This window comes from Symphalangus syndactylus, chromosome 23, assembly GCF_028878055.3.
Source record: "Symphalangus syndactylus isolate Jambi chromosome 23, NHGRI_mSymSyn1-v2.1_pri, whole genome shotgun sequence".
Taxonomy (NCBI): Eukaryota; Metazoa; Chordata; class Mammalia; order Primates; family Hylobatidae; genus Symphalangus; species Symphalangus syndactylus.
The window spans coordinates 15908646-16375204 of NC_072445.2; the positions used below are offsets into that span (position 1 = coordinate 15908646).

The following is a 466559-nucleotide window of genomic DNA, read 5'->3' on the forward strand; positions in this document are numbered from 1 at the left end:
AATAATATAATAAAATATTCTAAAAGTATGACGTCAAGATGGCCTTAAAAAAAAAAAAACTTTTATGGAAAACCGTGACAGGCCACATACAAATGTGAGGTAGTCATCACCCAAAGATGCCACTTGCTGAGCAACTACTAAGCGCTAGTCACATGCTGGATGCTTTGGCTAAATCAGTATGTCACCACCACAAGAGGCCTTCCCTGACCACCCTGTTAAAGTAAATCCACTCCTCTCCCCACCCGCTAGTTATTCTCTCACGTTCCCTGTTTTTTCCTTCTTACTACTTGTAATTTATGGTGTTTTTGTGTGCGTTTTCAATCCTCTCCTCCACTAGACAGACTATTAGCTTGCCATGAACAGGAGTCATGTGGGTGAGCTGATGGCAGTCTATCCACGCTAAGCATAGTGGCTTATATCCAGTAGTTACCCAAATCCTTGTTAGACAAACAGCCACGGAGCTGGAGGCCAGTCCAAACTGGCCTGTTTATTTTCCAAGTCAAGTGAGACTCAGCCTTCCCTGCCCACTCCAGAGCAATACACAGCTGAGAGTCTACGCCCCACCCCTCAAGCCTTAACATAGATAAATTAATGATCTCTTTTATAAAACATTGTACAGGGAAAATACATACATATATAGAGAGCTAGTGCTGGGGCTGGGGTGGGACTTGCTTCTTGAACACAGATAACAAGACCCTACCCCATCAGGGTGGCTGGCCTTGGTCATCTGGGTGTCCATCCACCCCTGCACTTTCTTCCCTAAAGTGGCTCACCTGCTGTCCTGACAACGCAGTGCCTCAGCTGGTTACCACAAATAATAAAGGTCCAACATCTTCCCCCAAAGGGAACTACTTTCTGGCTGGCCCCCACCAGCCTGCTCCTCTGAAATGGGCCACTCTCCAGTCCTTCCTTCTTACTGAGGCAGCCCACCTTGGCCTGGTCCCAGGAATTTGGCCAACCAGGACCTGAAGATAGGGAAGCAAGACCAAGGAATATTGTTTCTTGATATGTTTGGTGATTACAGCATCTAAACCAGGACTTTTTTGAAAAGTGGAAGGGGGTCTAATTCACTGGACAACAAGCATAAACCTGGACTGCCCAGGCAAAGAACACATGGTCACCCTACTGATAGGTCTCCCCTGCTCTTTTTTTTTTTTTTTTGAGACGAGTCCCGCTCTGTTGCCAGGCTGGAGTGCAGTGGTGCAATCTCAGCTCACTGCAACCTCCGCCTCCCGGGTTCGAGTGATTCTCCTGCCTCAGCCTCCCGAGTAGCTGGGACTACAGGCACCCACCACCATGCCCAGCTCAGTTTTGTATTTTTAGTAGAGACGGGGTTTCACCATGTAGGCCAGGATGGTCTCAATCTCTTGACCTCGTGATCCACCCACCTCAGCCTCCCAAAGTGCTGGGATTACAGGCGTGGGCCACCGTGCCTGCTCAGGTCTCCCCTGCTCTTAACTGGCCCAATCCTAGCACTCTTTTTTTTTTTTTTTTTTTTTCCGTATTTTTAGTAGAGATAGGGTTTCACCATTTGGGCAGGCTGGTCTCGAACTTCTGACCTCAAGTGATCCACCAGCCTTGGCCTTCCAAAGTGCTGGGATTACAGGTGTGAGCCACCGCACCTGGCCAACCAATCCTACCACTCTTGACTTTCCCAAACACATTCCCCATCAGCAGCAAGCTTCTTCAGGCCTCCATTCCCATCTCTGCTGCCTCCACTCTCCAAGGCTTTCTAGCATCTTAAGGCATCAATAGTATTGGTGACTTGTAGTATCAGTGTTAGGAAAAATGCCCTCTCCAAATCCCGTATGAGACCTGGCCATGTAAGGCCCCTAGTGTCAAGCCTAAGACTCATGGCTCCTTGGGCCCAGTCCCCAAAATTAGGGCTGCATGGGTCTGAATAGCAAAGCCAGGCTTAACTCTGTTTCCCATCCTAAACTTGCCAAGTGTCCTCTCTCTAGGCCTGCCTGTAGCTAAGGGCCAGGGCCAAGGAAAAATGAACCATCAATCTTCCACCTCTGCCCTTGGCCAATGCAAGGGGCTTCCATTCCGCATGTGGGAGCTTCACTCCCCACCCCACACATAGTCCTTCTCCACGTGTTATACATACATATTCCAAGATCTCCCTTCGGTGCCCTGCACACCCACCAGGACAGAGCTGGGCCTCAGCCCTTTGCAAGGGCCTGACAGGCAATCACAGCTATCTTGATGGGTTCCAGTTCAGTCGGTGCCCCACCCCTTGCTTTCAGAACCTGCTCAGTAGGCCGTGCTTGTAAAACTGTTTTAAATAACTCTTGCTAAAGCAGACAGTACCAGAGAGCGGAAACTCAGTGCCCAGGTCCTTAATGGTTCCTCCTCTCTACCCTCCTTCCCCTCCCACACCCCACGTGTAAACAGTCCACAGCCACACCAGCGCTCTGGGAAACAGAAGCCTACTCTTGGTCTTCCTGGGCCACTGCTTCTCATCGTTGGTCTTTGGGGATCAAAGACTCCTCTGTGCCTGAGTCAGGTCGCCTAACACCTGCTGTGTACCTCCCACCCCCGACAAGAAACAAATGCCCAGATCCTTAAAGACACAGTTTGTTGGAGTAGAGCTAAGAGAACCCCTGGTTCAGGAGGTGGCTTTCCGATGGGCCCCTGAGCAGGCATAGGAGATGGGATGGCGGGTCCCAGGCCTCACGGTGAACGTGTTGATGGGGCTTCCATAGCGGGTGGTGGTGTGGGGAGACCTGGGGGAGAGCAAGTGATGTGAGGTGAATATCTGCAGCTGGTTAGCCAACACGCCTCCCATCTCCCTCGGGGACCGAGAGGAAAAGATGCTGCTCATACTTCTGTATTTGCCCCCACAAGCCCTGGGCTTAGCGACCCCAGGGAGGGACCGCAGACCACCACAAACAGGGCTCCCATTCTGGTCTGGGCCCTGCTGGCCGGAGAACATGCCTAACATCCTTTCACTCAGAACTCTTTCACTCCCGGCCTGTGTCTGGATCCAACTCTGTGCTGGGAAATCCCTCCACCCAAGGACCACTCAGATCTCTCCCCGCCCCACACTTAGCCTGACCTCTGGGATCTAGCGGGTGGGAGAAAGACGAGAGGAGCTGGTGGGGAAAGAGAACTAGGGAGGTCAGGAAGCAGGTCAGGAAGGCGCCAACAGCGCCCTCTCCCGGTAAGTGGGCCTCCCTCCCCCGTTCTACCCGCAAGGCCGAAGGTTGAAAACAAAATGTTTTCTCTTGATGGACGGCCGGGCCTCCTTGGCCCTCGCCTGGCTTTCCACCCCTCCCGGCTTCCCGCACCAGCCGGGCCCGCAGCTCACCTGCCGGCAGCTGGGGCGAAGCCGTAGTCGGCGCTGCCGGGCGCTTTGTGCTTGGCCTCCGCAGCGCCCCGGGCGGCGCCCTCCAGGGACAGCCTCCGCGCGTGCAGGCCTCCGGGGGGCGCGCGACCCGCCGAGTTCACGCGCCGCATCTCGGGGCCTCTGGGCTGCGGCCCGAAGCAGTTGGGAGAGCTCAGGCTGCGGCCGGTGCCACCATGGGGCAGCCCTGGGCCTCGGTGCGGCTCCCCGACGTACAGGCGCTTCTTTATGAGCGAGCGGCCCCCTCCCGAGAAGCGCTCCAGGCCCCCAGCCCCGGCGTAGCGCGCGCCTGCGGGAAAGCGCGAGAAGCCGAGAGCCGGGGGTGCCCCGGAGCCAGAGTTCGGGGGCTGCCTCAAGTCTGAGTAGTTGTTCAGGGGAGGGGAGCTCTGGCGGCCCAGATACTGGAGGGCCGGAGCCGGGGGTTCAGGGTCATTGCTGAACTCTGGCGGCGGTGGGATGACCTCGAAGTTGAACTCCTCCTCCTCCTCCTCCTCCTCCTCCCTCTTGTTCGAAGGAGAAGGTGGGGAGGAGAAGGACTTGGGCAGCGGGTGGCCCTGGAGGAGTTTGGAGGGAGCTGCTCTTTCCCAGGCCACAGGGGCTCGGGGCTCTGGCTTTGTCCAGTTGTGCCTGCGGCTCGGCTCTGTGCCCTCTGCGTCTCTTCCCGGCCGCGGCCCCCACTTATTGGGTATTTCGGTCGTCAGCGGGGAGTCCTTCTCAGCCTCCTTGGGTAACTTGGGCACCACAGTGAAGGAGTTGGGCGTTCCCTGGCTGTGGAAGATGCTGTCAGAACTGGCCTCGGCTTGGTGGCTGTGGTCACGGAGACTTCCTGGCAGAGAGGACCGACCCAGGGCAGCCCCTCCAGGCCTCCCCTTCTGCGCCCTCTGCCTGGCCGCTAGGAGCAGGGCCATCGGCGAGCCCCGCTCCACCACCTCCCCAGTCACCGGGTGCCTGAGGAGTTCATCAGTGGGCTGGGCCGAGGCAGGGGGCTTGGCTGGCAGCCCTGGGGGCTCCTTTACCTCCACGGGCTCCCCTGGCCCTGCAGCCCCTCCTTTGGCCAGGGTGGGCATCACCACAGCAACCTCACGGCTGAGGCTGCTCTGGTGGCAGTGGGGCTTGTAGAGACATGGCACCTCTCCTCCACCAGGAGGTGTCTTTGGTGGGAGGGCTGGAGATGAGCGGGCTCCCTGTGTGGGCAGCCTAGTGGCCTCTGAGGGGGACCCCTCTCCCCTTGCCTGGGAGGGAGGGGAAACTTCTTGAGATGCTGGCTTCTCTGGCTGCCCAGCTGAGCCTGAGTCCTTCTCTGCCATCAGTTGGGATGTGGTGGTGGGCAAAGTTGTGGCTGTAGATGGTATGGCAGGGCCAGATGTGGCCTTGGGTGGTGTGGCTGGCCCAGATGTGGCCTTGAGTGGTGTGGCCGGCCCAAGTGTGGCCTTGGATGGTGTGGCTGGCCAAAGTGTAGCCTTGGGTGGTATGGCTGGTCCCAACATGGCCTTGGGCTGGAGTGATGTGGTTGGCAGCAGGGTGGTGGATTGAGGTGGCAGATTTTTGGCCACAGGCTTGGAGAGTTTGTCATTATCAGCCCTGTTTTCAAAAATTCTTCCCCCTTCTAGCCGAGGCTTAGGGGGCAGAGATCTTATGCTGGGCTTAGCCTCCTTCTCTGCTGATGAGGAGAGCCGGGCCTCCAGCTCATTCCGGATCTGCCGCACACTGGGAGTTGGAGAGTCTTGGGGAATGTAGTCCACAGGGGGCAGGGTCAGGCTGGGGGCTGCCTCTGTCTCTGTCAGGCTGCTGCCGCCAAGACTCTTTTCAGGAACACCTGGGGGAGTGTCCTTTGCTGGCAGGCTCAGAGGAGTCTCCTTCTCGGGCAGGTGGGGGCCCTTCTTGCCCTCCTTGCTCTGAGGGGCCAATGTTGGGCCTGGCCTGTGACTGAGGAATCGGTCCTCTCTCCTGGAGCCACAGAGATAGGCTGCCAGCTCGTTCCGCAGCTTTTCCATCTGGCTGGGGTCCCTCCAGTCCACAGGTGCTGAAGAGGCTCTGTCCTCTGGGCTGGGGGGGTTGGGTTTGGGTTCGAGAGCACGAGAGCTGGATTTAGGGGTTTTTGTAAACCCAGCAGGTGGATGGGCTGCCTTCTGAGCACAGGGCAAAGGAGGTGCAGCTGGGGGAAGTGGGGGTGCTGGGGGAGGGAGGGGGGGTGCAGGAGGGGGCAGGGGAGGGGCTGGAGGCGGAGTCCCAGCTCGTTCATCTGCTTGGGACTGGGACTGGCCAAGCCTTGAGCTGGCTGGTGCTGCGGCCTTGAGCTCCCCAGGGCAGTCTGGCTCGGGGGCCCTGTCTGGGTAGACCTGGGAGGCGGGGCGGATGTGGAAGCTGGGAGGCAGTGGGAGTCGGCTGGGAGCCTTCTTGGTGGACCCCTCTTCCTTTCGGGGAGCCTCTTGTGCTTCCTGAACTGGGATGGACGAAGTCCTGACTGGGGTTGGGGGCGGCACTTTGAAAGAACGGGGGAAGGTGAGATGGGGCTCTGGGTTAGGTCCCAGGGCACTCTCCTTTGGCTCAGCAGGGCTTCTCGGGGGGCTGGCTCTGGTGGCCTCTGCCTGCCTGCCATTCAGTGCTACATCTGATTTCCACTTGGTGACACCCCCAGGGGGAAAGAGACGAGTCCCCACTGTGTGAGGAGATGCTGGAGCTGGGGGTGCTGGGGCTGGCATAGGAGGCGGTGGGGGGGCTAGAAAGGCCAAGGGTGGGGCAGGGGGAATGAAGTCAGGAGGGGTGGGTATGGATGGGGAGGAAAGAGTGTGTGGTGGGGATAGGGCCTCCAATACTGGGGGTGGAGGTGGGGCCATGCTGGGTGGGGGTGGGGGTTCCAGCAGCAGGGGAGGCGGTGGGGGTGCTGTGGAAGGTGGAGATGGCAGTGGCGACCCCCCTGGAGGTTGCGAAATGTCCTGAGGGGGCCCTGGGGCTGGGCCTGGGGGAGGTGGGGGGATGAGTAGATCCTGGCCATATTGTCCAGGCCTCAGGTCACCCACAGAGCTGTATAGTCGGAGGTTGCCATTGACTAGTGAGCTGGTACCTGAAAGAAGGAGAGGCAAAGATGGGGGGCAGGAACGAGGCAGACCAGCCCTGCCAATTTCTGTTTATCCAGGGCAGGTGCAGGGGTGGGCACCCAAGAGAATGACTGGATCATTTTCTCCTGAACACCAAGAGAGGGAGCAGCCCCGTGTCCAGTCTCCTGAGCTGTCCTGCGGGTGTCCCCCTTCTTTCTAGGGAGGGTCGCCTGCCTGTCCCTGGCACAGCCTTTGAAGCCTGTATGGAATGACCTCCATTTGCCTCCCCAGAGTCACTCTCTAACCTGTGCCGGGACTCCCTTGCCCCCTGAGATGGGGGGTGGGGACAAGAGGGCCAGGGCACTGATTCCTCCGGCTGCCTCCTGGCTGCGTCACAGGTTGGCAGCAGCTGTCTTTCCTGCCCCGCAGACACAGGTCCTGTCACGGTGTCCCTCTCCCGCTATGTTCAGTCCCTGGGTGTCACTGTCCCCAGGAGACGAGTCGCCTAACCAAGCTCACGCTGTGGTATACCGTCCCTTTACTCAACTCTCTTCAGTTATCCCCTTTGAGTGCGCCATCTGTTTCTTGCAGGGACCTTGACCTTGGCCAAGCCAGAAAGTCCAGGGTTCAAATCCCAGCTCTACCACTTATTAGATGAGTGACCTTGAACACACTAATTAACCTTGCTCAGCCTCAGTTTCCTCATCTATCAAAGGGGCATGATGTCAGTGCTCACTTCTCACAGCCGTTGTGAGGATTAAATGAGAGAATCCATGCGAATACACAGAAAGGGCTTGTCATGGTGCCAGGCCTCTAGTAGGCAGTTAATAAAATGCAACCACTTTGATTCCTACCATCTGTGCTTAACTTTTCAGACTGTGTGAGACAGGGAAAGTGGGAAAGAGATAGGAAGTCATGGGGCAGGGGCGAGAGACCTCAGTGAGGAAGGCTGGGTGAGAGACCCGCAGGAGGGAGCAACTTGCACAAACTACTCCTGCTTTCTAAAGACGCTGAAACTATTAAGAACCCAGCTGTCCACTTCATAGAGAATGGAGGCAGATTCTGGACTGCAGAATAGAACAGGGGTGTGCAGAAGGAAGGTGGCCTGGACAATCTGGGTGCTAAAGAGATGCTGAGAGCCCCTGGCCCCAGCAGCGCACATCCCTCTGTTGTCCTTGGACCAGGTCCCCAGTCCCTCTCCCAGAGTCTACTTCCTTCTTAGGGGCACCCATCCTTTGCTCCCCTCCTCTCAGTCCCTAACAGTGTGGCGAACCTGGGGAGTGTGCAGCTCTGAAGGGCTCCTCCCAGCTGCCTGACTTCAAACTGAAGAAACCAAGAGTGGGGAAGGGGAAAACTAACATTCACTGAGCACCCAACTGTCAGGCAGGAGTTAGGAGCTGGGGTGCAGCAGCAAAAAAACCAACAAAACAAAAAACGGACAAACACTGGCACTCCTAGGGAGCTTACGCTTGAACGGGACAATGAACGTAATGTGTGAGTACATTATTATCACGTTAGAGGATGAGTGCGATGGGAAAAAACACCAGCAGGGGAGGGGTGCAGCAGGTGCAACTTAAATAGGGCAGTCTGGCCGGGTGCGATGGCTCACACCTGTAATCCCAGCACTTTAGGAGGCTGAGGCGGGTGGATCACGAGGTCAAGAGATAGAGACCATCCTGGCCAACATGGTGAAACCCTGTCTCTACTAAAACTACAAAAATTAGCTGGGCATGGTGGTGCGCGCCTATAATCCCAGCTACTCAGGAGGCCGAGGTGGGAGAATTGCTTGAACCCGGGAGGCAGAGGTTGTAGTGAGCTGAGATCACGCCACTGCCCTCCAGCCTGGCGACAGAACAAGACTCTATCTCAAATAAATAAATAAATAAATAAAGCAGTCTGAGAAGGCCAAGCAGAGAAGGTGACATTTGAGCAAAGAAGGGAGGAGTGAGGGAGACGGCCACACAGATGCCTTGCAGAAGAGCATTCTAACCTGAGAGGTCTGCAGTGCAAAGACCCCAAGGCGGAAATGTGCCTGGGGTATTTCAGGAGCAACAGGAGATGCTTTGGCTGGGGCAGTGTGGGAGGGGAAAGCAAGCAAGCAAAGTGGCCGGACTCCAGTCACACTCCAGCAGTCCTTGCGGGAACCTTTTCTCTGAGTGACACGAGAAGCCATTAGCGAGTTTGAAGCACCTCTGAGAGGTGTGACAGACGTGACTTACATCCCATGCACCGCTTCATTTACTCTCCAAACTGAACTGTTGTTCCCATTGTTCATTGGAAGATACAGAGGTAGGAGGGGTGAAGTGTCTTGCCCAAGGGAGCAAAGCGAATATGTGGGGAGCTGGGATTCAAAGCCAGGCCCTTCTCCCACTTTTGCTGCACTTGTTCCTGCTCTGGCCTTGTCCCCTTGCCATCCTTCCCCCGCCAGAAAGGGGCCTTCGCTGACCCTGGCTCTCCTTAACTCCCGGCCCCACTGCCCGGGCCCACTGCGGCCAGTAATCAAGAGGCCTGAGGATGGCGAGAGTGGCTGTGCCTGGGGACTCTGGCTTTGTCACCAGCTATGAAGATGAGCAGTTGCTTAGCTTTTGAACTCAGAGCCCTAGGAGGAAAGAAAGATGGACCAGCCCCAAGCCCAGGGTTCACTTACCTGTCACTTTGTCTGCAAAATCTTCTGGAACCGAGGGGGTGGGCACAGCCAGCCCATGGTTTTCCTGGGCATTCTGAAAGAGACCAGAAAGAAATCAGGGGACAGGGAAAGATGGACAGATAATTCTCAAACTGCTGCTCTTTGAGGCCATTTTACTGCTTGAAAATCTGCAGTGATGGTCATGGTTGCATAACCTTGTGCATATATCAAAATATAAAAGGCTGATTTTAAAAAGCGAATCTTGTGGTACAGTCAACCAATCCTCACTATCTGTCATAGTTATGTTCTATAAAGTTGCAGTGAACATAGTATTAGTAAATACTGACCCGTTGCTCCTAGGGGAAATACAAGGTTAGGTTCCTATGAGCCTCTGGTCACAAGATTTTTGTCAACTGATCAATACATAACCATAACCTTGTTTTAGCTGTGTTTCTGCTTAAAGACACTTTAATATATTTTGTTGGTTGGTTAACATTGAACTCATGGCCGATAGCACTACAACACGTGACACTAAACAGAAAAAGACACTTGTTTATGTATGACAGCTAAAACAAGAAGGCAAAGAATCCTCTTGTTCAGCTGGGAACAAGTGCAATGAGCAACTCAAAATTTTCACTGCTCTGTGCATGTCTGCAAATGACCACAGAAGCAACACAAGCATTGATTCTGGGGTTCCAAATACATTTCAGCCACTAAGCACATTTGCAGATACAGAATCCACAAATAGGGAGGATTGACTGTGCATGAATTCCATCTTGATGCCAAAGACAAAGCAAAACAAACAAATAGAAGCTGCATTGACTCTCCATGTAGGTCCACAGGTGAAAAGCCAAGCTCCTCAGCCTGGCCTCCTGTGTGTTCTTAGTTTTCATTAGGTGTTTACAGAAAAATAACAAGTGATGAACTTGAATTTTTTTTTTTTTTAATTGAGACGGTTTTATTCTGTCACCTAAGCTGGAGTGCAGTGGTGCAATCTTGGTTCACTGCAGCCTCGATCTTGCGGCTCAAGCAATCTTCCCATCTGTAGCTGGGACTACAGATGTGTACCACCATTCCTGGCTAATTTTTTTTTTTTTTTTTTTTTTGAGATGGAGTCTCGCTCTGTCACCCAGGCTGGAGGGCAATGGCATGATCTCTACTCACCACAACCTCTGCCTCCTGGGTTCAAGCGATTCTCCTGCCTCAGCCTCCCAAGTAGCTGGGATTACAGGGGCATGCACCACCATGCCCAGCTAATTTTTTGCATTTTTAGTAGAGACAGGGTTTCACCATGTTGGCCAGGCTGGTCTTGAACTCCTGACCTCGTGATCTGCCCACTTCTGCCTCCCAAAGTGCTGGGATTACAGGCGTGAGCCACCACGCCCAGCCCTGGCTAATTTTTTGTATATGTTTTAGAGAATGTGGTTTCGTCATGTCTCCCAGGCTGGTCTTGAACTGCTGGGCTCAAGTAATCCGCCCACCTTGGCCTCCCAAAGTGCGGGGATTACAGGTATGAGCCACTGTTCCCAGCCTGAACTTGAATATTTATAGCTCTGCAGATGCCCTTCTGATCGCTAAGCTTAAGAGGCTATAATATGTTTACACAGCTGTCAGTTTGTAATACTATTTTGCATTCTATTTTTTTTTTTCCAAACACACATTTCCATATGTCAACAAAGTCTGCACACCTGCTGTTTTGAAGAGCTGTAGAGCGTTTTAGGGTAGTTTTCAAAGTCCTCAATGACCTGGCCCCATGCTTCCCAGCCAACTGTTATTTCCTACTCACCTATTACACCCATCCCACATTGTAGCTTCACTGACTCCCTCCCTGCCACCTTTTCAACCACCCCATATAGTCCGTGTTCATCCATGATGCTGGGCATTGGTCAGCTGTACCTGTCATTCCCACTCTCCATTTATAACAATAATCATAATCATAATGCTCCTTGCACTGTGCTCTAACTAAACACGTTATCTCAGTCACACCACTCTGTATAGAAGAGGATGTCATCATTTACCAGGTGAAGAAACTGAGGCTCAAAGACCTTTGGGAAGTTGTGTAAAGTCGTTCAACCAGTACTACCAAACCCAGGTCTGTGGAGCTCCCACTCCTTAGTATTTTGCCTCCCTAAAATCCCTTATCCTTCAAGGATTAGCTGAGCCCCTCTAGGATGATGGAACAGGGGTAGGGGATAAGAGCATTGGCTCTGGCTTTCCAGCCTGTCTGGATTTGAATCTCAGCTCTGCCACCTATTAGATGTATGACTGTGCAAGTTACTTAATCTTCCTGTGTCTCAGTTTCCCCATCTGGGAAATGGTGATAACAATAGAATTACCCATTGTAGGGAAGCTGTGAGGACTAAATGATGCAATGCACAAAAAGCACTTGGGAGCCATCCCCTGTCCGCACCACACTGACCCACTGCTACCCAGAGCAACCCACAGCCAAGCTCCCAAAAGAGGGGAGACTCTTGTTTGCACTCCAGATTGTCCTCTAGTTCCTTCAGTGAGATGTGGGAGCTCCTTGGAGCCCAGGGACCATGTCTTATGGTATCCCCCAAAGCTGGATGCATAGTAAGCCCAGTTGTTACTCAGTGATGGGCTGATGGTACTAACCCTCTGGACTTAATATTCAAGAAGGGCACTCAAGGTTGATGTTACAGAAATATCTATGAGACCTTGGGTTACCAAGAGCCATCTCAGAATTACTCTGGTCACTTGGGATCAGCAAACCACTCATCTTGTTCTTGAAGAATTCTGAAGCTGGAATGGTCTTGAGCCGTCAACTTGTCTTTTTTTTTTTTCCTGCCTTTACTTGATTTGCATGGCCAACGACATACCTGATCTCAACTTTTCTCAAACCCAGTGATTGCGAACCAGGGCAGGTACAGGGACCCAGCCCATCAGCGGTGTGTCTCCCATGACATCCTGAGATGTGCCACACACACATGCAAATCACTGGCGGTCTAATAACCTCCATCAAGTACACACACTCTGAGTTTGATGAGACGGAGGCCGGGCCTTCAAAAGCCAGGGTTGAGATCTCTGATTAATTTCAACATAATTGAAAAGCGGAAAGGCTGGGGACTTAGCATCAAAAGTCTCGGGTTCCATTCATGCTCAGGCTTGCCAGCGGTGTGGCCTTGGATGAGCGGTGGAGATGCGGGATGGGGTCAGTGATGTTGAGCCATTGTCCAGGCTCTTCCTGTGCGATGGCCCTATACTAAAAGTGTGACCGGTGTCACCTCAAATCCCTTCATAGAGCCAGGGTGCAAGCCTAGGCTTTCCACCTTACCTTTTCTACAGATCACTGAGCCCCATTTTCTTTACTTAGAAAACTGAGGCAGCCGGGCATGGTGGCTCACGCCTATAATCCCAGCACTTTGGGAGGCCAAGGCAGGAGGATCACCTGAGGTCAGGAGTTCAACATCAGCCTGGCCAACATGGCGAAACCCCATCTCTATTAAAAATACAAAAATTAGCCAGGCATGGTGGCAGGTGCCTGTAATCCCAGCTATTCGGGAGGCTAAGGCAGGGAGAATTGCTTGAATTGGGGAGGCAGAGGTTGCAGTGAGCTGAGATCATGCCACTGCACTCCAGCCTGGGCGATAGAGCAAGACTGTCCCAAAAAAATAAAAGAAAAAAAAAGAAAGAAAAAAAAATAAGAAAATTGAGCCAATAGTTCCTACTTTGCAGGGCTATTATGAGGATCAAATAAGATAATATCCCTAACCCAGGAAACCAATGCTAGTTGAAGGATTATATCTTATAATCCTCTCTTCCAGAAAAGTGAAAAAATTGTGAACAATCAAAGCTAACCTCCCTGGAAGTCTAGTAACACCTTCTGGGTTATCCTGAATGCTTAATGGTGTGTGTGGGAGGAAGACAGATAGACTTTATAGGCCTAAGGTGATATTACTCACTATGCCCTTTGATCTTAAAGCACTTGGAAAACACATTAGACTCCCAAGACCACAGGGTGAAAATCCATCTCTAGAGCGGCTTGTAACAACAGCTCAGTCCAAGCCCTGGCTTCTTAGATCCCTCTGCCCACAGCACCCCCACCACCTCACCACCATGCTTGCAGTGCGGTGACACGCCATGGTCTGGCCCTTGGAGCAAGTCCCAAAGGCCAGCCTCATCCCTTCAGAAGCTTCCAGTATTGAACTGAACATAGTCTCTCTGGCTCTCCAAGCCTCTGTCTGGCCCTTTTCTTTCCCACTTGGGCCCACATGTGCCCCTGTGGCTTACTTAGCTGTCCCTTTCACTGATGCTTTTTCAGGGAAGGCAAATGCAAACTCATTTTAATCTTAGTCCCATAAAAACAGACTCAGAAGGTAAATTGCTTCCCGCCCAGGCAGCTGGCATCAAGTGCACTGGTGTGGTTGGTGACATATTTCAGTGTGCAAATGCACAGGTGTGGACAGCATCCATCTCCATGGGTGCTGAATTTCCTAACCTGCCTCTCTTCACCTCAGAGAACAAAGGAAAAGCCTCCTTAAGAAGAGGGCTTGAGGCAGGGCACAGTGGCTCACACTTGTAATCCCAGCACTTTGGGAGGCTGAGACAGGTGGATCACTTGAGGTCAGGAGTTTGAGACCAGCCTGCCCAATGTGTTGAAACGTTGTCTCTACTGAAAATACAAAAATGAGCCAGGCGTGGTGGCAGGCGACTGTAATCCCAGCTACTCGGGAGGCTAAGACAGGGAGAATTGCTTGAACCCAGGAGACAGAGGTTGCAGTGAGCCAAGATTGTGCCACTACGCTCCAGCCTGGGCGACAGAGAGAGACTCTGTCTCAAAAAAAAAAAAGCTGGGCATGGTGGCTCACACCTGTAATCCCAGAACTTTGGGAGGCTGAGGTGGGCAGATCACGAGATCAGGAGTTGGAGACCAGCCTGAGCAACATGGTGAAACCCCATCTCTACTAAAAATACAAAAATTAGCCGGGCATGGTGGCAGGTGCCTGTAATCCCAGCTACTCAGGAGGCTGAGGCAGGGGAATCACTTGAACCCGGGAGGCGGAGGTTGCAGTGAGTCAAGATCGCACCATTGCACTCCAGCCTGGGCGACTGAGTGAGACTCCATCTCAAAAAAACAAAAGAAAAGAAAAAGTTATGTACTTAATGCCATGGAATTGTACACTTTAAAATGGTTAAAAGGCCAGGCACAGTGGCTCATGCCTGTAATCCCAGCACTTTGGGAGGCTGAGGCAGGCGGATCATGAGGTCAGGGGATTGAGACCATCCTGGCTAACATGGCGAAACCCCGCCTCTACTAAAAATACAAAATATTAGCCAGGCGTGGTGGCGGGCACCTGTAGTCCCAGCTACTCGGGAGGCTGAGGCAGGAGAATGGCGTGAACCCAGGAGGTGGAGCTTGCAGTGAGCCGAGATGGAGGCACTGCACTCCAGCCTGGGCAACAGAGTGAGACTCCGTCTCAAAAAAATAAAAATAAATAAATAAATAAAATGGTTAAAATGGTAAATTTTATCTTATGTATATCTTATAATAAAAAAGTTAAACAAAACAGAAGACAAGAAATCAAAAGAAAAAGTGTTGGGGGCAACTTAGAATGTGTGTAACCTCTAGACATCACCTCTTTCTCCCATCCCCTAAACTCCCAATCTTAACAGTAGGAACAACAGCTGCTACTTGGCCAGCACTTATTCTGTACCAGGTACTCTTTCAGCACTTTCTTTTTTTTTTTCTTTTTTCTTTTTCTTTTTTTTTTTGAGACAGTCTCGCTGTGTCGCCCCGGCTGGAGTGCAGTGGCAAGATCTCGGCTCACTGCAACCTTTGACTCCCGGGTTCCAGCGATTCTCCTGACTCAGCCTCCCAAGTAGCTGGGAGTGCAGGGACCCGCCACCACACCGAGCTACTTTTTGTATTTTTGGTGGAGACGGGGTTTCGCTATGTTGGCCAGGCTGGTCTTGAACTCCTGACCTTGTGATTCGCCTGCCTTGGCCTCCCAAAGTGCTGGGATTACAGGCATGAGCCACTGTGCCCAGCCTCTTTCAGCACTTTCTATCACTTAACTCATTTGCTTTTCACAACAGCCCAATGAGACAGGTGCTGTCATTGCTACCGCCATTTTCCAGATGAGGCAACGGAGGCTCAGAGAGATTCAGTGACATGCCCTGGGTCCTACAGCGAGTTATGGATCACTGTCTTTTCGGGCACCTTGCAAACCCAGCTTGTCATCCAGTTCTGCCCATCACTTCCTGAATCCTTCCTTCCTGCTGCCCCTCCACCTCAGCCCTACCTCAGTCCTCACCATCCCTCACCCAGATGGACAGACTGCCTTTGATGCCAGACACTTTCCCAGTCTCCGCCTCACTCCATTGTCCAAAGCTGCCACAGGGATAGTCTTTCTCAAAAGTATCTCAGAGCAGGTTACTTCCCGGCTCAGAATCCTTCCACTGGTCCAGAGGAAGAAATTCAAACACCTTCACATGGCCTGTGAGAACTTTCATAAGTTGGACCCTCTGCAGCTCCTACCATCTTCTCCCCACCTACCCCACAAATCCTGGGCTCCCACTGGTGGTTCTTGTCTTTTTCCCACCCCACTGTAGCTGGGGGAACCTGACGAACTCATGAACAAGTGTGCTCCCTGCAGCAGGGGTCCTCAGTGGGGCACAGAAACCACCCCTTGGAGGAATTGTGCAGAGGTTTCAGAGGTCCCAGGGGCGGATGGGTAGCTTGAAAAGCCCTTTAGATGATCCAGCTACATCTGCCTCTCCCAACCCCCGAAAGTCACTGCCCCCACTTGTGATCCATTTCCACATCTCAAGCTTCCACAGCCTTGTTCTTGCTCTTACTCTGCCTAGGATTCTCTTCTTTTCCTGGCAAACTCCTAGGTATCCTTTAAGCCCCAGATTAAATGCCCTTCCTCTGTGAAGTCCTTCTTGGCAACCCCAGCCAGAGTTAATTCTCTTCCCTGTGTGATCCTCAGGCTCTATGTGCATTATTATTGCAGCTGACATTTATTAGGCATCTACTAGGTGCAAGGCACTGTTCTGAGTACTTCACATATAGCAACCCAGTCTTACTGTTAGTTTTCACAGTAACCCTAAGAGACAAGTTATTAATTTTTTTTTTTTTTTGAGACGGAGTCTCGCTCTGTCGCCCGGGCTGGAGTGCAGTGGCGCAATCTCGGCTCACTGCAAGCTCCGCCTCCCGGGTTCACGCCATTCTCCTGCCTCAGCCTCTCCGAGTAGCTGGGACTACAGGCGCCCGCCACCACGCCCGGCTAATTTTTTGTATTTTTTAGTAGAGACGGGGTTTCACCGTGGTCTCGATCTCCTGACCTCGTGATCCGCCCGCCTCGGCCTCCCAAAGTGCTGGGATTACAAGCATGAGCCACCGCGCCCGGCCGACAAGTTATTATTTTTATTTTATAGATGAGAAAACTGAAGCACAGAGAGGCTAAGTACATTGCCCAAGGTCACACAGCTAGTTAAGTGCCAGGGCCGATATCGGGACCTGACAGCCTGCTTCCTTTGCCAGTACAGTGTTTGCTCTCATACTTTCCCTCTAACAACTCTATAGACATAGAGTTGATGGTTGTAGTCCCAGCTGCCCAGCCTAGTCTACTTGAGGGCTCGGTGATGGCTGCTTCTTTGTATGTGCCTGACACAGACCGGGCAGTTAAACAAATGTTTATTGAATGAATACGTTCCTGGATGAGTGAATGAGTGGCAGAAAGAATATGGGACAAGTGCTGGGCATGGTGGCTCACGCCTGTAATCCCAGCACTTTGGGAGCCCAAGGCAGGTGGATCATCTGAGGTCAAGAGTTCAAGACCAGCCTGACCAACATGGTGAAACCCCATCTCTACTAACAATACAAAAAAATTAGCCGGGCGTGGTGGTGCGCACCTGTAATCCCAGCTACTCGGGAGGCTGAGGCAGGAGAATCACTTGAACCCAGGAGGTGGAGACTGCAGTGAGCCGAGATTGTGCCACCGCACTCCAGCCTGGGTGACAGAGCAAAACCCTGTCTCAAAAAAAAAAAAAAAAAAGAATATGGGACAAAGAGGCAGGAAACCTGTGTTATGGCTCCAGCTCTGCTACCAGTTAACTTGGGGCAAAGTAACTTCTCACTCTGGTCTCAGTTTTCTGCCCCTTCTGTAAATACTTTCCAAGGATCACTTTGACTACAGCGTTCTGTGAGTCCAGGCCCATAAAGTATCCCTTCTGTGAGTTAGCTCACCTGCGTTGTATGGGCAGTGACCTGGACACTAAGGGTCACCCCTCGATGACAGGGTGTTGGGACAGACAACTGTATTGCCTCCAGGTTGTCCTCTGACTCCAGAGATGCCAAAGGGGCAGCAGGATAGAGGCAGGGAGAGCTGGGAGGGAGAGTTCTCAAAGTTCTTTTCCAGGAGCCCCAGACCAGGCAGGCAGGGCTGGGCTTGAGGTCACTGCTGGCCTCAGACACGGGGCTCTGACTGCTGCAGTCAGCTGGGGAGCCTGCTGCGTCCCAACCTTACACTGCTCCACCCTTGGCACCAGGAAAATGACAGACTCAGGAGCCCAGGGTGCTGCCGGCAGGGGTTGCCATGTACCTCAAACATTCTCAGGGGAGTGGAGTGCATGGCCCTCTGAGTGTGGCAGCCCACATTGAAAGGGGCAGACCAATCTGTGTCCAGTGAAGCAAAGAACATGCAAGTGAGCATCTGAGCGTGCCCCTGGTGGGCTGGGCTGCAGCACCTCCCTCTTTGGGCCAGCCTGGGCAGCTGGCCACAGCCACTCCCTGCGCTGTGGCTGCCTGGGGGCAGAGTCCAGCCCTGGCTCTGCCAGCTTGGGAACTCCACGAAACTGGGCCTCAGCACTTCCTCGTCCTCACACCCAGACAACACCCAGAAGCTAAGACCATCGGCCACCTCACTCACTTCACAGAGGTGTACAAGCCAGCAACTCAGTTCAGTTGAAGCAGCCCTTTAATTTTTGTTTTTTTTTTTTTTTTTGGAGATAGGATCTCACTGTCACCCAAGCTGCAATGCAGTGGCAAGATCATAGCTCACGGCAGCCTCAAATTCCTGAGCTCCTGTAATCCCAGCACTTTGGGAGGCCAAGGCAGGTGGATCTTAGGTCATGAGTTTGAGACCAGCCTGGCCAACATGGTGAAACCCTGTCTCTACAAAAAAAAAAAAATAATAAAAAATAGGCAGGTGTGGGGCAGGCGCCTGTAATCCCAGCTACTCAGGAGGCTGAGGCAGGAGAATCGCTATCACTTGAACCCAGGGGGCAGAAGTTGCAGTGAGCTGAGATTGTGCCACGTCACTCCAGCCTGGGCACAAGAGTGAGACTCTGTCTCAAAAAAAAAAAAAAAAAAAGAATTCCCGGCCTCCCAAAGTGTGGGACTACAGGTGCAAGCCACCATGCCCAGCTTTCCAGCTTTTATTTATTTATTTTTTTGAGACACAGTCTCACTGTGTTGCACAGGCTGGAGTTCAGTGGTGCAATTTCGGCCCACTGCAAACTCTGCCTCCCGGGTTCAAGCAATTCTTCTGCCTCAGCCTCCCAAGTAGCTGGGACCACAGGCGCGCACCACCACATCTGGCTAATTTTTTTGTATTTTAAATACAGATGGGTTTTTGCTATGTTGGCTAGGCTGCTCTCGAACTCCCAGCCTCCAGTGATCCACCCACCTCGGCCTCCCAAAGTGCTGAGATTACAGGCGTGAGCCACTGCACCCAGCCTGTCCAGCTTGTTTTTATATTTTTTGTAGGGACAGGGTCTTGCTATGTTGGCCAGGCTGGTCTCGAACTCCAAGGCTCAAGTGATCCTCCTCAGCCTCCCAGAGTGCTGGGATTACAGATGTGAGCCACCTCACCCAGCCAAAGCAGCCCTTTAAAAACCATCACAGTGGCCAGGGGCGGTGGCTCACGCCTGTCATCCCAGCACTTTGGGAGGCCAAGGTAGGCAGATCACCTGAGGTTGGGAGTTCAAGACCAGCCTGACCAACATGGAGAAACTTGTCTCTACTAAAAATACAAAATTAGCCGGGCATGGTGGCACATGCCTGTAATCCCAGCTACTCAGGAGGCTGAGGCAGGAGAATCGCTTGAACCCGGGAGGCGGAGGTTGTAGTGAGCCAAGATCACGCCATTGCACCCCAGCCTGGGCAACAAGAGCAAAACTCCATCTCGAAAAGAAAAAAAAAAACCCATCATCACAGCCTAGTATATTGGAAAGTTCCCAGCAATGATTAGGGAGGAAGCATGGGTGGAGAGAACTACCATTCCAAGAATATTTATATGTATTTCCTTCCTTGTCTCTATTGCGAGGTTCTTAACAATGAACTTTTGTTTCCTTTATAATTTAAAAAAAAATACCCAATACAATAATAGTGTGTTTTTTTGGGTTTTTTATTTTTGTTTTTGTTTTTTGAGACGGAGTCTTGCACTGTCACCCAGGCTGGAGTGCACAATCTTGGCTCACTGCAACTTCCGCCTCCTGGGTTCAAGCGATTCTGCTGCCTCAGACACCTGAGTAGCTGGGACTACAGGTGCATGCCACCATGCCCGGCTACTTTTTTGTATTTTTAGTAGAGACGGGGTTTCGTCATATTGGCCAGGCTGATCTCAAACTCCTGACCTTGTGATCCTCCCGCCTCAGGCTCCCAAAGTGCTGGGATTACAAGCATAAGCCACCGTGCCTGGCCTAGTTTTCTTTTTAATTATTGTGATTGAGTGGAAAAAATGTCAGCTTAGGAGTCAGGCAGACCAGATTTGCAATCTTAACTGACTTATCCAAAAGGAGTCAGAGACAGTGTCTGACATATAGATGGTGCTCAAGAAGTATGTCCCTTTCTTGCCTTCTGAGGCTCAGCTTTCTCATCTGTAAAATGGGAATAATCTCACCTCCCTTAGGTTTGCTGTGATACCAGAGGCCACTGCACACTTTAAGAGGTCCTGCAGAGTAGTGCTCAAGAAAGTTTATTTCCCCTGGATTCTAATCAAGGACTTGGGCCACTGCTCCAGGCACAGCCTTCAGGGTGTGTCTCTCTGGTTGCATCTGAGGAAATGGGTGCTTCCCCATGGTCAGGGACAGGTCACCAGGAATACCCTATTGCCCTCTTGACTGCTAACATTTCAGAGTTGAGAAGGAGGAAGAAATGGAGGGAAGAAGGCAGGGAAGAAAACACTCGCTGTTCAAGGATGAGGCTAGTTTCCCTTTGAAGTTTTGTGGGGGCTGGGGCCCACTGCTCACCTGTTGCACCCCTGAGAGTTCAGAAGGGCAGGGCTCACCCACTGATGGCCCCAGTCCACCCCACTGGCCTCCCCATGCCTGGGACACACACATCCTCATGCCTGGGATTCCTCAGAGCTCAGCCAAGTCTCAAGGGTGGGTCACCAGGGGCTGGGCCAGTGGGCAATGCATGGTTGACCCTGGGTGGCGGCCAGCTCGGAGTCTTAGCTACGCACGATGCAAACTTCCTCACCAGACTCCTCCTGGAGCCTGGTCTGGGGCACTGGCCCTGTGGGGTGGGGTGTGGAGTTGCAGAGTGGGAGGGAGATGACCCTGAACCTGAGTTAGAGGCAGGCATGGTTGGGGGCACCACTGCAGGCTGGGAGAAAAGGAAGCTGGGAGCCCCCACCCCTGCCCTAGAGCAAGAGCTACACAGAAACCCCTCCAGGCACCCAACATACCCAACTAGATGAAGCCCAGCCAGTTGTTTTCCTGGCTTAGGGGTGCAGTATGGGGGTGCTGGCCTGGTGGAGGTGGTAGAGGATCAAGGATCGAGAAAGGCTGTGTGTATCCTGCAGAGCACCTGTGAAGTTGGGAGCCAGTGAGCAGTTTATAAAGGAGATGGATGGTTTCCCCAACACAGCCCCACACTGTGCCACAGCTCAGACCCCTCCTGGGGGCCAGAAAAGAGTGTCCACCCATGAACCATCTTCCTCTGGACCTATCTACCATCTGAGAACCACCCTTAGACCCAGGTTACCACAGCTTCTGCCCTCCACCGGGTATTATGGAGGGCCCAGGTCTGCCCTCTCTCTGGGGCAAGAAGTCAGTAGGATCAAGGGGACATGCCCTCAGAGGGCACATCATGTCCCTGGAGACCCTGCCTAAATGGCCTTGAGCCCACTTCAAGGGCTTCTTCTCTGGCCAGTCTTCCTGAGGGGGCACACATCTGTGATTCCATGGAGACAAAGGGGCGGCTGTTTATGGGCCAGGATGAAGGATGGAGGTTTATGGGCCTACATGGAGCTTTGGAGGTTCAGGCTGAGGTCCTTACTGAGAGGGAAGGAGCCAGGTGGGTAGAGAAGGGGGTGTGGAGCTCCATTTGCACTCTCGTGGCAGGCCTAACACCCCACACCCCACAACCCTTTGGCCTAACATCATCCACACAAACCAGCTAAAAGCCAGTCATGGCTGCTTTGCCTGGCTCACCCTACAGAGCTCAGATTCCAGCCCCAGAATGTGCCTGGGCCTTGAGTTTAGAGAAAAGCTCCTGCAGCGGCGGGGTGGGTGGAAAGGAGAGTGGGGCTGACTCCAGCTGCCTCTTCAGCAGCAAGGACTAAGGGAGGGGTGCAGGGCAGGCAAGGCCTCCTGCTTGAGCCTAGGGATGCCTCCTCTGGCAGAGCCAGGCCTGTCTGACTCACAGGGTGGGGTGACCCAGGCAGCTCTCACCGCCCAGGGCACCCCTGGGGACCTGTTGGGCCAGTTTTCCCATATTTGCCACACTGGCATTTAATTTTTAATTCCTCATATGCATCACCCTGGAGATGGCTTGATTCAGACTGGGGAGGGCGAGAGATAACCCCAGAAAATACAACCCTGCTGCCACCCACTGTTCTATGGACCCAGCTCTCAGAAGCAGAGGGACAGGCCGGGCACGGTGGCTCACACCTGTAATCCCAGCACTTTGGCAGGCCAAGGAGGGCAGATCATGAGGTGAGGAGATTGAGAGACCATCCTAGCTAACACGGCGAAACCCCGTCTCTACTAAAAATGCAAAAAATTAGCCGGGCGTGGTGGCAGACGCCTGTAGTCCCAGCTACTCGGGAGGCTGAGGCAGGAGAATGGCTTGAACCCAGGAGGCGGAGCTTGCAGTGAGCCGAGATCGCACCACTGCACTCCAGCCTGGGTGACAGAGACAGACTCCATCCCAGAAAAAAAAAAAAGAAGAAGGAGGAGAAGAAACAGGGGAACAGGCTCCGGCTTGCTCTCTGGGCCCAGTATTCCCTGAGAAGGAGGGAGAAAGGATCACCCCTCACTCAGCCAGGCCTCCAATGTTGTACACGGGGCCAGCCTGGGGAGAAGGCCTGGCTCCTGTCCCTGCTTCCATTGAGCCCAGTGGTCTGGACAGGGCCTTGCCCTCCCCAGGCCTCAGTATTCTCATCTTGACAACTGCCATAGATCTCCCCACTCTGAAGTTTGGTGGCTCAAATCCAGCTCCTCAGGGCTCCCCAAGCAGGAAGGTGGGGTTGCCCCGGTAGCTGGAAAACCTCCCTTTCTAGAGGCGGAAGCAGAGCTCAAGGAGGGGTCCATGTGTCATTAGGGCCTGGCTTCTCTGGTGGCCCTCCAGGGAGCTGACCACACCATCTACCCTTCCGTTAGGAAGTCATCTTAACACAGAAAGTCATGGCTGGGGAGACCCTTGAGGACCATGCAGTGTGACCCCCACTGTTGGGTAAGGAGCCAGAGGCCCAGGGAGAGGAAGGGACTGGCCTGCAGCCACCCCGCATCCCAGCGGCAGAGCTGGGACTGGTGTCAGCAGCTGGAGTATTAGCCCCTGGTCCCATCCCAGCCACTGAGGGATCCCAAGGTCCTTTTCCTAGCTGGCCTTTGGCTGCTGGATGCCTGATAAACACTTTGTAATCCCCAGCACCCTCAGCACACAGAGCGAGGGAGCTCTGGGGAAGGGGGCAGAAGCACCTGTCGCTGCCTTGTCTCCTTCTCTCTAGCTCTGTCCCCTGGCAGGCTCCTTTAGGGCACTGACAGGGAGGGTAGGCTCAGAAGATGGCCCAGGCCTGGAGAGAGCTCACAGGCCCTCGGGGGGCACCTGACTTCTTGGGCACTGCTACCTCGTACCTCCCCTACCCACTGGGCAGCCTGGCCTGGGAGGTGCCTCTGAATGTGGGAAGGGAGGACAGGGAGGGGTGGAGGCCTGGCCGGCTAGGACAGTATCAGGCAGGGCTAGGCACCGGCCCAGCTCCCCACCCACCCTGACTTGGCGGGGCTGGGGGACGGGGTGTGTGTGAGTGCATGTGTGCGTGAGCCCACACCCACACGGAGCTCGTCCTCCCTCTTCTCCCCATCTTCCCGGCCTTCTGTCCCTGCTGAAAGAAAGCAAAGGAACTGGCCAGGGCCTACAGGAGAGGAGTCAGAAGCTCAGACAGGAAAGAATCAAGCCGCCAGCCAGATTCCCCTCCACCCGGGAGCAGGCGACGAACAGCGTGGAAGATGCCCTATCTTGTGACCTGAGTGAGGAGCACAGAACAGTCCCTGTGATGTGGGCCACTGGGCCAAGGGTTCCTAATCTAAAGGCATATCAGGGTGGGCTTCAGTCCCCTGCTGAAATTGTAAGCAAAACTAGATGTATGTGGCTCCCAGCCTCATCATGGCATCAGAAGCATCTATGAGCCAAAAGTGGCAACAGGCCTGGTGCCCAGCAGGCCCAGGCTGCGGGACAGGGATTCAGAGAGGCAGGCAAGGGAGGTGGAAGTGGTTTTGCCGCCGGGTCCTGGAAGGAGAAGGAAAAAGCTTCTATGTAGCGGGTAGAGGGAGAGTAGAACCGCCTGAATAGAACTTGGACCCTGGAGCCTGGCCTCAGGGATTCCAGTCGCGGCTCTGCCACTTAGCCGCAATACCTTAAGCAAGTTACTCCACCCTGTGCCTCAGTTTCTCTGCCTGTAACATGGGGATTAATGACAGCACCTTGCTCGGAGGGTGGCTTTGTTAACACACATGGTCCACGTGGAATGGTGCCTGGCGCACAGTGAGTGCTCAGCACACAGTGGCCACGATCACAGGCCGCGCCACTGGATGGGGTTGCCAAGTCGCTCCATCTGCCTTTCCCTGGTTAGCCAGCACCGAGGGAACGAGTGAACTTCCCCTTCCTGGTTCAGTTCCTGCGTCTGTAAAATGAGGCCCCTTTCACCGGTCAGTTCACCATGTGTCCATTCTCTCACCCTCTCCAGTAAGGGGGCGTGAGTTTTTAGGGAGAAGCCCCCATTTCCTGGGACTGGTTCTGAGGCTTGCCCAAAAGAACTGCTCCCAGGAAGCATTTCCCCAGGACAGCCTGGAACTCAGGCCTGACCTGCCAGCCCAGACCACTCCAGGGGCCCCAGAGCCTTTGGCCAGGCCTGCCTGGGGTCTATGCAGCCCCTGAGTCATGTTCTGCCCAGACCAGAACCAAACCAGAGCCAGAGAGAGCTGGAAGGCGAGGATTTGCTCTGGTCTTTGAGGGGCCCACAGCAGATAGCTGGGGGGAGATAAGGATGCCCACCAATCAGAACGAACTCAGCTGGGCCCACATTAACTCTTTAGTTGCTGCTTTTGGGGGTGGTCCAGATCTAGGGGAGGGGCAGGACAGCAGGAGCCACTCCAGGGGCAATAGCCGTTTCTACTGTGTAGAGAGTATTTCCGTTTTGTTTTTTGTTTTTTGTTTTTTTTTTGAGATGGAGTCTCACTCTGTCGTCCAGGCTGGAGTGCAGTGGTGCGATCTTGGCTCACTGCAAACTCCGCCTCCAGGTTCAAGTGATTCTCCTGCCTCAGCCTCCTGAGTAGCTGGGATTACAGGTGTGTGCCACCACACTCGGCTAATTTTTGTATTTTTAGTAGAGACAGGGTTTCACCATGTTGGCCAGGCTGGTCTTGAACTCCTGACCTGGTGATCCACCCACCTTGGCCCCCAAAGTGCTGGGATTACAGGCATGAGCCACCACACCTGGCCGCATTTCAGTATTTTATTTGTTTTTTTTTTTTATTCCCATTTTACAGATGAATGTTTTAGTATTTTACTGACTGGTAGAGGTGTGTCAACTCTGGGCCCACACTGCTGTGAATCTGGGTATGTGTGTTGAGGGTAAGTGACAGGAGAGAATCTAATTAACCTCCCAATATAGAGTATTTCAGGCTGGGCGCGGTGGCTCACGCCTGTAATCCCAGCACTTTAGGAGGCTGAGGTGGCTGGATCACCTGGGGTCAGGAGTTCGAGACCAGCCTGGCCAACATGATGAAACCCTATCTCTACTAAAAATACAAAAAATTTGCCGGGTGTGGTGGTGGGCGCCTGTAATCCCAGCTACTTGGGAGGCTGAGGCAGGAGAATCGCTTGAACCCAGGAGGTGGAGGTTGCAGGGAGCCGAGATTACGCCATTGTACCACTCCAGCCTGGGCAACAAGAGCGAAACTCAGTCTGAAAAAAAAAAAAAAAAAGAATATTTCAAACTGATTTTATCTGCATTTATGGGTGCAATCACTTCTATCAGAGTTTTATGCATTCTCTGGAAACCAAGTTAGGGGCTGACTCATTTGTTTTTTTTCTTTAAGACAGGGTCTCACTCTGTCACCCAGGCTGAAGTGCAGTAGTGCAATCATAGCTAACTGCAGCCTCAACCTCCTGAGCTCAAGCAATCCTCCTGCCTCAGCCTCCCAAGTAGCTGGGACTATAGGCACACACCACCACACCTCACTAATTTTTAAATGTTTTGTAGAGATGGGGTTGGGCTATATTGCCCAGGCTAGTCTTGAACTCTTGGCCTCAAGTGATCCTCCCACCTCGGCCTCCCAAAGTGCTAGGATTCCAAGCTGACTTATTTGATTTCTACCTTGTTGTTGGTGGTGTTGCACTTTCTATATTTATCTATAATGTCCATGAATTGCCTTTATAAGCAGAAAATAAATTATTTAAAGTTGTATTCCCAGAGATCTGTGTGCTCAGCCCTCCACGGAGAGGCCTTAGAGATGCACCAAGGAGAATGTAAGACTGCCTCTGTCCCATCTAGAATCTTAGGTCTGATTGTTGAAGTTGGACATAGCAGAAAAAATCTGGTGATGGGGAGAGGAAGGTGGTTTTGCCAGGCAGGCAGTGCTACGGGTATGGGGACCCAGGACCAATGTGTGGGGTGCCATGAAGTCTAACAGGCCCCTGAGAGCTCAGACCAGGGCAAGGGGCCTTTCAGTCCAGGCAATACTAAACCCTCATGGAGGCAAGAGGATGCCGTGACCCCAGTGACAGCATTGTGCCACCCATGACCCAGGTCCGATAGACAGGAGTGAGCCTCAAATCTAGGAGCCTGGCTGTTTAGGCCTGGGCTGTCTAGTACAGCAGCCACTGGCCACAAGCAGCCACTGGCCACAAGCATCCACTGAGCCTTAAAATGTCTCAGTCTGTCAGAAGCGGGTTGTGCTACATAAGTAGTACACCAGATTTTTAAGACTTAGCATGAAAAAAAAGAATGTAAAATAGCCCATTAGTATTTTTTATATTGATTAAATGTTGCAATGACATTCTTTTTTTTTTTTTTTTTTTCTTTTGAAATAGAGTCTTGCTCTGTCACCCAGGCTGGAGTGCAGTGTCGCGATCTTGGCTCACTGCAAGCTCTGCCTCCCGGGTTCACGCCATTCTCCTGCCTCAGCCTCCCGAGTAGCTGGGACTACAGGTGCTTGCCACCGCACCGGCTATTTTTTTTTTTTTTTTTGTATATTTAGTAGAGACGGGGTTTCACCGTTGTTAGCCAGGATGGTCTTGATCTCCTGACCTCGTGATCTGCCCCCCTTGGCCTCCCAAAATGCTGGGATTATAGAGCCACTGCACCGGCCACAATGACACTCTTTTGAATATACTGGGTTAAGCAAAATATATTTGTCTCCTGCAGTGGGCAGGGAGCTCCTTGAGAACAGCAAGGCTGGCCCAGTCATCTCTGTATCCAGCACCTAATGCAGGGCCTGGCACAAAGTAGACAGTCATCAGTGACTGTGGAAAATGAACCCTGCTTGGCTGAGGGTACCCACTGCTGTGTCACTCCTGCACACAAGTTCTCCATAACTTCTCCTTGGGCTTGGCCCTGAACGAGCTGGCATCCCTAATCCTAGACTTCCTACTGTGAGCCTCGGCCATGCCTCCTTCCAGTAGCCCCCCTTCCCGCCGGGTCAGCATCAGGAAGGAAGGGGTGGACGCAGGGTGCAGCTGATGTCCACTCGGGCCAGGGCAGCCTTGGTGTCCCCACCCAGAGCAGACTCTCCAATCTCAGAGCAGAACCGTACTCACCAGCGGAAGGAAGGTCAGCAGGGGCCGGACTCTTGGCCGAGCTTTCAGTGTGGCTGTTCCTGACTCGCTCACTGTGTTAAACCGATTGTCTCCATAATAGATGCCATCTAGAGAACACAAGTGTGGGGACACCATAAGCTGGAGATCCAAGGCATCCGGCCACCCAAGTTTAATCTGCCCTTCAGCTCCCAGTGAAGAAAGCTAGGGCCTGCGTGTCTCCCAGTGTTGGACTCAGCTAAGCGCCTCTAACATAATCAGATCTTATGGATGAGATGTGCGCTAATGGGGCCAGCTGAGGTGCCGCTGGGTGAGGGACTCGGTGTTCCTGGGGCTTTCAGCCCCCTGCAGCCATCTCTCTCCCAATCCATAACCACCACCCTGTACCGTCCTGAGCCTTCTCTCCCACAGCAATCGTCCCTCGTTTTTGGAGCCCAGGAAGCCCGGCTAAGGGCCCAGCCGAAGCTTATCTCAGAGAGGGAGGAAAACAAGCTGGCTTTTCCCTCGAGTGTTTGAATTTCTAATCTGAAACATGCAGAGCAGATGAGGCCACCTGCTGTCCCCAGTGGCCAATATCCCATCATCTGGACTCCCTAACTCAAGATTTCCCTGACCACCAAACCACAGATGGTTGTGTACATGGCTCGCTTTCATGCCCCTTGAGGGCAGAGCAGAAAAAACGGGACAGTAGGGTCAATGTGACCTGGTTAAAAAATCCCAGCTCTGGCCAGGCGCGGTGGCTCACGCCTGTAATCCCAGCACTTTGGGAGGCCGAGGCGGGCGGATCACGAGGTCAGGAGATCGAGACCATCCTGGCTAACACGGTGAAACCCCGTCTCTACTAAAAATACAAAAAATTAGCCGGGCGAGGTGGCAGGCGCCTGTAGTCCCAGCTACGCGGGAGGCTGAGGCAGGAGAATGGTGTGAACCCCGGGCGGCGGAGCCTGCAGTGAGCCGAGATCGCGCCACTGCACTCCAGCCTGGGTGAAAGAGCGAGACTCCGTCTCAAAAAAAAAAAAAAAAAAAAAAATCCCAGCTCTGCCACTGACTGCCCATGTGGCTTAACCTCTCTGGGCCTCAGTTTTTCCCATCCGTACAGTGGGAGTGATGATAGTGCCGTATAGCACTGTTGTGAGGAGTGAGTGTGGCCAGGGCATAGTAAGTGCTCAGCAAACATGGTTGCTTCACCTGTAGGAAGATGATATGAAGGACCTTCCTCTTCCTCCAGTTACTGAGTCTGTGCTCCGTGCTGCTCTGTGGCAGTGGATGTGAGGGGCCACTCACATCACATCACATCCCTTTCTCAACTCCCTCATGACCCTTGATACACACTGACAAGAAATTCACACTCCCTTGGCAGGGATCGATGTGGCCCTCCTGCTATGTGGCTCATGAGCAAAGAGGGCTTTCTTCCATTTAACAAAGTGTGGAGGACTTTCCTCGATAGCCAAAGAGGAGAGAAGAAAGGTTAGAATCCCAGTTAGCCAGAAGCCTACTAACTGGGAAACTGAGCTAATCATGATTACTTTTCTCCTTGTACATGACTTTAGGAGAAAATTGCAAGAAAGCCAAATGATTTATTCAAGAGACTGGGCTCGTCAGGAAGATCCTGGGATCAGACTACACCCATCCCAAATCCCTACACTGATAGCCGCAGCACCCCATGTGAGCATCTGGGCTTTGGATGTGACAGGGAGGCTCCTGGAAGTGCTCCAGCAGCTGGAGGTGGTGTCCTCCGTGTGCTGCCCTCCCAAGGCAGGAAGCTGGCTGGGACACTCAAGCTTCTCCATGTCTCAACAGGGGCCCGAACGTCGGGTTCTCCGTGTGCTCCGCACGTCCCTGGAAACTCCAGTTCCCAGCACTGCCCTGCCCCATGCACTCTGGGCAAATATGATTTTCCAGTCCCAGTTGCCAGGCTCCATGCCCGAGGCTGCAGACCAAGATCGGACAGGGCATGGGGGAGGGGAGCTGTAAGATCTGACCCAATGGGAAACAACAAAAGTAGCTCACACCCAACAGCCACTGCGAAAGCCCCCGATTCCCTCACTTCCGAGAGTCTGCGTGTTGACACCATAATCTCCTGGGGCATTCTCTAGAGAGTGCTGTGTGGATGCCAAGGCCCTAGACCTGATGTGATGTGGCTACCTGGACCCTTAACAGGACTGGGGTGGGGCGGGGATTGCCACAGGGACTGCATGAGAGCCACGCTCCTAGGCAAGGCCCTAATCATTTCATTTCATCTCTGCACCGATGTTGGGATCTAGGGAGCCTCCTTCCTATAGCTGAGTTATTGTCATATTAATGGCTACTCTTATTGGGTGCCTAGAAGCTTTAGAAGTGTTATATCTGAGCAACTTGGCAAGGGTGATAACTGTAATAGTAATAATAATAAAAGGTAAAAACTTACTGAGCATTTTTTTATCTTTTTTTTTTTGAGATGGAGTCTTTTCTTTGGTTATATAGATGAGAGGTTTCTGTGTTGCCCAGGCTGGCCTCGAAAGCTCGTCTCGCCTCCTTATGTGCCAGGACAACAGGCCTGAGCCATTGTGGATCCCCTTGCTGTGTCGCTCAGGCTGGAGTACAGTGGCATGATCTCGGCTCAGTGCAACCTGCGCTTCCCAGGTTCAAGCAATTCTCCTGCCTCAGCCTCCGAAGTAGTTAGGATTACAGGTGTGCACCACCACGCCCAGCTAATTTTTGTATTTTTAGTAGAGAGGGGGTTTCACCATGTTGGCCAGGCTGGTCTCAAACTGCTGCACTCAGGTGATCTACCCGCCTTGGCCTCCCAAAGTGCTGGGATTACAGGTGTGCACCACCATACCCAGCTAATTTTTGTATTTTTAGTAGAGACGAGGTTTCACCATGTTGGCCAGGCTGGTCTCAAAATGCTGCACTCAGGTGATCCACCCGCCTCGGCATCCCAAAGTGCTGGGATTACAGGTGTGCACCACGTGCCCAGCCTACTGAGCACCTTTAATGGTCTGGGCACTGTTCCGAGCATCTTACACATTATTAATTCATTTAATTCTCAAAACAGCCCCATGCAAATTGGTACAGTCATTATCCCTGTTTTACAGATGAGGAAACTGAGAAGCAAGGAGGTCAAATAACTTGCCCAAAGCCTCACAGTAAGTGTTGAAGCCAGGGTCTCCCTAAAGGGCCTGACTTCTAAACCACCATACACACACCCCTAAAGGGAAGAGTCATAATCCCACCATGTACGGGGGTGAGGAAGGCCCAGCTCGGCTCTGGCCAAAGAGCAGCTCTGGGAAGCAACAGGAGGTGAGGCAGTTTGTTCGAAGCCTGCTGGTCAGGATGGAGTCGGATCTGAACTGTGGCCGTCTGACCCCCAAGCAGGCGCTCTAACTGCCTCACAGGTCCCATGACTCAGCCCTGCCTCTGAGCCATTGTTGTTTTGCTTGCTTTGTGGTTGTTTTAAGCAGTGAAATCCTTTCTAAGAATATAGTTGTTTTCTGTAAAACATATAGAAGGGTAGTGGCTGTAGTCGAGGCCGGGTTGGAAGGCCCAGGTGGCTCCTCTCCCCACCAGGCACCTCTGGAAAATCGGATTTGATTTTCCAGGCTGAAGAGGAGTGGGTAGGGGTCAGAGAGGGAAACGTGATACGGAAGCAGAGGTGGGGTGATGCGCTGTGAGAGGGGCTCGGCTGCCACGGCTGGCTTTGAAGATGGAAGGAGGCTACTGGCCGAGGACTGTGGGCTGCCTCTAGCAGCCAGAACAGGCAAGGAAACAGACTCTCCCGGCGCCTCCAGAGGAACAAAGTCTTGCCAACACCTTAATTGAGCCCACAGAGACCTGTGTCAGAGTTCTGACATGCAGAATTGTAAGACAGTAAATTTGTTATCAAATAAGAAAAGGGGCCGGGCACGGGGGCTCACACCTGTAATCCCAGCACTTTGGGAGGCCGAGGCAGGCGGATCACAAGGTCAGGAGATCGAGACCATCCTGGCTAACACAGTGAAACCCCGTCTCTACTAAAAATACAAAAAATTTGCCGGGTGTGGTGGCACGCACCTGTAGTCCCAGCTACTCGGGAGGCTGAGGCAGGAGAATCACTTGAACCAGGGAGGTGGAGGTTGCAGTGAGCCGAGATTGTGCCACTGCACTTCAGCCTGGGCGACAGAGTAAGACTGTGTCTCAAAAATAATAATAATAATAAAATAAAATAAGAAAAGGAGGTGTGGGGCTGGGCGTGGCGGCTCATGCCTATAATCCCAGCACTTTGGGAGGCCGAGGTGGGCGGATCACGAGGTCAGGAGTTCAAGACCAGCCTGGCCAATATGGTGAAACCCTGCCTCTACTAAAAATACAAAAATTAGCCGGATGTGGTGGTGGGCACCTGTAATCCCAGCTACTCAGGACACTCAGGAGGCTGAGGCAGGAGAACCGCTTAAACCCGGGAAGCAGAGGTTGTAGTAAGCCAAGATTGTGCCAGTACACTCCAGCCTGGGTGACAGAGTGAGACTCTGTCTCAAAAAAAAAAAAAAAAAAAAAAAAAGAACCGGCTGGGTGTGGTGGCTCATGCTTGTAATCCCAGCACTTTGGGAGGCCAAGGCGGGCAGATCACCAGGTCAGGAGATCGAGACCATCCTGGCTAACACGGTGAAACCCCATCTCTACTAAAAACACAAAAAAATTAGCCGGACGTGGTGGCGAGCACCTGTAGTCCCAGCTACTCGGGAGGCTGAGGCAGGAGAATGGCATGAACCTAGGAGGTGGAGCTTGCAGTGAGCCGAGACCACACCACTGCACTTCAGCCTGGGTGACAGAGCGAGACTCTGTCTCAAAAGAAAAAAAAAAAAAAAAAGAAAAGGAGGTGTGGCTGGAATCAGGCCAACTCTCAGGGGCCCCTCAGACCTGGCCCAGCTCCTGCTGGGTGGAGGCACAGCATGAGGTGAGGCGCGTGTGTCCATCTCCATCAGCTAGATCCTCAAAGCATTCAAGGTCAGAACTGGGGTCTTCCCAGCCTCAAGGTCAAGCCCGAAAACTAAACAGAAAGACAACAGAGCTCAACCTTGGGGAATTTCCTATTGGAAGTGATGAACTTTGCTCAGATCACAGGTCAGGGATGCTGAGGCCTTCCTGAGAAGCAGCTCCCTCCTCAGTCGAGGAGCTAAAGGAGGGCTAGGAACATCCTGGTGTCCCTTGAGGAAGGAGGGGCGAGGAGGAGGTGAAGGGGGTGCCTGGAGAGGAGGCTGGATGATTTGCTCTCGGAACAAGACTGCAATGAGAAAGAGGGGCACAGCCCCGTGTCTCATCCACTCTGACACTTGCAAACTCCCTTGGTGTCTGGCTTTTTCTGGAAAGGTCCTTCGGGATCTCAGAGGTTTTATGCTTGCCACATGCACGGACCAGAGAGGCAGCATTGGAACATCCAGGTGGGATTCAGAAAGCTGGAAAAGGAAGGGAGATGCCCCTGGACCCAGGAGCTTCCAGAGAAAGAGAGTCCTGGGGCAATTCCAGCAGCCAGGAAGCCTTGTGAGACCCCAGCAGCAGGTTCTGAGCAAGGCCTGAGCCCCAGATGGACCACAGTCCTGTCAAGATACAAACTTCTGACAAACTCACATGCAAATAATGCAGTGATAAAATAGGAGCAAACCCAGGTCTGCCTCCATTGATCCAAACCTGATCTTTAAATGAACCCAACTTCCCCCCAAATGGAATCCTATTTATGACAAGATTATGCATAGGATTACTTTAGATTTTCTCCCTAACAATTTCTCCCTCATAGAAGGATGGGAAATAAAGGTAGGGCTTTGCTTTCATTTACACTCCCTCAAGGATTTGAGTTGACATAAATATTAATACCATCGAACATCCAAAAACCTGCTCCAAAAACAATTCCTGGTGCCAAGCAGGAGACTTCACCCCAGATTTCAACCTGGGTACAGGCAGCTCCCCTCCTGCCCCTTCTCCCTCAGGAGAATCTGGCTCTGCCATGGGCCGGAGGGCAGCAGAGTTGTGGCAGAGGCTGCCTGGGCTGTGAGGAGGCCATGGCTGAGATTCTGCCCTGTCTGCCCTGGCCGGAAACACCCAGCAGTCGGACAGCTCATGGCTGGGACGGGAGGCAGAACCTTACGGGGTCAAGGCTATGGGTTTAGAATCCAGCTGAACTTGGGTTCCAGTTCCGGCTCCATCACTTAACTGTGGGATCCTGGGAGTCTCACTGGTCTCTCTGAGGCTGTCTCTTTATCTTTGTACATGTGAACAGTGGTCCCTGCTCAGCAGGCTGATGTGAGGCTGAGTGACAGAAAGTGTGCAAAAGTCATCAGCACAGTGCCTAGCAGATATTTATGCTCAATAATTGGAGGGTTGGCTGTGAGTGGTGGCTCACGTCTGTAATCTCAGCACTTTGGGAGGCTGAGGCAGGCGGATTACTTGAGGTCAGGAGTTCAAGATCAGCCTGGTGGCCGGGCACAGTAGTTCACGCCTGTAATCCCAGCACTTTGGGAGGCCAAGGCGGGTGGATCACCTGAGGTCAAGAGTTCAAGACCAGCCTGGCCAACACGGTGAAACCCCATCTCCACTAAAAATACAAAAATTAGCTGGGCGTGGTGGTGGGTGCCTATAACCCCAGCTACTCGAGAGGCTGAGGCAGGAGAATTGCTTGAACCGGGGAGGCAGAGGTTGCAGTGAGCCAAGATTGAGCCATTGCACTCCAGCCTGGGTGACAAGAGCGAAATTCCATCTCAAAAAAAAAAAAAAAGACCAGCCTGGCCAACATGGTGAAACCCCATCTCTACTAAAAATACAAAAATTAGCCAGGTGTGGTAGTGGGCGCCTGTAATCCCAGCTACTCAGGATACTCGGGAGGCTGAGGCAGGAGAATCACTTGAACCTGGGAGGCAGAGGTCGTAGTGAGCTGAGATTGTGCCACTGCACTCCAGCCTGGGCAACAGAGTGAGACTCCATCTCAAAAAAATAATAATAATAATTGGGAGGGCTGGTTATTGTTGTCATCAACATCATTTTCTCTCTGCTCCACCTTACTTCCCTCCACCAAGAGTTTGGGCTGTGAGCTTGAGCTGGACTATGTCACTTGCAAATCATGGTGACACCTGTCCCCGTGGGGGAGAGCCACCGGGAGGCAGGCGGCCCTTTGGGCCCTTTGCTTTCTTGTTTGGGTTCACTCTGAGTCCTGATGCCTGGGGCTGAACAGCCCTCTTTGCAGCAACCCAGAGTGGGAGGGGCTGGATCAAGGTCACCAAGCAGGGGTCAAACATGGCCCCTGACTTGCACTGCCTTACGCATGACAGGGCACGTGGCTCCCTGCCTCTCCCCAACAGGCAGACCTGGCCCTCTCAGCCTGGGGTCGGGTACGTGTTAAATGTGGTGGGTGGGCCAGCTCCGGGCGAGCTGAGAGCTAGGTACACGCTGCTGCAGGACGCCCAGCCCTTCTTTTCTGCCTTGCTCCCCGAGGGGAGGAGCCTCACTGAGTCTTCGGCATTTCTTTGCTCACAGAGTTCAGGGTTGGAAGAAATGTTCTTCCTCCCCCAGCCCCAAAGCTGCTCATGGATCTCCATGGAGGCTGAGGTCAGAAAAATTCCGGGGCAGTTATTTAGTTCTTCCCCAAATTCTAGCTAGGTCCAAACTAGAGAGAAAATTAATTTGATTAATTAAATACTTAAATGTCTAACATCTATTAAGCCTGTGTTATGAGCAAGGCACTATTCTAAGACCTCACCACCCCATGGGGGAAGTACCCTTATTATTCCCAATTTGCAGGTGAGGAAACTGAGGCTCAGAGAGGTTAAGTCCCTTGCCCAAGGTCCCACAGCTGGTGAGTCAAAGGGGCTGGGATTCCAGCCCAGGCAACATGACTCTAGACTCTGATTCCCTCGTGTCATAGCCAGCAAGGCAGGGAAGGGATGTAGGGATTCAGTGTCTCTCCCCTCCATCTCTTGTTTTTCCTGAATGAGACTTAAAAGTTGGTGAGGCCTGGAGGGGAGGAAATGGGCCTAGGAATCATATCTAGATTCACATCATTGTAATACCTGAGGACACTGAGCACTTTGTCGGGCGGTTTCCCCACCTGTAAAATGAGGATGATACTTTTCTGGAAGCCTCCCAAAATCAGGAGAGGGAAGGAAGCTAGCCAGAGTGGGAGGAGGGCTTGGGCCCCAAATTGCCAGGAGCCCCTAAATGACCTCAGGAGCACTGGCTACAGGTCTAACTGGATTCCTGGGGCTTCGGAGGATTCCGGCCTTAGCTTGGGGAGTTTTTGCCTTGACTAAGAGGAACCCAGAATCCCAAAACAGACCTCTTTCTACTTCTACCTCATCGTAGATATAGAATGGGGGTGCTGGACAGTGAAGTATGAAGTGTGGCATCCAATCATCGGCCACTAGGGGAGCCCCTGCCTTTCAGGGAAGCAGCGGGGGCGGCCCCACGTGAATGTAACTCACAAATGGCGTTAATGAGGCCTTTCCTTGCTAATTAGCAAGTCCACATGACCGGAGCCTAAAAAGGCCAGTCTTTCCCAGCAAGTCCCAGCAGTCCTGACCTGAGGACCAGAGAGAGGCCTTTGTCCAAGGGCGGAGGGGACGCTGAAGATTCGGCTGGGGTGGAGGGGAGGAGGGGCAGGGAGCCACAAAGTAGAGGAGGAGGGAACAGAAATGGAGGAGTCTTGGGCACCGCCCCCCCAACCCTGCAGCGGGAAGAGCAAAGTGAACAGGGCCCTCTGCTTCCAAGCTAGGACTCGCCACTCAGTGTGCAGACCCCAGAACTTGTGAGAGATGCTGACTCTCCCTTCATCCCGAAACTACCGAAACAAATCTAATCTTAACAAGATTCCAGATGACTGGGTGCACTTTCATGTTTGAGCTACCCCGGACGGGAATGACTGAGTCATTTCACCTTTCTGAGTCTGTTTCCTCAATTGAGAAGACATACAAAGCTTTTAGTCCACAGACTGGTGATATAATAATTACATTACTGTCATTACTTATTGGCTAGGAGAGAAGGGGCACCTTGTAGCTGGCCTGCAGGGGTCAAGGGCAGGCCTGGCTTTCTGGAGTTGAACTAGAGTGACAAGAGAAGCTTATATAATGGGGCAGCAGAGGGTGTATATGTGTGCACTGGACTGCCGGCAAACCACAGCACACCTCCAGGGAACAGGAGTAAACAAAAGTTGGTAGGCTGGTGCCAGTCTGGCCCTGGGTGGAAATATATGCTCAGCTCCTGGCTCCCGGGGTAGGAGGTGGGAGTTTCCCACTCTTTAGCCGGGCCTGAAACACAGGGTCAGGAGACCCAGGGAACAGGAACACCAGAACCTGCAGCCACACCAGAGGGCACTAGGGTCCTCCAGATAAGGAGCTGGTCACATTCTTTCCATATTTATGTAGAACCTACCATGTGCCCTGCAGGGAGTCCTAAAGGGAAAGAGAATAGCCTTGCTTCATGTGGGGAAGGAAATACCAGGATTCTCACATCTTCCTGCACAAAACAGTTCCCCTGGAGCTGGTTAAAAACCCAGAGCCCAAAGGCTGGGCGCGGTGGCTCACGCCTGTAAATTCCAGCACTTTGGGAGGCCGAGGCAGGGGCAGGGATGGGGCGGGGCGGGGTGGGGGCATGGATCACGAGGTCATGAAATCGAGACCATCCTGGCCAACATGGTGAAACCCCGTCTCTACTAAAAATACAAAAATAGCCATGTGTGGTGGCGCAGCCCGGGGAGGCTGAGGCAGCAGAATCGCTTGAACCCGGGAGGTAGAAGGTTTCAGTGAGCCGAGATTGTGCCACTGCACTCCTTCTCAAAAAACCCCCAGAACCCAGACCCTAGCCCAGAGATTCTGACTTCCTGTGCCTGAGGTGGGACCCTAGGAATCTGAAATTAATTAAATTTTTTTTTTGGGTGGGGGAGAACAGGATCTCGCTCTGTCACCCAGGCTGGAATGCAGTGGCGCCATAATAGCTGACTGCAGCCTCTATCTCCCAGGCTCAAGCAATCCTCCTGCCTTGGCCTCCCAAAGTGCTGGGTTGTTTTTGTTTTTGTTTTTTTTGGTTTTGAAACAGGGTCTCGCTCTGCCACCAAGGCTGGAGTGCAGTGGCGCAATCTTGGCTTTCTGCAACCTCTGCCTCCTGAACTCGAGCAGTCCTCCCACCTCAGCCTCCTGAGTAGCTGCAGCTAGAGGTGCATGCCACCAAGCCTGGCTAATTTTTTTGTTTTTAGTAGAGACAACAGGATCTTGCCATGTTGCCCAGGCTGGTCTCAAACTCCTGAGCTCACATGATCCACCTGCCTCAGCCTCCCAAAGCGCTAGGATTACAGACGTGAGCCACCGCCCAGCCCAGAATCTGCATTTCAAATAAATGACTGAGGTAGCTGTGAGCTGTCCCATTTAGAGGAACGGGGTAGGAAAGAGAGTCCTCTAGCAAACAAGGGTGTCCCATTGCTGGTGGCAGGTGCAGCGTTGGTAGATAAAGAATCTTGGCTCAGTTAATCCAAGATGCCAGGGAGGAGTCCTGAGTGACTGGCAGCTTTGTCTCCAGTAACAGCCCAGTCCTTTATCTTGGGATTTGCAGAGATCCACATCTCTGCTTTCTCATACATTTAAAACACACACACACACACACACACACACACACACACACACACACACACAATCGTGTGGCCTTGCTTGGGCTGGGAGAGGGCAGAAGACTTCGTTAGGATTGCAAATGTATTCAGTGAAGCCCTCCTAATTGCTGGAATACATATTAGAGAAATTCTATAAAGAAAAATTTTTTGCTTGTCACCACTCTCACATGACTGTTTGCATTTACCCACTGTACCCAGCCTACCCTTGTCCAAACAGATTTTTACATGGCTGCAACCACAGAGCAAACAGTTGATTACTCCCTAATTCCCTTACACATCCCTACATTGATTTTCCTCCCTTCCATTCCACCCCCTGTTCTCTAAGGGCTGGATATCGCCAGCATCTCACCCCAGGCTCGAGGGGAATGTCACAGACTCAGGGGCCCTATGGAACCCTAATCCCACTCTCTCTGAGACTTTGAAATAGTCTTTTCATGGCTCAGTTTCCTCTATTCTACAGCAGTGTTAGGAAGAGGAGCGGAAGCAGGCAGGGGCAGGAAGTGCTCCATGCTGGGAATGATCCAACAATAATAAATCATGCCTTAGAGGAGGGGCCAGTAAACTTTTTCTGTACAGGGCCAGATAGTAAATATGTTAGCCGGCCGGGCGCGGTGGCTCACGCTTGTAATCCCAGCACTTTGGGAGGCCGAGGCGGGCGGATCACGAGGTCAGGAGATCGAGACCACGGTGAAACCCCGTCTCTACTAAAAATACAAAAAAATTAGCCGGGCGCGGTGGCGGGCGCCTGTAGTCCCAGCTACTCAGAGAGGCTGAGGCAGGAGAATGGTGTGAACCCGGGAGGCGGAGCTTGCAGTGAGCCGAGATCACGCCACTGCACTCCAGCCTGGGCGACACAGCGAGACTCCGTCTCAAAAAAAAAAAAAAATATGTTAGCCTTTGCAGGCCATAAGGTCTCTTTTGTAGCTACTCAACTCTAGCCATAGACCATATGTAAATGAGGGGCATAGTAGGCTATGTTCTAATAAAACTTTATTCCTCAAAGCAGGCCATGGGCAAGAATGGAGCCAGGACTGTAGTTTGCCAATCCTTGCTTTAGAGCAAGCTTGTCCAACCCATGGCCCAACACAAATTAGTGAACTTTCTTAAAATATTATGAGGGTTTTTTTTTTTTTGCATTTTTTTGTTTTGTTTTTTTAGCTCATCAGCTATCGTTAGTGTCAGTGTATTTTATGTGTGGCCCAAGACAATTCTTCTTCCAATGTGACCCAGGGAAGCCAAAAGATTGGACACCCTGCCTTAGAGCTTTTCGTTTTAATGCTGTTCAAAGCACTACCATAAATACCACTTCAGGCAGTTACCCTGAAGGCAGCCTGGACACTATTCCCTTTAACAGAAGAAAAAATTGAGGCCCAGAGAGTGCTTAGCCCCACGTATTGACAGAGACAGGATGCCAAGGCAGGGCTGCACTTGCATCCCATCATAGAATCCCCAACACTGGTCCCTCCTCTCCCTAACTCCAAGCAGAGCAGGGAGGAGGACTTCTGCCACGCCCAGTGGCACCCCAGGGAACACCCCGGAAACACTGAGGCGCTGTTCTGCTGGGCGCATGATGTTTTCCACCGCTCCTTGTGCAGGCAAGACCAAGCTGAGTCAGCTGGAGGCCCAGCCCTGCCTTGAGGAATGGGAGGAGCTGTCCTTTGGGCTCCAGCTCTGCCCAGGCTGATGAGGGCAGCAGCTGGCTGGAGGTGACAGAGCACCAGGCCCTCTTCCCTCACCAGAGGTGCTGATGCCCACTAGCAGCCTGCACAGGCTAGGCAAAATGTAGAAGTGGCTGAGAGGCATGGCTGAGGTCTCCCCTTGAGGGAGGAAGGGTGTGTTGAGAGGCATGGCTGAGGTCTCCCCCTGAGGGAGGAAGGGTGTGTGTGTGGGGGGGGTGGGTATTTTCCAGGCAGATGCCCCTCAAGTAAAATTCACCATTGGATCGCCTTCCTCTGCAGAGTTAATTCAGCAAACCCACTAAGAGTGTGATCTCTGGATCCTGACGGCCTGGGTTCAAATATTGGTTCTGCCTCACAAGGGAGATTTTGGAGGTCATCGAAATGTTCTAAAACCAGATGGTGGTGATAGTTGCACAACTCTGTGTAAACGGTCTACTAAAAATCATTGAATTGTGGACTTAGAAAAATGCTGCCTCCAGCATTGAAAGCTGTGTGATCTTGGGCATATTACTTAACCTCCCTGTGCCTCAGTCTCCTCATCTGTCAAACAGGAATGATAATAATAGTGCCTGACTCTAGATGATATTTCAATGAATCAGTAACACAAAGATTTTAGAATGGCATCTTGCACCTAAGAAGGGATTAATAGCCAGGCGCGGTGGCTCACGCCTGTAATCCCAGCACTTTGGGAGGCCGAGACGTGCAGATCACAAGGTGAGGAGATCAAGACCATCCTGGCTAAACAGGGTGAAACCCCGTCTCTATTAAAAATACAAAAAAATTAGCCGGGCGTGGTGGCTGGCTCCAGTAATCCCAGCTACTTGGGAGGCTGAGGCAGGAGAATGGTGGGAACCCGGGAGGCGGAGCTTGCAGCGAGCGGAGATCGCGCCACTGCACACCAGCCTGGACAACAGAGCGAGACTCTGTCTCAAAAAAAAAAAAAAAAAAAAAAGAAAGGATTAATAAATGGTCATTCCATGGTGCCTCCGTTGAGAGGGAAAGAAGTGTCCTGGCTCACAGGCACTTACCCGCACACCTGTGTCTGGAAGTGCCTACACCATGCCTCCACTTGCCCTGCTCCTCCTGGTCTTTGCTTCTACTGTTTGTTTTGCCAGGAGTGCCCTCTCCTCTCAACTCGAATGCTAGTTCCACTCAGAGGTCATCTCTCTTCTCTGCTTTTATGCTTAATAATCTTTTATAGCAAAAGCTCAGAAAGGGTTAAATGGCATATGGTTAGTTCTGTTCACCCCCTGATCTGAGATCCTTGTGCCAGGAAGAGGCAACACTTTGTCTGCCCCGCTCCTATCCATGGTGCCTTGTGTCCTGGTGTGGCAACCTGGGTGCTGAACTGAGTCCAACAGCAGGCACCAAGGCTGTGACATCCACTGTCAGTCCCAGCACAGTGGCTATAAAGATCAGTGAAGATAATATGGTGAGAGTGAAGGCAGGCAAGCTAAAGCAGTGACGGGTGACCTTCCTTGGGCCCAGAAGCCCCCTGCCCCCACAACCTGGGCGTTCCAGAGCCACATGTCATACACAGGAAATGGATTTCTGTCTCCAGCCGCTGGCTTCCCCTAGTTACAGAGAATACAAATTGCAAGACGATGCAATGATAAGATGACCCACAGCCAGAGCCTGCGGATGAGCCAGGGCGGTGCTTTTAGAGGCCTGCAGAGACACACCAGACTGACTCCAGGGTCAGCAGCAGCTGGCAGTCAGGGAGAGGGTTCCTTGGCCTCCACTGTCCCATTTCTGGCTCTTTGGTCTTAGCCCAGAGACAGCCCAGGTCCCAGGTTGACCTGGCAGGAGCCTGTGGCCCCAATAAGTGACTTGGTGTCACAAACAGGCTGGTAACCTGGTAGCAGCTGCGCCTGTTGTTTTTTCCTGGGCCTCACCTAGCCAGAGCCAAGTTTGTGAGCACCCAGATAGCAGCCCCCTCTCTGCCACGTGGGCTAGGGAAACAGGGAGTGCAAAGGGTGAGGGAGGAGTTCTTAGCCCCTTAGCCCCCAGTTCTCCAGGAACACTTTTGCTTCAGCCAGAAAGGGGGTGTAGCGGTGGGGGTCGGGGGAGATACCGCAAACCTCCGGAAGCCTTTCCCCTAACAGTAACACAAGCAAAGGATTCGCCAGGAGGGGGAATTAAACACCTCCGAAGAAGGCCTCGGGTCAGAGGTGGGGGCGGCAAAGTTCTCCCACCTCCCCGTGGTGGGGGGGGTCCCTTCTTTCCCCACACCTCTCTCACCGCACAGCCCTTCCCAGACACCCCGGTGCGGTGCCTCCTCCCCTGCCCGGCTGCTGCTCTCGGCCAGTCCGCAGGTTCCAACGTGTCCCTCCCATCCGCGCCTCCAGGAGACAGCGCCGCCGGCCCTGCCCCAGCGCCCTCCGTCCCCAGAGCACTCACCGAAGTCCCTGGTCCCCTCCTCCGGGGCCTCCTGGGTGAAGATCCAGGGCGGGTTGGTGGCGTAGAGGGAGGTGCTGGGGGTCGTGGTGTGCTTCTTCCCGAAGAGTTTGCTGAAGGTGCCCTGCACCGTCTGGTTCTTTTTCATGCTGCCGCAGCCCGCGCGGGCGCCGGGGAAGGACCTTCCCTCCCTCGCCCTGCCCTGCCCCGGACTGAACTCAGCACGGTCTCCCCAGGGGACTCTACCAGGCCATGTCCCCCGCCGTCCTCCCCGCCCGAGCACCGGGCAACAGGTGCTGCGGGCGCCGCCGCTTGCCGGGAAATGCGAGCTACCTGGCCAGGTAAGAGACAGCCGCTCGGCCGGGCCCCGCCCCGCCGCCGCCCAACTCCCCAGGCCGCATTCCTTCCCGCCTCCTTCTACAACAGGCCATTGTTGGCACGGCCCGGTGGGCTGGGGACCTCGCCCGGCCCACGCCCAGCCTGGGAGACGGGCCACCCCCTCCCCCAGGTTCCCTCCCTGCACGCCTCCTTCACCCCACTTCCCCCTAGTCCGGGGAAGGAGGGGGGTGAGTTCCCAGCCTCTCAAGGCCATTCGTGACCAGGTCAGTATGGGTACATCGGGGACAGCTCTAGTGTCCAACACGAGGGACATGGATGGCCAAAGCGAGCACGCCACGGCATCCTATAGCCCCTCAAATATGTGGGGCGTGAGGCTTCGGGGAACATCAGAAAGTGCCTGTAAGAGAAAAGTAAGCTGGGAAAAGCAAGAAAATGACAAACTAGTGTACCAATCTGATGATGACGGTGGAAAAACATCCTCTCTGACAGGGCTCCGAAGAGAATGTGGGATGACGAAATCTTGGCATTCTGTGTCTGTACGTCACATTCTTTTTCTTTTTCTTTTCCTTTTCTTTTTTTTTTTTCCTTTGGACGGAGTCTTGCTCTGTTGCCCAGGCTGGAGTGCAGTGGCGCCATCTCGGCTCACCGAAACCTCCCCGTCCCGGATTCAAGCGATTCTCCTGCCTCAGCCTCCCGAGTAGCTGGACTACAGGTACCCACAACAATGCCCAGCTAATTTTCATATTTTTAGTAAAGATGGGGTTTCACCATGTTGGCCAGGCTGGTCTCAAACTCCTGACCTCAAGTGATCCACCCACCTCGGCCTCCCAAAATGCTGGAATTATAGGCGTGAGCCACCTTGCCAGCCAAGTGGCTCCATTTGTTTGCAACTTCTACTATATAACTGTTATTATTATTATATATATATATATATACATTTAGATGGAGTCTTTCTCTGTCACCCAGGCTGGAGTGCAGTGGCACAATCTCGGCTCATTGCAACCTCCACTTCCCAGATTCAAGTGATTCTTCTGTCTCAGCCTCCCGAGTAGCTGGGATTACAGGTGCCCACCACCATGCCCGGCTAATTTTTGTATTTTTAGTAGAGACGGGGTTTCACCATGTTAGTCAGGCTGGTCTTGAACTCCTGACCTCAGGTGATTCACTGGCCTTGGCATCCCAAAGTGCTGGGATTACAGGCGTGAGCCACCATGCCCGGCCTATAACTGATATTCGTGAGAGCCACTGTGTGCCGCACGCTGGGCTGTGAAAGAGCCGGAAAAATTAAAGACATGGTTCTTGAGTGCAGGTTGCTATATAGTCTGTGGAGACAGGCAGCGACCTGTGGAGAGCTGGGCAGTGGGGAGGTAACTGAAAGGAAGGAAATGAAGGGGGGAAGGTGCAGTGCAATTTGGGGGCTGCAGGATCTGGGGAGGGTAGGCAGGAGGCCTCTTCAGGGGCTGAGGATGGGGGAGCTGGGAATTACCCGGTGGGCAGGAGGTCATGGCAAGGTTGGCCAAGGTGTGGAAGGCTTAAAAAGGCCACCTGGGTGGCCAGGTGCGGTGGCTCACGCCTGTAATCCCAGCACTTTGGGAGGCCGAGGCGGGCAGATCACCAGGTCAGGAGTTCGAGACCAGCCTGGCCAACATAGTGAAACCCTGTCTCTACTAAAAATACAAAAAAATTAGCCATGCGTGGTCGCGGGCGCCTATAATCCCAAGTAGCTGGGAGGCTGAGGCAGGAGAATTGCTTGATCCTGGGAGGTGGAGGTTGCAGCGAGCCGAGATCGCGCCACTGCACTCCAGCCTGGACGACAGTGCGAGATTTTGTCTCAAAAAAAAAAAAAAAAAAAGGGCCAGGTGCAGTGGCTCACGCCTGTAATACCAGCACTTTGAGAGTCCAAGGCGGGCAGATCACCTAAGGTCATGAGTTCGAGACCAGCCTGGCCAACATGGTGAAACCCTGTCTCTACTAAAAATAAAAAAATTAGCAGGGTGTGGTGGCAGGCACCTGTAATCCCAGCTACTCGGGATGCTGAGGCAGGAGAATCGCTTGAACCTGGGAGGTAGAGGTTGCAGTGAGCCGAGATTGCGCCATTGCACTCCAGCCTGGAGGACAAGAGTGAGACTTTGTCTCAAAAAAAAAAAGAAAGAAAGAAAAAGCCAGCTGGGGCTGGGTGCGGTGGTTCACACCTGTAATCCCAGCACTTTGGGAGGTTGAGGTGGGTGGATCACGAGGCCAAGAGATCAAGACCATCCTGACCATCCTGGCCAACATGGTGAAACCCTGCCTCTACTAAAATTACAAAAAGCTGGGCATGGTGGCGTGTGCCTGTAGTCCCAGCTACTCGGGAGGCTGAGACAGGAGGATTGCTTGAACCTGGGAAGTGGAGGTTGCAGTGAGCCGAGATCACACCACTGCACTCCAGCCCGGTGACAGAGCGAGACTCCGTCCAAAAATAAAGAAAGAAAAAAAAAAGGCCAGCTGGAAAAATGGGAATCAACCAAATGTTCACCAAAAGGTGAATGGTTAAATTTAAATAAACTATAGCCAGCTGGGTGCCATGGTGCATGCCTGCAATCCCAGAGCTTTAGGAGGTTGAGGTGGGCTAATCACTTTAGGCCAGGAGTTCGAGACCAGCCTGGCCAACGTGGCAAAATCCCATCTCTACCAAAAATAAAGAAAAATTAGTCGGGTGTGGTAGTGCATGCCTGTGGTCCCAGCTACTTGAGAGGTTAAGGTGGGAGAATCGCTTGAGCCCAGGAGGCAGAGGTTGCAGTGAGCCTAGATCATACCACTGCCCTCCAGCCTGGGTGAGAAAGAAACCCTGTCTCAAAAATAAATAAACAAACAAACTATGGTACATCCTATCCACACAATGGGATAAAAAGGCAACCCTGGCCAGGCGTGGTGGCTCACACCTATAATCCTAGCACTTTGAGAGGCCGAGGCAGGTCGATTGCCTGAGCTCAGCAGTTCAAGACCAGCCTGGGCAATACAGTGAAACCCCGTCTCTACTAAAATACAAAAAATTAGCCGGGCGTGGTGGCATGTGCCTGTAGTCCCAGCTACTCGGGAGGCTGAGGCAGAAGAATTACTTAAACCTGAGAGGCGGAGGTTGCACACTGAGCCGAGATCACACCACTTCATTCCAGCCTGGGCGACAGAGCGAGACTCCGTTTCCAAAAAAAAATTATCATAATGCAACCCTAAATACAAGTGAGTCAGCTAGCTGCTAGCTGTGTCCAGTTATCTCTAAGATAACCTGATAAACTTAGCCAAATGGTAAGTGATCTGCCCACCTCAACCTCCCAAAGTGATGAGATTACAGGTGTGAGCCACTGCGCCAAACGGTATAGTGTGCTACCATTTGTCAAGGGCAGGAGGTAGGGCAGAGTAAACATGATCTTATTTGTTTCTTTTGGCACAGAGAAACCTCAGAAAGTTACATAAAAAAATCTAATAAAAGTAGTGGCTGGGCGTGGTGGGTCATGCCTGTAATCCCAGCACTTTGGGATGCTGAGGAGGGTGGATCGCCTGCGATTAGGACCAGCCTGGCCAACATAGTGAAACCCCATCTCTACCAAAAATACAAAAAATTAGCTGGGTGTGGTGACGGGCGCCTGTAATCCCAGCTACTAGGGAGGCTGAGGCAGGAGAATCGCTTGAACCCAGTGGTGGGATCACACCGCTGCACTCTAGCCTGGGTGACACAGTGAGACACCATCTCAAAAAAAAAAAAAAGAAAAAGAAAAAAAAAAAAGGCCAAGCACGGTGGCTCATGCCTGTAATCCCAGCACTTTGGAAGGCTGAGGCGGGCAGATCACTGGAGGTCAGGAGTTTGAGACCAGCCTGACCAACATGGAGAAACCCCGTCTCTACTAAAAATACAAAATTAGCTGGGCGTGATGGTGGGCGCCTGTAATCCCAGCTACTCGGGAGGCTGAGGTGGGAGACTAGCTTGAACCCAGGAGGCAAAGGTTGCAGTGAGCTGAGATCGCACCATTGCACTCCAGCCTGGGCAACAAGAGGAAACTCTGTCTCAAAAAAAAAGAAAAAAGAAAAAAGAAAAGAAAAGAAAAGACTTGGCATATAGGGGGAGAGCTTCTGAGTCAGCTTCTTTATCTGCAGCATGAGAGCAGTAACACTGTCCCCTCTTGGGCTTGTCCATAGGGGTGGGAGGAGGAGTCTCTAGAAGGTCTAGGTTCAGCAGTGAGCAGTCCCACCAAACCTGCCAGTTTCATTTCATCAGCCTGGCAGCTTTTGACGCTGAACTCCCTGGGGCAGGGGCAGGGCCTCATCCTCTGTCCAGCTCAGCACTCTGTACTGTTGATACTCAGCCTCCACTCCGTCACCTAATAACCACACCTCACACATGTCCCCCAGGAACAGAAGCAGCCAAATAACAGGCTCCCCTCGAAACAGACAAAAGCCCAATCCTATCATTACATTTCTGCTCAGCGATTACTCAGTAACCTCCTGAGAGCCAACTTTACTGGGCAGCTCTGGAATGCAGGGTGGGATTGGGGGCCTGCAGTTGCAGTCTCCCCAGAGACCCAATCAGGTCTTTGTCAAGTCTGTTGTCTTTCTTTTTTTTTTTTTTTGAGACAGTTTCACTCTTGTTGCCCAGGCTGGAGTAAAATGGCAGGATCTAGGCTCACCGCAACTTCTGCCTCCTGGGTTCAAGTGATTCTCCTGCCTCAGCCTCCCGAGTAGCTGGGATTATAGGCATATGCCATCACGCCCAGCTAATTTTTTTTTTTTTTTTGAGACGAAGTCTGGTTCTGTCCCCCAGGCTAGAGTGCGGTGGCGCGATCTCGGCTCACTGCAAGCTCCGCCTCCCGGGTTCACGCCATTCTCCTGCCTCAGCCTCCCGAGTAGCTGGGACTATAGGCGCCCGCCAACACGCCCGGCTAATTTTTTTGTATTTTTAGTAGAGACGGGGTTTCACCGTGTTAGCCAGGATGGTCTCGATCTCCTGACCTTGTGATCCGCCCGCCTCGGCCTCCCAAAGTGCTGGGATTACAGGCTTGAGCCACCGCGCCCGGCTCGCCCAGCTAATTTTGTATTTTTAGTAGAGATGGGGTTTCTTCTCCATATTGGTAGGCTGGTCTCAAACTCCCAACCTCAGGTGATCTGCCCACCTCGGCCTCCCAAAGTGTTGGGATTACAGACATGAGCCACCGTGCCTGGCCAAGGCTGTGGTCGTTCCTCCCACAATGCCAAGGGGTCCAGGCTGGGAGAGTGTACTCTTAAGTAAGGGAAGGACAGGCCAAAACGTCCAGAGAGTCAACTTAGTCCCCACCCTGGGTCTCTACCGCTAGCTCTTCAGAAGCTCAATCAGAATCCTCAAATCCCAGATAACGAGGGGATGCAGATCATCCTGCGGGGCCTTTTGTTTCTGGGCAGGAGACACCTTATCGCAGATCAGCTCCTGAGGCTCTTTCTTTAGGCCTTCAGGGTAAGGTGGGCTTCAATCCCGGCTACTTCTGTTTTCCTCTGGGTTGGCTGCATTCAAGGAGAGGGGCTTAGGCTGAGGGGCTCTGGATGGCTGGACTCCTACACATCCCGAGATGGGGCTTGGAGATTCTCGGGTAACTGGCGCCTGAGGTGTAGAGATCTGAAGTCGGCCCTGTTTGTTCAGGGAGTGCTGGGAAGGGACTCATTTTCCTTTTCATCCATGGGCTGTTTGATGGGATTATGATACTGTGGGGAAGATCCTTGACTGCAGACTAGGTCTGAATCCTGGCTCTGCTACTTCTCAAGGGAGTGAACTTGCAGAGTTACCACCTCTCTGAGTCTCAGTTGGTTCATCTGTAAGAGACATGGTTGTTATGAGATTCAATGAAAGAGTGGGTTAAGGTGCTCAGCAGAGGGTCCAGCTCATAGTAGGTACTCAGTACCTGTGTGCTCCCTCCCCCTACCTTGTAAGTAGCCAAAGCTCCCTACCCTGCTTTGGGCATGGAGATGCTAAACAGAGAACAGCAAAAACATAACAGAGACCATGAGAAGCTGCAGAAGAGCAGTGTCAATTCAACAAAGAACCTCAAGAAGGAAAATTCCATTGAGACCCGGGAGACAGGGTGGGGCAGGTGTCTACAAGGTCACCTTGCAGGCCAGGTAAAAACATCCCGTGGTAAAACACATCCCACAATCTGAAACAATGTGTGTGTGCACAAGGGCATGTGTCTACATTTAAAAAAATGGATTGGCCGGGCGTAGCGGCTCATGCCTGTAATCCCAGCACTTTCAGAGGCTGAGGCAGGCAGATCATGAGGTCAGGAGATCGAGACCATCCTGGCTAACATGGTGAAACGCTGTCTCTACTGAAAATACAAAAAATTAGCCAGGCATGGTGGCGGGCACCTGTAGTCCCAGCTACTCGGGAGGCTGAGGCAGGAGAATGGCGTGAACCCAGGAGGCGGAGCTTGCAGTGAGCCAAGATTGGGCCACTGCACTCCAGCCTGGCGACACAGCAAGACTCTGTCTCAAAAAAAATAAAAAAATAATAAAAAAAAATGGATTAAGTACAAAAAGCAAAAATAAAATAAAATTAAAATTATTTGTAGATTATAACCATAAATATATATTTGTGAATGGCCAGGGATTGGAAGGGAACAGAACTATGAAGATGGTCCAGCTAGAATGTCAGGATTACCTATGGATTTTTGGGGTTTTTTGTTTGTTTGAGACAGAGTCTCGCTCTGTCGCCCGGGCTGGAGTGCAGTGGTGAGATCTCGGCTCACTGCAACCTCCGCCTCCTGCGTTCAAGCAATTCCCTTGCCTCAGTCTCCGGAGTAGCTGGGACTACAGGTGCGTGCCACCACACCTAGCTAATTTTTGTATTTTTTAGCAGAGATGAGGTTTCGTCATGTTACCCAGGCTGGTCTTGAACTCCTGGCCTCAAATGATCCTCCCACCTCAGCCTCCCAAAATGCTGGGATTACAGGCTTGAGCCACTGCGCCCGGCCACATATGAGTTTTTTAAAACTTTTTAGTGATGTGCCCTGTTGCTCTATCATTTGTTTTAAGTTAAAAACTCAACAAACAAAAATAACATAATTTAATATGGAATGGATTTTTGTTTGTTGGTTGGTTTGTCTGTTTGTTTGTTTTTGAGACAGAGTCTCACTCTGTCACCCAGGCTGGAGTGCAGTGGCGCAATCTCGGCTCACTGCAACCTCTGCCTCCTGGGTTCAAGCAATTCTTGTGCTTCAGCCTCCCGAGTAGATGGGATTACAGGCACCCACCATCATGCCTGGCTAATTTTTATGTTTTTAGTAGAGACGGGGTTTCACCATGTTGGCCAGGCTGGTCTCAAACTCCTGACCTCAGGTGATCCACCCAGCTTGGCCTCCCAAAGTGCTGGGATTACAGGCATGAGCCACCGTGCCTGGCCCACTTTATTTTTTTAAAAAGCCCTAGAGCAGGGGTCAGGGGGGCTTGGAGATGTGGATTCTAGTGCCACCTCTGCCACTAACCTCCTGTGAGACCATGAGTCTCCCTGTGCCTCAGTTTCTCCATCTGTAAAATGGGATGGTGGGATCTAATACTCAGGTGTGGTTTCACATCTGTTTAAAATGCTTGTTGGCTGACAGGGCAGAGGAAGAACAGCAAATGAGGCTGTCTTTTCCATCCTGTGTGAGAAGGCTCCTTCCAGGTCTGAGGAAAGAGAGGTCAGGAATGGGAGGAATCTTTCATGGGAGCGTGGCGAGCCTGTCTTGGGCACGGCATCTCCTCTGCGTCAGGCTCTGTGCTCAGGCTGTGGGAGGTCCTACCATTCAGCTATGTAGAGCCTCAGGGAATCACACAGCCCCACACCTGTCTCACATGTTCTGGAGACCAAATTTTGAACTGGGATTTGAGGCCTGGGTAATTCAGAGCTCAAAGTTCCAATTCAAGATGTGGGACATTGGCCGGGCACGGTGGCTCAGGCCAGATGCAGTGGCTCATGCTTGTAATCGCAGAACTTTGGGAGGCCGAGGCAGGTGGATCACAAGGTCAGGAGTTTGAGACCATCCTGGCCAAAACAGTGAAAACACGTCTCTACTGAAAATACAAAAATTAGCTGGGCGTGGTGGTGCGCGCCGGTAATCCCAGACACTCAGGATGTTGAGGCAGGAGAATCACTTGAATCTGGGAGATGGAGGTTGCGGTGAGCCGAGATCGTGCCACTGCACTTCAGCCTGGGCGACAGAGCAAGACTACATCTCAAAAAAAAAAAAAGATGTGGAGGTCGCCTTACCCGAGAAGCAGCTTGTCTCCCTCTCTCTCTGGTACCTGGAGGCACCAGCAGCTACACCTGTCATTGTGTCATTGGCTGGGCTTCTCCTCTGTGTCAGTCACAGAGCCCACTACGGCCATATCAGCCCTGTGAGGGAGAGGCCCATATGTTCATTTTATGGATGGAGAAAAGAAGACTTCAAACGATGCTTACTCAGACTCTATGACCAATCAATTCCGCTCTTAGGAATGTGCCCCAAAGAATCTTTCACCCAGGTCCGGAAGGGGACGTGCATATGATGTCACTGAAGTGTTGTTTGGGGGTGGGGAGCCGGAGGCAGCTGGGGGTCCACATCCAGGGGAGTAGAGAGGTAAAATGGGGTGGGTGCACTCCGTGGAGGACGACGCAGCAGCTGGAAGTGAGGAAGCAGGTGCTTATGTGGCAACACAGAGGGTCTCACCAACAGCAGGTAGTCCCACAAGTAAATAACAGAATGAGACCCAAACACGCAATACCACTTATGCAAACGAAAACCACCTGCATAAAAACAACAATACAGATTTTGCAAGAACACATATGAACAAGTAGATACTCATTAAGCAGATTCAGATGGTTGCCTTTGGCTGGGGTGGGTGGGAAGTGTGGCTGGAAAATGGAGATAAGGAGAAAAATTAACACAAGAAGAGAGGAGGACCAGTGATGATAATGCATCGCTAAGCAAGGAGTATGAATAACTCAGCCCTGTGTACTTGAGGTCCAACAAAGGAAAAACAAGTAAAGATCAGAGAGATTAAGTAATTTGTCCAAATTACACAGCAGGTAAGGAAGGGTGGAGAAAATGTCCAGATAACCAGGCCTACTTAGGGCAAGGCAATAGCAGGACACTTAAAAACCATTAACCTGCACCTTAAGAGCAGAGAAGGCAGGAGAGGAGGCTGTGTGTGTGTGGTGTGGGGGTGGTTAGAGGATCCTTCTGTGCTCCCAGTCAGCCCTGAGTCTCCGTGACTCTTTTTTTTGTTGTTGTTCTAATAAAACTTTATTTATTTTTATTTATTTATTTATTTATTTTTTATTATTGTACTTTAAGTTTTAGGGTACATGTGCACATTGTGCAGGTTTGTTACATATGTATCCATGTGCCATGTTGGTGTGCTGCACCCATTAACTCGTCATTTAGCATTAGGTGTATCTCCTAATGCTGTCCCTCCCCCCTCCGTGACTCTTCTCTTCTTCCCAAACACCCACTGAGCACTGTGGGTATTGGCCGCAGCCTTTACCTTCCAGGGACTTTGATGATGCATAAAATGAGATCATCCCTGGAGTTGGCAGGAAAGTCAGAGAAGGAGGTGCCCCAGGAGGCAGGATTAAATCAGGAGTTATCAGGGTTTAGAAATTATAACATAAATCACAGCACCTACCAGGTAGTAGGCACCGCTCTAAGCTCACAAAGTCCTCATGAGGCTTCCAGGTAAATTCTATTATCATCTCCATTTTGCAGATTAGGAATCGAGGCACAGAGAGGTTAGGTAATTTGTGCAAGTCACACAGCTGAGAAATAGCAGAACTGGGATTTGAAACCCAGGCAGAGTGGGTCTGGAGGTCATCATCTTAACCATTAAGCAATTTACCAATGAAATAAGGCAGACATGGCTCATCTGGCCAGGACTTCCTAAAGGCAATCTCCCCAGCCACTGCCTCCTTTTGAGCTCCCCACAGTGAGGCTGACATGGCCTGGGCTGGGTACACTGCTGGCAGGGGCCTCCCACCAAATTCAATGCCTCCTGCCCCACACAAGTTCTCCCCACCTTGGACATCAAGTATCTAAGGTGGAGGGACCTAATGTCCTCATGATACACATAAGACACTGAGCCTGGCGAGGGGACAGGACTTGTCTCAGGTCACCCAGTTCTCCTGGTTATCAGCCCAGCACCCCATCCCACTTTGGCTGAGACAAAGTACAATGTGTGCTAAGCTGTGGCTCCCCCAAACCCACACCCAGACCCCTGGGCTCCCTCCTAATAGCTCCTTCAGGCCATTTTCCGCCAGATGCAGAGATGCTGGCCTCTCTGCCCAGAATGCCATGTCCCCAGCCTCCCTTCCAAACAAGACTCCACCCCCTCCTCAGAGGGCTTGGAGATTGCCGGTCAGAGGCTCTGGCAGGGGAAGCCCGATTAATGCTCCGCTGCTCCTTCTCCTTCTCTCCTGGTCCCTCCCAGCCTCCTTAGAAATTAGGGGTCATTACCATCAGGGTGTGAGATCTAGGGACAGCACACAAGTCATCAACACCCCAATTTCCAGTCTGCCTTCGGCCCCAAAGTCCATCTTGTCAGCGTTGACTCAGGGACAGGAAGAAAACAAATAATTCCGGGCCCGGCCCAAGCTGGTGTGGCAGGAAGGCACCCAGTAGCTCTATCTGCCTCCCCCTGGAACTCTCTCCTTCCCCTCAACCCAGGGAGAAGCCCATGTCACTCCTACATGTGGGATTTCTGACATTACTCCTGGGAGCTGCCTGCCAAGTGTGGTATTGGAGAGACAGGACCCTAGGGAGGTAGGGGAGCTGATTTTTGAAGATGGGGACAGGACAGCCCATTCAGCCACCCACCCATCAATCCAATTACCCACCCACACATAATCATAGCTGATGTTTACTCAATGCTTGCTCTGTACCAGGCACTGTCCTAAGTGCTTTGCCCAACTCTATTAGGTAGGGACTTTACCCATTTTACAGATGAAAAAACAGAAGCATAGAAATGACAATTAATTTTCCCAAAGTTACACACTGGTAAAATAGTACAGCCAGGATTCAAGCTCAGGCATTCTTTTTTTTTTTTGAGACGGAGTCTTTCTCTGTCCCCCAGGCTGGAGTGCAGTGGCGCGATCTTGGCTCACTGCACGCTCCGCCTCCCGGGTTCACGCCATTCTCCTGTCTCAGCCTCCCGAGTAGCTGGGACTACAGGTGCCCGCCGACACACCCGGCTAATTTTTTGTATTTTTAGTAGAGACGGGGTTTCACCGTGTTAGCCAGGATGGTCTCGATCTCCTGACCTCGTGATCCGCCCGCCTCGGCCTCTCAAAGTGCTGGGATTACAGGTTTGAGCCACCACGCCCAGCCCAAGCTCAGGCATTCTAACTCCCAGACCTGCAATCCTCTATACCACAGCCATCACCATCTGTCCATTTACTGACCATCCATCCATCTACTCACACATGGTCACTCCTATTCAGCCATCTGTCTATCCACCTGTTCATCCATCCCTTTATCTCCCAACCTGGTTCAAAGCAGTCCATGAGAAGGAATGGCATATGCAGAGGCTCAGAGGGGAGAGAGTGGGGCATGTCTAAGAAACTAGCTACTGCATAAAGAGTGAGGGAAAGATAGCAAGAGATGAGGCTAAGGAGATGAGCAGGGCTCAAATCACAAGGGTTGGCCCAACTGCCATCTATCTGCCAACCCAGTCCATCCACCTGTCCATCCACCCTCCCACTCTGGTCCACCCATCCATTCATCCACTCATCTCTAATTTGGAAGGCAGACAGATGATAGATAGATGTTAAATAGATGATTGATAGATGGTAGATGATAGATAGATAGATGATAGATAGATGATAGATAGATAGATAGATAGATAGATAGATAGATAGATAGATGATAGATAGATAGAATGAAGAGTTGCCAGGGTACATTTCCTTCCTGACAGTGATATTGGGACATGGGGGGATATTAGGACTTCTGGAGGCACCTTGATAATTAGGATGATCTCTTTCCATACACCTCCTGCCCACAGCTTTAGAGTTCTGTGGGTTTGTGGGAAGAGGGAATAGCATAGTGGGCCAGTGTCAAGGTTAAAAGACCCTTCCAGGTCCTGAAATGTCAGTCCCCAGCCCTGGCCTCATGTCTCCTTGGGAAGACAGAAGGAATTGTGTTGTAAAGAGGTGTCACAATGCCCCCTGCCCCATACAAGTTCTCCCCACCTTGGCACTCTCAGTATCCTGCCAAGAGTCCTCCCTGACCACCAGAAGTTCCACCTCACCATCAAGAAAGGCCCTGGTCCAGGATGTGCAAGGTGTGATGAAATCACAGGGCTGGGGAAGGTCAGCTCGGGGTCACAAGAAGCCTGATGGGTAGGAAAGAGTATGAAAGCCCCAGCCAGCCTCACCTGTGTGGCTGGGAGGTGGGTCCTCTTACAAAAGGCTTAGTTGGGTGCTGGTGCCACTGCCTGCCTTGTACTCCCCAGCTGTCCTCTGCTATCTCCCTGGCGAGATGGAGAGAGGGAACAGGACACCCTCCATCTTGCTTCCTCTGCCCCTTCACTGCTGCAAAATGTGTCCTGGACTGTTTGGTTCGTGTTACCCCATCTCCAAGGCAAACTTGAGATAAGTAATAATTGTAGCTAAAGTTTGAACGATTAAGAGCTCTAGGCACATTACATGGCCTAGCTCATTAAGTCCTCACATTAACCCTATGAGGTAGAGCTCTTGTTATTCCCACATCATACCTGGGAAAATTGAGGTACAGAGATTATAATTTGCCTAAGGATGAGGCAGCTAGTGAGTGAGAGGTCTGGAATTTTTTTTTTTTTTTTTTTTTTTTTTTTTTTTTTTTTGAGACTCGCTTTGTTGCCCAGGCTGGAGTGCAGTGGTACAATCTCGGCTCAGTGCAACCTCTGCCTCCTATGTTCAAATGATTCCCCCACCTCAGCCTCCCAAGTAGCTGGGATTACAGGCGTGTGCCACCATGCCCAGCTAATTTTTTTGTATTTTTAGTAGAGACGGGGTTTCACCATGTTGACCAGGCTGGTCCCGAACTCCTGACCTCTGGTGATCCTCCTGTCTCTGCCTCCCAAAGTGCTGGGATTACAGGTGTGAGCCACTGTGCTCAGCCTTTTTTTTTTTTTTCAATTGAGGCGGAGTCTTGCTCTTTCTCTCAAGCTGGACTGCAGTAGCACTATCTCGGCTCACTGCAAGCCCCACCTCCCAGGTTCACACCATTCTCCTGCCTCAGCCTCCTGAGTAGCTGCGATTACAGGCGCCTGCCATGGAGCCCGGCTAATTTTTTTTTGTATTTTTAGTAGAGACGGGGTTTCACCATGTTAGCCAAGATAGTCTCGATCTCCTGACCTTGTGATCCGCCCACCTTGGCCTCCCAAAGTGCTAGGATTACAGGCGTGAGCCACCGCGCCCAGCCTTTACTTTTTTGTAAAATAGAGATGAGGTCTCTCCATGTTGCCCAGGCTGGTCTTGAACTTTTGAGCTCAAGCAATCCTCCCACCTTGACCTCCCACCGAGATTACAGGTGTGAGCCACTGGGCCCTGCAGGGAACTGGAATTTGAACTGGGGTAGCTGGCTCCAGGCTCCCATGCTACCCAGCCACATGAGGAAGCTGAGGCCTACCCCCAGCCTCCCTAACCACTCCCTTCAAAGCCTCTGTGCTCCCCCAAATGGAAATGTGCTCTCCTATAGGTTCAGACCGGTGTGTGTGTGAAACCACAGTGTAACTGCCCGAGGGGCTGATAGTAATGGCTATTTGCACTGTGCCTTTACTGTTCCCAGCACTCATGGCACCCCACCACAAGCTGGTGAATTAGATAGCCTTATTATCCCCATTTTGCAGATGAGGCCCCTGAAGCTCAAAGAGGCTCAGCAACTTGCGGAAGGTCGCCTGACCTGTAAGGGCAGGGTCAGGCCCAGAGCTCAGACCTTCAAACACCAAAGCCAAGGCACATTCCACAGCACCAGGTGCTCCTGGGGGCCCTCACCAGCCTTCACACCCAAGTGCTATTTGCATTTCAATAAGGCACAAGGCCTTCCCCCAGAGTGAGGAGACTACAGGTGGAGTTTCTCGCTGGGCAAGGCCATGGGCCTATGGCCCTGGAGGATTTGAGAGGACAGGGTGCCTTCCTAGAAAACCTGTAGTAATATCACAGATGAGATCTTCTTGCCCTACTCAGAAAGCCCCACTCTTGAGTCACGCACTTCCCCACTCTAAACCCCGGCACAAGGGACAAACACATATTAGTATATATGTACATATTAATACATGAGTACTGTGCATCTAAGAGGCCTTTGTGGGGTCTGCCTGTGGGGATGGGGGTTATGAAGGGATATTTCTTTTTTCTGAGACAAGGTCTCACTCTGTCACCCAGGCTGGAGTGCAGTGGCCTGATCTCAGCTCCCTGTAACCTCCTCCTCCCTGATTCAAGTGATTCTGCTGCCTCAGCCTCCCAAGTAGCTGGGATTACAGGTGTGCGCCACCACACCCAGATAATTTTTTTGTATTTTTAGTAGAGACAGGGTTTTGCCACATTGCCCAGGCTGGTCTCAAACTGCTGGGCTCAAGTGATCTGCTCACTCAGCCTCCCAATGTGCTGGGATTACAGGCATGAGCCACGGTGCCGGCTTTTTTTTCTTTTTTCTTTTTTTTTTTTTTTAATAGAGATGGGGTCTCACTATGTTGGCCAGGTTAGTCTTGAACTCTTGGCCTCAAGCAATCCTCCTGCCTTGGCCTCCCAAAGTGCTAGGATTATAGGCGTGAGCCACCACGCTGGCCCAGTGAGGGATAATTCTATCTAGATTCCTTCTTTTGGCTTTAGCTTAGAACCCAAATGAAAATAGGATCATGGGATTCCCAAGGGAGGGGAGGGGCTGGTGAGAATCTCTACTTGTCCTGTAAGTTCATCACTCCCTGTAGAATGGAAACAAGGGAAGCAGGTAGGGGAGATGGGGCTTCTTCCTCAACCCTCTAAACCAGGGTTTCTCAACCTTGGTGCTTTTGACATTGGACGCTGATGATTCTTTGTTGCGGGGGCTGTCCATTGTAGGATACGTAGCAGCATCCCTGGCTCCTACCCGCTGGAAGGCAGTAGCACCCACACCACATTGTGTGACAACCCAAAATGTCTCCAAACATGACAAATGTCCTCTGGAGGAAGAATCACCCCTGGCTGAGAACCAATGATCTAAAGTCACATACACAGTGTGTGCACACCCAGCACACTTGACAAGGAGCATGTGAGCAAAGAATAGCCAGTTAAAATAAACCAATGTTAACCTGGAAAGTATGCAGTCAGGCCCCACCCTCAGCCAAAGCTGGCTGTGCTAGGCCCTGGGGGAGGTAATGGGGTGTCCTCAGCCCTCTGAGGTTAGTCTCTTGGAGGCTGGCTTGGCCCCTAGAAAGGGCAGGGGAAGGCTAGTGCTGCCTGATTCCCTCTTCCTCCTCCTCCACCTCTTCCCCTGGACTGTCTCTGTCCCAGTTTTTGTGAGGGCTTCATCCCTGGATGTTCCAGGGACCCTGGCTGTCCCCTACCCCTGCTGCCCCCAGAGTCCTGTATATTGCAGCAGCAGCATCCTACACACAGCTGAGGTGTGGACCCAGGGCAGGTGGGCCCAAGCCAGGGCCTGGGCTAGGGCAGAAAGGGAGGAGAGAGTTTGAATCCTGGTTCCCACACTAACCAGATGTGGGACTTCTGCAAGTTACTTACATGCTATTCTACAAACTGTGAACTCAGACAAATGCTTCGATGCCTCTGAGCCTCAGTTTCCTTATCTGAAAAATGGAGGCAACGTCTGAAATGGCTCTTAGGAGCTTTTGCAGAGCTGAGTGGCTAATGCCTGACATTTGGCAGATCCTCAATCCTGTGAGTAAAGAGTGCCACCCTTCCATCTGTGGGCTGCTCTCTTCAGTTCCCCAGCCATTCTGAAAGCACCTGCCTCTGTCACCCCCGGCCCCAGCCCCATGAGCCCAAGATGGCCAAGAGGCTGATGCAGCCTTGGGGATGAAGGATTAGTGGGGAGCAGGGATGGGGGATGGGGTCTCTGCGGCTCCCTCATCTTCATGGCCCTTCTGTGGTGTCAGGAGGACAAAACCCACAAGCAAGGCCGGGCGCGGTGGCTCACGCCTGTAATCCCAGCACTTTGGGAGGCCGAGGCGGGTGGATCACGAGGTCAGGAGATCGAGACCATCCTGGCTAACATGGTGAAACCCCGTCTGTACTAAAAAAATACAAAAAATTAGCCGGGCGTGGTGGCGGGCGCCTGTAGTCCCAGCTACTCGGGAGGCTGAGGCAGGAGAATGGCATGAACCCAGGAAGCAGAGTTTGCAGTGAGCCAAGATCGTGCCACTGCACTCCAGCCTGGGTGACAGAGTGAGACTCCGTCTCAAAAAAAAAAAACCCGCAAGCTTAGTCTCATCCTTAACACGAAGAAACCTAAGCCACTTCTTGCAGCCCAGGAAAGGGAGCATTCTCTGGGCCAGGATGTCAGCCTCTACCAAGGATAAAGAGATTGCCATGGGTCCTATGGCACTGATTGTCACTGCCCTCAGGGGACATTGGGCAATGACTGGAGACATTTTTGTTGTCACGACTGGGAGAGGGTGCTACTGGCATCTGGTGGGTAGAAGCCACCACTGTAATCCTGCGAGACACAGGACAACCCCTCTAACAAAGATCGTCCAGCCCAAAGAGTCAGAGGTACCCAGGCTGAGCCACTGTACTCCACAGGGACCCTCTTGTGCTCAGGCGTGGTGTCTTTGTCACCTTCACACCAAGAGCCTGGCATCCAAGAGGTGCCCAGGAATGGTTGCGAATGAATGAATGAAGCAACTCATGTCCTATCCTCAGCTCTGCTAAGAGATGGTGATTCATGGCGTAGACCTCACACTTCCCAGTGTGTTGTTCTGTCCATGCAAGGCCCAAGAACCCAGAACCCAAATCCAGCAGTCAAAACCCCACAGTGTGCTTGCCAGACTGGGAAATCTGGCTGCCCCGCCCTCCAGTGAGCTGGAAGCTGTGCAGGGCAGCCTTGGCTAACACCTGCCACCCAGCACACCTGGCAGGAGCTCAGTGGGTTGACGGAATGAGGACAGAAAGAAATAGAAGATGCACAGGCCCCTGGCAGGCCCTGCTCACATAGAGCAGTGGGCACAAGACATGTCATGGAGCACAGGGTGTGGAAAGACCTGGGTTCAAATCCCAGCCTTGCTCCTTACCAGTCATGTGACCCTGGACATGGGACTGACCTCTTCAGTTTTTTTCAATTACAAGTGGGGCTAATAATAGTAACACCTTCCTCAAAGGGTTAATGTGAGGATTAGAAGAGGTAATCCACTGACAGGGTTTGGTGTGGTGCTACAAACTGAAGTGGAAAAGAATCTTTTGGTTTTTTTGAGATGGGGTCATGCTCTGTCACCCAGGCTGGAGTACAGTGGTGTGATCACAGCTCACTGCAGCCTCGACCTCCTGGGTTTAAACCATCCTCCTGCCTCAACCTCCCGAGTGGCTAGGACCATAGGTGCATGCCACCATGCCTGGCTACTTTTTAATTTTTTTTAATACAGACAAGGTCTCCCTATGTTGCCCAGGCTGGTCTTGAACTCTGGGCCTCAAGTGATCCTCCCACTTCAGCCTCTCAAAGTGTTGGGATTACAGGTGTGATCCACTGCACCTGGCTAGAAAACAATCTTTGATGGCCACTATCGCAGTTCATTTCCAGTGCTTGCCCCTCTGCCTGTAAGCCCCTGTGCCCTGGGGCTGAGCCTGGAAGAGTCTGGGAAGGCTGTAGAACACTTGCTCGTTTCTTGTGGCTGTGCACCAGCACTGGGGCAGGCTCTAGGGACAAAGAGATGCATAGGACGCAGTCCTGACTGCTGGAGTCATTTACAGCCTGTTGGGACTTTAGCAAAGGACTATGTTGGGACCAAGATGAGATAAGACTGCAGCAAGTGGTCCTAGTGCACTTGTAGGACTCTGAATGACGACTTCTTCAAAATGTGTGTGCCTGACTCATCTTAGTCCCTCCAGCAAAGGAGCACATCCTGAGAGGGGTCCAGAAGGCACAGAAGAGGACAAGTTGGGACAGGGGCTGCAGGAGGCTTCAGGGGTTCCTGGAGAAGGTTTCAAGTCTGCTGCTGAACTTGGAAGAATAGGAAGAATTTCGAAAACTGCAAATTTGCAAAAACATATATACCTGGCTAGGAACCAATAGGAACAAAGCCTGCTTTGGAGGGAAGCCCTGGACAAGTTTGGGCTGGACGGATAGTTTGTAAATTAAACCCAGAGGAGGCCGGATGAGGTGGCTCATGCCTGTAATCCCAGCACTTTGGGAGGCTGAGGCGGGCGGATCACCTGAGGTCGGGAGTTTGAAACCATCCTGACAAACGTGGAGAAAACCCATCTCTACTGAAAATACAAAATTAGCCGGGCGTGGTGGCGCATGCCTGTAATCCCACCTACTTGGGAGGGTAAGGCAGGAGAATTGCTTGAACCCAGGAGGTAGAGATTGCAGTGAGCTGAGATTGCACCCTTGCACTTCAGCCTGGGTAACAAGAGCGAAACTCCATCTCAAAAAACAACAAAACAAAACAAAACAAAACAAAACACAGAGGAAATACATCATGATTTGAGCAAAGGAGACTTCTTTTGTAAGAGGGAAGGAGCTCAACTTCCACTAACCCTGTACCTAGGGGTTCTCTCACAGTGCCTAGAGGCTGGAGGGCTGTGAGGCTGGGGGAGAAGAAATGGATTCCCCTGACCGCTGAAGCCTGGGGGAGCAGAACAGATCCAGCCTGACACACACACAGGTTGGATGGTTGCCTACAGATGCCTCATCCTTTGGTGGTGCTGTCACGGTGAGGACAGTCCCTAGTAAAATGTACAGCTGGTACCTGAAACATGGTGAGGGGATTCGAAGGTGAACAGGATAGCTTGGTTACAGGAAGGGTAGTGACAGAGGAATAAATAAATGTCAATGTGATGTGCTAAATGTGGCAATGGGCGCCTCCTAGAGATTGGGGAGACCCCAATAAGTAATCAACCAAGAGTGGTGGTTAGGACGAGGTAGGTATGGGTGAGTAGGAGACACATTTGGTAACAATGAGATATGTTCTAAAATAGAATGGGCTGGCTGGCTGGAAAGTGAGTGGGTACCCCTTACTAGAATTCAGTTCAATTGATCCAACATTTATCAAGCTTTCTCTAAATGCATTCGTCTGGAATAAAACAGTAAATAGGATTTTGGAGCCTGTTATATCAAGGGTAAGAGTATGAGATAGTTGCCCTTAAGGAACTGAAGCTCTAACGGGAAAGACAGAATTTCCCTAATGCACAGAAGGGAGGGCATGCAAGGCTGGGGAACACCTGAGCCAAGGTACAGGCTCTGGAAGTACTGGATGTGAGCAGGGAACAAGAGGTAGACTGTGTGGCTGAAATGCAGGGTGGGTGGAGGGATGGAGGGACTGGAGAGTGGAAGCCACATTCTTTTTTTTTGAGACAGAGTAGGCTGGACGCAGTGGCTCACGCCTGTTATCCCAGCACTTTGGGAGGCTGAGGCAGGTGGATCACCTGAGGTCAGGAGTTTGAGACCAGCCTGGCCAACATAGTGAAACTCCGTCTGTACTAAAAATACAAAAATTAGCCAGGCATGGTGGCGGGTGCCTGTAATCCCAGCTTACTCAGGAGCTGAGGCAGAAGAATCGCTCGAACCCAGGAGGCAGAGGTTGCAGTGAGCCGAGATCGTGCCATTGTACTCCAGCCTGGGCGACAAGAGCAAAACTCTCTCTGTCTTTTTTTTGGAGATAGAGTCTCACTCTGTGAGTGTGAAGCACAGCGTGACCAAGCAGGAGGGTGGGAGACAGGAAGCCCTGGTGGAGGGCAAGCTGGAGGGGCCGCACAGGATAGAGAGGTCAAAGGCCTGGCGGAGCAGTGGCAGAGAAGAGGGAGGAGAGGGCCACACAGGAGCCATACGAAGGACATGGACAGACGATTGGATGCGGGGAAAGGGGGTGGGGAGGGACTGAAGACGATCCCCAGGTTCCCAGCCTCTGGGAGCTGGCAGTTGCCTCTGGTAGGTAGACAGAGTTCTGCAGCAGCAGGGGGCCAGGTCAGGGGACCCTGATGGCGCTCCCGTGCTCTGGAGGTCCCTGGCTCCATGGTCAGCACAGCAGTCCTCCAGAGCGGCTCTGGGGGCTTCTGAGCAGTGGCTCCTTCTCCTCCCTTCTGCCCCTGGCATAGCAGTTGAAGTCCCAGTATCCAATGCCTCAGCTCTCCCCTTCTTTCCCCCCTCCCAGGACTCACAGAAACCCTCTGTACCCAGTCATGGGCCAAAGACACCGTCATGCAAGGGGGTGAAGGCTCCACACCTGTCCCTGTCCCGGGCGTGGAAGCAGGACCGTGAGCAGTCTCTGGCAGCAGCCTATGTGCCGGTCGTGGTGGACTCTAAGGGGCAGAATCCGGACAAGCTCAGGTTCAATTTCTACACCTCCCAGTACTCCAACTCCCTGAACCCCTTCTACACTTTGCAGAAGCCTACCTGTGGCTACCTGTACCGCCGGGACACTGACCACACCCGCAAGCGCTTTGATGTGCCTCCTGCCAACTCGGTCTTGTGGCGCTCCTAGGCCTGAGCCAAATAGAAGCCCCCCGACCCTTCACCCTCACCCCTGTGACCTCAGATCCCCAAGGGGAAAGGCTGCTCACTGCAGGAGGAGCGACCTGTATTCGGGATAAGACAGCTGTGCCATGCCCACCTATCGACAATGATAAAGGGAGGTCTCTCTTCCCAGCAGCAGTTAAAGTTTGTCCTTCCTTTCCCTGGCATCTGAATGGGTGGCTGTGGGTGGGTAAACAGGCCATGGGGATGTTATACAATAAGGTTATGTCCGGAGGTTCCTGAAGACTTGGAAGGACTTGATTTTCAGTTTCCTAACCCCAAAAGTAACCTCAACCCTTCTCCAGAGCCTGAGTCCCAAGCAAAGCCCATCCTAGCTCCAGCCTCCCGATGGTCCAGGCTTGGACCCCTCCAAAAATAAGGAAGAGAGGGTGGGTGTGGTGGCTCACACCTGTAATCCCAGCACTTCAGGAGGCCAAGGCGGGCAGATCACCTGAGGTCAGGAGTTCGAGACCAGCCTGGCCAACATGGTGAAACCCCGTCTCTACAAAAATTAGCCAGGCATGATGGCGGGTGCCTATAATCCCAGCTACTCGGGAGGCTGAGGAATGAGAATCGCTTGAAGCCGGGAGGCAGAGGTTATGGTGAACCGGAGTCACGCCATTGCACTATAGCCTGGAGACAGAGTGAGACTCCATCAAAAAAAAAAAAAAAATTAATTAAAAAAAAAGAAGAGATTCATCAACTGGCCATGACTCCTGCTGTCTTACAAGGTCATCTTACCCTGGTTGGAGCAGCTGCTGCAGGATGAAGAAGAATGCAGGGAATGAATACAGTCTCTAGGTCCCCGCCCAGACCCAGTTTTACATAAAGCTGCTGCTTCTGACTTGTAGTTTGTTGGTGGGGGAAGGATTTCCCATCCTTGCTGTCTCCTCTGGTCTAGAAGAGCTGGCTCTGAGGCTAGTTGAGCTCATGGGTCATTGGGCATGGAAGAGGGGGATGGAGGCAGAGGGCACTGGATTCACAGCAGGGGCCTGAGTGAGTTCCCAGTCACTGCCATTCAGAGGGTACCCCAGTGGTGTGCCGGAGCCAGCTCGTACTGGCTTGTAAGAGCTGGTTGTGCCCATGTCTTCCCTACTCCACAATCAGTGACTTCCTTTTTTTTTTTTTTTTTGAGACGGAGTCTCGCTCTGTTGCCCGGGCTGGAGTGCAGTGGTGTGATCTCAGCTCACTGCAAGCTCCGCCTCCCGGGTTCACACCATTCTCCTGCCTCAGCCTCCTGAGTAGCTGGGACTACAGGTGCCCGCCACCACAACCGGCTTTTTTTTTTTTTTTTTTGTATATTTAGTAGAGATGGGGTTTCACCGTGTTCGCCAGGATGGTCTCGATCTCCTGACCTCGTGATCCGCCCACCTCGGCCTCCCAAAGTGCTGGGATTACAGGCGTGAGCCACCGCGCCCGGCCCACAATCAGTGACTTCCTGTTGGCAGTTTGAAATCAGCTGTGGTGGGAGCATTTACACCACAGAAGTGAGCAAATGCCTACAGATTGGAGTTTCTTTTTTCCAGAGAGCTCATCATTAAACATTTACCAGCACACCACAGGGTGAATTCAGCTGGTTTCATTCCTAGGAGTCTCGTCCCTCTGTAGGTATGGTGGTGTATTCTGTGGGGCATAATTCCTGTGCAGGAGAGGTTGGGGTTGGTGTGGGATGGAGAGACAGGTGTCCGGAGACCCCGACGAGCAGCCCACAACACAGGCCAGGCTGTCATGTGGAGAAGATGGTAAGCAGTGTGGAGGGAAGTGGAGACCCCTTGAGGCGACCCTAACAGCATGGAATCCGCGTTTTCCTCTTGGCTTGCTGTAGGCGCTCTTTCGAGTTAGAGGTTTTCCTCAAATGCCTGATGAGCCTTGGCTGGCCTCAGACCATCTGGCATCTGTACCAGGTCTCTCCTTCTGCTTGGTCATCAGTGTTCAAGGAGCCAGCCAAGGGAAGGAGCTGGGGTGGGGGAAGGCACGTGGTGGTTTTCTCACTCTCCATATGTAGACTTTCTTTTAACGCTCCATTTACAGAATGGCAATGTCTCTTCCTGAGGCTGTGCCTAGAGACTAGGGCCTCTCTGGCCCAAATCTCCAGAAGAACCTTCAGTCAGGGTCCGGAGGGGACTGATGCCGGGAGATGCCTGCTCTGCTGCCTCGCGGAGGGCATCGGAGAAGCTAAGTGTTCCTTACATAAACTTGGGCCAGTCCTATTTTCTGCTCCACATGTGCTGCATCCCAGCCTTCAGGGGCACCTGGTACCTCTGCCTCCCTATTCCTGCGGCAGGAATAGGTTTGTCCCGAGCTCCGCAGCCTCCTCCTCTTTGAAAGCATTTAGGTTTCGACTTTCTTTACTCTCATAAGAAAGTTACCACTTGTCCATCTGTCTTGTTTTCCAAAATTTTATTAGAACCCCCGTATCTGCTGTCTTTTTTCCTCTTTTCTTTTCTTTCTTTCTTTCTTTTTCTTTTTTTTTTTTTTTTTGAGATAGAGTTTCACTCATTGCCCAGTCTGGAGTCAATGGCGCGATCTTGGCTCACCACAACCTCCGCCTCCCGGGTTCAAGCGATGCTCCTGCCTCAGCCTCCCGAGTAGCTGGGATTACAGGCATGTGCCACCATGCCCTGCTAATTTTGTATTTTTAGTAGAGACAGGGTTTCTCCATGTTGGTCAGGCTGGTCTTGAACTCCTGACCTCAGGTGATCCACCTGCCTCGGCCTCCCAAAGTGCTGGGATTACAGGCGTGAGCCACTGCGCCCAGCCCCTTTTACCTTTTTTGAGACGGAGTTTTGCTCTTGTTGCCCAGGCTGGAGTGCAATGGCGCGATCTTGGCTCACCATAACCTCCTCCTCCCAGGTTTAAGCGATTCTCCTGCCTCAGCCACCCGAGTAGCTGGGATTACAGGAATGCACCACCACGCCCGGCTAATTGTTGTATTTTTAGTAGAGATGGGCTTCCTCCATGTTGGACAGGCTGGTCTCGAACTCCCGACCTCAGATGATCCGCCCGCCTCGGCCTCCCAAAGTGCTGGGATTACAACAGGCGTGAGCCACTGCGCCTGGCCTCCTTTTGTCTTTAAAACATGCATTTATTCATATTTTAGTGGGATTTTGAAAAGAAGCAGAGATAAGCAGAAATTTTCAGTCTATGTATAACTAGAAGTCTTGCTCATTCAGTCAGTCACCCAACAGACCCTGTGGGCTGTGGGCTGGGTCCTTAAGATGCAAAGATATTAACAGGAACCGTCCCTTCCCTCCCAGATCCTACAGCCTGTGTAGGGTGAGGGGCAGGGTCCCCCATGAGGAGTCTTCACTCCCACAACAGACGCCTCTTCCCCTGCCCTGGAGAATGGGCTCCCTCTTGAGGTTCACCTTGGTAATGCAGCCTCCATGGACGCCCTTAGAAACCCTTTAGAGAAACTGGCCAAGGTACCACCTTGATTTGAGTGAGATAGGCCCAGGAGGCAACTGAACCTGTGCTCAGGGTCCGTGTTTCTGTGGAGTGGAGGGGCAAGCAGGTAGCCTTGTGGGGGGATTAGTCTGGCCTGGATCGCTGCCCCTCCTGTCTCTTCCTGACTTGTCTTCCTACCTCTCTGCAGCTGCCCCAACCACTCCCTCCCCTCGGCCCCATTCCGCCAGGTGGAGCCTCTTCCTGTGATCTGGCTTCTGTCCCAGGAGGGATTCCTGCAGACAGAGCAGCCGGGGAAGGCAGGAATCTTTCTCCCTGTGTATGCTGGGTGACCTGTACTCTGGCCCTCCGTGCCCTCACGCATACCTTGTGCATACTGCTTCCTTGGGGCCTTGGCGTTGATCTCAGTCCTCCTTGCCTTGGCATCCCTGTCTCAGGGGATTCCATTCCCACCCTGGGCTGGAGACAAGGGGTGGGGGCCCTCCTCCCTCAAAGGAGCAAGCTGTCTGTCAATGGAATTGTTGGGCAGAGGGCCACAAGGGGAGGGCTGAGGGAGGTGGTGCTGGAGCGAGGGGCTCATGGGGTCCCCCTGGCTCTATCCAGCCCTTCTGCAGGGTGTGAAGGCTTAGGAGAAAAGCATGATGATGAGGTAGGAAAACTTTGGTACCACCACTAAAAGGCTCGTTAACCTGAGCAGGTTATTTAAATTTTCTGCCCCAAGCCCCTTTTGTCTCACGTGGCAATAATAATACCCACCCCACAGGACTTGTATACCTATTCAACAAGCATAGTTTCATCCAATTTTAGCTTTTTAAGAATTCGTTCTTTTTTTTGAGACAGTCTCGCTCTGTCGCCCAGGCTGGAGTGCAGTGCTGTGATCTCGGCTCACTGCAAGTGCCGCCTCCTGGGTTCACACCATCCTCCTGCCTCAGCCTCCCGAGTAGCTGGGACTACGCTGCCACGCCTGGCTAATTTTTTTTTCTTTTTTTTGTATTTTTAGTAGAGACGGGGTTTCACCGTGTTAGCCAGGATGGTCTTGATCTCCTGACCTTGTGATCCACCCACCTCAGCCTCCCAAAGTGCTGGGATTACAGGCGTGAGCCACCGCGCCCGGCAAGAATTCTTTCCTTCTTTCTTTTTTTTTGATTCGGAGTTTCACTTTTGTCACCCAGGCTGGAATGCAATGGCACGATCTCATCTCACTGCAACCTCTGCCTCCCAGATTCAAGCGATTCTCCTGCCTCAGCCTCCAGAGTAGCTGGGACCACAGGCGTGCACCACTATGCCTGGCTTATTTTTGTATTTTTAGTAGAGACAGGGTTTCTCCATGTTGGCCAGGCTAGTCTCGAACTCCTGACCTCAGATGATCCACCCGCCTCCGCCTCGCAAAGTGCTGGGATTACAGGTGTGAGCCATCCTGCCCGGCCTAAGAATTCCTTTCTTTTCTCTTTTCTTTTCTTTTCCTTGACGAAGTTTCACTCTTGTTGCCCAGGCTGGAGCACAATGGCGCGATCTCGGCTCACTGCAGCCTCCGCCTCCTGGGTTCAAGCGGTTCTTCTGCCTCAGCCTCCAGAATAGCTGGGATTACAGGCACCCACCACCACACCCGGCTAATGTTTGTATATTTAGTAGAGATGGGGTTTCACCATGTAGACCAGGCTCGTCTTGAACTCCCGACCTCAGGTGATCCACCCTCCTTGGCCTCCCAAAGTGCTGAGATTACAGGTTTGAGCCACTGCGCCCGGCCCCAAGAATTCTTTTTTTTTTTTTTTTTTGAGACGGAGTCTTGCTCTGTCACCCAGGCTGGAGTGCAGTGGCGCAATCTCGGCTCACTGCAAGCTCCGCCTCCCAGGTTCACGCCATTCTCCTGCCTCAGCCTCTCCGAGTAGCTGGGACTACAGGCGCCCGCCACCACGCCCGGCTAATTTTTTTGTATTTTTTTTTTTTTTTTGAGACGGAGTCTTTCTCTGTCCCCTAGGCTGGAGTGCAGTGGCGCGATCTCGGCTCACTGCAAGCTCCGCCTCCCGGGTTCACGCCATTCTCCTGCCTCAGCCTCCCAAGTAGCTGGGACTACAGGCACCCGCCAACACGCCCGGCTAATTTTTTGTATTTTTAGTAGAGACGAGGTTTCACTGTGTTAGCCAGGATGGTCTCGATCTCCTGACCTCGTGATCCGCCCGCCTCGGCCTCCCAAAGTGCTGGGGATTACAGGCTTGAGCCACCGCGCCCGGCCTATTTTTTTTGTATTTTTTAGTAGAGACAGGGTTTCACCGTGGTCTCGATCTCCTGACCTCGTGATCCGACCGCCTCGGCCTCCCAAAGTGCTGGGATTACAAGCGTGAGCCACCGTGCCCGGCCAAGAATTCTTTCTTTAATCATATGTGCATGCATGCATGCACTCAATATTTTACTGGGCTCAAGCCTGTCAGTCTAATGTTACTCTCAAAAAGGTAATTTAGGAGAGTTGATATGAGGACTATTAACAGAGAGGTGGGCATAGTTAAGGGAATGGTGATGTACCCAGACAGTAGCGAGAGGGAAGCCCTTATCATGCCTGGCGGGGCAAAGGGAAAGAGCCGTGATTACAGGAGCCCAGAGAGCTATGGCAGGAGCGGTGGTTGAAGGTGGAAGGAAATAACCGCTGCCACAACCCTGAACTGGCAGGGAGGAGTGAGGACAACAAATGTCCCTGCCCTTCTCCCTCTCCACCCTCCAGTCTTCCTCCAGCTTCTCAGTGGATGAACCCAGCCTGAAACCAGAGGGCAGCAGAGTCTGGGTGATGCAGTCTGTGGGGTCAGTCTCTTGGGGCTCAGAGCTGGAGGAGAAAGGTGGAGAATGAGTGGGGGCGGGGCAAACAGAACAACTAGCGCACGACTGTGTGGAATGTGTGGTGCCAGGAGCTGGGGGCAGGCAGACACAAATAACACAATGGTCTCCACCCTCTGTGAGCTTGCTGGGTCCCTTAGAGCAGGCTGGCAAGGAAGAGTGGCCTATATAGTACTTCTGGAAAGAAATGAATGTTATGTCCGTGTTATTGTAGAAGAACGAATGTCATAATAGACCCTAAGGTGACCCCAGTGATTTCTACCTCCTGTTGTTCCTGCTCTCCCTTTGAGTGTGGGTGAGGCCCGTGACTTGATTCTAACCCACAGAATATGGCAAAGGTGATGGGACGTCACTCTGTGGATTATGTTAGGTTATATAGACTTCAGCAGATTACAGAGAGACTCTTCTCGCTGACTTGATGAAATAAGCAGCGTGGTGAGGAAGTTGGTGTAACAAGGAACAGAGGGCAGCCTCTACGACCTGAGTGTGGCCCCCAGGCAATGTCAAGTGAAAAGCCAGCTCCCTTGTCACATAGCCACAACAAAATGAGTTCTGCCAACAACTTGAATAAGTTGGAAGTGGATTCTTCCCCAGCTGAGCCTCCAGATGAAAATACAGCCCAGGTGACACCCTGAGAGCAGTCTTGTGAGACCCTAGGCAGAGGACCAGCTAAGCTGTGCCAGGACTCCTGGCCCATAGAAACTGTGAGATAATAAATGTGTAGGCCAGGCGCGGTGGCTCAAGCCTGTAATCCCAGCACTTTGGGAGGCCGAGGAGGGCGGATCACAAGGTCAGGAGATCGAGACCATCCTGGCTAACACGGTGAAACCCCGTCTCTACTAAAAATACAAAAAATTAGCCGGGCATGTTGGCGGGCGCCTGTAGTCCCAGCTACTGGGGAGGCTGAGGCAGGAGAATGGTGTGAACCCGGGAGGCGGAGCTTGCAGTGAGCCGAGATCGCGCCACTGCACTCCAGCCTGGGGGACAGAGAAAGACTCCGTCTCAAAAAAAAAAAAAATAAAAATAAATAAAAAAAAATAAATGTGTGGCCAGGCACGGTGGCTCGTGCCTGTAATCGCAGCACTTTGGGAGGCTGAGGCGAGTGGATCACCTGAGGTCGGGAGTTTGAGACCAGCCTGAACAACATGGAGAAACCCCGTCTCTACTAAAAATACAAAATTAGCCGGGCATGGTGGTGCGTGCCTGTAATCCCAGCTACTCGGGAGTGTGAGGCGGGAGAATCGCTTGAACCCGGGAGGCAGGAGGTTGTGCTGAGCCGAGATCGCATCATTGTGCTCTAGCCCGGGCAACAAGAGCGAAACTCCATCTCAAAAAATAAATAAATAAAATAATAATAAGAATAATAATAAATGTGTGTAGTTTTAAAACTGCTGACTTTGTGGTTGTTATGCAACATAGAAAACTAATATAACACACACATTAACCAGAGTTCTTCAGAGAGACAAGCCAATAGGATATATAGAGAGGCGTGAGAGAGGATTTATTAGGGGGATTGGCTCACATGTTTATGGAGGCTGAGAAGTCCCACAATATGCCATCTGTAAGATGGAGAACCAAGGAAGCCAGTAGCGTGACTCAGTCCAAGCCTAAAGGGTTCAGAGCCAAGGAAACTGATGGTGTAACTCTGGGTCTGAAGCTGAAGGACTGAGAACGTGAGAGGGGGGAGGGGTTGCTACTGGTGCAAGTCGTGGAGTCCAAGGGCAGGAGAAGAAGGGTGTCCCAGCTCCAGGAGAGAGAGAGAGAGAGAGAGAGAACTCACATTTCCCCTGCCTTTTTCTTCTATCCAAGCCTAAGCCAATTGGATGGTGCCCACCCACATAGGCTGAAGGCAGATTCTCCTTACTTAGTCTATGAATTCAAATGTCATTCTCTTCGGCAAGCACCCTCACAGAAACACCCAGAAATAAAGCTTTACCAGCTTGCTGGGTATCCCTTCATCCAGTCCTAAAATTAACTGTCACAACACATAAGCAAAATGTCAGTATGCTGCGGGAGGAAGATATTTGAGAGAGATTTGGGAAGGCTTCACAGAGGAGGTGGCATTTGTACTCATACATGAAGAGTGAGAGGGATTTAAATAGAAAGGGAAAGATGAGCTGCTGCCTTGTCCCCAGCCTCCTCATTTCCCGATCTTGAGCCTGAGAGGCCTCAGCAAGGACACATTTTCCAGCTGGGCCCCAAGCAATTTCACAGAAGGAGTCCTTATCTCCCCATCCCTTAACTTGTTGTGGAGAAGCTGACTGAAGCAGGGAGAACCCAGCTCCCCACCCCCGTGTACCCTCCGTCAATCAATTCATGTGGAGTAGAGGTACAACAGTCCCAGTTGGTCTCTTTTTCAAAAATAACTATCCTCTTTGATTTTGTGAGCAACATATGTTCATTATGAACAATTTTTTTTTTTTTGAGATGGAGTCTCTCTCTGTCGCCCAGGCTGGAGTGCAATGGCGTAGTCTCGGCTCACTGCAAACTCCGCCTCCCAGGTTCAAGTGATTCTCCTGCCTCAGCCTCCCAAGTAGCTGGAATTACAGGCATCCACCACCATGCCCGGCTAATTTTTATGTTTTTGGTAGAGACGGGGTTTCACCATGTTGGCCAGGCTGGTCTCGAACTCCTGACCTTGTGATCCACCCGCCTCAGCCTCCCAAAGTGCTGGGATTACAGGCGTGAGCCTGGATCTGATAAGGCTTTAACAAAGGCCTCCACCTTCCCTAGGGCCTGACTACAGCTGGTAGGTGGCCTGTGTGAGGCAGGTTGGATGTCTGTTCCTACACATAGCCCTCCTAGCCGTCCAGGGCCCAGAGTGAATGGGACTAAAGGGACAAGAGCACGATTGGCTCTAACCTAGGGATGCTGCTGTGTCCAAGATGCAGTATAAGTGCACCTAGATTGTAGTGAACAGCACATCTGACATGCTGCTGTAATAGATACAAAATCATAACATCATAGCCAAGATTTATGGAGCACTTACTCTGGGTCAGACCTTGTTCTAAATGCTTTTCTTATATTAACTCACATACTCTTTTTTTTTTTTTTTTGAGATAGGGGTCTCGCTTTGTCATCCAGGCTGGAGTGCAGTGGTGTGATCTTGGCTCACTGCAACCTCCACCTCCTCGGTTCAAGCGATTTTCCTGCCTCAGCCTCCCAAGTAGCTGGGATTACAGGAGTGTGCACCATCACGCTTGGCTAATTTATGTATTTTTAGTAGAGATGAGGTTTCACCATGTTGGCTAGGCTGGTCTCGAACTCCTGGCCTCAAGTGATCCACCTGCTTCGGCCTCCCAAAAATGTTGTGATTACAGGCGTGAGCCACCGTGCCCAGCCCCGCTTACTCCCCCTAGCCCTATCAGATGGGCACCATTAACTTAACAGCCCTATCAGATGGGCACCATTATTCCTATTTTAAGAATGAGGAAACTGAGGCCCAGAGAGGTTAAGTTACTTGCTCAAGGTCACCCAGCCAGTAATGTAAGCAAGAAACAAACTTGTGTTGTTTTCAGCCACTGAGATTTTAGAGTGGTTTGTTACTGTATCATAACCTAGCCCATTCTGAGATATGTATGCACATATATTTGATATATGTTATATATTGTATAAATTGTATATTTATATAAATCTATTTACATGTAATTATATATTATTTATATAAATCATATAAATTGTGTATCAGTGCACAACTTGACCAAGCGTCCAAAGCCCTGGTGGAGAAAGCAGAAATATGGGCAGTGGTTCCCTCTAGATGAGTTAGGAGACCTGGGTGTGCCGCATATGTAAAGGAGGAAGGCAAACAAGAGAAAAAGACAGGGCAGGGCAAGCGCTGGCTTTAAGCTTTCCTGGCAGCATCCAGGTTAAGTGCACCTGCACCCAAATGCTGGTTCCATAAATGAGCCAGCTTTTAATGGTGTGGCCAGGGAGTACGCATCCCAACAGGCAGCAGAGAAAGCTGTTGCTGCATAGACAGGCCCCCAGGCTTGGCCTGGGAGCTTTCCAGGACCAGCAGGTAGCAGCTCACCCATGCATCTGTGTGCCTGCACTCTCACACTCACACATACCCCAGGGCACCAGGTGCACACTCCATGTCCCCTGCCCTGTGCCCCTAGTAGGTGATGGTGATGATGTGAGGCTCAGAATCAGATGGAAGGATGAATTCAGGGCTCTCAAGATGGGAAAGATGCAACCTTCAGGAACATGAGAGTGTGGCCAGAACAGAATCAGTGTGTATGAGTGTGTGCATGTGTGTGCACGTCTCTGTGTACTGGTGCAGGCTAATGTAGGAGGGGGTTCTCTCTGGCTGTTCAAGGCTTATCTTGGAAGCCCACAGACTCTGCATCCACCCAGGTGCCCTCATATGTTAGCACATCCATGGTATTATTGGACCCCCTCAGTTGTGATGGCGAAGTGCAGTGCACAGCCTGGATAACTGTACACGGCAGCCCTGTCCAGAGCCCACAGTTGGCCATTTCTGGACAAGAAGCCAGCTCTATCTCATATATACCTCAATTCCATGATTGAGGGCAGAATCCAAAACCATTGTGAATCCACTCAAACCAGGAGAAGAAGGTCACAAAGGTCATAGGATCAGAGCGGCTTCTGGCTGACACCCACTCCGTGGTGGTAAGAAGGGATTAGAAGATTGCAAACTGGGTTAAAAAATCCTCTCACCTACAGTTCAAGGCTGTAATCCTAAGGACTCTGCTTCTCTAAGCCTTGTTCTATTTTCAACTCTCTTCTCCAGGGTACAGTCTCCACTGGGGCTGCAAGGATTTAGTGGAGACTCTTAACACCAGTTCTCTGGCATCTGTGAGTTTGAGTGTGGGTCATCATCTTCTTCCTTCTGCTCTCTTCCTCTCCACATTTCCCGGTACCATCTGATCCATCAGGCCCTTCTTTGCTCAGGCCTGAAGGACTCAGGCCTGTGAGAGAGGTCGGCCCTGTTGTCAGCCAAGACACCTTTGGGCGAGGAGCAGCGAACAGGACCTGTCCATCTCAGGCGTCAGCCCCCTGAAGGCCTGAGCAATGGGCAACGTGATGGAGGGAAAGTCAGTGGAGGAGCTGAGCAGCACCGAGTGCCACCAGTGGTACAAGAAGTTCATGACTGAGTGCCCCTCTGGCCAGCTCACCCTCTATGAGTTCCGCCAGTTCTTCGGCCTCAAGAACCTGAGCCCGTCGGCCAGCCAGTACGTGGAGCAGATGTTTGAGACTTTTGACTTCAACAAGGTGAGCAGGGGCCCAGTGGCAGGGAGGGGAAGTGCTGGAGGGACCCCTCTGGAAGCCTGACCAGCTGGGGGTGAGGAAGAGCAGAGAGGAGCATAGAAGTGTCCGCTGGGGAGCAGCTTCATTTATACAGTCATTTGTTTATTTGAGGGGTGGTTTTTTGACACTAGGGATTCAATGGATCTAATGTTTGTGCTTTAATGAGCACCAACTGTGAATCAGGCACTGGGGGGTTAGAAATGAATCAGACACTGTCCCTGCCCTCACTTTCTAGGGCAAGACAGAAAGGTCCATACATTAGTGTAATCCGAGGCTGAATCCAATGGCTTCCTCTGCCTCTGCCACAGGCATATCTTGGTTTACTCCAAAACGAGTGTAAACACTTCCAAGATGGTCATTGAACACCTGTGACGTGCTGGTCCTATATGTGGTGCTTTTGCAAACACCCTTTGAAGCTCCCAAGGATGTGGGTGGAGGGGCAGAGAGCAGGGAGCAAGATGATGATTCTCCATCCTCGCTGTCTGGCATGGGCAGGCCACTTATAATGTTCTGTGGACATGAGGATTGGAGACAGACAGGGTTGCCTGGTCCCTGGAGAATCCAGAATGCTCCCAACTTCAAAATACCCAGTGACCTCAGATCACCTTTTCTCAAGTGAGCCTGCAATTTGACAGTGGTCAAATTGTGTCTCCCCAGTAGCCACCTGGACACATTGGGTAAGGACTTCCTAATAGGTAAGCTAGAGGGGTCACTGAAAGGTGAGTTTGGGACCATGGGTTTGGGTCCCTAGCTTTCATCAGCTGGGTGACCTTGAGCCCATCATCTCCCCTCTCAGTCCCAGTGTATTCATGATGCCGTGGATGTCAGGAGCATTAGTTAAGGTGGTTGTTGGTTTTCATAGTAAATCTTCCATTCATTTGGAACTATTTGGTCAAGACATAGTTGTGGAAGAACCCAAATCTGCAAACGTGGCTCCCCGCCCTGTGGCCCCTCACTTGAAAAGTGAGGACGCAATGAGGCACTGCCGCATGTCCTCCGCAGACCCGGGAGAGGCTCCTTCCTTCGCTGCCCAGAAGGTCCAGGTGCCATCATGGGTGGGGCTTCTTGGGAAAGCTGGGGCTCAGTGGCTATTTAAAACTCACTAATATTTGAGGATGAGGGACCAAAGTAGATTACGGGCTTTGAGTCCCAACCCCAGGTGTGGTATGAGGGAGCCCAAGGGCTTTCCCGAAGTGGGAGCAGGTGAGCAGAGTCCAGAGCCTCTGTACAGAGACTGGGAGGGATGACGTCATCACGTTCAACACTCAAAATGCTCCCGAAGAAGGAATAACTCCTGAACAGGAGGGGAAGGACGAACGGATGGTTGAGCCTCACATCTTACCCCCAAACACCGACATATCTCATCTTCTCACCTGCTAAGAAAACCCTTTGGGTTAAGACATGTCTGCAGAAGCACCCTTAGAATCACACATATGACACCGGTGGGGGTGGAAGGGCAACCCTGGGGCACATCGACCCTGTATTTGCCTAACCATGTCTTTTTTTTTTTTTTTCTTTGAGATAGAGTCTTGCTCTGTTGCCCAGACTGGAGTGCAGTGGCGCGATCTCGGCTCACTGCAACCTCCGCCTCCTGGGCTCAAGTGATTCTTCTGTCTCACTCAGCCTCTCAAGTAGCTGGGATTACAGGCGCCCACAACCATGCCTGGCTAATTTTTGTATTTTTAGTAGAGATGGGGTTTCACTATGTTGGCCAGGCCAGTCTCAAACTCTTGACCTCAGGTGATCCACCCACCTCGGCCTCCCAGAGTGCTGGGATTACAGGCGTGAGCCACCACGCTGAGCCAACCACGTCTTAATGTGTGTCACATGCGAGCACCACCTGTACTGTCCCAAACCTGACCCTTGTCTTTCCACTGAAAGTAAATCAACCCCTTGTTTCTAGGCAGTCTGGCCTCCTCCCTTATGCCACACACACCCCTGCCTTAGGGCTTTTGTGCTGCCTGGGACCCTCTGCCCCCAGAACTCTGCTCGGCTTACACCTTCCTCTGCTGCAAGTCTCTGCTTAGAAGTCTCCTCACTAACCCCTGCCCTGATCTTCTGGTTTAAACTCTGTTTAAAACTGGCACTGGTCCCCACCTCTGCATTTCCTAGCCCCGCCTTTCCCCCCAAGCACCCGTCATCTTCCAATACCAGATTTAAATAACATTTCACCATTACATTTATCGCCTGTCTCCCCCTGCTGGAATGTGAGCTCCATGTGGGCAGGGATTTTTGTCTTGTTCACTGTTGAATCCCTGGTTCCTAGGACAGTTCCTGGATTGTGGCAGGTGCTTAATAATATTCATTGTATGAGTGAATGAATATATGAGAAATCAGGAGTTTAATGGCTAGTTATTTTATAATACATATTAATTTAACTCTGCAAATATTAAAATGAAGAGTGACTTTGTAACACCCAACCTGCCTCATCTACACCCATGGTACACAATCACACTTTGCATAATACTGTCTTGACCCATTGTCATCAGCATGGAGCAGTTTAGCAGATTGGTTAGGAGATGGAACACAGGACTGGGAAGGTTTTTTTTTTTTTTTTGAGATGGAGTTTCGCTCTTGTCACCCAGGCTAGAGTGTAATGGCATTAATTCGGCTCACTGCAACCTCCGCCTCCCGGGTTCAAGCGATTCTCCTGCCTCAGCCTCCTGAGTAGCTGGGATTACAGGCGCCCACCACCACGCCCAGCTAATTTTTGTATTTTTAGTAGAGACAGGTTTTCGCCACATTGGCCAGGCTGGTCTCGAACTCCTGACCTCAGGTGATCCACCTGCCTTGGCTTCCCAAAGTGCTGGGATTACAGGTGTGAGCCACTGCACCCGTCCAGAAGTTTTGATACAGAGAGGAGTTAAATAAAACAGGGATAGGCAAATGACAGCACACAGGCCTGTTTTTGTAAATGAAGTTTTACTAGCACTCAACACATCTATTTATTTACGTAGAGAATTGTCTATGGCTGCTTTCACATAAAATGACAGAGGGTGTTTGGCTGCAAAGCTGCATATTTACTCTTTGGGTCTTTACAGAAAAAGTTTGCCAGCCCTTGCACTAAAAAATGGTTGTATCTTTGGGTATTGCACCAGATGTGCAGGGCGGGGGAGTACAGAGTGTGAGTGGGGAGTGAAACCTGGGGGACAGGCATTTGCTTTGCTTACTTCAAATGTTTGCCTGGGCTTGGGTTTGTCTGACAATCACACAGGTGCACACAAATCAATGTAAATCTCCATCTGCATTTGAGTACTGGTATAGGATGATTTAGGAGACCCAGCTTTCTAAGTGAGGCTTTGTCATTCACTAGCTGTTTGGCCTAATCTCTCTCAACTTTGGCTTTCTCATTCAAACTAGAGACAAAAATATTCACCTCTTGGGGGTGGCTGTGAGATTAAATGAGTAAAGTGAATAAAGCACTCAGCCAAGGAAGTCCATGGAGAGCACTAAAAAAAGTTAGTATTGCTATATATTTTCATTGAATCTAATGCATACCACAATCTTGAAAAGTGCACACTGTCATTCCATTTTATAGCTGGGAAAACAGAGACTCAAGGTCATGTGACTTATCCAAGGTGATTTAGGTCTTTCTGGCACAAAAGTCCACACGTTTTCCATTGCCCCTTTTAAGACATAAAAAAAAACAACAACAAAAAAAAACCTGCAAAAGCAATCCAGCTCATTGTAGAAATTTCCAGCAATACAGAAAGATAAAAAATGAAGAGCAAAAGTATCCTCACCCGGTGTCCCCTCCCCCAGAGGAAACCTCTTTAGCAGTTTTCTTGCTTATTCAAGTAGTGCTGTCTAGGGGCCTCTCTGGGCTCTGTACTGATGACAGTCCTGGGAAGTGGGTTGGGACTGAATGAGCCCACTGTGGGGTTCAGAGTGGTTAAGGCCTTCCGGGGGCCTAAGCCCCTCAGGCAGCAGGGTGAGAAACTCCCAAAAGCTCACCCAAACCACGCTCCCATCCCTGGGGGTGCAGTTCTTCTTCCTCCCACCTACGCGCACGTCTCCCATTTCCCCTAACTGGAAAGGCTCATGCCTGACAATCACAGGGAAGCAGGCAGCGCTCGCTAAAACCCAGATGCCTGTGAACAGACAGCGCCAGCCATTCACACCCCAGTGGATGCTGGCTTATTAGATTTGATTGGCAGCCTCTGGGGTAGGAAGGGTGGGCTATACAGGGCGTCTAGGAAGACAGATAGGTCACGGCGGAGACAAGGCTGGCCTCCCTAGCCGCATCTCCGAGGGTCCGGGTCTCCCCTCAGCCTCTCTTGGGGCTTGCCGAGATGGGCAGAGCCTTGGGTTATGATGGGCGGGGCCTGAGGCTGGAGTGGGCGGGGCCCCGGTGGGCTCACGGCGGCCGTGCCCCTCGCCCAGGACGGCTACATTGATTTCATGGAGTACGTGGCGGCGCTCAGCCTGGTCCTCAAGGGGAAGGTGGAACAGAAGCTCCGCTGGTACTTCAAGCTCTACGATGTAGACGGCAACGGCTGCATTGACCGCGATGAGCTGCTCACCATCATCCAGGTGCAGAGGGCCCGGCCAGGGGTGGGACCCGGAGCTGAGAGCCCAGGGTTAGAACAGCAATCTCAAGATTGAGACAGGATGTGGGACTGAGGATCCTGGTGGCAGCTGTGGCCCTCACCAGCTGCGTGACCCAGGCCACGTTCCTTCCCTTCCTGGGCCTCAGTTTCCTCATCAGTACCAAAAGACGATAGAAGTTTGACTCTTGGCCGAGCGCGGTGGCTCAAGCCTGTAATCCCAGCACTTTGCGAGGCCGAGGAAGGTGGATCACGAGGTCAGGAGATCGACACCATCCTGGCTAACACGGTGAAACCCCGTCTGTACTAAAAGTACAAAAAAATTAGCCGGACGTCGTGGCGGGCGCCTGTAGTCCCAGCTACTCGGGAGGCTGAGGCAGGAGAATGGCGTGAACCCTGGAGGCGGAGCTTGCAGTGAGCCGAGATTGCGCCACTGCACTCCAGCCTGGGCGACAGAGCAAGACTCCGTCTCAAAAAAAAAAAAAAGTTTGACACTTGAGTTCCAGCTCTGCCTAGGCCCCCGGGTACCCTGCACTCTACTCCTCACTGCTCTTGGGAGCCAGACAAGCTCTGACCGTCCCCACTCCCACACCCGAGATAGGATAAAGATGGGCCCCTCTTACTTCTGACCCTTCTTCCCTCCTAGGCCATTCGCGCCATTAACCCCTGCAGCGATACCACCATGACTGCAGAGGAGTTCACCGATACAGTGTTCTCCAAGATTGACGTCAACGGGGATGGTGAGGGGGCCGAGAAGGGGCTCCCAGGGGAGGGGTCACCATGGATGTGGGGTCACCAGGGGTGGAAGGTCACTAGAGGAGAGGGGGAGGAGGGGAGGAGGGGAGGAGGAGGCCCAAAGGCCACTGTGCTGGTCACCTCCTCCACCTGCCTCTGTCCCAGCCACAAAGTTGGCTTTTAGGGCCCCTGGACAAGAATCTGGGCTCTGGGTTCCTCTGCCCGCTGCACCCGCGGGTCACTTCTCCTCACGTGGGCTCTGTCCCTGCCCCTGGCAAGAACCCTGTTCTGTGCTCTGGACTGCAAAAATGAACACCCTCCTCCCCCAATTCCCTTTCTCTCTACCCCAGGGGAACTCTCCCTGGAAGAGTTTATAGAGGGCGTCCAGAAGGACCAGATGCTCCTGGACACACTGACACGAAGCCTGGACCTTACCCGCATCGTGCGCAGGCTCCAGAATGGCGAGCAAGAGGAGGAGGGGGCTGACGAGGCCGCTGAGGCAGCCGGCTGAGCGCACCGCCCGGCTGTTTCTGCACTAGCGAGTGGGGTGGTATGGCGGTGCCTGTTGGTGGCGTTCTTGTCTTAACCCTAGATAGAATCTACTGAACTCAGAGGCTTAGCTCACCTCTTTGGGGTCCATGGTGGCAGCAGAAAGGCAGGAGTGGGAGTCCAGAGCCAGGAACAGTGAAGGATGGTTCCTGGCCCCTCTGAGTGACAGGTGGCTGCAGCACTCCTTGCTGGGGGGCACTGTTCAGCATCCCTCTGCTGTCGGGTGACCCCCTAGCCCTTCTGGCTCCTCTCCCAGCTTTTCCCAGCTTTCCCCAGAGCTTCTCCGGTCCATGCTCTTCTGGACGTGGACTCTCTGAGGCAGAGCTGAGCTTTCCCAGGCCTGTTATGGAATCCTGCAGATCCGGTGGCTGCAGCTTCAATCCCAGTGCTGCAATCACACATCTATTCTGCCCCGGGGGACCCTGGAGCCTACTTGTGTGCTTTGCATTTCATTGGTTGACACCTCCCTTCAACAAGCATTTACTGAGCGCCTACTATGTACTAATGCTATATGTTAGATGTACAAAGAAGCCAGTTTTCATCCTCAAGGAACTCATAGGCTAATGGTGAGACACACAGACAAACATCACTATAATAAAATATGCTAAGAGAAGTTATGAGCAGATTTCTGTAGAAGACACCTATAGGCATCTGACTCAGGCAGCATCACAGAGGTGACCTTTGACTTTGAACACGAAAGAGTGCTTTGGGGCCGAATGTAGAGAAGAAGGTGATGCATGTGGGGTGGTTGGAGGTGCATTCTCTGTGATGTATGTGTCACATGTTGGGGGGCTGTGTGATGTGGACAGGAGCATTCTTAGGTGCAAATTTGGGATATCCCTTGGGATTTAAATTTTACCAAATTTAAAACAGTAAGAATCACCATATCTGTTTTTAGGGAGTACCCCAGTAAGGGAAAACAAACAAACATAGCTCCTTCAAGAGATTTATAATCCTACTAGCAAGATAAGGATGGGATATTTTGCCAGGTGTGGTGGTAAATGCCTGTAATCACCAATACTCAGGAGACTGAGGTGGGAGGATCACTTGAGCCGAGGGGTTCAAGACAAACCCAGGCAACATAGTGAGACCCCTCTTCAAAAAGAAAAAAGGGGGCTGGGAGCAGTGGCTCATGCCTGTAATCCTAGTGCTTTGGGAGGCCGAGGTGGGCAGATCACCTGAGGTCAGGAGTTCGAGACCAGCCTGGCCAACATGGTGAAACCCCGTCTCTACTAAAAATACAAAAATTAGCTGGGTATGGTGGTGTGCTCCTGTAATCCCAGCTACCTGGGAGGCTGAGGCAGGAGAATTGCTTGAACCAGGGAGGCAGAGGTTTTGGTGAGCCGAGATCACACCACTGCACTCCAGCCTGGACAACAGAGTGAGACTCTCTCTCAAAAAAATAAACAAATAGATAAATAAAAAGAAAAAAAGGGTGGAATATTTAGATGACAATGTAGATCTGAATCTGAATGCATGTGCATGCATTCACTCTGGGAAGGTTTGGTGTTGGCCAAAAACTGAAAGAGGGTGGGTGGTTCTGCATAAAATCCTCATTTCTCGAGAAGAAATCCATACTTTTTCAGAAGAGCCTGCGCAAGTCCCTCATACTTCCCCTCCTTGGTGACATGTGGTGCTCCATGGCTCCCCACAGATCTGCGACTCATCGCTCATCGCAAATAATCTATCCCTGGTCTAACCTAAATCCCTCTTGCTGCAGTGACACCAGTTGGGAAGTGGGACAGTCTGTTACAGGTGGGCCCCATCCGCATCTTTGCACGTCTGAACTTTAAGAATACCCAACTCAGGCCAGGCACCGTGGCTCATGCCTGTAATCCCAACTCAGGCCGGGCGCGGTGGCTCACGCCACCTGTAATCCCAGCACTTTGGGAGGCCGAGGTGGGCAGATCACGAGGTCAGGAGTTTGAGACCATCCTGGCTAACACGGTGAAACTCCGTCTCTACTAAAAATATAAAAAATTAGCCAGGCGTGGTGGTGGGCACCTGTGGTCCCAGCTGCTCGGGAGGCTGAGGCAGGAGAATGGCGTGAACCCGGGAGGTGGAGCTTGCAGTGAGCTGAGATCGCGCCACTGAACCCCAGCCTGGGCGACAGAGCAAGACTCTGTCTCAAAAAAAAAGAATACCCAACTCAGAGATCTACCTGTCCAAGGCAGGTTTTCTTGGCTCTGTCCCTGGTTGCTACAGGAACCTGGGGAAACACACAGGCTGGAGAAGTTGTGACCATTTTTTCAAAGATGCTCTTTCTTCTGGGCTTTGAGTCTTCACTTCAGCTGGGTGTGGGGGAGGTGTGGGGAATAAACGAAAATTCAGGAATGGAAGCCAGGTGTAGTGGCTTATGCCTATAATCCCAGCACTTTGGGATGGGTGCTGAGGTAGGTGGATCACTTGAGCTCAGAAATTCGTGACCAGCCTGCCCAACACGGTGAAACCCTGTCTCTACAAAAAATAGAAAAAGTAGCAGGGCATGGTGGTGTGCACCTGTGGTCCCAGCTACTCAGGAGGCTGAGGTGGGAGGATCGCTTGAGCCTAGGAGGCAGAGGTTGCAGTGAGCCGAGATTGCACCACTGCACTCCAGCCTGGGTGACAGAGCCAGATCCTGTCTCCAATAAATAAATAAATAAATACATTCAGGAGTGGGAGGGAGAAAATGAGGGGAAAAATAAGTAAAATACCAAGTCAGAGAGTGCCCCACTAGGCGGATGAGGGGGTGCATTTTGCTCATGTCCTGTCCATCACTTGGACCTCCCCAGACAAGGAAGTCAGCCAGGGACTGAGCGACAGACATGGAGGGAAGGTAGAGGTTGGTGCTGTGCGCAGCCAGGAAGAAAAAAGGAGTTGACATTTCTGCTCCTTTGGCTGGCTGCCTGTCGGGAAACCCTGAAGGTCAGAGTTGGGAAGGTGTCTGCATGTAATTAGGACATCCCTCGATGTCATTCACATATCTTCTTCATGATTTGGGGCATATCTGTGTCCCACCTGGATGTATATATATACACGTATATATATACATGTATATATATACACGTATATATATACATGTATATATATATATAATATATATATATATATTTGAGATGGAGTTTCACTCTTGTTGCCCAAGCTGGAGTGCAATGGCACGATCTTGGCTCACTGCTACCTCTGCCTCCTGGGTTCAAGAGATTCTCCTGCCTCATCCTTCCCAGTAGCTGGGATTATAGGCACATGCCACCACACCCGGCTCATTTTGTAGCTTTAGTAGAGACGGGGTTTCACCAAGTTGGTCAGGCTGGTCTCAAACTCCCGACCGCAGGTGATCCGCCTGCCTCGTCCTCCCAAAGTGCTGGGATTATAGGCATGAGCCACCGCACCTAGCCTCCTGGCTTCCTTCCTTCCTTCCTTCCTCTCTCTTTCTCTTTCTTTCTTCTCTTTCTCTCTTTCTTTCTCTTTTTTTGACGGAATTTCATACTTGTTACCTAGGTTGGAGTGCAATGGCATGATTTTGGCTCACTGCAACCTCCAGCTCCCGGGTTCAAGTGATTTTCCTGCCTCTGCCTCCCAAGGAGCTAGGATTACAGGCGCCTGCCACCGTGCCCAGTTAATTTTTTTTTTTTTTTTTTTTTTTTTGTATTTTTAGTAGAGACGGGGTTTCACCATGTTGGTCAGGCTGCTCTTGAACTCCTAACCTCAGGTGAGCCACCCGCCTCGGCCTCCCAAAGTCCTGGGATTAGAGGTGTGAGTGGCTGTGCCTGGGCAATATTTTTCTCATCAATTATTTTTTACCTAAAATTGATGTCTAAAGGAAATTTTATATGAATATCATGTGAAATAACACATCTATAAAGTCGCAGGTTTAATAGGTTAGTTTTATTTCTTATACACCAACATAAAAACCTATCTATTCAAGGTAAAGCAAATGTTTTTCCAGGTCTCACTTTAAACTGTCTTATAGGAGTAACAGTGACCCAGGGCACTGGCTTTCAGTTTGCTTTTTTCAGAGGTGCCTCCAGTTCCAGAGGGTACTCAGCCCCCCTTTCAACCAGAGAGACTCCCTTTTAATGAAGTTTCTATATTGGGGTTACACATAAGAGTTTATATAACAAAAAATAATTCCACATCTAAAAACACAGTAATCCAAAACTGTTCGCCTAGTCTGACGTGCTCACTGTGCCGCCGAGACATAACCGAGGTTAGGGAGGAGAAGTGGCTGTCTTGGGTCACACAGCAGTTAGAAGCAAATCCCAGCCCAGAACCCCAGTCAACAGTCCCCCGATTCTTGCCAGAGACAGAGAGAAGTTTTCTCCATCCTTTAAAGAGAAACATTCAGATTATGGCTGGGAGTTGTGGAAGGTCCATTCTGGGGGATGTGGATGGAAAGGGAGGATTGTTGGGGGACTGGTGGGTTGGCGGCAGGGGGTCCCGGAGCAGCACCCAGGCAGAGCCGAAACAGCCCCTTTAAGCACAGCCGACCCTTCCAAAGGCAGAAAGACCACAGCCTGCAGTGTATTTGCTACCATTTTCCTGTTGACACCCCTGGTGAGGATGCCTTGGGGAGAAGGAGGCCAGGGTCCTCCCCATGAACGCCCCTCAGCATCCTGGAAGTTATAGAATTATTGTTGCCCCCTGCCCCCCAAAACTCCTGCCTTTTCTTCAGTCTCAACACCCTCCCACCCCTGCCTCCTACCAGTCTTTGTGTTCTCATTTCTGATTTGGTCTGTGGGACCCTCACCCCTCAGTTGGCTCTTGTTTCCAACTGAGAACACCTAGAAACCGTGGGAGCTCCACGACCACCCAGCCAAGGCATAGTCCTCCCAGGAGCGGCTGAATGGGAAAAGTAACTGAATTCCCTTCACCATCCCAAGGAATCCTCCAAAATGGACTACGCCCTGTTGGCCACTTCAAACCCAGCAGCCCTTCCCTATCCCCACTCAGTCCTGCACAGGGGGTGCCAGGAAGTCCACACCAGGGGAAGAGTGGGCACGAGCAGGCTAAGCCAGGGACGCTCCCACTATCCTGGAAACCTGGGTGAACCTGGAGTCGTGGAGCGGCCCCAGACCCCTCAGAACATGGCACTTTTCCGTCTCTGCTGAGCGAGCCAGCTGCTGGGATTCATGTCCATCTGCAGCATCTTCATCACCCACTTGTCCCGACGGGCACCTTCAACAAACTCGTTCAGAGACAGCTGGCCTGAGCAAGGGGGAGGAGAGGCAGTCATGCAGAAGAAGGGGAGACCTGGGTCTGGGGGCAGAAGGAGAGACCTCGCTCCCAGGATGCGCCTACACCTCTTATGCCAACTATCCTGCAGTCTCAGACCCCAAGCTTGCGGCTTGTCAGGTGTCTGAATCTCCAGGAGTCTCCTGCCACCTTTAAGGGGCTTTCTTTGCTGACAAACTGAAGTTTTACTTTTGCGCACGGTACCATGAAAATGCTGGGTGGAGCTGAGAGACCTGGAGGGCTCGTGTGTGTATTCCAAGCCAGCTCTCTCCCCACACAGCCCTGGGGCTGGGCACTGGGCTACAGGGAGGAGAGCCCAAGCAGCCTGAATGGAGGTCTACCCTATGCCTGCTCTTAAACACATTATCCTGTTCATTCCTCTCAACCACTATTATTATCCCCATTTTCCAGATGAGGAAATTGAGATCAGGATGAGAAGCTCAATATATCACTCCCTGCCTGACTCCAGAGTTCCTATTCTTTCTATTCTGCGTGCCTGGCCTCCATCAGCAACTCCTGTAGGACTTTTAGTCACTCCTACAAACACGTGCTCATGAGTCCCTTTGTTAGTTCATGTCATCTTCTCCACAGCCTTCTCACAGATGAGGACGCCAGGGTTGGAACATGGAGGGCCTTGCCCAAGGACGTGCAGCCAGAAAGTGGCGGTGATGCAGAGTGGACAGCACTCCCCCCATCTCTGCCCCTCTTACCATCTCCATTCTCATCCACCAGGAGGAAGATCCTGTCCACGACCTCCTCGGGTGTGAGCAGCTGGCCTTGCTCAGTTTGTAGCTCTCGCCGGCAGGCTTTCTTCAGCTGGTAAATTCCCTGCCAAAGAAAACTCAGCTGCATTGACGGGAGACCCTGCAAGCTCCGCCCTCACCCCAGTGACCCACATACCTCAGCACCACTTCCCCAGTGCTGGCTTCCCAGGCTGTGCGTCTTAGGACCACATAATCTGGATCCAGATCAAAACAGACCTGTCCTAAGGCGATGCTCTCAGAATCCCACTGGCCTAATTCCAGCTGAGTTTCTGGCCTCACACCCTACCTGACCCCAACACCATTTGCATTTCCACTGAGAGCTGCAAAGCCCAAATCCAAAACCTCTAATGAGAGAGGTTTAAGTCACCATGACAGTCTAAATCGCATTCTACACAGGAATTAATAGAGATGCAGAGAAGAAAATTCAGTGTATCTATATATGTGTGTCTGTATATGTGTAAAACAGAATGATGGGGATACACATGTTCCTTCCTCATGGACTGGAGGGAAAAACCCAGGTTTCTCCTTTGCCCTGTTTCCTCTCCCAGTGAGACTATGTTTGTGAAAGCACCATGTAGGCTGGGCACTGTGGCTCATGCCTGTAACCCCAGCACTTTGGGAGGCCGAGGCGGGTGGATCATTTGAGGTCAGGAGTTCAAGACCAGCCTGGCCAACATGGTGAAATCCTGTCTCTACTAAAAATACAAAAATTAGCCAGGTAAGGTGGCGGGCGCCTGTAATCCAAGCTACTCAGGAGGCTGAGGCAGGAGAATCGCTTGAACCTGGGAGGTAGAGGTTGCAGTGAGCTGAGATTGCACCGCTGAATTCCAGCCTGGACAACAGAGCAAGACTCTGTCTCAAAAAAAAAAAAAAAAAGAAAGAAAGCAAGCACCATGTAAATGCAGAAGAGATGGACACATATGACGGTTCTCCTTAGCTCCCAGGCTGGTGCTCCCTGAGGACAGAAGCTGTGTCTTATGCACCTCTATGGCCTCACTGCTCAGCCCAGTGCCCAGCACAAAATAGGCCTCATTGACGTGTCTTGGGAGACTGAGGGGTTAAATCCAGGCACTTCCAGGTGCCGATTACAGAATCTCTATGAAGCAGCTTCTTGTTCTGTGAAATAGGGCTAACGATGCCTGCCTCATAGCACAGGTCTGGCTAACGCAGGAAACACGCCAGAGTCTGGGATGTACTAAGCACTTCTTTTCTTCCTTAATCATTCTTGCTAATAGAGAGTGATTGTTAGTCTTTTAAAAGAAATAACTTCTGATCTTCTTGACTTTTCCTCATGCATTTGTGTTTTCTATTTTATTGATTTCTGCTATTTATTTTCTTTCTTCTACTATCTTCGGATTTATTTTATTTTTTTGAGACGGAGTCTTGCTCTGTCACCAGGCTGGAGTGCAGTGGTGCAATCTCGGCTCACTACAAGGTCCGCCTCCCGGGTTCAAGCGATTCTCCTGCCTTAGCCTCCTGAGTAGCTGGGACTACAGGCGCCCACCACGACGCCCAGCTAATTTTTTGTATTTTTAGTAGAGACGGGGTTTCACCATGTTAGCCAGAATGGTCTCGATCTCCTGACCTTGTGATCTTCCCGCCTCGGCCTCCCAAAGTGCTGAGATTACAGGCGTGAGCCACTACCGTGCCTGGCCAAGGGTTTATTTTACATTTTTTTTTTTTTTTTTAGAAAAGGTTTCACTCTGTTGCTCAGGGTGGAGTGCGGTGGCACAATCACAGCTCATTGCAGCCTCGACCTCCCAGGCGCAGGCAATCCTCCCCCTCAGCCTTTGGAGTAGCTGAGACCACAGGTGCATACCACCACGTCCAGCTAATTTTTTTGTATTTTTTGTAGAGATGGGGTCTTACTATGTTGCCCAGGCTGGTCTTGAACTCCTGGGCTCAAGTGATCCACTCACCTCAGCCTCCCAAAATGCTGGGATTACATGTGTCAGTCCCTGCGCCTGGTCTTAATTTACTCTTCCTTTTTTCTAATTTCCTGAGATGGCTTCTTAGATCATTGATTTTCTAATATATAAAGTCTTATTTTCTAATATAGTATGCATTTTCTAATTATTTCCTAAGATATATTTTCTTTTCTTTCTTTTTTTTTTTTTTTCTGAGACAGGGTCTTACTTTGTTGCTCCAGCTGGAATGCAGTGGCACGATCATAGCTTACTGCAGCCTCCAACTCCTGGCTCAAGCAATCCTCCCACCTTACCTTAGTCTCCCAAGTAGCTAGGACTACAGGCATGTACCTCTAAGCCTGGCTAATTTTTAATTTTTTTGTAGAGATGGGGTCTCGCTTTGTTTTCTAGGTGGTTCTTCAACACCTGGGCTCAAGCAATCCTCCCACCTCAGCCTCCCAAAGTGCTGGGATTACAGGAATGAGCCACTGCACCCAGCCTCTATTTCCTAATATATGCATTTTAAGTCTATTTTCTAATATGTACATTTTAAATCTATAAATTTTTCTGCAGGTTCAGCTTTAGCTGCATTCCACAAGTTGTAGTATGTCATGCTTGCATTATTTTTCAATTTAAGATACTTGTCGTGTGTGTGTGTGTGTGTGTGTGTGTGTGTGAGAGAGAGAGAGAGAGGGAGAGAGGGAGAGTATTTCTTTGATCAATGGAGTATGTGAAGTCTGCTGCCTAATTTCCAAACAGATGGGGATTTTCTAATAATCTCTTTGTGATTGATTTCTAGCTTAATTCCACTAGAAATTACACACTCAGAATGAGAGCACAGGAAACACACTCAGAATGATTTCAAGGTCTCTTCTTCAGTGCCCGCTGGCCACTTGTGGCCAACCCTCAGAGCTCCAGCAGTGCTCAAGTGCCAGGCTGCTGGCCAATGGGCAGAGACACTAACCTCCACAATGTTGAGTAGCTCCAGGCGGTCGATGCAGCCATTGCCGTCCTTATCATAGATCTTGAAGGTCCACTTCAGCTTGTGCTCCAGGGTGCCCCTCAGCACGAGATTCAGGGCCGCCACATACTCCAGGAAGTCGATGGTGTTGTCCTGCATTAGATGTGGATGCTGCTGAGGGCACAGCCCACCTCTCCAGAGCATAGGCCATTCATCCCTGCAAACACAGGGCTTCTCTTCCTCATTTTAATCCATGTGGCCTCTACATCTTTGCTCAAGCCTTTCTCCACCCTTGGGGTAGAGAACATTCTATTATCTATCTATCTATCATCTATCTATCTATCTATCATCTATCTATCATCTATCTATCTATCTATCTATCTATCTATCTATCTATCATCATCATCTATATCTATCATCTGTATCATCTATCATCTATCTATCTATCTATCTATCTATCATCATCATCATCTATATCTATCATCTGTATCATCTATTATCTATCTATCTATCTATCTATCTATCTATCTATCTATCTGTCATCTGTCTATTTATTTTTAGAAACAGGGTCTCACTATGTTACCCAGGCTGGTCTCAAACTCTTGGGCTCAAGTGATCCTCCCTTCTTGGCCTCCCAAAGTGTTTGGATTACAGGCATGAGCCACCACACCCAGCCTAGAGAACATTCTCTCTTCTCATTTTCTATGACCACCCAAGCCTACCCAACCTTCAAGGTTGAGCTCAAGGGTCCCCTCCTCCAGGAAGCCTTCATTCTCTGACCTCTTCAGCCATAGTGCTCTCTCCCTCCCCATTCTAACATCCACAGCATCTACTGTCTATTCTACACAGCTCAGGACTTTCTCTGGCATTGTCACTTAACTGTTTCCTAGATTTGTCTCGTTTTCTAACCACGTTATATGCTCCTGGGGAAAAGAGAGGGGTTGACATTGCTTGGGTTTCTCCTCCATGCCTAGCACAGTGCCACTTACGGCCAGAGTTGGAAGCCAATAGATATTCATGAATCAATGAGTCAATGATGGGCTTGATCTGAATTTGGGACTAAGACAGTTTTGAAGGAGTTAGAAAGCAGAGGCCATGTTGAAATTTTCCTCTGCATTCTCATTCACCCCAAGTCAGAGAGAGGCGGACAGGCAGTGGCTCCAGCCCTACCCACTTCTAGGTCCCAGTGGACATTACACCGAACAACAGGCCTGTGCCTCCAGCCCATCCAGGAAGGGTGGGGGAGCGCAGAGCTCAGGTGCTAATTGGGCAGAGGAAGGGGGAGAGGCACAGTCTACTTCTAAGGTGACTCTCACCAGGAAACAACAGAACCTTCTTGTAATAGAAATGCAGCAGCAATAATGATTTCTAAAGCAGTAAATAAAAGAGGATATATTCTTGCTTTCTTCTCCAAATGTGTTTGGGGTGACAGGCTGCTGCTGCCGCCGCTGTTGGTGGCTGCAGTGGGTTAGCTGTGCCAGTGTCTCACTTACAGGTGCTCACTTATTCCAGGGTTGGGACCTCCATTCTCCAAATAAAAAATCTGAGCCATCAGATCCTCCAGGAGTGCCTGTCATTCACATGACTTTGTTATCAGAAATGACACTGATGGCCCAGAGCAGAGCACTTCTGTCCCACTGGGTCAGGCCACTCAGGAGCCCCAGCCCCAGATCAAGGGGTGCCTGGGTGAACAAGTTTTGAGCAACAGAAGAAAATGGCAGAAAAAGAGGGAAACAGCAAGAAGCCTAAGGAAAAACTAAGAAGAAAACAAAACGAGCTTACCTTAGTACCCGAAGTGTTCTATTCATATCTTTTATATAATTCCTATAAATATATGGTCTCTGTACTCCCTGTCATATACTTACCTAATTGAGGTCAGATTATATTTAAAATTTTGTTTCCTTCATTTTCATGTAACATTTTCTCATGTCTTTAAAAATTATTTAAAATGTCAACTTCCATTTTTTTTTTTTGCTGGGGATGGGGTACTGAACATTCCCTTTGTTGAACATATTTCTAATATTTTCCATTACACAATGAACTTTTTTTTTGTATGTATACCTTTTCTTACATCTCTGATATTTTTTTTTTAGGGTAGACACTTAGCAGTGGTTGTCAGCTCTTTAATAGGCTATTTTCTCGAGTAGTTGTTATTTATTAAGCTTACCACAAATCAATCTTGTGTTTCTTATTTAATGAGAATGAGTTATTATCCCCATTTTATGGATGAGGAGCCTGAGACCCAGAGGTTCCCAGGCCACCCAGCCAGCAAGTGGCAGAGCTTTTCCAGGCATGCATCTCTTCCAGTTCATCAAGTCGGAAAAACTTGCAGTCTCCACTTTTTTTTTTTTTTTTTTGAGACAGAGTCTCGCTCTATCGCCCAGGCTGGAGTGCAGTGGCGTGATCTCGACTCACTGCAAGCTCCGCCTCCCGGGTTAACGCCATTCTCCTGCCTCAGCCTCCCAAGTAGCTGGGACTACAGGTGCCCGCCACTGCGCCCGGCTAATTTTTTGTATTTTTAGTAGAGACGGGGTTTCACGTGTTAGCCAGGATGGTCTCGATCTCCTGACCTTGTGATCCGCCTGTCTTGGCCTCCCAAAGTGCTGGGATTACAGGCGTAAGCCACCGCGCCCGGCCCCAGTCTCCACTTAAGATCTATTTCTGTCCAGCAAATGAGCCTAGTGCTTGGGGGTGCCAAGAGAAGAAAAACAAAAACAAAACCTGAAACCACTCACAAATCCCCACTAACTAGATCTCCAGAGTCTTCCTCATTCTTTGTCCAGAGCCTTCTGTTCCTACAACATCCTCTCTCAACATGATTCAGTTTCCATGACTCCTTGCCTTATATGAGACATATTCCAGGGTGATCTCTAGACAAGTGATCTCATCTGAGAGGTTACTGGAAACCCCAGGACCATTTCTGGGAAATGTCCAGCTGGGACTAATCTCATCTGCGATGCATGGGACCTTGTCAGCTCCAATTACCCACAGAGGCCTGAGAGTGATGGAAATGGCTCTGTCTACTCAGGAATAGGGTGGGCGTGTCACCGGCTCTGTGGGATTATCTGCCCTGTTTCTCCTTGAATTGGCCACATTTGTGCACCAGCCCTGACTTCAGTGCATGTTATATAAGAATCCTAAATGACATTTGATCTTCACCCTCCCCTTTCTTCCATTCCAGGCGGTCATAGGGCAACCACCAGAGTTGCAAGGGAGAGTGGCAGAGATGAGGTGTTCCTACCTCTTTGTCTCCACCAAACCAGTTTCCATCACCTCAGATTTTCACGTGTGAACCAGATCTATAAACTCTTTTGATTTGATTTGCTTTAGAAATCTCAGACCGATTGTTCCGAAATGACACTCATTGATATAAGGGGGAATGGAGTCACGTGTAGGTTTGGAGACAAAGACTAAGTGGGAAAGAAGGCTCAGTCCCTGAGAGAGGAACTTAAAAACACTCTCTAGGGAGGCTCTTCCTTACAGTGGAATGTCAACTAATAAATAGAGAAGGGGTGATGGGGTTAGAAAATTATCAACAGATGCCAAAGCCAGTAGAAAATTTGACTGAACAATAGGATATTTACTTAGTCTCAAGGTATAGCCCTACAAGACGCTTATTAATCACAAAGAAAAAAAATAGTAACTTTACAATGTTGAAACATGGCAGATACCACTTTAACCAAGTGATCAAAGTTAACTACGCCAGTGATAGGACAAACTGACATCTTATACCTGATGATATGATGCACCGAGGATACAACATCACATCAGTGGCAATTCTGCCAATTTAGACAAACACCAATTGTGGGGTGTCCTACAACATAACTCAGCTGCAGTCTTCAAAAATATCACAGTCAAATAGGAAAGCTGAGATTAAAGGTTCCAAGTTAAAGAAGACTAAGGAGATACAACAAGTAAATGCAATGTGTGATCATACAAAAAAAAAGAAAAAAAAAAAAGAAAAAGGAAGGCCGGGCACGGTGGCTCATGCCTGTAATCCCAACACTTTGGGTGACCGAGGCGGGCGGATCATGAAGTCAAGAGATGGAGACAATCATGGCCAACATGGTGAAACCCCGTCTCTACTAAAAATACAAAAATTAGCTGGGGGTGGTGGCGCTCGCCTGTAATCCCAGCTACCGGGGAGGCTGAGGCAGGAGAATCGCTTGAACCTGGGAGGTGGAGGTTGCAGTGAGCCAAGATCACACCACTGCACTACAGCCAGGGCGACAGAGCAAGACTCCATCTCAAAAAACGAAAAAGGAAAAAAGAAAGAAAGCTGACCGGGTGCAGTGGCTCATGCCTGTAATCCCAGCACTCTGGGAGGCCGAGGTGGGCGGATCACTTCAGGTCAGGAGTTTGACACCAGCCTGGTCAACATGGTGAAACCCCGTTTCCACTAAAAATACAAAAATTAGCCAGGCATGGGGGTGTGCACCTGTAATCCTAGCTACTCGGGAGGATGAGGCATGAGAATCACTTGAACTCAGGAGGCGGAGATTGCAGTGAGCTGAGATTGTGCCACTGCACTCCAGCCTGGGCAACATGGCGAGACTCTGTTTCTACTGAAATAAATAAATAAATAATACAAAAATTAGCAGGCATGGTGGTGCACACCTGTAATCCCAGCTACTTGAGAGGTTGAGGTGGGAGGATCCCTCGAGCCTGGGAAATCAGAGGCTGCAAAGAGCTGAGATCATGCCACTGGGTGACAGAGCGAGACCCTGTCTCAAAAACAAAAAAGAAAAGAAAATACACACTGAAATACTCAGGGATAAACGGGCATGATATCTATAGCTTTCTCTTAGAAAAAGTATATGTATATATTATGCATATGTATAAATTATGTATCATGTATATGTATCTATACTTATAGGATACATTATATATATGTACGTATACAGAGAGAGGCAGAATGATAAAGTAAATGATATAAAATGTAAATAACTAGGGAAAAATTTGGATAAATTGCACATGGGAGTTACTTGTATCATTCTTATAACTCTTCTGTAAATTTAGAATAGTAGCAAAATTAAAGTTATTCAAAAAGGAAAAACATTGATGAACATGGTATGCTGATTTATAAGGAGAGATGAGGTATAAGGAGTACAATCATATGCCTAAGGGCTTAATCAGCCCTTTTGGATCTTGAATCATGATTGTATTGATTTTTAGATGAATTTGGGGAAGATTGATGGACTTAAATGAGTCTTACTATTTATGACCTGATATATTTGTTTACTTTTCTTACGACATTTAAAAAAAATCATCAATTATTTTAAAAACTCATCTTCTCTCTTTAAAAAACCTGCCTACTAGGCAGGAGCACTTAAGACCTTGGGCAAATCGATTCATTCCCTTTTGCCCAGCTTTCTCATCATTTAATTTGGAATAACAAAAGTCTGCCCCTCCCACCCAGGGTTGCTGCTGACTCAGAGGAGACCTAAGAGAGGGGGAGTGCTGAGAACTCTGAAACTGGCTCTGTGCCCTGTGGGGTGGCCGATGGGGTTCATCTCTGAGGAGGTTCTGTTGAATTGAAGATGCTGACCTCACCCTCCTGTCCTGGGACAGGCACTGTAGGGACGTGCACTGACTGGTACCAGCGACAGGATGAGACCTGAAGTGGCATTCCCAGTGATTCAGCTTAGAAAGCTAAGTTCTCCACACACTGAGGAGTGGAGTACTGATGCTTTCTTCAGATTACATTGGTATTTGAGGCAAATCCAGCAGTTTGCAGGATTGCCAGGGCACTGAACTGGATAACCTTAAATAATCAAGGGGTTTTTAACTGAATTGAAATTTAAAATTCAATCCCCTGGTGCATTTACAAGATGTGTTATCTTCTTAGCTGCTAGTGACAATGGGGGCTTAGAGAAACTCTAGTCTGAATGATTTAATGAAACCTTCCAGGACCTGAAGAGCTGAAAGGGGCTTTTGCAGTCATTCGCCCAGTCTCCCAATACATGCAGGAGCCTCTTCCAGCATTCTTGACAGGGAGGATCTGAACAGTCTCAGTTTGAAGAACCCCAACAAGAGGGAGCTCATAGCCCATGCTAAGATACCTTCTCTCATTTGAAACATCTCTTTTGCTCCTAGTGTTTAGAGTGACAGGGGCTCTGGCAGATGCGAAAACCCAGTCACTGGGCTGCAGAGTCTTGGTCAAAAATACAAAAAGAGAGGATCTGGAGTGTCTGCCAGTCGCCCTTCAGCTCTCAAGAAGAGGACACAGGGAGCATCAGCCGACAGCTAAGAGATGGAGGGAGGGAAGGAGAGACAGAGAAGATGGAAAGGGACAAAACAAAGAGAAGAGACAGAAGGGTTTGGGGAGTGAGACAGAAAAGGTAAAGAGAGATGGAGGGGAAAGAAGAGCAAAGAGCCAAGGAGTGGGGAACTGGGAGCTCTCTCTGAGGACACTCGTGGAGGAAGGCGCCAGGTGGACTGGCCACCGGTCCTTCCCTTCAGGGTGCCTTACCCCATTCTTGTCGAAGGCTCGGAACATGCCCTCTACATACTGGGAGGCCTCCTCATCGTCTGTGACCTTGAAGAAGCGCTTAAACTCATGCATAAAGAGTGTGCCGCTGGGGCACTCCATCACGAACTTCTTGTACCACTCCTGGAGCTCCGCCACATCTATCTCGCCAGCTGCCTCTGCCTCCTCCCAGCTAAACTCCTGCCCCATGCTGGCCCTGAGGAATGTCAGGGAGCAAGGGTCTGTGTCTCTTCCCTGGCTTCTGCTGATGGATCTCTCCAACTAGGGCCCTCTTCCTCCCTTTCCAGGAGGCCTGATCAGTCTCTCCATCATCTCCTGGGTGACTGAACATGATCGGTCGGTGCAGGGGGCAGGTGGCAAGGGAGGTGGGTCCAGGCCAGCTAAGCTGCCCTAAGACTATTAGAAGATTCCCCAGGCACCCGGGTGTGGTGGCTCATGCCTGTAATCCCAGCACTTTGGGAGGCCGAGGTGCGTGGATCACAAGGTCAGGAGTTCGAGACCAGCCTGGCCAACATGGTGAAATCCTGTCTCTACTAAAAATATAAAAAATTAGCTGGGCATGGTGGTGGGCACCTGTAATCCCAGCTATTCAGGAGGCTGAGGCAGGAGAATCGCTTGAACCCGGGAGGCGGAGGTCGCAGTGAGCCGAGATCGCGCCACTGCACTCCAGCCTGGGGGACAGAGTGAGACTCTCCCTTGAAAAAAAAAAAAAAGGAGATTCCCCAGGAAGTTCTGACCTCCAGCCTAAACTCCTCCAGCCTCACCCCTTCCCTTAGCCTTGCCAACAAAGCAACCAAGCTGGCCCCGGTAGACTCTGAAGAGGTAGAAGGGGAAGAAACTGAGAGGTAAGCAGAGAGATGCAGAGTGAAGAAAGAGTCGGGGTGCCAGGCTGGGATCCTCCCATCTCACTCACTATCTCTTTAGCTGGGCCCCACATTGCTCCAGGGAGGCCCATCTTGGAGACAGGAGACTCAAGTCCAGAGAGGAAGTGAGATCAAGTCCTAGGCCATAAAACAGAATCCACTGGTGATCTGGGACTCGCCCCTCAGAGGGTCTAGTGAAAAGAGGCAGAATCTATGATGGGAAGGGCTCTAGGTGAGCAGTTCTCTTCCCAGGCTAACTCAGTCCCTGACGCAGGATCTGAGGCTGCTTTCCAGATTACACCTTTGATCTTGGGAGCTTTTCACTTTCTGATTTAAACTACAAATCCCTCCCTCCAACCCTTCACACAAGACCTAGGGGTAGTGCTTTTTTCACATTTCCTCCAAAATACTAACATGTGAGAAGGATCTGGGAGCATGGCCTAAAATATCTTTGAAGGCTCTTTCTTTTACATTATAGGTCACGTAAATTTGCTTTTGAACAATTACATACTCATGCTTATTTTAATGTAACATAAAAATGACACCTCCAAGAAATCAAAAGACCTGGGACACACATTTTTCTTTTTCTTTGCCTTTTTTTTTTTTTTAATTTTTATTTTTTGAGACAGGGTCTCGCTCTCTCGCCCAGGCTGGAGTGCAGTGGTGCGATCTTGGCTCACTGCAACTTCTGCCTCTGGGTTCAAGTGATTCTCATGCCTCAGCCTCCCGAGCAGCTGGGATTACAGGTGCACAGCACAACACCCAGCTATTTTTTCTTTTCTTTTTTTTTTAAATTATACTTTAAGTTCTAGGGTACATGTGCACAACATACAGGTTTGTTACATAGGTATACATGTGCCATGTTGGTTTGATGCACCCAACAGCCAGCTAATTTTTGTATTTTTAGTAGAGACGGGGTTTCATCATGTTGACCAGGCTGGTTTCAAACTCCTGACCCCAAGTGATCCACCCGCCTTAGTCTCCCAAAGTGCTAGGATTATAGGCATGAGCCACCACGCCCAGTGACACTCATTTTTCTAGAAGACTTCAGAGGCAGCAGTTCCAGTGAATCTGTCCTTAACCTACCCATCCCTCACTGGGTGTTCAGCCTGAATTGTTTTGCACATCTCCAGGGCTGACCTCCTTTCTCACTGTTTTCTGCCTCCAGACATCAATGAGCTCTGAAAGCTCTTTTAACTTTCTTGCTATTTCTGAAGGAGAAATGTGATTTCTTCTGTCATCCTTTCAAGTGGTGGTGGGTTTTTCTCCCCCACACACACCTCAAGGTCTAGATAACAGGGCTAGTGTCCTCCTCACTTCTCACTCTTGCCTCCAAATGGCCTTTTATTTTTTTCTCCCTAAAAAAGGCCAGTCCCTTTGAAGCCACATCTGACTCCTTGCCACTATTTACTTCTCCTCATTGCCATCATTCACTGGTGACTTCCCTGCTTGTCTCAAAGCATCATGTCAGTCATTTCAGTGACTTTGACCTCCAAGTGGATAAACAGCCCATCCCACACACTGGCCTCAAAGGTCCTTGATCTCTTTTTTTTTTTTGAGACGGAGTCTCGCTCTTTCACCCAGGCTGGAGTGCAGTGGCGCGATCTCGGCTCACTGCAGGCTCCGCCCCCTGGGGTTCACGCCATTCTCCTGCCTCAGCCTCCCTTTGTAGCTGGGACTACAGGCGCCTGCCACCTCGCCCGGCTAATTTTTTGTATTTTTAGTAGAGACGGGGTTTCACCGTGTTAGCCAGGATGGTCTCGATCTCCTGACCTTGTGATCCGCCCGCCTCGGCCTCCCAAAGTGCTGGGATTACAGGCGTGAGCCACCGCGCCCGGCCTCTTTTTTTTTTTTTTGAAACAGAGTTTTTGCTCTTTTCACCCTGGCTGGAGTGCAGTGGTGCGTTCTTGGCTCACTGTGAACTCCGCCTCCTGGGTTCAAGCGATTCTCCTGTCTCAGCCTCCCTAGTAACTGGGATTACAGGTGCCTGCCACCATGCCCGGCCAATTTTTGTATTTTTAGTAGAGATGGGGTTTCACCATGTTGACCAGGCTGGTTTTGAACTCCTGACCTCAGATGATCTGCTCGCCTTGGCCTCCCAAAGTGCTGGGATTACAGGCATGAGCCACTGTGCCTGGCCCCAATGAGATGTGTGGGGGGTCACACTGCCCCCTTAGTCTCTAATTGCTGGCAACCTGGCATGGTCCCACATGTGTGAGCCACCTCGCCTGGCCTGGTCCTTGATCTCTTTAGTTCCAAAGAGCTCTTCTTCCACCTTACCTAGTACTTCCATTCACTTGTGGTCCCTGAGCCACAAGTGCAGCATCTGGGAGCTTGTTAGAAATGCAAAGTCTCAGGCCCCACCTCAGACCTACTGAATCAGGAACTGCGAGCTGGGGCCAGGAGTCTGTGTTTTAACAAGCCCTCCAGGTGCTTCCAATGCGTACTGAAGTTTGAGGACCATCACCCTAGGACTTGCTGTCACCAATCTCTACTACCTCTGAAACATTCAAACGCTGCCTTCTCTTATCAGCACCCCACCCCTTCCATCTGTTACTCTAATACCTTCACTCCAATAAGTCACTAATCTCATTGCGACTTCCAACCTGCTGATCCGTTTTTAACATCTGTCATCTTGCTCATCTCCTCACTCTCCTTATCTTCATTCTATGGCCCAGCATACTCTTTATTTTGACTTTTGTGCCCCTCTCTCCTCCTAACGCCTCACTTGGCCTGGCCCTGGTTAAGGCTGTCCGCTAACTATGCAGTAACACGTTGCCTACAATGGGGAGCCTGGACATCGTTGGAGGACATCATAGATCATGCTGGCTGCACACACTTCAGATCATGCCAGACAATCGTACTACATACTCTTCCTGCCGAATTCCCTCTCCCTCTCTCTGAGATGACTATTCCACAGCGCTTCCTGCCCTCAAACCTTCCACTCACTCCCACACTGTCGCACACTTCACAGAGACAGATGAGGCAGTGACTCATCTTCCCACCAGTGTTTACTAACTTCTCTGTATCTGTGCCCATATCCTCTGACCCTTCCGGTCTCAGTGGAAGCAGCGTGCCCTTCCCCTTGTCCCCGTCAACATCGCCACTTGTTTCCTAGATCACATCTCCCTTTACCTACTCGAAAGCTTCATTCCCGCAGTTACTCCCTTTCTCTTCTGCAGCCTCCACTCATCCCTCTCTAATGGATCATTCCCGTCAGCATTCAGATGTGCTGTAATATTGCCTTTATTAAAACAAGACAAATAATCCTTCCTTGATCCCACATTCAGGGCTACATTATGACATTCACAGGCCCCACACGTTTTTGCCTTCATGGGTCATAATATAAATATTGAAAAAATATTAAGTAAATATTAATAATTATCACTGGTATAAAAAGGAACATAATCTAGACTGGGTGTTTCTTTTTATGATTTTATTTTATTATTCTTATTTTGAGACGAAGTCTCGCTTGTTGCCCAGGCTAGAGTGCAATGACATGATCTCGGCTCACTGCAACCTCTGCCCCCCCCCGGGTTCAAGTGATTCTCCTGCCTCAGCCTCCCGAGTAGCTGGGATTACAGGCGTACACCACCATGCCTGGCTAATTTTCTATTTGTAGTAGAGACAGGGTTTCACCATGTTGGTCAGGCTGGTCTTGAACTCCTGACCTCAAGTGATCCACCCACTTTGGCCTCCCAAAGTGCTGGGATTACAGGCGTGAGCCACCGCTCCCGGCTCTGATTTTATTTTATTTTATTTTATTTATTTATTTTTGAGACAGAGGCTTGCTGTCGCCCAGGCTGGAGTGCAATGGTGCAATCTTGGCTCACTGCAGGCTCCGCCCCCCGGGGTTCACGCCATTCTCCTGCCTCAGCCTCCCGAGTAGCTGGGACTACAGGCGCCCGCCACCTCGCCCAGCTAATTTTTTTGTATTTTTAGTAGAGATGGGGTTTCACCGTGTTCGCCAGGATGGTCTCGATCTCCTGACCTCGTGATCCGCCCACCTCGGCCTCCCAAAGTGCTGGGATTACAGGCGTGAGCCACCGCGCCCAGCCTGATTTTATTTTAATTAATTAATTTATTTATCCGGAGACAGGGTCTCTGTTGCCCAGGCTGGAGTGCACTGGTGCTATCAGGGCTCGCTATAGCCTCGACCTCCTGGGCTCAATCAATCCTCCCGCCTCAGCCTCCTGAGTATCTAGGACTACAGTTGTGCGCCACCATGCTTGGTTAATTTTTTGATATTTAGTAGAGACAAGGTCTCACTGTTTCCCAGTCTTGAACTCCTGGGTTCAAGTGATCCTGTTGCCTTGGCCTCCCAGCTGCTGGGATTATAGGCATGAGCCGTCATGCTTGGCCTTTATTTTGGTTTTAAAAGAGATTTACAGTATTGGGCCCTGGGCACTGTGCCTACTGGGTAAATATCCCTCGTTCAGCTATTGTCCTAAATTCTGCTCCCCTTACAACAAAGCCCCTTGTGGTAGAAAATGGCAGGACAATAGTTCTGGCTTCACGCATTCCTCCCATCAAAGGGAGGAGTCTATTATCTTTCTCTTCAACCCGGAGGAAACTTTCTGGCTGCCTTGTTGCAGATAACTGCAGAAATGACACAATGTGACTTCCAGGGCTAGGTCATCAAAAGTGATAGGTTTCTACCAGGCTCTCTTTCTCAGAACTTGCCCTTGGAACCCAGCCACCACGTTGTGAGGAAGCCCAGAGCACATGCAGGGGTTCTGGCTGAAAGCCAGTCTCAACCACTGGAAAGGGTGAATGAACCTTCAGATGACTCCAGCCCCAGTTTCTGAGCTACCCCAGCTAATACTACATGGAGCAGACACTATCCCTGCAGAGTCACTGTTTTAAGCTACTAAGTGTTAAGTGTTTTTTGAGGTAGCAATAGATAACTGGGACATTCTCATACCTATTTTGCATCCTCTTTTTAAATCTCTTATTCTCTCCTCAACTTACTCCAACTGGATGTTCATTCCCATCACTCCACAGAAATGGCTTTTATTGTGGTCACCAATGATCTACTTTTTTTTTTTTTTTTTTTTTTTTTTTTTACCTAACCTGCCACAGATTCATCACAGTTCACCAAACTGAATTCTTTCTCCAAACACTCTAGGTTTCAAGGACCCACATTCCTCTGATTTCACTCCAGCCTCACTCATTGCTCATTTTCTTTGCTAGCGCCTCGTGCTTTTAACCAAATCTCTAAAAGCTGGGAGCTTTCCAGGCTTGTCTTCAGTACTCTTCCCTTGTTTACCCACACTCGCTCCCTAGATGATCTCATTCATTCTCATGCCATCACACACCATTTACAGGCTGGCAGCTTCCAAATTTATATCTTCAGCCTGGACCTCTCCCAGGAACTCCAGATGCATGTATTCAACTGCCTACTGGACATCTATACTCAGATTGCAAACTTAGCAAGGCCAAAACCAAATTACTGATTTCCTTCCCGAGTCCCACCTTATCGCTTCTCCACCTCAGTAATGGCACTGCCATTTATGCTTAGGCGAAAACCCAGGAATTATCCTTGAATGCTCTTTCCTTTAGATTTCACTTCAGTCTACTAGTAGGTCATTTCATCAGCTTTTCCTGCAAACTATATTCTAAATCAAACCACTTCTCCTCACCTCCATTCCTGACATTCTCGCCCAGACCAGCATCATCTCACCTGGTCCACCGCAGCAGATCCCTAACTGGTCTCCCTGCCCTCTCGTCACTCCTCTTTTACCCAGCAGCCACAGTAGCATGCGGCAGATCCTGCCACTCGCCTGCTCAAACCCTCCTTTAGCTTTCCATTTGCTGAGAATGAATCCACACTCCTCCCCATGCCTATGATGCATTACGCGATCTAGCCCCTGCCTACTTCTGTCTTCATGGTCTTCTGCACGCAAACACACCAAACTCCTTCTAGAATCAGTGTGTCTTTGCATGTATTGTTCCTCCTACTTGGACTGCCTTTCCTCCAGATATTTTGTTTGTTTGTTTTAGATGGGAGTCTCGCTCTTGTTGCCCAGGCTGGAGTGCAATGGCACGACCTCAGCTCACTGCAACCTCCATCTCCCGGGTTCAAGCGATTCTCCTGCCTCAGCCTCCCGAGTAGCTGGGACTACAGGCACCCGCCACCACGCCCGGCTAAGTTTTGTGTTTTTAGTAAAGATGGGGTTTCACCATGTTGGCCAGGTTGGTCTCGAACTCCAGACATCAGATGATCCACCCATCTCAGCCTACCAAAGTGATGGGATTACAGGCATGAGCGACCACACCCGGCTTCTTCCTCCAGATGTTAACACCACTGCCTCCTCCTCAGAGAGAACTTTCCCAACTCCCCCTCAGGTAGCCACTCAAGTAATTCTGACATTATCCCATTTTATTTTCTTCACAGTACTTAATTGCATCTGAAACTATCTTATTTTTTTTCTCTACTTATCTGTCTCTCTCACTAGAGTCTATGATCTTTGAAGAGAGGGACTGCACCATATACATTCCAGAATTCCAGCATTTAGAACAGTGCTTGGCATGTACAGGAAACTCAAATACTTGAGTAACTGAGCAAGGTCCTTGGCACATGGTCAATGCTGAATTAATGTGAGCTATTACTCCTTCATTTTACAAGACAATTCCTCTTTGACTCTGTTTAGTGTCTAGATTAGCAGGTATTTGTTGAGATAAAAATGATAATGGGATTTTAGAACTGGAAGAAGCCTTGAAGATTATCTAGCCCATTAATTTCCAATTACCCATCTCAACACACTTTAAGATAACACACGCCCGTCAGCACCCGTGGCTCTGTAACAGCAGCATTTCAATTGGCTTGGTGTGAAGGTAGTATTATTCCCATCCTTCTCTTTTTCTTTTAGACAGGGAGACAGGGTCTTGCTCTATCACCTAGGCTGGAGTGCAGTGGCGCACTCTCGGCTCACTGCAACCTCCACCTTCCAGGTTCAAGCAATTCTTGTGTCTCAGCCTCCTGAGCACTTGGAACTACAAGCATGCACAACTATGCCCAGCTGATTTTTGTATTTTTAGTGGAGGTGGGGTTTTGCCATGTTGGCCAGGCTCCGTCCATCTCTTAACGCTTATTATTTAAGCAGCATTGAAGACTGATTAAAGGACAGTATCTCTGCCCAAGTTAAGAAACTTTATGAGTGAAGTATAACTTGATTTAGCCTCTGGCTGAGGAATTTAAAATTCAATTGGCTTTTCATATGGGTCAGTTGCCCATGACCTGCCCTATAAATAAATGTCGCTGAGCTACTGAGTTATAAATATATCATTTTAAAGAGGATTAGAAATCCAGCCGGGCACGGTGGCTCACCCCAGTAATCCCAGTGCTTTGGGAGGCCGAGGTAGGCGGATCACTTGAGGTCAGGAGTTTGAGACCAGCCTGGCCAACACGCCGAAACCCCATCTCTACTAAAAATACAAAAATTAGCTCGGCGTGGTGGTGGGTGCCTGTAATCCCAGCTACTCAGGAAGCTGAGGCACAAGAATCGCCTGAACCTGGGAGGCAGAGGTTGCAGTGAGCCGAGATTGTGCCACTGCACTCCAGCCTGGGTGACAGTGACACCCTGCCTCAAAATAAATAAATAAATAAATAAATAAATAAAATAAAAATAAATAAATAAAATAATGAGGATTAAGAATCCATAGAGAGAAATGAGAGCTTGAAGTGAGTAACAATAGAAAGGATTTAAGGAGGGCAGGGTTAGGAATTGAGCAGGGGATTTGGAAAGAGAGTCCTGGGGATTGCAGTCAGCCATAAGCCTGGCTCCAGGGGCAAAGATGCTTACAAGCGACAAACCCATGTCTTCTGAGCCCTAGTCAGGCTGGACCTGAAGCCCCACTGTGAATCATCTCCATCCGAGTGTTCTTGTGACCGAGTAGGACTCCCCTTGCTGACGCCTAAACTCGTGTTGCCCCCTCCCTCAGGACCAGTCTGAGCAGCGGGACCACCTAAATCGTGCTGTGTATCTTGCTTCTTGCCTTAATTCATTAATGTTTCCTCCCAGTCAGTCACTTTACTTCTACGCTTTAGAGCAAGCTTATCCAACTGGAGGCCCACGGGCTGCATGCGGCCCAGGACAGCTTTGAATGCAGACCAACATAAATTCGTAAACTTTCTTAAAACATTATGAGATTTTCTTTCATGATTTCTTTTTTTTTAATTAGCTATCGTTAGCGTTAGTGTATTTTATGTGTGGCCCAAGACTACTCTTTCAATGTGGCCCAGGGAAGCCAAAAGATTAGACACCCCTGCTTTAGAGGAAATGAGTACATTTTGGGAATGTGAGAGGTGAACGAACCTGGAATTTAGCTTTGAATATTCTGCATTTAGTATGTGGATATTTGAGTACCTCATAGCCTGCTTATAAATTAGCTTCTACGGCTGACCCTGTCGCTAACAGCTTCATCTGTAAGCTGAAAGGGTGACTGAGTGGGCAAATAACAACTCTCTAAGCCTTGGTTTTCTGTCCTGTAAAATGGGGACAATGGTAAGTACTTTAGTGTGTTAATAAAAATCAAAGGAATTTTGGTTTGTGGCTGGGCGCTGTGGCTCGTGCCTATAATCCCAGTACTTTGGGAGGCTGAGGCTGGCAGATTGCTTGAGCTTACGAGTTTAAGACCAGCCTGGGCAATATGGCAAAACCCTGTTTCTACAAAAAAAAGAAAAAAAAGAAAAACTAGCCGAGTGTGGTGGTGCGTGCCTGTAGTCCCAGCTACTCAGAGGGCTGAGGTAGGAGCATCACTTAAGCCCAGGAGGTGGAGGCTGCAGTGAGCCAAGACTGTCACTGCACTCCAGCCTGGGTGATAGAGCCAGAACTGTCTCAAAAACAACTCTAAAGGCCGGGCGCGGTGGCTTATGCCTGTAATCCCAGCACTTTTGGGAGGCTGAGGCGGGCGGATCACGAGGTCAGGAGATTGAGACCATCCTGGCTAACATGGTAAAACCCTGTCTCTACTAAAAAATACAAAAAATTAGCTGGGCGTGGTGGCGGGTGCCTGTAGTCCCAGCTACTCGGGAGGCTGAGGCAGGAGAATGGTGTGAACCCGGGAGGCGGAGCTTGCAGTGAGTTCGTGCCACTGCACTCCAGCATGGGCGACACAGCGAGACTCCGTCTCAAAAAAACAAAAGCAAAAACTGTAAGGTAAATGTTATCCCTTCCCTGGAGGTAACCTGAGGTCCTTTCCAGCTGGTTCTTGAACAGTATAGCACACAAGCACCTAAAGTATCATCGGATTGGTACTGCCATTTACTGAATGTCTGTTACCTACTCAATACTGTGCAAGGTGCTTTATCAGTTATTGAATACTCCAACCTTATTAAGCTGGAGTATTAAATATATGTCAAATGTAAGTATGTAGGTATTATTTCCTACAGACTTATTGTTTCTTTTACTAATGAGTAAACTGAGGCCCTGACAGGGTTAAATCTCTTGCCCAAGTTTACGGCAGTCAGTGGGTTTAAATTCTTATCTGACTCATGTCTGTCTGACTCCAAAGTCCATGTTTGCTCTATTCTGTTATTTATTAGTGTTGTAATAGAACTTAATAACGTAATGTAGGACAGGGATGGTTGCAGACAACTAGAAATGTTATGAAACTAGACTAATAATTTAAAATGATTGCTTTATGTATTCACTGTGGCATGTTTAAATGGTCATAGGGCCAGGAATATATGCCATTCTTTCAAAGCACTGAAACTTGGCACTGAACCAGTTTAGTCTGTCTTACTAGAGATCTGTAGATACTAAGACTCTTAGATCAGAACATGATTTTATTTAATATGAAGAAAATATAGGCTGGGCATGATGGCTGATGCCTGTAATCTCAGTATTTTGGGAGGCCAAGGCCGAAGAATCACTTGAGGTCAGGAATCTGAGACCGGCCTTGGCAACAAAGTGAGACCCTCATCTCTACAAAAAGATTAAAAAATTAGCCATGTATGGTGGTACATGCCTGTGGTTCCAACTACCTGGGAGGCTAAGGCAGGAGGATCATCTGAGCCCAGGAGGTCAAGGCTGCAGTGAGCCGTGTTCATGCCACTGCACTCCAGCCTGGGCGACAGAGCAGGACCCTGACTCCAAAAAATAAAAAAAAATAGCTGAGTGTGGTGGTGCACACATTTAGTCCCAGCTACTTGGTAGGCTGTGGTGGGAAGATCCCTTGAGCCCATAAATTCAAGGCTGTAGTGAGCTTTGATTTTACCACTGCACTCCAGCCTGGGCAACAGAACAAGACTCTGTCTCTACAAAAAAAAAAGAAAAAAGAAAAAAGATTATCTCACTTCCTACCTGCCTTCTGGTTCATTCTATTTTTTTTTTCTTTTTTTTGAGACGGAGTTTCACTCTTGTTGCCCATGGCGTGATTTTGACTCACCACCTCCTCTGCCCCTCCCGAGTTCAAGGGATTCTCCTGCCTCAGCCTCCCAAGTAGCTGGGATTACAGGCATGCGCCACCACACCCTGCTAATTTTGTATTTTTAGTAGAGACAGGGTTTCTAATGTTGGCCAGGCTGGTCTCCAACTCCCAACCTCAGGTGATCCACCAGCCTCGGCCTCCCAAAGTGCTGGGATTACAGGCGTGAGCCACCACTCCCGGACGGTTCATTCTATTTTTTTTTTGCCATTACTTTTAATGACAAAAACTGCAATTACTTTTGCACCAATATATATCATCAAATCCACTCTTCTCTCACCATCTCCCATACCCACCATGGGCAGAAAGTGTGACCCAGGCATTAATTCTAACTTTCAAGATATGCATTTTACTCAGAGGCCTAATTTAAAACCAACAAAAGAAAACCAAAAATCTTCTTAGCCTATCAGGATAGCTATATCCTGATAAGCTAAGAAATTATTTTGTTTATATCATTTTTACAGTACTGTACTTCATGCCAAACTTGTTTATATCAAGAAGCGGGCTTCAAATATGCCAAATACTTTTGTCAAAGAAATACTGCAAGTTTTGGGCCAGGCGTGGTGGCTCATGCCTGTAATCCCAGCACTTTGGGAGGCCGAGGCAGGCGGATCACGAGGTCAAGAGATCAAGACCATCCTGGCCAACATGGTGAAACCTCATCTCTACTAAAAATACAAAAATAAGTTGGGCGTGGTGGCACATGACTGTAGTTCCAGCTACTTGGGAGGCTGAGGCAGGATAATTGCTTGAACCTGGGAGGCAGAGGTTGCAATGAGCCGAGATCACACCACTGCACTCCAGCCCAGGCAACAGTGCAAGGCTCCATCTCAAAAAAAAAAAAAAAAAAAAAAAAAAAAGAAATACTGCTTGTTTTTCTCACGTGCATGTGTACACATGTAGTTCATTTGCTTATTTATCTTAAGCTGAGGTTTTAACATATAATTGGAAGTCCTAAACTAAGTACTTTGGTTTACAAGTTAATTTGGTTTGAAATAGCTGGAAGTGGATGCACACACCTTTGAAAGAGCTCATATAGAAGTCATTGGAGGTGAGCACATATACATCATCCTATAAATCACTACAAAAGTGATTTCGTGTCTGTAAAAAAGTCCCAAAAAGTTTAGGTGTGGATCTACATTTATTTTATTTGTTTTTTTTTGAGACAAAGTGTTGCTCTGTCACCCAGGCTGGAGTGCTGTGGTGCGATCTCGACTCACCGCAACATCCACCTCTTGGGTTCAAGCAATCCTCCTGCCTCAGCCTCCCAAGTAGCTGGGATTACAGGCGCCCACCACCATGCCCAGCTAATTTTTGTGTTTTTAATAGAGATGGGGTTTTACCATGTTGGCCAGGCTGCTCTCGAACTCCTGACCTCAGGTGATCCACCTGCCTCAGCCTCTCAAAGTGCTGGGATTACAGGCTTGAGCCTCCACGACCAGCCAGGTCTGTATTTATTTTTAAAGAATTATTTCAGATGAAAATGTGTCATAAATTGCTTCTTTGCTACACATAGTTACCATTATGTTGCTCATGTTTTATTGACTAGTTCTTGATCTTCAGGTACTTATACCTGGTGTAAGTATGCCTTAGGCATTCATGAATGACAGCCAACAACTGAGCTGAAGGTCATGGGGCACAAGGCTGTAATTCTTTTAATGGTAATGACAGTAACGTAAGTCTGATACACAAACAGTATGTATTCAACACACTGATACCTGATAGCATGTCAGGAAAAGAGAACAGGCAATGCAGTTTAAGGGCGGAAGAACTGAGAAGTCATAACTACTCCAAAGATGTGAAGGAAACCACAAAAGACATGGACCTGCTTCTACTATAAAAAGAAAATGAAGCACTTCTCTGGGGTTGCTATACTGTTTCAGCCCATTGTAGTCTTGCCTCTTTCAGGGCTTTAGCCACTATTTCATTTCATGGAAAAGCAGACATCTCCTAACAAACACAGTGACATTTACCAAAAGAAAGAGGGCTTATCAGTGAGAAGCTTAATAAAGAAAAATATTTACCTATGCTTTGCACAATTTTCTTTTTTTTCTTTTGAGACTCGCTCTGTTGCCAGGCTGGAGTGCAGTGGCGCGATCTTGTCTCACTGCAGCCTCCAGCTCCCGGGTTCAAGCGATTCTCCTGCCTCAGCCTCCTGAGTAGCTGGGATTACAGGTGCACGCCACCACGTCCAGCTAATTTTTGTATTTTTAGTAGAGACGGGGTTTCACCATGTTAGCCAGGATGGTCTCAATCTCCTGACCTCGTGATCTGCCTGCCTCGGCCTCCCAAAGTGCTGGGATTACAGGCATGAGCCACCATGCCCAGCCTGCTTTGCGCAATTTTCAAAAGCCATTATTTCTATTCAATTTTGGGTACTTACTATAGTGCTGGATGCAAAGTTTATGCAGTAAAAGCTTACTGAATGAATGAACCACAGGATAAATAATACAACTAGTAATTTCTTAAGATCATAAATTCCATTACAGTAACCCTGGTAGGCCACTCTATACAGTTCTGGGCTCCAAGAAGAGGTCAGTGCATGCCATAAATGTGTTTGATCTGCTGTGAAGTATATTCATAGTCTGCAAAATGTAATGCTTAAATGAGATAAAATTGGTTGGTTACCACCCCCAAATTAGCATATGCCAGCCTGCACAAAGGTAAATAGCAAAAACTTTAACTGCTCAATCTGAATTACCAAAGATTCCTTCTAGGAATCTTAAAAAAAAAAAAAAAAAAAAGGTGCGAACACTTTAAGCACTTATTTTCAGACGCATCAACTGACATAAATTAAAAATGGTACAAACTAATAATTGAACACCAGTAGCAAAACAAAATAGAATTTTCACTCTTTCCGCTTTGAGTCAAAGTGGTTTGCTCATGTTTGTTGAAATCAGAACTGAAACAATGACCTGTATAAAAAGAATAGGTAAAAGTGGTTCTTCCATTAAAGTTCCATTCCCTGCTCTCAGCTGATGAGGGCAGGAGAACTCAATGGAGCAGTTAGGGCGGACTCAAATCATCTCAGCTGGAAGCACTCTCCACTTAAACATACTCATCTGGCCCATCCTCATTTCAAATTCAGGCAAAAATGGCCTCCCTGAGGCTTTATGACTTGCTTTCTTCTTTTTCTTCTGATAGTGTTTCCCAGATTGGCTCTTTGATGTGTTCTGGTAACTGTTCTAATTGTGTCTAAAAAAAGAAAGAAATAGAACTATAATGTGGATTTAATAGAACTCTTTGACTACAAATCGGACTTATTAATTTGGTCAAATCCTCTTTATGTCTTTTTCTTTTATCCCCCTAGACTTTCTATAGGGTTTTGAAATGGAAAGAAGGAAACTTGATGGTCTATGAAACACTCTCACATATATAATCTATTTGATTCTCAATGATCTTCATGGATTGCCACTTAATGGGATCCCCAAGTCTGGACAACTAATATTGAGGAGGGAGAACTTCAGAGATGGTTCACGGGGGACTTGGGCTGAAATGGCAGGATTCTGTTGCAAGGGGTGGGTAGCCCCCAACCACTGTGGCAACTCTGTCTCTCAGTTTGCCACAGGTTAGGGCAAACTCTACTCAGTGGGCCAGGACCAGGCTGCAATGTATCAAAACAACAATACAGATACCACTCCCCACCACCCCCCCGGAAGAGGTAGAAATTAAAGCTATACCTTTGTTACTTCCATAGCAACCCCTTCAGGTAAGTTTCGCTGAATATATTCCAAGTAGACATCTGCTGTGCTTCCAGTTACATGTTCTAACTAAAACATCAAACATGAAAATGGTTCATGCATGCTGTTTGTTAAAGCACACATTTTTTTTTTTTTTTTTGAGGTAGAGTCTCACTCTGTCCCCTGGGCTGGAATGCACACGATCTCAGCTCACTGCAACCTCTGCCTCCTGGGTTCAAGCCATCTCCTGCTTCAGTCTCCCGAGTGGCTGAGACTACAGGTGTGTGCCATGTCCAGCTAATTTTTTTGTATTTTTAGTAGAGATGGGGTTTCACCATGTTGGCCAGGCTGGCCTTGAACTCCTGACCTAAAGTGATCCGCCTGCCTTGGCCTCCCAAAGTGCTAGGATTACAGGCATGAGCCACCGCGCCTGGCCTCCCCTAAAGAATCTTACATAAAATCCCAATTTAAAAAAAAAAAAAAGTATGAATCCTTTGGTTGACGGCATGGGGGCAACATGGCCCAGAAACCATCTTCCTCCAAAATGCAGCTGCCTTAAAATCAGGGCTCCATGGAACACAATTGGCAAGCATCGTATCAAAGCAGTATACTTACAAGAGGCTCACAAAACAACTGAAGACAAAAGGACTAGATTTTAAGATATAGTTAATATAAGATTTTCTGTGTGTACTATGAGAGATGTTTCCCTCAGACAGGTGGATAAAATTTAGGTTTTTCTTTTTAAGAGTAGGGACTGGGCAGGCACAATGGCTCACACCTGTAATCCCAGCACTTTGGGAGGCCAAGGTGGGTGGATCACCTGAGGTCAGGAGTTCAAGACCAGCCTGACCAATATGGTGAAACCCCATCTCTACCAAAAATACAAAAATTAGCCAGGCGTGGTGGCGTACACCTGTAGTCCCAGCTACTAGGGAGGCCAAGACAGGAGAATTGCTTGAACCTGGAAGGCAGAGGTTACAGTGAGCCTAGATTGTGCCACTGCACTCCAGCCTAGGTGACAGAGTGAGACTCTATCTCAAAAAGAAAAAAAAAAAAAGAAAAAAGAGTAGAGACCGTGACTTTATTATATTTGTGCCCTCAATGACTAGTACAGTACTTCCCATATAAAAGATGCATAAGTGCTTGTTTTAATATTTACCAATCACTTACTATGTGATCAAAGTATTCTGAGTGCTTACGTTTTCCATTCTAATCCTCACACTAACCTTATGAGATGGGTACCACTATTATTCCCATTTTATAGATGAAGGAATTGAGGTACATGTCACACAGCTGTTAAGTGCCAGGACTTGGATTCTGGCATTGGCAGTCTGACTCCAGAACCTATGCTCTCCTTAAGCACAAGACTGTGCTGGCACTGATGGAAGCACAAATGAGTAACAGATGAATGAAAAACCTAATGCTGTGCATCACTGACATGGAAAATCCAGCTAGTATGTGAAACAGTTATTAGAACTGTGTAAAAACTTCACTAGAATTTTTGAAATATGAGCAAAATTATTCCAATGCTTTCTTTGCATAATCTGCATTCCTGAGTTAAGGTATACACTACTCTAAAGGATGGCTTTATTTGAATTTACTTTTCCTACCATGACACTTCCATAAACACTAAAAGATAGTTACCTTCTGTACAACCAACAGACACGGGCTTGCTGAAAGAAGTCAATCTAGTCAATGTTAAAGTAAAGTTATATGCTAGTGTGAATTTCTGGTATTTCAAAAATGCCAGAATTTCTCAAATACACTCACCTCTAAACATCTGTAAAGTGTTCTCATTTCATACTGAACTCTGTGCTTCTTGTAAATATGCACTGATTTGAGAAGAGTAAATCGCTCTGTTTTCCTTGGAGGTTCGTGTCTGAAATTAATGGACAAAACAAAACCTGAGTCACTATGATAACAAAGCATAATTCCATAATTTTGTAGGTCAGACTCACACTCAATTATAGGCATTAGCTACCATTTGCAGACTTCCATTTTCCCAAACTGTCATCTGGAACAACAACTGCTATCATAAAACTCAGGCCAAAATAAACACTGCAGACAGCAATAGAAACTTTTTCCCACAGGCTCAAAAATAAGCCCTGGCATGTCAAGTGTGCATGCATACACACACACCTGCTGCTTTTACATCCTTCAGTCTTTTATTGACCAAATATATGAATTGTGAAGAGTAGCACCAGTGTGGTGGAGGACATAGTTGTAACACCTGCTATATGTCTGTTGTTTTAGGAAAATCTACGGATAAATCGAAATAACAAAACTATAGTCTGTTTTGGGAAACTGTGGCCTTCTGTTTTTGTCAGAAGGCCAGACTGCCAAAGCCCCAGATGGGGCCTCATTCAACAGCAGAAGGAGCAGATGACAAGACAAAGGAGACAGTTATGCTTGACCCTGCAATGACTCCAAGGCTATTTGAAGCTTACCTTGTTCAAGCAAGAAATTACTGGATAAGTGGTGTTTCTTAGGGAAGATTTGAAATGATGGATGTATTAGCCAAAAATCATCACATCCAAAGGGTCTAAAACGATTGTTCATTCACCTACTCTACCTCCCTGCTCCATGCAGACCCCAGAAACATGGCAGGAAGGCATGATCCTGATTAGGATAACATATGACAAGCTTAAACTCTACCCACCAAGAGTTTCTATCCCACTTTAAGAGCTCAGACAAGGCCAGGTGCGGTGGCTCACGCCTGTAATCCCGGCACTTTGGGAGGCCGAGGCGGGCAATTTGCCCGAGCTCAGGGGTTCGAGACCAGCCTGGGCAACACAGTGAAACCCTGTCTCTACTAAAATACAAAAAATTAGCCGGGCATGATGGCGTGTGCCTGTAGTCCCAGCTACTTGGGAGGCTGAGAACTGCTTGAACGCGAGAGGCAGAGGTTGCAGTGAGCTGAGGTTGTGCCACTGCACTCCAGCCTGGGCAACGAGCGAGACTCCGTCTCAAAAAAAAAAAAAAAAAAGAGTTCAGACCTTCCTGGGATGAGCACTATTTTCCTGGTTGATCATATTATAGCAGCGAACAGGCAGATCAGGAAAGGCCATACTCACACTTTAATAGAGATACCAAGTTCTTTAGCAGCAAGCACAGCAAAATATTCATAACTGTCCAATACAGCCTTATCGTGACTTTTCACTAAAACCGACAGGCGCTTATATAATGTGTCTGGTTCATCAGAGATTGTTATCTAAAATCCAAAAGAAAAGTTTCAGTTTTAGTTCCTCTTATATTTATAACTAGCAAATTTAAAACATTACCGTCAATTGAACAACTTCAGAGTTTACTAATAAATGAGGAGAAAAACACTGAGTGACAGCAGTGTTAGCTGAAGTGTCTAGATACTTTCATGTTCAGATCTGGACAACGAGCCTCAGAATCTGTTAAAATACAGTGTAAATCAAAAGAATTTTCAAGGCAACCCATAAAATTACTAAAGGAACTTTCCAACTTAAAATAATTATTCAGCTTCAAATTCACAACGAGAAAGGACTTCAGGTTCTGCTAATAAAAAGAGCCTGGTCAGAAGACCTGGACTGAGAATTAAACTCTGCTAATGGTAGCTGAATGACAATGGACAAATCATATCATCTCACTGCACATTAGTTTCCTCACATATGAAAAAGGGTAAACCTATGCTATCGCTCACAGTATTTCTCTAAGAAAAAAATAAGAAAACACAGATTAAAGTGCTTATTAATTATAAAACATTATTATACAAAGCCAAGCTAGTTCTATTCATATTTTTTATTAGGTTTTATTCACATATGTTTTGCCTGCCCTAATAAACAAATTACTCATTTCTAATTAAAATGATATGACACTGACTGTACCTATAACTTCAACCTCTTCTACCCTAATACCTAAAGACCTTAGAAATAATGGGTTTGACATTTCTGACTTTCTTCCAAGAGGTGAATTACCTTCATTTCATTCATCCATTAAACCAGTAAATTATACTACTAATCCAATGATTCAGAGTTAAATCACTTCACTCCTGAAAGATTTACTTACTAGCCAGAAAGCTAGATATCCACTCTTAATTACTCCAAAAAGGGTTGTTGGAAGAACAGAATACACTGATAGCCTGTGTCCTAAGTTGAGGGATAAGAAGGGGGAATATAGCCTCAAGATGTGTTCTGACTGATCCCTACAAGGTGTTAAAAGATACTTTGAATTTGTTAGGAATATTAAAAATCAGAAAATAGGCTGGGCGCGGTGGCTCACGCTTGTAATCCCAGCACTTTGGGAGGCCGAGGCGGGCGGATCACGAGGTCAGCAGATCGAGACCACGGTGAAACCCCGTCTCTACTAAAAATACAAACAAAAATTAGCCGGGTGTGGTGGCGGGCGCCTGTAGTCCCAGCTACTCGGAGAGGCTGAGGCAGGAGAATGGCGTGAACCCGGGAGGCGGAGCTTGCAGTGAGCCGAGATTGCGCCACTGCACTCCAGCCTGGGTGACAGAGCGAGACTCCGTCTCAAAAAAAAAAAAAAAAAAATCAGAAAATTTCACAAGAAAATTTGGATTTCAGTTTAGCTTGGAAGATTTAGACAGGCTGGCATCACCAGGTCTGATTTCCCACAGGGCAACAAGTGGCTAGAATAAGTAGCTGCTGTCTTGCTTATAAAGACAGTGGCACACCATGCCAATTCTGCCACCTCTTCTTATAGGCCTGGCTCCTGCAGGCATATGAGTTGCAGACTGGGACTTAAATGTACTATCATAGAAATACATCCAGTACTGGCCAGGTGTGGTGGCTCATGCCTGTAATCCCGGCACTTTGGGAGGCTGAGGCAGGCAGATCACTTGAGGCCAGGAATTTGAGACCAGCCTGGCCAACATGAGAAAACCCCATTTCTACTAAAAATACAAAAATTAGCCAGGCATGGTGGTGTGTGCCTGTAATCCCAGCTAGTCGGGAGGCTAAGGAATGAGAACTACTTGAACCCAGGAGGCTGAGGTGAGGTGAGCCGAGATCATGCCACTGCACTCCAGCCTAGGTGACAGAGCGAGACTCTGTCTCAAAATAAATAAATAAATAAATATCCAATATCTATTCAGAGAAAAGTTAGAAAAGAAAGAGTAGTAAACTAAACATGTGCACAAAGTGAGTACCTACAGACAAATGTCTAGAACTGTAATCCCAAACTGTTAAAGGGGGTTATTTTTGAGGGGTGAAAACGGAAGGATTTTTAAAAATTACAAGTAACACAAAAAACTGGATTGATGAAATCATAGCTTCTACAGGGTTACCAAGTTCCTTCTAGGTGTTTATTATTTGTGCTAATGCATTTTATCACTGTGAACAAAAAAGCACTGTCCAGGCCCAGGCTCAATACACAAAATGAAAACAAAGACTTGAAGGTTACAAGAAAATACTTTTCCATAACGTAACATCAAGTATTCTACATCACAAATTCTGACAAGTCTTCCATTATGCCGAGCTAAAAGCAAGAGACTACTAATTAACACAGTTATTTGGGGGTAAATAATTTATTCCTTTAGAACTTACTTTGATACCCTGAAGATAATACAATCCAGGGAGTTAAGAGAATATATGCATTGTGCATTTGCCAGTATTCTAGGACAAAATTTTTTTATTCATAGAGTGTTTGGGGAAAAAAACCCCAATGAAATAATAAGGAAAACGTATTGCTAATGTAGCTCCTTATACCAAGAAACAGGGAGTACGTACCACAGGTTTGGTCAAATCCTTTGGAACATCAACGTGTAGGTTTGAAAACTGTACCCACTTCATATTGGTACTGCTATGTGTGGGAAAAAAAGAGAAACCTAAGTAAAATAGCACAAGAACCTATTTTGTTCAATTTAGCATATCCAATTGTATACTTACAGAAGAAAGCCACCATTTTTGGCTGTATTGCCCTTAGAAGTGTTTACAGAAAAATTCCCCAATCCCTAAAGAAAAAAAAAAGTAGGACATGTGTTAGAATTAAAGTCAACTACCAGACCATTCATAATTTCCACTAAAAACTAAAAGGTTACCTCATTATTTCAGGTGAAGATACTGGGGTAATTAAAATGGCCAAATTAGATTAAAAAAAAAGAGGACGATGGTAGAGTTGATGATAAAAAAAAGCAGCCTCAAAATATCAGAGAATCTCTATTTTAAAGTGTAGGAATACAAACTTTTTCAAAGAAACAATTCTCATATTTAAAAAAAAGCTATGAATTATGTGGACATCTAGGAAAAAAACGTGACTTTATTTTCCCATTATTTTTTACAAATTAATTGTACTTCAGTATAATACTTATTTTGCCTGAATATTTTTAAGCAATAAAATATATTGTTTTTATAATTTGTTAAGAGTTGGAATAAAAATTCTAAAGTACTCCTCTTTTGGTGCTTTCATACATCTTTTAAAGCATCCATATTTCTTAGCTTGGCAGGGATAACTAGCTTATAAATGAACTGAAATATGTGCTGTGACTTCCACCCATCATTAACTACTGTGCCACATGCTACAACAAACCCGCATTTCCAAATCCTTTACTGTCAGCTCCCCCTGGTGGAACAAGACTTTCCAGTTTTAGGAAACAAATGATACTACTACATATAACAGCTGTTTTTTCCTTTGAACTTTTCTGAGATTTTAAACTGTAACCTGAGATAGTGGAAACACAATAGGATCCTTAAAGACACAATGAAGATGAAAATAAAGCCAGGTGCCGTGGCTCACACCTGTAATCCCAGCACTTTGGGAGGCCAAAGTGGGTGGATCACTTGCGGTCAGGAGTTCCAGAGCAGCCTGGCCAACATGGTGAAACCCTGTCTCTACTAAAAATACAAAAATTAGCCAGGCCCATTTGTCAATTTTGGTTTCTGTTGCCATTGCTTTTGGTGTTTTAGACACGAAGTCCTTGCCCACGCCTATGTCCTGAATGGTATTGCCTAGGTTTTCTTGTAGGATTTTAATGGTTTTAGGTCTAACATTTAAGTCTTTAATCCATCTTGAATTAATTTTTGTATAAGGTGTAAGGAAGGGATCCAGTTTCAGCTTTCTACATATGGCTAGCCAGTTTTCCCAGCACCATTTATTAAATAGGGATTCCACAAATGGGATCTAATTAAACTAAAGAGCTTCTGCACAGCAAAAGAAACTACCATCAGAGTGAACAGGCAACCTACAGAATGGGAGAAAATTTTTGCAACCTACTCATCTGACAAAGGGCTAATATTCAGAATCTACAATGAACTCAAACAAATTTACAAGAAAAAAACAAACAACCCCATCAAAAAGTGGGCAAAGGACATGAACAGACACTTCTCAAAAGAAGACATTTATGCAGCCAAAAAACACATGAAAAAATGCGCATCATCACTGGCCATCAGAGAAATGCAAATCAAAACCACAGTGAGATACCATCTCACACCAGTTAGAACGGCCATCATTAAAAAGTCAGGAAACAACAGGCGCTGGAGAGGATGTGGAGAAATGGAAACACTTTTACACTGTTGGTGGGACTGCAAACTAGTTCAACCATTGTGGAAGTCAGTGTGGTGATTCCTCAGGGATCTAGAACTAGAAATACCATTTGACCCAGCCATCCCATTACTGGGTGTATATCCAAAGGACTATAAATCATGCTGCTATAAAGACACATGCACACGTATGTTTATTGCGGCACTATTCACAATAGCAAAGACTTGGAACCAACCCAAATGTCCAACAACGATAGACTGGATTAAGAAAATGTGGCACATATACACCATGGAATACTATGCAGACATAAAAAATGATGAGTTCATGTCCTTTGTAGGGACATGGATGAAACTGGAAAACATCATTCTCAGTAAACTATCGCAAAGACAAAAAACCAAACACCGCATGTTCTCACTCATAGGTGGGAATTGAACTATGAGAACTCATGGACACAGGAAGGGGAACATCACACTCCGGGGACTGTTGTGGGGTGGGGGGAGGGGGGAGGGACAGCATTAGGAGATATACCTAATGCTAAATGACGAGTTAATGGGTGCAGCAAAACAACATGGCACATGGATACACATGTAACAAACCTGCACATTGTGCACATGTACCCTAAAACCTAAAGTATAATTAAAAAAAAAAAGAAAACTAAAAAAAAAAAAAAAAAAAATTAGCCAGGCATGGTGGCGGCACGGTTGTGATCCTAGTTACTTGGGAGGCTGAGGCAGGAGAATCGCTTTAACCCGGGAGGCGGAGGTTGCAGTGAGCTGAGATCGTGCCACTGCACTCCAGGGTGGGTGACAGAGCGAGACTTCCTCTCAAAAAAAAAAAAAAAAAAAAGAAAGTAAGTTTAGCATAAGTGAAGTTTCATTAATACAAATGATGGTCACTGAAGTATGTTTTTGTTTGTTTTTTAAGGGTTTTTTTGAGACAGGGTCTCACTCTGTTATCCAGGCTGGAGTGCAGCTGCATGATCATGGCCTGGACCTCCCAGGTTCAGGTGATCCTCCCACCTCAGTCTCCCAGATAGCTGGCACTACAGGCACGGGCCACCAGGCCCCGCTAATATTTTGTACTTTTGTAGAGATGGGGTTTTGCCATATTTCCCAGGCTGGTCTTGAACTCGTGGACTCAAGCGATCCTCCAGCTTCAGTGTCCCAAAGTGCTGGGATTTCAGGAGTGAACCACCACCTAGCCTCGTTTTAAAAGCCTATTCTTAGCTTATTGTCCTTCCTCTCCTTACCCAAGATAGAGACAAATCATAACTCTATAATCTTCTTTGCACCAAAGGGGAAAAGGAAAAAGGAAATCAGGTACAATACAAAGTGGTAAGAGGTATGTGCCATTCTTCAGACAAAATTGCATAGAAAATTCCCTCCCAACAATTACACCAGTGACCCCACAATCGAATTGTGCAAGAGGAACAAGAATATTACACTTCTCAGTCACGTTCTCCCACTATAAACCTCGGCTTTTTTTTTCTTTTTGAGACAGAGTCTTGCTCTGTCGCCCAGGCTGGAGTACAGTGGAGCATTCTCGGCTCCCTGAAACCTCCGCCTCCTGGGTTCAAGCGATTCTCCTGCCTTAGCCTCCTGCGTAGCTGGGATTACAGGGGCCCACCACCACACTCAGCTAATTTTTGTATTTTTAGTAGAGACGGGGTTTCGCCATGTTAGCCAGGATGGTCTCGATCTCCTGATCTCGTGATCCGCCCACCTCGGCCTCCCAAAGGGTTGGGATTACAGGTGTGAGCCACCGCACCCGGCCAAGAAGTTTTTAAATTGCATTTTTTCTTTGTATTTCTTGAGAGAGAGAGAGAGAGAGAGAGAGTGTGTGTGTGTGTGTGTGTGTGTGTGTGTGTGTGTGTGTGTTGGGGGAGTGGTGGTTTGGAAGGGAGGGCTGTCTGGGTAAATTTGTCTTAATAAAGCAGTTCAAAAATTTCAATCTCTAATACCATCTGGCTTTTCTTAAGAACAGTGGTTTTCAGGCCGGGTGCGGTGGCTCAAGCCTGTAATCTCAGCACTTTGGGAGGCCGAGGCGAGCGGATCACTTGAGGTCAGGAGTTCGAAACCAGCCTGACCGACATGGTGAAACCCCGTCTCTACTAAAAATACAAATATTAGCTGGGCATGGTGGCGCATGACTGTAATCCCAGCTGCTGGGGAGGCTGAGGTAGGAGAATCACTTGAACCCGGGAGGCGGATGTTGCAGTGAGCCGAGATAGTGCCATTGCGCTCCAACTTGGGCGACAAGAGCGAAACTCCGTCTCCAAAAAACAAAAAACAGTGGTTCTCAAAGTGTAGTCTGAGGCCGTCTGTGGGGTCTCTGAGACACTTTCAGGGAATCCGGGAAATCAAAACTATTTTCATAAAACCAAGACGTTATTTACAACTTTTCCACTCATTCTCTTACCAGTGTACAGTGAAGTTTTCCCGTGATAGCCTGAGGTGTGATATAGGAAAAGATTAAATACAGAAGCAGATTTGAATCTAGGTTTTATTAAGCCAGAAATTAAAGAGAGCTGCAAAAATGTGAAACATTGCTCTTCCTTACTCAGTTTGTTCGGAAAATATATTTTTCATAAAGTGTTAGTTGTAACATGTAATGAGTTAGTGTTACTTTTAAATCAATACATATTCTTAAGTTTTATTTTCCAAAAAGCTAAATATAGATAGCTAAAACCCACAAAAGCAAAAGCTCTCTGGAGTCCTCAACTCCGAAAGTGTAAAGTGGTCCCAAGGCCAAAAAGCATGAGAACTGCTGCTGAAAAGTTTTTGCTCCTCCTCCAAATAACTGCGCAGAGGATATCCAACCCACTCCTCTGGCTTGAGACCTTCATCTAAATCTGGATGCCAGGAAAGCATCTCAATTTAGTTCCATGGGAAGAGTTTGAGATCTTGCACCAACTCAAGCCTCTAATTTTCGCGAAGCAAATTTCCTGTCTTCTCTGAGCCTCAGTTTATTTTGCAAACGTGAAAGGAGGGGTTTTGGAACATAGGAAGTACAAAATCTTTTCCAGCTCTGACATTCTACTATTATTCTTGTTCCTATTTTTGCTTGGACTCATTAACTTATGTTTAATTCCATGAGAGAATTCTGATAAAACCAGACCCTTTCTCGTCACTTTCCTGTAAACGGCGCGAGGTAAGGGATAAATATCAGGAAAAATCCTGATGGGCAGAGCGGCTGGTGTCAGGACAACTTAAAAGCAACTATCCCGGTCAGCCCTCCTAGTCTTCCCTAGCCCATCCAGTACCTACCTGCCAGAGGCGCCAGCCGACGGCCCAGAATCCTATCCGCGCCGCCATCTTGCCGGTCCCGACCTCTCAGGATTGCTTCCGGGGTTACAGCGGCGTCCTCAGACCATAGAGTTCCGCAAAAGGAGAGAGTACATCCTTTTGTTCCGACGCCGGAACAACCATAGAGACGCGATCCTGTGCTTTTTCGGTGGGACAGTTGGCTGGCCGAGCTTGGTTTTGCTCTGGCCAGTGTCTGGATAGTTACCAAGCCCCATTAATGTTTTCACCTTTAAATTGTTGTGTGTGTATACACACACACATATTTATTTATTTACTTATTTTTCCCTTTTAGAGACTGGGTCTCACTCGGCTGCCCAGGCTAGAGTGCAGTGGCACAGTCATAGCTCACTGCAGCCTCAAACTCCTGGCTCAAGTGATACTCTTGCCTCAGCCTCCCAAGTAGCTGGACTATAAGTGCGTGCCACCACAGCCGACTAATTTTTTGTTTTTTAAATTTTCTTGTAGAGACAGGGTCTCGGTATATTGCCCTTGTGGCCTGGTCTTGAACTCGTGTCCTCAAGTGATCCTCTGGCCTTGGCCTCCCAAAGGACTGAGATTACAGGCATGAGCCACAAAGCCCAGACTGAAACTAATGTATTGACACCATTTACTTCAGTACTGGAATAATGGGTGATTTATTTTCCTATTTTTGCATTTTTCAATTTTTTTTGCATTTTTCAAAATTTTAACAAAATCTATATTTAATAAGAAAAAGAAAGGTTGGCCACTACCATTGGGTCCCGTTGCCACTCAGTTACCTTACTGCAACGGCTTTCTAATTATGGTTCTTAATCCTTTCTTCCTTCCCCGCGCCAATTGGAATTCTTGTGCTCCATCCATTTTGTATACCACTGTCTTACTGATCTTTCTAAATTATTCATTTCCTTATGTTACTCTGGTATTTAGGAATTTACAATGGCTAGCTTCACCTACAACAAGCCAAAGTGTTTTGTCTAGTTATTAATGTCCACCATAATTTTTTCCAAGTAAAAAGATGTATAACTGGGATTTGCTATAATAAAAACTTCTTCAGGCTGGGCAGGGTGGCTTACACCTGTAATCCCAGCACTTTGGGAGGTTGAGGTGGGCGGATCACCTGAGGTCAGGAGTTCGAGACCAGCCTGGCCAACATGGTGAAACCCCATCTCTACTAAAAATACAAAAAATTGGCGGGGTGTCATCGTCGTGTGCCTGTAGTCCCAGCTACCCAGGAGGCTGAGGCACAAGAATTTCTTGAACCTGGGAGGTGGAGGTTGCAGTGAGCCAAGATCGTGCCCCTGCACTCCAGCCTGGGAGACACAATGAGACTCTGTCTAAAAAAAAAAAAGAAAAAGAAAAGGCCAGGTGCAGTGGCTCACACCTGTAATTCCAGCACTCAGCACTTTGGGACGCCAAGGTGGGTGGATCACCTGACGTCAGGAGTTCAAGATCAGCCCAGCCAACAGGGCAAAACCCTGTGTGTACTGAAAATACAAAAATTAGTCAGGCGTGGTGGTGTGCACCTGTAATCCCAGCTATTTGGGAGGCTGAGGCAGGAGAATCGCTTGAACCCGGGAGGCAGAGGGTGCAGTGAGCCGAGATTGAGATTGCGCCACTGCACTCCAGTCTGGGGAACAGAGCAAGACTCCATCTCCAAAAAAAAACTTCTTCCATTTGTGCAAATCTTTAAAATTTTATTTTTATTTTTCCTTTTATTTTCTCCTCATCTAAAAGTCTGCTTCTATAATACTATATTGTCTTTTTGTTTTTTTTGTGAGACAGTGTCTCACTCTGTTGCCCAGGCTGGAGAGCACTGGCTTGATCATAGCCCACTGCAGCCTCAAACTCCTGGGGTTGAGTGATCCTCACACCAGAGTCTCTGGAGTATCTAGAACTACAGGTGTTTGCGACCATTTTTAATTTTATTTTTATTGTTTTGTAGAGACAGAGACAACTTGCTATGTTGCCCAGGCTGGTCTGAAACTCCTGGCTTCCAGCAATCCTCTCACCTTGGCCTCCCAAAGTGCTGGTTTTACACGTATGAGCTACTGCACTCGGCCCATTTGTGCACATTTCTAAGCTTTATTTCCCCAAAGTGCTTTCACATATGCATTTTAGCCTAATGGAAAACTCTATCCTTATAATCAGATCGGGTTTCTAATCCCAGGCTTACCAGTTAGTTGAGTGACTTTGAGCAAGTTACTTCCCTACCCTGAGCCTGAGTTTGCTCATATGTCAAAAAAAAAAAAAAAAAAAAAAAAAAAAAGATAACAGTAGTTCCTGCTTCCAATAGTTGCTTGGGAATTCGATGCAATATCAATGTATGGTGTTTAATACAATACTGCCATGTAATGATACACTATAGGTGTCATCCACTATTTGTGCCATTAAGTTTCTACCTCACCTGCCTCACAAGGTTGTTGAGAAGATTAAAAATAAAAAGATCAAGTTTATGAGAATATTTTGTAGCATCCAAATAAAGAATTATACAAATATAAAATTGTTTTTTTTTCTCTCCACAAATAGTTATTACTACCCTATTTTGCGGGCAAGAGAACCAAAGAAGAGGTAGAATGATTCGTCCAACATCCCACCTATCTAGGAGATAGAAAAGGTCTAGGAACAGAAACCAGTTTTCCTGCCCCTCAGGCTGGCCTCTGTTTACTAGAATTCAGTCCGTGTTGAGGTGTGGCAGAGATTCCAGTGTGGCCTTGCACCAGAGTACGGAAACAGCACACTTCACCTGTGTGCACTTCTTATTTATTTATTTATTTATTTTTGAGACGGAGTTTCACTCTTGTTGCCCAGCCTGGAGTGCAATGGTGCGATCCTGGCTCACTGCAACCTCCACCTCCTGGGTTCAAGTGATTCTCCTACCTCAGCCTCCTGAGTAGCTGGGATTACAGGCATGCGCCACCACGCCGAGCTAATTTTTGTATTTTTAGTAGAGACGGGGTTTCTCCATGTTGACCAGGCTGGTCTCCATCTCTTGATCTCCTGATCCACCCACCTCGGCCTTCCAAAGTGCTGGGATTACAGGCTTGAGCCACCACACCCGGCCTCACCTGTGTGCACTTCTGCTGGACTCGGTGATGCCCAATGTTGGCAGGCTGCCCAGTGCCCTTCTCAGAATCAGTCTCTCTCTCTGAATTGTGACACTTAAGGGGATTTCCCTCAGCCAATGGGGTTTTCCAACAGCCTCCCCACTCCCAACTCTGTTGCCGCTTCCAAAGTTTGCATTGGTCTGTCCAAATGGCACTTCCGTGAGGCCTTTCAGCCTGCCTCTGTCCCCTTGGAGTAGCCTCAGTTGGGTGAGTGTTCTGCAACCATAGTGCTTGCAAACAACTTTCACCTAAGTCACCTACTCTGATCCTCACCAGAAGACATGGATTTTATCCTTATTTTATAGATGAGGAAATCAAGGTGAAATGACTCACTCAAGGTCATATGGTAAGTTAGTTACAGCTAAACCAGTAACCATCTTAAAAGCAGTGCCTTTTCTACCTCTGCAGTGGGCTGGTGCTGATTCTATGATGAGGTTCAGTTCTATTTAAATCTCTCGGATAATAGGACTAGAAATACCCACCCACCACCCTAGCACCACTCCAAAAGAAATAGGGGCTTATTTTTAAAGACCTGTGTGGTCTGGACAGCTCCTGGAACTGGAAAGGTATGCTTTAAACAGTCTTAGGGACTGGATACCCTCTTCACTCCTGAGGCCAAATGTGTTCTTTTTAATGATGGGCTTTCACTGCTTACCAATAGTTTCTGCTCCCTCAGGACTCTGCATGGCCACTGCTCTCTGCTTTTGGCTCATCAAGTTTCTCCATTCATACTCTCAAATGTGGGAATTTGATTTGGTCCTCTCATATTCCTGGGCTGAGCCAAATGTGTCACCAAACGGCCTAGGGGCCTAATGGCTTGGGGTCAAGTGCCAACTTTCTAGGGCTTAGGTAGAAGTCATTGTAAGGGGCAACATCAGGTTTTGCCAAGAGTAGGCTGTGAACAGTGCTCTTTGGCATAAGGTGTGGGCGGGGACAGCATTCTGAAGCTTGGCCTATCCGTTAAGGGTCGCTTTCCTACAGCCTAAACTTCCAGACACCCCACCTCATGTAGATGAGCAGAAGTCCAATGATTCTAGATAGTTGATGCACGTAAACCTTGCTTTATGTCCAAAAAAAATAAACATAGATACATCAAATATTTTACAGTTAATCATATTTTGATTGTGCGAGTTGTTCTGTTTCTAAAGACAGCCCTTTCCAAAAGATCCTCTCTTACATAAAGGAAGTAATCAGCCCTTTGGCTCCTTTTTAATATTTATTTCTATTATTATTATTTTTTGGAGACAGAGTTTCACTCTTGTTGCCCAGGCTGGAGTGCAATGGCGTGATCTCGGTTCACTGCAACCTCTGCCTCCTGGGTTCAAGGGATTCTCCTGCCTTAGCCTCCCGAGTAGCTAGGATTACAGGTATGCACCATCATGTCCGGCTAATTTTTTGTATTTTTAGTAGAGACAGGGTTTCTCCATGTTGGTCAGGCTGGTCTCGAACTCCTGACCTCAGGTGATTCTGCCCGCCTCGGCCTCCGGAAGTGCTGGGATTACAGGAGTGAGCTACTGCGACTGGCCCTTTGGCTCCTTTACACAGGGATATCTACAATTCAAAGATCACTTATGGTTCTCTTAGGAATATACTATTCAATTTCTTAAACTGTCTTCCTAATTATGTTTTGCTGTGTCAACATGAACTCTCATCCACATTCCTGGAGCACACCTCAGCTCGCTGGCGGTGGCTGAGGATGGTAGATAGGGAGTAAATGGAATTCAGGATTTACACACACATTCTCTCTCTGCCAAATGCACACATGGATGAGCATACCTGGAGGACTGGCGAGTTAGCTCATTGAACAAATAGTTGCTGAGCACCTGCTATAAATTGCTGTGTACATGTGGGTGATGGTGAGAGGATTCCGAATATTGATAGGGCTCTTCTCAGTGCTGGAATTGAATCTGTTCCAAGGCCCCCATATGTCTTTCTAGGTATTAAATTCCTTGGCAGGAAGGAATCATGTACAGCCATCTTTGTACACTCTCCTCCTTCATGTATAATACAGTATGGAATAATGCTTGGTACACGGTGGCTCATGAGGATTGACTGACTGAATAAAAGTAGAAAAAAATCTTCCAGGCCGGGCGCGGTGGCTCACGCTTGTAATCCCAGCACTTTGGGAGGCCGAGGCGGGCGGATCACGAGGTCAGGAGATCGAGACCACGGTGAAACCCCGTCTCTACTAAAAATACAAAAAATTAGCCGGGCGTGGTGGCGGGCGCCTGTAGTCCCAGCTACTCGGAGAGGCTGAGGCAGGAGAATGGCATGAACCCGGGAGGCGGAGTTTGCAGTGAGCCGAGATTGTGCCACTGCACTCCAGCCTGGGTGACAGAGCAAGACTCCGTCTCAAAAAAAAAAAAAAAAAAAAAAAAAAGATTTGAAAAAAAAAAAAAAAAAAAAAAAAAAGAAAAAAATCTTCCAATTAGGCCTCCAGAAGTAGACTTTAAATTTACAACACTGGCTAAGTCACACAGTTTCTAGAGGAATAGCTAATTTATTTGGTATAGGTTGTCTAAAGTAAACAGCTAAAATTAAAGTCAAAAGCCAAAAAAGGCCAGGCTCAGTGGCTCACGCCTGTAATCCCAGCACTTTGGGAGGCAGAGGTGGGTGGATCATGAGGTCAGGAGATCCAGACCATCCTGGCTAACATGGTGAAACCCATCTCTACTAAAAATACAAAAAAAAAAAAAAATTAGCCGGGTGTGGTGGCACGTGCCTGTAGTCCCAGCTACTTGGGAGGCTGAGGCAGGAGAATCCCTTGAACTCGGGAGATGGAGGTTGCAGTGAGCCAAAATCACGCCACTGCACTCCAGACTGAGCGACAGTGAGACTCTGTCTCAAAAAGAACAAAAAATTCAAAAGAGGCCGGGTGCGGTGGCTCATGCCTGTAATCCTAGCACTTCAGGAGGCCAAGGCAGAAGGATTGCTTGAAGCCAGGAGATCAACATCAGCCTGGCCAACATAGTGAGACCCTATCTCTATTAGTTTAAAAACAACAACTCCCCTTGCCGCCCCCGCCCCCCCACCCTCCAAAAGAATCTAGATCAAGGTCCTGAATAGGCATTCCCCACTTAAAGCAAATTTATTTTTGTAAAATTCTGTAAACTTCTGTATGAAGTCCAGAATTTCAAAGTTCTTCTATAGTTTTCTGTTGACCATAAAAAAGTAAACATACATCACGCCTGTAATCCCAGCACTTTGGGAGGCTGAGGCGGGTGGATCATGAGGTCAGTAGATCAAGACCATCCTGGCTAACAAGGTGAAACCCTGTCACTACTAAAAATACAAAAAATTAGCGGGGGGTGGTGGCAGGCACCTGTAGTCCCAGCTACTTGGGAGGCTGAGGCAGGAGAATGGCGTCAACCGGGAGGCGGAGCTTGCAGTGAGCTGAGATCATACCACTGCACTCCAGCCTGGGTGACAGAGGGAGACTCCATCTCAAAAAAAAAAAAAAAAAAGGAAACATACAGCCAGGTGCAGTGGCTCACACCTGTAATCTCAGCACTTTAGGAGGCCGAGGCGGGCCTCGGATGGATCGCTTGAGGCCAGGAGTTCGAGACCAGCCTGGCTAACATGGCGAAACCTCACCTCTAATAAAATACAAAAATTAGCCAGGCGTGGTAGTGCATGACCTGTACAGTCCCAGCTACTTGAGAGGCTGACCCATGAGAACTGCTTGAACCCAGGAGTGGAGGCTTCAGTGAGCTGAGGTTGTGCCACTGCACTCCAGGCTGGGGAACAAAGCAAGGCTGTCTCAAAAAAAAAAAGTAAACATACTTACTCAAATTTGAAAATGCAGATTTAAAATGCAAATAAATCGGGGTGGACTTAGAGGAGGCTGACCCGTGAGAATTGTTTGAACCCGGGAGTGGAGGCTTCAGTGAGCCGAGATTGTGCCACTGCACTCCAGGCTGGGGAACAAAGCAAGACTGTTAAAAAAAAAAAAAAAAAAAAAGTAAATTTACTCAAATTTGGAAATTCAGATTTAAAATGCAAATAAATCGGGGTGGACTTCAGACTTTGTGGAGGATTTAGTGTAAGACACCTGTGTGTCACAGTGTGCTCCCTTGAATCACAGTTTGAGTCAAAGGTTTAGAGACCACCAAGTCCCCAAGTGGTTCATCCACTGCTTGAATAGCAGAAATGTATGTCCTGGTCTCCGGAGTCGGGGGACACTTTAATAATGGTCATTAAATTTGATCAGCAGACTTAAACTTGTTATCTACAGAAACCAATTAACAGGTAAACTATCATTTATCCAGCATTGAGAAGTCATAGCAGTGGCTAGAAAGAAGAAGTATTTAAGCCAAATGAAACGCAAAAGATTAATATTTTATTTTCAGAGCAGCTGATGCAATATTGAATCAGGTTTTCACAAATAAATATGACAGTGTCTATTTGGTTACATCTCCATTTGATGAATGCCCACCTATAGGAACTGTAATAACTTTCTGAGAAGGCTAATGATTAGAATGTGTTAAATAAAAATTCCCTGGTTCCCTTTCTGAAGAAGCATTGTGATAATTAAGAAAAAAAAAAAAGCTTATCACTTGGAGGGGAAACAATCTAGAATGCCCCAGTTTCTTTCTTTCTTTTTTTTTTTTTTTTTTAAGGAATGCACCTTTTTAGGACAAGTCTATAAAACATCTTTATTTATTTGTTACATATGATGTTTAAATATAACTTTGCTTTCAAGCTTCAAACTTTTTTTAAACCCCTGGTAAAATAAGACTTTTGGTTCACCTTAACAAAAACTGACCTAGGAAGAAACATTTTTAGCAAAATGTTATTATAAAATTCACTAGAAAATACTGTCCTCTTGTTGCCAAAATGTTACATAAAATCCTTATTAAAAATACACACATTACAAAAGAAAAATTATGAATATGCTATACATAGTGCTTTAATATGGACCAAGGGACTTGCATTCCAGGAAAATACAGTTAAGCACACTAGATATTATGATGTCAACTTATAATAGTGCAAACCTGAATAAATTACATCCTGATATGGAAGGCATGCAATTCATCTGCTGAGAATAGAACATAACGAAGCCAGAACAGGAAGCAATCACAACCACTATTTAAAAATGTTTTCCTTTTTATTACATTAATTTTTTTCAAAAATACTTTTCTTTACAATAGAACTCCTAGAAAATATTTACAACCTTCCTCTAATAAAATATAACAGCAGTTAAATATATTTGAAAATAAGATGGGTTTTTCCATAAAATATATCTGTTAACTTTTTATATACAAGCTTTCTCAAAGAGGTCTAAATTCACTAATGAAAAACCATCTGATAGTAAACAGTAACCGAGTTGAGACATTAACCATTGGGAAGAAAAGTTCTTTGGGGTGGGGTAAGGGGAGAAGCTAAAACACAACACATACATGCAGGCAGAATTATTTCAGAAAAAAAAAAAATAAGTGCAACATTGTACTAGGAAGTCCATTCTTTAAGTTGATAGTCAAGAAATACTAATTCAGGAATTTGAACTGTCTCGTTAAGGAGGAGTTCTTTGGTTGTTTCAAGTCAAAAATCCTTATGCTATACTGCATGGAAAATTATAAGTAAGCTGTGCATTCTATTTTTGCCATGGCAACTGAGTTTATTTTTTAATGTTTAAAACTGGAACAGCTGGGCAAACCTCTAAACAGAGGCGATACATTTGCTTTATAAACACTTTTCTGGATGTTTGCTCCTTTGATAGATAAGCTTCCACAGACCCAATAGCAGCACCCTTCTAGGCTCACCCTGAGACACTAAGTGGAGGGCAGTGGTCCCCGGGAGAGACGATCAGCCAAGGATATGGCAGCTGTAACGGTTCGGCCACAAAGTTGATGCACACTGCCCAGGCAGTTCTTGACTCACAACTGCTTGGATAGAACAGGATAGCATAACGTTTCTGAAATGGCAGCAAATGAAACTTTTTTTTTTTCTCTCTAAACAAAAGATGCAGGAAAACGCCAAGACCTCTTCTTTGAAAATAGAATGACGGAAAAGAATTTTATTTTTTCTTCTGTCCATGGCTTTCCTGAAGTTCAGAGACCACTGCCTGTGTGGGGCTGCTGTGTCTCACAGCCGGATCCCCTCCATGAGTGTGTGCTAAATGCTTTTGCAGAGTCAAAGATGTCAGGTCCTACTCTCATGCTTCTGCTGATATTCTCTCTCATGTCAAGGTATGAATGTTGTCAGCAAAGTGGCCCAGCGTGATAGGCACACCTATGTGGAGCTGGGAACCAGCATACCTGGGGTGGGCGATGCCTGAAACACTGGCCCAGGAAATCACGCTGCATTAACTCCGAAAGGGGAGTTGCGTGAAGCAGGATCCTCTCTGTACTGGCGCTGTGTCCCAGCCTGACTTTTGCCCTAACGGTGGGATGGGTCAGTCTGACTCAGCTCAGAAGCCTGGGGCTAAATGGCATTTTTGAAGGATTACAGGTTTATTACCTTCAAGTACAAACAGCAACCCTGCTGACAGGGACAGGAGGAAGCAAAGTCATGGAGGTTGGAGAAGTCTAGAAGTGCTTTGGTAAGTGACTTGTAATGAATACATTCATTGTTTGAATGCAAACATTACAGCTAAGGTGTATCTGAAGCCATTTTTGTTGGCCTTCAATGCTATTTGTCTTGTATTTGCTACCATATGTGTTAGAAAACTATTTTTTATAGCTAACTTCAAGGTAAACTTCAGTCCAGCAGATATGAATTACAGCAAAATCCCAGGGAATGCGGTTTCACAGTACTTCCAAGTGACACAAAGTAATTTCAGAACTCCACTAATCATTAACAGTGTTGCAAAAAAGAATAGGCTTTTCTGATTTGTTTTTTGGGCAATAGAACAGTTTCTGGCATTCTAGGTGCTTCAATATGTGTCCTTCAATCACCCTAAAGTGAAAGCAGTCCTGGCAACTTAATATTTGCCTCCAGATGGGTCTCTAGTCAGTTCACGCTGAAACACAGCTCTGCCACCCACAACTTGGAGCTGACCAGCCCCCAGGGAACATGGAAGAGGACAGGACACACCTGCTCTAGAAAAGCACGTCCTCAGTAAACACTGCTGGGAATGAAAGCCTAAAATTATACAGTGCTCCATTCCTGCGATCGGGCCAAAGGATGCCGGGCAACACAGGGGAAACCTGTTTTCACATCTGGTCATCTCCTCACATGTCGTGTGAGCTGGAGGAGAGCCGTGTAACACGAGGGCTGGCTTTGCCCATGGAAAGCTGCCCCTAGCACAGTATCTCCAGGCAAAGATGCCATGCTCACTGCAAACTATGGAATGAGGTCAGAACAGAATCAAAATAACGCTTGATGGGAAAAGTTGGCCCAAGACCCCAGTACTAAGAGGGTCGCCTGCCTCTCACACACACACACTCACAGCAAGCTTTGGGATAAAAGGCAACCGGGATGGTTGACATCTGAATGCAATGGAACATGAAGGTCAGCTTCAGTCCCTACCGGGAATGATTTCATGAGAAGGTAGCCCAGATGAAACACCTCTTAAAGATAGTTGTGCCAATTATTTATTCCCCCAACCCCCCACAAAAACAATTTTTTTTTAAATAAAAGGAAAAGAAATGGGATTTTTTTTCTAAACCTGAATAAAATGACCACTTTTAAAACAGGTAGTTTAAAAGGGTTACAAAACAAGCAGGCAGTCCAGGTTTCCTGATTAATGAAGATGGAGGCCGTGGGTTTTCACTGTCTCTAAGTGACACACAGGGCTTTATAGTTCTGCGTCACCCTGAAGCAAGACTGAATCTTGATCATCCAAGAGAAGATCGGTGTCCACAACTTCAGCCTCTTCCATGACACCTCCCAACTGCTGGACGACGTCGTCGTCGAGGATGTCCACGTCCTTGATGGGTTTGATCAGACTCAGCTGGTCCAGGGGCAGCAGCCCTGGTGCCCCCACGGGCCCCGTAGTCCTCTCAATTGTGGCTGCCATCTCAGCTGCAAAAGCCGCCTTCTGAGCCTTTTGCCTCTGCTGTTCCTCCTGCTGCCTGTGAGTTTTCATGTGCGCATTTCGGCTTTTGATCTTGAAGAAGACTCTAAAAATAAAGAAAGAGAGGTGTGTAGAATTTAGAAGGAGATCTGAGTTCTTGGAAATCCAGGTGTCCTACGGGGAATGGGGGTGTGTGGTCTGACAGAGTCCCTGGCTGCTCGGCTTCTAGGACCTCCTTCCTCTGTGACCTGTCACCTCTCTTCCTTCCTCTCCAAGCATTACAAGGAAAGGGATGGGGACAGAACACACAGACTGTGCCTCAGGCTTCCTTCCTGTGACAATGGAGGAGGAATTCTCAAAGGCCTCCTGTCCACCTGGAGTCTGGAGCACAGGCCCTTTCTCCTCCTTCAGCCTCCCCCTTCTCCTCATCACTGACCATGCCCTCTCCACTGGAGAATCTTCTAAATCACGCTAACAAGCCCTGATGGTCCCCATCATGAAACAACCCACCATCTGCCTCTGGCCTCTGTCCCTGTTCCTCCACAGTCGAAAGTTGTTGGGGTTTTTTTTTTTTTTTTTTTGATAGAGACAGGGTGTCTCTCTGTTGCCCAGGCTGGAGTGCAGTGGTGTGATCACAGCTTACCATAACCTTGAACTCCTGGGCTCAAGTGATCCTCCCACCTCAGCCTCTCGATTAGCTAGGACTACAGGCACATACCACCATGCCTGGCTAATTTTAAAATATTTTGTAGAGATGGAGTCTTGCTATGTTGCCCACGCTGACCTCAAACTCCTGGCCTCAAGTGATCCTCCCACCTTGGCCTCCCAAAGTGTTGTGATTACATGTGTGAACCACTGCGCCCAACCCATCGTCAAAATTCTTGAAGGGTCTGCCCACACGCACTTGGTGGATCTCTTTTTTCTCTCCTCCTTCCTCTCCAAGTGGACTGTTGTCCCTTCCCTGTCAACCCAATTGCTCTTCTCGAGGTCATCTGTGTGGCCAAATTCAGTGGCCCCTGTCTTTATTGTACTTGACTTCTGAGCTGCATCTACTACTCTCTTTCACTTAAGGCCCCTGCTTTGTGGCCATGATATTATCATAATGGCTACATATCCTACAACACAGAGGACACTCCCTCTTCCCCAAGCAAGGAATTAGCAGACTCGAAATGCCAATAGTGCTGAGGTTGAGAAACCCTGGGATAAAAGGATATATTGCTGGGGTTAATTCTTTAGATGAGAGGTCTGCAAACTATGGTCAGTGGGCCAACTCCTGACTGTTTTTGGGAATAAAGTTTTATTGGCACATAGCCATGTCTGTTTATGTAATGTTGATGGCCGTTTCTGTGCTGCAGTGGCAAAGCTGAGCAGTTATGATAAAGACAGTAAACGGCCCACAAAACCTCAAATATTAACTATCTGGACCTTTTTCAGAAGAACTGTGCCCGGGTGTGAGACTGTTTATGGAGAGGGGGTGGCATAATACTCTTTAGTCACTCCTGAGCTCGTGAAGGAAAAAACAAAACAAAACAAAAACACACACACAAAACACCTGGTTTCTAAGGCCTGAGTCCAACAGGGCTGATAAATCACAATTCTGCTTGGACACATTGAAAATGGTTAAATGTAACAAACATAATTTCAGCAGCTCTAAGAGGTATTTTGTGAACATTTGCCTAATGTTATTTTGAGTTAGGAAAAGCCACAGAAACCATTTGGATTTTCCATGAAATCACAACTGGATTTCTGGTAGAAAAAGTTCCCAAGCAACTAAGACTCCAAAAAAAAAAAAAAAACATTTAATAGATGCCACTGAGACATGGCCAGGAAACATGACTGATTTTTTTTCGTTAAATCATCCTCTGTCTCCACCTGGTGGAATGTAGAGTTGTAGCCTGTTTGAGCCTAATGAGCGGGAGGTGCTGGTTCCTCTAGGGGAAAACTGGCAAGATCCTGATACCCTGATGCTGCCACTCCAGGACAAATAAGTGGGAGATCACTGAGAGTCAGCTGAGGGTGGTTCCATCATTATTTCAATTAAAAAAGCCTTAAGATCAATCCAGGGGCCCATTTCTTCCATGGTGCACCAGTGTGTGGTGGGTGGTGATGTTAAAATGACATCATGGCCATCTTGGAAGGACAGCAAGGTGTGGAGGAGACCCAAACCGAATCCCATGTCTCCCATCCCTGTGCTTCATGGGGGGAAGTGATCTGCTAGTTCCAGTTCACTTTGGTGGGTGCCATCAAGCTGGGCTTAATCAGAGGCAGCATGGCATAGAGCCAGGAGCACAAGGCCAGGCCAGCCTGCATGGTGTGAATCCCCACTAGGCTGCTTGCTGTGAACTGCAACAGGGGCTTCACTTTTCTGTGCCTCAGTTTCCTGTAAAAAAGAAGCTCCTAAAAGTACCTGCCTCACAGGGGTATTTTAAAGATTAATCAGTACATGTGCTATGGGTTGAATGTGTCCCCCAAACAGCACATGTTGAAAACTGAATCCCTAATGCAGCTGTGTTGGAAGATGTGGCCTAATGGGAGGTGTTTCAGTGACGAGGGCCTCACCCTCATGAATGGATTCATGCCGATTATAATAGGGTATGAGGCTGAAAGTTCAACCTCTTGCTCTCTCTCCCCTCTCTTTGCCCTTCCACAATGGGATGACTTAGCAAGAAGGCCCTTGCCAGATGCAGGCCCCTTGACCTTGAACTTCCCAGCCTCCAGAACTATAAAAAATAAATTTATTTTCTTTATAAATTATCCAGTCAGTGATATTCTGTTGTAGCAACACAAAACAGACTAAAACGTGTAAAGAATCCTTTAAAACAGTGCCAGGCACATAGTTAGTACCTGATGAACAGCAGTTACTATTAAGTTGCCTGCTCTACTCTATGAGGATGTACAAGCAGAGGTCCCACCTGGCCTTGCTTATGTAACTAGGGATGTTTTCCTGGTAGAGTTTCAGAAACCACTGGGGCAACATCTCTCCCAGGTAATACTCCTTTTCATGCTTGAGGCACTAGGAATTATGGGAAGAGGAACTCAGCAAGGCTCCTAAAGGATGTAATTCGTAACAATGTAGTACCCTTCCAGGCAGGTGGACTCATTGAGAAGTACACTGGAATTCTCTACTGGAGGCTGTGGGAGGGAATCACCCATCTTACCATCAATGGCATTTTCTACCTAAAGCAAAAAACAAAGTAAACCAAAAGGACAGAGGAGTGGTCAGAAGCCCAGGTCTGCATTCGGACAAAACTGGGTTCAAATCTCAGTTCTGCTCTTTACTGGCACTGTGACTTATGTCAAGTCATTTTACCTAATTTTTTTTTTTTTTTTTTTTTTTTTTTGAGACGGAGTCTCGCTCTTTCACCCAGGCTGGAGTGCAGTGGCGCGATCTCGGCTCACTGCAAGCTCCGCCTCCCGGGTTCACGCCATTCTCCTGCCTCAGCCTCTCCGAGTAGCTGGGACTACAGGCGTCCGCCACCACGCCCGGCTAATTTTTTGTATTTTTAGTAGAGACAGGGTTTCACCTTGGTCTCGATCTCCTGACCTCGTGATCCGCCCGCCTCGGCCTCCCAAAGTGCTGGGATTACAAGCGTGAGCCACCGCGCCCGGCTTCATTTTACCTAATTTTTAAACCCTTATTTGTAAAACAAAGATAAGAAAGCAGTACCTGTATCACATGGAGTTTCTATGTAAGGATTAAGTGAGCTCATACACATAAAGCATGTAACAAAGTAAGTGCTCAGTAAATGTTAGCTATTATAATTACTATCTCATGTTACTTTTTTCCTTTAGTTGTTGTTTTTTTTTAAATTATACCTAAAAGGGGAGGATAACAAATAGGTTTTATTTCATGTGTCAACTCTGATTAATTGGTTGTGCAGCTTGAAGCGTGATAATGAAAAGTAATTGAGGCTTTGTCTTAAAGTGATAGCAAAGTGTGGTGATTGATTAGTGATGTCTGCCTTAGTCACAGAAGTAAGCGAAGGTAGTAGGATTACCCTGTATGAGCCATCTGTGTTACAGAGAGTTCCTGATTAGGTGTTCTAGAGCCATTCTCAAATCATTCAGCGGGAATCCAAACAGAGTAATGCTAGTGAACACAGCTTGGGTGTGAAGGGAAGGAGTGGGAACCAGAGTCCCACCTGCCATTCCTGGGAAAGAGTGAAGTTTTGTTAACTCAGAGGTTCACTCTCTGAAGATATCCATCCTTACAAGGCTTTAAGATAACAGAATGGCCATATTCTGAGTCTGCAACAAGGACTACATACCCATCCCAAAGATGATATGAAGAAGAGTTTTGAGGTCTAAGTTCTTTTTTCTGATTGAAGAACCCTCAGGCCATCCTGGCCCAGCTCCCATAAAGCGACTATCCATCATGAACTCAGATTCAGTCCCCGGTCCCCTGCACCTACTTGCCACACTCCTTGCAGGGGAAGATGGTGGTGGGGTCTGTCTCGCCGCTGGTGGTGCTGTGAGAGGGTGAGCTCTTCACCGAACAGTACCCACTCTGGGTGCCACCAGGTTTCTGCTTCCCAGAGGGAACGGCACCGCGGGCCTTGGTCACCTGGTTGGTGCCCCCGTGGATGCGGGCATGGCCATTCAGTGCCTGTCGGGAGCTGAACACCTGGGGAAGAAAGGGAGTGACATGACATCTACAGTCCTGAAAAGGAAATTAGGGTTATTAGTTACTCAGTGGTAAACATGGAATACTTGAAACTGTCTAATGACAGGGCACAAGGGTTTTATATAAACAAACTTTGGGCATATGCTACAAAAGGTAAACATCAAATATCACAACCACAAATCCTGTGCCAATCAAAACCTCATCACTGCTACAATCAGAAGAGAAGAAGCGACGTGGCACAGGATAAAGAATAAAGCTACTGTCTAGAAGTCAAGACGTCAGGGGTTTGGACCCAGCTCTACTATAACTAAAGCTGTTGGGCCATTTCCCTTCTGTATACTTTATTTTTTTCCATCTGAAGAATGAGGGGGCTGGGCCAGCTTTCAAACTTTTTTTTTTTTTTTTTTTTTTTTTGAGACGGAGTCTCGCTCTGTCGCCCAGGCTGAAGTGCGGTGGCACGATCTCGGCTCACTGCAAGCTCCGCCTCCCAGGTTCACACCATTCTCCTGCCTCAGCCTCCCGAGTAGCTGGGACTATAGGCGCCCGCCACCACGCCAGGCTAATTTTTTGTATTTTTAGTAGAGACAGGGTTTCACCGTGTTAGTCAGGATGGTCTCAATCTCCTGACCTCGTGATCCACCCGCCTTGGCCTCCCAAATTGCTGGGATTACAGGTGTGAGCCACCACGCCCAGCCTCAAACTTTTTTAAAGCTGGTAACTATCTCCTTCTCTCCCTCCTATTTTTCTTCCTTCCTCTTTCCCTCCCTCCTTCTTTTTTAGGAAATCAGGTCTTACTCAAAAAACTCAGGCTCAAGTTAAAAGCAGAGGTGCTCTGGCTAGAAAGGAGACAGCACCCCAGAATTGGGCCTGTTTGCTCAGCTCTGTCTACCCTGAGGAAACCCTAGCACCCTAAGGAATCCAGTTTAAAAGACAATGACTAGGTTTTCTGACATATTCTACATTATAGATAGCCTTAATCAGTAGCCCATTGTTGAAGCAATGTTTAAGGCCCCCAAATTTTAATACAGAATGATAAAAAGAGGAAGGATCTTGGCAGAATTTTAAAATCCTGCCATAAAGCTGGGTTTCTTAACATCAGCACTACTATCACTTTGGGCTGGATAATTCTTTGTTGTGATGGGTGGGGGCTCTGTTGTATAGGATGTTTAGCAGCATCTCTGGCCCTACCAGATGCTAGTAGCACCTCCGCATTTATGACAGAAGTTATGACAAATTCCAGACATTGCCAAATGTTCTTGGGGAATAAATCATCCCCAGTTCAGAACCACTGCTATAAAGGGATGTAAATCCATATCTCTGAATCCGAAGAGTCCTGGCTTCCAGCTTGTTAAACTCATCAGCTAAGGGAAGTACCTACTGGGCTACCTAGCTGTAGTAGTTGCTGTGTTAAGTTTATGATCTCTGTTTTTTTTGTTTGTTTGTTTGCTTGTTTTTTTTCAGATGGAGTCTCACTCTGTCACCAGGCTGGAGTGCAGTGGCATGATCTCAGTTCACCGCAACCTCTGCCTCCCGGGTTTAAGCGATTCTCCTGCCTCAGCCTCCCGAGTAGCTGGGACTACAGGCACACACCACCACACCCAGCTAAGTTTTGTATTTTTAGTAGAGACGGGGTTTCACCATGTTGGCCAGGATGGTCTTCATCTCTTGACCTTGTGATCCACCTGCCTCAGCCTCCCAAAGTGCTGGGATTACAGGTGTGAGCCACCGTGCTTGGCCAAGTTCTGTTTATTTTCTTACATAGGAAAAAACCTATTGCTGACTTAGCAACCAAAGCCTCCACTGTTAGGCAAGGAATAAAATAAAACCAGCATGCTTTTCCACTGTGATTTCTAAAAGTCATTTAAAAATATCTTTTTTCTTATGTACAGAAAAATTGGAACAGAAAAATATCTACCTTGCTGAGCATTTGATGGGAAAAAGTAAAAGATAACTTCTCATTTGGTACACAACTTACTGTACATAGAGCTATGATTTGAGGAGGCATCTAATTTCTGAACAAATTCACCAAGAAATACCATCACTTAAAGTCATTGTCATAATCATGCTGCACTGAACACTCTATACAAAATGGCCAGGTCATTAAACATCAAAGATGGAAAACAAGCCAGCAATCTCTTCTGTTCTCTTCAGAGTGAATGCAAAATGTATATATCTTTTTTGTTTTCTATTTTCATTTTTTCTTAAATGCAAATCAAACGAATTTCTGCTTTAGGATCTAAATATTTTAAAGACTGTTGCTTTCTCCATCTAAGTGATAGGCTTAATAAGCAGTATTCAGTACACTCTGGAGAACAGCACTGTCCTATATCATGTACGAGCAAAGACAAGCACACTGACTTGAGGAAAATGGGCTTCCTCCGGAAGGGGCAACATTATTTTGAGGGGTAATCCCTCTAGAACTTGCCTATACAGGTGTGCCTGGCCTTAAGAAACCTGATTTGGAAAAAGCTCACCAATTCAGACTAGTGGCGGACCAGTGGGAGATTGAGAAATAACCTTTAAAAATATCCTTTAAAATACACATGGAGCCTTAGACAAGGCCAGCACAGATACTGTAAGGTCTTTCTTTAGTGCTAAGAATGACCAAATGGTGAACTTGTTTTATTTTAGCTAAATTATGCTTCTAACATTCTTGAAAATTAGTAGCCTCTGTATTTACACACACTCCCTTTCAGACTGTTTATATGATTAATTTACTTTTAGTAAATCTTTTTTTCTCCACCACAGAGTACAAAGATAAACTTTAGTTAAATCTTTGTAACAGTGTTCTCAATTTTAAATTAGTGACATTTCAATTAGTAACACTTTATGAAATGTGAAATGCAAAATCTTCTAAATAGGTAAAATTGCAGGGGGTAAGGCAAGTAATTATGTCATAAAAGGATGATCTTTGTCAGCAGGCTTTCCTAGTACATTTAAATGCATGTTGACAGGGCACAAGCTTGTGTGACACACAGCCCAGGGGAGTGCAGAGGCTCCAGGAAATGTGGAATGTATGTTTTGGAGGCCACTCTCACTGCAGAGCTTGGAATCACATACTCCTGGGCAAGGGGGCCTTCTCTGTGTCCTCCAACACGCAGCATCGTGCTTGACACAGAACACACACTCTGTAAATACCTGTTGGCCAAATGAAGAAGAAAACAATGGCAACATGGAACACCCTCTGCCAAACTGTGATTGTTGGAAGAGCACTCTTGAAAACGCATCATCTCTTAAAGCCAGGCACAGCTATATGGCTCTCGCTTGTCCCAGATCCCCAGAAGACACAGACACACTTACAGCCCCACAGTTGGGCATTTCACAGATGAAGGAGCCTGAGGGCTGGCCCAGGGCCTGCAGGGGCGGCCCCTCCGTGGGAGCCAGGACGGGGACGGGTGGTGGCTCCGGGGACTTCGGCACCTCACTCTCTTCTTCTTTTGTGGATTTCCTATCTTCTTCCGGGTCCTCCTCCTCCTCCTCTAACTCTTCTTCTTCTTCACTTGTCTAGTGTTAAGGTAATAAAAGCAAGAGGGGAAAGTCCCCAAATGGCATTCTTAGTGATGAACAGAACTCACAGATCAACAGAGGAGAGAGGGGCTGGATGCGGGTGCTGTGTTCCTTTCTTTCTGCATAAGGAATGGCGGACAGAGCCTGTTAGATCCTCAAAAGGTTGGTCTCCGGACGCTTAGGACTTTGAGGTCAAGGAAGTAAGTCCCCTGCCCCACTTTGGGACCCCTCATCACTTATATAAAGATACGGTGGGACAGAGAGGAGCAATTTCTACATGCAAGGATTCCCCGCCTTGTTCGAGACCATCAGATCTTAAAATGACTAAAACTCAGGCTGCGTCCTGCCTGTAAGTAGCTCTGTCTCCTCACAGCGGTGAAGAGGGTTTTCCAGCAATAACAATACCGTGGAATCCCCCTTGGAGAGAGACTAAAGAAGGACCTGTGCTGATTTGTTTTAGAGGCTTTATAACACATCATGCAAGATGCCGGATTTGACCTGCGGGGTGCGGAAAGCACGTGACTCAAGGGGACGCTCCACTCTGGTCTCGTCAGAAAATAGAGTGAAAGGAGAGAAAATGGAAGGGGAGATTCCCTTTTATTTGTCATGTGCTTTTCCTTTTGTCTCTGACCATGGGCTTAGAAAAAGCAGTGTATTCAATGTTTCTATTTATTCATTTTCTCCTACCAGAGGCATTTAATGAAAAAGAACAAGAAAAACATTTCCTATGAATAATGATCTCCCCTGCTTCTACGGCCCCTCTCCCCACTTCAGAACAGCAGCCATGTGGAGAATTAAGCAGAAGGTCCCTGCCCTCCTCAAGGTTAACAGAATAGTAAGTTACTGGAATAGCTTGGAGTGGGTGCCCTGGGTGTGCTGGGATGGAAGGGCAGGGATCCAGGAGGCTCTCATTCTCCCCTTGCTTAACTACTTTATTCTGCTCTCTCCATCCTTCCCAGGGTAGGGGTGAGGGTTGCTGGCTCCTGCAGGCCCCAAAAGGGCTGAAGACCAATCAGCCTCATCTCAGCTTTTATTTTACAGTTTACAAAGTGCTTTCACATTTACTAGGCCACTGAATAGGCTGTAAAGAGACCTCTCGTTTTATAAACGAGGAAGGAAAAGGCATGTCCAGCTGCCCCTGACCTGGCAGGTCATTTGTCTCTGCCAGGCTCTCTGCATAACTCATCACTTAATGCATGTGGGCTCCAGTCTACTCTACCCCTGGCAGTGATGTAAGTCTGGGGAGCCTATGATTCTTAAAGCCCAGAAGCAAGACTTTCCAAGAGGGATAAAGATTTCTGAAAGTAGTGATACCCTAGGACCCAGAAAACATAAGCTTCCTCTCTGCAGTTTGGATTTGGGGTGTGTGTGTGAGAGAGAGAGACAATGCCAGTATGTATGTGGCATTTAGTAGCCCCTCACTGTTTCAGTATTGTCCTTATTTAATATCACATACATGTATACTTGCGATGCAGTATGAACAGGGTGTATTTAAGAAATGGCTTCAGTTTCCATTGGTAAACAGGATTAATTAGTAATGATCACATTTGTTAGAAGACCTCAGTGAACACTGATGTAGGCCTAGGACATTTGACAAAGTGGTTTATGATCTAAGCAGCCAGCCTCTTACTAGTATAGAACATACAGGTTGATTTCACTTAGGCGGTCTTATTCCTGTAAGACTCTACCATCTTTCCATCCCAAAGAGTTTCAGGTAAAACCATGTTATGTCAAACTGGGACTTTGTGGTCTCAAACATTAAGTAGCCCATGGCCTACAGTTTGGCATTTAAAAATAATTACACACAACAAATGACAATGCCATTTGTTTCATGGTATTTGTTATAATGACAATTTTCTCACAATGCCACTGTTTGGCTTAAACATTCTTAGAAGAAATGTTCCATATAGCCACAAAATTATAAATTACACTGTACCATGATTATGTATGTCTCAGGAATTTAGATAGGTTTTATTTCAATTGGCAATCTATAAATCACAAAATGATTTATCATCAAGCCATATGGCTCACCAGAGTGACTAAGAGATACAAAAATACAAGAACAAAAATCTTAACATGTAGAACTTTGTAACAACAAGTTGGTCATTTTATGATATATTGTGAAACAAAACACTTAGTATATTCCAAAATTAGAAGGCGGGCAAATATGGTGGTAGGGAGGAGGCTATACATTTAACAAGGCTCAAGTGTCCACAATAAGAGTTTCTTGAGGGGGATATTTTTATTTCTCAAGCATGCAAATGGAATTCATATTATGAGAAATTGGTAAGTCAGAATACAAATGCTCAACAACCCAAATATGCTCAAAGACACAAATTTGTGTGTTAGTCACTAATAATAATGATGACGATGACAATATTGAATGCCTGCTGAGAATCATGCATTTCACACACACACACACACACACACACACATTTCTAGTTCTCATAACACCGTAAAATTTTTTCATTTTTAAACAAATGAGGAGATTGACCCAATAAATAAGTTTCTCAAGATCACACAGCTGGTAAAAAAAAGGTGAACTGAGATTCAAAACCTGGCCTATCTTATTCCAAAACCTCAACCTTCTTCACTCCTTGGTCTGGCTGCAAATGTCCACAGGTGCATGTTTGTCCATCTGTAAATGGCTTAGAGATCCTAAACCTCTCATTATTGGAACCAGCTGCTTTGAAATGTCAAAGGGAAGGAGGATGTTTCCCAAGGCCTTCATCAATGGACTGTGCTGTAGGTAATTGTGCTGACATCATGGTGAGTTCTACCTTTGCCCTTGGAGCCCTGACTGCTGTTTTCCACAGTCAGTTAACTGCCTCAGTTGGTTTCTTGAATTGTGCTAAATTTTGATCACAGCCAGCCCCATATATGTGTCCTGAGTCGGGGAGCATGAGCACAGGCAGGGGACAGGAAGGTGTGGCCAGCACCTTCTCCTCTCACCTCATTAACAGAACCCATCTTGGCTCCCTGCCTCTGCTTGCAGTCACACTGCCCCTGCTGAGTGAGCAGCTGTGCTCCGTTGACCTCCCGGCTACTTAGCTAAAGGGCAATCATTCCTTTCAAACCTCCTCCTTTTCCCCTCTCAAGTCCTCAATAATCCCTGAACCACCTGAGCATGTTCCTTCATGTTCCATCTGGAGGGAAATGGTCACCCGCCCTTTCATAAAACACTGAAGATATATGATCAGGAGAGCTATCCCAGGTGTCCCAGGCAGGCCCCGAGGACAAAGAGTAGGACCACATCCTAGGACTGTGCCTTGCACACCCTCCCAGGCGCACCCTCCCCAGGATCCCCATGATCCCAATTTTTCATCTCCACTTGGCAAACTATGCTTAGAAGGCTGACTGTGCACACAGTGCCCACAAAGGAGCTGTGAGCTGCCATACTGGCCTTTAATCAAGATTTTCTTGTTTTTTTTTTTTTTTTTTTTTTTTTTTTTGTGGGCCTGAGTCATCTCTGCACATAAGCCTTTTGCTCTCCCTAAGCTCACAAGTAATGAGGGTGTGGACACTCCTGGCCCAGCCTAATACTGGCTCCTGGTGAACAAACCCAAGAGGGTGTGGCCCCTCGGGCACCCTCTTACCCTCTCCTCCTTAATCTGAAGCTTCACGCTGGCCTGGGCCTTCCTACCCATCTTCAAAGCCCAGGCAGTCCAAGACAGTGCCTCTGCCTTGTGTGGAAACATCTTTGTTAGTGTCACTCCTCTGCTCAGCATCCCCTTGTTCATTCCATCTCCCTCCAGTGAATTCACAGAAGGAATGTTTATGAATCAGAGCAACTCCTATCTTCGAAAAATATTCACTCATTCATTTAACAAACATTTATTGAGTGACTGTATTATGCCAGGCACTGTCCTAGGCACTTGATAACACCCAAGCCTAAGATACACCAATTTACCTTAGAAAACCATATTCTCTGATTTTGCCCCTCTTCCAAAACATGGCATTGACAGAGCCCAGAACATTCCAGAATTGGAAGGGACTTTCTAAATCACGTAAATCATCTGGCCATTTTACAGGCCAGCAAGCCTAGGAGCAAAGCCTAGGTCTTCAAGGCTAGGAATCTTTGCGCTTCCTTGTTTACTGTCTCTTCTACTCATTTGGAAAGCAATGCTCTGTGTGACCTGGGGCAAGCACTTTCCTCTCTCTGGGTCTCAACTTTCTTCCTGTAAAGTGGTGAAACTGGGTGAAAGAGTCCTTAAGGCTGCATCTAAGACTTTCTGGATCTCACTGCTTACTGCTTTTAAACACTCTTGGGGTTCATGGTGTATTTCCAGTTACATGTGTTATCTCTTCCCAACAAGGACATATGTTCTGTGTGGTGGGGGGAGAGGAGGGAGGGGCCATTTAATATCCTCGGGTTACCCACAGCACTGCATACACATTGCTGTTTACATTGTGGGAGTTCAACTGCTTTCGTTGACTGAACTGGAGATCATACCGTTTTTTTTGTTTGTTTTTTTTTTTTGAGATGCAGTCTCACTCTGTTGCCCAGGCTGGAGTACAGTGGCGCAATTTCTGCTCACTGCAACCTCCGCCTCCCGGGTTCAGGCAATTCTCCTGAGTAGCGGGGACTACAGGCATGCACTACCATGTCCGGTTAATTTTTCAGTAGAGATGGGGTTTCACCATGTTGGCCAGGGTGGTCTCCATCTCCTGACCTCGTGATCTGCCTACCGTGGCCTCCCAAAGTGCTGGGATTACAGGTGTGAGCCACAGTTCCTGGGCGATCACATGTTTTTTAAAACATTAGGCCACAAACGAGCAAAAGACTATTCTGATATCATACATCACTACTTAAATGAGTCAAACAAAAGCCCTGGTCACAAGAAATCCTGAATATAGAATACTGCCATCTCTGATTGAAAAAATGGCAATACCATTCTATTCTACAGATTTCTATTTTCTCTGATATTTGGGCTCAAATATAAATGTATTTATGTATATTTCATAGCTAGGCTCAATTATTAGTTAGAAGCATCGGCTTTGAAGCATTAATGAGTCCAAATTTTTTTTTTTTTCAGATGGACTTTCACTCTTGTTGCCCAAGCTGGAATGCAATGGTGCGATCTCGGCTCACCGCAACTTCTGCCTCCCAGGTTCAAGCGATCCTCCTGCCTCAGCCTCCCGAGTAGCTGGGATTACAGGTGTGTGCCACCACACCTGGCTAATTTTTTTGTATTTTTATTAGAAATGGGTTTCACCGGCCGGGCGCGGTGGCTCACGCTTGTAATCCCAGCACTTTGGGAGGCCGAGGCGGGCGGATCACGAGGTCAGGAGATCGAGACCACGGTGAAACCCCGTCTCTACTAAAAAATACAAAAAATTAGCCAGGCGTGGTGGCGGGTGCCTGTAGTCCCAGCTACTCGGAGAGGCTGAGGCAGGAGAATGGCGTGAACCCGGGAGGCGGAGCTTGCAGTGAGCCGAGATTGCGCCACTGCACTCCAGCCTGGGCGACAGAGCGAGACTCCGTCTCAAAAAAAAAAAAAAAAAAAAAGAAATGGGTTTCACCATGTTAGCCAGGCTGGTCTCAAACTCCTGACCTCAGGTGATCTGCCCGCCTTGGCCTCCCAAACTGCTGGGATTACAGGCTTGAGCCACCGTGCCTGGCCAAGTCCAAAGTTTTTATACTTCTTTAAGAAAATGTGTGGCCAGGTACAGTGGCCTGAGATTACAGGGGTGAGCCTGTAATCCCAGCACTTTGGGAAGCCAAGGCCAGGAGGATTGCTTAAGCTCAGGAGTCTGAGATCAGCCTGGGCAACACAGTGAAACGTTGTCTCTACAAAAAATTAAAATATGAGTGGGGCGTTGTGGTGTGTGCCTGTAGTCCCAGCTACTCAGGTGGCTGAGGTGGGAGGATTGCTTGAGCCCAGAAAGTTGAGGCTATAGTGAGCTATGATCATGCTACTCCACTCTAGCCTGGGCGACAAAATGAGACCCTGTCTCAAACAAACAAAAGAAAATTTGCATCTGACTGCTCTTAACTACACAAGGGAATCAGGCTCAACAACACACTCAGCAGCTGTGTGACTATGGCCAATTTACTTAAGCTCTGTGCTTCAGTTTCCTACCGCATAGAATTGGTATTAAATGAATTACATTGGATTAAATGAGTCAATATTTATAAAGTCCCTAACACAATGCCTGGCACATGAAAACTGCTATTTCACTGTCTGTTAAAGAAAATAACACACATACATGTGCTAACCCTTACAACTGGGGCACAATTGGGAATGAAAATATAATTTCAAATATTTACATAATTCATGAATTCCCAATACTTTCACTGATGGTGACACAAGCTAGAGTTTAGTAATATAAGACATAATTTTTATATACACATACATGGTAGGTAATTTCTCCACATAGTGTGAAAAGGAGATTTCCCGTGGCTATGGATGCAAGGTGGAGAGTTAATTGCAAGGATCACAAGTGATAGTAATCATCAAAGCCACACATACAGGGTTCGGCGACTAGTTAGGTCTTGTTGTGTCTTTGGTACCTACTTAATGTGCAGTTGACTGTGGACTGTCTGCTAATGAAGGAAATCAATACCAGGGATAAATGGTGATGTAGGATTAGAATCGTCTACATGCAGCGAATTAGTTCCTCGGTGATGGAGGGTTCCTGGCACTATCTAGAGGTCAAAGCTCCTCTTGCTCATGCTTTACAGACTGTGGCAAAATCCCAGGGACCCTTTCTGAGGCATATTATGGGCTCAGGTCAGTAGCATCTATGACATGGCAAGATCAGAAAAGAATATTCCAGGGGGTCAGGACACCACCCAATCATAAACCAAGAAACCCAAGGCTGGGACCGTCCTTGGTTTAACTCTTCTGGCTCCTAGCTGCCTTGAAGCATGCACCAGCCCTCACCTCTGTTTCTGAACACCGAGCTACAGGCCAAACCTATGGACGCCTTTCCTCTAAACCTACTCAGGAGGGCAGGTCCTGAATCCCGCAGGAGAGCTGGGCTGTTGTCACCTCCTTCCTCTGGCTATCTTGGCAGCAAAGCCAAACCAAACACCAGCTACTTACTAACCTGGGCCTGGGGTGGGAGCTGTGCCAGCACAAGCAACAACTTAGCAGCTTCACTCACCACACAATCATCGATGATTTCCGCCAGGCGTGTCCGGTGTTTCCGCCCCAGCCGCATGATCTTTTTCCACGTGTAGTAGTACTCCACACACTGAGCCACCGTCTTGGACTTCACCTGCCGGGAAAGCGAGCTCAAGGTTAGCTCCAGCAATGGGCACAGAGCAAAGGTAGCAAGCATTTTTGAATATTTAATTTTGTAACAGGGTAATAAACAAGTTTCTACAGTTCAAGAAAAAAATGTACACGGTGAAAGGCCTCCTTCCCACACCTGTCCTTACCCCTCACCCTACAACACAGGTAGCCCCTTGCATTAATTTCTTTGGGTACCATTCCAGATTTTTTTTTTTTTTTTGAGACAGAGTCTCGCTCTGTCGCCCAGGCTGGAGTGCAGTGGCGTGATCTCGGCTCACTGCAACCTCTGCCTCCCAGGTTCACATCATTCTCCTGCCTCAGCCTCCCGAGTAGCTGGGACTACAGGTGTCCGCCACCACGCCCGGCTAATTTTTTGTATTTTTAGTAGAGACGGGGTTTCACTGTGTTAGCCAGAATGGTCTTGATCTCCTGACCTTGTGATCCACCCACCTTGGCCTCCCAAAGCACTGGGATTACGGGCGTGAGCCACTGCACCCAGCCTTTTTTTTTTTGAGATGGAGTCTTGCTCTGTCGCCCAGGCTGGAGTGCAGTGGCACCATCTTGGCTCACTGCAACCTCCACCTCTGAGATTCAAGCAATTCTCCTGCCTTAGCCTCCTGAGTAGCTGGGATTACAGGCACCCACCACCACACCTGGCTCATTTTTTGCTATTTTTAGTAGAGATGGGGTTTCACCATGTTGACCAGGCTAGTCTCGAACTCCTGACCTCAAGTGATCCTCCTGCCTGGGCTTCCCAAATTGCTGGCATTACAGGCATTGAGTCACAACCCATTCCATAATTTTTTTCTTTTTTTGAGATGGAGTTTCACTCTTGTTGCCCAGGCTGGAGTGCAATGGCGTGATCTCGGCTCACCGCAACCTACACCTCCTGGGTTCAAGCGATTCTCCTGCCTCAGCCTCCTGAGTAGCTGGGATTACAGGCATGCGCCACCACACCCAGTTAATTTTGTATTTTTAGTAGAGACGGGGTTTCTACATATTGGTCAGGCTGGTCTCGAACTCCTGACCTCAGGCGATCTGCCTGCCTTGGCCTCCCAAAGTGCTGGGATTACAGGCGTGAGCCACTGTGCCTGGCCTCCAGAATTTTCTAATGCATGTACCAACACACACAAAAATATATTCCTTCTCCTACCATCTTTCCTCACAAAAGGTAGCACACTGTAAATACTGCTTTGCAACTTGATTTTTTTTCTCAATATAGCTTGGAGATTTTTTCAGATCAGTCCTTACAGACTTACTCATTTTTTTAACCCATAAAGCAGTTGCTTTTTCATTTAATATGCTTGAATGTCTCTAACTTGACCTTCAAAATATGCTTATGAGAAATGTTCCTTAGTAATGGAATAGGAATATAAGGCAAAAGTTATGATGACAGAGCTTAGGTTTTGCAGGAAATGGGCCTTGCCCTATTCAACCCCAAACAGGCAAAGGTCTATGCATCTTAAGGCAGAAACATTCCTGTGTTTAGTTCATATGCTGTATGATCAGGTGAGGTGTAATAATGTGGGTTTGCTGGAGGCAGATTAAAGGATGGCCTTACCCTTGAGGGTGGGAAGAAGGCCACCTACATGGTGAGATGAGAGGGGCACCCAGTCCTGTCTCCTCAAAATTGCCTCCTTCTCATCCCCCTGACACCTGGAATTTCCACACTAGAATCACCTGAGGGAGTGAGGATAGTGTCCGTCCCAGAGAGCCCTGGGTTAAAACCCATGTTGTCTGGTAAGCTCAATACACGAATCCGTCATCAGTCCCAAGTGTGGGGCCTAAAGGATTGAGGTCTATGCCAGGCCAGTCCTGGGGGGGAGGGTGACTCAAGAAAGATGGAGCATGAGAGCTGCTGGGCACACAGGGCAGCAAAGGCATGGCGGCTGCCAAGGGCAAGGCAGGAGCAAATGCAGACATGGAGGCGGAGGCAAATCAGAGACAAAGTCCTCCTGCTTCTCACGCTTGCCCAGGCAAGGCCCTAGACTGACAACAGAGACATGCCACCCTAGGGCACCTCCGAGGACCATCTGTCTCAGCCAGTGGCCAGTGGGTGCTGTCACCTGCGGCCCTGTTCTCTGTGTACCTGAACAGCCTTAAATGGCTTTAACACAATATGGCTCCATCATTCATCAGTTTGTTGAAACACTCTTTGAATGATTTTAATTTTTTATGCTAAACCATCTCTCAGCCAATAAAGTCAATAAGTTTATCTGTTGTATAAAGTGCTATTTCATCTATGTGAAAGTTTTATTTTGCTTTAGAATGCTGTATATGCAAGGTATTTTTATTATTACTGTCGTTAAAAATAGGAGTTCAACAGCAGAAACTGTGCTACTGGGTAGATGGAGGCCACACATTCTCCTCTCCCCAGAAAATTCTGTCAGAAATATGGTAGATCTGTCAAATATACATAAATTATGTATGGCCAGGCATGCTGGCTCACGCCGGTAATCCCAGTGCTTTGGGAGGCTGAGGGAGGTGGATCACTTGAGGTTAGGAGTTCAAGACCAGCCTGGCCAACATGGTAAAACCCCGTATCTACTAAAAATACAAAAATTAGCCGGGCATGGTGGTGCGTGCCTGTAATCCCAGTTACTCTAGAGGCTGAGGCAGGAGAATCGCTTGAACCCGGGAGGTGGAGGCTGCAGTGAGTCAAGATCACGCCACTGCACTCCAGCCTGGGTGAGAGAGTAAAACTGTCTTGGAAAAAAAAAAAGAAATAAATAAATAAAATAAATTATGTAAATTGTGGACCAGGAGCCCGAGTTCTAGTTATTCTGACAGAATTATGAATTACACATTTTTATTAAGATAGAAAATAACCCCGTACCACTGCAGTGTCCAGATAATCTATGCCTTCTTTGCCCTGTCCTCTCCCTGCCACGGTCCTAACACTGGGGCCATACCACCCCTATATCCACTGCCATCCTCACCAGTGAGTGTGGAAGACATCCTTTTTGTAAGTATCTTAAACCAGTATCCAAATATTTCTAAATATTTTCGTGTACAATTTCCCAAATTTAATTTCAAGGGGGCAATGGGAAAAATCATGCTTACCATCTTCTGTACAAAAATAAAGTCTTTGCTGTAAGTGGCTAGTGCTTTGTTAAACAGTTTTCTTTCTAGGGAGGTCCACTTGTCCGAACCTACAACAAAACACAAACCTCATAAGAACAGCTCACAGTTCCCCCTGCTTTTCGTTGCTGGTTCATTTACTTAAGTTACAAAATACAACTACAGAGCAAGTGATATAATACATATCAAACTCCCATTTGAACAAAAAGCGTGATATAATGGTTAGGAGCTCTAACACCTGGGTTCAAGTCCCAGCTATGGCCTTGACCTTGGCAAGTTACTTATCCTAAGCCTGTTTTGTTACCTACAAATGAGAATAACTATAATTGCCTCCACTGGTTAGGATTTTTGTGGAAGTTAAAGAAGATAATGCACAAAAAGTGTCCAGCATCATCACTGGGAAACAATGAGCATTCGACAAATTTTAGGTACAGTTTTAACGTAATTATCATATTCACAAGTGCAAGCATTCACGTAGCAAGTACCCTTCAGGGTGTGGCTGGATTCACCCTCCAGCCTCAAGATGCTCACAATCTACTGGGGAGACAAACAAGTAGGCCATGACGTTCAAGGTGGTAACTGTAATTATTCAGGTAAAGGTGAGGTGCCAATGGGGCACGAAGGAGAAACACCACACTCAGGTTAGGGCCAGGGCAGCCAGGAGGGCTTCCAGCTAGAGAAAACATGAGTTGAGTTTGAAAGGTCACATAGAAGCAAGTCAGACAATAAGGAGATGGAAGAGTATTCTGGGGAGAGGAAGCAGGATGTGCAAAGTCAGAGGCAAGAGTGAAGTCATGCACTTCAGTTGTTCATTCAACAGATATTTATTAGGTGTATATTACAAGCAAGATGCTGTGCTAGGAAAAATAGCTTAACATTTCTAAGTGCTTACTATTGGGCAGGTTCTAAGTACTTCAGTTATTCATCATTAGGTTCTACTAACAATCTTGTAAGATTGTTAGGATGATGAGCCCACTTGACAGATGAGGAAATGGAGGTTTTCAAAGAACGACTAGTAATCTAATCTGGTTCAAGTATAAGGTTCCAGCAGAAGCAGATGAGGCTGGAGAGGTGAGTGGAGCCAGTTCTTGACAGATTTGCCGACCGAAGAGGGAGAGGCTTCACTGCTGGGCTGGTGCATCTTCCTTACTGGCTAAACCTGATATTTATGTCTTTTTCCTCCACGAAAGAAAGCAGGATATGCAGATAATAATATAAAATTGTACTGGCTTGTTTGGGGCAAGAAATAAGGCCTACTTCTAAGGGCACTCCTATTTCTGGGGGCTCTAGGGAAGCTTCCACCACTGTGGCTGGTTCAGAGAAAACTCAGTCTTGTTCTTCTGGCCTGCTGAATTCTCCATATCTCTGATTCTTTGGATGGTATTCGGCCAAGGCTTTGACCTCACTACACTTCTCTAGACTTCATTAGTGGGGTACACTAGTACCCCAAATCATAATATCTTTCCTCCCATTCCGGGTGAGTCCAAGGTTTCCATTTTGCTATGGTCAACTGATGGGGCTGCAGTACAGGAAACCCTAATCGCCTCTTTCTTTGTAGGGTTTGGCCAAAATAAGTGAATCAGGCAAAAATGCTCTGGGCAGGCAGCGGCCTCCTTAGCCTACAGGTGGGGAGCCTAGGGTCCTTAGGAGAATATATGGCTCAGTGACATAAACTCACATTTCTGAAATAAACAACTTCCTTGTGCAGCTCTTTGATGGGTCCTCAAGTCAGGAGCTTTGGCTCCAGACTCAGAATATGCTCTCCACAGCTGGGCGGGGTCAGACATCTACAAAAGCAGGGCCACCACCCAATTTATTTGGTTTGCAAACTTATCTTTTTTTTTTTTTTTTTTTGGAGATGGAGTCTTGCTCTGTCACCCAGGCTGGAGTGCAGTGGCGAGATCTCAGCTCACTGCAACCTCTGCCTCTTGGGTTCAAGTGATTCTCTTGCCTCAGCCTTCTGAGTAGCTGAGATTACAGGTGCGTGCCACCACACCTAGCTAATTTTTGTATTTTTAGCAGAGATGGGGATTCACCAAGTTGGCCAGGCTGGTCTTGAGCTCCTGACCTCAAGTGATCCGCTTGCCTCAGCTTCCCAAAGTGCTGGGATTACAGACATGTGCCACTGTGCCCAGCTGCAAACTTATCTCTTTACTTCTAGAAGGAAAGCAGCTTTCCCATGAATCCTCAGCAGAAGGGAATCATCTTCCATGGGTTCCAGAGGACTGGACAGTTCTGACCGTGCAGACCACAGTAACAGGGAGCCTCAAGGGGGCTGGGGGTTTGGAGAATCCTTGCCGGAGTGCATGTGAGCACAGGCGGTTGGTGGGATTTGAGGCTCTATAGCACTTCCATCACCATTCTTCAAATTCTGTCCAACATTCAAAGCCTTGGGGTCCCCTTACCCAGGAACAGAGGCAGAAAGAGGGACACAGAAAGGAATAACCAACAATTCAGCTCAACAACCAAACAACAATCATGGTTCCTTTTAGGTATCCACCAAAACAGCAAACAGGTAAGAGGAGTCAGAAAGATAATGATGAAAGGAAGACCACAATGGTGGTCTGTCATACCAGCTGACTCATGCAAGCTTCCACAGAGGTTGCTCTGCTGCCCTGCTGTAGGTCCAGAATCCCTGTGGCCCTCAGCTGCATCTCCGATGGGGAATCAGGGGACACTTTGCTGATGAAACCCTCAACTAGATCAATGATAATTTTTTCCAACCTCAACCAGACCATCAGTTTCCTAAGTTAGAGTGCAGCTCTGAGACATGACAAGACACTAACAGGGCCATCCAGCCTTCTCAGCCAGTCTCTGCAGTGGATATACTTTTTTCTACCTGCCAGGCTCATTACCTGATTTCTGGCCCCAAAAGCAGTGTTCAGTTCCTAGGCCTGTCGATTTCTGAGAAGCATGTCCCTTCGTTTCCAAATTGCTTGCCAGATGCAACTCCACAGGTGAAGTAACTTCCTGGCCCATCTGTTAGGAGGGATCCCCAAACTTCGTGGGGGAAGGAGACCTTCTCCCTGCTGACTCCTGGTGGTTTTTAAGACTGCTGCTCTGTCATAGGATTTGGTGGCTTCCTGATTCCGGAGTGTGCATTCTGTACAACTCATCCTGAGATGGAGTAGGCTGCATGTTCTCCCTGCCCCTCTATGTCACTCTCCCATTCCAAGGGATACAGGGCTGGGTCAGGGAGCATGGTCTTAAGAGAGTAAGAGGTGGCTCTTCTGCATAGTCCTAGGCTTTGTGCTTTGGTGCAAATGACAGTGCTCTGTGTGTGCATGTGTTAGTGTCTGCTCAACAGGGTGTCCACAAATTGAGGGACAGAGGCTTGGCCAGGCAACAAATCCATTCTCACACTAGAGCTGGCTTCCTGATCACAAGATTGCCCACTGAGGCTGAGAGTCCATCCCTGGGCTCTTGGATTGAATTCCCAGGCTAAAGCCTTGGACAGATAAATAACATATGAATGTGTTTTCCCCAAATAATATCACTGAATTGTGATAAAAAGGGTGATTTTAGTCACCTTAGGTTGTGAACCTGGTTCTGCCACTTACTCCTTCTGTGATCCCAGGCAAGCCTACTTAACTTCTCTGACTCTCAGTTTCCCCACATGACATGGGGATGGTGGCAGTCACCCTGTGACTGACAGGTTTGGTCCTAAGTGTTTGATACATGTTTTGAGCCTTCACTGGCCACTTGGAGAGCAGATTCCAAATCAGCCCAGGGCTATGAGACGTATGCCGCCCCTGCTGATATGTGGACAGTGGCATTCAAGACCACCTGTTTCTTGTTCTGTGTATTTCTTATCCACAGTCTCACTGCTGGCTGCCTATTATATTCATAGTCTTCTCCTTCCTGCCTCCAAAATCCCTCTGTAATCTGAAGTTAAGGAAAGGCTCAGATGTCTCTCTTTCCTGGAGTCTGACAGGGACACGCTCCTCATTCTTAGACAAGGTTCTCTAAGCCGGCCCTTCTTGGATCCTGCATCTTGGACAAAGTCCAGGATAAAATACAAAACCGAGGCAGGGGGTTGCCTCAAATCCTCCCTTATCCTTCAACTACCCCCCACACCCTCCCTTCTCTCTAGGATCCCTGCTGCCCACTCAGCATGCACACAGGGTTTGTGGGTTGAGGGTCCCCCCACACTCATTTGTTCTACCTGGGAATTCCTGGCTATTGGGCTATTATCAGCAGGGGCCCCTAACAAGATGATTAAGGCTAATTACAAAGAACCTAATTAACTGGATGAAACTGGTGCTGCAACAGTATCCAGATGAAAACTGTTCTGACCTTTGGTTGCTGGGAAACAGGCTCTGGACTGTGGCTAATTTGGGGGCAATCGACAGTGAACCCAGGCAATTAAAAAGAGACATGGAGGGTTGAGAGAAAGTTTGGACACAGTATCTTTTAGAGGGCCTTTTGGTCTTTCTTAAAACTTCTATTATAATTTTTTTCTTTTCTTTTTCTTCTTTTCTTTGTTTCTTTGAGACAGGGTCTCACTCTGTTGCCCAGGCTGGAGTGCAGTGGCGTGATCTCAGCTCACTATAGCCTGTGCCTCTCGGGTTCAGGCAACTCTCTCGCTCATCCACCCAAATAGCTGGGATTACAGGCATGCACCACTATGCCCGGCTAATTTTTGTATTTTTAGTACAGATGGGGTTTCATCATGTTTGCCAGGCTGGTCTCGAACTCCTGAGCTTAAGCGATCTGCCCGCCTTGGCCTCCTAAAGTGCTGGGATTACAGGCATGAGCCACCGTTCCTGGACCCATTGATGATGTTTTGAAGTTACACAAGACAGACATGTTCACTGTAGAAAAAGCAGGACTGTTTTTATACCAGATTTTCATTTCCACACAGGGTTTTCAATAGTGGGTGAAGGTTGAGTAATTTTTCTGGGGGTGCAAGGTGAAGCAGGTTATTACCCCAAAGTTTTCTCTGTGGATAAAAGGGGGGCAGCCTCATTCTGAATCCAGAATTTGAGCTTGTCCACTAGGCAATTTTTTTCTTTTTTAATTTAAACCAGTGCTGTGTTAGGCAAGGTAAAAGAGTATTAACTCAGTCCTGCCCTTGAGGGGACCACTATCTAGAGACACAGGCTAAGGATGCCTGGAAAATGAAATCACAGCTGTGCTTCTTGAAAATTACTCTATTGAGTACGTAATTCTGTCTCCTCATCTAACTGGGGCAGCTTCCAAGGCAGAAGAGACAAGGCCCCTCCAATGGAATGAGTATTTCCTCCAGGTCTCCTCCATCTCCACAACTCAGGTCAGGGTTTCAGGACTAAACAGGTGTTTGGGCTGTGCTTAGGGCCAATAAGTAGCCTCTGCTGAACACTTGCCAAGAAGCCAGGTCAGTTCTAACACCCCTCCACTCTTTACCCATCTGCAGGAATGACCAGTTCAATGAAAAAAATCAAGCATGCTGCAATCCATCTAATCACAACCGGGCTTCCTCTCCACCCTGACTCCCCCATGCTTGGCCCTTCCCAACCCAAGTGCTAATTGGGAACCACTGCACACAACTGCTAACCACACATGGGTGGGAGAGTGCTGAGAGCAACAGAGGGCTGGACTGTGCATCGTGGTGTGGGTTGAGCGCCAGGAGCCACTGCAACAGCACCTTCCTCTGAGGACCCTGTACAGGGTTCATGTGGCCTTGGCAAGCAGCCCTTAGATCTGGGCGAGTTGCCCACCACATCGGTCCTTCCCCCATAGCACATCTCTCCTGGGTCCCAGCACTGGTCACTTTTTCCTTTTCTTAATGAACAGCTTGGAGTGGGTGGGAAAGGGAAGATAATGAGTAAAGTAAGGAAGTGATTTTCGTAGGCCTGTGTCTTTGTCTTTCTCCCCAAACTTACAGCCTCCCTCCCTGACATGGACAGGCTCAGGCAGGCTTGGGAGACCTAAACTCCCTCTCCAGATAACTAGGAGCCTGAAGAGCAAATTCGGGGCTGGGACTCAGGATGGGTGACACTGGCCACAGCCACAGAGTTAGGAGCCAAAGGAGATCCAGAAGATAGGGTCCCAGCAAGGTGGCACTTAAGCCAACAGGCAGTCACTACTGGGGAGCAACCCAACAGGGCTCAGCACAAAGGCCAAGGCAGAATGGGGCCATGGAGATGGGATTCACTGACACTTAGGAAGCAAATGAGGGGGTTCAGCAGTGGGGGAAGGAGGTGGTGGCTGGGGCATGTGATGGGGAAGACTCTGCTGCCTCCCCTGTGGCTTAGAAGGAAACTGTTAAGGAGATGGTTTTGGGTCAGACTTTAGAGACCAGTGACCTCTGCTCTTTTTGCTCATACTTCTAGAAGATTCTCTGGGTCCCAGTCTATCACTTCCTGGAGAAGGCAAGTGACTGGCAAACATAAGTGAGTACGTTTCTCTTGGAGACATCAACCCTTCACAGCTTAGCTCTACCTCTTTTGCCTCCAAGGATTGAAATGATTCCAGAAAACAGCAGAGTCCTTCCTGGTCTGCCTGCTGGGGAAGGGGACAGGGGACCGGCAAGGGATTAGCTAGAAACCCCTAACCTCAAGAGATCAATTAACTGTGGCAGAGTTTAGGGCCCTCTTGTTTCAAAGTTTTTGGTAATATTTTAGTGTTTTTATTTTGTTTTGACTGGGGTGTGTGGCGCTCCTAGTACATAGCTTTCTGACCTTTTTAATGTCATGATACACATAAAATGATATTTGTTTGGTACACTTGGAAGAACCAGAGGAGAGCTGTATCCCAGATGAAGCTGCTCACAGCTGGAGCTAACCAGCCCAAAGGCTCTGGCGACCCCAGCCACTCTGAGGGTTGAGGGCAGCAGTATCTCACAGCACGTGGTTGGGAAGCTCCTTTTAGCCAACCCACTGTCCCACCATCATGCAAAGAAGCTTGAGACAGGCTCCAGGAGGCTGGACAGCCTCTCAGGGTTCAGTGGGCAGCAGATGATGCTGGAAATTAAGAGAGAGGACTGAGCTGTTTCCATGGCAGATCAGGGAGAACTCCTACATCTTTTTACCCACACTTGGGACAGACACCAAGCAGGAAATGATGGAGAAAATATTAAGAAGCTGGCTCCTTTAGGCCACCGGAGAAGTGATGAATTTCTTATTCCATGCGTCCACTCTGTACTGGCCTAGTTCCAGGAGTGACCTACAGGCAGACATCTTGGGCTTACTGTGCTTGGAAGAGGGGCTTTGAGGTCTACCTTGTGATGACAGGCAGGAAGGCTCGTTCACGAAAGAGGAGGAGCACAGTAGGTGAGGCAAATGTTGGTGGAGAAAGCAAGCCAATATTTGTAAAGCCCTCACTGGGCTGCCCGGACTAAAGATTGGAAAACGTATAGCTAGGTCCCCAAGCCCACATATTTGGCACCTGCCTAGGCAGGGTCTGCCCAGAGCACCAAAGAAACCCTCAAGTGATTAAAAATCAAGAGGCACTGAAAATTCAGCCCCCTCCAAAATAAAGAACCAACTTAGGTTCGTGGAGACCCTCAGAAGGAACAGTTAGTGCATGGAAATGAAAATGTTGACCTCAGTGTCACTGGTCACTTCTTAGGCTCTCCGACCTATTTCCTTCACTCTTCACAATTCTCAGTCCATTTAAATCTCAAAGGTGTCTTCTACTTCTCTCTTATTGTGGTATTGTCATTAATTCACATACAAAACCCTGCGTGTATGAAGACTTTCCTGTCAGCGTGATCCATTATTTAATAACTGCCTCCTCCTCAGAGCCTCTGAGCTGCACGACGTAGGACTCTGCCCATGTCTGTCATAGTCACTGATGCATCTCAGTGTTTAGCAAGTCCCTAACACACAGTAAGTGTTCCAAAAATAATTGTTGGATACATGAGTAATAAATGCTACTAGGATGTGCCAGGCATTGGGCTACATATACCATCTCTAATCTCACAAAAACACTACCAGGGATGGAATACAAGTCTCATTTTACAGGTGAGAAAACCAAGGCTGCAGAAGACCATGGGACTTGACCAAGGGGTACAGTAGAATCTAAACCCATGGCTACTGATTCCAAAACCAGGAGGCTGCTGATTGTACCTTCTGTGGCTCTCTCTGGTCTCATGCACTGGTCTCCTTGCCACACGTGCAGGCACTGTCCACTGTCACCCAGGTCTTGGCACACCCACAAAGGGCAGGAGCTTATGCCAACAGACAAATGCCAACAGAGCCAAAGCAACAGACATAGCTCTGCCCTAGGAGGCCTTGAGATCACAAGTGGTGATTAGGACAGAACAGGTGTTATCCATTGCTAGAAAGTGACACAACCAAACATGCAAGCAGCCCGCTGTCAGGAGGCAACAGGGCACAGGGCTCCTGGCAACCTACCGGCATAGTGGTAATTTGCTAAAGGATGACATTTTAACCTGACAGGCTTCCGCAGTAGCAGCATTTCCAGAGCAACCTGCAGACCCAATGGAGAGAAAAGGCAAGAGTCAGTAACTGGTCTGAGATCATCTACCAAAAGGGGAAAAGCGGTTAGCACTGTGGAGGCCAGGGGCGGGGGCACTGGAAGGAAACCCAGAGGGAGACTACCCTAACTAGGGTTTCATGTCTGTTCAGCAAGTAAGACTCTCATCCTAATACCCTCTCCATCCATGCCTGAAGCCAGTTGTTCATGTCACAGGAAAACAGAAAGACCTGACTCTTCCTTGGTAAAATCCCACCAGCCCCAGAGATGAGTGGGGCCTCCTCTGACTGGACGCTGAGTCTCTGGGCAAAGGTTCCGAGGAAATGAGTGGGTGATCTGTAACTGTTCTATAGAAAAATCGTGTTTCGTTACAGCTGAACAGAAACAGCTGCATCAGTAATAACTGTACTACACACACACCATCCTTCCAGAGAGCCTAGCTAAATAAACTGTTTCAAATCGGCCTTGGTAGCTTTTAAAAGATGCCACAGGCAGAGTTGAACAGCAGATAGTTTCGGGGCAGAGCAGGGCCTAGAATCTTGCTACTCCAAGTGTGGTCCATAGAACAGGAGTACGTCCCTCACCTGGGAGCCGGTCAGAAAGGCAGAACCTGGGCCCTACTCCGAAGCCTCTGAATCAGAATCTGCATTTTTAACAAGATTCCCCAGGTGATGTGTACGCACATTAAAAGTTTGAGAAGTGCTACACTGTCACACTGATCTCAAAGGGTTAAGGACAGTTCTCCAGCATTCTAGGAAATACTTGAAGGGTATCATAGTATTGGGACATTTATTTTCACATTTTCATAAAATCAAAATGCAGGAAGCTAGATATACTACCACGTATTTATATAAAGGGGAAACAGAGGTTAGTGATTGAGTGATCTGGTCAGAAGTCCAGGATGAGGCTGGGTGCGGTGGCCCATGCCTGTAATCCCAGCACTTTGGGAGGCCAAGGTGGGAGGATCACCTGAGGTCAGGAGTTCGAGACCAGCCTGGCCAACATGATGAAACCCCATCTCTACTGAAAATACAAAAACTAGCCAGGCATGGTGGCATGCACCAGTAATCCCAGCTACTGGGAAGGATGAGGAGGGAGAATTGCTTGAACCCGGGAGGCAGAGGTTGCGGTGAGCCGAGATCATGCCGTTGCACTCCACTCCGGCCTGGGTGATAGAGCGAGACTCCATCTTTAAAAAAAAAAAAAAAGGAAGTCCAGGTTGAGCAGGTCAACTGTTAGCTCTGATTTTGGGAAGACAGCACCAAGGCATGGGTTTGGGAACATCTGCAAAACTGTGTTAAAAGTGGAAGAATGGAACCAGTTGGTGAACAGTAAACACTTTATTTTGGTTAGAGGAGAAAAGAGTTCTGTAAACATCAAACTTTGGCTGATTTCCATAGTAGGGAAGAAGAATCAGCAGAGTATGACAGGCTATTTTAGACCAACTTCTGCTTCAGTAAATCCTTCTACCTCCATCACTGGAGACTCAGTTTTCTGATGTGAAATCCAAGATGTGGAAAAGAAATTCTAATGTCCTAGGACAGACGTACCCACAGTTCTAACTTTAGGAACAGATGTGGAAACAGAAATCCAATTGGAGATTCTTTTCTACAGACTTTAACATCCTGACCTACTCACCGAGAGAAGGAATAGGGAGGCGTGCTGATTGGTCATCATGCGCTAATTGGTCATGACAAATTGGTTGTATGGTACATGAGACAATATTGAAACTTGGGAAAATACTCTTCAGGAATTTGTAAAGCCTCTTTTTCATGGTTCCTTACCATCACATCACCTTTGGCCTCAAACAGAGAGTGCAAAGCAAATTCAGAATTGGTCCCTCCACCTGGCAATGCACTGGAACAGCACAAATTCAGAAGATTCTCCACTGTTGGGAATAAGGAGAAGCCAATGCATCAGAGAGAGCTCAGTGTAACGGAAAACACACCAATCCCAGAGCCAGTGATCTCAGTGAGAGAATCAAACCTCTCCCACCCAGCTCTTCCCATATGCCAATACCTCTTTGCTGGAGGTCATGGTTTTCTAGTTCTGGCCAGGGCTTCCATACCAGTGTGGCCTTGTGTGTGTCCTGGGCCAGGGCAGAGATATCTTGGAGTTCGGGGATTTCTGCTTGGAATCTCAAGCCAATGTTGATGCGACTTTAAATGACAAGAAGAAAAACAACAATGTGGTCTTCAATTTGATGGCTCAGGCCAAGGGCAACTGTCAGGAACTTGAAAAAGAAGGAAACTAGTTCTTTCTGCAAGAATGCAGGGGCATTTCCTCACAGTGTGACCCTAAGATTCCACACACGGCTTTTTCACTGGAATAAGGAACAGCTTTAAGATTAGGGAGAAATATTTTAGGAGCAAGGGGGCAGTCGGCCTGGGGCTTTTACAGCTCCCTGTAACTGGGAAAGGGAGGGTGATTAATTCCAACAAAACAGTTTCCCAGAGCATGGCCAATGGTGCCATTTAACCACATAAAAAGGGGGACAAATACAAAGCATTAATTTTTTTATCTCTTTCAGATCACTTTCACAGATATCATCCCATCCGAACCTCACAGAGATCTGTGATGTAAGCAAGGCTGGAATAATTACTCCCATTTGACGAGTCAACTAAAGCCTAGAAAGGTTAACTGGATCAAGATCAAATTACAAAATGGTGTTGAAACTTAGGTTTTTTGATTGCTGACTCAATCTACTACTCACCACTCTACCACCTGGCCTCTTTTCTGTGCCTATCCATGAAAATAACCACCTTTGCCTCTCCTAATACCACCCACTGCCTATGCAAAATTAAAGTACTTAACAAGCCCATTTGGAGGACTGGCCAAGAATCGGGGAGGGGGGAAGTGAAGACATTCAGAAGGAGCCTCTTAAAGAATGAGCCACCCTGAGGGAGATGCCTGTGTCACTGGGGAAGAGAAAGCACTGCCTGTGGAGCCAGGCACAGGGACACTAGGCTCTCTGCATACAGGGCTTCATGCTTTGACTATGTATTTAGTCTTTGGCAAAGGCCTTGAAATACTGGCAACCATTGTGTAGGGAAACAACAGTACTCAAGAAATAACCACGATCCGACAATTTCTACAATTGCTCTCAGTGTAATCCTCTGACTACAAAAGTATTAACGACACTTCTCAAGAAGCTGAGGCTTCTGTTCTAAAGAGTAATTGACTTTTCCTTACGGTTCAACATCTACAGTCTGCTCTCCAGGCCCTGGGGTGACCGTCACGTTGCTGCCATCGATGCTGTCTAAAACACAAAAATCAGAGGTCACTAGTCAACAGGGAAGGAATGCTGAAAAAGACTAAAGCAAATGAGCAGTTACCTAACTAGCCATAATAGAGCTCCTCTCCTACCCAACTCCTACCAGAGTTACCCTTGACCGTTTCCAGGAGCTAGGTGGAGTATGGTGCTAAACAACTTAGGGTTACCCATTTCTCACACAGGGTGAGGAGAAGCCAGCTGTCCCACAATGGTCTGCTAAGCGGTATGATTTCTATGCAATTATTCTTGCTCCAGAAAGAGATCCTAGCCTCTCTATGCTTGATTTTTATAAAGCATGCTAAAATGTCAAGGCTTGATCTTGCATGTAATACCTAATCTTATTTGTACATCTACTGAGTATATTTTCTTTTCTTTCTTTTTTTTTTTTTTTTTTCTGAGACGGAGTCTCGCTCCTTCGCCCAGGTGGGAGTGCCGTGGCGCGATGTCGGCTCACTGCAGCCTCCGCTTCCCGGGTTCAAGAGATTCTCCTGCCTCAGTCTCCTGAGTAGCTGGAACTACAGGTGCCTGCTACCACATCCCGCTTTTTTGTTTTTTTTTTTGTTGTTGTTTTTTTGAGACTGAGTTTCGCTCTCGTCCCCCAGGCTAGAGTGCAGTGGCGTGATCTTGGCTCACTGCAACCTCTGCCTCCCAGGTTTAAGCGATTCTCCTGCCTCAGCTTCCCGAGTAGCTGGGATTACAGCTGCGTGCCACCATGCCGGGCTAATTTTTGTATTTTTAGTAGAGACGGGGTTTCACCATGTTGGCCAGACTGGTGTCCAACTCCTGGCCTCAAGTGATCCACCCGCCTCGACCTCCGAAAGCGCTGGGATTACAGGTGTGAGCCACCGCGCCCGGCCCCTTTTTTCTCTCTTGCACGATCATTGCTGGCAGTCTTAGAAAGTGGGTGAACATTTCAACTGTTTCCTTATCCCAGAGACTGTAGTGATCACTTTATGCATCTGTCTCCCAATTAGACTGCGATTCCCTTGAGGATAAGGGCTGTATATTCCAAGTCTTTCTTAACACCCAGCAGTATGCGCTACATACAGCCAATACTCCGCAAAAGTCTGTGGGATAAATGAGAAAGCTAAAGAAAACGAGGTGTCCCAGGACTTTACCCAGCACCCAGAGCCCAGGAGGACACTAAAGGGGTGACTCACTGGAGCGGCACAGCAGCACCCGTGGTGTGGGCGTCAGGGGCGTCAGGGGCAGCTGCGGGTGGGCGCCAGGGCCGTGGCCGGAGATGAGGACATTGCTGAAGAGCCCCGAGCCCTGGCGCACCGGGCTCAGCATGGGTGGGGGCGTGTAAGGGGGCAGCTCGTGGGTGGGGTCCAGGAGCAGGTGGTCCCCAAGGACGCGCGGGGAGCGCAGCTGGCTCTGGTACAGGGTGGCGCCCGAGTAGGAGGCGGCGGGGTTCGGGTTGTAGGAGGGCGGCGGCGGGATGAAGAGTGGTTCCGGCCGGTGCCGGAACTTTTTCTTCTCCTGCACGGTCTTGAGGGGCTCCTCGGCTTTGGGCACACTCGGCTGATGCTTCCTGGGGATTTCCTAAAACCGGAACAACGATCTGATTCGAATACTTCAGCTTCCCCCGCAGGCCATTTCCACAGGTTCAGGGAAGGGGGCCTTCTACTGTCTAAGCAGAGAGCCCTTCTGCTCGACCCACCCCCCACCGCCAACGCCCCCACATTCTGACCATATCCATTTCAGGCAAAGCGAGTTCTGGTTGCTAGACTAGGGAGAAAACTAAGGTTTTGGAAGAAATCCCTAATTTCTGAAAGAGCTGGGGGTGGTAGGAATAGTGGGTGGGCAAGAAGTAATAAATTCAAATTCTTTATTGCTTATCACTGCATTCCCATCTGTTTGAGTGGAATCCAGCTGAGTGGGCTCTTTAATTCCCCCACTGCTCCCCAGGGATGGACATCAGGAACAGATACCACATGTTCTGAGAAGGGGACAGAATAATCTCTTCAGGGAAGCTGGGACCGAGACCTGTGAGGCAGGAAGTGGGAGTTCAAGCCTAGCCAAGGTTCCTAAGGCCAGCGACCCACACCGGGCTCTCCTGGGTCACTTTCAGCATGGGGGAGAGCCCTCGATGACCTCTAAGGGCCCGTCCATGTGCTCACCTAAAAACGGATCTGGTTAACCTCCCCCGTCACCACCCCTCACTATTGCTCCCAGAACTCGTAGCTTATTTGTAGCAAACTCTTCTCTGAGGTTGGCTTCCTGTCAGGAGAGTTAGTTTATTTTAATGGCAGCGGAACCAAGCATAGTCTGGAAGGAGGATCTGCCACATGGATACATATATACTAATAAGTAAACATAGGCACGTAAACAGATGAGCAGGGCATGCCAAAGCCAAACAGAAACAGACTCGGGTTGTGTGGTAGCATCAGCCCACAAAAGTCGAGAGCTGGGTGTGGCTGCAGAGGCCGTGTGGTTGGGAGGGGCCACGGGGATACCTGAGGGAAGGTTCTGGGCAGTCTGGGGTGCCCTCTCAGGCCCTGCAGGCCAGGGGCCAGTCACAGCTGCAGGTCCTGGAGACTCCTGAGCCCAGGGTGGCGCCTGGGTAGGAAGCAGCAGGGGGTGATGGGAAAGGGCTGGCTACGGTCATGTGACCATCTGCCTCCAGGCCATGTGACCTGCCCCATGGGCTCCTCTGTTCTGGACACCTCTCCCTCCAGAGCTTCAGGCTCTGCCCCCTTCTGCTTCTCCCTCAGCTTCTCTGCCTTCCACGGTGCCATCCTGGCCTCTAGGAGAGGAGTCTAGGGAGGTAGAGAGTAGGGAAAGGAGGAAGGGGCAGAGGGTCCCAGGCTCCCGGCTCCAGAGTGAGGTTCCTAACTACCCCCTCCCCCCACCCCGACCCCCGCGCCTCACCCTCAGGGGACCCTCCTTAGGCCAGCGCGCTCAACCGCCTCTTTTCTCCACCAGAGGGCTCCTCAGCGCCTGAGGCTGAGGCAAGAGAGGGGCTGAGGAGAATGAGGGAAGGAGGCTTGTGCCCCCCCGAAGGGGAGCAGCCCTGAAGATACACTCTGTTCCCGGGTAACAGACAAGGTCATCCAAGAACATGCAGACCTTATACGATCTCAACGCGGCACTGCAATCCAGACCTCTGATCACAGGGCCAGAGGTCCCTTTTGGGCTCCCTCTCTCCAGCTTCTTGTCCTGTTACTCCAGCTCTAAACCTGGATTTTCCTATCCTCCAGGCAAGGCTCTGAGCCACTGGGCCAGAGAAGCCACCCAGGATGTCATGTATGGTTGTCACTTGAGAGGAAGCACTTACAGTGTTCCACCTCACCAAGCTATTTGGACACTTTGGGGGTGAGGCCAAGCACTGAAAACTTTAAAAAGCTGCCCACAGAGAAGGATGGGAACCACTGATGAGTCCAACCCTATCAAGGTCAAGGGAGGAAACTGAGGCTCTGAGTGGAGGCAGGTCTCAGCTATCTTCATCCCAGCTGGCTAGGAGCCAAGCTGAGATGGGCACTCAGGGCTCCTTCCCGGGTGTTTTAATTTCTTTACATTAAGTGCCAGGGCCTTGTTCCCATGTATTCAGTCCCACCTACATGCTTCCACTTCAGCCTACCGCCCCCACCAAGGAGGTCTCTCTCACCCTTCCATTAAGCCAAATTCATCCCTTCCTTCGAAACCCTGCTCAGAACTCTAATGATGATCTCCTGAGCAAACTCCCTTGCCCCTCCCCAGTCCGTAATGACTTTGGCTACCCAGGTGTATTCTTATCCAGTCACACTTAAGGCATCCATTTCTTGTCTGCCCCTGTCTTTCTCTTACCATCTTGAAGGGGTCGGGGGAGGGGTGTGTGCCTGGGACTCTGACCCCCATGTGACTATGAACCTTAATTGAGAGTTCCCCAAGGGAACTATTTCCCCAAGGAAACACTGTTTCTCCCGCCAAAGCACAAACTTCCCTGGGCAAAGAGGGAGCTTGGATGTGTCATTTCATCTCTCTGCCTGTTGCTGACCCCCAAGTCCTGATAGCTTATGAGAATCTTCTCCCCAGTTCTCCATCAGTTTCTATTCTTTTGAGGATTTGATATTACACAGATAACCATAAAGGTTTTTTTCTGGACTTTTCTAGTTGTATTCATTATCTTCTCTCCCTCTATCCTGGCCCAGCCTACCCTTATGCCTCCTGAATTCTCAGCAGCTACCTATTTCTAAGGACAAATATGACCCAACATGCCACTTTGTGGGGAGGGGGTAGGTTTGATATTGCCAACCACACAGGTCACAAATTCCCTAGGGGCCGAGAGACAGAGTGACAGACAGACAGACAGAGAGGGAAACCCTTCCCAGAGGCAAGTTAGGCTGTTTGAGTGAAGCACTTAGAATTGGAGAAAGGAGAACAGTGAGTGAGAAAAACAAATCTCTTTGCTTTCCTGAGATTAGAGGTGGGTGGCTCTCAGTGGAACTACTTTGGGAACTTTAACGAATTAGGTTCTCCAGGGTATTTAAGCAGACACAATATTAAGCATCTGGTAAGGCTGATTGTCAGAATGGATGCCAGGGCTATTGCCTGGAAGCCTGCTGCGCCAGTGTTTACCTCTTTGGTTGTGGATTTGGGAGGTCTGGAGATCCTGGGGAAGGGGCCAGGGCCTGGGGCAATAGCTGCTTACTTTCTGGGATAGAGTACTTCCATATTTCAATAATGGCTATGATTGTCCCAGTGATTCCCAGCTGAATGATCATCTCTGTTTAAACCTGGGAACACTTTCGGGTCTCTCAGAATCTAACCCAGGCCATTAGTTTAGCATTTAATGGGGAGCAGGTAGTGTGAACAAGGATGGGGTCCCCAACGGGGCCACAGGGATTCAGCCCTGAGAGACCAAGCTATGTCCGAGCTCAGGTCAGTGACTCTGGAAGGGCCACCCCATCTCCAAGAAAGCAAAGGGACGTCCCCACCCCGGCAGGTGGGGCAGAGCAGCAACTCACAGCAGGCGTGCGGGGGGCAGCCCCTTGGGGTGAGTGTGGGGGAGAGAGGGTCATCCTCACGAGCACAGGCATCTCGTCGTCCGACATCGAGCTGGCTGGCTTGTCTCTGGCGGAGGGGGCGGCAACGGTGCTGTTGGTGAACCCCTGAGAGCTGGGCTTGGGCGGGAGAAGCTTGACAGGGACAGACACGGGCATGACCATAGGCGTGAGGCTTTCTGCCTCGGGAGGGAGCTGTGGTGGCGGCGGAGGCGGAGGCGGAGGCGGAGGCGGCAGTGGCGGCTGGGGCTGAGGCGACAGGACCTTCTCTCCTTCCTCCTACACAGACAATAAAGGCTTTGATCCTGGGCTGAGAGCAGCTCTCACAAGGGGGATGCACTTTGCTTTTCCCAAAAGGTGCCAGGACATCAGGTGTGGGTGATAGAGAAACACTGCAGGGCGATTTCCTTCCTGCAATCCTGAGTCCCTTGGCTGGAGTGATGCCAGCTGATGGTGGAGGAGGCCATGGACTCCATTTTCTACAGTTAAAAAGTCTTGACCATGCATTACTTGTATATTAAACTATTTTTTAAAAATTGTGTGGTTGTCATGTTTTTAAAGAAAAGGACACGGACTTGTAATCAGCCCGAAAAAAGGTTTGATCTTGTGTAGGAGTTTTTAATTCTATGGGCCTTAGTTTACTCATTTGTCAAATGGAAATAGGCATTCCATCCTAAATTTTATTCAGGTCAGGAAACCACACTGGAGATACAAAACATGTACTTTTAACAAGTAAAGACAAAAGCTTTTTTAAAAAACATAATCTGGCATGGCCAGGAGATGGAGTGATTTGGGTAATCAAAAATTCTGGTCAACAGAGATTTAATCCCATAGATTTAAATTAAGAGTAACAATATTAAAATAATTCTGAGAAAATTTTTTGATTTTAATCTAACTCTAAAATTTGTGGATAGTTTACTATCTGGATATCCTACCTGGATAATCCAGAGGGTATTGAAGGATCTTTGGCTGTTGAGCCAAACACCACTGCATCAGTAAACAGAAAATTCTGGCTGAGAGCCAGATGATTATATTAGCTTTCTCTGGCCATTGACCACTAGTCTGGAAGGCCCCAGTGGGCCTGGTCTTGGGTGTGTCAAGCAGCAGAAGTTTAAAAATAATATTGCATTTACATGTTTTCCTTTGCTGTCTTCTCCAGGAGGCAGAGAGAGAGGCTGGGATGCCCTAAAAGGCTTTCTAGCGCCTCTGATTTTGACCCTTGCTCATCATAAAGCTGGGGAAGTGGGGCTGCTTGACCTGGGCTGGCTCCCAGCGCCAAAGCCTAAGCATTCCTGTCAAGGGAGGACTGTGCCTCGCCAGGTCCCGCATGGGGCTCACATCACTCTCTGACGGCAGCAAAGCAAAGCAAGCAGCACACGGCCTAGAAAGGACCGGGAACTGGCTCCTGCTAACCTGTTTGAGGTTGGGGGAAGCCCTCATTCCCCCATGGGACCGCATGTGGCCATTCAGGGCAGGCAGATTCTTGAACTCCTTCAGGCAGATGGAGCATGTCAGCTTGTTCTTGGCATCAAACTGCTCCCCAAACGCTCCTTTGGGTTGGCCACTGCTCAAGGGTAGAGCCAAATGGAGAGGACACATACGTTGAGGAAGGGGAAAAAGTGACTTGCCACAAGACCTCATACCCACCACAAACCCATTTCATTCATCCAATGATCCCATTGTCCATGGCACCACTTGTATCACCCCAATGCCCTTTAGAGAACAAAGTTCAATTTATAGATGAAAAACTGAGGCTCCAGAGTGGGAAAAGGCCTTCTCAAAGTCATGCAAGAATTGAACAAAATGTCCTTCTTCACGCCAAGCCTTCAGGCAATGGATTTTTGACTTGGGAACGATAGCTTATTACCCTTCCAGGGTCAGCCTGAGCCCAGCTCCTCCAAAAGCCTCCCCACTTAGAGACATTTGTGCAAGCTCCTGGGGCAGCCGCCGTATTGCACACTTCAGCAGTTTATCAGGTTTGGCTAAATCTTTATTGACCATGCCCATGAGATAAGGAAGCAAGTCTGTACTTTCACTGCTGCATTCTCAAAACCTAGCTCTATGCTTGGCACACAGTAGGCACTCAATAAATACTGAATGAATGCACAGTGGACAGAACATGGGCTTTGCAGTCAATCCCAGCATTGTTACTTGATGTGTAACCTTAAGCTCTTTGAGCCTCAGTTTTCTCATCTGTAAAGTAACAATCATAATAGCTAACAATTATTGAGTGCTTACTGAGTATAGGCACATCGTAATCATACCCACCCTCATAGGTTACTTTACTATACATAATGCCTAGTGCTTAGCACATAGTATGCACTCAAACACAACAGCTGCTATTATTATTTCTACACACTTCTTCGAGGAATGACTTGGAATTTAGAAATGAATCATGAGAGACACCCCAGAAAATCCTCCCAGTCTCCCAAAATACCAACAAGCCTCCACTCATCCTACCTTGACTCAGGGGACCCTGGCTGGGCTCTCCCATCAGGTGGGTGCATCTAATTTTGAGCCAAACAGGACACCGAAAAAAAGAAGAGAAAAAAACGTGTTCTGAAGGGAGAAGTCCTTGAGCAGTGGGAACACCAGGTACTCTTCCAGGACTCTTTCTGCTGTCTGCCTTGTGCTGACCCCACTCATGTCCACTCACTCCCTCGCTCTTCTGCATTTGACTTCTGTCCCTGAATTGCTCCTTGACTTGGGACCACTGCCCCACTCCTGGAGCTGCTGCGAGCCACAACAAGCCCACCAGGATGCAACCTCCCACCGTGTTCTTTCCTGTTCTCCCAGGGCACCCACTCTGTGCATAGACAGGCTGCGTTCCCATAAGGGACACAGAAGAAAGAGTTGGAAGACACAGCATTATGCCAGGAGACCCCCTGATGGAATTCTTTTTTTTTTTTTTTTTTTGAGACAGGGTCTTGCTCTGTCACCCAGGCTATAGTGCAGTAGCATGATCATGGCTCACTGCAGCCTCCACCACCTGGACTTAAGCAATCCTCTTGCCTCAGCCTCCCAAGTAGCTGGGACTACAGGTGTGCACCACAACACCCAGCTAAATTTTTGATTTTTTGTAGAGGCAAGGTCTTGCTATGTTGCTTAGGCTGGTCTCGAACTCCTGGGCTCAAGCGATCCTCCTGTGTTGGCCTTCCAAAGTGCTTGGATTATAGGTGTGACCCACCATACCCGGCCCTGGAATTCTTCTTAAAGAGCCTTTGCCAAATCATCTCATTCTTACATTTACAAAGGCTCTCAGTTACCACCAGTTCTGAGCCCCAGACAAAACAAACTCAAGGGGAAGTTCATCTCTGGCCTTCAACCTCCATCAGAACCTTCTTTCTACCCAACCAGTTCCCATTTGGGGTTGCCTCCTCCTCAGACACTGCTGTCATGTGACTGTATGCCTTGGAATAAGCCAAGGCATGAAAAGTGCCCAGCACATAGTAGGCTGTTTTCTGGTCAAATACTTTTGGGAACTAATCAAGGGTTAATCATGGTGTACAGGCTGAACCGGCCTGCAGACATGTTTGTTTGGCTAGACTGTTTTTTAAAAATCCTTAATGAGAATGCCATGGGATGGGGCATCTGCTCTCTAGTCCACAGTCACCACCACTCCCTAATGTCTCATACCAGACAGTTTTGCTTATTTACTTTCCCAGCCTGGATCACGTGGGCAGCTAAGGTTTTCATCTCCACAATCACACATGGTATCTGGGAGACTCACGATGCATACTACCATATTAAAGGTCACAAAAAGTCCTGCAGTACAGCACCCTGTTTCACTTCGGGAGGCTAAAGCAGGAGGATCGTCTGAGGCCAGGAGTTCAAGAGCAGCCTGGGCAACATAGGGAGACCTGTCTCTACAAAACAAAACCAAACCAATGAAAGTGCTCAGGCATGGTGGCATGCACCTGTAGTCCTAGCTATGTGGGAGGGTGAAGTGGGAGGATCGTTTGAGCCCAGGAGTTCAACGCTGCAGTGAGCTATGACCGCATCACTGCATTCCAGCCTGGGTGACAGAGCAAGACCCTGTCTAAAAAAAGAAAAAAGGGGCCGGGCACAGTGCCTCACACCTGTAATCCCAGCACTTTGGGAGGGTGAGGCAGGCGCATCACGAGGTCGGAGTTTGAGACCAGCCTGACCAACATGGTGAAACCTTGTCTCTACTAAAAATACAAAAACTTAGCTGGGTGTAGTGGTGTGCGCCCGTAATTCCAGCTATTTGGGAAGCTGAGGCAGGAGAATCACTTGAATCCAGGAGGTGGAAGAGGTTGCAGTGAGCCAAGATGGCGCCATTGCACTCCAGCCTGGGCTACAGGGCGAGACTCGGTCTCAAAAAAAAAAAGAACCCCCTAGTTTATTTATCCAGAGAACTCACTGTTTCCCCAGCAATATCCATTAAACACTGTGGAATGGCTGTTCTGAGCAATATACTTTGAGAAATGCTGTCATAATGTGGTCTCCCTCCCAAAGGGGGACCAATGTCACAGAGCATATCCAGAGCACACAGATCCAAGGGAACTGAAACACCAACACTGTGTGGTCCCCTGGCACGTGACTCAAGGTCTTGACCATTACGTGAATCATTTAGGGCATGATATAGTACTCTGGCCATCTCTTTAGCAGATTATAAGCTCCATGGCCAAAGGACTTAATAGAGATTGATTTTGTATTCCAAGTGCTTGGCACAGACAGTGCGTGACACGTGTAGGTTAATGTCTGTGGAATGAGTAAAGAACAAAAGGGTTGAGGGGGCTTGGAGACAGGATTGAGCACTGCAGACTCAGCTCTGGCTGACCCTGTAGCACACTGGGCATTGAGAGAAACTTCCACTGGGAGAATACCTGGGGCCACATGGCACTGGGAGACAGCTGCTGATGCTGAGGCCCCATGTTGTTGAGGTGGATCCCACTGGGGGATAGGAGGGGGCGATGGGGGAGGGCGCTGCTGACCCGGGTCAGATCTGAGCTCGCTGCGTCTCCCATTCCTGCGTCAGGAGGCCCCAGGTCCCCATGGGAGGTCAGCATGGCCTGGGCCTGTCTGTCGCTAGAGTAGGTCTTCAGCTGACTGTCCTCACGCTGCTGGTGCTGGGACAGGTGGCTCTGCTGGTAGAGGGGGTGGCTGTAGGGCTGCTGGGGCTCCTGGTAGTAGTACTGGGACATGGAGCCCAGGGGAATCAGCTGGACAGCATGTGCCTGCTCTGGGGTATACTGGTGAGGGTCCCTGTGATAAGAAGGGGGCTGCAGGTGCATCTGTTGCTGCTGCTGCTCTTGCAAGTGCTGCATCATGGGTTGGGGCTGATAATACTGAGGTATCTGCATTGAACCCTGCCGCTGCTGCAGCTGTAGCTGCTGCGGCTGCTGCTGCGGCGGCGGCTGCGGCTGTGATGGGCGAATTTGTTGCGGCTGCGTCTGTATTTCTTGCATGGAGATACGCTGTTGCCCGGCTTGCTGCTGTTGCTGTGGTGGGTAATACTGGTGCTGCTGCATCTGTTGCATGTGCTGTGACAGCATCTGTGGGGCCTGCAGTGGCTGTCCTCCCTGCACTGGCACCTGAGCCAGAGGCTGCTGGTAGTCATAATACAGGTGCCCTTGGGTAGGGTGCTGCCCAACCTGAAGAGCTGGTTTGGAGAGCCCACCAGTGAAACCAGGGTGAGGCTGCTGGGGCACCTGCTGGTAGCGGGAAGGGATAGCCGGTGCTGGGGGCTCCATGGGCTTCTGAGACAGCAGCTGGCGGAGGGCACTGTCAGGGGCTCCATCCATCACTGCTGACTGAGTGTGCAGCACCTGGGCCATATTGTTGACCTGAATTCGCAGGTTTTGGTTGGCAAACACCTGGGTGAAAGAGTCCAGCTTGTGTAAGACACCGCTGGTAAGCTTCTGGGTCCGGATCTCGCTGGCCTGGGAGTAGGTGTATTGGTAGCCATCAGTGGGCTCAGCCTGGGCTGGTGCCCCCCACATCATGTTTGAGTTGGCCAGGTTTCCACGTAGCTGGACATGGTTTCCAGGCCCTGCATGACTTCCCCACCCTCCCTGCCTCGAGGTATCCATTTGGCCAAGGTTTTTGGAGCCAACAGGCAAGCCCAGACCATCCCGTGTATCTTGAGGGAAGTGGGGGGAGATGGGCGAGGCCTGAGGCGCTTCCATTCCGCCCCCTGTTACTGCATTCCCATAGTTGTGGTTCAGCCCGCTGTGGACGCCAAGTGGTGGCTGTTGGTAGAAAAGGTTCTCACTACCATGGGCCACATGGTTGGTCTTGTACAGTTGCTGGTCACCCATGCTGTCTGCCTTGGTTGTGAACGTCCAGCCACAAAACCATATAAAAGGTAAATAAAACAAACCCAAAAGGACTGAAACCCTGAGAAGCTGAGAGAAAGTGTCGGCACTACTCCACGGCTGACATGTCTGTGAACGTAGCTGGAGCCAGGTGTTCCTGTTGGCCTGTACCACTCATGTGCAGGGTGGGGGGTTTCACATCCTTTTCCTGGCTGAGGTACGGACCACACAGCACTGTGGTGAGGAGACGTCGCTCACACCTGCAAGGCAAGATGCAAAAGACAGGAAAGGATTTATTTGGATGTTTTGTGATGAGCAATTGATATCTACCATGACCAGTGATAAAAATAAATATATAATCCCAGCTACCTGGGAGGCTGAGACACGAGGTTCATTTGAGACCAACCTGGGCAACATAGGGAGATCCCGTCTCAAAAATGTTTTTAAATTAGCTGGGTGTGGTGGCATGCGCCTGTAGTCCCAGCTGCTCAGGAGGCTGAGGAAGGAGGATCACTTGGGACCAGAAGTTTAAGGCTGCACTGAGTTACGATTGCACCACTGCACTGTAGCCTAGGTAACAGCGTAAAACTGCACCTCTCTCTCTCTCTCTGTGTATATATATATATATATATACGTATATATACACATATATACGTATATATATGTGTATATATGTGTATATATACATATATACACATATATACACATATACACATATACACATATATGCACATATATACACATATATGCATATATACACACATATATATACATATACACATATATACATATATACACACATATATACATATATATACACATATATATACATATGAAACAGGAGACTCGATTAGAAATAGCCAGTGTCATGCACTCCACACCCTTTTCACTGAGTCTGCAGATCTTCACTCTCATATGAGATGCGAACTCTCTTACTTTCTTTTTTTTTCTTTTTTTTTTTTTTTGAGACAGAGTCTCGCTGTCGCCCAGGCTGGAGTGCAGTGGCGCGATCTCGGCTCACTGCAGGCTCCGCCCCCTGGGGTTCATGCCATTCTCCTGCCTCAGCCTCCCAAGTAGCTGGGACTACAGGTGCCCGCCACCTCGCCCGGCTAATTTTTTTTTGTATTTTTAGTAGAGACGGGGTTACACTGTGTTGGCCAGGATGGTCTCGATCTCCTGACCTCATGATCCGCCCGCCTCGGCCTCCCAAAGTGCTGGGATTACAGGCATGAGCCACCGCGCCCGGCCCAAAATCTCTTGCTTTCGAGCCATTGTTCAATGGCTCAGTAGTTCATTGATTTGTTAATTCATTGTTTTGTTCATTGATTAATTCATCCATTCTTCTGAGACCTTGCTATTGAAAGCCCAACACTATTCTAGGACCCGTGGGAAATATAAGGAAGTTTAAGATATGCATTAATCAATTTATCTGTTCAACACATATTTATTAGACACCTATTAACCGTAAGGCACAATGCTGAGAAATGACTAAGACATAGACCTGCTCTCAAGCATGTAGTTAGAAAAGGTGACGAGTCGCATCAATAATTACAAAGGGGAAAAAGATGCATGTAATCAAAAGGTAAAAATAAGAGAAGCAGGGTGTGATGGCACGCACCTGTACCCCCACCTATCAGGAGACTGAGGTGAGGATTACTTGAGCTAAGGAGTTCAAGACTAGCCTGGGCAACATAGCAAGACCTCATCTCTTTTTTTTTTTTTTTTTTTTTTTGAGATGGAGTCTCGCTCTGTCGCCCAGGCTGGAGGGCAATGGTGCGATCTTGGCTCACTGCAACCTCCGCCTCCTGAGTTCAAGCGATTCTCCTGCCTTAGCCTCCTGAGTAGCTGGGACTACAGATGCCTGCCACCACGCCCAGCTAATTTTGTATTTTTAGTAGAGATGGGGTTTCACCATGTTAGCCAGGATGGTCTCGATCTCCTGACCTCATGATCCGCCCATCTCTATCAAAAATACAAAAGTTAGCTGGGCCTGGTGGCAGGTGCTTGTAATCCCAGCTACTTAGGAGGCTGAGGCAGGAGATTCACTTCAATCGGGGAGGCAAAGGTTGCAATGAGCCCAGATTGTCCCACTGCACTCCAGCCTTGGTGACAAGAGCAAAACTCCATCTAAAAAAAAAAAAAAAAAGAGGTTCAATTCCTAGATCCTTAACTTGAAATTCTTTCTAGAACTCATGGATGGCAGAGGTGCAAGCTGTCCTTTTAGGACTTCTCCTTCCTAATCACCCACCTTTACAAAAAGAAGGGCAAACTTCTCATGTACTGCACCAGGGAGAACGAAAAATGGAAACACAATAAATGCTGATCCTTGTCTCATGCTAGTAATAAATAATATTCTTCCATGGATAATGAAATTGAAAATATAGCTCAGCACCAGCAATATTTTATTTCTAGACCTGGATGGTAACTGCATGGTCATTCTCACTCTGCTGTAATTCAAGCTATACACTATGACCTGGTCATATACATAAAGGTGTGTATGTCGTATGTCAATTAAAAAAAGTTTATTTTAAAAAGTCACCCCCCCAAAAAAGTTACCCAGTACCACCATTTCATTTAGAGATGCATTTTCAATATAATTTAACTATTTATGCTTACTATTTATCCAAATTAGTAATACATTTAATGTTTTGATCAACTGTGTACTATTAATAATTGTGATAACTCAAACCAGAAGAACATTTTAATACTTAGATCTTTTGATTTTAGGAAATTAGAAAAGTTTCAACTTTATATAAAATTGTTACAGAAAAATATGGTAGGGAAACAACTGAAAAAGTTCCAAGCATAAAAATATATTACACAGATCACATCAGGATAAAATTCCATAGGGCAAGTGAAATGAAAATACAATTTCCAGAAGAAAAAGGAAAACTGACTATTAAAGAGGGTGTTCATGCGTTTTTAAAATGGATGACGGGAGGTATTACATTGCTATGGTGTTTAGATTCCACTGGATAAATTTAAAACAGTGATGTAATAGTTTTGCTTAAAAATATCAATGTTTACAACGTACTGGAAATGGTACCTTCAGCAAATGTATCATTAAAAAATGTGTGTGTAAACTTAAAACTGTATGAAGGGGCAAAGAGTTTTAAAAGATTCTTTTAGGGAGGATTTTAAACAGAAAAGTTTGAAGACCACTGCAGTCGTCCCCCTCTACCTGGGAGTGAGCTGAGTTGGTCTGTCCCTTTCTGAACTATGAGAGAAAGAGATGGAAAACTTCAGATGAGGGGTTGCATTTGGTGGAGTGAAGGGTGGAGGAAGGCGAGCCATGGGTGGAAGGGGAGGCTGGCCAAGGATGGCTGCAGCAATGAAAGGATGCTGGGCGTGAGAGTGCTGAGCTTCAGAAGCAAGGAGACTAATGAACCTTGCTGCTCAAAGGGTGGTCCAGGTCACCTGGGGGCTGGTTAGAAATGCAGAATCTCAGGCTCTGGTTGAGAACTATTGAATCAGAATCTGTATTTTATTGAGATGATGCCCACCCCCAAGTGAGTCACGTGCACACTAAAATTTGAGAAGCACTGAATTAGCAGACTCTTGCTGCAACCAGGTGAGGCATAATTAAGACCAGAACTCAGAAGACAGTGAGCAGGGAGAGAGGGAGAAATAAGAGAAATATTCCCTGCCTTGCCAGTGGGAAGCAACTCTCCTTCCTTGAAATGCTCTGGCCCACTGGGGCTTATGACCAGTCTGAGACACCCACTCCTTTCCTCACACATATTCGCTCCTTTGATAGCCTCATCCACCACTCATCCTTCCTGACACCCAAAGGCTGCCCCCAGCTCAGATGGTCTGAGATCCTGATCAGCTGCCTACTCTATGTCACCACGTCCATATTCAAAGGCAATTCAACATCATCTCTCCCAAACTGGATGCTGTTTTCAAAGAGCTCTTTCCTTGAACCTGCCATGCTCCCTTCCACTGTACGGCCTTTGTACATGATGTCCCCTCACCATTTGGAGAGCTCTTCCCCTCCTCCCCGCCACTGGGTATCCTTCAGATCTCAGCTCAAACTACACATTCTCACTCAGAAAGTTCACTCTGACCCCAATACCCAAGTCTACATCAGATTCCTTTCTTATATGTTCTCATAAAACCATATTCCTTTCCTTCAGACTACCCTCTTCTGCTTGTAATTGTACTTCCACCAGTGCAATTATTTGATTAACGGATCTTTCTCTATTAGAGCAGGAACCAGGTCTATTTTTACCTAGGAGTCTCTTCCTCAAACCAACCATAATGCCCAGCACATTGTAGGACTCCAATAAGGATTTGCTGAAGGAAGGGCAGTGTTTATTGAATGAATAAATCAACAAATGAGAAAAAATTAGAAAGCAATGATCAAATATGCCAGTGAGTTGAGACAGGCAGAAAAAGATACTCAGTATAGATTAAGAAGTTCTTACGTTCTCATGAAGAATAGTCAGATTGCACCTCAGTCCTGATAGACAAATAGGGCTTACAGAGGTGGAGAGGACCAGGAAGGGTATTCCGGACAGGGAATAGCATGAACAAAGGCAAAAAGTCAGGTGCAGGAGTTCATGCTGGGACATCATGTCCTTGTCCAGAACTCACCAATGATCAGGCTAAATTTGTAAGAAAGGTATAAGTTGTAGTGGGCCTTAAAGTGACATCCAACAGTATTATCCTTTGGGCATTAGGCCTGGCTATTTCACAATGCTCTACCAGGCTTAAACCTCTCCACTTAGCCTTCCTTAAAAGGCTTACACAAAGTCACCACACCCAGGAAGAATTACTTGTTGAAACTCACCCAACTTTGAGCACTATTGATTTCATGTCTCTCTTCTATGGCCCTGTGGGTAGAATGGAAGCTAGATAATTGAACTTCTGTTGACATGTTTGCTTTGTTAAATCTTCCCAAACTGCTAGGGAAAGGGATTACTTCACATTCTGAGTTGCAGGAGGCTATTCTTTATTCGTTGACATTTCCAGAACTAGAATATAGTTTATTCACAAGCACAGAACGCTAGATGGAACCCTCGGTGGGTTCTCAAAGTGTGGTTCTTGGGCTAGCAGCCCCAGCATCACCTGGGAAATAACAAATACTAATTCTTAGCCCCCATCCAGACCCACTAAATCAGAAACTCAGGCTGTGGCTCAGCAGTCTGTGTTTTAATGAGCCCTCTTGGTGAGTCCGATGCACGCTCAAGTTGAAGACCTCTGCCCCAGAGATGATCCAGTATCTCCACATTACAGATGAGGAAACAGAGAAACAGAGGCCCAGAGATGTAATTTCTGGGCCTAGAACAGTGCCTCGCTAATGGTAGAAAATCAAGCCTCATTTGTTCAATGAAAGAAGAGGAAAATGGCTCAAGCCTGTAATCCTAGCACTTTGGGAGGCCAAGGCAGGTGGATTACTTGAGGCCAGGAGTTCAAGACCAATCTGGCCAACATGGCAAAACCCTGTCTCTACTAAAAAAACAAAATACAGAAATTAGCCAGGCGTGGTGGTGCACACCTGTAGTCCCAGCTACTTGGGAGGCTAAGGCACAAGAATCCCTTGAACCCAGGAGGTCAAGGTTGCAGTGAGCCAAGATCAAGCCATTTCACACCAGCCTAGGCAAGAGAGTCAGACCCTGTCTCAAAAAATAAAAATAAAAAGAGAGAGAGAAGGAGAAAATGATTTTTCCTAAAACACCATAGAGAGATAATGGCAAAACATGTGCTATTTATTTTACGTTAAATGTAATATTTTTTGAATAGGTACTATATTCACATGGTTCAAAATTCAAAAGGTTAAAATGGATATGCAAAACAGCAAAAATTATCCTAAATAAATGCCTGTAAATAAAGTGAAAATCATGCAAATTATAAAAATAAGGGTATGAAAAGTCTCCCTCCACCTTCCACCCCCATCCCCAGCCACCCAGCACCCCTTCTGGGACAGTCAATCAGGTTCTTATATATCCTCCTAGAGACACTTTATGCTCATAAAAGAACACTAATGCACAGCCCCTCTTATACAGATGGTAGCATGCTAGGCCGTGGTTTAGCATCTTGCCAAAAGGCTATTTTAAACATATCATTTAAAACCTGGAAACTGTTCTTCTTAGTAGATTAGTCAATCTCACAGAATTCTTATAATACCAACTCAGGATTCAAGTCTTTATTATTTTTCTAACAAGGTAACTGTTTTGCTCATTATGTGTAACAATTTCTACTGGGTAATTTGTACCAGGAGCTTTTTCATTCACGAACTAATTAACAGAACTGCTACTTTCCCATTTCTTCGGTCAATTTCTTCCTTAGAGCAGGACTCCAGGATTCCAGGGTAGGCTCAACAAATAAACGCCCACTCAGAACCTAAGGTGCCACTCCACGCTCCCACAGAGCCTGTGACCGCTTTTCCTCTGCACTGACCATGTCACACTCAGGCGACCCACTTCCGTGCCTGTCTCTACACTGGCTGCCCAGTCACTGTGATGTAGGGACAGCAGCCTGCCCATGTGGTGCCCTCAGGGACTGCGACATAGCAGATGCTCAACAAACGCTCACTGAACTGCAACACTGTGCCAGGCAAAGGAGACCTAGAGTGGCTTGTTCCCCTCTGCAGGTCCCATGCCTCTGACATGGACTAAGGGACAGAATTTCCTAGTTTCTGTTGAGGGCATAGTGCCCTAAAGCACCAAATTTATGGAGTGCTGTAGATAATAACAAGGCTCTACAGAGACCTCCCAGCACACTTTTTCTATACAGGGCCAGCTAGTAAATATTTTCAGCTTTGGGGCCCATACATATGGTTTCCGTCACAACGCTGCCACGGTAGCGTGAAAGCGGCCACAGACCATATATAAATGAATGGGCGTGGCTGTGTTCCAATACAACTTTATTTATGGACACTGAAACGTGAATTTTATATAATTTTCACATGCCAAATGCTGTTCTTCTTTTGATTTTTCTTCAACCAATTAAAAATGTAAAAATCCTTCTTCACTCACAGGCAGTACAAGAATAGGTGTGGGCTGGATCTGGCCTGACCCATGGTTTGCTTGACCCCTGTTCTAGATAGAGCATCAAAGTCTTTCCACACCCCACCCCCTGGCCTGGGGCACCAGGAGACAAGGCCGCAATATGCAAGGAGGATATCTGTCCTAAGGGCCACCCTTTGAACCAGAGACACAGACAGAGAGATACACCAGGAGAGGAAGTTGATTTTGGCCAAGGTCTCAGCAGGACTTGTTTGCTTACAATTCAGAAGGGGTAACACCCTGCTCCAGCCAGACCACCATTGCTTGTTTGAGGAAGAAAAACCAAAAAGATTTTCCTTTTTCTGACCCTGGGCCGTCAGTTAGAGACTGTATACACAATTCTCCAAATGCTTTGGCTTGTGTTTTAGTCCAGCCTTCCTCTCAGCTCTGTCAAGGAAGCTTCACTCGACTCCCCTGGGGCTGCTCTTACTCCAGCTCACTCCCAGCTCCCCCAAGCAGGCAGGAGCCAAGGGCAGCTCTCCAGGATGTGGGCCGCAGTTCGCGGTCTTCTTTTTAGCACCGTTGTTGTTCTAAATGCTTTCTGATTAGTCTTCTAAATAATTCCAGTGGGTATTTAATAATCCATAACCTGATTATCGTGGGCATGTGCTGCCAATGACAGCGGTTAGCACCTAAATCTTCCTCCGTGCAGTGAGTGGTTCACTCTTACTCCTTCACAGCCCTGGCTTTCCTGCTGACTCTGGGCTGTGGGAGGATTTTCAAGGCTCCCTTTGGGCAGCAAGAAACATTCATTTCTCCACCCTCAGGTCTCACCCTGTAGCATTAATTGCTCCCTCCAAGCCCTGGGGATCAGTAAGAAGCCCGATGCATAGCCCAGGAACCTGCAGAATGGAGGGTTTGGATTTTGCTTCCTGCAGGTGGTTCCTCATTAGGAAATAGAGATTGGACTGATTTCACTTTTTGGTTGTCACTGTCACTGCCATCTTTCCTCTGGGCTGGCTGTAGTTCTTTACCAGGGACTTTAACATCGTCTCCCCACTGTGACTACCATATGCCACTTCTCTCTCTTCCTAGCTGCCATGGAGCAGTATGGAAACTAAAGACATGGGGAGAGAAGTGGGGGCTGCAGAAGTCTAGGGTAAATTCCTGGAGGAGGCAGCCATGGTCTGAGTGGGCCTTGTTGATATATTCCTGGACACATTTGTTTCATACTACCTTCCCTAAGCATCCAACAGCAGGGGGTCTGCCTGCTCCACCTCCAGGGCCCTGGCTGGGATGACCTCTCCCCTCCTGTGTGGCTTGAGTCTCATATTGTGGCTCCCGCCCTGTGAGGCCTGGGGTTGCCAGTTGCCCTTTTCTGCCTTCTCCTTGTGACATTCTTTGGGGTCTTTTTGAAGCCTCATCCTCCCTCAGATTGTGAGCTTAAGGATACAGGTTTGTCCCGCAGCAGTCCTGACATGGCTAGGATTGTAGGGAGATTAGGAACATGGGCTTTGGCTCTGTGAATATGGGGTAGTTAGAAGAGCATTGGAAAAAGCTGGGAGTGGTGGCTCATGCCTGTAATCCCAGCACTTTGGGAGGCCAAGGCCCACAGATCACTTGAACCCAGGAATTTAAGATAAGTCTAGGCAACACAGTGAGACCCCATTTCTACAAACAATTAGCTGGGTGTAGTGGCATGCGCCTACTTGGGAGGCTGAGATGGGAGAATCACCTGGGCCTGGGAAGCTGAGGCTGCAGTGAGTGGTGATTATACCACTGCACGCTAGCCCTATCTCAAAATAACAAATAAATAAATAAATAAATAAATAAGAAGAAGAAAGAAGGAAGAAGAAGAAGAAGAAGAAGAAGAAGAAGAAGAAGAAGAAGAAGAAGAAGAAGAAGAAGAAGAAGAAGAAGAAGAAGAGGAGGAGGAGGAGGAGGAGGAGGAGGAGGAGGAGGAGGAGGAGGAGGAGGAGGAAGAGGAAGAAGAAGAAGAAGAAGAAGAAGAAGAAGAAGAAGAAGAAGAAGAAGAAGAAGAAGAAGAAGAAGAACACTACAATAGAAGACAGGACCTGGGCTTTGGTCCTACTGACTCCATGTGACCCTGGGCAAGTCATTTGCCCTCTCTGGACTTCAATCATGGCTTTCTCTATATCCAGATAATTGAAGCAAAGTTTTTCTAGAGAGAGAGCCTGAATAAAATCCACACAATCTCTGCCTCATCTTAACCTGACTTGTAGAAACGAAATTCAGGGTTCTGGATCCAGTTGGTATTCACTGCATAGATCTGATGACTGTTTAGGGGGCAAATGCATGCAGTGTAGAGACCAATGTGGTCTCCACCTTTCCTTTTATGACACACAGAAGCTAGGGAGGGGAGGCGATGTTAAATTGATGTAACTGACGTGGCTGAGCACTTCCTGTATGACAAACTGCTCTGGGAGACTAGAATGGAACAAGCTCCAACACAGTTACCTGGGATTAACAACCCTCACATCAGTACTGATAAAGTCAGCTACAGCCTATGGTTCCAAGGAGAAAGTAGCAGATGCAAATACAGAGATCCTGTAGCAAACTTAGAACCTACACTTACCGCATCTTTCAGCCTAAAGGGAGGGGTGCAATAGGCTCTGAGTGGGGCATGCCAGGGACGAGGACCACTCCAGCTTGCCTGGCTCCCCAGGAAGCTTCCTCCCAACCCACAGTTGACACCATCCCCCATCACCTGGTGGCGGTGAGGTTGACAGATGGTCCAGCTGAAAGGTCTGCAGAAAGAAGATGGGACAGAGGAGCATCAACACAATCCACATGTGATTCCCTGAGTGACCCAAATGCTTTCATGATCACATGTGTCCCCTAAGGAGGAGCTGCTAAGAGAATTTCAGAATCAATCATCAATCAGATTGAAGACCTGCTTTGTGCCAGGAGAGATGAGATGTCACAAGGGCCCCTGGCTTCATGAGGTTTACAGTCACATGAACCGAGGCCCTCAGAGCTCAGACCAGCATCTGTGTCCTGTCATCCTTTACAGTCTTTTATACCAACTCACACTGAGGACCTTCTATGCCAGGGCTGCTATGGGACAAACCTGTGTCTTTAAGACTGCAATCTGGGGAGGAGGAGGCTTCCAAAGGACCCCAAGGAATGTCACAAGGGGAAGGCAGAGAAGGACAACTGGTGACCCCAGGCCTCGCAGGGTGGGAGCCACAATATAGGGCTTGGGCCTCACAGAAGGATGAGTTCACTCCAGCCAGGGCCCAGGAGGTGCAGTAGGCAGACCCTTGCTGTGGGGGACTCCGGGAAGGTCTCTGCAGGGCACTTGGCTGGAGAGGTCTGGGCCCAGGGCCCATAGGAAGGATCCTCCACTCCTGCCCCCAAGAAATTGGGGCGTGGGGCCTTCTGAATCAGCACCTGGGACTTCAGCCAAACAAAGGATCCCCGGCCCTGCAGCTGTCCTGGGCAGGGCAGGGCAGGGCTGGGAGAATGGGAGATTTCCCTCCGGCTGCTCTGAAGAAGCCCCAGCAAGAGTGGGAATAAAGATAGAGAGGAAGTGGGCTGGCAGGGAGATCTGACCCCCTTGGCCCCACCTACAGCCTCAGAGTGAATTATTAATAGAGAAAACACAAGTCAAGCACCTGCAGGCTCTGTTGCTGTCACTCAAGCTCCACACCTAGCGTCATGGGGCCAAGCGGCCAGAACAGCCTCCAGCAGGTGGGCAGCACAGACCAACTTCCTCTGCAAGGGATGACAGGGAGGGGGGTGGCTGGCGCTGTTACCACATCCTGGCCACGCACATTGAGATGGCACCAGACCCACAGACTCTCCAGGCCTGTGTGTGTGTGAACTATACTCCCAAGCGGATCAGCTCGTGTGACTTTGGTGTATGGCCTTCCAAGACATCAGGCTGCATAAAAAACCAAAGGGTCACCCAGGGCCCCAGAGAAGGGGTGATCATCTTAAGGGACAACCACTCCCCTTTTTTTCTGGAAAACAGCTCACACAGTAACAAAGTCAGCGATGTACAAAGTCAGTACGTAAAATAACCGTGCAATAGTGTTCTTGTGTTTGGGTTGTCGTGGGTCCCCTCTGCGTCTCCTGACTGCGTTTCAGACAAAAAGCCCTTGCGGAAGCCCAGGGTATCCCAGGTTACGACGTCGGTGCCACGCGGGAGCATTCTGTAAACACCGGCGGCGACACCGAGCTACATCCTGGGCAGTGCCACCGTCCCAAGCTTTTCACTTTTAAGATAAGGGGGCTTGGACAAGCCACAGTCCCTTTGGCTCAGAGTTCTAAGGTCTTTTGGGGAATTCTGGGAGTCAACAAACAAACCCGAGGGGACCTCTGGCGACTGGGGCTGGAGGCCTTCCAGCGAGACTTCCTGAGTCGCTCCCTCCTCCAGGCCTCTGAGGATCCGGTTCTGGCCTCCTTCTAGAAGCCCTGGGGGATGGTGAGCCTCACTCAGGCACCCATCTCCCAGCAGGCTCGTACTCTGAGGGAGGGCAGGGGGAGCCCTGGCTCGCTTGCTCGCTCGCTCGTCTCCGGGACTCAGCGCATGCCTCCCCTGACAGTGTGAGTGAGTGCTCAGGAGGCACTGACCCAGGGCAGCCAGGAAGAAGCCTCTACGCCCTGCAGCCCTCGGGGTTCAGCCCAGCCACTTGGCCGTGCCTGACAACATCTCCCCTGTTCTTCATGCTGCTATGGGAGGCCGGCCTTCCCAGGCAGATGAGCGAGGCTCCTCATTCAAGGGTCCAGGGGGAGCCTCACCCTCATGGCACCCTATGCAGGCTCTCGGGGCCCTTGGGAGGCTGCTGAGGGCGGGGAAAGGAAGGAGTGAGGGAGGAGGCCTGGAAGCCAATTGGGAAGATGTCCTTGAGAGGCAAGTCCATGGGAGCTGCAGAAAAAGTCTGTCAGGAGGACCTGGTTCCAAACTTATTCCAAATCACAGCATGCCACGATGAAGAAAAACAGTATGTTTTAATCCAGAAATACTTCTAAGAATTCAGTGTTATGGAATAAAGTTGGAAGTGAAATTCCCCCTCACCTGAGATTCCCACTGTCTGGTGTTTTGTATGTGGATGGTGGGAGGGATGATGAAGGTTGGCCTCTGGTTACTGAGAGGCCTCAGGGGATAAAGAGGGGTCCTGCCCTTTCTGGGTTTGCTCCTCCTCTGGCAATCGTCACACTCCCCTGGGAAGCCCCCAAACCTGTCTGGACTTGCTCAAGGCAGATATCCTGTTGGTCACTGGCCCCCATTATCTCACAGTCCCAATTTCTTGCCAAAACAACTTTCCTTTGCTGCTAGGGGACCCCTGCAGCTGAACCAAGAAGACAGAAATGCAGCCCCGGAGCCTGGGCCGCAGGGAGAGTGTGAGGACCAAATCCTAGCTAAAGGTTTTACAGGCCCAGACACGCATACTTCTGTTTGTTGGAAACATTACCCCACCAAGCTCAGTCACCTCAGGTACTTTATTTTTCAAACAATACTAGATATCCAGTTCTATAGAAACAGAATTGTGTTTAATAGCTCTGTTTTTTAAAATCTCTCCCTCTCTCTCCACTGTGCCACGAGCAGTGTTTGGCCAAAGCAGATTCACTCAATGTTTATGGAACACAGCAAACAAGTTTGTCAAACATCAACCCTGTGTGCATGGTAAACTATTAGAAAGTGAAGGAGCCAATCCCCTTCTCCGGACCAGCTGAGGTGGTCCAGAATTACATCTAGGATGCCTGCTTAAGAGTGCCTGGCTCTGCCAGCATCCTCCAGCCCTGTGTGGAGGCGGGTCACAGAGGGGCAGCTGTAGGAGGGACACCCAGCGTGGTACTGATGAGCTGGACTAAGATGCTGCTACGCAAACAGGAAGGAAGAACAGCAACGACGGCTAACGTGCACTGGATGCTAACCCCGGGCTGGGCACAGTGCCAAGTCCCTCAGAAGCCCCCCCCCAATAACCCCACAAGGTGGTAAACGCATCCATCACCTTTAACTACCTTACCAACCTCCCAATGACACCTTGCAATGAACATTCTCAGATACATCCCCTTAGGAACATTTGTGAGAATTTCTTTAGGATACATACTCAGGAGTAGAGGAAGGTGTGATGCTTTTTATGTGTCAATTTGGCTAGGCTGAACTACTGTCCTCAGAATTCCCTTTCTAGGGAGTTGGTTAAAGCAGAGACTCATAGAAAATGACATGTAGACAAGTGTGTATGCTGCAGTATTGCTAGAAAAGCCAAAGACCGAAAACAACCCAAATGCCTAACCATAAGGGACCGATTGAAGGAAATCATGGAATAACCACAGGATGGGATACTATGCAGCTGTTAAAACTAACAAGGAGACTGGGCGCGGTGGCTCATGCCTGTAATCCCAGCACTTTGGGAGGATGAGGCAGGAGAATTGTTTCAGCCAAGGAGTTAGAGACCAGTCTGGGCAACATGGTGAAACTCTGTCTCTACAAAAAATACAAAAATCAGCCAGGTGTGGTGGTGCACGCTTGTAGTCCCAGCTACTTGGGAAGCTGAGGTAGGAGGATCAATTGAGCCCAGAAGATTGAGGCTGCAGTGAGCCATGATGGCACCATTGCATTCCAGCCTGGGTGACAGAGTGAGACCCTATCCCAAACAAACAAACAAAACAAAAAATCCAAAAGAACAACAACGAAACTCTCTATGAAATGATATGGAAAGATGTCCAAGGTTAAATGAAAAAGAAAGATGCAGAACAGTATGTTCAATATGCTCTCTTTTGTGTAAAAAATGGTTACCATAGAATACATACGTATGTAGGTATGTGGATAGTTGATTTTTGTTAGTTGTGGTAGTTACATCCTATAAAGTCTCTAGGATCACTGAATTAGTGCATACTGAGCTACTGTTCCTAAGAGAAATACAGGGTTAGGTTTCTGCAAGCCCCTGGTTGCAACATTTTTTGTCAACTGATCAGTATATAACCTTGTTTTATATGTGTCTGCTTAAAGGATATCTTTTTTTTTTTTTTTTTTTTTTTTGAGACGGAGTCTCGTTCTGTCGCCCAGGCTGGAGTGCAGTGGCGCAATCTCGGCTCACTGCAAGCTCCGCCTCCCGGGTTCACGCCATTCTCCTGCCTCAGCCTCTCCGAGTAGCTGGGACTACAGGCGCCCGCCACCACGCCTGGCTAATTTTTGTTTGTATTTTTAGTAGAGACGGGGTTTCACCATGGTCTCCATCTCCTGACCTCGTGATCCGCCCGCCTCGGCCTCCCAAAGTGCTGGGATTATAAGCGTGAGCCACCGTGCCCAGCCAAGGATATCTTATTTAACATCTATTCTTTTCATTCATTAACATTGACCTCACAGCCAACAGTACTACAACTAATGCCTGAAAGGAGCTTATCTAATTCACCCATTTTCTCTGTAAGGCACATCAATCACAGCCTTCTCGTGCTGAGAACAGTAGGCAACACTTCAGCATTACACTTGGGGGCCATTTTAAACAGTGAAATCAACAACAAAAACCACAAAAATATGAAAAATGCCACACTAAATACACCACAAAAAGCACACTTGTGTCCAGCAGGAGAGCTGAAATAAGAAGGCGGAGTTGCCTTGTTCAGCCTCAGCTTGGGAACGTGCATCAGGAGACTCAAAACTTTCACTGCCCTGTTCATGTCCTCAAATGACCAAGAAAGCACTGAGCATCGGTTCTGTGGTTACAAATAAGTTTAGAGAGTAGGGAATTTGCAGATATGGAATCTGTGAATAATAAGGGTCAACTATGTATTTATAATTGATATATATTCATAAAGAAAATCTGGAAGGATCCAAGAAACTAGTAATAGTTGTCTGCAGGGAGGTGGTAGAAACTGGGCTAATTGGGGAAAAGAGCAGGAGGGAGATTTTTCATTTTATAACTTTTTATATTTTTCTGTGTTTTTGAACCATGTGAATACATTACTTACAAAAAAAAACCCAGATATAATAACGTATGAAAAAAACTTTTTTTTTTTTTTTTTTTGAGATGGAGTTTTGCTCTTGTTGCCTAGGTTGAAGTGCAATGGCCCGATCTTGGCTCACCACAACCTCCACCTCCCGGGTTCAAGTGAGTCTCCTGCCTCAGCCTCCCGAGTAGCTGGGATTACAGGCATGCGCCACCATGCCTGGCTAATTTTGTATTTTTAGTAGAGATGGAGTTTCTCCATGTTGGTCAGGCTGGTCTCGAACTCCCAACCTCAGGCGATCTGCCTGCCTCGACCTCCCAAAGTGCTGGGATTACAGGTGTGAGCCACTGCGCCCTGGCCAAAAAAAAAACCTTCATGTGCACTTAATTGCAGTACATTAATGCCTTATGAATTTATTTTAACTTAAAACACAAATATCTTACTGGTCTTTTGAGGCAGGGTCCAGAACTTTTCTTTGCTCAGATCTGTGGAATAGAGCTCTGTATTTATCTTTTGTGCATAAACCACTGATGATGCATAATCTATACTTTTTCAATTTGGTTTCTTTAAAAAGGAGCCAGAAGTAGAGAATCCTGGCAAAGGAATTGTAGTGCGGCATCCTCTGACATGCTTTTATTTTCCTCTCCCTCTAGTGCCAATCTTTATAATTTTTAATTTTTTTTTTTTTTTTTTTTTTTGTAGAGACAGGGTGTTGCTGTTTCCCAGGCTGGTCTTGAACTCCTGGCCTCAAGCAATCCTCATGCCTTGGCCTCCCAAAGTGTTGGGATCACAGGCGTGAGCCACGGCACCACAGTGCCAGTCTTTAATAGTTGTCTTGTTCACACCTAATTTGGCAGCAATTCTCTTTTGGTGGCTTGCTTTTATCACTTCTTTCCAAAGCATTCAACAGTGAAAAATGTGTTGCCCGTCACACATTCTCAGCTGAGGTAGAACAAGGTGACTCTTATTTTTCATTGAAATAGCACTTCTCTTTCTTTTTTGCATTTATAGTTCATTGGCTTAGATCACATTTAACTAATTTACATAATTACAATAACAGGGACAACTGGCATAAGCAGGTTTGGGGACCAACACAGCCCGTGACTACATTTGTGGGAGTGGGTGCTCTGTTTAGGGGAGGGCTAGCGAGTTGTGGAGAAGGCCAGCTGCCACTCAGTTACGTAGCGGCTGGTTACAGACAGTTCCACCTGCGTGTGAGTGTGACTTGCTAACTTTAACATGAGAAGCATGCTAGATGTCTCTGAACTATGCCGTCTGACATTGTGCTTCATGCACTCAAATGTCAGGTAAGTGTGTACAGGTCAGGCACATGCTCCTCAGGCAGAGCGCTGGGGTCCTGTGGTGCTCAGAGCCAAGCTGTCATGGGGCATGCACTCTGAAAACATTTTCTGAAGTGAGCAGACCTTTTTTTTTTTCAAAGGTCTTCAAGGTAAGATTTCTGACAAAGCTGACATTTAGACTTCACAGTTTAGGAAAGGGATGGGGAAGGGCAGGTCTATAAGATCTCCTAAAGTGTCTGGGATTAAATCCTCAGTTGGCCCCCAGTGCCCCAGGCTGAGCCAAATCCCTCAACTGTTTAGAGACGATGTGGAACCCTCTGCTCGTAAAGGGGGAAGAGGCCCAAGTCCATGACCTGAAGCTGAAAGGCCTCTAGAGGTCTCAGCAGATGACCCTGACCCCTGCTTCACAGAGAATGGGGGCTGCCAGCCTTTGCTCTCTCCACCTCCTCTCGCCAAACAAACTTTCACACCTCACCCCTGCCCTAACTCCTTTCTCTTCACTTATCTGAAACAACTGGAGACCCTTTACCCAGGATCCTGAATCAGAAACTGGGACCCCAAGGGCCCACCACCTCCCCATTCCCACTCACTTCCAAGAGATGATCAATTCCTGCCCACTTCTCCTGCACAGCCTTTCCCTGGCCATCTTCTCTCATTCCCTAATCCATGCTCCTCTGGTCAGGTCTCACCCCCTCCAGCCCTGCCACACCACCCTCTCCTTAAAACCTCCAATGCTCCCTCTGCCAACAGGTAAGTGTCCAAACAGCTCAGCTGGGCACAGAAAACCCTCACGATCTGGCCTCACTCACCTTTCCAGTGATTTCCCCACCCACTCAGATACACCCTGAGCACCTGTCCTATGAAGCCACATAAGGTTTCCAAAATGCTGGTCTTTCTGCTTGAAAGCTCTTTCTCCCATTCTCTACCTTCTCAGCCTAAAAGTTCCTGTTCAAACCTAACGTCTTTCATGAAGTCTTCCCTGATCCTCAGCCACTCATCATAACAAAACATTTATTGCATGCTCACTATATACCAGGTACAGTGGATGTAATGGAGGTGGGAACAGAGATGGTGTCAGTTATATAGGGCTTGCAGTCTGGGGGTGTGCATGTCAGCCAGAGACAAGTGCAATTTTACACCTGTCATGAGGAGCTATAAGACAGGGCCGAGGGCCGGGCACCGTGGCTCACTCCTGTAATCCCAGCACTTTGGGAGGCCGAGATGGGCAGGTCACCTGAGGTCAGGAGTTTGAGACCAGCCTGGCCAACACGGCGAAACCCCATCTCTACTAAAAATACATAATTGGCCAGGCGTGCTGGCACTCGCCTGTAATCTCAGCTACTCGGGAGGCTGAGGCAGGGGAATCGCTTGAATCCAGGAGGCGGAGGTTGCCGTGAGCCAAGATGGCGCCATTGCACTCCAGCCTGGGCAACAAGAGCGAAACTCCATGTCAAAACCAAAAAAAAAAAAAAAAAAAAAAGAGAGAGAGAGAGAGACAGGGCTGTGACCTTGGCAGAAAAGTCAGGGAAGGATCCTCTGAGAAAGTCACAGTGATGCTGTGATCTAAAGATGAGAAGGACATAGGGAGGGGAAATAGAGTGTGGAAAGCTGTATTCCAGATAGCATCAAGGACAGTATGGGCAAAGGCCCTGTGGCAGGTGGGAACAAGGTGGATGAAAAGAACGCCAGTGTGGCTGAAATGGAGGAAAAAGGAACACAGTGATGAAACTGGACAGGGGGCAAGGGCAAGACCATCCAAGGCTCTTGAGGCTAAGGATCCTCATCTTAAGGGCTCCCCTGAAGAGCAGGGGGAACCATTAAAGTATCTTGAACTCTGTGTGTGTGTGTGTGTGAGACCAAGCACATGTAACTGATCATATTTCTATTTTGAAAAGTTTGCTCTGGGCCGGGTGTGGTGGCTCATGCCTGTAATGCCAGCACTTTGGGAGGCCGAGGCAGGTGGATCATTTGAGGTCAAGAGTTCAAGATCAACCTGGCCAACATGGTGAAACCCCATCTCTACTAAAAATACAAAAAAATGAGCTGGGTGTGGTGGCGCATACCTGTAATCCCAGCTACTCGGGAGGCTGAGGCACAAGAATTGCTTGAACCCAGGAGGCGGAGGTTGCAGTGAGCCGATATCATGCCACTGCACTCCAGCCTGGGTGACAGAGTGAGACCCTGTCTCAAAAAAAAACAAAAACAAAAACAAAAAAAGCCAGCAACAATAAAAAAACCTTGCTCTGGCCACAGTATAGACCAAGGGTCAGCTAAGTTTTTCTGTTCAAGGCCAGATGATACATATTCCGGGCTTTGCCGCTGAGAGGCAAATACAGGCTATTATGTAGGGCTTAATAAGAAAGAAAATTCTACACATTTTTGAGAACACTGAAAATATAATGATAATTGAGTGAATGTAAATTTTTACAATACTGATCCTCTGCTGAAAAGAATAGGATTGTTTTTTGGAGAGGTAACACTTCCCCTTCAAAGAGAAGGAAAGTCAGTGTTCCCATATCATCAAATGCTCATCTGTAAAAGCAGCTCATGGACTGTGTGAAATCGACAGGCAGTGGCTAGATTTGGCCCCTGGACTGTAGTTTGCTGACCCCCAATGCAGACGATGGACTGGAGGAAGGTGAATGAGGACATGGGGCAACTTAGGTTTGCCATGGTCCAGGCCAGATAGCTTGGATGAGAGTGATGGAGGGGTGTTTTGGGGTGAACCTAACAGGATTAATGATAGAAGGGACCTATGGGGGTACAGGAGGGGGAGTCAGATGTGACCTAGATGTCAGGTTCGCATCTATGAAGCTTGGAGCACTGGGAGAGCTGTTTCACATGGAGACCTCAACAGGAGCTGTCACTGAGGCAGCTGGACCAAGGTTCCAAGGCCCAGAGAGGTTTGTGAGGCCCCTGAGAACGGGCAGTCACTGAAGCCAAGAACATGAAGAAAGGTGGCCAGCGCGCCGGTGAGCATGGGCCCAGCGCTCAAGGATCATCTCTTCCTCACAGCAGTCAGCACACTGCTTCAAATTGTTTCTTTTGTCTCCTCCATCAAACTGGGACTGCTTCCAAGGAGTGCCTCACGGTCAGCAGAATACCTGGCACCCACTAGGTGCTAAGGACATGACAGAGGAAGGCAGAGAGGGAGGGAGGATGTCGCGACTTTTGCTTCCACAGCAAACTCAGAGCCAATCACCTCAATTCACAACAGAAGCCGATTTCCTCCTCTTGCCCTGGTCAGCTGCCCCTCGCCTGTGGCCAGCCCTCCCCGGCAACTGCTTTTGAGAAGGGTCACTGGACCCTTCCCCAATCACTCTAAATCATCCAAGTGTGTGAGCACACACACGCATTTGCACACAAATCTCCTTCTGATCAACCCTGGGAACATGATTTGTGGTGATGGTGTATTGACAACACACTCATCAACTGTCAGCTCAACATGTCTAAATATTATGTCCCATCACCCAGAACATCATTTTTTTTAATTAAAAAAAAAAAGTTAAGTGGCAACCTCACAGCAAGGAGAGAGGAAGGAAAAAAAAGCCACAGGTTAAAGAAAATTAATTTATACTTTTTTCCATTTCTTTCCTTTTTTTTGAACAGAAGAGTAAAAAGCTCATAATTGCACCTCTTTAACAGCCCTGGGATGGGGGAAGTCAGTGGTGGGATGTGGGGTGGCCTGTTTCAGTGACCACATGGTATGTTCGCTTGACATCAGTGGAGCTCCCGGCTTGGAGACCAGTCTCCCTGGGCCACAGTCACGAACCCTCTGGCCCAGTGTAAAGTCTCTGAGAAGGACACCAAAGAATTCGTGAAAGGGTGTGCGTGTCCTCATGGCCAATAATAACATTCTAGAAAATATTTCATAATGACATTCTTGAAAATATTGCAAAAAGAATGGACATATACTATTTTGTTCTGTGAGGTCACAACAAACCTGTGAGGTCACAACTGTCTTCTCTGTTTGAAAGGAGGAAATTAACATGCAGGGGATGAACTTCCCAAGGTTGCATGATTGGTGAGGAAGGGCTAAGCCCCCAACCCTCTGCTGCCAAAGGACGAGGCTTCCTCTGATATTCTGTGGTGCCTCTTGTCCTCCCATTGCAGATCTGTTCAGCATGAAGCTACTTCCTCCTTGCAGGATCCTTCCAGCTTTTATCACTGGTTTTTGAAAGGCCAAGGAGAGAAAGTCTATGCCATAGTACAGGCATGTCCCATGAATCTGGCTGTCAGCTCCTAGCAAACTTCAATGCTGTAGTGTTTAGCCATGAACTTAGAAGTGTGAAAAAGAAGCTGATGCACTTTACACACACACACACACACACACACACAAAAGGTTCTGGGCTTAAAAGCTCCAGTTATCTGGACAAGTGTTTTGTTTTGTTATTTGTTCGTTTGTTTGTTTGAGATGGAGTCTCACTCTGTCACCCAGGCTGGAGTGCAGTGGCATGATCTCGGCTCACTGCAAGCTCCGCCTCCTGGGTTCACGCCATTCTCCTGCCTCAGCCTCCCAAGTAGCTGGGACTAAAGGTGCCTGCCACCACGCCCGGCTATTTTTATTTTTTTATTTTTTAGTAGAGACGGGGTTTCACCGTGTTAGCCAGGATGGTCTCAATCTCCTGACCTCGTGATCCACGCGCCTCGGCCTCCCAAAGTGCTGGGATTACAGGCATAAGCTACTGCGCCCGGCCCTATCTGGACAAGTTTTTACTCATCAGGAATATCTCATTGGAGAGAAACAAACGGATTATACGACAAATATTTTCCTCATGGAAACACCAAGAGCACTGCTTCTGGAGTCAAAGATTGGGGTTCAAATCTCAACGTTCCACTGGCAAAGTGAGTCCCTCCAGCAGGCCTATCTAACTTCGCTTTTGAGCCTCAATTTTGACATCTGTAAAACAGTAATAATAATACCTACTGTTCTGGATTTCTGAGAAGATTAAACAAGAGAAGGTACAGGACACATGTGCTCCCAGGGAGGACTTGAGCAGTCTCATTGCCTGGGGTGGGGCTTCTGTTGTTTTGTTTTGATATGGGTTACAGTTTAGACCAGGCTCAGTGACTCAGGCATGATTGAGTTGGTTTGGTTATTTGTTTCCTGGGCAACCTTCAGCCTTCCTTTTGTTTCAATCAGCAGAATGATGCTCAGGGGCAGAAACTGCCAGGAGTGGACGCAGGAGGGAAGAGAGAAGGGCAGCTTGGGCCCTTTGGGATAGGGACCAACGACCTTGCTTACTCTAACATCCCCTGAAGGCGTCTGTGTCCAGGGCACATTCATTTTATCCACAATGATGATCCAGGAAAGGCCATAGCTCGTTCAGTAGAATTGTTCACTGACAGCAGGAAACAGAATGCAAACATGCACATGACTGGCTCATCCTTGCAGGAAGTCAGAGAGAGAGAGGCCTACAAGTCTACATTGGTCAGTGCAATTCAAGGGGTGCAAAAGAGGGAATCAGTGTGGCCACGGGTCAGGCTGAGTTCTCCAACTTGGCGTTACTGGTAACGAAGGTGGTTTTCTTTTTTTTTTTTTTTTTTTTGAGACGGAGTCTCGCTCTGTCGCCCAGGCTGGAGTGCAGTGGCGTGATCTCGGCTCACTGCAAGCTCCGCCTCCCGGGTTCACGCCATTCTCCTGCCTCAGCCTCTCCGAGTAGCTGGGACTACAGGCGCCCGCCACCACGCCCGGCTAATTTTTTGTATTTTTAGTAGAGAGGGGGTTTCACCGTGGTCTCGATCTCCTGACCTTGTGATCCGCCCGCCTCGGCCTCCCAAAGTGCTGGGATTAAAAGCGTGAGCCACCGCGCCCGGCCACGAAGGTGGTTTTCTACTTTCTGGGATATGGCTTTCAAGCAGTTCAAGACCCCAGAAGAGGAAATGAGATGCAATTATTTAGTGGCAATCTAAAGCTCAAGTGTATCCAGTAGAATATCACTTTACCTGGTATCGCCATCTTAAAAAGTTAGAAGGGGTGGGCCCTGTTAGCTGGAGTCATTTCAGTTCCTCTATAATACCAGATAAAGTGATATTCTACTTCGTTTTCTGTTTCAAGAGGGTACCCAGCTCTCCAATTCCAGAAAATTGGTAGTAACTCTGTCCATATTTACCATTTCCTTACTTTTAATTACAGCCGTTCCTGCTTAAGTGACATCCCCCTTTAAGGAACTGGGGACACACTGTCTGGAAGGGCTGTCCCAGGAGATCGGGTCTGGAGTGGCCTCTGTGGCCACATGTGCCACCTGATCTGATGGGCACATGGGCCTTCCCTGGTGGAAGCTCCTGACTCCCTCAGAGCTCATGCCGGCCTCACAGACATGGAAAAAGAAAAAATGAGGCCAATCTAACCCTGACAGTTTGTGGGGGACACTCTCATACCCATTATTTCTCTGTGAGGCAGGCCCAGCAGGAGGTTTTATTTCCATCTTGAGATAAGCTATGGAAGCTCCGAGGGAGGAAGACAGAGTTCCAAAGGGTCACACATCCTGGTAGAAGCCAACTCAAGGGAGATGAGAACCAAAGGCGCCCGGTCCCAGGCCAAAGAGCCTCCGAAGACCACAAACCACTGCTACTAGAACGAGGCCAGAGCCTCCGCATGGCTTGAGTGCTGTCCAAAACTACAAACAAGAAGGCATCACTGAAGTGCAAAGAAACAAACTCCTATTTGTTTCTATTTCATCCGTAAAAATGTCACAGCTTTCTCTGAATAGCTCTCATGTTGTCCTCCTTTTTCTCTCCACTCTTGGCCTCCTGGACCTGAACCAAGTCTCTCCCTCTCCTCTTAGTTCCGTGAACACAGATTATCTCCCTCTTCACAGGACAGTCACAGGAAATCTAAACATTTTCCGATGGGGTTCTTTTAAGCCCACTTCCCCTGTCCTCCACCCACCCCCCACCCTGTTGCTGTGTATTCAGGAAATGCAAACCCAATATAAAGATAACCCGGACCAAACAGAAAAAGAGATGTGCCCTGTGACCTGGTTGGGCAAATGACTTCCCCTCCTTGCACCTCAGACTCAGCTTCTGCAGAATAAAGTTGGACCCAAGGAGCTCCAAGCCTCTGTTGGACAAACCTCCTGAGACCCTGCCTGGCCTGTCCCAGGACACTGAACAATCTTGGGCCAGGATATTGAGATAGTAGGGTTTCCCACCAATGACACCTGATCCCTAAGGATCTGAGCCCTTCGGGGAAACGGTGCTGGAAGTCAGGATGTCTGGATTGCAGTCTTAGTTCTGCCTCTTTTGGAAAAGGGAAGAGAGTGAGTAGGGGTAGGAATTAGGGGTAAGAAGTAGGGGTAGCTCTAGCTATAATGTAATTTTTTTTTTTTTTTTTTTTTTTTTTTTTACACGGAGTCTTGCTCTGTCTCCTAGGCTGGAGTGCAGTGGTGCAATCTCAGCTCACTGTAACCTCCACCTCCTGGGTTCAAGCAATTCTGCCTCAGCTTCCTGAGTAGCTGGGATTACAGGCATGCGCCACCACGCCCGGCTAATTTTTTTTTTGTATTTTAGTAGAGACAGGGTTTCACCATATTGGCCAGGCTGGTCTTGAACTCCTGATCTCATGATCTGCCTGCCTCAGCCTCCCAAAGTGCTAGGATTACAGGCGTGAGCCACCACGCCCGGCCTTAATGTTGCAATTAAAATAATAGAATAATGGATATGACTGGTATAATAAATAATGAAATATTTTTAGAAGGGTTCCACCAACAGTGAGAAGGAGCCAGTGGCCAATCTCCAGGGCAACATGTGAAGATTTGATGTAGAGCACATTTCCACCGCTTTTATGTGGCTCTTTAAGCACAGGAGCTCTTGGCTGGGGCACCTCCTGTCTCTATACCTGCAATAACCCTGGCACCCCAAACTCCTCAGATAATGTGCCCCCTGACTTCCTGGTCCTGAAAAGGGTCTTCATCTGCATCTAGGACAATCCCTTGTTGCACTGCACAGAGCTAGCCGACAAACAGAACTCAACCTGAGGTGTCATCTGATGAAGAATGTTTAATCTACCAGGTAAGCTCTCCATGGGCAAGGTCAGTTGGATGGCGTTAGTAATCGATCTTGGCTCACAGCTCTGAGTAACCAGAATACAGAAGGGGCAGGAAGGATGAATCATGATCATGACAGAGGCTGTTAACAGACTTTGAGGTTTGCTGGTGGGGACCACGGGTGGGGTGGGGCTGGGCATTTAACTCCAGGCAAACAGGCTTGGCCACTCGGCTGGGTTGGAAATGTCCAATCATCTTGGGAGACTGGGATAACAAAGAAGCCCCCTCCCTAACTCTAACAATGTCCCTGCTTAGTCCCCCTAGAAACCTTCACCCTTCTAAATATTTGAGCAATGCCTGGAAAAAGATAAGAGGTGAACTTCAAATAATTTTTTGGTGCTCCCAAGAGGCTGAACTTTTAAAGTTTCCAATCCCTGTTTTACAGAAGTGAGGTGGTAGCCCAGATGAGCTGAAACATTAGTCAGAGAGACAGAAGCCACGTGGAAACCCATTTAAGACCTCCATGTTCATCAGCTATGAGTGGTCAAACACACTTGGGAAACCTGGTGTCAAATGTTAGCTGCAGGACTTCTGAGGGCTTTTGATAATGGGAGATGGCGCTTCAAGAGGGATCACAAAGGCCATCTGTGGGGCTTTCTAAACCCCAGTTCCTACCACTTCTACACCCAGGATGCATGAGGCTCCTTCTCCAGCAGCCTCACCTTGGCTGCCCCATAAGACCAGCTCAAATCATCATCCAGCCTCATCCAGGAAGCCCTCCGTGACCATTCAAGGACACCGTGCTTTTCCCTCTTGGATATCCACTCTGAGTACCTAACAATCTTATGAAGATATTTTAGACTTTATGCGTTTTTTTTTGGTTATAAAGTCCTCTTGTGATTAATAGACTTTAGAGTAGTTTTAGATTCACAGCAACTTTATGCATTCTTTTATACTACTTGCCCACTATACAAAGCCCAGAGTCGCTATAAATAGCAGGCTTTGAAAAAGACTTGTTGCCTGATAGATATCAAATCAGGAAACGACACATGGCTAGGTGTAATATAAAGCCATTTATTAGAAGAGGGCGTGAAAAGTGAAGTCTCATGCCAGCTATAAGAATAGAGCTAAAGGACATTCACAACCCTTCTCCCCCAGCCCCATCACTGCTGAAAATGCGTCCTCAGAGCAGTAATGCCATCCCTTGATCTGGGGGCCCTGCAAGGGAAACCTCCCCAGTGAGTCCACGCAGCCCCAGCCCCACCACAGCACCAGGACACAGGGCACAGCTCAGCAGGAGGGCCAAGATCTGGAGTTTGGAGGTCTAGGCCCCATTTTCAGAACCCCTGGTTTACATCTTCCACAAACACTGGCCAGACCAGTGCGTTCTATCTTCCCTCAGATTATTTTTTAAAACACCCAAGTTCAAAGAACATCATAGAGAGGCTGGGATTCCCACATTTACATTAGATTTCTGCCTCCATTTTCATCTCATTTTATAAACTGGCTTCGTCAATTTAAAAGCATCACCAACAAGAGCACTGGCCTTGAAGCGGTCTGTTCTCAGTCATAGTTATATGAACCACCACTGACCAAGTGCTGATGATGTTCAAGCTCTGTGTTACAAGCTCTACAGGCATCATTTCATTAAGTCCTTGAACAGCCCTATCCACTGTCCCCATGTGACCAATGAAGAAACAGAAGCTCAGAGAGATTCAGCTATTAAGTGGCAGAGGTAGGTTCAAACTCAGCTCTTTCTCCCTGCCCCTCAAAGCCCAAAAGCCAAACCACTGTGCTCTGTAGACTCCTCTCCAATGAAAGGCACACCACCATGAAGAAGAAAAACCAATCGCAGGAAGGATGGGGAGAGGGGAAAAGGAAGAAGAGGCAGAGGGAAGGGAAGAAGGTGAGAAGGAGAGAGTAGCATAAGGAGGAAAGGAAGCCAAGGTCTGGATGAGAAGCCCATGGGATCTGGCTTCAGGTTCAGGAGACTTTTTGCAGGACGGGAATGAAGCAGGAGGGCTGCTGGTGACTGCCAGACAAACAAGCCACAAAATATGGAGAAGCCATTTCCTCCCTCAAGGAAGATAAACAATAGATTCATAAACAAATTGTACAAAGCTGTTCAGCTAGTTAAAACGTTTTGGTAGCAACTCATATTCTTTGCGGGACTAAAGTTTGTCCTTGCCAATGGTCAACAGTTATCGTGGGGAGAGAGGAGAGGAGAGGGACATATTCTCTCCCACCCTTTCACCTGCTAGGCCTATGGCTATACCCTCTCTGAAATTCAGGTCACTCTTCTGTGAAGAAATAGAAATTCCTGCCCTCCTGACTATTGTGGAGAAGAAAAAGATATACTTTTGGCAATATGGCAGACCAGATACCTTACTTGCCCCTCCTAATGGAAAGAACTAATATGCTGGATACAATTTGAGATATAAAGACTGAATAGACATTGCTGATATAGTACAAATGAAAAGACCAAAACAAACCCAAAGCAGGAACCTTGGAAGGTGAGCTGGCATCAAAGCTGGCTTTTGCCCTGAGGGTTTCTGCTGAAACCTGGAGATTCTAAGTTTCCCAATGACAGCAGCACAGGGTTAAGAGTCTAGGGAGACCCCTCCACAAAGTTAGGACTTTAAATGGCTCCACTCCACAAAATGCATTCGACTTGGTGAATGAGAAGTAAATGCACAAAACAGAAAGAGACTGCAAGAAAACTGGACCTTAGGCTGGGCAGAATGTGGGGAAAAACTCTCTCTTGAAAATGTGTAACCATAGCTGGACTTCACCCAGGTTTGTAGCCTAAATTATATTGGGTAGCCAGGAAAGCCTTAACTAGAAAATTAATTTAAAGTGATTTTTGTTGGTAATGCCCACCAGACAACCAGCAGAAGTTAACCAAATCCTCTCTGGGAAAGACAACTCAACCCACACCTCAGATAATTCCCAAAGATAAAGTGCCAAGAAAAAATGAGCAATTCACAGGAAACAAGGCATTATGAATACCAGCCAGCAGAAACAACAAGTGGCAGAACCAGACCTGCAAAGACTTGAGATTTGGGAATTACAAGACACAAAATTATAAAATTTCTAAATAGCAAATTTAATATTTTAAGAAATAAACATCTTCAAATATGAGCAAGAAATGAGAGACCAGAAAAATCACCAAGCAGAACTTCTAGAAATGACAAATAAATAAAGCAAAAAGAAAAAAATCCAATGAATGGGTTAAACAGCATTTAAGACACATAATAAATTAGTTAAATAGAAGATAGTTTTTTGTTTTTGTTTTTGTTTTTTGAGACAAAGTCTGGCTCTGTCGCCCAGGCTGGAGTGCAGTAGTGTGGTCTCGACTCACAGCAACCTCCACCTCCAGGGTTCAAGTGATTCTTGTGCCTCAGCCTCCAGAGTAGCTGGGATTACAGATGCGTGCCACCATACCTGGCTAATTTTTGTATTTTTAGTAGAGATGGGGTTTCACCATGTTGGCCAGGCTGGTCTTGAACTTCTGACTTCAGATGATCCACCCGCCTTGGCCTCCCAAAGCGCTGGGATTACAGGCATGAGCCATTCCCCAGGCCAGAGATAGATTTGAATAAATTATTCAGAGTTCAGCACAGAGAGAAAAAGAGATGAAAATGTAAAATAGGTTGAGGGCGGTGGCTCACGCCTGTAATGCCAGCACTTGGGGAGGCTGAAGCGGGTGGATCACTGGAGGTCAGGAGTTCAAGACCAGCCTGGCCAACAGGGTAAAACCCCGTTTCTACTTAAAATACAAAAATTAGTGGGACACAGTGGCTCACACCTGTAATCCCAGCACCTTGGGAGGCCGAGACGGGCGGATCACTTGAGGTCAGGAATTTGAGACCACCCTGGCCAACATAGTGAAATCCCATCTCTACTAAAAATACAAAAATTAGCCAGGCGTGGTAGTGGATGCCTGTAGTCCCAGCTACTCGGGAGGCTGAAGCAGGAGAATTGCTTGAGCCCAGGAGGTGCAGGTTGCAGTGAGCCAAGATCGTGCCACTGTACTTCAGACTGGGAGACAGAGAGAGATTCCGTCTCAAAAACAAAACAAAACAAAACAAACAAACAAACAAAAAAAGCTAAGGTAGCTACTCGGGAAGCTGAGGTGAGAGTATCACTTGAGCCCAGGAGTTTGAAGCTAGCCTGGGCAAGAGAGCAAGACCCTGTCTCTAAAAATTATCTGTCTGTCTGTCTATCTATCTTTCTGTCTGTCTGTCTATCTATCTATCTATCTATCTATCTATCTATCTATCTATCTATCTACATACATACATATATCTAGATAGCTGGATAACCCCTGAAAAAACACACACAGAGTCTGTTTTTTTCTATCTATCTATCTATCTATCTATCTATCTATCTATCTATCTATCTATCTAATCATCTATCCAGGTAGCTAGCTGCGTAACCCCAGAAATAACAGATATAGAGTGTGTAAGTTCCAAATAAGAAGATGGAAAATGAAATGAGGGGGGAAAATACCTCAACCTAAAAGAAAGAGCAGAAAAAATTAAACACATATAAAGATGGTAGAAATAAATCCCAATTCATCAATATAATACACCAGTTCTAAACATCTATGCACCAAACAGCATTGCCTCAAAACATATAAAGCAAAAATTTCAGAATTGCAAGGAGCAATTGACAAATCCAGTGGGAGGCTTTAACACACCTCTCTCAATAATTGATAGATAATCAGACAAAATCAGAAAAGAATATATTATAGATGATTTGAGCTGCACAATAAGCTAACTTATTTTTCAATGATGGTATATAGAAAACTATATCCAATATTTAAAGATTTTTTTTGAAGTACTTATGGGACATTTAAGAAAAAAGTTGCAGAGATAAAAATGTAAAAAAGGAGCACACGGAAGTAGTTCAATGCATATTTCAAACTCTCTCTAAGGGTCTAAACGTATTTCGTCTTAAAAGACAGAGACCCTGTCTTTCTTCTTCACTGATATATCTCCAGAGTCTAGCACAGTGCCTGTCACAAAGGAGGCTGTAAATAGCCACTGAAGAACGAATGGTGAATGAATGATTCTCTACTGAAGATGGTGCAGGTTGCATGAGCAACCAGCAAGGCAGATGCTGGAGGTAACTAAAGCCCTTTCCAATATGGAGGGGACGAGAGGACAAGGTGACTGGCACCAGTCGCTAGGGAGAATTTATACCAAAAAAAGAAAGATGGAGTCATGACAGCCAAATCTTCAAATCTTCAAACCCAATGAGAGAGGCATGTGGAAGAGTCTTTGAAAGCCAAGTCTTTGTGGTTCCTAATGGCGGAGAAGAGACCAGCAGACAGAACTTTCTAACAACTAACTGTCCAACACTGGCTGGAAACTGGCCTGACTGATCATCTAAGGCCTCTTATGACTCTGTGTGGGACAGAAGTCTGTCTGGCAGGTACTGGGACTCTCAGGTAGTGGACTGAGTAGTCTTTCCCATTCTATCCTGTCTCAGAGATTTTTTCATTCAAAATTCCCTGGATACCCCATCGTGTAAGACCTGTCCAAGGTCCCAGATTCAGGAGGTGGTGGAAGAATAATAAGAGCTCCATTCTAGACACTCAACTCAGTCCTTTCTGCTCCCTATCAGCCTCTCCTTTAACCAAAATGAGCATGCTTTTTTTTTTTTTTTTTGAGATGGAGTCTGGCTCTGTCGCTCCGGCTGGAGTGCAGTGGCGCAATCTCGGCTCACTGCAAGCTCCGCCTCCCGGGTTCACGCCATTCTCCTGCCTCAGCCTCTCCCAGTAGCTGGGACTACAGGCACCCGACACCATGCCCGGCTAATTTTTTTTGTATTTTTAGTAGAGACGGGGTTTCACCGTGGTCTCCATCTCCTGACCTCGTGATCCGCCCGCCTCGGCCTCCCAAAGTGCTGGGATTACAAGCGTGAGCCACCGCACCCGGCCAAAATGAGCACGCTTTAACCTGTAAGGCTGACACATACTTTCTAAGTCTACCCTCATCCCAGGAAACCTCATTCTTCTAGCACATAGCAAGGGATTACAAACGGATACAGAATGTGTTAAAATGAAGGCATGAAGGAAATTCCTCAGCCTTCCAGAAGAAGGAAAGCAAGCTCACCTTGACCTCCGCAGATGGCTGAGTTGGGGGCCTGGTTCTGGGGGCTTCTCCTGCGGTCGGCCAGTCATGCTGCTTTCATGCTGCTGGACAGGTGGGAAGAGGAGGCCTGGTCCTGTGGGGAAAAGAAGAAGGAAAGGTCATTTCCTCATCATTTGCTCCTAGCTCTCCATCACCATCCTGCAGAAGACACTACCAGAAATCCCAGGGAAATTCCCAAGGCTTTCCTCACCTACTCTTAGGTAATGAGGAAGCAGACAGGCATGCATTCAACAAACATTTCCAAAGGCCTACAATGTGCCAGGCAGGGCACTGAGGAATGAGGCCATGGAGATGAACTGGATGCAGTCTCTGCACTTAGGAGAGAGACAGAGAGAGAGAGAGAGAGAGAGAGAGACAGAGAGATCTGAGTTTCATTATAATATCATTTGCTAAGTGCTGTGATTCCCCAAATCCATTCAACAGCTGACTTTCCTCATGGGGGAGCTACAGCAGCTTACAGGTGCCTTGGCATACAGCTTCTCAAGTTATTTGTCATGAAGAACCAGTTTTTTTGTTTTGTTTTTTTTTCTAAGACAGAGTCTCACTCTGTTGCCCAGGCTGGAGTGCAATGATGTGATCTTGGCTCACTGCAACTTCCGCCTCCCAGGTTCAAGCAATTCTCCTGCCTCAGCCTCCCAAGTAGCTGGGATTATAGGTGCCCACCACCACACGTGGCTAATTTTTGTATTTTTAGTAGAGACGGGGTTTCACCATGTTGGCCAGGCTGGTCTTGCACTCCTGACCTCATGATCTGCCCGCCTCGGCCTCCCAAAGTGCTGGGACTACATGCATGAGCCACCGTGCCCAGCCGAAGGACCAGTTTTTAAAAAAATTTCCACACCATTAGAGATGACTACTTTAATAAAATATAGTAAAAATAACTGCTAGAAAAAGGAAATGAAAAGATACTGATACAAAGTGCAAGCTCACTTTTAAGTTCTTTGATTCAACAGATTATTCTGTCAAATCGGCATGAAAGTTACTAAGCACCGACTCAATTTCTGAACTTATCTCATGGACCGCTAAAGAGTTTGCACAGCTGAGTAGTAGCATTGCTACAGTAGACACTTCCACACTGCACACCTTTCCTAAGATGTCTAGCTGATATGTTCAGAGAGGGAGGCTAGAAAGAAAAATGATTTCAAATTCACTCTCCGGACTATAAAAAGTTGGTTCAGAGAGTCTCTCTTTGGGAAGGAGAACCACAGCAGGAGCTTTGGGAAAGTGTGGCTCCATGCTGTCTGGAGATAAGTGGTGGCACCCACCTGCTGTGTTCAGGTAACAAAGTGTGAGGCTCATGGAAAGCTGTTCCTGGAGCCCTGTCTGCCTCCACCCTGAACTTCCCAACCCTAACTATGGCAACCCCGCCTGAAGCTCCCTCCCTGAATGAGAAGAACAAAGAGTCATCTATTAAAATGGACTGGGACATTTCAGAAAATAAATCATTTTCAAAATGTCAAAAGGGCTGCTGGTATGCATTCCTACTATTTAATGCTATAAAATGATTTTTTTTTTAAATGAGAAATCCTTTGTCTGTGACAGCTAGCTCCAAAAAAAACCCTTTAACTGCCTATTTCCTTAATACTTGAGGGAGGCATTACAAGTCATTTTCACCCATTTGAATGTTTAAGAGAAAGTGCTCATTCTTCTAAATTCGCTGCTTTTAAGTAGTTCTTATTTTAAGCTTTAGAAGAAGATAACTCTGCAGAAGAAAACTTCCTTTTTCAAAGCCTTGTTTGTTTTGTTTTTTTAAATGCAAACACACATACACTCTCACTCCCTGCTTCAAATGTTAAATCATCTGCAATTTTGGAGTTTGTTGCTCATGAAATTCTAGCGATAAGCACATCACAAACATTCCTATAGCAACAGAGTGTTTTTGAAGCAACATCTGTAATGTTACAAAGATTGTATATCATTATCTCTGAATGTTGGCGAAGGGAAGGTTATGGGGAATAACTGTTTATGTACAAATAAGTCAATACAGTAACTGGTAACCTGAATAGCAGACCTTACCAAGCAGCTAAGCATGGCACGGGTGGGAAGCAGGGATGAATTTCATTCCGTTTCTGTGAATAAATTCACCATCCTTACCCTCTATGTATGAAAACAACTCTCTAGGGTCCTCTCTGCAGGAGCATGAGTTCTTGGAACTGCTTGTCTTATGGGCAAGAGTTTGTCTTAGACAACCAGATGGTCAACTTTTATTAGCCATCTACTATATGTCAGGCATGGAGCTAGACTCAAGGCTTCTAAAGATAGGTTCTTCTTCAAAGAGGCTCAAGAGAGACATATAAACAGATAATTACAATTCCCTAAGAAGAGATTATTGGCTGGAGTTAAGGGAAAGGAAATGAAATTAACTAGCTCAATCCATTCATCCAACCATCCATTCACCCATCCAACGTTGGCTGGTGCCTAGTATGTACTAGGCAAATGCAAGGCACTTGGCATACAACAGCTGAGTGAGACCAATGTGTTCCCTACCTTCATGGAGCTTACAATCAAGTGCAAGCAGGAAACCAACATTAACAAATTAGAGATAACTATAATAGTGGTCCCCTAAAGAAGCATAGCTAATGCATAATAGCATATGCCAGAAGATGGACTAGCATGGACATGGGGCAGAAGTGCTTTCCTCAGGAATTAGTCTTTAATATGAGCCCTAAGAATAAATTACTGAAGCAAAGTAGGGAGGGCAGCAGGGGAAAGATAGAGAGCAAGGGTGCTGCTGGTACACCGAGTAGCCTGTGCAAAGGTCCTGTGACAGGACGGAGCATGGTGTACTCTAACTAGGAGAGAAGGCTCTTAATCTGCGCACAGTGGGTCACACCTGTAATCCCAGCATTTTGGGAGGCCGAGGCGGGCGGATCGCTTGAGCCCAGGAGTTTGAGACAAAACCTGGGTAACATGGTGAAACCCCGTCTCTACAAACAAATACAAAAATTAGCCAGGTGTGGTGGCTTGTGTTTGTAGTCCCGGTTACTTGGGAGGATCACTTGAATCTGGCAGGTGGAGGCTGCAGTGAGCAGAGATCGCACCACTGCACTCCAGCCTGGGTGACAGAGGGAGACACTGTCTCATTAAAAAAAAAAAAAAAAAAAAAAAAAAAAAAGAAGATGTACAGGTTTTTCCAAAAGCACCCAAGAAGTTTTCTAGGGCAAATCAGGAACATATGTTGCCTAACTGCTAACTTCTCCCTCTTCCCAAACTGGCATGAGACATCCAAAACAGGGGCACCCTTGCCTTCCCTCCCAATGTATGTTTTAAGATTCTTATCTACTTGTTTTCTGCAACAGTGGTAAATTCAGTTTGGCCGGTGGCAAAATTAGGTGGCCAATGCTGACATAGGGATGTGGATAAGCATTCTATTAAAATGATTGCTGGAGAAGCCTCACGGGGGTGTTACTTTCTAAGAAAGGTCATGCAATTTCATGCATAGCATGTGAGCTTCGGAGCTAAGGAGACCTAGGCTCTGCCCTAGGTCTTGCCCTGCCCCTCACTAGCCATATGGCCTTGTCCCACTTCTGTGAAATGAGGTTAGCAGTGTCTTCCTTGCTGAACAGGAAGATCAGTGAGAGCGTAGGTCCCTCACTGAGCACGCTGCCCCTGCTCCTAATAGGCCCTGGATAAGTGGCAGCTGTTGCTAGCACTATACCCAGTGAGTGGGGATAATCATGCCCCTCCCTCTATGTGAATATCCACAAGAATCCACAAGGATTTCCCAGCCGGTGCTGACGCTGCAGGGCAGCTTTGCAAGGGCTCAGAGTCAGCTATTGCTGACCGGGGGTCCTGATGACTTGCTGTTTCTTGGTCTGTGCCTTCAAAGGTCCCCAACCACTGCGCTGAGAGATCCCAGAACAATCCAGATACCTGGCCCCTACCCCTTAGAAGTCAGTAAAACCTCCCAAGCCGAGACAATGAAAAAACTCTCCAAACATTGCCAAGTGTCTCTTGCAAAATCACTCCCAGTTGAGAACTATCACTCTACCGGGTACAGAAAGGCCTACCCACAGCAAGAATTATCCAGCTCACAGCACCAGGGTGCTTACAGAGAGCTCCTCCCAGGAGCTGAGGGCCTGAAGCCAGCAGACCTGGGTTCTAGTTCTAATTCTAGCTCCACCATAATGATTGGGGTCCTCTTGGACAAACAGCCAAATCCCAGATGGCAGGGGAGGTGAACAGCTACTATATCCCAAAGGCCAAAGAACAGCTACTATATCCCATTCAGACCAGCCACGTTGCTAGGACTTCCCAGACAATGCCTCTAGTATTTACAACCATCCTGCTGAGGTGCTGTAGGGATCACCATTCTACAAGTGAGGAAGCCGAGGTCTGATGCCTTGCCCAAGCCACAGAACTGAGTGGTGGAGCCAGAGCTTCAAGGGCCAAATCCCATCCTCTTTACCCCATCACCCTACCTCCTTACAGGGGTAGAAATCTTATCTCCTTCCCAGATGACCAGTAAAGAGGCAACCCTGGAGGGTTGTGTGACTTTCCAAGGACCTGTCACATCCATCATGCCACCAAGCAAGGCCAGAATCTTCCCACAGCCCCACACTGCTATCAGAACCTCAGTTTCCCTTCTGTACAATAGGGGTGACAAATGCTGCCTCACATACCACACTGCTGTCGGAGTTAAGGGAGAGTGAAGATTAGGAGTCTTAGGGAAGGAAGAAATTAATACACAGAAACAAGCATTTTAAATGAGTATCTAGAAGCCCAAATCAAGGAGGGGTTCTCTGCAGCCACAAGGCCGTTGAAAGGAAAAGAACAGTTCACGTCTACCAGACTGGGGACGGGGGGTTCAGCCAGGGGAAGGGAGGGACACAGGATATAAACTATGAAGCAGGACCAAATGAAGTGTGAAGAATTCCCTCCACGCCACCCACAATTCATTAGAAATTGGCACAGATTTTAAAAAGAAGAAAAAGGAACAGGGGGAGGGGGATGGAGGAAAACGGAGAGGAGGAGGAATTAAGTGTGAGACAGGCTCTACAGAGCATCTGAGAAACAGTGCACAGAGGAATCACTGCAATGAGATCCCAGGCTCCACTCACCTAGGGACCCACCGTTCTGTCAGATGAGTTCTATGTGGAGATGCCAGAAGGAGATGTAATTTTCAAGTGAGGCCCAGAAACTTTTCAGACATGAGGAAAACTCCCATTCTCTCTCCAAACGTCTCTCCTTTTTTTTTTTTTTTTTTTTTGAGACAGAGTCTCACTCTGTCTCCCAGGCTGGAGTGCAGTGGCGTGATCTCGGCTCACTGCAACCTCTGTCTCCCAGGTTCAAGCAATTCTCCTGCCCTAGCCTCTCAAGTAGCTGGGATTATAGGCATGTGCCACCATGCCCAGCTAATTTTTGTATTTTTAATAGAGAGGAGGTTTTGCCATATTGGCTAGTCTGGTCTCGAACTCCTGGCCTCAAATGATCCACTTGCCTCAGCCTCCCAAAGTGCTGGGATTACAGGTGTGAGCCACCACGCCCGGCCAATCTCTCCCTTCTTTTGATGCCCTTCCTTTCTCTCCATGGAGGCTGAGTAAAGAATAATTTTCATACACTGGAGGACGGGGATCCTGCCCAGACCATGGGTTATACGCAGATCATTTAATCAGGCCCTTGTGTATCTGCTCATTCCAGAGCACAGAAGCTTGGGCCTTTCACACCAATATCAGAGCAGCTCAAACACTGACAGCATGTCAGGTGGACTCACCACAGGCCAACATGGGTGACAGGCTACCATCTGCTCCCCAACCTCAGGCTGCCCACCCCCCTTGCTCACAGCTCCAACCAGCTTGTCTTTCAAGTCCTCAGACACACCAAGCTCTTTTCTGCCCCAGGGCCTTTGCACATGCCAGTCCCTCTGCCTGGGATGCCCTTTTCCCAGCTCTCCTCTCATTAGCATCTACTCATCTGTCAGGCTATAGCTTTGGGAAGATGTCTCCATCCCTCTGAAATTTAACTGGGCAACAGCATTTATCACAGTTGTAATTAATCAATTATGTGATTAACGAGTTGGTCTCCCCAGTCAGACTGTAAGCTCTATCAGGGCATGGGCTATGTCTGTTTTTTTCACCGCTGTGTCTAATGGCCTGGCACAGCAGTCAATCCTGATTGCACATTAGAATCACCTGGAGCTTTAGAACCCACGGATGCCTGGGTTTCACCTGGGCTCTTGTTGAATACCCTGTTAAACAAGAGCGTGTAAAGCTCGCCAGGTGGTTGTGATATGTGGCCAAGGCTGAGACCGCCGACTTGAAGAAGAGGACCTTGGCTTATGTCCTAGAAGAATTTTGAAGCGGTGCAGGCAGTTACATTAATAGTAGGACCTTGCTCCCTTTGCTTGCATATACAATGTATCACTTAAATGTTGTGTTCCACCCCAGAGATTAATTTTGAGGAAATTCCAGAAGAAGAAAACAAAACCCTCATTGTTAAAGAGGAATACTATTCCTTTCACTGAGTGCTCCCCACACGGCCTCCTCCCCTGACACTCCTCTGTCCCTTTACTCAGGTTTATCACCTTCATCCTAAGGGCCACAGGATTAACTTGATGTGTTTCTGAAATACACTTAAATATTTAGAGTAAAATCCTTTAATTTTTAATTAAAACAGGCCCAGCTCTATATTACACAGTAGAATACAAAATTCCACATTAAATTTTATTAAAACAGGAGAGTTCAAGGCCATTTCATGTTGGAACAGGCCCTCCAGGCCAGCCTCAGATGGACAAGTAGAGGTGTTTTGCAGAAACTCACCCAGGGGACACCAGGGGGTGGGTCATCTGTGCTGATCTGGCTTTCCCAGGACAAGTCAATGGCAAACTGTTCCTTTCTACTCAGTTGTGCTTACTAAAGGGGAGAGGGTAAGATGTATGAAAAAAAAAAAAAAAAGATCCAATCGCTATTACAACAGCACAGGAAGTAACAATTCCAATTCCCTGATGGGCTTCCCCAGCCCAACAAAGGCACTGCTGCAGAGAGTCCCAGAACCTGGGAGCAGTAGACTCTGACTGAACTCGCCGAAAGAGGCGCTCTCATCAAAGCGGTGGTTCTCCAACTTTCAGGTCTACACGAACCATCCTGGGAACCTGTGAAGAATGAAGCTTCCCTTCACACCCACCAGGTTGGCCATAACCAAAAACACAAAATCACAAGTGTTGACCTGGAAGTGGAGACACTGGCACCCTATGCATTGCCAGTAGGGATGGAAAATGGTGTAGCCACTGTGGAGGGCAGTTCAGGCGGTTTCTCAACACATTTAAACATTGAATTACCATGTGACCCAGGAATTCTGCTTCTAGGTATATACCCCACATCACTGGAAACGGGTACTCCAACAGAAACTTGTACACAAATGTTCCCAGAAACATTATTCACGGAGCCAAAAAGGTGGAAAGAACCCAAATGTCCATCAACTGATGAGTGGATAACAAAATGTCTTATATTCATACAACGGAATATTATTCACCAATAAAAAGGAATTAAACACTAATACATGCAACAACATGGATGAACCTCGAAAACAGGGTGTTAAGTGAAAGACGTCAAACACAAAAGGTCACATAGTGTATGGTTCCTTTTATCTGGAACATCCAGAATAGGCCAATGCATGGAAGCAGAAAGCAGGTTAGTCATTGCAAGGGGCTGGGGAGGGGAGAATGGTGAGTGGGTACAGGGTTTCCTTCTGGGATGACAAAAATGCCTTGGAACTAGACCGAGGTAAGGTTGCACAACATTGTAAATGCAGGAAACGCCAATGACCTGTATACTTTAAAATGGCCGTGCAGGCCGGGCACGGTGGCTCACGCTTGTAATCCCAGCACTTTGGGAGGCCGAGGCGGGCGGATCACGAGGTCAGGAGATCGAGACCACGGTGGAACCCCGTCTCTACTAAAAAATACAAAAAATTAGCCGGGCATGGTGGCAGGCGCCTGTAGTCCCAGCTACTTGGAGAGGCTGAGGCAGGAGAATGGCATGAACCCGGGAGGCGGAGCTTGCAGTGAGCCGAGATTGCGCCACTGCACTCCAGCCTGGGCGACAGAGCAAGACTCCCTCTCAAAAAAAAAAAAAAAAAAAAAAAAAAAAATGGCTGTGCAGCCATAAAGAAGAACGAGATCATGTCTTTTGCAGGAACATGAGTGGAGCTGGAGGCCATTGTCCCCAGCAAGCTAACACAGGAACAGAAAACCAAATATTCCATGTTCTTACTTATAAGTGGGAGCTAAATGATGAGCACTTATGAACACAAAGAAGGAAACAACAGACACTGAGGTCTACTTGAGGTGGGAGGGCGGGAGGAGGGACAGGAGCAGGAAAAATTACAATTGGGTACTGGACTTAATTCCTGGGTGATGAAATAATCTGTATAACAAACTCCCGTGACACAAGTTTACCTCTGTAACAAACCTTCACATGTATCCCCGAATATAAAATAAAAGTTAAAAATTTTTTACATGAAAAATAAAAAATGACTGATGGTTAATTTCATATTGGTGAATTTTACCTCATATATATTTTTTCTTTTTTTTAAAAGAAGCTTCCTGGGCCCTACCATTAGAGACTTTAACTCATTAGGTCTGGGCTGGGCCCAGGGACCTATTTTTTAAAAGAACATCCTGGGTGACCCTGAGAGGGGTGGTCCCCAAACACAGCCTAAAAGGCAGGGTCGATTTGTGTAAACAATGCCTTTACTTTGGATGAATCCATAATGACTGATACTATTTACCTACTGACTGCCAAGTATCTGCCAGGCGCTGGGTTTGGTGTTTTTAAATGCACTATCTCAGAATCACACTGCAAGGTAGAAATGATCTCTTTTATTTCATAGCTAAGGAGATGGAGGCTCAGAGAGACTAAGCAAAGGGCACAGAGCTAACAATGGATTCAAATCAGTATCTGTCTGACTGCACAGACTGTATTTTTTCTCTCTCCCTACTCTATGCCACTGTGTTCTTCGACAAGCTCTTTTAGGCAGCAGGAATCTCATCTCTGTGTTATATGTGCAAAATGCTCTTTATGTCCCAGGCTTAGATCATCTTACTCCAAGGTGTGGTCTTTAGACCTGAAGCCTTAGCATCCCTGGGAATTTACAGACTCAGTCCTCACCTCAAGTTCGCTGGATTGGACTTTGCTATCCCCAGATAATTCATATGCACATTGAAGTGTGAGCAGCACTGGCCTTTCTAGAGCAGTGCTGTCCAATATGGCAGCTAATAGCCATAAGTGGATATTTAAATGAATATGAATTAAAATAAAATAAACTTAAAAATTTACCTTATTTTATTATTTTGTTTTATTTATTGAGACAGGGTCTCATTCTGTCACCCAGGCTGGAGTGCAGTGGCATGATCAGGGCTCACTGCAGCCTCAACCTCCCGGGCTCAAGTGATCCTCCTGCCTCAACCTTCCGAGTACCTGGGACTACAAGCATGAGCCACCAGGGGTCTCCTTTAGCAGAGACAGGTTTTTGCCATGTTGCCCAGGCTAGTCTCCAACTCCTAGCCTCAAGCAATCTGCCTGTCTTGCCTCCCAAAGTGCTGGGATTACAAGCATAAGCCACCGTACCCAGCCTAAAATTAAACTTAACTCAGCTTTTCAGTTGCACTAACTACTTTTTAAATTCTTTTTTAAGGAACAGGGTCTCACTCTGTCATGCAGGCTGGAGTGCAGTGGCTTGCTCACAGCTCACTGCAGCCTCTAACCTCTGGGCTCAGGCAATCCTCCTGCCTTGGCCTCCCAAAGTGCTAGGAGTACAGGCATGAGCCACCACGCCCCGGCCTACACATTTTAAGATGCTCAATAGCCACATGTGGCTAGTGGCTACCACATTAGACAGCACCAAATACAACATTTCCCTCAATGCCGAGAGTCCTATTGGACAGCGCTCTCAGAGCAGCGTAGCTCAACCTTGGCATTTGCGACACTGTGGATTGGATAATTCTTTGTTGTGGGTAGGGCTTTCTGTACACGGTAGAGAAGCAGTTCTCAACAGGGAGTGATTTTACTCCTCAAGGGATACTTGGCAATGTCCAGAGACATTGTTGGTTGTCACAGTTGGGGGAGTTCTTCTCATATCTAATGGGTAGAGGCCAAGGATGCTGCTAAACATCCTGGAAGGCATGGGACAGCCCCCAACAAAGAACGATCTGGTCTAAAATGTTAGTAGGAGAAACCCTGCTCTAGTGTAATCAAGAGAAAACTGCCACTCTCAGCAGAACTGGTAGCAGGAGGCTAAGGAGACCAAAGAGTACCCACCCCCAACCATCTGTCAAGCCCCAAGAAGCCTTCAGAACTCTGAGAAGCTACTCTCCAAGAAAGCAGGTGTCTTATTTTTGCCAAAAATGTAGAACAAGAAGTTCTGGTTTCCAGAATAATCTATAAACTCATTACTAAAATGAAGTCCCTGCATTTCCAATCCCAAGGGCAAGGAAAGGAAGAAATTCCTTTTTGGCGTTGATGTTTGGTATGTGTGATAAATTCTGCATGGAAACCACAATCTGCTGTTGGTTAGGTGTAGAGATATATCACTCATTCAGTTGTGCATTCATCTATTTATTTATAGATATTTATTGAGCACCTACTATATGTTGGGTACTCTTCTAGTGTTGGAAACACAGCAGGAAACAAATAAAAGGTCCCTGCTCTTGTGGAGCTGATACTCTGGTGGAGGAGAATAACAATATACAAGTAAGCAGGCACGTGTGCAATGTCATGGCAGGTATGATGAATGTTATGAAGGGAAATAAAGCAGGGTAAGGGTCAGAGGAGTGATGAACATGGGTGGGGCCTATCCATGGTCACCTGAAAAGGTGACATCTGGGCATAGGCCTGAATGAACTGGCTGAACCAGGTGACTCAGGGAAGGAAGAGAGTCCCAGGCAGAGGACGCAGCAGCTGTGTCCTTCCACTCTTTGGTGGAATGAGCTTGGTGGAGGGAGCCGGCAGGTGCGGTCAGCAAGGCAGGAGGCCAGGCTGTAGGCATAAGAGATCATGGAGGGTTATGAGCAGAGGAGAGATGGGGTCAGATTCACTTTCCACGTGAACAAACTACAAGAGGACAAGAGTGGAGAGAGCTGTTGTCGTCTTCCAAGTAAGAGAGGGTGCTGGTTTATTATTCATTCATTAATTAAATCATCAACATTAATACAAATTATCTATTGGGCCAATGCTATTACTCTTTTATTTCAGATATATCATGGGGAGACCAAGCATCGCATTCCAGCTACTTCTACAGGAAAATGCATTCTGAGTTCCATGATCAACTTGAAACCTTTTCCATCCACCTTGGTTTTAAGCTGGGGACTGTGTGGTCAGATAGAAGACAGGAGGAAAGGGAGTCAGGATGAGGGCAGATTAACAGGAGGAAAAAAGGGCATCTCCCCTCATCATGCCCTTTTCCCCAGAGCCACCAGAGAAGAGCGGTCTGAACGGAACCTTCCTATCATGCTCCTTCCAAGGTTTGTTGGGCAGCAGATAGATGAGCCCCAGCTGTTCTGCTCCAGGCTGGCTCTCCCAGAAGGATGGCACTGCAGCTGTGTCCAAAAGAGAGCTATGGAGTCTTTCTCAGAAGCAGGGAGCCCCTATTTTAGAGTTTCCGAGGATTCAAGGCAGCACTGGATCACAGAGTCAGTAGAAGTGGGGCAGAAGAATCCCCCTGTACCGCTTACAAGACACATGACAACAGGCATGTCAGCCAATCTCTCTGATCCTCGGCATTCCCCTCTGCAAAATGGAAACAACCTCCCTGGCCTCTCAGAGTGGTTACGATGGGTCAAAGCAGACAATGCTGGCACTGGGTGTGCCGAGGTCTGGGCATCTGCACCTTCGGGAGCAGATACAGACGCTCCATCCTCCACGGGCATATGGATTTGTGCTGTACTCACATCCAGGTAATTTGGCTTTACCCATGGAAAGGGGCTTCCCTTTCATTAATTCATCGACTCTACACACATGCACTGGGTCCTAGTGCTAGGTGTGGTGTTTGGAAGAACAGTCAGAGGCAGCCCCCACTCTCCAGGAACACAAGGGCAGTGTGGGAGACAGACACGAAATAGGTTCTACCAATCTTCCTTCTCCTTCAGTGCCTGGTTGCCCAAATAGTTTTCTTGCCTTCAGACTAGAGCCACCAGCCTTTTGGGGCCTACAGATTCCCCTCATCTATACCCATAGCTTGCAGCCTCGACCCTGGGACAGTGCCCTTTGCTCATTTCCAGACTGGCAAGCAGGCCTGATTGTTTCTGCTGAAGCAGGAAAAGATGGTGAGAGAAAGGCAGGGCCGGCTGGGCAGAGAGGGGAACAAGCAGAAGGTTTGCCTTCAATAAGGCTTTCCTTCCAGCCCACACTTCCAGGACAACCACTTGTGACCCTGAGATCGCCTGGGGTTCAGCATCTCTCTGGAGCTTCCCAAGGAACGTCTTCAAGAGAAGGCTCCGGCTCTGAGTCATCTGAAGCAGAGAGGAGACCTTGTAAAAATAACTCTAAGTATGAAGCTCCTGTATTCATATTATTCACGATACAAAGAACAAAAAAGCAGGGCAGGAAGCAGAGGAGGAAAGTGTCGTTCACATCAGTTTTCTTCATATGACAAGCAGCCAGGCACTGACTTGCTAAGCCTCATCTCTCTCTCTCTCTGTTTCTCTCTCTTTCCTTGGAGCGATTACATAAGCTGGAAAAGGGGTCTTCTCTGCAACATCCTAACTCTCCCAAGAGTCCCTCTCCATCTGTCGCCTGTACATCTGAGCCTTCCCGGTAACCCTTACCGGGATGCAAACGTGCTCAAATTGTGCCCTCTCCTGGGATGTGGGCCCCAGAACAAGGAATTCCCTTGAAGACCCAAGGGCCTTCGCTGAGCCCCAGGAGTGGGATTTCTGGCACTGTCACCATATGAGGGAGAACCTATGAGGGAGAACCTATGGGGGAGGCTGGCAGGGTTGGCCAGGTCCCTGAAGGCATATGTGGTGGGGCTTCCTTGAAAGACCTTGGATTTCAACATGTTAGGGTATGTGGGCCTCAGGAACTCTCCTGGTCATATTCAGGACTTCCTGGGCTCCAAGAGGGGGGTGCTGCAGACTCACTTCTACGCTGCCTTCTGAGAGCCATGGTCTTTATGGATCATGGAGGTAAGGACAGGGATTTTGAGACAAGGATGAGAGCCTAGTAAGAGAAAAAGCAAAGGAATAAGACTGGGAGCCAGGAGAGATGAGAAATAAACAAGATCCTGGGAAACAGGGAACAGCTGGAGGTGCGGCCCTAAAGGGTTTTTTTTGCGCTTATCAGGCCCGGCCCTCTCTGGAGAGGTGCCACGGTGGTGGTCCCGACCTCTTGTGGCTCATCATTGAAGACAAACTAATTACTTTTAGACAAATGCATGTACATATTAGGAAATGAAAACCTCCACCATGGCATGGTAAGTATAAGCTTCAGCTAAATTCAGAACTCTAGGCCGATGCCAGTAAAAAGAACTATTAGCAAATTCACTGCTTTGTGCTTTGTAAACATCTCTATTCACAAGAAAACATGCTTTAGAGTATGAGTCTACCCTGATCGAACTCTTCATCAACATAAATCCCTGGTTTTACAACAAGAAGCCAAGCTCACCCGATGCTTTCAAATGTGCACAGTTAAACTAGGGCAGAGGTCCCAGCAAGCCTTGCAAAATTAAGCTCATACATCTAAAAAAATACTGGCCGAGTGCCTCAGTGCTACGCATTGTTCTCCGTGACTGGCACACAACAGTGAACAAAGAAGACAAAACTCCCTGTCCTCATGGAGATTTCATTTTAATAGGGAGAAACAAAATATAAATTATTAAGAATTAAAGTGTATAGTATATCAGATGGCTGAAGATGCTATGGGAAAAAACGAAGTAGGAAATAGGGAAGCCCTCTCTGAGAAGGTGACATCTGAGCAAAGGCCTGAAGGAATAAGAACAATGAGATTTGGGGAAAGAGCCTTCTAGAAGGAGGAACAGCAAGAGCCCTGCGGTGGGTACATGCTGGATGTGACTGTGGAATTAGAAGGGTGTGGCTGGGACAGTGAAAACCAGGAGGAAAGCGGTAGGAACAAGGTCAGAGATTCTAAACGTGATTTTAAAACAAAACATAAGTATAAACTTGATGGAGCAAATGGGTTGGTCACATAGGGTGCTTACGAAAGGCCAAGGTAAGGAGATGTCAGTTGAGCTGAGACCTAAATGAGCAGAGCATGAAGATGTGAGGACAGAACATTCACAGCAGTGGGGACAGCGAGTGCAGTGGCTCTGGCAGGGATGAGCGTGCATGTGGCAGGTGTGCAGTGGGTGGGATGAGGCAGCGTGGTAGGAGGGGGTCTCCATTATGTAGGGTAGTGGTCTCCACCTAGAGTGATTTTGCCTTACAGAGGACATTTGGCAGTGTCTAGAAACATTTCTGTGTCACGACTAGGGAAGTGCTATTGGCACCTGGTGGGCAGGGACGCTGCTAAACATCCTACAATGTGCAGGACGGTCCCTTTCAAGACGGAATTCTCTAGGTTGACAAACCTTGGTGCAGGGCCTCACAAGTCACAGTAAGAAGTCTGGGTGCTCACAGAAGCACACGCCAAGGACTTTCTAATGCCTCGTGCCTGCTGGAGTGTGATCCCTACACGTGGCACATCCAGGTCTAGAGTATGGCACATTGGGATGAAAGAGAAGGGCGCTAGGATCGGCGCTCAGAGCACAGAAGCAGGGGTAGAGGCAAAGAGGCTGTGACGAGGTCACCCTAACCTAACTTGGAGCTAAGAGGGAGCTCCTGGAGTAGAGACAAAGGAGGTCAAATGAAAGGGGGCCATCAGGCTGTTTTCTAGCAGCTGATGTCCTTCAAGAGACCAGGTGGGGCCCCTGGGTCAGGGCTGGGGAGAGGAACACCACCCCCCACCCTCACCGCCACCCCCCAATGTCACAGCAAAGTGGCTGAGGGCTGGAGAACGCTGCAGGTCTGAGCAGTGTGGAAGGCACAGGTTGGGACCAGTGTGCAGACAGCTCAAGGCTCAAGGACATCACCAGCAGAAACACAGGCAGAGGCTGAAGAGGAGGGACTTGGGTGGGGGTGCTCTCCTTTCAGGGGAGAGGACCCCCACACCTACCGTCACGGTAACTGGAAGATGCACCTGAGGACCCAAGGGAGGCCTAAAAAATAAGAGGCTGTTTTGGGATGATCTCAGATTTGGTTCTTCCTGCAGAATGAGTTGTTCTTTGCTCCACTGGGGGCGGGGGCACCTGGACGTCAGGCTGCCTGGCTAATGGGTCTACACAAATGACATTTCAAGTCACAAGCTATTTCATTTCTCCCCCAAAGTCAAGAAAGTCCATGGGTCTGGGGAAGTGGCTGTGATGACCAATGACTCTGGCACGCAGTTAACCCCAAGCATGCACCTCCTCCTCCCTGCATTGCTAATCTTGATGATTCATCCAGAGAGGCTGGTCTGCCTCAGTGGAAAGAAAACCTAGGTGAGGGTCTCATTACTAAGAAATGAGAAAAATGCCTCAGTGTAGAGGCAGGTCAGAACCCTTCCTGGTCACTATCCAAAGAAGCTTTTCTAACGTGGGGAGGATAGATGAAGGGGGCTGCCTCATAGTGACTTTGTTCTAAAATTGTGGATGGCATTTTCAGGTGCCTGCTTATGTGTGCACAAGCAGGCAGACACCTTCATTAATACTCTTGAAACCACCTTTGCAAAGATTATGACAGTGACAGGAGTCTAGCATGGCTGACTCCATCTTGCCTCTAGCCTCACAAGCCGGCTGTCCTCCCTCATTCCTGGGTGTAGACCAAGCTAACCATGGGAGGAATTTAGTTTATTGTTTTAACTTTGAAGCAAGGATGATAACAGTCCCTCCCTGAAACCCCCTCCTTGCTCAGGGACCAAAATCGCCTTTGTAATAGTAATGAAAGGCCACAAGATTAGGATTATGGGAGGGGCCTGAATTCTGCTAGCATGTAGGTGTAGCTAAAGGATAACCAGCCATTCCCCACCCGCCTCCCCCGCCGCCCCCAGCTTGCCTTTTTATAATCCCTTGCTACTCAGGAGTCATGTGGCCAGAGGTCACAAGATTTGTGACTTCCCCAATTGCTCCTATAGATAACATCACTATTGTAGAACTTAAGATGGGTCTTTTGAGATGCTTTTCAGACTTTTGCATTCTGGCAACCAACTGACTCTACCTGGACCTGGGACTCATGACCACCTGTCCTGCGGCACCCTAATGTAGAGGCTGACTCAGCATACAAGGACCATTTTCCACACCCCTATGATTTCAACCTTCACCAATCAGCAGCACCCATTCCCCTGTCCACAAAATTATCCATAGAACACCCTAGCCTCTGAGTTCTCTGGGAGACCAATTTGAGTAATAACTCCAGTCTTTCTGCTTGGCTGGCTCTGCCTTAAACTCTTTGTCTACTACAATACTGTGGTCTCAGTGAATTGGTTTTGTCTGTGCAGGAGGAAGGAAGAACCTGTTGGGTAATTATATCCTCACTCAGCACTAATTTCCTCCTCAGTAGTTTTTGTTTGTTTGTTTGTTTGTTTGTTTGTTTTGAGACAGAGTCTTGCTCTGTTGCCCAGGCTGGAGTGCAGTGGCATGATCATGGCTTGCTGCAGCCTCAACCTCCCAGGCTCAAGCAATCCTCCCACCTCAACCTCCCAAGAAGCTGGGACACCATTATCCCCGGCTAATTAAAAAAAAAATTTATAGAGACAGGGTCTCATTTTGTTGCCCAGGCTGCTCTTGAACTCCTGGGCTCAAGCAAGCCTCCTGCCTTGGCCTCCTAAAGTGCTGGGATTACAAGCATGAGCTCCCAGACCTCAATAATTTTTAAAACAACATTCTTCTCCACATATAAAACATGTTCACTGTAAAAATTTTAGAAAACAGATACAAAATAAAAAGAAGAAAAACTCCATCACTTGTTGAGAATTATTTTTTTTGCTAAACTTTTGAAGATATAGTTGAGATTATATTGTATACATAATTTTGAATCCTTTAAGCATTTTGTCATGTTGTTAAAAGTTCTAGGCTAGGCACGGTGGCTCACGCCTGTAATCCCAGCACTTCAGGAGGCCGAGGCAGGCGGGTTTTCCCATCTCCTCCTGAGGTTAGGAGTTCAAGACCAGCCTGGCCAACATGGCGAAACCCTGTCTCTACTAAAAATACAAAAATTAGCTGGGCGTGGTGGCAGGCGCCTGTAATCACAGCTACTCGGGAGGCTGAGGCAGGAGAATTGCTTGAACCTGGGAGGTGGAGGTTGCAGTGAGCCGAGATCACCCCACTACACTCTAGCTTGAGTGACAGGGCGAGACTCTTGTCTCCAAAAAAAAAAAAAAAAAAAAAAAGTTCTTTGTAAATACTAGTTTTAACCATTGAATAATAATCCACTCTAATGCTACAAGAAATAGAGCCCCATATTCTCCAAGGTCTTATTTCGCTGAATACAAGTAGTTTTAAGCCAATCCCCAACACTGAATACAGGAAATTTCTGAGCACTTACTACTGAGTGCCAGGCACTCTACCCCTACCATGTACGGTGGCTGTGGGACGCCTAACATTGGACTGACACAGACAAAATTTCTTTCTTTTCTACAGTCTTGGGATCTCTACACTTCATTTGGTGGAGGGTCATATTCCACTGTTTTCAGTGAAACAGCCAAGACGAACCCTTCATTCAGTTGAGAGGAAGCTCCAGGCTCTAGTTAGGCACTGGAAGTAAAGGAAATGTGGGTTAGGTCCCAAGAAGCAGAGGTAATGTGGACAACTGAAAGGCTCCAGAATGGATACTCAGAGGCTAGACAACTACAGCCTGCAGGCCAATCAGCTGCCTGTTTATGTAAATAAAGCTTTATTAGAACATAGCCACGCCCATTCATTTCAGTATTGTCTATGGCTGCTTTCAGCTGCAAGGAGCAGAGTTCAGTAGCTGCAATAGAGACCATGGCTGCAAGCCCAAAATATGTAGTACCTGGTCCTTTAAGACAACATTGGTTGATTCCTGTATTGGGAGGCCAACCATCCTCCAAAATTGATGCTCTCCCTTCTTTGGCTAAGAGTCCTCACTTAGAGGTACTCTGAAGTGTGGCCAGCCAGAGACTACATTTCCCATCTCCTCCTGCAGCAAGGTGGAACTCCCTGACTAGTTTTCTCCAATGAAATGTAGGCCAAGTAACCTGTGTCGCTTTTGGGCCAAGGTGGTTAAGAAGTGGGTGAGCCTTCTCCATCTTCTGTTTCCCTTCCACCTGAGTGAAGAGTCCTCATAGGCCTGTGGCAGTGTTTCTCCACCTTTTCTTCATTGTTGCCCTCCTAAGGGGCCTTTTTAGACTTTTTTTTTCCCTAATCACTTTCCTCCATGACATTTTCACACCACAGATATACTCTGTATCTGTTTATGTACCACGTAGATGTCTGTGATTTATGCATCAAAATGTAAGATTTTTCAGCCTCCAAGATCTTTGCCCCCTTGGGCATGATACTGCCCCCATTAAAGATGCATGCTCCAGAGTATAGCAGAGTGACAGAGGCAAGGCACGTAGATCCCTAAATTACCTTGTAGAGGAAAGTCAGTTACAACCAGAAACACTTGCATTGACTGTTACAAGAGCAAGAAATAAACTTCCTTCATGTTAAACTCCTGAAATGTGGGAGGTGATTACAGCAGCTAATGTTGCCCTAACCAATACAAGCTTTACATTTGATTGTGAAAAAAAGTATGAGCTGGGCACACTGGCTCATGCCTGTGATCCCAGCATTTTGGGAGGCTGAGGCAGGAGGATCACTTGAGCCCAGGAGTTCGAAACCAGCCTGGACAACATAGGGAAACCCCATGTCTACAACAAAATGTAAAAATTAACGGGGTGTGATGGTGTGTGCCTGTGGTCCCAGCTACCTGGGAGGCTGAGGTGGAAGGATTGCTTGAGCCTGGGAGGTCAAGGCCATGATTGTGCCACTGCACCCCAGCCTGGGTGACAGAGTGAGACCGTGTCTCAAAAAAAAAAAAAAAAAAAAGGTGTATTCAATAGGCATATAATAATATAATGTTATATATTATATTAAATACATTATATCATTATTATTTTTTGTTTGTTTTTGTTTTGAGATGGAGTCTCACTCTGTCTCCCAGGCTGGAGTGCAGTGGCGTGATCTCAGCTCACTGCAACCTCTGCCTCCTGGGTTCAAGTAATTCTTCTGCTTCAGCCTCCTGAGTAGCTGGGATTACAGACACCCACCACTATGCTCAGCTAATTTTTGTATTTTAGTAGAGATGGGGTTTCACCATGTTGGCCAGGCTGGTCTCGAACTCCTGACGTCAAATGATCCACCTGCCTCGGCCTCCCAAAGTACTGGGGTTATAGGCATGAGCCACCGCGCCCAGCCATAACTACATTATATTATATTATTATATGTCTATTCAATCCAACTTTTAATCCTAAATTTACCCCTTTAGGGTTTAGGACAGGTTTCCTAAATCCTAAAGGGGTAAATTTAGGATTAAAAGTTGCTACTTTAGGTGGTGGAGTGTTTAGCCTATTGGCTCTTACACTGAGATAAGCCAACAATTTAAACAGATTCAAGAAGGGCTGAGATCAATTCTGAGCACAACCTATTAAAGACAAATACATTAACTGCATTCATTTATATCCTCTCCATTTGAACACATCACTACCAAAACAAAAGTGAAAGAATTTTTTTTTTTTTTTTTTTGAGACGGAGTCTCGCTCTTTCACCCAGGCTAGAGTGCAGCGGCGTGATCTTGGCTCACTGCAACCTCCTCCCCCCAGGTTCAAGCAATTCTCCCTGCCTCAGCCTCCTGAGTAGCTGGGATTACAGGCGCCCACCACAACGTCCGGCTAATTTTTGTATTTTTTAGTAGAGACGGGATTTCGCCATGTTGGCCAGGCTGTCTTAAACTCCTGACCTCAGGTGATCCACCCGCCTCGGCCTCCAAAGTGCTGGGATTACAGGCGTGAGCCACCTCACCCGGCCTAAGAATTTTTTTTAAAAGGCATAACTTCAACAATAAAGGGAACAGGTGAGGGCTACCCAGGACAGAGATTGGGCAACTTTGTGGAAAACAGACAGAATATGGAAGATTAGAAACTGATGATGCAAGCACAGGAAGCCTGAGCTCCAGCGCTCAAATATTACGAGATTCCATTAGCCTGGCAAAATGGCCACAGGCTCATGACTCAGAGATGCCAGAACAATGGAGGGCAGGAATCAGATAGGAGGCTGAAAAGTGGGGAATTTTATAAAATCTGAAGTCAGAAGATTTGCACCCTTCATAGGTGGCTCACGAGACAGCCAGGTTATCTATTCTTCCAAGCCAAGAAAAAAAAAAAAAAAGGCATTTTATTCTCTGGAGAAACTGAACTGACCACCCCCAACCCTGAGATCCCCCCAAACCCCACCCTGAAAAAAACATTTGCGATCCAGGAAGCAGTAGAACCAATCTAGTAAAGTAGTAGAGGAAATCTCAGGTGACAGCTCTGCAGCAGACCTAGAATGAAATCAAATTTGAGAAGAATAGAGGACCCTGGGAGAAAGGAATATATAAAATACCCAACTGGCTAGAGAGTTTGAGAGAAAAAAATGAGGATATAATAACAGCAAATAGTTTTTAAAAAAAGGCAATGAGAAACTCTTGGAAAAATTAAAGCTGTAAAAGAAAGTATCCATAGTATATTACTTGGCTCCAAAGAGAATAACACATCAAGCATCAGGGTCACACACTTAAATGCCTTCAGGGTCAGGCAAGTAAGTAAATACGTGAGCAAGTCAGGTACTGGAACACTTGCATATACTGCGAGTGGTAGGAACTGTGGCAAACTACAGTAGGAATGCCTATTCTAAAGGGGACAGACTCCAGCAGAGTGTTACTATATGTGGGAAGTCAGACCATATGTGCCAGAACTTCCAATTTTTAAAACAAAACCCCAAACTCTAAATCTTTTATAAAAAACCCTACCAATTTTTAAATGTTGGCTGTAAGCCTAAAAAAAATCACTACGCAAATCAAACAAGTATGTCCAATGGTGGATTGTCAACGTGCAACTTGTCATTTATGCAATCACAATAACATAAGCCCTATCTGCTAGTTTTTCAGCCTTTAAGATCAACCTGTAGATAAAGCATTAAAGACTGAATGGCAGCTACAAAATAAAAATGTAAATGTTATCAATCTTAACAACGTAAAAGTAAAAGCAGAGATGACGGAAGTTGGAAAGTAGAAGGCAAATTAGGTAAGAACGCAAATACTGCCATTTTACTGCACCGGCACTCAGGAAGTACCATTGTTAAGAAACAAGAAATATGATAATAAGAATCTTACTTATAAAGGTAACTAAGCAGAGGAACTATAAATAATAATACAACTTTGCTGTGAGGATGTGGGGAGGAGAGGTAGAGGGATGGTATAAGGGAGTTAAACTGTTATCTGTCATAACAGAAAGTCAACAGGTAATTTCTAAAATAGGAGTAAAATTAAAGCACATTATTGAAAATATGGAAGTAAATGCCAAATAAAATAAAATAAAATAAAATTGAGTTAAAAGTGCCTCCAAGGAATGGGTCTGGGTTAGGAAGGGAAGGGGCCAGGAGACTAATTTTTATTGTAAATTCTTCTGAATGCAAACCCCCTGCCCCAAATAACGCAAAATGCCCTTTTCAAGAAAATAACACAGATCAGTTCGTGGGGTTGTATATTGGGACAGATAACTAAGCCTGTAAGTTTGACTCTCAGATACTATAGATACCATAGGTAATGATCAAAAGGGTTTAAATAAAAATAATTTAATAAATGAACAAGTTATAGAGGTGTGGGGAGGATTAAGGCAACCAGCAATATATGGTGCAGTATGCAGAGACTAAGTATGAAGGGCAAGAAGGCAGAACAGTGTTACTGTAGCCCAATGCGTCTGGAGGACTGGAAGGGGGCTGTAGCTGTAAAAGATAGCCGTTGCCAGAAAACTGATGAGGCTGAGCGGAAGCAGGGGGATTAATGCTCCCTGCTTTCTGCCTATTCTTGGATCTCCTACTGGTGCCTCCTACTGGCCAAACCCAACCACACCTGGAAGGTAAAGTAAAGGAGCCTAGTTGACACAGTCCACTGGGGTTGGTCTCCCAGGCCACAGCAGGGCAGAGAATGGCACTGGGGGGGTGGGGGGGGGCAAGCAGAGGATAACTAGCACCTATTCTCACACTCTCCATTACCCTGCCCTCTCCGTTGCCTATCTGAATGAAAAAAAAAAAAAATGGATTCAACAAAACACGTATTTGTCTGAGAGTGGTAAATACTGACCTCCTCTAGTTCAGCAGCAGAACTAAGGAACTGTCAGGAAGAGGTGATAAAGGAGGTGCAACTTTCCCCCATTTTTTTTTTTTTCTTTTGAGATGGAGTCTCACTCTGCTGCCCAGGCTGGAGTGCAGTGGTGTGATCTCGGCTCACTGCAACGTCTGCCTCCCGGGTTCAAGCGATTCTTCTGCCTCAGTCTCCCAAGTAGCTGGGACTACAGGCATGCACCACCATGCCCAGCTAATTTTTGTATTTTTAGTAGAGACGGGGTTTAACCATATTGGCCAGGCTGGTCTCAAACTCCTGACCTCGTGATCCACCTGCCTCGGCCTCCCAAAGTGCTGGGATTACAGGTGTGAGCCACCATGCCTGGCCTCCCCCAGTTTTCATTAGGGATACTGATGGATAACTTCCACAGGTCAGCCCTGCATTCTATCATGGGAGAGAGGAAAGATACCTATGAAGCAAGAATCCCAGCAACTTGACAATAGGGAAGGTGAGACAACCACGGAGAAAGACCAGGATGCAAGGTAGCATGATGAGCACCCAGTGAAAAGTGCAATCATAGGTGCCTCCAAGCCCCAAAACCAGGAGGACATGTCTTGCCAGGTTTTCCTAAGCAGGTAAGCGTTGGTCGGCCCCGAAGGTTGAGTGGAATTAGACAGGAGAAGGCAGCCAGTGAGACACGTTTAGGGACAGCGAGCAGGTCTACCTGGCCACAGGAGGAGTGAGAGATGGGCTGTTTGCCAGGCCAGGGCAGTGCAATGGGGGAGATCTAAATGCCAGGCTTAGGAGTTGGAACTTTATTTCAGAACAGATTGTTGCCAAAGTTTTCTGATCAAGTGACATGTCTGAGGCAACAGGGACATTACATGGATGGGATGTGCTTGGCATTTGTTGAACCAACATCAAAGAGAAGGTGGAGACATAAAGTGGGAGACTTGCTAATCTTGGTATTCCCACAGCCTAGCACAGGGTCTGGTCCATAATTAGTGCTCAGAAAGAGCCAAATCAAGAATGCAAACCCATTTACAACAGTCCACCCACCCAAATACCCAGGAATACATCTAACAAAGGAGGTGAAATATCTCTACAAGAACTACAAAACACTGCTGAACAAAATTATAGATGACACAAACAAATGAAAAAACATTCCATGCTCTTGAATCAAAAGAATCAATATCATTAAAATGTCCATACTGCCTAAAGCAATCTATATACTCAATGCTGTTCTTATCAAATGGCCAACATCAGTTTTCACAGAATTTGAAAAAACTATTGTAAAATTCATATGGAACCAAAATAAGCCCAAATAGCCAAAGCAATCCTAAGCAAAAAGAACAAAGCTGAAGGTATCACATTACCTTACTTCAAACTATACTACAAGGCTATAGTAACCAAAACAATGTGTTACTGGTACAAAAACAGACACATAGATCAATGGAAGAGAAGAGAAAATCCAGAAATAAAGCCACACACCTACAACCAGCTGATCAACAAAGTCAACAAAAATAACAATGGGGAAAGAACTCCCTATTCAATAAATAGTGCTCAGAAAACTAGCTAACCATATGCAGAAGATTAAAACTGGACCCCTATTTATCACTATATACAAAAATTAAATCAAGATGGATTAAAGGCTTAAATGTGGCCGGGCACGGTGGCTCACGCTTGTAATCCCAGCACTTTGGGAGGCCAAGGTGGGCAGATCACGAGGTCAGGAGATCGAGACCACGGTGAAACCCCGTCTCTACTAAAAATACAAAAAATGAGCCGGGTGTGGTGGTGGGCGCCTGTAGTCCCAGCTACTTGGAGAGGCTGAGGCAGGAGAATGGCGTGAACCCGGGAGGCGGAGCTTGCAGTGAGCCGAGATCACGCCACTGCACTCCAGCCTGGGCGACAGAGCGAGACTCCGTCTCAAAAAAAAAAAAAAAAAAAAAAAAAAAAGGCTTAAATGTAAGACCTGAAACTATAAAAATCCTAGAAGAAAACCTAGGAAATAGTCATCTGGACATTAGCCTTGGAAAATAATTTATGACTAAGTCCTCAAGAGCAATTGCAACAAAAATGAAAATTGACAAGTAGGGCCTAATTAAACTAAGGAGCTTCTGCACAACAAAATAAACTATCAACAGAGTGAACAGACAACCTACAGAATGGGAGAAAATGTTTGCAAACTCTGCATCTGACAAAGGTCTAATATCCAGAATCTATAAGGAACTTAAATAAATCAACATGAAAAAAAACAACCCCACTAAAAAGTGGGCAAAGGACATGAACAGACACTTCTCAAAGGAAGACATACAAGTGGCCAAAAAGCATATGAAAAAAATGCTCAACATCGCTAATCATCAGAGAAATGCAAATCAAAGCTATAATGAGATACCATCCGACACCAATCCAAATGGCTATTATTAAAAAGTCAAAAAATAACAGATGTTAGCGAGGCTGTGGGGAAAAGGGAATGCTTATATACTGTTGATGGGAGTGTAAATTAGTTTAGCCACCATGGAAAGCAGTTTGGAGACTTCTCAAAGAACTAAAAATATAACTACCATTCAACTCAGCAATCCTATTACTGGATATATACCCAAAAGAAAATAAATCATTCCACCAAAAGACACATGCACTCACATGTTCATTGCAGCACTATTCACAATAGCAAAGACATGGAATCAACTAGATGCCCATCAACAGTGGATTGGATAAAGAAAATGTGGCACATACATGCCGTGGAATGCTACGCAGCCATAAAAAAGAATGAAATTGGCTGGGTGTGGTGACTCACACCTGTAATCCCAGCACTTTGGGAGGCTGAGGCAGGAGGATCATTTGAACCCAGGAGCTTGAGACCAGGCTGGAGAACACGGTGAAACCCTGCCTCTACAAAAAAATACAAATATTAGCTGGGTGTGGTGGTGTGCACCTGTAGTCTCAGCTACTCAGGAGGCTGCGGTGGGAGGATGGATTGAATCCAGGAGTTCGAAGCTGCTGTGAGCTGTGATAGCACCACTGCACTCCAGCCTGGGGCCACAGAACAATGAAATCACATCCTTCACAGCAGCATGGATGCAGCTGGAGGCCATTATCTTAAGTGAATGAACACAGATGTAGAAAACCAAATACCACATGTTCTCACTTATAAGTGGGAGCTAAACACAGGGGTACACATGGATGAGAACAGACACAGGGGACTCCAAAATGGGGGAGGGTGGCAAGGATTGAAAAACTTCCTATTGGGTACTATGTTCACTACCTGGGTGATGAGTTCAATTGAAACCCAAACCTCAGCATCACACAATACACCCTTGTAACAAACCTGCACATGTACTCTCAAATCTAGAGGAAAAATTGAAACTAAAAAAAAATTCAGTGCAACACTGGCCAGGCGACTGGCTTGCCAGTTGGCTGGCTGGATGGAAGGAGTGACAGGGGCCTGTATGAGGGTGGTAGCAATGCAAATGAATCAAATGAACCGCAGAATCAGTAGGTTCCAAGGCCTGGATGCTTCTCAGAGTGCGCAGGTCTGACGCCCGTCTCTCTTGGAAAGTGGGAGATTATAACACAATTGCTTTATCACTCTGCAAATATTTCCCAACTTGTTGAGGGCATGTTTGGTTATTAACAGATCGTGCAGCAAATTAGACACAGGAAACAAAACATGAATGACAGAAAGGTGGGTGGGGCCCAGGGCAAGAACTGGAGACCAAAGCCTCCCCTCACATACAATCCAGGAGGATGGGGCCAGACACCTGGCTTGCTTTGCTCTAAGGTTTGATCATTCCATTCTTTATAGCCCATCTCAGGAGGATGACAAGGAGCGAGACTCCCTTTCCATGGGGCTGTTTCTCCACCATGCACCAATGTATAATCTATTACCACAAGCTTGTTTTTAACTGATGATCTTGGCAAAAATGATAGAAAGCAAAACAGTGCTCTTGTATTAGGTTCCAGAATAACAACAGCTGTTGGAACTGTTGAAAATTAAACAGCCAGACTGGTAGCCTAATAATGAATCAGAAGAGTTTCCTCAAAAGGTGCCATCAACAGGCAAGGGACTTTTGGGTGGTCACCTCTTCCAAACAATACAACCAACCACTTCCAATTATACGGGACTGCTGCCTCAAATGCCATAATCCTACTGGCCAGGTATAGAAGCACAGCATCTCTTCCAGCAGCGGGCCAAAAAATGATTTCGAGATTCTAGCCAGAATCCTTGAGACATTAAAGAATCCTCTGATGTTATACAATGCCCATGAGTAAGGGCGAGAGGTGGGAGGAATCTGATAAACTTAGTACCACCAGGATAGAGATCAATCGTGGCTGATTCTCCACGATTCCTTCATCCAGGTAGGAGGAGGGGATGTGCTTGTTGTTTCCTGGTCCCAGAATAAGTATACCCAGTGACATCCTGCATCTGTGCCCCACTGTGCATGTCCCAAAGTGGTTTCACCCATATATCTCACAAGAACCAACCCAGAAGAGGAGCTGGGGGTCGTCCCTTTAATTCCCTTTTACAGATGTGTAAAATAAAGCACAGATATCTGTGTAGGCAATTTGTCCGGGGTCTCAGAAAGGAGTCATTGACCCAATCTGGTCTTGGAATGTTGGTCTGCTGATGACTGGAATGCAAAGATGATGACTTCTGTATCCCCAGATCCTAGCACAGAGCCTAGTCCATAATGAGGGCCCAATAAACATTTACTGAATAGATAACTCCCAGTGCCCAGCCAGCCCATTAATCTCCCTTAGGACTTGGTTTCTTTGTCTGCGGACTAACAGTCTTCTTCTTTTATAAGGTTAACGTGAGGATCAAATGCATTCACACACGAAAAGCTTTAACAACACCGTCTGGAACATAGTTGGTACTGTTATTGCTGAGGTTGTAACTGCTAAGAAAATAAAGTAAGATAAGAGGAGAGAGAATGGTTGTTTTAGAAGACTCTCCTGAAGATGCACCATTGGAGCAAGATCTAAGTGAAGAAAAGGAGTCAGCCCTCCTGGAGCTGGGGAACGGCAGGGCAGGCAGAAGGCATGGTGGGGGTGAGGGCTTGGAGATGGACAGATGCGAACTTGGTGTGTTTGAGGGCCAGAGGAAGTGGTAGTCTTGTAATCATCACAATCCACCTTATTATGGTTTTCATGCCCCAATTTCTATCCCTAATTTTCTTTTCTTTCTTTCTTTTTTTTTTTTTTTTGGAGACAGGGTCTCACTTTGTCATTCAGGCTGGAGGGCTGACTGCAACCTCCGCCTCCCGGGTTCAAGCGATTCTCATGTGCCTCGGCCTCCCAAGTAGCTGGGACTACAGGTGCATGCTACCATGCCCAGCTAATTTTTGTATTTTTTGGTAAAGATGGGGTTTCACTGTGTTGGCCAGGCTGGTCTCAAACTCCTGGCCTCAAGTGATCTGCCCACCTCCACCTCACAGAGTGCTAAGATTACAGGTATAAGCCACTGTGCCCAGCCAACTATCCCTAACAACAACAACAAAAAGAAACTTTTATTTTAGGCTCAGGGGTATCTCTGCAGGTTTGTCATGTGGGTAAGCTGGTGTCAGGGAGGTTTGTTGTGCAGATTATTTCATCATCCAGGCACTAAGCCTAGGAGGCAATAGTTATTTTTTCTGCTCCTCTCCCTCCTCCCAGCCTCCACCCTCAAGCAGGCCCCAGTGTCTGTTGTTCCTCTCTTTGTGTCCATGAGTTCTCATCACTTAGCTCTCACTTTCATGTGAGAACATGCGGTATTTGGTTCCTATCCCTAATTTTTGGGAGGAAATGTGGAGTTGTCTGTCTGAACAGCAATGCCATGCTAGGCAGAGTCTTAAGGGCCACTCTGAAGGTTTGTTCAGAGCATCTTAAATAGGGCTGAAGAATCTGCTCTGCTGAAAGTCAAAAAAAAAATCCCTACAGCACTGTTCACACATTTCCAAAACTGAGTTTACTTTCTAGGCCACGGGCAACTGGCTGGGGAAAATGAGGCTCCAATTCACCCTGATCCTGGAAGACCCCCAGCTCATGCTCAGCAATAGCAGCTGAGAGAAATTTACCAGCATCCACCCCAGTCAGCCTCCTCCCTGACCAGGTCTCTGGGAAATCACTATGATAAGTGGGGAGGAAAGAGGCAAATCGATATAGCAAGCACTGGGAGAAACGCACATTGGAAGGTAAGGCCCTGCCTTGAAACAACACTGTCCTGTGTCATTTGAGGCTATTCCGTGCTGTTATCACAGCGAGGACAAGACGAGTTGGACCACCTGACTTCACTCAGTGCTGGTTTGGATAAAGCATTGAATCAAGTCAGTTGGTCCAACTTGTCCTGTCCTCACTCCCACTTAGGCTCAATCGGTGAGAATGGACTTGGGCAGGAATAGCCCCTCCTCTTGACACCAGCTTGGTTCCCACGGCCCTAGTGGCCAACACTGCTCCCTGAGGCCAGATGTCAGTGGCCAGGTGGGGTAGAGGGCTTGCTGAGATGACAGTCATGCTCATCCCCATCATGCCCCTCCTGACATTCACTCTCTGCCTCTGAATCGCCCCAGTTCAGTGTGGGTCTTGGAACGCCCCAGCCAGCAGTTCCCCGGTCAATAATGTGAAGGCTCAGGTGGGGACTGCCTCTTCCCCAGGACCAATCTTCCACCCTCCAGCTGCCACCGTGCCTAAGCAACCTCCAGAAGAACTGTCCACTGTCTTCTGAAGGAACTGAGGATCACAACCTGGAACTCAGTCACAGATGCATTTGCAGCCAGCCCATCCCCCAGGCCCAGCGAATATATAGATATAAAGGAAGTTCGGGAACAGGTAATTCTGGAGGCACACTACACAGGAAAAAGACCGAGACATTTTACCATTGAAAATGTATTGATTCGGCCGGGCGTGGTGGCTCATGGCTGTAATCCCAGCAGTTTGGGAGGCTGAGGTGGGCGGATCATGAGGTCAGGAGTTCGAGACCAGCCTAGCCAACATGGTGAAACCCCATCTCTACTAAAAATGCAAAAAATTAGCTGGACATGGTAGGGGGCGCCTGTAATCCCAGCTACTCGGGAGGCTGAGGCAGGAGAATTGCTTGAACCCAGGTGGCGGAGGTTGCAGTGAGCCGAGATTGCGCCACTGCACTCCAGCCTGGGCAACAGAGCAAGACTCTGTCTTGGGGCGGGGGGGGGGGAAGTATTGATTCTATGTATGAACAAACAAAAAGGGGTAAATAAATTCAATGTCAACATAATGAAAAAATAAATTTCCCTCTGCATATTAATATCCTTAATATGTAAAGACAGCTTTAAAATCAATAAGAAAACAATAACCACATGAGGAAAAAAATGGGTTATAGGCAACCCACAAGAGAAGAAACACAAATGGCATGAACACACAAGAAATAGTCAACCTCAGGAGACATCAATAAAATGCAGATTAAAATAGCCTGTCAAATTGGAAAAGAATTTAAAATCATACTGCAGTGTTGGCAAGAATGTGGAGGAAACATGTATGCTAATACACTGGCTAGGGGGAAAAAGCTAGTAAACTCACCAGTATCTATCAAAATTTCAACACGCATGCCCTCTGACCCCGGAGTCAAGTCTGCAGAATGTTCACATTATATACACAAAAACATATGTTCAAAGATATTCAGTATTGACAAAGGTGTAAAGAAGTGGACACATTTATTGCTAATGGGAATGCAAATTAGTATCATATCTATAAAGAGAATTTTAGCAATATGTACCAGAAACATCTTAAAGTTTTGCATATCCTTTGACCCAGAAATTCCTACAGAAATTCACCTGTAGGAGTGGCCGGGCGCGGTGGCTCACACTTGTAATCCCAGCACTTTGGGAGGCGGAGGCGGGCGGATCACTAGGTCAGGAGATCGAGACCACGGTGAAACCCCGTCTCTACTAAAAATATAAAAAAAATCAGCCGGGCGTGGTGGCGGGTGCCTGTAGTCCCAGCTACTCGGAGAGGCTGAGGCAGGAGAATGGCGTGAACCCGGGAGGCGGAGCTTGCAGTGAGCCGAGATTGCGCCACTGCACTCCAGCCTGGGCGGCAGAGCGAGACTCCGCCTCAAAAAAAAAAAAAAAAAAAAAAAAAAAAAAAGAAATTCACCTGTAGGAATATGCCTAAAGATTTAGCTGCAAACGTGTTTTTTTTTTTTTTTTTTTTGAGACAGAGTCTCATTCTTTGCCTAGGCTGGAGTGCAGTGGCATCATCTTGGCTCACTGCAGCCTCAACCTCCTGGGCTCAAGTGATCCTCCCACCTCAGCCTCCTGAGTAGCTGGGACTGCAGGTGCATGCCACGGTGCCCAGCTAATTTATTTATTTATTTTTGTATTTTTAGTAGAAATGGGGTTTCACCATGTTGGCCAGGCTAGTCTCTAACCCCTGGGCTCAAGAGATCCACCCCCCTCGGCCTCCCAAAGTGCTGGGATTACAGGTGTGAGCCACTGCACCTAACCAAATGTTTTTTTTAACGGGGAAGCTGTAGGGAGGAACAATCTAAGTGTGCAAAATAGGAGACTGGGTAAATAGAAGGCACAGGCATAGAATGGAATACGACAAAGCTCCTCCAAAGTATGCTGTAGGACTTCTGATTCAAAGACAGTAGATTGAAAGCATGTCTTTATCTCCTTTCCCTTCTCAGATTCCACTAAAATGATGGTTTACAGGAAAGAGGCAATTAGCAACAAATTATAGGGAGACCACAAATGGACGGGAGTGGTAACTGAGGCAGCAGGACAGGACACTCACAGAAAAGGATGTGCATAAGAAGAATGTGATCTGCTTGGTGAAGTCCAGAGAGTGAGAGAAGCAGCAAGGAAGCCAGGGGAGTGCAGGGTGGGGACTGAGATGAGGCTAGAGATGGGACTAACTGAAAGTCAGAAGGCAGGAGACTAAGACCTGCAGAGACTCTCCCTCCCTCCACCTGCCTGCACTTTGCAGATGTGCGAGTGGAGGTTCCTGCTCGGGATTAACTGACTGGCAACTAGGTCACCCCAAGTATCAGCCTACTCCCTGGGGATCGCCCACCATCAAGACCAGCCTGGCCAACATGGCAAAACCCCATCTCTACTAAAAATACAAAAAGTAGCCTGGTGTGGTGGCACATGCCTGTAATCTCAGCTACTCAGGAGGCTGAGGCAGGGGAATCGCTTGAACCCGGAAGGCAGAGGTTGCAGTGAGCCGAGATCACACCACCGTACTCTAGCCTGGGCGACAGAGTGAGACTCCATCTCAAAAAGAAAAAAAGAATATTTCCTGATTTTTCAGGGCAAGAATGGCCAGTGACACATATTTTACAAACTCCTCATTCCTGACTCTTTGGGGCAGAGCTCAAGGGAAAGGGAATAACCACTAAGTCAGAGGGGTCGGAGGTACAGATCCCGCAGAATGAAGGGCCACTGGGTGTTGCAGATCCCTAAGCAGGGGAGAGGCTGGGATTCAGCAGCTGGGGCAGAATCAGACATTAATTAGCCAGGGGAGGGCACCCTGTGAGCCACAGGGCTGGGTGCCGGGTGCTGTTCCTTCTAGCTCTGACATTCCGTGCCACTGAGTTCCAGGTGAAGCTGGCCTAGCAGCGCTGCCAGGGGCACACATACCCCAGGCCCACACGGGCCACATGGCTGGCCTCTCCACCCCCAGCTTCCCTTTCCCTTGAGCTCTGCCCCAAAGAGTTAGGAATGAGGAGTTTGTAAAATATGTGTCACTGGCCATTCTTGCCCTGAAAAATCAGGAAATATTCTTTTTTTCTTTTTGAGATGGAGTCTCACTCTGTCGCCCAGGCTAGAGTACGGTGGTGTGATCTCGGCTCACTGCAACCTCTGCCTTCCGGGTTCAAGCGATTCCCCTGCCTCAGCCTCCTGAGTAGCTGAGATTACAGGCATGTGCCACCACACCAGGCTACTTTTTGTATTTTTAGTAGAGATGGGGTTTCGCCATGTTGGCCAGGCTGGTCTCAGGTGATCCGCCCACCTCGGCCTCCCAAAGTGCTGGTATTACAGGCGCAAGCCACCACGCCCAGCGGGGAAACATTCTAAACCAGCCGTGACAGCCTGGCAAACAAGAGGCCCTGAGAGACACAAGGTGAGATGTAGCAGGTGGGGCCAAGCCCAAGGACACGGTGCCCACCCCAACATTTCCTTAGATCCCTATAGACAGAAAACAACTCAGAAAACAGACTAGCCATTACAAGGGTCCCTTGGACAGTCAAGGCTCTCTCGGAGATGGAGCTGGGGGCAAAGCCAACTCACCTCCCTGGGGTGCAAGCAACAATGAAAGGGAGAGCAGCCTCCCATGGCTGGGGCTGGGCAGCAGCTTCCTTGGGCAGCAGTCTCTATTCCTTGATGGAAGGGATGGTCCCCTCTAAAGGAAGGAGATAGCCCTTGCTCCTTTTTTATAATAGGACCTCTCTTCCCACCACTGTAACCTTCACCTCTGTAAATGTGCTCAAAGGGCCCTCACAGTTACTTAGGGCCTGTTTAAAGAAGACTTCTTCCACCGGTTTCTTTGGGACAGTCAGTATTTTCCTGTCATGGTGCTTACTTTTTCTAAGAATTCCAGCAGGCTGCACTCTGGCCATTAAGATCGAGGTGACGAAGGGCCAATGTTTCCAGCTGGGTATGAGCAGGGTCTTCTACGGAGGAGGGTCTTCTACAGAACAAAAATGCCACGCCCTTCTGAGCTGAGAGGAAAGGAGAGGAAACTGGCCTACTTTTATGGGTCATTTTCCCAAAAAATTACATAGGGAACTCCCATACTATTCCAGGGACTGCTGGAAGGTAAAAGAACCAATCTTTACCCATAAGAAGAGCCTACTAAGTGATGGGTTGGAGGTTAATACAGAAGTTGAGTGTGAGTCAGCAGAATGAGCCAGCATTCAATAGCTCAGTGCAAAAGCACACACTCATCGGTTAAGGTCTTGTTCCTTAATAGAGATGAATCGTTGGCTGGTTGGTGTTAACTGAGATGGTTCCTGATTAAAATAATCAGTAAACGAAAATGTATCTCAATTTTCAGAAGCTAATTTCATATGAATCACTCTCGCTTTTCTGGGATTTCAAATAAATTGGAGAGCTTGGGTCAAATGATGTTTTAGGGCGCTCACAACTGTTCTCAATGCTTAAGAGCTTACTTGAAAGAGTAAGTTACAAGCCTCTTCATGAGACATGAGTCGGACATCCCAGGGGATGTTTCCCTTTGTTATCCAAAGGACCTGGAATGTTGTCCTATCAGGCACCTGACTCACTGGACCTCTTCCCTGTGGCTGCTCACTGCACCTGACACAAACCTGCGGTGGCCACATCAGTCAGAGGCTGCCCTGCACCCTGTGCAGCTGGAGACAGGCTTGGGCTTGGCCTGAGAACTGACCTCTGGTCTCTGGACAAGGATGCAAGGTTCCCACCACTGGCAGGTAAAGGGACTGCCCCCCATTCCAACAGGCATAGGGGTGGAAAATAACTGTAAGATCCAAAAGGGGTCCCATGACTAACTTCAGCCTCCATGGGAGGAAAATACAGGAGCCTCCGAGGGCCACATGGGCCCCTCGAGTGCTTACTTAACTTGAAGAGGAAATTGCCCCACAGACTCCACCAACGGATACAAAGACACTGAGGCCCAGGGCAGTGACGAATCCCAACGGCCACATCCGACCACCTCCTGGTCATCAAGAAATGGAAAATTTCAAGGATGCAGCAAAGATATTTTTTCTCTTAGACTGGTAGTCCTAGGTGAGCTTTCAGCTGAGGCCACTAGGAAAAAAAAAGACCACATACATACACTACATGTGTATATATATACATATATATATATACACACACACACATATACACACACGTATGTACACATATATGTATATGTACATATACACATGCACATACACATGAATATATATATGTGTGTGTGTGTTTTTGAGTATCTTATACATAAGCCACCCTGGTGGGATAAATATAGAAATCTAAAAATAAAACAAAGAAAACTTTGGGAAGGCAAGTGGGACCTGGCACCCAGTGATCTGAAGGTAGCTGAGTTGTGTCAGGGTTATGGAAAGCTTAAGACAGGAACCCCAGGAGATCTGCCTGTAGCAGCCACTGAGACACTCCTCCTTCCAGAACAACTGATATCTCAGGCTCTGCAACAACTTCCACCATTACTACCCTGTTCCAAAGTTGTAAAGCAACTGAAGTCCCAACTCTAATAGTCTCAACAATTGTATTACCTAACAGTATTACACAGGCCAATGTCATTGATCAAATCTCATTACAAGAAAGAATTGCTTGTATGGGCCAAGTCGTGGTGATATTTTGATTTGGTTAGCAAAAAAAGTGTCTCTGGGACTAATTCTACACAGCAAATCCTCTATCTAGGCCTGTCCCTTAGAGTGGTTACTCTGTGATGAAAACAGCTGGTTCTGAGCAGGGAACGGGGTGGACCTGTGAGAGGGGCTGAGTGGAACATGGCATGGCTCTGCTTATGGCCCCAACTCCCTCATGGGTAAGAGAATTAAACTCCAAGGCCCCACCCAGGCAAGGAAGGTCACAGCCACATGCCCAGGAGCCACAAAGGTGAAACAGGGAAGGGAGGATGTTCCCTCTGATGTTTCAAAGCTCTGAGTGAGTGGCAGAGCACCAAGGAGCCCCACATGTGCTTGAGTGAGGCACCGGGGACAGGATCAGCCCTGGGGTTCCAGCCTGATGGTCCCTCCTGGCTCACTCAGCTTCATCTTTGGTGAGGTGATGGGAGTTGGCCCAGATGGTCCCTTCCATCTCTAGAGTCCTAACACCCATAACAACGTGAATTGGCATATTAGCCCTAGAAATGACCTTGCTGGGTTGTTATCAGGTTACGTGGCACACAGGCCACAGAAGTGGCTTCAAGTGCTGTGCCTTCTGCACAGCAAAACTAAGTATTTATGAGATCAGCCATGGAGAGTAAAGCAGAGAAAAAGGAACTGGGCAGAGTGGGAAGGGGATACCAGCAAGCTAGAACTCTTGGCTCACCTGGCAGTGAGAGCCAAGAGCCTGAAAGCCTTGCTCCCAGATGCTGGAGGCTAGCATGAGGTATTCCTTAGTTCTACCAATAGCTCGAGGTAGGGCATCCCCTCTGCTGACAAGGCAGGGGCACAGCAACAGTAACAGCAGCAGTCAACCACACTTACTAGTACTCACAGTGCGCCAGGCACTCCTAGGTACCTTCCATATATCAACTCATTTAGTAATGCCACAAGACAATTCTGCCATGGACATATTTCAGTGCCCATTTTACAGATGAGGAAACTGAGGCACTAAAGGTTTAAGAAGCTGGTTTTGAACCCAGGCCAATTGCATCTAGTGTCTGTGCTTGGCAGGGTTAGCCAGGGCCTGTGCTTCCACATGGTTCTGGATTAGTCAGTGTGAGTGCAGATGGGGCATACCATTGATTGAATGCCACTGATGCACCAAGTCTAGGCACTTATTCACATGCATTAACTTTGGGATTCTCTCTCTTCTACCCTCCTCCTCAACTGTCCTGTCAACCTGGTCAGCACCTGGTCCAACTCTAGCTCAATCATCCCTTCCTCAGGGACACATTCTCTGACTCCCCAAAACAAGGACTAGCTTCCACTACATGCTGACATAACTTCCTCTACTCTGTCTTCCTGTTGCTTCCCATGGCTTGACATTATTTGCTTGCCTGTTTATGTAATAAACGCTTCTCTCCCTGGCAAGACTCTAAGCCAGTGCTGACCAGCAGAACTTTCCACAACAATGGGGATATTTTACATTTGTGCTGTAGCCACCAGCCACTTGCTGCTGTTGAGCACTTGCAGTCTGGCTGGTGTGACTGAGAAACTGAATTTCAAGTTGTATTTCATTGTAGTGAATTTAAATTTAAATAGCCACATGTGGCTACCACATGGGACAGTGCAGGCCTAATCCCCACGAGGGCCTGTTTTGTGCTGCAGTATCCCCAGGGACTAGCAGGGTCAGAATGCAATAAACATTTATGAAATGAATGAATGTGGAATGAATGGATGAATGAATGGAAGAACACATGAGAGGGAAGTTGATGATGAAGAAAGAAGCAGGATCCAGGAGCACCCGTTCTTGTTTCTTGTCCTTTCTGCACTGCCCCACTAACCTGCCATGCACCACCATCCCCGACCATCACGCCTCATCCCCTGGGTCTTGAGAGGTTCCCTGGAGGAGCTCCTTGCTACTCCAACTTTATAGCCTCTGAGATCATCATACAGTCAGGAGCCATAAATGCCCACTTCTACCTCTCCACCTTGGTCAGGAGGTATGTCTTCTGCAGACTGCCTTATTTCACCTACTGAAGATGCACCGGAGTAAACAAGCTATCATCCCCTGCTTAAATAATCTTAAGAGATTATTTGTCCCAAGAGAGGGATCATCCCTTTTTCCCCACTCTAAGCTCTACACAGAACTTAACCAGCAAATGTAGATTCGTCCTATCAGACCACTCACCTCCCAACTTGGCGGAGGAGCATGAACTAAGTAAGGAAACGGTGGCTCAAGGAAAACTCACAGCACCTGGGACTGGGGAGTCAGCAGCCTTGGGTCAAATTCTAGTTCTGCCACTAACACATCAGGGAGCTTGGTGAAGCCTCACGGGCCTGTCTCACGGCTGCTGCTTAGTGTTTGTTCAGCTCGTATTTATTAAGCTCCTGCCATGTGTAGGCTGTGTGAGGGCACTGGGGCTGCGGCGGAGGACGGGGTGATCGTGGCTCCGGCTCAATGGAGCCTTGGCTCTAGCAAGCACCGGAGAGAGCAGCTCATGATAGGAGCTGCGGGGGGTAGGGGGTGCGTGCAGAAGAGTGGGCATTTGGAATGGGGTGGGAAGAAAGGAGGTAGGAAGATGCAGAGAGACTCTGGTCACTGAGGCATGTCCATGGGCACCCTGAGCTCCTTGGTGGCAGTGGGAGCACGAAGGAGCTGGACACATCCTGGACACTACCCAAGACCCAGCACGGAGGCAGCTGGTCAGGGAAGGGCAATGGGTAGGGGCCAGAAGACCCCTCACAGAGTGGGGCTGGACCAGCTGTGTGCAGCCCGAGGGCCAGGGAGCAGGAACTGTAACACCCTCCATCTTCTCCAACAGCTGAAGCATCTCTTTCCACTTGGCCTTTTACTCTTGGAAAAGCCGGGCTCAAGTTCTAATACCGCTCCTGATCCTCAAGATTAGCTGGAGCAGGTCTGCGGCCCCTGCGATTTTTCTCTGGGTTCAGGAATGATCTGCTCTGCTCCTATTTATCGAGTCCCCGCCTGCAGATGAGCAGGTATGATCCCCATCCCAAGGCCCACCAAGTCTACTGGGAGAGGCAGCCATGCTCAAACCACTATCCGGAGGCAAAATGAGCCACAGACAGGCACGCGTAACGTGAGAGCTCAGTGGAGGGGGAGTGATACAACAGTGGGCATCAAGATGGCTTCAAGGAGACACGGCCTCTGAGCAGAGCCTTGAAGGACACACAGCCTTCTAATGGGGAAGCAGGGGAGGAGCTTAAGCAGGAGGGATAACATAAGCAAAGGCATGGAGGTGGGAAAGCGGCAGATCAATGGTTCTCAACCTTGGCATATGAAAACCTCCCGAGGAGATTTCACAGGCTGATGCCCAGGCCCCATCAACCAGAGATTCTGAGGCAACTGATCTAGGAAAGGTCCAAACATTGATATTTATTAAAAGTTCCCAGGGTTGAGGGTTGAGACCCTTGCTACTTGGACCAGCAGCAGCAGCAGCAGCACCTAGGTGCATGTTAGGGATGCAGAGTCTCAGGCCCTACCCTGGACCTCCTGAAACAGAGTCTGGATTTTAACAAGAGCCCCCAGGTGATTGTGGGCACGTGAAGGTCCAGGAAGTCCTGCTCCAGAGGAGTTACATTGAAATCAGCTGGCTTACATTTTTCTGATCAAAGGCACCTGGCTCACTGCTGTGAGGCAGTGGCAGGATCCAAAACAATACCAAATGACCAAAAGCAGCACTAGCCACGTGGCAGAGCTGGCCTCTGCTGGGCACCGTGGGGAAAGGAGGGTCGCCATATGGCTCGGGCACAGGAGAGAGGGAAGGAAGAAACTTGGGGGTAGGGAAATGGGCAACCAGTGTTCTGAACAAGACTGGGATTCTAAGGCAGAGAGAAGAAAAGGAGACCTGGGTCACGGGACGTGGGTAGGGGATGCACGCCCGCACACACATGCATGTGCACAGAGGTATGAAATTCAAAATGGTGCTAAAGAAGTGTCAGGCTCTAAGAACTACTACCAGAAAGTGAGTACTAAATTAAATGCATATGCTCATTAGAATGGAATTTTTAAGGAAATTAACAAGCACTCTCCTGTTCACCTCTGGAAAGCAGCAGTGTTACTTCTGAGAATTATGAGCTGGAAACCAGATCAAAGGTAGACTCACGTGGTGCTTCTTCTGCCACCTCCCTTCCTCACACACCATTCCTAGGAGTCCTTCAGGATTTATGACGGCTCTCCCTGCACCCAGCCTGCCATCCTGCATCCAGATCTTGGTAGTAATCAACTGTGTGGCTAGAATGGGACCTACCAGAGGTCCTTCTGCACCATGATACCAGGGTTCCCACATGGGACTCTCTGCACTGCCCACACTCAGGAATTTCTCAGGAACGTGAGCTTTTTGTGGTGGTGACTCAATGTATATTTGTTTATCTTTGTATTTTTTTCACAACTGGTCTGTGCCAGACAGTTGGCTGACTAACCCACCAGTAATCCCTAACCTCTCCTGCCCACCTCTACTACAGAGGCTGGAAAAGCTAAATCATCTTTTTCTCAGCCTTTCTTGCAACTAGGGGTGAACACATGCTACTGCCAGGACTGACGAAAGCAGCAGCACTCGGCCGAAAAGCCAAAACACGAAGAAGGGCAAAGCGGAAAGACTGAAAACTCTTATCTATCCTTGAGGTCACTGCTGAACTGCAGGTCAATACCAGATAACCATTGCCTCTATCCAAAGTTCTGGTTTATGAGAAAATGTGTTTCTCCATAACCATTCCTTTGTTTTTCTGCTACTTACAGCCAAAAGCATGCCTATGGTCTTTCCTGTCCTCCACGTCTCTCCTTCCATCTGCCTCACCTCCTTGCCTATTTACTGTTTCCATCAGTTTTTGTACCACCCTCTGCTCCTTTTTTCCTTCATATCTTTTCCTATTCATCTCCATCCCCAACTCACAATATAATAGGAGGATCGGAAAACCAACCCACTTTTGAAACATCAAGTCTTAATGTCCAATCAGTCCTCAGGCAGCAACTTCTTCTGAGCCCAGGAAACTCGATAACTACGAATTGTACCCAAAGCTGCAAAAAACAATAAGCAAATTCTATTATGTTGTTTCTTTACTTCTTGGATTACTTTTACGAGCTAATAAAAGCACATAAGGATATTTCACAAGTGTGTTTATGTTTCTATTTAACAAACCTTGAATTTCATTGCAGGTATCAAGCCTCAGCCAAACCCATGCAGACTGACAGATCAACAAAGACAACAGGCCCTGAACAAGTAGCTCCTCCTGAGAACAGACGTGTAAACAGAAACACAATGTATGAATTAGCCCAGTGCTCTTTCCTAGGTAGACTGAGAGAATCTGGACACTACCTGTGGCTGAGCCCCGGAGCCACCAGAATTTAATCAGATATGTGATTAAGAAAAATCTATTTTAATGCTGAATAAGTTTAAGATTTCTATCTTTCAGTTTACTACTTAATATATATTCAAACCAACGTGTTTTCTGCAACCATCAACATGTCTTAACCTCTTTTAGGGTGTGAAGTGCTCAAAGGCAAGAACTGTGTCCAAATGGCACCATGTCCTTCCACCCTGCACCCACCCAAGGGCCAAGTCTTGTCCTATCCTCAAAACAACAGCAATCAAGTCAAAATCAGAAATTGCATAGCAGTTGCCAGTCACAACCGAACAGCCATTTCTTACCTGTACATGCTACAGAAATTACTCATATTTTCAGGGCTTCCTCATTTCAAGAATGATTCACATTTTTTTTGTGACTCAGACACACCACCCCATTCCTGCTCTAGCTCATAAGGAGTGTGGAGTGACAGCTTTCAGGGATGCGTAAGTACCCCCAAGACTACCTTGGAGGGAGGGCAGGCAGAGAGAGGGATGAGGGTTCACCAGGCCCATCCACAGACGGTTGAGGGTTCTTTCTGGTGGCAATGTGCAATTTGTCAAAACATGAATATTGCTGCCATGTTCAATGTCTGCTTATCAGCCCATAGATTAATCTATTTATTCTTTTAAAAGTAGCATTTTCCCCCTGTATTAGCTTTGTTTCTTCTTCACACACCACATAAGAAGCTTCAGAAAGGTCACCTTTCCCGAGTGATAAATATGGGCAAAAAAAACTCCTCATTTTATTTTATTTATTTATTTTGAGACAGAGTCTTGCTCTGTCACCCAGGCTGGAGTGCAGTGGTGCAATCATAGCTCACTGCAACTTCGAACTCCTAGGCTCAAGCGATCCTCCCACCTCAGCCTCCCGAGTAGCTGGGACTACAGACGTGTGCCACCGCACCTAGCAGCAAAAAAGAAAACTCTTCTCAGATCGCAGTAAATTAACATTCTCAGAGGATTCTCCTGAAATGATCAATTTCTCTCTAGAACTTTCTCTGATCAGTACCTCCTTCCTCCACAACACCCCTAGCTGATTGGATTTTAAGGGGTAATCTTCATGCCTATGGGTGCTGGGAAATTGTTTAGAACTAGTTACTCCAAGGACCCTGCCAGTTCTAAGGGGCCAAGGGCCCATCATTTCTGCCTGGGTTCCAAAATAGTCCCCCGTGTACAGTGGAGAACACAGCCTGGATTCCCCCCACATCCTCCCAGATTTGGGTGCAGGGTTTTCACGACCTCAAATCATGTACCAGCAGAGCAAGGAGTAGAAGAAAGAAGGGGACTGACAGACAGAAAGCTCTAGGTTTGAACCCCGCTCTGTGTGATGTTAAGCATATTACTTAGCTCTTCCAAGCCTCGGCCATCTCATCTGTAGATTAATACCTGCCCTGCAGGGGTGTTTCAAGGATTACAAATAACTGTAGGAAGTTTCTGGCCCAAACAAGATGCTCAGTACTGGCCAAATATCAATAAGCATCATTCTTATCACCATAGTGAAAACACTCAAGAATCACATTCAACTCTGTGACAGCTGAATCACACCTAAGTACAGGCACTGGGTGGTCTGTGTGTATGTCTGCTAAGGATTTTCATTCTGCCGAGGGTCTGTCCATGGGTCTGCCTCTGAGTCTAAGGCCTCGAGAACAGGAGGGAGTAGGCGTAGAGCAAGATTTTGGACAGTGCAACCCAGAAAAGTATGTTTCCCTCAGAGATGGGTGCCTGTTCTTTTTCTGGGAGACTTGGCCTACTATCACAATTCAGTGGGTTAGCAAAGGTCTGAATGATGCCAAGGCCCCAGGTCTACCCCTAGCATGGCTCCCTCTTCCAAAGCCATGGAGCCCACAGCCTTTAGTTGCCAGTTGTTTCACGAAAAAAAATGACCAGCAGTCACAAAGGGCAAGTTACCATAATCCACTGGCACTACTACAAGAACACCAAACATTCCTCCATCAGTTCATGTTGGATGTGATGGGGTAGGAGTCTCAACTTTCTTTGTAAGAAGGATGGCATAATGAATGTTCAATATCAAGTCATACATAGACATTCCCCTCCCGCAATCCCAGGCTTTGGTAATTATTAGTAAAGCCATCTGCTCGGCTTAATGAAATGTGCAATCTCCTGTACATATAATTAGTGAAATCATTTTAATTAATTAAACAAATTAATTAATTGCAAGGATACTGCAACCATTTTCCAGGAACTGCATCCAACTCATTTATTCTGCATGTGTCTACTGGGCTCCCCCTGAGGGCAGAGGCCCATGCCAGTGCTCTGAGGAGGTAAAGATTCCCACTGTCCTGAGCAGAAATGAAAGCCCAACACACACAGTTGCTCATGACTGTCCCTTCCGCTTAGGGCGTTCAGTTCATCCTAGCTTTCCTGGGATTGTCTTGGTTTTAAAGTTGAAAGACCATGTCCCAGGAACTCCCTCAGCCCTAGGCAAACTAGGGTGGTTGGTCACCCTATACTTTGGCTTGACCTGGGGTCAAAGGTCACCACTGGACAATGTCCACTGTAAAGGAGATGGCAAATACTGGGTATTCTGCAACTCCAGCCCCTACTCATGGCAGACATCGCTAGTAGACCCAAGAGTCCCGCATCCTTCTCACCTCTGTTCCAGGCAGTCACTATTAATCACCCTGAACAGGAGGCCTGGGAAATTAAATCTATTTTCTATCTATGCCTGAGAATCACAGAAGCTCCAGGCTCAACAAAAAAAAAAAAAAAAAAAAAAAAGAAAATGCTGTCAGAATCGAGTCTAATCATCCACACGGTGCTTAAATCACAGTGTTCTCCACAAGTGGCTAGCCAGCTCTCCTTGCATACCTCTAATGATGGGGGACTCACTATCTCATAAAGCAGTTCTTCCTGTCTTCAACAGTCTTGGCTGTAAAACCGTTTCGTTGAAATTACTAACATGTCTCGCTTGTCAGTCTCTTTTTTGGAAACCACATGGTGGTCCCTCAAGTGACGAAGCACACTTATTAAATTGCTCCTAAGTCTTCTCTTTTCTAGGCCCAATTTCTCCAACTGTTACTCACATGATTTGGTTTAAAGTTGGCGTGCCATCCTAATCTAATGACCCCCTCAAGGCCTCTCTGGGGCCAGGTACTCAGACGTGGCTCCCACACCAGTCACCTTGTTCCTGGTGGATTCTCTACTCTGCTATAGTATCAGGCTCCCCCACCCCACATTGGCGCCTATCAACACCCTGACGCCATTTCTGAGCCTGTTACTGTTGAGCCACAACTCCATCCATCTGTCACTGGGCCTCCCAGGAGCTTACACTCCATCTGGAGAGTCCTGGGATATGAGAAACCCACAAGATGGTAAGAAAACATAATATAAATTACAGACTGCCAATTTCCCAGTTACAAACAACTCGCTCTAAAGGTTTGCTTAAAAGTAATTTCTTTAAAATGCTGACAGCATGTAGCCACAAGAAACCATATTTAAAATGAGGGTTAGACTCCCAGGTCAGCCCACAAAAGCCTTCTGAACTCATAATGTACCTGCCGCATAAAACTAACAGTGCTATTTTAACTCTATGTAGCCACCATTTATAAGATGGTTTCCACGGTGACATGCACTCTGAGATCCATTTCAGAGAACTACACAAAAGGTATACCTGGTGTCGCGCTGCTCTATGAGGTTGTAGGGGGAGCCTGCTGACCTCGGAGGAGAACTGACTCTAGACACTGGTCCTCTCAACCCCCTTCAGGTCACAGGTCCTTTGAAGTGTGTTATCCTAAGGACAGAGCCTACGTGTACGAGCCCGGGTGAGCTGTGAGGCTGCAGCCAAGAGAACTTCTGGAAGGAGGCAAGTGATAACAGGTATGGGGTTTGGTTGTGTGTGTTTGTGGTGGTGCTGTTTTTCAACAATCTACTACAGACATGAGGACAGGGGTATTTCTCAAAGTCAGAAATGTAAAACTAGAAAAGTCAGGAATTGTCTTGTTCTTCTCTGAGCCTGTAAGCAGGATCTTTATAAGCTGGCACCTACAGTGCTAAGAGGTAGGGGAAGGAAGACGGACTGACGCATAACTGACCGCGTGGGGATGCCAGCAGAGCTGCTGAGCCTCAGTTCTTGCCTGTGGAAGCTTCAGCCATATCCTTCCTTATTCCTGCCCCAACCGTCCCTTGGCCCCAGGCTGACAGAGCAGGCAGGAAGGCACTGCATGGAATTGGAGGCCGACTCTTCCTGGGCATCCCACCTGAAGGAGAAGGAGCTGTGTTCACCTAGAGAAAGGCAGGTGCTCCCAAGGACCGAACTGCTTGGAGTCTCAAGGCCAGACTGGAGACCCTGCTCCATGCCCCCACTATTGTTCCAGACTTGTTAACTAGTGCTGTTAAACTCCCCAAGCCTCAGCTTCCTCATCTCTAAACTGAGCAGAATGTCCTCTTTGCAGGTCGGGTGCCAGTAGTAACGGAAAGGCAGTCATAATAACAGCTGAACTTGCTGGGCTCTGACCAACACTGCTCTATGCATATCGCTTCCATTAACTCATTTCAGCTGTACAAAAATCCTATTATTTTGTAAATGAGGAAACTGAGGCCTAGAGAAGATGAGTTATTTACCCTAAACCGTGTAGCTAGTAAGCAATGGGGTCAGGAGGATAGGTAAAAAGCTGCTTTGGAAACTGTAATAGGGTATATAAATGGTGGTCATCATTATTGTTAATGACTAACACAGGAAAATGCTTGAGTGCTCAAGCCTGGGCCATCTTTTCTACCACAAGGCATCTGGGCGGTTCCTGCCCAGTGCTACTAAGGCTCTGCTAGGATATCTCCTCCAGCCCCAACTGCAGACCAACCCAAGCACTCACCTTGGCAGGACACGCTGCTTGCTAAATGTCACAGCCCCCCACCAGATGCTTGCTCAAAGGCCGCCACTTCACCTGACCACCTGGATGAAAACTGCAAAGTGCACTCTACCTACCTTCTTTGTCTCATTTTTTTCCCACAGCACTTATTACCTTCTAACCTTCTACGTATTGTACTTATTTGTTACTGCATGTCTAGCCCAACTAGATTACAGGTTCCATGAGGGCAGGGAATCTTCTCTGTTTTGTTCCTTGCTATATCTTCAGCACCCAGGACAGTGCTGGACACGTGGTAAGTGTGTGGTATTTGCTGAATGAGTGAGCAAGTGAACCTATATTATCACGGAGAAAATGTCCATAATATACTGTTAGGCAAAAGAAGGCAGGCCTGCCTCTAAATTCTATATATAATGATTTCATCTGTGTCAATGCATTACTGTGTGTCTGAGCATGTGTGAGTGCACAGAAAAAAAGTCTAGAAAGCTACACATGAAAACGTTCATTGTGGTTCTTCCTAAAAGGCAGGAGCAAAGACAATTTTAACTTCTTTCTAAATGTTTTACAAAGACCATGTATGATTCCTATAAGTTTGTAAAGCAATCACATTGGAAAGCAAACACATTTGTGCATGTGCACACACACACACACACACACACACACACAAGGGAGAAGCATACATTGGTTACAGAGGACCCAAGCAAGAGGTGAGGCCCAGTGACAGCTTACCCACCTTCCCGACAGCGGGCTGGTGCAGCTTCTTCACTCACAGACCGGCAATGCTGAGAGAAATAACAGAATGAGGTTTACACCTAGGACTCAGCAGCACCTCCTTCAGAACTCCTCCAAAAAAGGAAAACTCTAAAAACCAAAAGCTATTTCACTGCCTCTCCAGAGCAGTCTTGGAATTATTTAATCCTCTGTGATTGTTTTTAAATTATATTAGAATGTTCCAGAAAATGTAAGGCTAAACTAATACATAAAGTGCAGTCTTTTGCAACTAAAAATCCACTTTGCATAAAAAGGCTTATTCTCCCATGCCAGTATTAAACTGGAAGTCAGGATAACTGAATTCCACCCAAGATCCTGGGCCTGGCTTGGGGCACCGTCTTGATTCCCGCCCTCCTTCTGCATTCTGACAGCATATTCTGTATACAGGTGCCCATAGGAAACCAACCCAGTGACTTATACATCCCCTGTCACCCGTAAATCACCGAGGTGCCATTAATCAACAATATGCATCCAGTGAGGGCCAACTCTGGGCCCAGCACGGGCAGGTGCTATGAGGTGGAAAAAAAGGAAACAAAAGATAAAGTCAGCCTTCAGAGAAGGACTAACACACAAGAAACAAGGAAGAAAACAATTGCACTCCCTTAATGGCACAGTGCTTACTATACGTGTAATGAGAGTTCTAAGAAAAATGAGGTAAGTGTGGGCAAGAAGGCTGCGAGGAAGAGGGCGGGCTCATTCTCAGGCTGAGCCAGCAGCAGACCAGGGTGCTGAGGCCGGTGACAGGAGGTGGACCTCAGCACCTGTCACCTCAGGACTGTGGGCAGAGCCACCCCAGCCACTGCCGATTCCTCTGCCCCTGCCTTCCAGGCAGGGGGTGCTGCTTTGACCAGTTAATCGGTTGCCCACTTACTGAGCACCATGTGTGCACAAACAGCCTCCTGCACAGGGGGCCGACTCCCCCTGAAGGCAGATGAATTCTAACTCTCTGTGACAGAAGTTTTCACATCTCAGTTGATTTCAGGAGCCAACCAGGGCCAGAGAGGAAGAGAAGCACGTGCATCTATGTCCAGCTCCAAGAACTCTGGTCAATCCACAGCGATCCAGAGCAATGCTCTAGAAAGGCCTCTATTAGAAACGCAAGCAAAGCTCAGGTAGAAGCAGTGGAGAAGGCAGAAAGAGGAGGAAAGAGGCCAAGTCAAAGACACTGCAAAGGGAAAAGGAATTTCAAAAGATGGCTTTGCAGGGCGCAGAAAAGAAAGCAAGTGGCATCTAAAGAGACCAACCATCCTAGAACTCAGGACTTTCATACTAAAACCAGGACAGTCCCAAGCAAACCAGAAAGAGTTGGTCGACCCAGCCATACCATCCTCAGGGATGCTAAGAAGTTGCCTGATAACTGGGTGCTCTTTCTCCCATCCTTTGTGGAACTGTCAATGCTCGTTAGCACCCCTGGGGCCAATGGAAAGGAAGAAATGGTCAGCCCAGGGAGGTGACTACTGTGTCCTTCCTGCTGTCCTCCTGGCTTGTATCCTCTCATCTCAACCATGGAGGTTTCCAAAGGGCCTCAGGTAGAATAAAATGCTTTATTGCTGTTCTTAAAATAAAACCTAGAATCACAGCCACTATCCTTTATTCCACTGTTTCACAGACACGAGCTTATCAGCTGTCCAGATGGGAGAGGACCCCATGTATCCCTCTTGGAGAAATAAGCACCTTATCTGTAACAAACTTGGAAATCAGAAGAAGCTGGAGGGGTTGGCACACTCAGCTCTTGAAGCCATCTCCATTCATTCTCCATCTCCCTCTTCCCTCTTAGAGCTTCAGTTCCCACCCACCTCTCCCAAAGGCAGGCTCCAAGAGAGTACTCCATCCACATAATCTGTTCATTGAACAAGGATTTACTGAGCATTTACTATGTGGCAGAAAGTTTGTTAGGCAAGATTCAGAACATAAAGCACAATAAGACACAATCTACGCCTTCCAATAATTTATGGTTCAGTTGATGGGGAGAGGGAGTGGAGATGCGGGCAAGGATGGTGTAGAGGTGAGAACCATTCAATTATTCAACACATATTTACTTTCCTCATAATATGTGCCAAGAACTGTACTGAGAGAATGTAGATCAGTAATGGAACAACTGCAAAACCATGTATAAATGCTGGTCACGTGGGAGACCTCAGGACAGCAACCGCCCCAGCCACCGAGGCAAATACCAACTGATCACTGCTTCTCCTTCACATGGCAGTATGTGCTGTGGAGGACTAAAAACAAAAGAAAAGCGCTAAGACCAAGCCCTGACCTCAAAGAGTGAACCAAATGATCAAGGAGATAAAACCCCCACAAATAAACCAATTCGCGAACCACCAGGTGTGGTGAAGAGCTAACTGTGGAACGCAGAACTTCAGCACAAGGAGCAACAGAGCTGGACAAAGTCTGCAGAGCTTCCCAGAGGGAGGGGAGGTAAAACCTGAGAAGTAATACCGAACGGGGAGCATTTTCCAGGCAGGAAGAACATAACAGGTATCTGATTTTTCTCAAAAATCAAAGGTGAATGTATAGTTATTACTGAAAGTGTTTCTAAATGGCACACCTATCCACACGTCTTTGGCTTGAGTAAATAGGAACCTTGCCAATAGTGACGTTCACAAATGTGAGTTACACTGGAATAGAAAGATGGGCATCAAATCTAACTTCAGCTGTCCACACTATGAAGGTGGGGAATTGAAACATACTTAACCCTGTAATGCAAGTCAGTGTGCACATCTGTATAAGCACACACACACACACACACACCCATACTTCCCTGGCTCTTTTTTTTCTTTTCTTTCTTTTTTTTTTTTTTTTTTTTTTTGAGATGGAGTCTCACTCTGTCGTCCAGGCTGGAGTGCAGTGGCACGATCTCAGCTCACTGCAACCTTCGTGTCCTGGGTTCAAGCGATTCTTCTGCCTCAGCCTCCCGAGTAGCTGGGATTACAGCCATGCACCACCATGCCCAGCTAATTTTTTATTTTTAGTCGAGACGGAGTTTCGCCATGTTGGCCAGGCTGGTCCCGAGCTCCTGACCTCAGGTGATCCACCTGCCTCGACCTCCCAAAGTGCTGGGATTACAGGCATGAGCCATTGCACCTGGCCTCCCTGGATCCTTTTTACAGATCTACCCTCAAGCTAAACAAATTTCATCCTTCTGTTAGAAGAACACTCCACAACTCAGAGAAAGAGAAACTGAATTACCAGGGATGATCCACAGATTAATAACTGGGAATCGACCACATTGGTTTTTGCTATAATGATATTCACTAAGTATGAGCAGAAAGGCCACCTTTGGTCTAATGGTACACTGGTCACTCAATAACAAGTTAACAACCATTGACTGACTGTCCATTTAATGAAGAACACTGCAATGGTGCTAAAGGAATGGAAGGGAGGGAGCAGTGGGAAAGATTAGTTAGAAGGAAGGCAGGATACAGTGAAAAGAAATGGAAGACTCACGGGATAGTGAGTCTGGTTCCAGCTCCACCACTGCAAAGTCTTGAGTAAGTTGATCCCACCTTTACTTCCGCATCCATGAACATGTCCTAGTTATCTCTCAGGGTCATTTATAGTTGAAATGAGATAGTGTAAGCCTAAGTGCTTGGAACTGCAGAAGGCTCTGTATAATGCACCGTGAGGATTTGGAGGTACCTACTTCCCCAGCTTCACTAACTACCCTGTCTACTTTCCCAAGAGTCTTCTGAATCTCTCAATTTGTCCAATCCTCTCAGATAGTAACTGTTTCAGGGGAGCACAGGGGCCAAGGGAACCCAGTCAGGGGCAACTAAACTCAATTCCAGACCTTTGGGTGACCCATCAAGGAAGCTGTCTTGTTTTTTTTCTTTTTCCACTGGAAAAACTGGTTTTGGGGCATCTCAGCTGAGCCCTGGGTAAAGCCTCACCTGATGCCGGAATCTACCCCTAGATTGTTCAACCACATAGGCCAATACATTTTCTTCTTCCGCTTGAACCAATCTGGGTTGGTTTTCAGGTAATCAACTAACTGATAGGGAATGAACGAAAATATGGTTAAAGTAATGCTATAAACCCTTCTAACTCCTCACGAAACCTGTGGCTCCATAAGCTACCCAGTGAACCATTTCCTACCTGGTGTCCTAAAGGAGGTGAAGATGTTAAAAAGATCACTCAAGGAACAAAAGGAAGAAAGACAATCATAAGCAATAAAACAAAGTGATTACTGGGTCTGCCTTTATTTGCTTCCTATCTTCTAAGACCAGGGAGGGTCACAGTGATGGAGGGGGTAAAACCTTTCAATGGTTAAGTCAAAGAATTAGTGTCTATCTCAGCTGTACTTCTGCCTGTTTTCTCCAGATGTTTACGTATTCCCTTTCATGGTAACTGCCAAAGAGCCCAGAGGAACAATACCAGTATCCCACTGATCTATTTTATATCTTAAAAAATTACTCAGGGCCTGCAGTACTGAGCTCATGTTCAAATTAAGTTTGCTGAAAATCTAATTTGGGATGAGTAATTTAATTTGGCTACTACAATTAAAAGTGGTGCAGTATTTGTGTTTTAGAGGAAAATCATATTAGATTCACCTAATCTTATTAGTGGACTATCATATTTAGATTGCATTCTATCTGGAACAGATACATACTAGATTGATTTCTTTCATAAATCATTTGGGACACCAAAGGGACTAGACTTCTCCCTGCTCCTTGACCACCCACCCGACACAGGTCAGTGCAGCCAGTGAATGCAAAAGAGGCCTCACTGAGAAGCCCACTGCACAGCTCTGGAATTCACTAATCCAACACATCCACCTAGAACAAGCCCTCACGTTTTGCAGATGAGTAAATGAGGCCCAGAGTGAACAAGTGACTTGCTTCAGGTCACATGGTCAGTTAGTTAGTGACAGAGCTAAAACTACATTTAACTTCCCTGCGCCACGGTTTGTGTCCCTGATGCTCCAACACGTGTGTTCTTTATAAGCTCTAACACGAAAAATGGCCAGATGGCCCCTGAGGCCCCACTCACTTGGTTAAAGCATGGAGTCATCAGATGCCACCTCTCAGCCTGCCTCTCTGCCTCTCTGAAGTTCCCAGGGAAGGAAAGGAGCATGGAGAAGCTGATCTCACTATCTCCCTGGATAACTTAGACCAGTGCCCCAAATCCGTCCTGTCAAGTCCATCTTCTTGATGACGAGTTTAAACCCCCTCACTCCCAGGTAACAAAAACTCACATTAAGGACATTCAAACCCTATGACAGGTCAGGAAAAAGAGTCTGGTTTGCGTTTTAAAGTGTTCTTAATCTCAGGAGTACTGTTAACTGGGCAGACTCAATGGGTATAATACCACACATCGGGGTTCCAACTGCAGAGTTTAACCTAAGAAAATGAGGTTATGAAGCAAAAACATGAAAATAAGCTAGATAAGAACACTTGCAACATATGACAAGAGAATACACACACCGCATAAAAATCCCTTGTAAATGATTTTTCAAAAGATGGAGCACTGCAAAATAAAAATGAGACCCAAAGAGGCAATTCTCTCTCTCTCTGCCACTCTCTCTCTCTCTCTCTCTCTCTCATACACACACACACACACACACACACACACACACACATTACTGATGGCCTCATGAAAAATGTTCAAACGCATTAGTAAGCAAAGCTTGCAAACTGAAACAACGCGATACTATTTTCAACGATGAAACTGGCAAAAACTGAAACAACTATAATGTTCACGATAGTCAAGGATGCCCTGAAATAGAAATCCTCAGATGCTACTGATGACTGTAAATTAGTCCACATTTCTGAAGGGCCATCTGGTGATATGGATCACTAGCCTTAATACTGAGTTCACTCCCAAGAATATTCCCTGATGAAATAATCAGAGGAATACTCCAAGATTTATGTGCAGAGACATTTATAGCAGCAATATTCATACTAATAAAAATCTAGAAAAATCCAATGGTACTGTAATAGAAAAATAGTTAAATAAATGATACATCAATACAAGGAATAACATGTTGGCTTTAAAACTCATGTTTTTGAAAAAGATTTAAAGACACAGGGAAATGTTCACAAAATTATGCTAAAACTCAAAGCTATTAATAGGATGGTTCTATTTTGTGAAGAAAAAATATATAGCATACGCATTATATATATCATGTGCATTATAAATACAGTATCTTGTGGCAGATTCAGCTAAATGTCCAACAAATATTTATGCTTCTCTTTCCAGAGTGTGGGATTTTCGGCAAGAAGCAGCTGCTCAGCCAGGGGCTACATGCCCCAGCACCCCTAGTATCTAGGTGATGCCATATAACTACTCCCACCAATGGAATGGAAAGCGATTTGAGCACTTCTAGGCTGAGGGAGGTGGAAAGTAATGTGCCTTCTCCGTGCTCTCTTCCTCTATCTGCCAAACGGACACGGGACTCCAAGACCCTAGGGAATGGAAGGGCAACCAACGGAAGGGGCCTGGGCTGCTGAATCCATCAGGGGAGGGCTCCACTGGTGGAGTGACCACCAGTCTGAAACACCTATGTTGGACTGAGTGAGAAATAGACTCTATTGTGTTAAGCCATAATTTGGTGTGGGTGTTGTTGTTGTTGTTGAGACAGGGTCCCAACTCTGTCACACAGGCTGGAGTACAGTGGCATGATCACGGCTCCCTGAAGCCTCAACCTCCCAGGCTCAGGTGATCCTCCCACCTCAGCCTCCTGGGTAGCTGGGACCACAGGCACACACCCATGCCTGGCTAATTTTTTATGGAGATGGGGTTTTGCCATGTTGCCCAGGCTGGTCTTGAACTCTTGGGCTCAAGCCACCCTCTAGCCTCGACCTCCCAAAGTGCTCGGATTACAGGCATGAGCCACTGCATCCAGCCTCATAATTTGGTGCTTTAATGGTTTCTTCAGCTGGTGTTACCTTAATATGCACACACAGAAAAACTACTGAAAGGAAAACAACCAAATTTTATCTGATGCACTGTATGTTAGTCAAATTATAGGTATATTTTTTAAATGTATTTAATTTGACCACAAGCATATCTTATTTGATAACCAAAAAGTTACTGAAATAAAAAAGCAGACTTTAGGTAGCAGTGTTATATGGTGAAATCTTAAAATAGTGAATATGGTTACAAACATTAAAATGTAGAAAATTATAAGGGCTCAAAGGAAAAAAAATCTAGACGTACAACCTTTAGCAAGATCTACTTAAACAATTCTGGACAAATGATTGTACAAAAATGAACCAAGGTTAGAATCCTTTAATATGTAAAGAGCCCCTGTGAGTCAATTAAGTGAGAGAGAAATATAATAACTGGGGGGAAAGACATAACCACTTAGTTATAAAATATGAAACGTAAATGATATATAAAAAGATTTTCAAACTCATTAATAATTAAATACATGCAAATGAAAATGAGGTAGTCTTTACCTCTTTATCAGATTTATACACTTAAAATATTGTGAATATAGGATCCAACATTGCTAAGATTATCATGAAATGGGTAATCATATACACTGAAAAAAGGAGTTTAAAATTGTATTATAATTCCAATGAGTAATTTGGCATGACAACAGGAAAAAAATGCCTTAGCTTTCCCAGGCAGGGTGCAGTGACTCACACTTGTAAACTCATCACTTTGTAGTCCTAGCTACTTGGGAGGCTGGGCTTGAGCCCAGGAGTTCGAGGCTGCAGTGAGCTGTGATCACACCACTGCACCTTGGCCTGTGCGACAGAGTGAGACTCCATTTCAAAAAACGCAAACAATGGCCGGGCGCGGTGGCTCACGCTTGTAATCCCAGCACTTTGGGAGGCCGAGGCGGGTGGATCAGGAGGTCAGGAGATCGAGACCACGGTGAAACCCCGTCTCTACTAAAAAATACAAAAAAAAAATTAGCCGGGCGTGGTGGGCGGGCGCCTGTAGTCCCAGCTACTCAGAGAGGCTGAGGCGGGAGAATGGCGTGAACCCAGGAGGCAGAGATTGCAGTGAGCCGAGATTGCGCCACTGCACTCCAGCCTGGGCGACACAGCAAGACTCCATCTCAAAAAAAAAAAAAAAAAAAAAACACACACACAAACAAAAAACAACCAAAACCCCCTTTGACTTTCTAGATATTTGTTGAAAGGAAATAATTAAACAAGTATGCAAAGTATGCACCAGAGTTGTTTGAATAGGAAGATGAAAAAAAACAACTCAAGGCCGGGTGTGGTGGCTCACTCCCGAAATCCCAGCACTTTGGGAGGCTGAGGCGGGTGGATCATCAGAGGACAGGAGTTTGAGACCAGCCTGGCCAACATAGTGGAACCCTCTTTTTAGTAAAATTACAAAAAATTAGCCAGGCTTGGTGGCGGGTGCCTACAATCCCAGCTACTCAGGAGGTTGAGGCAGGAGAATCACTTGAACCCAGGAGGTGGAGGTTGCGGTGAACCAATATCGCACCATTGCACTCTAGCCTGGGCAACAAGTGTGAAACCCCACCTCAAAAAACAAAAACAAACAAATGAAAAAAAAAAAGACAACTCAGCTATCTATCTGTAAGGAGCTGGTTAAATTACATGATGATATATGTGTGTATGTGTATTCATGTATTGAAACAATGTATAGACATTAAAATTATGCTGAAGATCTAAATGAACAAAGCATAAAAATGCTCATAAGGTAAAAAAGCAGGATATAAAGCAATTCAAGTAGTATAATTTCTTTATTGTTTAAAAAAGTGTGTGTGTGTGTGTGCATGTATACATATAAACACACGTTATAATGCATAAGAAAAGATTATGGGAGGATTTTAATCAAAATCGTGATGGTAGTTGTGGAATTATATATTTGCTATATTTTATAAGCTTTCAACAATGGACATGTATTACTTTAATTTTTTTATGTTTTATTGTGAAAAATTTCAAACGTACACAAAAGTAGCTAGAATATATGTACCCATCACCAGCTTGGATGAAGATCTTCAGCGGTCTCAGTGTAAGAGCTGGAATGTGGCCAGAGGCCCTTTGTGAGGCATGGGTGGGATTGGGGTTTGGATCCAGCTGCCTTGGAGGGTGCTTGTGTCAGTGCTTGGGGGAAGGGTCCAGATGCAGCCTGCAGAGCCATGAGAGGGCATATTTCTTATTACTGCTGAATTTGTACATTTTCTATATATTTGTTTAGTGTTGTATTTAGTATCTATTCAAGTGCTCTAACAAGGTTTAGTACTTTTCTTTTTAATTTGAGCACTTCACAGTGTAAAGATTAATTCTGTCATATTATTGCCAGTCTTTCCCCAGTCTGTTGTTTCCCTGCTTTTTTTTTTACATAAACGCTTCATTTTCCTGTAGTTTGATTGACTATTCTTTTCCTTTTTGAATGCTTTTCTTTTATTTCTAAGTAATATTCAATGCTATAGATTTCCTATGCCTCTACATTTTGCACTTTAATTGTTTAATCCATCTGTAATTCATTTTGGTGAAGCCAAAATGATTTTTCGCAAATTGTTAATGAGGCATCAGAATTATTTATTGAATAATTTTCCCTTCCCCACTGATTTGTGATGACTGCTTTATGATTTATTAAATTATTTATGCAAGGGTCTATTTCTGAACTATCCTAGTTCACTAATCTACTTCCTCCTTTTATGACAGCACCACAGTATTTTAATTGCAAAGACTTTATATTGCATTTTAATACCTGGTAGTGCTATATATTTGAATATCCAATAGATCTAACTCCTTTCCCCCAAAACCGCTTTCAGAATTCCCCCGATGTTCTCATCTATTTATTTTTCCAAGCAGACATAGAAAGAAACATCTTGTGAAATTTAAAACATCCTGATGGGACTTTCAGAGGACTGGCACTAGACTCATGAATTAATTTCAGAAGAATCCAAATCCTTAATTTCAAGCTCATCATCTAGAAATAGGGTTTTTAGTTAAACTCTTATAAGTCTTCTTCATCTACAACTAAGCAATCTGTAGTTAATAATAACTTTATCATTTTTCTTTATAATATTTATTCTCCAAGTTACTATTTTATGACTCTCTGCATTGACCAAAACTTGAAGAGGTAACCAGTGATGCCTTTATTGTAAGTATATAGTGGCAGTGGGCTGCATGAACCTGATCTTCCTTATAATATTAAAGATTGGTCACTTTATATATTCCTCTTAAAGTGGTATGTAAAAACTTAAAAAACTGATTGAATACACTTTTGGAATTAATGAGGTTATTACATATTTTTATTTAAATAACTTATGTGAACCATAGGGAAATGTATGTATATGAAGCCATTCCTGCATTCCAGGAATATAATCTATTTGGTTATGGTAGAACATTCACATACTCTATTGTTGAAATCTACTCGCTAGAATTTTATTTAAAACTTTTACGTTCCTAAGTGAGACTGGTATAGATCCTCCCTCTGGGGACTTGCCTGTTTTGATATCAGGGCCTTGCTTGCTTGAAAGAAGGATCTGGAAGTTTTCCATCTTTTTTCTCAATCCCGGAACAGTTTATATAACATAGGAATTATCTGTTCCTTGAGAGTTTAAAAGGATTTTCAAAGGCCTTTTTATATCTTAAAATATTCCACCTGGCACAGGGGTGTATGAGTGTGTGTCCACATGGACATTACCATGTTAGCATACATTTAGAATGACATGTAAGATACTGATCTCAAATGGAACAGCTCTATTATAATTTATGGCCATTCTTTCCCCCATGAAAAGGGAGTAAATGCCCAAGATGATAAAGTGTTCAGAAAAAAACACATTTTCCCAGGCTTTGGTTCCAAGAGCCTCCTTTTAAGAGGCACATGAAGGTTATAGAAGGTGATCGTGGAATATTGGATGTGTTGAATCATTCAAATTTCATTGAGGCTGACCAAGTTTGGCAACCACAACTTTACCACTGACATTCGGAACTAGGAAAGCTAAGACTGGAGACACAAGGAGAACCTCTGTCTAGCCCCAGGTCACCTCCAGCTCTGTGGTAAAGGTCTTCCAACTTCCCATTTTATTGTGCCATCTGCAGCCTAGGATGCTTCCCCTCTTCCACAACAATGAACACTTGTCACTCTAAGGCTTTCTGTACTGCAGGGCCCCTGGACCAGTGACCCTATAAGCACTTCACAGGCACCACAAATAAAGACTCAAGAGTTGTTTTGGACTGAATGTTTCTCTTCCCCCAAATTCCTATGTTGAAGCCCTAAACCCCAATGGGATGCCATTCGGAGATGAGATCTTTGAGAGATAATTAAGTTTAGGTAAGGTGAAGAGAGTGAAGCTCCCATGATGGGATGGGTGATCTCATAAGAAGAGGAAGAGGAGATTCCTGTCTCTGAGTGCACAAGGAAGAGATCAGGTGAGCACACAGCAACATGGCTCTCACTCACAAGCCAAGAGAAGAGGCCTCAGAATAAACTTTACCTTGCTGAGCACCTTGATCTTGGACTTCCCAGCCTCCAGAGCTGTGAAAAATAATTATTTATTTATTTATTTTTAAGATGGAGTCTTGCTGTCGTCACCCAGGCTGGAGTGCAGTGGCACAGTCTCGGCTCACTGCAGCCTTCACCTCCCGGGTTCAAGTGATCCTCCTGCCTCAGCCTCCCGAGTAGCTGGGATTACAGGAGCCTGCCACCACACCCAGCTAATTTTTCTGTATTTTTAGAGACGTGGTTTTGCCATGTTGGCCAGGCTGGTCTCAAACTCCTGACCTCGTGATCCACTCACCTCAGCCTCCCAAAGTGCTGGGATTACAGGTGAGAGCCATTGCGCCTGGCCCATAAATTTCTATTGTTTAAGCAACCCACTTTATGGTATTTTGTTATGGCAGCCTGAGCTAAGACAAGAATGTTGTGGTAATGTCTGTCGAAAAGCACAATGTCGTCTGCCGTGGAGCAAGATACGCCTTGAGAGAACCCAGTGGTAAGGGGTCTGAACAAATTAAGACCCAATGTTGGCCGGTGCGGTGACTCATGCCTGTAATCTCAGCACTTTGGGAGGCTGAGGCACATGGACCATGAGGTCAGGAGTTCGAGACCAGCCTGACCAACATGGTGAAACCCCGTTTCCACTAAAAATAAAAAAATTAGCTAGGCATGGTGGTGCGTGCCTGTAATCCCAGCTACTCAGGAGGCTGAGGCAGGAGAATCGCTTGATCCCAGGAGGCAGAGGTTGGAGTGAGCCAAGACTGCGCCACTGCACTCCAGCCTGGGTGAAAGAGTAAGACTCTGTCTCAAAAAAAAAAAAAAAAAAAAAAATCCAGTGTCTGCTAGAACATGCAAGAACTGTGCCATATAAGCATATGAGCACAGATGAGGATACTAGAAGGACTCAAACGGTAACGCTTTGCCTAAGAATGCGGTTAACAGACAATAACTGTAGGTGTTAGTGTGCCACAGAATGGTCTTCTTTTTATTGAGAAAGCCACATCTGAGATCACGTCCTTGTTTACAGGAGACCCATGAAACTTTAGAATTAGGACACCTTTGCCAGTCAAGGGGATGAGTGTTAGGATAGTCCTGCAGGAAGGCAACCAACTTGCTTTGGCTCCAGGATTCCATGATTCCATTCACAATTTCACATGGGCAAGCAAGCAGTCTTTCTGTCCCAGTCAACAAGGACAGAGGAGTTGCTTTCACACCAGTCATGGCCTAACACAGAAGCTTAATCCTGGCTGGAAGGCAAAGTGTGTTTGTGGCAAAGCCAGGCAGACGTGTAATGAAAGCAGAATGAGTAATGTTTAGTTAAGCTTCTGGATGGCAGGGGTGGTTGGGTGTATGTTTGGGGATTTTTAATGACTCCAAAAGGCGTCTTAAAAAGTCACACTATTTTGGCAGTTCTGAGATGCAACTTTTGCTACAAGTACTAACACCAGCAAGTGACTGCTACAAGTATTAATACTAGCACCTACCAGCAACATTTCTCACAAGCACCCCTTCCTTTCTGGGGCTGCTGGGATCAAACCAAGTTTTCTGCATATGTGTGGGGGTAGGGGGGTGGCACACACACCCTTTCCCACCTACAGAGGCATACCATACAACTGAAAGCCAGATCAAATTGAAGACATTTATCATTTTTAGGGTTAAACAGTGGAAAAGGAAAAAGTGTTGACACACTTTCTAATTTGAACTACTTAGGTATTGCAAGATTTTCTTCCTGCTGGTAGAAAATTTAACAATTCTAAGTTAATGACTGGAGGGTAAACGGTTCCTTCTTTATAAAATAAATTGGATTTATCAAAACTTGTATTAAAACGGATTTTCCCCCAACTTTAACTTATAAATCCAATCAAGCTATGACTCTAGAGAACTCTTAGGCTCCAAGTGAGGCTTCAAAAAGTAGGGTGTATTTCCCTACAGTTGCACATTCAGTAGCTAACTCCACATCACCAGGTGAGTGCCTGACACTGGAGGGCAGATGCGGGGCAGTGCCCACCCTCCCTTGGTGTAGTTTTCACAGGTGATGTCAGAAAAATAAGAACAATGTAGTAGATTATTCCTAAAGCTGAGTGTTTTCTATTTAAAGATTTTTGTTTTGTTCTTATATTATCTTTTCCTACTACTTTGGCATCAAGATGGTTTTTTCATAAAAGCTTGGTGATGAGCGTTAAGAGTTTTTAAAATGTCCTAACTTGGCAAAATAAAAAAGACTGGGAGCCCTAGGCCAATGCCCTAAAGCTTTTTTTTTTCTCCTAGTGCTTTCTGGGTCCAGGCAATCTTCATTTGAGAACCACTAGTTTACAGCACTCTCTGAGCCAATGAATTTGGAGTCAACCAGTGCTCATCTAGGTATCAAAATGGTGGCAAGCCCCAAGTACAACCAACAACCTACAGAAAACGCAAGTCTAACTTTAGTCAACACTCGGGGAGTGGGGATGAAGAATGTAGTCTTCAAAGCTCCTGGTCACTCTAGAACACTGTTCTCCTGCTGCACCCTACATGCTCACCCCTCCATCGTCAAAGCCTCCTCCTCCTGGTTCTGGAACCGGTGGTAAAGATTTTGGAGGCCCTGTGCCAACCAGTGCTCTCTCCACCGTTAATCTGGGAACCCCAAATCAAGATGCTTGACCCTCCTGGGATTCTGAGAGGTCAGCCCGGTGGCACCAGAGGCTTTCGGGAATGATTCACCACATCGTCAGCTGAAATTCTACTGAAGTGGATACCCAAGACTAGCTTCTCAGTACTGCGGCATCTCACTCAATCCCAGTGATCTGAAAATCCATCCATCCTCCCAGGACAGTCTGACTGTGCAGCTGGTTCAGGAAACCAAAGGCAAGGGGTGTCACTCATCCCTCCAGAGCCTCCAGACTGAGAAGAAGGAAAAAAATCGCTAGGTGCACTGGCTCACGCCTGTAATCCCAGCACTTTGGGAGGCCGAGGTGGGTGAATTAAGAGGTCAGGAGATTGAGACCATCCTGGCCAACATGGTGAAACCCCATCTCTACTAAAAATACAAAAATTAGCTGGGCGCGGTGGCGGGCGCCTGTAGTCCCTGCTACTCGGGAGGCTCAGGCAGGAGAATCACTTGAACCTGGGAGGCAGAAGTTGCATTGAGCCGAGATCATGCCATAACACTCCAGCCTGGTGACAGAGCGAGACTCCATCTCAAAAAAAAAAACACAAAAATCAGCTGAGATAGGTCATGAGGTCGTGACAGGCCATCAACTATTTAAGAGATTTTTCAGCTAAGAATATAAGAACATATTGCCATAAAATTTTAAAATCTCTATATTCTAGAGGTTATATCTATTTTTAATTGTATGCTCCTTAAACTTATCTGTATTTAGGCTTCCCCCAAAATGAATTCTAACAGAAAAAAAAAAAACTTCGGTAAAAAAAGAATCCATAAACACTAAATATTTTAATACCTTTATTTACCTCCTCTCTAACAGAACTAATCAGCAGCAGATAATATATTTGTTATGAAGAGAGTTAATTTCCTAGATTAAACATGCATGTAAAAACATAAAGGTGACAATATTTGGCAATATATGACACTAATAAAGGTAACGTTTATTGGGCTATCCACTGGGCTAAGCACTTGACTCGGATCACCTCAGTTAATCCTTACAGCAAACCTATAAAGTAGGTGCTATTCTTATTTCCATTTTATAGATGAGCTTATAAATGAGGAACCTCATTACTGTAATCTAATATTCACCAACCCAGAATTTGAGTTCAGTGTTTACTCTGGCTATTAAAAGGTTGAATAAGCAAATTAGAAATTCAGCGGGATTTCAGAAGGTGTATTTAACCTACTAGAAGGTCCTACGTTTTAAGACATACTGAAAAACAGATGCTAACTGCTTCCAAAGGGATGTGTTTGGGAAGATCCTGCCTGACACTATACCACATTAAAACACTTGAAGATTCAAACTTTTACTAGTTAAGGTTGAGTGTCCTCTCACTATTATCCCCAATGACTGGTCCACGTTAGTAAGGTATTATTCTACTTCTACGGGTGGTACAGTATGGTGGATGTCAGCTGCGGCTCCCAAGATCTATTTCCCTCCTCCCCTGACAGAGTGTCCAGAACTCTACACACCCCCAGCCTCCCCACAGCCTGGTGCAGAAGCCAGCCTGAGGATGAACTGACCCAGGGAGGAAGGAGTGGAGAGATTAAAAAAAAAAAAAAAAAAAACCTGGATGGTTTAGGATACTGCTGAGCTGCTGGTTCACACCCACCCTGCAGTCCACCCTATCCCTGCACGTGGCAGGTACATGAGGTGATTAATCAATTCATTGTGCCGTGGGAGCCCCTAAGTTAGGTTTTCTGGTATTCAGAATTAGGATTTTTGGTAGTCAGCTTGAAAGAATCCAAACTGATAAATGGGAAACAAGAGCTTCTATGGCTTGAATGTTTTGTGTCCCTCCCAAATTCATGTGTTGGAATCCTAATCCTCAAAGTGATAGTATTTGGGGTGGAGCCTTTGGGAGGTGATCGGGTCTTGAGGGTGAAGCCCTCATCAACAGGGTTAGTGCCCTTATTCAGGAGGCCTGAGAGAGCTCTGGTCCCTTCCATGACGTAAGGACACAAGAAGTTGTCAGTCTGCAACGTGAAAGCGGCCCTCACCAGAACCTGACCATACTGGCACCCTCATCTCAGACTTCCAGCCTCCAGAACTGTGAGAAATATGATTTGTTGGTGGTTATAAGCCTCCCCATCTACGGCATTCTGTTATAACAGCCCAAACAGACTACGATGTGTGTGAATCCACAGTCTCTTCCCGGCACTTACTCAGATTTTGCTTTATGCTGTTTCGTTTTTTTTTTTTTTTTTTAAACTGTTTCAAATGTTTTGTGTTGTTTTTCCCGAGAAAATGTAACGGGCTTTCAAGAAACACTTTCATGAATTAATGAGTGGCCTTGGGCAAATCCCTTGACTTCCCTGGGTCCTTTCAAGTCTGAAAAGGACTGGGATCTCCGTTGCTCCTACCATCCCTCACAGCCCGCACGTCTACGTAGCTGACCTCACAATGCACCCAAACATACACAAAAGCCTCTTTTGGTCTAAAGTAGAAATGTCCTTATAATCCAAGTGACCTGCAACTCTTGACTTTGTGAGACTGCTCCCATTCGCTCCGCAGATCCACCCTCCATCCTCCTTCACGCAGCTCTGCCCCACAGAGGCTCTGCCCTCCGTGGACAGCATCCACCCAGTTCCCTTGCCTTCTGGCTCTGACTGAGGCTGCCTAATGGGAGGCACTGGCATCAGGAGATGGGAGATCTGAGGGGTTCAATGAGGATATTTATTCTCTTGGCTCCTTCCTGGCCATGCTGCTGTAGGTTGATTGCATTCCTCTACCAGGGACACCTCTCCAGCTCCTGTTTCCCATCCTGACATCCTGACAGCCAGTCCCTCGCTCTTCCTTCCGGGCACAGTAACAGCTCCCTGACACTGCTGGCCCTGGGTGCTTCAGCATCCCTTGTTGGCTTCTCTTAACTCTGCCTGCATCCTTATAAATACTCCCTTCAGTAGACGCTCTTCAATTACCCCATTTGCACGAGCCACGTGTTTCCGACTGGAACCCCGAGACACAATGGCTTTAAAATTAAATCAGAATCAGGCACAATAAAAAAGAAACTGAAGCAATCAATTCTGAGCCTCACATAGGAGGAATGGAAAGTGTGGCACATGCCAAGAAAACAAAACCACACACACCAAAATAATCAAATCAGACACCACCACCCCCCCTCCCCACTGTCGCCAAGAATGTGTGGAGGATGGAGCCATCTCCTGCCGGATCAGGGTTTACACCTGAAATAAAAGCTTAAAATTCTATTTATGCACAAACTACTGACCCTTGAAACAGCTTGTGGGGGGCCCAGCAGAGGAATCATAGCTGTATGCCCATTTTATGGAGGGACAAACTGAGAATGGAAGGGATCGTGAGGCCAGAGCTGATAAAAACGCGAGGAATGCCCCAGGCCAGCTAAGGCTCCTGAGGCCAGCAATCCGCCTCTGGCAGGCTCTGTGCAGCTTCCCACAGTGGCCTTCTACACCACCACTCTCCAGAGATGCATCCCAGACATTTTTAAGTCCTTCTAAACACTTCTAGAACTACCATCCACGGACACCCATTGGATCCTCAACTATTTACAACTCTGCGAAATCAAGAGACACCCTCCGCCCCATTCCAGAAGCTGCCAAAAACCATTATGTGAATCCACAATCCCTGACTATTTCCCAGGGAAAATTTTCTAGAAATTAATGGATGTCCAGGCCCAGAGCAGCCCTCCTCCGCTTCCTGGGGCATTCTCCACACCATGTGGGTCCAAGAAATGGTCTTACGAGTGCTTTGCTGTAAAATGTTCCAACACCAAGAACTCCCGAGAAGCTACCTGTTTGAGGATGAAGAGGCTGAATCTTTCAGGGTCGTCCTGCTTCTGCGTCTTCTTCCTTCAGCATTCTCCACAGCCAGGGCCTGCAGGAGTGACCCAAAGAGCACAGTCAGGACATCTGGCTTCAGCATGGGAACAGTGAGTATCGATCAGGGAGAGGCTGGGGGAGTGACCTGGGATGGTGCCCTGAAGAACCCAGCAGCTGATGGGCCCACCCAGGAGGAGGACCCAGCAAAGGCTGCTGAGGAAGGTCCCGGGTGAGAAGAGGACTTAGGAGACCAAGACGTCCAACTTCATTCTGGTTATTCAGGCTCTAAACCCAAGTCCTCATGGCTTTCCTCTTTCCCTCACACCCCACGTCTAATCCATCAGCAAAGGACTCCAGCTTCAACGTAAAGTAATATCCAGACCCTCACCATTTCTCAACACCTCCACTGGTACCACTTTGGTCCAAGTGAGCAGCATCTCTCATTAGGTTATTGTGATAACCCCCTAATTAGTCGTCCCACTCCTCCCCTCACCTTTCTATAACCATGTCTTGGGGGTTGAACTGTGTCTCCCCAAAATTCCTATATTGAAATCCTGACCCCGGATCTCAGAATGTGGCATATTAGGAGACAGGGTCATTGAAGATGTCATATGAGGAAACAGGGTCATTGATGATATAAATAGTTAAGATGAGATCCTACTGAAGTAGGATGGGGGTTCCTAATCCAAAATGACTCTGGTGTCCTTATAAAAAGGGGACATTTGGAAGATTGGAGGTTTTCTGCCAGAAGCCAAGAAACTACCCAGAGTTGAAGAGGGGCCCGAAACAGACCCTTCCCTGGACTCTCCAGAGGAGCATGGCCCTGCCAACACCTTGATCTTGGACTTGCAGCCTCCAGAGCTGTGAGACAATAAATTTGTGGTTTAAGCCACCCTGTGTGTGGTACTTGGTTATAGCAGCCCAAGCTAACAAATACAGCATGCTCCCCAGAGCAGCCTAAGCGATCATTTAAAAATCACTCTTCTGCTCAGAACGCTCCTATAGTATTTCATCGGTATCAAAGTAAAAGCCAAAGTCCTTGAAATGGCAATGGTCCACATGACTTGGCTGGGCCTCTTCCCTGATGGACTGAGACACCTGACCTCTTCTCCTCCTACTCTGCCCTTCCTCCATTTCCTGCAGCCACAATGGCTTCCTCAAACATCCAGGCAGGCTCCTGCCTCAGCCTTCCACATTTGCTCTTCCCCATCCCTGGAGCACTCTTCCCCATCCCTGGAGCACTCTTCCCCCAGGCATCTGTCACTTCCTACAGGTTTCTGCTCTCATGTCCTTTGCAGTGAGGCCCGCCTCCAACCCCGGCCCCCTTCCTAGTCTCCTTCCCTGTTGTATTTCTCTTTGCAACCCTTATCACCACCTGACATTTATTATTTTTTTCATCCCCCTTTCCCCATTTCTCTTAGACTGTAAATTCCCTGAGAGCAGGGACATCGTATTATGGTGTGCCCAGAGCCTGGCACATAGTAGGTGCTCAAGAAATAGCTGTTGAAAGACTTTGTATGATGGAATCAAGAAGCCAGGAGAAAAGAGAGTTGCAAGAAGGAGGAAGCTGTCCAGTGTCAAAAGCAGCAAAGAGCCCAGACAGATAAGGACTGAAGCGTCCGTTGTGTGTGGCAACATGGAAGCCACGGGTGACCTTAGAGAGGGCAGCCCCTGCAGAAGGCGGGAGGCCTCTGCAGCAAACCCACCGGGTCCCTGCTCTGGACCAGGCATAAGCCCCCACCAGTGGAGGCCAGCCTGCGTGGGCTGTGTTAGCGAGGGCAGATTATTTCCACACATCCATCTGTGAGGGGAGGAGAAAAGAGAAGGTAACGCTGAGGGGTGTGAAGGGCTGAGGAAGTTGCTGCTGCAGGACTGAGGCGTGAGGTCCAGGGGCTGCAGGAAGCATGGGGATCCCTGTCCAGGGAGAGGGTTCTCTCTGGTCAGGAGGAAGGATGTCTCTTTCTCTGAGTGCAAGGAAACCAGGTGGGAATGAGCCCAGATGCAGGTCAGTACACAGGAAGGCAGGCAGGAACCTGAGTGGGCTCGCCATGGAGTAATATTTTCAGTGAACAGAGAAGCTAGGTTGTCTCCTGAGTGGTGAAGGGAAGATAGGAGAGGAGGCTGGGGTGCACGTCCCACTGTGGGTATCAAGTGCGGGCGTGGCCCTAAAACCCAGCACCTCCTGACGTTTGTGCCCTAGGTGGCTCACTCTCTCATCCTAGTCCACACCCTGACTGGAGACAGCCAGCTGCTGGCCAGTATCCCAGAGGGCCCTGCTCTAGCCAGAGGCCATGGTTTCGTAGAGGCACAATCTGCATGGATGTGGGGTTTTCTGTGACAGCCCTCAGTAGCCAGGGTTTAGGAGGAGAAGTTCCTAAAGCTGAATTCAAAGGCCCCAAGCAGTTCCATCTCTTTCTGTGAAGGCTTCATCATTCTCCTGGGCTCCCAGACTCAGAACCTCATACTCCATTCCCCTGATTCCTCCCAGTCACAAAACCACGCCTCTTCCCACATGAGAAGATTCATTATTCCTTGAGCACCTACTAAGTGCTGGGTGTGTTACAAGTTAAAATCCTCAAACAAGAGTCCTGTGAAGTGTTTTTAGCCTCTATCTATAGACGACAAAACAGGTTGAAAGAGATGAAGTAATTTGCTCAAGGTCACACAGGTAGCAAGTGGCAGAGCTAAGATTTCAAACCTTCCACTTCCCTTTCGTCTTTTCTACATACACTACCACCACCCTAGTCCAAGTCCTCAACATTTCATTCCTAACTCTTGACATGATAAATGTCTCCTAAGTTACCTCCCAGCACTGCCCATTTACAGTTCACAAATCAAGATGGATCTTCTTACAGCATTGCATTTACTAATCCCGGCCCCACGCTTTGGCTTTGGAGGCTCCTCAATACAGGAACATTCCAAGCTCCACAGCCATCCCTTGGGATCCTTCATAAACGGTGCACATCTCCTTCTTCAATCTTGTTTCCCATGCGTACCTCTGCTCACCCTATCTGTAATCCCCTGCCCAGTCCATGCACCCCGTCAAGTTCCCAACACCCAGCACATTCCTCCCCTGCAGCTCTGCCCTCTGGCCACCCAGCTCCAGCCCTCTCCTGCAGTCTGCTGGGTGGCACCAACCCAGCTTACCAAGCTCTCCTGGCTCTTCTGAGCTCACTGCATCTAGCTTCTCTGGGCAAGAGTTCCCTGTGCCCATGTGGACTGCCAGCTTCTTGAGGGCAATGAATTGTGTACTGAAAATGCTTGCAACTGCCCGCTGCTCAACACAGTGTCTCAGTTATTTGACCCACAGAACAATTCGGATGCTCAGGTGATATGATTCCAGAAGTTTTTCAGAAAATGCAGGAGAATCAAGATGGCCAAGTGAAGGAACGCAGGGCCTTCTTGAAGCTGGGAGGCATACCTATTCTGCCTGTGCAGGAGGCACCAGAGTCCAGCACCTCCTAACATCCACTCTAACGGGGAGGAGGACGGCTGGATTTGGCTCCTCCCTCCTCTTCCCGCACCTGCATATTCAAGGTCTTGGTGTCCTTCCTTTGCCACCCTTTCACATGCTTTTGTAGACATAGATAGATATACTCTCTTCTTCCTTCTTCAAGGGAGAGCTTGAAATGTGAGAAATCCAGCTGTGTGGAGAAGCTCATGGTGACTGGCAGAACAGTCAGGGCTGGGCGCCCAGAAGCAGGAAAAAGAATATTCTATTTCTGAGAAATGAGGAGCTGGACTGATCCACTTTGATCACCGGCTACAGACTACCATCTAACAATTCTGGGATTCCCAGAGCCACAAGAGGAAGATTCCTGGGAAAGGTGAAAATCAGCAAAGCACTCAAGGGCCATCTGATCACCCCAGGCAGACAGATAGGCAGATCTGGGTAACAAGCAGCTGAGAGAAAACCACAGGTTTCAAGGGGATGCTGTCACCAAGATGCCCCATAAGAAATCAGGATCTGCCCAAACCAGGGGCAACCAAAGGGGCAGTGTACTCCTCAGGACTTAGCTGAAGTCACAGGAGCGCTGGAGTCAGGCCTGGGATCAAATCCTGACCTCGTCAGCCAGGTCAGCCTTCACCTCTTGGAGGCTGGCTCTGCATGAGTGACTGTGAGGCCTAAATAAAATAAGTGTATAGAAGTATAATATCTAGCACAGGCCTGGCCTTACATAAGGGGCGCACTCAGTGTTGCTCCCCTCCCCCTTTCCAGCCTTCAGACCTCACAGCTCTCTCCACTCTTACTAACAGAAACAAGCACAGAGGCCACAGAGCATTTCCCAGCAAGAAGGTTTGCAAAGAAGGATGGCAGAAGTCCACAAAGGAACAAACAGGCCACCCCACTGCTGGTAAGAGAGAAGCGCCGGACCTCGGTGAATGCCCGGGTTTCAAAACACACAAAGCTCCGAGCCCCTGATGGTACCTAAACAGGAAGTTTGTGACAAACTTAGAAAACACGCATGCACAATGGCAGGAGGCTGCATGCCACTGAGAAAAGATGAAATCCGGCTCTGCTGGGGGCTGTAGGGAGGCACCCTTACCCTGGGCTTCTCCTCACCGCAAGCACGGGAGGGATTTGGGCCAAAATGTGTGGAGCTGCTCTGGTTTCCAAAGCCAGGCTCTGCTCACTCCCTCCTGCTCTCTCTCCCACCCCTACCCACTCAGGCATCTAGGACATCAAGCACTCCCAACAGCTGGCAGGGGCCTGGTGACTGAGGTGTGTAGCGGGGGACCATTTCTCAGCTGGGAGATCTTAGCACAGAAAGGGGAAGTGACACGCAGAGGTCCTGCAGAGCTCCCGTCCCCGATCTGATCTCCATCTGGCTGCCCAGCCAGCGTCTGTGTCATCGGGCCCTTTAGCATTCCACAGTGGGGTCCTCAGCTGCCATCTCCTTCCACTTTGACATCCTGCCTGGCCCTAACATTTTTACTTGCATTGTTCACACCAGTATGGGACTCGATAACTTCAGTTCATTTATCTGAAAGTGCAGGCAAATGTGGACACAATCTGTGTCTCATCTCAAGTAGAGGACAAACTTGGGAGACTGTTCACAATCTCCCAAGCGCCTGTGGAATGGGCCCTGCGTCCAGGCAGTATATTTGGTGGCTGTGCTCCAGTAAACACTCGGTAGATTAATAAACAACATCAGTACCTTCCTATTGCACCTCCCCAACCAGGTTATGTCCCACTTGTCTCTGAGTCACCCTCAGCAAGGACGGGTCCCTCTACCCCTCCTGAGTGGAGGGCCCAGCTGTAAACTCAGTCTCCTGATGGTTGGCTCCTCGGCGCCCCCACACTCAGCACCTCCCGCAGTGGTTTCCTCGCCCCCCCAAGTTAGGTTCCTTTTTTAAAAAAATGACTCATTTAGGAAGAGACAAAACCAAGAGCTTCAATGGTAAAGATAAAACGGCAAGCACCAAGACTCTAAACACCTCCCACTCCATGTAGAATTTAGATCCGATAAAGCTTCCCCAAACTGGACCTCCTAATTTGGAACTTACGGTATATACAATTCTTCTAGCAAAGACACTTCCAGTAATGTCTCAATGTTTCAGCATCTTCTTTACAAATAGAGATGGCCCCAGGACTCCAGGCAGTAGTTTTTACAAAATGAGGGAATGAGAAATTAAAGATTAAAGTCCACGCTTTGGACTTCTGGGTCAAAAAAGTAATTATTTGATGTTTTACTACATTTATGATTCTAATTTATTGATTGCAGGACATAGGCATTATATCACAGGCCTAATGAGAATTATGGGGAGTTTTTTAATTAAAAAATGACTTCTTGGTATGTAAGAAGTTTATGACATTTGTGCACAGTATCTGAAAGGAATGAAATTATATGATACAATACAGAGAAACGTAACATTTTAGGGCTAAAATGAGCAATTAAGATGACCCGAATCCAGGGGTTCCCAATGTTAGCTGCATTTCTGAAAAATTCCCAGGCTCCCCAAGATTCTGACACATTCAGTCTGGAGTGGGGCTCTGATATCAACTGTTTCCTTTTATAAGTTTCCCAGTGATTTTAATGTGCCTACAGGGCTGAGAACTGCTTATCTGCAGATAAGAAGGCTGGGATCTAAAAAAAACTGAGGAGGCCGGGCAGGGTGGCTCACATCTATAATCCTAGCACTTTGGGAGGCCAAGGCGGGTGGATCACTTGAGGTCAAGAGTTCCAGACCAGCCTGGCCAACATGGTGAAACTCCGTCTCTACTAAAAATACAAAAGTTAGCCAGCATGGTGGCAGGTGCCACCCAGCGACTCAGGAAGCTGAGGCAGGAGAATTGCTTGAACCTGGGAGAGCAGAGGTTGCAATGAGCCAAGATCAAGCCACTGCACTCCAACCTGGGCAACAGAGCGAGATTCCGACTCAAAAAATATAAACAAACAAACAAACAAACAGAGGAGTCCAAAACTGCACAGTTAGTCAGACCCCAAACCAGAACTGAATCTAAAATCTGCACCCCCACCCAGTCTGGTTCTACACGTTTGCTCAGGTTTTTGGTATTCACAGATTTGCTAAAACTTTTTTTTTAAACAAACAAAAGAGGGGACTAACTAGGGCTGCCAACTTTTGTTTTGTCAAGCAAAGGTATTTTACAAATATCTACCAGTTATCATACTATCACCACTTCCTGATGTGTCTCTTGTCCATTTGCATACCTGCTGCCCCCTCTGGCCCAGTCTCCACCCAGGAGGTAAAATTTCACAATATCTGGCCCCGCCCACTGTTGCATTCACCTTCACTCACCCTGCTCCTTATGACAAATCCAATCAAAACCCAGGCGTAAAAACTTCTCCATCTCTTCCTTCTCTAACTCCAATTTCTGAAAGTCTCTTCTGTAACCACAAACTACTTCCCAGTCCCTCTAAACCTACCCTTCACCTTCCTCCTGACCTCCACATGAAAACATCTGTACAAGCCATACTAACAGTTTTGCTATGCCACACACATTATCCCTTCTAAATGTCTCCCTTATCAATGATATACCAGCAACTATTCAAAGAGGCTGCCTCTGAGGAGCAGAATTAGGGGGTAAAGGATGGATGCAGGGGAAGGGGGGGTCTCTTTATACCCTACCATTCGAATTTGGGAATGCATATATTCTTTTCAATGGACACAAATCACACATACACACATACACACAGCAGGTTACAAAATGCATCTTTGATTTGCTTCTGTACTTATAAAAACACAGAAAATTGTCTGGGAAGTATACACACCCAGGTTCTAAATGTAAACGATATCTGAGTGGTGGGATTATGGGTGACATTACTTTCACTTCCCTTTCCTCTTTGTTATCTTTATTATGTTTTATTTACATAATAAAGAAAAAATAATAGTTCAAAACCTGAACCAGAGCTGGGCATGGTGACACATGCCTATAGTCTCAGCTACTTGGGAGGCTAAGGCAAGGGAATCACTTGAGTGCGAGTCCAGCCTGGGCAACATAGCAAGATCCCATCTCTTTAAACAAAAACCATGAACCAAGGCATTATCTGATGTCTGAAACCTACACAGTTTAAAAAGCAAAGGCACCAGAGCAGGTCACAGACCGGCATAGAGAATTATCTCTTTTCTGTAAAATGAAGGGTCTTCCCCAGCCAGGCCCTCCTGGCTCCTGTGTGCGGCCTGGGTCCTGAGTCTACCACTGCCATTGACCCCAAGTCACCCCTTGGCCCTGCTAGCCCCCAAGAACAGATGCAGAAGAGATGCCCTTGCATAGGTATAAAGCCCCTTCCAGAGCCTCTCTGGCCTCCTGAGGTCACCCCCCACCAGCTCTCCCTGGCCCCTGAGGAGGACCCACTATCCTCTCCTGAGTGTCTCCTCTGAGCCCTGGTTATCTCTGTTTTCCTCTATGTTTTTCCCAGGCTATGCTCCCCAAGCCTTTCTGAGCCTCTGCAAAGGGGAGCAGCCACATACAATCCAAGTAACCCTCACGCCCACAACCTGTAAATCAGGATCCCAGAAACTCTTTAGATGGAGTTGCAAACGGTGGGATTCTCCACAGTCCCCACGGCTCCCTGATGTTTTACAAGGCAGAGAAGAGGGCTGGCGGAGTGCTCTAGGCAGCAAGAACAGAACTGAGAGTTCAAAGGCCTGGAGGTCAGAGGGTAGGTGATGTGTTCAGGGAAGTAAAAGGCATTCAGGATAACTGGAGTGTCTCTGAGCACGTCCAAGGCCTAGCAGAGAGAAAACTCCAAGGAAACTTACCAAAATTCACAAGGTCCAGCAAAGAAGGGCCTAAACAAAGAACTCTCAATCTTTCACCTGCTGTGTCTCCTTCCAAATGCTTCCTCACTTGATCTACCCTTCCAGTGTCTAGGAGGATCTAGGCCAACAGGAGTGGGTGGCAAAATAGGAATAGAGAAAAAAGAAATGAGATTAAGCAGCCCCACAGGTCCTCCCAGTACAGCGGTTCCCGAGGCCGAGAGACCTGATGCTCAACCCCCTCCTTGGCATCAGCTCCAAAGGCGAAGGACATTTGCAACGTATCCAAACTTCTGGGGCTCTCGAGGTAGCTTTTTAAAGAACTTTGAGACTTCAAGAGTGCCAAAACACAGATTGGCGTGCTCAACCAGATGCATCTGTGACCTGTATGAGGCCTTCTGGGGAACCCTACAGAGCTGGACTAGCATTCAGCCCCTGCCCTATAAGAAGGAAGCCATTGGCAATTCTGTCTCCTTAAATCTCCCCCCGCATTGTGCTTGTATATGGCAAGCTCATCTGCTCAGGGGGAAATCTTGCCCTGTAGAAGCGCTGTTCTGTTTAAGTAGCGGGTATGTGCCTGTCTTCCCAACCTCAAAATCTCAACTAAGGCGGGCGCAGTGGCTCATGCCTGTAATCTCAGCATTTTGGGAGGCCGAGGAGGGTGGATCACTTGAGGTCAGGAGTTCGAGATCAGCCTGGCCAACATGGTGAAACCCCGTCTCTACTAAAAATACAAAAATTAGCTGGGCATGGTGGCAGGTGCCTGTAATCCCATCTACTCAGGAGGCTGAGGCATGAGAATCACTTGAACCCAGAAGCCAGAGGTTGCAGTGAGCCAAGATCGAGCCACTGCACTCCAGCCTGGGTGACAGAACAAGACTCGGTCTCAAAACAAAAACAAAAACCCCTCAACTAGACTGTAAGCTCCTGCTAGAGTCAGCTCTAGCTTCTGTTCTTCATTTGCTTTAAAGAAAGCCCTCCCTGTTGGCTTTCGTTGAGCTCTTACTAACCAAGTAGAAAGCCAGTTCTCAAATCCATCAGCTCCTACACGAGGCTTCTGTCCAACAGCTACGGCTCTCACTGGGCTGCGGTGACAGTTCTCTCCAATGGAGTTCCTTCAGGACTCAGAGTGGCAATGGCTTCCCCCCACAGGACCATTCCCCTATGACCACTTAGAGTACAGTCTCTGGGTGCTGTATCCTCTCAGTCAGTTCCCTTCCCCCTAACTAACTTAAAAGTCTCTTCAACTAAACCTTTTGAGTGAAAGAAAACTCACAACCTAGGATTTCCACCTAAGAAAGCTGGATTCTCACTGGAGACTTTGGAGATGTGCACACTCAAAACAGCCAGATAACATCCCAAGGGATGGCAGAGAATCACCTGCCACCAATGCCTAATAGAGATATGGAGAGGGCTGAGAAGGTCTTAGGGAGGAAGTGAGATCTGAGTTGGGTCTCAAAAAATGGGTTCAACGGGGTCAACTGGAGAGGAAGTAGGAAGACCATCCCAAGCAGTAGGCCAGCACACACGTGGCACTGACCACAGGGTGGGTGGGGCCCCACTATGGAGGAATGAGACCCTGAGTCAGGCAAAGGGTAAGAGTGTGTGTTTGGGAGTCAGTCAGAATTGGTCTGAGCTCAACTCTACCTCTGGCTAGCTGAGCAACCGGGTAGCTTGCTAACCTCTCTCAGCCCCGCATTCTTCCTCAGTAACAGGATGAAGACAAGGATAATCAGAGTACCCATGCTATGGTTGTTGAAAAGATTTAATGAGAGGATGCACATAAAATGCCATCAATAAATATAATTTGTTATTCTTGCTACAGTCAAAATACCAGTGGCCATCCTGCTGGTGCAGCCGGGGCACTTTTTTCTTTCTAACAGCCACAGTGTTGTGAAGAAGGGAGCACTGGTGGACTGGGCACATCCTGAGTCACCTAAGAAGGGGAAGAGGCTGGGTGTGGTGGCTCACGCCTGTAATCCTAGCACTTTGGGAGGCCCAGGTGGGTGGATCACCTGAGGTGGGGAGTTCAAGACCAGCCTGACCAACATGGAGAAATCCCATCTCTACTAAAAATACAAAATTAGGCTGGGCACGGTGGCTCACGCCTGTAATCCCAGCACTTTGGGAGGCCGAGGCGGGTGGATCACAAGGTCAGGAGATCAAGACCATCCTGGCTAACACAGTGAAACCCCGTCTCTATTAAAAATACAAAAAATTAGCTGGGTGTGGTGGCGGGCGCCTATAGTCCCAGCTACTTGGGACGCTGAGGCAGGAGAATGTCATGAACTCCAGAGGTGGAGCTTGCAGTGAGCCGAGATGGCGCCACTGCACTCTAGCCTGGGCAACAGAGTGAGACTCCATCTAAAAAAAAAAAAAAAATTAGCCAGGCGTGGTGGCACATGCCTGTAATCCCAGCTACTCAGGGGGCTGAGTCAGGAGAATCGCTTGAACCTGAGAGGCAGAGGTTGCGGTGAGCTGAGATTGCACCATTGCATTCCAGCCTGGGCAACGAGAGCAAAACTCTGTCTCAAAAAAAAAAAAAAAAAAAAAAAAAAAAAAAGGGCCGGGCGTGGGCGTGGTGGCTCACGTCTGTAATCCCAGCACTTTGGGAGGCCAAGGTGGGCAGACCATGAGGTCAGGAGATTGAGACCATCCTGGCTGACATGGTGAAACCCTGTCTCTACTAAAAATACAAAGATTAGCTGGGCGTGGTGGCACGTGCCTGTAATCCCAGCTACTCAGGAGGCTGAGGCAGGAGAATTGTTTGAACCAGGGAGTCGGAGGTTGCAGTGAGCCGAGATGGCGCCACAGCCCTCCAGCCTGGCAACAGAGTGAGACTCTGTCTTTAAAAAAAAAAAAAGAGGAAGAAGAAGAAGACGAAGAAGAAGAAGAAAGGAAGAAGAAGAAGAAAGAAGAAAAAAAGAAGAAAGAAAGAAGAAGAAGAAGAAAGAAGAAGACGAAGACGAAGAAGAAGAAGAAGAAGAGGAGGAGGAGGAGGAAGAATAAGAAGAAGAAGAAGAGGAAGAGCCTGCTAAGCCTTAGAATGCCCAGGCAGCCAGGGGCGGGTGTGCGCAGCTTGCCCCTACACACTCTGTTCTCTGCCCTTCCTGGACCGCTGGCTACATCAGCTGGGCTCTCTGGGCTTCCAGCTGGATTTAGTTAAAGTGAGAGCATTTATTCCCCCTTCCTCCTCTTCACCACAGTTTGGCAATGGTTGTGTCTTGTTACCATCACAGCTGTTGTCGAGGCCCTTTCTACCCATCCCTGGGGCTCCTTCCTTCTGGCCGAGGGGAGGTAACAGCTTCCCACTGTTGTCAGCTCTGGGGAGCCTCACCAGCCTTGGATGGTTTCCCTCACCATGCCCACACATCTGTAAATAGTCCTCTCCAGTTAAACCCTCTGTGTGCACCAGTCATTTCCTGCCAGAGCTCTGACTGACAGAGCAAGACCTACATCTACCTACCAGATAGATGGGGCTGAGAGGACAGCCTGGTCCTACCCTCACCCCCTGCCGTCTCCTCAGAGGTAGAAATGTGAATGGCAGTGTTTAAGACATAAGCACCTGGCTAGGTGTGGTGGCTCACACCTGCAATCCCAGCACTTTGGGAGGCTGACATGGGCGGATTGCCTGAGTTAAGGCATTCAAGGCCACTCTGGGCAACATGGTAAAACCCTGTCTCTACTAAAAAAATACAAAAAATTAGCCGGGTGTGGTGGCGTGCACCTGTGGTCCCAGCTATTCAGGAGGCTGAAGCATGAGAATTGCTTGAACCTGGGAGATGGAGGTTGTAGTGAGCCAAGATTGCACCACTCCAGCCTGGGCAACAGAGCAAGATTCTGTCAAAAAAAAAAAAAAAAAGACATAAGCACCAATGTGTTTTGCCCAAAACCAATTATATGGGAACTTAATACCCCTGGAAGCTGGAAGAAACCTAGGAAGCTCAGGGGAAAGCGACTGTCCCAGCCCAGGCAGGGCCTTCTGTGTTCTTCCAAGTCCATCACACAATGGGGCGCCAACAAAGTCACAGGCTCTAGATGGGTGCCTGGCATATGGTAGGCACTTCATAAACACCTGTTCATGAAGATGCCTTCTGGCTGAAGATGCAAGCCCGAAATCCAAGAGATCCTGCAGAACTGAATACTCCATGAAAGCCACCGCTCTGTGGGGCAGCTCCGGAGCCCCCCTTTGCTCATCATCCCATGCACATGAAGCTCAGAGGAGCCTCTTCTTTATCCACACAAATGCTAGTTCCTCCTCTCTTAGCAAGAAATGCCTGAGGCTGACAGCTGCCTCGCCACCTCTCTTGCTGATTTCGCTGCTCCTCACGCCCTCACAGGGCCAAACACAGCCTTGGTTTTGTGCAGTCCAAAAGCATTTATTAAGTGCCTACTGTGTCCAAGCACCATGCCAGTCACTAAAGTTCCAAAGGCGATTAAGACAAAAGTCTCAGGGTCCAGGGACCATGAAGAACATGAAGGAGGAAGGCTACACACTGACTGACTAAAGAGGATTCTCAAAGATGGGTGAAGAAGCCTGAACTAAACTGGTCTTGAAGACTGCGGCTGTGATTACTACAGGGGGCTGTGATCACTACGGGGGGCTGTGATCACGATGACTATGGGGAAGGAGGGAGAAGGTGCAGGAGGTGTAAAGAGGGAAGTGGGAGCCTGGAGAACCACTGGGCAAGGGCATGCAGAAGTGAACTTCACAGGGGCCGGAGCAGATAAGAACCAGGCAAAGGGCTTGTCTCAGATGGGGCCCCCTTGATTCAAAAACCAAGCACATTAAACAGAGAAGAAATGAAACCTGATTAGAAGCTGTCTCCTCCTAGCAGCCTCAAAAGTCACAATGTCCCCCCTTTGGGAACTGTGAAGGCGGTGTGGCTGGGTCTGGGGGAAACTGCTTGTCCTGAAGGGGATGTTTCTCGGCCTACTGCTCACCACCAAGCTCCCCAAGTGCTGGGGTCAGCCCAATCAGTGTGAAGGGGGCCTGGCCACCCCCAGTTCCAGGGCACTGAGCACTCCCACCCCAAACAAAATAAAAACCTTTCACACATGCTTGCTCTTACTTGGAATTCTAAAATTAAACGTTCATTCCTCTCACCTAAAAGGTTTCTCCTTTTATAAGCTAATATGCAAATGCCTTGGAGAGGCTAAGGCTTAGCAGCCACATATCCGCTCAGCATGAATGCTTCCAGAGGATCGTTCCTGGAAAACAGGCTTTGCTTGAGGGATGTCTGAGAGATGATCTGTGGCTGGGGTAGGGGAGAGACAGGAGCAAGAGGGAGATGCACATGGAAGGCAGAAGGCCGCTCCTGTGCTGAATCAACACCCAGAAGGGCAGAGGGGAGAGGGTTAAATGTTGAAATCTTCATGACTTTTCGTCTAGCTAATTTTTTTTTTTTTGAGACGGAGTCTCGCTCTGTCGCCAGGCTGGAGTACAGTGGCGTGATCTCAGCTCACTGCAACCTCTGCCTCTCAGGTTCAAGCGATTCTCCTTCCTCAGCCTCTCAAGTAGCTGGAATTACAGGTGTGAGCCACCATGACCGGCTAATTTTTGTATTTTTAGTAGAGATGGGGTTTCACCATGTCAGTCAGGCTGATCTCAAACTCCTGACCTTAGGTGATCCACCTGTCTCGGCCTCCCAAAGTGCTGGAATTACAGGCGTGAGCCACTGTGCCAGGCCTAAAAATAAAAATTTAATTAGCATACCAAAAACTTCACTCTTTTTTAAAGTGTACAATTCACTGATTTTTAGCATAGTCACAAGGTGGTACAACTATTACTATGACTACTTTATTTCAGGACATTCTTGTCATCCCAAAGAAACCCCATACCCATTCGCAGTCACTCTCTTTTCCTCTCTCCTCCTGACAGCTGCTTTCTATCTCTATGGATTTGCCCATTCCGGACATTTCCTATAAATGGGATTGTACACCATATGGCCTTTTGTGACTGGCTTCTTTCACTCAGCATAATGTCTTCAAGGTTCATCCATGTTGTAGCATGTATCAGTACTCCAACTGTTTTTATGGATGAGTAACATTCCATTGTATGGATATACCACATTTCATTTATCCATGAAAATACTTTGTAAAGGACAGAACAAATGATGCTGTCAGCATCTGTGGGGCTGCTTGGGCAGTATGAACATTTATAAATCATCCTTCTCTGCCCCTTCTACCAGGACTCATGGGCACCGTCCAAACCCTCCCTACCTAGTTGTATGGATTTTCCAAACACACAGTGGCTCAGGATAGCAGCCCTGAATCTCACAGGCCATGACAGAAATAACTCAAATTCCTTCCAAGGGAATGTTCAGTGCCTCTCAGATTGTGTTATATACATCTCCATGGTTGGTCCTGGTAACCTAAGATGGAAGTGGCAAGGGCAGCACCGGCTTTAGGGACATGCAGCCTGTGCAGTCTCACAGGACCCCACGCTTGCTGAATGTGCTCTTGTCACCATCTTGAAAGTCTTAATGATTTTTAATCAAGAGGCCTCACATTTTCATTTGCACTGAGCCCAGTAAATTATGTAGCTAGTTCTGGGTAAGAGGCAAGGGATTGGGAAGGGGGAAGAATTTGCTGATCTTCCCAAAGCTAGTGGGACTATTACTGCTGTGTTATAACAGCTCATTGGCCAGGTTGAGGGGCAGGTGAGGGGTTGAAGGGAGGTGGAGATAAGTGGTTGAGGGGTACCAGCTTCCAAAGAAAGCCCAAGACCACATCTTCCTACCCTGAGGGCTGAACACTTGGCTGGTAAGGCCTCCCCAAAACAGCTAGACTAGCTGAAAGCAAACTTGATAAGTCAAGGCGATACAGGCTCAGACTGTCAAGCAGAGGGAACTCAAACTGAAACTTGTTTGATCTTGTGATCGCTTATAGATTGAGACCAAGAAGAAAAAAGAAAAAAAAAAACCCATTTACTAAAGTAACCGGCACTGAGAAAACTTTTTAAATATTTACTTTTTTTAACTGTCACCTTTATTTTCAGCTTATCAAGAAAGTCATGGTTTCATCAAAAAGCTGATATTCAGTCCAAAGAGGGCAGAATTTCAAATGCAGAGGTCTACACGGATGTCAGTACTAGAAGGGACCTTGGGAACAACCTAGATCACTGGCCCTGGTCTGTCTGAGGCAAGGACCCCTGAAGCCCATCTGCATGGATCCCTAGGAGAGTTGATGCCTAGTCCAATTCTTATTCTATACATGAGGAAGCTGAGGCTGAGAGAGGGGAAGTAACTGTCCAAGGCCACCCACAAAAAAGGGGCAGGACCTAAACCTGGGAGCTTTCAGCTTCCCCTCCCAACCTCCCAATTTTATGAACACAATCAAAATTTATTTATTGTAGGCTGGGCCGGTGGCTCATACCTCTAATCCCAGCACTTTGGAAGGCCAAGGCAGGCAGATCGCTTGAGTCCAGGAGTTCGAGACTAGCCTGGACAACATAGTAAGACACTGTCTCTACTAAAAATTTTTTAAAAAATAGGCAGGCTTGGTGGCATGCACCTGTAGTCCCAAGCTGCTCAGGAGGCTGAGGTGGGAGGATCAATTGAACCCAGCAGGTAGAGTCTGCAGTAAGCCGTGATGGCACCACTGCACTCCAGCCTGGGTGACAGAGTGAGGGCTTGTCTCAAAAAAAAAAATTTTTTTTAATATATTTTGTGTGTACCGCCCCCAACAGTCTTTCCCTGGGTCCTCAGCTCATCTTCTAGTACATGTCTTTTCCTTGCCAGAAAAGGGAGTCTAGGCATGGTAGACTGCATGGGAGACCATGCAGGATGAATGGAGCTTGGGAAATGTTGCCAGCCTACCATGCCAAAGAGATGGATCCACATGGCCAATGCAAAGCAATGGAGTCTCCACCACCCCAGCCCATTGTGTCCTTTTCCTATAGAGGAGACTAACCAAATCAAACCATCCTTAACACCAAGTGCCTGGAGGCCTTTCATTTCCATTTGTGTTTACCTTTCCTTCCTCCCCTCCCTGCCACCTTTGCTCCCTTCCTTCTGTCAACAGATAGATACTGGGCACTTACTATGTGTCAGGCATGTATTATTTATTTATTTATTTATTTGTTTATTTGACAGAGTTTCGCTCTGTCACCCAGGCTGGAGTGCAGTGGCGCAATCACAGCTCACTGCAGCCTTGACTTTCCAGGCATCAACAATCCTCCCACCTCAGCCTCCCAAGCAGCTGGGACCACAGGTGTGCACCACCACACTTGGATAATTTTTGTATTTTTGGTAGAGACAGAGTTTCGCCATGTTGCCCATGCTGGTCTTGAAATCCTGAGCCCAAGCAATCCACCCACTTTGGCCTCCCAAAGTGCTGGGATGACATGGGATTACAGGTGTGAGCCATCATGCCCAGCCTGTGCCAGGCATGTTCTAGGTGCTGGGGACAGAGTAGTGAACAAAACAGAACAAGTTTTGGTGTTTACGTTCCACAGGGAGGAAACAAAGAAAGTTAAATAAATATCTATATGCCATGCCAGACGGTGATAAAGGCTCTGGAGAAAAGGAATACAGGAGGAGAGGGATCGAGAATGGTGAGGAGGGAGGGCGTTTTATCTGCGACGGTTGGGGCAGGGGTCTCTGGAGGAAGAGTGGAGTTCAGCCACGCAGATACCTGGGGAAAGATATTCCAGGCAAAAGATCAGCAAGTGCAAAGGCCCCGAGGTGGGAATCTCGAGAACAACCAGGAGTCCAGTGTGGTAAGAGTGAGGAGGGGGGGACAGGTTAGCAATGTGAGGGGTGTGTGGGGGTGGTGAGAGCCAGGGCAGACAGGCCCTGAGGCCACAGCTAGGCCCTTGGACTTTTCTCTGGGGGAGATGGAGCATGCAGGGCTCTGAGCCAGGGAACAACTGACCTGACCAAGCCTTAATAGGACTTCCCCGACCACTGCTATTACCAGGCAGCCTGTGTGGGGCATGCCAATGAGAGGACTAGACTCAGGAGCCAGGCTGAAGCCCAGCATAGCCTCTAAGCAGTGTGTGATGCTAATAAAAACCCTTCCCTTCTCTGGGCCTCCATATTCTCCTCTGTGACATGAGAAGGTCAGGTTAGATGATATTTTATGTCTTTTCTTCAAAAGTCCTATTTTCTGACCCTAAGACTGATTGCCCAAAGAGTCTAAAAGTCTCACTTTCTGACTTGAGAGAAAGTAGGGAACAGCAGCCAAGTTCGAGAAGCCCCCAACAATTCCCCACCACCAGCCCCACCTTGTAGCAATTTCTCACTCCCCAAAGGGCATGGCTCTCTAGGGAAAAAGGTCCAACCCAGGAAACAGCCACGTCAGCAATGTCCTCTAAAGATTACAAAGGGCAACCACTAAAGATAGCACAGCCTCTGCACGGGCTCCAGGGTGGGGTTGGGCCCACAGAGGGGCCACATCAGCAGGCACCACTACATCTCTTCTGCCCAGGCTGCCACACTCTCCTCCTGCCTCCTCCGCTTCTGTCCTGGGAGAAAGAAAGTTAGGGGTTTAAGAATGGAAACATCCATTTCCATGAGGATTCTCTTTGTATCACACATCATCAAACTGAGTCAGAAAGCAAGACTCAAATATCTTCCATCAGGCTGGATGAGCAGGGTTTGTCTCTCCCCCATCAGACCGGGAGGTCCTGGAGAACATGAACTGTTTCACCATCAGACTGAATTCATCCTGCACCTCCTCCTATGCCTTCCCCCTCAGACGGGGGCTCCCTGAGGACAGAGGCTGTGTCTCCCTAACAGATTGGGAGTCCCTGATGGCAGGGGCTGTGCTGCCCCCATTGGACTACAAGTTCCTGGAGACAGGGTTTATCTGCCTCTTTCCCTCTGTCACCTCAATGCATCCCATAAGGCGTCTCAGTATTTGGTGGTTTCTTAAAACAAGGTGCTGGTCCAACCAGCGCCTAGTTTTAAGAAACCACCAAATACAGGGATTGGACCACCCACCCAGGCATAAGACCTTGTGATCCCTAGCCATTAACCTATCTGAATATGAAGCTCCATGCTGAATGAAAAGAAATTAAAAATTAGCTTCACCTAACGACTTCCTAGTAAGACTGTTTATAGGGTCGGACCAAAGGCTGTCCTCATTTTATAAATAGCTGTTTCTGGTGACTGTGGTGAGGCTGAGCTGAAATGCACCTTGAGGACCAAGAGCAGGGAACCCACCAGCCCAGCCCTGATTGAAGCTGGGTTCTACAACCATCTTCTCAGCTTTCAGGATAAGGAGCCCATCTCAGAGAGGCAGGGCCACTCCTCCCTCAACGGAGGAGGGAAGGGTGAATGAGGAGGGAGGGGAACTGGCTCAGCACAAGCTTCAGCACCTCCTGGGAGAAGCAGAGCCCACCCCAGACTCGGGGAGAAGCATTCAAGCACAGGAGGGCTCACGGAGGCCATTAGAGGCTCCCCTGGAATCTAGCGTGCTGGCTGTTCTTGGCAAAGGGTTTCCACAGGACTGAAGAGGAGGGGCAAGAATGCTGAAACTGCCAATGGCTGAAACCAATAATAATCATCATCACAATTATAATACTTAATGGCACTATTCTAAGTACTTTCCCATACTCAGTTAATCCTCATTACAGTGCTAATACTATTCCCATTTTACGGACAAGGCAACTGAGGTCTGCCCAAAATAATGAACAGGTGAGGAGTGAGGCGTGAAGATTTCAACCCTTCAGTGTGGTTCCCAAGTGTGGTACCCAAATCCTTGGGTATTTCTACGGTTCCTCAGAGTCTCCAGGGTTGGACATGGAAGGCCACCCAGAGACAGGCATCCTGAGGGCACAGGAGACTCATAGCACAACAGGGTCTCACCATGTGGGGAGCACGGACACACTGAAAATGCCACCTGATGCATCAATGACCCTTTCAGAGCCTTTCAGCCTCAGGTTAAAACATTCTATCTCCTGTGTCTAGAGTATGCTTAAGAGAAAGAATGATCCTCTTAGCAAAATCCTTCTCAAAGACATGATTAAAAAAAAAAAAAAAAAAAAAGCTGCCAAGCAGAAGGCAGTAGGGTGGAACCAGTGGTCACTGACAGGTCTCACCTCTCACAGTCTGAAAAGTTAGGACACAGGGTACTGACGTATTTTAAAAACAGTGTGCTGGTTGCACTTTCAACTAAAATTCTCCATGTTTTTCCTAGGCCTCCACACCTTTTCAGGTGAAGTTTTTCTGAATGTAAATCAGTGAGTCCCACTGTGCCATAAAAGAGTGTCCAAAAAGTCTGAAAACAGAAGGAAACAGTGGATTCGAGATGCTTTTTTTTTTTTCATATTAACAACCAACATCCCATGTACATTTGAACGTGGGATTTGGGGCTAAAATAGGGAGCTGTCCTCTGCACTGAAGGACATTTAGTAGCATCCCTGGCCTCCACCCACTAGATGCCAGTAGGATTCTCCTTCTTCTCCATCTCCCAGAACACGGCAACTGAAATGTCTCCAGACATTGCCAAATGCCTCTTGGGGCTTGCGGCGTGGGGTGGGTTTGGGGCAAAATCACTCCCAGTTGAGAACCACTGCTTTGTGTTTAGATAAACATCTGAAAAGTTGTCTGGAGGTTGGGGCAAAAAACATATTGATAGCAAGACCCTGGCTCTCCAAAAAATAAAAAAATTAGCTGAGTGTGGTGGTGCACACCTGTAGTCCCAGCTACTAGGGAGGCTGAGGTAGGAGGATTGCTTTAGCTCAGGAGGTCAAGGCTACAGTGAGCTGAGATTCTGTCCCTGTACTCCACTGCACTCCAGCCTGGGTGACCGAGTGAGACCTTGTCTTGAAAAACAAAAACATATTGAGCATAGTTTTGAAAATGTAACTCACATACCGTTTAAATCCAAATGTATCCTATTTCTCCTGACTTCTTGGACACTGTGTATTTGAAAATCTCCACTGTCACTATCATGCCTCCATCCTATGAAACTGCCTAAATGCAAATACTTGGTGCTCTGGATACCCCCTAACACCCCCTTCCTCCTCCTGACCCTGGCTTTCCTAGTCTCGTTTGTGTCCATCTCCCCACCAACCCTTCCTCACGTGTTCAACCCACCAGGAGGCACTTGCTCTCCATATGAGTCAGACTGTTCCCCGCTCTGACGAGCACTGCAGGGGTGAGGACCAGAAACCACCAAGCTTGGAGCCCCCAGCAGCCTCCAATGCAGCAATGGCCACACCCAAGAAAATGGGCTCATTTTCATCACCAGAGAGTTGATCCATCCCACTCACCAAGCCTCATTTGAATGCACAGGCTGCCTCAGTCCCCAGAGTGGGCTACACCAAATACAGAAATAGGTCAAAGAGATGCCAAATCTAAAAGACTTGGAAAGACCAACAACTCAACAGAAACATGGACAGACTATGAATCAAAAGAAAACACAAATGAATCTTAAACTTGTGAAAAGATGTTCAACCATACTCATAAAAGAAATACAAATTAAAACTGAGATACCAATTTTCATCCATCAGATTGGCAAAGATAAAAAAGTCTGATAACTTACTGGTAACTCATCAATGAATGAGACATCCTCACCAACACAGTGGTGAGGATGTCTCATTCATTGATGGTTTCGGTGTAAACTGCTACAACCTCCTTGAAAGGATACTTAGTATGTCTATCAATATCACAAATGTAGAGATGCTTTTACCAGCAATTCCACTTCTAGGAATTTATCCTACAGACATACTCCTATATATGCAAAATAAAACATATACAAGGATACTCACTGCAGTATGATTTATAACAAAAGATTGGAAATAACTACAATATCCACCATTTGGAGGGTTGCTTTAGTAACTTATGATTCTTCTGTAAAACAGAATGTTATGCAGCTATAAAAAAGAATAAAGGAAAAAATGTTTTAAAAGAATAAGGGCACCCTCTATGTCACAGTATGGAATAATTTTCAATGTATATTGCTAGGTAAGACAAGCAAGCCACAGAATAACATGAATAGTATGCCAACAGTTGTTGAAAAATAGTACGTATTCATATACACGTTTATATGCATAGATTATCTTTGAAAAGATACCCCAAAAGCTAATAAAAGTGGTTACCTATAGAGAGGAAAAATGGGTAGCTGGGGGCAGAAACAATTATTTAACCCACTTTAGACTCTTCATAACTTGCAAATTTTATATCATGTACACACCTCAACTATTAAATCAATAGGAAGCAAAGCAAAAAGAAAAAGTTTCTAAGTAACTGATCTAGTTCTACCATCACCATGTGTGCATGCATGCAACACACATTACGGTCAGCTACAATTTTAAATCCTCTATTCCTATAAGTATCCATACTCGTCAGTTCAAATGTCTCAGGGTTTTGTTGCTGTTGTTGTTGTTGTTGTTCATTTTGTCTTTGGGTTTTTGGGTTTTTGTGTGTGTGTGTTTTGTTGTTTTTTTTTTTTTAAGACAGGGTCTCACTCTGTCACCCAGGCTGGAGTGCAGTAGCACGATCTCAGCTCACTGCAGCCTCCACCTCCTGGGTTCAAGCAATTCTCCCACTTCAGCTTCTTGAGTAGCTGGGACTATAGGCATTTGGTACCACGCTCAGCTAGTTTTTTCTATTTTTGGTAAAGATGGGGTTTCACCATGTCCGTGTTGCCCAGGCTGGAGTGCAGTGGTGCGATCTCGGCTCACTGCAACCCCCGCCTCCCAGGTTCAAGCGATTCTCCTGCCTTAGCCTCCCGAGTAGCTGGGATTACAGGGTGTGCCACCACGCCCGGCTAATTTTTGTATTTTTAGTAGAGGCAGGGTTTTGCCATGTCGTCCAGGCTGGTCTCAAACTCCTGACCTCAAGTGATCCACCTGCCTTGGCCTCCCAAAGTACTGAGATTACAGGTGTGAGCCACTGCACCCGACCTGGTCCTGGTTTTCTGATTCAAAAGTAGGATGATCAACACAATAAGAATACACAAGGAGCTCACCAGCTTCTCTTCTTAACAGGGTTTTGAAAATGTTCTTCCTCAAAATTACCTTCCCATCATCTGAAAAATGTAGAGTCACTGACACTGGGGCCACCACCACCCTGAAGTTACGTGGACAGGCAGGCAGAATCCTTTAGAAGGTGCACTGTAATAACAACTGCCAGGGACGCAGGGGCACTCACACTTTCAATAATGCCTCCAAGCACTATCAGCTGAGAGTGTGCATCACAAAGAGACCTGGACCCCGAAACCTATCCGGAGTGGCAGGCCCCTCTAGAAACCACCTGAGAATCCTCCCTGCAGCTCTGCCTGTGGCAGTGTTTTAATGGCATATTACTCAAAGGCACCACTGACATCACTTTTAAACCTACCCCACCACCACTGCCACTTCATCATAAAATAACCCTTATATTTTAAGCTGTAAATCAGCATTTGTCAAGTTCTAAATTGGGCTACAGCAATATTTATTCATCAAAGAATAAATCTTCTCTGCACAGTCATAAAACTGCCTAATAATTTAATATGCTATCATTCTAACCTGAAACTTGTCAAAAAGTGGCCTGAAAGAGGTATGTGTTTTACAGTTGACTGGCAGTAAGCCTATAGTTTATTAAATAGTTCACAGTTTTAATTCTCTATATGGGGGGAAATGGCACACAGAACATACCCTATGCAGAATAACAATTCAGAGATTCATTAACCTCTGTTTTGGGATAGAAAAAAAGCAGATTCTGACCAGGTGCGGTGGCTCACACCTGTAATCCCAGCACTTTGGGAGGTCGAGGTGGGCGAATCACCTGAGGTTGGGAGTTTGAGGCCGACGTGGCGAAACCCGGTCTTTACTAAAAATACAGTGTCAGGCACTGTATTTTTAGTAGAGAAGGGGTTTTGCCATGTTATCAGTTCAAATGTCTCAGGTTCTGACATACCGTGACTGTATTTTTAGTAAAGACTAGTAAAGTGCCTGGTGGCAGGTGCCTGTAGTCCCAGCTACTCAGAGACGGAGGCAGGAGAATCACTTGACCTCAAGAGGCAGAGGGTACAGTGAGCCGAGATCACGCCACTGTGCTCCAGCCTAGGCGACATAGCAAGACCTTGTTTCAAAAAAAAAAGAAAAAAAAGAAAGAAAGAAAGAAAGAAAGAAAAGCAGATTCCCTAAAGAGGACCAAAGACTCCTCCAATGGGTAGAACAGATAGAAAAGCAAGAAAAACCCAAATTGTAGCACTTGGCGTAGAGCGTGGACAAAAGGCACTGGATTAGAGAATTAATGTTAGGGGACAGGTCTGTGTAGCAACAAGACGTGATGGAGAAATGTTAGAAGGAAAAGGCGGAAACACCTCTAAGCTGCAAAATTATCACAGATAGATCAAGAAGCCAACTCCTGGGACCCTTCCGGATCTTTGGTTGGGAAGCTCTCCGGGGCTGGGGGTTGCATTTCAGCAGAAGGATGTTCTTCTCACAGGCCAGTGCTGAGACACTGCTCTCTCTGAGGATGAGATGGGCAGCAACTAAGCTCTTAGGTCAAGATTTCACAACTATTGACATTCAGGCTGATCATTCTTTGTTGGAGAGGGGGTTCCTGTACATGTAGGATGTTTAGCGGCATCCCTGGCCTTTACCTATCACTTGCCAGCACCCCCTACCATCATCACCACCATCACCAATTATGACACCCAAAAATGTCTGCAGATATTGCCAAATGTCCCCTGAAGGCAAAAACCACCCCGACTTGAGAACTACTGTCCTAGATGAATTAAGTCTAAATTTTTATTTATTTTGGGGGATTTAAAAAAATTTTGCTGTTGTTTTATACACAAGATCTAAGAATTAAGTCTAATTTAACAAAGATGGGCCACTGGGGGTAAACCCACTCTGCCCCAAAAAATGTAATCTATTTCCTTTTCACTGCCTTTTCTCAGAAGTTTCAAAATACAAATCTAAGGAAATGCAGAAACTAGAACATCAATATTTAGCTCACACGCTCAAACTTCTCACTAGCGAAGTACAAGCCTGCCTAAGGGCTGAGAAGCTCCAGCCAGACTTAGCTTTCTTTCCTTCTTTCTCTATTCTGTAGCCCCTCCAACATATCCCCTACCTACCAGCCTTTGCCTTTTACTATTAAGTTACCCCCCATTTCCTTTACGTTTTTCCACAACCTTGTGGTTTACTCTGGCACAAGAACATCTTTCAGGCTGGCATGCACTGGTGGTTAATGACAAGGTGGTTTTCTAAGCCACAAACTCTATTAATTTTATGTTCAAATGCACTCGCTCTGTTCATGGGTGAGTGTGGGAGGCAACGCCTCCCCAGTGCTGAACACTGAATTCATTATAGTACTTCAATAATCAAACAAAGATAGTGAATCACTTTTTAATTGGGGGGAAAAAAGCCAATTTCATATGTTCACATTCGGGGCCACATTTCCCACAAGAATTTTTACATCAGTAAACCAAGATGCTACCTTTTTTTTTTTTTTTTTTTTTTTTTGAGACAGAGTCTGGCTTTGTCGTATAGGCAAGAGTGCAGTGGCACAATCTCAGCTCACTGCAACTTCTGCCTGCCAGTCCCAAGCCATCCTCCCATCTCAGCCTCCCAAGTAGCTGGAATCACAGGTACATGCCACCACGCTTGGCTAATTTTTACATTTTTAGTAAAGACAGGGTCTCACTTTGTTGCCCAGGCTGGCGATCTTCCCGCCTCCACCTCCCAAAGTGCTGGGATTACAGGCATAAGCCACTGCACCCAGCCCAAGACACTGCATTTAACATGAAAGATTCTAGCCAGCAAGCTGCCTGGCTATCAGGGCATCAAAACCAACTGGGAGATAAGAGAACCTGGGCTGAACTCAAATAAATGTTAAAAGATACAGTTTTGATTTCATTGTTTTTTGTTTTGTTTTGTTTTTAAGGCAACTTTATCCAGGCAGTACTGGAACAGGATGGGAAATACTAACGTGAAGCTGGGTTCGAATTATTTTTCATCTGTTTTTAATCATCTATTACGCAGGTAGATGATGCCCAACCTTCAAAACCAGAAGAGCAGGAAAAATATGAGCTCAGCACACTTACACAGTCTCAACTCAGTGCTGGCTGGCCTGGCATCAAGTCCGCACAGTTGCCGCCAACCACAGTCAAGTTGGTACAGCTTCCATAAAAAGCTGAAAATCAGACTGCCAAGAGATCTGCCTGAAAGCTCTCCGTACATTCCCCCAAGTTTCATCCACCTGAAAAATGCCAGTTACCACCACCTAGCACACCTTTAAACAGCTTGGTGTCACTGCCAGAGTAAGAGACACCTAAGGCTTGGGTTTTTCAGAAGGTGAGAATTCCGTTAGTAAGTTGATTAGAACTCCCAGAATTAGCCCAGGAGTGTCAAACAGCCATGAGAGGCAATCGGCTCGGTTTTTAAAAATGGTTTCAGTCTCATGCCTTATGTGTTCCATTCATTGTGTACAACTTCACTGAATTAGCAGACAGTCCAGCTTATGGCTTCCATGCCTCTACCAAACAAGATTAGAGAAAAAAAACAAAACAAAACAAAACAGAAATGAAACCACAGGAAGGCAGGCAGGTATCCAAGTCATGGGCCCCAGTGTGGATCAGTTTGGATGCACTGTGTGCCTAGGGGGTCTTGCAGGTGAAAACAGCCTCTGTTACTGAATCCTTCCACCAAGACTGGAACCTAGACACTCAGAGCAGGCCTTAAAACACAGTCTGAGAATGACAAAGCCAAAATACCATGGACATAAGATAGAATTGGAGAGAGGGGGTACTTAAAAAAGAAAAAATCAAGACAAACCATTAGCTTTTCTTTAAAATAGCCCACTCCCTGGTGCACTTCCAGTAGAATACAGTTGACACTGAAATCTGCAAGGCTGTGGCACAGACAAGAAGCAAGGTACCTCTGTGTGTCAGTGGCCAGTTTGCCTATCCATCAGCAAAGCTGGAGGATTCCGAGTCAGGATGTGCCCTGGACAAGGGAAAGCTGGCCCTAGAGAGACATTCTATTGCCAGGCTACAGACCACACCCCAAGCCCAGCCCTCTTAGAAACTGATGCCAGTGAAGGCAACGTGGGAGACGCAGGCTGTGACGAGAGTGAACTAAGAGGCAGGACACTGCTCCATCACTTCGGGTCACTGCTGGAGGTCTCCATTGTCCATCTCTCCATTGGCATCCCTTAGTGTTAAATAAGACTGGACCGGTGACCCAGCATGGAGCCTCTGAACCCCAAAGAATGTGCCCAGCAAGCATGGGCTCACCATTCCTGTTTTCATTCTTTTATTATTAATATTATCCAGCCATCATTGATTAAGCACCTATAATGCCTTCCCTCCCAACTTCAAACGCTTGATAGGAAGGTAAAATGAGGCAATTCAGGTGAAGCCCACACAAACACATAGCTCTTATCATTAGCACAGCTATTATTGTGAGGTCAAACCCACGAAAGCCCCTACAGAACTAACTCAACCTGAGCTAAGTGAGCTAAAATATCCCAAGAGGGAGTGCCTATCAGAAGCTTCATTTCTCAAGACCACGTTTGCTCTTCAAACGAAAAGCTAGTTGTCTAAAGGAACAATCTCTCTCTCCATCTGGCCAGCCAGTGACTTGTCCCTTGTATGTGTGAAATGTGCCTTCCCCAACAGGAGGCATGTTAAGCTTGATGGGGTTTTGTTAAAGTTAATATACGTGCGCCCTTTACAATCCTGGAAACTAATTATTGAATCGCCTCTCTCCTTCTTCAAGTCATCAGGTGGAAATGAAAAACGGAGGTAGAAGCAGAGAAAGAAAAAGTGTCAGGGGAGAATTCTACTTTCCCCATGTCTTCGAGTCCAAGAGCTAATCTAGTCCTACAAACGAAGATATACAAGAGGCACAATTTAAATAACTTTCCCAGCCTTTAATTAAGCAAAGTAGAGTGAAAGGATCAACAGCCTCTGACATGAATTTGCATACCTTTTGCCAAGTTCTGTGTGTGTGGAGGGGGAGTTACATCTTCCCTAAACTTGTTTCACACTCACTACTCATTCTCTCCACAGGCCTCGTAAGAGGCACAACCATTTAAAACAAACAAGAGCTTCTACCCCAACCATTTGAGAGAGCTATGTGATTTTAAAAAGAAAAAAAAGGTCAACAGCGTTCTGAGTACATATCGCAAGCTTTGTTCTACTCGCTTCCCCACTTCCTGTTGCTTCCTCACCTCATAACTTTTTATTTTTGAAGCTTATGCGTTCGCACTGGTATCACTGTAAGGTTTCAGTGGGAGGCCGTCGGAGAGACCAGGATGAGGAGGCTCTGTACTGTTCTGAGACACACAGGACCGTACGAAAGACAGAAATCACAACCACCCGGCCCTCAGGAAAGTACAGCCAAAAGTTCACCGCTCCCGTCAACAGTGGGGGTGCTAGGAAAACAGTTGTGGGCGAGCTTTACTTTGTGGGGAGTGCACTGTGTGGGCAATGGTCACTTAACCACTAGTTAGTACCAAGTGGCTTACAGCTGGGGGCAAGGGGAAAAAACACTTGACACCCACAGACCAAGAAATACACGAGCCGGCTCTGCAGGTTACTCGGGCCTCTCCAAACACCTGCCCAAGCCCCGCACTCCAGGGAGGGATCAGCACTGGGAAAAGGAACTGAAAGACTGAAATGCTTTGTGAGTGGGACCCTGTCTTATCTCCAGCTTAGAACAGAGGTCAGAACAAAAGGGGGACATGGACACAATTTGGCCAGCCCCTTCCTGCTACAGAGGACACCAGGACCAAGAGCTGTTATCGCAAAGCTAATTTACTCACAGGAGACCAGGTACTGGATCCCAGTTCCCCCATCTCCCAGAACAGGGCTTTTCAAGATCTTCTCAAACGAACATGGAGCAGGTGCTCAATAAATGTTGGCTCAGCTACACTGGACTGCAGTGCATGGATGGGTGGAGAGTGCAACCCTAAAATACTTTTTGTCTGATACCAGGAGGTCCCACCTTCCAGAAGATGTTTTGAGGGTTAGAGTAGCCTGTCCTTATAATCTACTCTGGCTCTTAAATGCCTAGGGTTAAGGACTGCCCTTCAACAGGTCCCTAAGCTAGACTGCTGTACCCATCTGCCATTATTTCCCAGCCGGGGGGAACAATTCTGGGAGATAGGGTGATGTTGCACAAGTCACAGGGCAGGGAATGAAAAGCTGGGCTCCAGCCTCCAGTGAACAGTCTCAGCAGATGGCCTCAGGGAGCCCTCCTGCCCGCCCCCCCGCCCCCATGCCCTCCTGCATCCATGTGCACCCTTTGAACACGATCTCTAAGAAGCCGCTGGTCCTGTGGGCCTCGGATCCTACGAGCCTATACACTCCCATCTGCTGGCCACCACAGAGCTCATTCTTCTGCCCCCACCTTCACCCTCAGCCTTCCCGCCTACTCTACCTGCCTAGAACATCTGTAGGCCCTTGGAACATGAAGCAGTGGGCTAGAGGGTTCTATGTACATTTGTACCTAATTTGAGTTTACCATGAGCTCTCAATGTGTCTTCTGGAATCCTCCCCACAGAGTAAAGCTTTGCTCCCAAAATAAAATCAAACTTAAAATGTGATGAAGGCCTGTATGTGCAAGGTGCTTGGCCAGGGTCAGGCTGGGCTGTGTCTCAGGGACTGGGAGAAAGACATCCAGAGTTGGAATCCAAACAACCGAAGCCCAGCCTCGCCCCATCAGCCTCCATCTCCTTCCCATGACTGATTTTCGTCGCAGACCTCATCGACACCTGACATTGCAGTAGATGTGTACACGTTTACTTATCATCTGTCTTACTCATTGGAAGGAACGCTCCATGAGGGCAGGGGCTGGCTTTGTTTATCCTGGCAGCCAGGGCAGCACCCGGCACATGGCAGGGGTGTGATGCCTGCTAAATGAATGAAGAAATGAATGAGTGAATGAATGAGCAGTTGATCCTGGGTGTGCCTCAATCATGACCAAGTCACTTAAGTTTCCTTATTTATAAAACAAGGATAATAATCATGTATTCTTTATGTGACTGGAGTGAGCATTAAACAAGAAAATGATCATAAGAGCATTTAGGACGTACCTGGCACACAGCAAACCATCGATAAACGTTAGCTATTACTTGTTAGCCATTATTATTATAGTCACTGATGGAAACATAGAGAAATAAAGCCTCTTTATTATACCCTGGGCAGTTTTTAGGCTAACTGAAATTCTGTGTGTGTAAGACCTATCCAGAAAGGATCATTAAGAGAGGCCTGAGCCATGGGCCTGCATAGATACCATGGGTCCCTCAGAGCATCAGTCTTAGCAGAAAATCTTTTCATGTCCCTGAAAGTGATAAGCTCATTTGCACAAAGGCTCCTTTATGGGTCTCTGATAGCCATCATCCCGGCAATTAAAGTCTTCAAATACCTAATTCCTGCCCTCAAGAGCTTACAGTCCAGCTGGGGGAAATGAGACATTAACATATGAAAGGCGACCTATAAATTCAGACTCAAGACAACATATGTCAAATGTCAAATGAGTACACTGGAGACGAAGTCCTGAGAAACGCTGGTAAGACGAATGTTTAACAAGCGGCACACACACACACACACACACACACACACACACACACACAGCAGTTGTCAATTTCCATGGTATAAATACTCCCACTATGGCGTTTCAAGCTGCCGATGCGAGGGCCACTGGCCATGGAGTTGGGAAGAGACGTGCACAGTTAACTCCCATGAGCTGGTGCAAGCCAGCTTCCACACACATCACCGGTCTAGGTCCTATTGTCAATAATCTCTCAAACAGGTCAAGGGCTGTGGGCCAAGTGGTCGGTGCTAATAACTAGCATCTTTGTAGTACTTCAGGTTACAAAGCACATCAGAGGTCATTACTGTATTTCATCCTCACCACCTGGCCAGAAAGGCATTCCTTCCCTCATTTTGCAGATAAATAAACTGGGTTTCAAAAAAGTATCACAAATTTTTCACTGTCATTGTGCAAGTGAGTGACATTGTCAGGGCTTGAACCAGTATCTTCTGGGGCACCCGAGGCCTCTCATCATCCCCTCTGCCCCTGAGAAGGAGGGCTTCTCAGAGAAGTGGTTGAAGGACGATGAGACATAAAGGGCAGAACGGAGATTCAGGAGAGGTACAGCGCTTACGCAGATGGTGAATTCCCTGCAGAGTGCAAAGGTCACGGGAGTGTGCAAGGCCTGGCAAAGCCTGAAACTAATGCAACCATTTAGTTCAGTGTGCTTTACCAGAGAATTTCTTTCCTAAAACAGTGACCTAGCTATTAAAATCTGCATTCCCAAATCCACTGCAGCATTAGGTGAACGAGCAAAAGAAATGGAAGGCAATTTAGATGACTAAATATAGGGGAGCTGGTTAAATAAGTTATAGAACTTCCGCATAATAGAATGCTGTGCCACCACAGAAAGTCAGGTTTTAAAAGAGCAGTGTACAACTAGGAAATCCTCACAATAGAGTTTTTAAAGCACATTACATAACAATATGTGCAGTATGATTCCAGTTCTGTAAAAATGAACAAGCAGGCAAGCTCTCCAATGTATATATGCAGGAAAAAAAAAAAAACACTGGGATGTAAACTTCCAAATCCTCACACTGGTTTCTTCCAGAAAGATGGATGTTTTTATTTTCTTCTCTATGATTTCCTATATGTTCCAACTTATTTCTGTAACAGGTTGCTTTTATGACCATACAACAGTAAACAGACCAGATTTTTAAATCTGGATTTTCAAAGCCTGAGAAGACTAACTACAAAGAATCAGTGAGGTGACGCCCAGGAAGGCACCCCTCTAGGGTGAAGGTCCGGGTGCTCAGGCCTCTGATACTTTCCCCATATACTCCAAAGAGACAAGCCAGGTCACCCCCAAACTCCAACTCTCCCCCCACCACACACTAACAACAGCACATCCCTCCATACCAATCCCGTGCCTCCTCCGTCAGCAGGCTATCCTGTCTACACCCTCCCCTGATCAACACCCACCTTGGCGGGGGGCAAGGCTTGGAAGGCACAGCAGAGAAGCCAGGCACAGCCAGTAATTCATGAGCACCCTCCATGTGCTGTGCAGTAAGCCGGGGCTTCACATACAGGACTGCAGATGTACACATTCATTCTAATACCTAGTCCTTGCTTCCAACACTTTCCAGAGAGGAGACTGAAGTTCAGAAACAATATCCAGGCTCACTCAGCTAGCGAGTGCCCAGGATTGGGAACAAAAACCAAGTCTAACCAGAATTGGTCTATAGATGCTTAAGAGACTTGCCCAACAACTGCACTTGGCCATTAGGAAATGCAAAATAATAATAATACAGCAATACTAACGCAAAAAACATTTCAATTCAACTTTTCATTTATACTCAGGCTGAAAGTGAAATGCACCACCAGACCTGATGTGAGAATATAAAAATACAGATATTTAATCGTTTTAAAGGAAAGAAAAGGAAAGGGGGGGAAACCTCAGCTCTGTGCTCAACCCTCATTCAGTGAAGTAAAAATAAAAACCCAACCTCCCCCCAACACATTGTGCTTTAATGAAAGCACCAAGCCAATCTTCTTCACTACCGCCCACCACAGCCCACTTCGTTTAAATTTAGGCACCCACCAGGCAAACTGTACCCAGCCGCATTCTCTGAAATGAAGTCATAAAATTCTCATCTGTAACACCGGCACTTGTTCCCAGGAAAACAAGACAGGTGGGGTAGACAGGGCCAGCAACCTTCCGGGGAGTCCAGGCTGTGCCTCAGAAGAGCCCTTTGCAAAGAGTTGGTTCCGTGACCAGGCTCAGCCCACATGGGGCTGTGTGACCTTGTGACAGCCAACTTCCCCTCTACAAAGTCAGGGTGGACTAACTAAAAGGAGTGCTAAGGCCCATCTAAATGTACAGCTCTGTGGCTAAAGCCCAGATGCCCCAACCACCTCCCAACACCCAGAGAATGAACAGCAACCCAAGATGGGGGTAGAGCAGGGCTAAATTCGTTGGTGTGACCTGGGCTGCTGTCATTCTTAAGATCTGGCTCTTGCAGTATTCAGTTCTCAGGAAATGTCTGGCAACAGGAGGGGGACAGAGGATTGAGCCCGCAGGAAGGCTTTGGCAATGAAGGCTCTGTGGCCACCCTTTGGTCCCATTCAGGCAAGATCGGAGAGATTTTGCCCACTGGGACTCAACAAACTCTGAGTCCCTGATGCCATACCTGGCTTTGTAAGTGTGACTGGGTCAGAGAAGAGACCAAAGAGAGAAGCTACTAGCCAATGAAAACTCTCCTCAGTTTTCTGGATGAAACTGAGGCTTGAGGGGCCTACAAGCTAGCTGGATTTTTCTTCTAACAACCTAAAAATCCATGGATTTTTTTCCCAAGGTTCTCTTCCAGTGTTTCATGAGCATATCTAAGCCCTTACAGTAGGTCCATAATCACCCCTCAAGCAGAGGAATGAGACACCCTGGAAAAGGGGAATACAATTACCATTCACAACTCAAAGAGGAGCACGGCCTTAACAAATGCATAGCTCACACCTCCATACTACAGATGCCATCAAACTACCTCACACTCACTGAGACCTGTGGATTGACCACACTGTTCAACCAACATGTGATTCCAATTCCTGCAATCAGTGGACGAGCAACTGCCATCTGATCAATGGTCATGCACACGTGTATGTGTGCACACACACACAATTCTAGTCTTCCCCAGGCCCTGCCCCCCTTCACACCTGGAATGTCCCAAGCAGGTCTGTTCTCAGTTCCTCATCTTCTGAGCCACCCTCTAAGGACTCCATCAGCATCCAGTAGAAAATCAGAAAGGGTCAGAAAAAGGAGATGTAGAGGAAACTGGAGGGAAACTGATGGCCCCTGCACTCTGAAGCTCTCGTATGTGTGACTTTACTATCCAGCTTCAGGAGCTGAGAAATAAACCTCCCAGACCTCTCCCCTTGCTCTGACTGACTGAAAGAAGAACCCCCAATCTGGGCCCCCACCCCTCCTCCCACCATGGCCAACTCAAAGCCCAGAATGCCCCACCCTCCAAAGGTAGTACTTTGAAGGCAAATAAAAGTGAGATATGCATATTACACTAATTTATACAGTGCTAAATTTACCCAGCCCGTCTTCCCAAGAGGGTGAAATGATAGAGAATAATAAATATTTTTTATTATAAAAGTAAATACAGTACTTTTATAGTAAAATACTTTTATTGTAAAAGTATGGCTGATGCAGATAGTAGGGAAGATCACGAACTCTGAAATCAGGATCTGGATTCAAATATAGACCCTCTCACTTAGTAGCTGTGTGACCTCAGGCAAGTTACTCAACCTCTTTGAGATTTCTTGTCTGTACAAGGTGTATTATAAGAGATAACATATATAACTTGGGATTTATTCATTCGTTTCCACAATGAAACCCACAAACTGTTTTCCTCAGCTGCCTGGGATAGTGGGAGGAGAATTACAAGTACCCCAAGAACTAGAAGGACCCAGACTTCAGAAGCAGAGTAAGAACGACAAGCCAGGCACATCAGTCCCCTACCCTATCTAGGCCCCTGTACACACCCATACACACGCCCTGCAGGAGGCGCTGCGGCCCTCACCCACAAACCCCCTTGGGCCACCCTTGCAGACAAGGAACACTGCAGAAACGATCTAGGCATCTGGTTTTCAAACTTTTTTTAGCAGCAGAATCACAGACCCCAATATAGAGAACAGAGATAAAAGGCAAGATGCTCTCAGAGCAGTGGATTCTAAGATTAACTGATCTGCAGCCCTGGAAGAAACTTACAAACTAAAATTACACTGTAACAGAGAAGGGGGAGAAAGAAAGGAGAGGAAGGAGACAGAGGGCATCATCGGAGTATGGAGACAAGAAATTCGATGTGTAACTGGGTTGGGACCTCATGAGGATTACATCTCATTTGTGAGACAAAAACCAACAGCCTCAGGCACTTTCCCCAGAAAGTATTCTCTATACAAACCCCTGGTTAGAGGGGTCAAATGACAGGACACAGGCACTGTCGGGATGTACTATAGAATGGCAATATTATATCATTGATTAATATTGATTAAGATATTATTCAATATTGAATTACTGATTAAGATTCAAACACTCACTCTACTCCCTGAATGGCTTTCACCTGCCTAACAAAATCCCCTATGTCCCAAGACATCTTCTGGGAAAATAGATACAAAATGCCCAATGCCTTTGCCCCCAGGAAATGCCACCTCCTATTCAGCCACCACTCCTCACCTCACTCATCCTCGTTGTTTGTCTTTTCAGGTTTCATGGACAGCATTTGTTTTCCAATAAAAACCCCACTCTATTAAACAGAAGGACACCCAGCCAATTGTGCCAGCTCAGAAGCTTGTCTCCATCAGAAGTGCATTAACAACCCACTCAAGCGAAGTGTATGACTTGCTAGTTTGGGCAGGTCATAGGTCAGAAGATACCTGCTCTTAGAGAAATAATATATACAGCAATCGTCTGATAAACCAGCCAAAGACCAACATTACGGAGGAGTGGCACTGTGGAGGGTCCTCCAGAAAGCATGGCCAAAATAGAATATTCCTTCCACTCATTGCAGAAAGTCTGAGTGATGTGAGTTAAGACAGCAAAATATTTTCACAAGCATTCCCGCCGGTCAGAAGCCAACTCCACTTTGCAACCTGAATCCTATATTATTATTTGGGAATGACTGTTTAGCATCAGTGATTCCCAAGAAGAAGGTGATAAGTCAGTAGGATAGGAAGGGCAGGGGCCCTGAAGTCAGAGTCCTGAGTTCAAATCCCAGCTCCAGCACTTGCTAGCTGTGTGCCCTTGATTAGATGATGTATGCAGACTGGATAAACGTACACAAAATATTCAATAAATACCAGCCCTTTCCTAATGCCTTCCTTCAGCTCCAACCCTACCCCCAAATTGAAGCAGGTCTGAATATTTTGCAAAACCATTATAGGGCATGTACCATTTAAACCAGGACAGAATCACCTCTGTGTTTGTGCAGTATGGTAATAAGGAATCCAGAGTGTGGCCATCACATGCCCTTGGTCCTTATTTTCCTAAGCACCTTTCCATAATTCTATTCTATAACCCAGGGCCAAAATTCTATTCATCCTTCAAAACTCAGATCCAATGCCATCTTTGCATCTCTCAACAAAAATTAACCCCCCGCTTCCACTACGCCATTTTGCCTGTATGCTTATTACAGTGCTTACTTTGTTCTCCTTGGTATTACAGTTATGTTATGGTTCCGCCCCTCCAACTCCAAAGAAAAGACTCTCCAGAAGTGTGATCTTGTCTCTCTCATTCCCCAAACCTTCTGGGCCTGGCACATTGCCTTGTGCATGGCAGATCAAGAAAGATTTTGGATGAACAGATGAATAAATGGATAGATGGATGGATGGGTGGTCAGATGGACGAATGTATGGGGAAGGAATCCATTCAAGATTGTCATGACACCATGTAAAATGCATGATCAAAGCAATTCTGTAGTGAGAGCTCATCTTAAGTAAGCCAATGAAACTACAAGGAGATCATGCACTGCTAGGGAGACCATCCCACAGGTAACACCAATGCTCTGGGGAGCAGCAGAAATACTGGCCTGGAACCTACATTGTGTAGGCCTGATTCAAGCCCTGATCCAGTGTGTACTTCAATCAATTCCCATCCCCTCTGTGGGCCTCAGTTTCTCCATCTCACCTCCTGCCGCCTGGAAAACACAGGGAGAGACTTAACCAGATGGAAGGAAGTCAGGCAGCATGGAGAGAAAATGCTACATAGTCCCCAGGGTTCAGTTTTATTTGCTAAATGGTTTTGTTGTTTGGTGACTTTTAAAAAGAAAACTCCAATGGAAGAGAAATGAAACAGAATGTACAGAATTTTTAAAAAATAAAACAAAAATCAGAAGGAAGTAGGTCCCTCTCATAGGTTTCTTATTAAACCAATACTGTAGTCAAATTATAGTAATGAGCTGGAGTTATCATTCCCTTTACAGACAAAAACACACTAAACCTAAAATGACCAAAGAGAAAGTATAGGCCCCACAACACTAAATTCCACCCTAGAGCTCCCTTGACAGTGAAATCGTTCCCGACTACCAAGCGAGGGACCTGGGGGTCTCCAGGTATCTGCTTGCATGAAAGGAAGAGGCCCTCCTGAATGGAAGCCAACACCCAAATGCCAGCACACAACCAGGAAAGAACCCAGACCTTGGAGTGGCTGCAGCGCTGGGGTCCCTGGCCAACGCAGTCCTGGTGTAGCTTTGTATCTAAAACACTGGAGCAAGCAAGTTCTTCCAGTTTTAAGGCTTTAGAAAAGTCACATGCATTGCTGTAGTCTGTTCCGGGCCTAATGCTGATTTGAAGTAACCGGAACTTGACCATGGGGACGGAGAGGGAGTAGGGAGGAGAGAAGACCTCCAGTGGGTCATTGAGACTAGAACTGTGGCATTCTGAACATGTCTGGTAGTAACTGAATGCTCTGGGAACAGAGGCCAGCTTCTCTACCCTAGTTTCTGATTCCCATCCATCCCCCATGGTCAGATACTCTATGGTGTGGTAGTGAATGGAGAAAGTCACTTTTGTTGCCCACCATTAATCCACACTCTTTCTCTTCTCCAAGAGGGTCCCACAGGACCTCAAATAGATGGAATTCTTGTATTAGAACATTCTGGTATTCCAGGAGTCAGTATGAGGCTGTGGAAAGAGCATACTCTTTGGAATCAGAATTGTGTTAGAATCCTGATTGTCACTCAACGGAACACACCCCAGAGGAAAACCTGCTTTCACTGGATCCAGTCGTCTCCAAAGAGGAGTCAAAGGACCTGCATCTTTTGTGTGGAGAAAAATACTCCTGGTCCCAGTCACAGACCATAACCCTAACCTCAGCCAGCTACACCCTAAACGCAGCACCACTACTACACAATGGAGAACCAAGCACGGGGGTCTGGTACGGCTCCATGTGATACAACCCAAATGACAGCTGATGACAGCTGCGCAGCCCAGCACGCAAACACATGCCAAGAAGGAGGAGTAAGGCAGCTAAAGAATAACAAATGTAACTATCCTGTGGGGTGGGGTGGGGGCAGCAGTTTCACCCCGTCTCACTGTGAGGGGCTTTCCTTTGGCACTTCATTCATTCACGATTGCTTGACACTGGCTTGCTTATTGGGGGTACGCCTGGGGATGCAGTTGCAAACAAAACACAACCTTCTCCCAACCCCAATCACCCACGACCACCAGGGCCCGTGCCCTTAGAAGGGCAGTAAACACTGGCTGGAGGAACAGCAGCATCCTTGTGAGACTGTGGGTTCCAGAAGCAAGGGGGCTCCACTCTAGGACAATCACCTCCCCACAAAGCTGGGGATGGGAGAAGACGAGGACTCACGGAGAAGACACCAGCAATAAAAAAGGAGGCAGGCGTAAGGGGTGTCCAGCCATGGCAACCATTATCCTGAATGTCCCCAAAGTCCCAATGTCAAATAGTCTGTCACCACCACCCCCATAAACACTGGCTGCGTCCCAGACAGCACCACATTTCAGAATCTCAAATAGATGTTCTTGACAGGTCTTGCTCCCAAGGAAGACACAAGATTGTCTAGGAGACCCAAGTCCCAACTGGGGCCTTGGAAAGGACAGAATTCACCACCTCCTCTCCTTCACAGGCCAGAGAAAGGTGGAGGGGTGTGAACTAAACTGCAGGGGCCCCTGGCCATCCTCCCAATGCACCAGAAAAGCACGGCCCTGTCAAAGCATCTGGGGCCAATCATTCGAGAAGCCTTTGAAGAGGAGGGCACAGGCCACAGAGGGTGGGAAGGGCAGGTATTCTATGGGGGCCAGCAGCAAATACCTCAGTGGAGAGGCAGCAACCAGCCAAATGAGTACAGAGGCCAATCTGAGATACTGAATTAATTACCATAAAAAACCAGGCCATCAACTACCAGTTACCCAGAAGGACTATCTCAACACCCTTCTTTTCACCAAAGGCTCCCTCCACCATCCGTGCTCTCAAAATAAAAGATTCACAACACTTCTCATCATTACAATTAACACCTTTTCAGCCCTACTATGCTATAGGCCTACACTAGGTACTTTAAATATCTCATCAAATCCTTATAACCACCCAATTGAGGAAAATTGTTATTATCTCCATTTTACAGATGAGGTAACTGAGGCCAAGAGGCTACATAACTTAACCAGAGCTCCAAGGCACAGATAAGCATACGGACATGCACAAAAAGATTTTATCCACCCCACCAGATTTGAAACTCCATGAGACCCCCAGGCCCTGCCACAGAGCCCACTTGCAGAGAACCTAGCTCCCAGCTTGGTGCCAGCATGTACAGGGCCCTCCATGGGTACCTCTCCAGCCACTTACCACCCTCCACACCCTGCCTGACCCCGCCCCACCTGCAAGAGGGAACATGCTGTGCCTGGGAGTCTTGTCTTTTCGGTTCTTCACAACTGAGTTCATCCTCAAAGACTGAAATGCCTCAAGCCCTGTGTACCACTGGAGACCAAATGGAATTTCACGGATTCATTTCTTGAAAAGAAAACCATCACCTGCAGGCAGAGAGGAGCCAACTACATTTCTACTTAAGGAAAAAGGTCTCGGGCTTTGAAGCATTCCTCTCAGTGGCCGATAATGAAGAAATAAGAGTGGGTCCTTTTATTAAAAATTAATATTTTACATAAAAACAAAATAGACGCAACATAAACCTCTGGTCTAGAAGCAAGTAAACACCAATTTGCACAGACTTGTTTAGTTGGCTCCAAAATGTGCTTTCCACTGTTTGGAGACCAAAATTAACTTCCAGTAGTAAATTTAGGAATGAAGAAGTTAAGATGGCTATGGACCCTCACCCAAGACCTCGGTACTACTTGGGACCACCAAAAGGATTTTCTATGTCTTTTTAGACCCCTGAGGCTGGGTTGCCTGTATTGAAGAGGGCCCTGTCAGTCCCAACTGGCATGCATCTGCCGGGCATCTGAAAGCTTTACAGTAAATGGTGACTCATCTATTGCAGCCACCATAGGTACCGCTAATGTAATAAGCCGAAGTTTGTTCCATCCACATGAAAGAGAAACACTGGGTGCAGGGCTGTGAGTCTGACTCAAACTGAGACCCCTGTTCACCGCTACTCGTCAGCATCTAGCTGCAACTCAAACTGTAATTACCCAGCTCTTAGGGACTGAAGGCAGGAGGAAGGGGGGTTTCTAAGGAAGGGTCACATCCATAAACACAGAACTCACTTCTTATAAGTCATTTCTTTTGTTATCGTTGTTTATTTGGTTATTACCAAATGTCTACCCTTCTGAATTCTTATAAAGTCATTTCTTATCAAGCTAAGTCTCCCCATGTGGTCACTTACTCAACAAATAGTAACGGAGCACCTACTACATCAGACACTATGCTAAGTGCCAGATACACAAAGGTGAGCAAAACAAGATCGAATGCTGCCCTCACGGAGATTCTAAGTCCGGACTAGCTGCTTTACATACCTTTTCTCATTTAATAGATCTATCTTACAGATGGGAAAACTGACGCCAGGGGAGGTCAGGGAAGTCACCCAGGGTCGCACATTAATTAAGTGGGGAGCCTGGACTCACATCCACTTCTGTGGCACCCTGAAGCTGAGGCTCTCAGCCACCAAGTTGCTGACAAAGAGAGAGGAGCAAGGTCCAGTCCCTGTTCTGAGGAAGCTGGAGCCTAGTTAGGGCAGGGACAATGAAGAAAGTATTGGGGTGAAAAAAAGAAAGTACTGGGGTGCTCGCAGAGAGGGAGAGGCTCACGAGACAGAGACAGCAAACCTCAGCTCGGGTAGATTCTGGACATCTTCCCCAAAAGAGGCCACGAAAGTGGGAGGGAAATAAGGCCCAAAAAAGCAGGTAAAAACGAGGCTGGTGCTAGGTTGCCTCCCAAAAATTCATGGCCACCTGGAACCTTAGAATGTGATTTTATTTGGAAATAGGGTCTTTGTAGACATAGTTAGTTAAGATGAGGTTATACTCATCTTACGCTCACCTAATCCAATGACTGGTGCCCTTATTTATAAAAAGAGAAAATAGCGACACACACACTCACGGAGAATGCCATGTGACAATGGAGACAGGGATTGCAGTGACGTTGCTACAAGCCAAGAAACACCCAGGATCGCCAGCAGCCACCAGGAGCCAGGAGAGAGGCACAGAGCAGTTTCTCCCTCAGAGCCCCTGGATGGAACCAACCTTGCCAACACCTTGATTTCAAACTTCCAGAACTGCAAGAGCAGACATTTCTGTTGCTTTGAGTCATCCAGTCTGTAGTACTTTGTTTCAGCAGCCCTAGAAAGCTAAAACAAGGCAAGGTCCAGGCAGGCTGTGCACACTGTGTTAAGGAGTTTGTACTCCACCCTGCAGGTGTGGGGCAGATTGTAAGCAGCAGAATGGGATGCATTCCAGAGTGCATTTTGTAACTGGAGCTTATATCCTTCAAATCTATGGTCTCCAGTCCGAGAGCTGTTAGTGTCCTCCAGGGCTTCACTGTCCACTGTCCGTGCTTTCCCTGCCCACATTCTTCTTGCTGGGCTCATCCGCACTGACAGATTTGAAATTCTGTGAGACCCCCAGGCCCTGCCACAGAGCCCACGTGCAGAGAACCTAGCTCCCAACTTGGTGCCAGGCATGTACGGGGCACTCCGTGGGTGCCTCTCCAGCCACTCACCACTCTGCCTGACCCCACCCCACCTGCAAGACAGAACGTGCTGTGCCTGGGAGTCTTGAGTACTAGACTCAAGTACTAGAATCTGTTTGCAGATGGTGCCCGAATCCAGCCAGGACATTCTTCTGAGCAGATGCCTCTAACTGTAGTTCTTATGGGTTTCTCAAGCTCAACATGTCAAAAGGTAATCCCAGCTCAACATCTTTCACCTTATTTCTCTTGGGTTCCTCCTCATCTTTGTCAGTGGTGCCACCAAGCATCCAGTAACATGCTAAAAGCTGGGGGTCACCGTAGACTCCCTTGCACACCTCCACATCCAGGGAACTACAAAATTATCTCTCCATTCTAGTCCCACTTTTTCACTCCATAGCACAATTCTAATGATTTCCTCTCTGGATTCTGGCTGTGGCCACATGATGCATTTTCATTCCTCTAAGACGCCCCCTTTTCTCCCCTACCCCCACCCCAATCCAGCCGTCTTGAATGTGAAGCCAATGCTGACTCCAAGAAGCACAGCTTTCAGAAAAGCTACCTCCAGCCCCACTGCACCCAGCCTGAGGGCCGCTGGTGATTCACAGGCCTTAACCCGGTCAGGAGCCCCACCCAACCTCATTTCCTTATCCTCTCACCCCGGCAGGATACTCTCCTCCTGCCTCTTGATCCTTCCCTCCAACTGCTCTCTGTGCTGATTCCTGTTTCCTATCAGAGCTAAGCAAGTGCAGAATCCAAGGCCCTAGGGAGCTAATACCTCAGGGCTGCTGCTTTCTCTTACTAGGAAACTCTCACTTTGGGTTTTCTTTGTATTCATCAAAAGTGCAGAACAGTTCTCATTTGCAGGACTAAGAGAATTCCTCTTGCCTAAGGGTGGGACAGGGAGATTGAAGGGTCACTAAAAGTTTTACATATTTAGTCAAAGCTAATATACCCACCCCCAGGCTACAGTCAGTAGATAGGTCAGTTTCTCAGGGGGCTGGATAGTGTTCAAAGTTGCAGACCAGTGTAACAGCAACCACCACTTACAGCTGTGCTCCAAAACTCTGGGTATTATTTAATCTTCACGGTAACCCTACCAACTAGGTGCTGTTATCACTGCAACTTTATAGACAGAAAAGTGAGGCATTAAGGGGTTAAGTACTCTGACTCAAAGTCTTACAATTGGGAAGGGAAAAGGCAGCAATTAAGGACCATCCCAGCTGTGTTCCAGTGAGGTCACTTACAAGGAAGGGAGGGAATTTGGTTCACACAGCCTTAAGATGCGAGGCCCCAGCACACGGGGTTATACTGATGTGTGCTCAGGGATGGAGACAGAATTTGAATCTCCTCCTGTGGGACTCTCTAGGCCTCCATTTCCTTATCTGAAAAACAAGAATGATTAGCCCCACCCAGAAGAGTTATTGGGAGGATTTAAATGAAATGATGTATGTTAAATTACAAAGCAAAATGCCTGGCACACAGAAGGTGTTTAATAAAGGTAAGCTGCTTCGAACTGAAAATAGACGGGTCTGGCGCGGTGGCTCACACCTGTAATCCCAGCACTTTGGGAGGCCGAGGTGGGCGGATCACCCGAGGTCAGGAATTCAAGACCAGCCTGGCCAACATGATGAAACCTTGTCTCTCAAACAAATACAAAAATTAGCCAGGCATGGTGATGCACATCTGTAGTACCAGCTACTTGGGAGGCTGAGGTGGGAGGACTGCTTGAGCCTGGGAGGTGGAAGTCGCAGTGAGCTGCGATCACACCATTGCTTTCTAGACTGGGCGATAGAGCCAGACCTTGTCTCAAAAAAAAAAAAAAAAAAAAAAAAAAAAAAAAAAAAAAATAGGGAAGGGGCAGAAGATCGAGACAGAGAGAAGCAGGCAGAGGGGGAAGCAACTACCTGCCCCGGTGGAGTACAGGGAAAGTGTTACTGACCCACCATGCAACAAAGCCCATGACATAGAAGCACCGTCGTTTCCAAGGGGCATGAATCCTTTGTGATCACAAAAATAACAAGAGCAGCAGCTAGTGTGTACAGAAGGCCTGGAAAGTTCCAAGCACTTTCCAGATAAAACTCAGTTAGTCCTCCTCATATCCCTAGGAGGTAAGTTAGTCATCCTCATTTTACAGAGGGAGAAACTGAGGCTCAGAAAAGTTGGCTGACTTGGTCACAGTTATGGAGGCTGACAGCTGTAAAGCTGGGACCTGGCCCCAGGTGACTAACTCCACGTCCTACATCCTATCAACTACTTCCCGAAAATCAGTCAGACACCCTTCTTGGTTCCTGACCTTCCTCTTCCCTCTTCATCTCAGAATCTTCTTGCCCTTCACCCTCTTCTCTTCTGCCCCTCTCCTCACTCCACGGAAGAAGATGAACTCTGGGCAGTGCCCATGACTCCTCTTGTTGAAAGGGCATTGGTACAGAGGAAGGACCACAGGCAGAGCAGGCAGAGGCCTCTGTCCTGGACCCAAGTCAGCCCAGAAAGGAGCTCACACCCCAGTCCCTGCACATCCCAGTTCCCTCAGCTCACAGGTTGCAATCAGGCTCCAATGAGGTAACAGACCTGGGTATGTCCAGTATATCCTAGACGAGTGCTCAAATCTACCTAATGTCTTCTGGAACCTTCCTCAACAAATGCCGCCTCTCTCAGGCATCCCCCATACTGCATCTTGCCCAGTCACTAGCCCCTTGCCCTGAGTGGCCCCAATGTCCCTCGTCTTAAAAACAGCATCCCTGGCCTTGCTGCCTTCTCATGACACTTACCCCCCAACCCCCCTCCTCCCCGGCCTTTGCAGGGATTTGTGTAACCACTCCCTCTGGATGTACAAGCTCCCCAAAGGCAGGGACAATAATCCACATTCCCTATGGGATCCTGCATTGTGTCTGTTTTGGCATGCATCCAGGAGAAACCTTGACAAATAGTAATTGAAAAGCACAAAGAACATTTAAGCATGACATCTTAGGTCATTCTCACAACAAACCAGGGAGACACAGAGGTTATTCCCACTTCAACATGAGGAAACTGGGGCTTGGGCTAAGAAGCTCAAGGTCATCTAGCTCCCAAGTAAAGGAGCTCAACACTAGAATTCATTAGTTATGCCCCAAAGTGTCTTAAACACACCAGATAAGTGGCTGGCTTCCTTTCTTTCCTGCTTTTTCCACAAACCAGGCTTACAAAAAGTTTCAACTTCATGGTAAATCTAAGTCTGCTCAACAAAATGCTCTCTTTAAGTCTCTGTCTTCTCCTCTTAGGCCACATCTCCAGATCTGAAATGGAAAGGGCACATATTTATTTGCTGGGGGCTGCAGTCTCTTTTCACCGTTATTCGCAATGACTCTGTTGGCTGCCCTGTTTGGGGCTGTGTTCGTCTGTCTGCCCGTCTCTGTTGTCACGCTAGTCCTGGATCTGCCCCCAAACTACAGACATTCTGCAGAGATGGGACAAAATGAGGGAGAGCAGGCAAGGGGCTCCAGGACTCCATAAAACCCGCTCGACAAAGAGAATGCTTGCTCGGAAGCCAAGAACTCCTGTGATCTAATTTGTGGGTGTCACCATTACCTCCTCTCAGGGTGGAGACTGGAAGCTTGAGAAGACAGATGTGACTTGTCCAAAAACCACATGGTAACGTAGTGACTCAAATCCAGCTCCATGTGGATGACTTCCCAGTGCCGTCTCTCCACCGCAACACATTTCCTCTTTTTACTACAGAATTTCCCCCCTCTTTTCTTCTTTTAAAAACCAACATCCCATGACATATTTACAATTTTACACAGAAAAAAAAAAAACCTAATCAAAAGTACATCAAATAAGCCCTATACGTGTCCAGATTCTTACGGACGTGTGCGCACAGATATTGACCAGGTCATCATCAGCACAGGTAAGTGATTCCATATTCTTGTCCCACTTAACCTTGCTCTGTCTATCTCGTATCAAGTGTTTAAGTTCTCCACTGTATTGTTTTCAGAGCATTTGCTTAACTATTCCCTCATTACCTGCATTTGGATTATTTCCAGTTTTTTTTGCCATCTTTGGATAAGTGGCTTTCCTTCCTCTTGGGATTATTTCTATGGGACTTATTCCTAAAGTAAAAATGCTGGTCAAAAGGTAGGAACAGAACCATGGCTCCTGTGGCCCATTGTCCAGCGTCACAATGCTCTCCAGAAAACCAGCTCCATGTGCAGCAACATTAGTGGGACTCTGTTTTCCTTCCCACAGGCCTCAAGAGTGGGTTTTATAAATTTAATCTATTTCTGGCTAATATGACAAGCCAACTGAACTACTACCTCAGAGCCGGCTTAACCTACATTTCTTTTGTGTTTAGATAGCTAAACACTTTGGCTGCGTGTGGTCCCTCATGCCTGTAATTCCAGCACTTTGGGAGGCCAAGGCAGGAGGATCACTTGTGTCCAGGAGTTCAAGACCAGCCTGGGCAACACAACAAGACCCCTATCTCTGCAAAAAATCAAAAATTATCCAGGCACCATGGTAAGTTCCAGCTACTTGGGAGGCTGAAGCCAGAGGATTGCTTGAGCCCAGGAGGTCGAGGCTGCAGTGAGCCATGATTGCACCACTGCACTCCAGCCTGGGTGACAGGGCAAGACCCTGTCTCAAAAAAAAAAAAAAAAAAAAAAAAAAAGAGAAAGAAAGAAAAAAGAAAAGAAAAGAAAGTGAAACACCTTTGTATCCCTCAGTTTATGATCCAGGCTTCATACAAAATGATGTGTTCCTATGCCTGGGTGATTTCACCAATATAGTCTAAGTATTTGCCTTAAAGATCTTCATCAGTTCTGTGCTTAACTTTGATAACGTGTCTTATCCATTGGTTTATTACAACTGTTTCCCTCTTCCATTAACTTCGCCATATATATATATATATATATATATATATATATATATATATATTTCTATTTTTTTTTTTTTTTTTTTTTAGAGAGGGTCTCACTCTGTTGCCCAGGCTGGAGTGCAGTGGTGCAATCTCGGCTCACTGCAACCTCTGCCTCCCGTGTTCAAGCGATTTTCCTGCCTCAACCTCCCGAGTAGCTGGGATTACAGACACGTGCCAACACACCCAGCTAATTTTGTATCTTTAGGAGAGATGGGGTTTTGCCATGTTGGCCAGGCTGATCTCCAACTCCTGACTTCAGGTGATCCACCCACCTTGGCCTCCCAAAGTGCTGGGATTACAGGCATAAGCCACCGCACCCCGACATCCTTTAATATGATTTTATTATTTTTATCTTATAGATTTTATTCCTTTACAGTTGAACACATCTCATTCCATTAATGATCATTTTTATGGAATTTTCAAACACATTTGCTCTCGAGGATAAAAATACCACCTGCCTCCTCTGAGTTTTAAGAGTTTGTAAAACTAACTTTTTAATACATCTAAAATTTATAACATATGATGTGAGATATAAATCTGAGTTCATTTTCTCCACATTGTTATCTAGTTTTTCCCAAGAGCCATTTACTGTAAAATTATTTCTTTCACTATTGTTTGCCTCTCCAAATTTGTCATATATAAATGTCTTCCAGGTCAGGTGCAGTGGCTCATGCCTGTAATCCCAACAATTCGGGAGGCTGAAGCAGGAGGATCACTTGAGCCCAGGAGTTCAAGACCATCCCAGGCAACTTGACAAAACTCTGTCTCTACAAAAAATTAGCTGGGCATGGTGGTGCACACCTGTAGTCCCAGCTACTCAAGAGGCTGAGGTGGGAAGATTGCCTGAGCCCAGGAAGTTGAGGCTGCAGTGAGCCGTGATCACGCCATTGCACTCCAGCCTGGGTGCTGTGAGACCCAGTCTCAAAATAAATAAATAAATGTCTTCCATTCATTTAGATCTATTTATTGTACTGATCTTCCATTTTCCTACTTTATCCTACTATTGTACAATTTTAATAACTACTGCTTGCATGCCTTGTTTGCTTAGAGAAGTCCTGCTCCTAAAAGATTTTCAAAACATCCTTTGATATGCATGTCCACTAATTTTTCCTGATTATTATTATAATTATCATGTTCCTGCGTTATGAAGTATTTCATTGGAATTTTAAATGCCAAAAGGGCACGAAATCTAGGCATAAACTTTGGAATGCTGACCCTTTAATGCTTTAATTTCTGATCAGAAGCAGCCACGTAGGATTTTGTAATTTTCTTTGAACAGAAATTGTGTCATTTGCAAACAGCGATATTTTTATCTCTTCCTTCCCTATACCAATCCCTCTAGTTTCTCTTTGTTCCTATATTGTTATGACAAGCATCTGTTAAACTATGTTAAATAAGAGTAGAGATAAGGGGCATTTTGGTTTAGTTCCTGTTTTTCAGGGCACACTTCTAGTATTTCCCCACTCTGTATCTGCAGCCCCTGTGTAAGGATTGCTACATGGTTATACACAAGCAGGCTCTTTATCCTACATAGGGGTAAATCCCCCAACACACCTATTTTTTACTCTTCTGATGCTTTATAATGCATATGTAATTATTTCCAGTATTTTTCTACATCCACTGAGACCAAATTCATTCATCCATCAAATATTTGTTGACTGATTATATTTTAGGCACCGTGCTAAAAGGTATTCCGATTTTTATGATTTCTTTCTACTAATATTGGTCTCTCTGTGTTGAATCAGACCTATATTCCTGAGATGAGCCTTGCTTGGTCATTTTTCAAGACTCTTTTTTTTGAGACAGGGTCTCACTCTGTCACCCAAGCTGGAGTGCTGTGACACGATCAGGGCTCACAGAGTCTCAGCCTCTGGGGCTCAAGCAATCCTCCCACCATGTGATTCCTCCCAAGTAGCTGGAATCACAGGTATGCACCACTGTGCCTGGCTAATTTTTTTTTTAACTTTCTATAGAGATGGGGTCTCACTATGTTGCCCAGGCTAGTCTAGAACTCCTGGACTCAAGCAATCCTCCCCTGTCAGGCTCCCAAAGTGCTGGGATTACGGGCATGAGCCACTGCACCCAATCTCAAGACTCATTTTTTAAAGAGCCCATTCAGTGACCATAAAATTCATCTGGAAAAATTAATAAAGAATACTGAGATATCAACCTCCAAAACCCAAATCAAATATCTCCTCTGTGAAGCCTTCCCAAACCTCACCTTTATTTTTTTACCCTCGCCTCTCTGAAGTAGAGTTGGAGGCTCCACAGTCCCCCCTCCCTCCATCACCACATTCATTTATCACAGGGACTGTAATGCAATCAATCAATGGCCATGTGTCTGATTCCCCTCAGGACTCAGTGCCCTGAGGACAGAGACATGGTATATCACCAGGGCTAACTACTATGGCTACTGGATGGTAGATGTGCAATAAACATTGCCTAGTTAGGTCATTCACCTATTTATTTATTCCACTGATGACTTTGCAGCTGTGTGTTTACATGAAATTGATCTGTAATTTCCTTCTTGGGATGAGCAGGGCATGGACAAGCCCACTTGGATCCAAGCACATACAGAGAAACTGTGGTCCAGTGGGCAGGCCTCCTGTCTGGAGAAATGCTGGCAATCTCCAGCTGGCTGGGCTCACAGGGACTGTGGGGAAGGGGACAGCCTAGAACAAAATTATGAATAGTCCCAATAAGTGGGCAAAGCTCTGTGATGGGGGAAGTCAGGATGGGCAACCCTCTGCAACTCAGGCATCAGGACATCTTTTGAAAGTTACTAAGGCTCCATCCATCTGGCTGGACTGGGCAAGACTCCAACCCCTGGGAGTAGGACTAGTGACGCCAGCTACTAGTTATCAATAAACACTGTGCACCAGTTCTATGACCACCCTGTCAGGTATATTCTATTGCTCCTGTCTCATACATAAAGAAACTGAGGCCCAGGAGGGTTAAGTAATTTACCCAGAATCACACAGCCAGTAAGCAGATGAGCTAGAATTCAAACCCATGTCTCCCCACCACACCTGGTTATCACTAACAAAGGGACAGGACAGGGTCTTGGTCCCAATTCGGGACCTGGATATCAGGCACGTTAGCAGAACAGGAACTAACACAGAAGCCTCTTAGAAGAACTGAGACTCAGAGAAGGAAACGGGACACAGGAACGAGGCAGGAGGCCCTGCCATGTCAGAGCCAGAATAGTGTCTGAGCCCAGAATCCTAGCCAGAAGGGATCTGAGTCTCCGTTTCCTCAGACCAGACATGACTATAAGAGCTGAGGGCAGGGCCTGGCTGAAGGAAACAACCCATGTGGCTGCCCTCAGCAGAGACAAGGGTCTGGATGGGTGTGCACCACTCAGCCCAACAGACCCCACAGAGAACCAACGTGTAGTGACACAGGCTTCCCACCACGGGCAACATCAGCTGCACTCAGAATGGGAGGGAGGCTGTGGAACATAGAGAATCTGACTTTAAATAAATGTCTGCAAATCTTGGCCTTTGCTTTCCTTATCTGTAAATGAACACGGCTGGACCAGATGGCTTCTGCAGACACTGTGGATTCTGTTTTTCATTTGGGGATTCTTTGCCTTAACAACACCAATTATTGGAATGTTTAAAAAAAATATTTTTTTTTTTTTTTTTTTTTTTGAGACGGAGTTTTGCTCTTGTTGCCCAGGCTGGAATGCAATGGTGCGATCTTGGCTCACCACAACCTCCGCCTCCTGGGTTCAAACAATTCTCCTGCCTCAGCCTCCCAAGTAGCTGGGATTACAGGCATGCACCACCATGCCTGGCTAATTTTGGTATTTTTAGTAGAGACAGGGTTTCTCCATGTTAGTCAGGCTGGTCTCGAACTCCCGACCTCAGGTGATCCGCCCACTTCGGCCTCCCAAAGTGCTGGGATTACAGGTGTGAGCCACTGCGCCCAGCCTAAAAACATCTTTAAAAATATTTTCTGGTGCTCTACATGTTCAGAGAAATTTCTTTAGTAATGAAATGATTCCTAAAAGTACAGTCTTAACAGCACCATTTAAATCAGGGGTCCTATGTATGGTCATAACTAGCTAGGCTTTAGGAGGCTTGCAGCTCACACAGGCGAAATAAAAACTAGGAGTTTGGTGTGCATGAATACAAAAGTGGGGAATGTTTCTGAAGAGAAAGTCCATGGCCTCCATCATATTCCCAAAGAAGTCTGTCAGCCACCAAAAATGTTAAGAACAACTAACTGATCCAAATGGACCTACAAAGTCAGCTCAGTGGTGGGCATGATGGCTCATGCCTGTAATCCCAGCACTTTGGGAAGTTGAGGCAGGAGGATCACTTGAGGACAGGAGTTCAAGATCAGCCTGTCAGCCTGGGAAACATGGTGAGATGCTTGTCTCTACAAAAAAAAAATTAATTAAAAAAAGTTTGCCAGACATGACGGCCATGTGTCTGTCATCCCAGCTACTAGGGAGGCTGAGGTGGGAGGATCACTTGAACCCAGGAGTCTGAAGCTGTGAGGAGTCAGAGTCGGTGAACTACAGCTGTGCCACTGTACTCCAATCTGGGTGACAGGGTGGGGCCCTGTGTCAAAAATAAATAAAAATAAAAGAAAACAACTCAGCTAAATCAGTGGAGGCTAGGACAGCAATGCTTAGCCAAAGCAGTCAGCTCAACCGACCAAATGTGCCCAAAGAAATTTTGTAGCCACAAACCCTCTTCTACCCTCTCGGACCATCTAGAAAGAATATGGCCACTAATGAAGCCAAAAAAAGTGATTGGGTGGGTCAGGGCATCTCATCTCCACCACTTTAATAGAAAACAGGATGAATTTCATTGCAATAGTTAGAAGTATCATCTTTATAACGGTTGGTGGATTCATTCAATACTGGATACTTGGGTCCTCAGTGCCCTAGTATCAGTGGAGGAACAGGTATCATTTTCTCTACTTTCTCACTCACCAAAGGTAGACCCCACCTGGAGCTGGTTAGAAATGCATCTGGGGCCTCATTCGCACTTGCTGGATCAGAATCTGCATTTTTTTTTTTTTTTTCGGAGACAGAGTCTTACTCTGTCACCAGGCTGGAGTGCAGAAGCACAACCTCAGCTCACTGGAACCTCCGCCTCCCAGGTTCAAGTGATTCTTTTGCCTCAGCCTCCTGAGTAGCTGGGACTATAGGCACACACCACCATGCCCAGCTAATTTTTTGTATTTTTAGTAGAGACGGGGTTTCACCATGTTGGCCAGGATGGTCTTAATCTCTTGACCTCGTGATCTGCCTGCCTCGGCCTCCCAAAGTGTTGGGATTACAGGCGTGGGCCACTGTGGCCGGCCCAGAATCTGCATTTTAACAAGAGCTCTAGACCCAAGGAGCTTCATGTGCACCTTGAAGTTTGAGAAGCACTGCTGCGCTTGCGTTAGCCAAAATTTACGTAAGAAAAAAATGAAAGATAAAAGAAAAATTAAAAGTGAAAATACAAGTAACAAGAATGTGAGCAAATGTCAGGGAAGAGAAGGAAAGCCAAAAGTGGGCCCTTTGGGGAAAAAAATTTTTCATGAAATTAATAAACCATGGGCCCAATTAATTTCAAAGGAATAAACTGGAAAAGTTAGAAAAGAAACACAAAGACCCAATAAAAGTGCCACTGATACAAGGAATTTTATGTGCAATCTTCAGATAATAACTCTGAAAGACAAAATCAACAGGGTGGTACTTACAAATTTACAAAACACCCAAACGAAAGCAAAAGAAGAGACACAAACTGAGCAGCAACGGAAGACAAATTAGAGTAAGTGAAAAACAACCAAGGGGAAAGCATCTGGACTTAAAGCATCCTTGGAGGGTCTTTCAATAACGTGTAAACATCTTTTAGCCACTTAAATATACAGGCAAAACATTCACACTTTTTTTTAATGCTCCATAAAGCGTAGGCCTCTCTCAACACCATTCTGTTCCCAGAGGGCACCTCTGTTACAAGCCTGGTTCACAGCTTTCAGGCCTCTTTTGCATGAAAATAAGTGATTCCATCAAAAATATTATACTGTCAAAAATATGATATTGTTTTGTGCATTTTCTTTTTCAAAAATAGTGTCACCCTGTACTATCACTCTGCAACTTGCTTTTTTCACTCAAAATTACGTTTCTGAGATCTAGTCTTACAACTAGTTACTAACTTAATATATTCCTTTTAACTACTCTTGCAGTGTTTTCCAACTTTTTTGACTGAATCACACAGTAAGAAATACACTTTATATTGCAATCCAGTTCGCATTTGTGAATACACAAAACTGAAACAAAAGCTCACCAAATATTCAGCCACATTATGTGCAATGCACTCCATTATCTTCTATTCTTTTGTTTCACACAGTGTCAAAACCCACTAAGGTATTTTATTGACCCACTAAAGGTCTGAACAACCCAGGTTTTATTTAGCCCATCTCCCACTGATGGATATTTACATTGTTGTCTTCAATTTTTCACGATTACAATAATGTCCAATGAATGTTGTACATGTGAGTGTTCCTCTAGGACAGATACCTATTAGTGGAACTGCTGGGTTCTAAGAGATGGGCATTTATAATTTAGATAAATATCACAAATTGCTTTCCAAAGCAATTGTATCCATTTACTCTCACCAGCAATGTATGAAAGTAATTTTTCTTTACATTGTCACCAAATCAGTGTATTATTAAATATTTTGATCTCTTCCAATCTGATAGGTTACAAATGCCTTCTTATTGCAGCTCTGATTTGTACTTTTTATTATAAGAGGGTTGTGGGTCTTTTCATATATTTAAGAACCACTTACACTTCTTTTCTGTGAATTTCTATCCATGTCCTTTTGCCCATTTTTCAATTAATAACCCTTTTGATTTATTTTTAATAGCTTTTTGTATATTAAGAAAATTAACTCCTTTTATCATATTTTTTCCAAATTATTTTTCTCAGATTATCATGTATCTTTTGACTTTCTTTATGGTGTTACTCTTATGAAGTGGTTCTCATTTTGATGTTGTCAAATGTATCAGTCTTTTATGTTATAGCTTCTGGGATTTGTGTCAAACTTAGGAAGGTCTCTCTACTCCAAGATAACAGAAAAATTCTTCTATGGCTTTTACACTTTCAATCTTTATTTAACCACTTGACCTATGTTTGATAGGCTTATTCTGGTCTAAGGCAAGAATTAGGGATCCTGCTCTTTCTTATCTCCCAGATAGCTATCTGGTTGTGAAGATCCTGTATTTCTCCATACATTTGAAATACTGCCTTTATCACAAAATACACACATGCATACACACACCCTTATTCATTTTGGGCTCACTATTCTGTCCCATCACTTGTTCAGCCAGTTAGTACCAAGTGATGTTAGTTACTGTAGTTTTTTTAAATGCTTACCATGTATCAGAGCTAGAACGTCCTTTTTCTTTTTCATATTTTTCATGCATGCTAATTTTTCCATATGAACTTAGAACCAGCTTTTCTACACCCAAAATAATCCTAGTGGTAATTTTATTATGATCACACTTCACATGTATAGGAAAAGTGACATTTTTATAACACTGACTCTTTCTAGCCAAGATTATATTATCTTTCTCTTTAAGTCTTTTATGCCCGTTGGTAGTGCTGAGGTTATATATTAATATAATTTTATTAAGCTTATAACTAGATATTTTATCTCTTTTGTTGCTTATACAAGTGGGTTTTTTTTCTTCCATTGTATTTTCTAGCTGGATATTTATGGGAGAGTACTACTGATTTTTGTGCATTAACTATGCACCAAACTACCTTACTGAATTCTCTTGTTTGTCTTTTAGTTTTGCCTTTTCCTTCTAGGTTTTATACCTCTTATCTAATTATACCAGCTTATCCCCACCAGAACAAGGTTATATAATTATGGTGTTTAATCGGGATTTTAATGGGAATGCATCTAGCATTCACCATTTTAATACTAAGCAAAAATTTGGCTACTTGCTTGACAAAAATGTATTTTCCCATGTTGAGGAGGTATCCGATTATTTCTATAGCAGTTTTTATTAGAAACGGATGTCTAATTTTTCATACACCTTTTCAGCATCTTATTTTCTCCTTAGATCCTTTAATACAATGAATTTTTATTAACAGAAATCCTAAAGTTAACCTATCCTTACCTTCCTGTTCTGAAACTCCCGTGACCATGGAGTTCTTTAAATGGGCTGCTGGGTTCTAATTATGTTATTAGAATGTCACATCTTCAGTATTCAAAACAGAGAGCACTTTGTGGCTCTGTGTGCACACCTGTTTTTTTGTCACATCTTGTTACACTAGCTTCATAAAAAGAATTTAAGTGCTCTTTCTCTGCTCTAGGACAATGTAAATAGCATTAGAATCACCTGTACCTTCAATATTTGAAAACATTTACCTGTGAAACCATCTGGTCCTGGGACTATTTTAAGGAATAGCTCTTTGATAACTTTCTCCATTTCTTCTATGGTAATTGGTCTGTTTAAATTTTATTCTATTCTAGTGTCTGGGTTTTTTTTGTGTGTTTTTTTAAGAACACATACTTTCATGTTACATAAACTATTTCTAAACATAGAAAAAGATCCTACCAGCATCACTATAAGAAATAAATATAGCCTCCACCCCAAACCTTACCAGGACAACGCCCAGCCAGCCTGGTTCCTAGCTGCTGCACCCCTCCTCGCTGCCCTTTTTAAGGCCTCATCTTTTCTCACCAACAGATTCACAAAAAAAGAGGACAGACAGGTTTGCAACAAACCAGAAATATACTCCAAAGCAACATGGGGGCTACCCCTGCCCACCCCACCTCCAGTGCCATCAGGAAAGGACTGCTGAAACTCGCCTTACTTTCTCTTATGTAGCCAAATGGCCCGTTCCCTTCTCAGTGGAGGCCCTTCCAATTTCATCTGGGCTTCTTTTTCTGAGCCTTCACCAGCCCCTACCCCACAGCTGAAGCCAGCAGCCCACCCCACTCCACTCACTCCAAATCCTCTGCCTCCTATGCGCAGTATGAAGGGATCCACGTGTATGCCTGTCCACCAGGCACCCGGCAGAGGCTGAGGTACCTGTTATACACCAGTCCTGCCCTCTAAGAGCGTATCACCTGAGTGAAGGGTGAGGACCTGTCCACAATTAACAATAAGGCCCCCAGGAAACAGCCCAGTATGACGAGGCACTAAACAGTGCAGCAGAGAGTGGTCCAGGGGTATAAAGAGGAGGAACGACTGGCTGGCCAGGAAACCCACATCCAGCAAGAGACAGAGGGCAAGGCTGAAGACCGGCATCTGTCTGGCCAGAGCAGGGGCCAGATAAACCTGGAACACATGGGCCCTGGAGCCCCAGCAAGAGGTTTGGACATGACACAGCAGACAACCAGAGCCCCTGTGGGCTCCAGGGAGTAACAGGAAGAAAGTGGTGTTTTGGTCGCACCCCCCAACAGTCTATGATGCCAGACTTGCATTCAAAGAAATGGCTAGCTGTGCCAAGAACTCGGCGAGCTGCAGAGGGTGAATAAACCACAACCCTGTGCTGATGCCACAAGTGACAATGAACACACACACACATACAATTCCAGGCTCTAATGACAGAGAGCAGACTGGAATCATACCACAGCACTAGGGTTTAAATCGTTTATTGCACTACAAAATAAAAACCACATTGCCACAAATCTCTAACCTCAGAGGGCATCTGTGCTAGCCCAGCACTTCTCAAACTTGACGTGCACCCAATCACCTGAAGGTCTGGTTAAAACTGCAGATTCTGATCCACAGTTGTGGATGGGACCAGAGGTTGGTTCGTTCGTTCTTTCTTTCTCTCTTTCTCTCCTTCCTTCCTTTTCTTTCTCTCTCTCTTTCATTCCTTTTTTTTTTTTTGAGATGGAGTTTTGCTCTCTTTCTTTCTTTTCTTTCTTTCTAGATGGAGTTTCACTCTTATAGCCCCAGCTAGAGTGCAATGGTGCGATCTTAGCTCACTGCAACCTCTGCCTCCTGGGTTCAAGCAATTCTCCTGCTTCAGCCTCCTGAGTAGCTAGGATTACAGGCACATGCCACCATGCCCGACTAATTTTTTGTATTTTCAGTAGACATGGGGTTTCACCATATTGGCCAGGCTGGTCTCGAACTCCTGACACCAGGTGATCCACCTGCCTCAGCCTCCCATAGTGCTGGGGTTACAGGTGTGAGCCACCATGCCTGGCCCTGCGTTTATGTCTAAGCAGCTCCCAGGTGATGCTGCTGGTGCAGGGACTGCGCTTTGAGTACTAGATTATACTAAGGCTCTAGTGGGCTCGCAGGCAGCTGATTAAGGGCATTAACCACAGGCAGAGAGAGAACTGGGGGCTGCCTGTGGCCTGCGGCAGAGCACCCAAACTAATCAACTCATTTTCTATTCAAAAGATTCATGCTGGGGGTTCAGTAACAGGCAGGGCTGCCTTAAAGCCATTAGTAAATGGAAACCACCCCCTGCATTTCACAACTGCTGTCTAATTACCGTCATGTAACCTCTCACAGTGCCCTAAGCCAGCTCTTTCAAGTACTGATGCTACTAATCAAGTCATAAAGCCTTAAAGCATCATATTATTAGCCTTGATAACAGAGTGTAAAACAAACCTGAACAACAATGCATTCGCTTCTCCTCCCAGCTGAGGCCATCAGTCAAGCTACGTTACAACCTGGGTCAAGGGAAAATGCACTTAACCAGTGAGAATCCCGTATCCAGGATGGCCCGTGCCAGAGAAAAGTAGTAGCTTTTTAAACAAACTATTTGAGAAGATTCTGGAAACTGATATGACCTGCCACAATCCCAGAGACTTCTTTCCTGTCTCCATCTCCTTAGATAATTCAAAACCTGGAAGAAGCTTCTACTTCCCACCCCCCGCCCCGTCCCCCCGCTTCTGCTGAGTCCCCTCTCCTCACTCAGGTCACCTGCTTAGGCACAGAGTGACCGATTCAGATCAACCCTCCTCACAAATCACAGTGCTCCCCATCATGGCTCGATTCTGAAATCAGGCAGCCTGTGTTTCAAGCGCATGCCTGTGGCCTGCATGTCCGAAGGCAGACCTGGACCCCACCTCCATGCGACCCACAAAATTAACCCTCCTACCCATCCACCCACTTGTGCCAACAAATTAGGGTTCTAAAGTGCACAGAACCTCAGAGCCTTACTATACACAGGGGGGATTCACAAGACACAATCCCTGAACTTGAGAGGCTGCTACAAGAGGAGATACAGCACTCCAAGCTTATGCAGCAACCAAACCTTAAGGTCCCCAGTGGCTGGCACCCATGGATTTGGAGAATGTCCTATACTTGGGCCCACAGTTCTATAGCACATAACTAATGACAACTCCATGGTGGGGATTAGGTCATTGGCTCTGAAAGGAAACAAGGCTGAGGATGTGCCCTGCTCAGGGTAAGCACTCCTGCTGTGGTGTTGACTGGGCAGAATGTGAGGAACAAGAATTAACCTGTCCTCCAATGGCCATGGGTGGGTAACTCACCTGAGATTACACACTGGGTATTAATGCTGAAACCACAGCTCAGGTCCCCCAATTGCCAAGCAGAGGTTCCTTCCACTAAATCACACTCCCTTCACCTCCGTTTTGGAATTCCTCAACGAAATTAGCATTAGAAGATTTGTCTTTTATTTGCTCTTTATTCTCCCCACAACCTTAACCAACCTCTAGCACCCTCTTTCTCTTGGGGAAGCAACGTGATTTAACCTACCCAGGAGCTGCTCCTGTTCTGCTATCCATGAGATGGAGGACGGCAAAGCAAAGTCACCTCCCTTCCCAGGACTTAGTTTCCTCTTCCCTAAATGAAGGGGTTAGTGGAGATACTTTCTCAGATCCTTTCCAGCTTTAAGCAGAATCAATAGGCACTTCACTTTGTAGCTAAAAGAGAAAAGAGGCCCCCTAAACTACGGCCCCTGCCTCATCCTGGTCTGTGCAGGGAGGATGGGCTGGTCCAGGCACCTGATAAGAGGCTCCAGTCCACAATGAATCCATCCACCAATCGCCTCCCATTGTCCACCCAGAGCTTCCCCAGCCCACACAAGAGGAGGAACAGAATGCTGCCGGCAGCCTCTCAAAAACTTGCCAAGAAGAATTCTTAATTAGAGTTTTTTGTTGCATTGCGGTATTTTATTTTTAATGACTTTTTTAAATTATAGAAATTATAAAGTTAATTCATGCTTAGAGAGAATCAGAAAACATTTTATTTTTAATAACTTAAAATCATAAAATAAATGTACATTTGTTACAGAAAAATCATGAAACTTATTAAAAGAAAATCTCACCTATAAACAAATCTAAATATATTTAATTAAATCATATTTCAATCAAGAATCAAACCCAGGAGTTGGGATTGACTTTAGAGTGACAGTACAGGATGAGTCTTGGATGCTGTCACGTAAGTCAGGGGGGGATTACTATGATCCAATTCAATCTCCCACTGAAGTAGAAGAAGGTGGGCAAGAATTCTGTTTCCACTGTCCCTGACAGGGGGCCACCCAGCCTCTGCCCGAACACTTCCCGCTTTTTCAGCCCTTTTCCAGACAGCCCAGGCCATTTTGGAGGACAGCTCCATCCACGGTTCTTCCTACAGTAGAAGGTAATGAATATGCACAGGCTTTTGAGAAAGCTGGGCTCAGGTTCAATTCCAGGCTCAGCCTCTTACATGCTCCATGACCCTGGGAAAGTCATTCAGTCTCTTTGAACTTGAATTTCCTCATCTCTGTAATGGTAACAATAATGCCTGCCTCAATTGGGTCGTTGTGAGATTTCAATGAGTGAATGTATAGAGCGCACTTGGCAAAGTGCCTTCCACAGTAGTCTAAGTGATCAATAAACAGCAGGTATTATTATTAAATGGTAGCTTGGAACAATGGCTTTCAAACTTTTTCCATTCTTACTCTCACTAATTAATTACACTTTATATCATGACCCAGCACATAAAATATCTCTATATACACATAAATATATAAAACTAGACAAATATTTTCAAGAAACAAATGCTGACCCATGTTCATCTGGTCCACTCAGACTTTTTTCCCCTACTTTCCTCTTTCCTTTCTATTCATTTCCTTTTTAAAAACTGCTGGTCTTGACTGGGCACAGTGGCTCACTCCTGTAATCCTAACACTTTGGGAGGCTGAGGCAGGTGGATTGCCTGAACTCAGGAGTTCAAGACCAGCCTAGGCAAAATGGCAAGACCCCATCTCTACTACAAAATACAAAAAGTTAGCCAGGCATGGTGGCACACGCCTGTAGTCCCAGCTAATCGGGAGGCTGAGGCAGGAGAACTGCTTGAACCCCACAGGCAGAGGTTGCAGTAAACTGAGATCGTGCAATTACAATCCAGCCTGGGCGACAGAGCAATGCTGTCTCAAAATTAATTAATTAATTAAAATTGCTGGTCTTGATCACTAACTTGATTGCACAACTGACAAATAGATTGCAAATCACAGTTTGAGAAACACTGGTCGTGTGTGGTGGCTCACACCTGTAATCCCAGCACTTTGGGAAGCTGAGGCAGGCAGATCGCTTGAGGTCAGGAGTTCGAGACCAACCTGGCCAACATAGTGAAACCCTCTCTCTACTAAAAATACAAAAAAAATTAGCCAGGTGTGGTGGTGTGCACCTGTAGTCCCAGCTACGTGGGAGGCTGAGGCAGGAAGAATCGCCTGAACCCAGGAGACGGAGGTTGCAGTGAGTCGAGATCATGCCACTGCACTCCAGCCTGGGAGACAGAGTGAGACTCCATCTCAAAAAAAGAAAGAAAGAAAGAAAGAAAGAAAGAGAGAGAGAGAGAAAGAAAGAAGGAAGGAAGGAAGGAAGGAAGGAAGGAAGGAAGGAAGGAAGGAAGGAAGGAAGGAAGGAAAGAAAAGAAAAGAAGAGAAAAAAGAAAAACACTGACTTATACTAAGACCAAATCTCTCCTCCTAGCTGGGCACAGTGGCTCACACCTGTAATCCTGGCACTCTGGGAGCCCGAGGCAGGCAGATTGCTTGAGCTCAGGAGTTCAAGAACAGCCTGGCCAACATGACAAAACCCTGTCTCTACAAAAAATACAAAAGTTAGCCAAGTATGGTGGCGTATGCCTGTAATTCCAGCTATTCAGAAGGCTGAGGTGGGAGGATCACTTGTGCCCAGGAGGCGAAGGTTGCAGTGAGCCGAGATCATGCCTGGGCAACAGAGCCAGACCCTGTCTCCAAAAAAAAAAATACGAATCTCCTGCCGTACCTTCCACCTTTCACTTCTAGCTTTACCTTCTGGAACCATGCAGATCTACTCTGCTCCATCTTCCACCTCAGACTCTCACATATGAAACATTCCTCATTATCTCAAGCAGTCATTTCATGAGATGGGGCTGCCCAATCCCCCTTTGCTCCATCCCTTTCTGCCCAACTCCTTCCTTCCCCTGCACTCTGTGCCCCTTCCATCACTGCTGTCCAGGATGGCCATGATCATCTAGCAGCTGCCCTACTTCTCCCATGGCCTCTCCACAGCCTCAGCTCAAGCAGCCTGGAGTGAGCATCTTTTTTTTTTGAGATGGAGTTTTGCTCTTGTTGCCCAGGCTGGAATGTGATGGCGCGATCTTGGCTCACCACAACCTCCACCTCCCGGTTCAAGTGATTCTCCTGCCTCAGCCTCCTGAGTAGCTGGGATTACAGGCATGCGCCACCACACCTGGCTAATTTTGTATTTTTAGTAGAGACGGGGTTTCTCCATGTTAGTCAGGCTGGTCTCGAACTCCCGACCTCAGGTGATCCGCCTGCCTCGGCCTCCCATAGTGCTGGGATTGCAGGCGTGAGCCACTGTGCCCGGCCATGGGCATCTTTTTGAACCTTCATGCAGGATGCTTTATCCATCCCCAGAGGAACTCATCTTGGTTTCTTCCAGCCCATCCGTAACTCTACTTGGAAAGCTGGTTCTCTCATACAAATGTGATCCTTCTTTGTCCTTCCACAAATTAGGATGCCATGGAGCTCATCAAATAAGAAGAGCGAAAGTGAGGAAGAGTTTCACTATGCATATCTGAGCCAAAACCTACAACCAGAAAGTGCCCCTTTCTTACTCATTTCTAAACTAGCTCTGCCTGCTAACCTTGGAACCAAACCAAGAAGGCCCCACCACTCAGCCACATCTATGTCCCCCTTACGGTGAAAGCAGCCCTGAGACAAGGAATCGCACACCTGGCTGCAAATGCAGCCTTTCAGAGCTGAGATCTCCAAGCACCACCTTGCATGGGCAGGAAACCATAGACATCAGATGCAGCCACAGTTTCCCATATCCTATCTGCATTTGTAGTGATCAAAAAATACATTCATGGTAATAAGAAAAAATAAAATAAAATGCACACATATGCACCTAATATCATACTCCAATTGCTAACATTTTGTAATTTGGGTTATTTTAAAAAAAAAAGTTTCCAAAGCAATGACAAAAATGTCTACTCTGCCTTCAAAACCCAAGCTGACTCCTCCTTGATCCCATCTGTTTCATTGTACTTGGGGAGCTTGTCACAAACACATTTAAGGGAGTGGTTCTCACAAGAGGAACCTTCGAAAACCTGCCCCCCAACATTTATGGCTTTCTTAGATAATCTGCATCCCTAAACAATGTAGTTTTAAGTTTTTATTGACCTTAAAATGTAATAAAAAGATATCATGCTGTATGGAATATTCAAAGTCTTGTTTTTCTAAATTCAAAATTATATTACTAAAATTCACTCAAATCATTACATGTAGATGTTGTTCATTCATTTTGCTGCTGTATAACAATCTATCACATGACAACAACGTATGTACCCATTCTCCAGCTGATGGGCATTTGGGTTTCCAGTGTTTTGCCATTATGAACAGTGCTACCAGGAATATTCTTAGTATATGTCATGTATACATGCTGCCCATGTAAGCAAGTTTCTCACAGCGATGATACACCTAGAAGTGGAAATGCCAGGACATGCTGTACGTGAATGTGCAACGTTACAAGATACAGGTTGAACATCCCTAAGCTGAAAACTTGAAAACTTGAAATGTTCCAAAATCCTAAATTTCTTGAATGCCAACGTGACAACACAAGTGGAAAATTCTACACTTGACCTCAATTACATGACATGTTGCATCAGCTGTCAAAGCTTTGTTTCATGCATAAAATTATTTTATGCATTTGTTTATATGTAACAAGTGCATTATATTATCTCAAATATTCCAAAATCCAAAAAAAATCCAAAGTCTGAAATACTTCAGTCCCAAGAATTTTGGATAAGGGATCCTCAATCTGTACTACCAAACTGTTTTCCAAAGCAGCTGCATCAAGTTACACTCCTACCAGCAGCTCCTAAATGACCATAATGTCCTATCCCCTCTTCAATGCTTGCTACTGCACAGCTTCTTCACGTTTGCTCACCGAACGGGGATGAAATGGAATCTCATTGTGATGTGTATTCCCTGATTACTAATGAAATTAAGTGTCTCATCATAAAAAGAGATACTCTCCCAACCTAACTCCCTACACTTTTCTTTCATAGCTCATATCGTCGTCCGTAATTAAACATTTGTGGGATTATTTGATGAAAGCCCATCACTATTTTCTTCACCACTGCATACTACACAAGTGGTACAAAGTAGAGCCTCTGTGTATCTGTTGAACTAATGAATGCATGAATTAACATGGTACATAAGACTATTCAGTTAGTCTTCAAGCTCTGACCTGATTTTATTAAAAGCCCGGGCTCATGAGTCAGGGTCTGACCTCCCCAGCTGAGTTATCATGGGGGTAAAAATGACAAGGTACCTCCTAACCTGGACTGAAGAGAGGGAAGGGCCCAGAGAGGATGGGGGCAAAGTCCACTCTGGAACCGGGGTGATTAGCCATGCTTCCTCAATAACAATAATAGTGAAAAACAACTGCTCTTGTGAATTGCAAGCTAAGCATGGGTCACATACTTCACACTGACTAATAAGAGCTACCATTTACACAGTGTGCTGTCACTCGCTGGATTATTCATCTGATTCTCACAACATCTCTATGGACTGAATATGACCCCTCCCCCCCATTTTACAGCAAAGAAAACTGAGGCTCAGAGAGGCTAAGAAAGTGCCCAGTCACAGAGCACATAAAGGGCAAACCCAGAGTCAGAGTCAAATCAAGTCCAGTCTGACCCCAGAGCCCATGCCCCTTTCACATACCTAAACCGACATGGCCTCCTGGGGCTTTTTTTTTGAGATGGAGTCTCACGCTGTCATCAGGGCTGGAGTGCAATGGTGCGATCTCGGTTCACTGCAACCTCCGCCTCCCAGGTTCAAGCAATTCTCCTGCTTCAGCCTCCCGAGTAGCTGGGATTACAGGTGCCAGCCACCATGCCCAGCTAATTTTTTGTATTTTTAGTAGAGACAGGGTTTCACTATGTTGGCCAGGCTGGTCTCGAACTCCTGACCTTGTGATCCACCCACCTCGGCCTCCCAAAGTGCTGGGATTACAGGCATGAGCCAGCGCCCCGCCAGCCCCCTGGGCTTTTTATCTTCTCTGCATAGAGCTGCTTTTCCTCCCCACCTGCCCCCACAAACCTCCCCAGGCTCCAAGTGTTGCTCCACATCCCACAAAGACTTTCCCTGCACGTGGGGAGCAGTGCTCTGGAATACAAGGTCATCCTCCAGTCTGTCTCTTACATTTGTACTGACATACTTACCTGACACTTCCCTGGCCGCAAGATGCTAGGTGTCACCCAGCAAGTTGGCAAGGGGACATCGTCCAGGCCTATCTCTCCTAGGGTTCTCCCAAGTCAACGGTTTCCCCTTCAGTTCTGCAGAAACCAATCCCTTTCCAACTCTGAAAGGCTTTTACTGCAAACTGGAAGCAAACATCTAGCAAATGCCTACTACACACCAGGCACATGGCATGTCTCAACTCAGCAAGACATACTATGTAGCCACTAAAATTATATAATCCAGACCAACACATGTAAATATACACGAAATTCTGCGAAGTGAAAAGAAAACAACTCAAAAATAGTACCTGCATGCCAAATGTGAGTAAACACAGTACCCCCACCCAGACACCAGTGGATAATATAAATAGAAATGAGTCTTCACTAGAACCTTTCTTCAGTGAAGTTACCTAGATTTCCAATGTCCCCCAGGAGCTACTTGTCAACTATTTGTAACAGGTGTGGTTTCAAAGCAATGCTACAAATAATTATTCCCCAAAAGAATGAAAACTCCATGTGGGTCATGATCACATCTATTTTGTTCATAGCTGTCTCTCTAACGAAGAGGTTGAAGCCGTCAGACGGGGATCAGCAACTATGGCCTGCTGCTAAACCTGGCCAAACACCTGGTTTTGTGAATAAAGTATGATTGGAACACAGACACGCTCATTCATTTACAAGTGATCTACGACTGCTTTTGTGCTACAGCAGCAAAGTTGAGTAGTTAGGACAGAGATACGACCCACAAAGTAAAAATATCTACTCTTTAGCCCTTTATAGAAAGTTTGCCAATCTTTGATCTAATGCTTAGCCCGGAATTCTGCATATACTGGAATAATACTTATTGAATTAATAAATTCACTTACGAATGTATTATATAAATTTAAAACCTTATATCAAATTATTATTAGGTTTATTTACTTCACTTAACCTAAACCAAGGTAATATACAAGAACTAAGGGCTGGGTGCAGTGACTCACGCCTATAATCCTAGCACTTTGGGAGGCTGAGATGGGAGGATCACTTGAGGCCAGAAGCTCGAGACCAGCCTGGTCCACATAGCAAGAACCCATCTCTATAAAAAATACATAAATAAATTTGTTTTAAAAAAAGAACTAAGGCTTATTCACCTAGGGCACATAAATGCTAAGCAAATGAGAAATACGTTCTTTGGTTTATTGTTAAATTTTGATAGATACAAGGTCTCACTCTACCACCCAGCTGAAATGCAATGATGCAATCATAGCTCACTGCAGACTCAAACACCTGGGCTCAAGAAATTCTCCCACTTCAGCCTCCCAAGTAGCTAGGACTATAGGCGTGCACCACTATGCTCAGCTAATTTTTTGTAGAGACAGGGTCTCACTATGTTGCCCAGGCTGGTTTTGAACTCTGGGGCTCAAGGGATCCTCCTGCCTCCATCTTCCAAAGCACTGGGATTACAGGTGTGAGCCACCTTGCCCTGCCTTACTTTTTTTTTTTGTGAGACAAGGTCTCATTCTGTCACCCAGGCTGGAGTGTGGTAGTAATGCCATCTCAACTCACTGCAGCCTCCACCTGCCAGGTTCAAGCAATCCTCCCACCTCAGCCTCCCAAGTAGCTGTGACAACAGGCATGTGCCACTACACCCAGCTAATCTTTGTATTTTTTGTAGAGACAAGATCTTCCTATGTTGCCCAGGCTGGTCCTGAACTCCTAGGCTCAAATGATCCTCCCGCCTCAGCCTCCCAAAATGTTGGGATTACAGGCATGAGCCACCACACTCAGCGCATTCTTTTTAATATTAAAAAAAAAAATCAGACTCTTGACACCATCATTAGGAGGTATGTATGCTTTGAACAGTTTCTTCCATGAAAGAGATAAGATTACACCAAGTCATATACACCCTAGAGCTAGGGTAAGTATCATGCAGCCACTGCTTGCAGTGGGAAACAGCTGGTAAGAGCTTGGCATGACATCTAGGGCCAGAAATAGGAGTCAAGTCTGGGTAACCAGTCAAGACGCTGTAATAATCCCCAAATGGGGCGCAAAGTAGGATTTTGGCCTCCTGAGCCTTACAGTCTAAGCAACTAAGCTACAGGCCCAGACTGACTAAGGTGAAATCATTTCATTTATTTCCTATGTAATTTCTGGTAGGGACAATGCATCGGAAAACAATTGTAGGCTCAATGATTTTCCCCTTAATTTATCAGTACCATCTGCATTATAATGTAACTGAATATTTTTAGTTCTGCAGACTTGATTATTCAGAGGCTGATCATTCAGCTGTTGGCTTTTTGAAGCTCATTATGGCCCGAGTACCTGAAGACAGGAGAGAGGAAATGAAAGGAGGTGAAACTCAAATCAGTGGGCGTTGCTACTTTATTAGCAGATGAGACACCAAGATTGGGGTGGAGGGGGTGCGAGAGGGTGAAACCCCAGGTCTCCAGAGCTGAGGCTCTCTTCAGACAGCTTTTATCAGACTCACACATCTTACATCACAGCACACTGACAGTCTGTCAATAATTCTGTGAGACTGGCCTATCCCTATAGTGATCCAAGACTATCACTAAGCTCCCTTCCTTTGTTCATATGGAGAAACCAAAACTCCAAAGGAGATTAACAGTTAAAGCCTTGAGGCCTAGAACCAACCCTTGGCCTGCAGAAGTCAGAGGACAGGTCAGCCCTGACTCTGAAAAGCCTGAGGATGGATTCATTTAGGGAAATGTTTAGAAAAGAATGCTGGGAGGAGTCTAAGCCACTTCCTCATGGAGCCCTGCCTCCCTCTCCCTCCCTTCCACACTTTAATTATTCCCAGCAGGCCTTCCCACTTCCCAGGAACCCACAGATAGAGAAGTCCAATACACTGGCTCTGAGCCCTGGGTCACACCCAAGGTCCCCTGGCACTGTCCCTCTCGCAGCAGGCTGAGCTGTGGTTGGAGACTTGACTCCGGTCCCAGGCCCACAGGCCCTTCAACCCCATCTGTGCCCAGCAGGCGCTGGGTAAATGTTACTGAACAAATGAATGAAAACCACTCATTATTTTAAGTGAAAACTAAGTCACACCCAAGGAGGACCACACTCCTAATTTCTCTAGTGACATTATTCCTCCAGCTGAGCCATGCAAAACGCACCTCACTTCTCTCTCCTTTCCTCTCCAGTCTGCTTCCTTTTTTCTTCCATCCTGAGCACTGGTGTCTGGAGAAACCCCCTATCCCGGGAAGGTGGCATTCTCTTCTCTGGCTGACAACAGACTTTCCCGTGGATGGACCCTGCGAGGTCTGGGAAGCCCTACTCACCTCAACCCAGTAGGCTCCGGGCCGTCCTAAGTGAACCAACCACAGGAGAACACCACGGAGGGGGGGAAATGGAAGGAAGCACCCCCTGCTACCGCCTCCTCTCACTTTCCCCGGGGCCTTAGCTCTGTCAGATTTTGAAGCATAATGAGTTTTGTTTCATAACAGTCTTAAATGAACTGGAAGGGGGAAGGGGATGACAATGATAAAAATCTTAATTAAAAAAAAATTCCTACAGGCAAAGAGATTTAACATCCAGATCCTGAGATGTGATAAAAGTCTGTTGAGCTGGGGGCCCTCCCGAGCCCCCAAGAACACAGCACTGGACATACATTTACAGAGCGCCTACTGTGTGCTGGGCACTCTTCCAAGGGCTTCGGATGCAGCAGTGAACAAACCCATTCGAGGAGAAGGAAGACAGGCAACAAAGACAACCAACAAGCAGACTACAGAGGACGGGAACAGGCTGAAGTGTTTTGGGAGAAAAGGAACAACAGAGCAGGTAAAGGGGATGGGGCCTTCGGGCGAAGGTGCGGCGCAGTGCTAACTGGAGAGGCGAGGAAAGCCCTGTTGAGAAAGAGACAGACTTCTGAGCCAAGACTTGAAAGAGGGCCGGGAGGGAGCAATGCAGATGAGTATCTAGGTTCTGGAAGAGCAACCCCAGCAGAGAGGACGGCTGTGCAAAGGCCCTGAGGCAAGCGCATACCAGGTGTAGGGCTGGAGAGAAGGAATGAGGAGGAGAGCTGTAGAAAGACAGGGCCTCAGGGGGGCTCCGGACTACTGTATGGACTCTGGCTTGTACTGCCTGGTGGGGGCCGCTGATGGGTTGTAAGCAGGAGAGAGACAGGTTTCCTTGTCATTCTCTGCCACCCCATCCCATCATTCTTCCTGGTAATCTCCCTTGATATCATTTAATAAATATGGCTCAAAGCCCTCTCAGACTTCTGGCGATGAGTTATAAACTCAAACAACCTTAAGAAAACCAGCAAGTCCCACACCTACTGCTCCCCCAAATCAATATTAGACCATCTTCCCTCACTCCCAAAACCAAGAAGTTGAATCTTTTTTCTATTAAGAGCTGCAGACCCAGAGAAGAAACAGAAAATGTTAATTAATAAGCCAGGCACTATGGCTCACGCCTGTAATCCCAGCACTTTGGGAGGCCGAGACGGGCGGATCACTTGAAGTCAGGAGTTTGAGACCAGCCTGGACAACATGGTGAAACCTCCTTTCTACTAAAAATACAAAAATCAGCCAGGCGTTGGCTGGGCGCGGTGGCTCACACCTGTAATCCCAGCTCTTTGGGAGGCCAAGGTGGGTGGATCACGAGGTCAGGAGATCAAGACCATCCTGGCCAACATGGTGAAACCCTGTCTCTATTAAAATACAAAAAATTAGCCGGGCGTGGTGGTGTGTGCCTGTAGCCCCAGCTACTTGGGAGGCTAAGCAGGGGAATCGCTTGAACCCAGGAGACGGAGGTTGCAGTGAGCCAAGATTGCGGCACTGCACTCCAGCCTGGCGACAGAGCAAGACTCCATCTCAAAAAAAAAAAAAAAAAAAAAAAAAAATTAGCCCAGTGTTGTGGCAGGCACCTGAATCCCAGCTACTCAACAGGCTGAGGCAGGAGAATGGCTTGAACGTGGGAGGCGGAAGTTGCTTTGAGCTGAGATTGTGCCACTGCACTCCAGCCTGGGTGACAGAGCAAGACTCAGTCTCAAAAAAAAAAAAAGAAAAAAGAAAAGAAAAAAAAAGAAAATGTTAATGAATAACTAAAGACAAGGGAAGAGTAATTTCATTCAGCAAATTCTTTCTTGAGAGGGCAAAAGCTAAAGAACTTGTTTTTAGTCTAAAAATGGAAAAAATTTATTCAATAAATAGAAGACATTTTAAAATACAGGCTACTTAACATATATATAACTAGCAATTAATAGAAAGGAGGAAAGCGAGAGATGGAGAAAAAAGGGAAGGTGGGTAGGTAGAAAGATAAGAATGGAAAATAGAAATGACAAATACAGAGAGGAAAATGGAGAGATATGTGGAAAACTACAGAAGGCTCCAAACAGAGAGGGAGAAAGAAAAAGGAACCGAAGTTCCACAGGGTCTAAGGTTTCTTCCTCTTCATTCACTCCCTGCAGTTTATTAGGTTCAAGGCACCAGCGTTTAATCCTTTCATTCCCTACTGCCCTGTGGCTGCCCCGATGCTCCAATTAGTGGGCCCTCTATTTACACCTCTTTATCCTTACGCTAAGTAGAACTGGAGGAAGGGAGGGAAGAGACAGATTAAATTACTCTTCCTCTCAAAACTGGAAAGGCAGTGGCCCAGCCAACACTAGCCGGTCAAGCCAGAGGTGGCAGCAGAAATTCCATTGTCACTAAATACACACCAGGGACCCCCCCACTCCGCCCCCCACCCCACAACAGGTACAATATAAGCCACTAGGCAACCTTACCTTCTCAAGCTATAAAGTGAGCCGCCATGTCTGAGACCAGGTCCCACATGCACCTTCTGTCAATGGAACCTTCTGTTCCAAATTGTCCCCACCTTCATGTCCATCCCCCCACCCGATGAGAAAGAAAAAAAGGCCCAACTAACAGAAGATTGAGGAAGCCCTGAAATAAGCTAAAATGGTTAGAAAGAAAGTAATAATACATGAGAACGATGAGCTCATGGTAGTATAGTAAAGGAGTTAACAGTACAGGCTCTAGGGTCAGAATGCATGGCTCAGCTCTGCCACTGACAACTGTACCGTGGGCAAGTGACCTATTCCCCTCATGCCTCAGATTCCTCTTCTTGAAAAAGAGGACCAGTAATAATAACTGTGTCCTAGGGCTCTTGGGAGAATTAAAGTCAGTATTATACAGCATGTAAAAGAATGTCTGGCACGTGGTGAGCATTATATGAATATTTCTCAAGAAATAAAAATACTTTTTAAAAAGGAAAGCTTCTTTTCTGAACCATCCAAGAGAGAAAAGGTCTATAGTTTTATTTTTGTACATGCTATATGCATAAAAACAATCACTACTGATTAGTATTTTCAACTCTGATCATTTCTACTCCACACTTTCAAAATATGAATAAAATGCTTTGGCAAAAATATACAAAGACATTTGTGGCGGTATTATTCATAAAAGCAAACTGTGGGAAATGACCTAAGTATCTGACAATCGAAGAAAATGTGAGTAGATCATAAAAGCCATAACAGGGAGCTTGTGCAAATATTAAAAATCACATGACGGGCCAGGCACAGTGGCTCACACCTGTAATCCCAGCACTCCGGGAGGTCGAGGTGGGTGGATCACTTGAGGTCAGGAGTTTGAGACCAGCCTGGCCAATATGGTGAAACCCTGTTCCTACTAAAAATACAAAAATTAGCCAGGTGTGGTGGCAGGCACCTGTAGTCCCAGCTACTCAGGAGGCTGAAGCAGGAGAATTGCTTGAACCCAGGAGACGGAGGTTGCAGTGAGCAGAGAGCACACCACTGCACTCCAGCCTGGGAGACAAGGCGAGACTGTCTCAAAAAAAAAAAAAAAAAAGTCACCTAAAGAATTTTTAAAGACATGGAAAATAATTCTAATGTTAAATAATAAAGGATATGAAATTAGACTTCACTTTCAGGTATTATGGGGCAGTGAATATTAAACTAGTCCTCTGGTACAGAACAGCTACATAAGATAGATGAAATACAAGATAATTATAATAATAACATTTTGAAGATGTGGAAATACAACAAGGCAGTTAGGACTTGAGGGATCAGGCTCCTAGAGGAAAGGGAGGTGCAGTGAGGTGAGCCATGTATTAGTAGCTACTGTTTTCCCTCAGGACACTTGCTAATTTGGTGCAAGGAACACAGAGGTAAAACAGAAAGCAGTAAATGAAAGCTTTCAGCAGCTTTCTCCCTGGGCTGAAAAGACAAAAACTGGAGTTCAGGGCTATGAAAATATCCAAGATTTAAGAGACCAAGATACCAGAAAAAAAAAGTGAACCCCAAAGAAATGAGTCCAGTGTTCTGTATGTGATTTCTCTTCAAGGCACTGACACACACCTAAGTCTTCCGTGTACAGATCTGAAACCTAGGAATCCAAACAGAAAAAAAAAAGCTATTAAAACACTAGCACATTAAGCAGAGCTTTGGTAGTTTTACAGGGGCAAGCAGACGAAACTCTGAAATCAGGGCCTACCAAGGCCTCCTTGTACCATTGCACAGGTAAGAGCAAAGAACAAATACACCAGCCTTAACTGAGCCTCTACATTTTCCACGGTAGAATGCCCAGCACTCAAACAACAATCACCAAGCATGTCAGGAAATAGGACCAAACCAAGAAAAATATACAATCAATAAAAACAAACCTCAGAAGGTATCCAAATATTGAAGTTGTCAGCCAGAACTTTAAAATTACAAGGGCCAGGCAAGGTGGCTCACATTCATAATCCCAGCACTTTGGGAGGCCAAGGCAGGAGGATCACTTGAGGTCAGGAGTTCAAGACCAGGCTGGATAAACAGAGCAAGACCCCATCTCTACAAAATTTTTTTTTTTTTTAATTATCCAAGCATGGTGGAGCACACCTATAGTCCCAGCTATGGGATGCTGAGGCAGGAGGATCACTTGGGCTCATGAGTTTGAGGCTGCAGTGAGCCAACTTTGTGCCACTGTACTCCAGCTTAGGCAACAGATAGAGCAAGACCCTGTCTCTGTTTTTCAAAAAAGAGAGAACTGAATAGATGTGCTTGACAACAAAAAGGAACAGTAGAAGAAATGACTGGTGTTGTGGAAGATGGGTCAGTAGAAAAAAATATATAAAGGCACAGAAAATACAGAAATGAGTTCCAGAGACATGTAGGGTACCATGAAAGGGTCTAACATATGTGCAGGAGTCTGAGAAGGGGAGGAGAGGATTAAAGGGCAAAAGCAATATTGGAAGAGAATGCTTCAAGAATTTTCTAAAACTGACCAAAAACACAGAGCCATGATTTACAGAAGCACTCCAAACTCCATAGGGGATCCATATAAAGAGAACCACACCTATGTACATCATAGTAAAATTGCTAAAAAAACAAAGCCAAAGAGGAAAAACAGATATGTTACTTTCAGAAGAACCACAATAAAACTGACAGATGACTTTTTAACAGAAATGAAGGAAGCCAGAAGACAATGGAATGACATTTCCAAAGGACTGAAAGAAAATAAAACAAGCCCAAAGTCTATATCCAGGGGAAAAAAATCTCCCAAATATGAAGGTGAATAAAAGCCATTTTCAGACAAACAAAAACTGGGAGAACTAGAACACCAGCAGACACCCTCCACCACACACACACACACACACACACACACACACACATCTAATAGGAGTTATTCAGGTAGAAAGAAATTAAACTGACAGAGAAGCATGCTTACATGGAAGGAAATGAAGAACAGCAAAAAGAGTAAGTATGCAGACTAATCTAAATTATTATTGTCTATATAAAACAATGGGCTCATGCTTGTAATCCCAGCACTTTGGGAGGCCAAGGTGGGCAGATCACCTGAGGTCAGGAGTTCAAGACCAGCCTGGCCAACATGGTGAAACCCCGTCTTAACTAAAACTACAAAAAAGTTAGCTGGGCGTGGTGGTGGGTGCCTGTAATCCCAGCTACTTCAGGAGGCTGAGGCAGGAGAATTGCTTGAACCCAGGAGGCAGAGGTTGCAGTGAGCCGAGATTGCACCATTTCACTCCAGCCTGGGCAAAAACAGCAAAACTCTGTCTCAAAAAAAAAAAAAAGAAAGAAAGAAAATCAAACAAACAAACAAATAAAAATGTCTTCTGGGGTTTCATAGAGAGAGAATTAAAATACACAAGACTTCAAAAGGCATAAGGGAGGTAAAAAGAGCCTAAGTGTTGTAAACGGCCTGAATTGTCCAGAAAATGACTAAAACATTAATTAAGGGTAAGCTCTTTAAAAGTTTTTGTGTTTTTTAAGGAGACATGGATGGCATGTATACAGAGCCCGGTGCATCTACTCAAAAAATACAAAAACTTAGCCAGGCATGGTGGTGCACTCCTGTAGTGCCAGCTACTCAGGAGGCTGAGGCAGGAGGATTGCTTGAGCCCAGGAGGTCAAAGCTATAGTGAGGTGTGATCATGCCACTGCACTCCAGCCTGGGTGACAGACTAATACTCCTTTCTAGGAATTTACCCCCAAAAAAAGAATCTAAGATGAACTTAAAGATTTATGTACAAGGATATTTATCAAAGTATTATTTATAATAGTTAAAAAATGATAAGGTAAATTCCTAATAATAGGGACTAGTTAAATAAGTTACGGAGGCCAGGCGCGGTGGCTCACACCTGTAATCCCAGCACTTTGGGAAGCTGAGGCGGGCATCATGAGGTCAAGAGATCGAGATCATCCTGGCCAACATAGTGAAACCCTGTCTCTACTAAAAAAAAAAAATACAAAAGTTAGCTGGGCATGGTGGGGGGCACCTGTAATCCCAACTACTCAGGAGGCTGAGGCAGAAGAATCATTTGAACCCGGGAGGCGGAGGTTGCAGTGAGCTGAGATTACACCACTGCACTCCAGCCCAGGCAACAGTGTAAGACTCCATCTCAAAAATAAATAAATAAATAAATAAGTTATGGGACCCAGTGCCCCATACACAGTAGGCACTCTCTAAATATCTGTTGAACATAGAGTCCATATGAAAGGATAATAAGCGTCTGGGCGCAGTGGCTCACACCTGTAATTCCAGCACTTTGGGAGGTCGAGGCAGGCAGATCACGAGGTCAGGAGACCAAGACCATCCTGGCTAACATGGTGAAATCCCGTCTCTACTAAAAATACAAAAAAAATTAGCTGGGCATGGTGGCGGGCACCTGTAATCCCAGCTACTTGGGAGGCTGAGGCAGGAGAATGGTGTGAACCCGGGAGGCGGAGCTTGCAGTGAGCCAAGATCACACCACTGCACTCCAGCCTGGGTGACAGAGTGAGACTCTGTCTCAAAAAAAAAAAAAAAAAAAAAGATAATAAGCAACTATTTTTTTAAGTTTCCAAAAAATATTTAATTAGCAAGTATTAAATCACATTCAAAAGAACCTTAATATGATTTTGAAAGCATAATATCATAGCTAATATTTATTAAGAACTTACTATCTGCTAGGCACAGCCCCAGATGTTTTACATGTATTGTCTCATTTCATTTCGCCCAGGCCTATTGTTATTTAAAGTGAATGAAGGATCCTGGATTCAAATCCAGGCAGTGTGACTGCAGTGCTTAAATTCTTAATCATTAGACTTTACTGCCTAGAAAAAATACTGGAAGGAAATATATTAAAATGTTAACAGGGAGGAATTAAAGCCCATTTTTATTTTCTTCCTTATCTGTGTCAGTATTTTCCAAATTCTCTATAATCACTATGAATTATTTGCAATCTCCCTCTACAAAAAAAAAAAAAAATATATATATATATATATATATATATATATATACACATATGAACTACTTTCACTTACCATTTATACAATTTCAGTGAAAAAGTCTTAACACTAACAAAGCTTTCAATTATGTCTGCTCCAGGCCTTAGAAGCAGCAGACTGTAGTGTAAATGTGCGGCAGAACATTCTGACCAGGAAAGGCTGATGAGCCTGATCCAGAGACTACAGAGCCCATGACTTCCATTCCACAAATATGTCATCATCATCTTGCTTAGCAAGTGTGGATTTTTACACACATTCTGCTAGTTAATCTTCCTCCTAACCAAGTAGATGTGACCACCTCAGGAAACGGAGGTTAAGCAAGCTGAAGTGACCCTCCTAAGGACACACAAGGGCACTCCAGCTCTGGTTGGAGGTCCTCCCACTTGCAGCCCAGCCACCAAAGGTTCCCCCAAATCATGTGGAATAATTTGGGGCAGACCTGAGAGCACATTCAGCCCCAAACACTTCTGGAAGCTAACAACGTGTGTGAACCACACACCCATCGTGCCCAAAGCCCAGGGATGGCACTGAGGTCCCACCCTCACAGAGTTTCACCCCCTCAGAAAATGATTATGCAGAAGAGTGAAGAATATGGCTTCACAGTTCTCAAATCACTTCTGCATTTTTTTAAATCTCATTTTACTCTCAAAATAAACCTTTTCAGTCAGTAAAACAAAGGTACTGAGAGGACAAGGAAAATGAGGCTCCAAGAGTTAGACTGCCGTCCACGAATAGCCCCAGAGGGTTGGCGTGGTGTTCTTTCCACCATACTATCATAGTCATATTTTTGAAGGAAACTCAAGCCATGCTGTCTGGTAAGGCGAAATGGGAGGTAGGATAAGCAAGGGGGAAAAGAACCTGCTTTTACAGTCACCCAGGTCTGAGTTCCTGAGTCTGAATCCCTGCCCTGCAATTTACTAGCCATACGACCTTGAATGAGCTTCTGCATTTCTTTGTGCCTCCATTTCCCCACCTGTATAACAAGGATAAGAATGCCTTCCTCAGGCAGTTGTTCTGAGGGTTAAATGGGGTAACAGACCTAAAATGATGGTGTGCATCTGCACTTAGTAGGCAGCTGTTATTGATTTATTTATTTTTGAGACGGAGTCTTACTCTGTCGCCCAGGTTCGAATGCAATGGCGTGATCTCAGCTCACTGCAATCTTCGCCTCCCAGGTTCAAGTGATTCTTCTGCCCCAGCCTCCTGAGCAGCTGGGATTACAGGTGCCCGCCACCACACTTGGCTAATTTTTGTATTTTTAGTAGAGATGGGGTTTCACCATGTTGGTCAGGCTGTTCTCGAACTCCTGACCTCAAGTGATCCACCCACCTTGGCCTCCCAAAGTGCTGGGATTACAAGAGTGAGCCACCGTGAGTGGCTGCAGCTGTTACTTTTTAAAATGTATCCTGTCCCCCGACATATACAAGGTGAGGTCGCCATGGCCAGAGCACACTGCCTCACCTTCCTAAAGAAAACGATCCCCCTGGCCGGGTGCGGTGGCTCACACCTGTAATCCCAGCACTTTGGGAGGCCGAGGCAGGTGGACCACCTGAGGTCAGGAGTTCGAGACCAGCCTGGGCAATATGGCAAATCCCCGCTGCTACTAAAAATTCAAAAATTAGCTAGGCATGGTGGTATACACCTGTAGTCCCAGCTACTTGGGAAGCTGAGGCAGGAGAATTGCTTGAATCTGGGAGGCGGAGCTTGCAGTTAGCCGAGATCACACCACTGCACTCCAGCCTGGGCAACAGAGCGAGACTCCGTCTCAAAAAAAAAAAAAAGAGAGAAAAAAAGAAAGAAAATAACCCCCTTGTGCTTTTCCAAATTCTGCCATCCTGGTTAAGACTAGATTTATATCAGCTACTTGACTTTTTAAAACTCTTTCCAAGTTTTTAAATTTAAGCCCCAAAAGTGTCCTCACAGAAGGAGCAGGTAAGAGTTGAGGAGGACAGAAGGCTGAGACCACAGGCTCTGTGTTCTGTGCTTCTGTGCAGATTAGATCACAGGGTTTAGATATGGGAGGACACAGCATACGGCCTGCCCTGAAGGGAATCACACAGGTGAGCACAGGATGGGAAGGGAAGGGAAGGAGGGCAGCCCACCAACAGAGTGGAGAGTGGAAAGGGAGTGTCACGGAGTCCATGGCCAGGGGCCTCAAGGAAGAAAAGGAGACAGACACAGAAGTGAAAGTGCCTCTTAGAAACTGAAAAAGAGCAGGCGAGATGGAGAGAGAAATGGCAGGCCATGCCGTAGAAAGATGGCAATGCTTCTCCTTGAACATCACTGCCACTTGCCCCTGTGTTTCCAACACTTTCCTAAGTGGTCTCCTGGCCTGCAGACTCAACCCCTCCAGACTGGACTCCGTTCCCCCACACATACTTCCTAACTCCAAAACCTTCAGTGACTCCCCTACTGCCTACAGGGTCAGGACTACACTCCGTAACGTGACATCAGGTTCTCCCTGCCCAATCCCTGCTCACCTCTTCAGCCTCATCATCTGGCAACTGTCTCTGAGATAGTACATGCCAGGCCCCAGGATGGGTGCTGGGGACACAATAAATAAGACATGGTATACCCTTAAGAAGCTGAAAGTCGGCTGGGCGCAGTGGCTCCCGCCTGTAATCCCAGCACTTTGGGAGGCAGAGACGGGGGGGCGGGGGCGGATCACTTGAGATCAGGAGTTCGAAACCAGCCTGGCCACCATGACAAAACCCCGTCTCTACTAAAAATACAAAAATTAGCTGGGCGTGGTGGTGGGCACCTGTAATCCCAGCTACTCAGGAGGCTGAGGCAGGAGAATCACTTTAACCTGGGAGGCGGAGGTTGCAGTGAGCTGAGATCGCACTGCTGTGCTCCAGCATGGGCAACAGAGCAAGACTCTGTCTCAAAAATAAATAAATAAATAAATAAGACTCCAAAACAAACAAACAAACAAAGGGACTCCGAGGGCGCCCTGACCCATTCCACCATGTGAGGACCCGGTGAGAAGATGACCATCTAAGACCAAATCTGCCCCTGCCTTGTTCTTGGACCGCCTGGCCTTCTGAACTGTTAGAAATAAAAGTTTGTTGTTTGAGCCACTCAGTCTATTACATTTTTGTTATAGTAGCCCAAACAAAGACAGAGGGATAAGCCTAGCTGCTCCAGACAGTATGTCCTGTGAACTTCTTCAGAAATTCTGCCTTTGTCTGGTGGGCATCACTGTGTGTCGTATTTCCATGTTCACATGACGGTCCTTCACTAGACTCTGAGATCCTCTTATTTGTCCTGGCATTTCCAGCCACTGGGACAATCCTGATATATGGCAGGCACTCAATAAATGCTTGATGAACAAGTCGTCAGCAAAACCACCCACCGTGGCCTGGCAGGGATGGGGGCAGGGCACTCATGTCTTCTAACAAGGCTATGAGACCCTTGACCTTCCTTAGAATAACAGCTCACTCCAGGAACTCAGGAAAGATTGTCTTAAACATCCTGAGCACTCTACCCGTAGCTGTCAACGGCAGGCCTCATTGGCAGCTCTAGATATTTTGCTGAGGTTCTTAGAGTCTAGAGGTCTGTACATAGCAAGCATACAGTGACTAGGCAATTTCTAAAGGCAGCATAGTCTAAGGATCAGGAGCCAGTCTTTGGAGCGGGTCCTGAGTTTGGATACCAGCTCTGCCACGCAGCACCTGTCCTTAAACAAGTTGCTGAAACCCCCCGAGCCTCAGTTTCCTCAAGTGTAAAGTGGACATCACATCTGCTTCTTACAATTGTAGGAGAATGAAGTGACTAAAATATCCACACAAGGCCAGGCACATAGTAAGCTTTCTATAAATAGCAGTTACTACTACTAAAGCAATCTGGAGCCCTAATTCTGATACCCCATGGCCATCTATGCAAATTCCTGAGCCCCTAAATAGTCTCTTCTTGGTGTGCTCTGGGAGGCAAAAGATATCCAACCTCTGACTCACAATATGTTGCCAAAATTCTCCTGGAATTCCCAAGAGAAAATGTATTTTAATTCCCTCTAACTTTAAAAATTAAACAGTTCTTACAGCATTTTGGGGTGGCAGGGGTGAGGAAGGAGACCGCGAAATCCAACAGGCAGCTTTTAAAAGGTTGCAAACTGACTGGAGAAAGAAAGGAGAAGGCAGCTGGAGGGGGTGAGAAGCGGGGATGGAGACAATCCCCTGAGTTTCTGCTATTATTGAATACCCCAACTCTCAAAGTAGCCCGGCTGCCCCCTCCTCCACGTGGGCTAAGCTCTGTTAATGAGAAAGCCGAGCTCTGCCTACATTACCACAATAATGATTTCCCGGTTGCATTTTTACATGCCTGCCGCTTTATCATAGCAGAAGTAGACATATATTTTCAATAAATCCCTTCTCTCCTTTCCCCTCCCCAACTCGCTCTCCCAGTAAATGCTGTTCCCTCTGCACCCTCCCCCAACGCAATCCCAACCCTGGAGCACAATGAGTTCCACTAATCAAAACAGAAAGAAAAAGAAAAATGGAAAAATCACAGCTGCTGAAAAACAGCATTTGCTACAAGTCAAAGCCCTCTACATTTTTTCTGCACGCAGCATTTACTTCTTCAAGGACACATCACCCCGCCTCTATCAGAAATCTTACGTAGAGTTGCTCAAAGGGGAAGGAGGAGGGGGTGGGTGAAGAAATCTAATATTCAGTCTCTTTCCTATTTTGACTAAGCCAGCACAGACAGAAATATAGATAAGGCCTTGAATAACTGATTTAACAAAATGTCACTTATTAAAAGGAATGGGGGATGGGACAGCATTTGCATTCGAGAGCTCAGTTAAACCACCCCAGCTAAAGGCTGCAAGGCCAAGGCAGGGCAAGGGAGAAGAAAATATTTCTCAGGTCTGGTCTTCTTCAGTGGCTGCAAGGACTGGGCCTGGTAGCAGAGAAGCCTGGATTTCTCCTTCCATTAAGAACCAATGGGGAGAAAACCAGAGGTTTTAAAAAAAAAAAGAAAGAAAAACCCAGCTGATTCTTAAGTAAGCATTTTTACAGCACTAACTAGTGTCAGGCTTTGTGCTAGAGGCCGGGGGGTACAGAAATGAGTGATGACCCAGTTCTGCCTTCCCCAAGCTCCCAGTCCAGAGGGGTGAAAGACACATCCCACCATAAGTATGACAGCAGCAGTCTTATAAACCAAGGGCAGCAGGAGCCCAGGAACAGCCCCTTCTAGCCCACCCACTGCCCTGGCCAGGCCCAGGCACACAGAGTCATCAAGAAAGACTTAAGGAATGAGCGTTTGTGAGGTTTGAATTCCACACTGCCTTCTAAAGAAGCTCAGACTCTTCAAAAGGAAAGAGGCCCCTAAATGTCCTTACTTACTGTGGCTCCCCCGAAAACCCCTCAGCTCGCATGTATTCACCCAATTAACAAAGAAAAGCTAACTCAAGCCCCAATACTTCAGAATCAGCCTCATTACTGGCATCCTTCAGTTGAATTTAAGGGAGCTTGGTATCTCCTATTGTAATGACAACAGAGGGAACTCAAACGACACTCTTATTAAAACTCCTTGGGCATCAACTCCAGCTTTTTTTCTTTTCCTTTAAAAAAAAATCCTTCAAAGGAGTTAGATTGGGGGCAGTTTCCCAAAGACCAAGGGAGGCCCCAGGAGCAGCCTCTGTAATGACAAAGACCCCTAGGGGCCCTCAGGAAGGATTCTTTCTGAGGCAGCAAGCTGTCTAGGGCCCTGTTATCTCCAAAGTCAGAGCCCAGGGGCTAGAGGCCACACCATCTAGAAATGACCACTAGACCACCCAGGTCCCTCTGCTGAGGGGCCCCACAGAAGGGACAGAGCTGACAGTAGGACACAGATGGCAAATAGCTGCCCAATTTGTGAAAGTCAAGTCTTGGCCTTCATTATAAGGCAGCCTTAAAGCTTTGTGCTCCAGAATAATGGAGGCAGACAATTTAAGTTTTCAAAAATGTCATGCCAAAAACATGCCTAAATCATCTGAGTATTTCCAACTAAGCTCATTGGAGTTGTACGCCCAAAACACCCAGATGATCTTCCTGGTTTCCACGATCTTTTACATATATTCTGTGCCACATTCTTTTATTTAATGCTGTATAGTATTATCTATTTCAGAGTGCACAAAATTTGGAAACCATTCAAATTGTGGCATTAAATCAGGGCTTTGGATGCTGGCTGAACAGGTGACTCTTAGTTGATCATTTGTTTTCATTTTCCAATTTTACTTCTAGAGCCTCAGTTTCCTCAGCTATAAAATGAGGATATCTACCTTCTCTGGTTGTTGCAGAACACGAATAAGATATGTCAAAGAGGCTTTGGAACTATAAAATGCGAGTTATTTCAGTGATGGCCTCCATTTCCTCTCTCTCTGATTTTTCGTTGATTTCTTCCTTCCCTCTATGAAACCAAATTGGTATCAGTTCCACTGTTTTTCAAAATCAACGACACATCTTTATTATACAAATACAAGAAGAAGCCCCATTATCCACAGGTGTGGCAAAATCTCAGTAATTGCTAAATCTAGGTGATGAGTACAAGAGAGTTCATTATACTAGCCTCTCTGCTTTTGTGTATGTTTAAAGTTTTTTCATAATAACGATCATTTTTAAATAAATAAATAAATAAAGCTTCACCTTCTTAGGCAGAGGCCTGGAGCCCGATTAGTGAAAAGCACTGGATATCTTTTTAAAATGAGAATTGACTTTCTAGCATACACAGTAAGACTAGGGGCTAATGACTGCTTTTAGGTAGATTCAGCTTTATAGCACAATCCTTATTTGCAAAACAAACACTGAATGCAAATGAAGACGGCTAAGACTGTACAACCTCAGTCAGGTTTCTTGGGGTAGGTTCAAGGTTCTCCTGCACCCAGTTCACAGGATTCTTTGTGGAGCAAACCAAGTTTATTTGGCCCTTTGGATGGGCAGGCCCCAGATTCTGAACATGGTAACAGAATTTGAACCTGTATTGACTGGCACTGCCCAGCCAGCATTTCTGAGGCCAGCCTTCCGACAAGAAGAGCAGTTTTGCTAAAGGATCACAGAGAACTTGAAAACCCCAAATAGAAGGCAGCTACACGTAGGGAACAACAGTGGGAGTGGACAAGGGAAATGTTTCGCTGGCTGTCAGATTTTATATCTGAAAAGGAGACCTGGCTGAAGACCAAGTCGCCTCGCTGCTGCCTCTGTTCTATGCCTCTTACCGTTGACATCGCACTTTCCATACATGATCTGATTCTCCCTCACAACTTGGAGAGGGGAGGTGAAGATGGTACCAGCCCTCTTTTTACAGATGCAGACAGGCTCAGAGGTCGACCAGTCCAGAGCCTTGGTGTAGAGCTGGATCTCAATCCAGATCTGACTCTCTCCTTTTCCACCCACCTCCCATGCAGACTCCATGGCTGGGAACCACCGAGGCCGGTAGTACATGGGATATTTTTTGTGAAAGACAACCTAAACAACAGGCAGCCTTTGCCTTTGTTTTTTTTTTTTTTTTTTTTTCATTTTTTTTTTTTTTTCTTTTGAGCTTCTTGCTCAAAGCCTATGACAGTACCCACCAACTCTGAACAGGGCTGAAAATCACAGAAGTCTTTTTCTAATCATAGTTTTCAAATAAATTTAATGTGAGGCCCAAATTACTTTAACTGAAGACTTTTTTCTCCAAACTAAAGAATTCACTCTTTCCTCTGTGCCGCTCAGTAACGCAGTCAAATGTTCAGAAAAATGCAGTACCATTTCTGATGCAGTCTTAACCCTTGAGTCTCTGGCTGGTATCAAGTCCTAAGCCCAAACTCCTTCCCAGGGACAGGGCAGCCTCAGCCTGGGGAGGCAGAGCATCTCGGTCCTCCACAGAGTCCCCTGCCTGCCCACTCCTTAGCATCTGCCCTCTTACCAGTTTTTCTTCCCTGTCATGATGGAGCAAGCCCCCGACGTATCCCCTACCCCCTCACAAAGGCCAGATCTTCCCCTCAGACCTTCTCAAGGGCTTTTTGCTCAACTGACCCAACTCGTTTCTCTTGATCAATCACTCCCTCTCCACTGATCTTTCCCATCAGCAACAAATTATCAACCCTTCCAAAAAACCTCTTTCCCTTGTGCACATCCTTCCAGCTCCCACTCCATTTCTCTGCTCCTCGCCCTTCATCGTCAAATTTTGCCAAAGAGTTGACTACACAGGCTGTCCGCAGCTCCCCCCTCACGATCCCCTCCCAACCCTCTCCAGTCGTGGTCCCAGCCAGTCCTTCGTTCCACTGAAACTGTTCTTCACAAGTCACAGACAGATCCCATTTTGCCAAATTCAGGGCCTGGCGCAGTAGCTCACACCTGTAATCCAGCACTCGGGGAGGCCAAGGCAGGTGGATCACCTGAGGTCAGGAGTTTGAGACCAGCCTGGCCAACATGGTGAAACCCAGGCTCTACTAAAAATATAAAAACTAGCCAGGCGTGGTGACGCATGCCTGGAGCCCCAGCTATTCGGGAGGCTGAGGCAAAAGAATCACTTGACGGCTGGGCGCGGTGGCTCATGCTTGTAATCCCAGCACTTTGGGAGGCCGAGGCGGGTGGATCACGAGGTCGGGAGATCGAGACCACGGTGAAACCCTGTCTCTACTAAAAATACAAAAAAAATTAGCCGGGCATGGTGGCGGGCGCCTGTAGTCCCAGCTACTGGGAGAGGCTGAGGCAGGAGAATGGCTTGAACCCGGGAGGCGGAGCTTGCAGTGAGCCGAGATTGCGCCACTGCACTCCAGCCTGGGCGACAGAGCAAGACTCTGTCTCAAAAAAAAAAAAAAAAAAAAAAGAATCACTTGAATATGGGACGCAGAGGTTGCAGTGAGCAGAGATTGCGCCACTGCACTCCAGCCTGGACAATAGAGCAAGACTCCATCTCAAAAAAAAAAAAAACAAAAAACGATGAAACAAATCCAATGGTGATTTTTCTGGCCTTATCAGCCTCATGAAACACTACACACACAGACACACACACACACACAGCACACACACCCTTCACACTGCCTGTCCTCTCTCCACGGGCTGCTTAGGGCATTCTGTCCACTCTCCTGCATTTAAATGCTCTCTCCATGCTGATGGCTCCCACATTTTTATCTCGTGCTAGGTGGTAGATCAGATTACCCTACTTGACATCTCCACTTTGAGTCTAACAGGCACCTCAAACTTAGTGGTGCCCCAACTAAAATATCTTGATTCTGCCCGCCTCCCTCTCCCAGTCTTTCTTCATCTCAGGAAACAGCACCACCATCTACTCAACTGTACAAGCCAGAAACCTCGGAGTTCTAGATGCTTCTCTCCACCCCACAGCAGCCCTGCCCATTCTACTCCTAATGAGCATCTCACACCCACCCACTCCTCTCCATGCACCTCCTTCGCCTCCTCCTCCACTTGCCTCTTTACTGTGCTCTGCCTTTCTCTGCTCTCTCCTCCACCAATGCAATCTTCTTAAAATGTGAATTAGGGACTGTTGCTTCCCACTCCAAACTTTCTTTTGTTTGTTTGTTTTGTTGTTGTTGTTTTTGAGATGAAGTCTTGCTCTGTCACCCAGGCTGGAGTACAGTGGTGCGATCTCCACTCACTGCAACCTCCACCTCCTGGGCTCAAGTGATTCTCCTGCCTCAGCCTCCCATGTAGCTGGGATCACAGGCATCCGCCACCACGCAGCCTAATTTTTGTATTTTTAGTAAAAACAGTGTTTCACCATGTTGGCCAGGCTGGTCTGGAACTCCTGACCTCAGGCTATCTGCCCCCTTCGGCCTCCCAAAGTGCTAGGATTACAGGTGTGAGCCACCGTGCCCAGCCCCACTCCAAACTTTCAGTGGCTTCCTACTACACTTCAAATGAAATGTAAACCTTTTCAAAGCCCAGAGAGTCCCGCACAATCATCTCATGCCACCCTCCCTCCTTCATCCTTGACCACCTGTGCCTCTTTGAGTTCTCCAAAACCAAAGTCATTCTGCACAGGCTCTCCTCTGCTTCATGTGCTGTCTCCCCCGACCCCCAAACCTCAGAGAGGCCTTTCCAGGCTACTCCAGTGAAATCCATCCAAGTCACTGGACTTGTGGTTTCATCAGAGCACTGATCACAATTGGCAAGCTATATTTCTTTATATGTCTGCCTGTGGACTGTAAGTGAAGTGGTAAGGGTAGGGGTATGGGTAGAGGGAGATGATTATGTCTCTTTTAATTATCAATATATTTCTGGAGCTTTAACACAGTGTCTGGCAAATAGTAAGTCCTCAATAAGAAGCTGCCGCATGTATGAAAGAAACCAGGGCTGCTTATAGCATTAAAAAAAACCTTGTTCTGAGGCCGGGTGTGGTGCCTCACGCCTGTCATCCCAGCACTTTGGGAGGCCAAGGTGGGCGGATCACTTGAGGCTAGGAGTTCAAGACCAGCCTGGCCAACATGGTGAAACCCTGTCTCTACTAAAATAAAATTTAAAATAGCTGGGCATGGTGGTGCATACCTGTAATCTCAGCTACCTGGGAGGCTGGGGCAGGAGGATCACCTGGACCCGAGAGGCAGAGGCTGCAGTGAGCTGAGACTGAGCCACAGCAATCCAGCCTGAGTGAGACAGCGAGACGCTGTTTCAAAAAAACAAACAAATAAAACCCTCGTTCTTTGAGCTCAGAGTTATCACTGTTATTTAGGCACATGGGTTCTTTGTCCCCTTCCTGCTCTATCAAACATATAAAAAGAAATGTTTATGTTGCTAAACCAAACCCCAACAGCTCAGCATATGCTACCCCATGCCAGCTCATTGTCTTCCATGATGAAAAATCAAGAATCATCTGTTCCTTCAGCAAACCAAATTACTACAAGCAGCTACTCTGAGAACTTAAAATTCTTAGAAAATATCACAGAGGCTTTTTGTTGTGTGTTTTCTTTAGCCCAGAAGAAAAGATTTATTAAGAGAGCCCTGGGGGTCAAACTCATGTTACTGAGACTGTATTATTCCTTAAAAATGCCCACAGCACCCTTGTGGCAACGCACGCCAGTAACTGGAATCCAGCTGTTCTTGTCCTCCTCTCTCCACAAAAGAAATCAACTATACGTTAGTTCTTCTTTATTTTATTGGTTTCCCTCCAACATGCAAATTCAGAAATATCATTAATCCACAAGACCCCAGATGATTTTAATCCTCCCTCCTCCCTCAGCCACACAGTTTTATGAGGTCAGAAATAAAATGAGCTGAATTCAACTGCCTTTAGAGTAGGACCACGAGCACCACTTATACCGCCTGGGGTATAAGCCACTTGCCTAGATCCTTACTTTTCTTTCTTTTGTTGTTGTTTTTGTTTTTTTGAGACAGAGTCTTGCTCTGTCACCCAGGCTGGAGTGCAATGGCATGATCTCGGCTCACTGCAACCTCTGCCTCCCAGGTTCAAGCGCTTCTCATGCCTCATCCTCCCAAGTAGCTGGGATTACAGACCCCCACCATCACGCCCGGCTAATTTTTGTATTTTTGTAGAGACGGGGTTTCACCATGTTGGCCAGGCTGGTCTTGAACTCCTGACCTCAGGTGATCCGCCTGCCTCGGCCTCCCAAAGTGCTGGGATTACAGGCATGAGCCACCGCGCCCAGCCCTAAATCCTTACTTTTCATGGCAATGTCCAAAGTCAATAAAAACATCAAGAGCTTCTCCCAAAAATGCCCATAGTGAAATACAGAGAATCCTGGTGATAAAAATGATACTATATCATTATTATGAACCTTATCACAAATATTCAGCCAAATCCCAATTACCCACAGAAAGCAGGCAAAGCCACTCTGGGCTTTCTGGTCTCCAGCTTCTCCCCAAAGCTATCTCCTCCTGCTACCTGGGAAAAAGAGCTTGATTATCCTTAGACTTGACCAAGGATTAGACAAGTTAACCAGCTGGCTGGAGAAGAGACTTCTAAGATGAACAGAAATTATTTTTGGTACCTAGGATATGTACATGCTGTACTCTCTGTTAGCGCATAGAATTGGGAATTTTTTGTCCAAGACACTGGCAGACATTTATTCATAAGTATTTCCTTGTGTTTGACGGTCAGGATCACCAGGCCACTCAAGAGTCCTTTCTGGAATATCAAGGATCAAATCCGCTTTCTCCATGAGAAGACAAAAACAGAAGTTAATCAGCTCACCCAAGTCCACGAAGCAATTGGCCGTTGGCTCAGGAAGAGACTGTCAAGACCTCTGGAGACCTCGCTTACAAGACACAGAATTTCAGAGCCAGAAGGGAACTCACGGATCAAACCACACACTTTTAAGGTTAAAAATCCAAAGCCCAGAAATGGCTAGAAATTGGTACCTTCCACACCTTTCTTTCCAGTGATGTTTTCCCCCAGCCTTGAGCATCAAACTACCTTTAAGTTCTTTGTCACTTTACAAATACTGTAAACTTGAGCCAACTAACTATTGAACACAAGACAATTTTAACACTTCCTGGCTAATCAGCTTCACAGAGAATCCTTACATTTGTCAAAAAAAATAACGCTTTCGGTTATTATGACCAACCCACCCATTAAAGAAGGAGAAAAAGAAAACTGTAAACAAGCTTTATTTTTTGTGACCACACATTTTATTATACAAGCAGCAAAGAACATGACAGTCTGTCTCCTCTTTTACACTTTAAGTTCCTAACTCAACAAAAACTACAGGCCCAAGCCAGTTAAAGGAGGCAAAACTGAGTACTTTCCACATAGTTCATAGAACAACTGTTTTCACAGCAAGCTCACATAAATGCTATGTGATAATAACACATGCCTGCTATGTGGAAGCCTGCTTACCAAGCTGTGAAAAGACCCATGTTTACTATGGAACCTGCAAAATTAATCTTCTCATACAGCAGAAGGGAAATGCTCTTTTTGGGATGTCAAGCTGGCTTCTAAACAATCCTTTGGCGAAAATGGACATGCCTAAAAGGGCGGAGCCCAGAGAGGTGTGTCACTCCGGGTATCAATTCCTATAAATCAGATCCTGACAATCACCACAATATTTTAAAAAGAACGAATTATGATTCATGGGCCTTCAAGCCTTTATTACCGCAAGAACATTCTCGGTAGAAGAGAAAAAAAAAAACCTACTGTGACTTGATTAATGGCCAAAGCAAGACAATAAAATAAATCTCATAAATATAAGGAAAAAAACCTGAATGACTGCTCTTGGCTCTGAGGCTAGGCATGTAAATAATTCCACCCTGGAATGAACATACATAAAGATTTTGTTTACCCTCCCAGCAAATACAACAACCAGACTCAGATTTTCATCAGGTAAAAATAATAGCTAATTTGTTTAACTAATGCCTAGTTAGCAATATTTGATAAGCAGCAATAATATTTAATTCCCAACTAACTCAACTCTCAAACTGCCAAATATCAACCCTCAATCTGGAAATCTGATGACAGTTAGGACAGAAAAAAAGCACTCTCCATCAGCAATGTGTAGCGAGTTTTTTAAAACCCATTTTTCTCGACCCTGCTAGAACAGAGCCTCTCTACAGAATTGCAGAAAGCTTAACCAACCTCAGTTAACCCCACTGCCTAGTGGCTACTCCCTAACCCTACTAAACGTCTCTGGGTTGGACCCGAGATGCTAAAATTATCCTAGCAAAGTTAAAACTCCCAGCATCATCAAGGTAGCTGACAACGAAGACCTACAACTCTTCTGCAGAAACCAGTAGGCTGAGAACCAAGAAAACAGAGGCAAGGAGAGGCAAAGGCTGCTGGTTAACTAGTTAAGCGCTGAGGACTCCTGCTGTTATCCTCTCCAGTTAGTGAGCATCAACACCACACTTCCTATCGCCAAACTCCTTTCTTAAAAGGGTCAGTGATGCAGAAGGTGGGTGCTAACTGGGACAACTTAAAACTCCCCTTCTTAAAGCTCTCCTCAATGACCTGCTGAAAAGTGCACCTGGACCGGTTTTCAGGAGACATTTTTTAATGAACTCTTTAGCCACTCCAGGGGCGGTCATTCCTAAGCACGACTTCCACGCACTTCACAAGACAGCCCAGGCCACGCTGACTTGAAGCCATCCCCTTCAGTACGGGCACTTGCCAAAGCTGCGTCTAGTCTGGGGAAGAGTTTCCACAAAGCTGGCTCTAACAGGCCGGTAGAAGACACACGGAGGAACCAGAAAGCGTTTTCTTGTAACCTAAGGATGGCAGGCGCACATGCTCCAGTCCAGTGCTGGCCAGAGGCTGCCTGCCAGGTACTCTGCCGGTGAATGAGCGGTTTGGTTTGGTTTTTAGTATCTGTTTCTTAAGACCACCGGCAGTAACTTCCCAGGCTCCCAAACTGAAGTTGGGGAGTGACGGAACAGGTTTACCCCCTTACACATTTCTCCCATCTGGGTGGCCACACTAACTTCTGGGGAGTACCCAGCCCCCACAGAGCCCGCAGGCGCGTATACATACACATATGCATCATGTCAAAAACCCCAAAAGGCAGAGTCCTGCGGTTTCTTAGCTGGAGAATGAAGCCTTTATAACATCACAACCTCAAATGCAAGCCCACCATCACTACCTTTAAGCCAGGGTTGCCAATTATAGCGCCCAGCTCATCCCTCCCCCTTCGCTGGGATGCTGTGCAGCCCAGAGAGGGGAGACGGAAGAAGGGAAGAAGGGAGAAGGCCCTGCTTGCATAGTGAAAGTAAAGGGGGGGAGACTTCTCCTTCTCTGTCTCCCCACTCTTCCCTCCCCACTCCGCCCCACCCCCGTCTTCTCGAGGAGCATCCCCAAACTAATTTTTTAAAAATGAAACTTAATAAGATTCTTGCCTACCTTGGCTGTTTCTGCAACAAGTGCATGGGCAATCTGACGAGAAGACCAGTCTCCGCTTGGGGGGTGAGATGGGGGGCGAGATGGGGGGCGAGCAGAGCTGATGGAGTAATTTCAATATTAATTTATGTCAGCCGCCTTCTCTCAGCGCTACTCACTTACAGTACTGCCCTCAGCCTGTAAACAAATATCGCTCCGCCAGGAAACATACTCCCCAGATGCAAGCCCCTCTCCCTAGCAGGGAACCTGGCCCCTCGCCCCCCCCCCCGCCCGCCGCAAGAGTGTGCTCCCCCACCCAGGGTAGGAAGCTTTGGGTTTCCAAAGCACCAACCCACCACCTCCTCCACCACCCCAGCAAGAAACTTACTCGGTCCGTCTACGCCTCCACCCTCCCTTCAGGAAATCTACTCTCCATATGCATTCAGCCTCCCCGCAGGAAATCTGTTCCCCCCTCCCCCCTTCTATATACATGCACCCCTCCCTCTCCTCCTCCCCATGCGCCCTCCCCGGCCAGAAACTTACTAGTGAGCAAGCGTGCAGGCTCTCCTGATGCTGGAAACTTACTCCCAGATATAGCGCCCGCCAGCCCCCTTTCCCAGCCCTGCTCCCCTTCCTGCCCTCCGCCGCAAGCAACTCCAAACTCTCCGCATCCAGCCGTTCTCCCTCCCCGGTGGAAATTTGCAGCGCCGGGCTGCGCGCGTGCATCCACCCTCCCCTTCAGGAAACTTACTCCCCATCTGCATGCACCGCCTCTCAGCCATCGCTTAGAGGGAAGGGGGTGTGCTGGGGAGACAGAAATACATATGTATCTCTCGCCCCTCCCCCGGTCGCAGCCCACTCGGGGCCGAGCCGCGGTAACCTGGCCTTACCTTTGCATTGCTCCCCATCCTCGCCCCCTCCCTTAACCCTCCTTATCCGCTCCCCGGTACCCCCCTTTTTTCACCCATTACCCACCCCTAGCAACCGTTCCCAAGCTCCTCTCGGCCTTTTTTTTTTTTTTAAATCCAGGATGCAAATTCCTCCCCTGTCAGCAAATCGACTGTCAAATTATTTTCTTGCAAAAGGAGAAAGGCGGGGTGCGGGGGGGAGCAGGAGCAAAAAGGGGGGAGGGCGGGGGAAGGGAGGGAGAGGGACCGAGGAGGGGAGAGATATCCCTCCGCAGAGCTGGGTCTGGCCGCGGGCGGGGAAGCAGGAAGTAAGGTGTCCAGCGCCGCGGCCGGCTGGTCGTCAGCCGCGGCCCCCGCCCGCGTCCCCTTTCCCCCGGGGCGCAGCGCTCCAGCGGGCGCGGGCCGCCCGGCGCATTGTTCGCAGCCTTCGCGGCGGTGCGCTGCTGACTTTATTTGTGCGCTTTGCGTGTGCATGAGGTTGCACCTTTTGTAGGCTGGCGAGTCTCTGGACGAGGATGGGACGGGGGACACGGGCCCAGTTGCGGCCCTGCGCGAGCGGGACCTGTCAGCCTTGAGGTGCAGCGGACTCTCCGGCGTGGCCGGAAAATCGAGGCCGGGGAGAAGGCAGCGTGGCCGGGAAGCTGCCGCCTTAAACCCGGACCAGTGCAGGATTGCTTCCTGCGTAGCCGTCCCGGTTATTGTAACGCGCTTTGCAAGCTAACGACTGGGGTTTGTGAGGGGGTTTGTTTATTTTTCTAAGGGTCTGCAAAGATGCCGAGGTCGAGGCGGGCTGCGAGGAGACGGTCGGCGCCTATCCCCACCGCACCCTGGCCTCGGTGGGGCTGGGAGAGGGCTGGGGCTCCGGAGAAGGGGCTGGAGGTTCGCGAAGCGCGCGTCTCCATCCCTCCGCCCCGATGGGGGCGGGGAAGGGGTGCAGTAGACCGCGCTGGAAGAGCAGCTCTCTGGGGAGGGGTCTCCATCGCCGCGGCGGGCGCAGCAGGCCGGGGAGGGAGGTTGCCTAGGAGAGGGGCCGGGCGGCGGAGGGGAGGGGAGGAGAGGGGGCGCGGGTGCCGCCGCTGCGCGCGCCAGCCCGCCCCTCCTCGCGCGCCATGACTGTGGAACGTGGTGCCGGGGAGGAGGGACGGCCGCCGGGGGCCGCCCGGGGCTGCTCGGCATTGGTGCGGAAACCCGAGCCTGGAGTCGCTCCCTCGCGCTGTCTCCTCCTCCTCCTCTGCGGGGGAAACCGCTGCACCCAAACCGGGAGCAGCTGCGAGCAGGGGGCAGGGCGCGGGCTGAAAGGCGAGCCAAAGGTTCAAACCTCGGCGGCGCGGGCGCGGGCGGGGGCGGAGGGCAACAGCAGGACGGCCCCCGGGTCCCGAGAAGGCGTGGCAGTGGTCGGCCCAGGTGTCAGGGAACCTGGCCTGAGACCCCTACATTTCCAAGCTTCTTTCCTGGTCAGAGGAAACGTGAACCAAAGGTAGTTCAGCTAAACAGACCACCTCGAGCCGGGTTCGAGGCATCTGTCTTGGGGGCAAAACAGTATTTTTTACACGACAGAAAGTTATACCATCCATTTTTTTCCGTGGGGGAAATCGTTGCGCCCCTTCCCCCAAAATCTCGCGCAAGAAGAATGACCTCCCGCTACCCAGACCTTCGCCAGTGTCCCCCACCCCACCCCCACCGGGCGCTGGGTGTGGATTGGGCGGAGGGAGGCTATATGGGAGCTTAAAGCATGAGGTCATGGGCGGAGGAGACTGCTGCCAAAAGCACCCGAGGTTTTTGTGTTTTTTGAGGGGTAACGGTTCTCCATCTTAAGCAGTGGAAAGTCCTCCCGCCTACCCTACGAATTCTGGGGCACGTGGACCAGAGAGTCCCTGAAAGAGGAGGGGACCTGGGCTATTTCGCTTAATGAGCGTTTGGCGCGTGCCCAGCCCTTTATGGAGCCCTTCCACATAAGCAAAGAAACCGGAGGGACAGCGCACAGTGTTGCGGCGACTGGGAAAGGCTTCAGATGCTCGATGTCCCCCGCCCTCTTTCCTCAGTCCTTGGTCATCTTCCAAGTGGGCTGCTTTCTGCGATAGCGTCCTGTCCCCCTCCGACCCATTCCTCCCAAGCGACTAAAACTCCTAATGACATTATTTTAAAGCCTTCAAAACCCTCCTCCATTGCCCTTAGAATAAAGCCAAGTTGTGATTTCGCCTCTACAGAACTCTCCACCCGCCCAGCTCTTCCTCGGATATTGTAAGCCCCGTCCAGCTTTCTTTGTTCAAGGGGTGGAGGAGAGGGCGCCTAACCTTTCCCCTTCCACCTCTTCTTACTAACTCCTGCTGGACCTTGAAGATTTGACTCAACTGTCAGTAACTTCAAGATGCCTTCCTGAGGGTACACCCAGGTCTCTACCTCAGGGGAAAAGACCTACCCTAGGTCTCCTGGCAGCAGCGCTGTGGCCGGAGTTAGCCCCAGTGGCGGCCTTTTTCCAAGCGGAGGAGGAACAGCCAAGCTAAGCTTGACCACCATCACCGCCCAGGGACCTGAGCGGGAGCTGGCTAGGACAAAACCTCAAAACGAGACCTGGGAAAACCGCACCGCCCAGAAAACTCAGCCCCTCCACCTCCCACCCAGCATACACACACACCCTTTTAATCTAAAACTCCTCCCTGGGGCAGATAAGGAACCTATTCGGAGGAGAAGTTAATTGCCCCAGGTCAATGTGGAAATTCACAGCCTGTCTTTCCAGCTCCCAAACCAGAAGCTGCAGAGAAGGAGGGATTTGGGATTTGCGGCTACACAGCCAAGGACGCTTTTGTCATCTTCAAAGGACCCCCTACACCTTACACGCTTGGCCCACTCTGTTCATTGCCAACAGAGAGATGATAATGCCAGATGGTTAGCTCTGCAGGCTCTGACCTTAGGCAAATTACTTAACCGCTTGGTTCAGTTTCTTTGCCTGTAAAATGGGAATGATAGTATTCATATCATAGTGTTATTGTGAGGTTTACATGAGTTATTTTATGTAAGGCCTTAGAACAGAGTTTAAAGCAAGTTACTAATATTTGTGAATAGGGTTGTGTACCCTCCCCCCCACCTTCCAAAGGACTCTAGAAAATCAGATCCCCAGAGTCTTAGCTGATTGAAGCATCAGAAAAATATCTATGGGGCCAGGCGGGGTGGCTCACACCTGTAATCCCAGCACTTTGGGCAGATGAGGTAGGCGGATCGCCTGAGCTGAGGAGTTTGAGACCAGCCTGGACAACGTGGAGAGACCCTCTCCACGTTTATTATTAAAAAATAAAAAAAATTAGCCAGGCATAGTGGTGCATGCCTGTAGTCCCAGCTACTGAGGAGGCTAAGGCAGGAGGATGGCTTGAGCCCATGGGGTTGAGGCTGCAGTGAGCAGATTGCCCCACTGCACTCCAGCCTGGGTGACAGCGTAAGACTCTCTCAAAAAATAAAATTATATATATATATAGAGAGAGAGAGAGAGAGCGCACACCTAAAGGACTGGGAAGGCACCGGCAGATGCACAGACAATGCATCCCTGATTTTACCAGTAGACTTGACTCCCAACAATGCATACTCTTGAAGGCAATCCACAGGTTGAATAAACCAAGTCCATGAGCACTGGGTCTTGACTCTTCCCAAAATCAGGGTCAGAAGGAGGGTGACTGAAATTAAAATATTAGCTTGGATCTTTGAAATCAGAGTTAGGCTGAAAAAGTCCCAATATTAGTTCAAAACCTGTCCTGCATGACTGAAGCCCTCCTAGGGCTGCACAAAATGTAATGGAATTATTATTATCATTAGATCCTAGTCTTACCATTCTCAGCACTTATCCCCATAGCAAAAGACCATTTTTAAATATAATTTATTCTTTTGGAATAGGTTGAATGCATTCACGTGGTTCCAAATTCAAATAAGAAGTCTCCCTCCCACCCTGTCTGCCACCCACTTGGTTTTCCTTCTCTGGAGCCAACCTGGATTAGTGGTCAGAAGATGCATTTAACTGTTTTCCAGCTGAGGCCTCGTGAGAACTCCTCAGACACCAATTTAAATCTTTATGTCCAGAACTCCTTTCTCCAATCCAGGTAAAGCCACTCCCCTATCCTATCCCCACTCTCACCCTTCCCCCCTTCAGCCTCAATCCTGAGCAGGCTCTATTAACAATGATGAGCCACCATTTCCTTGAGCTACTAACAAAAGCAAATGTTTAAATACTTTATGGTTCTTTTTCCTCCTCTACATTAACTGCTAACATTTATCGAGTGCTTTCCATGTGCCACGCACCGTGCTAAATACTAGGCATGCATATTCTTATTTAATCTGCCCCAAATCTTCATCATCATCCTTATCTACAGATGCAGACAGAAATGAAGGTTCAGAGAGATTATGTAATTTGCACCAATTTGCATCCAGGCCAACCTGAATCCAATCCCTATCTCTTTTTATTTTTTCTTTTTCTTTCCTTTTTTTTTTTTTTTTTTTAAACAGGGTCTCACTCTTGTCACCCCAGATGGCATGCAGTGGCACAGTCTATGGAGGCAATCAGGGTTAGCAGTCAGCTCACTGCGGCCTCAACCTCCCAGGCTCAAGTGAGCCTCCCACCTCAGCCTCCCCAGTAGCTGGGACTACAGGTGTACGCCACTACCCCCAGCTAATTTTTGTACTTTTTTGTACAGATGAGGTTCCACCATCTTGCCCAGGCTGGTTTCGAACTCCTGGACTCAAGCGATCTGCCTGCCTCGGCCTCAAAAAGTTCTGGGATTACATGCATGAGCCACCACACCCAGACCCTCTCTCTTAAATAGTGGCCCTTTTGCCTCTCTCCAACACAGGAAAAATTCTGTTAGCCTGCATCAGAAGGAGTGGCATGGAGGCTTTGGAGTTAAGCAGATTTAATGCAAATTGTATGTCCAGTGCCTGCCAGCAATGAGACCTTGGTAAGGTTTCTTAACCTCTCTGAGCTGGGACCATACCTTCTGCATTGGTTTAATATAAAGGTTAAATGCATGTAAATAAATGACTTCTAAAATAAATAACATTCTAAAATGTTAGTAACAACTGAATACAATATTTAGATCTTGCGAGGATTTGATTTGAATAAATAAATTAGATTTTTTTAAAAGACATTTTTGAGACAAAATGTGGACAATCAGATATTAAGAAATTAATCATTTTTTCAGACATGATAATGGCATTGCAGTTTTTTTTAAAGTTCTTACCTATTACAGATACATAATGAGGCATTTTGAGTGAAAATATATCTAGGATTTGCTTTCCAATACTCCATCCCCTCCCCATCAAAACACAAAATAAATAAAACAAGATTAGTGAAATACGGAAAATTGTTGAAGTTATTCATTATTTCCCATATGGAACTTTCCATACTAGTTTCCCTACTGCTATTGAATATTTGACGTGTTTCGAATACATTTGAAATAAATTTATTGTCTGAGATGATCAGGCTGAAAAATCATAAAATGAAATAAATTTAAAAGTAAAATAAATATAACCCTTTTAGGCATTAAAATTAAAAATTATGAGGCTTATAAACATTAAAATTAAAAATTATGAATTATTATTGTTACAAATAATTACATACATATATTTTTGAAACAGTCTTGCTCTTTCCCCCAGGCTGCAGTGCAGTGGCATGATCACAGCTCACTGTGGCCTCGACCTCTCAGGCTCAGGTGATCCTTGCACATCTGCCTCCCAAGTAGGTGGGACTGCAGGTGCACACCACCATGCCTGGCTAAATTTTTCTCTTTTGTAGAGACGGGTTTTGCAATTTTGCCCACACTGGTCTTAAAGTCCTGGGCTCATGGGATCCTCCCACCTCAGCCTCTCAAAGTGCTAGGATTATAGGCATGAGCCACTGCACCCAGCCTAACATTTTTTAAATTAACAAAACACAATGCTAGTACATAATAGGCATCCAGAAATGGCATTTTTTGTCACCATGAGCCATTCAGGGTAGCATGTAAGTCAGACCTGAGCCCTGAAAAGAGGAAGGTAGACAGGTAATTGTTAAGGACTCATTTAATTCCACAGAGGACAGCATATATGAAGGTAAATGGCAGAAGGACTGGGCGACAGGAACAGGCAAATGAAAGTTAGGGGCTGGTTTTCCCTGAAAATGTGCATCACTGCAGAGACACCTCAAGAATTTATGGACTTGGAATCAGATGCACTGGGTGAAATTCTCAACTATGCTTACAGTTCTGCCACCCAGTCCAGAACTGTGACTGACTTCCCTTATTTTCAGTTTAGATGCTGGACCTCTCTGGTTCCTTCCAGTTGTCTAGACTGTCCACAATGCTACTGGCTTTCCCAAGAGAAGGATCATTTCTGAGGCTACACTGGTTATTTGCCTATCTCAGGAACAAATCAGAGCTGAATGGAAATGTATCCAATCCATAATCAAACGAAACGTTTTAGGCCCCGTGATCATTTGTGTATTGTTCTTGGAGTAATTTTTCCATGCTCTGGATTTAAGCAGCTGGAATGATTTTTACATATGACCCCGTTTTGAAATGAAAGTTTGTCCTCTTTAAGAGAAAGTGTGCATTTTGGGGAAAAGATAAGACAATATATTTGGTAACTCTTCAAATAAGTGAACCCTTCTATAAAATACTTCCCTTTATATTAAAGGTGGAGCTTTGGGAGAGCTGCTTAAAAACTGGACAAACTGCAGGCATGGAAAAATAGACAAGAGCATGGAGGGGGAAATACCACCTCAGTTGCCTTTCTACCCACTGCTGCAGAATGAAGGCTCAGAGAGGCAACAGGACCAAATGAAGGGGATAGCACAAATCAAGTGTATGCTTTAGGGATGAGTGATGGATATAATTCATGCAGTTGTTGAAGCAGTCCCAGTGATCCAGAGGCAGGTGAGTCGTCCACTTTCAGTGGCAAGTGAAAGCAATGAAACAATAGGGTTGTAGGGTGTTTCTCAAACCCTTGTTTCTTTGCCATCCTTGAATCTGCAACAACCAAAGCAATGAAAACAAAAACAGAAAATTGAGGCACAGGAGGGTTTATGGAACTCCCATTTGAAACCAACAAGGCAGCATAATTTATTGTAGTTACTTCAACCCTCAATTCTGTTAAGGATGGTATTGAGAGAGCTGGCCTTACTCAAGACCAGAGGCCTAACTGATATTTGTTTAGTAATACTAAAAGATTGCTATCTAGGGTAAGTTTCTAGCCAGAGAGAAAAATAGGTTCCAGGATATGAAAAGGTTCTCAGCTTAAGCCATATTTTTTTTTAATTAGCCTATTTAGTAGATTCTGTATCCAATACAAAAAACTAGAAGTGATCAACTGGTTTGGGTAACTCCTAAAACTTCCTGCACCTGCCCAGGAGGTGTGCTTGGGAGTCACACATTTCAGCTATGGCAATAGTAGGTGGCATGCAAGGGATATGGTGGCCCACAATAGTTCCCAGCTTCAAGTTAGTCCCAAATGGCTGGCGTTGTTAGCTGTGAGTGTGAGGAAAAGAGAGAATTAGTTAATTTCCTATTGCAGATGCAAATCTACTAAAGTTTTAAATTGCACAGTGAGTATAGATTACAGCTAGTTTTCCAGATTCCCTAATGGAGCCACATTTCTTTTTAAGTGGGAGAGAGAACACATGAGACCTTGTATCAGAAAGAATTCTGGCAGGAAACAGAATTTTGGAGAGACACACGCATTCAAACCATAACAGCACTGCTTTAACCTCATCCCACAAATTTCTATGTGAGTGTTTTCACTTTTGCTCAAACATATTTTCTAATATCCCTTGGGACTTTTTCTTTGACCCATAGGTTATTGAGATATGTGTTGTTTAATTTCCAAGGGTGTGGTGATCTATCAGTTATCTTTCTGTTATTGATTTCTACTTCAACTCCATTATGACTGGAGAACATACTTTATATAATTTCAATTCTTTTAAATTTTGTTCTATGGCCCAGGATATAGTTTGTCTTGGTGAAGTTTCTATATGTATTCAAAATACATATAGGAGTGTATTTTGGAGTGTATTTTGTGGAGTATTTTACAGATGTACATCAGATTCAGTTGTTTGGTGGTGGTGTTCATCTTTTCTATATTCTTGCTGATTTTCTGTCTAGTTTCATTTATTAATGAGAGAAGAGTATTGAAATCTCCAACTATAATCATGGATTTGCCTATCAGTTTTTGCTTCATGTATCTTAAAGCTCAGTAGTTTAGTGCATATACATTTAGGATTATTATGTCTTCTCGAGACATCGACTTATTTTCTATTACGTAATGTCTCGTTTTATTCCTGTTCATTTTTCTTGCTTTAAAGTTTACTTTTCCTAATGTTAACAGAGCCATTCCAACTTTTGTTGGCATTGTATATCTTTTTACATCCTTTTACTTCTAAGTTATATATGATATTATATTTAAAATTGGTTTCTTGTACACAGCATATCTTTGGTCTTTATTTTAAAAAATTTTTGGACAATCACTATTTTTTAATTGGTTTGTTTGGACCATTGGCATTTAATGTAATTTTTGGCATATTTGAACTTGTATTTACCATTTTTACTATTTGTTTCCTGGTATTTGTTTCTCTATTTCCCCTTTCCTAATTTCTCTTGGATTATTTGAATGTCTTCTGTTATGTATGTTAGACATTTAGGTGTGGTCCCATGAATCCCTTAGGCTCTTTTCATTAAAACAATTTTTTTCTCCCATTAAGATTGAGTAATTTCTATTGACCCATCTTCAAGGTCATGAACTCTTTCTTCAGTCATCTCTGAGCTCTTTCCTACTGAGCTCTTCCAGTGCATTTTTATTTTCGTTATTATATTTTTCATTTAAAAAATTAGGCTGGGTGTGGGGGCTCACGCCTGTAATCCCAGCAGTTTGAGAGGCCAAGGCAGGTGGATCACAAGGTCAGGAGTTTGAGACCAGCCTGGCCAATATGGTGAAACTCTGTCTCTTTTTTTTTTTTTTTTTTTTTTGAGACGGAGTCTTGCTCTGTTGCCCAGGCTGGAGTGCAGTGGTGCAATCTCAGCTCACTGCAAGCTCCGCCTCCCGGGTTCACGCCATTCTCCTGCCTCAGCCTCTCTGGGTAGCTGGGACTACAGGCGCCCGCCACCACGCCCGGCTAATTTTTTTGTATTTTTAGTAGAGACGGGGTTTCACCGTGGTCTCGATCTCCTGACCTCGTGATCCGCCCGCCTCGGCCTCCCAAAGTGCTGGGATTACAAGCGTGAGCCACCGCGCCCGGCCGAAACTCTGTCTCTACTTAAAATATATATACAAAAAAAATTAGCTGGGCGTGGTGGCGCGTGCCTGTAGTCCCAGCTACTCAGGAAGCTGAGGCAGGAGAATTGCTTGAACCCGGGAGGCAGAGGTTGCAGTGAGTCAAGATTGCACCACTGCACTCCAGCCTGGGTGGCAGGGTGAGACTCCATCTCAAAAAAAAAAAAAAAAAATTACTACTCACTTATTTAGATCTTCTATTTCTTTGATGAGATTTTCTATCTTTCCATTTGTTTCAAGAGTGTTCATTTGTACTTCTTTGAGTGTGGTTATAATAGCTGTTTAAAAGTCTGTCTCATAATTACAACATTTGTATTTTTTTCAAATGTATTTGATGTCTGTTGATTGCTTTTTGACTTGTTAGTTGAGATTTTCCTTTGAATGCTAAGTAATTTGGGCTTGTATTCTGGACATTTCTAAGGGTAAAAATTAGGAGGCCTCAAAAATTAGGATTTATTCTAGGTCAATATTTTAATTCTGGACACATATTGGAATCAGCTAGCAACCCCATATCAGCTTGCTTCCAGCAGTCATCCTGTTCATGGAAAGCCTTCTAATTTAGTTTATTTGGGATAATTTTGCTTATTTTGCTTTACTATTATGGAATATATTGGTGTTGCACTCTTTGTGTAGGAATGCAGGGTAAGCTTACTGAATATATTCTTAAATTGAACACTTATTCATCTTCTAGATACCACCTTTTGTCAGAACTCAAGAGTTATGAAGGGCCCTTGCCATATCAATGCTTTCTGACTGAGCTTCTCTCTACCTGAATACAGGAGACCCTAATAGTTAGGCAGGAATATAATTGCCCCTAATTCAGCCTGAAGAAGTTAGAGAAGATGGATCCTTGTCCTTCTACAACCCTTAGGATTAAGGGTTCCCTTGTAAAAGGGAAGGGGGAATTGTCAGAAGCGTTTAAACCAGAGCGATTCCATCTTGTATAGAGGCTGGGTAAAACAGAGCTGAGACCTACTGGGCTGCATTCCCAGGAGGCTAGGCATTCTAAGTCACAGGATGAGATAGGAGGTAGGCACAAGATACAGGTCATAAAGACCTTGCTGATAAAACAGTTTACAGTAAAGAAGCCAGCCCAAACCCGCCAAAACCAAGATGGCAACGAAAGTGACCTCTGGTCATCCTCAGTGTTCATTGTACGCTAATTACAATGCATTAGCATGCTAAGAGACACGACTACCAGCGCCATGACAGTTTACAAATGCCATGGCAACATCAGGAACTTACTCTGTATGGTCTAAAAAAGGGAGGAACCTTCAGTTCTGGGAAGTGCCCACCCGTTTCCTGGAAAACTCATGAATAATTCACCCCTTGTTTAGCATATAATCAAGAAATTACTGTAAATACCCTTAGTCTAGCAGCCCACGTTGCGCTTATCCTATGGAGTAGCACATTCTTTATTCCTTTACTTTCTTAATAAACTTGTCTTCACTTAAAAAAAATTAGAATTTGTTAGCAGGTTTTTCAGGTTTAATATCATTACAGACCAGTGGAAGATGAAAGAAAGTTGTCGATAATTGGATATACTTTTTGAAAAAGTATGCACTATGTATGCCTACTTTTGAAAATGTGTGCACTGCATATGTAAGTAAAAGTTGATGTTGAATTCTATTGCTTTTTAGCAAGTAAAGAGTATTATTATTTTCTTTTTCTAAGCAATACTATAATATAGTGGTATGCAAGTTAGAGCCATACTACTTATTCAGTTGTAAAACATTTTTTGATAGCTGTGGCCGTAGCCCCTTGGGTCTGTCTCCACTAGGCCCCCACTATCTCAGCTTTTTCTTTGGAGAATCCCAAACTTTCCTTAATCCAGGAACTAAAGAGTTAATGCCTGGCTGGGCAGGGAGCCTCCTGGACCCTGCAACAGTACTGTGGTTGAAGACTATTTGGATTGGTCAAGGCCAGTGTCCACTGATCATTAAATATTTGAAAATGTCACATCTGCCAGCATTTTACAGCCTTTTATAGTTTACAAAAGATGTTTACCTATATTGTCTTGTTTAAGCTTCACATTAACTCTGTGACATCACTTGGGATTATTATTGCCATCAGAAAGCATCTTATAAAATTAACACATGATCAATGTGGCAAATGAATTAGTGTTGGAGAACTCTAGGCTCAGAAAGGTTGTCACTTATCCAAGGTCTCATGCGTATAGGCAACGGAGCCTAAACTCCTGATAGCTTCAAGAATGGTACACAACTTAAATGCTCTGAGTTTTGGGGGAGAAGTATTTTACTCTGCGCTGGGTGGATCTGAGAAGGCAACTGAGGTGCTAGGGGGATCTGAGTTGGAAGAGAGGAAGAACAAGGATAAATTTCACAAGAACAACGGTGTCTTACTCAGAAACAGTAAGAAATGTGGCCCAAATGTAGTAAAAACAAATCACACTTCCATGACCTTTTCAGTGCCCCTTCTCTGGAGGTGTTGGAACTGGAATTCCACAAGGCTTGGCCACAGAGAGCACGTAAGGCAAACCTCTCCTCCACTACATTGCCTGCTCAATTCTGGATTGCTTTTGAAGGAGGCAGGAAATGAACATCCATGAGCAATGGGAACAATTTGCTCACATAACACTTCTTTAGCTCACTTAACACAAGGATTGGATCCAGGTTTTGTGGAGCTTGAATCTTACACAATTTCGGGCTTCTTAAAAAAAAAAAAAAAAGGAAACATAACTAGAAATAAAAAGTTAGGCACAGGACTTTGGAAAGAACTCCGAGGGTCCAGAAGGTTAAACTTCATTAGTGTCACAGAATATCTACTTGTGCTTAACCGTAGTAACACATCTGATACAAGGAGGGTAAATTATCCCATTAAATAACAGCGGAGTATTTCCCACTGTATATTCACCTCTGCTTAACAGCGATTTTAAAAATCTACTAAAAGGAACAAAAAATATTCAATGATTAGCATGAGAATATTTTTTAAATGGTATCTGTGCTATTAGCTTCCAAGGTATTATTTTTTCCCTCTAGTACTTTTTAAATTGTTTTATTGAGGTATAATAAACTGCCCATATTGATGAGCTTTGAAATAAGTATATACCCACAAAAGTACCACCACCGCCAAGATAATGAATATATCTATCATCCCCAAAAGTTTCCTCCATCACCCTCAAAAGTTTCCCCATGCCCCTCTGTAATTCCTCCATCCAGCCTCCTCTGTACCTCCCTCCTACCTCTGCCCCTACTTTTTCATATGTTTTTATCTATTTTGTTAGCATTTTAAGGCAGAAGGGTAAATCCAGTTGCTGTTATTCCACCTTATCCAGAAGTAGAAGTCTCTGAGCTTTTTTTTTTTGAGATGGCATCGGGCCGGGTGTGGTGGCTCACGCCTGTAATCTCAGCACTTTGGGAGGCCGAGGCGGGTGAATCACAAGGTCAGGAGTTCGAGATGGCGTCTTCCTCCGTTGCCCAGGCTGGAGTGCAGTGGCGCGATCTCAGCTCACTGCAACCTCCGCCTCCCAGGTTCATGCCATTCTCCTGCCTCAGCCTCCCAAGTAGCTGGGACTACAGGTGCCCACCACCACACCCAGCTAATTTTTTGTATTTTTAGTAGAGACGGGGTTTCACCGTGTTAGCCAGGATGGTCTCGATCTCCTGACCTGGTGATCTGCCCACCTCGTCCTCCCAAAGTGCTGGCAATACAGACGTGAGCATTTTTTTTTAACACAGAAAAATATTAACAACCCAAACATAAAAGAAAGGAAGAGATACTCCTTTAGGGTAAGTATGGTTTTGAACAGAGAAACTAGAAGACCAATAACCCACACATAACTTTCCCATCTTAAGGGCAAAAGTGGAGACCACAGCTAAAGGTGTGTCCAGTTCAAAGGAGTCTTTCTTTGCAAACTCATAGAAGCACTTTTGGGATGTCATCATCAATGTAGAAATCACATAAAAGGAGAATATTACAGACTTTCTTTCCATACTTGACTGGTCATAAATGCACAATGGAATTAATTTTCGTTTCTGTTTTTGTAGATTCTGGCCACAGTCTAAGAGGGGCATGAGCCACTATTATGCTGAGTGTGTACTTGTGCCCAAGTAAAGTTTCTGTCTGCATAAGGTAATTGTTCAGTTCTTCACTTTGCTCGGCCAATAGTGTGCACTCAACACCTGCTGTGTGTAGTGGAGGCACTGTGGGCATTTACAGAGGCCCTGGCATCCTTCCTAACTCTCTGCCTAGGCTTTGGAAGATGCCAAGCTGGTTTGTCATCTAAAGTTGGGTTCACATGCCCCTTCTAGGGCCACTCAGCCCAATCATTTTTTCATTTGGAAGTACCTGCCAACTATACATTTCAATTAACATTGTTTCCTGAACAACTTGCCTTATTTTATCACTAAATACTTTTTTTTTTTTTTTGAGATGGAATCTTGCTCTGGATTGCTTGCTCCCAGGCTGGAGTCCGGTGGCACAATCTCAGCTCACCGCAGCCTCCGCCTCCCAGGTTCAAGCGATTCTCTGCCTCAGCCTCCTGAGTAGCTGGCATTCCAGGCATGTGCCACCACACCCAGCTAACTTGTGTATTTTTAGTTGAGATGAGGTTTCGCCATGTTGGCCAGGCTGGTCTTGAACTCCTGGCCTCAAGTGTTCCGCCTGCTTTGGCCTCCTAAAGTGGTGGGATTAGAAGCACGAACCACCGCACCCAGCCTAAATACTTTTCAAATGCATGTTCTATCTTCTGAATTAGATCATAAAGTTTCTAAAGGCAAGAACTTACTCATAATTAGTATTCTACTCCTTAGCATCTCTCTCCTCATCACAGACCCTAGCACAGCTTGAAATATATGTATTTTACTTTCAAGTATAATTTGTCCTTATATAATTAACATTTGTTCTGTTTTGGAACTGTTAGATAATACAGACAAACAAAAATAACTTTTTTTGTTTTTTTTGGCAAGGTCTTCCTCTGTCACCCAGGCTGGAGTTCAGTAGTGTGATCATGGCTCATGGCAGCCTCGACCTCCCAGCTCAAGTTATTCTCCTGCCTCAGCCTCCTGAGTAGCTAGAACTAGAAGTGCATGCCTCCACATCTGGCTGATTTTTGTTATTTTTTTTGTAGAAACGGGGTTTCACTATATTACCCAGCTGGTCTTGAACCCCTTAGCTAAAGCAATTTGCCTGCCTCAGCCTCCCAAAATGCTGGGATTACAGACCTGAGCCACTGTGCCGAGCCTAGAAAAAGTTTTAGTTATCCATGATTCCATCATCCAAGAATAACTACTGTTAACGTTTTATATACAATATACACCAATCAGTAAGGATATTTGGCCCAAGAGAGCTAAGATATTAATGGAATGAATTGAAATATACGCAACCACAAGAAAGAAAAGCAAGAGTTGCACTTACTGGTGTTTCTTTTGGCCTAGGGCAGGCAACAAAATAAGTGTGCCTTTAGAGACCTGGTCAAGCATGCTGGTCAGAAAATGCTTCTCCTCATCAGTTTTTGGGATCCTTATAGCATGAATGAAATCTGTCCTTCCACAGGAATGTCAATTGACTTAAGAAGTGTGGTTCCATGGGCTGGGCTCCGTGGCTCATGCCTGTAATCCCAGCACTTTGGGAGGCTGAGGTGGGAGGTTTACCTGAGGTCAGGAGTTCAAGACCAGCCTGGCCAACATGGTGAAACCCCATCTGTACTAAAAATACAAAAACGAGCTGGGTGTGGTGGTGTGCGCCTGTAATCCCGGCTACTCAGCGGGCTGAGACAGGATAATTGCTTGAACTCAGGAGGCGGAGGTTGCAGTGAGCTGAGATTGTGCCACTGCCCTACAGCCTGGGTAATAGAGCAAGACTCCGTCTCAAAAAAAAGAAAAAAAAAAAGTATGGTTCCCCCCACCAGCAACAGCATCAGCATCAACTGGGAACTTGTTTAGAAATGCAAATTCTCAAGCCCCATCCTGGACCAACTGAATCAGAAACTCTGGGAGTGAGCCCAGCGTTCTGTGTTTTAACAAGCCTTCAAGTGATGCTAATGCACCGTAAAGTTTGGGAAGCACTATCTAAAGTCTGGGCTTGTATCCTGTTCTGTGTTGAACTCTCTGTTTCAGCATCTGGTGTCCAGAAGGTCAAAAAGAATCTGTTAAATAAAGAATAAAAAAGGCCGGGTGCGGTGGCTCATGCCTGTAATCCCAGCACTTTGGGAGGCTGAGGCGGGCGGATCACGAGGTCAGGAGTTCAAGACCAGCCTGATCAACATAGTGAAACCCCACATCTACTAAAAATACAAAAAATTAGCCGGGCGTGGTGGCAGGCGCCTGTAATCCCAGCTAATCGGGAGGCTGAGGCAGGAGAATCTCTTGAACCCGGGAGGCAGAAGTTGCAGTGAGCTGAGATCGTGCCATTGCACTCCAGCCCGGGCGACAGTGCGAGACTCCATCTCAAAAAAAAAAAAAAAAAAAGAATAAAAATACCGCTTAGAGGTCAGTTTTTAAAATTATTTTATCATGGAATATTTCTCATAGAAATATGTAAAATATATCATGACTACCTAGTATATCCAGCATTATCTATATCAGATTAAAAATCTCAACATTTTGTCACATTTCTTTCAGAATTTTTTAAAAGAATGAAAACATTGTAGATACAACTGAGGGTTTTCTGTGTATCCTCTTCCCAGCCTCATTCTTCTTCTTCTCTATAGATAACCCAGATCATGAAGTTGGTATTAATTATTCTTATACATGTTTTATGCTTTTATTCATGTATCTATAAACAATATATGGTATTGTTTTACAGGATTTTAAACTATTTAAATGGTATCATGTTCTATATACCCTGCAATTAGCTTTTCTGTTTTGTTTTTGAGATTTATCATTGTGCAGACACAAAGCTGTGATTCATCATTATGACTGCTGTATAATATTCCTGTGTATGAATATATGATGATATGTGAATCTGTTCTTCTATTGATGACATTTAAATGTTTTCAATTGAGTTTTTTCACTGTTAAAAGCAGTGCTGCCACAAACACACAAATCATCTGATGCAACCAAATAGTGTTTCTCTAAGGTATTTACCTAGGGGTAGACTTCCAGGGTTGTGGGATATGAGCATTTCCAATCTTAATAGATGAAATCAAATTGCTCCCCAAAGTGATTGCACCAGTAATTCCACCTTTTCCTGAGGTTTGGTATTGTTAGATTTTAAAAAAACATTTTTTGCCAGTTTGGTGAGTATGAAATAGTATCTCATCATTGTTATAAATTTTTCATTACCTTAATTTCTAGTGATGTTGTGCATCTTTTTACATTCTCATAGGCCACTTGGCTTTGAAAGACATAAAATTAATATATATTTGCACCAAGACATAAATTCCTGTATCATCTCCATTTCTGAAAGAGAATTTGGATAAGGAGAAAGCCTGTGAGAAAGGAGAAATTGGAAATAGCCCTGCAAAGGGAGCAGATGGAGTGAGGGGAAGATTGGAGGTACTATTTGCCTGCCTTGGGCTTCTTTCCAGTGCCAGCCCTGGCCAACTGTCTCATCAGCCCTGTTTCCTTCCCACGAAACTGAAGTCCCATGGAGAGGCTGTAGTAAAATCTTGACTGAGGAAGGCTTTTTCTGGTCCCGGGTTTTTGGGCTGTTTTGATTCAAGACTAGTTAACCCAGTGGTTATTAACAAGAAATGTACATCCCTACTTGGGTGTGTTTAGGACATTTTGGGTGAGTTTTTGATGATCACAATGATTGGGGGGTTGGCATTACTGGCATGAGTGGGCTGGGAATGGGGTGCTACACTTCCTTCAATGGATGGGACGGTCCCACTTAGCAAAGAATTTCTCTTGTCTACTGCACACAACTTTCAAAAGTCCTGCTGGATATTTATATGAGTGAAAACCTGCTTACAATAATTAAACCTAAAGTCTAACTCTGTTTTCTGTATAACCACAAAGTGTTTTGTCACAGGTTTGCAATGATTTTTACAGGAATATAAACTGCTATTTAAATTGAGAGACATTTATAACTATGGTTTTTTTTTTTTTTTTTTTGAGAACTTTACCAAATGTGGTTAACTCTTTGACAGATTTCAAAAAAAAAAAAAAATCTACCACCCAACAATACTGATCATGGTATTTAAATCACCAATACAAGCCACACACCGATACCAACCTACTATTGAATTATCATCTTCACAGTGATTCTACATATGGGTGCAAGCATCTGACAATTGCATTATGACTTCTATTATAGTGAGGCCCGAGCATTTTAATGATAAACTGTTCTCCTGTCATCATTTCTTTTTTATATTTGTTTATTATACTACACTTACTTTTAAAATTTTATGTGTAGAATGATCATATTACCCATGAATTTCATTTTGGCATAGAAAAAGGGGCAGTACAAAATATTTATACATAGCCAGTGACCTTGATAAAGAAATTTAGGTCAAAAGCATTAAAAAAAACTTATTTTTCTCAAAATCACACAGTTGGTAATTGAGAGAGGAAAGATTTTTACCCATTCTTGATTGACTCTTTCCATTATGTCACCCTACTTTCCAAAGCAATGGCCTCCATCTAAATAACAACAACAATAGCTCACATGTACATGACACTTGATATGTGCCAGGCACTGTTTGCTATGGTTTGAATGTGTCCCCTCCAAAGTGTAGAGGTTGCCAATGTAATAGTACTGAGAGGTGAGGCATTTAAGAGGTAATTAGGCCATGAGGGCTCCTTGTGAATGAGATTGAGTAAGGAGAGGCTTCACTCATGTTCAGCTCTCTTGCCTTCTGCCTTTGTCCATGTGAGGACAGAGCATTCCTCCCCTCCAGAGGATGGAGCATTCAAGACAACATCTTGGAAGCAGAGACTAGACTCTCACCAGACCATGAATCTGCAGGTGCCTTAATCTTTGACTTCTCGGCTTCCAGAATTGTCAGAAAATAAATTTTGAATATTTATAAATTACCCAGTCTCAGATATTTTGCTATAGCAGCACAAAATAGACTAAAACAGTCATGAGTTTTACATTTACTAACACTTTGACCCTCATAACATGGTGAGGACTGTTGCTATCTTCACTGTATTGGGATGATTGATCCCTAACTGTCTGGCTCTTCATCAGTTCATTGTATCATGTCAAAGGCAGAATCAGGACGCCAGGCAAACCCAACTGAGGCATTTGGGCTGTAGAAATGAAGAGAAATGGACACATCCAATGAAGAAAAATGAACACACAAAACCATTGCTTAAGTGTCAGAATATCCCAGAGGAGCTTCTGGGGTTATATGGATCCCCTGAAACTGTAGGAAAATAATGTATCTATGTGTGTGTGTATTTGCACATGATTCTAGGGAGCAAATCCATGGTTCTCATTGGATTCTCAAAGGGGTTCCCAACCACAGAAAAGTTAGAACCACTGGTACAAAAGCATATCAGCAGGACCTGGTGACCAAGAAGATCTAGGCCCAGAACTTCCCAACCCAACGCAGGAGTATGGGAACTGGCTGAGTGCTGGGATAGAAATTCCCTTTGTTCTCAAAGCTGCTGGAGCTTCTTTATTCTTATTGGCATCTCCATCTAGGAGCAGCCTCTTCATTTTGGTTTGCTCAAAAGCAAACCCTGAGAAAATCGATATGCTGTGCAAATAGGATTCATTTCTGTGTGTTCAATTATATGTGAACGAGTGGAAGGCACTGATGTAGGAAGAAAATGGGGAGAAAGAACATATCCTAAGAGCATGAGTGAGGTCTGTCTGAAGAGCCACTCAGTACACAAAAGGCTATCAAACTTTTTCTGCCCCAACACATCTAGGGAGGTAAAGAGGGCAGAGACCACCAGGAGCCACATTAGCATCTAATATGCAGGGGGCAACTTGGGAGGGAGCCGTTGTCAGTGTGCCATCCATAGCCCCTCAGACCACCTGGGAAACCACCAGCTTTGGTGGAAGTTCTTGTGCACACCAATAGTTTCATATCCCAAGTACCTGCTTCTTCCACCTCTGAGCCTTCTCTGGCTCAGTACTATGTCAATCTTTGCTCCCAGGAGCAATAATAAATCAACAAGGGTGGGAGTTGGGGAATAAGTACTTCAGCTTCCTTGTCCTGGCTGGACGATTCTTTTTTGAGACAGGGTCTTGCCCTGGGGCCCAGGCTGGAGTGCAGTGGTGCAATCTCAGCTCACTGCAACCTCTGCCTCCTGGATTCAAGCAATTATCCTGCCTCAGCCTCCCGAGTAGCTGGGACTGCAAGCACATGCCACCCCGCCCGGCTAATTTTTGTATTTTTTGGCAGAAACCAGATTTCACCATGTTGGCCGGGTTGGTCTCGAACTCCTGACCTCAAGTGATCTGCCTGCCCCAGCCTCCCAAAGTACTGGGATTACAGGTGTGAGCCACCATGCACAGCCCTAGCTGGACAATTCTGAGCTGTGTTTTGCACTGTCTTTCAGAGAGTCCCCAGCGGGATTGGACCTCAGTTGCCCACAGCAGTAGCCTGCTCATTGATGCATCCTTTATCGACATTTCCTATTTTCTTGTCTCAATTCCCCAACCTCTCACTGTGCTTCCTGGGACCACCTCTGAAATAAACTACTTATATCAAAACCCTTTTCTTTAGGTCTGCTTTTAAGGGAGCCTAAGTTAAGACAGCACCTTTGGAGAGCATATGTCAGTTGAGGATTCTGACCGTATAGACAGGGCCTTTGGCAGACTTTGTACAATATCTGGCCAGATGCACCATAACTATGTCATAGGTGGGTAGGTGGGGAGGGGTCGAGAGCTCAAACCTTTGTAGGATGAATCTAAAGTACTTCAAAATCCGGGAGCAGGGGGCCAGGGGAAAGTATTAGTCCAAATCCTGAAATGGGAAATTTTATGTGTAATTTAAAAGGCTTCATACAGTGAGGCCTATGCCATAATGGCTCAAGAAACAAATTCCAGAAAGCCAATTTATTTTATTTTTATTTTTTATTTTTTTCTGAGGCAGAGTCTTTCTCTGTAGCCCAAGCTGGAGTGCAGTGGCAATTGCAACCTCCGCCTCCCGGGTTCAAGTGATTCTCCTGTCTCGGCCTCCCAAGTAGCTGGGATTACAGGCATCAGCCACCACGCCCGGCTAATTTTTTCTATTTTTAGTAGAGACAGGGTTTCGCCATGTTGGCCAGGCTTGTCTCGATCTCCTGCCCTCATGATCCGCTCACCTTGGCCTCCCAAAGTGCTGGGATTACAGGCGTGAGCCACTGCACCAGGCCCAGAAAGCTAATTTATAAACAGGCCTTCAAAGAACAATCGTGTTCAACCAAGGCCTCTGCAAAGGCTGTACAGTTTATCCCCTGGCTACAGGGACAAGTGGGATTGAATTCCAGCCTGCCCTATTCTAACCAAGCTGTGAACCCACGTGAAGGGTCTATTTCTTCTTTTTTTTTTTCCTTAAGATGGGGTCTCACTCTGTCACCCCGGCTGGAATACAGTGGCACGATCATAACTCACTGCAGCCTCAACCTCCTGCGCTTAAGCGATCCTCCCACCTCAGCCTCCCAAAATGCTAAGATTACAGGTGTGAGTCACGGAATCTCACTGGGTCTACATTTTTAAAATTTGCATAAAGAGGGTTATTCACATATAGCCCTTTGTGCAACTACCCCATCTCTCCTGGCTCACCTAAAAAATCAGCTAAGTTTCATCCTGAGATCCAAAATGTCATTGCTAGCAATATGGTCTTTATAACAATATTCCACTGATCTTGAACAAAAGCAATTTGAAAGCCCCAGGCTGTTTGTTTTAATGGAATTTTCCTCATGTGAAAAAGTAAGCATTGCTGTTGTATTATTAATGGAGTTTTATCCTTTTTTCCACCAAGTTGACAGTTTTAGTATCATGTTGGTACGATTTATTCTACTAAATGATTAGAATACTTCTGTGTCATATTTCTATCTTCCTTTTCTAAATTGGAAATGTTTGTATTCTTGCTGCATTTGTCCACCATTTAATGAGATTTGAACTTGTTTGCTTTGTATTGAATGAGATTAAACCCCTTGCCAGTGTCCACCCTCAAGTCTTTGTGCTGGGGAGGCCCCAGTTATTTGGGCAAATGGATGGTTATTCTCAGCAATAAAAATGAGCAAATAATGTGAAAGCACCCATACCTCAAAAAGCAGAAGGGTGACCTCTGTTTGACCTTGAGATCTGCACACTAAAGAGAAAAGTTTCCTAACAGACAAAACAAGCTGCGAGCCAGAGAGAAAGAGAAGATTGCTTACTTTCTGATTACTTTGTTTAAACCAAGCTCCTCTCTGGTTTATAATCCTTTATGGGAGCATATTAAGAAGGGGCAGCTTAAGGTCTGTTTAGATTGGAAAAGAATCGTGAAATAAACAATTAATATTTAGGAAAAAGACCCAGAACGCTTTATTTGTAGACTTTTTCTCCTCTCATTTAATGAATAATAGCCTTGGACTGTGGTCTTGGGCTTCTCATGCATTTATTTTAATTACTGTTGTCATATATTCATTGGTTACACTCTTTGTACTATTTTGGACAATCCAAAATTAGGGGAATTCGTTGGAGTAAATATTTCGATCATTTCTGCTGGAATGAGTTGTATAGAGAATACAAGAGTGTCAATTCCAGGAACAGGGAAACAAATTCAATGCTCATATTTTATCCTAGAAAAGAGGTCTGGGAACTTTTGCTTTGGGTGATTTTTAAAAAGCAGTCAGTACTCCTTCCCATCTAGCCTAAGACTCCATTATGCCCCAGCCCAGTGTCTGGTCCGCTTGGTCGCTGATGATCCTGCCCAGAGCAGATCTGCTCTGCCCAGTCTCGGGGCTTCTGCTCAGGTCAGCTCCTCCTGCTGAGATGGCCTCCTAGTTTTTTGTAGCTACAAATTCTACACATCCTCAAAACAGAGATCAAATCCTGGTTCTCCTAAGAAGTATTTCTTGGGAGGCCTGGACACCTTCTCTTCCTCCACTAAACTTCTCTGCCGCTCACTGCCTGGCCCTTTTGAATATATTATTAGTTGTCTTTTCAAGCCTACAGGTTCCTATTTCTCCAGGTAAATTCTAACTTCTTTAGGCAGAAATTATAAGTTGCCATCCAAAAATCCATTCTTCCCTGCTTTTTAGTAACAGAATCCCAGTTACTCAGGGTGGCAAACAACCACATAAAAATTGCATTTTCTAACCTCCCTTGCCAAGTACAGTAATGTCAATACATTCTGATGAATAAGATATAAATTCTTGGCGGGGCACAGCGGCTCATGCCTGTAATTGCAGCACTTTGGGAGGCTGAGGTGGGCAGATCACCTGAGGTCAGGAGCTCAAGACCAGCCTGTCCAACATGGTGAAACCCCATCTCTACTAAAAATACAAAAATTAGCAGGGTGTGGTGGTGCCCGCCTGTAATCCCAGCTACTTGGGAGGCTGAGGTGGGCAGATCACTTGAGGTCAGGAGCTCAAGACCAGCCTGTCCAACATGGTGAAACCCCATCTCTACTAAAAATACAAAAATTAGCAGGATGTGGTGGTGCCCGCCTGTAATCCCAGCTACTTGGGAGGCTGAGGCAGAAGAATTGCTGGAACCCGGGAGGAGGAGGATGCAGTGAGCCAAGATTGTGCCACTGCACTCCAGCCTGGGTGGCAGAGCAAGACTCCATCTGAAGAAAAAAAAAAAAAAGATATAAGTTCTAAAAAACATTAGAACTTACAGGAAGATTGCTTAAGGAGAGCAGATTCTTCAGGAAGGCCGGACCTTTTGTCCTCTCCTGCTTTCACACTCCCGCTGCCTGAGGTGAAGAGGGATGAAGAAAAGAGCTAAGAAAGCTGTCTTGGACCATCGGGTAAACTTCAGGATGGAAGCCACTGACTAAAGACAATGGAGGAGAAAGATGGAGGGAGCCCAGTGTCCAATGGCTTTGTAGAGCCACTCTTACATTCCTGGACTATCTCCTCTAGACTTCTTTTCTGTAAATGAATAGGCCTTTTATGTTTAAGCCATTGTTGTTTAATATAGTCAAACCCACTTCTTCTCTGGTCCATCTTCTTAAGGGCAGATCAGCTTGTTAAACCATGGTGTCTCCAGCAGTGTCAGATATAGTACATGATAAATTCTAAACAGCTATTTGTTAAAGCTTGAAAATGTTTTCCTTCTGACCTAAAACAGCTCTCATCTTGATTCATAATAGAATTGCTCTCTTTAAAATTATATCCATTGATCTGATATTCCAATTTCAAAAGTTCACATTTTTCAACTTTTGGAAATCTAGAAAAAGTCGCACGAGCTCTCATAATCATGCCATGGCTGACTTCAAAGAATGTAAAAGTTTCTCCTGTCATCTAGAAGATGAACTGAAGGGAATCACCACTGAGGCCTACAGCACCCACAGGGGTAATTTTCAGAGGCTGCTGCTGAATGTCCTGTCTGCCAAATGTCACATATCTGCTCCTCACAGCTGGAGGAAAAATGATGGTTTCTGACTCTCTGCCTTCCAGATATTCTGTAAATGCTTCTCATTGGCAGAATCTTTCCTGGGATCTACTGGCAAGGGATTTGGAGAAATATCATTCCCAAGCTTCCAGCTCACCTATCAGTTAGGATGCCTTTTTTTCCCCAATAAAAATAACTCTAACTCAATTTAGTTTAAATTATAAGGAAATATTTTGGCTCTCATCACTAAAATTCCAGAGGTAGTCAAGTTTAAGACTGATCCAGTATCTCTAGCTCTGTTTCCCTGCACTTCAGTTGGCCTGAACTTATTTGTGTACTGTCTTCATCCTCAGGTTGGTGTTAGGATGGCTAGCATTCTAGGTCTTCCCACATTTCCAACCCCTGGAAAAGCTGATGTTCGGTCCCCAGAATGGTTGCTAACAGACAGTTCAGCCCATCTGTTTCTCCCACTCTGCCTTATCAAGCATCAAATTCTATTACATGCCCGCAATCACTCATCCCTAAGTCCAGAAATCCAAAACACTCTGAACATCGAAAGATTTTTTTCTTAAGTTTGGTACAAACACAATTGGCAGCACAAACTGACCTGATATAAGACTATTCAGTTCAGTTCAGGTATTTATTCCATTTAGCATGAATATCTACATGTTTTCTTTACAGAATAATCAAGTTGGATTACAAGGTATTGCCCCACACCTCAAAGAGGGCATTGAGTAATATATGGTAAAATTACAATATTATTTATCTAATATCCAAACATTCTGTGTGTGTGTGTGTGTGTGTGTGTGTGTGTGTGTGTCAGGGTCTCACTCTGTCGCTGAGGCTGGAGCGCAGTGGCAAAATCATGGCTTACTGTAGCCTCAACCTCCCGGGCGCAGGCAATCCTCCCGCCTCAGCCTTTTGAGTAGCTGGGACTACAGGCGCGTGCCACCATGCCAGGCTAATTGTTTGATTTTTGTAAAGATGGAGGTCTCGCTATGTTGCCAAGACTGGTCGCTGATTCCTAGGCTCAAACAATCCTCCCATCTAGGCCTCCCAACGTGTTGGGATTATAGGCATGAGTCACCGTACAAGGCCCCAAAATTCTGAGTTTCAAAACACATCAGGTCCTAAAAGTTTCAGATAAAGGATTGCAGACTTTTAGAACAATTCATTCCCTGTGTTCCCTATGGCACACTGACAAAATGGAATCTTTATGTGTTTGTTTTAAATTATATTTAGGAAAGAGTTCTTTTTTTTTTTTGAGACGGGGTCTGACTCTTGTTGCCCAGGTTGGAGTGCAGTGGTATAATTCTGCCTCCTGGGTTCAAGCGATTCTCCTGCCTCAGCCTCTCCAGTAGCTGGGATTACAGGCACCCACCACCACACCCAGCTAATTTTTTGTATTTTTAGTAGAGACAGGGTTTCGCCATGTAGTCCAGGCTGGTCTCGAACTCCTGACCTCAGGTGATCCACCCACCTCAGCCTCCCAAAGTGCTGGGATTACAGGAGTGAGCCACCGCGCTCAGCCAAAAGAGTTCTAATATAGCAAAATAGTTATGTTATAACATTATGTGGAAAAAACCACGATACAAACCTACATTTTTATATATATAATATATATATAAATATATATTATATATAAATATATAAAAATATATAAATATATAATATATAAATATATAAAATATATAAATGTATAAAAAATATATAAATATATATTATATATAAATATATAAAATATATATATAAATATATAATATATAAAATATATATAAATATATATATATAAATATATATATATTTTTTTTTGAGATGGAGTCTCGCTCTGTCGCCAGGCTGGAGTGTAGTGGGATGATCTCGGCTCACTGCAACCTCCGCTTCCTGGGTTCAAGCGATTCTCCTGCCTCAGCCTCTGAGTAGCTGAGATCACAGACATGCACCACCACGCCCAGCTAATTTTTGTATTTTTAGTAGAGACAGGGTTTCACCATGTTGGCCAGGATGGTCTCGACCTCTTGACCTCATGATCTGCCCGCCTCAGCCTCCCAAAGTGCTGGGATTACAGGCATAAGCCACCATGCCGGCCATATGTTTATTATTTAATATGAAATATTCTATTCAGTACAATATTTTTATTTTAATATATATATTTATTTTAATGTGCACATTATGCATATCAAAATGTATACTGAAAGTCTAAAAGCAAATATTGCATAATTTTTCTCCCAGCTTTATTAAGGTATAACTGACAAATAAAAATCATATGTATTTACAGTGTGCACTGTGATATTTTGATATATGTGAACATTTTGAAACTATTGAATCCAGCTGATTAACATATCTCTCACCTCACATACTTTTTTTGTGGTGAGAACATTGAAAATCTACTCTCTTAGCAATTTTTAAGGATACATCCATTATTATTAACTATAGTTACCATGAAATATAGCATCAATTTTATCAGTAGTTCTTAACTTTAGCTCTTTGGCTACAGGTCCCTTTGAGAATCTAATGAGAACACTTGAAGTGACTTTTGCTTTTTGTTTCCTTTTGGTTGTCTAGCATCCAACCCCTCTTCCTATTTTAGGGGAATCCTTCACTAGGTGAATGTTGGTGGGAGCTGGATCCTGTCTTCTATAGCAAAGGAGGTGAGGAATCCTATGTGTACCTCTCCAACTCCAGACAGCTAGGAGCAGTCCCAGACCAATGTCCCACCAGTAAGACCCTCCTGCTCAGGGATCTGAATCTTCGGGAAAGGATAATTAGAGATTGTCCATGGTGGCAGCGTTGGGTTGAGAGTTCAGTGATGGCAGCACTAAGTGTCCTGTGATGGCAGGGGCGTCCTCCCCACCAGACTCTCCCTAGGACTGCCGGTCCACCAATCATCTGCTGCTTTTTCTAGCCTGGTTTTTCAGCCTCCCTGACACTTCTGATGGCTTTTCAAAAGACATTTTTGGTCTAAATTAGCCAGCATTGGTCTCTGTGTTTTACAACCAAGAACCTTAATTGGCACAGCTACAGATTCTTTTTTTTTTTTTTTTTTTTTGAGATGGAGTCTCGTTGTCGCCCAGGCTGGAGTGCAGTGGCAGGATCTCGGCTCACTGCAGGCTCTGCCCCCCGGGGTTCACGCCATTCTCCTGCCTCAGCCTCTCCGAGTAGCTGGGACTACAGGCGCCTGCCACCTCGCCCGGCTAATTTTTTGTATTTTTAGTAGAGACGGGGTTTCACCATGTTAGCCAGGATGGTCTCGATCTCCTGACCTCGTGATCCGCCCGCCTCGGCCTCCCAAAGTGCTGGGATTACAGGCGTGAGCCACCGCGCCCGGCTAGATTCTTTCCTTAGAAAAATGCACATATCTACACAGATTTGCACCAATTTTCAGGGCTTCATGAACCTCGTGACCACCATGAGACTATGGACCCCAAATTAAGAACCCCTGTACTGATAATTTTTTTTTTTTTTTTTTTTTTTTAAAAAAACAGAGTCTCACTCAGTCTACTTCACCCAGGCTGGAGTGCAGTAGCACAGTCTTGGCTCACTGCAACCTCCGCCTCCCAGGTTCAAGCGATTTTCCTGCCTCAGCCTCCTGAGTAGCTAGGATTACAGGCTCATGCCACCACATCCAGCTAATTTTTGCATTTTTAGTAGAGACGGGGTTTCACCATGTTGGCCAGGCTAGTCTCGAACTCCTGACCTCAAGTGATCCACCCACCTCGGCCTCCCAAAGTGCTGAGATTACAGGTGTGAGCCACTGCACCCGGCCTTGATACTGTTTTTTGAGAGTGTGGAGTTATAATGACTTTTTCCCACCTTCCTATTGTTTTATGATTTCCAAATTTTCCACAATGAACATGTACTACTTTCATAATCTGAGAAAGTAAAATAAATTGTATTTTAAAGAAAAAGATTATTCCAGAGACTTAAGACATTGTTCCCATACTCTTGTAAAAGAAATATATGAAACCATTGTCAGTGATTAACATATTATATAAGAATATTGAGAAGGAAAATATTCCTCAGACTGTTCCCAGGGATCTGTAAATTGACCTTTGGCAAATCACTTAACTTTGCCTAGCAGCCCTTTGACTGTCTGTAACATTGTCACACATGTGTGCTGTTTCTCCCACATACATGTGGCTGGGATTGATGAAATCATCATTTGTACATATTCTTCAAGGTCCTCCCATAGAAAAGCACTTTGCAGACAGAATAAATGACTATTGCCCTATTATTATTTCCTAGAACATTGATGGCTGCCAGCCTTGAATGAAAACTTATTTTAAAAAGCATATTATTTCCTTTGCCTTTCTTCTGAATATAACAATTCTATAAGAATAAATGGAGGAACACTTCTGTTCCAAAGCTGTGTAGAATATGCAGCAAATCATAAACTTTGTCATCTTAAGGAAAAACAAGTTTAAATTTAATTTTTGCTCTCCATTTATCATCTCCATGCTCAATATCACATACTTATGTATCCATTTTAAGCTACCCTGGGAAGCTTAAAATGTACCTGTGCTCTTAAATTTTAAAAGTGCAGGCCAGGCGCAGTGGCTTACGCCTGTAATCCCAGCATTTTGGGAGGCCCAGGCAGGCAGATCTCCTGAGGCCAGGAGGTCCAGATCAGTCTGCCCAACATGACAAAACCCCATCTCTCCTAAAAATACAAAAAATTAGCCAGGCGTGGTGGTGGGCGCCTGAAATCCCAGCTACTCAGGAGACTGAGGCAGGAGAATTGCTTGAACCTGGGAGGCGGAGGTTGCAGTGAGCCAAGATCACGCCACTGCACTCCAGCCTGGGTGACAACAGGGAAACTCCGTCTCAAAAAAATAAATAAATAAAATTTAAAAATAAAAGTGCAATAACCCAGAACTAGAAAAGGACCATGAAAGGGTACCTGATTGTGTGCTCTTTTTTTCAGACAGATGAACAGCTAAACTATTAAGGACAAGTTTCAGTCCATTCCATTCATAAAGGTTTCTAGGAATCGGGAAATCCATTGCTTTCCCAGATGGTCTTGTCCAACATTTTAAAGTTCTCTTGCATATTTAGTCAAAATATCTCCATTTCTAGCCCCACAGCTACCCTATTAAGATAGTTCTCTGGCTGGGTGCGGTGGCTCATGGCTGTAATCCCAGCACTTTAGGAGGCTGAGGCGGGTGGATCACCTAAGGTCAGGAGTTCGAGACAAGCCTGACCAACATGGTGAAACCCCGTCTCTACTAAAAATACAAAAAATTAGCCCGGCGTGGTGGTGGGCACCTATAATCCCAACTACATGGGAGGCTGGGGCAGGAGAATCTCTTAAACCTGGGAGGCGGAGGTTGCAGTGAGCCGAGATCACACCATTGCACTCCAGTCTGGGTGACAAGAGCAAGGCTCCATCTCAAAAAAAAAAAGAGATAGTTCTCCTAGAAGGGCATCACCAACACACGGCATCTTTTATGGACAGTGCAGTGGTGCAATCATAGATCACTGTAGCCTCGATCTTCCTGGCTCAAGTAATCCTCCCACCTCAGCCACCCCAGTAGCTGAGACTATAGACATGTGCCACCATGCCCAACTAATTTTTGTATTTTATGCAGAGACGAGGTCTCGCCATCCTGTTCAGGCTGTTCTCGAACTTCTGGACTCAAAGGATTCACCAGCCTGGGCCTCCGAAAATGCTAGGATTATAGGCTCGAGCCACTGTGCCCGGCCTTAACTTGCTATAATTTTTTATTGAACACAAATAGGCCCACTGACATACAGGACATACAAATGAGAGAGTTTTTAAAAATGCGATCAATGCTAAATGAAAAAGGAGGTGTGTATGTCTTAGATAGGATGCCTTCTCTCCACTCATCAGGTCATGAATTCTCTCCTGGAAATTCATGTATAGAGGGAAGTGACTTTTTTACATAATAAAGGAACATATTTCCTAAGAAAATATTCCCAAAAGGAGCAAAAGATTGATGAGCTATTGGGTTGAGATCCAATCTATATAAAACTCATACGTAAGACACATGCACACGTATGTTTATTGCGGCACTATTCACAATAGCAAAGACTTGGAACCAACCCAAATGTCCAACAACGATAGACTGGATTAAGAAAATGTGGCACATATACACCATGGAATACTACGCAGCCATAAAAAATGATGAGTTCATGTCCTTTGTAGGGACATGGATGAAACTGGAAAACATCATTCTCAGTAAACTATCGCAAGGACAAAAAACCAAACACCGCATGTTCTCACTCATAGGTGGGAATTGAACAATGAGAACTCATGGACACAGGAAGGGGAACATCACACTCTGGGGACTGTTGTGGGGTGGGGGGAGAGGGGAGGGACAGCATTAGGAGATATACATAATGCTAAATGACGAGTTAATGGGTGCAGCAAAACAACATGACACATGGATACATATGTAATAAACCTGCACATTGTGCACATGTACCCTAAAACCTAAAGTATAATAAAAAAAAAAAAACCCATACGTAAAATAAGGTCATTCTTCCTTTTTGTACCCAAATAATTATACCCAAATAATTATGGCTCAAGCCCCTAGCACACTACTTCCTATAAATGACCACATAACACTCTGCTCCACCTTCAGGGAAAGTGTTTGAGAAACTCCTCATTGCTCACCATTCTCCTAGACATGACTCTCTTCTGCTGATGGCTATTGCTAACCACCTCTGCTCAGGTTTAAGACACTTTTCCTTCTAACTCTTTGCCCCCTGCCTAGGCCCCCAGTTCTTTCCTGTTTTCTCCCAGCAGCATTGAAACTGAGCTGTAACTTTAATAACAATAACACTTACTGGAGGTTGGGAGCAATGGGCAGGGTGGGCCACTCCCAGAGGAACTTATAGCTACTTCCTAAGCCCATTGTGATGGCCTGCCCACATAAAAGTAGTCCAGGTCTTTCCTTCCTATGAAGAATAGATGTTCCCACCACCAATGATCCTGAGAATAGGTTAATTTTCAATCAAGACATAAAAATATAAGAAGGGTTGTAAGTGGGAGAGGGAAAGAGGAAATTTTATTTTCCTTCTGGACTGGAAATCAGTTTTTCCAGGATTTGGAAATATAGAAAAACCTAGAATTTAAGCCATCTTGATGTAAACCTGAGAATGAGGCCAACCCATAAATAAATCCAGGGCCAAGAGAAGTTTAGTGAAACAGAGCTGAAGACACTGGATTGGATCAATCTTAAATCTGCCCTACCTCTGGAAATTTAGTGATAAGAGCCAATACATTTCCTTACAGTTTTAGACGTTGTCTATTTAATCTGTCATACGATAGATGTTTTCAGCTCATTTTTCAATACTTCCTGTACTGCGCCTTTCAGCTTCTCTGTTGATTGCCTTTATACTACAAATAACATCCTAATACCTTTATTTTTTGTTCCATCAACTATCTTTTAATGCTTTTTATAAAATGAAGATAATAGCTCCCCAACCAGTCCACTCAGCAATTCTACATCTCAGTTTGCACCTTTTGTCTTTGCATTATCAAGGTTGATAATTTTTATAATATAACTACATTTTCTAAGCTTTGTCTATTAACTACATTTTCTAAGCTTTGTCTGTAGGTTGGTTATAAACAACTAAAAATTAATGTACAGATATTATTGTGACTTTGTGACTTGGTCACCTCAGGCTCCTATAACAAAATACTATAGATGAGGTGGCTTAAACGACAGGAATTTGAGAAGTCCAAGATTGAGGTGGCAGCAGATTTGGTTCTCGCTGAGAGTCACCTTCCTGGCTTACAGATGGCTATCTACTTGCTGTATCCTCACATGGCAAAGAAAGCAAGCTCTGGTGTCTCTTTCTCTTCTTATAAGCCATCATGGGTGCTCCACTCTCATGACCTCACCCAAACCTAATTACCTCCCAAAGACTCCACCTCCTAAGGTCATTACATTGGGAGTTAGGACTTCAACAGGTGAACTTGGCAGGGGGTTGGGGTAGACACAAACATTCACTTCATAACACTATGTAAATACTGTTTATTGCAGAAGCAATAATCATAAGGGTTACATTTCATTTATTTTTTTCTGTCTTCCTGGGATTTCTTTTTGTTTGTTTGTTTGTTTGTTTGTTTGTTTGTTTTTGAGACAGAGTCTCTCTCTGTCACCCAGGCTGGAGTGCAGTGGCACGATCTCAGCTCACTGCAACCTCTGACTCCTGGGTTCAAGCGATTCTCCTGCCTCAGCCTCCCGAGTAGCTGGGATTACAGGCACGCGCCACCAAGCCCAGCTAATTTTTGTATTTTTAGTAGGGAAGGGGTTTCATCATGTTGGTCAGGCTGGTCTCGAACTCCTGACCTCATGATCCACCCTCCTAGGCCTCCCAAAGTGCTGGGATTACAGGCGTGAACCACCGCACCAGCCTTTCCTGGAATTTCTATCTGCCTTTATTTTTATTTCACACTATTTATAAATGTTTATAAACAATGTAAGAAATTTTTCTATATCACTATTTGTATTTGTTACGTCATTATCTTTTCTAAAACTTTTTCTATGCATTTGGTTGTATGCATGTGTGTAAATATATAGTTTTATTTTGTGGTTTTGTTTTACAAAAATGTTACACATTGTACACATGGTTCTTTGACTTGCTTTTTCACTTAACAATATGTCTTGGCGTTCTTTCCACATCTTTTAACTCTTTCCTAAGTACTTGATATGGTTACATCACAGTTTTGTCCATTTGTTTGTTTTTGTTTTTCTAGTTGTGTTAGACCTCAGTTGTATGAATGGATTGATATGATTTAATTATTCATGCTCCTCAGTTATAGCCAGTTTGGGTTTTTGTTCCATTACCCCCACTCTTCTCCCATATGTTTAATTTGTATCTTTTCAACCCACCTGCCACATTTTTCTTACATAACATACAGCATTATTTTGTGAGCTTAAAAATTTTACAAAAATGGTGTCATACCATATGTATCTACAACTTGATTTTATCATGCAAATTATGTTTGAGATTCATCTATGTTGATAATTATGTCTAGTTTATTCCTTTTAATTTCTGTGTAGTAATCAATCAAATGACTAGATCACATTTTATCTATTCATTCCTCCATGATGGTTATTTAGGTTGCCTTTTACTATTCGTCATTACAAACAGTGATGCAATGAACAGTATTGTATGTGTCTCTTTGTGTACATGTACAACCCATAGATCATTTAGCCATTTCATGATTGATGGGCAGTTTGTTCTTAAATTTTTACTATTACAGATCTCTATCGTGTGAGCATATACATTCTTCTGATATATATTATGCCAGTAGCATTCTTACATAAAAGCCATGCACTTCTAAAAATTTTGATATCACTAAATTATCTTTTTAAAAGATTGTGTCAATTTAAATTTCCAACAATTAAACATGGGATATCAACTTTCTACACATTTGCCTGCATTTCATATAATCAATATAAAATTCTTGTCTACATCACAATTAAGAAATAGTATATCATTGTTGTTAATGCCCCTGGCATTTTCACTTCTGGAGATTTTGTATATTCCCCTGCACACTGACAAAATGATGTATGTACAGGATAATTCCTCATTGCATCATTGTAATAGAAAAAGATTGGAAACAACCAAAGTGCCCATCAATAAGAAATGGTTAAATAAACTGTGCTATATTCATATAATGGAACACAATACAGCTGTAAAACAAAGCAAAAAAAATTAAGATGCCTTGGCCACTGAGTGGGATGAAGAGAAAGAGAGAATTAGGAAGCTTTTTTGTACTGATATGAAGAGCTAAAGGATCTATTTTAAGAAACAAAAGGAAGGTACAGAATAGTAACATAATCTTCTACCTTTTATGTAAGCAAGAGGGTAAAATAAGATATATCCTTTTTATTTATTTTTTTTTTTTTTATTTTTTTTTTCTGGCAGACTCTCACTCTGTCGCCCAGACTGGAGTGCAATGGCACGACCATAGCTCACTGCAGCCTCAACTTCCCTGGCTCAATCGATCCTCCCACCTCAGCCCCCCAGGTAGCTGGGACTACAGGTGTACTAATTAAAAAACATTTTTTTAAGAGACAGGGTCTCGGCTATTTTGCCCAGGCTGGTCTCCAACTCCTGGGTTCAAGTGATCCTCAGGCCTCAGACTCCCAATGTGCTGGGATTACAGAAGTGAGCCACTGCATCTGGCCTAATTGTATTTATTTATTTTATTTATTTATTTTTGAGATGGAGCTTTGCTCTTGTTGCTCAGGCTGGAGTGCAGTGGTAAGATCTTGGCTCACTGCAAACTCTACTACCTCCCAGATTCAAGCAATTCTCCTCCCTCAGCCTCCCGAGTAGCTAGAATTACAGTCGTGTGCCACCACACCCAGCTACGGCCTTACTTAGGTTTTGTTAAATCAGGATGGGCTAGGTTATGTTGCAGTAACAAACACACCAAAATCTCAGTGGTCTAACCGCCTAGATTTTTTTTCTTTTCTCCACAAAATGTCCATCCTGGGCCCACTGGGAACTCCATTCCATAGTTCTAGAATGTGTGTGTGACCTAGTTCTGACTAATGAGATGTGACAAAATATCCCGGGGACTTCTGGGAAATATTTCCTTACTCTTGAAAAGAGACAAACAGAACTGACATCACTTCCACTTAACATGCTTACATAGAATGCCTGGAACTGTGGGAGCCATCTTGTTTCCTTGGGAGGGGCAAGCCGGAGAGCCACAAACCTCACATTCCTGCAATAGTACAGGTAAAAATAGAAAGAACCTGGGTTTTGTTTTGTTTTTTTAGGTGGAGTGTCTTTCTCTGTCACCCAGGCGACAGTGATCTCAGTTCACTGCAAGCTCCGCTTCCTGGGTTCAAGCGATTCTCCTGCCTCAGCCTCCTGAGCCGTGGGATTTGCATGCCACCATGCCTAGCCTATTTTTGCATTTTTAGTAGAGATGGAGTTTCACCATGTTGGCCAGGCTGGTCTCGAACTCCTGACCTTGTGATACACCCACCTTGGCCTCTCAAAGTGCTGGGATTACGAGTGTGAGCCACCGCGCCCGGCCTTGGGTCTTTAATGATGTCAGTAAACCTCTGAATTAACCAACTCTGGACACTCCCTACCTCAGGATTTCTTTGTGTTTTTATTTTATTTTATTTTTATTTTTATTTCAATAGTTTTGAGGGAACAGATGGTGTTTGGTTGCATGGAAAAGTTCTGCAGTCGTAATTACGGAGATTTTGGTGCACCCATCATCCTGAGCAGTGTATACTGTATCCCATATGTAGTCTTTTACCCCTCATCCCCCTCCCACCCTTCCCCCCGAATCCCCAAAGTCCATTATATCATTCTCATGCCTTTGCGTTCCTCATAGCTTAGCCCCCACTTATAAGTGAGAACATAGGATGTTTGGTTTTTCATTCCTGAGTTACTTCACTTAGAATAATGGTCTCTAACTCCACACAGGTTGCTGTGAATGCCATTATTTCATTCCTTTCTACGGCTGAGTAGTATTCTATGATTATATATATATATATATATATATATATATATATATATATATACACCACGTTTTCTTTATTCACTCGTTGGTTGATGGGCATTTAGGCTGGTTCCATATTTTTGCAACTGTGAATTATGCTGCTGTAAACATGCGTGTGCAAGGGTCTTTCTCATATAATGACTTACTTTCCTCTGGGCAGATACCCAGGAGTGGGATTGCTGGATCGCGGGATAGTTCTACTTTTAGTTCTTTAAGGAATCTCCATACTGTTTTCCACAGTGGTTGAACTAGCTTACATTCCCACCAGCAGTGTAAAAGTGTTCCCTTTCACCACATCCATGCCAACATCTGTTATTTTTTGATTTTTTTAATTATGGCCATTCTTGCAGGAGTAAGGTGGTATTACATTATGATTTTTATTTATTAGATCAGAAAAAATCCAAAAGTTGAACAGCTTTAGAAGAGCTAACAGAATATATGGGGAATAATAATGGTGAATATTAATAATAATGGGGAATAATATATGGGGAATAAGGTAATCTCATACATTGCCAGTGGGACTGAAAGATGGTATAACCATAATAGAAGGCAATTTAATATTTCTGTAATTTACAATGCATTTACCCTTTGACCTGGTTGGTCAAATTTCCCTGATAATTAGCGATGTTGAACATTTTTTTTTCATGTTTCTTGGCCATTTGAATATATTCTTTGGGGAATTGTCTATTCACATCTTTTGCTCACTTTTCGATGGGATTATTTGTTTTTTTCTTGCTGATTTGTTTGAGGTCCTTGTAGATTCTGGATATAAATCCTTTGTTGGATGCATAGTTTGCAAATATTTTCTCCCACTCTGTGGGTTCTCTGTTTTACTCTACTGATTATTTCTTTTGCTGTTCAGAAACTTTTCAGTTTTATTAGGTCCCATCTATTTATCTTTGTTTTTGTTGCATTTGGTTTTGGGTTCTGGGTCATGAACTCTTTGCCTAAGCCAATGTCTAGAAGAGTTTTTCTGTTGTTATCTTCTAGAGTTTTTATGGTTTCAGGTCTTAGATTTAAGTCTTTTATCCATCTTGAGTTGATTTTTGTATAACGTGAGAGATGAGGATCCAACTTCATTCTTCTGCATGTGGCTAACCAATTATCCTAGCACCATTGTTGAATAGGATGTCTTCTTCCCACTTTATGTTTTTGTTTGCTTTGTCAAAGATCAGTTGGCTCTAAGTATTTGGCTTTATTTCTGGGTTCTCTATTCTGTTCCATTGGCCTATGTGCCTATTTTCATTCCAGTACCATGCTGTTTTGGTGACTATAGTCTTGTAGTGTAGTTTGAAGTCTGGTAATATGATGCCTCCACATTTGTTCTTTTTGCTTAGTCTTGCTTTAGCTATGAGGGCTCTTTTTTGCTTCCATATAAATTTTAGGATTGTTTTTTCTAGTTCTGTGAGAAATATTGATGGTATTTTGATGAGAATTGCATTGAATTTGTAGATTGTTTTTGGCAGTATAGTCATTTTCACAATATTGATTCTACCCATCCATGTGCATGGGATGTGTTTTCATTGGTTTGTGTCATCTATGATTTTTCAGCAGTGTTTTGTAGTTTTCCTTGTAGATATCTTTCACCTCCTTGGTTAAGTATATTGCTAAGTATTTTATTTTATTTTGCAGTTGTTGTAAAAGGGGTTGAGTTATTGATTTGCTTCTCAGTTTGGTCATTGTTGGTGTATAACAGTGTTACTGATTTGTGTACATTTATTTTGTATCCTAAAATTTTGCCGATTTCATTTATCAGCTCTAGGAGCTTTCTGGATTAATCTTTAGGGTTTTCTAGGTATACAATCATATCATTGGCAAACAGTGATAGTTTGACTTCCCCTTTACTGATTTGAATGCCCTTTATTTCTTTCTCTTGTCTGATTGCTCTAGCTAGGACTTCTAGTACTCTGTTGAATAGAAGTGGTGAAAGTGGGCATTCTTGTCTCATTCCAGTTCTCAGGGAGAATGCTTTCAACTTTTCCCCATTCAGTATAATGTTGGCTGCGGGTTTGTCATAGACAGCTTTTATTACTTTGAGGTATGTTCCTTCTATGACAATTTTGCTGAGGGTTTTAATCATAAAGGTGCTGGATTTTGTCAACTGCTTTTTCTGCATCTCTTGAGATGATCATATGGCTTTTGCTTTTAATTCTGTTTATGTGATGCATCACATTTATTAACTTGCATATGTTAAGTCATCCCTGCATCCCTAGTATGAAACCCACTCAATCACGGTGTGTTATCTTTTTGATATGCTGTTGGATTTGGTTAGCTAGTATTTTTTTTAGGATGTTTGCATCTATGTTCATTAGGGATATTGGTGTGTGGTTTTCTTTTTTTGTTATGTCCTTTTCCAGTTTTGGTATTAAGGTGATACTGGTTTCATACAATGATTTAGGGAGGAGTCCCTGTTTCTCTGTCTTTTGGAATAGTTTCAGTAAGATTGGTACCAATTCTTCCTTGAATGCCTGATAGAATTCAGCTGTGAATCCATCAGGACCTGGCCTTTTTTTGTTGCTGTTGGAAATTTTTAAATTACTGTTTCAATCTCGCTACTTGTTAGTGGTCTGTTCAGTTTCTATTTCTTCCTATTTCTATTTAATCCAGAAGGGTTGTATATTTACAGAAATTTATCCATCTTCTCTAAATTTTCCAATTTGTGTGCATAAAGGTGTTCATAGTAACCTTGAATGATCTTTTTTTATTTCTGTAGTATTGGTTGTAATATCTCTTGTTTTGTTTCTAACTGAGCTTATTTGGATCTTCTCTCCTTTTCTTGGTTAATCTCACCAATGGCCTATCAATTTTTTGATCTTTTCAAAGAACCAGATTTTTGTTTCTTTCATCTTTTGTATTTTTTTGTTTCAATTTCATTTAGTTCTGCTCTGATCTTTGTTATTTATTTTATTCTGCTGGGTTTGGGTTTGGTTTGTTATTGTTTCTCTAGTTCCTTGAGGTCTGACCTTAGATTGTCTGTTTGTGCTCTTTTAGACTTTTTGATATAAGCATTTAATGCTATGAACTTTCCTCTTAGCACCACTTTTGCTGTGTCCCAGAGGTTTTGATAAGTTGTGTCACTATTATCTTTCAGTTCAAAGAATTGTTTAATTTCCCTCTTGATTTCATTATTGACCCAAAGATCATTCAGGAGCAGATTATTTAATTTCCAAGTATTTGTATAGTTTTGAGAGTTCCTTTTGGAGTTAATTTCCAATTTTATTCTACTGTGTTCTGAGAGGGTACTTGATATAATTTCAATCTTCTTAAATTTATTGAGACTTGTTTTGTGGCCTATCATATTGTCTATCTTGGAGAATTTTCCATGTGCTGATGAAAAGAACATATATTCTGCAGTTGTTGGGTTGAATGTTCCGTAAATATCTGTTAAGTTCACTTGTTCTAAGGTATAATTTAAGTCCATTGGTCTTTTGTTGACTTCCTGTCTTGATGACCTGTCTTTGCTGTCAGTGGAGTACTGAAGTCCCTCACTTCAGCAGGGTTGTTCTGCCATGAATTGCTGTAACGTCCTGAGCTGTTTGGCCTCCAGCCAGGAGGTGGCACTTTTGAGAGAGCACCAGAGCTTTTGGCCTGTCTCATGGAATTTGCAGCAGCCCGCTGCTGCTTTCAAAGGATCTGTGATTTCTTTCAGTTTTCCTAGTACACTCCTGCAGTGGTTCCTGGAGCAAAAGTCCATGACATGAGTCTCCACACACTGTTCTGTCCATACAAATGGGAGCTGCACGTCAGCCCTGTCTCCTATCCGCCATCTTCCCTCACCAATTTTTTTGACTTCAACAATAAATCATCAGCCTAATGTAGGTGGGCTCTACCACTTACAGCAAGTGCACATTACTGTTCAGGTAAACCAAAGTCAAATCATGGTGGAAGGTAAAAGGGAAGCAAGGCACATCTTCACAGGGCCAGAAAAGGAAGAAGAGAGCCAGAATTTATTATGTGAGATAATAAAATGTATTTATTGTGTAAACTATTTCAAATTGGTTTTTCTGTTACTTGTAGATGAAAACATCATTTATAGGTTTCTTACTTATTTTTCTTGTTTTATTGCATTGACTAGGTCATCCAGTTTGGTGTTGTATAGCAGCATGAAAGCAAGCATCCTTGTCCCATTCCTGAGGTAATAGGATTACCTCTAAATTCACCACAAAGTATGGTGATAGCCATAGGTTTTTGGTAGGCCCCTTAATTAAGATAGGAAATTTCCCTTCTATAGCAAGCTACTGCAAGTCTTTTAAAAATCTTAACAGGGGTTAAATTTTGTCAATTTTTTTTAGCATTTATTGATATAATCAGATGCTTTAATTTGTGCATGTAGCAAATTATGTAAACTTTCTTTTTGCTTATTATTATTATTATTTATTTTTTTAGAGACTGGGTCTCACTATTTTGCCCAGACTAGTCTTGAACTCCTGGGCTCAAGCAATCCTCGGCCTCCCATAGTGTTGGGATTACAGGCATGAGCCACCTTCAGGGCCCAGTGTATTTGTTTATATCAACATTCAGCTTTCTGTGCCAATAATGCTCCTACAAACATTGTGAATGTTCCTAAAACTCAGTGGATTTTCTGTAAGAAGTGTGGCAAGCACCAACCCCACAAAGTGACACAGTACAAGAAGGGCAAGGATTCTCTATATGCCCAGGGAAAACAGCCTTGTGATGGGAAGCATAGTGGCTATGATGGACAGACTAAGTGGATTTTCCAAAAAAAGGCTAAAACTACAAAGAAGACTGTGCTAAGGCTTGAGCACGTTGAGCCCAGCTGCAGATCTAAGAGAATGCTGGCTATTAAGAGATGAGAGCATTTTGAACTGGGAGGAGATAAGAAGAGAAGGGGGGCCAAGTGATATAGTTCTGAGTATCATCTTTTGTTTTATCATGAAGACAATCAAATCTTGAGTTTATGTTAAAAAAAAAAAGATTCAGTGAAGATTCATACATGCAATCGAGTGATGTTTTTTAGGTAACTCTTAGTCTGTAATCCTCACCGACCACACACACAAATACACACGTTCTTTTTTGCTTGGAATATATTTTTGGGTCATTTGTTCTGTAGAATTTCCTGCAGTCTGGATTTTGCTGATTATCTTTCTGTGATAGTGTTTAACATGTTCCTCAGTTCTGTTTTTTTTTTTTATAGAAAGTGGCCAATAAGGGTTTTTGAAAAAAATTATTTCATTTCCATATTCATAAACTTCAGTGTATTTGAAGTGTTTTAATCATTGCAATTGTCATTGTTATTAATGCGTGATCGTTGCATCTTTAGCCAGTAGGAGCCTCTTCAAGTTTGTTTCCTAAGTAGTTTTGACACTCTTTCTGTAGTCTTCAGCTTTCTTGCCTCAGATATGACATGTTGGTCCAGGTTCCTCTTGTATATTTCTTGTCCCAGACCTGGAATCAGCCTTTTTTCAAGTGAACATTGATTTCATGTGTATGTGTGAAACGATGTTTAGAAACTATTGTCTAGCTACCAGGAGTGCTGACTACTACTGGGTAGATCCACTTTCTAAACCTTCCTTGAATTCCATTTTATCTGATTTAAATATAATCACACATTTTTTTCATTGAAATATCCTTTTCCATCACTTTATTTTCAAACTTCTCAGATGATTTTGTTTTAGATGTGTCTCTTATAATGGTTAAGTTTTCAAACATCCAATCTAAAATTTTCCTTTTATCCATGGGCTTAACCCAATCATATTTAATGTGATATTGAGACATATGAACTATTCCTCTCATTTTATTTGTCTTTTCTACTTCTCCTGGATTTTTAAAATTTCCTTTTGTCTTTTGCAAAATTGGTGAGTTTTCTTCGTCTTATTTTGTCCTTCTCAAAATTTAAAACTTGCACCTGTTACTATTTCTAGTGGTTATCCTAACTTATATGAGATTTACAATAAATTTTACTGATTTCTTCAATAAGATACTGCTTCGTATTTCTCTTCTTCTTCTTTGTTTTGTTTTGTTTTTGTTTTCTGGTTAAGTTCATTCTCTCTTAATTCATTGTGGATGGTAAATTTTCCAGATCCTTGAATATTTATAAATTTTTTTTTTTTTTTTTTTTTTTTTTTTTTTGAGACGGAGTCTCGCTCTTTCACCCAGGCTGGAGTGCAGTGGCGTGATCTCGGCTCACTGCAGGCTCCGCCCCCCAGGGTTCACGCCATTCTCCTGCCTCAGCCTCCCGCATAGCTGGGACTACAGGCGCCTGCCACTTCGCCCGGCTAATTTTTTGTATATTTTTTTTTAGTAGAGACGGGGTTTCACCGTGTTAGCCAGGATGGTCTCGATCTCCTCACCTCGTGATCCGCCCGCCTCGGCCTCCCAAAGTGCTGGGATTACAGGTGTGAGCCACCGCGCCCGGCTATAAATTTTTTTTTTGCATTTACACTTAAATAATAGTTTAGATGGGTATAGAATTCTAGGCTTGTGGCTGGGCGCAGTGGCTCACGCCTGTAATCCCAGCACTTTGGGAGGCCGAGGTGGGGTGGATCATGAGGTCAGGAGATCGAGACCATCCTGGCTAATATGGTGAAGCCCCGTCTCTACTAAAAAAATATGAAAAATTAGCCGAGCGTGGTGGTGAGCGCCTGTAGTCCCAGCTACTCGGGAGGCTGAGGCAGGAGAATGGTGTGAACCCAGGAGGCAGAGCTTGCAGTGAGCCAAGATCACACCACTGCACTCCAGCCTGGGCAACAGAGCGAGACTCCGTCTCAAAAAAAAAAAAAAAAAATAGAATTCTAGGTTTGTAACCATGTTCTCTCAAAATGTTGAAGATGTATTTATATGTCCTTCTTGTATGCAATGCATTTTTACTGAGAATTCTGATATTAGTCTTTGCAGAACAAATTTTAAAAATCTTTGGATGCTTTTAGAATTTCTCCTTACACTTGTTCTAAAATTTCACTATGTGTATCTAAGTGTAGTCATTTCTATTCATCCTACTCAGTTTTCAACCTGAAGATTTGTGCTTTTATTCAACTCTGGAAATTTTTTTTTTAATATGTTTTTAATTTTTCCTCTCATATTTTCTGCTTTTTATTTTCTTCTGGAATGTGAATTGATAGATTTGGGAGCTTCTGGTTCTACCCTCCATGTTTCTAAACATTTCTTTCATAATTTTTCTCTGTCCTCTTATACTACATTCTGGGAGAATCCCTCAGCTATTGTTTCCAGCTCAATAAACAGCTCTTCATCTGTATTCATTTTACCATTTCCCTCTCTTCTGAATACTTTTCACTTCCAAGATCTCTATTTGATTTTTTTCATAATTTCCTTTTTGTCTTTTGGATTCAATTGTCTTTTATCCCTGTGATGAGAGGTTCATTATACTTCTCTTAAAATCCCCTTCTGAGTTCTATGATCTGTTTCTCAGGTGCTAGTCATTTGTTTCATTTTGTGCTTCTCTTTTACGATGCGTTAGTAATTCTTGGCTCTGTGCACATCTTTTCCTTTGAGATTCTCTGTTGCCCCAACTATGGGAGCTATTTATTGCAGCCTTCTTCTAGCAACTGTGGAGGAATATGATGGGGATGGGCCTATATGTAGCCTTCTGAGTCTGAAGAGACTGTTTCTCCTGGGTGTCAGCAGCCTACTAAGACATTACCTAGGGACATAAGGATTTTCCCTCACTTCTGAGAGCAGAGATACCTCTGCTAGCCACTGCATGCACAAAGTAGAAAGTGGGAAGGGGCAGAAGTATCAGGCTTCTCCTACCCAAGCGTACAGTACTGGGTTAAATAGTAACCCTGCACAATTCATGTTCACCCAGAATCTTATTTGGAAATAGTGTCTTTACACAGAGACTTGGTGTCTGTGTCCAAATCACTATCTCTGTCTTCCCAGTGGGGAGAAGACCATGTAAAGACAGAGATTAGAGTGATGCATGCACAAGCCAAGCCATGCCAGAGACTGACAGTAACCACCTGAGACTAGAGCCTTCAGAGAGAGCAGGTGCCTGCTGACACCTTGATTTTGGACTTCCAGCCTTCAAAACTATAAGAGAATAAATATCTATTGTTTAAGCGTCCCAGTTTGTGGTACTTTGTGATGGATGCCCTAGGAAACTGATACACCGAGTAACCCTACCAATCACTCTTGCCCCACTCTCCACCCCATTTTTCATCTTTCCAATTTTTAACTGTAAGATTCTCAAGTTCATGATAATGTAGACGCCTTTTCCATCTCTCGTAGGTGACAGTAACAAATTGACCCCATATCACCCCCTACTTTTAGCCAAGAGAAAGAAATTTACCACAAGACAGTCTTTCCTACTTGGTGTACTTGCAGTTGAAACTCAAGTGTTCCCTCCTAGACATCAGGTAATTGTGATTCAACTCTTTGAGTCTCAGTTCATTCATCTAGAAAATAGGAATGATAATACTACCTCCTACCCAACAGAATTATCATGAAGATCCATAAAAATAAGTGTCTTAGTCCATTTTCTATTGCCTTTTTTTTTTTTTGTCTCACTCTGTCAGTCAGGCTAGAGTGCAGTAATGCCATCTGAGCTCACTGCAACTTCCCCCTTCTGGGTTCAAGCAATTCTCGTGGCTCAGTCACCTAAGTGTCTGGGATTACAGGCATGTGCCACCATGCCCAGCTAATTTTTGTATTTTTAGTAAGGAGGTCGTTTTGCCAGGCTGGTCTCAAACTCCTGGTCACAAGTGATCCACCCACTTTGGCCTCCCAAAGGGCTGGAATTATAGGCATGAGCTACCGCGCCCAGCCCATTTTCTGTTGGTTATAACTGAATACCTGAATCTGGGTAATTTATAAAGAAAAAAATTATTTCTTATAGTTATGGAGGCTGAGAAGTCCAAGGTCAAGGGGCCACATCTGGTGAGGGCCTTCTTGCTGGTGAGGACTCTGCAGAGCTCCAAGGTGGCATAGGGCATCACATGGTGAGGGGGCTGAGCATGCTAGTTCAGGTCTCTCTTCCTCTTCTAATAAAGCCACCAGTCCTACTCCCAGGATAGCCCATTAATCCATTAACCCACTGATCAACTAATCCCTTCATGAGAGCAGAGACCTCATAACCCAGTCACCTCTTAAAGACCCCCTCCTCAATATTGCCATGTTGGGGATTAAATTCCAACAAAGTTTTGGAGGAAATAAATATTCCAACCATAGCAATAAGTTTGGTAAAGCCCCTTGCAACAGAGCCTGACTCAGAGTTGGGGCATTATATTTTCCTTATGCTAAGTGCCACTGAGATAATATTAGCAACTATGACACATATAGAAAGTAATACATGTCATCACAACTTTTGCACCGGTTACCCAATTCTGTGAAGATACCTTAAGAAAATAACATAAACTACTGAAACTTCTTTATGCTTGAAAAATGTTCATTATAGTAATCCTTTAAAAAAGAAGACACTGGCAGTAAACTGAATAGCCAACAATGGGGGAATGATTACATAAATCTGCATTTTCCAATGTGTGTATATTTTTTACTACGCAAATATTCTTTATCAATTCATATATATAAATATACTTACAAAACTTGTAGTGTTTTAAAATATTGTGTAATTTCGTTTTCTTTTTATTTAACAGACACATATAATGCTTATTATGTACCAGGCACTGTTCTAGGCATTGTTACAGGCACTTCAAAAATATTTAGAATATTACACCTATAAATATTAGCTCATTGATATATGTTTTACAATTTTTAATAAAATTTTTATGTTTAAAAAAGTATTATAATTCTACAAAAATATTAATTTAATATAATCAATAATATTCATGTTATTAAGACAAAATTCAACTTTCTGTTTAACATGACACATACTTTAAATTAATTATGTAAGACAAAATATAATTTGTGATTTACATTGTGAAATGGAATTGTTTATTATGGTTAGTTTAGGGACCAAGCCTATATTCAGTATAGATTAAAAGTAACTACATGCAGCTGGGCATGGTGGCTCATGCCTGTAATCCCAACACTTTGGGAGGCTAAGGTGGGTGGATCACCTGAAGTCAGGAGTTCAAGACCAGCCTGGCTAACATGGTGAAATCTCGTTTCTACTAAAAGTACAAAAATGGCTGGGCGCTGTGGCTCACGTCTGTAATCCCAGCACTTTGGGAGGCCGAGGTGGGCAGATCACGAGGTCAGGAGATGGAGACCATCCTGGCCAACATGGTGAAACCCCGTCTCCACAAAAAAAAATTACAAAAAAATTAGCCGGGCTTAGTGGCAGGCACCTGTAGTCCCAGCTATTCGGGAGGCTGAGGTAGGAGAATGGCGTGAACCCGGGAGGTGGAGCTTGCAGTGAGCTGAGATCGCGCCACTACACTCCAGCCTGGGCGACAGAGCAAGACTCTGTCTCAAAAAAAAAAAAAAAAAATCAGCTGGGCGTGGTGGCACATGCCTGTAACTCCAGCTTCTCGCAAGGCTGAGGCATAAGAATCACTTGAACTCAGGAGGCAGAGGTTGCAGTGAGCCAAGATCAAACCACTGCACTACAGCCTGGGCTACAAAGTAAGACTCTTGTCTCAAAAATAAAATAAAATAAAATAAAAGTAACTACATGCTATGGCAGTCAAATGGACAAAAGCTATTGTGATTGCCTAGTGTTTAGAATTTTTGCATTTTAGCTTAAAATATCAACTTTTTTTAATTAAAAATTTCTTTTCACATCAGATGAGTAATGTGCTGATGTCATAACAAGGAAGTTTGAAAGAGTCACATCTCACATATTAGCATGAAAACCCAATCATCACCCTTATGAATCACAAACGGATCTCAACTGCTTTATTTTTGGAGATTTTATGTTTTGTTTCAAAACAAAGAGATGAGAGAGATTTCAGGCTGTCATTTGCAAACAATTTTCTACAAGTACATTTGGAAATGGAACTGGGGTATGGATAATCATTATTCCCAGTAAATGAATTGTTCCTTGCTATAGTTTGAATGTGTCCCCTAAATTTCTTTTCTTTTCTTTTCTTTTTTTTTTTTTGAGACAGAGTCTCACTCTGTCATCCAGGCTGGAGTGCAGTGGTGCAATCTCAGCTCACTGCAACCTCCACCCTCCCGAGTTCAAGCAATTCTCCTGCCTCAGCCTCCTGAGTAGCTGGGATTACAGGCACCCACCACTATGCCCGGCCAATTTTTGTATTTTTAGTAGAGATGGGGTTTCACCGTGTTGGCCAGGCTGGTCTCAAACTCCTGACCTCAGGTGATCCGCCCACCTCGGCCTCCCAAAGTGCTGGGATTACAGGCGTGAGCTACCGTGCCTGGCCAGCATAATGTTTTTAAGGTTCATCCATGTTATAGCATGCATCCGTGTGGAATTTATAACTGTCCAATAGACTTCTTAGGTGTTAGTCCCCAGTGTGTTGTGCTGAGCGGGGTATGGACTGAGGGACTGGGTTATCATCTCCACTAACCCTGTGTATATCCACGTGACACACACCCAGAGGCTCTCACGCTGCTTAACTTTAAAGGTGCAGTGTTTTAAATTAAAAACTGAGCTACTTTTTACTTTTTGAAATTAAAACAAATGCCATTGCCGTCTTTGACAATATGACCCCCCTGGAATGATGTTCATGAATCCTCTAGAGAATCACAAGCACCTTATGGGACCCCCATGAGGTGGACCTTTTGGCAGCCATTAGATGTGATGTTCATGAAGACAAAATCTACGAGAAAAATGTTTATGATCTAATGTCACAGGGGAAAGTGTAATACGAGGTCATAGTATGCTATGAAAATTAGAAGAAGACCATTTAAAACTACATAAAGATACTTCTGGTAAGAAGACAGAAAGGGAATGTACGAAATAATAACAATACCCTGCTGGATGGTAGAACCACAGGTACATTTTTCTCCTTCCTAAACTTTCCAAAGATCTGTAATGTGCTTATGTTACTTTCATAATTTAAACAATGATCACTGGCCTTGAGCAGCTTTTTCCTCAAGTCAACCTTGGTTCAAGCCATCACAAAAGTACACCCAGACCCTCATGTATCAATAGATAGGAATCTTTAAGTTAAATGATTGGAAAATTACACAGGAACCACTTTCTAATGTTCACTTTGGAAAAATAACCGCCATGGGCTTGCCTTTTAGAGGACAGCTTCTTTTAATGAGGTCCTCTTTGTACTTCATTAATCCACCCCCAATGGCCTTTAATTAGATCCAATTCTGTTTCCCACACACTTATTTAAACAAAAGAACAGTACGTTCATGTAATGTACCAGGCCACCTATTTAACCCACCTATTTTAATGTGTTGGGAAGGACATCAGCTTGGTTGTTCAGGAGGTCTGAGGTCTAACTGTAGCTGTGTGGACTCTGGCAAGTGAAACTCCCTTCTGAACTTTTTCTTTCTCATCTGTCCCATGTGAATGGGAGTCGTGACTTCTATGGAGCTCTAAGTGAGAAGGAAATTCTCAGCTCCTTAAATGATCTCTGTATTTCTCATAAGTAGACATACTCAGGCTGAAAAGCAGGAAAGTAGAAGTGTGATCAAAAGGCTGGAAAGCAGGAAAGGGAAGTGTGATCAAAAAGGGTTCACATGAAAATAAGCAAGACAGGAGAGAAAGCACCGGAGGGTGAATCTCAGGAGACCTGAATTCTACTCCCAGCTCTGCCACTGGTCACTGGCGATCCTGAGTTAGTCATTTCCCTTCTTTAGGGCTCAGTTTCTTCTTCTGTGAAATTAGGTGACAGGTCCAAGTCCCCTCCGGTCACAAATTCTTTTTTTTTTTTTTTTTTTGAGATGGAGTTTCACTCTTATTGCCCAGGCTGGAGTGCAATGGCGCGATCTCAGTTCACCATAGCCTCCGCCTCCTAGGTTCAAGCGATTCTCCTGTCTCGGCCTCCCGAGCAGCTGTGATTATAGGTATGCACCACCACACCAGGCTAATTTTGTACTTTTAGTAGAGACAGGGTTTTGCCATGTTGGTCAGGCTGGTCGTGAACTCCCGACGTTAGGCAATCCGTCCACCTTGGCCTCCCAAAGCGCTGGGATTACCGGCGTGAGCTACCGCACCCGCCCCCGCCCTCCCGTCACAAATTCTATTAATATGTGATGCTATATTGTAGGACAAGGATTGCCTATTTAGCCTCACTTGGTTCTTACAGGACCTCTTTGTTATCCAAAGGACTCAGCAAAATGTTGACTTTTTAATCTTTTAATTCATTCTCCCGTCATCTGTGAAGTAAATGAGAGGAGAAAATCCAGATCAACATTCCCATCTAAGCCAGTTTCTTGAGGCTGATACTTAACAAACAATAAACTGATGAATCATGAGATGGCCTTGGAAAATATTAGACACTTAAATCTTCTCAACATTTTTCAGGAAATAGGCTGTAAATGGGGGAAGAAAAAATCTAAATGTGTTCAAGATGGGGAATTGTCTTAAATAAAAATAACTACATTTTATTTTTAAATTAAAAAAAATACTTCCCCTGCAAGAACACTTAGGATGAGAACAAAAATACTATTAGGGGTTTTTTTCTTTAGAACTCACAGCCAACTCTTGCTAAACAGAGCATTTTGGAAAATTTGCATCATGGCTGCAGATTCAGGCAAGGAGGATGGTTGGGATGGGTGACTTTTCCAGCCACTTTCCTAGTTACTTGGTTTCCCTGATGGTGACACTCTGCTCTAAAACCAAACGCCACAATCATCAGGGGAAGGTGTGGGGTAAAAGCATGGAGGTGGCAACATTTATCTTCCGGCTCAGTACCTGGTTCTCTCCTGCGGTGACAATTCCTCTAAAAAGGTGCCCACTAAGGCCGGACAAGGTGGCTCACGCCTGTAATCCCAGCACTTTGGGAGGCCGAGGCGGGCAGGTTACGAGGTCAGGAGATCGAGACCATCCTGGCCAACATGGTGAAACCTCGTCTCTACTAAAAAAAAAAAAACAAAAAATTAGCCGGGCGTGGTGGCAGGCGCCTGTATTCCCAGCTACTTGAGAGGCTGAGGTAGGGGAATGTTGTGAACCCGGGAGGTGGAGCTTGCAGTGAGCCGAGATCGTGCCACTGCACTCCAGCCTAGGCGACAGAGCAAGACTCTGTCTCAAAAAAAAATAAAAAAATAAAAAAATAAAAGGGGCCCACTACACCCATAATCCTTTTTGTTTCTTTCTTTTTTTCCACACAGTCAAAGCTTTTTACCAGGACAAAACTTCTAAGTGTATTGTTCAGATCTATAAGTGGTTGAGCATGTCCTATACTGCGCTATATGTTCCCAATGTTGATAAGCTTCTACAGGATTCAAAGGCAGAATTTTCCAGCTAGAGTTACAGTCACCAGCCTGGGTTGAGATAGCATGGGGATGTGAGAGGAAGGGGTGTTTCTAGGGTCTATCCATCAGGGTTCAGTTGCAGAAACCACTAGGGCTAACTTAAACAAATGATTCCTTGACAAGAGAATTAAGTACTTAAAAAATTGTTTGAGGGGCTGTAGGAAGAGCCCTAGGGTGACCTTCCAAGAATGACTCCCCAGAACAAGATGGCAGAAGTGGCCCATAAGGGAGCTGCTTCTTCTGTCACTACAATAAGTTGGAGAATCAGGAAATACTAGGATCACATCGTTCCTGACACTCACAAAGCTAAGAACCAGACACTGGGACTCTTCCCACTTCTGTCACAGAACTCCATTTATCTCCACACACGTGCATGCCAGGAGAATGACAGAGAATAGCAGAACTGTGGCCCCCACCTTATTTCTGCCTTCCAAACCCCCAAGTGAGTTTCCTTGATGGACTCAGAACTCCAGCTCTAAAGGAGTCTAGGAAATTAATAGTCTTTCTCTTTTTATCTGAAGCATTTAGCAAGACATATTAGCTGGAAAAATTACCCCCACTTGTTTCTGCCCTGGAATCCTATAAAAGTTGATCAACCTTGGGAACATATAACCCACTGTAGGGTATTCTCAACCACTTATAGCTCAGAACAACACATTTCAAAGTTTTGCTGGGAGTCGGAATGGAGCTGAGTGGGCCTATCTGTAATATTTGACGTGGAGTGGGGAACAACACAATTCCCCCTAGGCCCCTTGGGGTTCACTATGATACACCAAAGCCAGCCCTGAACGTCATCATGTGTATAAGAAGAATCTATGCAAAGTGTAAGACCTTCTGGTGGGGGAGGACTCAGAGTACAGAATATAAATCACTCTTGGCTTCCCAGAGCTTACGCTGACTCATTTGAGAAACAGAAACAGTGACTGGCAGGCCAACATATACATACACATGCATATAATATACGTACATGCACATACATATATATAAAACTTTTGAAAACAAATGCACTAGGGAATTTATGATTTGCATATTTTAAAAATCTACCTTAGATAGCATCAGTATGTAGAGGCTAGGGACATGTTCAATTCCAACATTTATTGAGGGCTTACTGCATACCAAAGGAGGGCTAGATACATCCATGCATGCTTTTCCATTTAGTCTTCATAGTATGTGAATTTAGAGTTCCAGAAGCATGCGATAGCTAGACACATAGATATCCTTGGATATTTAAAACAGTTATTAGACTTCCCTGGCAGGGAAATTTAGGGATAGAAACTGAGTATGTGTGTAGATGATGCATTTATCTTTATTGAGAAAGTGAGCATTGAGAGGAAGGTGCACTCATTTAGAGAAGATGTCGGATTTCCAAAATCAGACATGTGGGGAATAAATATGTGTAGCTCACATGGCATTGCACTGCTGATGATCATCTTAACTATAATTTAATGGTTAGATTATAATTTAATGGTGTTATGAATGAAGTGTTATGACCTTGGCATACTGCCTGGTTGGTGTGTGCCTGTGTATGCACACTTGTGTGTCTTGGGGAGGGGGAAGTTCTGTTTCAGAAGTCACCAAAGAGAAAGTTATTCTTCTACTTAAGAGGAAGCAGAAAAACATTAACCCACTGACACAACACATCACAAAACACAGAACACAGAATTAGCTGGTCAGAACTCTCATATTCAAAGGCAGATCTTCCATCTCCAGCAGCCAAAGACTTAAGCCATGTTCCAGGTAAAGTAACAAGAGGAAGGCATTTTTCAGAACCCTCCTGAGGAAATCAAAGGCTTTTGGGGGGCAATTGAATGGGTAAGGATTCTGTGTTTATAGGTAGAATGTGTCCAAGATGGATGGAGGAAGACCTCCTGATTCGGGAGGTAAGTCTTGCCACCAGGTGGCACACACTATTTTCTTTCTTGTTCTTTTTTATTTCTTTAATTTTCTATGTTGATAGTAATAGTAATAATGGTATCTACTGAGTTTTGTTTTTGTTTTGTTTGAGACAGAGTCTTGCTCTGTCACTCAGGCTGGAGAGCAGTGGCGCGATCTTAGCTCACTGCAACCTCCGCCTCCTGGATTTAAGCAATCCTCCTGCCTCAGCCTCCTGAGTAGCTGGGATTACAGGCACATGACACCATGCCCGGCTAATTTTTGTATTTTTAGTAGAGACAGGGCTTCGCCATTTTGGCCAGGCTGGTCTTGAACTCCTGACCTCAGGTGATCCACCTGCCTCTGCCTCCCAAAGTGCTGGGATTATAGGTGTGAGCCACCGCTCCTGGCAACTGACTTCTTATATATGTGTTTGGTATTTACTACCTCATTTAATAGGCATGTCATTGTTCTCATTTTACAGACAAGAGAAGGACACTTAAAGAGTTTACCAAAGCCATAGAAAAAATAACCATGGACTCCAGGATTTAAGCCCAGGTCTGTCCCCAGAGCTTTTAACCACCATTGAGGTCCTAGCATCAGGACCGAGTCAACCAAACTACTGTGGAAGTAGGCCCGGTTCTAGCACTAATACAGAAAAGATGTGGAATAAAATATAATCCAAATAAATCTCCAGGTGCTAGGAATGAAGAGAACCATCAAAGGCAGAGCAGCTAGCTGAGCTAATGTCATAGTAGCCCGGAAGAATATGGATCTGGAGTTAGGGCCGGGGGCTAATACCCGTGAGAGGACAGGAGGAAGGCAGTGAGCCCTGCATAAAATTGAAGGCCTTGAGCTGGCGTGGTGGCACATGCCTGTAGTCCTAGCCATTTGGGAGGCTGAAGCAGGAGGACCGCTTGAGCCCAGGGGTTTGAGGCCAGTCTGGGCAACATAGTGAGACTCCGTATCTTAATAAATAAATAAATAAATAAATAAGGCCTTGTGGCACTCTTACCCCCTTAAATGGAGATAGAAAAACTGGACATGGGCCCTGGGAACCAGCCAGGAAGCTCACTATTTGTTTAAGGTCTGGAACATGAGGGGGAAAATGTCATCCAGAGAAACCTAAACCCTGGGCCTATGCCATGTGCATAGAAGTGAGGGCCATTGACACACTCAGCATTCTGGCAGAAGCAAATGTGTGAATCATCTCCGCGGAGAAAATGTTACTACTCAATAGTTTCAAGGATTCCCATTGGGAGAAACAACCTGCTGAAGACAAGTTCACAATAAAAAATTACAAACACCCTACTATGCTGGTGAGAGTCAAATCCTGTCTAAGATTTAAAGAGTGAAAAATAGGTTGGACTGGAAAAAGAAAGAAAAGAAAAAGCAACTGTCAATTCAGGCCAGAAAAAAGACAGACATAAAGAAAGCCAGCTGCAAAGTTCACAGGAACATTGCTTCCCCCAAAGTCAGTTAGCAGCTGTAAAATGCCATAAAGACCCCTTCTTTGAGCGATGACTGCTTTCCTACCAAACTCCCAGACAGCTTTGCCATACCCACCTATTGCTGGTTAGCCAATTGCTGAGCTACTGCTGCCTCATGGCAGCACCCAATACCTAGTTAATCCCCACTTCTCTTAACCAACCCCACCCCCAACCAGAGTAGGAGCAACCAACCAATCCAGAATTGATGCCTACTTCCCTTAGAATCTTCAGAATCCTTCAGCAGCTTCCTGTCTTCCCTCTTTGGAGCGACACTCCACAGTTCCCCCGGAGTGGCCTCCCTTGCTGGACTGAGTTAATAACTAATTTGGTCAGACTACAGACTGGCTCCTGAGGCTCCGTGGTGATTAGATTTTATCAGTAGAGAGTTAGCATATGCAACAAACAGAAAAATTGGCACTTACCAAAAGTCAAAATAATAGAGAATCTAGAGGATGCTATAAATAATAAGTTGATTTTAAATGATTAAAGAAATGATGGTGATAATAATAATGATAGCAAACATATAATACTGTTCTAAGGGCTTCACAAAATATTAACTCATTCAATCCTCACAAAGCCCCTGTGAAGTAGGTACTATTGCTTTCTCTCTTTTACAGATGAGATATTAGGAAATTTGCTCATGGTTACCACGAGCTATTAGAGTGGCAGAGCTGAGATTTGAACCCACGCAGTTTAGTTCCAGAGCATATGCTACTAATCACTATAAATTAAAAAGCAACAGGACACTATTAAATAAAAGTAGGCCGGCCGGGCGCGGTGGCTCACGCTTGTAATCCCAGCACTTTGGGAGGCCGAGGCGGGCGGATCACGAGGTCAGGAGATCGAGACCACGGTGAAAACCCCGTCTCTACTAAAAATACAAAAAAATTAGCCGGGCGTAGTGGCGGGGGCCTGTAGTCCCAGCTACTCGGAGAGGCTGAGGCAGGAGAATGGCGTGAACCCGGGAGGCGGAGCTTGCAGTGAGCCGAGATCGCGCCACTGCACTCCAGCCAGGGTGACAGAGCGAGACTCCGTCTCAAAAAAATAAATAAATAAAAAAAAAAAAGTAGGCCAATTTGAAGAAAGAACCAAATCAAACTTCCAGAAATGAAAAATAGAGTCACTCATTCATTCATTCATCAAATATTTATTGAGCTCATATAATGTGCCAGACAAACAGAGGCTCTGAGGATATTGCAGTGAACAAACCAGACAAAAATCCTTGTCCTAGTAGAGTTTACTTTTTTTTTTTTTTTTGGAGACGGTGTCTCACTCTGTCACTCAGGCTGGAGTGCAATGGCACAATCTCGGCTCACTGCAACCTCTGCCTCCCAAGTTCAAGCGATTCTCCTGCCTCAGCTTCCCGAGTAGCTGGGATTACAGATGTATGCCACCACACCTGGCTAATTTTTGTATTTTTAGTAGAGACAGGGTTTCGCCATGTTGGCCAGGCTGGCCTCAAACTCCTGACCTCAGGTAATCCACCCACCTCGGCCTCCCAAAGTGCTGGGATTACAGATATGAGCCACCATGCCTGGCAGAGTTTACATTTTAATGAAGAAGACAGATAATAAATATAATGCGTAGCATGTTAGGTAGGGATAAGTGCTACACAGAAAAAATAAAGTAGGGAAGGGGGATATGAAACATCAAAAAGGGGGTTAAGGCCATGTGTGGCGATGCACACCTGTAGTCTCAGCTACTGGGGAGGCTGAGGTGAGAGGATCACTTGAGCCTGGGAGGTCAAGGCTGCAGGTGCCACTGCACTCCAGCCCGGGTGACAGAGTGAGACCCTGTCTCAAAAAAAAAAAAAAAAAAAAAGGAAAAGAAAAGAAAAAGAAAAAAGGGGAGGGGGCAGGTGAAATTTTAGATAGCGTGTCTGAGAAAGCCTCACTGAGAAAGTGATTTTTATTCTACTCCTGAAAAAGTGAGAGAGCAAGCCAAATTGGTATATGGGGAAGAACTTTTCAGGCAGAGGAAGCAGCCAGAACAAAGGCCCTGAGTAGGGAACATGCCTGGTGTTTTTAAGTTACAGCAAGGAGCCTTGCTTGCTGTGTGGATAGAAGTAGAGTGCGTGTGTGTGTGTGTGTGTGTGTGTGTGTGTGTGAAAGAGAGAGAGAGAGAGAGAGAAAGTAATGGGAGATGAGTTCATGACATAACGGGGCCGAATCATGCAGGGGCTTGCAGGCCACACTGAAGACTTTGGTTTTACTCCAATGACAAGGGAGCTGCTGGTGGGTTCTGAGCAGAGGGACATAAGGATCTGACTAACTTTCACAGCATCACTCTGGCAGCTACATTGAGAATAAAGTGTAGGTAGACCAGCCAGGAGACTACTGCAATAATCCAGGCAAGAAATGATGGTGACTTGGACCAGATCTATTTTTAGGTAAAACCCATAAGATTTGCAGTATTTGCAGTGTAAGACAAAGAGGAATTAAAGGTTTTTAAACTGAGCATCTGTAATATCTGAATACCACCTGTAATCTCATTAAATGAGATAGGAAAAATGGCAGGGTTTGGGAATGAAGATCAGGAGCTCCATACTTCCAAGTGGAGCTATCTCCTAGCCAGCTAGGTTTAGGGGTCTGGAGTTTAGGGGGGAGATCTGAACTAAAGACATAAATTTGAAAATTATCAGCATATCTGTGGTATTTGAAGTCATAAAACTCATGACTTCATCTGGAAAGTGGTTGAGATTGTAAAAAAGAGAAGAGGTCCAAGGACTGAGCCCTGGGGATTTCATCACTGGGAAGTAGGGAAGATGAAGAGGAACCAGCAAATGAGACTGAAACAGAGCAACCAGAAATACAGGAAGAAAACCAGATGACAATGGTATCTTCAAAGCCAGATGAAGGAAGTTATTAAGGTGTAAAAGCCAAAAGATAGGTTAAACAGAAAATTAGGCCCAGATGAAGACAAAATTAGGAAATTCAAAGTTAGAAGAACAATGGAAAATTTTAAAAGAGTGATTAAGAGAAATGGAGGAAAAAGAGATTCAACATGCATTTAGTGAGCATCCCTGCAGAAAAGAAGAGGGAATATGAAAAAAGCAATCTTTAAAGAGGAAAATATCTAAGAATTTTCTATAATAAAATTTAAAAAGACGTGAGTGTTGTGGGTTGGTGGGTTGGTTTCCCTGGGAAGTAGACTGGGACAGAGATTAGCACACAGGAGGCTTATCAGGGAGCGCTCTTGGGATCAGCACCAGTGTAGGGGATGGAAGCAGGACTGGGCAGAGGGAGAGGGTAAGTTATGATGGAGTCTCAACTAAGACTTCAGCCACCTCATGAAAAGAATGACCTGGTTTGCCCAGGACTTGGAAGTTTCCTAGGATGTTAAGGAAATTTCAGTGTTAAAGCCAGGATAGTCTCTGGCAAACGAGGATGAGTTGATCATCCTACCATGGGGAACTCTGAGACTAAGATGGAACTTTAGAATTGTTCACCATGGGGATGAGAAGACTGGTTCTTTGTAGTCCTTCATCAACCAATCACTGGATGCAGGCTGTCCTCAGGAAGTAGTGTGACCCTGTGAGTAAAGCAGCACTGTTCAGCCCAGAGCAATTCCTGGAGAGGACTGACATTTCTGACATTTGAGCCTTGCCTCCTACAAGCAGCCCCAGCTCCCAGTACCCGGCATCTGGAGGATTAGGTCCTTTAGTCTGGAAGAGAGATTTGGGTAGTGTAGGATTGCATCTACCATAATGAGTCTTTCTTTTGAAGGTTCTCAAAAGATGTACAAATAGCCAACAAACATATGAAAAAATACTGAATATCACTAATTATCAGGGAAATGCAAATCAAAACCACAATGAGATACCACCTTACTCCTACAAGAATGGTTATAATTTTAAAAAATCAAAAAATAACAGATATTGGCATGGATGTGGTGAAAGGGAACACTTTTACACTGCTGGTGGGAAAGTAAACTAGTTCAACCACTATGGAAAACAGTATGGAGATTCCTTAAAGGACTAAAAGTAGATCTACCTTTTAATCCAGAAATCCCACTACTGGGTATCTACCCAGAGGAAAATACATCATTATATGAAAAAGACACTTGTACACACGTTTACAGCAGCACAATTTGCAATTGCAAAAATATGGAACCAGCCCAATGCCCACCAATCAATGAGCAAATAAAGAAAATGTTATATATATATATATAACATTTATATATATATGCATGTATACAGACACCATGGACTACTACTCAGCCATAAAAAGGAACAAAATAATGGCATTTGCAGCAACCTGGATGGAGTTGTAGACCATTATTCTAAGTGAAGTAACTCAGTAATGGAAATCGTATGTACTCATTTATAAGTGAGAGCTAAGCTATGAGGATGCAAAGGCCTAAGAACAATACAATGGACTTTGGGGACCAGGGGGAAGGGAGGGAGGGCATGAGGGATAAAAGACTACACATTGGGTACAGTGTACACTGCTCAGGTGATGGATGCACCAAAATCTCAGAAATCACCACTAAAGAGCTTATCTATGTAACCAAACATCCCTGGTTCCCCCCAAATCCTATTGAAATTAAAAACAAGAAGAAGACTTGAAAGGATCAAACTGTTTTTGAGTAATTTAACTCTGTCCCAGAACAAAGCTTGAGACATTTATAAGAATATGAAAAACATCCAGCATCTAACAAGGTAAAATACACAATGTCTGACATCCAATCAAAACTTACTAGGTATGCAAAGAAGTAGGAAATTATGATCCATAACGATGAGAAAAATCAATTAATAGAACCATATTGAGAAACAGCACAGATGACAGCATTAGTAAATAAGAACATTGAAAGTTATTGTAAGTATATTTCACATGATTGAGAAGCTAGAGGAAAGACTGAGCATGTTAAGTAGAGACATGGAAGACATAAAAAAGGCCCAAATTGAACCTCTAGAGATGAAAACCATAATGTCTGAGATAAAATGTCACTGTATGGCCCGAACAGCAGAGTAGACACTACAGGACAGTAAAGCCTCAAAGTCAAAGTGTATTAAGCAGAAATTAACAGATCCAAAGGAGAATTTGATAACTTCACAATCATAATGGAAGATTTTCATATTGCTTTATCAATATTCGATAGTAAAAAAGTGAGATTTTAAATAAAATATATACTTTTAAACATTTTAAATAAAAATCCAAAGTAAGTACAAATTGGCATTGAAGGTCTATAACCTCATGTACTGAGACATTTGTCGTCTACCATGAGCTACTTTAGGGCAGGAACTGTGTCCTGTTTAGGATTGAATCTCCAGGGCCCAGCATGGGGCCTGACACTTTTTAGATTATCAATAAGTAAATACTTACACATTCTAAATAATAAGTGAATTTTAAATAAGTAGCTAAAGCATTAGTAAGTCTACAGAAGAATTAAATGGACAGTTAAACAGTTTGAATTAATGGAGAAGTATACAACTGTAGCCAATAGCAAATAGAGCATACATATTTACTTCAAAAACATGAGAACAACTGTAATAGTCAACCATACGGTAACCATTAGACAATGAAAATTTTGCTATCATGCAGTTGCAAGCGACTGTAACTGTAACTGATGTTTTCTTGCCATATAAGCAGTGAATTCAGATACTTTTAATGGTTCTTGCAAGTATAGTTATTTTATTTTCTGGGGAGTTGAGGAGAGGGCAACACTTCCCTCCTCCCGTTCTTCATGCTGACAAGCTAATATCACTTCACAATCAGACAATAAAAATAAAAGTCTTGATACAAGGACCTGACAGAACAGCAAGAAGCAATGTAGAACTCAACACAGCAGGTCCAAGAAGTGACTTAACAAAATCTCACAATCAGAGAATATTAGAATTCAGCCCAAATCTCTGTATTGATCATCACCTTATTGAGAAGACGAGGTATCAACTGTAAAATTATACTATACTGATTGTATAATAAACGGACATTCAGTTTTCAGCTCATATGTTGTTTCTATAAACTCCCCTGTCAAAAAAGTGCATTCAAGTACCTACTGTTAAAGTTAGATATCTGGGTTGATTGAGCCCTATCTGATGATAGGCAGGACTCTCATGCCCAAGGCAAGGAAATAAAATAGACATCAGTCTTATGGATGATTTCTTCTTTTTTTATAACAGTTTTATTGAGATGTAATTCATATGCCATACAGTTCATCCATTTAAAATGTATGATATGATGTTTTTAGTATATTCACAGTTTTAAATCATCAACACAATCAATTTTAGAATATTTTCATTATCCCTGAAAGAAATTGTGTACCCATTAGTCCCATTAGTCATCATTCGTCATTGCCCACAACCCTAGGCAAACACTAATCTACTTTGTGTCTCTATAGATTTGCCTATTCTGCATATTTCATGTAAATAGAATAACACACTATGTGGTCTTTGTGATTGGCTTCTTTCACTGAACATTTTCAAGGTTCATCCATGTTGCAGCAGGTATCAGTACTTGATTCCTTTTTATCAAATAATAGCCCATTGTATAGATAATATCGCATGTTATTTATCCATTCATCAATTGATAGACATTTGAGTTGTTCCTATTTTTCAGCTATTATGAGTAGTGTTGCTACGAGGAATTCCTGTGTAAGTTCTTGTGGCGACATAGGTTTTCATTTCTTTGGGTTATATAGCTACTAGTGAAATTGCTGGGTCATATGATAAACCTATGTTTCACACTTTGAGGAAATGCCAGATTGTTTTCCAAAGCAACTGCACCATTTGACATTCTCATCAGCAGTGCAGAGTTCCAATTTCCCCACATCCTTGTCAACATTTGTTATTATGTCTTTTTAAATTATAGCTATCCTATTTCATTGTGGTCTAAATATTGCTTTAATGGGGCTTATTTCTTTTTCTTTTTCTTTTCTTTTTTTTTTTTTTTTTTGAGACAGGATTTGCTCTGTCACCCAGGCTGAAATACAGTGGTATAATCACGGCTCACTGCAGCCTCAACCTGGCTGATTTTTTTTTTTTTTTTTTTTTTTTTTGAGAAAGAGTCTCACTGTGTTGCCAGGCTGGAGTGCAGTGGTGCAATCTCGCCTCACTGCAGCCTCCACCTCCCTCCGCCTCCTAGGTTCAAGTGATTCTCCTGCCTCAGCCTCCTGAGTAGCTGGGACCACAGGCACGTGCCACCACGCCCAACTAATTTTTTTTTTTTTTTTTTTTTTTCAGTAGAGACGTTGTTTCACCATGTTGGCCAGGATGATCTCAATCTCTTGACCTCGTGATCTACCCACCTTGGCCTCCCAAAGTGCTGAGATTACAAGCATGAGCCACTGCACCCAGCCCTCCTGGCTAATTTTTAAATTTTTTGTAGAGACTGGGTCTTGCTATATTGCTTAAACTGGTCTTGAACTCCTAGGCTGAAGCAATCCTCCTGCCTCAAGCCTCCCAAAGTGCTGGAATTACAGGCATAAGACACTGTGCCAAGCCAATGAGGCTTCTTTCTGATTGAGTGTTCTGCAAAATAAATGAATGTTTTTAATTACTTTGTATAATATGTACTTTATTAACTTTGTTTACTTACAAAAATAATCAGATTTGTTATATAAAAAGTGTTTGGTTTTCTACTACTGTATAACAAACTATCCCATAATTTAGGGGTTTAAAACAACAACCATTTTATTCTCTTGCTATTCTGTAGGTTGACTGGGCTCTGCTGGATGGTTCTTCTGCTCTGTGTGATGTTGGCTGGGGCTGCAGTCACCTGGGAGTACTACCGGACAGAAAAATCCAAGCTATCTCTCTTACGTGTCTGGTACCTTGGCAGTGATGGCTGGAAGGCTGGACTCAGATGGGGTACTTGAGCAGCTAGGATTTTTTCTATTTCTACATAGTCCCAAGGCCTCTGTCTTTCCACATGACCTCCCCAGCAGAGTAGTCAGACTTCACACATGGCAGCACAGAGCTCCCAAAAGTGCAAAAAGGGAGACTTTGAGACTTTTCTAAGGCTTTGGCCTGGAACTGATATAAGTATCACTTCTACCATGTTTTATTGGTTAAAGTTAATCTGGGCCAGTCTAGATTCCATGTGGGAGGGGACTAAGAATGGCAGGAGTCATAGGAGGCATAGATCCTTGGGGGCCACCTTTGGAGACTAGCTACCAAAAGCAACAATATCAACAACAACAAAAGAAAACAACAACAACAAAAAATAGCCAGGCATGTTGGCTCGTGCCTGTAGTCCCAGCTACTCAAGAGGCTGAGGTGGGAGAATCTCTCAAGCCTGGAAGATTGAGGCTACAGTGAGCCATGATCATGCCACTGCATTCCAGCCTAAGTGACAGTGACACATTGTCTCAGAAAAACATTAAGGATAACTTTTGAGCACATTATTATTGTTAGTTACTGATTTTGCCAAGAAACTAATGGATAGCATCTATTATGCCTGAATAAGGAGTTTTTGTGTCCCTTGCAATGCTGAAGACTGTTGTACACATCTCCTCTTAGCTTGTTTTAAGCCAGAGCTTAATTTTTAATAATTCAGTGATGAATCTTGTTTAATCTCTTAAACCTCTTGCCTAATTCTCTTTTACATTATGGGATTAAACACATTAAAAAGAAGATATGGCCAAACAATGACTCACTCTTCTTTCAGCCAGATCCCCAAAGGCAGACAGACTAGAAGAAATGTTGCAGAAGTGAATGAAATACACAAGTTTAAACTCAGATATAAATCATCGGAGGCTCAGTCTATTGACTCCAACTTCCCCTTTCTTTCATGGCACAAATTAGTCTTAAAGGTTTGCAAATGCTACTCACTGCTGTACTTGCCACAGAATATTCCATATTGAGGCTGATATTACTAACTCACTGTCACAAACTATTTGCTTTGAGCTGTTTCTCTAACAGTGGAGAGGGGTCACACTGAGTCATCTACACTTTCACTCAGTCCCCTGAGAACCCTCAGGAGATTCATTTGCTTGATGGCTGGGCAGGATTAGCAATGTAGGGATGGTGGCTTTAGAGTGGGAGCTTGGGCAGGTGGACCGTGTGCTCTTTGGGCCCAGGGCTGTATTAGGCTGAGGAGACTGAAGGAAGAGGCTGAACTCAGACTGGTTGAATGGAGCCCAGTCAGGTCAATTTACTATACAGAACCCACATGTCGTGCCCTAGTGATATTGATGGAGCTCTGTGTTCTCACTCACTCACTTCCTGATTCTGCCTGGGCTGGTGAAGTGCATCGTGATGGGGTAGGGCTGGAAGGGTCCCTGCTCTGGGGCCACCTGTGTTTTGCTGCTTCTTAATAAGATCTGGAAAGTTCCCTCACTTTTCCACTATGTTCCTTCCAATCACCAGCCTTGTGGGGAGGGTTGGGGAAATAAAATAGGAGCATCCTTTATGCCATGATTAAGGGGTGCTAAATAAAGCCCCCCTCTCTGAAAAAACCTGCCATATGGCTCAAGATACCTCCAGGACAACCTCCTTTGAGGCAAGGCATTGAAAGCAGCTGCTTAAAACCAAATGAAGCTGGGTACAATGGCACATGCCTCTAGTCCTAGCTACTCAGGAGGTTGAGGTGGGAGAATCACTTGAGTCCAGGAGTTCAAAGCTGTAGTGCTCTATGATTGAACCTGCCAACAACCACTACTCTCTAGCCTAGGCAACATAGTGAGACCCCATCTCTAAAAAAAAAAAAAGGCAAATGAGGTTTGGGTAATCTTACCTATACACCTATTCTCTGCCATTACCACTTTATCAATTTGATTTATCAGACTTGCCCAGTGAAACATCTTAACTCTGGAAAAGGCACTCTAGACTGTATACTTTTACTGCAACCTCAGGCCCCAGATTTCAACCTTGAAAATTCTGCATATTTCTGCCAATGATAATCTCAACTCTTGTACTGGAACTTTGTGTAGAAAGTATCAAAATATGATGATATCAAAATGAAACAGTCCATGATTTACAGCCCATGCTTTACAGCCCACATTCCTTGGCTGGTTCAGAAGCTGCATTCTTTTTACTGTAAGAAAGCAAAAGCCAAACCAAAATTGGTGGGGGGGTGGGGGGAGGGTGCATATTTAAAAACTGTGACCTCTCAGTGAGCTAAACCAGGAGAGAAAAGTGAGAAGGACATAAAGACTTCAGGGTAGGCCAGGTGCGGTGGCTCACACCTGTAATACCAGCACTCTGGGAGGCCAAGGCAGGCAGATTACTTGAGCTCAGGAACTTGAGACCAGCCCGGGCAACATGGTGAAATCCCATCTCTACCAAAAATACAACAAAATTAGCAGAGCATGGTGGTGCACACCTATAGTTCCAGCTACTCAGGAGGCTGAGATCAGAGGATCACTTGAGCCTGGGAGGCAAAGGTTGCAGTGAGTCAAGATTGTGCCACTGCATTACAGCCTGGGTGGCAGAGTGAGTCCCCATTTCAAAAAAAAAAAGCAGATTATATGGTGTAAGTTCGTGTCTTTGCATGTGTGCCCACCTCCCTGTTCCCACTCCCTCTTTTTTTCCACCTCCCATCCCCCAACCCCTGTGTCCTAGGCAGGCCTGGCTTTCTGAATTCACTTTCACTTCAGCCAGCCATTGTGATTGGCAGCCTGATCTATGGAGTGCAGGTGCATCCTAGTCTGACCTCCAGCCATGTGTTAAGCCAAGTGGGACAGGCTCTGCCCCAGCAGGGGTGGAAGATGGCATTTTGGAGGGTAAGTTCAAAACAGAAGAGTAATGGCAAGCCCACTCGACAACCATACCACATACTTCAATCTAGCTTTGTAATGAAGCCAACATTTTAATCTCCAAAAATGTAAAAATACAAAATAAAAATAATTTCTAAAAAGAATCCTAAGAATCCAAATAGGGGAGGAGACATACCCCTCTATACTGCCCCTCCCCTGCATCTAGTGTCGCTTTCGGTTCCATCTACCAGTTTTCTGGAGTTCCCTGCCAGAGGCTGGGGATTGTGGGGAGAGATCCTTAGGGTATTCCTTTTTCTTTTTATTTTTTAAAGAGTTGTGAGCTCACTATGTTGCCCAGTGTTCTCAAACTCCCGGACTCAAGGAATCATCCCACTTCAGCCTGCTGAGTAGCTGGGACTAGAGGCACGCACCACCACGCCAGGCTCCCTAGGGTGTTTCTGACTCAGGCTTTACCGACAGCCTTGCCCAGGCTATGGAACTATTCATCTGTGCATGCATATGAGCTGCATCCCCACTCCTCTACACTCTCGAAAAAGAGCACCCTCCACATCTCCCACAACAGCGAATATATGAATTCTTGACACCAATTAAACAAGTGTTTCTGTGTCAGACACCAAGAAGGGTACTGAGGTTACAGAAATAAAAGACAATCCATGAATTTTTTGGATGATCTCACAAACAAGTCATGTAAATGACTATTACACTATGTATTAGTCCATTCTCACACTGTTGTAAAGATACAACCCAAGACTGGGTAACTTATAAAGGAGAGAGGTTTAATTGACTCACAGTTCTGCATGGCTGGGGAAGCCTCAGGAAACCTATAATCACAGCGGAAGGGGAAGCAAGGCACTTTCTTCACAAGTTAGCAGGACAGACAGCAAGCAAGAGCAGGAAAAACTGCCTCGTTATACCGTCGGATCTCATGAGAACTCACTCACTATCACGAGAACATCATAGGGGAACCACCCCCATGATCCAATCAACTTTCTCCCTCAACACATGGGGATTACAATTCAAGATGTGATCTGGCTGGGGGACACAGAGCCAAACCATATCACACTACATGCTGAATTCTAGAATAGAGGTGCAATGGGTCATGAGCACATAGAAGAAGAATTGTTTGACTCTATCAAACGTCATATATAATGCTTTGGCTGCAAAGAACAGAGTGCCCGATTACAGTGGCCTAAGTAGTAAAGATATTTGCTATCTTATATATAAGAAGTATGGAGCTGAGACGTCCAGGGTTAGTCTAGAATGCCATTAAGAACCAGGCTCCTTTTGTCCTGTGCATGAGGGGAGAATCATTTTACTTTAAATCTCTTTATTTAAATAATTTTATTTTAAATCTTCTTCATTGTGAATTTAATATGAGCATTTCATGCTCATATTCATCATTTCTGATTCAGCAGTTCTGAATTTTTTCAGCAGATAAAATACATTTCAGGGTTTTAAAAATGTGATTAACTTACTCAGGCCAAATATGTTTACTTATCCTACACACGTGACGCAGTACCTTTCAGTTCTGCAGTCATGACTGTACATTCCTTGACTGCACCAAGAGTTGCTGAGTTTACCTTTATAACAACCGTTTTAGAGTCCAGAGGTAATTTCTCTCCAGCTCTAATAAAAATGACAAACTAGGTCAACTTCATTTGTCTTTGAAGTATGTTAGGAAGAAAAGGCAAGGTTGCAATTTTTTAAACTGTATTTATCTGTTCGATTACACTAGAGTAATACATCTGTGTTCTAGAAGGTGTGGGCAATAAAGGAGGTTATGCAAGTTGGAAGTACGAAGAAGGACAAAGGGGGCCTCCTGGAGTTGTGCAGTACGCAACCTATGAGGCCATATGTGACAACCTTATTCTAAACACAGAGCACAGAAATAAGAATACCCCATGACTCTACCTCCCAACAACAATATTAACATTTTGCTAAATTCAGCCCTTCTTCTAGGTATATAGTATGTTACAATGATATTATAAAGTATACCTGCTTTATAACCTTTCACTTATAATTCATTATAAACATTTTAAATACTTAAGCATTCTTAAAAATATCATTCTCAACGGCACCATGTTTTATTGTTTTGTTTCGTTTGTTTGAGAACAGAGTCTCACTCTGTTACCCAAGCTGCAGTGCAGTGGCGCCATCTCAGCTCACTGCAACCTCTGCCTCCCCGGTTCAAGCGATTCTCATGCCTCAGCCTCCTGAGTAGCTGGGACTACAGGTGCATACCACCACGCCCGGCTAGTTTTTGTATTTTTTTGTAGAGATGGGGTTTCACCCTCTTGGCCAGGCTGGTCTCAAATTCCTGGCCTCAAATGATCCACCCACCTCAGCCTCCTGAAGTGCTGAGATTACAGGCATGAGCCACTGCACCTGGCCTATTGTTTCATTTAACAAACACTTATATGGTATTTTTATGTGGGCCAATATTTTAAGCTCATTAAAAATATTAACTCGGCCAGGCACAGTGGCTCACTCCTATAATCCCAGCACTTTGGGAGGCTGAGATGAATGGATTGCTTGAGCCCAGGAGTTCGAGACCAGCCAGGGCAGCATGGTGAAACCCCATCTCTACAAAAAATACCAGGATTGGCCAGGCATGGTGGCATACGCCTGTAGCCCAGCTACTTGAGACGCTGAGGTGAGAGGATCATCTGAGCCCAGGAAGTTGAGGCTGCAGTGAGCCATGTTCATGCCACTGCAGTCCAGCCTAGGCTACAGAGTGAGACCTCATCTCTAAAATAATAATAATAATTAACTCATGTGATCCTGCAGAGATATCTTTGTTTCCCCCTCCAGATGCCTCTATCCCCTCCCACCCTGCTCTGTGCCCCGGGATGCTGATCTGAATAGACGGCATCAACAGGCTCTGTGACCTCTCTCTTCCTCGGGTTTGCGCAGTGAGAGCTGTGGTAGATTGGATTATCACTCCCAACTCTAATCTCTCCCTGTGTTAGGATTTTCCATGTAAGTATATGGAATATAAATATCTATTCCATTTATTTTAGGATCAGTCACATGACACGCTTTAGCCAATGGGATGTTTGTAGACACCCAGAGCAGAGGACTGGAACGGAGTTTCTTTGGGTTGGCCTCTTGGCCACTCTCTCCAAAATGAGAGGCCCATGAAGCAGACCTGAATCTGACCCAAAGCCTGAAGCAGAGCAGGCCCAGTCAACTCAGAAGGAAGAAAAACAAATGTTTGAGTTTGTAGCCACTGAGGTTTGTGGGTTGTTTGCATATACCATTATTGCAATCAGGGAGTGTAATTACAGGTATCTCAGGAGACAGGAGACTGGACGGTAAGGTCAAGGTATGTATAAAGGGTCACAGGGCTGCTGGGTCCTTTCTTCAAAGCCACAGCTTCTCCTCTCCACGTCTTTCCACACCTCTCTCTCTCCAGGTTCCAATGACTACTCAACTGCTCCCTAGGACACCCTGCTGTTGCCTCAATAGAATCTCTTGATTAGATTATACTTGAATTACCCAGTTTGAGAGTGTCTTCTCTTTCCTGCCTAAACTCTGAATGACAAAAAAAAAAAAAAATCCTCATAATCATCTTGTTATATAGGTACTATTATTCCATTTTACCAACAACAAAATTGAAAATCAGAGAGGTTAAGTAACTTGTACAAGGTCACACAGCTAGTAAGTGGCAGAACTGAGATTTGAACCCAGGCAGGCTGGGATCATGCTCACTTCACTATGCCACTGTGGATCCATCTAATGGTCCTGTTATAATTCCTTTTCCACCTCCCTATGGCTACACATTTACGTGGTATTTATAAGCCTGTTATCACAAACATTGTTTTGTTTGCTTGTTTTTCTATTATAAATGCTTCTGTGATGAGAAATGTCTGTATAAATATTTGCTCATATTCAGGGTTAGGAAATTTTCTAAAAATGAAATAGTTGGATTAAAGAATATGAATTTCTCTGTTCCCTAATCCATTTTTTCTTTCTTTTAAAAATTATTTCCTTTTGACTATAAAACTGATCAGGTACAATTAAAAAATTCAAGCATTACAGAAGTAAATATCACAGGACACAAACATCCCAGTAATTCTATAGCCTCAAAAAAACCATTGACCAAGATTTGGAAAGTTCTCCTTAGTAGCAATTAATAGTAATTGTTATTTCTTTTTGTTCGTTTTGAGACAGGATCTCACTCTGTCACCCAGGCTGGAGTGCAGTGGTGCAATTGCAGCTCACTGGTTCAAGCGATCCTCCCACCTCAGCTTCCCGTGTAGCTGGGACAACAGGTCCCCACACCATGCCCTGCTAATTTTTGTATTTGTTGTAGAGACAGGGTTTTGACATGTTGCCCAGGCTGGTGTAATTGTTAATTTTTATTATTAAAAAATGAGTAAATGAGTACTGTAGAAATGCGTAAGAAAAATAAAAAAGAAAAAGATAATTTGTAATGCACAATTCATGCTGTATGTATGGGTAAGTAAACAAACATAGGAACATACTGTGAAAACCGCTTAGCAATATGCTTTTTAACTTAGCAATATACATTGTCAGGAATATTTTTCATGTCACTAAATATTCTTCTACAACATCAACTGCATAGTGTTCTTCTATAACTGCCTCCTGTTCAATGGAAGCAATATACAGTCATGTGTCACTTAGCGATGTGGATACATTCTGAGAAATGTGTCATTAGGAGATTTTGTCATTGAGTGAACATCAGAGTGTTCTTCTGCGAACGTAGACAGCATAGCCTACCTCATACCTCGGCTATATGATATGGCATAGCCTCTTGCTCCCAGACTACAAACCTGTACAGCATGTTACTCTACTGAATACTGCAGCCAATTGTAACACAATGCTATTTGTGTACCTAAAACATCTAAACATAGAAAAGGTACAGTAAAAATATGGCATTATACTCTTATGGGATCAGTGTTATTATATATGTGGGCTGTCACTGACCCAAATGTTGGTATGCAGCACATAAGCAAACTATTATTTATTTTTGTTATTTATGTATTTATTTATTTTTTGAGCTAGAGTCTCGTTCTGTCGCTCAGGCTGGAGTGCAGTGGCGTGATCTTGGCTCACTGCAACCTCCGCCTCCTGGGTTCAAGCAATTCTCTGCCTCAGCCTCCCAAGTAGCTGGGATTAGAGGGGCCCACCACCATGCCTGGATAATATTTGTATTTTTAATAGAGACAGGGTTTCACCATGTTGGCCAGGCTGATCTCGAACTCCTGACCTCAAGTGATCCGCCCACCTTGGCCTCCCAAAGTGCTGAGATTACAGGTTTGAGCAACCAGGCCCGGCCAGCCGATAAGAAGTTTTTAAAATTGTCTTCATATATTCAGCAAAGGTCTTTCCCACATTGACATATCTATTGTACTTTTTACAAATGGATTTTTCATGAAGTCAAATTTAATGTTTTTTTCCTTATGGTGTTTGCCTTTTGTGTTATATTTAGAAACATTTTCTTCACCAGAAGATCACATAAACATTCATTGGTACTTGTTCTTTTGTAGCTTCATGTTTTACAGTAAAAGTTGTAAGCCATTTGAAATTTTATGTGCATTCTAATGATCAGCCAGTTCACCCAATATCATTTACTTAATAAAAATTTCCCTAATTGACCTGAACCACATTCATACTACACCAAATTTCTTATATACTTCGGGTTCTCTTTGTGGATTTTTCATTTTGTTCTATTGATTGATCCATTCTGTGCCAACATCGCACTGCTTAATTACTGTGGTTTAATAACTTTTAACTCCTGGTAGTAGAGTTTCCCTCCTTCATAATTGTTCTTTTTCAAAAATTGCTTTCACTTTTCTTGAGTGGGTGGTCTAGCAGATAAACTTTAGAATCATTTTGTCACATCCCAAGAAAAATCTTCTTGGAATTTAGGTTTTCAACCAGACTAATACTCCCTGTCTTTTCCTACTTTCAGAGTTTGCCTGAGGATCACAAAAACCACTGCAGTGAGGCCGGGCGCGGTGGCTCACACCTGTAATCCCAGCCCTTTGGGAGGCCAAGATGGGGGGATCACCTGAGGTCAGGAGTTCGTGACCAGCCTGGCTAACATGGTGAAACCCCGTCTCTACTAAAAATACAAAAATTAGCTGGGTGTGGTGGCAAGTGTCTGTAATTCCAACTACTCGGGAGGCTGAGGCAGCAGAATCGCTTGAACCTGGGGGGCGGAGGTTGCAGTGAGCCAAGATCGCACCATTGCACTCCAGCGTGGGCAATAAAAGCGAAACTCATCTCCAAAACGAAACAAAAAAAAACCCCACTGCAGTGAAGAGAGTCATGTTAATGCACAGGGTTATTATTTTGTTAACACATAGTTAAAAATAGGAATGTGCCCAGTAGGGATTTTACCAGATAAAACAGTCCCACAAATCAAGAAACAACTAGTGAGTACCCATAAAGTGTCCTGCCATCTTGCCAGACTAAGAGGCTTTTCTGGATGTGGAACCTTTAGTACTAAAAGTGGGAAAGTCCCGGGCAAACTGGGATGCATTGATCACCCTAGCTGTCAGGTCTCCCCTTCAAACTCTAAAATGCTGATTCTAGGGTTCTATACACAGGAGAGAACAGGTTTGTGTTTATGAGTTTCCGGTTTGTGTTTCTATGTTTCCAGTCTAATAGTAGAAACATCGCTTATGAAATGAGGGAACGTGTCCACATTGAATTGTTCTGTGAGGACTCGTGTTGCAATAGGCTCACCAAAGGGGAAGGTCGGTTTGAACTGATGACTCTAATGGAGGTGCCTGAACTAGACTCAAGCAACAGAAAGATTTGTATGGGATGGAATTCAAGATAGAGGACGAGTGGGAGGTAGGAATTAGAGTGCTGTTGCAAGGAAGAGATGGTTTAGCACTCAGCCCCCCACCTGGCACTATCTCTAGTATTGAACATAGGTTCAATTGAGTGAAATGCACTTGGTAACACAGAATTGGGACACGTGTGGAACAACTGTCTAGGGTCCCACATTCTGAAATTCACAAGAGTGAACAATTAGAAATGGGGAAAACCACCTAAGAGGCCCTCTCCTAAAACACTAAATAAAATTATGTGAAAGTTGTACACCAATATGTTTATCTTTTTCCCTTGGTTGCCAGAGTTTTAGAGCTAAATTTAGTGCAGAGGACAATCTCAAGAACCAGTTCCCATTTACTCCTTCCACTTCCTTTAATCAGGCATTGTTCTTTCATATCCTGAAATATCTTAGTTTGCATTGCTTTTAAAAAAATTACTGCCCAAAGGGTACATTATGGAAAAATTAGCAAATAAAGGCAAATGTAAAGATGAAAGTTAAAATTTCTGAGATTCCACTTAAATATAACCACTGTTAAATATTTTAGTGTTCCTTCCCACATACACATATCTGCCAACTTTTGCTTTCTGGATATCATACTGAATATGTGTTCTAACTTGCTTTTTTAACTTAATACTTCATGAAGATTTTTCCATTTCAATAAAATCTTCTATATCAGCACTCTTAGCTGTCGCATATTATTTCATTTCATGGCTGCATAATAATTTATTTGACTATTCTCCTACAAGAATAGGAGTTTTTCTAGGTCCAGTTTTGTTCTGAATTATGCAGTTGTCTGATCATTTCCTTGAGTAAAGTCCAAGAACTATAAGCCTTAGGTCAAAGTCTAGGTATATTTGGAGGTTGAGAGAGGTTCTAGGGGACAGATTGCCTAGGCTCAAATGCTTTATTTTCCAGCTCTGTAGCCATGGGTATCTTCTTTTATCCTTCCAGCCCTTGTTTGGTTTTGTTGTTGTTGTTGTGTTGTTTTGTTTTGTTTGAGACAGGGTCTGGATCCATCACCAAGGCTGGAGTGCACCGGCACGATCATGGCTCACTGCAGCCTTGACCTCCTGGGCTCAAGTGATCCTCCTACCTCAGCCTCCTGAGTAGCTGGGACTACAGGCATGCACAACCATGCCAGATAAATTTTTGTATTTTTTGTAGAGATGGGGGTCTCTCTATGTTGGCCAGGCTGGTCTCAAACTCCTGGCCTCAAGCAATCCTCTCACCTTGGCCTCGCAAAGTGCTGGGATTACAGTCATGAGCTACCACGCCTGGCTGCTGTCCTTGTTTTTCATCTGAAAATACAGGTAATTGTACCTGCTGCATAGGGTTTTTGTGAGGAATTAAATAAGATAATGTTCATGAAGCACTTAGCACAGTATCCAACCTAGAGTGAGCACTCGATAAGTATTTTCTGTAATTACGTTGCTTTCTCCAGAAGGATTATATCAATTTTCATTCCTAGGGGCAAAGTCAGGTCCTTTGGGGGAGCTTATAGGATTTAACTCATATAAAAATTAAAAAGTAGCAATACATGCTGGTCTTTTGTCCACTAAGATGACAGTGCCAACTTACCTCCACTGGAGGCAATTTCTCCAAGGACACAGGCTTGTCCTTCCACAAGTTTTTTATCCAGTCCCCCTAGTGGCCAAGAGGATGAACTTCCAAGATTAGTTCTCTAACCCTGTTAGAAAACTAACCTTGTTCTTTCAGGTTTAATTCACAAAAGGGAAATAAAGCAACCTCAATTTTTTTTTTTAAAGACCCAAGTAATATCCTTCAAAATCTTCATAGGCTACTGCTTTCTAAATGTTGCTAGCTTTGTTTTCCAGATACCTACAGTTTGCTACCAGGGAAGGATTACAAATCTGGCTAAAGCAGTGGTTCAATCTTTTTCAGAATACTGACACTCAATCTTGCCTCAGCCTCAGTATCCTGAAAAACAGAGATTCTCCAGAGATTCTGATTTAACTGGACAGTAGTGTGCCTGAGCATCAGATTTTTAAAAGCTCCCCAGGAGATGCTAGTGGTCAGCTGAGGCTGAGAACCACTAGGCTAAAGAAAATGGTCATCAGCCAGGCTCAGTGGCTCACGCCTGTAATCCCAGCACTTTGGAGGATCGAGGCAGGTGGATCGCCTGAGACCAGTCTGGGCAACATGGCAAAACCCCGTCTCTACAAAAAATGCAAAAATTAGGCAGTCTCATTAACCGGCCTCAAAAAAAAAAAAGTTAAAAAGTTGAATAAAATTTAGGCCGGGCGTGGTGGCTTACGCCTGTAATCCCAACACTTTGAGAGGCTGAGGCGGGCAGATCACGAGGTCAGGAGATTGAGACCATCCTGGCTAACATGGTGAAACCCCGTCTCTACTAAAAATACATATATATAAAAAAAATTAGCCAGGCATGGGGGCGGGCGCCTGTAGTCCCAGCTACTCAGGAGGCTGAGGCAGGAGAATGGCGTGAACCTGGGAGGTGGAGCTTGCAGTGAGCCGAGATTGCACCACTGCACTCCAGCCCGGGCAACAGAGCAAGACTCCGTCTCAAAAAAAAAAAAAAAAAAAAAAAAAGTAAAATAAAATTTAAAGAAAAGAAAATGGGCAGGGATGTCCTCAAATTCATTTTAACCTGTTTTCCATCCAATCCTCAGACAGGCTTGGGAGAAGTTACTTCCTCTCTCACCTCTTTCTCTGCTCTTAGGAGGGGTCCAAAAAAAATGAACAACCAGCGTAAGTAATCCCCATGTGTCTGCTATTCTAGTTGCCACTGACCATCTAGAAATAAAGTATGAACCACAAACGTGAGCTACAGATGTAATTTTAAATTTTCTAGGAGTCAAATTTAAAAAGGTAAAGAGACGAGTGAAATGCATTTTAACAATATACTTAATTTAACCCAAATATATCCAAAACAATATGTTTCACTGTGTATTTAATATGAAACATTATGAGCTACTTTATGTTTCTTTTTTATAGTAAGTCTTTTAGATATCTGGTGTGTATTTTACACTCACAGTTCATAAGGATCCAGGAAACACCTATTACAGGCCAGGTGCAGTGGCTCACACCTGTAATCCCAGCACTTTGGGAGGCCAAGGCGGGCAGATTATTTGAGGTTAGGAGATCAAGACCAGCCTAGCCAACACGGTGAAACCCCATCTCTACTAAAAATACAAAAACTAGCTGGGCATGGTGGTGGGCGCTTGTAGTCTCAGTTACTCAGGAGGCTGAGGCGGGAGAATCGCTTGAACCCCACAGAGGCAGAGGTTGCAATGAGCCAAGATTGAGCCAATGCACTCCAGCCTGGACAACAGAGACTCTGCCTCAAAAAAAAAAGAAAAAAAAAAGGAAGAAACACCTATTACACTGCTGGGTGATTAGTACACTCTCAGCAATTGTTCAGTTCCTTCTGTCTTAAGTGGAGGATGTACCAGGTCAGGGATATACCAGATCAGGTGTTAGGTGGAGTGAGTGAGAAGTGACTCCTAATTTTCCTCTAAAATGGCGTCTTTCAACCATTTTAGCCCATGTTGCGTTTTGCTCCCTTCCTTTTTTTTTTTTTTTTTTTTTTTTTTTTGAGGTAAGGTCTGGCTCTGTCACCCAACCTGGAGCGGCACGATCTCAGCTCACTGCAGCCTCTGCCTCCTAGGCTCAAGTGATCCTCCCACCTCAGCTCCATGAGTAGCTGGGACTACAGGCATGTGCCACCACACCCGGCTAATTTTTGTAAAGATGAGATTTCGCCATGTTGCCCAGGCTGGTCTCGAACTCCTGGCCTCAAGAAATCAGCCCACCTTGGCCTCCTAAAGTGCTGGGATTACAGGCGTGAGCCACCATGTCTGGCCTTCCTTTCTCTTTCTATTACAAATCCTCCTCTAAAACGTCTTCCTCATTTTGAGGCTTCTGTCTAAACCTTGGATGAGCCTTGCATTAATTAAGGGTTTTTAAATTAAAAATAATTTCTTTCTCATTACAAAAACTATATGTGCTTCTTAGACAAAAATCAGAAAATATAGAAAAGCGGAAAGAAGAACCACCAGATTCTCATCATCTGCAGGACAATCAGTCTAACACCTACGATATATCCTCCCAGCAGCTGTTTTCATCCTGGCTGCTCATCAAGATCATCTGGGAGTTTAAAGCTATATGGTGCCAGTCTCTACCCACAGAGACTAGGATTAAATTGATCTGGGTATGACCTGGGCATGAGGATTATTTTTTCCATGCTCCCCAGGTTAATTCTAATGAGCACCCAAGACAAGAACCAGTGTTCTAGAGCAGTGATCTTCACACTTTAATGTGCACACCAATCACGTGGAGATCTTGTCAAAATGCAGATTCTCAGTTAGTGGTCTGGAGTGGGGCTCCAGATGCTACATTTCTATCAAGCTCCCTGGTAATGCTGGGGTAGCAGGTCTGCCAACCATACTTTTACTATTCCAGGCCCTTAGCTATACATAGATGTACATACTTTTTCCCCCTAAAAATTAGATCCAATCATAGTCCTGTTTTACAACATGCTTTTTTAATTCAATGATCCATCATGACCTTCTTTGCATGTTAAACAAAATGGACTTCTGCAAAACCAATTTGATTGGCTACACGAGATTCTATTTTAAAGACATACTGTAAGTTACTTAGTGCAGTGATGTGGAGATGGGGTTTGCAGCTGGTATAGAGTCTGGGAATTTCAGCACCCCCCTCCATTCTGGTTGCAGAGGTCAAGTATGGGGGTCCCCGAGTAATTCTGATACACTATCCTTCGTTCCTCTTCTCAGACCTTGAGAACCACTGATTTATTAAGTTCCCATTTGGGGTAACTTAGATTTCCAAACATTTGTCATTACAAACATAGCAAAAAGAATTATTTTTTTGGAAAAAAAAAAAAGAAAAAAAAATCAGCCACACCAATCCTGTGAGGTAGGTGTTATCACTGTAATCATTTTACAGATAAGTGCCTTCTAGAAATCTGTAATTTTTAAAAATTTACCCATGAGGTTCTGCCAATCATCTAGATCGGGAATCACTGAAATTGTTTTAGGAAGATCATGGTGTTTCCTGGATAAAGCCAAGCTCAGAGTGCTGGGTATACCAACAATCCCTGTGCTGAGGAGCAAGTTCAGAGCCACGTGTCTTCTTTTTCTTTCTTTCTTTCTTTTTTTTTTTTTTTGAGACAGCGTTTCACTCTTGTCACCCAGGTTGGAATGCAGTGGTGCAGTCTTGGCTCACTGCAACCTCCGCCTCCCGGGTTCATGCGATTCTTCTGCCTCAGCCTCCCAAGTAGCTGGGACTACAGGCACAAGCCACCACGCCTGGCAAATTTTTCGTATTTTTAGTAGAGATGGGGTTTCACCATGTTGGCCAGGCTGGTCTTGAACTCCTGACCTCAGGTGATCTGCCCACCTTGGCCTCCCAAAGTGCTGGGATTACAGGTGTGAGCCACCACACCCAGCCCAGAGCCATGGGTCTTCTGTGTCCACTGGTGAATGGATCAGGAGTGGAAAACCAATGCAGGGTCAGCCAATGAGTGGCCCAGCCAGCAACAGCCCGTGAGGGGCTCCGCTGTAAAAACTCCTGTCCACCAAAGAAGAGGCAGTGCCATGAGGTCATAGAAGGCATTGAGAACCAGAACTCTTGATAAGTAGAAGCTTGGAGAGAACAGAAGCCATGAGGCAAAGAAAAGAAGGGTTAGAGGTGAGCTGGTAGTGACAAAAGTGTGAGAATCAGAGGCAGAAGGAGGCTGTGTCACAGTCATGTCAAAAGGTAGACAATCTCCTGCTGAGAGAGGGACAAGTTACTGTCCCCAGAGCTCTGTATCCTGGGCCCCACTTCTGGTTCCCCAGCCATGCTGTAGCTGCAATGAGGCCCAGCTTGGCAGCCACTCTGGGTGCCGACAGTGCCCTGATTCCTCCAATTACCACGTGGGTTCTTCACAATAATTATATAACCCACCCTCCCACTGGGGGAAGAGAACTATTTGAGATAAACCAAAGAAAGCCATTTACTACAAGCAAAAGAGCTTAGCACATACTTTAAGTAATTTGATTTATTTATTAAACTTTATGAATAAAGGATTTAAAATTTGATTGCAATGGGAAGAAGTGTGGAAGAGGATGGGAAAACATAGGGTAACTGAAGAAAGTGAAGACTAGGGGGTCCCTGGGGTAGGAAGAGAGAGGAAAGACATTGCAAAGAGGGCAAAATGAGGGAGAAGAAGGGGGCAAACTTCTTTATCCACAACCAGTCCAGGCAGTTCCAGCCAGAGAGAGAACCCAACTGGAGGCTAGTGTCAGAGGGCAGAGCAGCTGAGCAGCACAGGGTTGTCCAGGAGAAGATGCTGAGAGGTGGCGTGATGCTCAGAGCATGTTTGATGGTGCAGGGAGCAGGTGAGTCCCCCGAGGGGGCCTTGCTCTGTTGATGACTAATCAGAAGTAACAACAAGATTTGCTGACTTGGAGTTCACTCTCCATTCACAACCAGAATAAAGACCCTCGTCTACTTTCAGAGGACAGAGCTTGCACATCCAAGAAGTTCCTACCACTTCTCCTAAGACAAAAGATGTGGACGTGAGAACAGGAGACTAAGGGATCAGCATCTTCCTGCTAACCGTGGGGTGGATCGGTTTAGGCAAGTCCCCAGCTGCTATCGAACTCCCAGACAGGCCTGACCCTTACCAGTCTCTCTCCATGAGCAGGAGCTTTATTCACTTATTTAGTGACAGAAGTATCAGTCCCAGAAGACATATAGAATAATAATAACACCAACAATAACAATCCCTTATAGGTCCTTACTTATGGGCCTGACATCCTGTCAGGAGACTTTTACCCAATATCTCACTTCATGTTCATATCAGCCTTCTGAGTGAGTTAAGTTTGATGACTGTCCTCATTTTCCAGATAAGCTGAGGCTCAGGGAGGTTCATTAATTTGACCAACTGATAGAGCTAATTAGAGCAGAAATGGGATCCACACTAGATCTGTCTAATCCAGAGTCTATGCTCTTGGTCACTTGAGCTATACTGACTCCCTCATCAATTATGACAGTTAAAAGGGAATAGGGAGGTGGTCTAAGCTCCAAGCCCACCTAAAATATGAAGGTATCTTCAAAACCTCCCCATCACTGTACACTTGGAGAATTGTAAGAGTCATCCCATTTGGCCACTGTCTGATGATGAAATCAAGCCTTGGGAAGCAGCAACTTCCACTTGTAGACATAATCAGAAGTCTCTCATTTATAATACACTGAACTTTTTCTAGAACCTTCCACCTCAGTGTTTCCCCAGGTAGTAGATAAACTGTGAAAAGCCAGGTCTTGAGTTAGCCAAATCAAGCTGATGCAATGAATCAAACACCACTTCATCAAAGAAAAGGGATCAGAAAATCACTAAACCAACATAGCACTTTGCTGTTTGTCAGCAAGCGGCAACCCCAGACCTTGTTCCAGTGGCCCAGAGACAGCCTCACATATTTCCTCTGGGAAAGCTTCTACAGGACTCCTGAGGAGACTACAGAATTGTGAGGCCAAGTCTGAGAGCTCTGGAGAAAGGAGTAGCAGAAATTCCTTTTACTTTGTCCTTTTTTATCAGGCCTGTCTTGTGGTTGGCTGAAGAAAAACAGTCTGTTGAACTAAATTCTTGTCCAAACAACACAATTAACTTCCTCCTCCTCCTTTTCCTTTCCCTTCTCCTCCTTTTCCGGCTGCCTGAAGCTTCGAGAAAGTAAATTTTGTGTCTTTCATTTAATATTACCTCTGTAGTTGCTGAGACCACAGCTTGCAGAGCTGACTTACAAGTAGGCATCACCCTATAAACTATTATTTGATTTGAAGGAGGGTAGAGGGTCAGTCTGTTCAGGTACTGGACACTATAATTTTTTAAATTACTCACCAGATAGTTCCAATGCTGTTAAACTGTTCAAAAGTATAAGAGAGAAAGCAAGCTTTTAGATTATTTTTTTACAAAAGCCATATGACACTGATACTAAAACCTAAAAAATACAGCATTGAATAGAAAAATGCAGGCAAATTTCTCTCATGAATATGGATTTTAAAAATCTGTAGGGGAGGCCGGGCGCAGTGGCTCACACTTGTAATCCCAGCACTTTGGGAGGCCAAGGTGGGTGGACCACCTGGGGTCAGGAGTTCAAAACTAGCCTGGCCAACATGGTGAAACCCCGCCTCTACTAAAAATACAAAAATTAGCTGGGCGTGGTGGCAGGCACCTGTAATCCCAGCTACTCGGGAGCTGAGGCAGGAGAATTGCTTGAACCTGGGAGGTGGAGGTTGCAGTGAGCCAAGATCGTACCACTGCCCTCCAGCCTGGGCAACAGATCAAGACTCCGTCTTAAAAAAAAAAAAAAATCTGTAGGGGACCAAAAGGTATTTGGAAAAATTATACATTCATTTCTGACACAAACCTTTTCATAAAAAGAGGGATATTTCCTTAACACAATAAATAAATGTATGCAATCATATCCAAACCAGCAGCATGCTTAATGGTGAAATACTGAAAGAATCCCAGAAAATCCAGGAAAAAGACAAGGATGCCCATATCACTACTGTTTCACATTGTAGTGAAGGTATAAGCCAATACTATTTCAGAAGGAAAATAAATATTAAGGTATAAAAGTTAGTAAGGGAAGGAAAATTTTCATTATTTGCAGTTGTTATATTGTGTACTTTGAAAACTTAAGAGTAAGCAAATGCACTTCGGTATCTAATCGCAAAATAAATATACAAATGAATAGCTGTGCTATAAGTAAATGACTCAGACCTAAGAAAAGAGAATCCTAAGGTGGCAGTGGAGAAAGACAGAAATCAAATCTATTTACATGACAGAATCTCCCAAAAGGCTCAGGAATGGATGGAACCACTTATCTTTGGAAATGAAAGAGAGATAAAACAAAGAGAACTGATGGAAATACCATTTAAGAAGCAATTAGAGGCCTGGCATAGTAGCTCACACCTGTAATCGCAGCACTCTGGGAGGCAGAGGTGGAAGGACCACTTGAGGCCAGTAATTCAAGACCAGGCTGGGCAACATAGTGAGACCTTGTCTCTACAAAAAAAAAAAAAAAAAAAAAAAAAAAAAAAAAAAATAGCACACACCTGTAGTCCTAGCTACTCGGGAGGTGGAGGTAGAAGAATTGCTTTGAGCCCAGGAGTTCAAGGTTACGGTGGGTTATGATTGTGACACTGCACTCCAGCCTGGGCGATAGAGCACAACTCTGTCTTTCTAGTTAATAAATAAATAAATAAATAAATAAATAAATAAATAAAAGCAATTAGGGCCTTAGATGCCCTCCCAACTCCCTGTCTCCCCACAGCAACAGATTGGTGGTTTATTGCCTAAAAAGGGTAAACTAGGGGTGAGGGTGAGGTAGATGTCTGGTCTGGAGGACACTAGGCACACTTGACACTACACAGAAAACAGGATGCCGGGCACGGTGGCTCATGCCTATAATCCCAGCACTTTGGGAGGCCAAGGCATGCAGATCACAAGGTCAGGAGTTCAAGACCAGCCTGACCAACATGGTGAAACCCCATGTCTACTAAAAATACAAAAAAATTAGCCGGGCGTGGTGGTGCACGCCTGTAATCCCAGCTACTCAGGAGGCTGAGGCAGGAGAATCACTTGAACCTGGGAGGCAGAGGTTGCAGTGAGCTGAGATCGCACCACTGCACTCCAGGCTGGGCGAGAAAGCGAGACTCCATCTCAAAAAAGGAAGGAAGGAAGGAAGGGAGGGAGGGAGGGAGGGGAAACAGAGGAAGGAAGGAGAGAAAGAGAAAGAAAGAAAGAAGAAAGGAAAGAAAGAAAGAAAGAAAGAAAGAAAGAAAGAAAGAAAGAAAGAAAGAAAGAAAGAAAAGAAAAGAAAAGAAAAGAAAGAAGGAAAAGAAAGAAAGAGAGAGAGAGAAAGAAAGAAAGAAAAGAAAGAAAGAAAGAAAGAAAGAAAGAAAGAAAGAAAGAAAGAAAGAAAGAAAGAAAGAAAGAAAGAAAAAACAGGATTAGGTGTAAGCACTAGAGGCAGAAACTCTTGCCTTCTTCTGCCTCTACAGAAGAAGAACACTGGCAGCCTGGCTTGCACCCTTCCAGACAGAGATGGGAAAGGACACATCTGGGGAATCTGATCAGCTGACAAGTAAAGACATAAAGGTATAGACCTCAAGCATTCCTCCAATGAAACCATCCAACCAGAACACCCTATAAATCCTTCCTTGCATTGTCAAAGCTTCCAATCAGCTTAAATAGGAGCAAACTACCAAGGATCACCTGAGGCATCTGAGGAAAACTTCTAACATGAATCACTAGAAACTAAAATGTACAAATAGAAAAAAGAAACTTGGAGAAAATGAATTGTGCAATTACACAAGGAGAAGAAAACTAAAACAAAACAAATCTTATCATTAATATGAATATTAGGATTCTCCAGAGAAACAGGAACAATAAGGTAAATGGATGGATGGATAGATAGATAGATAGATGATAGATAGATAGATAGATAGATGATAGATAGATAGATAGATAGATAGATAGATAGATAGATAGATAGACAAATAGATATTTACCTGGTTGGTCCTGCTAGTAGCAATAAATAAATAAATAATAAATAGATGTAGATATATAAAGGGGAGATTATTATAAGGAATTGGCTCACACGATTATGGGGGCTAAGAAGCTCCACAAATCTGCCGTCTAAAAGCCTGAGAACCAATAGGCTGATGATGTAAGTTCCAGTCTATGTCCAAAGACAGAAGCCCAATGTCCCAGCTCAAACACCATAGGTAGAGAAAGCAAATTCTCTCTTGCTCAGCCTTTTTGTTCTATTCAAATTGAATACCACAGATTGAATCAGGCTTGCTCACATTGGTGAGGGCAATTTGTTTTACTCAGTCTACTGATTCAAATGTTAGTCTCATCCAGAAACCCCCTCGCCACCCTGCCTGCAGATAACCCAGAATAATGTTTAACCAAATATCTGGGTACCCTATGGGCCCAGTCAAGTTGACACATCACATTAACTATCACAATATCCTTAGAAAAGTTAAAAGCAATTGCAATATCATATCCATAAACTAAGTATAGAATGCTGCAAAGAAAATATATTCACAGGGAAAAGAATGAGAGAGGGCCTTTGGAAATTAATGACATGATAGCAGAGATTATTTTTAATATACAGAAAGTTTGGAAGATGATGTTGAGGAAATCTCTAAGTATATAGAGTTCAAACACAAAGAGGTAGAGAATAGGAATGAAAAGATAAGAAAATTAGAAGGCTAGTTCAGGTGGAACATGACCCAAATAGTAGGAGTCCCAGAAAGAATAAACAGTGCACATGAAAGAAAGGAAACCGTTAAAGAAATAGCTCAAGGGAATTGCCCAGAAATGTATAGTATGAGTTTCCAAATTAAAAGTGTCCAGCACAAAGAATTAAAATAGACCTATACTAAGGTACATCATGCAGAGTTCACAATGGGGACGAAGAAAAATATCTTCCACATTTCTAGAGAGGAAGCCAAAGGACCCATATAAACGATCAGGGACAAAAATGGCTTCTGACTTCTCAACAGGAAGCTGGAAAGCAAAAAAGCAATGCCTTCAAAATTCTAGAGTAAAATGATTTTCAATCTAGAGAAACCATGTCCAGCCATTTTTCAAGTATGAGAGCAAAATAAAAACATTTTAGATGTGAGAAAATTTACCTCCCGTGCACCCTTCCTTATGAAGCTGTTGAAGGGTATGCTTTATCCAAACATGATAGTAAAGAAAACAAAACAAGGAAGACAGAATGTCCAGGAAACTGGAGCTCTATCACAGGCTGAGGGAATCCCAGGACACCATGACAGAAGACAAAGGGATACAAAATGTGCACCCATCATGGAGAGCAGCAAGCCCAGATTTTTTTTTCAGGGAGATAACATTGAGAAAATAATCAATCTTGCAAAGAGATTTATCAGCTAGCAAAGAGTCCGAGGTTGAGGCCGGGCGCCGTGGCTCACGCCTGTAATCCCAGCACTTTGGGAGGCCGAGGCGGGCGGATCACGAGGTCAGGAGATTGAGACCATCCTGGATAACACGGTGAAACCCCGTCTCTACTAAAAAAAATACAAAAAAATAGCCGGGCATGGTGGCGGGCCCCTGTAGTCCCAGCTACTCGGGAGGCTGAGGCAGGAGAATGGCGTGAACCCGGGAGGCGGAGTTTGCAGTGAGCCGAGATCGCGCCACTGCACTCCAGCCTGGGCGACAGAGCGAGACTCCGTATCAAAAAATAAAAAAAAGAGTTTGAGGTTGAATGAATAATAATGACATTAAGAAAAAACAACTGAGGAAATCGAGGAAAAAAGTGACAATTATTAACTCCAGGGAAAACAAATACTAAATACTAAATACTTAAATGCACTAAAAATCTACCTTATTTGTAACAATTTGGTGCTGGTTCAGAAATATAGACAATTGTAACAGATTAAAGAATTCAGGAAAAGTCCCATATACAAATGAGGATTTAAAGTGTGATATGAGAGGCACTTCAAATCAGTAGGAAAAAGCAGAGGTTTTCTTTTTTTTTTCTTTTTTTTTTGAGACTGAGTCTGGCTCTGTCACCCAGGCTGGAGTGCAGTGGTGCAATCTCGGCTCACTGCAAGCTCTGCCTCCCGTGTTCACGCCATTCTCCTGCCTCAGCCTCCCGAGTAGCTGGGACTACAGGCGCCCGCCACCACGCCCGGCTAATTTTTTGTATTTTTAGTAGAGACGGGGTTTCGCCGTCTTAGCCAGGATGGTCTCGATCTCCTGACCTCGTGATCCACCCGCCTCAGCCTCCCACAGTCCTGGGATTACAGGCGTGAGCCACCGCGCCCGGCCCAGAGGTTTTCAACAAATCATGTTGGCTAGTCATTTCAGGGGGAAAAAAGTATTTCTTACTCTTTATTCACACAGACACAAAAATTCTAGATGAATTTAAATAGAGGAAATAAATCCATAAAGGTACTAGAAGGTAAACAGCATATAAACTTGTAAGAAAGATCTTTCTATATGAAATACAACATTTAGTATCAAAAAGGAAAATATTGGTAACTTTGACAATGTAAAAATGTAAAGCATTTCTTCAGGGGAAAAATCATTAAAAAGTCAAAAGATAAACAAATCAGGGATAATATCCACCACATATATAATAGCCAGAGAGTTATTAAAAAAACAACTTATCTAAAGAGCATTAGCAAATCGGTAAGAAAAAGACCAACAGTTGACTTTGAAAAATGAAACTAGGGAATTTACTTGTAGAAGAGCATGCTATTTATTGCTTTATAAATACATAGGAAGATAAAAGTTGCTTAACCTTGCTCATAATTAAGAAATAATAATTAAAACAAAAATGAAATACTATTTCATCTGTAAGATGAGCAAAGATTAAAAAGTGCCACAATTTTCAATATTGTCAAGAATATGGAGAAACAGTCATACTCACATACTTTTAGTGGGAGTGTAAATGGATATATTATCTTAGGAGAGGAAATTGGCTATATTTATCCGAACTTGTAATGCACATATCATTTGGACCAGGAATTTCACTTATCGAAACTTATGCTACAGATATATATTTGTATGTTCACGAAAGCATATATACAACGTTTGTCGTGTTAGAGAGATCCCTTCAGGATTGACTCCCAGGAATAAATTCCTGAACACTGTTACACGCATGGTGTGGATTGAAGAATAGGCTTTATGGAGAAAGATCAGGGTCAACAGGAGAAGGCCTATGACTCCCTTCAGCCCATTAACCACTGGAAAGGTATGCTGGAATCAAGTAGTTTACTGTATATGTAATATGGGGCTGTGTTTCATGGGAGGAACCCCATTCTTTGAAGGGCTCCCTTCTTTCAAGGTAAGCACAAGAACCACATTTTATTTTATTTATTTTATTTTATTTTATTTTATTTTATTTATTTTATTTTTGAGACAGAGTCTCGCTCTGTGGCCCAGGCTGGAGTGCAGTGGTGTGATCTTGGCTCACTGCAACCTCTGCCTCCTGGGTTCAACCGATTCTCATGCCTCAGCCTCCTGAGTAGCTGGGATTACAGGTGTGAGCCACCACAATGGGCTAATTTTTGTATTTTTAGTAGGATGAGGTTTTACCATGTTGGCCAGGCTGATCTGGAACTCCTGGCCTCAGGCAATCTGCCTGCCTCGCCCTCCCAAAGTGCTGGGATTATAGGCATGAGCCATCATGCCCAGCTAGAACCATTTAATCAATGGTGCTCAAACTTGGACATTGTGCCTGCCATCCAGATATGGTACCAACCAGAGCCAGGACTTACAAAGAGGCAAATGAGGCACTCGCCCCTGGTGCAAAATTTAAGGTGGCACTAAAAAACTCAGTAACCAAGATGTTATATTTCAATGAAATAAGATTTGGCGGGGGGGTGTTTGTTTTTGAGACAAGGTCTTGCTCTGTCACCCAGGTTGGAGTGCAGTGGCACAATCAGCTCAGTCTAACCTCAAACTCCTGGACTCAAGGGATCTTTCTGCCTTAGCCTCTCAAGTAGTTGGGCCTACGGATGCATGTCATTACACCTGGCTAATTTTTAATTTTTTGTAGAAACTGTGTCTTGCTTTGTTGCCCAGGCTTGTCTCAAACTCCTGGCTCAAGTGATCCTCCCACCTTAGCCTCCCAAAGTGCTGGGATTACAGGTGTGAGCCACCATGCCCAACTCAATGAAGTATTTTTTTAAAATACAAATTAATGTAAAATCCAATAGGACTCTGTATGGCACAGTTGTTAATCCTGTCTTTATTTAAAAGCTTGCTATTTGTCCATCATTAATTTTGTATTTATATCAATTTTTTTAAATAGTGCCTTAAAATATTACTTATCTTAATTACTGAGATTTTGGTGTCCTCTAAAATTTTGCATCTAAACATCCTAGTCTCAGCCCTTTGCCATTGTTTGCCTTGTTGTCTGGAGATGCCAGCTGACAGCACCTGGGTGAGGGAGGTGCTGGCTCTGCTGACAGTGATAAACTGCAGCCTTGGGTACTAGAAAAAAGTGAGGGAGGGGGAGCTCTGAGTCCTGGCTGGCTCATTGTCCAGACTACACAGAGAAAGCACTTTCATACAATCATTTCACCACAAGCGTGTTTACTGCAGCAATATTCAGATAGAAATGTGTTGAAAATCGGAGCTCCAGTAGGGCAATCGGTTAGCGCACACGGTACTTATACAGCAGTACATGCAAAAAAGTGTTGAAAATAACTTAAATGATCATCAATAGGAACTAAATTTTTTAAAAAATAATCATATGTACCTGTGAAAAAGAATAAACAAGATGAAAGTTGAAAAAAGCAAGGTATAGAACAATTCATAGAGTATGCCTCCATTTTCAAATTTTTAAGACGTGATATATATTAGTGATATTATTTGTAGGTGTATGTTGTGTGTTTGTGTGTGTGTGTGTGTGTGTGTGTTTTGTTGTTGTTTTGAGGCAGAGTCTCACTCTGTTACCCAGGCTGGAGTGCGGTGGTGTGATCTTGGCTCACTGCAACCTCTGCTTCTGGGGTTCAAGAGGTTCTCATGCCTCAGCTTCCAAGACGGGATTTCGCCATGTTGGCCAAGCTAGTCTTGAACTCCTGACCTCAAGTGATCCGTCTGCCTTGGCCTCCCAAAGTGCTGGGATTACAGGCTTGAGCCACCGCGCTCGGCCTAGTTATCATTATAGATAATAATTATTGATAACAATCATTCAGTGCCTTCTAAATGCCAGACTCATTTAACCCCCATTAACACTCTGTGAGACAGATACTATTATTATCCCCATTTTACAGATAAAGAAACTAAGATCCAGAGAGGTTAGTTAACTCTTCCAAGGTCACTCAGCTAGCAATTGGAGGAACCAGGATTTGAACATACATAAATATTTGTGTGTATTCATGAATAGTTTATGGAAAGACATACCCAAGCTGGGCATAGTGGCTCACGCCTGTAATTCCAGAACTTTGGGAGGCCGAAGAGGGTGGATCACCTGAGGTCAGGAGTTCGAGACCAGCCTGGCCAACATGGTGAAACCCTGTCTCTACTAAAAATATAAAATTAGCTGGGCATGGTTGTGCATGCCTGTAATCCCAGCTACTCAGGAGACTTTGGTAGGAGAATCGTTTGAACCCAAGAGGCAGAGGTTGCAGTGACCCGAGATCACGCCATTGCACTTCAGCATGGGCAAACAAGAGTGAAACTCCATCTCAAAAACAAAACAAAAAAGGAAAGACACACCCAAAACTCTTAATGGTGATTATCTCTGTACAATGGTACTGAAGGTCTAAGGTCTTTTAAATTGTTTGAATTCTCTTTTTACAGTTAGGGTTGCCAGATAAAATACAGGATGCCCACTTAAATCTGAATTTCAGAAAAAGAACAAATTGATTTTTAGTATAAGTACATCCCACGCAATACTTGGAACACACTTAAATAAAAAATTATTTGTTATGTCTCTTAAATCCAAATTTCACTGGGTGCCCTCTATTCGTATTTTCTAAATCTGACAACCCTACTTTTAGCTAGCCTTCATTTGGCGAGGCCAGCAATTCCCTTCACAGTGAAATATCCATTCTCCGGCAATGTGCCATAATCTGATAAAGCAGGATTTTAATAGGTGGCCTAATTCAGATACTGAAGTTATTCAGTACAATGATGACAAATTAATTAGGGGTAATTCAGAAACAACTGTGCTTGAAGCTCTGTCTTCCCTTGATTTTTTTGACTGAAATGCATGTGCTATCCATCATGAGAAAATTCAGGCGCCCTCCAAGATGCAGTTTGGCTCTGCCTCTGCCCACTAGAGGAATTCACCCTGGACCAGATAGAGGCTTTTGTTTTTCAAGCCCCCTACCACTAAAAGGCAGGCATAGATATTAATGGGCATCTTGGATCCACATCTGGGTATTAGATTATTAGAAGGGCATCAGAATTTGCATGCGGTCCGAACCAGCCACTGCCTCCGAAGCCTTGCAGACCACAGTGCCCGCTGCCCTTCCTCTGGGTCCATATCACATATCAGAATAGGAAGTGTGTCTCCTTAACTGCTGGTGACTGGAGCCTTCTGGGAATTCCTGAGGGAGGGGAAGGACTTAGCCTGTGGCTTCTAGTCCTGAGGATGCTCCCTTTGAATGTCAGTTACCAGCTGCTTATGGAAGCTAAGACAAGGGACATCAAGTACTTCGGGGTCCCAAGCTGTACAACGGGAATCCGTCACGTTCAAACAAAAGCTAGCTCCACTGCTGAAGAGGAACTCCAGGGATCGAAAAGCTCAGCCCCACGGAGGTTGGTCCCTCCTCCGGCGCTGCGGAGGCCAGCCTGGGCAAGGGCGCCCCCTGCAGGCTCCCGGCGTCGGTGCCGGAGAAGCACGGTGGACTCTGAGCAGCCGCCGGTTTTGTGGGTGGCTTTGCCTCCCTCACTTCTAAAACCTCCAGCGGTGGCGGTCCCCTTACACCCTGCCTGGGGGGGATACTTGGAGAGGAGAATGAGGGGCTTCTTCCCAGTGGGCAGAACCAAAGGCAGTACCGATGACTTGAAGCTGGGCTCTAGAGAGCAAACAGGACTCTCCTGTATTCAAATTCCCAGGCAGTGATTTGTGTTTAGGCCACTGGCTTGGCTGCCGGCTGTGGATTCCATTGACTGGCTGACAAAATTAAGCTCCTGATTCCTCACGTGGATGCCATCAGATCCCTAGTGAAGAATCCCGTGGAACAAAGCTGTAGATGTTCTGATAAGATGAGAGAGGCAGACAAGTGGTCACATGAACAGAGAGGCCGTGGAGGAGTGGATGCTGCCTTGGCCTGGGGGAGGACCCAAGGTATTTAGCAGTCCATGCACGTGCTACTCACAGCAGCCCTGTGAGCTTATCCTTTCCCTACCCTTTTCTGTGCCTGGAGGCACCAGCCTAAAGGTAGGTTATATTTCACTGCTGCCCAGCCCATCAGAGCCAAAACTATGTTGTCACAATTAATGCTGAATTCGGTAAAAGCCACCATTAAGGAGCTGTACAGAAAAACAGCATTCCTGATTTCTTAGCATCTGATTTGTCAAGAATGGGTTTATAATCTGAATATAAAATGGCCCTTCCAACTTGCCCATCTCTTAAGCAGCAAGTTAAGGAGGATGGAGGCATTGACTCCTCACTTTATAGCTGAGGATTTTCACTGACTCAGGAACATGCATGAGGAAGCCTACAGTTCTATCACAAGCCATTTACTCTCCTAATTGCTTCCAACATATAACTCCATGGTGACAGACCAAAGAGTGAGTAACAATAACGGGGACAGGTAAGAGTCCATCAATAAACTGCCAAAACCCCAAGTACATCTGGTGATGCTACCTATGAAGAGATCTGATAAATACAAATAAGGAATTTTGAACTTTGCTTTGCTAAATACAAGTGAAGGATTGGGACAAAGAGTGGGAAAAGAAGGGAAAACTAACAAGTAAACAAATGAGTCTAAACTAACAAATAAACATATGAGTCTAAAATGAAATTTCCCTTTACCTTTTGGGTTCTACATGATGATGGTGACCAATCTGATGAAAATTCACTAAGTAAACTGGGACAGGAACTTACAATTTCACAATTCACCAGAAAGATGAAAGTAAAAATGAAAACTCTTTTTAACTAAATGGTAGATAAATTATGAACAAACTATCCGGGAATCAAATCATGAAGGGGAAGAGGAGGGAGGCCGGAGAAGTACTGAATATGACCATAAACACAAATTTACTACCATCAGTTAAGAGATCTTTGATTGAATTTATTTTTTCCAAATCAGAGCTTTTTGTTTGTTTGTTTGTTTTGAGACGAAGTCTTGCTCTGTCACCCAGGCTGGAGTGCAGTGGCATGATCTCAGCTCACTGCAATCTCCACTTCCTGGGCTCAAGCTATTCTCCTGCCTCAGCCTCCCGAGTAGCTGGGATTACAGGCACGCACCACCCCACCCATCTAATTTGTGTGTGTGTGTGTGTGTGTGTGTGTGTGTGTGTGTGTATTTTCCATAGAGACACGGTTTCACCATGTTGGCCAGGCTGGTCTTGAACTCCTGACCTCAAGTGATCCACCCGCCTCAGCTTCCCAAAGTGCTAGGATTACAGGCATGAGCCATTGTGCCCAGCCTGATCCTGTTTCTTTTTGTAATGGTGCCTCCTAGTCAAAGATCAGCCCTCAATAAGCATGGGGTTATTCCCTTCAATAGGGAGCAGCACAAGCTACAACTCTAAGAGACTCCTCATGTAGCACTTGTGGACAGACTGAACCCAAAAGGAGCAGACTGGAATGTGTGTAGAGAATAGCCACACTCAATTAATGCTAATTAACACTCACTTATATAGTATTTGCAGACCATGTAGGTGTAAACTCAACTATGGAAGAGTACAACTATTAGCCATTGGCAAAAGCAATTGATGGAAACAAATGCCAATAAAAATCGGTGATTAAAAATCTTAAATGACTGGGCCGAGGGCGGTGGCTCGCGCCTGTAATCCTAGCACTTTGGGAGGCCGAAGCGGGCGGATCACGAGATCAGGAGATCAAGACCAACCTGGCTAACACGGTGAAACCCTGTCTCTACTAAAAAAATACAAAAAATTAGCCGTGTGCGGTGGCGGGCGCCTGTAGTCCCAGCTACTCGGGAGGCTGAGGCAGGAGAATGGTGTGAACCTGGGAAGCAGAGCTTGCAGTGAGCCGAGATTGCGCCACTGCTCTCCAGCCTGGGCAACAGAGCGAGACTCTGTCTCAAAAAAAAAAAAAAAAAATGACTGGGTATCAATTTTTAAGTACACTACTGCCCTTTCAATAGTTTTTAAAAAATGAACACATTTATCACTTGTCTACGGTAAGTTTGTTTAACTGACTCAGCTTGGGAGCCTGGGAATTCTGTTCCTGCAGATTCTGACAGTGGGTGCCATATTGGATTACTTTTCTAACAGTGAGAACAGATAGGGCAATTTTACCATCCAGGCAAAAGACCAAGTATCTTCTCTGAGAAATCTGACTAAACTAAGAGGAAAGATCAAAAGATATTGGCACTATAGATTTCCTGATGAAACATCCCAGACAGATCACCCCACAAAACATTTCATAATTGATAGGCTCTACCCATGATTTCAGAGCATTTCATCAGGTTCTTAGTCTCTCATTCTTAAAAATGAACCAACAACAACAGATTGCAGTCTCTGATGTGAAAGAGACCAAAACTAACAGAAAAAAAAAAAGAAACCTGGATAAAACAGAAACTTTACAGGAGGGAAGAAAACTTTAACAGTACAACAACAACACAAAAAGATCTCCACACCTATATTTGAAATCCTCAGATAAGATATTGAGACCTCAAAATAAGAAAAATATGTTGTTTCAGAAAATAGTCAAGAAAAAAACTGAGTCCTTGGAAATTAAGAATGGAAAGAAAAGGTGAAAAACTCATTAAAAGGATTGACGATAGAGTCCAGGATATCTCCCAGAAAAAAAAGAGACCAAGAGGTGGAAATAGAAGACAAAAGATAAGAAAAAGAGAAGACTAGCCTGGGAGTTCCAGGAAGAGAGAAAAGAGAAAAACAGATAACATTATTTTTAAAATTAATTATCTAAAATTTCCCTAACCTTAGAATCACAGGTTTTCAGATTGAAAGGGCCCACTTAGTACCCATAACCAATAGATGGAAATTAACTCATGTCAAATCACGTTATCATGAAATTTCAGAACTCTATGGATAAAAAGATCCTTTACGTTTCCAGAGATAGAAAAATAGATCAGAAATAAAAGATCAGAAATCAGAATGTCTTTAGGTTTCTCAGTAGCAATACTGGAAGCTAGAAGACAATGGGGAAATACCTTCAAAATTCTGGAGGAAAATTATTTTCAACCTAGAATTCTATACTCAGGCAAACTATCAATCAAGTGGGAGAATAGAATAAAAATCATTGCATGATTATAATAAATTCAAAAATGAATTTCTTATGCAACCTTTCTTGGGAAGCTATTGGAATATATGACCCACCAAAAGGAGGATGAATTCAAGAATGAAGATGCTAAGGAGACATAGGATCCAGTAAATGAAAGCTTCAACACAGGAGGGATGAAGGGAATCTTAAGGATATGGAGACTGGAAATTCCGAAGTCAAAGTGAAAAGACCTTTGAGAATGTCAGCTGTGTACCAGGCAAGAGTGGATCCAGGTCTTGTGGGGCCTGAAGCTTATACAATTTGAGGGTCCTCTTCTTAAAAGTAAAATACAAAATTGTAAATACAAAATTAGGTATAAAAATGAATATTTATTTACAATGAGAAATCACAACAAAAATTTTAAAAGCTAACAAAAACACCACAGACATCACAAAATCTAGAAAAATAAATTTTCTTTTTTTTTGAGACAGAGTTTTGCTCTTGTTGCCCAGGCTAGAGTACAATGGCATGATCTCAGCTCACTGCAACCTCTGCCTCCTGGGTTCAAGCAATTCTTCTAGCTCAGCCTCCCGAGTAGCTGGGATTACACACCCAGCTAATTTTTTGTATTTTTAGTAGAGACGTGTTTCTCCATGTTGGCCAGGCTGGTCTTGAACTCCTGACCTCAGGTGATCCGCCCACTTTGGCCTCCCAAAGTGCTGGGATTACAGGCGTGAGCCATCGCGCCCGGCCAAAAGATAGAATTTTTAAATGAATTAACTGCTTGATCCCTGTCTACAATACTTTTTTCCTTTATTTTTCAGCTATATACTTTTCCTCCAACAGTGTTTCATGAAAATGTTCAAACCTATACAAAAGCTAAAAAGAACTTTACAGTGAACACCATATACCTGTCATCTAAATTCTACACTTAACATTTTGCTGGCGGGGCATGGTGGCTCACGCCTGTAAGGCCGAGGCAGGTGGACTGCTTGAGCTCAGGAGTTTGAGACCAGCCTGGGCAACAGGGTGAGACCCCATCTCTACTAAAAATACAAAAATTAGCCAGATGTGCTGGCATGCACCTGTAGTCCCAGCTACTTGGGAGGCTGAGGTGGGAGGATGGCTTGAGCCCAGGAGGTGGAGGTTGCAGTGAGCCGAGATGGTGCCACTGCACTCCCACCTGGGCAACAGAGCCAGACACTGTCTCAAAAAAAAAAAAAAATAAGTATAGCAAAATGTTTTGTTGTTGTTGTTGTTGAGACAGGGTCTGGCTCTATTGCGCAGGCTGAAGTGCAGTGGCACGATCTCAACTGGGCTCAAGCCATCCTCCGACCTTAGCCTCCATAGTAGCTGGTACTACAGCTGCACCTTTGTGGTGCATATTCACCCTTGCACCCAGGGTGAATTATGACAGTAAGAGGTGTGAATATTTCTGGAAGCAATTCCTACTGGAATGGCTGACAATAACCCAACGTTATATAGCTGTAACTGTGAACTACATAAATAATCTAACTAAACCCATGCTAATAGATCTCCTATTTATTTCCCATTGGTCTGATCCCGAAACAGCAATATGAGAGGAAATGTGACTGAGGAAAAGCTGGACAGGAAAGAGACAGCAGTTTAGCCAATCACAGTTAAAATATCTTATTTTGCAAATTTTAGGAAACTTATGACCATATGAATTCATTGCTGAGGCCAGTGAGGGCCCCTGAAGCTTAAGCTTTACTAGTTTCATGGGAAATCTACCTCTGGAACTAGGCCAACAGGGTAACCAATCCATTTTGGAGTAGATCAGAAAACTCCAGGAGAGATCTCTACAAGACTGGGGGGAAAAAATGGCCGGGCATGGCGGCTCACGCCTGTAATCCCAGCTACTGGGGAGGCTGAGGCACAAGAATTGCTTGAACTCGGGAGGCGGAGGTTGCAGTGAGCCGAGATGGCACCATTGCACTACAGCCTGGGTGACAGAGCAAGACTGTAGAAAAAAAAGAAAAAAAGAAAAAACGAAGGAAGGAAGGAAGGAAAAGATTTAAAAAAAAATTTTTTTTGAGGCAGGGTCTCACTCTGTCATTCAGACTGGAGTGCAGTGGAGCAATCTCAGTTCTTGCAACCTCTGCCTCCCAGGCTCAAGTGATCCTCCCACCTAAGTATCCCGAGTAGCTGGGACCACAGGTGTACACCACCACGCTCGGCTAATTTTTTAAGGTTTCTGTAGAGACAAGGTGTCACTATATTGCCCAGACTGGTCTCGAACTCCTGGCCTCAAGAACTCCTCTGGCCTTGGCCTCCCAGAGTGCTGGGATTACAGGCATTAGCCACCACGCCCAGCCCAAGATAAAATTTATAGACCACTGGATGTGTCTCAATACAATGGGAGATTTAGACAATTGACAGGGAATTCGAAGTTCAGTCCCAGGAGATAATTTATATCAATCAACAACAACAGGTACAGAAAACATAAAATGTTCTTCAGAATCTTTTTAGTTTATATTTATTTATATAATGTATTTGTTTACTTTTTTATTGCCTGAGGGCTCTTTGTACACCAGCGCTTTATAATATTCCTACCAGAGACTAAAGGAAACCCACTCTCAGCGTCCCCCAATGAAAAGAAAAAAGTTGCAATTGGCTGTCACCAAAGCCAATGTCCCTATAAAAGAGGGAGGTAGGTAACCTTGTCCCCAAGAAAAGCAGAGTGTATGCCTACAGAGTTTAACCATGGATACAACTATCTTGGTGTTGAGAGGTGACAACCTGCTAGCAGCCCTCGCTCGCTCTTGGCACCTCCTCGGCCTCTGCGTCCGCTCTGGCCGTGCTGGAGGAGCCCTTCAGCCCGCCGCTGCACTATAAGGGCCCCTCTCTGGGGCTGGCCGAGGCCGGAGCCGGCTCCCTCTGCTCACTGTGAAGGGTGAAAAGAGAGGCGCGGGTGAGAGTCGGGGCTGCACGCGGGATTGGCAAGTCCCGCACTCTGCACGGCGGGCCGGCGCCTGCTGGGCCTGATCGGGGGACGAGCTCCCTCTGGGCTGCCAGAGTGCCTGGCTAGGTGCCCCAAAATTCCACAGCCAGTGCCAGTGAGCGGTGAAGCCAGCTAGGCTTCTGGGATTGTTGGGGACTTGGAGAACTTTTCTGTCTAGCTAAAGGATTGTAAACGCACCAATCAGCACTCTCTGCCTAGCTAAAGGTTTGTAAACGCACCAATCAGCACTCTGTGTCTAGCTAAAGGTTTGTAAATGCACCAATCAGTACTCTGTCAAAACGGACCAATCAGCCCTCCGTAAAATGGACCCGTCAGCTCTCTGTAAAATGGACCAATCAGCAGGATGTGGGTGGGGCCAGATAAGGGAATAAAAGCAGGCCACCCTGCCAGCAGCAGCAACCTGATGAGGTACTCTTCCGCATTGTGGGGATGTTTTGTTCTTTTGGTCTTTGCAATAAATGTTGGTGCTGCTCAGTCTTTGGGTCTGTGCTGCCTTTAAGAGCTATAACACTCACCGTGAAGGTCTGCAGCTTCGCTCATGAAGCTAGTGAGATCATGAACCTGCCAGAAGGAAGAAACTCCAGAAGCATCTGAAGGAACAATCTCCGGACACACCATCTTTAAGAACTGTAACACCCACTGCAAGGGTTTGAGGCTTCGTTCTTGAAGTCAGTGAGACCAAGAACCCACCAATACTGGACACAGTGTGACCCTCCTGAGATAGAAAGATCTCTGTCCAATGTTTTGAAACAACTCCAGAACATGAAAGTTCTCAATCTTTTACCCGTGGACTTTAAGATAAACCTGGCCCTACAGGATGGCTCATGCCTCTAGTCCCAACACTTTGGGAGGCCAAGGCAGTGGATTGCTGGAGGTCAGGAGATCAAGACCAGCCTGGCCAACATCATGAAACACTGTCTCTACTAAAATACAAAAAATTAGCATGCATGGTGGTGGGCGTCTGTAATCTCAGCTACTTGGGTGGCTTGGGGCCAAAGAAGTGCTTGAACCCAGGAGGTAGAGGTTGCAGTGAGCCAAGATTGCACCACGTCATTCTAGCCTGGGCAGCAGAGCAAGCTGGAAGAGAGAGAGAGAGAAGGAAGGAAGGAAGGAGAAGAGAAGAGAAACCCAACTAATTAGTTTAGGACCAGTCCAGGAGAAGGGAGACTGGGTTTTGGCCTAATATACACAAGTTCGGTTATTTTAATTAGGAAATAAATAATTTGCCTAGAAGTAGGCCTATAGGGGGAATAGCCTGGCTTGGGACGAACATGAGCCTTGGAGTTGGTGAGACCAGATTTCAAATGCCAGTTGAGCTGCTGATCTAACAATGCAACTGAATTGATTAGCTACTGGTACATACAAAATCACCTCAAAGTTTAATGGCTTAAAACAACAAGCATTTATTTAGATTACAATTCTGCAGGTCAGCAATTTAGGCCAGTGCTCCTGGTCTCCCTGGCCTCTCTCATGTGCCTCTGAGGCAGGAGAATAGGGTCCAGAGGTAGAGAACCTAAGGCCATTTCACACTGACTTCCTAGAACTAAATCAAAAGGAAAACCTCAGTTGCAGTGAGCTGAGATGGTACCACTGCACTCCAGCCTGAGTGAACCCCAACTTTCCACACCCAAGTAACAAATGGTCAGAGGCTACTCCCTTTGCAAGCTTCTCCTTCCCGCTACCCCACCCCGTTTTCTGCCTGGCAGATGAAAAACTGAAAGTACCTCTGATTGGTCCCCTCCTGGAACCAATCAGGCTGGTCGAGGGCCAAGTCTTCATTTGCATAGAAGTATAACTTTGTAACTTCGCCTCAGCCTCTGATTGGTCACCTTTTGCAACCAATCAGACATTTGCATAGGGTGTAACTTGGCAACTTTACTTCAATCTCTGGTTGCATTTACCTAGGGTGTATACCAAGTAACCAATGGGAAACCTCCAAAGGGTATTTAAACCCCAGAAAATTCTATAACCAGACCCTTCAGCTGCTTGCTCTTGCTACTCTCACCCTATGGAGTATGATTTTTTGTTTCAATAAATCTGTTTTTGTTGCTTCATTCTTGCTTTGTGTATTTTGTCCAACTCTTTGTTCAAAGCACCAAGAACCTGGACACTCTCTACTGGTAACACCTTAAGCTACCCACAGGTCAGCTAAATGACTCTGCTTTTGGGAGTTGGCTGGCTGTCAGCTAGATGCCTCTGTTCTCTTCCATATGATCTCTCATCCCCAAGTGGGCTTTCCTGGACTTGTTGACATGGGAAGGCAGGGGGAGTCCTAGAGAGTGTTGAATTGTCTAAGGCCATATTTAGGGATCTAGGTTTAGAACTGTATACTGTCATTTCTGCCACATTGTATTCACTAAAGCAAGTCATAAGGCCAGCCGAGATTCAAGGGGTGGTAAAACAGTTCCCACTTCTTGATAGAAAGAGTGGCTGAGTCACATTACGAAGGGAGTAGAGACAGGAATGTCGTTAATTAGGGCTATAAAACTGCAATCTACCACAGTGACTTCGGCCAAGTTACTTTGCCTTTATGAGTCTCAGTTTCTTTTTTTTTAGACAGAGTCTCGCTCTGTCACCCAGGCTGGAGTGCAGTGGCACAATCTTGGGCTCACTGCAACCTCCGCCTCCTGAGTTCAAGTGATTCTCCTGCCTCAGCCTCCCGAGTAGTGGAATTACAGGCACCTGCCACCATGCCCAGCTAATTTCTGTATTTTTAGTAGAGACAGGATTTCACCATGTTGATCAGGCTGGTCTTGAACTCCTGACCTCAAGTGATGCACCTTCCTTGGCCTCCCAAAGTGCTGGGATTATAGGCCTGAGCCACCACGCCCAGCCTATTTCATGAAGTCTTAACTGAAAATAATAACACATATCTGAAACAATTTTACTAAGGAATAGGAATAACATACCTATGCCTATTACTAGTGAGCATAGCATTTATTAGTTTATCTGAAACATATTGGCTAAAAGCTGCAGCTATCTTATTGTTCTTGATTCAAGTCAAGTTCATTTCACCCTCAGGGCCTTTGCAATTGCTGTTTCTTTTTGCCTGGAATGCTCTCATTTCAGATTTTCACCTGATAGGTTCTTCTCACTCAGTACTCAGCTCAACTCCCCATTTCTCATGCACACTTCCCTGACCAAACTATCTAATGCCCTTACCTCCATTTTCACCTTCATCTTCTGTATAATATTTATTGCCTTTTAACACTTGTCAATATCTAAAAATTATATAATATATTCTTTAGCTTACTTTTTTATTTTTAAGACAGGGTCTTGCTTTGTTGCCCAGGCTGTAGTGCAGTGGCATGATCCTGACTCACTGCAACCTCCGCCTCCTGGGCTCAAGCAATCCAATCACCTCAGCCTCCCGAGTAGCTGGGGCTACCAGTGTGTGCCACCATGCCTGGCTAATGTTTGCATTTTTTTGTAGAGACAGGGTTTCACTATGTTGCCCAGGCTGGTCTCAAACTCCTGAGTTCAAGCAATCCTCTTACTTTGGCCTTCCAAAGTGCTGGGATTACTCAGGCATGAGACACCACACCCAGCCCAGTTTATTTTTTTATTGCTTGTCTCTCCCACTAAAATGCAAACTCTGTGAAAGCAGTAGCCTTGCCTATTATGTTTATTGATGTATATCCCAGAAACAAAAGTGTAATTGGTACTTAGCCAGAGTGCAAAAATATTTGTTCAATTAATTTCTTAGCTAATTGATGGATGAATAAATATGGCACTAGGTTGGGCTCTGAGGAAATGGCATATAGATTGGTTACTTTTGTAGGGGGAGGAATAGGAGGTTGAGTAAAGATTTGAAGTTTGAGGTCATAACTAGGTCCAGTGAGAGGCCACAGTAGAGAGCCTTAAGCAGAGAGGGGGCCTTGAATGCCTGTGAGTGACAAGTGGTACCCAAATAGGCCTTTTTCATAGTCCTGTAGACAGAGGCTCACTCTGCACCTTTTGCCCTTTTATCATTTACATTATTCCTTTTGACTTAGCACATTTCCTTGTAGGAATTTATCTTTTGGCTATACTTAAAAAGATTTTGGCAAGCTATATGAACAAGGAATTTCATTTGATTTTTTTTTTTTTTTTTTTTTGAGACAGAGTCTCACTCTGTCATCCGGGCTGGAGTGTAGTGGCGGGATCTTGGCTCACTGTAGCCTTGACCTCCTGGACTCACTCCTGGACTCAAGTGATCCTCCCGCCTCAGCTCCCATGCAGCTGAGACCACACATGTGCACCACCACAACTGACTAATTTTTTTATATTTTGTAGAGACAGGGTCTCACTTCATTGCCCAGGCTTGTCTCGAACTGTTAGGCTCAAGTGATTGTCCCATCTTGGGTTCCTGAACTGTTGGGATTACAGGCGTGAGCCACCGCACCTGGCCAAAAGGAACATTTAAGAACAAAAAAGTTCCTTAGAAATGTAAATTGTGAAAACTCTGAATAAGAGGAGTCCCAGAGAGAACAAATAAAATAAATGGGAAGAAGTTATCAAGGAATAATTTCAAAAAAATTTCCAAGAACTGGACACGAGTGTCCAGACGGAAAGAGCCCTTCCATAGCCAGCACAATGGTTTTAAGTAGAAATAACGTTATGGCAAGTCATTGGGAAATTTTAGAGCAACAGGAACAAAGAAAGAATCCTATACTTCCAGGAGAAAATGCAAAGACTCCAGAATCAGAATGGCACTGGATGCCTCATCCTTTAAAATGTTCATATAAGATTATGTTTATTATATTTTCACCCAATATTTCTAGGTATTTGTGTTGAGAATGGTGGTGCCATATTTCCTGAATAGCTAAAATGTGAGTTCCATGAAGGCAGGGATCCCCTTTTTTCACACATGCATCCATGTTCCTAGAACAATGTCTGAAATGTATTGAGTACTCCATAAATATTTGTTAAATGAATAAGGCAGAAACTCATATTGATGTTTTACCCAATAATGATTCTTTTCTTTCTTTCTTTTTTGTTTTTGATACGGAGTTTCGCTCTTGTCGCCCAGGCTGGAGTGTAATGGCGTGATCTTGACTCACTGCAACCTCCACCTCCCAGGTTCAAGCAATTCTGCTGCCTCAGCCTCCCAAGTAGCTGGGATTCAAGTGCCTGCCACCACGCCCAGCTAATTTTTGTATTTTTAGTAGAGCAGGGTTTGACCATGTTGGACAGACTGGTCTTAAACTCCTGACTTCAGGCTATCTGCCCGCCTCGGCCTCCCAAAGTGCTGAGATTACAGGCATGAGCTACTGTGCCTGGCCCGCATCATAATGTATTTAACCTTATTGATGAACTCAGTGGCTCTTTCCAATGCTTCAGGTGATTTAAATAATACCGAATGATGGCCAAGAGCCGTGGCTCACACCTGTGATCTCAGCACTTTGGGAGGCCAATGAGGGCAGATGACTTGAGGTCAGGAGTTCCAGACAAGCCTGGCCAACATGGTGAAGCCCTGTCTCTACTGAAAAATAAAAACAAAAATTAGTTAATTAGTTGGGTGTGGTGGCAGGTGCCTGTAATCCCAGCTACTCAGGAGGCTGAGACAGAAGAATCACTTGAACCTGGGAAGTGGAGGTTGGAGTGAGCTGAGATCATGCCACCCCACTCCAGCCTGTATGACAGAATGAGACTCTGTCTCGAAAAAAAAAAAAAAATTGAGTGAAATTCCTTGGTGACAGAGCGAAACTTTGTCTCAAAAAAACAAACAAACAAAAACAAACAAAAATACTCCTTTTCCCTAGCCTCCTGTACTTCTTTCTCGGATACAAAATCTTTCCTTATCTCCTCCAGTGATTTCAATAACATTTGTAAAAGTTCTTTCCAACTTTCTGACTTGTGTCTGTTTCTTCCTTTGTCGTTTTTGTTTTAGTCTCTCTTCCATCGGCGTTGCTCAAGTATCTGTACACAATGCCTGTCTATTCATAAGAATGACTTACTAAAAATATGATTAGAAGTTTTATGCATGGGTGGGGTGAACTGACTATACTACTTTGTTGGAGTCTTATCCTCTGCAGATTTTTTTTTTTTGAGATGGAGTTTCACTCTTGTTACCCAGGCTGGAGTGTAATGGCACAATCTCGACTCACTGCAACCTCCACCTCCTGGATTCAAGCGACTCTCATGCTTCAGCCTCCCGAGTAGCTGGGATTACAGGTGTCCACCACCATGCCCAGCTTTTTTTGTATTTTTAGTAAAGACAGGGTTTCATCATGTTGGCCAGGCTGGTCTTGAACTCCTGACCTCAGGTGATCCACCCACCTTGGCCTCCCAAAGTGCTGGGACTACAGCCGTGACCTCTACAGATTTTTTTGGTGGTGAGATAATCTACCCCTCTGGAGAAGACCCTCCCAAACTCTTGCCTGGGAGGTATAAGCCTGGCCACTAAGGTTCTCAGAGCCAAATGGGGCAATAGGCTAGGTTATCCCTGTTCACTATGTAGACTTTGATTCACCTCTCTTGAAAGCAATGCAGTATCCCTGTCCTCAGCTGTGTCTGGTGTCTCCCAGTCAAAAGGCCCTCAAGTGTAGTCACTCTAGAGGATAAAGCTCCAGTCTTTTTCCAGAGTAGGAAATGAGATCTAACTTCTTGCTATACAGACTTGCAAACAGTAAGCTTGCTTTTAGCATTATCTTCACCTACTTTCAGAGGTACACGGTGCCTCAAATTTTTCAGTCTTTCAGGGTACTGCGTGTTAATTAGCTTGACTCAGTGTGTCTACTGCTAGCGGAGGTTTCAGCATTCTCTTAGTTACTTCTCAACCACTTGCTTTCCACCAAATTTTGGTGCTGTCATCCTCTCTTCTTTTCTTTTTTTCTCCCTTTACTATCATGAGGTATTCAATCTGCCACATTTAACTGGAAGTTGGGGCTTAGCTTTTAATGCCCCCATGGGAACAGAAAACAAGACCCTGGGCCAAAGAAACATTGGAATTGAAACTGAGATCCCCTACATAAAGCCAGGGCTTTCAAAGGAATGTCGTAGCAGTGAAAGGGTAGAAAAAAAAACCCACCAACTGGCATACAAAAATGACAAAGCAGCTCTTTACCTTGACTCTGAGTAGGAAAAAGAACTCTCCTTAAAAATTCATAGACAGGCCGGGCACTGTGGTTCACACCTGTAATCCCAGCACTTTGGGAGGCTGAGGTGGGTGGAACACCTGAAGTCAGGAGTTCGAGACCAGCCTGACCAACACGGTGAAACCCCCTCTCTACTAAAAATACAAAAATTAATCAGGCATGATGGCACACGCCTATAATCCCAGCTACTTAGAAAGTAGCTATGCTCACCACTATACCACCAACGCATCTAATCCCAGCTACCTAGGAGGCTGAGGTAGGAGAATCACTTGAATCCAGGAGGCAGAGGTTGCAGTGAGTCGAGATTGCACCATTGCACTCCAGCCTGGGCAACAAAGTGAGACTCTGTCTCAAAAAAACAAACAAAAACTATAGACAGAGAAATGGCACACAACTGAATTAATACTATCAGGGAATCTTCAAGCCTAGAAACTGATGTACAATTGGTCCTAGATATAGGATACTCCTGGAGTGCCTGGTCCTGAGTATATGATGTTTTCTAGGTTGTCTGGCCTTGCAGAAGCAAATGAAAAAGTATTTTGAAAGTACTAATACATGGAGAGTCCCACCGCTAATGCTACTAATGCTAAGTGAAGATGATCTCCAAATTCATAATTATGACACACAAAGGAAACCATTTTTTTTTTTTTTTTGAGTCAGGCTTTCATTCTTTCACCCAGGTTAGAGTTCAGTGATACAATCATAGCTCACTACAGGCTTGAACTCCTAGGCTCAAGTGATCCTTCCTGCCTCAGCCTCCAAAAGTAGCTAGGACTACAGACATGGGCCACCATGCTCGGCTAATTTTTAAATTTTTTTGTAGAGATGGGGTCTTGCTATGTTGCCCAGGCTGGTCTCAAACTCCTGGCCTCAAGTTATCCTCCAATCTTGGCCTCCCAAAGTTTTAGGATTACAGGTGTGAGCCACCATGCTCGGCCTGAAACAAATAATGTTAGGAAGCAAATAATATTAAGAACAGAAATTGCCTTTACAGTCTATTAGTGACTTAAATTCTATGTTAGGACACCTCAAGAGATGTTGTTTTTGCTTCTAGGCTGGGACAATCCCAGTTTTCTTCCAAGTTGACTCTGTCCTGAGTGGATCAGTGTAAGGAAGTTGGGCAAAAAAAGAAAAATACATAGAAGAATATTTCAAGATACCTCATTATAAATATCTGTACAGATATGTGCATACTTTTTTCTGGACAGAATCATAAGAAAGTGTTAAAAATGATTTTCTTTGGGGAGAGGGACTTGGGGTAAGAGGACTAGGAAGTTTTCAATTTTCCTTTTTTAAAACATTCCTTTTGAGTTTGAATTTCTGATGTTATACATATATTACTTTTAAAAAGTGATAACAAGGCTTAATTGTATTGCGAGGTTACAGGGATACAGATAATTTCTGTTAGGTAACATGGGGTACCTTAAAATGGCGCCGTACCTTAAGATGGGGCCGGTTCCGGGTTCTTCTCCCCTCCTTGACCAGGCACTGTCTGAACCCGCCAAAGGAGGGCCAATCAGAAAGAAGCATCTCCCGCCTTCCCTTGGGCCCGCCCCTAGCCCAATCCACACAGGCCCAAGGGATATAAAACCCAGCACACCAGCAGCCCTCTCTCTCTTCTCTTCCTTCTCCTTGCGTGGTGCTGCTCGATACCTCCAATAAAGATCTCTTGACTGCGACCGGCGTAGTTTGGTCTTCACCCGGCCCCTTTCATTGGTGCCGTGACTCGGATCGGGACCCCCCACCCCCCTCGGTGGGACCCCGATCCCTTTCGGGCTCAGTCCAGACCCTGGCCGGTCTTCGCTCATTCTCCTGTTCGCCCAACACCGGCCTCGTCTCAGTAACTCTTCCCCTCCGGGGTCTACCTCTCTAGGCAAGCAAGAGACCCCACGAAGCACCTCACCTCAAGCCCCGAAGGCCACGGTAGACCCCAAATAGCAAAACTGGCCACATATCCCCTAGACAACCAAAGCAAATGGCCCACTTATGGGTCTCTCGATCCTAACAAACATTCTCCAGGATCTCTGCAATTATTGCGAGCAAACAGGAAAATGGGTAGAGATCCCATATATCCACGGCTTCTTTCTCCTACGGGATAGACCTAACCTTTGTCTCCCTTGCAAACCGCAGCAGCTCCTTGCCGCTCTTAAACCGCCAACCTCTCCCCCTGCCCCTGACTTCGACCCAGCCGACGAACCCCCCCATACCACCATCCTCCGCCGCACCCTCCGGCCGCCACCCAACCGGAAGTCACCCAGCCTCCCACTGCCCCCCCACTCCATGCCCTCAACCACCTATCCCGTCAGCCCCAGCCTTCAGCCCCCCCCCACCACTCGCTCAAAGTCACACACCCCCCCTTGCCCCCCTTAGAGAGGTGGCAGGAGCTGAAGGTATTGTCCGAGTCCACGTCCCCTTTCCTATGGCCGACTTATCACATATAGAAAAACGCCTAGGCTCCTACACTTCCAATTCTGCTTTATATATCAAAGAATTCCAATACCTCATCCAAGCTTATAGCCTTACCTTCCATGACATCTATATGATTCTCTCTAACACCCTCCTCCCCGAGGAGCGTAGGCGAGTCTAGGAACAAGCTCGAACTTATGCAGATGAGGTTCATCAAACAACCCCAGCCCTACCGCTAGGAGCGCAGGCAGTACCTGAGCATGAGCCCAGTTGGGATTATAACACCCAAAATGGAGTATCAGCCTGAGATCATTTCGCTACTTGCATCATAGCCAGTCTACAGAGGGCAGCTCAAAAGGCAGTTAACTTTGAAAAACTTCATGAAGTCATACAGGATAAAAATGAAAACCCGTCCGCTTTTCTAGACCGCCTTACACAGGCACTCCAACAATACACCAACATAGATCCCAAAACCCCAGACGGTAGGCAACTCCTCATGTCCCACTTTTTTGCTCAGAGTTTTCCTGATATCAAAGGTAAACTAAAAAAACTGGACAAAGGCCCCCTCACCCCTCAAACCGAGATCTTAGCGACAGCATTTAAGGTGTATCACAACTGAGATGAGAAGGCAAAGAGGCAAAAGTACCAGTTACTGGCACAAGCCCTTCAAGCCTCCCCTCGATCACACAGCCATAAGTTGTCGTCTGCCCATCCATCCCAACGTCAGCCCCCAGGGCCCTGTTTCAAATGCGGAAAGGAAGGGCACTGGGTCCGAGAGTGCCCAAATCCCAGGCCCCCCAACCGGCCATGTCCTAAATGCCACCAATCTGGCCACTGGGGCATAGACTGCCCCGGATCCCGAAGGGGGGCCAGGCCGGCCACCATCCCAACTCTCGATCTTCTAGGCAAGACTGACGGGGCCTTGGGACTTCCTTCCCGACACAAATCATCACCACACAGGAGCCCAGGGTCTTTTTAACAGTGGATGGACATCCCATCACCTTTACCTCCATCACCTTCAACCCAATCGCCCTCCCGCAATCCACCTCACTCATTGCCTTGGTGGCGAGTTCCATAGATCAAACTCCTGCTCCTACTCTGCCTTCACTCCCAGCCAGCGTCAACCCCATAGTGTGGGACACCACCACCCCCTCATTAGCACTCTGTCCTCCCGTAAAAATATTCCTTAAAAACCCACACCACTTCCCCAGCCAACCCCAATATCCTCTCCCCATCTCCAGCCTGAAAGGATTACAACCAATTATTTTAGACCTCTTGAGAAAAGGGTTCCTTAGACCAACTCATTCACTATATAACACTCCTATAACATTCCGCCTCGTCCAAGACCTCAGACTTATCAATGAGGCCATTAAACCTATTCACCCACTAGTTCCCACCCCCTATACCCTCTTATCCTCCATTCCCCCCAACGCCACACATTTTTCAGTAGTAGATCTTAAAGACGCCTTCTTCACAATCCCCCTCTCTCCTCAATTGCAAGACCTTTTCGCCTTCACCTGGACTGACCCAGACACCCAACAATCACAACAACTCACATGGACAGTCCTCCCTCAAGGGTTCAGAGATAGCCCCCATATCTTTGGTCAAACTCTTGCCTCAGCTGACCGAGGCTACCGAGTATCCCCCCAAAAGGTCCAGCTCTCCCTCACTCAAGTCACCTATCTAGGAGTCCTCCTTGCCCATGACTCAAAGGCCATCACCCTAGACCGAAAGTGCTTCATTAGAAGTCTTCCCATCCCAAAAACCAAACAAGAGATACTCTCCTTCTTAGGACTAGCAGGCTACTTTAGAACTTGGATCCCCAACTACTCTTTATTAGCAAAGCCCCTATATGATCTCTCCCGAGGTACCCCATCCGAGCCTGTAGAGGCCACAGTCAAGCAGCCCTTCCTGTCACTCCAACAGGCACTACTCAAAGCCCCAGCCCTACATCTTCCAGACTTACAACAACCTTTCATTCTATATGTACATGAGCACAACGGCTTGGCTCTTAGAGTCCTAGGTCAGATGCACGAACCCACCTTTGCGGCAGTTGCATACCTACAGACAATTCTGAGAGCAACTTGGCCCGCAGGGAACTGAGTTTTCTCCTTTCCCTCCTCACTTGTCTGGCCTGGGTTTCCTCCCTTCTCTCGCTCAAAAAATCCTGGTACCAGGTAACCCACGGCCCTCAGCCTTACAGAGGCCCATCAGTTCTTTCGTTTCGGTGACGACCGGCTTGAAGGTTCTGACTCGCAACACGGCCATCGGCTAATAGGGTATGCCCTGTTCAGCCAGCCGCCATATACATATACCACTTCCTCTCTCACCATGGGAGGCTCTGCATCCCTGCCGGCCGACTAGACCCCACCGTGCGAGGGTGGGCCCCCTGCCTTCGGGCCCTGGCTGTAGCCTACCTACTACTTCAAGAGTCAAAGAAATTAACGCTTAGGGCAGCTGTTGTCATTACGTTCCCCCATCAACTCAAGGAACTCCTGACCTACAAAAGTCTACAAACCCTTCCCCCTTGCCGCGTACTGTCTCTGCTGTAACTTTCCAAACATGTGCACCCCTCAATCCCGCCACCCTCCTGCCTGTCTCTCCTTAAACATGAACCCACAAACCCCTCTAAAGCCAGGCACGCCCGTACCCCACAACCCTCTCAAAGTTCACATTTCTTTTTTTTTTTTTTTGAGACGGAGTGTTGCTCTGTCGCCCAGGCTGGAGTGCAGTGGCGCGATCCCGGCTCACTGCAAGCTCCGCCTCCCGGGTTCTCGCCATTCTCCCGCCTCAGCCTCTCCAAGTAGCTGGGACTACAGGCGCCCGCCACCACGCCCGGCTAATTTTTTGTATTTTTAGTAGAGACGGGGTTTCACCGTGGTCTCGATCTCCTGACCTCGTGATCCGCCCGCCTCGGCCTCCCAAAGTGCTGGGATTACAAGCGTGAGCCACCGCGCCCGGCTCAAAGTTCACATTTCTAAAACGCCCTCCCTTCCTACTATTCCTAAGGCATAAGCTGCCGCCCTCATGCCTGCTCCGAGCCCGCTCTTCTGGCTCTCCGCCTCTTATATCTTCTTCTACGGACCCTCCTCCGCCAACAGGCCCCCTTCACAACCCTACTACCTGTCCACCCTCAAAGAAAACTACAACGCTAACCGGAGGTCACACACCAATGTCATCAGTTACACCCGATGCTCCATCAACGCATCCTCAGTAAACCTTCCCCTCCCTAAACTCACCATAATAAATAGCGGTTAGGACCCTTATTTCCACATGTTCCACTTTACCATTTGCTTTCCACACCAACAATCCCGCAGCGCCTGTAAAACTGAATGGCCCCAAAACTATGGGTGTCCCTGGACAAGCTGTGTTATGAATTAAATCACCAAAAAAAACCAGACAGACCCCATTCATATATTATGTCACCAAAACAATGCCTCATCTCGAGCAATTCACATCACCGACCCAGCCAACGCAATCTAGGGCCAGGCAGCCACAGGGGGAGTATACCCAAGCAACACCTGGTCTTATCCAGCACAAACTATAACCATCACCTGTACCCTAAAAACTGACTCCCAACAGGTTCTAGCCGAAATTAACACAACACCTCTCAGGTCCCTACTTCCGATTGTTTCTTATGCGCAAACATCGACAAACCCCCTCTTGCTGCGGTTCCACTATCTAGCTCCATAAACACAAGCAACTCCTCCCCCCGACCACCGGCTTTGTAATCTCCCATGTCCCCCTCCTTGCCAACCTCAGCGTCCCTATTCCTACCTGTTACAACACCAGCTACCACCCCCCATCGCCCCACAATGTAACATAAAAACAGTCACCCCCCCCCAACTTTCCAGCTCCAGATGGCCTTTTAACGGCCATTAATTCCTCTATCCCTGGCCCCGGCATACCCACCACGCTAGTCCCTCAACTCACATTGCTCTCCTTCTCTGAAGGCCTTCAAGCCTATCAGTTTGATCACCCTAAACCCAACTCTCCTGAGGACCGTCGGAAAAAAAGAGCAATCTTCCTACCTATCATGTTTGGAATCTCTCTAACAACCTCTCTCATAGGTACAGGACTAGGAGCCACCTCTTTAGGATACAGCGTATCCCAATTTTCAGATTTCCAAACCCAGATGCAGACGGCCATTGAGGAAACGGCTCAGTCTCTAGCCACCCTCCAACGACAAATCACATCTCTAGCTGGTGTCACCCTTCAAAACCGCCGCGCCATCGACCTACTCACAGCCGAGAAAGGCGGTACTTGCATCTTCTTACAGGAGAACTGTTGTTATTACATTAATGAGTCCCAAGTAATCGAAACTAGCATTAAAAACCTACATCAGATAAAACGTAAACTAATGAATGCTAGCACTACTCCCTCCCTTTGGGAAACCCTCAAAACCCCCCTCTTAGCTTGGCTCCTTCCCTTTTTAGGCCCCCTAATGGGTATCCTCGCTTTCTGCGCACTACTCCCCTGCCTCATTGTTTCTCTTCCATATCTAACCAAACATTTAACCAGCTTCTCCTCAGAAACTAGCCACCAGCGAGGACGAGACAGATTCCACAGACGGGCTCACAACCTGCTAACCCAAGCCAGTCATGACAACCGCCAACCGATTCCACAAATTTCTCAATGATCTCCGGGCCGACAGCTGGCTCATCGCCAAACCCATCCCTTCCCCTCAACTGGCTCACGGCACTGGAGGATCTATACCTACAAGGAACATGACCCGTGCACAACCCTGACAGTTCTCCCTGTGCCCCCTCCCCACAGCGCCCCCACTCAGCAGGAAGCAGCCAGATGAACCACGACGCCCATTTTCCCCCATTTAAGGAAACAAAAAGGGAGGAATGTTAAGTAACATGGGGTACCTTAAAATGGCGCCGTACCTTAAGATGGGGCCGGTTCCCGGTTCTTCTCCCCTCCTTGACCGGGCACTGCCTGAACCCGCCAAAGGAGGGCCAATCAGAAAGAAGCATCTCCCGCCTTCCCTTGGGCCCGCCCCTAGCCCAATCCACGTAGGCCCAAGGGATATAAAACCCAGCACAGCAGCAGCCCTCTCTCTCTTCTCTTCCTTCTCCTTGCGTGGTGCTGCTCGATACCTCCAACAAAGATCTCTTGACTGCGACTGGTGTAGTTTGGTCTCCGCCTGGCCCCTTTCAATTTCTTATTTCCTTTTTTTAAAAACTGGTTAATATCATAGTATTGGTTTAAAAAAAATCCCAAAACAACATAAACATAAACATGTCCTAAACCTGGTCTGGCTTAGAACTTTCCCCCCCTATATGTAATTTACAACCTACTTCTGGGAATAAATTAACAAACTTGACAAAAGGTGTAAACAATTTTCTGACAAACTAGAGATTGAAGCTTCTAAGAAGCCCAGTCACCCAGCTGTCAGTCAAGAGTCTACCTTTAACTAAACATAGTTTTCTTTGTAAACTAGTCTAACAATGTTTACCTATTTCTTTTCTTTTCTTTTCTTTTTTTTTTTTGATACAGGGTCTCAGCTGTGTTACGCAGGCTGGAGTGCAGTGGGCTGATCACAGCTCACGATGGCCTCAACTGCCTGGGGTCAAGCAATCCTCCTGCCTCAGCTTCCTGAGTAGCTGGGACTACAGGCGCGCCACCACACCTGGCTAATTTTTTTATTTTTATCAAGAGGGTCTCGCTATGTTGTCC

The 466559-nt window shown here is 46.2% G+C and overlaps 6 protein-coding genes and 1 non-coding gene across 56 annotated transcripts; 2 read left to right on the plus strand and 5 right to left on the minus strand.

Moving 5' to 3' along the window:
* Positions 1 to 2564: 2564 nt before the first annotated feature.
* On the minus strand, positions 2565 to 42372 carry C23H6orf132 (chromosome 23 C6orf132 homolog). Its single transcript, XM_055264053.2, has 5 exons — positions 41919 to 42372; positions 27246 to 27352; positions 9035 to 9107; positions 3314 to 6413; positions 2565 to 2729 (listed from the first exon to the last, which is right to left on the minus strand). Exons 1-5 carry the CDS (start codon positions 42061 to 42063, stop codon positions 2612 to 2614), a joined length of 3543 nt encoding a protein of 1180 aa, XP_055120028.2. The 5' UTR covers positions 42064 to 42372; the 3' UTR covers positions 2565 to 2611.
* Positions 42373 to 54462: 12090 nt separating this feature from the next.
* CIMIP3 (ciliary microtubule inner protein 3) lies at positions 54463 to 63605 on the plus strand. 4 transcript variants are annotated; one of them, XR_010119251.1, is made up of 3 exons: positions 54475 to 54542; positions 62541 to 63021; positions 63422 to 63605. XR_010119251.1 is itself a non-coding variant. In XM_063633158.1 (2 exons), the coding sequence occupies exons 1-2, from the start codon at positions 54597 to 54599 to the stop codon at positions 62868 to 62870; spliced, it is 384 nt and encodes a 127-aa protein (XP_063489228.1). In that variant the 5' UTR covers positions 54463 to 54596; the 3' UTR covers positions 62871 to 63062. The 4 variants fall into 4 exon arrangements, 2 of the variants coding, with proteins under 2 accessions (XP_063489228.1, XP_055120035.1); XR_008654280.2 differs by having other exon boundaries at positions 54517 to 54650; XM_063633158.1 differs by lacking the exon at positions 63422 to 63605 and having other exon boundaries at positions 54463 to 54650; positions 62541 to 63062.
* GUCA1A (guanylate cyclase activator 1A) lies at positions 54574 to 80848 on the plus strand. Of its 2 annotated transcripts, none has more exons than XM_055264058.2 (5): positions 54574 to 54650; positions 74032 to 74368; positions 78788 to 78937; positions 79598 to 79691; positions 80037 to 80840. In XM_055264058.2, the coding sequence occupies exons 2-5, from the start codon at positions 74168 to 74170 to the stop codon at positions 80195 to 80197; spliced, it is 606 nt and encodes a 201-aa protein (XP_055120033.1). In that variant the 5' UTR covers positions 54574 to 54650; positions 74032 to 74167; the 3' UTR covers positions 80198 to 80840. The 2 variants fall into 2 exon arrangements, with proteins under 2 accessions (XP_055120033.1, XP_063489225.1); XM_063633155.1 differs by lacking the exon at positions 54574 to 54650 and adding an exon at positions 62653 to 62716 and having other exon boundaries at positions 80037 to 80848.
* Positions 80849 to 84084: 3236 nt separating this feature from the next.
* Positions 84085 to 98152, minus strand: GUCA1B (guanylate cyclase activator 1B). Its single transcript, XM_055263727.2, has 4 exons — positions 95551 to 98152; positions 89082 to 89231; positions 86157 to 86274; positions 84085 to 85419 (listed from the first exon to the last, which is right to left on the minus strand). The coding sequence occupies exons 1-4, from the start codon at positions 95755 to 95757 to the stop codon at positions 85292 to 85294; spliced, it is 603 nt and encodes a 200-aa protein (XP_055119702.1). The 5' UTR covers positions 95758 to 98152; the 3' UTR covers positions 84085 to 85291.
* Positions 98153 to 108485: 10333 nt separating this feature from the next.
* On the minus strand, positions 108486 to 121387 carry MRPS10 (mitochondrial ribosomal protein S10). Of its 2 annotated transcripts, none has more exons than XM_055263423.2 (7): positions 121276 to 121387; positions 116419 to 116483; positions 116260 to 116332; positions 113617 to 113753; positions 112313 to 112421; positions 110543 to 110632; positions 108486 to 110057 (listed from the first exon to the last, which is right to left on the minus strand). In XM_055263423.2, exons 1-7 carry the CDS (start codon positions 121321 to 121323, stop codon positions 109974 to 109976), a joined length of 606 nt encoding a protein of 201 aa, XP_055119398.1. In that variant the 5' UTR covers positions 121324 to 121387; the 3' UTR covers positions 108486 to 109973. The 2 variants fall into 2 exon arrangements, with proteins under 2 accessions (XP_055119398.1, XP_055119399.1); XM_055263424.2 differs by having other exon boundaries at positions 116260 to 116329; positions 121276 to 121386.
* Positions 121388 to 128714: 7327 nt separating this feature from the next.
* TRERF1 (transcriptional regulating factor 1) lies at positions 128715 to 421604 on the minus strand. Of its 45 annotated transcripts, none has more exons than XM_063633054.1 (19): positions 357283 to 357495; positions 356332 to 356428; positions 338152 to 338179; positions 267416 to 267498; positions 204050 to 204161; positions 172338 to 174028; positions 169948 to 169994; positions 168901 to 169051; positions 167452 to 167766; positions 163663 to 164047; positions 162421 to 162487; positions 161248 to 161387; positions 161013 to 161116; positions 159147 to 159222; positions 150790 to 150878; positions 147596 to 147709; positions 140279 to 140482; positions 136767 to 137014; positions 128715 to 132460 (listed from the first exon to the last, which is right to left on the minus strand). In XM_063633054.1, exons 6-19 carry the CDS (start codon positions 173769 to 173771, stop codon positions 132136 to 132138), a joined length of 3699 nt encoding a protein of 1232 aa, XP_063489124.1. In that variant the 5' UTR covers positions 173772 to 174028; positions 204050 to 204161; positions 267416 to 267498; positions 338152 to 338179; positions 356332 to 356428; positions 357283 to 357495; the 3' UTR covers positions 128715 to 132135. The 45 variants fall into 45 exon arrangements, with proteins under 45 accessions (XP_063489124.1, XP_063489129.1, XP_063489125.1 ...); XM_063633059.1 differs by lacking the exon at positions 357283 to 357495 and adding an exon at positions 357059 to 357223 and having other exon boundaries at positions 136767 to 136978; XM_063633055.1 differs by lacking the exon at positions 357283 to 357495 and adding an exon at positions 357059 to 357223.
* Positions 403054 to 403160, minus strand: LOC129473881 (small nucleolar RNA U13). The gene has a single exon (XR_008654407.1). It is a non-coding gene; the product is annotated as a small nucleolar RNA U13 (small nucleolar RNA).
* Positions 421605 to 466559: the final 44955 nt, after the last annotated feature.

What these genes read in the sequence shown, in the direction of transcription:
- C23H6orf132 (XM_055264053.2), bottom strand. Translation starts at nt 42,063, where the DNA reads ATGAAAAAGAACCAGACGGTGCAGGGCACCTTCAGCAAACTCTTCGGG. An exon ending in GGAGGGGACCAGGGACTTCG is followed by an intron (nt 27,353 to 41,918) that starts GTGAGTGCTCTG and finishes TGTGTTCTCTAG; the next exon opens with ATGGCATCTATTATGGAGAC. An exon ending in TTCGCCCCAGCTGCCGGCAG is followed by an intron (nt 2,730 to 3,313) that starts GTGAGCTGCGGG and finishes GCTCTCCCCCAG; the next exon opens with GTCTCCCCACACCACCACCC.
- CIMIP3 (XM_063633158.1), top strand. Translation starts at nt 54,597, where the DNA reads ATGGGTAGGAAAGAGTATGAAAGCCCCAGCCAGCCTCACCTGTGTGGC. An exon ending in CTCACCTGTGTGGCTGGGAG is followed by an intron (nt 54,651 to 62,540) that starts GTGGGTCCTCTT and finishes CCCCCCTCCCAG; the next exon opens with GACTCACAGAAACCCTCTGT.
- GUCA1A (XM_055264058.2), top strand. Translation starts at nt 74,168, where the DNA reads ATGGGCAACGTGATGGAGGGAAAGTCAGTGGAGGAGCTGAGCAGCACC. An exon ending in AGACTTTTGACTTCAACAAG is followed by an intron (nt 74,369 to 78,787) that starts GTGAGCAGGGGC and finishes CCCCTCGCCCAG; the next exon opens with GACGGCTACATTGATTTCAT. An exon ending in GATTGACGTCAACGGGGATG is followed by an intron (nt 79,692 to 80,036) that starts GTGAGGGGGCCG and finishes TCTCTACCCCAG; the next exon opens with GGGAACTCTCCCTGGAAGAG.
- GUCA1B (XM_055263727.2), bottom strand. Translation starts at nt 95,757, where the DNA reads ATGGGGCAGGAGTTTAGCTGGGAGGAGGCAGAGGCAGCTGGCGAGATA. An exon ending in AGCTACTCAACATTGTGGAG is followed by an intron (nt 86,275 to 89,081) that starts GTTAGTGTCTCT and finishes TTTCTTTGGCAG; the next exon opens with GGAATTTACCAGCTGAAGAA. An exon ending in GGTGGATGAGAATGGAGATG is followed by an intron (nt 85,420 to 86,156) that starts GTAAGAGGGGCA and finishes CCCCTTGCTCAG; the next exon opens with GCCAGCTGTCTCTGAACGAG.
- MRPS10 (XM_055263423.2), bottom strand. Translation starts at nt 121,323, where the DNA reads ATGGCGGCGCGGATAGGATTCTGGGCCGTCGGCTGGCGCCTCTGGCAG. An exon ending in CTTGGTATCTCTATTAAAGT is followed by an intron (nt 112,422 to 113,616) that starts GTGAGTATGGCC and finishes CATTAATTTCAG; the next exon opens with ACACGAACCTCCAAGGAAAA. An exon ending in CACTTTACAGATGTTTAGAG is followed by an intron (nt 110,633 to 112,312) that starts GTGAGTGTATTT and finishes TTGATGTTTTAG; the next exon opens with TTAGAACATGTAACTGGAAG.
- TRERF1 (XM_055264111.2), bottom strand. Translation starts at nt 173,771, where the DNA reads ATGGGTGACCAGCAACTGTACAAGACCAACCATGTGGCCCATGGTAGT. An exon ending in CCAGGGTCCCCTGAGTCAAG is followed by an intron (nt 169,052 to 169,947) that starts GTAGGATGAGTG and finishes ACCCTTGAGCAG; the next exon opens with TGGCCAACCCAAAGGAGCGT. An exon ending in CAGACTGTAGATGTTGAACC is followed by an intron (nt 161,388 to 162,420) that starts GTAAGGAAAAGT and finishes TGTCATTTAAAG; the next exon opens with TCGCATCAACATTGGCTTGA.